This window comes from Peromyscus leucopus, chromosome 20 (genome assembly GCF_004664715.2).
Source record: "Peromyscus leucopus breed LL Stock chromosome 20, UCI_PerLeu_2.1, whole genome shotgun sequence".
Classification (NCBI taxonomy): domain Eukaryota; kingdom Metazoa; phylum Chordata; class Mammalia; order Rodentia; family Cricetidae; genus Peromyscus; species Peromyscus leucopus.
The window spans coordinates 56,259,358-56,836,073 of record NC_051080.1 but is presented as its reverse complement, the minus strand read 5'-3'; positions in this window follow the sequence as shown (position 1 = coordinate 56,836,073).

Below are 576,716 nucleotides of genomic sequence, written 5' to 3'. Positions count from 1 at the left end.
TCAGGCAGAAAAACAGTAGCAAATGACCTTGCAGGTGTAATTTTTAAGAAGAGAAAAAGGGGAGGTCTGTGTTAGAATGATCTAGGATGTGACGCAAAATGGGATAGGGGATAAGGGAGAAGGGGAAGGGAACACCGGGAAGGGGGCAGGGATATTTGTTCTGGAAGGAAAAAGGGCTGCCTCTGGATAGAGGGCCCATAGGCAAATGGTGGTTTATAAAGGTAATATGGGAAACATCATATTAGGATGAGGTATTTAATTTTAATTGATCATGTTAATTAGGTGAGCCAAAAGGGATTGCTGGACTTCAATACTTTGAGAGCTGGACCTGGCAGTCATCCTCAAGAGGAGGAAGTGGCCAAATAAGCGAATGAAACTTGATGTCTAGCTTTAGGAATATAATCTAACAGTGTTTAGCAAGGCAGAGGGTATGGGGGAGAAGGACAAGGCCTGCCAGAGCCACATGCTAAAGTACACTATTGTCCCTTCAGACCCCTTGTGGGGGACAAGTCCATCTGAGGGTACTTCTTATCCAAGTTCTTTGTCAATATTTCCCCCATTCACCCCAGCTCCCTTTCACACTGATCTACAAACAGGGAGGGAAGAGAAGAGACTGAGGAGGAAAGTGAGAGTGGGAGGCAACTGAGCTAGGCAATGAAGGAGTGAGCTAAACTGTCAGAAGCTAAGCTTCTGTCCTTCTCTCCAGCTAGTCAGGGGGTTTACAATCTGCACACGTCCATTCAGCTGGAACATGGAGTTTTATATCCCGGGCACACCCAAGCAGAAGATAAGAGCCAGGGCCTGGCCTGAGCCATTTATGGAAAGCAGGGTGGCACATGGTTGCATCTGGCACAGAATTCAAGCCCAAACACCTTGGCCCTCTGAAGTAGACCTTCTCTCCCAGTTACAGTGCAGTCAAGCAGTGTGAATTAATAGACAGCCAGAATGTACATGTCTTTCCTGTTGCATTCAAGGATGTACGGAAGAAGCTCAGACTGGACCTATTGATTTAGGGTACCTTCTTTAATAAACATTAAGGGGGAAGTGGGTGCTCTGCAATTGGTACAGAGTATATCCAGCCACCAAATTCTCAATGCAAAGGAAATTTATTACCCAGGAGGGGAAAAGATGTGTGTGCAAAAGTATAGTAGTAGTAGTAGTAGTAGTAGTAGTAGTAGTAGTAGTAGTAGTAGCAGCAGCAACAACAACAACAGCAGTAGTAGTAGCAAGAGCAAGGAGCAACCAAGAAGAGCAAGAGAGCATGTGTTTCTGCAGGAGTGGGTTTTTAAGGAGAAAAGGGGGGGATCTGTGATGGGTTAAGTTGATATATCCTGATTGGACATATTAATCAAAAATGAATTTTGATTTTTGGACCTTGGCGTTTTGGCTCAGGAATGAGTCAATGGCCAAATAAGGGCATAGACCTTGGAGGCAAGCTACAAGGAACGCAATTAAATGGTTCTTAGCAAATAAGAGGGAGTGGGGGAAGAGCAAGGCCTGCCAGAGCCATACTTGCCATGCTCAGGCCTACTAGACCCCTTAAGTACATATTCCAGTGAAATGCCGTGTTCTACTTTCAATTTGTGTCCCTCAACAGTGACTTAGAGTGTGAATATCACTTCCTGCAAAGGCACAAAATATCTCTTACACTAATTTGTTTGCTTTGATCAAACTTGTATTCTTATTTTTCAAACTGAACAATTTAATATTGATAGTTAAGAACATAAATATATAAACAGACAAAAAAGCAAAGCCACGGTGGATTACTGAAGAAGAATAAAATGTATAGGTTTGGTTTCTGTTTTTTTTCTTTGTTTGTTTGTTTTTAGTATGAGTTTGGGCTTCTTATTTTCTTGCGTTTAATCTTGACTGTACAATGGCAGGAATAATGCCATCAGCCACATAGGTCTCTTTCAGGAATAAGTGAGGCAGTGAATGAAATGTCCTTAGGAAACCCCCAGAGGGAGCTCCTGAGGTTGCCTTGCCTGCTGCCGCTGGGCAATTTCTTTACTAGATTCAACCTCCCTGGGTTAAATTTCCTTCCTCTAATGGACTTAATTTTCCAGATAAAGGGACAGTTGAGAAAAGAGTACAGGTTATCGGAAACAAGCCATTATCTTGGTTTGAGAATAGAGTGTTCTTCAGATTCTAAGAAGCCAAACAAATTTTTGTCCTTTACTACCTGAAAGGCATACAAGACTGTTTTTTCTTACTGTGAGACAAAAGTAATAAAAATTAAAATGTCAACTTAGAAACATTTTAAGAACTTGAAATTCTTTGTTTTTATAGTGTGCCATGCTCTTCAGAAATAACTGCAAATTTTCTTCCAAGATGCACAATATCTAGAGAATTAAGAATCAAAGTACCCATATGGCTATTTCAAGTACAAATTTTAGTTGCATTTCCTTTTCTCATTATTGATCTCATCTATCTCACCCCTAAACCTCATTTCTATGAGTGAGTAGAGTGGCAGTGTGAGGGTTTTCTTCAATTGGAAGAAAATGTGTGGGGAAGTTAACTACAGTGTTTGAGTTTGCTCCTTTAGAGTGCTTGGCTTGGTTTAATTTTAGTATTTCAGTATTTTTAGTATTTTGTGAAAATTATGATTATAAATTGTTTTTATTACAAATGAAGAAAATATTATATATTAACAACTCACCTGACTAATCTAGGTCCTTTCTTATGTGCTAAAGTTTAAGAATTACTTGAGGGAAAAAAAGAATGTTTTATTCATAAAAGCCAATTCTGGAGTTGGAAAGAGATGAGTTGGCAGTTAAGAGCACTTGTTCTCTCACAGAGTACCTGGGTTAGGTACAAGCATCCAAATAGTATCTAACAACCACCCATCATTCCAGTTCCAGGGGATCTTCTGACCTACCAGGGGTATCAGGCATGTATGTGGCTCACATACATAAATGCAAGGCAAAGCATTCATACAAATCTTTTTTAATTAAAATATTAAAAAGGAAGATAACTGTTAGTATAGATGGGAATATTAATCCAGGAACTAAAAATCCAACAAATATCTGCTTACTTTTTAATCAAACATTATTACATATGCATTAAGTACTGGATGCTATAGATATTGAACATATTGTTTGGATTGCCATTTGTCTGTTCTATCAAGGGAATTCTAAGATGTTTGGTCATAAAATAAATGGATCCTCAATATGATTTTTCTGATATCATTAAATCTTAAAGGAAGCTATCTATATAAATGATGACACAATAGATTATGACAGGAATCAAATAAATTTGTTGGATAATTTGTGCTCTCTAATATTTAAACTAGCTAATGTAATATTTTCAACTGTATATAATGAAAAAGTACCTGCCCTGACTCACTTATCAGTGTGACTTGAGACCTAGAAGACACACAGCAATTTATGATCTTCTTAAAATGTGAATAATGATGGCAACTATTATATTCCATAATTGATATTTTCTAACATTTTCTATATAACTCTGTGCTGGCTAATTTTATGTCAATCTGACAAAAGCTAGAGTCGTGGGAGAAGACAGATCTTCAGTTGAGAAAATGACTATATAAGATTTGCTGTAGGTTGGCCGGGCGGTGGTGGCGCACGCCTTTAATCCCAGCACTCGGGAGGCAGAGCCAGGCGGATCTCTGTGAGTTCGAGGCCAGCCTGGGCTACCAAGTGAGCTCCAGGAAAGGTGCAAAACTACGCAGAGAAACCCTGTCTCGAAAAAAAACCAAAAAAAAAAAGATTTGCTGTAGGCAAGCCTGCAAGGTGTTTTCTAAATTACTGATTGGTGTGGAGGTCCAAGCTACTGTGGATGCAGCCACCCCTGGGCAAGTTGTCACAGGTTCTATAAGAAGGCAAGTTGACCAAACCATGAGGAGTAGCACTCTTCCACAACCTCTGCATCAGAAACTCACCATAGGTTCATGTCCTGCTTGAGTTCCTGTCCTAACTTCCTTCAATGATGGACAGTGATATGGAAGTGTAAGTCAAATAAACCCTTTGCTCCACAAGCTGATTTTGGTCATGGTGTTTCATTAGTGAAATAGTAACCCTAAAGAGGGCAAACTCTAAACATGCATTAAAATTTTTCTGACTTTCTTTTCATTACATGCAGCTGGATTCAGAATTATTTTAGAGTTTACAGTATAAACATGAAATAAACCATTAATTTCTGTTCACATTCTATTGTGCCAATCTACTTGGACCTGTATAGAACACTAGTATTTTGCCATATTCTCATACTGACTCTCTATTTATAGAAATTGTAAGAATCAAGATAGAGTTCACTGAGTTTGTCTCTTTAGTTATCTCATTTTCCTTTGAAACAAGACATGGACATTTTTGTTTTTCTAATTAAGTCAATTTCCTCCCTCATCTTTTATTTCTTTTTAACTTTACCCCATGGGCCATTCTTGAAGCTCATTAGTGTCTACCAAATTAAACCTTTTGCCTCATTGTCTTTCCATCCAATAGTTAAACATATTTTCAGTTCAAAACAAATTAGTCAATTTCCTTTCTGTATTCCTACCCTGACCATTGAGAATTCCTGATAGGAATGCTGAGGGACCTGGTTTGTTTTCCTTGATCAGCCCTCCAAAGTATGGATACTAGTTCTTGTGAATCCTAATCAATTACTGCGTTCAGAACATACCAAATGACCATTTATTCCTCCCACCTAAAAGTAACATTTTTACCACAAGGCAAATTCTCTTCTCTGAAACACTATTTCGTTGCCTGGTTTTGACAAACATCATTTAAAATGTGGATGTTGTTACATAATTAGAACAAAATTTCCAAGGACTTGTATAACCTCCACTAACACTTCTAAAACAGTTATAAGGATCGGTCCTCTTAGTGACCATCATAAAAATTAATTCCATAAACTTGTTGATAATATAAAATCTGCCAACCAAACAAATGCATATGATCAGTTAGATAGTTCTGAATTAGTGACAAAGAACTAGTCCTTATTCTAGTATAAAACACTAGTCCTAGAATTAGTGACAAAGTCAAGCTAAAGATTATCTGAGCATAGTTAACACAACGCATTTTATGCTGATGACTATTAACTAAGAAGCAAAGAATCTATCTTTCTGAATTAATACATACAGGCCAAGTTTAAAAAAAAATCTTTTCTGAAACTTTTCCCTCTAAAGGCATTCCTTATCACATATAAGTGAATCAATTACAGAACAAAGCATTGAATTTCTTTAATTATCTTTGATTTATAGGAGGTTTTCTGATTCTTAGGACAAAAGAATATACACATGAGGAACTGATATCAGAAAGGTGGGAATCCTTCTGGAAGAGATAGTCTATGGTGGTTAAACAAACAGCAACGAACAGTAAAACTAGAGATGAAAGCTTTGTGGTGCCTTCCAGAAATTTTAGGTATCCTCAGAGAGGCGTATCTGAGCATGCCAATAGTTATATCTTAATTCTGAACCCTTACAAGTTTTGTAAAGGGTTCAGATAAATAAATTCTCATCTAGTTTCGCAATAGCTTCAATTCCCTTACTATTTCTAGGCCATCAAATAGTGCTACTGTCAGAAGACAGAAACAGGCAGAAGGAGACACTCATTAAAACACAAAACTTTATCATTAAAACCAAGAGTTATTCCAACTTACTCAGAGGGGAAATTAGGTTTCTGAAACTAGAATAAAGTTTAGAACATACCCAGTTGCTTTTTAGTGATTTTTCCAACAATAAGATGTCAGGCATTTCTGCGCACAAACACCATTTTACTACAGTAAATGTCCAGCTGTAAAACTGTGAGCTCTGTTTACATGCCTTCCTCCCAGTCTTGCTGCGTCCAGACAGTGCACTGCAGGGAAACACACAGAATAGATGGCATCTTTTAATCTATTTTGTGTTTCTCTCCTCATGTACTTCTCTTTGCCTCATAATACTTTCTTTCTATTCTGATACTATTTAGTGATTAGGCCAAATGAAATAAGGATCAAATAATGCTTAGTTGAGAGATACTATTATGAACTGGCATTTATGTTATCTAAAATTGGTGGGTGTTAAAGGCACTTACATTTTTAATTTAATTTTATTTTTGTAATCTACTTTCTTTAATTAGCATGTGCATATGGGTATGAGTGACTGGGGAATTTTTTCATAGAAATTTCTTGGAAGTTTTCTTAATTCAGAATATCCAGCCATATTTATCCTGGATCAATCATGTGAGTGGCCAGCATTCTTTCACTGATACTGAAGAGTGAATTTCTCCACTGGCTCTCTTCTTAAGAACAAGGGACTCAAATACACCATAACCCCCTTACCTTTGACTGTTCCTTCAAATGAGACTAAGTAATGCAATTTTGCTGTAATGTTCTCGTACCAGAGTCCCATTACTCAAGTCTTGAAAATTTATGTACTTTAGGAATAAATGTCAGATAGGTTCTTCCCTCAACTGTATCAGAACAACAACATTCTGTAAATGTAATTTGTTTGTTTGTTTGTTTGTTTGTTTGATTGTTTGTTTTTTCGAGACAGGGTTTCTCTGTGTAGCTTTGTGCCTTTCCTAGAACTCACTCTGTAGCCCAGGCTGGCCTTGAATTCACAGAGATCAGCCTGGCTCTGCCTCTCAAGTGCTGGGATGAAAGGTGTACACCACCACCGCCCAGCTGTAATGTAATTTTTATTGTCTTTTAGCTGCACTTAGAAAACAAACATGGGAAAAATTCCCTTTACTCTCATGGAATTAGAGCTAAGAAAGGCACAAAACTATAAAATTATTTACAGTTGTCTACATAAATACTCTAATAAAACAATATTGCCTATTTCTGTAGTGGTCTCTGTATGTTGCAAAGAAAAGTTCCCTTGATGATAAATGAGGCCTACATTTACATGTGGATATAAGAACAAATATTTAGAATGCAATTAGGGATTATGCTGGTGTTGTAAAGGTGCAGTTATAAGTTCTTCTCCAAGATCCATGACTTCACTAGCCCCGGGCTTCTTGATAATTATTATAATAAGATGTGTCAGAAGTACAAACAATTGGACATACTGCCTGAGTTTTAGCTGTGAGGAACCAGATGAATTGTCATCTGTTGTGTGACATCTCTTGGGGAAACAACAGAAATATGTTTTTACCAGATAGGGCAATAATAGATTAAATAAATGATTCATTTCAAATTCGGCCTGAAACCAGCTCAATTCAGCATGGGTAAGGACTCAATAAAACTACATCACTGAACCTCCCTGTACAACCTGAAGGTAAGTAGTCACCACCTACTTAACTGTTAGGAGAGATTCCTCAATGTTTCAAATTTCATATCTTCTTGAGTCTCCCGAGCCTCCCTCTAGGAGTCAATGTTGTAACAGCTGAGAAAACAATCACATCGTTTGTAGGCTGCTAATGAACTGGCAACTCAGGAGTATTAGAATGAACAAAACTGGAAAAATAAAACTATATGATAAACTGACATGCAAATTTGAACTGATATTTAAAAATAAGGGAGGCTGCTTAGTTATTGAGGGAGAAGTAACTAGAATAGTAACTTTGAAAAGGGGTAAACATGGAATTCATCTCAAGCCACTTTTACCACATTGCCTCCTAGAGCAGATCCTTATCCTAACAAATTCAGAACAGGCTCCATTCATTGATCTCCTTATGTATGTTGAGCATTGGGCTCAAGTTATCTTTATCAGAGAAAAGATGATGCTGATAACCAAAATCTCAAAAACTGCTCCCTGGACAATACTTTGAAACACAGTAGTTTTGTTCAGTACAAAGAACAAATTCTGTCCGTACATTCTGTGTTAGGCAGTGTACTAGAAAATGATGAAACAAAAATATAGACATGACCTCTCCTGCTTAGGACATTGATCTATGGGCAAGACAGAAAAGTCAATTGTAATTGCCCTAACAGACTTGCAGAGAAGACATCATAGGACAGAATGTTACATTCCAAACCCTATCAGGGTTTTTCTATCTGAATGATACCCTTTGGAGTGGAACAAGGTGATGGTTTGGGGGAAGAGTTGATTTTTAAAAGTGTTTTATTTTTCTACAATATTTTAAAAACTTTAGTTTCTCAAGTATATCACTTTTTGTTAGACTTATTTCAGCAATGTTGAAAAGGAAGGATAGAGACACTAGAAAAATGGATTGACTTGTAATTATTTCTATTTCCTATGAAACTAATCACTACTAAAATATACTTGTAAAAATGTATGGCAATAGTTGGCCAATTCCATTAAAAGAATATTGATTCAACAAGGTATTTCTGTGAAAAAAAGAAAAACAGAACACCAACAGAATCTGATGAATTCTCTCAATTTTTATGTTTTGTCCCTAGAAAATTTAAGAGAAATTTAAGTCAACTCATATGGGAATTGACTTCAATATATATTTAGTAAGAAAACAATTGATTGCTAATTTAAATTTTGCAGATACTTGGTGAAAATACAATTGGACATTTCAAGTATTTGTGGCCTGAGAATACTACTATAACTATCTTGTCTAATAAACACACATAAATTAGTTTGTTATTTGCTTTTATTTATTGAAAAATTCCAAGAGAGATTAACTCTGTAGGTTCTGTTTTTTTTTCTCTCTTTCTTTTCTTTTTTACTTTTTGTTGAATCTATGGCTTGGAAGGTAATATTTCAATTTTCTAAGAAGGGAAAACAGATGATTTTGTGATTTCAGTTAGACTAATATTAGAAAGGAAATGGCACATATTTAATCTCTTAGTATGTCATAGAAAAGATAAAATGTTTATGCACAATACAAAAATTGCATGACTAGTGTAGGACTATTGTTTAATGATCAATTTGACTGTAATGAGAAAAAGATCCTACTGTGAGCCTACAGCACACTTGATATTTATCACCCCAGCAGTATGAAGAAGGCAGTTGAGATACTTACAGGAAGACTCATCCAGCTAATGAAAGTAAAATAAATGTATCCTTAGGTAACTTATCCTGGTTTAAAAATGATTGATAAAATATTTGTTAGATAAAATGCTTACCATTATCATCATTATTAGCATATTTTGTCATCTGCTAAAAGGTGAAATCTGACTTCTTTTCTTTGACATTTTCTGGTTTGGGAGGTTTTTTTTTTTTTCTTTTTTCTTTCTTTCTTTCTTTTTTTTTTTTTACATTTTTTGTTTTCATTTTTCTGTATAATCCAAGGCGTGTGACATCTTGGTCCATATATGTGGAACAGTCTGGCTTCTGGAAGACTAATCTGTCTATAGTTTTAAACATGTGATATTTGATTCTATAATAGCAATTGCAACTGTTTTCACACGACCTTATGAAGTTGGTTGTAAAATCCTAAAACAAGGCACTCATGGTGTAGGTCCTGTCCTGGCTACAGTAACCTCCGACTTCAAGTTTCAACCTGTTTTTCTCATAATTATTTGCACAACAATTTTTCAGAAGCCTGGAATTTGATCCTTTAAGAGTTGAGGGAAGAGGGATGAAGGAGAAGAGAGGGGAAAAGAATCGACAAAGCGAATTTTGTTTTGAAAAGGCACAATGAAATCTAGTACACGAGGTGCTCATTTCAAACAAGTTATGCAATTGAAATGATGATTTGGAGAGAAGAAAGAAAAGGCAAAAAAATAATAAAGAGGCAGGTAGACTGACTGAGATTAACTAATTTTAAGCATTTTTGTCGAGGTATTTGGTAAGACTAAAAGAAAGACTAAAAGCTGGGTAGATGGCAGTATCCTCCACAGAAAAAGGAAACACACCTTGGCACAGGAAACTTGAGAAGAGTGGGCATGGCAGAGGGGAGGAAGTGGTCTCAGACAACCTGCAACTCATCATGGTCCAAAGCTGATTTGCTTCAGTAAGAACCACTTCCTGAATTCTGAGTTCTGATCTTTTTCAGGCTAGCAAGATTCACCACAGTACTCTTTTTTTTATAGCTTATATTTTTATTATTAAATGGTTTTTCATGTATGATGTTCTGATCAAAACCTTTGAGATATCGAGCAGCAGCAAGATAAGTCTGAGCTACCAGTCAGCCATGAATCTGCATGGGAAGCAATATTCACACTACATATTGCTGATATGATCCTTGCTTAGTTTGATATATTAAAACCCAAGTTTGATTTATATTTTCCACCTGAGATAACTTTAGAGAAACACAACCCCATCATATGCTGCGGAACAACTGATTTTAAATATATTGGATTTTAAATATTTCTGGTGAATCTAAGTATAATAAGGCATATTAACTAATATCTTAGAATATAGTCTTGAAGTTAAAATGAAAAGCGTACACATTGGCATTGGAGTTAAAAAATGTATAATTCATATGAACTCCATAGATATGTTTTAAGAGCCTGGCAGTTAAGATTATTTGTATGAGTTAATTTAAAAAGAAATCCTGTAGACAAAGGATTTAAGAAGTTGACAGATCTTTAGTCACCACTGTGTTAAACAGACTTAAACAAATTCCCCTTTCACCTCAGTGTTTTGATTATTTTAAATTTGGAAAATTTCAAATGTGGGTCAATATCATCCCCCCAAAAAACCAAAAAAAAAAAATCCTAAGCAACTGAAAAAAGATATTCAATGCCTTATTTGGAGACCAAGATGGGACTTTCTCTTCAAACCCTGGAGGTAAACTCAGATCATGAGCAATGGCAAACTCCAGAAGGGACATAGGAGAAAACAGGAAAGTTGGAGAGGAACTGTGAGATGGAACTGGCATGGGAGAGGGGAAGGGGTGAGGCCTTAGTGGAAATCATGATTATTTCAATTACTTGCTGTTTAACCTTGGACAACATATTTATCTTTAAATTTTTCTTATATGTTAAATGAGAGAAACAATGTACACAAGTGAAATATAGCAAGTGCAATTCTTTCCATAGGTTTTTTTCATGTGTATGGGAATAATAACAAAAAACAGTTGCTACTAACATTAGTGGCTTTTATGACATAGATTATACTAATAAAATATTTTTCAGTGTCAGCATGTTGGAGAAAAAACTTGTCTCAAAGTCCAAGAGGTGAACTTTATGTATTTATGTATAGATGTGTATGTATGTGTGCTATCATATTTGAAAATAAAATATGAACATGTGGAAACAATAAAGATTTGTACTAAAGTTTTTTGGTTATCTGATGCTAAAGCATTTGCAAAAAGATCACATTTATTTATTTTTCTTTCTTAATATGATTTGCATAAGTGATGAGAACTTCCATTTTAGATACTAGCTGAGAATAAAAATAACTCCTTTATGGCAGATGACAAAACATTTACCTATCTCTAATTCCTGGACTGGAACTGATTTGTGTGCAGTGCTTTACTTTAAACTCATTATGTAAGGACCAAAGCCCTGCATCAAATCACAGTTTCTATTATTATGGACACCTTAGATCAATTCACTTGGTCAGGACAGGGATGGAATTCAGCATACACACACACACACACACACACACACACACACACACACACACACACACACACACACACACATCTTTTCAGTGAACAGATGCAGATGCCAAAGTAAGAACAGGTCTGATGGGTGTAGAACATCCCTTTTCTCGCCTTCACTCTCTTCTCACAACCCTGTATTCTTCCCGGGAACTTCTGCAATCTCTAGCATAGTTAGAAATATCTCATCAATCAACACAAAGACAGAGAACTCCTTTTGTATTCCTTTTCTCTTTCTTTTTCTGGATTTAGGATTGAGCAAGCTTTAGGGTAGGCAATCATTCTCTCACTGAGCTATAGCCCTTATCTCTTTAGATTTTTAAAGTAGAATAAGTATATTAGGGAAAATACACGTTAAATAAAGCTGTCTTTCATTCTCTCCTCTTTGTTCTAGACCAGTTAGTCAGTGAACACATTTTGGTGACTGCATGTGTCTATCTATCTAGCTAATCCACATGTTTTCTAGGGTTGCTGTTCCAAGGCTGTGGCTTGGCTTGTCATGGTTAGATCTGTTGTGTTATGTTGAATTTTCCCAGATCTGAAGCTTGTTCCTGTTTTGAGCTTTCAGTGGTAAGTGATACTACCTCTGCACCTGAAATCCATTTACATTCTCAGCTGCCCATGGGGGTACAGCTCAGTCTCGGCATTGTTTTAAAATGACCAGCTCCAAATCCCAGGACACCAGGCCATGGAGATATCTGGTGAATAGTAGCTGATTATCTCGCAGATGTTCCAGCAGACACTTCCCAGCTGCAGGGCAGGAAATGGTATTTTCAAATGGAGATCTAACTCTCAGATACAGATGCCCTAGCCGATACTGTGTCTCAGATAGTCAAACAAAAGCATCATCTAAAAACAAAATCCCTTCATGGAAATCATTCAAACAAGAAGTATCCCAGCTAATGAAACCTCATGCAAAGTTTTGCTTTTTTTCTTTCAAATGTATGTTTAAAAATTATAAGAATACAAAGTTTTTAAATTTTATTTGGGAATTGAGTTTACTTTACTCTTTTGTTGTAAAAGCATGCATCTTTTCAAAAAGTTGTATGTTATATTCTCTCTTTAATTATTATTTCCCAACTTATAAGAAATCTCAAACAATAATTTTAGTTCTTTTTATGTGGAGGAATATTACCAATACTTTGTTAGAATGCATAGAAGCTAGGGTACTTAGCCCAAAGGGAAAAATGTATAGAATTGTATACATGCCACATCTTCTGCAATCAAGTTTATAATTTTCCTAGTTAAACCTATTTGTGGGCTTTTTAGGATTTAGAAATTGACAATGGAGAACCAGTTTAGAAGCTTTTCCAATAGTTTAGGAAGAAATAACAAAACTAGTGTTAATGTCCAGATGGTAGACTAGGAAATAATTTCTACAGATTTCCATAGACTCTTCCAATCCCAATTCACTTTCTGAAACACTTCTCTGGTCTTACAGGTCTTTATCTTGCTTGGAATATTTAATCAGGCCTCATCATGGCACCTGCATATGTTGGAAAATTCATCTTTTTCAGAACAGCACTGGCAGTGTGCCAGGAGGATTAAGAGGTGGTCAAGCCTTGGCTACACAAAGATTTTTGAAGCCAGCCGGGCGGTGGTGGCGCACGCCTTTAATCCCAGCACTCGGGAGGCAGAGCCAGGCGGATCTCTGTGAGTTCGAGGCCAGCCTGGGCTACCAAGTGAGTCCCAGGAAAGGCGCAAAGCTACACAGAGAAACCCTGTCTCAAAAAACCAAAAAAAAAAAAAAAAAAAAAAAGATTTTTGAAGCCAACCTTGGATACATAAGGTGCTGTCAAAATTTTCTTCTTTATAAATTTAGTATAAATTCTTCAGAATCCAATGTGTTTTTATGCCTCATATACCTCAACCATGATGCTAAGATTTGTTATCTAAATTGAAATGAAATGCTACCCCAAATTAATATATATATATATATATATATATATAAATTCGAATTGATTTTTGGAAGTTGGCCCAGTGCTTGGCTGTGGGTATCTGCATTTGCTTCCATCAGTTAATGGATGAAAGGCTCTCTGAAAACAATTAGGGTAGTCACCAATCTGATTACAGGAGGTGGCAAGCTCAGGTACCCTCTCCACTGCTGCTAGGATCCTTAGCTAGGGTCATCCTTGTGGATTCCTGAAAGTTTCCCTGGCACCAGGTTTCTCTCTAACCCTGAAATGTGACCCCCCATCAAGACATCTCTTTTATTACTCTCCCCTTCTTTTCCACCCCCCATCTGCCCAGCTGATCCCTCATGTTCCCATGTTAACTTCTTTCACACATGTTGCACTGTCTTTGTTATCTTGTCAACAGAGGAGCAAGATGAAGCTTGGAGAGCTATCTTGCCCAAACTTATCTAAACATAGAAGAGGAAAACAAACACACAGAAAAGGTTAATCAGGAATTTCCACCATATTTTTACCCTCCAATGCAAGAATCCATTCACATTTTGTAAATAATTTTATCTTTGTCACACTGGGAAAAAATTCCCAAAGCAAAAAAAAAAAAAAAGTAAGTATTATATTTCAAAATCATAACCTTTGCTTTGTTTTATGACAGCATCATTTCCTCCCCTTTATCGTGATATGCCTATTGGTAGAGTTTGGTGTCAGCAGACAAAAGAAACAAGCTTTAGAAATGATTTGCTACATCATTTCCTATCTCCTTTCAGCCCCCTCCTCATTTCTTATTTTATAAGCTCAAAAACTTGCCAAAATACAATATTACTATGAAACAAATGCCAATGCCAGCCATAAAAATAAATAAAATATTGAAAATGAAGCAGAATATCTTGTCCAAGACCATTGAATACACCAAAGATAAATGAGAACAAAAGCATGGACCATGACATTCATAGTGCTCTTTCAATCTCTAATAATCTGTTTTCAAGGTTCTTATTCAGGAAGAAGTAAACAGTCCCTCCTCAACGTCAATGCCTAGAAACATCTGTCTGAATAGACTACTTGAAAAGCCACAATAAGGTTAAAGTATTCTCAAAATCATATATATGGAGATGTACTTCAATGGTTTTGAACTGAAGATAAGACAAATACTTGCAAGCATTAGAATATAGTTATGGCAACAGACATAGGTAGAAGGGATGATATATCATATAATTTTGTAATTCCATGGGCAACAAAGGATCCTTGCAATTTTTCCAGAAACTAAAATCTGATGCCTACATGGTGTGTCTCTATGTCATGTAAGAAAAATAATTAAAATCTGTAGACATAGTAGCTTTGGAAATATTAGTAGTGCATTCTGCTTCTTAGAATATTATAGCAGAGCAACACTTAAAATTCAACTCTCTAAACAAGAATAACATAGAAAACACATTCTAAAACTGAAGAGCAGAGATATTAAAGCAAACATTGTTACCTTAGGGTTTTTTTTTTTTTCTTCAGACTGCATGTTCTTCTAACTGACTAGAAATAAAAAAAAAAAAAAAAAAAAAAAAAAAAAAAAAAAAAAAAACGAGGAGGGAAGAGCCTTCAATCATCATAGACGGAAGGAACAAGACATTCGAAGACAAAGCCAGATTTAAACAATACCTATCCACAAACCCAGCCCTTCAGAAAGCACTAGAAGGAAAATTCCAACCGAAGGAAGTCAGATACACACTCGAAAACACAGGCAATAGATAAAGGCACAACAGTAAACCCCAAAGAAGAGAAGTACACACACACTACCACCAAAAATAACAGGGATGAACAATCACTGGTCATTAATATCCCTTAATATCAACGGACTTAATTCACCTATAAAAAGACATAGGCTTACAGAATGGATACTAAAGCAGGACCCATCTTTCTGCTGCATACAAGAAAGACATCTCAAATTCAAAGACAGACACTACCTAAGAATAAAAGACTGGGAAAAGACTTTCCAATCAAATGGTCTTAAGAAACAAGCGGGTGTAGCCATCCTGATATCCAACAAAATAGACTTCAAACTAAAATCAATCAAAAGAGATAAAGAAGGGCATTACATACTTATCACAGGAAAGATCCACCAAGATGAAGTTTCAATTCTGAACATTTATGCCCCAAACACAAGGGCACCCACATATGTAAAAGAAACATTACTAAAGCTTAAAACATATATAAAACCCCACACATTAATAGTGGGAGATCTCAACACCCCACTTTCACCAATGGACAGATCTCTCAAATCGAAACTTAACAGAGAAATAAAGGACTTAACTGATGTCATGACCCAATTGGACCTAATAGATATCTAGAGAACATTCCATCCTAACAAGAAAGAATATACCTTCTTCTCAGCACCCCATGGAACTTTCTCTAAAATTGACCATATACTTGGCCACAAAGCAAATCTCAATAGATACAAAACAATTGGAATAACCTCCTGTGTTCTATCAGACCACCATGGTTTAAAGTTAGATTTCAACAACAACAAAAACTACAGAAAACCTACAATCTCATGGAAACTGAATAATGCTCAAATGAATCACCAATGGGTTAAGAAAGAAATAAAGAAAGAAATTAAAGACTCCCTAGAGATCAACAAAAATAAAGACACCACATACACAAACTTATGGGACACTATGAAAGCACTACTAAAAGGGAATTTCATAGCACTAAATGCCCACATAAAGAAGTTGGAGAAATCTCACACTAGTGACTTAACAGCACACCTGAAAGCTCTAGAACAAGAAGAAGCAAAGTCTCCCAGGAAGAATAGAAGCCAGGAAATTATCAAAGTGAGAGGTGAAATTAATAAAATAGAAACTAAGAGAATAATACAAAAAATTAATGAAACAAAGAGTTGGTTCTTTGAGAAAATCAACACGATAGACAAGCCATTATCCAAACTAACCAAAAGACAGAGAGAGAGAATCCAAATCAACAAAATCAGAAATGAAAAGGGGGACATAACAACAGACATTGAGGAAATCCAGAGAATTATAAGGTCATATTTCAAAAACCTCTACTCCACAAAACTGGAAAACCTAAAAGAAATGGACATTTTTCTGGATAGGTACCACATACCTAAGTTAAATCAAGACCAGATAAACTGTTTAAATAGTCCAATAACCCCTAAGGAAATAGAAACAGTCATTAAAAGTCTCCCAACCAAAAAAAAGCCCAGGACCAGATGGTTTCAGTGTAGGATTCTACCAGATCTTCAAAGAAGAGTTAATACCAACACTCTCTAAATTGTTCCACATAATAGAAACAGAAGGAACATTACCAAACTCCTTCTATGAGGCTACTATTACCCTGATTCCTAAACCAAACAAGAATGCAACAAAGAAAGAGAACTACAGACCGATCTCCCTCATGAACATTGATGCAAAAATACTCAATAAAATACTGGCAAACAGACTCCAAGAACACATCAGAACAATTATCCACCATGATCAAGTAGGCTTCATCTCAGGGATGCAAGGGTAGTTCAACATATGAAAGTCCATCAATGTAATATATCATATAAACAAACTCAAAGAAAAAAAACACATGATCATCTCACTAGATACAGAAAAGGCATTTGACAAAATCCAACACCCCTTCATGATAAAAGTCTTAGAGCAATCAGGAATACAGGGAACATACCTAAACATAATAAAGGCAATTTACAGCAAGCCAACAGCCAACATCAAACTAAATGGATAAACTCAAAGCAATTCCACTAGAATCAGGAACTAGGCAAGGCTGTCCACTCTCCCCATACTTATTCAATATAGTACTTGAAGTTCTAGCCAGAGCAATAAGACAACATAAGGAGATTAAGGGGATACAAATTGGAAAGGAAGAAGTCAAGCTTTCCCTATTTGCAGATGACATGATGGTTTACTTGAGTGACCGCAAAGATTCCACCCAGGAACTGATAAAGCTTATAAACACCTTCAGCAACATAGCAGAATACAAGATCAACTCAAAAAAATCAGTAGCCCTCCTATATTCAATGTACAAAGAAGCTGAGAAGGTAGTTAGAGATACATCACCCTTTATAATAGCCACAAATGACATAAAATACCTTGGGGTAACACTAACCAAGCAAGTGAAGGACCTATATGACAAGAACTTTAAGTCCCTGAAAAAAGAAATTGAAGATGTCAGAAAATGGAAAGATCTCCCATGCTCATGGATAGGCAGGGTTAACATAGTAAAAATGGCAATCTTACCAAAAGCAATATACAGATTCAATGCAATCCCCATCAAAATACCAACACAATTCTTCACAGACCTGGAAAGAATAATACTCAACTTCATATGGAAAAACAAAAAAACCCAGGATAGCCAAAAGAATCCTGTACAATAAAACAACCTCTGGAGGCATCACAATCCCTGACTTCAAGCTCTACTATAGAGCTACAGTAATAAAAACAGCCTGGTATTGGCATAAAAACTGACATGTGGACCAATGGAATTGAATTGAAGACCCTGACATTAACCCACACAACTATGAACATATAATTTTTGACAAAGAAGCCAAAAGTGTACAATGGAAAAAAGAAAGCATCTTCAATAAATGGTGCTGGCATAACTGGATATCAACGTGTACAAGGCTGCAAATAGATCCATATCTGTCACCGTGCACAAAACTTAAGTCCAAGTGGATCAAGGACCTCAACATAAATCCAGCTACTCTGAACCTGCTAGAAGAGAAAGTAGGAAGTAGTCTTGAACGCATTGGCATAGGAGATCACTTCCTAAATATAACACCAGTTGCACAGACACTGAGAGAAACAATCAATCAATGGGACCTCTTGAAACTGAGAAGCTTTTGTAGAGCAAAGGATACAGTCAACAAGGCAAAGAGACAGCCTACAGAATGGGAAAAGATCTTCACCAACCCCACATGTGACAGAGGACTGATATCCAGAATATATAAGGAACTCAAGAAATTAGACATCAAAACAACCAACAGTCCAATTGAGAAATGGGCTTTAGAACTAAACAGAGAATTCTCAACAGAGGAAACTCAAATGGCTGAAAGACATTTAAGGAATTGCTCAACATTCCTAATCATCAGGGAAATGCAAATCAAAACAACTCTGAGATAACACCTTAAGATAAAAAACACTGAAGACCCTTTATGATGGAGAGGATGTGGAACTAGGGGAACTCTCCTCCACTGCTGGTGGGAATGCAAGCTTGTACAACCACTTTGGAAATCAATATGGCGATTTCTTAGAAAATTGGGAACCAATCTCCCCCAAGATCCAGCTATACCACTCCTGGGCATATACCCAAGAAATGCTGAATCATACCACAAGAGCACTTGCTCAGCTATGTTCATAGCAGCATTGTTTGTAATAGCCAAAACCTGGAAACAACCTAGATGCCCTTCAACTGAAGAATGGATAAATAAATTGTGGCACATATACACAATGGAATACTACTCAGCAGAGAAAAACAATGACATCATGAGTTTTGCAGACAAATGAATGGATCTAGAAAAAAATCATTCTGAGTGAGGTAACCCAGACTCAGAAAGACAAATATGGTATGTACTCACTCATAGGAAGATGCTAGATGTGGAACAAGGATGACTGGACTGCTACTCACATCACCAGTGAGGCTACCTGGAAAATGGGACCCCAAGAACGACACAGAGAAATGGAAGAGATCTACATGAACAGCCTGGACATGAGTGGAACAATGAAGGGCGAGGGTCGAGGGAAAGACAGCAGGAGATCCTAGCTGGATCAAGAAAAGAGAGGGAGAACAAGGAATAGGAGACCATGGTAAATGAAGACCACATGAGAAAAGGAAGAAACAAAGAGCTAAAGAGGCCCACAGAAATCCACAAAGATACCCCCACAAAAGACTGTTGGAAATGGTCGAGAGACAGCAGGGACTGACCTACTCTGATGATGGGATGGCCAGACACCCTAATAGCTGTGCCATAAACCCCATCCAAGGACTGAGAAATCTGGATGCAGACATCCACGGCTAGCCCCCTGGTGGAGCGCTGGGAGTCTAATTAGTGAGAAAGAGGAGGGTTTATATGAGCTAGAATTGTTGAAACCAAGGTTGGATAAAGCACAGAGACAAATGACCAAGTGAATGGAAACACATGAACTATGAACCAAAGGCTGAGGGGCCCCCAACTGGATCAGGCCCTCTGAATAGGTGAGACAGTTGATTGGCTTGATCTGTTTGGGAGGCATCTAGGCAGTGGTACCAGGTCCTGGGCTCATTGCATGAGTTAGCTGTTTGAAACCTGGGACTTATGCAGGGACGCTTGGCTCAATCTGGGAGGAGGGGACTGGACCTGCCTGGACTGGGTCTATCAGGTCGATCCCAGTCCTCGGGGGAGACCTTGATCTGGAGGAGGTGGGAATCGGGGGTGGGCTGGGGGGAAGGGGAGGGGGGCAGAAATGGAGAGAACAAGGGAATCTGTGGTTATTATGTAGAACTGAATAGTACTGTAAAATAAATTTTAAAAAAAAGGAAATTAAAAAAAAATGACACTCACGGTGGTTCTATGCACACATATTTTCAGATTATTTTTATTATAAAAATGCGGTATTATATGTGGATGAATAATACTTTCACAAAAGCTTTCAAAGTCATTTAAGAGTTTACCTTCAAACCAGACTTGCAATTGAGCATTTTTTTTTTTTAGAATTTTAGAACAGTTCCTCTGACTGAAATTACATTGCTTCTATGGGGGAGTTTAAGCATTTTCTATTCTCTGGAATTGAACTGGTCCAGAACACTCAATGTCTCAACTTTTCTAGATGTTCTTGTTCTATAGTTATGACCCCAAGCACACTATCTTTTCCATTTGTTCCTGGCCTGGACTGGGTAGAAACAATTACCTCCTGATGGACATTCATAGAAATGTGACGTTAATATATACAATTATGTTCATTTGTTGGGAAATCTAGGGATGTCATGAGCAACAACTGAAGCATGGGCTACTGTTTTGCTGGGAGACTTCATCCTCATTTGCACTGTTTGCAGATAAATATTTATTCAGCCTGTGGCATGAAACCACCTGGAAGGGAGCCAGAACCAGGTTCAGCAGCTCTTTTCTTGGGGCTTGTTTTGTTCAATCTTCAATATATTTCTTTGCCAACAATTGCTATCTTCCTCTCTTTCTCCATCTGCCCAGACTTTTGATGAAAAATATGTATTTTTACTAATCAAATCCCATGATCAATCCACTATTCATAGTCTTTACCCAGGGATGGAGAGAATGTGCAGAGGTTAAGAGATTATACTGCTTTTGCAGGGGAATTGAATTTGGTTCAGAGCATCCAGGCCAGGAGTCTCAGTATTGCCTCTAGCTCCAGATCCAGGGAGATTCTTCTGGCTTCCGAGTGCGTCTGCACACATATGCACATATGTGTACACAGAAACAAAACCACATAGTTAAAATAAACTATTAAAAATATATTCTTCCATGTGGGGTGGTGGTGGTGCATGCCTTTTATCTAGCACGTGGTGAGTTTGAGACCAACCTGGTCTACAGAGCGAGACCCAGGATAGGCACCAAAACTAAACAGAGAAACGCTATCTCAAAAAACCAATATATATATATATATATATATTGGATATATATATATATATCCTCTTCCTTTCTCTCTTCTCTCTCTATGAGCCTCTCTGCCTCTCTCTGCTCCTTTTTCCCTTTCTCTCTCTCTCTCTCTCTCTCTCTCTCTCTCTCTCTCTCTCTCTCTCACACACACACACACACACACACATGCACACACATTGATTGTTTACTTTGTACAGAAAAGAATGAGAATGATGGAGGGAGGGAGAGAGGTAAAAAGAAAGACAGATAGACAGATACACACACACACACACACACACACACACACACACACACACACACACAGGAGAGACAAAGACAGGGGCAGAGAAAAAAATTTACCTGATTTTTTTTCTTTTCATGGATATTCAAAACATACTTACAGACAACACAGTGTAATTTGAGACAGCTACAATGCAATGTAATTTAACATAATAATTCACTAAAACCAGCTGTCTCCTGAATGTTAACTGCAAAGAACAGGTTTATTAGTTTTTGCACACGCAATTATTTGGAATCATCTATATGCCAACCTGTATCTTGTTCTGTGCTGTGCTGGAAACATGGGCTAGCACAATGAAAATATATGTCTTATTATCTTGCTGAAACAATTAAATTCACATTATTCTACTTTTCCAGCATCAACATATCATTAGGTATAACATCGTTCTTTCACTTTACAGCACACAGTAGTAGGTTTATTCCTTTAATGCTGCTCATGGTTCTTCAGAGAGAAACTTTTGTCAGTAACTGGTATTTCTTTTTGATGTACTTTGTATTCTTATTCTTTATACTTTTTTTATTTCTCTACACAGCATTTCTTTGTGTAGCCCTGGTTGTCCTGGCACTGGCTCTGTAGATGAAGCTGGGTTTGAACTCACAGAGATCCACCTGCTTTTTCCTCCCAGTGCTGGGAGTAAATGCATGCACCGTAATCACTTGGCCTTTACACAATTCTTAATAGCTACAACCAGTGATTGTTTGCCTCCAATGTTATAGAACCTTCTAGAAAGATCCCATTCTACAGGGTACCACACTGCATCAGAACTAGTGAGTTCTTGCCTTCTTTTGTGGCCATCTTTACAGTTCATGTCTTACTTCTATGCCACTGAGCAGGATGGTTTATTTCACCCTCCATAATACATAGTTTCATTTTAATTCACCCATAAAGCAATGTAGAAAGATTTATTTGATTTATTTTCATGTTATTGGGGAACAAATCCATAATATGGAGGAGGGAGGCTTGGATTTAACAGTGTTTTCCCCTGAGTTATGGTGACATTGCTGGGGAAATCACGAAGTAGGTGAAACACTGGTCAGTGGAGAAATGCCAGGTAGAGGACAACTGGGAAGTATAAGAGAAAAGACCTGTCCTGAGAAAAAAGGAAAAAAAAAATGGAGCCTAGTACTAGCTCCTCCAAATCATTTTGTAAACTATTTCTTTGATGTGGGCTTCAACAAAAGAGGTCCTTTCATTCTAGTTTCTACACACAGAGCCTTGCTGAATACACCACAAGAAGCCCACATTCTAACTAGTAAAATCAAGGGTTTCTTTAATGCCCTGTAAGAAATCTGTGCTGTACACTCTGGTTTCTTTTCAGATTGTGTAAGCCTCTTGCCTTTTACTAAAATCTGCGCTCTATTTTCCAGCTCAAAACTGAAAGTATTTTAAAGCTGAGCGATGCCAACATGACTTGAAGACAGTCCCCATGAGTCAACTAAAGAGTCCCTCAAAGAGAAGAGTGGACTGCATAATGCCAGATACTCAAAGGTAAATGTGACCTGGTTTTACATCTGACAAGGAATTGCTTGCTGGAAAGAGACACTTCTGTCAGCTCTCAGACTTTTGACATTTCATCTATCTCATCTTTAAAGGAAAAGCCATTCATATAACTGACAGATTTAAGGAGGGCAAAAAAAATTCTTTTAAAGTGTTTTAAAATCAGAACCAAAAGAAGGTAGTAATTTTGCATCCACTTTAGAACAATAAATATTGAAAGGTTTAAAAAGGTGCAGCTTGGTCTGGGAAGAGAGAGCAGTCCCTGTAAGTGCCTGGTACACAATCATGAGGACTTGGTACAGTTCCCCAGAACCATCTAAAAAAAAATCACATGTTTTTCATTGTAGGTAACCTTAGCACAGATGGCACAAAGACAGATAGATTCATGGAACTCACCAGTCAGCCATTTCAGCCAGTGATAAATGTTGAGTTTAGTGCAACCCTAACTCAAAGATAAGATGGAGGGTGATCAAGGAAGAAACTCATATTCATGAGAATATACACATGCACATACAAAATATATACTAATACACATGCATATATACACACACATCTATATATTTGTATGGTATATATCATGTATATTATTATTTCACAGAGATTTTATTCTTTCAAAGCAAGTGAGTGTACCTTTTGTACTTCTGTAACAGTCATTATGTTCTTGCTCAAGATGAGAGGCATAACCTCTGGGCATCTTTCATCAACACTGAAGGTAGTCATCTTGAAATATGCAGCTCTATGACTTTACCAGCTATGAAAAGGATTAGTGAACATGGGCAAGATAATGTGCCAGCTAAACATTCATATTTGAATTTTAGTTCATTATCTTATATTTCTCCAAAGGAAGTATAAACTCTTTACAATATTTATCGAATTGTATCTTAATGAAAGCCTATGAGTCTAGCTAAGCTCTTCTTCATGTGTTAGGGGGAGAACACTGTGACTTCATTGTGTGTAAGAAGGAGGCACATGATATGCTGTGACACTGAACCTTCCAGGAGAGACTTTAAACTGAAAATTGGAGGGAGTGCAGTGTTATAAAAGGAAACTTGGGTCAAATTGCCTGGCTTCATGTCTCTTATGGACATATAACTTGTGATCTCACTTTACTGCTATAAATCACAGTTTCCTTATCTGAAATATGGAGATGATTTTAGTGCTGAAATAATGATCCATGCTGCAAGAGTTGCAGTCACTAAGTACACCACTTAATGTATGTTTAACACATGTTATCTACAATTGCTTTGCTACATGAAGCTAGTTTAAACATTAGGCTGTTGACATTCCATCCTGAATATGATCGAGTTTCTCAAGCTTTCCTACTTATTAAATATTTACTACTTCCACACAGCGCTGAATACATGATCTAATCAAGACTGACCACTGCTGTCTCTTCTCACTTCTGCCCTGATATATATCATTCATCATCAGCTGTGTCTAAATTGTCTCACAAGTTAGCTCACATCTTTCCTTTTTCATTATTATGATAAAATGTAAGCAAATTGTTACCCCTTTCTCACATCTTAATTGCTTTGGTTCATGTATGATGTGTGTAAAGGTAGTGTGTGTGTGTGTGTGTGTTTGTGCGTGCGCGTGCGCGTGCACATGCGTGTGTGCACAGGCACACTCAGGTGTTAATCTTTGCTCTCCAATTGTTTCAACAGGCATTCTTTTGTTGTTTGCTGCTGCATGTGACTGGCTAGCTGACACATGAGTTTTTGGAAACTCATGTGTCACATGAGTTTTTGTCTCTGCCTCCTCTCCTGCTCCATAGAGGCACTAGTATTACAAACAAATGTTCCCAATCTTTGTGTGTTCTGGAGATCCAGATGCAGGTTTCATGGTTCTGTGGTAAGTACTATATCCACAGAGCTACCTCTCTCGTTCTCCCTTTTCAAGCCTAGCAAGTACATCCATCCGGTTAATTTCCCCTTTGGCATGCAAATGAACTTTTAAAAAGAGAAAATTATAATTATTTTCTTATTTATTTTTGTTAAAATGTATGTGAGCACCTGAGGGTTTACATGTGTGTAAAGGTATGAATGTGTACATGTGTTGGCGCACATGTGGGTGTCAGTTCCCTCCTTCCATCATGTGGATCCTGTCCATAAGTCTCGGATTCTCAGGCTTGAAAGCAAGGGCTCTTACCTGTTGAACCATCTTATAGTTCCCAAGGTGATTTCTAACACAAGCATCTTCTTTAATTATTCCTTTGGAAATCTTTAAGCACCTTAAGTGGTTTTTCTACTCAAGTTAGTAGACTCTGAGTGGCTCAGCCCTTACCATATCTTGTCCCTGCAGTTGCAGCCCTCTAATATGTGCATCTTCTTCTAATCCATTAGATACAATAGGCTCTTCTGAGGCTTCAATTGTTCACTCGTGTTCCCCCTTGTTTCTGTAGGAAGTTAATTCTTATGCATCCTTTGATTTTGATCCTTCAGGATGATCTTACCTAATATATCCCCTCTGTTCACACTCTTAGCTTACAGAATGAATAAAAGCATGGGGAAATATTTAATTATGTATTTTACTTATTTCAATATCACCTGCACTACATCTACCAGCAAAGTCCTATTTCTTGTGTTCTCATTGTTATGTTTGGGAATGAGTCAAGTAACATTTCTTGGCCCTTTCTGTTTGAAAAGTGTGTTCACACAAATCATTTCATTTGATTTTGCCATTGTCTCATGAAGTAGGCACTAGATTTATAGCTGCTTTGTAGGCAGGATATCTCCAGGAAGTTATTACATTTACTATCCACTGAATCAAATCATATTTACTGATAACAACACAGTTGTCTTTTCAACAGGAAGAATCTCATATAGTTCTGTGATCAGCTCTTGGAGGGCCCAGAAATTCACTACAGAGAACTGAAAAAGAAAATTAAATGGTACACTAAACAAAATTAATCTTATAATGCAGTATTTGGTATGTCTAATATTGTCTTTTTATCTTTCAAGATACTTAATTAATAATAACATTTCTAAAAAGAACCAAATAAATGAAATATTTTTAAAAGCAGAGATCAAAGTGACTTAGAATCCAAATAATCTGAATAATTGCTCCAATTATTTGCTTTCCTTGAGTGGCAAAGCTAGTTTCAGTTTCAAAATAAATATCCCTTTAAAATATATTTGAGAGGTTTCCAACTTTCATACTTCAAAGAAAATTAAATTCTAGTATCAGAAAATTCTCCACTGGACAAAAATCACTTAGTGACGTGACAGTTTGAATGTGGTAAGTATCACACAGTCTTCAATGCTGAATGTTTGATTCCTGCTAGTGACAATAAGTTCAGAAGTGTTGCATGTGGTAAAAGAGGGATTCAGCAAAAGCAAGTAGGTCATATGGGTGGTGACTTTGCAGAATATAACTGGTTCCTAATCCCTCCCTTCCTGTGTGCTTCCTTCCACGAGAAGGTCCACAGCATGCCCTGCCGTATACTCTTGAGGTCATCAGTCCCAATATCAAGGAAGAGAGAACATGGAGTATGAACTGAACACATGAAACTTTGAATCCAGATAGATCTTTCTTCATTTAACTTGTACTCTCTGGTGTTCTGGTCACAACCACTTAAACATAACAATACAGTGACAATAATTTCTAAAGTTATTATTTTTATTTGCTTTATATCCTTTGCAAAAACCACACACTTAGATGTAGTATCAGAAAGAACAGAAATTGTGTTCTAAATATTTTACCCAAAGTTGGATTTCTTAAATTTATTATAGTAATAAGAAGTCCATTCAGCACAACTGTGATGAAAATTTAGAGTTTCATCTCAACACCAGGAATGCTCTGAATAGTTGTTTTGATGAACAGTGTTAACCTCACTAACACCATTGCCACTTCTGTTTAACTGTGACCTGTTCTTATCCAATGAGGAGTGCCCAGGTCAGGCTTGACTCCGACGATTTAACTGAAAGTGCAAAGTGTGCAAAAAAAGTGCAAAGAGAAGTGGGGACTGAAGAGAAGGAGACAGAGCAGGAGGAAGATGGAGACAGTCTAACAGGCTAAAAGAAACAAGATGTTTTTATTTTGTTGTTGTTTGCCGTTTTTTGTACAATCTGTTGTAAATTATGGATCAAACAAGTTTGTAGAATTAAAAAAAAACCCTCTATATACTGACTTTTAAAAGACTCTTCTTATGTTTCCTTTAAAATCATAGGTGCCATGTATTTTGTCTTATAAAAATATGCTTTGAATGACTTGCTATGAATAAGTAAAAAATCCATGATTTCCGTTGGCACTTACATTTTTTTTTTTAATTTTTAAAGTACAAAACTAGCATCTTCCAATGAGTGAGTACATACCATATTTGTCTTTCTGAGTCTGGGTCACCTCACTCAGGATGATTTTTTCTAGATCGATCCATTTGTCTGCAAACCGTATGATGTCATTGTTTTTCTCTGCTGAGTAGTATTCCATATGACTGGACTGCTACTCACATCACCAGTGAGGCTACCTGGAAAACGAGACCCCAAAAAAGACACGGAGAAATGGATGAGATCTACATGAACAGCCTGGTCATGAGTGGGAACAATGAAGGGCAACGGTCGAGGGAAAGAGAGTGGGAGATCCTAGTTGGATCAAGAAAAGAGAGGGAGAACAAGGAATAGGAGACCATGGTAAATGAAGACCACATGAGAAGGGGAGGAAGCAGAGAGCTAGGGAGGCCCACGGAGATCCACAAAGATACCCCCACAAAAGACTGCTGGCAATGGTCAAGAGACGGCAGGAACTGACCTACTCTGGTGATGGGATGGCCAGACACCCTGTTAGTTGTGCCATAAACCCCATCCAAGGAAGTTCTGAGGAATCTGGATGCAGACATCCACGGCTGGGCCCCTGGTGGAGCACTGGGAGTCTAATTAGTGAGAAAGAAGAGGGTTTATATGAGCTAGAATTGTTGAAGCCAAGGTTGGATAAAGCACAGGGACAAATAACCAAATGAATGGAAGCACAGGATCTATGAACCAAAGGCTGAGGGGCCCCCAACTGGATCAGGCCCCCTGAACGGGTGAGACAGTCATTTGGCTTGATCTGTTTGGGAGGCAGCTGTGTGTTGGTGCCGGGTCCTGGGCTAGTTGCATGAGTTGGCTGTTTGAATCCTGGGACCTATGCAGGGACGCTTGGCTCGGTCTGGGAGGGGGGGACTGGACCTGGCTGGACTGAGTCTACCAGGTCGATCCTGGTCCTCGGGGGAGACCTTGATCTGGAGGAGGTGGGAATGGGGGGTGGGGTGGGGGGAGGGGGAGGGGGCGAGAGTGGGAGAACAGGGGAATCTGTGGCTATTATGTTGAACTAAATGATGTTGTAAAATAAATTTACTTAAAAAAAAAAGAAAGAAAAAAAATAAAGTACAAAACACAGAAAACCAACTGAGCACCTTTCTCTGTTTTTATTCTTATATTTGTATATGTGGTTTATTTTTAGAGGCCAAATATCAGATTAGTTGAACATATTTTGATAGGTTTCAATGTCTTTAGTGCAAAGGAAATGTCTGAGTCTTTTTAATTTGAGTAAAATCTTAGAGAAAAGCTCGCTGCCATGAAGCAATCAGATAACTTCTTTTCTTGTGGAGTTCCGTAATAAGGTCAAAGGAACAAAGTACTTAAGAAATGTAACTGCAGAAGGAAGTGGAGGTGGGGGTTGGGGAGCTGAGAGTGCTGAAGTGTCTGCTCAGGAGACTTCCATCCACTGGGGGTCACTGCTGATATGAGACTGAGCCAAGGGAAGGCTATTCCTGTGTGTGAGGAAGAGAAGGAGAAAGGGAAAGAGGAAAGAGAAGGAACACTTTTTTTTTTTTGCCTTCTTATTTAAGGCCTTTGAAAGAATGGCTCATTTCATGCATCCTTTTGGGGATATAAGGTTGTGAGACAACTGACTTGTATTGCCTGTGACATTAGTCAGTTACTAGAGTGTACGGCAATGAAGAGTTGAGACTAATAGAGAAAGGAGGGAACAGTCTAGGAAGAAGTAATGCAGGAATCATTGACTGTTTTCAAGGTAAGGCATGAGAGACAACTTACACATTAAACTTTGCAACTGAGAACGCTACAAATTCTCTCCTCCTAGCTCCTTGCATTCATATTATGAGCACAGCTATGGTAGATTTTAAATCCACCAGCCAAAAGGTGATTTTATGTACTGATCCTTTGCTAGTGTTTTGGCATTTTGAAATCAATAGCGATAGGCAATGAGCATAGTTATCTGTGGGATGTTTAATACTCTACATATCTAGTCTGTTTCTTGGCTCTTAGATTCTTTCCACACAGTATGTAGTAAGCACCTTATCCCTTTTTTATTAAAGATTTAATTGGCAAACCTCTTATGAGATGTATGAGTTTAGCAGTTAGGACTCGCCCAAATCCATTAGTTTCCATTCATTAGTGTTTGACTCTGACCACAAAATGGACACAATGTATGCAATTCAGATACATACTTAGCAGTGAGACCCTGATGTAAACTGCCTAAATCACTCTGTAGTAGAGGCTTTGAAGCATCTTCTATTAATTAGGTCTCAACAACATTCAGGGCCAATTTAAAAGAAAACTAGAATGTGGTCTAAAGTAACCAAAGGTTGCCTGACAAGCATTCTGATTCATGTGGAAATCTTGGTCAATAAACAGTAGCTCAGACATCATGCTTGCTCAAAATTTGTGCCCTCATTTTCAGAACACTGGTTAATATGATCGTTATGCTTGTCAGTTTTTTTTTAACCCTTCTGAGACAATTAGTATATCCCTGGTCTTAAATATTAGCATGAAGTGATATGGCCAGCAGAATGTATGGATTGTCACTGCTTTTTAAAAACCATAGTTCTGTAAGCATAGAGGCTTCAGAAAATATAGCTGCTTTTTCTCTCCAACGTATTAAATCATGGTGTGACACGTATTTAAAAGATTTTTCTTTTCAACACTAAACCTATGATTCTTGCTTAATTATTGGTCTTGGAGACTTACATGACAGCATACTGCCTCCTATTTTGTACTGTTTTCCCCATGTGAGCACAGAATTATCTTAGTTCTACATCTTAGTGGAAAATTCTTGAGAGGAAAAAAATGGATTTTTCCCCTGCATATTCTCAACCATGAATAATGTTGCAAACTTAATTGATGTTAAAACTCACTCTGGTTGGCAACTATGTAGGACTGACTTTGGTTTTGGCTCAGGATTCTTTTCTATAAAAAGTATGTGTGTTTAACTAATACTATATCGTGTATGCATAGTAAATACAAGGATATAGATTTGACTAAAGATATCCGAGGAGTGGCAAGGAGTGGTAAAGAAATAATCACAAAAATGTGAAAGCTGTAAGAAGCAATGAAGAAAATATTCTTACCCACTACCAGGGACTTAGACCATGAACAGTAGTGAAAGCCTTCTGATATCAGTGGCCAGATTATGAGGTAATCTAGAGACAGAAGTATGAGCTATATCACTAACAATGTTTATAAAGTATTTTACTAGAAGTATAAGTGGCTGTCTTCTTAAAATAGTTCTTGTTGATATGGAATTCTATTAAACACCATCTTTGTTTTCTAGATTTACATAGTTTGTAGCAGCTCCATTTTAACTTCATGTTTCTGCATGTTTTTCCTATAATTGCTAGGACATATTACAAGAAGCCAGTGTTTCTCTTTTTTTGTCTATTGTGCAATTTTCATTACGTGCATACACATTATCATAGTGATTAAATGTGTATGATAAAAATCAACAAGATTAAAAATTAATAAGGAAAATATTTCTAAGACCTTGTTTAAAAATTTATGCCTTGGTTCTATATCTGGGGTATTTTTTCATGTAATTTTAGGGGCAGAATGTTTATGCATGGATGCTCATGTATTTGTGTTTTCACTGGTGAATAAATCTACATTTATGAAATGAAACTGTACCTCAGTGGTCAAGGAATCCTAAGGCCACAGACATGAAGGCAACCATAATGAAAAGAAAAAATTATGCTTCACACAGCAGCATTGGTATTTGGTGTACTGAAGTGTCTTACACACAGGGTGAGAGAGGACCTATAAATGCATTCAGATTTTCTGTAAAGCTCTATTTAAAACTGGTTAATATGCCTTCCCATACCAATGGGAAGAATGAAGAATTACTTTAATGTCTCTTAATGAGACTTCTTTTTTTTTAATAAGCCTGTATTGCTTGGGTAAAACCAACAACTTTCAGACTGTAATGTGAATATACAAGAGGCTTCATTGATATTTCATGGCAATTTAATGCATGCATAACTTGCAATCTGTAGTGGAGTGCTGCCCAACACATAATTTTCATTGACTTACTAACATTTAAACCAGACACAATTTAAATCTTTTTAAGTAGGTCAGCAGAAAGGAACAGCCTTATTGCTTATAAGTAGTATCTTAGTGGGGATAAACTTTAATTGCTTCTCTGTCAGTGAATAATTAGTACTTTTTGTGAGAAAGAAAATTATAACCAGTGGTATTATAACACATAACTGCTTGTTAAAGGGAGTTATAATAATTTCATTTTTTGCTTTATTTGATTAATTTTTATTTGGGGTTCTCAAATTTATTACCTAGATGCCATAAAGAAAAGAAGTCTTAGTGATAACAATGCTAGCTGTATTTTCCCTCTTATTGAAGTTTCCCAGTCCATAAAAGAGTTAATAAACCATCACAGCAGTTGAATTTTTCTCCCTTCCCCTACTTCTCTTCATTTTCTTTCCCTCTCCTCCACTCTTGGGATCTCTTACCCTCCACTACTCTGTCCAGTTTCTATCTTCTTTCTTATTTGTTGAGGTACAGGCTCCCTATGTATCTAAGGTTGGCTTGGTACTTACTATGCAGTTGGAACTCAAGATCCTCCTGCATTAGCCTGGGATTGCAGGCATGTGCTGCTATGCCTTGTACTGAATCGACATGTCCTTATGCATTGCTCTATAAAAATACAATGCTACATTGTCAATAGTCATAATTTTTCCAATCTACTTCATCTCATCTAGCTAAGAGTTTTCCACGTAGATTTTAAGCAGCACAATTAAAAAAAATTATATCACTAACATAGCACATTTAGAGGGTTATATATATCTGTTAGTAGCTATGGTATCAGCATATGAAATTCAGGAACTTCTGGATTTAGGGATGTGGTCTCCCGGTGGTTGTGCTCTTCTGAGAGGTTACAGAACTTTGGGGAAGTATAGCCTCACTGGAAAAAATGGATCAAAGCTGGGCTAGGACTTCAAAGCTGTAGCTCAATTCTGCTTCCTGACCCCCCCCCCACACACACACACATTGCTTCTTGGGTTTCTGAGTTTTGTATAAGCTCTGAGGTCCCACACCAATCCCATTACCATGCCTGCCAAACTAGGATGGACTCTATCCTCTAAATTAGGAGGCAAAATAGATCCTTCATCTCTTCAGTTGCTTCTTGCCAGGCATTTGATAGTTGTGATGAGGAAATTAACTAGTTGCTGGACTTTAAGACAGTTGTACTTCTTCCTTCTCCAGGAACTGTGGTGGTATTGTGTTCCTCAAAATATTGTGCATCCTAATAAACTTATCTGGGGTCAGAGACAGAACAGTCACTAGATACAAAGGCTAGAAAATGGTGGTGCTCACACCTTTAATCCTAGCACTCCAGAGGTAAAAATCCCTCTGGATCTCTGTAAATTCAAGGCCACATTGTAAATGGCCAGGCATGGTGATACAAGCCTTTAATCCCAGAAAGTGAGCCTTTAATCCCAGGGAGTGGTAGTAGAAACCAGAAAGGTATATAAGGCGTGGGGACCAGAAACTAGAAGCATTTGGCTGGATAAGCTTTCAGGCTTCTAGCTGCACAGTTCAGCTGAGAGCCATTCGGATATGAGGACACAGAGGCTTCCAGTCTGAGGAAACAAGATCAACTGAGAAGTTGGCCAGGTGAGGTTAGATGTGGCTTGTTCTGTCTCTCTGACCATCCAGCATTTCACCCCAATAACTGGCCCCAGGTTTGATTTTATTAATAAGACTCTCTAATATTCCTGCTACAAGGAACAGCCTTGTTTTTTTTTTTCTATTACGACTATACACATCCATACAATCATCAACACTATGCAAAGATTCACTTCTTCACCAGCAATTTTTTTTCTAGATTATTTGGTAATAGTCATTTTTACTAGAGAGAGTGATATGTGTTGACTTTATTTTTAACATGGGAAAATACTCTGATCTTTTTCTTCCACCATTGTGTGTGTGTGTGTGTGTGTGTGTGTGTGTGTGTGTGTGTGTGTGTGTTGGAGTATTTATCTATCTGTTCATTCTGTGAGAGTGTCTTGCATGTCACTTTGATTGCAGGTCACTGAGCCCATATAGAATATAGCTATTCCTTGACCATTGGAAGTGTGAATGGTGGTATCTCTGACTCTTCTGTTTGCTTTTGGGACTCTTTTTCTCCTACTGAGTTGCCTCATTCAGTCTTGATATGAGGGTTTGTATCTACTCTTATTATAACTCATTATGACATGTTTGGTTGATATCCCTGGGAGGCCTGCTCTTTTCTGAAGGGAAATGGAGGGGGAGTGGATATGGGGAAGAGTAGAAGTGGGAGAAACTTAGAGGACTGGAGGGAGGGGAAACTGCAATAATGATGTAATGTATGAGAGAAGAATAAATTTTTAAAAAATAGGCATTCAATGTAAAGTTTTGATAGGATTGACTAGTAGAAAAGTTAGGCGGTTTTTGAGGCTAAATTATTTAAGAATAAGGAAATAATACCAATTAAAACATAACTAGATTGAAAATAAAATAATATTTATTAGTAGATTAAAAGTATTGTTTCATTATATTGAATTTCAAAAGAACGCTATTTCATGAAAACATTGTACATTCCAAACTTTAAGGACCAAGGTTGCTTGCAGATATTGGAACAATGATATTCTAATAGCTATCTATGTTAGTCAGGTTTCTCTAGAAGAACAGAATCAATAGAACAAATGTTATTAATAGTTGGATTATATTGTTTGTTCTGGAAATCCAACAGTATTTGCCTTCATGGTAGAGAAGTTGAGAACCCAGTATGTACTCAGTCCACAAAGTAAGATAACTCAGCAATTCCGGTCTATTGATAATGGATCTGGTGGATTACTACAGAGCAGAAACTCATTTGTCTGTTGGTAAATAGCTGAAGAATCTGGACTTCCATGCCAGTGAAGATGGGCAGCAGCAGTCTGAGCAATAAGGAACATGAATGTATCAACATAAGGCAATAGGAGGCAGGAACCAAAAGCTGTAGCTTTACCCTCAGGACTCCTTATGTCTGGCAGGAAGGCACTGCCCTTTTTTGATGGTTCTTTGTTATTTAGTTACTCCATCTATGAAATACTCTGAGGTGACTACTTATAGCATGTTTGAGTAGTGGAATTGTGTCTGGAACAAATTGCTAGAAATGATAATAACTAGCAAATTCCAACACACGTTGCACTTATATATACTTTGTGATGATTGGCATAAAGGTGATTTGAGCATTAGTAATTGTTCTCTGTTGTGTACAAGGCCGCCTGAACCTTAGAAGCTTAGAAGAGCAAATTATCACCACTTCTTCTCGGTTTGCTCTTTCCCTTGCCTCATCTGGGCTTTAGTTCCTTACCATCTTTCTTGGGGTTTTTCTTCTATTGTGCCACACTGGAAATTTAGGGAAGTTGATTCCCTTCCTGTCAAGAACCTCAGCTAGACCAACTGGAACCTTGAAGCCTCCCCTGGCATCATAACTCATCTTCCTAAGTGTCTACTTCATTTGGACCTCCTTAGAGAATGAAGTTTAAGACCCGTAGGATTATTTTTATAATGGTTGTTTTCCCTCAAGGTAAACATACTAGGAACTCAAGATAAACATAGTAAAATCTCATGCCACCTTGTTCAGAAATCAAGCAATTTTGGGGTACTATTTTATAAGGTGTCAGACAAAATTAATTGTGGGAGGAGACTACAAAAAGTCAATAAAAAAGCCAAGCAGTTCACTAGCCAGATTTCTTAATTATAGCACTCTCAATTTGTTTAGTGTATCCATCACTTCTGTTTCTCAATGATAACAATATATTATATAAAATGACTTAAAGGAGGGAAATACTTGAAATGATTTTTTTTTTTTTTGGCTCATGATTAAATAGGTTTTCAAAACTTCATCAAGGGGAAGGCTCAGTTGAACAGCTCAAGTCAATGAAATAGGTCTGTGAGACAGGTGATGTTTCCATCATGGCTGACCAGAAAGCTTATATTGCATATGGTGGTAACAGCTCAGCAATAATGTGTACCTCTAGGGATCTCCTCTAACCAGCTAGGCTGTGATTCTTCTGGGTTCCACAATCTTCTAATAATGTGCCACCACCATGGGTGAAGGGATGCACTAAAACATGTTTTAAATTTTATTATTTATGTAATGTATTTCCATTGTCTTAACCACCTTCAGGGCCCTCTTTGAACTATAATCAGTGACTAACAATCACTAGCACCATCTATATGAGGAAATGCATGAAAATGCAATTTCCTATTGCATACGTCATGTGATTTCTTATTTCAATTGTTCTGTAACTGTTTTTGTTCTCTTTGAAGCATATTCAGATATTTTTCCTGTATAACTCCCACTATAGAAGTATCCCAGTTATAAACCTTGAAAGACAGTTCATCCACAGTACATTTGAAAATTTTTCCAACTATTCAAAAAGAAAACTCTGTAACTTTCAAATAGAAGCATGCACACACACATCCACACACACGAACTTTAAAGATATTAATAGTGTCACTGTATATCATGTCTGCTCATTTACTGGTTTGTGCATGATTTATTAGACAATCAAAATGTTCTGAGAAATCTGCAAATCAAATCAAACATGGTAAGGCTCATGTTGTGAAATTAATGTTTCGGGGAGCCATTTTCCATGTCGGTAATTCTGAAGCTTATTGCCATCATCTGAAAGGCTTGTTGGAACACAAATAGCTGGGCCTCAGCCTATGAGTGTGGAATGTATTAGGTCTGTGATGGAACCTGCGGGTTTGCATGTGTGACAATGACTAGGGAAGACTGTTGCTGCTGATCTGGAAACTCAGCTTTGAGAACCACTCCCCTAGACGATGATCTCTCAATGGTTTGTTTCTTGCTTGATTCAGGATGAAGCAACTAAACAGAGGCCTGAGTTTGCTTCTGAAGTGGTGCCTGGAGATGGAGGATAATGTCTGAGTTTGACATTTTCCGTGAACAAACTTAGACTGACCCAAAGGGATTTACAAATCCACAGAATCAGAGTCAGGAATGACTGGAAAATCAATTGGCCAAATTTAATAAGTAGAAAACCCATTGTGTTTCATCAAAATTCATTTATATAGACAAGGCCTTAGAGACAAACTAATTTCCAGACAAGCAATGATATAATGATAAGATTCTGGAGTCTCAAATCAGAACCCAGGGTGAGTGTTTGACTGTGTATCACTTATTGGCTATTGACTAAGTATTACCTGTGTTTGATATCTCTCTCTCTCTCTCTCTCTCTCTCTCTCTCTCTCTCTCTCTCTCTCTCTCTCTTCTGTCTGTCTCAAAAGATTTTGATATCTTATCTATGAAGTAAGAAATATAAAAATAAAATCAACATTACAAAAGTGTTATGAAAGCTAAATGAGGCAATCTATGGAAAGCTCTTTATAGTTACTATCCAGATGGGCTAGATATTTGAAGTCATTATGCACCAATATTTGAGTCACTCATACCTTTGTTTTGCTGATAAATGCAATCTACACAATTCTTTGTCTTTTCTCTCTGCAGATAGCTAGGAGACATCACTGTAGGGTTTTTTTGTTTTTTTGTTTGTTTTTTTTTTTTTTTTTTTTTTTTTTTTTTTTTTTACTATTTGCTCTTTTGGGGACCTACCACCCAGCTCCCATATTAATCACATGGAGTCTTTTGTTAATGCCTGGCCTTAGCTTGGCTTGTTTCTAGACAGCTTTTCATAACTTAAATTATTTCTCTATTGCCTCTGGGATATTATCTTTCTCTATTCTATATACCTTTCTTTACTTCTTAATCTGTTGCTGGCTGTGTAGCTGGGTGGCTGGCTCCTTGTGTCCTTCACTACTCCTTTTCTTGTTCCTTGATCTTTTCCTCCCAGATTTCTCATCCAATTTATTCTCCCTGCCTGCCATCCCTGCCTATCCTTTCTCCTGCCTTGCTATTGGCCATTCAGCTCTTTATTAGACCAAAGAGGTATTTTAGACAGGCAAAGTAATACAGCTTCACAGAGTTAAACAAATACATCATAAAAGAATGCAATGCATCTCTCCAGCATTAAACAAATATTCCACAAAATAAACGAATGTTAAAAGATTTTAAAATAATATTCTACAACACAGCTCCAAAGGATCAGCTGAGTCGTCCTTTCGAACAGGGAGATGTAAGATCACAGAACATCTAACTTCCACTCCTACAGATCAGATACCATTCCCCTTCAGCTCACAAGTCCTACTGTTAAGGAGAATAAAACCCCAAGGTCTCAGTTATACAAAGGAACCATAGCTCTCCCTCCTTACAACTGCAAGTTTATAGTTCCATCTAATACCTGCTTTCATGCAAGCAATGGTTTATGGAGGATGCACTAAAATATACTTAGATAACGCTAAGACTCCTCTACTTTACCTACTGTCTTCCTAAAACATGGAATTCAATTTGTTCTGCTACTTCTGGGGGCATTATCCTGACATAAGTCTGTCATCTCTAGGGTCTCTATCATTCTACATGATGTCTGTGTAATGTTTCTCTAATGTTCTGCCACTTTAGATTCTGACCATGGTCCCCATGATGGCAAGTTTCTCTTTCCTAAAAGAACTCGTTCTATAGGTTAGTTTTGTCTTAGCCCTTTCCCAAAACAACTCACAGCATCCCACTTGCTGCTTCTTATTATAACAAGAGGTTGAATAATTTACCCTAAATCAAATACTGACATAATGATACACTTATATTCTAGGCTTATTGTTCTACTTCAGAGAACTTTATCATTAATGCTACATTCTCATGTGCCATATAGTACCTACTCTTTTTATCTCCTCCATTTGTATTTAATATGCCCACATAATATAGCCAATTAGATACTAGGGTAGTGGTTCTCAAACTTCCTTATGCGGTGACCCTTTAATACAGTTTCTCCCATTGTGGTGACCCCAACCATAAAATTATTTCTATTGCTACTTCATAACTGTAATTTTTCTACTGTTATTGACTGTAATATAAATACTTGATATGCAGATTGTCTTAGGTGATCCCTCTAAAAGGGTTGTTCAATTCCCAAAGGTTAAGAACAACTGTACTAGAGGAGTGAAATCATTCAGGAATAGACCCTGTTTATAAAATCAGGGGCTGAAATTGGAGGAATTTAATTTGTGCTCAAAAGTATTGGATCTGAATTATATCTCTGGCCCTGGGTATACACAGAATATTCTAAATTACTCCAAAGTGCATGTTATGATTATTCCCTACCTAGGAATTTTCTCATAAAGAAAATAGATATACCATTGTCCCTCCATGAAGAAATAATCCAAATGGAAATGTCAATCAATTGTACAAGAAACCATTTCATTTTTGTCTACTTGATCAAGATCCAGAGACTTTCCATTGTTGAATATGTCAGTCAGTATTTCATGCATAGGGTGGTATAGCAAAACACAACCAAAAATAGTGTTACTGGAGACAGGGTTACACTGAAAGTTATAAACATTTATGAGATCCTTCATGTGCAAAAGATGAAAAAAAAGAAAGAATGCTTTTCAAAGCTATTGTCTGAAATATCATTGTCTGCATTAAATGCAAGTTTCCTTCGTTCTCTGCCTGGTATATGAGAACTACTACTAGCTTATCAGCCCTTTTCCATTTTGATTTTCTGAAAGTAAATATTGAGGAAGTAAACTCTGTAAGGTACAATGTTCAGGCTTGCAATAAAAATATGGACAGATAGCTATTCTGATTTATGTTATTCACAATTTTAAGAAAACTAATATTGATAGAGACTAAGATATCTGTGTAACGGATGCCTATCTTCTAGCAGCTCTGAGTTACAGCTGTTTAAACCAAGTTTTCATGAAACAGAAATTCTGAGTACTGTTATTCTATGTATACATATTCTCATTTATCTAGAGCAGTTAAAAATGGGCTTCAGTACAAAAAAAGGAGTGCCAAATGATTGCAATAATTGCATTGATTTAATGCTTTCTCTACATTCATAAATGTGCAAAGTTGCTCAGGCAGAACTTATAAGCAAAAAAAGAGAATTGAATGGATACCAAATATTTTCCTTTCATGTAAGAAATATGCATGACCACTTCCCTTGCTTGACGCTAATTCAATTTTATAGGGTTAGCAAATATTTTTCTCTCCAAACTTTAATATCAAGAGGACTTTTCAATTTAGAAATGAATATATTGCATCTACCGATGGCTTTACCTTGATTAACCTTTCTAACTAGCAAGGGAGATGGCTTGCTACGAATATGTTTACATGTGAACCTCAAGCTGGTATTGTTGACATAAGAGGTCACTCTGATGAGGTGCTAGCATCAAGGGAGGCGAGTGGTGAAGATATACTAATTGTGGCCATGAAGAGCATGTAAGTGTTTTCATTAAAAGTCAATACTCATGCAGATTGAAAATTCACCATCTGGCCCTCTTTGCACTGATATTTGAAATGCAGAAAGCTGATTTAGTTACCATATCTCTTCATTAATTTGCCATATATTTACAAACTACCATTTTGCCATTCCTAGGAAATGTATGTTGAAGCCAAGTAATATGGCCCCCATGGTTAATTCTATATTTATTTACATATTTTGAATCAAATGTCAGCATATTGCCAAACATAGTTTACTATTTAGTAGGAATGGACTTGACTGTTCTTTCAAATATATGTATGAACACTGGACCTTGAAGAACATTTGGGATTTTACATTAATACTGGAATAAAGTTATTTATAATACTCCTGATATATGGATGGAATATATGAATTCCTGGGCTCATTCTCAGTTCTCAGACACTTCTTTAGAAATCAAAAAGAATTTAGTAGGCAATCACCATCTAAACTCCTACAGCATATCTAATTTTGCTATGCATTTCTAATTATTTTGTGAAATGTGTATAGTTTGTATTTGGAGATGGTGCTATTAATTCATATTACTTCGTTTTTCACTTTATTTATTTATTTTTTTGGAATAGAAGTGATTATTTGAATCCTCTCTACTTTTCTACTGCAGAAATTAGCATCCTTAGTTAATAAAGAACTGCAAAACCTGTGGAGATTGGAGAAACAATTCTTCATTCAGTGACTAAAACCTTGTTGAGGCTTGGTATATGATACTATTCAAGTAATCCCTAAGTGGGATGTACTAAGAAAGGGTAGTTAAAGATGAATACATACAGTTTCCATGGATTTTTAAAATAATAATCAGATTACCTCATGAGTCTACTCTCCTCACTTTGATAATAAGATAACTGAGGTTTAAAAGAGGTAAATAATAGTCTATTTTTACAACCAAGAATTAGTGGATGTGTGATCTAAAACATGTATTTTGGGCCTGGAAAGCAGTAGCTCTATGGTGGAGTACTTGTCTGACATGTACAAGTCCCTGAATTCAATCCTATTATGGAAAAACAAATAAAAAGAACAGTTAATGTTTAATGTTGAAATATTAAAATATATCATTATTATGTGGCTTCACTGACAGAATTTTCCTATACTGACTCATGGAAAATGTTAATATATTTTGCATTTAATGTTCTTCTTTTTAGTAAAATTTAGCCAAATACTATACTATATTTGTAATTAGATCCCACTTGTATCAGGGTCTGTTCCACTTTTGCATCTAATTGCCCTATATTATGTATGTCTATTTGTTCCCATGAATGTGCAGTCACACACTTTGTTTTGTTGACACATAAATAATTGATCTTTGGGCAAATCTGACATTCTCTATTCCTTTCTAGGTCCAAGCTTTTCATCCTTTAAATTGTCTCTATTCTCTAGAAAAAAAGCAATCTTTTGCTTTTTTTTTTTTTTGAGGTTCTTTGGCATCCGTTATAAGACCAAATTAGCTGTCAAAATATAAGTTGTGTTTTATTCCTATCACTTGCTGTAACCTCAATTTAACAATATAAAATTAAATAATTAAAATTTTTGCTATTTCTACAAAACCATCACAAAAATCTGTATGGTTAATAAATGTAAAAATTAAAAATAATAAATGAAGAATCATTGAATAGATTTTTACATTAAAATAATAAATCAATTCTTAACAAGGATCATAAATAATATGGTAGGACTGCTACATTCCTTTCTGCTTGTCAGTGAAGAATAGAAACATAACATTACAGGAGAGACCAAGTTTTACAAAGAGCAGTACTGACAGCCATCAGGAAAGTGATAGGACCTCCCCATTGGGAAAGCATGCTGTGTTCTCAGCTACCTGAATCATGACCTGTGTCACCCATGTCTCAGCTAAAACTATAAACACTTTATTGATAAGATCTTTTATAGATACCATAAGAGAGTCAACATTCTTAAATTTTATTTATTTGATGTAATTTCAAAATGTGGCAATGGCAACACATATTGGAAGTATTTCTAGGACTAATTTTGTTGCTTAAGTAACTTGGGCACATATTGGTGCTTATCATAAACTGTAGGAAAATGAACACTAGTAAGATTCCATCAGTCTTCAACCGCTCTGGCTTTAATGATGGTATGCCCTGAACATGGACACAAATGCACTGGCCTATAATGGAAAATGACTCATTAGGTTGCCATGGCATAATAAAAATATTATGTAACTCAGACTTTACTGAGCATAAAGTGATTAAACAGGAATGCTCTCAGCTACTGTTGCTTTGGGCGATTTTGATGATGCTACAGAGAAAGTGCCATGGTTGTTGCCCAAATGGAGGATCTGGGTCTAATTATGTCTCTAGCAGGAACAGATTTACCCAGCAGAGATCCTTTAAAACCCCTTCCCTATTTAGAGAGGGAGAACACATCATCAGAGCAGAAAATAACAGTTTTCCCCTTTAGAAAAACCCAAGGAGAGGTGAAAGACACAGAAGACTCAATTTAGAGCAACGTACTAATATGTTCTGCAGCTATTAGAGGGGTTAGCAAAAATGTTAGTGATCAATATAGGCACTGTGGGTTTAAGGAAGTAAAGAGTGTATTACTAAAGAACCAGAAGGAAGAGGAGAAAATTATGCCAATACAAAAACTTGTCCAAATTTTAGCATTACATGGAATACTCTAGGCCATACTTTATTATTTTTGTAATTATGATTATATAGTTTTATATATTATGATTATATATAGATTTCTGGTGCAGTGAATTGAACCAATAATCTTGCACATACTAGAAAAGCACTCTACCAGCCCTGCTCATCATTATCAATTCGAAAAATAATGTGTCAGACCTATGCAAATTATGATAAAAGAAAATCTAGCAGGTATAGTTATTGATTGTACATTTTATATTTAACAACAAGAACCACATTGTAAAACAAGACTCACACAAACAATCAGATTGATCAGAATAGCTTAAGTGCTAAGAAAATTCTATGAGAGTGGGGTAAACACTATGTAACACAGCACTTAAAGCATTGGATGCTTAAGAGAGTGACTTAAAGCTTGGGAGATGGACTTTTGCCTGCAAATAGGAATTTTTCCTATCATAGCTTCATTTAAGATGAGTTTTGATGGACATTTAGCAGGCATATTGTGTCACTGGCAGGGAAGTTGAAGTAAGCAATCAAGAGAGACCAAAGGTTATAGTGTGTCAAACTGTGCTGTTCTGTGAACCAGGAAGCTGGCCAGTATAACTACAGGTAGAAGCAAAAAGGAGGAAAAATCTGGAGGCAAGAGTTCATATATACCTTGTTGATCATTGAAGATTTTTAAATCACAGCTTAGCAAAAGCAAAAGATATCTGTTCATACAGGGAAAATACATTAATGGTAGATAAGTTTAATAGAATTAATTACAGAAAATGACACAAACCAGCAAATACCCCAGAACCAACTTCAACATGGGTCCTAATATAGAAACTCCCATAAAAAGACTGTGTATCCATTGCTAGAATTCTTGAATGTTGGGCTACTGGTTTCCTTAAGATACTAAAGGATGCTATGATGTTGTGATATCACAAGGTGGACTTGCCTTTCTTACTAGTGCCTGCCAGTTTAAACAGGAACTTATAACTAACTCAGGGTGATGAAAGCCAAGTTATTTCTTAACTTTGTAAAGCAGAAATTGCAAGGAAAGTCCAAAACTTAGAATGATATCTGCTAATTAGTTAGAGAGCTGTTAGGTCAAAGATAAGGTAATTATAAACTGCTACATTATGCTGCTAAGTTTGCCATGAGAACAAATGACTGAGATATCTGAAATAGTTTCCTCATTTCCCCACTTACTAGCACCATTGACTTCTATGATTAGTGACAAATTGTGACTTTTTCAGTTTTCTTCTCTTGCTTATGTTTTCTTTCAGCATTATTTCTTTAGTCTGCTTGTGGAGCAATCTTATTTTAGAAATGACTTTATCATGAGATATTGATTATTTTTACTTGAGATGAGGTTTTAATATGTTGCTCAGGTTAGCTTTGGATTTATGATTCTCCTGTTTCTGACTTGCAAGTAGTAGGAATTCCATACCTGCACCACTGCACATACACAGAGTTTAGGTTGTTAAATTTTATTGAATGATTTTTTTTCTCTCGAGATTAAGAGGACTCTGGTTTTTTTTTTTAATCATGATTCTCCTGACACATTGCACTACACTTAACAGTATGTATATGTTGTAGACTATTAATCTAAGGTGTGTTACTTTGGTTTATGCTGCATTTGTTTAGCTCTGTGAAGCCGTGTTACTTTGCCTGTCTAAAACACCTGATGGTCTAATAAAGAACTGAATGGCCAATGGCAAGGCAGGAGAAAGGATAGGAGGAACTGACAGGCAGAGAGAACATGTAGAAGAAGAAATCTGGGAGGAAAAAAAGAAGAAGCAAGAGAAGGAGGAGGATGCAAGGGGCCAGCTACCCAGCTACACAACCAGCAATGGAGTAAGAAAGAAAGATATGCAGAAATAGAAATTGTAAAAGCCCAAAGGCAAAAGACAGACAGGATAATTTAAGTTAAGGAAAGCAGGCAAGAAACAAGTCAAGCTAAGGCCAGGCAATATTAAACTTACCTGTGTGATTGATTTGGGAGCTGGGTGGAGGACCCCAGAAGAGTAAAATGAACAAAAATACCAACAACAACATGTGTAAGCTGTTGGATTTGATTTGCTAATATTTTTAATTCTTGAAAACTTATATTTATTTTTATCAGGGATATTGATCTATAATAATTAAAATCAATAAAGTCATTATTGAAAACCATAGGAGTTTCTTTTAAAAACTAGAAATAGGACTGCCATATACTCCAGCTATTCCTTCACTAAGTATAATCCAAGACAACTGACAACCATATTTGAAGTGAGATGTGTACTATCACATTCTCTTCAGCCATATTCACAACAGCCATGATCTAGAATAATCTAGTTTACGTTTTATAAAAGAATGGTGCCTTAGTTAGGGTTTCTATTGCTGTGAAGAGAGATCATGGCCACAGCAACTCTTATAAAGGAAAACATTCAATTGGGGCTGGCTTAGAGTGTCAGAAGATTAGTCCATTATCATCATGGTGGGAAGAATGACAGCATAGGCAGACATGGTGCTGGAGAAATAGATGAGAGTTCTACATCTGGATTGACAGGCAGCAGGAAGAGACTAACACACTGGGTGTGGCTTGAGCATCTGAGACCTCAAAGCCCATCCCTGGTGACACACTCCAACAAGGTCACACCTCCTCCCACAAGGCCACATCACCTAATAGTGCCACTCCAATGGGCCATTGCGGGGGAGGGGGCATGTTTTATTCAAACTTCATCAAATATGTAAAGAAAACATGGTTTATCTTTTTCTTCTCCCCACTTTTTATTAAAAATAGATTCTTTTCTCATACAATATAACCAGATTAAAGTTTTCCCTACCTCTACTCCTCCCAGTCCCTTTCTGTCTCCCCTTCCATCTGGATCTGCTCTCTTTTTGTCTCTCAAAAAAACAAACAAACCAACATACCAGGCTTCCAAGAGATAATAACAAACCATAACAAAATAAAAACAATCAAGTAGGGAGAGAGATGACTGAAATAGGTGGGCATTTAGGGGGTGATTTGAAAGCCTGGTACAGCAGAAACTTCCTGGAACCTGGGAAAGTGATCCTAGAGATGACTCCTAGTTATGGAGGCTATGGAGCCTGAACTGACTATCTTCTGTAACCAGAGTAGGTACTTGGGACTCACTCAGCCAAAAAAACCCTTCCACTTAACAATCTGTTCTGCCTGCAAAATATGATGGGGTAATGGCGGCTCAGAGCTTTGAGTGAGTGTTCAACCAATGACCTGTCTAACTTGAGGCCCAAGCCACTAGAGGGAGCCCATGCCCAACAGTGCCTGGGAGGCCAGGAATTGGAAGTTGGATGGCTCAGAAACATAGGGCAGAACAAAAGAGGACTGACCAATAATAATAATAATAATTATTATTATTATTATTATTATTATTTTTAAAAGGCAATGAAATTATTCCAATAATAGTCTGCCATACTCGTAGAACAGTGCAAAGCCCAATGATAGTTAGAGAGGCTTCTGGAGCAGCTGATGGGAGCAGATACAGAGACCCACAGCCATAGGCATCACTTTGGGCATCTGGAAGAAGAGGTGGGGGAAGGATTGTAGAAACCAGAGGGGTCAAGGACTAAATGATCAAGGTTCATAGGTACTCATAGAGAGTGAAGTAGCAATCACAAAACCTGCATGGGTCTCTCTCTGCTAGGCCCTCTGCATATACCCTGTGGTTCTTCAGCTTCTGTTTTTTGGGGGACTTCTAAAAGTGGGAGTGTGGGTGTCTATGACTCTTTTGCCTTCTCATGGGAATCATTTACTTCTACTAGGTTGCATTGTCTAGCCTTGATATGAGGGTTTGTGCCTAGTCTTATTGCATCTTGTTACGTTGTGTTCAATAGATATCACTGGGAGGCCTTGTCTTCTCAAAAGGGAAATGGAAGAGCAGTGGATCTGTGGAAGGGAGTGGGGAAAGAGTTGGAGGAGGGAAGGAAAGGGAGGAAGAATAAATAAAAAGAGAAAAAAATAAGATAAAACAAAAACCTTCACAGCAAAGTTGGATAATGCAAACCAACAAAAGGATAAGTGCCCCCATTAGAAGGCACTAGAATCAGAGACCCATTCACTCACACACTCAGGAGTGTCATAAAAATACTAAATTAAAAGCTATAATATATATGCAGAGGACCTGGCACAAACCAATGTCAGCCATGTGTTTGCTGCTTTTGTCTCTAAGTTCATATGAGCTTTGCTCCATTGATTTATAGGGTCTTATTCTCCTGATACTCTCCAAAGTCTTTGGCTCTTAACACTGTGTCTGCCTCTGCTACTGCAACATCCCCTGAGCTTTGAGGGGAGGAATTTGATGGAGGGATCCTATTTAGATCAATGAGTTCCACTGTCTCTTTCTAATGTCTCATTCTGGGTCTCTGATGCATATGTACTAACCAGTCATAAAACAAAACAGAATTCTCCCATTTGTGGCAGCCTAAGAGAAGTGGGGGCACTTTATGATAAGCAAAATTAACCATGCTTATATTGTCAAAACCTATAGGCTGACACACACACACACACACACACACACACACACACACACACACACACACACATATATATATATATATATATATATATATATATATATATATATATACTGAATTTGCTTCTGAATGTATAGAAACTAGACCAGTGGTGAGGCATGGGAAGCATGTGGAGGAGGGAGAGACAGAGGTAGAATGGTTAATAGGGTTGAAATTGAAAAAGAAAATAACCCCAACTCTTCTACTTTTATTATTAACTTTAATAATAGTCTTTAACTTTTCCACATAGCCCTTTCTGCAGATAAATTTCAACGTAATGCTAGGTTTATAAGATAGGTGTACAATCCAAACTTCTACAGATAGTAAAACAATTGTGGCTTTTAAAGTAATTGTAGTTTTAACCCATATTGCAACTCATATTAATGAGTATGCTTATTTTTGTTTATATAGAACGTTGTTTATTGTTTAGGAAATTCATACATTTATAAAACGTATTTTGAAGAAAGCTGTCCTCTAAGTCCCTTCTTTGCACCTGTTCCCACACTCGCCACCCCCCACACACTTCCACCCCCCAACTTTGTGTGCTGTTTGTGTTAATCATCCATTGAAGCCATTTATTACAGTCAGCTTGTTCATTGGTCTGGTGACAGCTGCCAAAGAAAGCATTAAATCTTAGCCGAGTCCATGAAACTGCAGGAGCACGAGTACCTCCAATTATTTCCAATGTTCATTGTTACCTTGATTGTGAAATTTCTAATGCTGAGAACCCCAGTTTGTGTCTATGTGGTAAAAAATGGCAAAAAGATATTTAGGTCAGTTATCAGAAATAATTTCCCAACCTTAAACCAAAATTAATTTATGTTACCATTTTAATATTAATTTTAAAAATTGAATATTCCATGCAATCCTGTCCAAGATAGACTAGATTAACATTTACATGCTGTAGAATAACAACAGGAAACCATAGAAAGACTTTGTTTGCCACAGTTAAATCCTTATGTTTCTATGAGCACAAAACACTGCAGTCCCTACTGTACAAGTTTCATGAATCTGAGCCAAGGTGTCTTGGGGGTGACTCTTGGCATGGCAGCAAGCACAGTGCAAAGTTTGTGTGTTCAGAACCAAGGCTACAGTGTAGTCTTGTTATGTCGTGGAGACAAGCACTGACAAATAACCTCAGATTCATTATACATCTGATTTCAAATTAAATTTTGACTGTCATGTGTTAAGAAACCTTTACCATTGCAGTTTTGAGGTCCCCAAAATGCCACCCCCACACAGAGTTAAAGCAGGGTTGTATACAGCACAGGAGGATGATGCAGTTGGCAGGAATCTGAATTTGAAGTAACTTCACGGAGACACTTAAATGTTATAAACAAATGATAAATATTTGAAGTGACAATATGCCAGTTACCCTGATATGATCATTATATATTGTATACATATTAGAATATTAATAACACACTTAACATTATAAATATGTAAGTCATTCTCTGTTGATTAAAAATTGGCTTCCATTTAACTGAAAAAAATTGCTGCAATTTTTACTGTGAACATATTATTTTTATACTTCTGTACATATGCCCTAGAAATGGTACTTTCTTGAAGACAAGTATGTACTTACTATTTGGATATTCTCTATCATAATTTGCTTGTTAGTTTATATGTCTTAGTTTGTGTATAAGTAGTTAATTTAAGAGATTAGTGGCTTGGTGTGCATGTGTAATGTATTAATATTTTCTTACTAGAATAATGAAACTAGGTTTGGTTTCTGTCTGTACTTATACTGTCAGAACTTAGAAGAATGGGACAAAAGGATTACAAAAGTTAAACTTGACTGCATAAAGAAGTTGAGGCCAGCCTGAGCTATAGTGTCCCCTGGTTTCTTAACCCTAAGAGCTGGGAATGTAAGGAATTAATGGAGTGTTTTGCTAGTTTGATCCTTAGAATGGGGCCCCCCAGTCTGGTCCTCACTAGTGAAAAAGCAAAGGAAATAAAATTCAATTACTATTTCTTAGTAAAAAGAACGGATTTGTAGAATGAATTACTGATAATTAGAGTGAGATCTCTTTTAAAAAATTTACATCTTCTACATGAGGGAATAGAGACAGAGAAAGGGTTGTTCCTTTTTGTTGCCACAGAATCCTGGCTGGGAGTAGTAGCTGCAAAAGCTTGCATTCATTTTGGTGATATTAATTGCCCTGTGCTTTTCACACTTAGAAGCTGAGCCATATAAGCCATTACTTAGTAAGAAAAAGGAAGAAGAGCCCTGGGAAATGATTTTCTTTTAAAAGCCCTGGAATTTCTTTAGAGTGAATTAGCTTTATTTGGATCAACAGATAAAATCTTGAGTGTTAAATATGACTGTACACTGGTCTACAAGGGCAGCCCAAACATGGATGAGCCCATTCACTTCATGTGGATCTAACCTAATATTCAGTCCTTTGAAGCCAGTAATTGAATACAGATTGCTTCTGGTCATTGCAGTGATTTACAGAATCTTTCATTTTAACTCATATAATATGAACTGCTCTGGGTGAGTTATATTTCATGCGGCCAGAGCAATCCACCCCAGCTCCTAAAGCACTTAAATGTCACCGTGTATATGAGAGAAATATAGCCACACAATTCTGTGAGGATTCCATATATGTACAAGTGAAATGCAAAGAGCATATGTTGAGCCATAAATATGTTCATATGAAGCAGCCTAGTCCTCCTGTGAGTGATCACATGCCAAGATATTTGAAGAAATGCAAATAAAGTGCTTAAAAGTGTTCTTGGCACCTTGTAAGTGCTCAATAAATGTTAACTATAACAATAATATTATTGTTATTCTTTTCCTTCTGTTTCACCTTCTCTTCCTCCACCTTTGACTCTCTTTCTCCTCCTGTCCTTTGATTTTCTGGTAGTCACACCAAAACAACAGTACATGTTTTCAGACATCCACTTTTAAAATCAGTTTTGGTTACAGCGCCTTTGCACTTTTCTCATCAATCCCTTCCTAAACCCATGTTTACTCCCATTATTTTTTGTTCTGTCTTCCATCCAAGCGCACATGTGCTGCTGCCTTTGCCGCTGTTCATCAATGAAGAAAGCATAAAAATGGGCAAAGATTTTTCCAACTGTATATTCAATAGTGGGCTACTATCTAAAAATGTGTGAAGAGCTACACAATCTGGACATTAAGAAAACAAACAACCCAATTTAAAAATGGGGTACTGCTGATATAAGCAGAGAGTGATCAAAAGAGGAAAGACAAGTGTCTGAGAAACACTTAAGAAACAGATAAGTGGATAAAGAATGTGAGGCACATTTACACAATGGCATTTACACAATGGCATAATACTAAGCCATTAAAAACATGAAATCATGAATTTTTGAGGTAAATGGATGGAGCAGAAAAAAAAATCATTGTAGGTGAAGTAACCTAGACCCAGAAAGAAAAAATATGGTATGCCTTCTCTAATATGTAGATGTTAGCTTTTAAGTCTTCAAAAAGCAACTACAATTCATATATCCACAAGGTTAGGTATAGAATGCAGGGATGGGGTGAGGAATGGATATTCTAAAGGAGGAAAAATAGAATAGAAAGCTATATATAGAGAAGGAGAACAGATACAGCATGATTATATGAGAAGAGAGAGTGAAGATGGGTGCATGGGTGGGAATATGGGTGGGATTGCTAAAACTAAGGGACATTTGAGGGGCTGTGTGTAAATCTAATACTGTAGAAGCTTCCTACAATATGCTTTTGATCTAAATGGAATTGCCAAACAATGGGGTAGGCAGAGTCCCAACTGGACAACTCTCATCACTAAATGAAGCTTCCAGTGCTCACAACAGGTTCTATCTATTAAGTTGTTGGTCAAAGGGGCCCCATAGGAGGCACCAAACAGCCCAGCTTGTTGACTCCACAGCTTGTTCATCTCCCCAAACTCACACCAAGGCCCTATTGCTAAAAATGACATTCAAACAACTCACTGAACATGGAGAAGTTGAGCTATTATATACCTAGTGCCTTCACCCCTATGATCCAGTGTTTGTGACACTGGAAGGTATTTTTATACTTCCAAAAGAGAAAGGTAAACACAAAATCAGCTATACTCTTCAGTCTATGACAATGACTGCATGCATTATGCAATGTTGCGATAATGGTACAATGTAGTCAGACTTTCCTTGGACTGCCAGTTCCCAAATAATGACATATGGAGACTTCTCATTGGTTACGAATGCTTGGCCTTAGCACAGGCTGTTCCCAGCTAGCTCTTATAACTTAAATTAGCCCATTTGTATTAGCCTACATTCTGCCACATGGCTCTCCTCCATACTGTGTGTTTGACTTGATCCATGTCTCTCTGGTGAATCTTGTGTGCCTCACCTTCTTCCTGGAGCTCCTCTTTCTCCCCAGAAGTCCTGTCTATCCTCTCCTGCCTAGCTACTGGCCATTCTGCTCTTTATTAAACCAATCAAGAACATAGAGGGAGAACAAGGAATAGGAGGCCATGGTAAATGAAGACCACATGATAATAGGAAGAAGCAAAGTGCTAGAGAGGCTCACAGAAATCCACAAAGATGTCCCCACAATAGAATGCTGGCAATGGTTGAGAGACAGCCTGAACTGACCTACTCTGGTGATAGGATGGCCAAATACCCTAATTGTCATGCTAGAAATCCCATCCAATGACTGAGGGAACTGGATGCAGATATCCACGGCTAGGCCCTGGGTGGAGCTCCAGAAATCCAATTGGCGAGAAAGAGGAGGGTTTATATGAGCGAGAATTGTTGAAACCAAGGTTGGATAAAGCACAGGGACAAATAGTCAAACGAATGGAAACACGTGAACTATGAACCAATGGCTGAGGGGCCCCCAACTGGATCAGGCCCTCTGAACAGGTGAGACAGTTGATTGGCTTGATCTGTTTGGGAGGCATCCAGGCAGTGTGACTGGGTCCTGTGCTCAGTGCATGAGTTGGCTGTTTGAAACCTGGGGCTTATGCAGGGTTGCTTAGCTCAGCCTGGGAGGAGGGGACTGGACCTGCCTGGACTGAGTCTACCAGGTTGATCTCAATCCTTGGGGGAGGCTTTGCCCTGGAGGAGATGGGAATGGGGGGGTGGGTTGGGAGGAAGGGGAGGGAGCGGGAGGGGGTAGAACAAGGGAATCCATGACTGATATGTAGAATTAAATTATATTGTAAAATTAAATTTAAAAAATAGAAAGAACAAAAAGATTATACATTCATGGAAACCGAACAGCTCTCTACTGAATGACTACCAAGTCAAGACAGAATAAAGAAGTTATGACTGTTAGCTTGGTATTGTTGTGAAACTCCTAAGGATAGGAGCAGGTGTTCCTATCACTCATTTGTCTGCTCTTGAGACTCTTTTCCTCCTATTGGTTTGCATGGTTCAGCCTTGATATGAGGGCTTTCACTTTGTCTTGTTGTATCTTATTTTGCCTCATTTGGTCCCCCTTCTTAGTAATATATCTAAGGGCCAACATAAACCAGGTTCGAATGGTCTAAAAGTAGGGCTCTGAAAGAGGCTTTGCATGGAGAATTACAGAGGCCCTATCCCTCTAAAGGTTGTAATAAAAGGTCCGAGAGGGAATGTCTCTCCAGACTCAAGGACCACAGGCATCCCCATAGTATGAGAATCAATGGACCGTGCAGTTTTTTTTAGGGAGCGGAAATGGGTAAGCTCAAGGCTGCTACTGCACAACCGCTGCAACAGGGCATATAATCCAGGCTGTCAGGATTTTGGGGTACCATGGTCCCCAGCCTGTGCAGTCCCAGCTGCACTCCAATCATGCCTTGAGCGAGCCTTTTCCCCACACACAGGTGCAGCCTCCCCCAAGTGAAGGAGTCTGTGTGGGGCATCTTTCCTCAGGGGAAATTTCAACCCTGGAGTCCTGCATATCAAGGCGGTGGTAATGAACCTGGATCTGCCTGGCCTGCAGGTCTGTTATTTGGCTTCGGATGAACTGAGTAAGCTGGGAAAGTGCCCATGGCCCAAAGGCAAGGACCAGGAGCAGGCCTACAATAGGTCCTAGGAGGGAGGGAAGAAGGGTCTTTAGCCAAGGGGAGGCAGAAAACCAATTCTAGAACCATCCAAGTTCTTGTTTTCCTTTTCTTTTTCTCTTTTTCTAGTCCTTTTCTAACCTTAGCCATACTGTCCCTGACTACCTTGGTGTGGTCTGTAAAGAAGCAACATTTCTCTTTGAGTACAGTACAAAGGCCACCCTGTTGTAGAAAAAGGAGATCCAGGCCTCTCCTGTTCTGTAAAACTACCTCAGCTAGGGAGGAAAGGGATGACTCAAGGGCAGAAATTCCCTGTTCAAATTAGGCAATATCCTCATCTATGGACAGTCGAAGTTCAGAGTAATGTTGGTTGGATGGGACCAGAGAGGTAATCCTTGTGCCTGTTCCCGCTGCTCCAACCCCCAAAAGGACTCCTAAAGTGATGGCAGTAACAGGCTCCCATCAAGGCAGTCGTCTCAGCACAGCTTCTCTTCCTAGAGATCTAGGAATTGATCTGAGGAACAATAGGTTAGTCTAGGTGGAAGGAACCAAAGTGCCCTGAGTGGCAACACAGTGAACTGACATAGTGATCTGCATGGGCACTACATATAATGGGATCAGTGGGTTTCCTCTGCCATCAGTGTTACAGGATTTTTTTTTTTAAAGAGTATCATTATAAGCAGAAGGTTAGAATCAACTGAGCAATGAAGATTTGGGTCTATGGCACATGCATGTGACTACTAGTACAAGGCATCTTCTATCATTGCACCAATAAGGATGATGAGGGCTCCTGCACTGACCATCCCTGCTCATACTCCCACTCCAACTGCTATACCCTTTGGCCCCATGTTGGGCGTTGGTTGCCCTGGCCAGCAGTGCTTCAATGGGTTCTCAACCACCCTAAGGACTGAATGATAGGGACAGGAGGCACAAAGGATAAACACCAAGTCAAGATTCTGATCAAGGTGAAACTTTATTTTTCTCCAGGAGGGTTTATATAGTTCCTGCAGGGTATGAGGAGCAGGAAGCTGTTATCTGCATAGTGTGGGGCAAGCTAACAGGATGTTTATGTAGGATGTTTACAGGGTGAAAGGATCAAGGGCTCTGACTCAATGTCCTGTTGCTAGGCAACCTGACTGTAAGATGATCTAGTTCCCTGTCTTATTGGGGGGTCTGTATTTTTCCACTAACTAGAGATTCTGTCCTTGTCCCTGACAGTTTGGCTGTCATCTCCTGGGGCCTGCTATTTTATGAGGAGGAAATGGAACAGGGGTTGATTTGAGAGAGGAGGACTGCAGAGAGATGGGAAGAGTTCTGGGAGAGAAAACTGGGTGGGATGTATTATATGAGAGAAGAAACTACTCTCAATAAAAGTAAAAATAAATAAATAAAAAGAAAATACTTTAGGATTTTCAAGAATTCAATGAAAATGAAGACACATCATAGCTAAACTTATGGGACACAATGAAAGTGACGCTAAGAGGAAAATCCATAGCATTAATTGCCTCCATTAAAAAAAAAAAAAAGGAAAGATCTCAAACTAGTAGCTTAACAGCACATCTGAAAGCTCTAGAACAAAAAGAAGTAATCACACCAAAGAGTAGTAGAAGGCGAGAAATAAACTGAGGACTGAAATAAATAAACTATAAATAAAGAGAACAATGTAAAGAATCAGTGAAACAATGAGTTGGTTCTTCGATAAAATCAACAAGATAGATAAACAGTTACTCAAACTAAATAACTAAATTAACAAAGTCACAATGAAAAGGGGTACATAGGGACACCAAGGAAATCCAAAGAACCATTAGATCGTACTTTAAAAGCCTGTACTCCACAAAATTGGAAAATCTAAAAGAAATGGACAGGTTCTTTGATATGTTCCAGCTATGAAAGTAAAATCAACTCAGGTTAGACACTTCATTAGACCTATAACCCATAGTAAAATAGAAGCAGTCATTAAGTCTCCAAACCAAAAAAAGTCTAGGGACAGATGGATTCAGTATAGAATTCTAACAGATTTTTAAAGGTAAGTTAATGCCAACACTTCTCAAATTATTCACAAAATAAAAACAGAGGAATACTGCCAAATTATTTCCACGAGGTCATAATCATCCTGATATCCAAACCACACAAAGACTCATCAAAGAAAGAGAATTACAGACCAATTTCATTCATTAACGTTGTTGCAAAAATAAGAAAATACTGACAAACTGAATCCAAGAACACATCAGAAAGACCATCCACCATGATCAAGTAGGCTTCAATTCAGGGATTCAAGGATGATTCAACATATGAAAATCTGTCAATGTATTCCACTATAAAAAAAAAAAAAAACTGAAAAACACACACACACACATAATCATCTTACTGGATGCTGAAAAGCCTTTTACACAATCCAACATGCTTTCATGATAAAAGTCTTGGAGAGATCAGGGATACAAGGGACATACCTAAATATAATAAAATCAATATACATCTAGTTGATTGCCAACATCAAATTAAATGTAAAGAAACTAGAAACTCAAAGCAATGGAATTGAATTGAAGACCAAGACAAATCAACAAACCTATGGACACCTGATTTTTAAAAGCCAGAAATACACAATGGATAAAAGACAGCATCATCAACTAATTGTGTTCTTCATCAAACAGGATGTGTGCATGTAGGAGAATGAAAATAGATCCACATTCATCACCTTGAACAAAACTCAAGTCCAAGTGGATCAAAGACCTCAACATAAAACGAGACACACTGAATCTGATCAAAGAGAAAATGGGAAATAGCCTTGAATGCACTTGCACAGGAGATGACTTTCTGAACAGAGCACTGGTAGCACAGGCACTATAATCAACAATTAATAAATGGGTCCTGATGAAACTGAACAGCTTCTGTAAGGTAAAAGATACTGTCAATAAGACAAAGAATCAGCCTACAAAATAAAAAAAAAAAATTACCAACTCCACATCTGACAGAGGTCTAATATCATATATATATATATATCAAGAAATTTGATGTCATTAAAATAAATAATACAATTAAAATGGGGTACAGATCTACACAGAGAATTCTCAATAGAGAAATCTTAAATGAATGGGAAACACAAAGAAATATTCATCATCCTTAGCTATCACGGAAATGCAAATAAAAACTACTCTGATATTCCATCTTACACCTTTCAGAATGAGTAAGATCTAAAACAAGTGACAGTTCATGCTGGTGAGAATGTGGAGCTAGGGGAACACTCCTCTATTCCTAATGGGAGTGCACATTTGCATAGCCAGTATGGAAATCAGTATTGCAGTTTCTCAGAAAATTGGGAATCAATCTCCCTTAAGACTCAGCTATACCACTCCCTGGCTCAACTATTGTCATTGCAGCTTTACTCATAATAGCCAGAAACAGGATACAACCTAGATGTCTCCCTCCCTGACCCACACACAAAATGGATAAAGAAAATATGGTACCTTTAAACAATGGAGTATTACTCAGCCTTTTTTTTTTTTAATGATATCATGAAATTTTCAGGCAAATGGATGCAAGTAGAAAAAAATCATCCTGAGTGAGGAAATCCAGATAAAGACAGACAAATATGTTATTTACTCATTTTAAATGGATATTAGCTGTTAAATAAGTGATAATCGAGGTACAATCCACAGACCCAGAGAGGCGAGGTAAAAAGGGGAGCTCTAGAGGGATCACATTGATTTTCCTGGGAAGGGAAAATAGATTGATTGAGGACAGGAACAGTGTGGGGGTATCAGGTGGGGGGCGTTGGGGTTGAGGAAGAGAGTGCCAGGAGAGATAGCTGTACTCAGGGGAGAATTTAGGGAGTGTTATGGAAACCTAGAGCAATGGAAACTTCCCGGAATCTATGAAGGTGATCTTAATGAGGACTCCTAGAAATAGGGGATATAGATTCTCAGCTGTTCAGCTCTTGTACTCAGGCAAGAAGACTTACAGTGGCAGAACTAGTTTACATTAAATTGAATGGTTGGCCAAGGGTAGCTCTATGGAAATCCCCAAGCAACCTAGGATATAGCTAACATAAGAGGTTGCTCTCTGCAAATTGTCAGTGGGCTCCCATTTCTGAGGAGGACAACACCCACACAAACCTTTGGATATTCCGAAGTGGAGCTGGTGCTTACCTGGAGCCTTTGCCCCTACATTCTATTCTCTTTGATGTGAGAAGGTACTTTGCAGGCTGCTGAAAGAGAAAAGTGGACACCAGCCCAGCCACAAAATCTTTGACCTACTATAGACGAATTTCTAAATGGTCTTATTAAAGAAAAAACATGAAGCCAGAAATTTGGATTAAAGCCTTAGAGCGATCAGGGAAATAGGGAAAGCCACCAGCTAACCTCACTCTGCAGCTTCCAAAGACAGCAACTTCCTGTCTACCCAGGCTTATATGCTTTGCTTTTCTGCCCTCTCATTGGCTTTTAGCCAAGCTACCTCACTTCCTCTTCCTACACAGCTAGGTCACTGTCTGTCTGTCTGTACAGACCTTCAGGTCTCTGTGGTTGATACTGGTATTAAAGGTGTGTGCCACCATGCTTGGCTCTGTTCCCTAGTATGGTCTTGAACACAGAGATCCTGCTTGCTAAGGGATTAAGGGCGTGTGCTGCCTGACTTCTTTGTTCACTTAAAATGACTGGCCTTTACTCCCTGATCTCCATGTAAGCTTTATTTATTAACACACAAATAAAACAACACCACATTTCAGCACAAATGAAATATCACCACACCCTACAATCTGTTTTGCCTACAAAATATGCTAGGCCAATGGTGACACAGAACTTGTGTGAGTAGCTAACCAATATCTGATTTGACTAAAAGACCACTCCTTGAGAAGGAACTCATATCTGATACTGCTTGGCTAACCAAGATTCAGAGACTACATACGCCAGATACCTGGGGTAAAACCAAACACTACTGGTCTAAATAAGTAAATAAAAAGATTCCTAATGATATTCTGCTATACTCATAGAGCAGTACCTTATCCAGTCATTATCAGAGAGGTTTCCTTTTGCAGCAGGTGGGTACAGATGAAGAGAACCACAGCTAGACATTATGCAGAAAGAGTCCATACTGAATGAATGTCTCCAACAAATCCCTCCCCTCTGAACTCAGGGAATCCCAAGAAAGAGAAGGTAGAAAGATTTTAAGAGCCCAATTTCAGTTCATTTTTCAAGCCCTAAGCTCAATATTTAGAGCCAAAACAGTGGGAGCCCACAATGACTCCAACTTGTGCCTTGATTCCATCTTGATTCAAGGTCAGAAGGCTCAAGCTTGTCTTTGCTCTTTAAGGCTGAATAACAATATGTTTGGCCAAAGACATGGCTACCAGATGTCTTACTCTTCAAGACTGGATAACAGGATGTTTTGTCAAAGGCGTTGTTGCCAGTTGACTTGAGAATTAAAGAGGTGTTTACACTTCTTTTTACTTTGAACCATGGTGTCCTTGAGAGGGGGAGGTCTTTTCCCACTTGCTTTGGGTATAAAAGGTCTGTGAGAAATAAACTCAGGGTTGTTGTAGTGTATTGACTCAGCACCCTCCTGAAGCTATCCTGTGTCTATGTCTTTTCTTCCTTGTCTCTGTTTTTCCTATCTGTCCTTTCTCAATCCTCACTCCCCTATTGAGGACTGTTCAGCAGGTCTGGTGGAACCTGAAACAAAACTAATCAGCCAAGCACACAAAACACCTATGATAAAACTACAGGGATCAAAAATCAGCAACTACAAGAAGTGGCTTATGGAGAATTCCAAGAATCACTGGGTTATGGGCATCGATAATAGGTATCAATGGGGAAGCTGATAGCAAAGCTCAGTAAGAGAGAGTGGTGGTCTCCCGGGGTATCATTATCTCCCCCCCTTCGCCCACTCCCCCACCGCCCCAACCCCCCGCGATTCTCTGAGGATAGGAAACTTCCAAATACTTTGTAGTCTAGAAAGGGACACTGCCTCTCATCAATGCTATCTCTGGCCTGCATTGGGAGAATATTTTCAGGTGAGACAATGGTCAAAGCTTAATGAGTGGATAGATATGCCAGTTGTTCAGATAATTATCTGAAAATGCCAGCTGCTTGGAGAAATGAGCACATTCCAATTGATAAACTGTGGTCAGGTGCAGCCCCCCACCCCTGCCCCAGTACAGGTCAAATGCTTGGTCTTTGTTAGTTCATTCCAAGGCAATCTAAGCAGCAAGACTTACTCCCTAGACAATTCAGCAAGTCTTTCTCCACCAAAGTTGAATTTAGATGTGTCTTTTACTATTTCCTGTGATTTCTAGATCCATGTTTCAAAGGTTTTCTTTGAATATTTCATTAGTTATGTATCTTCACAAATCTTCCCATGCCTGCCAACTGTAGGAGCTATTCACATTCACATTCCTGTTTATCTCCTATATGACTTAGAAGCACATCAAAGATGATTCTTTGCTCGATCCTTCTTTTTTCTCATCTCCTAAGCAGTATCAAAAAAGACCAAAGTCCAGTGTTCCTTCCATTTTCAGTGGTCCTCATGTGCGAGTATATGTAATGAGTATTTTGCAGAAGTGTGCACTTCTGACAGCTCAGGAAGCATCCTTCCTTTTGCAATGTGGTATCTAATTGCAACCAGACTCTCCAAACTGTGGTATATTAAAAAACGAAAAAACACTAATCTTTATTAATACTGATATAAAATAGGATTTAGAAAATATGCTAAAATTACTCTTCTTGTGTTGTCTTTAATAACTTCTTAAGGATGATTATTACTGCATGATTTTTGTTTTTAAGTTAAACTCTGATGTTATAACTGAACAGCACCTAATATCCATTCAAAGTGTTTCCTGTGTGGTGGTTACATAATGAACATGAATGTTTTCTTTTTATTTCTTTGTATTGGACATTTACATAGACTAATTAAGAGATTTTATAACAGCCAGTCTGTCAGGCAATAATAAGAACTGAAGAAATATTTGAGTTGTGGTAGACTTATTTAACTTACATTCATTTTATTTCTTCTTATATTTTATTACTTAAAACATTTTTTAAAAATTTAAATATATTTTGATTATATTCTTCCCCTCCTACCAGATCTTTCAGATCCTTTCCCCTTTCTTACCTTCCCAATTTTAAGTTCTTCACAAAAACCCAATACAACAAAACCTCTCAAAATAAGGAAAGCAAAATCAAACACCACCCTCAAAATCTACAAACACAAACAAACCAACAACAACAAAAAACCCAAGCTGTAACCAAATAAAAGCACACAAAATAACATTGCAATCCATTATATGTTGGTTAATTTATGTTCCAGAGTACTCCTGAATAACCCTGGAGTGGCTGATAGACCCAGTGTCACACCATTGGAGAAAGTAGCTTTTCCCTCTCCCAGCAGGTGTAGATAACAATTAAGTTGTTATCCTCTATGATAGTGACTAGATTTACATTCATTCATTCTACTAAATTTAACAAAATAAACTATAATAAGTTAAAACAAAAATGATCAAATTGGTTGGAAAAGACAAATCAACAGAAGGAAAAGAGTCCACAGAAAGGCACAAGAGTCAAAAGTCCACTCTTTCACAAACTCAGGAATCCCATTAAAAACACTAAACTGTAAAGTGCTCCCAGACCCCAACTGATGGAAAATCCAGCCCTGTTGATGCTTTCTTATACCCATTATCTCCAAGAGTTTCTTCTTCCTCAGTCTAGGAGAGTAAGTATGGGCCAGAGGAAACTCCACTCCCCCAAATTCTGGGGCTCATTCTTCCCTGCCAAAGGAGACAGTTACTCATCGTCATCATTGTCAGAAGCAACAAATGACTATCTGTGGTGACCATCAGCATACCAAAGCACATGCTGGCCTCCAGGTTCACTCAGTACTGTGGCTCTTCTCAGCTTATCATACCCTGTCCTCACTCCCTTATAACTCTGGTATTTCTGCTGTGCTCTCTCTTGTTTATCTCCTCTTGTTCCCTTTTCTCCCTTTTGTCTTCTCTTGGTTCTCTCTCTCTCTCTCTGTCTTTGTCATCTTATTGCCTTCTTTTCTCACTCTCCCATTCTTTCTCTCCTCTCATGGCCTGGTCCAATTGCTAGTCATGTTCAATTTATTGCCTTCTCTCCTTGCTCTGGACTCTTCCAGATGCCTCTGACTATACTCTTGCTCATATCTATAATAAAAACCTTTCCTTTAACCACGTCTTGGAGGTTAAGTCCTCAGTTTTTGCACCTGATGCTGAAAGTCTTTGTTTATATATCTTCTGCCCAAACCCTCAGTTTGTACACATGAAGTTCTTAAAATTAGAAATTTTGATGCAGATCTTAGAGGCATGGGGTTTTTGTGTGTTTGCTTCCTGCTAAGTTTCCGTTAATTAGACTCTAATCCCTGATAACTATTCAATTGATATTTTATTGCATAAATGAATGAGTTGTCTAGCAAGTAGGAATAATTGAACATATTCCTGAACACAAATTACAATTTAATATCTAAGTAATTCTATTGCCATATACTACTTGTTTTAAAATAATAAACTCTAATGTGTTTTCTATTAAAAAAAATCTGCTATTTATTTAATTATAAACATGAGTACAAGTTTCAGAGAACTTGAATTCCAGTATGGATAAGGCAGAATAATTACAATATCCTTATAGTGTCTGATCTTAGCATTGTAGCAATATTTATTTTCAATGCTTCTGTTGAACAAAGAGCCTTATGCATGCTTGGCAAGTACTATATCATCTGTGCTAGCAATCTAACCCTGAGGAGCAGTACTTTAATAATGTGGATATTCTCAAAGCTGACATATCCATATATTGGTATATCTACTTGTTTTCTTAGCTTTCTGGATTTTGGTATAATGGAATATTTGAAATGTTCATTAGGGCTGCTGATTTCTAACCTGGTATGTTGATGCTCTATGCTAACAAGCTTAAAAACACTGACATTCTGTCCTAACAAAGGCTGAACATATTAGAAAGAACAAATTTAAAACTTAGACATTTAAACATGTGTGTGGCAGCAAAAGAAAACATTGCCACTAAGATTAAAGAGACAAAGAGAGCCATAATTTAGCCAAGATGGGAAGCCAACAGTGACCACCAGATCTTTGGTAGGACATCTGTAATGTTACTGTTGAGTTGCTAGAGGCTTAATGTGGACAACTCTGTGTGTGAGGTTTTTGTTTGTTTGCTTGTTTCTCTCCCCACCCTCTCTCTATATCTGTGTTTGTGTCTCTGTGGTATGTGTGTGTTTCACCTTCATGTGTTTTACATACAGAAGCTCCATTGCATACTCCCAAGAGAACCTGAAAACATATTTCTGAGAGAAGGGTTAAAGCAGCCAGTTATAAATATTCATATGGCACTTCTTAATAAGGTGTACCCACAGAAGAAAATAATCAAAATCTAAATCACTGGGATTTTGGCCTGGAAAAAGGAAAATACTTAACTATGTACAGTATAGCTTTTCTCACCACTTACAAGACAGGTAGAACAGAGCTGTGAGTGACAAAAACCACAATCTATCTATGTAGGCTCACTCAAATACATATGGAGACCTAATAAACTGAATGCAGTGTATTTCTTTACCACCATCATCTTCCCTCTCTTCCAGGGTCCAAATTGAAGCAGTTCTCCATTTATGTAGCATATGATGAATTTCAAGGGGAAAAAAACAAACAAACAAAAACAAAACACCACATTCTAAAAAGAAAAAAAAAAGTTTGAAAACACCAGGCAAGCATCAAAATTAGACTCCTATATTGAAGGCATGTTTGAATTATCAGCCTGGGTATTTAAAACTACTGTGATTAATGTACTGTAGACCCTAATGGATAAAGCACACAGCATGCGCGAAGGAATGAGCAACGTAAGAAGAGGTGTTAAAAATAAAATCTAAGGGAGAAACAAAAGGAAATGCTCAACAGCAAGTAAAATCACAGAAATAAAGAGAGCAGTTGCTGTGTTTATGAGTGATGTTGGTGTGATCGAAGGAAGAATCTGTTTGCTTATGAACCTTTCACCACATACCTACAGATTGTTAATACCAGAAACAAAAGAGTGCAAAACACTAAATATCTTATATTATAAAAATAATAAATGATTACTCAAAAAAGTTCATTGCCAATTGTTTAAAAGACAGACGTTGCAAAACACTCAAATAAAAGAAAAATACAATTTGAATGGGTTTATATCCTTTATAGAAATTGAGCTGATAGCTAATTGCCTTCCAAAATTGAAGGCAAAAGGCCCTACTGTATTCACTGCTAAATTCCCTCAAATGTTTAGGGATGGCATTACATTACACCAATTTTCTACAGTCTCTTTCATCACAAACAGGCTCAGGGAAAACTTCCTAATTCTAATTCTGAACTCAAGTATAAGCATAATAAGAAAACTTGATGGCCAAACACCCTGTTGTGGTAGAACTCTCATCCAATGACTGATGGAAGCAGATGCTGAGATCCACAGCCAGGCCCCAGGTGGAGCTCCAGGAGTCCAATCAGCGGGAAAGAGGAGGGATTGTATGCTCGAGAGTTGTTGAGACTATGGAAAAAGCACAGGGACAAACAGCCAAACTAGTAGAAACACATGAACTATGAACCAATAGCTGAGGAGCCCCCAACCAGATCAGGTCCTCTGGATAAGTGAGACAGTTGATTAGCTTGAACTGTTTGGGATTTGGGAGGCCTGTGTGGGACCAGGACCTGTCCTTAGTGCATGAGCTGGCTGTTTGGAGCCTGGGTCCTATGCAGGGACACTTTGCTCAGCCTGGGTGAAGGGAGGATGGGACTGGACCTGATTTGACTGAATCTCCCAGGCTGAGCTGAATCCCCAGGGGAGTCCTTGCCCTGGAGGAGATGGAAATGGGGAACTGGTTGGGGAGAGGGCAAGGGGGACAGGGGAGGAGGGAGGACAGGAATCCGTGGCTGATATGTAAAATTAAATTAAATTATACAATAAAAAAGAAAAATTTAAAGCAATATTTCTCATGAGCATGAATGAAAAGAAAAAATTCTTAACAAAATAATAGTAAAGCAACAATACATAAGACCAATACATGAAACCTAAGTGGTATCTGTGCCATATACAAGAGATTAGTTTAGAAATTGGAAATCAACTTTACAATCATGCTAATATCTTACATTAATAGACAAAATAAATTACATTGCTAAATACAGACAATGCACTTGACAAAAATCCTAAAGGTATACATGGTAGGATTCATAGCACACTAGCAATAGGAATGTTTACTGATTTTCAACTTTTTTATTTTAATCAAAAATCAAAACAGCAACTAAAAAAATAAAGGATATACTGTTAGTAACAAAATAAGTAAAACATCTCTGTTTCAAAGGATATGATTCTCTATGTAAGAAGTCTTAAATAATTAACACTGAAATAATAGAAGCCCTCCTACAACAGATAAGCATTTATAATAACTTTGTAGGCTATAAGGCAATCTTGTTATATATCAATGATGAACAAGTAGAATTTGAATTAAAAACAGAATACCACTAATACTGGCAACTGTAACATGGTATATATACGTGTGTGTGTGTGTGTGTGTGTGTGTGTGTGTGTGTGTGTGTGTGTGTGTACATGTGTGATCTCTCAGCAAAACTGAGAAACTGGTAACATACAATAAAATCCTACTTTTAAAGTAGAAAGTAGTAAAATGGTCCATGTTCATTGATACACATCCTAAGATTCTCAAGATATCAGTTTTTCCATCTCTTTCCATAAAGTCAATGCTATTGCACTTATATTCCTGAAAGTTTATTTGAAAATACTGACAAAGTTGCAGAACAATATAAAAGTGCCTGCATTTAAGACATTTAAGATATTATAAAACCTAATTAAGTAAGCCACTGTGAGGATGTTGAAGATTAATCAATAAATCAATGAAATGGATTAAGGATGCCATAATAATCCCCATAAACATAGCTAACTAATCTTTGTTAAGACAATGAAAACAGAATGACACCTCAACAAATAGTTGCTAGAACAACTCTACTGCTGTAAGCCAAAACACAAAATATGGACTCCAACACTTTCCCACTTAAATAATTAAATACGAACCATAGACATAAATGGTAAGTGTAAAACTAAAAATGTTACTAGATAATAACAGAAGAACTGATCCTGAGGATGATGGTGGCTTTTCAAATTGAACACAGCAGTGATGAGCCATGAAATAAATAATAATGCAGTCTTCATTAAAATGCCTATGTGTGGGCGCCATGGGCCCTGGCCCCCGACTGTGAGTGGCTGCAGCCTTGCTTGCTGACCAGGTGTCCTCCCTATTCAGATTCCCTGCCGGTGTCCCTCTCACCTTAGGATCATCGGAGAGCTTACCGGAGGTTCTTTGTTCCTACATCCTGCTTGTGGTGTAAACAACTTAGGTGCATCCTGTATTTGGTGTTAACAACTTAGATGCAAGAATGCAGAACATTGGGTCTGGAATGTAGACCATTGGTAGCAGACTTCTGCCCTCCGGGGGTTCCTCCATTTGTGCTGTAAGCCTGTATTTAAGGTTTCTTCCCTCTTTCAATAAACGGCATTCGACATCCAATCGTACGAATGACTCGCTCTCTCTTGTCTCTATTTTTTAATCTGCAGCCCTTCGCTCGGACATGGTGAATGGGTATCGGTAATGCAGGCGTTACTGCTACACCTATGCTATGAACAACAGTGTTGAGACTAAGAAACCAAGCCACATATCAGGATATTAACTGCATGCATAAAGACTACCTGTTAAAAGATCACTATCCACAGCATATATACAGCTCTTAAAGCTCAACAGCAAGATTTTAAAATAGAACAAATACAATAACAGACATCTCACTGCAGAAGGCATAAGCCAGGCAGTGGTGGCTCACGCCTTTAATCCCAGCACTCAGGAGGCAGAGGCAGGCGGATCTCTGTGAGTTCGAGGCCAGCTTGGTCTCCAAAGCAAGTTCCAGGAAAGGTGCAAAGCTACACAGAGAAACCCTGTCTTGAAAAAACAAACAAACAAAAAAGAATGGTGAATAAAAATGGGAGAAAAATCTACAATCTGTCACAAATATCAGCAAAATACAAATTAATGCAACAAGGTAATCAGATATGATACACCTTTTAGAGTGGCTAAAATCCAGAACAGTGACAACACCAAATAACGGTGGAGTCATGGAAAATCTACTTTATTGCTAATGAGAATTCAAAAATTACAAAACAAGTCTCAAATACTGTTGGCTATTTTCTAAAATAACTAAACAGCATCTTACGATTTTATCTTGCAACAGCGCTCTTTGGTATTTAGGCAAATGAGATGAAACTTAAATTGATCAAACTTGCATATTATTTTATTCATAATTTTTAAAGATTGGAAGAAGAAGAGATGTCTGTCCATGGGAGAATGAGAAAATGAATTGGTGTTTTGGGGGAATGGAACATTCAGTACAATAGAGAAATGAACTACTAAGCCATGAAAACCATGAGAGAAGCCTAACTTCTTATTACTACTAATGAAGGACGACAGTCTAAGGTTACATACCACATAATTCCAATGCAAATGTTGTTAGTATTTGAAAAGGCAAAGTTTTAGAGACCCTAAAATGCTTGGTGGTTTTCAGGAAATGGGGAGAAATGAAAGAAAGGAGCCGGAATAGAGGACTTTTAGCCAATTCAGTGGCTGTCATATTTGATTCTATATTTTCTAAGCCCATAGAATATATAACATTAAATTGAGCTGTCACATGAACAGTTTTGATATGTCAATTTAGGTTGAGTAATTTCAGGAGAAGTACTAGATTGAACTCTGTTTAAAAGGCAGAGATCACCTATTTGTGGAGCAGGTAGTACATGGAAAACCTCAGTGTATCCACTGAATTTCTCTGTGAACCTGAAACAATTCTAAAAACATTCCACTTAAACCTAAAGCCAAGAGTTTGGGGATGGATCTGTGTCACTCTTTCAGAGTATTCCGGTTTGGTTCCCAACAGTCATATGCTAAGTAACAAGCTTTCAACTCCCTTTTCTAGGGATTTGACACCCTTTTCTGTCTTTTAAAAGCACTACACAAATGCATGGACAGATATATATGCAAGCAAAAAGACATATGCATGACATAAAAATAAAGAAATCACATGCTCTTGTTCAAAAATCCTACTGAATTAACTATAAAAATGCAAGCGATCAAAATCAACTCAGAAATGTTACGGTGTTTTGAAAGAACTTGTTTATTGAGTCATAGAAAAGTAGTCCATGATAATCAGCATTAAAATTTCTGATAAAATTGGGGCTGGGTGATTTCTCAGTGGTTCAGACAACTGGCTGCTCTTGCCAAATATCTGGTTTTGGTTACCAGCATGCACATGGTGTTTCACAAGTGTCTGTAGCTCCAGTTCCAGGCAATCTGGCACCAAACACTCATTTGTTGGACATATATACTTGCAGTCAAAACACTCATTCATGTAAAAATTTTTAAAAAAATCTTTAAAATAAAAACCTTTTGGTAAAATTGATTACAGATTAGTAAACCACAATTCTTCATTGATCAGATGACAAGATGTGATCTTGTAAAAAGAAGCCTGTAAACTTACATTACTCATAAGTTTGGGAACATTCCAGATGCATAAATGAAATGCTGTTTGATATAAGATACAAATGTCAAAACAGACATGAAAAGAATTTTGAGTAGTTAACATTTCTTAATGTGATGATAAAACACTGGACAGAAGGAAATTAAGGAAGGGAGAATATATTTTCATAGTTGTACAATATAGTCCACCATGGCTAGGAAGTAATGACAGGAATATTGAGGCATCTGTTTCCATTGTATCTGCAATGAAGGATCAGAAACAGATAAACACTTGTATTTCAAAAATTCAAGACAGGTCTTTCTAGGTTCTCTTAGACTAACTCCCAGTCCATGGTTAATCTAAACCCACTCAGGTGGAAACTCAGTATTAATCAGCACAACTCTGAAGTAGAACCATATTTAAAATAGACATTCTTCAACATGTAAAGGATATTATCAAAGATTAATATAGAAACTCATATAGTATCGACTGTACAAAAGTGGTCAGTGCAGAGTAATGAAAAATTACTTTCTAAACATAAATATGGGTTCAAAAGGTGAACATGGTAGTTACAAAATGGCCATCAATGTGTGGAATATGCAACAATAATAAGTAAATGCACCATATGATAGATAACATATATGTGATTTATTTGCTTCATTACTGTTAGAAAAGAATGCATGGGCTAGTGAGATGATTCAGCTGATGAAGATACTCATGTCAAGTCTTTGAACCAAATGGCAGTCCCTGGGATCCATAAGAAGGAGAGAATAGACTCTAGAAGTTGTCCTCTGATATACACAGGAGAACCAAGTCATTCAAACAAAACCACCAAGTAAACGAAATTCTTTTGGGGGAATATATTCTTTTTTTATTAAGAAAAAAAATTTTATTCATTTTTACATACCAATCAGACATTCCCCCTCCCCTTATCCTGCCCCTCCAGCCTCCCATCCCAATTTTTTGAAGAAGAAAATTCTTCCTAAGTGCATTTTATGTGTAAGTAACCATCCATGGTACAAGACCAGCAGTAGCCTCCACTTAGTGGTTCTTCAGTCTTAACTGGTGACATGGCAGACATGGGAGAGTGAAGCTAAATGATTTATGGGTACATGGCAGCTGGCACATGGTTTCAGTTTTCTGTTTTATTCTATGGGATCTCTTTGATTATCTCATGATTTTAAAAGGATGCTACGAGTGAGGTTAAATTACAATCTAGTGTTCTCTCATGTGGGAACTAAAATGAACCTACAGTTAAACAAGTATGTTTAAAGTGTCCAGGAAATAGAAAATGTATGCTAACTATTTGGATATGGATACAGTAGGAATCTACCATGATGTCATCAACATAGTAGAAATGATTCCCTTTAAAACTTTCACCTTGAAAAAAAAAACAGTGACAAGATAGCAGAAGTTAATTGCTGGGTTGAAGGAAGGTTAAGGGGAATGGTAATTAGTGTTTTTGCTGTGCTGTTGTGCTTTTTATTTTGTTTGTTTGTTTTTCTCTTTAAGACACTCACAAAGGAATGCATCTCCCAGGTGAGGGAACTCATGTTCATTGAATGCTTGGACTAGGGAGATTTTACTGCTGGGATTTTTATATAAAGGCCTAAATTTTGAAGGGTATTTCCTTCTTGGAGGTGTGCTTTCACCAAAAAGACAAGCTATTTGCAAGAGAGAGAATTTTCACGTCCAATGAAAGGTTCAGTGATCGTTTATTTAATTCCTGAATTATAAAACACATTTTTAACTAACTGTATCCTGAGGAGGAAGGCGGCAGGCAGGGTCATGGGATATGAGTGACATTTCATGGGGATATATCTGTTATCACAGAGGGTAGAATATAGAGAAAACAGGGGTTATTTGTAATCCACATAAATAAATGAATGTTGAGGGTGGGAAAGTTAAATACTTTAGATTGAATGATTGCTTAGAGAGATTAAGTAGATGAATCAGCCAGAAAAAGCCTCAACTGCATTCCTTGGCTGATAGGAATTTCTGTATCTTTGAAGTTGGCAGTACAGCATCTCTAATCTCTGTCTGTCTGTCTTGAATTTAACCTCTGCTTTCATCCTTATACCCTTTTCTGATTACGACTGAGACTCTTTTAAGAGGATCATTGTATAATCATTTCCTCCTTCCCTTCCCTTTCTCCAAACTCTCCAATACACACCTCCTGGATTCCGTCCAAATCCAAGGCCTCCTTTCTCATTGTTATTACATGTGTGTATATTTGTATATATGCATATATATATTCCTAAATATAACACACTCAGTCTGCATGATGTTACTTGGATATACATATTCTTGGCTGATCATTTGGTGATAGATAATCGATTGGTGTGCTCTTCCTTGGAAAAGAATGTTTCTCCCACTCTCAGCATTCTTTAGTTACCCATAGTTTTTGTTTTTCCTTTTTTTTTTTTCTCATCTAGGCAGTCATGTTGGTGAAACTTACTGGTGTCACTTCTAACATTACCAGGGGATAGAAAACTCCCTGGTCCTCTGGCTCTTATATTTTTCTACCTCCCTTCTGCAGTGTTTCTTTAGCCTTAAGCACGACAGTGCTTTGTAGATGTATGTTGGGACTGGGCTCTAAAAGTCTACTTTTGTTTTTCTGTAATGACTTCTGCCTGCTGCAAATAGAAGTTTACTTAATTCCAAAACTAAAATAAAAATGTAGGTGAGTGTGTGTGTGTGTGTATGTGTGTGTGTATAAATGTATGTATATATACATATATACACACATAATTATATATATAAAGTGTTCAGAATACTTAGAAATTAGTGAAATGCAGGATGAAACCATCATGAAATTTCACTTTGCTCTCATCAGAATGGCTGAGATCAAGAAAACAACTGACAACAAAAACTTAGGATGTGCAAAAGGTGAACCCCCATTCACTGTTGCTGTGACTGAAATCTGATACCTTAACTCTGCAAATCAATGTGAAGGGTTCTCAAGAAGCTAAAAATAAATGTCCCTTATGAGCCAGCCATGCCACTTCTCAGCTTACACCCCAAGAACTCTCCATTCGACCTCACAGATACTTGCTCTGCTGTGTTCACTGCTGCTCTATATACAATAGCTAGGAAATGGAAACAATCTCAATGTCCCTCAGCTGATGAATGGATAGGAAAAATACACACAGACATGCAGACATTCACACACACACACACACACACACACACACACACACACACACACACACATACATGGGAATAGAATTCAGATATAAAAATTTAAATCATGAAAATTATAGGAAAGTATATGGAGATGGAAAACACGATACTGAGTGACACAATACAGACTTCAAAAGACAAACACTATGTTCTCTCCCATCTGTGATTCCTAGCTCAAAATCTTCAAATATAAGTGAGTTCTTGCCCCTCATCAAAGATGCTTCTTTTTTTCCAAAGACAGAGGCTATTACGGAATGCCGCAAGGTTCAAAATGTGGAGAATTACAGACCATGAGGTGTCAAGAAGACCTGAGTAATGACATCAAATGACATGTCAAGGTACATGGAGGAACTCTCATGAGCACCGGACTCTAGATTAAGAGCTGTGGGCAATTAGTGTCTGCTGAGTATGGGAGAAATAGCCTTCACAAGTGATGAGCCCTTAATTAATTATATAATGACAAATCATCAGTTCCAAATGCATATACATACTAGCAGCACTCAAAGGATTCAGCCTTTTGTGTTATATATTCATTTACACATAGTATTCTGGATGCTCCCATGAGGGTACATTTTTATGAAGTAACCCCCTTTTTTATTTTCTTGATAGACAGCATGAAGCAGATAGTCTCCATAAAATGGGCAAGGCTTATTCAATCACTGAAGGTTTGAATAGAAAAATAGGTGGAACTTTCTTTAGATAGAAAATTTTTGTTTCTGGTAATTCAGAGAAATCAGGAGGTCAGCTCTCCCTGGCTCTCAGCATTCTACCTGATTTGGATTCACAATACAACACCCACTTTTCAGAGTTTAGATTAACCAGCTCCTATAACCACTTAAGCCCTGTCCTTAAAATAAGCATATTCTATTTGTTTTCTTCCTCTAGAGAACGCTGACTAACACAGGATTTCCCTCAGTAGATTAGAACATTAAACTTACCTAAATGTTTTCCTACTGTTTAATGTTCTTTTTTGCTCATTCACAATGCAAAGTAGACTATTTTGAATCTGGAAGCCTAAATATATATTTACATGAAAGCAAGTTTTGTGGCTAGGATGCATTATTTCACTAACTGGCTATTTTAGATAACATACAGACACACACACACACACACACACACTAAGCAACCCAAAATGTCAGACTTTTATTCCCTTTCTTGCCTTTGTAGATTTTCACTTGCCTTAAAAATTTTAATAATAACTGATTAATAGTTTATACAATTTAGAATATATATATATATATATATATATATATATATATATATATATATATATATTAGTTATACAATTTATAACTAACATTGATTTTGCCTTGTTAGTCTCAGGTCACAAGTATAAGAAAAAGTCGAGTCTTAGATTACTACATTGTTTATCATAAAATATTGTGTAATATGTAGTGCTACACACTGTTACAGTAACTGCATTATTAAGACTATCAAATCAAGGTCAGGTCTCAGAATACTGGCTTTACCAGCTGGCCCATAAATATGGTTTAGAAATGAACTAATTAACTTATGTCATTCAAATAATAATAGCAATGAAATCGATGTTAACACCGAGCTTTCCAACAGTCTGCTGTGGTCAGTTTCCAGGGAGAAGAAAGATTTAATTACATGTGTGTATTTTTCAAAGTTCACATGTTAATTTGAGAGCTGAGTAAGTTGCAGACGTGTCTCAGGATCAATGACTCAAAATGTGAGGACAGAAAGCATGGTCCTTGGCAAAATCAAGTCGGGAATCATTAATCATTTTAAAGTAAATGTTTCTCTATCTGAATGTCTGCCAAGAGCCTGGACAGAGTGCAGACTCCCAGAAGATCCACTCCTGCTGATGACAACAGTGTTTGTTATACAGGGCTCAGCATTACAAAAGATCCTTTCAGTGCCTGAGATCTTGAAATGATGCCTGTTTCTGGGCTTTCCGATAAAGCTCACCACTGCTCTGCATTGCTATGAGTGATATTCAGATTTTAATAGATGGCTCTTCATGCTATTACATGCGTCACTTCCATCCTTCATGCTGCATTGGAAACTCAGCCAATCCAACTGCGGCCATTGCTGGAAGTTTCCATGCCAATGATGACATTGCTTCCTTTTCGGAGCCTCCAGTGGATTCACATACACCCTGACTTAAAAGAGAGCTATTGGCAATTCACTTAACGTGGGAGCCACGCCTTGGCTTTTTTTCTCTGATTATCATCAGAACTGGATAGAAGTGAGTGGATGCTGGGAGCTACTTGGTGCTCATATTGCTTCATTCATAATGTGGTTGTCACATAAAATTATCCGCCTACACTTTACCAGGAGGCATCCGACTCTGCCCCTTCCTTCATCTATCAGGAGAAAGCTACTCTCAGGATAAATTTGGCTGCAATTCAGGTCACTGCCTAGTTTGATCAAGAAAGTAAGATGACAAAGGCATTCATGTAATGAAGGTTCCCATAAAAAGCCATTTTACCTTGAAATGTTATGATTAAGCATTTTAATATGGAGTCTTTTAGAGGTCAACATTTAAGTAACAGTTTTTTTTTCATTACAGAGTGAGCAGAAAGCAATGTGTGTGTTACATAATTACAGAACTTCCAAAGTACCAGTTTTTTCCTGCTGAAGAATCAGTTTTCAACACTCTTGGTCTAAGCCAAAGACAAAATAAAAACAAAGACACAAGTAAACATATTTCATAAACATATTTCTTTACATAGGTTTTGTTTGGGAGGAAGTAATTCTAGCTCAGTAGCACTTAGAAAAATGGAAGCATTTTTAGTTGCCATGGGCATGTAGATTGTATTCAGATACGTTGTTTCACTTTGGAAGCTATTATAGAATCTAAAAGCAGAGGTAAAAAAGGAAGCAAAGAAAGTAAGGGTAATGAAAACAAATCTACGTCAAAACACAGAAAGAATTCCACCAACATTGAGCTATGACTGGCATAGAATAAGTAAAGCTGCAACATGCACTGTCAGGTGTTTGATGAAAAGGTTGTTAAGACTTGTGATGTGAGAGACAAGCTCTCTGGTGGGCCTGGCTTCCTGTTCTCCACTGTCTCTGTTATTAGCAGTGCTTCGTATTATTCTTCTTACTTTAGTCTGTTCTAACACCATTTCAAATCTAGACTGTTACTGCTTCAAAGAACATTCTTGATATTACTTGGTATCATTTGTTGTTTTCCTGCTACTGATGAAGTTACTCTTCTATGGTCTTATAAATTCACCTGCACTTTATTTCTCTAAAAGGAACACGCAAAGATCTTGCTAACATATCCTTGCTACAAAATACGGACATCACTGTTCCTGAAATCTTGGGCTGGGTACCTGTATTTTCCTTCTGGCCACACTTATTTTTTTTAATGTTTCAAGTTTAATTAGACTTAAAGTTCAGTTAATCAAATTTCTTAGAAAATGATTCATGTCTCATTTTGACTCAGGAGTTTTAATCCTTTAGATTATTCACAACTGTTCTCCTACTAAAGCTAACATCAAATACTGATAATTAAAAATATGCTTCAAAACAAAACTGTCCAAGGGATGATAAGGTAGCACTCTGTAATTTAAGGGAAACCTGGAGCTCAAGGGATTCAGAAAACAAGTGTTTCACCTCAAAAGATACTTGTGACTTGATGGCAAGATCTGCAAGGAGCTAGAAGTGAAAACCATTCATAACAACCATGTATGGTGTGCAATGTGATAAGAAATGCTTCCTACACTAAATCAGGCCATCTCAGAGAAACATCAATGAGGTACTCACCTCTCCATCCTTTGACATGAACACCAGGTACGTTGCCTTGGGGTCTGTCAGACCAGAGAAAAAACACAAACAGATTTTTTTAATCAGAACTAGGTTTGATAGCCAATCAATAGCTAAATTACTGTTATGTGTTAGATGTGAAAAGACAAGATCAAAGAGAAACAAACAAACAAACTCGAGCAACTCATCAACCAAGCAGAAACTGAGCTGTAAATAAATTTCAAAGCAAGTATATAGAGAGCCTGAGGTTCTTTCAAGAAGTCTATGCAAATGCTAAAAAAAAGTTCTTTTAATGCTAAACTTCAAAATATTCAGAGAGATTATTCTTAAAACTGTGAGCAGCTAAAAATTAAAAAATAATTAAGCATATGAAGTTTCAGGGCACAGTAAGCCAAAATCAGTGAAAACACTAGATAACAAACATGCCCAAAAGAGATATTGATATTGAACTATTCAGATAGACAAAAAAGAACAAAAACACTTAATCAAGTTGAAGAAATACATAGCTTTAAAACCTTCATCTGAAGAAAAATGCAAAACTCGGCAAAATTAACAAAACAATGGAATGAATTCTAAGGAAATAAAATTTTAACAAATAAAAATTTAATTTCAATGGAACATTTTCGAAGAAAAAGTTGACAGGAAGAAAGAGTGAAGTGGATGTGGTCAGAAAAAGTTTTCTAGAAGTTGGCATATAGAAACTCAAACAGGAAAAAAAATATGTGGTGCAGGTTCAGAGACAAAGAAAATAAAGCTATAAATTCTGAACATGTTTAATTCATGTTCCAGAAAACGTTGTAGCAAAAAGGGAAGAGATGATCCATGAGTATTTTATTCATTGCTTTTCACATAAAGTCTGAATTGATGAAAGAAACAGACTCAAGAATCCCAATGGAACTCAAGGAAGATTAGAATAAAAATGACTCCAACTTTAAGTGCATTGAGAGGAATTTTCAGACTATCAAAGACAAAGCGAATATTCTTATATACCAACTAGAGCAGGAAATGAAATAGCTTTGAATCATTCTATGTAGCTGTCTGTGGAAACTAGGAAACATAGTTTTATTTTATTTAACATTTAATATTATTCTTATTGTTGTTATGTTCCTCAAACTCAACACTATCAATTTCAACTCCTTAATTATAATCATATGTTTGAAAAACACCTAGCACAATAACAATTGAAAAGATAAGCAATGTACTTAATTCCTTTAACAAAGAATAATTATCTTTAAATACATTTAGACATTTATGTTTACTGTGCAATTCCATTTATTGGAGGAGTGGGTTCTAAACATTACTTTGCTTGCCCTATTTATTTAGTTAATGCATTGATTGTTTATATATATATGTATATGTAATATTCTGCAATATATTTGTGGACATTAAAAGTGATATTTGTATAGTACTTTATATTATATAAAGTAGATACATATTCATTGATTTCATGAGTAAATAGACATATAGAGCAGCTATGTGGCTGGCCACAGCCACATGGCCACAGTGCCATGTGCCAAGTATGATATAACTAACAGAAATTGGCCTAAAAGACACTGAGAAGAGGACCGTTGGGTCGACATATACTTTTTATCATGAAGGACTTCTAGACACCCAGTTTGTAGTCACTAGAAATACAAAAAGGAACAAGTATGGACATGTTCACTGAAATATTTGTACTACAACTGGGTCCTTAGTTACAAAGAAGAGGGCACACTGAAGCTCTGAGAAGCATCAGAAAGAGAAGTGAAAATACAGTCATATGCATTTACTAAATTCCAAGACATTGATAACATCAATGCTGACAGGGACACAGACCTCAAGAAACTTGCATTCGCTGCTGGTAGAATAGACACATTGAAAGAAAATTTGAATGATTCTAATGAAGCTAAATGCTGTCTTCACACAATTCAGTAATCATTCTTTTAGCTATTTATCCAAATAAATAAAAATCCATTTCCAAACAAAAGCATGCCATGTATTTCTATTTCATTTTTACTTGCTCCCTAACTGGAAGCAGCTCTGAGCCCTCCTATTCCCATAGGCAGGTTATAAAAATAAATAAATAAATAAACCTCCATACAATGTAATATTTACTGAATGATTTTTTAAATGAGCTATTAAGTTAGAAAAAGAAAATAGAAACTTATATGCATACTATCCTATGAAAAAAATCATTCTGAAAAGTTATATAATATATGCTCCAAATTATGTGGTATTCTGGAAGCCTAAAAATGAGAAAATGATAATCTCTGTGATCACTGTTTAGGGCATGGTGGTAAGGTTGTACGGTGCTATGGTAGTGAATAAAAAGACAGCACACAAGTGGCTCTTGGGACACTGCAACTTTTCTGTATGCCAGAGTTGTGATAGTGATACGGCAGTATGTTTTTGTCAAAGTCTACAGAAATGTCAAAGCCACAAGTGAGCTTTAGTAAACCATGGATTTAGTTAATAATGAGGCAACACCAGTACATCAACTGTAACCAATATCTACGAGAACTACCTACGCTTTTCATTTCTAGTCATGTTCTAAAAACCCAAGGCTAACAATGAAATCTATTCAAACTAGAAATAAAAGTTTCACAGGCAAATTCAAGAGGAAATTTGGAAAAAGGGGTGAAGGTCAGAATGGAGAGGTTGGGTCTGTAATTTATGACAATACAGATGTAGGCTTCCCTTGGAGTTGGCTAGGTATTGGTTTGAGGATTTGCTATCCATCTCCCCACAGGGACACAAATTCTCAAATGTCTAGGTCCCTCACAGAGGGTTGTTTGCACAGAACATATGTACATCTACCTGTGTACATCAAATCATCTTTGAACTAAATACCAAATAAACACTGTACATATGTAAACAGCTTCTTAATCTGGAGATATATGGGGTCATGTAACTTAACACATGGATGGGGAAAATATTGCAATGGTAACTATTTTATGAATGTGCAATTAGCAAAAATTAACTGAAAGCCAAGGCTTATTGTATTAGTGGTATTTCTGGCAGCACTCAACCGTATTGCATTGGGTAACTCTGCTGCAGACTTGGTTCTAAACACAAAATATGCATGTACTGCACTGGACATGTCATCGAACCTGCAATACTGATTATCTGTGCTTTAGCACCCCAGTTAGGATAGGAAATTATTGTATATGGTTAATGGAAATGCTTCTACCATACATACAACAATTGCTGCTTTTAATGAAACGTAATTGTTACTTACAGAACATAAAGACTTTTAATAGTTTCCTATTTTCATTCCCCAGTATCTATCATATTATTAGATCTTTGGATTTCATTGTGTTAGACTGCTTGATTTTAAAATGCCATGATTAGGTTGTGAACTAGAATATCTTAAAAATCTTTAAATGAATTTTGGCTTGAGATAGGACAGCATCCCCAAGTTTCTGAAATTCCCTAAATATAATTCTGTCATTTGGTAATATGTATTTATATGGAGCAGAGCTATTGACATTGTTTATCTAATCAAATATTAATCAATTCACTATCAAAAAACATCGAAGATGTCCTGGTAACTCAACTTGGTTGCATTACAAAACTCTGTTGCAGTCTTGGTTCTGAACACACAGCACGTGTTGCTCTGGGCATGCCATCACACTGGCAATGCTGATGAACTCTACTTGAAATCAAATATTTAGCCAAGATTTCTTTATTTATGCAAAAACACAAACAAGCGTATTCATCTGAATATATGCAAATTTTCTTTGGTCCTTAATAAATGGCAAACTCATATGAATACCAAAGAATTATTTTAAAATAAATTTCTTTATGATCCTTTCCAGTAATCATTTAGTTTGTATTTCTATTTTATACACCTATGTACCTGAGGTGATGTTGGTATTTCCTGGGGGAAAAAAGAGGAATTGTGTGTTAAAAAGGCCTATTTATAGACTAATGGCTAGAAAAAAATTGTACCGATTCAATAGTACAAGCATGATTTTCTGTTTAAAAAGTTTGGGAATCTACCTTATACTTGGATCTATGATTTTCATAAGTAACATAAGGAAATACATGCCCAGTCAGCAAGCAGGATTCAAGTTAGGTGGTATTTGGAGGAAAATTTGTAAAAAGTTGAATTTTTTTTAAATATGAAAGAATGAAGCACTTAATCTGTATACCTCAAAATACTGGGAAATTTTCTGTGAAAGCAGTCATCCTTTTTCCCATCGCCAATTGCCTCATGGCTGCTGCTTTTGTTATGATAAAGTTTTAGAGAAAAGTCTTTAGGGTCTTCTCCAGTCATTTTGTTTCTTTGCTTGCCTTTAGTTTTTTGAGATAGGGTCATTTTGTGTAGCCCTGGCTGTCCTGGCACACACTATGTAGACCAGGCTGGCCAGGATCTGGTGACACTCCTCATTCCTCATATTCTTTTTTTTTTTTTTTTTTCCTTTCTTCGAGACAAGGTTTCTCTGTGTAGCTTTAGAAAGTGTCCTGGATCTCGCTTTGTAGACCAGGCTGGACTCGAACTCACAGAGATTCGTGTGGCTCTGCCTCCCGATTGCTGGCATTAAAGGCGTGCACCACCTCCCGGCATTCTTTAGTGATGGGATTACATACAAGTGCCACCGTGCTTGGCTTCAGCAAGGCATTTTGATAATACTGCCAAAACTCTGATATTAACAAATACAACTTACCGTTGGCCTTTTTCATCTGACTTCTAATCAAGTATCTTCAAACCAAATACAAGTGACTGAGAATAATCATCGACAGTTACAAGGCCAAGGCAGAAAAAGAGTAATACTTTGGGCGGGGGGGGAGGGGGAGCAGTTAAAACATAAATTTTGAGGATGAGAATTTAAAAGTGCATACAGTGTTCACGATGGAACTTGTTTTATCTTTATCTCCATTTGTCTATGTTTTAATAAAAATATTTTGGAAAAACATTTGGATTGCTATCTCTCAGACAAAAGCAGATCCTGAAAAGGTGTGGGGGGTGTTCTGCCCTACCTGGAATATAATTTCCCAAGCTGTTTTAAGTGAGTCAGTGTTTTGAGTCAAGCCCAGTAGATGGCGCCAGAGAGAAGGGAGCAGCATCCCTTGAATGCGGCAGTTTTTCAAACAGCAGTTGTATTTTCAACAGCTCCCAGCCTGGGATTCCTGGCAAGACACTGAGCAGAGGGAGAGAACAGACAGTTTTATAGCCTCTGTCACTCTTCTTGGCGGAGCCAGAGACCCTCTGGTCTATTAAACTGGAGGATTCCTTCCCTGCAGAAACACTTGACGGCAGCCAAGTGACTGTGTGTCCCAAGACCCTTGAAAAGGACGCCCGCGTCACTCAGATAGTCTTCTGTGCTGGAAGGCCTTTCCAGGTCTGTGACTGATGGCAGACAGCTAGATGAAAAATCAGTACAGCTACTCTGTGTGTGCCAGAGAACGCTACTACAGCATTTCTTAAAGACCACCAAAGCAAACAAACACACAAAATCTATGGTTCATATCTAGACCTTGCAACACTATTTTTATTCATAAATGGTAGCACAGCCTGTAGGAACAACACAGTTTAGAGGTTTTCACCCTTTTCGAGATTAACCACTTTCTGGAATTAGAAAGATGTGATGGGGAATTGTGCAACACGAGTGAAGAAAATGACCAAGTAAATAAATTGTAAGTTCATGTCAGTTATCTGTACAGTGATGGATTAAAAATGCCAGAAAGCCGTTTCTTCGCCTGGCCTCACTGCAATTCCTGCAAGATTATCCAAGAAATATCACAGCTTCTTGAATGTTCTAACTTCTGACCACTGTCATTGAGAGTCAAGAACTGCAAAACTATATATAAAAAGTAAAAGTTTACCTACACACACACACACACACACACACACACACACACACACACACACTCAGAGACAGACACGTATATTTCATAATACATATTTATGTTTAATATATTTTACAATATCAGGTTTATAGAAGCAAATCATTTAAAATGCCTGGAACACCAGTCAGACATACAGAGTGACCTTACATTAAAAAAAAAAATCACAAAATCATTACAATTAGTAAAGACTTTAATAAAATACTTGAGAATCTGTACTAGTTCATCATTGTCCAATGGGACATCCTGCAATGATGGACTATTCTACAATCTGGAGCCATATATAGTAACTGAGCATTTGAAAGGCAGACAGCGGGACTGGAGCAGTTAATATTTGCTCTGCTCAATTTAAGCTTAGATTTAAATATGTATCGAGTCACTGCTCTATTGGCAAGTGCTGTTTGAATGATGGAAAATACTGAAAGATTACCAGCAGTGGAAGCAAATGATTAGATTTAAAATAAATGGAACCAACGAGAACTGAAGTGGTAAAAAAAAAAAAAAAAAAAAAAAAAAAAAAAAAAAAATCTTATGAAAGAGTGATCTAGAATTGATCTACTTAAAACTGAAGATCTTTCAATATCATATCATCATATATTTACTTGGAGTCATGTTTAGGTGTGTGAGCAAACTGATTGCCTTTGGAAAAATGAAAGTGTAAGAACACATTTTTAGTTTATTTTAGCACGAGAGAGAAATTACCAGATGCATGTAACTTAACTCTGCCATTTACTCAAGATTAGTCATTCATATTTGGAATTGAAAGACAATATTGAGAAGCAATGCTTCTTATTCAACCAAAGGAATTCCTGGAAATGAGACTCGTTTTCCAGTAAGAACACTTATTTGCCCAAATTTTTTCAAGACCATTGCCTTATTGAATTCTGAAATTTGTCTCATGACAGTGAAAGAGTTGAAGTCTGGTTAGGACATGGGCTCAAGTATCAGAGAAGTAAGCTTGGGGTAATGCTCAGATCTGGCTTGCACCTCCCTTCCCCTAGTGGATTTCACTACAGCAGAGACTCACCATTTCTTCTGTGAATGAGTTGACCTCCTATTTATACAGCAGGAATGCTTAACAGCACAGTTCTTTGGTGGAAAGACAGAAAGGGTTTAACAATAAGGTGATAGTCTGGGAGTCAAAGGAGAAACCTCTGAACAGATTCAGTTACATTAGAATGAAGCATCAGTGAACAGATCTTGAATGACTGACTTTCCCTTTGCACGGTGTACATTAATTTCCATTGCAACATTGCAAACCATTACACACTTAGATACTTAATGCAGTTATTTTATAATCCATGTACAGTGGCAGCTCAGAAATACTGTAGCTAAACTTTATGTTCTAGGTCAAAGAGTCTGTGTCAATGTTGAAGTGTGAGCAGAGTTTCCTTCCAATTTGGTGCTTGTGTTCTCTGAGTTCATTTACATTCTTGGCCGAATTCAGTTCTCTATGGTTGTGGAACCAAAGTCTTCAGCTTCCAAAGGCAGCTGATACTCTGATGAACTCAGAATCCCTTGCTCTCTTTTTGGCTCAACCCTGACTCAATTGGTTTGGAAATTTAATTAATCTGCAGAACTCCATCAACTTTACAGTGAAACATTATCACTAAAGTCACATCTCATCTTATTTACAATTGGGCTAAGACTTAAGAGGAAGGCTTGCACTGGGCATATGCAGCAGAACATGAGAAATGTGGACCTGGTTTTAGAGCTTTGCCTACTGTATTCAGCCCCAACTCCATATTTATATCTCTGTTCTAATGCTGAATTTTCCTCATTTAACTACATATGCTTACAAACTTACCTATCACAATAATGATAATTAGAGTGCTGAAGTAAGGTTACTTTTCATGTAGATACTGCATGGTTTCACAGATGCAAGCTCACTTACTTTCTATAATAAAGTCATTATAGTATCATGTCTTTAATATTATATGGATGTAAAATTGTTATCATAGTATGTATATGAGCTTGGATCAAACTACATACACACACAAAGAGAGAGACAGAGACAGTGAGACACAGAGAGAGACAGAATGACAGAGAGAGAGAGAGAGAGAGAGAGAGAGAGAGAGAGAGAGAGAGAGAGAGAGAGAGCTAATTAATAATATAGCAAGATGAAGTTGTGGGAACAAAATAAGAAAAAAAATACATGCTGAAATCATTTGTCAGATCCTGATAAATCAAAGAACCAAAGTATTATGAAAAAGGTATTAGTGTTAGAGAGAGAAGGGAAAATGAACCACTGGTATGGATACAGAAAAGGCAAATACAAATTTAAGGAGGAAAAATGAACAACCTGAGATACTATTGTATGTGCTCTGCTGGATGCAGACTCCTATGTAAAGTAACTTTCTTAATCTCCATCTGATCCTCCTGTTATTCTTTCTCCTTTCTTCATTTTTAGTAATACATGACAATTTGCTTTGTGAAAAACATACAGATCTACTTTGCTGGGCAGTGGTGGTGCACGCCTTTAATCCTAGCACTCGGGAGGCAAAGCTAGGTGGAACTCTGTGATATGGAGGCCAGCCTGGACTACAGAGTGAGTTCCAGGAAAGGCACAAAACTACACAGAGAATCCCTGTCTCAAAAGACAAAAATAAATAAATAAATAAATAAATAAATAAATAAATAAATAAATAGAAAGAAAGAAAAACATACAGAAATTGCTTAAAATTACCCATGAAAATCTCCCACTATCCACTTCATTTTGGAGCATGGCATGTTGTAGTCGGAAGTTTTCCTGTATCCCACCCAGTCCCACAGCCCATCAGACCCAAGTAAACACACAGAGGCTTATATTAATTATGAACTCAATGGCCTATGGTTCAAGCTTCTTGCTAGCTGGCTGTTATAGCTTAACCCATTTCTATTAATCTATAAGTTGCCACGTGCCAGTGGCATTACTGATCTGCTAGCATGTTGCTGCTTGGACAGTGTCTGGCATCTCCACTTCCTCTCCTTTCTCCTTTCACTACCTCTCTTGGATTTTCCTGTCTCTATGTTGGCCTGCCATAGATCATTCAGAGCAACACATATTCACAGCATATAGAAAGACATCCCACAATAACATGTATTAACCAGAAGTATGTAGAAGATGTTGCATTATGAGACAAAGTATGAGCAAGGCATCCCATTATAGGTAATGTATAGGGGGAAGTTTCTACAGTTCCACCTAGCACCATTGGGTAATGGGCCAGAGAGCCTGCTCACACACCAGGGATAGATCCTGATCTCACTGCCAGGGGCCCCTCAAAAAGACTAAGCTACACAACTTATTTTCAATTAAAAAATTAAATATATATTGATCTTAATGCTATATAATAAATGCAAATATCAAAACATTATCTGAGACTTCACAAATGTGTACCATTTTTTATGTATTATAATTAAAAATATACTATAAATAAAAGATCTGCTATTTGGATGAAGGTAATATATTTACACATCTTAAAAATTAAATTCTTACAACTAAACATATCAAATATATTTCCATCTTTGAAAACAAAAGATAAAGTGTGTATGTGTGTAGGTATGGTAAGAATGACAACTGTTGAAAATGGAAGTTAAAAGTTCACACATCAGGAAGTTATCCTCGATTTCCAGGAAACATTCGTCAGAAGCCACTGCTTACAGAACATACTGCTGATTATCCCCAGGAACACCATGACTGCACTTTTTAAAATCTAGACCACAATTAGACTAAAGTCCTAGCAAGCTGTAAGAGGTGAGACCAGCAAGGATATGCACAGGATAGTGGGTGAAGAGATATAAAACTGTGTGCTGGTTTGCCTTGTATTGCTGTGAAATATATCAGGACCCAAAGCAACTTGGTGAGGAAGAGTATTTGGCTTACATATCCTGATCAAAATTCATATTGAGGGAAGACAAGGAAGGGACTCAAGAAGACCAGGAACCCAGAGTCAGAAACTGAAACAAGGGACATAGGTAGATGCTGCTTACACTCTTGTTTTCCATGGCTTGCTTAGCTTCCCTTTTTTATGCAACTCAAATCTACCTGCCTAGGGAAGGTATCACTCACAATGGGTTAGGACCTTCCACATAAATCATTAATAGTTATAATAAACAATTCTACAGTCTTGCCTATAGGCTAATCAGTTGCAAGTATTTTCTCAATTGAGATTTCCTCTTCCTAGATGACCTTAGCATTTATGAGGTTGATAAGAAATAACTAGTAGAAATGGACATAATTATTGGAATGAGCTATGTTATGATTCTCTAGGGTAGTGGTTCTTAACCTGTGCATTTCAACCCATTTGGGGGTCACATATAAGTTAGCCTGCATAGCAACTATTTATATTGCAATTCATAACAGTAACAAAATTATAGTTATGAAGTAGCAGTGAAAATAATTTTATAGTTGGGGGGTCAACACAACATGAGAAACTATATTAAAGGCTCACAGCATTAGCATGATTGAGAACCATTGTTCTAGGGAAATAAACAATTGGAAAGTACAAGTACACATATATAATTATGTATACACACATATACATACATAATGAGAAAAATACAATTGAACATATGCATGTATAGAAATACAGAGAGAATGAATTTCTTTGGATTGTGTTGCCATACTTCACAGGACATGATGATATTAGGACACTCCCTAAAACATCTCCTGATTACAGTTATACTCTTCATTATACAGCAGTGGGTGGATTTCTTCTTGATGGACTAAACAATATAGCATTGTTCAAATTTGCTTGTCGATGCAGAGGTCTGAAGACTCAGTCAACTGGGTGGCTGTCAGAAACTGCAAGACAGTGGATTATGTCCACTGCCAAAAGCATTTTTCCTTTGGAACTACAACTTCTAGTACAACACCCATACTATAATAGGTATGAAAAGAACTATGAAAGTTCTTTTCCTGGATTACTGGGTGTAGTGGTTTAAATGAGAATGCCTCCATAGGTTCATATATTTAAACGTGTGGGACCCAACTGGGAAATGGTTTGGGGAAAGATTAGATATTTTGGTCTTGTTGAAGGAGCTATGTCACTGGGGTAGGCCTTGAGGTTTCAAAAGCCCACACCAGGTGCAGTCTCTCTCTGCCTGCTGCCTGTGGATTAGGAAGTAAAGCTCTGAGCTAGTGCTACAGAGCCATGCCTGTTTGCTTTCTGCCATGATGATAACTGACTAACACTTGAAAACTATAAACAAGCCCCCAATAAAGTACTTACTTTTATTAGAGTTTCCTTGGTCACAGCATCTCTTTATAGCAATAGAATAGTATCTAAGACACAGGGGTAATAGTGTTCACTTCTGCTCATTTCTACCCCTTGGCCCTGCAATCTGTGAATCCTTGATACAAAATGAAAAAAAAAAGATGATGGGCTGCATGCTGATTCACAGGCTAAAGAACCTTGCTTCAGACCTGTAATATTGTAGCCTAGATGGTTCTACCACAGTCTTTTCAGAAGGTATTTTCCATATGCTATTAAGCCAGTCACTTCAGCAAGTGGAAAGAATGGAAGAGTAGGTATTCCATCCACATGGACTCAGAGTATTCCATTCACATGCACATCTATGCATTCCTGGACTTCATTAACTGTGAAGACCCTTGATCACAGACAATGATGTTTGTGCACATGAATCATACCATTATACTTCATAAATATGTAGGAATGTAAGTCAATTAAAAAATAAACATCACATGGGACACTGTGTAGTGGGTACTATAGTCTATACTTTCATGGATGTTTTGGCACAGATAGTGTTGCAATGAAGATATACTTGTATCCAGAACAACTAATCCCTTAGACTAAAATACTGCTTCTTCCACAACTTGTCAGGTGCAAGGGAGTTTTCTCGGGAGGTGCCATTTTTGCTGTCATGAGAACAACAATAATACATTTGGTATCAGCCACCATGACTATTTTGCTTTCACTGAAAAATTCGCAGCCACCTACAATTTGATTCTGGCTTTATTTTACTTTGTTTACTTGCTTCTATAGCTTCTCTTCCAATTAATATGTTATCATTAGGTAATAAATTATTATGACCTGTTATATTTCTTAGATATGGTTTATAATATTATATATATTATATATTTCTTCCAACTAAATTATGAGTTCCTTGAAGACAGGACACAAACCATTTCAAGTTTATATTTTTATAATAAACAACAGACTGATTTTCATAAAGAAGTGTCACATTTAATACAGCTAACTTCCAATTATGGAAAATAGTCTTTTTCTTAGTATTGTGAACTGAATGAATATGCTCTCAAAATCTATTTCCCATTATTTTCTGTGGAAAAATAAATACTAGTTTTATGTCAACAATAAATTCCTAATTTCCTAAAAGACAGAAAAATATTTATATATGAATATAAAAAGATGATGAGCTTTATTTAAGTATTTAGAACAGGTAAGTATTTAGAACAGTTATTACAGGTTATGGAGTATAATTTATGTATCTGTTGAACAATATATTTGCTTTGTGCAAACAACACCAAAGGCAAATAACCTCTTTTTCATTACTGATATGCCCCTGAAATACTCACATAATCCTGAGCTTAGAAGCAATGGAGACAGCTTAGTGATCATTTTAGTCATGAGGTTGAGATTTCCTGTAAATACATTTAAATTTGTAGGGCAAACTATGATGTAATCATATTATTCTTCCTCTCTCTCTCTCTCTCTCTCTCTCTCTCTCTCTCTCTCTCTCTATATATATATATATATATATATATATATATATATATATATATATATATGTTTTGCTTATGGAGAATGTCTGTTTCAAGACTCCACAAAAGATATGTGACCATCTGTCCATCTGTCTGGATCTCTATAAATATATTTCTGTAATCCTAAATTTTTATTTAAAAACAAATGAACATACTAATAGCAAAATTCTACACATACAGCTGAAGAGAACTAGTTCTTTGAATTGTACTCTATTTTGAATAAACTTTGTATTTTGAATCAGACAAATAAGGGTTTACTAAACATAGCACTTGCAAGAGTTCCTCAAAATAAGAAAGCCATGTTTGTATAAGACTTGGCAATCAAAACTTGTTGACAGAATATTTAAAGCACATTTGTAGAGAGCTGAAAATTTTTAGCTATTGGCACTGTTTTCTGGACATTTAATGCATTTTACATTTCTTATCAAAGTATATTCTTTTCAATACAACAATTTTTAAAACATTTGTAGCAGACATAGATAATTCTTTTTTCTTTTTCTTTTTTTTTTTTTCTTTATTGAATCCTAGCAACCCTACACTGGGCATAAAATCAAGAGATACAATTTTCTGTTTTCTTCTCTTCTGCTTTTCACATGTCTGGCAGGAAAGCTGAGCAATATTTTCTGGCACATAAAGTGAGTCATCATAAACTCAGAAGTTTTGAAGTTAATAGTTTTCCTCTCTGTGGCTGAGAAATACAATGATATACAAATACACGCATTATTAATAAATGTTTAATAAGCTTAGGTTTGTGAGTAATTGAGGATTCAACATTATTGGAAAAGCTTTACATTCTCTTATTACTAATTTGTGTGTGTCTGCATGATATGAGCATGTTATGGCCAGATCACATATTTTTGAGGTCAAAGGACAACTTGTAGTAATTGGATTTCTCTTTCCATCATGTGGGTTATAGGGACTGAACTCAAGTCTTAAGGCTTGACAGCAAGTGTGTTAGCCTACCAGCTATCTCACTGGCCATCAATACCTTAACATAAAAATTTAGTTACTAGTACTCTTTTGGGTTTTAATCAATTCTTCTTTTTGTTATAATAAGTTTTGAAAAATTCAAAAATAATTGAAACACTTCTTATTTGTTTATGAAATAATTCACCATATTTCTTTTATAATTGTTTTTTCCTTTCTGAAGTACTCTAAAAAGCAAATTATTAGATACCTCATAAGAGGTATAAAAGGACTTGGAAACCTCAAAATACGCACATAAAAATAATGGTTTGAAGAGAGGGAGTGTTTACTTCCCTGGTTGATTATGATAAACTCTATCATATGCCCCTTAGCAAACTATACCCAACTAATATAAACAGTAAAGTATTGAATTTTAACTTAAAAATATTTTCAGTTGTACCCATTGATAAGTATAGTCTTCACCATACATAAAGGCAACATTTTTTTTGCAACAAATGGAAACAATTATATAAAACCACAACTAATCAAAATGCATGCAAACAATCGCACAGATAAGGCCCAGGGACCATTGTGGAAGAAGGGACAGAAAAATTGTAAAGAGAAGGAAGATGAGAGAATTTTACATCAGATTGTGTCTTCTAGTAATTTCAGAAGCCATACCTTTAAATTCTCACTAATGTGACTGCTCATATGTGAGCTGGAGAAGGGTGAGACCAAACATATGTCAAACTGTATGGGGAAAGCCATGTGAGGCTTCATCCCAACATTAAAAAAAATACAGGGAGATGAGGAAAACTGGAAGCTGGATATATGGTCTTCCCTGGGGAAGAGGACGTCAGTTGGTGATACAATGCCAAGCAGTAAGCCATGAAAGCATACAAGTAACATTATGCAGACTGAACAGGTTATATTTAGGAAATACACGTATAAACATATACATATGTACATGCAATAACAAAGAGTGAAAAAGAGATCCTGAATTTGAGGGAGAGTGATGGGGTATATGCAAAGGTTTGTAGGAAAAAATGGAAGGGAAACATGTTGTGGTTGTATTATAATTTCCCCCACATAAGAAAAATGATAATCTGATCATTTCTTTCACTACCTCAATATTGCTACTCATTTGTCATTACGCTGAGTAAAATTTTTGTGAGATTTTCCCACTAATCTCTGCTACACATGTGATATTTACAAAGCTTCTGTTTCTTTATTTATTTATATAGAAACCCATTCCATAATAATGAAAACATAAAAAAGCAACATTGAGACATCTAATTTGCCATAGTATAATGGTTAACTCTGCAGTAACATTAAAATCTAGAGAATTCCATCAGGGATGTAAATTGAGGTATCTTAGTGGGAAAGGTAAGACAAGGAACCTGTGGTAGACATGTTATGCATACATTTTCCATGCTGGATGCCTCCATTTCATCTACTGTATCATTCATATCATTCACTCATTGTCTTTCCTATGTAACAGTGACAGAATATTCATGAAAGAATTATGAAGTCTATTCTCAGAAGACTTAAGACAGCTAAAATGAAATATCAGAATAAAGGAGAATGACAGAGTCCTCCATGACACATTAAACAGAATCAAAGGATCTATTTTCTAGCCTCATTTTTTCCAGGTGTGTGATCATAGGCTAAAATAATGTCCTAGGAGACAGTTTTTCATGTGTCTTATGAGTGCTGTGACTACACAGTTTCCAAAGCCCTCACAAACATATTATTTTGTAACTCTATGAATAAAAGAAGCTCATGAATCCATAATGGACAGCAGTCTGATGTGAAACTGTCTCCGGCCTAGAGGAGCTGCCTTTGTGCTGTGGTTTTGACTTTTTCTATTCCTGGACTAGTGCTGAAGTACCTTCTCTATTCTCTTCTACTTGAAAATCTGTGCCAAACTCCACTCAGTGTAAAGACATGATCCACTCATCATAAGGACTTTCGTAGTGTGTGGCCTCTCCTACCTGGGGAGCATTTCTTTCTCTGCCACCGTATGTCCTGTTGAACTTGGCAAAGCTTGTTTTTAGATCAGGCATGAAAATGGCTCTAAGACCTTTGTGGCTTCTTGCCATCATGTCTGTATAGTCTCCAATGGAGAAAATTGACATTTTCCTAGTATGTGCCCTTGAACTGAAATATAAATTCTTTTTTTTATATATAAGATAGAAAAGGTTGGGATTTTGAAAATTCCTCCAGTTGTTTTTATCTCTTGTTCTTTGCCCCTAATTCCTAAATGAAGACTTGAATGCCTACGATATTGGTTTTCTTTCAGGAAAGGATTTGAACTTTGTGTTATTTATTTAAAACTAATTGTGTCTTTTCAAGTGTGTGTGTGTGTGTGTGTGTGTGTGTGTGTGTGTGTGTGTGTGTGTGTTATGTGTACTTATTTGTTGTACAGCAGGGAACATCCCCCTAAGTTATCATTATCTTTTACTACTCAGTCATTTTATCTGTGTTTCTTATCTTTCCCCCTCTAGGAAGTTATACTTTATTTCCTCTCCTCTTTCTCTTCTTCCTCCTCCTACTCTTCCTCCCTCTCTTTATCTTTCACCCCAGTTCTCCTCTTTCTTTTCCTCCAATTCTCCCTTTTCCTTTGGCAAAAAGAAAGCACAATTGCATAAGATCCATGACCTTATGAACCACAATAACTTTGTTAGGTGTCAGTACCAGGCATGATTTCCCTCAAGTTGAGCAGGCCTTAAATCCAACAGAGAGATGTTGGTTAACAACAAAATATGAGTGCTACTATTGCACCCTTAGACATGTCTTGACATGCTAACCATTGTTATAGATCATAGGCATCATCACAGCTGAATGGAAATATTGGTTGCCTTCTTTCCTCGGAAACATTTGTATCATTTTTAGATATTATTAAAACTAGGTCAGATGGAGGAAACACTTGAGGGGGAGAATGAGAGGTTTTGGAAGTAGGAAAGGAAAGGGGATAAGAGATGTAATTATATTTTATTTTCAAAAAAGACAAAACTGAAAAGATATTATCATAATGTTTACATGAACTCATACATATGAATATACTTTGGCTTGTGTATAACTTGGTTTTTTTTTCAAAATGCATGTAATTATTGGGTGATGTGATTTATTCTGGGATTTATTGGTATGCTCCATTTTAACCCACAGACTGGTATTCTCATCACTTTATTGAAGAACAATTGATAGAAAATTTGAGCAAAGAGAGGGAACTTAAAATCAAACTGTAACTTGTTATGGATTCATGAACCTCTTTTATTCATAGTTACTAAACAACTTGTTTGTTCGGACTTTGGAAACTGTGCAGTCACGACATTCGTCAGACACTTGAGAAACTGTTCTCTAAGACAAAATTGTAGCCCAAGATTACAAAGCTGGCAATGACAAGGTTAGCACCTAAATCCTTTGACTTTGTTTTTCTCCTGTTTCATTTTAGGTGTCTTAAACCTTCTAAGAACAGATCCACAAATTCTTTCATGAACATTCTGTCACTGTTATATAGGAAAGACAGTGAGTGGATGATGCAGCAGCAGATGAAATGCAGCCACCCAGCATGGAAGATATATGCATAACATGTCCAGTACAGACTCCCCGTGTTATCGTTCCTACTAAGATAACTCAAATTACACCCCTGATGGAATTCCCTAAGTTTAAATGCTGGTGCAGACTTAAATAGAACCATTACACAATGACAAATCAGATGGCCCCAGTGTTCCTGTATCGTGTTCTCATCACTGTGGGCTTGGTGTCTACATGCAATAAAGAGCGAACCGCATATCGTGCATGTGGTACAGAGGGGTTGGAGCATTTCACTCAGTCCAATGAGAGCTATAAAGTTTAAGGCAGGGAAAAGTGATCTGATTTCTCTTATTTAAAAGGGAACATTTTTCTTATTTTATTCATTTACTCACATATCTTAAAATAAATTCAACATATAATTGGGTATATTGTTACAGGTCACATCAGCATGTATCATAATTAACTTGGGTTAATAAACATTTCCTCTCCTCAAACAATTAATGTTGTAGAGTTGGAGGCTTTCAAGTCTTAAGGTGTTGCCAGTCTGACTTATGCTGGAATTTATCACTCCAGGTTCAATATCTGTGACCCATCCTTCTCTTCCTCCCCTCTCACACATTCCTGTACTCTATCACCACTGTTCTCTTTTCTTTCTCTTGACTAGAGTTTTTTTTTTTTTCTTAAAATATAAGTCAAACTACTAAGGATCAACTTAGTGACTTGTTAATTAGGAAGTGAGGGAAAGCAATGAGAACAGAACTAGCACAGGAAAGTGTTATGCCCAGACCGCAGGTACCCCCAAAAGACCACCACAGAGACCAAATCCCATATACAAAAGCAAACAGCTTTTATTCAAGCTGGAGCTTGGTCTCTTGGTCTGTATGACCCAGCAGTGAGAGCAGACAGCCCTGGGCCTGGGCAGGGTAGGGTTTTTATCATAGCAGAGGTTGGGGTGAGGGGATTTCCAGGGTCCTGGACCCTGATTGACTGACATTTGTCTAGGTGTATCTTGGTAAAAGGGAAAAATACATCAGTGCTAGGCTCAGGGACATCTGGTGATCTTATCTAATCTTAATTGTTGGAATGTTTGGGATGTCAGGTATTTCACCTTAGATGCTGGCCCATCCCTGGGTGGATCCTTGGGTAGTGTCAAATTATGGCTTTTCCTAGACCTGGTTGTTCCCGGCCAGTAAGCCTGTCACAGCAGCTATGTCTGGGCCCCTAAGCCTGACATGGCAGCTATGTGGTCAAGGTGTTTAGGCTACCCACAGAAAGTGGGAGCATAGACTCTGAAGACAGATTCTTCCATCTGATCTAGAGTGCTAGGAAAGGGAAGTGGGACAGTGACAAGATGTATGCTGGAGACAGAATGAGCTGGACTGCCTGCCTATGCTCCTTACTCTGTACCCAAGAATCAGCAGCTTAGTAGGATACATTTATCTAATGAGATACCTGCGACAGAGATTCTCTGTGCATTGAGCCTGTCAGAAGGAAAAGATGACTCAACATTTGATAACCGAAGATAGTAATTAGAAATACTCTCCTAGTCTTACTTGTCCCTGCCATTTCAATAAGGCACAGCATTTTTACAAAAGATATCTCCCAGAGGCTGACACACTAAAATACAAAGTTAATTTATTTTTATTATCATCATTCACTTTAGGATTGTTTTAAGACCTGTGACATTGGTCATTTCTTTTGTTCCTCATCCAAGAAGCATTTATTTTTGTTGCTCTTATTGGCCTGGTATAAAATACATCTTCTGAGATTGGCATTCCCCTGTGACTAAGCAGTAAATTATGCTGTCTGGAAAGTTACTCTGAGTTCCACTGTGGTTTTGGTTCAGTGGGTTTTTATGTATTTTTACAAATTTTGTACATACACCCAGAGGCTCTTTGGCACTGGCCACATTTCAAAATTCAAGAGAGTAAGTATGAACCAGTGACTGGTTTCCAATTCTAGATTCAATGTTTTAAGTATGTTGAAATATGTATATGAGTCTTTAAGTTTGGGACAAAGATGACTTGGCAAAGATGTTATCAACATTATATAAAATGGACTTTTTCTGCCACTAATTTCATTATACATCCTGAGAGGTCATGAGAGGCATATATTGAGTCTGAATCCTGGAACCTAAAAGTCTATTTGATGTTCTAGAAATTTGTTTTGTGTATCTAGTGGCTGGATAAGATCAACTCTAATTGGTTTTACCTATTTCAGGGACAACTCACAGCCTTTAGTCAACATAAGTTTAGCAACAGTTGATGAAATTAAAAAAAATATTTGTTTGGAAATGAAGACAAAATTTATTTTAAAAACTGGAGAACAGCTCTTTCAAGAATATTAAACAAACTGTATTTGCTAATTTATTTCCTTCCCATGTGACAGACTTAAATAAATCAGTTGTAAAGTCAAGCCCAATGGCCTTTTTTATTGAAAATAAAATTTACAGTGAGTCAAAAACCTCATAATTCTCATATGCATAATTAGTCCCCCAAATTTACTGTAAATCACTCGAACTGTCAGCTAAAGTATCTTATGATCATTAGTGAAAAAACTTAAATATTCGGAATTATGAGGCATATGTCATAGAATTTGCCTTTGACCATGAAAATGTGGCCTTTATGCGGGAAGTTACGAAACCTACCTACACATAGGGAATGGTGGAATTTTAATAAAGAAGTCTTGCGGAACATCATGGTAATCTGTTTTGACAGAAGTGGGTAAGGCTCCAGAGGTAGCAAGGCATGTGAGGCTTGAAGTTCCTACTTCGACTGTCCTTTTTATTTCATGGTAGCTTCTTATTGACCACTGATTTTTCATGTGCTAATAGATGTCAGCAAGTCTTGTCTGCTACCACGTTGAAATGCTATTAGGAGTCTCATGTTTTGCTTGGTAATCCCTTGAAATCTTTAGACCAAGAGAGCAGTAAAAGCCTGAGATGTTTGTCTAAATGAGGGTTTCCAGAATTGGTCCTTTTGAGGGAGCCACCCACTCAGATACTGAATACCCTCTTCGTGTAATGTGGAAAAAGTGGTTGGTGAGATTTGGCTCTTCCAGCAAACACACCCCGCTTCCATGAAAGGATGAACAAACAGACATCGTTATTGTACACAGAGTGAAACACACCCATTGGGGATCACGTCATCAGTTTCTTAAGTGAATGAAAACATCTCAAGTGAACTGATGAAATGCGAAAGTGTAAACACGTTCCGCCCTTCCTCTTTCAGTCACAAGGCCGCTGGGCTGTGAGTTCTCCACAGTGTTCCCTCCCTGTCTAGAGAAGGACCCTACTTGGCTTGCAAACCATGTCCCTGTGTGAGCTGCAACTAATCAGGCCCCTCGAGTCACCACCAGAAAACCCCACAGACTGGCTGCCTTCCTGTTTGTGGCGCAGGCCTGGTATTTGAAGAAAATCAATTCCTCGTCATTTTTTCCCCTTCTCATCTGTGTCATTTTCCGACTTCCTTGATTTTCTCTACTTCGGTTTTTAATTATCATGCTTCTCTTAGCCCATCCTCTTTAAATCTCAAGGGCTATTTTAAAAGGCCGCTTGCTCACCAGTTGCAACTCTCCAAGGTCTCATTTGGAAAATCTAACCATCTCTCTCTGTCCCAGCGGCTGCCAAAAGCCATTATGAGTCATGTTCTTGACCCATTGACAGAAATACTTAATATGAATAGTTAGCCTTTCTCAGAGTTGTTCAGTAACTGCTTTCCCATCCTGTTGATTTCAGCTGCCTGATAGGATACAGCGTTTGACCAGAGTAGCCTATCTCACCCATACCTCCCTCAAATTTCTGGTGTATCAGTCAAACCTGGCTAAAGCCATCAGATTGAATGGTTGATATGAAACTAGTGTGAGTGGCTGTCAGACCATTCTAGCCATGAAGTATTGTGGTTGCGATATTTTAAAAGTTATTGCCTCTAAATTTAACTGGATTACATACAGTAGATATGGGATAAGTAAATCTATATTTAAATAATGGTGATGTTACTAATATAATTATTTAAGGCAATTCCTTAATAGTATCACTATTAAGATTTTGGTTAAGCAGAAAAGGAATTATTCCTGCTGTTCATTAGTTCCTTTATCCAAGTTTTTAAGGATCACAAAGTTGCCTTAAACAAAGATAAAAGAAATGTTAATGACTAACATACTATATTGAAGCAAGACCAAGGCCCTCCCCTGTGTCTAGGCTGAACAAGGTATCCCACCCAAGGGAATATGTTCCAAAAGGCCATTTCATGCACCTGAGATAGATCCTGGTCCCACTGCAAGGGGCTCCCCAAACAGATCTAGCCACATAACTGTCACCCACATTCAGAAGCCTAGTATATGTTCCCCAGCTGAAAGGCCAGAGTCCATGAGCTCCCAGCAGACTGGGTCAGCTGTCTCTGTGGTTTTCTCCATCATGATCTTGGCCTCACTTGCTCCTGTGATCCCTTCTTCCTCTCTTCAGCTGAAGTCTAGGAGCTCAGCCCAGTACTTAGTTGTGGATCACTGCAGCGGCTTCCATCAGTTACTGGATGTAGGTTCTATGATGACAATTAGGGTAGTCAGTAATCTGATTATAGAGAAGGTAAGTTCAGGTACCCTCTCCACTATTGCTATGAGTCTTAGCTGGTGTCATCCTTGTGGATTCCTGGGGATTTCCCTAGCACCAGGTTTCTCCCTAACACCCTAGCCCTAATGGTTCCCTCTACCAAGATATCTCTTTCATTGTTCTCCCTCTCTGTCCCTCCCTCCACTCAGCCATCTCACTTCCTCCTGTTCCCATCCCCCATCCTTTCTTACCCCTCCCTCCCCACCCCAGTTTACTCAGATCTTAACTAATGAGGGAGATGGAAACAGTAGGAGGAAATATAGAATGAAAGGTAAAGGATATTTACTATTTTTAATTTGAATTCCAATGCTTAAAACAGCATGGCATCAATGTCTTAAAAGACTGTTCAAGTACCATCCCACATCCTAGCACCATGTAGATTGAGAATGGAGGCAATAGTTTCAGGAGTTTAATATCAACCTCACCTTTGTAAGGACTTTGAGGCTAGCCTCACCTACTTGTCTCAATAAATAAATAAATACATAAGTAAATAAAAATAAATGATTGTATTATATAGTGCACAGGTAAAATGTTGTATTGAAGATTGCTAGAAACTCTTCATTTTCCATAACTAACATTTTATACCTGCTTGTTACATCTTCATTTGCTGGCATTTCCAGACCCTGGCAATAATAATTCTATCGTTTGGTTCTGTGAGTTTATTATTTGAAATATCACATTTAAGTGGAATCATGTAATAACTGCCTTTGTAGATTATTTCACTTATCCACAATGTTCTCATAGTTATTCATATCTTCAAATATGTATGATTTCCCCCATCACTATGGCTGGATTATATTCTATTATATGAATATACTCATCACTTGTATGTATTTTAAATATCAATCGCTATCAATATTTGCTTTCATTAAATTTCTCCTATTTTCAAAGTTGTATTTTCCCTCTCATTTATATTTTTTTTTCTGAATCATTAATGTTTTAAGATCATTTACCTAGTTTTTGTTGTTTACTGTGCTTTGGGTATCCTAGATATAAAATCATTAACATGGCTAATGTTAATTAAGTTTCCTTATAGCTTTTTCTAGAAAACTTTCCATTTGAGGTCTTACATTTGTATTTTAAAATCATACAGTTAATTTCTGTGAAGGTTGGGAGATGTAAGTCCACTTAATTGTAATCTTTCTAATGTCACTTATTTTAAAATACTATTTCTTGAAATTATACTTACATCATTTCTCCCTCCTCTTCCCCTCTCTTACCCATCCCATGAGCCCCTTTTCCTCTCTCAATTCTATTGCCCTTTTCCTTTAAATGCTCATATTAATAAAACTATAAATAAAACCTGTTTATTCCTTATAACATTATCTGTTTGTATATGTGTTCAGGCATGACCAGTAGTATTAGATAATCAACTGGGAGATTCTTCCCTGGGGAGGACCATTTCTTCTGATCTGGGGGAGACCCTTCCCTGGGGAGGATCATTTCTTCTGATCTCAGCCTTCCTCAGTTGCCTATAGATTTTTTTTTTTTTTGTCTAGTTTGAGGCCCAACAAGCTATTCCCCTTCCATATTAGCATACCCATTGGTTTTGTCATTATTTAGGTCTTCTTTAGGCAGCCATGTTGATGACACTTCATGGGTGTAGCCTCTCTAACATTTCTCGGAGACATAATTGTTAGATCAGGATAGATTGATGTGACATGGATATAAAAGAAAAAGAAGACCAACGTTCACACGGAAGCAGACGTCCTTGATCAGAAAAATGACAGGCAGCAGTTGCTTCCCCAGGAGTGAAGACTTGGTGTAGAGGACTTTGTTCTACATAACAAAAAAAAAAAAAAAAAAAGGAACTTCAGGGATGTAAGGTTCCACCTACAGGTTGGTACATTGATCTTCCCAGAAGCGTCCTGTATCCTAACATCTTGCAAAAGCTGACCATATGCCAATGTTCCTGGAGTTTCTCAGCCCACCTGAAGCTTTTAGACCACGAACCCCTTCACTCACAGCAAACTTTCTGTTCCTCTGGCTCTTACAGTTTGGCTGCACATCTTCTCCAATGATCCCTGAGCCTTATGTACACGAATTATGGGGTAGATTTATCAGTTGGGTGGCACGGCTTGAGCTCATCTCTTGATCTCTGCATTTTGATCTGTTGTAGGTTTTGGCAATGATCTCCATCTGTTGGAAAGAGAATCGTCTTTGATGATTGTGAAAACTACAGTTTTCTGTGGGTATAGGCTAAATATTTAGAATATGGTTAGGAATTATTCTGGTTTAGTATAGGGACAGTTGTGGGTTCATCTCCAAGATCTGTGATTTCATTGCCCCTGGGCAGTTGGATAAGGTTGAGTAACAGTCATGGTTTTCTTTATATTGAGTGGACCTTTGGTCCAGTTGATAAACCATTCATTTTCATCAAGGTATGCAGACAACTATTGCATCCTTAGGCTTATTGTACCATGCTGGTCATTGGTGTGGTTCATAGACATCTTAGGTGGGTAGGACCTGCTTTGTTTGTTTATTCTTCCCTCCTTGGAAGTTTGCATGACGCCTTCTGGTACCACACAAGGTTGTCTTCAGAAAAGATATTTTCAGATTTGACATAGTCCAGGTATTCCTGTGTATCAAATATCAAGGTATTTTCTATATTAGGGACTTAATATTCTACCTCAAAGGTCCAACCAAAGACAAAATCAATGGCCTATAATGTTTTTGGATTCTCTTGGATAACACTGATCATCAACTAAAAAAAAAAAAAAAAAAAAAAAAAATGCTTCTCATACCTAGTGTTTTGGTTTTAGATATTATGTAATTCTTAGGGGAGCATTGCCAGCCCAGATCAGAAATTTTCATTTAAACTCTAAATGTATATGGATTCACTGACTTATATGTATTATGTGCAATTGGAGGTAGATAGAAAATACTGTGATGATTGATGACTTTTTCAGACACCCTTACTGTGCCACTTTACTTTCCTCCCTCTGTAGTTACTTCCTTCCTCCTTTCTAACTAAAGTTTCCCTCCATTTTTCCCATTTCCCTATACATCCTTGCCACTCTTCTGTGCTCCTCCCTTTTGTACCTCCCTCTCCCATGGTATCCTATGGTGATATTTTATTTGTACTAAAATGTGATTTGTATGTTAATAAATAAAGTTGCCTGGGGGTCAGAGCTATTAGTAAGCCATAGCAAAAGCTGGGCAGTGGTGGTGCACGAGTTTAATCCCAGCACTTGGTAGGCAGAGCTAGGTAGATCTCTGTGTGTTCAAGAGTACTGCCAGGATTGGCGACACACACCTTTAATCTCAATACCAACCATAGAAGACCTGGAGGTCTGTACAGACAGGCAGTGACTAGGAGGTCATGTGGTTGGGTTTACAACCAATGAGAAGGCAGAACAGAAATTCTATAAAAAGACAGACACAGGAAGTGGGTCTCTTTTGGATAGGTAGGACAACAGTGACAGTGAAGGGTAAGGTTTTTAGCTAGCTATTGCTCTGACCTCTTAGCTTTCATCTCTGTATTGGCTCTGTGTTTCTTATTTAATAAGAGAGTTGGTTACATCTATAGTATCCTCTTATTTTTCTGGTTTCTGAAGTTACTCCAGGTAATATTTTCACATCTGAAGCCTTGTTAACAGGAAGCACACTTCAGAGAGAACGTAAAAGTTTGTCCAACTGGCTACCACCATTTCCCTTAAAGTCTATATCTTCACTATGGTGTATACTTGGTAACCATTATGAGCAAATAAATTCACCACATTTCAATAGATTTATTTATCATTTTTCTGTTTCACTTGCCTGTATTTCTATGTTTTAATGGATGTAACTTTATAGTATGTGTCCAATTAGAAGATACGGCTTCAGCTTTGCTTTTTACTTTAAATCAGTGGTTCTCAAACATCCTAATGCTTCAACCTTTTAATACAGGTCCTCATGTTGTGGCGATTTCCAACCATAAAATTATTTTCATTGCTGCTGCACAACTGTAATTTTGCTACTGTATGAATTGTGAGGTAAATATCTCTGTTTTCCAATGGTCTCTGGCGACCTTGTGAAAGGACCAGTCAACTGATCAATGGTGTTGTGACTCACAAGTTGAGAACCACTGTTGAGAACCACTGTTTCCTTCTTTTTTTGACAATTTGGGAGTCTTTGTTGTTTAACATGAATTTAAAGGTTTTCATTCTGTGTATATAAAAATTGAATGAGGTTTTGGTATGAATCACATTGATTCTATAGAGAGTTTTGGCACAGAATGTGTCATAATATTCTGCTTTATATAATTGGAAAAATTAGATATTTATTTTATTACATAATATATATCCATTTCTTTCAATGTTTCATAATTTTCAAAATGAAAGATATTTTCTCCCTTAGTTATAGATTTTCCTCATTGCTTTACTCCTTCTTATGGTGTTGTAAATATTATTTTTGTTGAAATTTGTCTTCTAAATTTTATTTATTAATGGTAAGCATAATATATTATTTTATGATTGTCTTGTATCTTGCAATTTCATTCAATATTTTAGTCTATTTATTATAGTTTCCAGTTCATTAATTTTGGGCTGTTTAAATTTAAAATATTTTGTCTTAAAAAAATTCCTCAACCAGTCAGGTCACTTAGTATGTAAAAGCACTGCCAAGCCTGAGTGATGAACTGAGTTTGATACATGGATCCCAGTGTGGAAGGAAAGAATTTAGTCTGTTAAATGGTCCTCTGATTCCACAAGTGCAATTTTGTGTATGTGTGCCTCCCACATTGTGCTGACATGATGATAAAAATAATTAATAGTAATAATGACAATAATAAAACCTTTTGTCAAACTTTGATTTCCTGAGCTCATTGAGCATTTTCATGGTCATCATTTGGAACACTTCATCATGTAATTAATACATTTCTACATCACTGACGTTATCTTCTCGACTCCTGTCCTGTTATCTTCTGGCTTGTGTTTTTCTCTTTCTTCATCTTCCTTTTCCATTATGCTATCTACATATTAGAAAATATTTTTCAATTCTCTTTATTCATAAATAGGTCTTATATTGAAGAATAACTTACCCAAGACAATCTGGACTGCAGTTTTATGAACTTCTTAAACTATTTTTTTCAAACTACTACCTTAGAATCATCAACCAACTATAGTATATTATTAATATTAGCAGATAAGCACACGAAAATCAATCCTTTAAGCAACACCTGGTTGGACTGTTGCATAGTCAATTTTTCTTTTTTCTTTTTCTTTTTCTTTTTTTTTTTGTTCCCCACAGAAGTGCTAGGAGAGGAGGGCCATGATGAATGTCTACATATTAGTTCACTGAACCACTTTCTCCTCCTTGTTTGCCCTATAAAACTATCTTATATTTGACAATAGAGGAGAGAAAAAAGCTAGACTAGAACAGCATCCAAAAAATTGGGATGCTTCATGTGCAATTCAACATCTTTGTGATTATGAGAAAGGTTGAAAGTTGGATGATCCTTCCAGTTGTGTGATGCTGCTGTGCACATGGGAGATACTTTGGTGAGAAGTTGCCTTGCTTTTTGTACTGATTCCAGGGTTGTTAATACCAAAGTAATCAAGTACAAGAATTACTTAGCTGATCAATGGTTTTCTCAGAAAGAGAACAGGTCATCATGTTACTATTGACTTGTATGTATGGGAAGAAAGACTGTGTAAGCATTTCTTCTGATTTCTTGTCAGAAGACTTCATCTCAAGAACAGTATCTTCTACTTTTAATTTTTCTGTAAAGAACTTAAACAAAATTTATATTTAAAATAATCAGTAGCTTTTCATGATCAAAACAACAACAACAAATAAAACAAACAGCAATAACAACAACAACAACAAAAAACCCAAATGTGTCTGTCTTTAAAATATCTTCAATGCTATTAAGGTTATATTATTCTGTTGAATCCACCTATTTTATTTTCATCTATTCTTAACTAATGATTCTATGTATTTTATTTGCATACCAATTCTTCATCAACTGTCCCTTTTAAGTGACATTAGAAATAACATATTTAAGGATAAACAGAAAATAAAGTATTTATTTTGCTTTACTTCCCTGAAAACATTAAGACTTAGTTACAGACTTCTTGTACTCTTTACTGAAAACTTTGAGCACAGTTACCTGGGAAAGGATTCGGCTTTCATGACAATGAACAAGTTATATTATGCGTATTAATACATAGACTTATAAAACACTTGATAATGGTCAATTCACATTGTTATGTGTCTGTTATGTAAGAAAGTCACCAATATTTTTATGCATGTATTTATGTATTTATATATGTAAAAATAAGGAAAAGAAGCCATGGGGGCCTTGAATTGGAGAGGGAGCAGAGGTAGAAGTGACTGGAGGGATGTGAAGGAGGGTGAAATGATGGAATTACATTTTAATTATAAATAAAAATATTCCTGAAATATTTTTTAAACTATTTTATTTTTATTTCCTTTTAATTATGTATATGTGTTTTCCTAATGTGGTGTTATGTGTGTAGGTGGATGGGGAGAAGAGAAGAGGATATCAAGTCTCCTGAAGCTGGAGTTACAGGTGGCTATGACCCACCTATATGGGTGCTGGAAACTGAATTCGCATCCTCTGCAAAGGATGTAAGGACTTACAACTATCTCTAACTCCAGCTCTAAGTGGATCTCTAAGTCCCTGGTCTCTAAGAGCATCTACACCCTGGTAGACTGACACACACATAATTAAAAATATAGAACTCTAAAATGAAAGAAATTTAAACCTAGGCCACTTGTCTCTCAAACCCATTTCTCACAAGCTTTTATTAATCTCTTTCTCTGGTACTCAGCCTAATGCTACATTCTATGACTGTCACTTGAATGATGAGAAGCAGGAGACCGGGAGAACTCAATGTATCTTTATCACCCTGGTTTTATAATGGCAGTGAAGTTCAAAAATTTAATTATCAACTTTCAAAATATATATATTAACTATACTAAATAATGTATGATTGATGACATTCCTAAGCTTAGAGGATTATTAGACACCTGTTTTTTGAAACAAAAATTAATTTATTAAAATTATAATTTTAAGGAAATACTAATCCTTATAATAAAAATTGCTCCAGAACATGAATGATTTTCTTTGAAATACATTATTATAATAGTAAGACCATAATAATACAAAAAATGAACTGTATTCTTCTTTTCTGCTAAGTTTAGTTCCAGAAGCCATTAATTTTTTTTCAGAAATAATTTTATAGGATTGATGTATGTCTTAACTTATGAGATGTATACTGTACATCTATTTTATGCATAAATACAGCAAACATCTCAGAGCATTAGTATCAAATAAATAATTGAGATACTTTAATGATACAATTGTCTGATTATTTGTTTTCAGGATTGATTTCTCTCTAACCACCTAGAAAACTTGGGAGCTACAATAAAAAGGAAAAAAAAAAAGAAGTCTTTGAATCATGTTATTTTCACACACATCATGACAGTTCTTCGAAGAATCTTTGGAAAACATTAAAAAATGTATGCACTCTTAAATTTAAATAACTCTAGTGTGAGACTGAAAAGTTTGTCCACAATGGGGAAGAATATCTGGTGCAGCAAACCAATGCTCTCAGAGAAAAGAGCCTTTATTAGCAATTTAGATGGCCAGCAATCTCTGCCCATTTTCACAAATCTTCCTCTCTTGCTTCCTCCTCTTAAAAACAAATCTTAAACAAGAGTTCTTGGCCCCTGGGATCAATGTCTGGCAGAAAACATGGATCAAAACTTCCATCTGGTTCTTTACTTTTGCTATTTCTGGCTGGAATTCAGTTATATATAAGACACACGGCTATTTCAAATTCAATAGGATTAAAAACTGTCGGCTTCTGAGGAAAGACTTGTAGATATGACTAGAGAATATCGAGTGTTTGGGACTTAGGGGATGTCACCTGATAACTTCTGTGTTTCACATACAAACAGGGTATTCATGAATCTGAGTTACAAAGAGGTGGACTATTAACAGGATGTTGTCCTTTGGGGGCAACTGTTGTCCTCAAATTAGTGATTGGATTTTTGTGTGTGTGTGTGTGCCTTGGACATTTGGGGGTAGATGTGGCTATTTCGGCACCTTTTATGCATTAATTGTTCTAACTCAAAAGCATTCATTCCCACTTTCGGGGAAAGACTGTCCCCTCATTTACTATCGCACAGTTGAACATGACCTGCAGTGTGGATGTTAAAATCTGTTGTTCAAGCTTGTCAGCCTCTTTCTTTGTACTTCTGGTTCTTCAAGAGCTATAAAGTCAATTGTAATCCTTTCTCCTCCTGCTAACTTAATAAAATACTTTGACAAATGCAGCTGAGAGGAGTAAAGTTTTATTCTGGTTCATTGTCCAATCCAAGTGTACAGTGGATCGCGATGGAGAAGGCAAGTCAGCGGGACCTCTAAGGGACGGGTTATAATGCATCTACAATCAGGAAACAGAGAGGAAAGGAAGCATGCTAGGGCTCAGCTCATTTTCTACAGTCCCAGGATACTCTGCCAGGGAATTCTCCCACCTGTGGTTAAGATGCACCATATTACTTTACCTAATCAAGATATTTGTCCCCGGGTCCAGAGGTCCATCCCCTGGTGAATCAAGATTTCTTCGTGATGAAAGTTCATACAAACCATCACAGCCCTCTAGGAATAAAGGTAAAATGTCTAGGGATGGTGCTATTAGAGGTTTAGAAATACTGAGTTTCTTGTAGAATGTGCTGGTAAACTTGGAGACTTACAGGAACCCTACACATTTTCCTGGCATAGGATATGAAAGTGTATAGTCAGACATCCTTTTTCTTTCAGAAGTATGCAGTACACTCTGTTCCTTCCATGGGTGTAAGGCAGCATTTTATAGACTAGCTAGTTGTGCTCCAATTCCATTCATTTTCATTTCTGAGAACACATCTGTGGGTGCTCACCTTTCCTTGAATTTTGTATGAACATATGGCTGAGTTCTAGGCCATGATATGTAAGTGTACTCTGTCTGGTGTACTAAAGCTATTGTAAAGTGAAGGTTTCTTCTAGGTTTTGACCTTGTTTTATTACATTTATTTCTTTCTCTATGTCTCTCTTTACCTCTGCTCCACCTCTCTCTATCTGTCTCTCTCTCTGTCTCTCTCTTTGTCTCTGTCTGTGTGTGTGTGTGTGTGTGTGTGTGTGTGTGTGTGTGTGTGTGTTTGTGAACATGTTGTAGTGGAAATGTCAGGGTCAGAAAACAACTAATGTAAGTTGTTTTTCTCCTATGTCGATCTTAGAGATAAAACTATGGTCATTGGGCTTGGGAGCAGAAATTTTATCAGCTGAGCCCTCTCGTTGTCCTGGTTCTTGCCTTCCATAAAGAGAATTCTACAGAGAGGCACAGTTTAAGCAACACTTTAATTAGCAAAGCAAATCTCCGGAAAGAGTATACTCAAGATACTGTGGTGAGCTATGCAGAAAGGTAGCTCTAAATTTTGGTAGGTGTCTTAGGGATACTATTGCTGTGATGAAACATCATGATTAAAGCATATTGGGGAGGAGAGGGTTTATTTGACTGGGCTTCCACATCACTGTTCATCATCAAAGGAAGTCAGGACAGGAACTCAAACAGGGTAGGAGCCTCGAGGCAGGGGCAGATGCAGAAGTCATAGAGTAACGCTGCCTACTTTCTTGTTCCTCATGCCCTTCTCAGCTTGTTTTCTTATAGAACCTAGGACAACTAGCCCAGTGATGGTACCAACCACAATGGACTGGGTTAATTAATTAATTACCTGGATCAATCTCAATCACTAAGTAAGAAAATGTGATATTGGCTTGCCTATGGCCTGATGCTTGGGGGCATTTTCTTAAGTGAGGTTTCTTCTACCTCTCAGATGATTTTAGCCTGTGTAAAACAGACATAAAACTCTCCAGCACAATTGACCCCTTGTCAACTAGACATATAAACATATCAATGTTTAAGCCTTTCCCTCATCCCCAAGAGCTCACATTAAAAACATAAATAACCTTCAAAGTCCCACAGTCTTTACAAGTCCAAACATACTAAAAATTCAGCCCCTTTAAAACATCTAGTCTTTTTAAACATTCCAAAATCTCTTTTAAAAGTTTAAAAATTCTCTACTGTGGACTCTTGTAAGAATCAAAATTAACTTAAATACTTTATTACTCCAAGAAAGAATAAACAGTGCATAGTCACAATCAGATAAAAAACAAAACCAAACTCTCAACAGCATAAAAAATGTAATGCCCAATGTCTGGGATCCATTCATGATATTCTGAACTCCTTCAAAGGGCTTGGGTTACTTCTCTCATTCTGCCCTCTGTAGCACACAGAGCTTGTCTTCTAGGCTCTAACTGGCTCTACTCTACTACTGCTGCTGTTCTTGGTGATCATCCCATGGGTAGTAACATGACCTAAATACTTAGATCTTCTTCTGCAATTAATCTGCACTTTCACAAATAGCCTTTCCTAGTCTATCTTCTGGGACTCTAATCCTGCCACAGAGTACCAAACTTCAGAACTCTCCATGATTCTTTCATGCCTTCAAAACCAGTACCACTCCGGTGAAACAATATCAAGTTCGGCTACCAGCACAGTAAACAACCTTAGCCATATCTGGAACACAGTTTCTGTGCACTGACTCTCAGGAAACACTTCCCAGAACACTTAATCTCAATAATGCTGGTTTCTTTTTAATCACCACTAATTCTCAGCTCCAGGTAACCAGCATCATTTGTCCCAGTAAAGCAAAGGTTTCACATTAATGGTACTGGTCTCTTCTTAATCATGGCTGATTCTACAACTCCAGCTTATCAGACACCACGGAATCGGAATCTTAATTCAAAATACAAATGGCCCCCATAGAGTCTGTAAACTTCCCCCTGGAACTTCACAAGCCATGCAATCAGTGTCTGAACTGATCTCAACCTTCTCATCTTCCATCCTCTTACAGAACAGTTCACTGAACTCTTGACACTCAACAACTTTTCTAGACCAAAGTTCCAAATTCCTTTCACAATCTTCTCAAAAATTACATGGTCAATGTTGCTTGAGTTTTTCCTGCCTTGCCCACAGTCAGGACAAATCTCTGTCACCCGCCAGTCCCACAGCCACTCAAACCCAACCAAGTAAACACAGAGACTTATTTAGCTTTCAAACTGTCTGGCCGTGGCAGGCTTCTTGTTAACTATTCTTATATCTTAAAGTATTTCATTTCTATAAATCTATATCTTAAAGTAATCCATTTCTACAAATCTATACCTCGCCTCATGGCTGGTGGCTTATCAGCGTCTTCACATGCTTCTTGTCATGGCGGCGGCTGCAGCATCTCTGGTCATGGCGGCGGCTGCAGCAGGTCAAGTTTGTCATAGCAATACTCCACTCCTAGAACCTACTTATCTTACTCAGGGTTACTATTGCTGTTATGAAACAATATGAGAAAAGCAAATTGGGGAAGAAAGGGTTATATGGCTTATGTTTCCACATTACTGTTCTTCATCGCAGGAAGTCTGGACAGGAACTCAAACAGGACAGGAGCCTGGGGGCAGGAGCTAATACAAAGGCCATGTAGGAGTGCTGATTACTGGCTTGCTCCTCACTGTTTGCTCAGTCTGTTTTCTTTCTATTTAAAAATTTTTATATATTTAAAAAATGTTTCTTTTTTCATTTTACATACCAATCCCAGTTCCCTCTCCCTCCCTGTCTCCTTCCCGCCTTCTCCCCCAAACCCACACCTTATCCACTCCTCAGAGAGGGTAAGGCCTCTCTTCTGGAGTCAGCAAAGTCTGGCATACTAAGTTGAGATAGGACCAAGTTCCTCCCCCACTGTGCCAAGGCTAAGCAAGGTATCCCACCCTAGGGGAATGTGTTCTAAAAAGCCATACAAGCGATGGAAGAGATAATCTCAGATTTTGACTATACAATAGAGGAAATAGATTCATTGGTCAAAGGAAATGTTAAATCCAACAAATTTTTAACACAAAACATCCAAGAAATCTGGGACACCATGAAAAGACCAAACCTAAGAATAATAGGGATGGAAGACACAGCCTGCTTTCTTATAGAATCCATGATCATCCCAGGGATGGCAGTATCCACAATGGACTGGGCACTACCTCATCAATTTCAATCACTAATTAGGAAAATGCCCTATGGGCTCACCTACATCCCAATCTTATGGAGGCATTTTCTTAATTGAGGTTCCGTCTTTTCAGATGACTTTAGGTTGTGTTAAGTTAACATAAAACTATCCAGCACAGTAGGTGTCCCCACTGTTTCACAATCCTTTTGAATCCAATTTGCTTTGTCTTAGAGACTCCCTCTATGTGGCACAACAATCTCTTTCTCACATGAATCTCAACCTTTTTCTTATGCACACAAAAAGAGATAGGAGTGGAAGACAGAAAAGGACTGCCAAAATACTCATTAGTCCTACAATGCTGGATTTAGAAATTCCACTTTAGAAGATGGAATTCTTGCATTCGTTCTTACTCATATACCACAATAAGAAAACAGAAAATATTTAATCAGGTATGTAATTACACCTATGTATGCAAAATCTTTTAAAAATATGGCCATTATCATCATGTTCTTCATTTCACTTGAAAAGGACAACACAAAACATAAAGTAGGATCATAGTTTTGACTTTAATTCATGTCACTAATAAAATAACATTAGCAGTGGTTTAGAGTTTGCAGACTTCAGAATGGACCACATACTATGTGATTTAGAATTTAGAGTTTGTAGACTTCAGAATGGACCACATACAAAAGTTATAATAATATTTTCTGTGTCAGTATAATAGCATGTTTAGCAAAGCATCATTCTATTAGGTTATATTTTTGTTTTGTTTCTGAACTTATTTTATGTAATTTAGATGACATTTCACCAGAGCCTGGTTTATTTCTAAGAAAGACGTACATGGTATTTCTTCATAAAAGGCATAACAGTTTAATACCCTGAAAGCTAATATTTTATATAATTCCCTCATTTCAAGCAAATAATAGCTCTAAATAATGAAAGTAAAGCATCCATCAAATCAGCCTGAACAAGGTGAAGTAATATTTCATTAAAGTAACATATTTCATAGTAGACAATAAAATGGAAGCCAAACCAAAGTTAACATAGGACAAACTACAAGCTTAGGCCTGAGGCTGTATTAAAATTGTCCCTTTAAACTTCTACATATCTTCTAATGTCTTGTTAGACAAGTAAAATAGAAGAAAGTCACTTAAATTGTATAAAAATATTACCTATTATTTACAATATAACTTGTTCTGTTTTCTCAATCTGATTTTCATTGGTTAATATCAGAAATATTTGGCTAAGTAAAAAAATAGAGCTTATTAATGGAGAGGTAGCACAAAATGAAATGTACAGTAATCTTGCATATGCTGAGGGAAAAAATAAGGAAGCCCTTCCACAGGAATCAAGTTGATATTTTGTTTTATACATTTTGCTGAATGTTATGAAAATATGGAAGGCATTTTCCTGGGCCAAGCATGCAAAGTAGAATGTACATAGTCATATCAAATTCGATAGAAAATTTTGGTTTAGAGAGTAGCAGTACACAATTTTATTCAAAGTTTCTGTATTAAATATGTGCCTATTTGTACCAGAGAATCTTTCATCAATGCCTACATGAATAACCATGGCTGTGTCTCAGTCAAGCTTTCTATACAACTACAACTGAATTTAGCCCAAGAAAGAATTAGTTGACCCCAGTGTAGAATGAATATCTAGTACGGTTCTCTCTTATGTGTAAGGCTATTCTGAATCTCTCTAGACGTTTTTACTTTATAACAAATCCCAGTTCTGAATCTGACTATTTTTAATTTTTCATCAAGCCCTACCCTTCCTTTGAAACTCATGGTTGGTATATTGAAAGTCTTATTGTTTTCTTCATAACCAGAGTTGTAAGAGAAATCATCTTTGATTGTTTGCCAAACTATTTGTGGTTTTAAAGGGATGGAAATGTCAAGACAACAAAGTCTGTTATTCAAAAACAAAACAGTTCTTTCTGCAGGTGATTGCAGTTTTCAGGATCCATTTTTTTCTAACTTGGTTTAGGGAAGAAACAGATAATATCACCTGAGAGATTTTGTTCATACATTTGAGGTATATTAATATTTGTAGTTAATATATGGACATTCAGAGTAATTTTTAAGCAATATTCATTGGTTGGTAGTTTCTTTATGTAGCAGATCATGCCTTGAATGAATTACTTTCCTAATGTACTTACTACCTTAGGTAACAAATAGCATTCTTACTTTAAACTTTGTCTTTTCATGGTTATATGCATCTACAATTATCTCTGAATCCAAACTACAATAAATTCATTTCTTAATCATTTATACTTTCTTTTTTTAAATTAAAAATAGATTCTTCATCAGTTCTTCTCTCATACAATATATCCTCACCAGAGTTTTGCTCCCCTCACACAGCCTAGTTCCTCTTCACTTCCCCTCTCCCCCAGATCCATTCGCTTTCCTTATCTTTTCAGAAAAGAGCAAGCCTCCAAGAGACAACTATCAAACAGAACAAAACGGCTGGGAATGTCTTTGTGTATGCTGTGAAGGTGTTCCTCTGATTGATTGATAAATAAAACCCTGATTGTCCAGTAGCCAGGCAGGAAATATAGTGTAGGTGGGATAAGGAGAGAAGAGAATTCTGGGAAGTGGAAGGCTGGGTCAGGAGACACTGCCAGCCACTGCTGCCATGAGAAGTAAGATGTAAAGTACTGGTAAACCATGAGCCACATGGCAAGGTATAGATTTATAGAAATGAGTTAATTTAAGATATAAGAACTAGATGGCAAGAAGCCTGCCACGGCCATACAGTTTATAAGTAATATAAGTCTCTGTGTGTTTACTTGGATCTAAGTGGCTGCAGGCCCGGCAGAACTTGAGAAATCTCCAGCTACATAAAACAAAATACACCAAGACAAGGCAAAAAGCCCTCACATCAAGGCTGGACAAGGCAACCAAGCAGGAGGTAAAGAGTCCCAAGAGCAGGCAAAAGAGTCAAAGTCACCACCACCCCCACAGTTAGGAGTCCAAAAAAAACACTACGCTAACAGCAACAACATATATGCGGAGGACCTGGTTCAGACTCATGCAGGCCCTGTGCTTACTGTTTAAGTCTTTGTGAACCCATATATGTGTGGATTACCCAGGGTCTGGGGAGATACTATGTCCAATGTGGAATATCTGAGGGAAAAAAATCTACGTACATTATGTTCTTATGTCTGTTAACTTTATTCCTCTAAGACAAACTTCCATCTATTTAGCTACAGCTCTGTCAGGCGTTCAGGACAAAAATAAATATAGATACACAAAGCTCTTTGTCCATCTACTTTATTTCTCTGGGATGATATCCTGTCTATATAGCTTCCGTTCTGTCCTGACACTCAATTCCTCTTTATCCTCCTTTACTGTCCTTTCATAGACCTGCTAACAACTGAGCTCTTATGCTTCTAGCCTCATCTTCATCCTCTGTTTCTTCGCCCTCCATCCCTACTCGCTCTCTACTCCTGGCTCTAATGAACTCTACAAGAGTTCTGCCTTACCATCTACAAGACCTCTGTGTTCTTCCCTTCTCCCTGGTCATGTCATTCTGTCTGCCTCTACAGAAAAAAAGCCTGTTCCTTCTTCCCCTGGCCACATGGTTCTCTGCTCCCTTAGGAATGTAGCTCCACCCTACCTTCCACCTTGATATGTAAAAACCTCTTTTGTTCTCAGTCAATTACTCTGGGGAGCCACTAGGCCTCAAGACAAGAGCTTCATTAGCACAAGAAACAGAGCTATTCATCTTCACCAGCTTGTCTTTGCCTCTGTGACCTTATCCACTTACTGGCTTGAACAGGAAAGTTCACACACATATTCTATGGGAATTGTGAGCACAAGAAATTCATAACAAGGCATAGCTGAATATTAAGCTATGTAATGTTGTGCCCAGATCGTGACCTCCCAGAGAGACCACCAAAGACGAGCATGCCAGAATGCAAAAGCAAGGTTTAATTCTGGATATCCAAAAACAATACAAGCCTAGGCAGGGACTTCGTCCAATACATCCAGTGCAGTGGAGGATGGAGGAAGTGTCCACCTGTCTGCAAGCTCAGTTTTTAAAGGGAAAAGTCACAAGGTTACATCATTTAGAGGTGGCAGTATGGATACAATTCTGATTGGCTCACTTCTAGGGACTTCTAGAAATTACTTCTAAGGGAGTGGTTGCCTGCCACCATTTCTCATTGGCTGCCCTCAGGTGGGGGCATTTCTGTGGTTAGTTACCCTAGAAACCAGGGAGAGGACATTCCATAGTCTGGCAGGCATTACCTTGTGACTATCTTGTGAGTCTATACTTTTACACTTCCTGGTTTCTGAAATCTGAACTGACTGGTTTCAGTAACTAATGGCCTATTCCCAAAAGGAGAAATCTTGGGCCTTAATTTTAGGGTAAAAGCATTTTGGTCTTATTTCTAAGATGGCTCATTTTGGTCTCAGAGTAACACCAAATAGGCCATGCTAGATGGCTTAATACTTGCCTGACCCTTGGCCTGGTCAATGTATTGCTTTGATATACAGCTGGACTCCTTCTGACATATTCTTATGGCTCACCACATTTGTGTCCTGCTTAGTTGATTCAGTTGGTTGTGTTTTCTTGCTGTCCTCCATCCCCTCTGACTCCTATAATCCTTCTGCCCTCCTCCCCTCTGCATGAGTCTCCAAGCTCTGAACAGAGAGACCTTTGGTGGAGACCTCCAATTTAGACTCTATCTCCACATAATGTCTGGCTGTGGGTCTCTGCATCTGCTCCCATCTGTTGTGAGAGGAAGCCTCTCTGATGACTACTGGACAAGGCATCAATCTAGGAGTATAGTAAAATGTCATTGAGAATCATTATATTGATTTTTTTCCCCTTTGTTTAGACCAGGAACGTTTGGTTCTATCTTATATATCTGAGCTATCCAGTGTCTGGTTCCTGGACATCCAGCAATGTCAGGTATGTTCTCCCTCTCACGGAGTTGACCTCAAGTTAAATCAGACGTTGTTTGGCCACTCCCACATGTTCTATGAAACCATCTTGCAGGCAATGCAAATTGTAGTGTGAGACCAAAATGAGCCATCTTAGAAATAAGACTAAAATGCTTTTACCCTAAAATTAAGGCCTAAGATTTCTCCTTTTGGGAATAGGCCATTAGTTACTGAAACCAGTCAGTTCAGATTCCAGAAACCAGGAAGTGTAAAAGTACAGAGTCACAAGATAGTCACGAGGTAATGTCTGCCAGACTATGGAATATCCTCTCCTTGGTTTCCAGGGTAACTGACCACAGAAATGCCCCCACCTGAGGGCAGCCAATGAGAAATGGTGGCAGGCAACCACTCCCTTAGAAGTAATTTCTAGAAGTCTCTAGAAGCGAGCCAACCAGAATTGTACCCGTACTAGCACCCCTAAATGATGTAACCTTGTGATTTTTCCCTTTAAAAGCTGAGCTTGCAGACAGGTGGGCTCTTCCACCAGCCTCCACTGCATTGGATGTATTGGACAAAGTCCCTGCCTAGGCTTGTATTGCTTTTGGATATCCAGAATTAAACCTTGCTTTTCCATTCCGGCATGCTTGCCTTTGGTGGTCTCTCTGGGAGTCACGATCTGGGCACAACAGAAGGTCAAAAGTCCTGTGGTTGTGTTGGTGTCCATGTTTCTCTTTCAGTCATGTGCAGAGTGCCTTCCCACATGAAAGAGAATAGAAAATGGGTTAAAAGCTCTATGCAGGGACCAGCACCATATCTTCACGTTCAGTGGGATATATGGATGTTGTCCTCAGCAATGAGATTCCACTGGCAGTTTTCAGAGATCAACCCTCTGTTCTAGCACCAGCCTAGGTTGTTTGAGAATACCCATCCCCTCCGCCCCCTGCCAGACAACAGCTCAAAGGAATGTAACCCAATCTTACCACTGGGAGCCTAACTTGGCTACAGTTGATTACCAGTTCAGGTTCCATAACTCCCATTACTAGGAGTTATCAGTAGAATCATCCTCATAGACCCAAGGAAGTTTCCACTGCAACGTGTTTCCACACCGCTCCCCAGATGTACCCCAATTCTAGCCATCTCTCTCTACATTTTCTCCCTCCACCTCATCTCTCCTCTCAATCTGATCCTTTCTGCTCCCATCCCCACTGGCCCCCAGCCTACCCATTCCACCTACAAATTCTATTCTATCTCCACTTTCTGGGGAGATCCATGCATTCCCCTCTAGAACCCTCCTCTCTACCTAACCTCTCTGGGTCTACAGATTATAGTTTGGCTATCATTTGTATAACAACTAATGCCCACTTATAAGTGAATATATACCATTCATCAGACATGTATAAAAAAATCTATAACATGTAGTCTTCAACTTGATATTATACACTAAATGACTTTTGACTATTACTGATATCTTGAGCTACTGCTTGTAAAAATAGAAAAAAATATACTCTAATGAAAAATAAATGTATTTTTGTACATAAGGAAATATTCCTAATCTCCTTATCTTAAAGCACATGATAAGCTAATGATGAATCCTGTGAGAACAGAATGCTCTTTTGGAAACTCCCAGAAATTTTTATTGAAGTTGAAAACTTAGCTCTATTTTCTAAAGTTATTTACAGAGTTAGATGACTGGGAATCTCTTTTCCTCTTCTCTTTGTTTCCCTAGAGAAACGTATTCTTGCTTCATATTTTTCTTCTCTGTCTCTGTGCCTCTTTTAATTTAATTTCATTGCTTTGAGTACAAGAAAAAACATTTGTAGCTAGAATTATATGTTTCTAAATATTGTTATGTATAGTTTGTCAGATGCTTATAGAACTTTTATCTTATCTTTCACCAGAGTACAGCTAATTCCTATTATCCATAGTAGTTATTTTCTACAATATCTCTGTAATCACTGAATTAGCCAGTATTGAACAATTGCTCCTAGGGAAAAATAACAGCCTATGGTCTGTTTTTGTTAACTAAGCATATGCTTTATTTTTTGCATGTTTTTTCCTTGAAGTGTACCTATTTCTCTATAGAGATATTTATTGACCTGAAAACAAGGTCACAAAACTAATGGCTTTGCTAATGGAACCCATCTAATGCATGTGGCTTTATACCAATATGTGTCACAATATTCTCTCATTCAGAGATGTAAAGGACTTGCCAGCATTGTTGTTTATGGACCATTTTGCTGTCAAAATAGACAATAAATTCACACACAACAACAACAAAACCTGAAACATTAAGTAAACTACAAGAAGACACTTGTTTACAGTATGAGTACTTAAATGAGAAGTCAGAGTGCATGCTTCCATACTCTAAAGGTTACTAAAGAGATTTGTCACTTTATTCATGGCTAGAAGATAAATATAGCATTATGAGTGTTGCTCTTTAAGGTATAAATACATTTTATGAGTAGTTGTGAACACAGATAGAAAGCCTGAAATATTGATGATCAAATGCATTTAATTTATTTTTTCTTTTAAGTTACTTTTTTTCTAGTTTTCTTCAATTTTAGATTATAATTAAGTATATAAAAATTAATATTTCTCTTTTTATATGGTTTTACTCTTAATTTGCCAAACTACTCATATTCAGAAATTAAATAAATGAATTCTTTAATTGGCTTACTTCTTCCTGACTAAGTGATATAAGTCTTTGCAAAAATTATGATTAATAGTTACATTACTTCAAATACTATTTCAAATTATTTACCATACAAATTGCTAATAATTTCTACCATGATTGAGTCTTCTCCACACATTGAAATACTGCATTAAAATTTAAATGCATTTGATGGGAAAAAATCTACTATATTACTTTTTGACTAAGGAAATCTTAAAATATATGTACAACCAAATCCCAAACAATACTAATACCTTGGGCTATTTTCAAATCATATCTCTGTCTTGGTAGACTCAAATAACCAAGAAGAAAGAGATTATGATTTTCTCATCTCAATTGTTATATGTGACACAAACACACAGTAAGTGCTGGACACTTTGCCTAATAAGCATGAAACAAGACTTGGTTCATAAATGCATAACCTCAAAAGTAACGAGAATATATTTTTCTAATCTATCTTCTTAGAGTCTTTGAAATAGTGGTTTTCCCTTTGGGGATTGAACAACCCTTTCACAAATATCAGAAAACACAGATATTTACATTATGACCCATAATAGCAAAATTATGGTTACAAAGTAGCAATAAAAATAAATTTATGGATAAGGTTCACCACAACATGAGGAACTGTATTTATGTGTGTGAGCATTAGGAATGTCGAGAACCACTGCTTCAGAATAAAGAAACGAACTAATGAGCTTACTGACTAGGTTAAAAAAAAACTTATATCCAGGCCTGAAAACATGTGTTAGATTCTGTTAGGTCACATGATGGAAAGAGGGACCTGGGTCTAGTAAATTGTCCTCAACATGCACTCTGTGCATGGATGTGCACCGCCCCTCCACATACAATAAAACAAAAGAAACAGAATTACCACAATTATTTCCCTTCTTGTCTATATTAATGTATTTATTTTATAATGTTATGGAGTGATCCATCATCATATTTCATTCTACATTAATATGAATTTAAAACCCTGTAATACAAATTCTGAGAAAATATTATTGGCACTTAACTGGCCACACAGTTACTTGTGGATACATTTTTTCTCATTAACTTTTATTCCTTTATAATACAAGATAAATTTAACACAATACAATAACTGAAAATAAATGAAATGGCTGCAATAATAAAATTCATTAAATTTACAAAAAACTTTCAAAAATGATATAGGAATCAAAGAAAGAAATAGAAGGTAATTTAGAAAATATTTTTGTAATAGCACACATCAAAAACCAGAAGGCAGCTCAACAAATGATTAGAAATAGTGCATATGTTTATGTTCAAAGACAGTGGGTGGAAATCAGTGAATGAAGCACTGAGCTATATGTTTTTATAATAATCAATGACACCTCAACAAAACAGAATTATAATTATTATATAAATTGTATTATGTAAACATAATCGTAATAAAATTATAATAAAACCAAAAATGTTGAAGATGAGAAATATTTTGTAGAGACTAATCAAAACCAAAACCTTAATTTAAAAAACACTTAATATTGATAAGGACAAGGTTAGCTATAAGATATAAGATGATGAAAGAAGCAATAAATTGAATAATCAATAACAGGAATTAAAAAAAGACAGTTGCTAATCCTTTTTTTTCTCTTTTTAATGTTTTGTGACAGGGTTTGTCTGTGTAGTTTTGGTGCTGCTCCTGGATCTTGCTCTGTAGACCAGGTTGGCCTCAAGCTCGCAGATATCTGCCTTGCTCTGCCTCCCAAGTGTTAGGATTAAAGGCATGTGCCCCTGCTCCCTGGCTATAGTTGCCAATCTTATAGATGTCAAAAGAGCTTATAAATATTATAAAAGTAAAACAGGACAAATTTACAAAATGTATAACACATCCATAAAGAATGATATAATTTACAGTGAAGGGAAAATGAAAATATCTTGAAGATTAGAATATCATTATTGGCAACAATTTCTGTTCTGCAATCCACTTACTCAATGTAATCTTAATAAAAATTCCCAGCATATTTTGCAAATATTTTAAAAGATGCATTGGCACAGGAGACCACTTCTTAAATATAACACCAGTAAGACAGACACTGAGAACAATTAATAAAAGAGACCTCCTGAAACTGAGAAGCTTCTGTAAGGCAAAGGACACAGTAAATAAGACAAAATGGCAGCTTACACAATGGGAAAAGATTTTCACCAACCCCACATCTGACAAAGGGCTGATCTCCAAAATATATAAAGACTCAAGAAACAAACAATCCAATTAAAAAAGGGCTAGAGAGCTAAACAGAGAATTCTCAAAGGAAAAAATTCAAATGACCGAAATACATTTAAGGAATTGTTCAGCATCCTTAATTGTTAGGGAGTTGCAAATCAAAATGACTCTGAGATATCATCTTGCACCATTCAGAATGGTTAAGATCAAAAGCCCTGCAGACAGATTATGTTGGAGAGGATATGGAGAAAGGGGAACTCTCCTCCACTGCTGGTAGGAGTGCAAACTTGTACAGCCACTTTGGAAATCAGTATGGCGGTTGCTCAGAAAATTGGGAATCAATCTACCTCAAGACCCAAATATACCACTCTTGGGCATATACCCAAGGAATGCTCAATCATATCACAAGGACACATGCTCAAATATGTTCATAGCAGCATTATTCATAATTGCCAGAACCTGGAAACAACCTAGATGCCCCTCAACTGAAGAATGTATAAAGAAAATGTGGCACATATACACAGTGAAGTACTACTCAGCAGAGAAAAACAATGACATCATTAAATTTGCAGGCAAATGGATGGAACTACAAAATATCATCCTGACTGAGGTAACCCAGACTCAGAAAGACAAATATGGTATGTACCCACTCATAAAAGGATACTAAATATAAAGCAAAGGATAATCAGGCAACACCCCACAACTTCAGAGAAGCTAACTAACAGGGAAGTCCCAAGAGGGATGCATGGCCCTCCCTGGGAAGGGGAAATAAGTCTCCATGAGTAAACTGGGGATGAGGGGAGAGCCATGGAGAGTAGGGGATAGGGGATGAGAACATAAGAGAATGGGATGGTTGAGCTGGAACAGGGAGGGAGCAGGAAAGCAATGAAAGAGATGTCATGACAGAGAGAGACATCATGGAGATGGAGAGGAACCCAGTGCTAGGGAAGTTGGCAGGAATCCCCAAGGATGATCCAAGCCTGGACTACTAGCAAGAGTGGAGATGGTGCCTAAACTTAACTGGCTTACCCCAGAGATCAGATGGGTGAATACCCTAACTATCATCACAGAGCTTTTCTCTAATGACTGATGGAAGTAGATGCAGAGATCCACAGCCAATCACCAGGGAGAGCTCCAGGAGTCCAGTCAGAGAGAGAAGGATTCTATGAGCAAGTGCATCAGGATCATGACGGGGAAACGTAGGGATGACCAAACCAAACTAGAAGGAACTCATGAAACTTGGATCAATGGCTGTGGAGCCTACAAGGGACTGGACTAGGTTATGAGTAATTGTATGGCTATAATCTGTTAATTGGACACAATATCAAACTGCCCCTATATTTATGTAGCTTAGGGCAGCCAACAGACCTCATCAGAGAAATTTCTTTGTATGATGTAAAGTGGTTAACACAGGAACTCAAAACTGACCAAAGGTTCTCACACAAGCAATGGCTCAGCAGTTAAGATCATTTCCTGCTCTCGCAAAGGATTTGGGATAACTCTCAGCCCCTAATTCCTGTGACTCACAATCCACCTCACCCACCTCATCCACCTCATCCACCTCATCCACCTCATCCACCTCATCCACCTCATCCACCTCATCCACCTCATCCACCTCAGGGGATTCAGCATCTCTTCTGCTTCTGACTTCCAGAGGTTCTCTCTCTCTCTCTCTCTCTCTCTCTCTCTCTCTCTCTCTCTCTCTCTCTCTCTCAAACACACACACACACACACACACACACACACACACACACACTTAAAACCACTCCTAAAAAATAGCTGATAAACACATAACGAAGTCAAATTCTTAGAGCAGTGAGAGATGATAGGTTAGGTCAGTACAATATAACATTTGATTCCTAGATGTGCAAATATAAAACCTCCTTGGTCCTCAGTTCCCATTCTTTACAATTAATACAAAGTCTATTAAAACAAAAAGTAACAGATAAACTAATGAGAACTAAAAGGCCTCATTAGTATCAATGTGTGAAACATTAAACAACTATGAATGAAAACATTGATACTATAAAAAACATTTCTCAAAAGCATAAATATCATGATAAACAGTCAAACTATAGTGCAGAAGAAAATATTTTAAACACATAGAACAATTTCCTTGTGTTTTAAAATATGAAGAATCCAGATAATCATCAAGAAAATAGAGTCCAAAAGAAAATAGCCATCAGAAATGTGCAGACTCTTCCCAAAAGAGTTTAGGTAAATGTCCAGTTAGCATTTATCCCTTCTTAACTTCCCTGATAACTTGTTAATAATAATTAGGAAAATGTAAATCAATGTAAGATGAAAATCTAATCATGCAGTCACCAGAACTGGCAACAATTACCATGACATTTTGATAGACATGGGCTACTTCACAATTTCATACATTGTTTTTATGTTCATAATTATGGATACACATTTTACCAGGCATGGTATTAGCACTGGACATGAGGAAGCCTCTGCCTCAATATTAGAAATAAAACTAAGACAAAAATGTTCATATTCAGGCACAATTTCATTGAGGGAGAGAAGAGGTTTAGGTAGAGAAGAAACCACCACTGGTTAAGAGAAACCAAAGTTCTCAGGAGTAGAGAGGTTAAAATGTATTTAATTAAGCTGAAATCTTACTCTTTTTATAGATTCAGGAGAGTCTATGTTAAACTGGACATTATTAAAGAGTTTTAAAGAAAAATTCATCTTTGGGTAGGATTTAGATGATCTTAGCACTTAGTTTGAAAACATCATGGCATCCCATTTCCCCTGCTCACCGTGTATGTATTACTGAATTCATGCCTGTATAAAAGTGCAAAGGGGCCGGGCGGTGGTGGCGCACGCCTTTAATCCCAGCACTCGGGAGGCAGAGGCAGGCGGATCTCTGTGAGTTCGAGGCCAGCCTGGGCTACCAAGTGAGTTCCAGGAAAGGCGCAAAGCTACACAAGAGAAACCCTGTCTCGAAAATACCAAAAAAAAAAAAAAAAAAAAAAAAAAAAAAAAAGTGCAAAGGGAACCCAAAAGTCGGTGAGCAGCAAAAATTGGACTTGATCACTTTAAAAAAGTGAAGACACAGAGTTGAGGGGGAAGGACAGGTTGTGGATATTGGAGGAGCTGGAGTGGGGTAAATATGATCAAAACATAGTGCATAAAATTCTCAAAGACTTAATTAGAAAATGTAGGAAGGTGTGAGAGACCAAAAGAAACTGTGGTTTGAATCAAGGTCAGAGAATCAGAGTTTATGTTGCTCTCCAAGGCTGCATAATAGGGTGCAAAGGCATGTTTACCAGGTGTGTTAAACTTCAAGGCCTAATCACAAGATACTTCTCAATGGGACATGGTTACCAGGTGTTCTGAAGGGTCTACACATGGTTTGTACATTGCGCTTTGATCTTGAAAGGGGGAGGTCTTTTATCTCTCCCCATGCTATTGTATAAAAAGCCCATTAGAAATAAACTCAAGGTGAGTGATTCTTCTACCCAGAGTCCTGCCTCTAGGACCTAGGCCCTGAGGGACCTCATATGCTCCACCTCCACCACCACCCATTGCTGCCCCAGTTGCAGGGCATCAGTGAAGACTCCTGTGGACAGGTTTCCCTACCAACAACTCCCATCCGACCTTGCAATCTATAAGACCCATTCCCTACCCAAAACTTACCCACTCCCCTGAGACCTCAGTGGCTTCCAGAGACACAGAATCTGCCAACTCTGATTGGATCAAGAGATGAGTAACACTTCTCCCACCCAGGGAGACTAGGCCATGGGGCACAATCGTGTCCCCCACCCCCAACCATTGCTGCCCTATTTGCAGGTCAGTAGAGAAGACTCCTGTGTGTAGATGTAACCAACCGTCTTATTAAAATAAGAAACACAGAACCAATGTAAAAGAGAAAGCCGAGAGGTCAGAGCTCAGAGCTAAAATCTTACCTCCTGCAGTGCTCCTAACTTCCCTGAAAGAGAGAGAGCTATTTCCTGTGTGTCTGTCTTTAAATAGTCTTTTTTGTTCTGCCTTCTCATTGGTTGTAAACCCAAACACATGACTGCCTTGTCACTGCTTGTAAGTACCGCCCTCCAGGTCTTAAAGGTGTATGTCTCCAATGCTGGCTGTATCCCTGAACACACAGAGATCTAACTAGCTCTTCTACCAAGTGCTGGGATTAAAGGCATGTGCCACTACCACCACGCTCTTGCTATGGCTCTAATAGCTCTGACCTCCGGGCAACTATATTTATTAACATACAATGAAAATCACATTTCAGTACAAATAAAATACCACCATACCTGTGGGCAGGCCCCCCACCAACACCCCCATTGCACCTTGCAATCTACAAGATCCACTCCCTATTCCAAACCCACCCATCCCTCTGTGACCTCAGCCGCTCCCTGAGACACAGAATCTGCTAGCTCCAATTAGACCAAGTGTTTCAATTCACCTGAGACACAGACACAGCAAGCACAGAGTGGACCAAGAGCAGCTCCTTCAGACACAGACACCTCTTGCACTTATTGGAGGAAGAGATTGGTAGATGCCAGTGCAAAAATACATATAACAACATAAAGAGCAATATGGCCCCACCAGAACCTAGTGGCTGTAAACAGGAAGGCCTGAATATCACATTGTAGAAGAAGCAGAAGAAAGTGACCTTAAAAATAACTTTATGAGGATGATAGAAACCTTTAATGAGGAAATGAAAAATTCCTTAAATAAATTGAGGAAAACACAAGCAAAAATTGGAAGAAATCAATAAATTCTCCACATCCCCCCCCAAAAAAACCCCCAGGAATAACACAATTAAACAGGTGAAGGAAACAGTTCAAGGCATGAAAATTGATATAGCAACAATGAAGAAGACACAAACCGAGAGAATCCTGGAAATAGAAAATCTCAGTAAATGAACAGGGACTACACATGCAAGCATAACCAACAGAATACAAGAGATAGAGGAGAGATTCTCTGGCATGCAGGATATAATAGAGGAAATAGATTCATCAGGCAAAGAAAACACTAAAGCCAAAAAAATCATAACACATGATGTCTAGGAAATCTGAAAAACCATAAGAAGGCCAAACCTAAGAATAGAAGAAGGAGAAGAATACCAACTCAAAGCACAGAAAATATATTCAACAAAATCATGGAAGAAAACATTCCCAACTTAAAGAAGAAAGTACCTATGAAGATACAAGAAGCTTATAGAACAAAAAAAAATTATACTAGACCCCAAAAGAAGTCCCATCACCACATAATGATCAAACTACTAAACATACAGAATAAAGAAAGAATATTAAGAGCAGCAAAGGAAAAAGGCCAAGTAACATATAGAGGCAGATCCATCAGAATAACACTCGACTTCTCAGTGCAGACTCTGAAAGCCAGAAAGTCCTGGACAGACATGATACAGATACTAAGAGACCATGGATGCCAGCCTAGACTGCTACACCCAGCAAAACTTTCAATCACCATAGACAGAGTACACAAGATATTCCAAGACAAAACCAGGTTTAAACAACACCTATCCACAAACCCAGCTTTCAGAAAGCGCTAGAAAGAAAACTCCAACCTAAGGAACTTAGATGCCCACAAAAAACCCAGGCAATAGATAATCCCACAGCAGCAAATACCAAAGAAGGGAAATACACACACACTTCCACCAAAAGATAAGAGAAATTAACAATCACTGGTCATTAATATCCATTAATATCAATGGACTCAATTTGCCTATAAAAAGACACAGGCTACAGAGTGGATATGAAAACAGGATCCATCCTTCTGCTGCATACAAGAAACATACCTCAACTTCAAAGACAGACACTACCTTTGAGTAAAAGGCTGGGAAAAGACTTTCCAATCAAATGGACTTAAGAAGCAAGCTGGTGTTGCTATCTAATATCTAACAAAATAGATTTCAAATTAAAATCAATCAAAAGTGATTGAATAGGACATTACATATTCATCACAGGAAAAATCCACCAAGATGAAGTCTCAATTCTGAACATTTATGCCCCAAATACAAGGACACCCACATATGTAAAAGAAACATTACTAAAGCTTAAATTACACATCAAAAGCCACACACTAGTAGTAGGAGACTTCAATACCCCCCTCTCACCAATGGACAGATCTGCCAGACAGAAACTTAACAGAGAAATAAGGGATCTAACAAATGTTATCACTCAAGTGGACTTAATTGATATCTACAGAACATTCCACCCTAACACAAAATAATATACTTTTTTCTCAGTACCCCTTGGTACCTTTTCTAAAACTGACCACATACACGATCACAAAACAAATCTCAACAGATAGAAAATAATTGGAATAACCTCCTGTATTTTATCAGACCACCATGGCTTAAAGTTAGATTTCAACAACAACAACAAAATTACAGAAAGCCTACAATCTCATGGAAACTGAATAATGCTCAGCCAAATCACCAATGGGTCAAGAAATGAAGAAATTAAAGACTTCCTATAATTCAATGAAAATGACTGTACAACAAACCCAAACTTATGGAACACTCTGAAAGCAGGAAAACTCATAGCCCTAAATACCCACATAAAGAAGTTGGAGAAATCTCACACTAGCAACTTAACAGCACACCTGAAATCTCTAGAACAAGAAGTAAAACCATCCAGAAGGAACAGATGCCAGGAAATAATCAAATTGAGGACCAAAGTCAATAAAATAGAAGCAAAGTGTTGGTTCTTTGAAAAAAACCAACAAGATAGACAATTCTTTATCCAAACTAACCAAAAGGCAGTGAGAAAACATCCAAATTAACAAAATCAGAAATGAAAAGGGAGACATAGCAACAGACAATGAGGAAATCCAGAGAATCATCAAGTCATACTTCAAAAACCTGTACTCCACAAAATTGAAAAATCTAAAAGAAACAGACAATTTTCTGAATAGATACCACATACCAAAATTAAATCAAGACCAGATAAACAATTTAAATAGACCTATAAACCCTAAGGAAATAGAAACAGTCATTGAAAGTCTCCCAACCCCCTGTGCATGAGCTGGCTTTCTGCATCCCATTACTGATGGTCAGACATTTTGCTCACCCTTGATGCAGCAAGGAGGGGCTTGGTCCTTCCTCAACTGAAAGTACCAGGCTTAGCTATCCCTCCATGGAAAAACTTACCCTTTTGGAGGAGAAGATGAGGGGTGGGTTGAGAGGGGGGACAGGTGAGAGGGGAGCAGGAGGAGGGATAAGAGCAAGATCTGTGGTTGGTATGAAAAATGAATAAAAAAATTAAACACACACACACACACACACACACACACACACACACACACACACACAATGACTCCCAAACAAAAAGCTCAGGACCAGATGGTTTCAGTGCAGAATTCTATCAGAATTTCAGAGAAGAGCTGATACCAATACTCTTAAAATTGTTCCACACAATAGAAACAGAAGGAACATTACCAAACTCCTTTTATGAGGCTATAGTTACTTTAATTCCCAAACCACACAACAATGTGACAAATAAAGAGAATTACAAACCAATCTCCCTCGTGAACATTGATGTAAAAATACTCAACAAAATATTGGCAAACTGACTCCAAGAACACATTAAAATTTATCCACCATGATCAAGTAGACTTCATCCCAGAGATTCAAGAATGGTTCAATATATGAAAATCTGTCAATGTAATACACCATATAAACAAACTGAAAGAAAAAAAAAAACACATGCTCATTTCATTAGATTCTGAAAAGACCTTTGACAAAATCCAACACCCTTCATGATAAAGGTCTTGGAGATATCAGGAATACAAGGAACATACTTAATATAATAAAGGAAATTTACAGCAAGTCAACAGACAACATGAAATTAAATGGAGAGAAACTCAATTTCACTAAAATGAGGAACAAGACTAGGTTGTCCACTCTCCCCATATCTCTTCAATATAATACTTGAAGTTCTAGCTAGAGAAATTGATGGTTTTTAGCAGTGCTCTTATCCTGCAAGGAAAAGTCACAAAACATGACAAAATTCACTAACAATAGTTTTATTAAAACAAGGAGAAAAGGATAGATGTGATCAGGCCTGCTGTAAGGACATGTGTATGAAGGGGATGGAGGAACATGGGGGCTGTCTTTTAAAGGCCAAGTTGCACCTACACACACAGGCCCACGTGGCTATTCCATGCATGTGTATAGATCACGTGGTTGCGCAGTGTGATTAACACTACCACACAGCCATGAGGCATGGGTCACGCAGGATGTATGACCTGGAAATGACTAGGCAGAAATGACTAAGTGTCCGACCAGGCATGAATTACCATGGGGGCATGGTTGGAATTCCTATCAGAAATAAGATAACAAAAGGAGATCAAGGGGATATAATTTGGAAAGGAAGAAGTCAATTTTTTCCTATTTGCAGATGATATGGTAGTATATATAAATGACGCCAAAAATTCTACCAGGCATTTCCTACAGCTGGTAAACTCCTTCAATAATGTGTTGGGACACAAGATCAACTAAAAAAATGAGTAGATCTCCAATATACAAATGATAAATGGTCCAAGAAAGAAATCAGAGAAGCACCATCCTTTATAGCCACAAATAATAATAATAAAAATACCTTGGGGAAACTCTAACTAAGAAAGTGAAAGACCCATATGATAAGAACTTTAAGCCTCTGAAGAAAGAAATGGAAGAAGATATTAAAAAATGGAAAGATTTCCCATGCTCATGAATAGGTAGGATTAACATGGTAAATGGCAATCTTACCAAAGACAATCTACAGATTGAAGGCAATCCCCATCAAAATTCCTATTCAAATTTTCACAGACCTGGAAAGAACAATACTCAACTTCATATGGAAAAACAAAAAACACAGGGTAGCTAAAACAATCTTGTTCAACAAAGCAACTTCTGGAAGCATCACCATCCCTGACCTCAAGCTCTATTACAGAGCTATAGTAATAAAAACAGCTTGGTATTGGCATAAAAGCAGACACATGGACCAATGGAATCAACTTGAAGACCCTGACACTAATCTGCACACCTATGAACACATGATTTTTAACAAAGAAGCCAAAACTGTACAATGGAAAAAAGAAAGCATCTTCAACAAATGGAGATGGCATAACTGGATATAAACATGTAGAAGATTGCAAATAGATCCATATCTATCACCATGCACAAAACTCAAGTCCAAGTGAATCAAAGACCTCAACATAAATCCAGTTACACTGAACCTGATAGAAGAGAAAGTAGGAAGTAGCCTTGAATGCATTGGCACAGGAGATCACTTCCTAAATATAATACCAGTAGCACAGACACTGAGAGCAACAATTAATAAATGGGACCTCCTGAAACTGAGAAGCTTCTCTAAGGTAAAGGACACAGTAAATAAGACAAAAGAAAAGACTACAAAATGGGAAAATATCTTCATTAATCCCACATCTGCCAGAGGGATGATTTCCAACATACATAAAAAACTCAAGAAACTAGACATCAAAATACCAAACAATCCAATTAAGAAATGGGCTACAGATTTAAACAGAATTGTCAACAGAAGAATCTCAAATGGCTGAGAGACATTTAAGGAATTGCTCAACATCCTTAGTCATCAGGGAAATGCAAATCAAAATGACTCTGAGATACCATCTTACACCTGTCAGAATGGCTAAAATAAAAAAAAAACTGATGACATCTTATGTTGGAGTGGATGTGGAGCAACACTCCTCCTCTGTTGGTGAGAGTGCTAACTTGTACAGCCACTTTGGAAATCAGTATGGCAATTTCTCAGAAATTTGGGAATCAATCTATCTCAAGACCTAATGATACCACTCTTGAGCATATACCCAAGGAATGCTCAATCATAACATAGAGACACTCACTTAATTATGTTCACAGTAGCATCATTCATAATAGCCAGAACCTGGAAACAATCTAGATGCCCCCAAACTGAAGAATGGATAAAAAAATATGGTACATATACACAATGGAGTACTACTCAGCAGAGAAAAACAATGACATCATGAGATTTGCAGGCAAATTGATAGAACTAGAAATATTTTCTTGAGTCAGGTAACTCAGAAAGACAAACATGGTATGTACTCACTCATAAGTGGATACTAGATGTAAAGCAAAGGATAACCAGACAACAATCCACATCTTCAGAGAAGCTAGCTAACAAGGATGACCCTAAGAGGGATACATGGATTTCCCTAGGAAGGGAAAATAGATGAGATCTCCATGAGTAAACTGGTGGTTAGGGGAGCAATAGAGGGTAGGAGATGGTGGATGAGAACATAAGGGAACAGAATGATTGAGCTGGAACAGAGTGGGAAAGCAATGAAAGAGATATCATGATAGAGAGAGGTATCATGGGGTTGTGGAGAAACCTGTTTCTAGAGTAGTTCCCAGGAATCTACAAGGATGACCTCAGCTTAGACTACTGGTAATAGTGGAGAGGATATCTGAGATGGCTTACCCTGGTAATCAGATCAGTGAATGCCCTAACTGTCATCATAGACCCTTCATTCAGTAACTGATAGAGGCTGATGTAAAGATCTACAGCCAAGCACCAGACTGAGCTCCAGGAATCCAGTCAAAGAGAAAAGAGGGATTCTATGAGCAATGCACATCAAGATCATGATGGGGAAACCTATAGATACAAACAAACCATGCTATTGGGAACTCATGAACTTTAGACCAACAGCTCAAGAACCTCCATGGGACTGGTCTAGGCCCTCCAAAAAAGCAAGATAGTTGTGTAGCTTGATCTGCTGTAGGGGCCCCCTGGCAGTAGGATCAGGACCCATCCTTGGTGCATGAACTGGCTTTTGGGGGCCCACTACCTGTGGTGGGACACCTTGCACAGCCTTAATGCAGGGGGAGGTGCTTGTACAAAGCTCTGCTACTTCCCCATGGGAGGTCTTGCCTTGTCAAAGGAGGGTATGGGGAGGGAGGCTGGGGTGGGGAGGTTGAGGGGGAGGGGAGAGAGAGGAGATTGGTGGTGAGTATATAAACTGAATAAAAAATTTCTCAATAAGAAATAAATAAATTGGGCCGGGCGGTGGTGGCGCACGCCTTTAATCCCAGCACTCGGGAGGCAGAGGCAGGCGGATCTCTGTGAGTTCGAGGCCAGCCTGGGCTACCAAGTGAGCTCCAGGAAAGGCGCAAGACTACGCAGAGAAACCCTGTCTCGAAAAATAAATAAATAAATAAATAAATAACCTTGAGGCTGTTGGGTACTGATCCTGGGTCATCTTGAAGATATACTGTGTATCTTTTTCTTCATCGACTTCTATATTTTCTGTCTACTAGTTTTCAGTTCTGCACTCCCCCTTCAAGAGATCCTTTAACAGGTCAGGGCTGAACCCCAACACTGGACCTTGAAAGGAAGGTAGAAGAAGGACATATTTCACCAATTTAGAAATGGGAGGATAGGGAAGAGAAAGATTTACTGTGAATGAATAAGATGTTATGGCTTAAAAGTTGAGAATTTAGTTCTCTCTTGCCTTTCTGATGGTCCTGGACTCTCACAGTATCATATCCTGAAGTTGAAGATGGTTTATCATTCAATAATTCACTACAGAGGATTGTGCCCAAAGAGAATGTGTACAGTTGTTTACTTAGATATAAAAATAAAGAGCATGATAAGCTGCTGATGCTCTGTGTGTTGTCAGGTTAGTTTTGTTTCCAGTCTCCATAGTGATCAAAAAGAGGGTTGATGTAGCCTGAAGGTGATAAAAGCATGGGTTGCTACATGATGTCAAACTATTGATTTTCATTTCTGAACTTATTGTAGTGGGATTATATAATTTTCTGAGTAAGTAGATCAGTATCACATGTTAGGAATACTCTGCTTTTTTCTTTAATTAAAAGATCAGTGCTATAAGAGAGAAGTTTACCATTCTGTACCTCTGGAAGTGTTGACTCATTTTTAATCTGGTGCTGTTCTTTCCCCAGGAAAAAGTTTCTCTGCTTATTACTTTTTTGGACAGCTGTCAGACTAACCATAAAACTAACCCCCTTGCCTGTATTTTTTTTTTTTTTTACAAAGTTCAAGCTCAAAGTGATTCATATGTCTTTTCATTCCAACAAATTCTGGGAAACAACATAGGTAAGATGTCATAGCTTCATTATGGCTAATTAAGCTGTACTTTTTATCATAGCTTCAATTTTCCTGATTACATATGTTAAGCATCATCTTTGTTATTTTTTTCATCTATTTTATTTCTTGGGTCTCTGCTCAGTTTACCATTTCTCACTAAGTGTTGAGGCCAAAACACTGATTAGCCTACTAGTCTTCTTCCCTTTGGTAAATTTTCATACTCGGTCTATAATAATTAAGTGCCATCAACCTCATTCCCCATATGAAGAAGGAACTCAATTCCTGTCATATCTTACCTTCAGAAGGCAACCATGAAAACTTCACAGAGCTTTGAAAAGATATTGATTATACCAATAAATTTTAAATACTTTGGTGAAAGCAGATCCCATGCATTTGTTTGATGAATGAATATTACCTTACAGACTTCCCTTATTTAATTATCATCTACACACACACACGCACATACACACATATATACATATATGTACATATATATGTATGTCTACATGCATGCAAGCATCTATCATCTATCTATCTATCTATCTATCTATCTATCTATCTATCTATCTGTCTACAGTATACATATCTGTTTATCTAACCTATGATTATCTACCTCCTACTTATCATCCATCTATTTTTCTATGTATATATTATCTATATATCTAAGATAATTTTAAATTGATCTAGAAAATGAAAAACATGAACAATATATATATCAGATACCAAAAAAATGTTTCAATTCCTAGATAAAATGTATAATATTTAATATTTAAATCAAGTTAATATGACTATTTCATCAAAATTCATCATTCTAGACATTAAAAAATCATCCAGCTTTTAAAACACATATTATTATGACTTATTATTTAGCTATCCTGGGTCTTTTGTTTTTCCATATGAAGTTGAGTATTTTTCTTATACACAATGGAGTACTACTCAGCAGAGAAAAGCAATGACAGCATGAAATTTGCAGGCAAATGGATGGAACTAGAAAATATCATCCTGAGTGAGGCAATCCAAACCCAGAAGGACAAACATGGTATGTACTCACTCAGAAGTGGATTATAGATATAAAGCAAAGAACAATCAGACTACAACCCACAGACCCAGGGAGACTGTAAAGTCGGGGGGGGAGGGGGCTAGGATGACCGTGGCTTACAATAAGTTTTGGTTTTACTCAATTACTGGGCAAGCATAAATGAAACATTTCACTATTAGGATAAGAATTTATACTGTAACAAGTTGATAATAGAAAAATAAATAAATAAAAAATGGGAAATATATATAAATAAATAAATCCCTTTATTATAGAGATGATTCTAGGTTTATACCTAAAATTTGTATGTAATGAGAGAGTAGACACTTATAATTGAACAAGAAACTGTTTTGCTCTGAGAAGTCAATATTTATACACTCAATGCCTCTTGTGTTCTGTATTTAGGGTATGTCTGCAAAAGGCAATAAAGAACACTGAAGACATTATATGAGCAAGAGATATTGAGACCATGATTGGAAAAAGCACAGGGACAAATAGCCAAACTAGTGGAAACACATGAATTATGAACCAATAGCTGAGGAGCACCCAGGGAAATGGATTAGGCCCTCTGGAAAAGTGAGACAGTTGATTAGCTTTAACTATTTAGGAGGCCCCCAGGCAGTGGGACTGGGACCTGTCCTTGGTGTTTGAGCTGGCTTTCTAGAACCTAGAGCCTATGCTGAGACATTTTGCTCATCCTTGGTGTAGGGAGGAGTGGACTGGATCTGCCTCAGCTGAATCTACCAGGCTGAGCTGAATCCCCAGGGGAGACCTTGCTCTGGAGGAGGTGGGAATTGGGGGAGGACTGGGAGGGAAGGCTGGGGGTGGTGGTGGGAGGAGGGAGGACAGGGGAATCCATGGCTGATATATAAAATTAAATTAATTATAAGATAAAAAAAGAAAGCCAAAAAAATTAAAAAAATAAAATAAAATAAACTTTTGAAAAGATATCATCAAAACTTGAGTGTTTTATTATTTTAATCACATAGTTTACTAAACACAGATGGCCAAAATTTTTCAGAGGAATAGTTTTTTTTTTCTTTTGGATTATGATGATGTGAAAGGTATATACATTCAGTAGATTTCATTCTCCAAATTTGGGTCTTGAACATTTTCTACATACAGATATATGATATGTTGAGGATGGGTTATGGACTCAAAGCCAGTCAGTCAAATGCTCACCCGAGTAAATAACTAATACCTTATAGTGTACTATGCTGACAAGCCTTTGTTTAATTACCTGAGATACTGAATACTCTTCTATAAAATAGATTGCTGCATTTGTTTGTGTGCGTTAATCTTGTTTGGAAACATTAGTTTTGCATTCTATTTTTGTAAAAAAGTGCATCAATTAACAAGAAGGTATCTTTTACTCTGTTTATGCTTAAAAAAAACACATTATGGTCAATTATTCAACCTTTAACATTTGCTGGGGTTTTCTCTACTTTAGGGTACAAGGTATGCTGAGCGTGTTCACAGTAGATTTGGCTAAGTTGTGATGTCTTTATTTTATATTTATTATATGATTCTTTTTACTTAAGAGTTTTCAATTTAAGTGGGGCTCATAGAATCATAAATGGACTATAATTTGAGGGCAATCTGCAATGGGAGAATCATGTTTGTTCAGTATGACTGTATACACAAAGAAGAATATTTCGTTATATTGAATGAGAGCTTAAATGTCATACATCCTTTTTTATTTGATAAATTAATTTAATTTTACACATCAGCCATGGATTCTCCTCCTCCCTTCCTCCCCCTGTCCTCCCCCCAACCCCCCCCCATTACCATGATTGGAAAAAGCACAGGGACAAATAGCCAAACTAGTGGAAACACTACTGAGGAACCCCCAACTGGATCAGGCCCTCTGGATAAGTGAGATAGTCCATTAGCTTGAACTGTTTGTTAGACACCCAGGCAGTGGGACTGGGACCTGTCCTTAGTGCATGAGCTGGCTGTTTGGAGCCTGGGGCTTATGCAGGGACACTTTGCTCAGCCTGGGTGAAGGGAGGAGGGGACTGGACCTGCCTCAACTGAATCTACCAGGCTGGGCTGAATCCCCAGGGGAGACCTTGCACACATCCTTCTTTATTGTTTTTTCTCTAACCCAAATGAACATTATTCTTAATTATGCCATAATTAATAAGGCAACAACCCTCAGAGATCATAAGCAATGGACAATGTTGACAGCATAGAAGCAGCTAAAATATTGGAAATAGAATATACTTAATGGTTAGAGAAGATAAGCAGAAAGGAAGACAACTTTTGTTAACTGGGAGTGTTATCATTAAGAGAAACTGCAACAACCATGATATTAAACAGGAAAAACACACATACAAACATAAATCAAGGATGGATATTATGCTATTGGCTTTTGTTATTTAATATCTTTGAAACTGTCACTTTTATAGAATGAAACAATTACTCTTAGGTGCTTATTTACAAGACTATGGAAAACCAATTACAGAGTATTCACATAGCTTTTCTCATGCTTTTTAATGTATTGAATTCCCAGTTGTCATTTCCAATCTAATTGTATTTGGTCAATGAAGATGAACTGTTATGTCTCACTGTAGGATGAATCAAGGAAATATTGTTAATCAGTATGATAATCAAAGCATTTTATTTTATTTGTGATTATTTAGTAGAGAAAGAATAGACAGAAGTATTTTCTTCTCACTGTAATTATAAACTTTGATTATTCTTTTAATAAAGCAAATATTGTTTAATAAATTTACTTCAATCACTTCCAGATAGTATTAATCATAGCTTGTGAATAAAACTGGCTAATAATAAATTAACCTTATATAATTACTTCAAAAGACAAGAAGGACTTTTAATTGAAAATATTATTATTAGCTGAATATCATCAGTTATTTTCCTAAAATCTGTTACTTAAGTATCTTGCTTCTTCATGAGTTTTGTTATTTTTTTCACTTTCATTTTTTCGTCCATTTTCTTTACTTTTCTACAAGGAATTAAACCCAGTATAGACAATCAATCTGTCACTAAGTTATATTCAGTTTATTTTACTCTTATTACTGCATTATTATAAAGGGGGGATGCTCACTAAGTTGCCCAGGAAAGCTGTGAACTTACCACATAGCTTAAGTAGATGCCCAGCTAGTGATGCCCTACCTCAGCCTCCTGAGTAGCTGGGGTTATAAACATGCTTGGTGCGTCTAATCATTTCACTACTTATACTAGGAAAAGGATCAAATTTGAGTAATTCTCAATGATACTGCTACTTTTTAAAATACTGGAGTATGAATGAAAAATTGATCCTTTGATTTAATCCTAAGCACAACTTCACGAGTTAACTTACTCTTGAAATTTGTATAAATGTGAGAAACTAAGGTTAGAGAATAAAAATAATAGTCTGTGTTCAATTCACTATTTTTTTTTTGCAAAAGGAATAATTGATTTTTCTATGCTCTTTTCTGAATTTAGGCTAAATCTTCTCACTAGTTCTTATCAGTGAAAAAGAAGCAAATTTTAAGTCATGTAAAAAGTAATCATATTTTGTTCTTTTCACTGGACCTTGAAAACAAGGTGAAAGCATCTGAATACATAGGTCCTAAATAAACAAGACACACTTAGAGGGAGATACCTGACCACACTGGACTTCACATTCAAACTTTGTTGTGTAAAGCTATTTATATTGGGGGCTTTATATTGTACTACATAACACCAATTATTTTCACTAGTGGTACAGTGACTTGCATAACACTCAAAGCACTTAAATGGCAGAGTTGTAAAGAACATCCTACTCGAATCTTTTGGTTTCTGAGTTAGTCTTCTACGTTGTAAATTCAGTTGCCATACCCCTTTAGTAATATGAATTAATTCAGAAGTCAGGTAAAGACTCCATGGATAAATCTCTCCTAGCTAGCTAGCAGTTTTTATATTCTCCCTCTGTCAAATGACTTCTCCTCTTTGTATTTATAGTATATATTCAATAGCAAAAATGCCAAGTCAGTTTTAATTAACATGCCAGAACTTAGGAAGAAAAAGTCATATAATAAAAAATAAGTTTATTTACTTCATTTTTTATGTATCCGTGTTTTGCTTGCATGTATGTATCACCCTATATGCATGCCTGGTAATGGCTGAGGTCAGCAGGGGGCGTTGAATCCCAGGGACTGGAACTGTGGATGGTTGTCAGCCATTCTGTGGGTGAGCATAAAAAAACAGCCTAAATCTTAACCAGCATGCCCACTATTGAGAATAATGCTGCTGTTAACACGGGGATGATAATAACGTTCTTAGATCTTGATTTCCGTTCTTTTAGACATTTACCTAGAAGTGAGATTGTGGAGCCCCATAATAGTTCTGTGCTTGAGGCTTCTTTACACTGTTCAGTTTTCTGCACAAACTGTATAATTTGCATTCCTAACAACAGTGCAGAACAGTGTTACAATATCAAGTTCTATGATATTGTAACAAATGCCAGCAAATGGCTTTTGACAAAGTGAATTCATGGGTGGGGAAGAATTAATTTGGACTCACATCATACTCCATGCATAAAAATGAATTCAATTTTGATTAAAGATATAAATGAAATTCATATGTTTTCAGGTATAAAATAAATGTTATAAATATAGTAAGTTAGTACTATAAGATTTCATACTTTATTTTTTTTTTTGTTTGTTTTTTGAGACAGGGTTTCTCCGTGTAGTTTTGGTGCCTTTCCTGGATCTCACTCTGTAGACCAGGTTGGCCTCGAACTCACAAAGATCCACCTATCTCTGCCTCTCGAGTACTGGGATTAAAGACGTGCGCCACCACCACCTGGCTAAAATTTCATATTTTCACTATGTGTGAATATACAATAGGAAAACATGATTATTCTGGTAGATCTAACTTGATGGCTCTTTAATAATCACATTTAATACTATTTCACAAAAAAGAACAAATATTACAGGAGCAAAGAAACTTTATTGTTATTTGCAGAAAAGCTCATATCAGATATGTGGTCATTTATATATAAAAAGACAAATATGGGCTTTATCTAACATGTGAACCTATGACTCTATATGTATGTGTATATACATATATACATATATTGTAATTTATGTCATATACATGATATGAAATTACAATCAAGACTATCTGAGTCACAGAAGACTAGCAGGAAGGAGAAGAAAATTGAAAGAAGATTGATGAGTAAGTGACTATGGCCAGAATATATACTGTACCAGAATGGAAATATCATTGTGAAACTTACCACTATGTACTTGTATAACATTAATTTTTTTATTTTTTATTTTTAATTAATTAATTGATTGATTAATTAATTAATTAATTAATTTTGGTTTTTTGAGACAGGGTTTCCCTGTGTAGCTTTGAGCCTTTCCTGGAACTCGCTTGGTAGCCCAGTCTGGCCTTGAATTCACAGAGATCTGCCTGGCTCTGCCTCCCGAGTGCTGGGATTAAAGGCATGTGCCACCACCACCCACCTACATTAAATTATTTTAAGAATGGTTTCTAGGCAGACTTTTCTATCCTACCCAGCAGTTCCCTTATAACCGAAATGGAAACTTAATATTAATTATAGATGCTTGGTCAATAGCTCAGGCTTATTACCAACTAGCTCTTGCAACTTAAATTAACCCACATCTATTAATCTATATACTGCCATGTGGCTCATGGCTTCACCTGCCCTCCAGCGTGTCTTGCTCTCTCTTCATGAAGTCTCCTCTGACTCTGCCCTTCTTCTTCCCTGTGTGATCTCTGCCCCGAAAATCCTGTCTAGCTTTTTATCAACAATGAGAGCAATACATTTTCACAGTGTACAGCAATTCTTTTTTTTTTTTTTTTTTGGTTTTGGTTTTTTTCGAGACAGGGTTTCTCTGTGTAGCTTTGCACCTTTCCTGGAACTCACTTGGTAGCCCAGGCTGGTCTCGAACTCACAGAGATCCGCCTGGCTCTGCCTCCCGAGTGCTGGGATTAAAGGCGTGCGCCACCACCGCCCGGCAACAGCAATGGTTTTTACAGAGTAGATACTTAAACAAACGTTGTACTGCAATTTCCTTTGTAGTTCATGTTGGTGTTTGGAGTCACGAGCACCAGGGGTTGTTTGCCTTAACTGGCGAAACACATGGAAGAGAATTGCTGGAACATTATCTCAGAATTCTCAAGCTACTGTCATTCTGTGCTAAGACTCTGTAGATCCTCCTTTTGTTTGTAACAGTAGAAAGGTAAGCACTCCATTATGGTCAGCATAACTACAGACTTTATTAGGGGTTAAAATTAACTGATATGTTCCCTCTTTGCATTGAGTTTTGGTAATTCAACTTGTTGAATTAAGACAGACTTTGACAAGAAAATGGTGGTTATTAATCATATTTCATACTAGTAAAATAGTAGTGCAGAGTAGAGTAGTATAAGTTAATGAAGTCAAATATTTTGGTGTCATGAATTCCTATCATGGAAATAGATGTTTCTCCAGGAACACTCATCATGAAGTCAATGAGTTATTTTAATTTCCCATTAGTATCTCATTGTTCATTATTTTCTGTTTAGATGAAAATGCTCAGTAGATTTCTGTCCTTTCTTTCTATGAAGTAAACCATCAGATATGAAATAGGAAAGCATAAGAACTGGCATTCATTGTCATCCCTTGTGAAAACACTGGCTAATATTAAGCGATGACACACACATTGTGGCAGGAATTCGGGTGTATATTTACAGGCAATGCATAGTTATTTTGAACAATAATTTCATAAAGAAAGTATAACTTTATTATCCTCCAATGCACGCAAGAGAAAACAAGTGAAATAGGGTACTGGACAATTCTGGAAAATATCCTCTCTCACTATTTGGCATAAAAACAACTTTAGTTTTGTTTAATTTGATATCTATAATGTTTTTATTAGAAGTTTGCATGGCTTTCCAGTATACTGCAAGCATTTCATTTTCAAAGAAACATTACTGATTTTTAAAATACATATAATGTGATGGAAACATAATAACAATTTTTATGTTTCATTTCTATTGAAACTGTTTGCTATAACTATGAAAGAATTTTATTGTGGCTTTTCTTCGTGATGCTGCCTTTATATGAAAATCTCCCCATAGAATATTGCACTAATTAGATTTTATAACTTGGTGATACTTCATTAATTCCATCATTGTACTTCTCTAATGCAAGCAATACAAAGATAAACTGAAATTTTATTTTAGTAACTAAAAGTTGCCCATAAGATTCACAATATTCCTGTAGTTGCTATTATAAGAGATACATTTATATGATCACAAAATAATACAAATACTAATATATTGATAATTAACAAACAGAATTTTACTCTCAAAAATATACATAAGGATGAAAAAATATTTCCTAATTAATTAGTCTATGGGTGAATCATATACTTTCTTGCAATTCTACAAAATCCAGCATGAATTCTAGTTTTAAATATTTTTACAGTATTAGAAGATGAATTTTTTAAAATTATATACAGCTAAAATAGAATGAAGTTTGTAATATTAATATCCCTCAGTAGGTTAAGGACTTTTAGTCAAGGAGACTTTTACATTCTTAACTTGCATAAGACTTCTTTAATTTTATGCAAAGCCAATATAAAATTCTATCATATCTGGAAACTTGTTTTTCCCCATCATTATGGTAATGCCTTTTCCAGTGTTTGGAAGAATACTAAAATAATTTTCTAATATGTGCAGATTATTGATTCTACACCTGGTACTCTTTTACTTAGAAGCAAACTGTTTAAATTTTAGCTGATAACGATTGAATTACTTACTATTTGTTTGATGTGATAAAACACCATGACCAAATGAAGTAGTGGAAGAAAGAGTTTATTTTTACATGTAAATCCAGATGGTTAGAGTCTATAATGGCAAGGCAGAGGCAGCAGGTAAGAGTAATGGATGGAACTGGATGCAGAATGCTCACACCTTAAACAATAAGCACAAAGCAGAGTGACAGCCCTGGAATGGTGAGAAGCTTTGAGATTCAAAAGGTGACCAGTGGTCACATACTTACTCCAGCCAACCTACACCTAACTGTTCTGAAATAGTGCCAAATGTGGACCAAGTTTTCCAATCCCAGAAACTATGGAGGACAGTTCTCATCATATCCACTATAATTATTGAACATATTAGTAATTTTAACAACTGTCAAACATCACTTGATTTTAGGAAGAAATTATTTATTAGCATTCTTCCTGAGTACAAATATCAGGATATGATTTTTAGGAAGCTTTGTATATGTACTCATTTATCAATTGATCTCCTTTTACAATGAAACATTAAAGTGCCAATCATCATTTCATTTTCTTCCAAACCATTTGGGAAGAAAAATTGGAAGAACCAAAATACCAGGATGCCTGTTAAAGTCTCCCCTATAGATGACTGTATAATGGCAATATCTATATGCATGCTAATGTTGGAGTGGGGAAATGTCATGGGGCCCCCAACCTGCACAATGAACAACAGACAAGTAATGACTACCAGGATAGAAAGTATTGCCTCTCCCAGTGATGAGGTGATAAATTACAAAATAGTCAGTCCTAAATCAAACACACAAAAGCAACAAAAATGAACTCACTCTGTTATATTTATATATTTTTGCAAATAATATAACAAAATAGTAAAAGAGAAAGAGGCTATCGATGTGAGAGTGGGAGAGCATTGAGAGGGTTGGAGGGCAGTTTCAGGGAAGGGCTGGAGGAAGAAAAGGGAAGGGAGAAGGTGGTATAATTCTATTTCTAAGAAAGACGCACACATATACACATATATGTTCACACATACGTTTAAATAAGAACAGAAGGTTTGTTAAGAGGGGATGGAGAGAGTGAAATTGATATCGCAGGAATTAGGGAGAGGGAGTGAAAACAGTCAAAATATATGCTTCTTTGAAATTCTCAATCAATTATTAAAAATATATTAAAGGAAAGGTGTTTCTTGAAGACACTGATGACATCATTCTTTCAGGAAGCTCCAGCACAGACTGTATGCAGCAAAGACTCTTTTTCCCCAAGAAGCCCTGATTTGATTTTATCTTTCATTTTATTTTTATTGTGATTGATGAGAAATGTACCATTAAGACCACAATGTAGGTACTAGAGATGGTCATTTCATCCTATACTTCCTTTTCTCTTGTGGAATTCTGCCTGACAAGGTATTCTTTGATAAAAATCAGAATGTGAAGTAGCCAAGACTGCAAAATACATATTATTCTTCATTCACAGCATCTATAAGATGTATTTATTTTAATTTATTTTATTCATACCTTATATTCTCTCTGATTTCAAAACTTATATAAAATACAAAAACGCACCTTTTTAAATGTTACATTTGGCATTAATAAATGTATAGTAATGAGTCCAAGACCCAGAATGGTTTTGTAGTCATGAACTCATGATCCACATGTCTCAGTCCTTGAAATTCTGGACTAACAGGTATATGCTACCATTCTTTTCTCTTAGTTTGGTTTTCAAGAAACATATATAAAGGAGTATCACCAATGTGACATTTGTTTGCTGTATCGGATATTTTTAAACCTCAGGGCAATTTTCCCTAAAATGATTTAGGCTAGGTAAAATTTTACCTCTTAATTTACCAAGAAAATGTATGATCCATGTGATAGAATAAATAAGAATATCTTTCATGGTCACGACACTTGTACTTCTAGACAGAGTTTGTTTGTTTATTTGTTTGTTTTTACAATTTTTTCCTTTTATTTTATTTTACAATACCATTCAGTTCTACATAACAGCCACGGATTCCCTGGTTCTCCCCACTCCTGCCCCCCTCCTCTTCCCCCCAGCCCACCCCCCATTCCCATCTCCTCCAAGGCAAAGCTTCCCCTGAGGACTGAGATCGACCTAGTAGACTCAGTCCAGACAGGTCCAGTCCCCTCCTTCCAGACTGAGCCAAGCGTCCCTGCATAAACCCCAGGTTTCAAACAGCCAACTCATGCACTGAACACAGGATCCAGTCACACTGCCTGGATGCCTCCCAAACAGATCAAGCCAATCAACGGTCTCACCTATTCAGAGGGCCTGATCCAGTTGGGGGCCCCTCAGCCTTTGGTTCATAGTTCATGTGTTTCCATTCTTTGGCTATTTGTCCCTGTGCTTTATCCAACCTTGGTTTCAACAATTCTCGCTCATATAAACCCTCCTCTTTCTCGCTAATTAGACTCCCAGAGCTCCACCCAGGGCCTAGCCATGGATCTCTGCATCCAGATTCCTTAGTCCTTGGATGGGGTTTCTGGCACGACTATTAGGGTGCTTGGCCATCCCATCACCAGAGTAGGTCAGCAACATCCCTAATCATCAGGGAAATGCAAATCAAAACAACTCTGAGATACCACCTTACCCCTGTCAGAATGGCTAAGATCAAAAACACTGAAGACACTTTATGCTGGAGAGGATGTGGAACTAGGGGAACTCTCCTCCACTGCTGGTGGGAATGCAAGCTTGTACAACCACTTTGGAAATCAATATGGCGCTTTCTTAGAAAATTGGGAATCAATCTCCAAGATTCAGCTATACCACTCTTAGGCATATACCCAAGAAATGCTCAATCATACCCCAAGAGCACTTGCTCAGCTATGTTCATATCAGCATTGTTTGTAATAGCCAAAACCTGGAAACAACCTAAATGCCCTTCAACTGAAGAATGGATAAATAAATTGTGGCACATATACACAATGGAATACTACTCAGCAGAGAAAAACAATGACTATATGTTTTTACAATTTTGCACTCTGAAAATTTGTCATCAAATTCCTCAAGCCATTCACACTTTTGAAAATTCTTTACACACATACAGGAATTTGTGTTTGAAGTCCACTCATTTAGAATATTTAATTAACATTCAAATGACTAAAACATATATTTAAGTTAAATTATCTTGACTTTTATTAATGGAAAATAGTTCATAGAAAGACTGCCCCCCACTATTTAGTGTCTATAATTATCACAGATCTATTACTTTTGTATCTTATTCCATAATGACACTATTCTATTTGTCCTAATCTATAAATATTCATTTTTTTATAATAAAAGAGATTTTTTACTTTGACACAGTTTAAACAATCTAAATAGAAATTAAGCCTCAGGAAACCATGTAGAAATGTAAGTTCTCAAATAGCCTTCCTACATTTCAAGATAGTAAATTTTACCATATTGAGGTAATGAATTTCAAAGCAAGGATTTTGCTGTTCTTATGGTTTGGATTTCTCTGATTCATTAGTTTTCTTGTTCCACTTAATATTAATACAATACCACAGCATTATTATAAGATAAACATTTCAGATCCAGTCATTGAAGAAACCTCACAATTTTGTTTTAAAAACATTAATCATAGTAATTGCTCAAAATTAGTACTGTATACTGAAAATAATCTGTTTGCCTCTGCCAGCTGGAGGTCTGTTTCTCTCTTGGGAATACTGCTTTAGAAAGGTCAGAGTAATGCTGGAGTTACAGAGTACAATTACTGTTGCAATATGTCTGAATTGGTTATTACAAAGCTGTTCATGCACTAGCATCATTGGATTATTTGATATATAGAGATATTGAACTTATTAAAATTGAGAAATATAAAGATAGAGTGGGAGATATAAAAGGAAGAGTAGGGTCAGAGAAGGGGCGATGACTGAAAGAAGGAAGGAATAAAAAAGGAAAGAAAGTAGGGAGCAAGGAAAAAGTTGGGAAGATGTGTTAAATATTTCATTTTTCTAGACCAGCAAATCATCACCAAACCTAAAAATACATCCCATGTGCTATATTGACTATTAGAAAAACAATGAATCTTTTTAAAAATATGCCTTCTCTGTAATGGAATTGTTTCATGAAAATGAAAGTTTGATGTCACTATGGTCTAATGATACTAGATTTTAAATTTTCTACATCAATTTATCAGTAATATTTCTATCCCATTGGAGAAATACATAAATAATAAAAAATCTGTGAGATACTTGGGCCACCATAGGCTGTGGGTACTTAATAACATTACACTGGAAAGGCTATGGTGTTTTGGTTTCTGCCCAGAAGTGTTATCTATTGGGCATTATCATGTTGCAATGCAATATAAAAATATTGCATGTTTTATTCAACCTTATAATGCTGCTCTATCCTTTACAATGAATAACATGTGTGTGCATTTTCCATAGATAGAAAATATTTCGTAGTTGGAAGATTTTTTGTGTTCTGGCCTGCCGGCAGGCAGGCAATCAACACAAACCAGTCCCACTCGCATCCCCAAGTAAATACACAGAGGCTTATGTTAATTATAACTTCATGGCCATGGCTCAAACTTTTTGCTAGCTAGCTCTTATATCTTAAATTAGGCCATAATTATTAATCTATGTATCGTCACATGTTCCATGGTTTTACCTGCATCCTGTCCCTTACATGTTGCTCCTTGGACGGCTGGGGCTGGTATCTCCCCCACCTTATTCCTGTCTCTTTCTTTGAATTTCCAACCTGCCTCTAATGTGTGAGCTAGGAATGGAATCTGTATCCATAGGCTAAATGGCTTTATTTATCAACCAATCAGAGTAACACATACTCACAGCATACAGAATTCTCCCATCAATATTTTTTCATTTTTTTAAACTACAATTTCTGATACATCCCCTAACCACTGTGCCACTGTCTGTCTTAAATATCAAACAAACAAACCAAAACGTTAAAATGGACCATTGCATTTTAAACCTTTTGTTTAGGATAAACTGTACAAGAAGTCCATAACAGTGCAACCTATAGAACACCTACTATTATATTAAAAAATTCAAAATTTACCACTAATGGAAAATAATCAGTAGTTTATTTTCTTCTAAATGCCAAAAAACGTTTTCACAAGATAAATAGAAAATGGAAACTTCACTGAAAAATTTTGGAATCATATAATAAATTTAATGGAAACAAGATGTAGAAGAGTTTTTATAACTTTCAACATTTGTATTTGAAGTTGCTCCATTGTTGGGCTATATTATGATGATTTAATTTATTTTTAAGGATTTTTAAAAGTTTGTGTGTGTGTGTGTGTGTGTGTGTGTGTGTGTGTGTGTGTGTGTGTGTGCTGTTCATGAGCTATACAGGTGTCTCAGGAGTAGTGCATTGAGTGTAGGATTTCCTGGAGCAGCACATTCCAGCAGTTCTAAGCTGCTGCCTGATGTGTGAGCTAGGAATGGAATCTGTGTCCTCTAGAAGAACAGTGTGCCCTCACACATTGAACCATCTTTCTGGCCCCAAACTTTTATTTTTAAACAATTATTGAATTATTTTTGATGTAAAAAAAGTTTGATAATTACAATATGAAAAATTTAGACGTGATAATTTATTTGTGATAACATCACAGTCATGATCATCAACCTACCAATTTGCTGTTAATAAAAACAAGATTTATTGCATTTCTTCCTTTTCTTCCTACCTTCATTTTCTTTTTTTCCATTCCCTCTTTCTTCTCCTCTACCTTTTTGTCTTCCTTTTTATTCTCAGAATACAAACACACACACACACACACACACACACACACACACACACTAAAAAAATCTGAGTGAAAGAAAATGTAGCTGTACATTACACTTTAAATATAGATACTTTGCATACAGCACTTGAAATACATCTATAAAACTGATCCTAGTAAAGCTTCAAATGTTACATAATGAAAAACTTTTAAAATTTTTCCCATTAGCCTTCCTGTAAAACCAAAGATAGCCACAGCAATCATCAGACTGAACAGGCTTAAGCTTCTGCATTTCCTACTTTTCTGACGGAACTGATAATAACTGAAGCATTGTGATTCTGGCAAGAAATGAAGGATCTGGAGAAATTCAATGGAATACAGACCTCAGTAGTAAGTATATGCAAATTAGGTGATCTGAGTTTTGATAGTGGTACCAGGAATGCACACTGAGGATAGATAAGTTTCTTAACAATAATATTGGGCAACTGTCTATTCACATGTAAGAGAATGAAGTTTGACCTTGTATCATACAGTAAAAGTCAACTCAAAGTTGTTTGAAGCTGTAAGGTACCAAAGTATAAAGTTCCTGAAGTAAAACAGGAAAGATTCCTAACATTGATTGAGTCAGCAGTTTCAGTGATACAAGACCAATGTACAGGCAAGAAAAAAAATTAAATGAGTGAGAATACATTAACCTCTTATATTTTTGGTTGTGAGCCTAGCCTTTAACGGCTGAGCCATCATAGACATGACCAAATAACAACCTCTCCACACAGATAATATTCAAATGACAGAACTACAAGTAAAGGACAATATTAAAAGTTTCTAGTGAAAAATGTCCACTTATCAAGGCAAACCTGTCAGAATGGGGTCAGACCTCTCAGCAAAACTCTAAAGGAAAGAAAGTGAACACTGATATATTTTAAATCTGGCAAAATTATTTTGTAAAGTAAATAGCAAATTAAAGACAGTTCACAACAAGCACAAATAAAACATCATACCACCACAAAGCTATCACTATAAAAGAAATAGCTGAAGTAACCATATACACAAAGAAGAAAGTCTCAATCAACAGAGCACAGTAAAGGATAAATTTCTTGAAGATGACAGAGCAGAACTAGGCAAGAAACAAATCATTTTGGACTCAGTAAGCCAGCAAACCCCTAATACACAAAGGAGACAGAGAAAGGAATAAACAATAATTAAAAAAAAAGAATGCACCAACCTCAAAGAGGCTTCAGTACAAAGGATACAATCAATGATGTTGAAAGATCACATAGAGAATGGAAGAAAATATGTTCAAATCATTTGTCTGGCAGATGACTATAATTCAAGATACATAAGAATAATTCAACAATAAATTTTAAGAATTTGAACAGACGTTTCTTTAACAGAACACAACACAAAACAAAACAAAAGCATATGGCTAGCCAGTAGGCATACATCAGGGTTGTTGATATTACTCTTCTTTAGGTAAATGCAAATTTAGAGCACACTGATACATGGGCTCATATTGGTCAGATTGCTATCATTTAAAAACTCAGAAGATATTGGAGAAAGTAGAACACTTCAATACTATTGGTGGGAATAAAATAGTGAAGTCACTTCAGAAAATTAGAAGGTTGTCAAATGTTAAAAATACTATATGATCTAATAACTTTTGCAGGCTACTTATCCAAAATTGCTAACTTGATATGCTGAAGGGCTGTCTGCAGTCTGGTATCCACTACAGTACACCATTAGTGCTTTGTCACTGTGGCAAGCTACATGGAGTAATGTGTAAGAAGGAAAGAGTTAATTTGTGTTGCACATTTGTAAGTTTTTTTTGGTAGCTCAGGCTGGCCTCGAACTCACAGAGATCCGCCTGGCTCTGCCTCCCGAGTGCTGGGATTAAAGGCGTGCACCACCACCACCCGGCAGCACTTTTGTAAGTTTTATTCCACAGTCTTTTGCCTGATTGTACAGTCCACCAGAGAAGGAATTTGCAGTGGAAAGGAACTGTGGACTTCACTGTGACAGTAAAGCAAAGGAGAGGTGGATGAGAAGTAGGGAAAAGTGGAGAGAATAACAAATAGCCAAGCACCCCAGTGTCTCCTGCAACCCCCAACCCCATGGCCAAACTTCATTCTACTGGGGCTCACTGCTTCAGAAAAATGTTTTGTTATCATATATTTCTTATATATTACAATGAATTAATCACTACATTATGATGGATTCATCATATTTTCACACATGTACATATGTGTTTAACATACACCCCACTTACCCCCTCACTTCCTTTATTCTCTTTCATTTGCACATCTTATTTCTCAAAACACTTTCCTTTTTTTTGACTCAAGAGTTTCACTAAAGATTGTTGACACGAATGCGAGCACCAGACACATGGGTATACCACTGAAGAAAGTGTTTCCCTATACCCCATTAATTACTATCTTCATACAAACTCTCAGGGGGAGTGGGTCAGAACTCAGTGATCCTTTCCCATTTCTAAATCACAGTTCTATCAGACCCAATCTTGTGCAGTATTGTGTGGGTAAACAGAGCTGCTAAGAGCTTCACATCTTAGTCCTTCCAATATATTTCAACAATGACATAGACTGGAACCAACACTTGGCTTTTTCAGGAGTTTTCAAATCCAAACTATACCAAATCAGTATAGTCAGAATAGTCCACATCATGCAATATAGTGTTTTCCAGCCTGGAAATCCTATCATTTGTACAGACATGAAAGAACCATGTTAAAACTGTGCAAACCATCATAATGTAACCTTAGGAAGACAAATGCAGCATAATCCTACTTATACGATGCTTGTAAGTAGTTTAACTCCACAAGCATAAATAGAGTGTTAAAGGAGGCATAGATTTTATATTAAATGTGGTATAAGATAATGAGACAATACTGGAGATATTTATGAAAGAACTTGGACAACATGTTCTGTCTTACTATGTTGATTAGTCAGCTAGTTTGTTCTTATATAAGCTAGATTGCTTCTCTCCCTCAGAGAAGCAATATTTGGTACAATCTGCTTGATGATTATATTTCAGAAGAATAGTCCTTGAGATTTATAATCCTGGCTGAAAACTTGTGTAATGAATAACTTTTACGGCTAATTTGACTGTCTTAAGGAAAATTCTGATAAGGGTATTATAGTCAGCTTCAGTTGGAACAGAACCTCAATTAAGAAATTACTTTGATCAGATTTATTGGTACCCAGTTTGTGGGACATTTTCTTGACTGATAACTGATGTAGGAAGACCCGCCCACCATGGGTAGTGTAATCCCTAGGCAGGAATGCTGGGCTTCAGGAGAAAGGTGCCTATGCAAGTCATAGGAAACAAGCCAGTAAACAGAGTTCCTCCACAGCCTCTGTTTCAATTATTGCCTGTAGCTTTCTGCCTTGGCTTTTCTCAATGTTTGGCTGTAACCTGTAGAAACCCTTTCCTTCCCCAAATTGCTTTTGGTCAGTGTATTTGTTTGAATAATAAAATAGCCAGGGGCTCATATATTTCACCGTTTAGTCCCCAGTTAGTGGGTATGTTTGGAAATGATTAGGAGGTATGATCTTATTGGGCTAACTCTAGACTTGTTGGAGGTTTGTCAGTGAGGTAGTCCTTAAGGTTTCAAATGCTCAAACCTCAAAATCCTAGTCTCACTCTTTCTGCTAGCTGAATCCAAATCAAGATGTAGCCCCTTAGTATCAAGCCTTCCTACCTCCATATGTGTTCCAGGCATGATGTTTACCAACTAACCCTCTGAAACTGTCAGCAAGCCCCAAATTTGATGTTTTCTTTTTATAAGTTATCTTGGCCATGTTGTTTTCTCATAGCAATAGAGTGGTAACTAAGGCAGTCAGTGTTTAATAAAGCAACAGGCAAGTAAACTAGAGCAGGCAGTAAAACATCATTTCCAGATATTGTGACAGAGTGTACTTATAAAGTACCACTGAGTCGGAATTCGTAGGGAGATATACCTATATCCAATGTAGGTCATTGCTATCCAGTGGTTGAGGGTTCAGGTAAAAAACAAAAGTGACAGACATGAAAAAATATCAATCTTCCTTCTTGGGACATTCATTAACTCTTGTACTTTCTTAGATATTTGATCATGAAATACTTGGTTTCCTTAGTCTTAAGGCCCTGAGCTATAACCAAAAGCCATTCCAGTGAGATTCCCTTTGTCTCTAGCTTATAGAAAACTTATCATCTGAGTTTTATCTTCATAATCAAACCAGCCAATGCCCTTAGTGAACCTCCTTAGATATAGCTATATTAATATGTATATATTTCTGTATCTATATCATTTATATCATAAATAGCTATACCCATAACTATATCCCTTGTATTAGTATCTCTATATGCACCATCATTATCTGTATAATTTGTGTCATTTATATCTATATCTAATCTACTAGTTTCTCTCTCCAGATAACACTGACCATTACAACTAGCGACAGACTGTTAGATTTATACATTTAATTTAGACTGGACAACTTAAGACTGGCAAGTTTTCTAAAATAAAACTCCAGGCAGATCGAAATCATGCGTCCATAGCCAGAAAGCAGTCTCTATAAATTTTAAAACGATCCTTCCTTTTTCACAATGTTAATTTGTTTTCCTACACCTCCTTATTGTTTATATAGAGCTTTTTATTTTTAATATGCTCAAGAAAGTCCAATTTCCACTTTATTTAAGGAGCAGAATTCTACAGTTGCTCCTTGAATTATGGAAAACAAAATAGAAATGCGGCTAATATGGAAGGCTTTCCATTTCACACACAAGGGACCCTCTTCCTTTGTAAGTTCTCTTTCATGCTGATACAGATGAAGATATTTTTATGTCTCAAAAATATGTATTTAAATAATATCTTCTAACTATAAAGTAATAGTCAAATGGCACTACAATATGGTTTTGAAAACAGCAGAGTTGTTCTCTGGTATCTCTAGTGCCCTAAAACATACATGCCAGGCATCAGCCTCCAGTAGTGTTTGTGCTTTTGATAAATCTAGGAGGCACAGGAGGAAACAAATGTTCCCAGTATCTTGTGCTTTTGGAGATGCTGCATAATGCCCACATAAGGTAGGGCTTGCACCGATCTCTGAGATATATGCTCTTCTGTTCAGCCTTATTGTTTTACTTACTGCGCAGTCTCTAGGATGGCTGTCCAGTGGATAAGTTTTAGCACTTAATTTCTGAAACTTTTAATTCCCTTCTGATCCTGCCTCGCTGTTTATACGGAGTGACAAAAACACCTCCTTCTCAAATGAACGTTAATGGACCAGTTCAGTCTGTTTTCTAGTTCAGAGGGCCAGCTCCCCTGGGGAAAATCATGGTTTTGCTAATCATTGTTGGAGCACTTTACTGCTTAAAACGCTGTCTCGAGGCTTTTAGTTGGTGTCTGTGAAGAAAACTGACAGAAGGTTTGATGCAGCAGGAACAACCTTCCCTCCATGGACAAAGCTGCTGCTCATTATGGGGGAATCTTTGTGCACTAAGCAAAGGGATTTCTTCTTCTCCCAAGGGCTGCCATAGAGGAGTAATAAAGGACGCTGAGCCTTTGTGTCTTTTATGGACAGAAAGATTGGTGTCTGGAAGGAGAATTTGACTAAATAAGGCAAGATACGGTGCAATGATGCTGAAACCATGGGTCCCAGGATCCCTTTCTGTCATTCACCCCATTCTATAAACGTGGCAATGATGAAAAGCAGATGATGAAGGCAAAGTGGGCCCAAGCCTGTAGTAGCCTTTACACTAGCAGATGAAAGAATAAATTTGCAATGGCTGAATTGATATTTCCCTTGAAAATAATAAAAATGTCTTTGTATGGCAGCCACATATAGGTCAACTGCTATATACCAAATCTTTATACTAATCATTTAGATATCTTATATTGGTTACATTTGTTGGAGGTGCTTCTATTTATGAATGCGTGTTGAGGCCTAACTTGAGTAAGAAAAATTGGGGAATATTCTCGATAGAGAATATTTTCTTTGTCATGAAACTGCATGCAAACCATCTCTCATAGGACTGGGTTCTCAGAAGTTCCTCTTTGTTCCTAGCTATACTTTCTTAAAATTCCTAGTCAAGTCTGTCTTATATAGACATCTCCATACTAAAACTAGCTAGAAATGCATAAGCTGCCACCCTGGAGCACTTTGAGCACTTTTATTGGAAAAGGTCATACCTAAAAGGGTGCTTGCCAGAAGCACTGGCCAGAATAAGCCCAACACTGGTGAAAACTGATCCAGTGAACTAGACATATGCTCACAGTAGAACATATGAATGGACTAAGATGCCTGCAGCCCACATTCCAGATTAATGTATTTTAGGCAATGAACAACTTAGTTGCTCACCTGCCTGGGATTCAAATATGGACCCATGAAAAATCATATGACAGATTTTTCTTCCAGAGCATGATGTAAGTGGTCATTGAAGTGTGAGCTTGTCTTCTTCAACATGTTGACCTTCTTAATAAAGTGCTTCTTTATTCATCTTTCTCAGTTTCCACTCACTGACTTCTTTGGTCTGCAACAAAACACATTTTATGAGGTTAACATTTATTGTTTTATTTTAAAATGTTATTACTTATTTTACATCTAGTATTTCAACTTTTCCAAAGGCTAAGCCAATTTTCAATGTATTTTCAAGCAGGCGATATTTTTACATAGCCTTGAGATAGTTAAATTATTGTATTTAAAATATATTTATTTTTGTATTGATTATATGAATAAATATTGTCAGTTTGTACTTGGCACAAGTTTTGAAAGCAAACTAGAGCTACTTGAAACTTATTGTGTGGTTTTATCTACTGAAATGTGAACTAATGTCTATAGACTCCAGTTAGACAGCAATGACAAATGAAAGAGTCAATTGTACCCAAGTCTGTCTTGGCTCAAGGCCTTTAATTTTTTAAAGGGACATGGGTGAGGATTTACTTACAGGAATATAGGTGACTCAAAGGCAATTTTGACACAGAAAGACCCACACAGCATGGGTGACGACTCTCAAACTCTGTGTCCCTGAAGCACTATGTCAAATTATTTACCATTTTTTGTGGTCTTTGAGTAGGGTGGGAATGGATTTTATTAATCTTGTAAGTTTCCTAGTCTCTTGAGGCTTGCCATTTCCTTAGCTTTCTGAGAATTTTAATTTCTTTTTCTCGGACCAAATATTTCAAATTAGAGAAAATACCTACATAACATCTCTGTGTGTTTACTGGTGTGGTGGTGGTAGTGTTGTTGTTGTTGTTAGTGGTGGTAGTGGTCTGGTGGTGTGTGTGTGTGTGTGTGTGTGTGTGTGTGTTATACATAGCTAGATTAATGATAAATTATGTATAGAGATATCAACATATGGTTAGATAGATAGTATACTTAGATGTTTAATTTTACAACGGAATGTAAAATTTTCTTTTTCATCATTTAAAAAAGTTCATAATTTAATTACAATATTTTTCTCTTCTCTTTCTTTCCTCCAAACTCTCTTATACACATTGCCCTGCTGTCTTTCAAATTCATGGCCTCTAGTTGTTATTCTGTGCCTATATGTATAGGTTTACACACACAAATATATATATATATATATATATATTATATTCCTAAATATAAAATGTTTAGTCTGTGCGATGTTGCTTGTTTGTATGTTTCAGGGATGTTTGGCACTGGAAGATCAGTTGGTGTTCTCTTTTGTGGGAAAGCATATCCCTAATAATGGTTCAGATAAATGTAGTCCTCACTCCTCATCAAGGAAATTTCTCTTTGCAACAGTGTGAGACCACTCAGAAAACCACAACCCATCAAAATGCAGTGTGTGGAGCCCACTCCCAAACCTCTGCCAAATACTCCAGTACCTGAGGCTCAGGAAACATTGTGAATAAGGAGTGGAAATATTGTCCAAGCTAGAAGATCAGGGCATTTGCTGTGAGATTGTGTCTCCTAGTAAAACATCATTTTTAGAGCAGAAAGTATGATTAAGGGACAGAAGTTCTTACTTCTCAAGCTGGGTGATCTGAATTGCATGTCTGAACCCACAGGAGAAGAAGAGAATTGTAAGCTACCATTTGATAGCTACACATATACAGTGACACACGAACACTCACACATCAAACACACACAAATGCATATACTACAAAAATCAAAAGATAATATCTACTTTTAAGATTAAATACATATATCATTGAAATGAAATGATTGAGAAAGGAATATTGGTGATATCAAAGAAAGATTTATGTGTATGGAATTCCAGATGCTAAATAGTCATTGTGAGGTACAATAGTTAATGCATGCTATAGTAGCACAAGGATCAAGGGGTAATTGGCTAAATAAAAATAAAATGACTTAGAATAAATTGTCTATAGTTCTGGAGTAAATGGTACTACTACTGATAAACTATGAAAACCAAGTTAGAATAATATATTACAGTCTTAAATAAAAACAGATGATAAGGGACAAATCAAGATGAATTCATTAAAATTAAACTGTCATCAAAAATATAAAAAATATTTAAATATTTGAAAACGTGAAAGAAGTCTACTATCAAAGAATATTTAATGTCTTCAGCAACCAGCTGCACAAGAAATCCCATATGATTATTAAAATACCTCTAATGTTTAAAATGCATTGATTACAACAAAAAGCTTAATATGCAAATATTTATAAAATTTATATATTCACTGTACTAAGGATAACTATGGATTACAGATGGTAATTCAGAGAATAATGTAGTTCATATGTGTGCAAAAATAAACTATACTAGTAATAAAATTTGTTTTAAATAATATTGAAGTTTTTAAAATGATGCAGTTTGGGCATCATTACTAAATAAATATTATCTTTGGCAAATGTTCTCAACTGAAATTATTCTTATTATAATTTTAATACCTTTTGGCAATCCAGAATAAATTCATAAATAAAATAATGTTAATTAATCTCCAGGTAATTAAAAATACAATGCATTATCTAGAATTAAGGTGAAAATGTAGGACTCTAATGTTACACTCTAATGGGTGTTAGCATGAAGATCATGGGGTGTGTGTGTGTGTGTGTGTATGCACAGGCCCAACCATGAGATTCGTAGAGATTGGAAGCTAGCTTATGGAAGTCTGTCATCTCCTCTCACCATGTATAAATGGGGAATCAAACTCAGATCTTTAGGCTTGGCACTTTCAGAGAAGAAAACTATGAACTGATAAGGCACTAGATTCTCTTTTGACAGATGCTGAGAAATTGATTTTGCTCAGCAATGATTCCTGAAGTTTGTAATTTTTTTTTTTTTGCAGCAATGATACCGTAAAGAAGATTCCATAGAATTATTTTTAGATTAAGTACAGGTAAAATTTCCTACATTTTCAGAAAATTTTTGCAAGAATGCAATAATATTACCTAGGATGGTTTAAATTTAAATTTAAAAATCTCTTGAGTGAAGCTCATTGCTATACAGTCAAATTTCAAACAGCTTTTGCCTTCTCATCACATTTTTCTAAACTGGTATGACCAATGAATGAAATGGAAGAGAATTGTTCTTCTTTTTTTTTTTTTTAGATTTCTTTTCATCATTGCAAGCTTCTCTGATTAAATATTTTGTAAGACTTCCTGGATTATCATTCTTTAGCATAACATTTCTGTTCTGTAGAAAATGAATCTTCTACTATCAGAAGGTGTTTTACGTTTAAACATCTGTAACACTATTATGGTTATTCAATTTCCATTAAATCTTATATGTATCTTTGCCAAATTTGTCAGCACATTACATTGCAAGACTTTACATTAATCATCATGAAATTATTTCTCCACCAAAGAGAAATGTCCTGGAAATCTGCATAAAGTTGAGTCATCTGTGAGAAAATTAATGAACAAAGTTTGTAACGTTGAACTTGAAAACTTTGGGTTTTGAATTTTTCATATGCAATATTTTTCTTTTCCTTTTATGATATTCTTGTGAACAAATGACAGAAACTGAATAAGATTGTACTATTGTATGTTTTACATTTGATATATTAATGTGGGGAAATATAGACTAATGTAGAACAATGAGAGACTATTATTAAAAATTCCAGCCAGTAATATATTTTTATATGCTTAATACAGTTTGCATATTATCAGCAAAATAGAGCTCAAAGGTAATAATTTGCAGTAGATTTAATTTGCAGCAGATAGTTTTTTTTTGTGGCATTTAAATATTTAATGCTTGATTTCTATCTTATTGTAATGTGTATTTTACCATTCAAGACACTGAGGAAGTGAAACATATATATCTTGAATATCTGAGATATTTGATGGAGAATTCATACTAACTATTTCCTGAACCTAATCTCATTAGAACTAACTATTGCAACTTCTACATTGGAGATAATAATAAACAGATAGTAAACTGAATGCATGTGAAAACATGCTTAATATTTTGAGGGTTTCTACATCTAATTTTTATAAAGGATTTTTGCATTTAGTTTTTCTTTCATAATCTATTTCCAGTTTTGCTCTCTGTGTGGCTGAGAGAGATATATTCTTTTGTATTTTGAAACCATGTTGCTCTCTAGTTTTTTGATACAGAGAATCAATGTAACATTCAATTTAACAGCCTCTAGACTGAAGAAGAAGATCCTCTAGACATGCCTGTGAATAATTATCTTGGTTTAATTCACTGAAGTAGAAAAATCCACACACTGTGAGTGGCAACATTCCCTGGATGGGATGCTGCTGTATACATGGAGAGAGGGCTGTGTGAAGCAGCAAGCATTTGGTCCTCTCTGTTTTCTGAATGTGCATGCCAGGTGACTTACCGCCTCAGGCCCCTGCTGCCTGGTCTTCCCTGAGGCGATGGAGTAGTCACTTGAACTGACCTGCAAACAGACTTTTTTCTCTCTTGTGTAGCAGCTGTCATTTTTATTCCCATGGTAACAGAAAAGAAAGTGAACATTCAGTAAAACGTTTATTCTCAAAGGTTGCTTTTTTTGTCTGAAGTGTTCTAATTATAAATTATATTTCATTAATACATAAATGACAATTTAGCTTACCTATTTGTTTTTAAATGAAGTTTGTTAGTTTGTTACCTTGAAGCACTTTCTGTATTTTAATTAACTGATGTACAATGTTATAGGAGCAGTGTGTAGTATTTACTTGTTATCATTAATTTTATGATCTACACTAACCAGTATAATTCTTCTTTCAGTGCTAATAGTGCTGATTAGTTTACCCTGTGTGGTTAGTGTGGCTAGAAAGCTATCAATTCTATTAACGCTATGAAGGAGACCCCGAGGAAGAGGGAGTGTGTGTCCCACAGAAAAGGGGAGGAGGCAGTGTGTGTCTCACAGAAATGTAAGAAGTTATACCAATAAAATCTTTCCCACATGACTACATAAACGTAAGGTGAACAAAAGCACTGGATTTGCTAACAAAGATGAGGGAAGCTCATGAGGCTTTAACCCTACGCAAAGAAATGTGAGCAGCTAAGGAATGCTGGTAAAGGGAGAAATAGTCTCCCCTCGGGAAGAGCATACCAATTGGTGGTTATCCGATACCAAATAGTCACCTGGAAAATACGCAAGCGGTACTGTACAGGCTAAGCAAGTTGTACTTACGTATTTAGTATAAACACACACATGCACACACGCACACGTGTACATCATACACACACACAAACGCATAACAACAATTAATAAGCAATAAGCCATGAATTTGAAAGAGAACAATGAGGGTTATATGTGAGGAATTGGAAAGAGGAAAGGGAAGGGATGAATCATGTAATTATATTATATTCTCAAAAACTAAAAGAAATAATTTTATAAAAAGAATCATCTTCACTATCATCAATGCCTCTGCCTCTGTCTCTGTCTTGCTCTCTCTCTCTCTCTCTCTCTCTCTCTCTCTCTCTCTCTCTCTCTCTCTCTCTCTCTGCCTGTGCATGCATGTATGCATGTTTCAGGTGAATCAATTTCTGTTACTTTGTAAACATATTTCTTTACCTAGTTGATTGAGGCAGACACTCATATTGTTCATTTGAAATTTTTCTAATCTAATTATATTACATGCTTAATGTTCTCACTTTTTCCAATACATGTTGAAGTAACTGTATGCTACATATTTTGATTCATTAGTTTCCCATTTTACTTCAGTTCAGAATACATTATACCTTCATTAATGAACCAACATTATTTCAAGGTTTGCTTAATTAATTTATATTTTTTAAATTTTGAATTTTTAAGTGTCCCATGAGATAAGAGTGCAGCCTCTATATTTTTATATATCTTATGTTTATGGCAGTTGGTCTTATTATCAGATATGATGAACATTTCTTTTTTCTCTCTTTGAGTATGTACACTTAAAATAGGAAAAATTTTCATACTTGTTATCATATTCATAAATTCCATTTTATCCCATGACCTGGGTTATGATTGGGTCATTTTTTTCTGTTTTTGGAATTGCTTTCTGGCTATGTTGATTATTAATTAAAAAGTCCTTTATTTTTCACCTATAATTGTAAATTTTTCCAAAGTTTTCAGTTTTAGTAATCTTGCTTTATAACAACTTAAAACAGTGTTTTTAGCATACATATTTAAATTGTTACATATTCTGAGGGAAATGATCATTTTAACGATCTATAATATTCCTCTCTATACATGGTCATTCTCTTTTTGCTGAAGTCTACTTTGTCTGATAATAATCTAGCCAGGCAGAAAGAGAAATTTAATGGCTAGTTTTGCTGGAAGTGCTAACTTTTCAGGTGGGCCTGTAATTTTTTCCTTTGATAACTTAAACCTTAAATAAATGTCCTAGTAGCTAACTGGACAGTGGTGGGAATAGTTCCATAAGAGGAAATGAAACTACCTTTTCAAGTGGAAGAAAGCCTTTTCTGATAGGATCTAACTACACACTCATTACAGAAAAACAACTTCATTAGAGTAAGCAGGCCCCTCAGAACCACAGTAGACATATAGACAGCCACAACACAGTTCTGAGGATACTTTATTCTGCATATTTCTTTGGATTCTGATTCTATTTAACACACAACTTCCTGAAGCGCTTGCCAGTTCTTGTAACATAGGACCATGAATTCAGGTCACCCTCCTACTTTCTAGTTTGGCTGTACTGAGTAAATCCCTTTATTGATTCACTACTCTTCACACTTTTGTCTTGGTTATTTAGATGGTAGTTGGAAAAGCCTTGTCTGTTAGAATCCCTAAAGTTAAGGTCCTGGCCTAGGACTCTGGTAATAAACATACATACACCATTCTAGTCACAGCTGATTTTTGTAACTTATGTGCAATTGTGTCTAAAAGTCCAACTGGCTACATCTGTCTTTGAAGGGGTATATTGTGGCCATATTGCAATTTCCCATACCTTCTGTTAACTTTTAACTTTCAATTATTTGTTTTATGATAACACATACTACTCTTTCTTAGAATTAATTTTCGCCTTCAACATTTTTGTGTTAAACATGTTTTATTTACTGTTTATTTTAGCCTAAAATTTAAAATGTCGTTCTCTGACCCTCTCCTTTTTTTACTACAAAGACAGAATGATGCTGGCGATAGGAATGCATGAGGATTTCTTTCAAGTTCTATTCACCATAGATCCCTGGTCCAAAAGAAAGGGCCACTCGCTGTTAGAATTATAGGTAATCACTTGATGCAAGTAGGTTGCTTTTCCTAACACTGATACTATAATGTTGCCTGGATGTAGAGTGATGTCTCAGTTATTTTTCAAATGATGTGATAAAACACTCTGGGAAAATCAGCTTAAGAGGGTGTTTATATTGCTTTACATTTCCATAGTGATAGAGTCCATCATTGTGCCAACCTACAAGAAAGTCACATTGGCAAGAACACACACATTCAGGAAGAAGAGAGCAAAGAGGAAGTGGGCCAGGCTGTAAAACCCCAAGGCCCACTGCTCTTACTCAGGCCAACTAGCAAGTGTCCATCTTCTAATGTGGTGATATTTTTAATTATGCTGAAATGTGATTTTATTTGTATGTTAATAAATAAAGTTTGCCTGGAGATCAGAGGTCATTAGCAAACCAGGAACAGAATTCAGGTGGTGGTAGCTCATGCCTTTAATCCAATCACATGGCAGGCAGACTCTCTGTATGGTCATGGACATAGTCAAGTGTGGTGACCCAAACCTTTAATCCCAGTACCAACCATAGAGACCTGGAGGTCTGTATAGTCAGGTAGTGACGAGGAAGTCATGTGGTTGGGTTTAGAGCCAATGAGAAGGGAGAACAGAAAGGCAATAAAAACACAAGTCACACAGGAAGAAGGTCTCTCTCTTCGGGGGAAGTGACAGTGGCGAGGTGGTCAGATAAGGTTGTCATGGTTCTTTCTCTGATCTCTTTGGCTTTAACTCTGTATTTGGCTCTGTGTTTCTTATTTAATAAGACCGTTTAGAATTTCATCTACATTCTAAAGCATTCCTAAATTTCTCAAATTGCACCACCATCTGGGATCTAGGTGTTCGAACATATGAGACTGTGTAGGGCATTTCATATGTAAACTCCCTCAACTAGGAGAAAGCAAAGAGGAAGAAATATAAAAGAAACAATGTCTCTTAGCTTCCCTGTCTATAGAGAAAACACTGCAGTTTTTATAAGAAACAGAAATTCTCTAAAATCTCTTTTAATTGCACCCAGTGCACATTCCTGAGTTTATAGAAGTCTCTGAGTTGAGTAAATGTAATCTTCCATTTAGAGGGGACTTAAAATTTTAGTCTCTGTCTTCCTTCTTGCTGCCACTATATACGTTTAGAGTTCTCAAATTTCTCATCCATTCATTCTACCTGGGATTTATAGATGGATTCAATGAGAAAAACCAGCCAGATTATGCATCATTTACTTTTATGCCACCTGCCACTTGAAAGGAAATTTGTATTTTTATAGCAATGTGCATTCATAGTAAATAAGACTTGTAATGATGTTGCAAGTTTAAGTTTCAAAAAGGGAGACTTTGATGTGAAAATAGTATTATACTGAATTTATGAAACTGAAATGTCTCTATTCTTTTAGAGAAACTGATACAATCATTAAGATCATGTTAACATGGCACAGTCTTGGTGATATCTGAGTGTGCCCCAGTATGCATATTGTAAAGTTGAAAAACTTAAGTTAAATAATTATAGATCTGCAACTGTAAACAAAAAAACAACAGATCTATGTAAGTTATATCCTTTGTTAGGTAGAGATGTACAGTATATATTGTAACCCCAAAATTACATGGAGGATATATTCAGAGATTAAGGCAATAATTAGCTAGAAATTGTGGATGCAATAGTGTAAAGGTAACAATTCCATTTAGTCTCAGGGACTAGGAGAACTGAATTACTAAATATCCAATATGAGACAGGCTGAAGAAGTTTACACAAAAATTAACATTGTATTAGGCAAACTATAGTGTAGTATGTAACTCAAAACCACATTTTCGGTATGTATAGTCTTATGTAAACATTAAAAAAAGTTAACACATTACATGTCACCTTGATAACATGAATTGTCTTTACGCATTGGGCAAACTAACTTAATTTAAATTAAAAAATAAAATATAAAAATAAGATATTTTATGTATTAACTCTTTGAAAAAATGACATTTTGTCTATTGTTTACATTTCCTTGAATAATAAACATTGCACTTCTTTGAAAGATTTTCTTGCAATAAAAAATTTACCATTAATTACAACCAGAATACAGACTATCACACATGGCCTTTACACTTGCAGTGGCTCATCTTCATTGTTAACCTGACCAGATATGGAGTACTTAAGACACATGCTTCTGAATATGGAGATACAGCTTGAGTCTGCATCATGCCATGGCTTGTGGTTCCATATTGTATAAGAAGAGAGGAAAAGAAGAAGCCAGCTGAGTACAATTCACTACTCTGTTTCCTGAAAGCAGATGCAACTTAATCAGCCACCTCGTTTTCTTGGCCCCATGCCTTTCCTAACTTGATCTACTGCATTAGTGTAAATCACGAGCCCAAACGAACTCTTCTCTCTTCAGTTGCTTGTGTATTTGTATTTGTATTTTGTATTGCTTAAGTATTTCATCATAGAACATAGATATTAATTAATTCAAGACTTTATAGCCATTATTGAAGATTTTTCTCCTCTTTAGATTCCTCTACTTAAAGATGAATATTGTTGTGGGAAGTCTTTCTGCACACTGTGAATCTGTGTTACTCCTGTTGGCTAATAAATGAAGCTGCATTGGCCCATGACAGGGCAGGATGGAGCCGGGTGGGGAAATCCAAGGGAGACAGTGAAAGGAGAAAGGAGAGTAAGGGAAGACGCCAAACTGCTGTCCAAGAAACAACATGTAATGGGGCATACTAAAGCCACAGAACATGTGGTGATACATAGATTAATAAAAATGGGTGAATTTAAAATATAAGAGGTAGCTAGCAAGAAGCCTGCCATAGGCCGTACACTTGGTAATTAATAAAAGCCTCTGAGTGATTATTTTATAAGCAGCTTTGGGACCTTGGGGAAATGTGGGACACAGAAAAACTCCCAGCTACATAATATTTATTGAAAGTCCACTACAGGAAATTTTATTTTTTCATAATTGTAAAATTTGTGCTACAGTAGAATGCCTTTATTTATTTATTGAAGTCTGTTTGTACATTTATGTACTTCTGTCCTATGTGGTTGTTTTTTTCTTAGAAGTTATGTGGTGATATATTGTGTACCCTAACAAAATTTGCCTGAAGATCAGAGAACAGAACAAGCCACTAGATTAAACATAGATGCCAGGCAGTAGTAGCACACACCTTTAATCCTTGCACTTGCAATTCAGAGATCCATCTGGAATGCTATAAATTCAAAGTCACCCTGGGCTATGTAAGATTGACTCAATCTAGGAGAGAAACAGAGCCAGGCAGTGGTAGCACAGACCTTTAATCCAAGTACTCGGGAGTCACACACCTTTAATCCCAGTATTTGGGAAGCAGACAGGCCTTTAATCCCAACACTAAGAAGGAAGTGATATGGCTGGGCAGGGAAAGGTATACAAGGCATGAGGAGACAAGAACTAAAGCCTTTTCAGGTTGAGGAGTCCTAGAGGTAAGACGTGGCAATGGCTTGTCCCTTTGTCTCTCTGGTCTTTCAGCATTTACCCCAATATCTGGCTCTGGGACTTTTATTAAAAGACCTGTTAGAATTCATGTTTCAAGTTGTCTCCATCTAATTTATCTATCATTCAGTGTATTTTCCTAATCTATTATTACACTCTTTTTTTTAAATGAGGGTGTCAGCCACATATGAGTCAAAAGTTTACTGCTTTCTTCGTTACTTTATCACCAGGAACTTGGTGATTGCCTGGCTTATGTGGGGAGCTCTTAACTTTATTCTTTCGGGCTTCAAGACTATATTATAGAGATTCCACTGTGTATTAAAGCTATACCTAGAAATTTCAAGGCATTTTTCTAGTGGAAGCCATTTATCACTGAATATTTGGTGTTATTCAGCTTTAATATTCAGCTACTCCTCATTGTGAATTTCTTGTGCTGATAATTCTCATAGTACCTGTATGTGTGAGCATTCGATTCTGGCCAGTGCTTAGATAAGGTCACATAGGCAAGGCCTTCTGCCTCTGAGCTCCCTGTTCCCTTTTTAGCCTTTGAATTAGGTATCTGCCTTTTGTAAATATTCCCTTTTAGCTATATCCAAAGATAGGGTCAACTCCAAATAAAGCATAGAATGACATGGGAGGAACAGAATAGCTAACAGACCACCTGCTAGGTACCTGAAGCCCCTGAACTAAGGTAAAATGTCCTTATCTTCTCAGAGGCAACCTGGCTCCTAGATGCATATCCTTGTTTCCTGTGCAGATGAAGCTCAGACCATCCCTTGCCTTCAGGCCTAGTGACTTTCCAGAGCAATTAACTGAGAACAAAGGAGATCATCAGTATTTTTCTATGCACAATTATTGCAGTTTCATTCACAGATGTTAAATTCACATAGCTCTCCTAAGCCTGAGTGTGTATGTGCCTATGTTTGTATTATTATCTCCTACTATGCGTGTGTTGTATGTGTGTGTGTGTGTGTGCGCGTGCGCGCGCACATGTGCACTTGCTGGGTGTCTTTAACTCTGCACTTTACAAGCCATGTGAATTTATACTTAATCTATATACCATTTTCTTTCTTGGCCTGAAGTTTCATAAGGAGAATTCCAAATACTATTAAAAGAGGAAACTGTTTGGTTTGCTGGATGAATAATGCCTACATACATTTTCCATGGATTAATATTTAGTACTCTTCTTCTCAAAATTGCTCATCCATGCATATACTTTTCCCTGGAAGTTATGAAATCTCAGCAGATCTAGTGGAGAAAACAGTAAAAGCAGGAAAAAGTCTTCAGCTCCATGTTTCTTACAGGTTCTACTATTAAAGGGCCTCTACATTGGCAATGTTGCTTGCCTACTCAGCAGTGAGGCAGAATTTGCGAAGTTTGAGTCTTTCTGTTTATAACCTTCTTTTGCTTCTCTGCTGCCAATCTCTCCATAAATTAAGTAGTCGTGACAAATAGTGTTATCCCATCACTTTCTAGCCAAACATAAACTAAGGTAAAGCTGTCTTTGTGGATCAACATATTTAACTGTTCAACTACAAAACTGAGAGTTAGGTCACACACAAAGATTATGGAAATGATTATGAAAAAAATACCTCCAGGTGCTTTTCAGTGTCCACAAATAATGTATAAATATAAGCTTGTTGGTTTAGCCCCACAGACCTGGGTTCTATTTACCAAAGCTACTGAAAACTATTCCAAAGTTCGTTCAATAGCAAAAATCTTCTCTGTCATAGAAATGAACCCCATTCTCCTTGATTTTTCTTCACATTAGAGTGTTTTTGATATAGTAGCAATTACACAGATTTAGAGTTGGTTAATAATGATAGACATAAGGCTCATAGAAACCAAGTATTATACTGAAAAAGGTAAATTTCATGTTATTCACATGGGAATTTTACAGTTTGGAAGAAATACATCTCTTAATTGTATCTGCTTGATTCACTAAAAGGGTCAGAATTTTTTAGAAAATTGAACCCTAAATGATCCACAACCAATTCAATCCACTCTATCAGATTCACACTCAAAATCATCAAATTATTGGGTAAATTTAAGAGTTAAATTTTCCACAAATATGATACAATGTTCATTGAATATACTATTGTTATATAAGGCTTATTTTCTATCTGTGTGATGTGCTCCATATTATGAATATTTCACAAGTATCACTTGTAAATAATTAAAGTAAGGTGATGCAAAAATAAGATGTAATTACAAATTTTAACTATTTAATATCTGATTGGAGATTTACATGAAAATTAATACTAACAATATAAGATTCAACATAAAATAAAATTTACCAGCAAAGACATACCTGTCAGAAATAATTCTATTTTTTCCTTAAACAGAAATATACTTTAATATTTAATAATAATTGTATCTGAAAATTTTCAGAACATTGGATATTAAATACAATACACTTTAATATCTTAGCTTCAAATAATCAAAGATGGACTACAACTAAATAAAATTATAAGCATATTGAGAAGAAAGTTACACAGTTCTTTTTAAAATGTAGATACCATCACCACATTTAATGAGTCTATCAAAGTGTATTAAAATAGGTTTTAGTGATGAAACTGATGGGTTTATGCTAGATGAATCTGCGAAACAGTAGTCTATTTGTCCATTATGCTTCTGTGTTTTTGTTTAAAGACAAAGAAAAGTTTAGATCTCCTCTCTTGATTGCACATTATATGCTCAAAACAAAATTAATTTACTCTGATATTTATTAAATCTATGTGCAATGAATTTGAGCCCTTGCCTTCGGGCTTGTGAACATTTATCCAGTTACACTTTAGAGTGCCTTACCAGACATTTTCTGCAAGAGCATGTTACTACAGCCTTGCTCAGAAACTTCCTGTTCTCTAATGAAAACACCCTGACTGTCAACTAACCCTACCAATTGATAATATTTATTCCAACTCCACCTTTAGTACTTTTATTATTCTTCTATAATTTTCATCATGTGTTTAATGGTGTACAATGCAATCAGTTATTCTTGAGTAAAATTATAACAAAAATTTATATCACTCTTTTATATTTTTGTAGGTTTCCAGGTGTTCTCAAACTAACAAAGCAAAGGATTGGAAAAATAAGAGCATTAACACAGAAAAATTGATTTCCTAACTTCCTTTTTTCTTTTTTTTTTTTTTTTAAAAAAAACCAGGAAGTATGTATGTCAGCCAAGACTTAAGATCTCCTGCTGCGGCTAAGCAGACACTGGTTTACAGCAAAACTATGCCATGAAATTGAGAGGGATAGGGATTTTATCATCCTTCTTTTCTGTCACTGCCATGGGAGAGGCAGAATCCAGAAGGACTTAGTAGCCCTGTGAAACCTTCAGAGCTGAAAACAGGGAGATTATAAAGAAGCTAGAGATTAGATAGATAGATAAATAGATAGATAGATAGATAGATGATAGATAGACAGACAGATAGGTAGTATGTATATATATATATATATATATATATATATATATATATACACATGTTAGATATAGATACACAAATGATGATAAGGAGAAAAAGATAAATGATAGATAAACAGATTTAGAAACAGATAAGAGTCAGAGACATATGATAAATACAGTTAAATAAGTAGGTAGATGATAGATAGATACATAGACAGTAGATAGATAGATAGATAGATAGATAGATAGATAGATAGATGATAGTAGATTAATGGTAGATAGATGATAGTAGATCAATATATGGTAGGTAGATAGGTGATAGATAGATAGATAGATAGATAGATAGATAGATAGATATAGAAACAGAACTAGAGAAAGGGATAGATAATAGTTAGATATCATCATAGAGATGAGATAGAAAAGATGGGGAAGAATCAAATTTGGAAGAATATGATTTTGACTACAATGGATGAGAAAATATAATCAAATAGACTATGGAATACTTAATAATAACAGTAACTGATGTGACATCAAGGTCTCAAAAATCAACAGTTAAATCACCTTTAAAATTTGACATCAATGAATTAATTCACTACTCAAAAATAAGATCTTAATAGACCAAAAACTTTATGACACCTTCATAATAATTGTACTATGATGTGGAAAAAAAGCATAAAGCAGAAGTAACCAAAGGCATATATGCCTAAAGCTTCCTTTGTTTGATTTTTTTATATACACAAAAATCCAAGAATTACAGTATGTAAACACATCAGAAGGAGAAAGAGCTATTGTGAATTGACAATTTGCTTCAGCACCTTCAAGAGCTGTTTACAGAAGCTCCTGCTCAAGGAAGCACACAAAGGCCTTCTCCAGTTCTTTGCTCTACCCAAGCCTTTATTTTATTCTCTATGTCTCTGTTTGTCTGTCTCTCTGTTTCTCTTGCTTATATTAACTATGTGTAATTCAGCCTTAAATCTTGTTATTGGGTAGAAACAGAAAGGCATGAAGATATTGTTATTTTTTCAACACTTGCCACTGATTTCACTTGATCTGCTTTTCATATCTTTAACCTTTATGAGAAACTGCCAATCCAAGTCTCTGTATTGTTTTCCACTCCCATTACCAATGACTAAAGTGACTGAACAATTGTTCTGTGTCCTCCCCACTTATGAAGTTTTGCTTATTTGCTTGTCTATCTAAAGTGTTATCAAAGCATGAATTGATATAGCATTGTGGTTTTAATTTTCATTTTTCTACTGACATATATTGAGCATCACATTTTAATATTTATTTATAATCTATATATCTTCTTTAAGGAGAAGTACATTCACATCTTCAGATTTTTAAGAATTTGTATTTTTTTCTCGGAGCTTTAACTTGAAGAATAACTGAAGATTTTGTATGTGAGCAAGATGTAGGAAGAAGCACCATATGGCTCCGAGGGAAGAACATGGCAGATTTGACTAAGAAGAATGAATAGAGCCATTGAATACCACAAAATCTCCAAACATAATGAGCCATCACTCTTTTCCCACATGAATGAATGGGTCAATAAAGGGATGACAAATGTAGATGTGAGATCGTTCAGAGGGTAGAGAAAGAAATGGTTCTTAAAAGGAAATGGACAGATACAAATCCAAATGTGGAGGATCCTACTCAATTCCAATAGTCAATATGTCTTTAACATCTAAAGTGGATGGGATATCCAAATTGGAAAAAGAAAAGAGGAACCTAGAAATTCACACCATATTAAAAAAATCACTCTAATTAATTATGGATGGAAATAGAAAACACAAAATTAAAGAGCTCTGAGACTGTGCATGAGAGTTTGTGAAAAGAACTCTATCTTTGGTAGAAGCTTCTGTAAGGCCAAAGAATGTATTAAAGCCTCTATGACATGGAGAGGCTGGAATGTGGCAAGTCTAGAGCCAAACTTTCTCATGGCATCTTTTGCTTCTTTAATAGTCATTTATTGCCCTCCTCTGTATAAAACCTAACATCCTTGTGACCATTAGGCAAATCCTCTGGAATGTATGATTAGACCCCTAGTTTCTGGAGAACATTTCCTATGTATTTCCCCAGTGGGACCCAACTTCAGCATCATGTTGCACAGATCACTACCACACCAGCATATTTATCTTGTTGTGCTTTGTTATATTTATCTTTATACAATGTTAGCTCCTCATACCTTTCAAAAATACTAGTTTAAGGTGTTTTGGCAGGAGTTTAGGATTAATCATTTTCTTTCCACTGTGGCTAACATACCATTGAATCTAAATTTATCATTTAATTACTGCTTGAAAACCAGGACATTTAAAAACATAATAAGATAATAAATGAATTAAGATACCTTGTGATATAACTTCATTTCTTAAATAATTTATTCTTCAATTCACATTAATTAATGTTCATATGTTATCAATAGTATTAATTACACAATTTTAGCTACACATTTAATTTATTGATTATTTTATGGTATGTACTCAAAGAATGTTCAAAATTTAGAAAGGATAATTCTCATTTTAGGTGAACCAGGAAGTAGAACAATGACAAATACGTACAAGTACACACCCACACACACCCACACACACACACCCACACACACTCTCTCTCCTTCTGATCAATTTTCCTTCACATTTTCTTACCCTGTTTGGAACTATTATCACCATTTCATTCTGAATATTCCCTGTTGGTGATATTCAGCATAGCATAGTTCTCAGTTTCATATTCAATGTATCTTCAAAAGTCATGAAGAATTTGGATTACTTCCTTTAAAACTCTTTTATATTCATATTTTAAACTTCTATTTTATGTGTCTTCAATGAAGAAAGAAACCTATACAGGTGTTACATATTAATTTTCACTTCATTTTCGCAGAAAACACAAGATGCAAAACAATTCAGCATCAAGAGAGAATGATCTGGACATTAATAGGGTCCTTGAAACACATAAGCGAGATCTGAGTAGGGTTGTTCATTCATATGAGTATTTTGAAAGACAAAAGATGAAATTATGGTTTGAGAGGGGAGAAGTTTGAAAGCCAGGTTAACTAAGGTATATGAATGACAATAATTTGTGAATCACCCATTCCTCAAAGGTGCCCCAGCAAATGTTAATTTCATAACTTATTCTGAGAATGTTTTTACTAAATTCAATTATTTGTGAAAAATGTTTAATTAATATACTGATGGCCTAAGGAATATCTGTCTTCCTAAGAATGGTATCTGAAGCATCTAAACCTTAGAAATTTGAATTATTTGCTTTCACGGTGTTTTCTAGTTTCCCTAACACACTTTTTCTTGTAATACTTTTTAGAGAGTGCCACATTTGGTTACCTGGTTTCATTCTGATCATTTATCTTTCTCATTTACCAGTATGCTTGGACACTCAGGTTAAAATATTCTTAAGATTGTTTTTCTGTTAACAGTGTCCCAAAAGGCAGACAGAACTCCCTTTCTTCTTTTCTCCTGGAGAGTAGAATTACATCATGTGTTTTGATAATACTTCATCATAATAGTACCAAAAGCTGTGCTGAACATGTGCAAAGAAACAAGTCCATGTTATTTTTAGGAGTGTGCCAAACATCCATCGATTTTATGCTCTTTATTCTAGTTCACAATTCCTGGTAGAGCAAAACACTTAATATTACACAACATTAAACTTCTGGTATTTTGTTGTTACTATAAAAAGTATGTATTTATATAAAAATTAAAGCTATTTATCATCTCTAATTTTAGTGTTTTGATGTTGAATATGTAAAAAAAGAAAAAACCTGGATGTCCTGATTAATATTACTTCAACTATAGCCCTTTGTGTCATGGAGAAAGTTTTCTTGGTGGACCCTGAGCTGTACATCTTAGGTGTATTCTTGGGCGATTTTGGAAATCTTGCTCTTGTATTTTTTACAAGGCCTAGCAAGTTAATTTGTAAGGAATGATGGCAATTGACCTTTGGTATATGAAGAAAAGTGTTTGTTTTTAGGTTGCTATCATTTCTCTAGCAGCACTTAGAGCATATAGCATATGTTTATGTCAATCTCCGATGTCTGTTTTCTTTCTTTCCATTTCTATTAGCTGTACATATAATTAGAATAAAAAGATTACATAATTTTTTAGCATTTCTTCTCTCTAGATATAATCATATGACTGTTGTCAAGGAAATAGGACATTTTAAAGCATTTTTATAAATCTGGTACTGGAATGCTTCCTTTGCTACCACTGTTTTCTCTTCCCTTAAACTAATGCCTGGGGTCAGTTGGATCTATGAACAATATACCTTCCCCAATGATAGATAACAGAGAAAAGAGGAATGCCATGAAATAATACACTTAAAACATGTAACTGTGTCCATATACAAATACTGATATCTATTCATTGTTTTCTTGTGCTACTTTAAAATACTTTGATAAATAATATAATTTGGAATAAAATAACACCATAGCATGATCATGTTTTGCATGATTGCAAGAAGAGTCATTATATTTTTAATTTTTATTAAAGTCGCTCAACACACTAGCCCATATTTTCATTGTTCCAAGACTTTTTGGCTTCGTGCAGTTTACTCCCTAATCACTACTCTGGGAAGTGATAGGATTGCCAAGTGTGTAAACACAGATTTACTGTAATTATAGGTCAATTCCATTTATTCTTTCTAAACAATTCATTACTAAAGCCTCAAAGCTAACATAATAGAGATAAGTGGCAATTGCAGCTTTATTGGTAGGGCTTCATGTGGATAATCTGTAGTTCACTGTGCCATCCTTACTTTCAAGAATCATACATATTGCTTCTCCCAATGATAAATATAAAGGTGGATTCTTATCTTGGGAAATTTGAATTTTCTAGGAGCAGCAGAGTTATGTTATATTATGTACCAGTTGGGTTTAATATTTAGTGTTTCTAGGAAACTAATATGTAGCTTGGCTAACTGTCTTCTTAGGTGCAGTGTTAACTTTTCATATACTTCCATATTCAGATAAGATCAGTATTCAAAGACCCTTCTGAGATTCCTATATCAGTGTTTCTACTCCAGAAATTTATCAAAAGAGAATAGCTATGCAATAACGTCACACAAAACACATACCTGTATCTATAGGTATCGCATATGGTTGTGGAAAAAATGATTTCCTTATATAGGTTAGAAGTCCCTGTATTTTGTCTTACATCTCACTTGCCTGGAGAGTTAATTTATGTTCAATTTTCTGGACACCACAGTTGGAGTTTCTACTTTTGTGGGCTAAGGTAGAGTCTAAAAATTTACATTTTCAGTAAGTTCCCAAATGTCATTAGTGTTGTGTGTTCCATTGCTATACTTAAGACCCATTAACAAATAACAAAATGAGTAAACACATGGAGATAGGTGACAAATGCATAGAGCTTGTGCATAGGCAAGTGAGAATATGGTTGTTCTGATGATCAAAGCACGTTTACTCCGAGAAGGGGCATTTTCCTTGGCCGTGAAAGAGAAATGGCAGATGGAGACATTCTAAGTAGAATTAATAGTCTGAGTGGAAATCATGTATATTTTGGGTTTATATCAAATCAACCTGGATGAAGTATACTGTTTGTAAGAGAAGGAAATTAGGGTAGTAGTATTGTAACTTAAACTGCTGTGGGATTCAGCAGGAGCCATGGGGAATATTAAGCAAACATAGGTATGGAGGATAGAAAACTCTATGGACCTTGAATTTAGATTAGTAAACATCTCTTAACATCCATTTTTAGTTGTGTGATCTTGGGCTAATTGCTTAGTGTTTTTATGAATCTCATTACCTGCTTCAGTGAAATAGCTATGTTTCTTATGATTTCCGAGAAAAATAAATGACTATGTACTCTCATTTAATTAATATGCATATTCTGTGACATCATGCCTCATTTTTGTACTCAATTATCTACTGATAATTTTTTTACTACTTTGATAACACAATTTCTCACTGCTCTCCTCCACTTGTGTGGCCAAACCCCAATTGAGACCAGACAGTCTGGTATTTGTAGTTTCATGTTATTGTTGTCCTCCAGCCAGGGAGTAAGTCACTATGAGTTAGTACTTATTTTCCTTTGAAATATGAGTAATTGACAAACTTGTTTTCACTTCTGGGCATTATAATCATAATATTTAAAATAATATGTTGAAGTGAGAATATATGAAAGCCTAAGGCAAAGAAAATATACTTTATTAGATAACTTAATATTTCAACTTGGTCCATGGGTATATCCATTGAAATAAGAAGGTAACTATGCAGTCACTTGAATTCTCTTCCTAGGCTTGAAGATCTCACTGTACACAGAGTATTCACCAGGTAACTGAAGGTAACATTTAAAAAAAATGTGTTGTGATTTAAGTGCATTTAATTTAGTTATGTTTACTTGAACTGATTGAAACTGCCAAAATGAAACAAAAGACTATTCCATCGTTTTAGAGTAAAAAGAACCAATTGTGCTGTTTATAAGGCATTGGGAGTGGATTTTCTTAGTAGCCTCAAAAGTCCAGGTTCAAACTCAGCATCATTATAGAGACAGTGGACTCTTGCAATATTAAAAAAAGTTTTTTTAGAGAACTGTCAATCTAATTGTAAACTATTTTGAATAACATAGCACAACAATTGTTGAGAAATTTACAGACCCCTACCCATTTATTCTGTTATAAAATGTGGAGTTCTGGGCCAGCCGGTACTGGCTTATGAGGATAGAAGATTGTACATTTTAAACATCTTTTGGAGTAACTATGAAATCGGACACCATATTAAATAATATTTATGTTGGGCTACACTTAATCAAAATATAGTGGATACAGAAAGCATGTCAAAGCATCCGTTCAGTTACTTTCCTATATTTTCACTCTTTTCTTATGCCTTTAGAACACTCTGTAACTTCCCTCAACTCAGTATCAGCGGTGTCCTCAAACTAGTCAGATTACCCACAAAGGATAGCGTGGTCTTCTCCAAGGACATTCCTGCCTACCGACGTTCCCAAAGATTAACAGTGGAAGGATTGTAGAAGCCTCCACATCACACAGGACGATATATTCAGTTCTAGGGTCTGAGATTTAGTTTTCCATCTCCTGAGGCCAGAGAAGTTTCACTTTATGATCTGCAAAGATTGAGCCCCTGAAGAGTGACAGTGTTAGTGAGGAAACCTCGCTCTATTTACGAGGTTTCAGTAAATCCACCATCTCTCATTCTCACTTTACCATTGCACCTACTCGCACTTGCTGCCACTGGTTTCTGAGGCTTTAAAAGGTGCCACAAACTGGGACTTCTTTAGTGTTCCCCACGGCCAGACACGGAACCAGGTTCTTGTGGTTTATTCCCACATTCCACTAATGTATCCATCCCTTAGCTTTCAAAATGCTGTTGCTTTCTGCCGTCTTACTCTTAAGTTTTTGTTTTGTTTTCCTCTGTTTTAATCTCCTGTTTATACTCTTAAAAAAATCAATGTATTTCCACTTTAGACTTCTCAGAATATAGAAGCTTCAGGGTTCTATTCAAACTGAAAGTAAGTACACACAAGAAACCTGGAGTTTTTCAAGTGTCCGGAATCTGCGACTCAGTGAAAGGTTGATGGAGGTTTCTGCTAGAATGCTTTACTATGTATCCTTGATTTTGTTTTAGCTGCCAGTTGCTCAGGTTTACAGAGCCTGTAGACAGAAGAAAGGCTATGATCTTAAATGGGAGGAACTGTCATTTCTGGAGACAGTTCAGCTGTCCAGCAGCATAGCGCGGATATTTACACAGAAGCAGGCAATATAGCAATTCTGACATGGCCATTGCCTGAGCTACCTGTTTATGCCAGTAACTGCTCTGACATTTTTGCCTATTATTTTCAAGATAATTCTTAAATTTCATCAATGATAGAACCATCTTTCCTTTCCTTCTACAGATGAGAAATTTATGAGTGTGAGGACAATAATTATTTAAAAATACTCAAAACTATTTGAGAAGTCAAGAAAGTTCTTAATACGCTGGTGTAGTTCTACAATTTTTATTTTTCCCCTTTATAGGCTAAGCAAATGTAATGCTGTATTCAAATACTTACAGTACTAACCATGTCTCAGACAGGACGTGCTGAGAAAGTTTATTATTCAAAAAGCCATTCCTTAATTGTCCTTATATAGGCGCGCGCGCGCACACACACACACACACACACACACACACACACACACACTATACATATATATATATGTAGCCTCCCCAGTCTGTATAATGTTATTTGTATGTTTTCAAGGATGACCATTTGATATTTGATAACTGATTGGTGTGTATAATGTTACTTGTATGTTTTCAAGGATAACCATTTGATATTTGACAACTGACTGGAGTGTATAATGTTACTTGTATGTTTTCAAGGATCATCATTTGATATTTGATAGCTGATTGGTGTGGTCTTCGCTGGGGATAATTATGTCCTGCTCTCGGCATTTGTTAGTTCCTTCTAGATATTCATGTAAGAGTAAGACCTGAAGGAGAAGAAATGGTTCCAAAACCCCAGAAACAAAATCTCTATAGTGACAAGCAAAAATCATCTTCATTCCCGAGATAAGTAGGAGGGAGAGAGAACCTGCTGCTCCTACTTATTTTTGCCTCCAGGGTCCTGCTCTCATACCTCACTACCCAAATAAAAGCAAGAGAAGAATGTGGCTTACAGATATACACTATTAATAACTCTGTTTTAGAACACTGCAAAAATGTATGTGGGAAGGCAAAGCCAAATATGCATGAAAGAGGGGATGTCATTGGCTGATATTTATTAACCACTTACTCTACTAATCAGCTTTAGAATACAATGATATACCTTCTTCTAAGGAATGACCAACCTAGTGATAGGCATGACAAAAAAGTTGCCACCACGCAACAACTATTCAACACCTATCTACATGCTAAATATAAAAATACTGATTTGTAAATACATATATGTATATTATATTTAAATTTTTGGTGCTTACCCTTTTTATTATATACCTTAAAAATACCCAATGGCTACTATAAATACAAAGCATGTTTTCTATATCAATTTAAAGTGGTACCAAGGATTTAAAAATAGTTATTATTTTACTTCTGAAATTATTTGGAGAAGAAAGTCTCTGCTGTTTGCTTTCCAATCAGTGCTGCTATGAGTTTTAGTTCCCATCAATTATTTCCATCAACGTTGACTTGTAGAATACAAAATCCAACTCTGTGTGTGTGTGTGTGTGTGTGTGTGTGTGTGTGTGTGTGTATGTATGTCCAGTCATTTTTTTCTGGTAAAGGGCTGAATAAAAATTGATTATTTTGCCCTGAGCATAGAGATGAGTTATTTTCTAAAGGAGGATTCTAATTTACACTCAAAAGTTTTCAGTTTTTAAGCAGTCAGAGTTTGCTATTTTGGGTGAGCTTTTTTTTTTTTTTTTTTTTTTTTTTTTTTTTTTTTTTTTTTTTTTTTTTTTTTAGCATGCTTCTGTATAAATTGACTGGTTCTAAATTCTGATATGTCAGTGCATTTTCTCATTATTCCTTTTTATATGTCTTGTTAAGTAAATGCTTCAAGCATAACTTGTTTTGAGTTGCTACCCCCTACAATGGTGTTTTAATATCCTAGGGAGAATCTTCTGATTCCTAGGCTATTATGCTTATTTCTCTATTACTAAGTAAATTTTTGCATTATGAATTACATTTCAAGTGGCTGTGACTTGAGCAGATGACAGAGTATTTCATTTCCAAATTATTATAAATTAAAATTATTTTATGTATAGGGTCATATATATGTATTTTATATTAAAAGCTGTATCAGAAGTTCACAAAGTATTGAATTGAGAGTGTTTCATATACATATCTATGCATTTTTATCCAAGTGATATTGTCTGGTGTCATCAGCATAACAATGTCCTCAGCACAAGGCTAGCTAAGCATCATTGAATTTTGTGTATCCAGTACAAGTATTCTCCAGCTTTCTGACCTCTAGGTTATCATGTCTTCCCTGCTTCATACAAGCAGGGAATTGATTATTTTATATGCTGGGGCTCGCCATTAGCTATTTCGATGATCATTTTGATTAGAATGATCAGTGTAACTGATTCAAGCAGAAAATTGCTTCGTATTACATATCTGTGACTACATCACCTTGGAAAAAGTGTCCTCAACCTTGGATTCAGTTGGTCCTTTGAAGACCACAGAACATTTACAGAGGAGGGATGGAGTGTGCAGATGGTTCTAGTGGTTAACAACAGTTTTTCAAAAATAGAACTGTTGCCATTTCTGGCTAAAATGCATGTGGTGGGAAAAATGTTTAGCAAGATCTTTGGCTTTGAACCAATGGCCAGAAGCCATTCTCTTTTTCCAAGCTAGGATTGCACACAGTACCTTCAGATATTGCCAAATATCTCTGGTTGTCAACATTTTCCTCCCTTACCAACTATGATATTACTAGTACACAATCAGTCTCTCTCTCTCTTTCTGCCTTCCTCCCTCTCTCCTTCCCTCCCTTCCCCCTTCTCTCTCTCTCTGTCTCTCTCTCTCTGTCTCTCTCTCTCTGTCTCTGTCTCTCTGTCTCTGTCTCTCTCTCTCTCTCTCTCTCTCTCTCTCTCTCTCTCTCTGTGTGTGTGTGTGTGTAAGAGGATATCAAGAGGGAGAACAGGCAATTGTTGCAATTTTTTTCACTGTAGCACGTTCACAAAGAAAAGTTATCTTACATTGGCTGAAGACAAAAATGGTATCTTGAAGATACGTGCTTGATGCTAGTATTTTCTTATTGTTACAGACCTCTAGTGACAAAGTTTTAGAATGTGGTTCCTCAGCATGACTTACAACGACTGTAATCTAGCCTTTTCTCTGTTCAAATTCTTCTTGTGTAAGTCTAAGATTTCTTTAATTATAAAGATCTCATCTATGAGAACATTTGAATCAGCCTTTTTTTCATTATGAATGGGTCATCTTCAATACTTGTACTCTTTATCCATAAATACAACTCACTAGTTTTTATGAATATTGAGGATGCCAGCTCAATTTTCAATATTCCCAATATACCTCAACATATAGATTATATTGATACAATTTTATTATTTGTGTATGGTCAATTTTCCGTTTGGGTTATGTATAGATTGCATTGTTTAAGACATTTAAACTGTGTATGTAGATTTCCAAGTAGACATTATGTAAGCAGGAACTAATTCACCCCCAGTTTCATGTTGCCATTATAAGTATGATTAGTATCCTTAAAAAGAAGATACACAGAATCAAACTTTCCTCTTCAGCCATGGTAGAATATGCCAGAATGCAAACACTGTGACCCCAAAAGTTGATCCTTGCTGTGAACAAACTTCTTCTGACTATACCGCTATCATACACATCTTGGTCTTGGGAACTGTGAGAAATGGTTCTTGTTTAGATACACCCTCTTTTATGTTTTTGTTGCAGTGGCCTGAGTGGACTTACTCATCTTTGTTCCTGATGTCTTCTTTAGTTTTCATGGCTAGAACTGTTAGATAAAGAGGAAAATTAGCATCTTATATTCAAATATTACACTGATGCATTGGGCCACAAGACTTACTTCTTAAATGACAAAGAGTCTATAAAGAAACAGAAAGTTGGGTAAAAAGAAAAAAAGAGAGAACTTAATCCTTTCTGGTGAATGCAGACATTTAATAAAGTGTTCAGGTTTCTCATCTCTAAATTACTTTTATTCTGAAAGACTGAAGATGTAGAATGTACAGATTAAAATTCATGATATGAAAAATACACATACTTATTATTGTTTCCCTTTAATATAAATAAACATGTCACTTAAACTTCTACAATTTCCTTGTAATTAAGGACTTTTGAAAAGAGGACAATATTGCAAAAGCTCTATCCCCAGACTCAACTGTGGATACACACTGAGATATTAAATCCAGTTAAAACCTATTTATTTTGACTTAAACACAGGGGGAAGAGGAAGAACAATTCATATTGATTTTCCATTCATTCTTATTCGCCATTTCATTTCACTTCTCATTTTTCTTACTCTACCTCTCCTTTATTGTCTTGCTTATGAATCACTCAGAGTCAATAATTACATTAAACTTGAATCATTTCCCCTTATAGAGTCCTATCTCCAAATGTGACTTTCTGTAGAACTTTTTTGAGGTTCTTCTATAAGATCACACTGGCCTTTGATTTTCCAAGCTAAGTTCTCTGGAATTTTGAAAATTTGAAAATATAAGTTTCTGTGATTGATGCCACTGGAGAGGAATAGAAAGGGAGTTACCTATTTGGGACAGCACTATAGCTTCTGGAGGAAATAATAACAACAGAACACATTATCTCTACTTGGCTTACAGGGTGGTTTGAAAAGGCAATATGGGAAAAGAAAGCATTTTTTCCCTCCAGAAGTGCTAACAGGAATCAATTAGATCTACAGTGCACTGTTACCATGGGCCATCTGCTGGAAATGTAGTCAGCTCTGTCACACATAACCCTTATTTATATAACCTTCCTTTCAGGGAATTTTACAAGTAATTATCTATCAATAGGAGTGTTTTAGGTCATCAATAAGCTAGTTTTTTTTTTTTAAAAAAATAAGAGATGGTGGAAGAACCTTCACTGAAAAATATTACTGCAGCACAGCACTTTAAATGGAGTGAATTTAACTGCAGATTATGTAAACCTGTTGAATTCTTGTGTTTTGGACATCATCCCCAAGGTACGAAAGATGTGAATTCAGAAAGCCTGAAGTTTTCAGTTCATTGCTAAACCTACTGAGTAATGCCATTTTTTTTTTTGTTATTCTGTATAAGGACCACAACACACAATGGTGTACTAATGCATACAGGTAGGCTTTGAATAATGATCTAAACAGATTGGTAGCAGAAATTAACACTGAAACCTGGCAAGCCAGGGTTTGCTTTAAAATAATGGTAATTTTTTCACTTCTTTAAAATTGCTGTTCCTGACATATTTTATTCAACTAATTTCAGCAAACATTAAGAACTTTCCTGAAATGATAATCAGGTATAGAGTGAGTAGGTTTGCTTCTAGAGCATTGGAGTGTATCTCCCTACCATCCTTGTCCGTCTCTTCTGCTATCCATCTTTCTAACACATAGTTCTCTCTATTACATGACCCTGACTGCCTTGAACTCACTATGTTACACAGGCTGTTGAACTTGTGATACCTCACTGCAGCCTCCTGTGTGCTAAAATATGGGGGTGTATCATGATCTTGCAAACCTACAAACATTTGATAACAGCTCATTTAATCTTGGTATTCAACTTCTGCCATGTGGCCTTGATGAAATTATTTCATATGTGGTGTTAGATATCTTTATGCCTAAAACTGAGCAGCTATATCTTCAATATTTATCTAGCAATTGGGTTGCAATTATATTGCATGTTATAAATGTTTTATAAAATTAAAGTGTTTTCTTATATTAGGTTCAATATACTTATATTTAAAATATATTCATTTTGTAGCTATGAACTGTATTTCCTGCAATCTATGAAAGTCCTTAAATGTATTAAACTAGTAGTTAGGTATAATATTGTTATTCTCCATTATTAGTCTTCATTATCTGATGTGCAAAAATATATAATTATGAGTTATTGCAAGAGCTTGAAGGTTAGAATCTATAATATGTGTCATGCTCTAATGGAAGGTCATATGTTATCTTTTTTTTCTTTTTTCTTTCTTTCTTTTTTTTTTTTTTTTTTGGTTTTTCGAGACAGGGTTTCTCTGTGTAGCTTTGCGCCTTTCCTGGAACTCACTTGGTAGCCCAGGCTGGTCTCGAATTCACAGAGATCCGCCTGCCTCTGCCTCCCGAGTGCTGGGATTAAAGGCATGCGCCACCATCGCCCGGCCATATTTGTTATCTAAATAAACAAAAATTGACATTTTGAACTCATGGTTCTAGAAAGTTGCTCAAATATATCTAACAAAGGGAAATAATTTAACAACACAGGCTTATGCCACGAGGATCAAAAGTATTATCTGTCTTCATGCACCTTCATGCACAGGGTGTGACAAGGCATTGTCTAGAATTTTAAGTGATGTTATGCTATGATATTGTAAAGGGTTATCGCTGGCCTATGATAGATGGTATGGATTTTGGTGATTGAGTGGACATTGAAATTAAAAATGTTGAAAAGATTGTTTCTCTTATTATCAAAATACATTAATTTAAATACCTTTGATTTAAATTTATGTCAAAATTTTGTAGAATTTGATAAGTGAATGATGAGAATTTCTCATTGTGTTTGGTAATTTAATGAACTCCGAATCATCTTTATTGCAACAATCCTAGAGTATCAGAATTACTTTAACTTTAACTTTAATTTTAGAAAGTTTGCATAGTTTTGCTGTTTGCTGATTTGCTAAAATACATTTTTGTCTGCAAGTGCTTGACTGTGTATGTGTTTGTCTGTCTGTATGTCTGACAATTTGTATGTCCATGTGCATGTGGATGTTTGTAGATTCCAATAAAAAAGGGTGACAGAATGTTTAGAGCTGTAGTTAGAGGCAGCTGTGATCTCTGACCTCTAAATATCTAATATATGGTTACATAATCTAACATAATCAGTTTCTCTAACACAGCTGATAGGCTTTACTAACCTATTGTTGATCATCCTGACCATGATGAAAATTTGGTGTGGCTATTATTGCAAGCTGCTTTTAAATTCTGGTACCACATCTCTTTTCTGCCATTGCTGTCATATTTTATAGGGTTTTTGTTTCAATTTGAAAATGTTCTCCTCTTCCTCCTCCTTTCCTTCCTCCCCTACTCCCTAAACTCTTCCTTCTTTCTCCATCTCTATTTTTCTACATTTATGTCTATCTTTCCCTTATTTCTCTTTTGATGCTAAACTCCAAAAATCTGGTTCATCATTGCCTTTGTTTGTTCATGCTTTACTCTGAGGAAAAAACCTCAAAGTAAACAATAGAATGTTGAATTGGAAAACATTTTTTTTTCATTTTCTTAATTCAAGATTTCCTAGTCAATGTGAGAATAGTGATAGAGTAGACAAATAAGTCAATGAAATAAAACAGAGACCCTAGACACAGACACACATAAATATAGCCAACTCACATCTTTGAAAAAGTAATACCAGCAACATATAGCGACCAAAAGAAAAATTTCAGTAAACAGTAATAGGACACCTCTGTATTTACATAGAAGCCTCCAAACAACAACAACAAGGCAAAACAGATCTAAAACATTTTACTTTAATCTTATATTTTAGCAAAAATTACTTCAAAGTGGATCAGAAACTAAACTGGAAAATGTAACCTGGTCAAACTCATAGAAGACAAGTAGAGTTACAGCATTTTACAGACAAACTTTAAATTCCATACATGAATGAAATTGTGAGATAAACTATATTCAATTTTTCTCTGCTCTAAGAAAGACATGACTAAGAGCATGAAAAGTAAACTAGAAAGTGGAAGGAAATATTTTCAAAAGACACAGATGATGAACTATTTATTACAGTATATAAGGAAACCTTAAAACTCAACAAAAAGAACATAATATCTTATTAAATATTTTCCTTATAGCCATCAGTAGGTATTTTTCCAAAGAAGATATTTAAAAAGTTCAAAAGAGCCAGGCAGTGGTGGCACATGCCTTTAATCCCAGCACTCGGGAGGCAGAGCCAAGCAGATCTCTGTGAGTTCAAGGCCAGCCTGGTCTACATAGCAAAATCCAGGACAGCATCAAAACCCACACAGAGAAACCCTGTTTTGACAAACCCCCCCAAAAAAAAATTCAAAAGAGTTAGCCCATATTTTAGAAGTAAAAATTTAGACAGCAATGAAATAAAAAATAAAACTGAAATTTTTTTTGTTTTTGTTTTTTGTTTTGTTTTGTTTTTTAGAATAGTCAAAACCACAACTTTCATAGCACTGAAGGCTAGTGGGTAGGTAAAGCCAACGAAAGTTCAGTTATTACTTCTGTGAATGGGAAATGATGTTTTGACTTCATAAAACTAGCAGCTTTGCCATAAATAATTAATAACATATTTTCTCATGATTCATCCATTATAATCCTTTGTCCTTGTCAAATTATTTTAAAAGTCTATGCACACAAATCTGCATGTAGATTCTTAGAGTTTTATCTGTAACTGTGAAATTGAGAAGCGCTCAGCATGCCCTTCAGTAGACAAGTGAGCACTTGGAAGAACATCCACATAACGAATATTGCCACATGCTAAAGAAATGAGTTCTGGGAAGACATAAAAGAAAGGAAAATTCTGGTGTGAGTAGCCTACAAATTATAGGACTCCACAAATACAATGCTCTAGATAAAGCAAAATAACAGGTACACTAATCAGATCCCAGCTTTCTGTGGGTAACAAGGAGCAGAAAGTCAATAGATGAATCAAAAATGAATTTTCCCATTGAAGCTATTCTCAGTGAACCAGTTAAGAAGAAACACCTCATGACGAATTTGTTTAAAACCCACAAAATTAAAAAAAAAAAGAGTGACCCTTAATGTGTAGGATGTATATTGTCCTTTGTATATGTTTCAGTTGGAACAAATATACCACTCTTACAGAACTTTAGTAGCTAGAGAGACTATAGGCACGGACCACAATATACAGGGGACCTTTCTATACTTTGTCAACAATCTCTCTCTCTCTCATTCACACACACACACACACACACACACACACACACACACACACACACACACACAAACACCACTTCTCTAAGAACAAATCTATTAAAATGGAAATATGTTTACTTTAAAACACATTTTGATATTAAATACTTTGTACATGTGGTCAAGTGACTTTGTTTGTTTGTTTATTTATTTATTTTTGGTTTTTAGAGACAGAGTTTCTCTGTGTAACTTTGAAGGCTGTCCTGGAACTCGCTCTGTAGACCAGGCTGGCCTTGAACTCACAGAAATCTGTCTACCTGCTTCTGCTTCCTGAGTGCTGGGATTAAAGACATGTGCCACCATTGTCTGACTGTAACTTTACTTTTAGCATGTATTTTTATTATTGACTGAGAAATGCAGGTGACATTTTTATTTCTCCCATTATTACTTGCTTATTGATTTATTTTGTTTTTTTTTCCTCTGGTGACATGAAAAAATGTTACATATTAATGATGTTTAATGACATTTGTTATTTGCAAAATTTGTCATCCTCTAAGTGATAATATGTTTTGCCACCAAAATTTCTTTTGCAGTGAGAACTATCTCTTTTAGAATATGCCAATATTCCCTATATTTTCTTGAAACATGTTTACTCAATATTTTATAAATATTTCTAAGATATTCAATATTTTGTATCCATTTTATGTTTCACCCAAATTGCATAATGTTAGTTAGATAATGTTTTCCATTAATTTATTTTGTCAAATTTTGCAAAATGGATTTCTAGGAAAGAAAGGGAGAGACAGAGAGGCAGATAGATACAGAGAAAGAGAGAGAGAGAAATTTAAAATGTTTCCTTTCCAAAACTTTTCTTGTGTATGGATCTTGTTCTTTTCTTTTCTGTCTGAATGTTCATGATACTTTTAATATTATAAATCTTAATAACATATTTAAAGACATTTACTAATAGTTATTTAATTGACAAAGTATATATGAATATGTATATGTATATTTTTCACACTATGTATCACTAATTTATATGCATAAATTTAGGGGTTGCTATCATCAAGTTAATTGACCTATTCTCCAAGTAAATTATAACTTAAATATAAACAATATAATCACCATAATTGGTAGATAGCAAAGAGAAAAAAGATAGAGAGCAGCTGGTGGACTGGTGCAGGAAAGGAGCTGATGCATTATTGTCTTTCAGGGATCAGCTATATTAGAAGTCAGGCTTCAAGAACTTAAGGGTCGTGATCAGAACTTCAGGTAAGAAAGCATTATAAAGGAACACTGCATCACATCAGAGACAATGAGATGAGAACTCTGAGACAGAGCGATTTCCCTTTCAAACCTGGAGAGGAATTTCATTAAGAAAAATAGCTTAAACTAAAAGCTAGTGGTCATTGGCAAGTTGATGGGCATGAGGAGATACATTCCTAAAGCAAAGGGAAATATATAAATTTATATCCTTTTAGGGAGTGGTGAGAAGTTTCATGTAACTGGACTTAATTCAATATAGCCTACATAACAATGACTATGGATGAAGGAGGTAATTGTTATGATCAAAGAATAAATCCACAAATAATTTATTTTAAGTCAACAGAGTTGGGGTGGCAAGGTCTGGGTAGCTTAATCTCTTCAGACTGTGAGATCTAACTGCATAGATAGAGCAGTTTTTAAAAGGTAAAAAGCCCATTATTTAAGAAGATTGATAAAATAAAACAAGATAAAAACCTTCAATATATCAAAACCTTGGCAGATCAGTTATGAACATGATGTTATTCAGTCTCACTGTAACCTAGTAAGAACTGAAAAACTTGAAGCTTTAGAGAATTAAAAACTTGTACAAATCCAAATTTGTTAGATAAGTGGGGATGAACACTGTACCTCTTGTTCATAATCCCTCTTTTCTAGCCATTGTCTTTTATTAACTCCCAGTACTCTGCAGTGTGAGGGCCTTTCAGTCTGTACTTTTATTTTTATTGCATCTGTGGATATTTTGCCGGGTTTTATTTGCCCCTTTATTAAGCAGTATTAATTATTTACACATTTGACTTCTCTTTGGCTTTTACTTCTTCATTATTTTTCCTTTAATATTCTAGCACTAGGATCATTATTATTTCCCTATGCATTTCTAGATGTCATTAATTTGTTTTTACCCTGGAGTATTCATGCATGAAAGTTAAACTCTGTAGATGATATTCATTTATATCATGGCAAGGATTTGGGTATTTATTAATATTTAAATACTGTTATGCTGATTTTCAGTTACAATATATCAGATGATTCAGTGCTATAGCATAGATGAATATGGTGGGAAATAATATTAAAAATAAATTACATGCTTTGAAGTATTGTACCATTAAACTTTATTTTATCTAGAAGATAAGGTTAAAAGATGTAAATGTAGATAATTTCTTTTTTACTATGTGATTAAATAAAAAGTACACATTTGTAATAGTAAAAAAAAGGATCAAAATTGAAAATGTAATGCATTTTTATTAGACTATATAATAATGTCCCAACCATGTGTGTTCATTATCATGCCTTTCTGAATGAATTATTGTTCATATAAAATGGAAACTGTGCAAGCCAGTATAGTGCTTTGAAAGTAAGAAGCTTACAGAAAGCTTTATCTGCTAAATATACAAAGCGTATCATTATGTAGTGTGACTATTTTTTTGACATAACAATTAACATCTGTATTGTCAGCACTTACAATTTTAAATCATTTCATAGCTATTTCAATTTGTCACTGTTGCCAGCGACTAAAAATGTGCTTCATCATAGTCTATGCAAAGTGTTCACTGGCATTTTAGCTTTGAAATTTGTACAAAGCAATAAAAGACTCCTTCCTCAAAGCTTAAAAGAATTAAGAAATGCTTTTCCAGATATGCAGATGCTTAAGGACACATTTCTGAATCCAGGCCACTTTGCACTAAAGACAATGATAACTCTGGATGTAATGGCTGGGACCTTACCCAGTGATTCTTGTCATTTCAGCAATTCAAAATGAAACCCGAGTTTGAGACTATCTTTGTGGCAGTCAGCTGTAGCAACTCATGAATGTAGACAGCTTTATATGGGGTGACCTTCATGACTCAATGTGGGCATTATGTGATTTACACAGGGTTACTAAGTGGATTCCATGACAACTAGAATGTCTGTTCTACCTTGCTGGCATTTTTAGAACTCATCTTTATGCTTCAGAAAATTCCAGACTTGCACAGGTACACTAAATGCATATTTCAGAGAATAAACTTGATTTGCATACTCGTTAATTAGGTGTATCCTCAGCTTGTCTTACCACATTTTTGGTAAACCAATTTCATAATGAACATACAAACCAGTGCTGAAGGACAAAATAATTAAATCCACAGCAGGTTCAAAGGCAGTGTCTTATTTCATGTCACCTATTTGTAAGGAGTTTTGGAATGACTTGATCTTCAGGAAGTCCAACACCCCTAATGTTCACATGAACATGCATGTGTGTGGCATACATACACATCTATGCACACAGGCACACACACATGATTCAATTTAATAAAATAAATCTTTAATGCAGTAAATAGAAGCTATTGATAATCTCCAGTTGCACATAAAGCAAGCCTTCTAGAGTCAGGAAATAACAAAAGAGGAGCTAGGAATACTTTCTTTAACTTCCTGTAATATTATCATTCATATGCTCTAGTGTTAACGCTATCACAAAATATAAATTATTATCATATAAAACATTTTGAATGGAGCTTGATGAATGGCTGCCTTCCTCTTGTATGGCAAACTACAGAAGAGAGGATACAAATCCACACATGTATCCAAAACCAACCCTAGTGCTTGAAAAACTAAAATTTTGATTCTTTTTTTTTGCTCATTTAGTAATTCTAAATTTAAACACATACTCTGCTAGATTTGAAGTTAATGGTTTATCGCCATTGTGTTTTAGCATGTCTAGAAAATGCTCCTTACTTTTATTGAATTAAATGCTGTGCTTTCTACACAAAGTATTGAATACACAGAATGTGTCTTTATGCCCTGACTCTCTGTAGTAACCTTTAAATTATTTTTAATGACCTAGAATGTTTGAAATCTATTAATCTTTCATAGTTACGTATTTTTGAGCTATTTTTACAAACATTAAAATATGTTTTATACTTGATCTGAGTTCTTTACACTTGGTGAAAATACTTGATTGCTCTTAACATGTGCTAAAGTTTACTTGTGCAAATGTACAAATTAATCTTTTTTTCTGAACTGAAGTATTAATACTTGTATAAATATAATTTTCCCTTTGATATTTTATGTTTTGATATATTATAGTAAATTTGTTAACTTTGCCACTTCAAATGTTAAATATTTTAAACTCAATACTGTTAATGATTTCAGAAAAGAATATCAACTTGAAAATGCTTTCTTCAACTTACAACAAATGAATACACACCATTTTTCTTTTATTAGTGGTATAACTTAATTGTATAAATTTATAATCTATGACATGTTAATCTACTGCATAATTACAATGCATTACAATCTAACATGATATATTATCATTGGATATCTTGATGTCTTGAGGTTTTTTGTCAATTTTCTTTCAATAGTTGCATACTTAAAAGTATTTAATCTAATCACTTATTCTATTTTGATTTGATTTGGATATCAAATGAGCAACAAATTTAAGCTTCAATTTTATGGAAGTAAATATCCAGTTTTCCTAGGGCCATTGATGAAAGGTGTCTGTCCTTTTCCAAGGTATATTTGGTGCAATTTTTTTTCAAGAATCAGATTATCATAAATGCATGCAATTATTCCTTTGCTTCTCTGGTGCTCCATTGTTATGGATGTCTTTTTTTTTTTTAGAACAATGCTCTACTATTGTGAAAACTGTACATTTTTAGTATGTTTTGCCTCACTCCATAGTTTTTGTTTTGTTTGCTTTGGCTGTTCCTTGGCATTGGTTTAAAATTACATGTATTGGAGTTTATTTTCTTTCAATGTTCTTACATAGTAAGCAAAAATGGTACACATTATTCTTTTACTTAGAGTCTTACTTTAACACACAATATATGATATACTCAGAAAATTTTATGTATAAAATTTCTATGAAAAGGAGGATTGTTCTGAAGCTATAGTATGTAAGTTTGATAAATGTCAGCCAAGTCCATTTAGTGTATGTCATAGCTTAACTCTGGTATTTCTTCATTGTCATTTTTGTTCAGATAACTGACCCTTTGAGAGAAATGGTGTTTAAGTTTCTCATTTTTTACTGTACAGGGAGTTTTATTTCCCTTTAGATCTAATAATGTTTACCACTAATACTGTGTTCCAGCTTTCGGTGTCTATATTTTTTATGATTGTCCCACAATCTTGTTGAATTAATCACTCGGTGGCTCTATGACATCTCTTTTGTACCTTCAGGATTTTGTCCATAAGCCTGCTTTGTTGACTGTAAGAATGTTTACTCTTGTATGCCTGCTTACTTTTTATTTCTTTTTGTGTGGATGTATTTATTCATGTTTTCACATTCAGTCTCCATGTTAGCATACACACATGTGTTTCACTGGGGTTGCGAGTCGCCTGTAGATACCCCATTGCTGGATTTTACTTTTGTGTGCCATTAGCATTTCTGTATTCTTTAATTAGACCGTTATTATTAGATTTGTTTTTATTGCAGGTTTTTAAATGAAAACACAGAGCATTTACCCTTGTTGTTTTGTTCACATTACTCTGTTTACTCTGATGATATCCTTTTTTTCTATTGTTCATTTGTCCACTTTTGTAACATTGTATATTACTTTATAACAAATTCATCTTTGAAATTTGCTAGACTTGGGAGTCAAAGAAAAAAAAATCATGTACTCTCCTTAGGGAAATATCAAGTAACATACATGTGAGGTTCAGTAGAATTGCAACAATATAATCCAGTTTAGGAAGCTACTGGGTACACAGAGTAAAGATATTTTCTTACATCATTTGCTGATATAATTAGGACTGGGACCATGATTCTGTGACTCCAAACCATGTCCTTTACATAGTAAACAATAAGGGCATTTGTTGTGGTTGGAAAATGAATAAAAGAGTATGTCTAGTGTGAGTTTTGAATATCTATTTTTAAAAGTTTGTATATGGTCATATATAGCCATAAAATTATGCCCCCACACACACATTGGGTGGGGGAGTCCTGTTTTGATACTATGCATGAAATCCAAAGTCTCTTACATGCTGAACTTAATGTCTATGCTGGTGACATTTCATTGGTTTTTGTTTGTTTGTTTATTTTTGTTTTTGTTTTTAAAAGCAGAGTAGAATAACCTCAGTTGAAAAGAACATTTCCAGCATATTGGCATTTAAGAAAGAATATGGGGCATTTTCTCAATTAATGTTTGATGGGGAGAACTCAGGTACTGTGGGCAATTCCACAGTGGCACCTCTGGCTCGGTGGTCCTGGGTTTTACAAGGAAGTAGGGTTAAAAGGCCATGGTCAGAAAGCCAGTAATGTAAACAGTGTTTCTCCATAGTCTGTGCTTCTGTTCCTGCATCCAGGTTCCTTCCTTGAGTTCCTTCCTTCACTTCCCACCATAATGAACTTCCTAGAATATTAGTAGCACTTCTAATTACCTGTGTTTAATGCAAGAACTCATTCAAGCCAAATAAACAGTGTATTCCTGCCAAAAGTTTTGATCTTGACATTTAACATTGCAGTAGAAAAATTAGAGAATGTATCATTTTTGTTACAATTTTTCTCTGTTTTGGAGAATTTATACATATACCCAATGGAGTATGATTACATCCACCACCATCTCTCCCCTTTAACTCCATACACAGACTCACAAACACATCCCTCTTCCAACTTTATGTATCTTTGTAAAACTTTATTTTCATGCCCATTTTGCCAGAAAGGGTCATACACTCTTTTGCACATAGGTTGATCCTCCAATTCTACTCTTGTAAGTTCTTTGACACAGTGTCCATCACTGTGTTTGTTCTCATTCACTAAGTCATTGCACATCTTTACTCCTTTATTTTTCTCTAGCTATTTTTTATTTTTATATGCAGTATGTCTTCTGGATAGTACATTGCCCTGTCTTCAAGTTGTTTTGGAGTAAATCTCCAGTGTCGAAAAGTCTGAGATTATTCTGGGTTTAATTTCCTTATGTTACTAATTTCTTCTACTTTGCCAACATTTCTTCATTATCCATAGATTTCATTCACTCTATTACATATATATATATTTGTGGTAAAATTCACTTATTTATTTTTTAATGAAACAAATAAATTTCTTCATAGATCTTATTACTTTTTCTTATGTATCATGAGAATGTAATTGGAAGTTTTTAAATGATTATTCTTTTCTTTTACATTAGCTGATGAATATTTATTACATACAGTACTGGGTTCATAAGGACATTTTCATACAAAGATATTATTTTTGTCTTCAAATTCCCTGTGTACCCACTTTGTGATTCCTGCCTCTTATCCCTTTTGTTGCCATAAATAGTGTCATTTCTAATTTTGTGTCTAAGAATATTATTGTTTATCCAGGCATGGTGGCACATACCTTTAGTCCCAGCAGAGGCAAAGAGATTTCTGTGATTTCAATTTCAGCCTGGTCAATATCATGAGTTTTAGGATAGCCAGGGCTGCATAGTAAGACGCTGTCTCAGAAACAAGCAATAACAAAAAGAATAATATTTAAATGTAAGTAGCTTTTTAATTTTTTTTTCCTTCAGGGGCTGTTGAGATGGCAAAGTGATTAAGAACAGTGTCTGTTCTTCTAGAAAAACTTCCCATCATCCACATTACTCCTCATTGTAATCGCAGATCCAAGTGATCCATAATACTCTTTGGTTTCTATGAACATTGCATATGTGCAGTGTATATGAGCAAGCCAGGCAATGGGGAATGAGAAGGCCAGGCAAATACCATGACAGGCTACTAATAACTCAGTTAAAAACTAGGCCTCAGTTCTTGCCTCTTGAAATGGGACAGACAGTTTGTGAGGAAGCCACAAACAATGGACATTCAATTTTCTTTTTTTTAAAATTTATTTTATTTTACAATACTATTCAGTTCTATATAACAGCCACAGATTCCCTTGTTCTCCTGACAGCAGGGATCAGGGAGATAGCACATACTAAGCCCGAGTCATCCCCTACAGTATCTCAAGGCAATGACCAAATATGGACAAATCCTCTTACTTCCCCTCTCCCAGAACTTGACCAAACTTGCCCAAAGATGGTAAACTGTTACTCTAGCCAGCCCCTGCTAGCCCTAGCCAACTAAGATGTGCGAACATAGTTGACACTTATTTAAGCTAGTCATAGATAGGATAAGCTAACTGCTTCTACAATTCCACTAGCTGTATATAAAAGGAGCCTGTGAGTTTTTCTCAGGGTCACCATTTTTTCTTGTGTCAGATATGTCTCCCCAGCATGTGGGGATTCTTACTCTCGAGATAATAAATGCTCTTACTGATCGCATACATGGATGGTGATCATTTCTGGGACTTCTCGAGAACCCTAACATATAGACCTGTATGCAGGCAAGACACTGTACATACATAATTGTTTTTTAGCTCCTGAAATTTACCCATTTCTCTTCACACGTTCTCCCCTCCATTAGTGAGATGTGCTAGTCTATTAGAAATTTAGCTTTAGGTCTTGAAGCTGCTAGTTTCTGTAATGGTTTAAGCTTTATTTGATGGAGAAGCATAGCCTAGAGGTAGTGGGAGATTTCCTAATGGGGAAATTTCTCTTTAAACTTACTGTTACATGGATTCAACACATTTCTTCCCCTTTCCAGTCTTACCTTGTTCACCACTGAAATGTCACGTTAAAGTTCTGCTGGTAATAATTTGTAACATTTCTTTGTTCATATAATATGCTTTGAGGTGTCAATGTACAGTTCCTTTCTGTTCATGGTTTCCTTATAGAAAAAGAGTTAACAAAAAAATGTCCTGTTTAGGAAATCCATATATTACATATCCCTGTGTTCTGCTTTCCATTTTATTGGGGAAAGGCATATTCCAAAAGATGAATTTGTCTTCCATTCAAGGAACTGTTCCCTATCATTTCTTTTGCTAATGCTTGTTAACAGTCCCCACACAAGCTTCTTTCTTAATCACTGTAATATGTTGTAGAAATCTGTCTACTGATATTTAGAATCTTTCAGTTTGTTTCTAATTGCTTTGAAATGGACTGCCCTTCTTCTGCGTGATGTTCTCACAGTTTCTAAGCATAGAGAGAGCTTTTATTTTTATTGTTTTATATTTGTTTCAGTAGGTTTTAAGGAAGGAGGTTAAGAAAATAAGAATTCTAAAATAGAATTCTAAAAGTTAAAGTTTGACATTTGTAAAATGTTAGAGAATTACGCCTTGGCTGGCGAAGGAAAATGCATTTGACCATAAAGTGCTCTTGACCACGGTTGGAGGCAGGCCTGTGAGGTGCATTTGCGTCTTCCCCAGCTGAGGGAAACAGCAGAGTCTAGTGGCAGCCATCAGTTCTACATGTCCACCTACTTACAGCTGAGCCATTTCAACTCTCCAGTACTGAGACCTCTTGGCTTCGAAAGCACATTTCACAAACAGACATCCTGTCATTTAAAGCTGTTTTTCACAGTTGGAAGTAAGCGCGTAGCCCTTGAAGTGCACACTTCCCAAAGCCACAGGTGCAAATGCAGATGGGGTTAACTCATAAAGCAGAGAAAGTGTCTCCTGTGCTGCTAGCTGCCTGTGGAGGATTGGCAGGAACCAAAATCAAATCTTGACTTTGTTGCCCTTTATAATCCAAGATCAATTTTCCTAATAAAAGGGAGACCTTTTCACAATCTCTAAAAAGTCATCTGAAACCTTTTTCTACGACAAGGCCAGATTATACAACTCAGTTACCCTCAGAGGAATAAAATTTATTAGTTGACATAAAAACACCAACAGTAATATCTGCTTCCTCCCCTAGTGGCAGCAACCTTTAGAAATGGTGAGGCTATCATTGTTGAATACGTTGTTTGGAATTTGGAATTTTTCAGACATCCAGCGCACTATCAGTATCATGAAGCACTAATACTTTGTGCCAAGCATTGTGCTTTAAATGGGATGATGCTCTTTTAATGTTAAATGTAATCAGAAAATAGTTGTAATTACCATCAACACATTACCAGACATAATAATTTAGGGAAATCCCTAGTTCAGGTCTACTGGTATGGAAAGAGTTATTCAGAATGCAAGCCAGAATCTTTGACTTCAGAAGTGTAAGCCAGCTGCTGTTCTGCATTTTCTCTCTGTATGATTAAAAACATAAGCATATTGTTTGAAAAGCAGTTCTTGCTTTGGGCATACTATAGCCATTTTACATTAAATTTGCAAAATGTGCAGTTTTTTAATCTGTGGAATTGGCTCTTTGTGTGCATCTCATTTTCTTTTTAAAAAATAAAAGATATCATAAAATATTGCTATATTTTCATAAGTACTACTGAGGAAAGCAGAGCTTGTTAAAATAAAAATTGAATCATAGGCAGAAGACATTATCTTAGAATATACACCTATTTGCATTATATACCTAAATTGAAATTAAGATGATTTACAAATATCATTAAATACCGGGAAGATACCAGCAAAGCCACTATAATTCAATACAAGCATTTCCCTGCTGTTAAATTACAGACTTATTTGATGAATAGGAAAGAAAACGTACATGATTTAAATATTGTGGGCCATATTTTTGATAAGACAGAAAGTTTTAGTATTTCAGTCAGTGGGACTATTATAAATGTGTTTATCATAAGTATGAGCTATGCTTCTGTCTTTTCATATAAAAGAACATTTCAAACTTAACATCGCCACATATTTCACTGTCCTTCCTTGTTCATGGTTTCTTATGAAAGTTTAACAGGGGACATTGCTTGATGGTTACGTATAGAATGTTCACACTCTATACAATGACGCTTATGCTCAGGCAATTGGTCTGTAACTGGTTGGCACATATTTCTTCTCTTTTTCATTGTCCCCTGAAAGAACACTTCTGACTGTTCTTCAGATTTCAAGAATTACAGTGGGATTTTAGGTCCACTGTCAATAGCTGTACCCTAATATTAACCACCTAAGCTCTGTCTACTCTCAGGGCTGCTGACTAAAATATTTGCTCCTAGCTAAAACATTCTGTTCTCATGTTGTGTGTGTGTGTGTGTGTGTGTGTTTATCTCATTCTCATTTATGCTTTCATTAAAAAAATTAAAAAAATAAACAATAAGAAAAAAAACTTTTTCTAAGACTTTTTTTCTCATTCTAAATCATATAACTGAAGCTGAATTTTATAAACTTTATCTGTTTGTCACCCTTTCTTGTTCAAGAAACTTTTATCTGGCCCAGAATATATGTACAAAAAATCCATATACAAATGAAACATTGGCTGATAGTAAATTACAAAAAAATTATTAAGACAATTATGATCTATCTGTCTGTCTATCTGCCTATCTATCTATCTATCTATCTATCTATCTATCTATCTATCTTTAATGTACATATATGCCTTAGTTACTTTTCTACTGATGTGAAATGCACCATGGTGAGGTCAATGTATAGAAGAAAGAGTTATTTGGGGCTTACCACTATGGTGAGTCCAATACCATCATGGTAGGGAACATAAGAGCTGGCTGGCAGACATTGCACTGGAGCAATACCTAAGAGCTTACATCTTGAGACAGTAAGAAAGCCACCTGGAAAAGGCATTGAATTTTGAAAGCTCAAAACCTGCCACAAGGGGCCCACCTCTTCCAATAGTGATATACTTCAAAATCCTTCCCAAACAGTTCCACCAACTGGAGATCAAGCATTTAAATATATGAGCCCAAGGAAGCCATTCTTATTCAGATTGTCCCCTGAATATAATAATCCATATTTTAATTATGGCAATTTTTAACAAAAAATGTAAATATTTTTATATCAATGTGCTTGTCTTAAATGCCAAATCTTAGCTGATCATTTGACACTGAAGAACACAGGCTGTCTTCAATATTTTTCATACTTTTCTATACTTTGACTTTATTACCATCACTTCTCAGAACATTACTTTACACTTGTATATAGTTCAAACATATCAGACATGGGTCTACAGAGTTTGGAGTTTGCCCAGCTGGATTTTGGTCTTGCTTTTGACCAGTATTTTATTGCTATACTCCCTTCCCTCTGATTTGGAATGGTAATATATATCCTGTGCCATTATATGTTGAAAGCAAGTGACCTGCTTTTTGATTTTTAATGAATGATTGCAGTTAAGATATTGCCATGTTTCTCAGAAGAGACTTTGGACTTCAGACATTGAAACAAGTTTGAAGCTATTATAGACTATGGGGACTTTTAAATTTGGACTAAATGCATTTTGTACATTATGATGTGGCTATAAGTATTCGGGGGCCACAGAGTAGAATATTGTGACTTGAAAGAAAATGGCCCCCAAAGAGAGTGGCACTATTAGGAGGTGTGGCTTTGTTTGAGGAAGTGTGTCACTGTGTGGGTGGGCTTTGAGGTCTCTTCTGCTGAAGTTTACTTTGTGCGAGTGTCAGTCAACTTCCTGTTGCCTGAAAGATGTAGGACTTGCAGCTACTCCAGCACCATGTCTGCCTACACACCAGCATGCTCCCCACCATGATGATAATGGGTTGAACTACTAGGGATGTCTTTCTGTATGCTGTGAATATATGTTGTTTCCATTAATAAATAAGCTCTTGGCCTATGGCAAGGCAGCTTAGAGGCAGGTGGGAAATCCAAGCAGAGAGAAAGGAAGGAAAAAGGCAGAGTCTTGGAGGACACCAGCACCGATAAGAGAGTCAAGGTGTGAAAGTACTGGTAATCCACGGCCATGTGGCAACTGATAGATTAATAGAAATGGGTTAATTTATAAGAGCTAGCTAGCAAGAAACTTGTCAGAGTTTGTAAATAATATTAAGTCTCTGAGTGATTATTTTATAAGTGGCTGCAGGACTAGGGCTGGGAAAGACCTGGGGAACTCGGCACTGGAGAGACCTTCTGGCCATACTGAATCTCTGAATCTGTAAGCAATCCTCCTCAATTAAATGTTTTCCTTATAAAATTTGCCATGGATGGGGTGTCTCTTCACAGCAATAGGGATCCTAACTAAGACACCAAGTCACTAATATGGGAATTTAATAGGTTATTGAAAATGTTGACAAAGATACAAAATACAGACATTATACCATGTATAAGTAACCCAAGTGAAATTCAGTTTGGAAAGTTGGGACTTAATGAATGGAAAAAGCACACAAAGAAAATATTACTCAAAACAAATTAAATCATATGAAACTGAAAGGGATCATGTTATTACCTTGTAAAGTAGAGAGCAGAAAATTTTTAGCTACAAAGAGGAATATTATTGCATCATGAAAACATCATTCTGCCAGGCATATGTAATGATCCTAAATGCTTGTACATTATATAGTGTCAAAATATATGAAATGAAAACAAAACAGAAAAGAGCAAACCTTCAAAGGAAGTTAGGAATTATAACAAAAACCTTCAGCAAATAATAAAGTAAACAAATTAAAACTAGCATACATATAAAAACTTGGGCAATTGTAACAATAAAATAGATAATATGTGTAATTCTCTGACATTCATGATAATCATCTGAATGATTTATATCTATATGCAACAACTCATTTAATATAATGCAATCAATGCAATACATTTGGATAGTGTGTATGTATTGTGTATATGTGTATATAATTATCTCAACAATAGCAGGATATAAATCATTCTTTACTTTGGAATTTATTGAATTTGAGAACAAACAAAACCAATCATTGATGATAAATAGCAGAGGAAGAGTTAGGCATGCAGGTGGCATACTGATGGTAGCAATAAAGAGGGGGAAATTGGCAGGATGTATATATTCATTCAATGGCTTTTTGTTATATGTATGTACACATACACAAGGCCTTCTAGCCATACATTGAAGGTTTGTGCCCTTGTGTTTTCAATATAGAAGAAAAACAATTAAAGTAAATAATTAAAATAGGCTAAATATTATAAAATATACAAGTGCCTCTCATCTTTGCTGTTCTTTCTAAAGAATTAATTTTGATTTTGAACAACATTAAGAGTTCCTATTTAAAAAATCAATACTTGAATGCTGTTTATTGAACTTTTGATTTCTATCTTGATTGCCTGTTTCCTTTTTTTTTTCTAAATGGAAAGTAGCAATGTTTCAACACCAGTTTCTTCCAACCTTGTCTAAACTGTGCAAAAATATTATCAAATAGTTTCTTTCAAGCTAAATGCCATATGTTCTCTATTTTGTAGGACTCAATTTGCGGTAAAAGGTTTATGATTTTTATGGTCATGGTAAAGTTATTGAAAAGAAATACATGCTCATTGTTGTTAAGACCATTGGCCAATTCTCCTTCGTTCTTTAACCCTTCATTTCCTACTAGTAAAGCTGATAAATGTATCATCTAGATAAACTTCCCCTTTCACTGATGGAAGAGAGGATAAGAGCCTTTGTGTGTATTTCTATTTTTGAGGAGAGAGCAACTGAACGGCACTGATGAAATTTCTAGGAAATGTGTTGATTGCACATTGTGCTTTGTGCATCAAATGGGGATATGGCTCATGAAGAGAATAGTTTTTGACTATGTGACCTGTTGTCCCCTACTGTCCTTTTATCTGTGTTTTAGACAAGTCACTCATTGTTGACAGAACAGTTAGGATTTTTTAAAAAAGGCAATTTATAAATACTTTGGGATCAATTATCTGCAAGTAAAAACATGCTGCAATACATAAAGAATTTCCATATTCTGATTATATGTGGACATGAATTCATCTTTCCTGTTTTAATGTATTGGACTTGATGGTCTGCAATCTATTGATGACTGCTGGAAAGACTGATAAATTGTACTAAAACCATCTACTTAAGTTATGAGTCTGTATGGGAACTGGATACAAAGCATTGTCATCTTTAAGTGAGCATGGTTGCAAGTTAAAATTACCTATACTTTAAGATTTACTATTTATTACTGAACACATTCCGTTATAGTTGCTACCTATATTTGAGATGCCATAGCAAGAAACAAGTAGCGTAAAAAGATAGAAGTTAGTACATTTTGGTTAGCTTTTATTTTTCTAAGAGAAACAACAAAAATTGATAGCCAAAATTTCAGACTAATTAGAAGTCATACAAAGAAAAACCACAGATTAGGACATAGAGTGATCATGCTTTGTTGACCCATGAAAGAAGTCAAAGAAGTATGTATGTCCTATAAATATCTATAACAAACACATGAAGAAATTTTAAGAGAATCACAGTCTTTGTCTTCATTCTCACTTTCTATCTTTTCTTTTTTAATAACTAGTGGCTCAATAGAAAATGAGTTGTCTTGCTAGTAGTAACAAGGTATATATAAGTATGTGTTAAATGCTGATTGGTTCTTGCTTTTAATTTTATAATAATTTTGGTTCTGTGAAATATGCTTTTAAAACTGGAAAGCAATGTGTTAATATCTGCCTTCTGTTCTCAAGCATCTGGATGAACTGTTATCTTGGTTCAAAATTTTCTTTTCCCATCTTTTCATGAAACTTCATAGTGATTAGCTTTTTAATATACTTTGTTGCCTAGTAGGATTTTTAGTCTTCACAGCTATTTTGTGTTCTTCCCACTGTTCAATGTGAATTTCAAGACTCTCATTCTTGAAATTTTGTTTTTCACATTTCTTTCCAGAATGCTCCCAGTACAATTTGGGAATTCAATGGTCTATTAAAAATTCAGAAGTGGGGGTGTATGAGAAATTAAGATCTTTCTTTCTTCATTGAAATGTTTCCACCAGTCAACATGTCTACCACAAGAGTTAAATTCTCAACAGATGTCCAAAGCTATGGACATCTATTACCCACCCCATTTCCTATTAGTTCACCTAAATCTAAAGAAAATGACAGCTTTCTAGTACATATATCTTTGTGACTAGCAGTCTAAATTCTCCATACTGGCATTACTTAAAATTCAACAACTGATAGTTAAGCTTATATATGGAAGTATCAGGGTGTTTTTTTCAGAATATATGAATATATGAAAATAATAATTTGAACTCATTTTGTTGTTATTGACATTTAAGATAAAGTCTTTCTATGTAGCACGAGCTGTCCTGGAACTCACTACATAGACTAGGCTGTCCTGGAGAGTTCCACCTGCCTCTTCTTCCAGTGTGCTGGAATTAAAGGCATTTACCACCATACCTGTCTGGGGCTCATGTTTTTAATTACTGTTAATAAGAAATTGTAGAACTGGAAATTTGTGTGCTTGGAGGTGCTATGTGTGCATTTGCTTTCAAAGAAACTCTAAACAGGCTTTATGTTGGATCTCACACACCTGTGCAGTCTGCTTTCTAAATGCTTTTCTCATATCAAGACTATTTGGAATCAGATTAACTTTATCTACTTTTTTCAGAATCCCTTGATGTCGACTTCTAAGTCCTTATGCAAATTAAGCACTATGAACAGATCTCAGAGTGAAAAGATGTCACAGATGTACCAGAGATGGCAAGTGCCAAGAAATCTGGAGCAGCATTGTATTATCCATTTATTTTTAAAGTTTTATAAATTTGGAACCAGTGACATTCTCTTTTTTAACAGAGATAACAGTTAACCACTACGGCCTAGTCTACATAATGTCTGTTGAAAGCAGAACTGTAGACAAATTAACTTTTATAGTGCTTATTGGAGCAAAGGTACATGAGCAGTACTCTGATCCAGAATGGGTCCTGAGAGCACCATTCAACATCACGAGCAATGAACAACTTCAGGCTTAGGATGAAACACAGCAGATAACTAAAGAAAATAACTTTAACTTTAACTTGACATTTCCTTGTATGATGGAAGTCTGGTTATTTACAGCGTGTAATGGGCTAAAGGTAGGTTGTTTGTGGTATACTACAAAGCTCTGAATTTGTTATGAAAATGCTAAATAGGATGGTTACAGTGCTTTAGTATAAAAATATAACCTTCAGAAGAAGATCATTAACTTTATATATAAGGAAAGCTTAGTATAAGGCAGACTGTGTGAGAGTGGGAACAAAAGAAATTAGGTAGAAGTAATATATACAAAAATTGCTATATACTAATACTAATGTGCGTCAATAAAGAAGATCATATTTAACCATCATTGTTGGGAGAAGAGAAAAAAGCAAGGAACCACATGGGGTAAAAGATAAAGAGCTGGGTCCTGGGGGAAGTTTCAGGTGACACAAGGCCATGCTGGGTGTGCTAACACCATTATTTCTTATTCAGATGTCACTGGAGGTCAAATTATTGAGAAAAGCGTCCTATTATTTCTATGCTTTTTAAGAAGGATGCAGTATAGTAGCAACTTTGAGAGCTATATCATCTGGTAGACAATTATTGGAAAGTTATAGGGAATATTTTACTAAACATATGGGATTTAAGGAACAGGTTCTTATTTTCATTTTCAGTCTTTCTCTGCCTCTGTCTGTCCCTTCTCTATTTGCTTTGCTCTTACTTGGTTCTAATGTACTTTCACTCAGCCCTGTCCCTTACTAGCTTAACCTATTTATCCTGGACAACTAAATATTCACGTTTGAATCATATATTTGTTTTGCCACTGTTCTTCTGAAACCTATGCACTTGAACTTTGAATTTCCTTGGTTTTTACTTTTAATATTCAATAGCATTACTATTTTGTTTCCTTAAAATACTGTTAATCGTAATGAAAAGTAAAGAATGCCCTAGTGGTATGAATTCTAGTTAAGGGGGAGGTTTACAGCTACAACAAAGAGAGATGGAGTTGTAAAGGTTCGCATTTGCTGGGATATTTTGGATCACAGCCCATTGCTGGGGTTGGGCACAAGAATAATTTACTATTTCAGAGGTTTTGTCTTAGTAACTGATTTTGTAATAATGTGTGGCATTTTTCTTGCTAGCAATAGAAAACTTCCTTTTAGTTTTACTTGGATGTTAAACGTTCCTTGAAAAAAATTTAATAACTTTAGATACATAGATAGTATCTCATTAGGAATTGGCCAACGCAAATAAAACAAAATGAAACAAAAAAGTAGCTCTATGAAAGCAGAATTCAATTCAATCAGTTATAAATAAGCATTGCAGTAGTTCAAATGTCAGAGATGCATCTCCACAGGTAATTCAACCAAACAGCATGATGGAAACTTGATCTATATGACTAATATCTTTTACAAGACAAACTAATTAAGTAGTTCTGTGACTGTTGGAAACTAGTCTTGGTGGCAACTGCCTTCTCCAATATTCTGAGGTTTATCGAAAATATGCCCCCTACAGATGAAAAAAGTTATCTGTTACCTTCTTATAATGAATGTGGTCATTTATTCTTAAGAAATTTTGGTACCATAAACAGATCATAAAATTGCATGCACAGGTAGAAAATATCTATAAGGTATAGACACTTATGAAGATAATTTTTTAATATTAAAGATTAAAACTGACTTCCCAGTTTTAGGTGGGATTGTCTGTTAGATTGTGTATTTTTAAAAAGTCTTTATACTGTTAATATTTTAAAAGTGATTTACAGCCATTGAACAGTAGAAGAAAAATTCAAGGAAGAAAATATTAACTTTTTGCTGCAAACAGAGTTTTGTGTTTTAAAATAAAGTTGCCCTAAAATTCCTCATTGCTAATAAGAATGATCTAAAGAACAGAAACCTAAAACACATGAAATAAACAGAAAGTGTGGAGTAATTCTAACAGAAATAATAAACCTCAAAAAATTAGCTAGCTAGGTAATCTGACAGCTGTGTGCTGCAAAAATCCAAGTCTTTCTACAAAACACTCTAATTTATGACTTTCCTTGGAGCTAAAACTTGTTTCCATAGAAATTTGCCTACTTTCTTTAGATGCTTACACCTCCTTGAGGGATTTCAATCCTACTGCATTCTAGTTTAAGAAAGAAAAATACAAACAACCTTTTCATGTAATTAGCTAGCATTGTTTATTTTTATATTTTAATAAAATTAATGAAAATATCACATTATGAGCACACTGTGTCTCCTATTGTAGGAATTTTCATAAAATCTTACATTCAATTTAAAGTTTTAAATACACAAAATTGTTTAAAAAAAGAACTATAAAATCTAGTGAAATCTAACACCTAATCTTAAAGAATCTAAAATTAAAATCATGTAGAGTTTCTACTGCTATTTTCTATGATAAAATGAAAATATTAACTGAACATTGACAGCATACATCATCGCAGAATCATAGTTGTTCATGTAACTATATTTTTATAAAGGTATCAATAGCATCACTAGTAGTTACCACTACTCTATTCATTAGTTGATAACATAAAGCATTTCATAAATAAAAGTAATAGGACAATTAATGAATTTATACCAGCTTGTACAGATGAACCTTATTGTATTTATGTGCCAATTTAAAAAATATAGCGCATGTGCATGTGGGCTTCACTTTGTCACTTTTTTTTTTTTTTTGTCTTTCGAGACAGGGTTTCACTGTGTAGTTTTGCGCCTTTCCTGGAACTCACTTTGTAGACCAGTCTGGCCTCGAACTCACAGAGATCTGCCTGCCTCTGCCTCTCGAGTGCTGGGATTAAAGGCGTGCGCCACTGCCTGGCATTTTTTTGTCACTTCTTCTTCTTTTTTTTTTTTTTTTTTTTTTTTTTTTTAAGGATTTATTTATTTATTATGTATAGTGTTCTGCTTGCATGTGTCCCTGTAGGCCAGAAGAGGGCACCAGATCTCATTATAGGTGGTTGTGAGCCACCATGTGGTTGCTGGGAATTGAACTCGGGACCTCTGGAAGAGCAGTCAGTGCTCTTAACCTCTGAGCCATCTCTCCAGCCCTTTTTTGTCACTTCTTACGCACACAATATTCTTTATTTATCTCCTTCCCCCATTGTCCTTTCCTATCCATGCTCCTCAGTTCCTTTTCCCTTCAGTCCTTTTCCATACACCTATTATGCTTTCATGTCACATCCACTGTTACTTTCACTTTCCATTTTCCCATCCCTTCCTCTTCTTCCTTGATGACCCCATGTCTAATTTCATGACCCACACATTCATTCACATATAAATGAAAACCTAGATGCTTCACATGAAAGGAAATACATCACTTCTATTTCTGAAACAGGCTTATTTTGCTTACAATCGTTAATGAACATCATAGCCATTTTTATATGCAAACCAAAATTATCATCTTTGTTCACAACTGAATAATATTCCATTATTCATTCATCTGCTGATGGATATCAAGGCTAACCATCATTTTCTGATGACTGTGAATAGTACAGTGATAAACATGGATTTGTAAGAATGTCTAGGGCGTGTTCACTAGAGACCTTCAGTTATAAAATGAAGCGTGTGATAACCAGTGGTGTGCTCCTATTTCCACTTTTTTTCAGAAATGTCTGTATGGATTTCCAAGCACTGCACAGAAATGTTTTAGAAATTTTATTGAATCCTGGAATATGAATCTTAAAAGTTCTTATTAATAAGATCAAACCTGAGGCCAGTTATTTGGGTTAACACTGGAAGATCAGAGAGACAGAACAAGCCACAGCTACCTCACCTCGCCCAATCCTCAGCTAGTCTTGTTTCCTCAGACTGGAGGCTTCTGAGTCCTCATCCAGAATGGGTCTCAGCTGAATTGCTGCTTAAAAGCCTGAATGCTTAACCAGCCAAATGCTTCTAGTTTCTGGTCTTCATGACTTATATACCTTTCTGCTTTCTATCACCACTCCCTGGAATCAAAGGCTTGCTTTCTGAGATTAAAGGCATGAGTCACCAAGCTTGGCTGTATCCTTGAACATATGGATTTCTGCCTCTGGAAAGCTAGGATTAAAGACATGTGCTACCACTGCCTAACCTTTATGTTTAATATTGTGGCTGTTCTGTCTCTGACACCAGGTAAGTTTATTAGCGTGCACAATATTTCGGGGAACACAATACCACCACAGAATCCCTTTTGTTAATTCTTTTATTTCCTTCATTATCAGGGTCTTTTTTAAGAAGTTGTTTCCTATTTATATAACATGAATCTTTTCCTTGTTTTCATGAAGTTGTTTAAAATTTAAGGCCTAACATTCAAGTCCTTGATCCATTAAAAATTGGTTGTTTTGCAGTGTGAGAGAGGTAGAATGAGTTTGGGTCTTCTACAGGTCTTCTACGTGCTTTTGACACCTTTGTCAAAAATCGTGTATCTTTCTTTGTGTGGACTAATTTTCTGTGCTTTCCAGACATCCCCACTGACCTCCATCCTGGATCCATGCTGCTTTTGACTCCTTGGCTCTGTATAACAACTTGAGATCAGTTCTTGTGACATCTTCAGAACTGTCTACTTTCACTTGCTAGGATGGCTTCTGTTCTCTGACTCCTAGTTTGTTTGTTTCTAACAGTGAAGTGTGCTCCCATCCTCAACCCACTTTAAATTTTCATTATTTAAATATTACATTTCATTATTCCTCTTCTCCCCTTCAGACCCTTGTGTTCTATCCTGTTTCCCTTGAAATCCCCCCATGACCCCTTCCTGAATTCCTCCCTTTTCTGGGTACTCCAATTTGAACACACATACCTAAAGATTCAAAACTAGCATTTATCTATGAAAGAGAGAACACAACAGATTTGTCTTTCTGGCTTAGAGTTACCTACTCAGAATGATTATTTTCAGTTCTAACGATTTACCTGTGAATTTCATCTTTTTATTTTTACTGCTGAATAATATTCTGTTCTGTATATGAAGCACGTTTTCATTATCCATTCCTCAATGGGTGACTGACATCTAGAATGTGTCTATTTCCTAGCTATCATGAAAAAGAAGCAATGAATGTGTATAAGGAAGTGTCTCTATAGTATGACGTAGCATCTTCTAAGAATATGTACAGTAGTGGTGTGGTTGGCTTCTAGGATGTATCTATGTTAACTCTTGGAAATAACCTCTAAACCAATTTCCACAGTGACTGCACCAGCTTGGGTACCAGCCAATGGTGAATACAGTAAATAATTGTTCTCTTCCCACACCCAACCTGGAACGTGTTGTCATTTGTTCTTCAGATCCTAACCATTGTGACTGAGGCAAGTTTGATTTTCTCAAAACATTTGGAGCTGTATATTTATGGTGCTTTCCACTGTGGCTTTTTTTTATATATAAAATTTTATTTGATTGACTCTTTTACTCCAGAATTTCTGTCTGTTTCCTCTACAGACCTTCAGCATCCTTTCTTATTTTCTTTACCACTACTCTTCTGAGTCAGTTCTATCACTGAGTCACTTCTTGAGTTGGATCTGGAGTCTTGATCAAGTACTTAATCCCTAGCACATAACTAGCTGCTCTGCCTTTCACCTCCAAATTGTGTGGTCAAGACACATCCTGGTTTCCTCATATTTTGGTCCCCTAAAGATTGTTTTAGCTACATAACATAACATTTTTACATAACAAGCATACATGTGATCTGAGAAACTCAGTTTTTGTTTATGTACTTTCCAGTACAATGGATTTGCCTTAGGATCTTCCCTATTGATACCATTTTATCTGTTAAGAAAAGGAGTCTATTTCAATCAAGGTAAGCATAGGTGGTTTCTTTTCTTAAAGTCTTATACTGCCACTGATGGGTTTGGAAGACAGAGTCCAAGTTTAGCTTTCAGGCAAAGAGAAGAGCTGCTGCTGTTTCATGTCTGGGAAGCTGCCATTGCATCTGCCAAATCAGCCCCATATTACTTCTGGAACCATATGCATCAGCAGCAGCCAGACGAATGGCTTGTTTCTGCCGTTGGCTATGCACAGAGCTACTAAGTGCTAACCTTTGTATTTTGCTAACATTGCTAAAAAAATAAAAGCCCATGCAATTTTGCCAATAGAAACAACAGAAAGAAAATATAAAAGCAGTATAAAGAGCAGACGCATTATGCTTACACCATCAGAAATTGTGGAGTAAAAATCTGCCCTCTAGCATTCCCCTGTTGGATCACCCTGAAGTGGTTTTGGGAATACTGCCAACAGTGTGCACTTGCTGGGATGCTCTCTGTTCCCCTTCTTAACTCTCACCATTTTTCTCTTGGGACCACTTTCTTAATTACATGCTTGCCAACCCAAAGATGTATCTGAAAACACTTGTCTACAAATGACCTTACCAAAAAGCACTTCCACTAGCCTCTACACTGCTTGTAGACCAGTCACTTACACAGTGCACTTATGTCCCTGCTGTTACTCTGATGAATTATTTATATTCTTATCTAAATCCAAAATCTTAATTTAATCTTCACAATTTCATTTTTCCCTCCTATAAATAAGTATTGCTCCATCACTTCCATCTATCTTTCCATTCTTTCTTGTTTTTTTTTTCTTCTCTCGTTAATTGCTATCAGTGTAGAAGCCTGACGTGACATTTCCAACTAAGCAAAGTGAACATTTCAGTTGACCTCATATAACCTTCGAGCTATCACGGGAGTTATTTCTTCCTCCTTTTTATACTCAGTCTCATTAAGCATGCTACTTCCTGACCCCTTAATCCTCTTTTAACGTTTAGGTGCACAAAATCCATCTCTTACATCATTTCTACTCCACCTACATTCCCCTATTATGTGTTTTCATCAGCTACTTAAAGTTTAACTCTTAATTAAAGTTTTTGAAATGTATTTGTACACGATATTTCAATTTGTGTCTACTAGCGATCTAAGGGTAATCTGTTTGGAAATAATCTCCCCATCCTGGTTTATCCATCTTAATAAACAGATCTATCTTTTTTCTTTATCTTTTGAGATTATACTATAACAGCCTCACTTCTCCCCTTCCATTACCTACCTCCAAAACTTCCTATATACCCTTTCATCTGTCTTCCAAATTTATAGCCTCTTTTCCATTAATTGTTGTTCCTAACTAACATATTCAGACAGTATCATGTTTCTTGTATATGTGTATCAGGGCTGAACATTTGGTATTGGATAACTAATTGGTGTGCTCTTTCATGGGGAAAACTATTTCTCCCACTTTGGATATTCCCTAGTTGCCTGTGGTTCCTTTGTATAGTATTGAGACTTCATGGTCTTTCCCTAATAACTTTGCAGAGGTTTATTATTTTTGTTTGTATGTTTTGCTTTATTTTTTCTTGTTTAATATTTTTGTGTAATCAAAGATCTTAGAACACATATAAGAGTAACAATTTGGTGGTATTCAACTCAAAAGTATGTCTGAACCTTATTCCTTCTCAGCTCTGTCAGCTCTCATCAATCAAGCCTTAATGTTTTCCTGGATTAATGAAAATATCTTGTAGCTGATTTATAAAATTAAACTGATAGTTGCCAAGATTAATTCTCACTATGGTCCTGATTAATTCTTTATGTAACAAATTGAAACTATGTTAGTTTCATTCTTGGAACCCACTAATGTGTTTACATCTCATTTAGAAAAAAAAGCAATAAAGTCTATAGCAAATTCTTATACCTACATTGTAATGTGATCCTTCTAAACTTTTGCTCTCACATTATCTTGTCCATGATGACCATTTTATAAAGTCATTTAAAAAACAATCTCTTCTCTTTAAGATTCATAAAACCTAAGAATTTCCAGCTTTTAATCCTCTTTCATCTCTGTTTTCCTATTACTTTACCCTTTAACGTTCTGTATTTTATTCATCTCAATAAATATGAAGGCATGGCTTTTGTTCTTCAATGACTCATTGCTATTTCATGTTTTTCAATAACTTCATAGAGCTCACAACTCGACTCAACAAATGTTTGTTTGGCTAATGTGGAGGTTTGGATGAGGATGGCCACCTTAGGTTCATACATTTGAAAGTTTGGTGCCTAGTTGGTCAAAGTGTTTGGGAAGGATTAGGAGGTATGGCCTTGTGCGGGGAGATGTGCTACGGGGGGCAGGCTTTGAGTTTTCAAAAGATCATGATATTCCAAGTTAGGTTTCTTTTCTTTGAGATTATAGATCAGATGAATGCTTTCAGCTCCTGCTCCACCACCATACTTGCCGATCTGCTGCCATAATCATTGCATGATGGCCATGGACTCACCCTTTAACCATAATCCCATCCAGACTCTTTCATCCATAAGTTGCCATGAAAATTATGTTGAGTAGATCTGACCAAATGAAGTGAATCTTTTAAAGGAAACATTAAGGAGAAAATGAAGACAAGCTCAAAGTGGGAAGATTGAGATAGACAGTGAAGGAGGCCACTAAGTGCTAAGCTATGAAATTGCTAAGCTAAAGGATCATCCTTCATTGAGGTGGGGAAGGGGATCATGCTAAATGTAAGTTTGCAGGGAGATTGATAAAACCCTGAACGTGTTTTTTGTTTATTTATACTTTCAGATTTCAGTCTTTTGAAAAAAAAAGAAAAATAGCTCCAATGAGGGAAATTGATGTCCTTTCTTTCCCTCTTACTTTCCTCCCTTTCTTTCTTCTTTTACTTTTTTATTTCTTATTAAGGGAACTATCAGGAGAGGATGGCAGTTAAATGGGCAAGGGAAAAGAACAAGGAGCTATGTTAAACAGTCTGGAACAGGGGAACCTAATGCAGAACCACTCCTTTGTTTTTTTCATCTATTTATTTTACATCCAGACTGCAGCCTCCCCCTACCATCCCCTCCCAGTTCCTTCCTCCAATCTTCTCCTCTTCCGTCTCCATCCAGGAAAGTGCAGGTCTCCAATGAGTATCAATAAAACATATCAATTTCCAGTAAGAAATTAAGCACCTCCCTTTGTATTAGGGCTAGACCAGGTGACCCACAATAAGTGGTAGGGTCTTAAAGACCTGTAAGGAGTTGGAGACAGTCCCTGTTCCCACTGTTACAGGTACCACATGAGGACCAAGCTACGCAACTGTAACGTATATGCAGAGTGCCTAGGTCAGTCTTATGCAGGCTCCCTGGTTGCCCTGTTCAGTCTCTCTAGGAGCCCCTGTGAGCCCAGGTTAGTTTATTGTTTGAGCCTTCCTGTGATGTCCCTAACTGCCCTGGCTCCTCCACTCCTTTCTCTTCCTCTTCTGCAGGATTCCTTAACTTCTCATGTTTGGCTGTGGCTCTCTGAAACTGTTTCCATCAGTTGCTGGATGGTGCCTCTCTGATGACAACTGGGTCAGGCATCAATCTGGTTACAGGAGACAGCCAGTTCAGGCTACTTATGCACTATTGCTAGAAATCTAGGTTGGGGTCCTCCCCGTAGACTCCTGGGAGATTCCCCTTCACCAGGCTTCTGCCTAACCAAAATGCCTAACCCCCAGCAGCCCCCCCTCAGCACTGTAACCCTTCATGCCCCCGACCTGATTGCTCATGTTCCCATCCCCACCTGCCCTCAGTCCACTCACAGAATCTCTTCTATTTTCCCTTCCCAGGGTGATCTAGATGTTCTTCCATGAACCCTCCTTGTTACCTAGTCTCTCTGGGTCTTTGGATTGTAGCATTGCTTTCCTTTACTTTTACAGATACTATCCACTTATAAGTTACTGCATACTATGTTTGCCTTTCTGGTTCTGGGTTACCTCTCTCAAGATGACTTCTAGTTCCATTCATTTGCCTGAGATATTCCTGGTGTCTTTTTTTAACAGCTGAGTAATACTCCATTGTGTAAATATACCACATTTTCTTTATCCATTCCTCAGTTGAGAAACATTTAGGAAACCACACCTTCTAATGCTTATATCCACATGAGTATAGAATAAAAACTGATTCAGGAAAATAAGTTAAAAATAAAAGCAAATAATGTATCCAATATCTGAAGTAAGGAAGTCAGGTAAAGGACTGAAGTGTGAAAAGTTGTCAATTTGGTTAAAAAAAAAAAAAGAATGTGTACAACATAAGACATTTGTGGCAAAGAAATAACACTAAGAAAATTTTAATGAGAACAGGCAATCTAAGGTCTATTTGAGCTCAGGAGACCATTGCCAAACAATGGCAAATCATGATTTTTTTTAATATTAGTTATTATACTTAAGTTACTGCCTTAATAACAGGTTTTCTGCTTTGATAGTTTGACTCCATTGAACTGTGCATGTGTCTCTCACACACAAAGGGCTGATTGAAGCTATACAAGTGAGGTGACTCTCTTGAGCAGCTTTCTCTAAGTAATGAGTTGAAGGGATTGGGCTTCTTCATCTATGAGTTTCTGCTGTTTCAGATTATGTTGCTTTAAAGTGTGAAGCTATGAAAAAGAGAGCAAGAAATAAGAATTTGGAATAGGAAAGTGTAACTTTCTCCTGTAATCCTGAAGTAGGACCTAGGTTCATTTTAAGCAAAATGCATTGTTATTAATGTAAGAAATAAATTGGTATGTGGAACTGATAGCATTTTGTATCCATGTTTTCCTTTGATAATAAATTATGTAACAATATTCCCATACACAGGGCATACATACCAATTTTCCAATTGAAATGAACATCATCCTAAGGACTCACCACTTCCACCTCAAAGCTTATTATCTCTGGGGTTTTGTATCATCCCCCACATTTATATATTAATCTGGCATGTAAATATTTTATGTGTACATAAATACATTATATATGCAAAATATATTATATTTGACAAGCAACTTAAAAACATGAGTAGAATTTTTTTCAGCCTCTTTAGTTCCCATAGACAAATACTAATGCAAAACCAATGGACAGCAGAGGAGCACAGTAGAGTTCCATGCAGTTGTCATCATAGGAAAATTTATTATAAGCATTAATCCATAAGGAGTATGAAATACCACTGAGAATACATGGATAGTGTTCCAGTCTTTAACCTGTACATGTCCTATAACTCCTCCGCTAAGGTAACCCAAAGGAACACCTTAGACTTCCCCAAAATGCCTTCTGATGAGTTTCCACTTGTTCATCATTTCCTTTGGTCATTAGTGACATGTGTGTTTTTCTTGGTGGCTAATTTCAACCCAGATCCATGGAATATTCAGAGCCTGCCACTACTCTTGGAAACTAGCTGGCCTAGGGGGATTTTCAAACTAGAAAATATAAGACTTTATTAATCCAGACCCAATATTTTTCTTTAATAGGATTCATTCAAAATGACTTGGCTTCTGTTGTGTTTGCTTTTAGTCCTTGCCTTGTTCTGATTACCACACCCAATCGTTTTTAGACCTTCCAAGTCTCTAAATCCAGATTGTTTTTTTCTTTCTACTCTCATTCCCTCCTTTTGAAGTTAATAGCAGCTACCTGGAGGCTCTCTGCATGATAATTTGGGAGTCCACACCCTGCACCTGATCTCTTTCCTGAGTCAATTATTACTTTATTCAGACAAGGTGCTTTACATAGCTCTAAATTTTAAAAGTTTCCTAAAGTTGCACTTCTTAATATTGAAGGTCTAAAAGATAATTGGTTTCTCTAACCCTGCCCAAGTGCAAATGTCTGTGATCTTTAATATTTGCTTATAAACTGGCTTATTCTTTTCTTAGCTAAACCTCTTCCTTTATTAATTTTCCAAACATAGCTCATAAAACTAAACAAGTACTCCTAAGAGTCTGTAGAACTTGCTTTTCCTGTTTATAATTACAATAAGCAGATTGCTGTTATAATCTAGAGGCAATAGGCTGATTGTTTTGATACTGTTGTTTTGTGTATTACAATTTTTCCAGAACTTAATATCAGCATCTTTACTGAAGGTGAACATAATTTCAATGTAACAACCTCTATATTTGTCATCAAAACTAATCTTTGGCTGAAATTTAATGACTTTTCATAAATTAAGATGTGACTTTATAGGTTTACTTTTGAAAGAGCACAACAATGTGTGTGTTATATATAGCACATATGCATATATACATGTATCCATATAAGCATATATAAACATTCACAGTACTCTCTATTTATTTATGCAAGATACACTCTTTCTTATGCAGTGTTCTACTGCTATGAATAGACACCATGATCACAGAAACCTTTAGAAAGGAGAACATTTCCATGTTCCAGCTTGACCCTCCCATTTCCCTATGTTCTCATCCCCCAATCCTCGCCCTCTGCCACCCCCCCACACCCAGTCCACTTATGTAGATCTCATCCACTTTGCCTTTACAGGGTCATCCATGTGTCCCTTCTTGGGTCTTTCCCTGTTAGCTAGCCTCTCTGGAGTTGTGGGTTGCAGTTTGGCCATCCCTTCCCTCATGTTTAGTATCCACTTATGAGTGAATACATACTTTTTGTCCTTCTGAGTCTGGGTTATCTCACTGAAGATGATATTTTCTATTCCATCCATTTACCTGCAAATTTCATGATATCATTGTATTTTGAACAGGGACAGAATGGGAGGGCGGGGAGGAAGATGCCATGATAGATAAGGACGTCATGGGAATAGGAAGAGGCAAGGTGCTGGGGAGGCTCTCAAGAATCCACAAGGTTGACCCCACTTGGGTCTGCTGGCAGTGGTCCAGAGGGTACCTGGACCAGTCTACTCTGGTGACTGGTCTAGCAAATAACCTAACTCTCATCATAGAGCCTTTGTCCAGTGACTAATGGAGGCAGATGCAGAGATCCATGGCCAGGCATCAGGGTGAGCTCCGGGAATCTAATTGATAAGAGAGAGGAGAGATTCTGCAGGTGAGGGACATTGAGATCATGATGGGAGGACATGCAGAGATGACTGGCCACACTAGTGGAAGCCCATGGCGCGTATCAACATTCACACACCATTATTTATGGGAGAGTGTGTCCCAGAGCCACCCTCCCCCCAGAGGAACTATTGATGGGTAATTGGTGCCTAAAGGGAGTCATTTTTCTTCACTTCTGTAGCCACTGGTTAGATGTACATGCCTCAGTTTAAAAAATGTCCTAACAATGTTCTTGCAAACATTATTGGTTCAAAAAAATAAGGTTCCCATAAAAAATAATAAGTGAACTCATTGGCTTAAGTATTGTCTTAGTTAGGTATTTGGCTTCTTTTCTTTTAATTAATTATTTACCTGAAGTCTATTTAGTTGTGATATTTGTGTCTAAACCAATGCCAATAGATTATTTTACTTGCCATTTCATCATTGTCGAGTCTGATATAGTTAGCCTCATTCTCTAAGGTTTTAACTTGTCAGACAACTCAAAGCTTCCATTTCTATAAACACTAAAATAGTTAGCCTTGTTGTCATGGCAAGTCTGCTTTTACCTGGTGAATAATCTTCTCTAGAATGGAAAACGTATTCTTCATGTGCTGCACTGTATTCCTTAGTTGTATATCCACTCTGGAAGGCAATGAATATCTAGAAATCATTTACTTCTAGGTATTGCAGTCTTTAGGAACTTTTTTCATAAAGTATCTATTAACTATTCTATTTTTATGACATGTGTTGTCAATTTTTTTTACAAGTTTCTTGTAAAACATATTGTCTTCTTGTTGCTGTATATAAATATATATTGTTCAATGATGTTAGGCTACTTGGGGTGATAATGATCTCTAAGAGTTATAGACTATCAGAAAAATAAAGAACAACACATGGGAAACCTTCCTTCCAGTTAAGGGTATAGAAGGTCAAGAAACTCCCAAAAAATAGAGGTTATTGTCCTTGACCTTGGTAGCTTCCCAGATTCTTAAATGTAAGACTCTATTGCTAACAGAAACTCATACCTCAGATACAGGACTTGCATACATTCATTTGTAAGTGATGTGGAAGCATCTTCCTTGACAACTAGCTCTCATAGTATAATGAGCTGTTATCTAAGCTGCCAAGGGAAAAAAGGCAGTCAATAGTCCTTCCCTGGCTGTAAAGTCCACAAACCTTAGCAGTAATACATGCAGCAAAGATATCTCCATGGATGCAATAATGATACTTATATCTTAGCAGTAACCAGTAGAGGTCTATTTGTAATTAAGATCCTCTCAATGAAAAAGAATTCATGTACAGTGGAGAAAAGCTAGCCAATTACCCATGAATCTTTATGGAAAACACTAGCAGATGCTGTTTTAAAACAGTATAACTTTAAACTGAACTCCAAAAATATATACTTATACTGACAAATAATTTTAGCACTCATCCCTCATTAATAAAGACCATTACCAAAATTCACAATTAGTCAGATTGTAGAGGAAAAATGGCTTTGTGGTGCTTAACATCAATTGATAGATCTACAATAAAGCTACTATACATAAGGCACTGGAATATCATTGAAGAAGGAGCAGAAGACTAGGATATCTTATGTGACATTGTATCTTTTATGTACTATGGGGAAGTTATAGCCATGAAATCTCAACAATAAGATTAATGAGTCTTTTCCAGTGATGAACCCTCTGATAGGTTAAACAATCTCAAGTAGTCAGCGCCAGGTACATATATTCATGTGAGTATCACTACATGTACCAATCAGGTTATATTTCTTTAATAATGTATATGTATATATAAATATGTCTATTAAAATTTATGTATATATATATATATATATGTAGATGTATCAATAGAGTTAAAGAAGAAAAATTGATGGATTTGAGAGGGAATATGGGAGATGTTGAAGAGGACAGAGGGGAAAGCAGAAGTTATTATATAGTACTCATGTACAAAATTTTGAGAAAATAAAAATGGGCACATGATGTGCATAGATATTTTTCAAAGGCATATAAATATGTATATATGAAAAGGATTCAATATTATTAAATAGCACGGAAACTACAGTGAGATAATTCTTAAAATAATCATTACAATTAAAGTTAAGAAGTTACTAGCAAAGAGATGGGAAAGAAGGAACTCAGGCAATCTTAGCTAGAATGCAAATTAGTGCAGTCGCAGTGGAGAACATCATGAAAGTGCCTCTACAAAGTAAACATACTCTGTGATGTCATCTACCTACTAATCTTCTGGAGTACAATCCAAGACAATCAGTCACCAAAAAGCACTCATTCATTATCATGCTTATTCTCATGCACTAGTTCCAAGAGTTAAGGCATGGATTCTTTCTAGGCTCCCATGAGTGGACGAGTAAACTAAGAAAAGGTGTATATGTGTAAAAATGAGTTACTATTCAGCCATAAGAAAGAATGAAATCCTAACGTTTGCTGAAAAATGGATTGAACTAGAAGACATTATGCTAACTGCAAGAGTGAGACCTGAAAAGGCAAATTAAATATACAAGAAAATGGGTGAAACCAGGGAATATTATGAACATCTTATGTTCACTCTGTGCATGTGTGTTGGGGGTCTTTGTGGGGGATGAGTAGGTATAGAAGGAAGGAATCTGGAATTTGGTCAAGAGGAAGTAGGTAGTTATTGTACAGAAGGGAAGAGTATTAGATAATAAGATTTGAGTGCAGAAGAGGGAACACTGGGCAGTGACCTGTACAGCAAGAATGGTAGGGAAGTTGAGGACAGAAGGAGATGAGAGGCGTGGTTCAACCCAAGCTAATAGGGAAAAGTCACTAGAAACTTGTGCTTGTAAGGGCCACAAAATGAAATAAATTGTTTTTGTATTATATTTGTGGATTTTGAAAATGTATTCAGTTTTGTATTTACTTTCACCCTACCATAAAGAGCTGTACCTTCCCTATAAGAGTGTCTTCCTTTGTGTAATTCTTATGTAACAAACCAGTAAATCTCCATGTTCCTAAATGTCTTATAACTGTGGTTCTGTGTTCTGTCCTATCATCTTGCATCTGACAAGCAGTTACAAAAATGTAGAAGCTAATGTTCATGAATACAATGAGTATGAGTGGAAAGGGAAAAGTAAAAAATGGAATAAAGTTTTTGTCTTAGAATTTGTTCAGTCATTGAAATTGTTCCTGTGTTTTAATATACATCATTTACATAAGACAATAGATGTTTCTTTTTGTCTTTTCCACGATTTTGCCCTCAAATTATGACTTTGTTTTGTAATTTACTCCCAACATAGTGAAACAAAGCTGATCATTTATATATGCAGGTAGCTAATTATCAATAAAACATCACATTCTACTATCATGCTTCCTGATTAATGTCATTGATTCTATGTTGAGACTAGTCTATCAATTTAAATGTCAAACTTGTCACTCAAATTTGAACATTTATTTCATGCTGCTGGCAAAAAATATGAGAGTCATAGTTTGGTCTTTATTTTTAAATGGAGATACCAAAAGAGCAACAAATTTAACATATTTAAACATCAGTGTAGCTGATTCATGACAAGGGGTGTTGAACTTTGTTGACATGTGATGATGGTGACAGGTTAGAATAAAATTCCAAAATTTTTTAGAAGTTTCTGATGAGATAGTTTTCATTATTAGAAAAACCTGAGGAAGACATTTAAATTGTTTTAACTATATATGCATATATATGTATAAAGGTGTGTGTGTCCCACAAAGGATCACAGGTTAAAATATGATTAGAATTCAATATTTACTAATCACTCTAAGTATGCAAAAATATGGTGTAAGTCCCATTGCTAGCTTAGATTGGAAGCATAAGATTACTTGCCTTTCAGGTTTTCATCCAATTAACACAAACCACTCCTTGAAAGCAGCTTAACTGTTTTCCAGTGAGAAAGCCCTAACTCATAACAGAAATCAAATGTCACCGAAGCATTTTACTGTTACTGTCTCTAAGCACACCGGAACTCATGATGTAAATATTCTTATTACTGAGGACATCATAAAGACAGAATAATATGCTAGGGATTCAATGCCTTGTTTTTTTTAGACGAGAATATCTTAAGCTTCAAGAAGATTCAAATTCCCCTGGGTAAATATACAATATATAAAATCCCCATATCCAGGACAAATGTAGTTCTCTATCAGAATATATGCTTTTCTAGACATATTCTTGAAGAGTCAATACAAAAGAATCTCCTTCAGAAAGAAGAGTAATAGGAAGATGTCTCAATAAGAACACTTGTCTGTAAGCATGAGGACCTTAATTCAAATTCCCAGTACTCACAGAGAAAAGCCATAATGACTGGGTACCTCTGCAACCCCAGTATTGTACAGGAAGAAACAGCCAGATCTCTAGAGTTTACTATAAATCAAGCATTGCCTATAGCACTAGCTTCGGTTTAAACAACAGGACCTATATCGAGGTAACAGAAGACTTTGAAAGTCCTATTTGGGCTTCAGTGTGTGGGCACAGGTAGAACAATTGCACACTCACATAAACACAATACACACATAAAATATAGATGAGCATGGGTTTTCCATTCATTTAAAGTATATTGTTTGTACTTCCTTAGGGTTTTCATTATATATTAATTACCAGAGACATAGAATAAAGCATGTAATCAGTTTCATTTTGTTAAAAACAATACAGCCAACTCTGACTAGAGTTTCTCTTTCTCCAGTTTCCTATGAGTGACTCAGGCTATGCTTTGTAGAGGAGTGTGTGACCTATAATCATCTTTCCATATATATGTGTAAACACTGATAAACCACAATGGAAAAAGGATTTTTAAAACAGAGTTAAAATTTTGGTTCAACTGGTACTTATAAATGAGTATCCTCTATAGAATATTATACACAGTAACAAACCGATAAAAATATTATCAGTTCCCTATACCTTTTCCCTAAGGAACCTGCACAACATTAACTACTGGGTCTAAAGATATAGTTCTGAAATAGTTGTAGATTTATTTCTATACATTTTATTAACTTTATGTGTAGGTAGTCTTTTCATGATGCAATTATACTCAATTTTGGTGACATTGGCATTCCTCTGAAGCGTTACTTTTGAAAATAATAAGCTTATATGTCATATGCATGCTCCTATTGCTAAAACCTAACAGTCACTTCTATCTATCTGTTCATGTGTTTATGTGCATGTGAATGCAGATTCTGTTGGAGGACAGAGTAAGGCATCATTATCTCATAGAGCTTGAGTTATAGGTGGCTAGGAGCAAAGCTAAAACAGGGACTGAGAACAGAATTCAGGTGCTCTGCAAGGGAAGACTTTAGGTCAAATCTGAACCATCCCTCTACTTTCTGTAATCATAGATCTTTAAAGACTAACATTGTCTTGTTATCAGAACATGAACAAATAAGTTTACCTATTACTGAAGAATCCTTTATTTGCTTTTAAAATTATATTACAATTGTTAGATATAAGTAAAGAGTCAGTTTACATATGAATCTGGAACTCAGAAGTATTTCTAAACTAGAATATTCAAAATTACATGGTCTTTGGTATATTTTGTGTCTTGACTTGTGTGTCTTCATTTTACTCAGATATTTTTACTTCTCTATAATTTCTCCATACACATTATCCAAATAAAATTTTTACAGAAGTTATGACTTTTTTTCAAAATTGATTTTCCACAGTGTGATAGTAAATCCCTAATGTTGGATTGGCAGTGCTCCATCTGTGAAATTCTAGTTACAACTTACAAGTTGCAACAACCAAAATCCATACTTACTTGTTGACATATCTCCAGTGAAGCGGAAAATGCCCTTAGTTACCATTAGTTGAAATATATATATATATATATATATATATATATATATATATATATATTTCTTTTAAGAATACATTCAGTTAAAAATCTTCCATCAAATACATTTTGATCATTTTCTTTTCTTTCTCCAAACTCCAACCAGATTCATCCCACATCCCTAGCAAATCAACTTTATGTTCATCATGTCTGTCTCTGTCTACTTCCAACTCTCTGTTGCTCTCACAGAAAACACACACACACACACACACACACACACACACACACACACACACACAAACTCATCAGGAACAACAAGAGGAACATGAAAAAAGGCAGAGAAATATGGACAAAGAAAAACAAAACAGATGTAAAAGGAAAATCATTAAGACCAAAATAAAACAAATGTACACATACAACCACACTCACACACACATACATACACACAAATCCGTGGAGCCTATTTTGTGTTGGCTGACTACTCTTATACATGGTGCCTGCCATGGAGTGTGGTAGATGTACACTGTGACACTCTACTGGAAAAAAAAAATGAGTTTTGATTTCAAAGCAGGTATCAATTTCAAATAGGGGAGGGACTTTGTTTATACTTTCCATTTTCCTTACTGAGATTTTGTCTGATTTATAACTGGCCTGTCTTTTGTATGTTGTCATAGTCTCTGTGATTTCACATGCCTACCAGTCCTGTTGTGTCTCAAAGACTGTTTCCTTATAGCCATTACCTACCTCTGGCTCTAATGATCTTTCAGTCTCACCTTTTGCATAGATCTCTGTGTTTTGGAAAAGGGGGCTTAAAAAGAAATCTCATTCATGGCTGAGTTCTCCAAAGAGTCCCACTCCATACTGTGAAATTGTAGGTCTCTTTGTTAACTACCTCCTACTGCAGGAAGAAGCTTTTCTAATGAGGGATGAACAATACACTGGTTTATATGTGCAAAGCTATGACATTATGGGTCAGTTAATACTATTGCCTTTTAGCAAAATAATAGTAGTAGTTTTACCCCAGGGCCCATGACCTACCTAGCCCAAGGTTATTAGCCACTTTATAAGTGTCCTGTATGGCTTACATCTCATGGAATGGGCCTTAAATCAGTAAAAAGATGTTTTATTATTCCCATAATATTTGTGGAACTGTGGCTCTAGAATATCCTTTAAGATCTCTTATAGTTCATAATAGCCAGAAGCAGGAAAACAGCCCTTGTCCATCAGCTGAAGAATGGATAGTGAAAATGTAGCACACCCACAGAACAGAATATTATTTAGTTGTTAGGAAAAGTGAAAGCTGGATGGTAGTAGTACATGCCTTTAATCCAACCAATCTGCAGGTAGAGGCAGAAGCAGATGGATCTCTGTGAGTCTGAGGCCAGCCTTGTCTACAGAGCTATTTTTAGGGTAGCCAAGGCTACACAAAGAAACCCTGTCTCAAAAAACCAAAAAAAAAAAAAAAAGAAAGAAAGAAAGGAAGGAAGGAAGAAGAAAGAAAGAAATATTGAAATTATGAATTTCTCAGGTAAATAGATAGAGCTAGACACAGTCATCCTACATGAGGTAACCCAGAGCTCAAATGACAAATGTTGTATGTTTGCTTTTAAATGTGAATGTTATTGTAACTAAAGACCATTTGAAAAGCAACACAGAAACCTTCTAATGCATAAGCTTCCTAAAATATACACATATATGAAAGGAATATAAGCAGAGTCATCAAATAATATGGGAGGCAGTGCCCCAACTAGACGTCTTATGCCACCAAATAAAACCTCCAGTGCCAGGAATGAATTTCATCTTGTATTGAAGGAGAAAGAATTCATCCAAGGCCATAGCTGAGGCTGTTACTTACTCTCTATAAGCTGAAGATGTTGTCAGATTTCTAAGTGGTCTTATTGAATAAAAAATATGGAGCCAAATATAGAGGTGAAAGTCTTAGAGAGATCAGGGAAATAGGGAAAGCCACCAGGCAACCTTACCTCACCAACTCTGCAACTTCCAAATGCTACAACTTCATTTTTACCCATGCCTATATGCCTTGCTGTTCTGCCATTTGATTTGTTCTCTCTGTTCAGCTATATCACTTCCTCTTCCTACTGAACCTTGCCACTTCCTGTCTGTCTGTACAGACCTCCTGACCTCCATGGTTAACTAGTGTTAGAATTTAAGGCATGTGCCTCCACACCTAGCTCTGTTTGCAGTGTGGCCTTGAACACACAGAGATTCTGCCTGCCAAGTGATTGGATTAATGTGTTATCATTGCCTTACTTATTTGTTTACTTAAAATGGCTTGCTATTTCCTCTGATTTCCAGGCAAGCTTTATTTATTAAAGCACAAATAAAATACCACCACATGAAGGTAAGACACTATTGTTGAAATCACAACTTGCTCAGGTCAAGGAACATGGAGAATTTTAGCTGGTGCTGACATGGAAGCTTTACCCCTCATTCATGGTGTTAGAGAGTACATTGTATGCTACCCGGGAAGAATGGTACTCACCAGGTTCAGACAGCTACCAACCTGTTACTTACAACAGAGAACTATATATTTTTTAGAAATTTAGAAATACTCTTTTGTAGATGTAATTCTGAACGGTCTTATTAAATTATAAGAAACACAGAGCCAAATGCAGAATTAAAAGCCCAGAGATCAAGCAGCAGCCAAGAGCGAAGATCACCTCCTTACCCTTCGCTGTCACTGTCGTCCTTCCCCTCCAAAAGAGACCTACTTCCTGTGTGTCTGTATTTTTATTGACTTTCTGTTCTGCCTTCTTATTGGTTGTAAACCCAACCACATGACCTCCTCATCACTGCCTGTCTATACAGACCTCCAGGTCTCTATGGTTGATATTAAGATTAAAGGTGTGTGTCTCCATGTTGGCTATGTCCTTGAACACACAGAGATTCTGCCTGTCATGTGATCAGGATTAAGGGTGTGTGTTACCACTGCCAGACTTCTACTAAATGGCTTGCTATTAGCTCTGATCCCCAGGCAACTTTATTTATTAACATACAAATAAAATCACATTTCAGCACAAATAAAATATCACCATACTCTTTGATTTCTATTATTGGGAGTGATATTTGTTGTGATAATGCATTGTGATAAAAAAATCGTACATTCTAATAAACTGAAACTTTTTCATACTCAAAATTAATATACCTTAAGACCACTTATGACTTAAGACTGGTATTCTACTTTGCACTCAGCTTCTAGATTTATCCTGTTTTTTGTTTGTTTGTTTGTTTGCTTGCTTATTTGTTTTTGGTTTTTGTTTCTTTGATTAAAAGATTAAACTTTACTGACAAACTGCTGCAGATATTTTGGCATAAGAGTAAACTACCTATTTAGGCAGAATTACACATATAGCATTTAATCTTCCAAGAACAAACTGGGCAGATGTTATAAATTCATTAGGACTTTAACTTATCTACAACGTGGATTTTGATTCCTTTCATTCAGCTTCAGTGTCACTTTTTATAACATGTTAGTGTTGAGACATATTTGAATACCTTGGGAATGGCACAAAATTGACAATGGTCAATTCAACGAACATCATCAGTTTTCGGCCCCAGTGCTGAAGTGAATCTTTCATGGAGTGCAATATCTCAGATGGACAAAATACTCTGACATTTTACATATTGAAAATTTGATATTAATACTATTACTGAAAAGATTGTGGCTAAAAAGTACTCCATCAAATTCCGTTTACCTCACCACCTGCTCTTCCTCATCATTCTTATTCAAACCCCATCATCCCACTAAGTATTTCTCAACATTGTATGTCTGGGGCTAGGTTTTTAAAGCCCACATAACATCAGCTTTACACACCAAATTTTGTTGTTTTATGTCAATTAATGTTAAAAATTGCATCAACCATTTAATTCATGAACATCATTCATATCAAAATGTAACCTTAAAATTCAACCGCCGTGTGCATTTAAAGGTCATGGTGTTGGACCACCTCAAGGGCCTTTGGGTCACAGAACTCCAGAGGTGCCACTGTGACTCAAAGAATGTCACCTCAAGCTACTGTGACGGGTGCTCCAACACCAAGAACTTGGACAGCAGGCATCCAGAAAATAACTTTACTTCTACCACCGGTGCCAGAAACACACTAAGACTACGGATATGATGATATATATGCAGAACAGAGTTATACTGGATATGAAGGCTATTAAAGCCAGAGCCCAGGGGCATCCACTATTAGGACTATGGATATGTTTATTCTGTCTTTAAGACAGAAGTGTAACAACCACCATACTTGCCTTGAATTGTTTATGTTGTCAACTTTGAAGACACAAGCTGAAGCATAGCTGCAGTCATCAAATATATACTCTTCTGTGCTCCTCAACCAAGAGTCATGGTTGGTTTGTTATAACAATCATTTGCTGAAAACTAATAGGCTGAAAGCAGCCTTATATATTGACTATCCAACATAAGTATTGAACATAGCATACACATATTGTTGATAAACAGTGATGTTTATAATATTGTTTGTCATATAGGTCAGCCAGAAACAGTTTGAAGCAGTGACTAAATCCCTCTTAAAACTCTGTTAAAGATTTCGGGAAAGTATCTCTCTTTTGTTTTACACATGATGGTTTCTGTGCTATTTCATAAAGGAGAGAACCAAGCTGTTGAGTAGGGATAGATACTCAGATATAGACACATACATGGGCAGATTTATAAGGTGGCATTGAGATAGGCATGGACTCTGACTCACACAACAAATAAACACAGAGGGAGCAGTGTAGAGAATTCAAATCTGTGCTTATTCTTGTCCAGATGACACCAAAGGGAAGTTCTTCATCAATTTCAGTCCTTAACTACAATGACACATTTTTAGTGACTTTTAGTTTATTATCAATCTTATACAATTGGTTTCCATAATTCCATTTGTGTTTGGATAATTTTTACTGATTTTGTTAAGTACACCCATGATTTTAACAAACAACTTTCATACACACAAGAATTTTTTTTGTGATTATGTGAGTTAAAGACATGCTTAGTTCTGGTCAGCTTACCATTGCTTAGGTGAATGACGTAGCAACTAATTTCTGTTTATTTCCTAATGTCTCCTTCGAAGAAAGTGACAGCATTCAGGAGCAGAAGAATGCTTTTGCCTACACATTTGAGTTAACTAGGTGCTCCTGATGTGTAGATAATGAGAACGTCATTTAAAACATAAATTTTAGAAGCTTGCTCCGATTTTTATAATTTATTTGATAAAATAATCTTTAATGTTACTGGGATATATTGTAGAATAAAATGTAAAGTGTTTTCTAGGGAAATAGTTTCATTGTATGAAATGAATTCATAGAATAACATATGGTACAAATTTCATGAATTAGACTTGCACTATTACTACCAAGGAGAACACTGTTGCTTAGATACAGGATAACTGCACAGTAGCATGTCATATACATAAACAGGAGTATATTAATCATTATCCTTCAGAGATGACAGGCATATTTAATAAATTTTATATGTAATGCAATTTTGATTAATATGTTCATTTTATTAGCCTAGTTCTCAGAAAACATGAGAAAATATTTAATTCCTAACCCGTTTTGGCACAGAAAAACATAACAAATTTAAACAAATACAGTGTCAAAATAATACTATAATGTATTTTCTGCATAGTCTGATTTTATTAAAATTTTTGTCGTATGGATATTAGAAAGCTTACGGAATCATTTTCGACCCACTCCAGGAACAATCATATTACAAACATGATTTTACAAAGCAAATGATGGTTAAGTTTAGCATATGTTCCTCATTCTCTGTTTTCTTTTTCTTTCCTCAATATTAAGTTTACACTTAAATTGTAATTAGTCATTTTTGGATGTTAATATCTCTGAATTTTCAGAATCTGTACTGCTACATAAAGAATGGGAAAGTCTGTGCAGGAAAATTCCAGCAGAAGAAACATTAGAATCACTATCCTGTAGATTTATTATTCTGCATTTAAAACATTCAACTCACTAGACTTATCCTGTACATACACATAGTGTGTGAGCAATCCAAAAGAGAAGTCTGGCACATTGTACAACTGGATGAGCAACCATGTGTGAAGTGTCGTACATGATCAGAGCATGAGAAGGATATTTCTGAATCTCAGTCAGAAGCCAAGTGCTGTTTCAGGCCTTGAATACATTTTTCCTATGTAAATAAACACAGAAAACTCAGTTCCATCTCTGTGGGTTATAATCTCTTTGGGTACAAGAATAGATGGAATATTTTGAGGTTATGTATTTTTGGGGGGAGGCAGGCTGCTGATATTTTTAAATGTTTTATAATATTTGCTAATGTCTTGTGATCGCAGATTTTTTTCCCTTGTGATAATGAGACCAGCCTCTAGACCAAAGTTGGCCCTAGGACTTTGGGTTTCTAAAATACAATCCTAAGTGAATTTGTTTTATGAATAAGTATATGCAGCTGACATTGTTCTCTGCTTGGACAACATATTTGTGTAATGATAGGAGCCTTGGTTGGATTTTGGTATTAGTTGTAGTTTGGGGATAGGTATCCTGATAAAATGTAGACTTGCTTTTGAGGTATGAGGATATTAGCAGACAGGGTTTTTTTCAAATATACCCAATTTTACAGGCAGCTGATATTTGGCTTGGTTTGATGGTGTTATTCTTACCATGGAGACCTCTTTTCTACCCCTAGGTTCTTCCTTTGTTCTACTTTTCCACTTTTCATTTTATTAACCTATTGAAAATTTACATTTCATATATTCGTTGGGGAACAATAAGTATTGGTGTACTTTCCTGTGTAGCTCTCGGTTAATGGGATATTTAGCAAAAACTTCTGACATTGAGTTTGATAGGATATCTGAAGATATTTTAACATAGTAGGACTTGGAGACTGATGGTTGGGCCTGTCTATTCTAGTTTTCCATTGAAACATTCAACATACCATGTAGTACATAGCAATAGTATAGTGCAGTACAATACTGTAGTGTGGTAGTGTAGTGCAGTGCATAGCAATAATAAAAATTTCATTTTTATTTGTAAGCAAAAATTGGGTTCTCTATATGTGAGACCTCAGCAATTTATGAACATTACAGAATTTAACTTTTTCTAAATATTCCCTCCAGTATTTCAAGAATATCAGTGCATAAAATTAAAAGTGGTTCATTCCTGAAAATGATGCTTAGTTACTTAGCTAATCTTTAAGAAGTAATTTATTTTCATATAATCCAATGTGAAACCAAACAGATGTAGGGAATAGGATAAATATGTGATAGGTTGGTGTAAAACAGATTTTGCTTTAAAACTACCTTAGTCTCCTTTGACAGACACTCATGACAGATGTTACATTGTTATTCTTCAAGCTTGACAAGATAGAAATAGTGTTTAATTGGTTTTAAAAAGTATGGAGGAACTGACAGCAGCAGCTAACCAATCTTTAGAGAGGATCTATTTTGGAGAGTATTGTTGGTGAGTTAAATACACAGTGAAGACATCATTTCACAATCTCTGCAAGGTTGGTTGGGTAGACTTGCATATTGCTTAAAATACATTTTCTCTTTAAAAAAATGAACAATTCTATGGTGCTTGATTCAGACATGAGTTTTCAGAATTTTCTCAATTAAACTCACTTTTGAAATAGTTATTTTTACTTATATGTTTAATGTGTGTTTGTATGCTACACATATATGGGTGCTTATGAAGGCCAGAAGAAAGTATTGGTTTCTCTGCTCTTATAGGCAATTGTAGCTCTACCTGACATAGTTGTTGGTAATGGAATTTGTTCTAGAAGAACAGAGATTACCTTTAACCAAGGATGTATTTCTTTAGGCCACAGACTTAGGACCTAAAAATGTAATTACTCAAGTCTTTTGTGAGCTCCAAATATATTATTTTTTTGTAGTTTGTCAATGGTCTTATTCATAATTTTCTTGTCAACTACACTTGTAGGTCAGTATATTCTAACTGATAACTAAATATGAAGTAACTAAAATTAAATTTAATATTAACTAATATTAACTTTTCAAGACTCATTTAGTTGATACCCTCCCTCCAACTAATTCAACACTCTTTACATAGTCAACATTTCTGTTGCAATAAAACTCAGCTTTTTCTGTCTAGTTAAGACTCCTCTTCTGAGCTTGAACAGATATCACTCTTTGTTTCACACTTTTACATGACATTTCCTCTTATTTCTCCTTTCTCTCCTATTCGAAAATTATCCCCCAGTTTTATTATTAATTATCCTGTTGTGTCTCACAAATGTCTTTAATATATACTTTTCTTATCATTATAACCACAGTGCAGATATCAGGTTACCATAATCTGATAATTTGGCTGGTTGCTTAGATCTCTCATGTCTCCAGTTATGTTACTTTTAAAGTGTGATAATCTTCATGTCTATATCCAACATATGCCAGTAACTCTTAAGCTCAATGATAGTGATAAGTTTACATATTAATCCTCCTTGTGGAAAAGTTAAGGCCTGAGACTTCATGTCATGCCATCAACAATCAAAACAATTTGTTAACCTAATGAATGAATAAGTGAAAGTATATTATGAAAGCAATAATTTGGTTTCAAGCAATAACTTGGTTTCCTTTGATTTCTTATCCATCTTTTATTTTATTTTCAAGCTATCAGTTCAGCAATAGAACTTATGAGATCATGAACATTCAGCATTTGCCTCAGAAGAACTATATCTAATAAAATATGAACAGTAATTATATTTTGGTACTTAAACTTATAATTTATACTTTAAGTCTAGAAAAATAGTAATCCATTCTATTTCATTAAGACCTATTTCACTATGTAACTTAGTATCTTTTACAATCCTATAACATGTATACCTCTTCAAGATAAAAAGAATATCAGTAAGTTTATTCAGGAATAGAAGGAAGCTACATAGCAGATATTCATTTGATTTCAATTTTTTTCAACTTACATGTGTTTTTATTGTTTTCAAGTTTTGAGCTCAGCAAGTAATACTTCAGGACCAACCAATTGTTAATGAGTAGTCAGGCCAGTATGGAGAAAGATAGTAAGGAATTAAGTGATTAAAGTTGTGAATAAGTTTAATCTCTACTTGGAGAAACAGAATTAAGGGAAAGGGAGGGCTGGTGGTGTGGCTTGGTTTTAGAGTACTTGCCTAGCATTAGTCAGACACTAGGCTTAATCTTATACCTTCAAAAATAAAGTTGATGGAGTAACCACTAACAAAATTGGTAAAATGTGAAATCTTTAGCTAAATTCTAGAAAAAAAAAAAGATCAAGACAGTACCTTCATTATTTCCCTTCAATATTATATTATATGTTTGAGCTGGGAAACAAAATAAAAGTAAATTTAAAAGCTTTCAAATTTCGAAAAAATATAAACTTTGTGTTTGAAATTGCCTTTGTGTTACTATGCTTTACAAATACACCAGAAAGCCCTTAGAATATCATCATCTTCGATGTTGCAAGGCACATCACCACAGAAAATCAACTCTATTTCATAGTCAAGAAACAAACAATTGGAGGGGAATTTTCAAAAATAATTAGTTTTAATCAAGTGAGATGGTGCGTGCCTGTCACAACAGCACGCATGAGTTGGAGGCAGGAACAGGAGTTCTAGTCATTCTGAAACCTGAGGAATCTCTGAAGAGAAACGTCACATTCCTTTAACATAGTCACAAAAATAGCAGCATATGCTGGAATAAATTTATCACATGTGATACATGACTTGTATTGAAAACTATAAAACAGAATGAATGCTAACAGTGTAAGGAAAGGAATGCCATGGTCATGATTTGGAAAATTCAAATGGTTAATATTAAGATATTCTTCAAAATCTGCAGATAGATTTCAATCCATGTTAGTACACCAATAGCCTTTTTAGAGAGATGGAAAAGGAAGGGAAAGATGGATGTATTGTCAAATGAGAAAAGAATTATGGTGGGTTGTTATGTGGCACAAAGTAGAAAAAGTTAAGACTGGATAAAAGGTAATAATACACTTAAAAATCTTAAAAATATATAAAAAAAAGGTAGATGGAAAAAATGCCTCAGAGATTAAGATCACACACTGCTGTGGTGATATTTTATTTGTGCTTTAATAAATGAAGCTTGCCTGGAGATCAGAGGAAATAGAAAGCCATTTTAAACAAAGAAGTCAGGCAATAGTAGCACATACCCTTAATCCTATCACTTGGCACCTAAAGGCTAAGCTATTCTCTGCTATTACAAAATAGAGCTCTGTATGCTTTCAGTAAGTTTAGGACACACTTCTGTATGTGCATATGTGAGGAATGAGAATAGGCTTTCCCTACTTCCCTGATCTCTCTAAGGCTTTCACCTCTATATTTGGCTCGATGTTTTTTATTTAATAAGACCATTTAGAAATTCACATCTCTCTTGCAAAGGACCAGTGTGTGCTGCCTCACAGTCTCCTATTGTTCAAGATCTAAGAAGTAGATGCATTCATAGGCAACAGCATTCAATGCAAGTACTCATATGCATATCCATACACATATGCATACATACTTAAACTAAAAATAAATCCCTTGAAATATGTAAAAAATATGAGAGTGAAAAAAAAGCCGGGTGGTGGTGGCCCACGCCTTTAATCCCAGCACTCGGGAGGCAGAGGCAGGAGGATCTCTGTGAGTTCGAGGCCAGCCTGGGCTACCAAGTGAGTTCCAGGAAAGGCGCAAAGCTACACAGAGAAACCCTGTCTGGAAAACCCCCCAAAAAAATATATGAGAGTGGAAAATTTAGTGATCTCAGACATATTGATGGATTATTATTGTATAAAGAAATAAGGGAATGTAGAAAAATATGAACACTAAAAACAAAACTTTTTCAGTATAAAAAGGCATTATCAAGGATTAAAGAGATACCACACAAAGTGAAATAACACTTTTAAATTGTAAATGTAAGTAAGCATGTATTTCAATTATATAAGGAACTTCTGAACTTTAATAATTGAAAAATAAATGAACTCAAACTGTACAAAATATTTAGGTATACTTTGCTCCAAAGTGTTCATGTATTGTGTGACCAGAAGAAAATACATAATGCTTTCAGTAATGAAGGAAATATAAACAAGATACATCAAGAATTTCTTGTTCAACACCCTCATAGTGGCTATAATGATAATGATTTTCAAAAATATGAATGTTGGTGAGGATTGCAGAAGTTAGCCCACTTGTACAAGAATGATAATCTTTAAAAATGTTTGGCCACTATTAAAACCAGTTGATGGTTTAATAATAGATTAAAAGTTATAATAACCATAGAAATCTCATGTATGCATATACACCAAAAAGATATGCAAAAATGTTTATAAGCTTTATTAGTTCTTCGGTGGAATCTTTGGGGTCACTCAAGTATACTATCATGTCATCTGCAAATAGGGAAAGCTTGACTTCTTCCTTTCCAATTGGTATCCTCTTACTCTCCTTATGTTGTCTTATTGCTCTGGCTAGAACTTCAAGTACTATATTGAATAAGTATGGGGAGAGCAGACAACCTTGCCTCGTTCCTGATTTTAGTGGAATTGCTTTGAGTTTCTCTCCATTTAATTTGATGTTGGCTGTTGGCTTGCTGTAAATTGTCTTTATTATGTTTAGGTATGTTTCCTGTATTCCTGGTTGCTCCAACACTTTTATCATGAAGGGGTGTTGGATTTTGTCAAATGCCTTTTCTGCAGCTAGTGAGATGATCATGTGTTTTTTTTTCCTTTGAGTTTGTTTATATGGTGTATTACATTGACAGACTTTCGTATGTTGAACTACCCTTGCATTCCTGGCATGAAGCCTACTTGATCATGGTGGATAATTGTTTTGATGTGTTCTTGGAGTCTGTTTGCCAGTATTTTATTGAGTATTTTTGCATCAATGTTCATGAGGGAGATCAGTCTGTAGTTCTCTTTTTTTGTTATATCCTTGTTTGGTTTAGGAATCAGGGTAATTGTAGCTTCATAGAAGGAGTTTGGTAATGTTCCTTCTGTTTCTAATGTGTGGAACAATTTAGAGAGTATTGGTATTAACTCTTCTTTGAAGATCTGGTAGAATTCTGCACTGAAACCGGCTGGTCCTGGGCTTTTTTGGGTTGGGAGTCTTTTAATGACTGTTTCTATTTCCTTAGAGGTTATTGGACAATTTAAATAGTTTATCTGGTCTTGATTTAATTTAGGTATGTGGTACCTATCCAGAAAATTGTCCATTTCTTTTAGGTTTTCCAGTTTTGTGGAGTAGAGGTTTTTGAAATATGACCTTATAATTCTCTGGATTTCCTCAATGTCTGTTGTTATGTCCCCTCTTTCATTTCTGATTTTGTTGATTTGGATTCTCTCTCTCTGTCTATTGGCTGGTTTGGATAAGGGCTTGTCTATCTTGTTGATTTTCTCAAAGAACCAACTCTTTCTTTCATTATTTTTTTGTATTGTTCTCTTAGCAGGATACAAGATCAACTCAAAAAAATCAGTAGCCCTCCTATATACAATGGACAAAGAAGCTGAGAAGGAAATCAGAGATACATCACCCTTTACAAGAGCTACAAATGACATAAAATACCTTGGGGTAACACTAACCAAGCAAGTGAAGGACCTATATGACAAGAACTTTAAGTCCCTGAAAAAAGAAATTGAAGAAGATGACAGAAAATGGAAAGATCTTCCATGCTCATGGATAGGCAGGACCAACATAGTAAAAATTGCAATTTTACCAAAAGCAATCTACAGATTCAATGCAATCCCCATAAAAATACCAACACAATTCTTCACAGACCTAGAAAGAATAATATTCAACTTCATATGGAAAAACAAAAAACCCAGGATAGCCAAAAGAATCCTGTACAATAAAACAACCTCTAGAGGCATCATGATCCCTGACTTCAAGCTCTACTATAGAGATACAGTAATAAAAACAGCTTGGTATTGGCATAAAACCAACATGTGGACCAATAGAATCGAATTGAAGACCCTGACATTAACACACACACCTATGAACATATAATTTTTGACAAAGAAGCCAAAAGTGTACAATGGAAAAAAGAAAGCATCTTCAATAAATGGTGCTGGCATAACTGGATATCAATGTGTAGAAGACTGCAAATAGATCCACATCTGTCACTGTGCACAAAACTTAAGTCCAAGTGGATCAAGGACCTCAACATAAATCCAGCTACTCTGAACCTGCTAGAAAAGAAAGTAGGAAGTAGTCTTGAACGCATTGGCATAGCAGATCACTTCCTAAATATAACACCAGTAGCACAGACACTGAGAGAAACAATCAGTCAATGGGACTTCTTGAAACTGAGAAGCTTTTGTAGAGCAAAGGATAAGGTCAACAAGGCAAAGCGACAGCCTACAGAATGGGAAAAGATCTTCACCAACCCCACTCTGACAGAGGACTGATATCCAGAATATATAAGGAACTCAAGAAATTAGACATCAAAACGACCAACAGTCCAATTAAGAAATGGGCTATAAAACTAAACAGAGAATTCTCAACAGAGGAAACTCAAATAGCTGAAAGACATTTAAGGAATTGCTCAACATCCCTAATCATCAGGGAAATGCAAATCAAAATAACTCTGAGATACCACCTTACCCCTGTCAGAATGGCTAAGATCAAAAACACTGAAGACACTTTATGCTGGAGAGGATGTGGAACTAGGGGAACTCTCCTCCACTGCTGGTGGGAATGCAAGCTTGTACAACCACTTTGGAAATCAATATGGCACTTTCTTAGAAAATTGGGAATCAATCTCCTGCAAGATCCAGCTATACCACTCTTGGGCATATACCCAAGGATTGCTCAATCATACCACAAGAGCACTTGCTCAGCTATGTTCATATCAGCATTGTTTGTAATAGCTAAAACCTGGAAACAACCTAGATGCCCTGCAACTGAATAATGGATAAATAAATTATGGCACATATACACAATGGAATACTACTCAATAGAGAAAAACAATGACATCATGAGGTTTGCAGGCAAATGGATGGAGCTAGAAAAAATCATCCTGAGTGAGGTAACCCAGACTCAGAAAGACAAACATGGTACGTACTCACTCATAGGAGGATACTACAGGTGGAACAAGGGTGACTGGACTGCTACTCACATCACCAGGGAGGCTACCTGGAAAACAGGACTCTAAGAAAAACATGAGGATCACCCAATGACAGAGAAATGGCTGAGATCTACATGAACAACCTGGACATGAGTGGGAGTAATGAAGGGCTAGGGTCGAGGGAAAGAGAGCCTGTGCGAGCAGGAGATCCCAGATGGATCAAGAACAGAGAGCGAGAACAAGGAATAGTAGACCATAGTAAATGAAAACCACATGAGAAAAGGAAGAAACAAAGTGCTAGCGAGGCCCACAGAAATCCACAAAGACACCCCCACAATAGACGGCTGGCAATGGTCGAGATACAGCCGGAACTGACCTACTCTGGTGATGGGATGGCCAAATACCCTAATAGTCATGCCAGAAACCCCGCCCAAGGACTGAGGAATCTGGATGCAGAGATCCACGGCTAGGCCCTGGGTGGAGCTCTGGGAGTCCAGTTGGTGAGAAAGAGAATTGTTTGTATGAGCTAGAATTCCAAGGTTGGAAAAAGCACAGGGACAAATATACAAACGAAAGGAAACACATGAACTATGAACCAATAGCTGAGGAGCCCCCAACTGGATCAGGCCCTCCGGATAAATAAGACGGTTGATTAGCTTGATCTGCTTGGGAGGCATCCAGACAGTGGGACCAAGTCCTGTCCTCAGTGCTTGAACTGGCAGTTTGGAACCTGGGGCTTATACAGGGACACTTGGCTCAGCCTGGGAGGAGGGGACTGGACCTGCCTGGACTGAATCTACCAGGTTGAACTCAATCCTTGGGGGAGTCTTTGCTCTGGAGGAGATGGGAATGGGGGGTGGGCTGGGGGAAGGCTGGGTGGTGGGGGTGGGGAGGGGGTGGGGGAGGGGGAGAACAAGGGAATCCGTGGCTGATATGTAAAATTAAATTTAATAAATAAATTTTAAAAAGTCATGCAAAACTGTTTGAAACTTGGTATATGAATGACTTTCCAAGCTCTATTACTAATCAGTAAAATAAGCACAGAAAACATCCATGGACTAATGGATTAGATGGGACCTCGTGAATCTTGACTCCTTAAATGACTGAATAAATGGAATGTAGATAGGTATGGCCCATCCATAGTCTTTACTTGTGTAACATTCAGTAAAAAATGCCAGAATCAACAAATTCACTGAGCCTCAAACCACAGGAGCTGTTTCAAAGATCTGAGATTTGAAAGAAGTGGTAATTGAAAGTATTTTGTATGGAAGGGATTTAATTTGTCACACTTGGACAATATTCTGATTGTTTAAGTTTTGCTGTAGTTTAAACTATGAAATAGTAAAATTTGTCTATGTAGTTATGAATGTATTTATCTCCCTATCTACCTATCTATCTACACATTGATCTATAATCTGTCTACCTAATCTCTACAGCAAATCCTTTCCAAAGTCTGTGTAGGGAAAGGAAAGAATATGAATTACATGATCTGTTCTCTCTGAATTGAAACATGAATCCATAATATGCTATCTACAACTATCATGGTAAAGCTTCCTAACCCTTTAATCCATTTTATGCATAGATTATTAAGTCTTATATTAGAGTTTATGAAACTCTTATTTGTTTATTGAGTCCAAAACTGCTATCTGCATTCTCAAGACAAAAAAAGGATTCTGTACCCTTGTTCAGATTATATTCCAGAATAGAAAAAAAGCATTTTAGTCATGTTTCTAAGGAAATAAAACAGAGGGCAATGACTAGTTTATGATTTACTATATATTTCAATTGAGCATTTACAAAATATACATTAAAATATTAAATATAAGGCTTCTGCTTTTAAGATCTGACTTCTACACTAAATTTGTTCTCCATAATAAGAATTTAAATCACACCTTCATGATAGTATGTTCAGTAGGTGAGTCACAAGAATTTGGCACATTGAAATTTAGGTATAATCTAATAGAAGCCATTAGCACCTCCCAAATCTTAACTACTATTTATGGAAAAATAAAAGCATTCTCATGACTCACATATGCACATACAGAAGCGTGTTCTAAACTTGCTGAAAGCATACAGAACTGTATTTTGTAATAGCAGAAAATAGCTTAGCCTTTATGTGGTACATATTGCTAATGAACCAATCTCAGAAAAATTATAATTAATTTATACCCTTGAAAACTTGGAATAAATCTCAATTTATTATTTACTCTGGTTATATGAAGCCTAAAGATCAAGTGTTAACACACAATAAATATGTAGCATATTTAAAACCAAGCAACATTGTATCAATGACAAGAATATATTCTTTTTTAATACATGTTTTTACATACACTATAAATTCACAACACCACATATAATAAATTCATTAATTTATTGGTAGTTTCCAGGTCCAATTGAAGCTGCCATTGACAAGCTTTCATGCTAGAATTACAAAGAAAATGAAATTTATCCAATCTTGCACTTAAAAAGAGTAACATATGTTTTATTTCACCATTACACAATAGAAAGTTATATAGTAGCAATAAATATCTAGATTCCAAGGTTGTAATGACATATTTTTGGTAAATCACAGGGCTTCAGGAATGGAAACTTTATTCATAGGATTGTACCTCATTTGGGTACAAGATAATGCACTGGTTCAGTCAGCTCCTGAATCATTACAATCTTCAATACATAACTTCAATACATAACTAAAGGATCATCAATCCCTTTCTTCTGTTCTGTTCTGTGGACATATTTAAGTATTTGAACAGACATCTGTTAAGTAATCTTGTTCCATAGATTAAAGCTTTCCAAGACACTGTAGTTCTGTCCCCTCATGTGCTTATTGAGTAATATTTTCCTGTGTTCAGCCATTAATTCATCTTTTAGTGTTTTCAAATGAAATACAAAGATGCCAATAAAGTAAAATTTTACAGCTGTTCTTCTCACTCTGTCTCTGATCATTAAATGTGTATTATTTGCTGTTGTGCTTTGAAAACATGAAAAGGCCAGCAACTCAGTCACATCAGATCATTTTTATATGATACCTGAGGAATATGTGTGTGTGTGTGTGTGTGTGTGTGTGTGTGTGTGCATATTAAACATTTTCTCATAATTATTGTCAGTCTGTTTTGTATCTATGTCTTCCAAACTGGAATATGAAAGGTGATTAAATTTGAAGAGCTCCCTGAATCTACTCCAAATGTAGTTTTTAAAGTGTAAAAAATAAAACTTTGCTTGTCTAAAACAGAGCTGGGTGACAGAATTTCTCAGTATTAGCACAGCTTAACATATTTGCCTCTATTATAATTTGGGTAGCTGCTATTATTATCACCTTTTACAAGCATAACTAAGAAAGTCCAGTGCAATTAAGTAACTTTTTAAAATCACATGGTTAATGTAATTGAGAGCTGGGATTTTAATAAAAATCTGTTTCCTCCATTTAGTCTTTTATTAGACTGTAATCACAGCAAATGTCTTTCTTGCATTGAAAGGCTAAAACTGGAAAGTTATGTAAGATCCACTAGGAAGATACATTTCCTATCAGATGAAGCAAATCAGTCTGAAAAAAAAAATGAATCAAAAAAAGTCTTGAAAAGCCAGAACACAGGGAATAGTAAAGGCAAGGCATGCTGGTCATCCCTGAAGCCAGCTGTATTTCTGGTTTTGTGGGAGTAGCTAAGCTCATATGCAATCAAGGTTTGTTTTCTAATATGTTTTCTTTAAAAAAGAATGTTTGGGTTCTAGTAACCGGACTTCTTTATCCTCTGTAAATGGGGTCAGGGTGTTTTAGAAGTGAGCTAGATGCATCAGTGATAGCTGTAGGTGGCAGATACTGGAAGGCCTACTTAATCACTGCACAGGCTTTGGCTTGTCCTTCAGTGACTTTGGATTCTAGCCCAGAATTTTTCAAGGAGTAGAATTATCTGCTGTATATTTCTAAAAAAAGAAACAAAAAGAAAATCTCCTGGAATATAGAGCGTAATGGTCAATAGAACAAAGAATCTGGATTAATGGGCTTCATAATCCATTAGGCAGGAGATACGATAGCATGGGTCAGTGTTGGAAGTTCAAGCTGTAAGTGTGGGCTTTTCTGTTGGCTTATGTCCCATATGAGAAAGTAAACAATCAGAGTTATCTTCAAGGATCTTAGTCCGACAAATAAGAAATTATGGAATTGTCGTTAAATGAAATGGAGACTATGTGCACAGTATTTAGGGAGAAGATCAGGATCGAAGATCAGGATTGAAAGAAGGGTATCAGTCATATTGAATGCTGGGTGATTACCCTCTTTAACAAAGGATGTAAAAACTATCTGATAGTGTTTCTCCCAAATGGTGAATTCATTTGAGCCGATTCAATGAATAATGTGAAAAGTGCAGTTGGACATAAGAACTGACAACAGGGAATATAGAAAGAGCAAAGGAAGTCACCTTTTCAAGATATACTGCCTCTGAGAAATATGACAAAATTGTACTTAGGGAAGGACATATGATCGTGGGGTCTTCAAGTGTAATTTTACCAAAATGAAAATCCTTATTTTAAAGAATATTTCTCTACTCTATATTTACATTTCTTGTAATTACAATGCATACGACCATGATTTAACTTTAAAGTGAGAAATATTCCCTTGATTTTTCATACTATTTATCTCAGGATGAGTCAAACCAGGAAAAAAATTTGCAAGGAACCTGACTTTTTCAACTTCTTAAATTACAATAAATTTGTCCTTCCTTGGCTCTCGTCCAACATGATTAAAATAATGAAATGTCATAACTGTTAAACCATGTGCTCTTTTCTCCCTATGATTTTGTGTTTCCTGAAGCGTTGTCACTTCTCAAAGGGTTTGCCATCAGTGGGTGACAGATTTTTTGTTTTGTTTTTACAAAAAAAAAAAAAGTAGCAATCAGTTAAGGGCATACCGCTTTGCCTTGGCTGTCCGGCCTCTTTCACTAGCTTCTGTGAGGTTTCCTCTATGTGATGCAAGAATATTTCATGCTATGTCACCCTAAAGTTCCTTCATAGTCAATTAGGTATGCTAAGGCTCGTTGTTGGTAATTTTAAAGCTGATACATGACATTTCTTTATATTCTCCCCATAATGTGGAGACCAGTGGTTGAACCAATAGTATTTATCTTCTTCCAAGGTAAAAATAATTCACACATTTTAGGCAGGATATATGACCACCCAAATTTAATTTTTTTGATTTCCCAATTTTTTTCACTGTATGTGATTAGCGTGTGGCAAAACGTCAAACAAATGATGTAGATAGACATAGTTTTCTGGAAATCACTTGGATTTTTCTTTGAATTACTTTGTTCACATGGAATACATTTTTTACCCCTGAGTTTCTTAACTATAAAGTCCTGCTTGAATAAGAAATATAACTTTAATTTATGGATATTATTATTTATTTGTGGATATTTCAATATATGGATAATTTATATTATATATTATGATTCTGGCTATAATACACAAAGCAATCAGAGCAACATTGCCTTCATTTAATATGGCTTTTTGTAAAAAGTAGCTGGCAATTAGATTGCCTTTTTTCACATCCATAATTTAATAGTCCCTTTTAAGATAATTTAAAATGTTATATACAGTAAGAAAAAATATGTAGATTATTAATAGATCAAACATTGTAGCCTGTACTGACTTTAAAATAAGACATTAGCAACATCAAAATCATAAACTCTATGTTGACTTTAAGCATGATTCATTTCGTGTGTCTCTTTTTGGAGACTGTATTTAGGATTACTGTCTGTAGTTTCTCCTTGCGGGGGCATTTGGGCATCTCTTACTACTTCCTGCTGGAGGGGGCGCTGTATCTTATGGGGACGCAAAGAAAATTTTAGGCTTTTGGGGTAGTCCGTGAGGCTGTATTGTGGGAGCCAGTTGCCTTGAAGCCGTTCTGGATGTTGGATCATCTGGGCCATGGTGTCATCGGAGACCTTTCAGGGGGTCTTGGCTGGTGAAACCTGATGTATCTTAATCTGGAACAAATCCAGAGCCTCTGGCTTTCTGTGGAAACAAAAGCAGAACCTCTTTTCCAAAGTAACATATCCTTATATCCAAATTTTGAATTCAAGGTACCTTTAAAATTTACATTCTGGCATAAGTGAACAGCTTTTACAATTAAATGTTTTTCTTTAGTTACGAATATCAAAGACAACATAATCCAGATTTTATGTGTGATAGCCATCTTTATGTGGCTTATTACCTTCACTGTTTTTTTTTAAACAATTTATTTTTAGATACTATTTGTTTATATAACGGTATATATTTTTTCTTTTAAGCCTATGTACATTTGTACATGCAGTATAAACTATTTCATCTGAATCAGTCTTATTGCGAACTTATTGATTTAAACTGTAGCCTTTTAAGCCTGAAACGGCGCTGTGGCTGCTGGCTCCGCCCACTTCAGCTTCCCAACATGGCGGTGGTACGTTTTCTGCCAGCTCTGGGAGCCATCAATTCTCAGAAATAGTGGGTCTATGATTCTTATCAAAGCAGGGTGTAGCCCAGAAACCTCTTTCTTTTTTCTTTTTTTTTAATAATAATAGTAAAGACTAAATCTACCACACAACGTAATGTGTCGCTGGCAGACGCCTCATTCCTGCCATATTGCCGGTCAAACGCACACGCCAGGAACCCGCCAGTGTTCAAACCTGCGTTTTGCAGCGTCTAGCTGCCCATATGAGACATGAAGCAGGAACCTGGTTTTGGCTCTGTTTAGAATTGGTTATTAAGTTATTGGTTATTGGTTATTAAGTTATTGGTTATTGGTTTAAGGTGGAAACTCGAGTCGTTGGGCGCCATTTGTAGCTGGAGGGCTTCTCTCCAGGTTCCCCAAGCCCTGCAGTCCCACAATCCACTTATAAAATAATCACTGAGACGCTTATATCACTTATAAACTGTATGGCCGTGGCAGGCTTCTTGCTAACTGTTCTTATATCTTAAATTAACCCATTTTTATAAATCTATACCTTGCCACGTGGCTGGTGGCTTACCGGCGTCTTCACATGTTGCTTGTCCTCGCGGTGTCTGCAGTGTCTCTCCTCCTTCTTCCTGTTTCCCCAATTCTCCTCTCTCTTTTTCCCGCCTATACATCCTGCCTGGTCATTGGCCATCAGTGTTTTATTTATATAGAGTGATATCCACAGCAATCTTTCCCACAGTGCGAGGTTAAGGCAGTCATGTAATAATACCGTGCTGAAATTGCTTGTTCATCCACATTGATACACGGCCTACCAGTATTTAAAGACAAATGCCATTTCTATGGAGACTTGTCATTTAGTTGCTTGTCTGGGAAGGATTTCTTCTCTGCAGGGATATGATTCTTTGCAGTGGACTGCTTCCAGCTCACAGCATGGCAGCCTCTGCATCAGTTTCAACGAGTCATTTTTTAATTAAAGACATTATGTTTTAGAGCAGTCTCTGCTTTATTGTAGGACTGCAAAGAAGGTACAGAGAGTGGCTACATGACCCTTTTTCACAAACATGTCAATTCTCTGTTATCTACATGACATACCGAAGTGCTGTGTGCTGTTCTGTATGAACCTCCATTGGCTCATCAGAGTCTTTGAAAGCCAAACTGTATGAGTTTGAACAAGCCTAAAATACTACATATATACCATGATAGTTTCACATTCACTATTTTTATTTTTATTGTCCTAAAGATCTTATGTAACAGCTACTCATCTTTCCCTTCTAATTCTTAAAATACAGAATGTTCTTTGTTCAGTTTGTATTCCAGAGCCATAAGTTGGATTGTATAGTATATGAACTATCCTGTGTGGTTTATCACACTTAGGGATATACTTTATTTACTTATTTTTTCATTGTCTTTTCATCGCTTGATAGATGAATCAGAATGACTCAGCTCTGCCTAGGGTACTCAGGAAACATGCTGTGCCCTGTTAAACACTGTAAAATCTGCTAAGTGCTGTTGAGAGTGTTAGTTTTCTGTTGGGCTCTCTTTAAATTTTAAATACAGGTGTTTTATAATGTGCATGGGAACAAATACAGAGACCCACAGCTGGGCAATGTACAGAGAGTCAGAGACCGTGGAACACTCCTTCCTAAATTGGATGTCTCCATCAAATCCCTCCCCTTGGATAACAGGGAACACTGTGGAAGAGGAGACGGAAAGAGTGGAAGAGCCAAATGGGATGGAGGGAACCTGCAAAATAAGATCTCTACACAGCAGAGTCAATACTCATGTTTGTACGGGTCTAAGACAGATGGGGTTCCAGAGCTGAGAGGGGCAATGGAGAGAAGCCCACATCCCTAACCCAGAACTATATCCAACTGACAACTGCTCACAGAATCTATCTAGCTGGGTATGCAAACCACTTGTAAGACCAGATGAAAAGCAAATAAACTCATTGGCCCTTTTGGGGGGACTTCATCTCATAATGCTTTGTCGGGGCTTTTTCTCTCTCTCATAGATCATTTCATGTATATTATGACTTCTGGTTTTGTGTTTTTATGGGGTTCCAATATGTCTCTTTTTTATGTATATTTCTTGAGCTATTTCTTTGTCTCTTTTTCTTCTGTTTTGTTATATTCTAGTTTGTTTTGTGTATTATTGTTATTATTTTTATTACATGTCTGTTTGTATTATAATGAGAGATGGACAGAAAAGGTACGATTTGGGGAGAAGAAATTCTGGGGGAAGTTGAGAGAGATAATAATCAGAACATACTGTATAGGAAATCTATTTGCAATAAAGTAAATAAATATCTTATAATGTTATTTGTGTGTGTGTGTGTGTGTGTGTGTGTGTGTGTGTGTGTGAATAAGCCAACATTTTTTTTAAAAAGGATATTCATGATTTTCATGGTTCCATCAACCATTCCCTTCTTTTGAATAACCTGGAGACAGGAATTTTCAGCCAATAATGCCCCTCCATTAGCAATGGCTTCTATGGCATCCCAGCTGTTATGGACATTTTACAAACACTCAGATAACACTTTGGCTTAAAGACCATCCCAGCTATAGTATGGTTGAACTCCTAGGATTCTTTATGTAAGGTCCTATTGTAGCAGGTACCCTACAATCAAGACAGTCCACAGTGAGCTTTAGATGACTTTAAAGCCTTGTCAGTCACATCACTCAAGATGGGAAGGACAGAATCTACTTTTTTTTTTGGATTTTCGAGACAGGGTTTCTCTGTGTAGCTTTGCGCCTTTCCTGGAACTCGCTTTGGAGACCAGGCTGGCCTCGAACTCACAGAGATCCGCCTGCCTCTGCCTCCCGAGTGCTGGGATTAAAGGCATGCGCCACCACCGCCCGGCCAAGAATCTACTTATTAATACAGTGAGATGTGTCTGAGTGGTAGAATGAAATTATGTCCATTGGTTGGTATACATACAATGTGTCCTTGGCACTTCCAACCCATGATGACCCCTCCCTCAAAGCTTATATAATGAGGCTGTTAAACTCTGTCTGGGAGTGAGCCAGGAAAGGTCCTCCTGGGCTGACCCCTGGTATTTTAACATCTGGCTGAACAAAAGGCTTCTGTGAAGTTGTACTTTCTTTGCTGCCTTGCGAGTTTTATCATAAATGGAGCAGGCTGCTTGGTGACAAGAAGAAAGGAAGGATCAGAGGTTAGCCGTGGCTGCAAAAGGGAAGCCAAAGAGGTGCTGAATGGCCAGTGCCTGAAGCAGCCAGAAGTAAATGCAACAGAGGTGACTGAGACAGTGGAAGTACAGAAAAGGTGAGAAGTCAGCGAGCCAAGAATACTGAATGTAGAAGGCGGTGGGCAAAAGATTGCAGGCTCTTGCCTAAGCACTGCCAGGGTTTAAATAAAGGCAGAGGGTTCTGGCTTCCAAAGCTTAGAAGCTGTAATGCGAGCTGGCACTGAAAGCTGCTGACTGCTGTAGATGATAGCTGCTACTAAGCGCCAAGAGCTGAGACTCTGGCACTAAGTAACCAGAACCATAAACTCCAATGTTGATGCCCAGCATATAAGGTTGGGAACATAAGTCTCCACTTCTCAAGGCTTGGAGCTATTAGTTTATGTCTGAGTAGACAGCTTGGCCTGGAAATCTTTGGCATGAAAGGATCTATGACTACCACTGTTAGAAAAAACTATTCTTTATGTATTTCTGATTTATACCAAAAATAAACCAGCAGGACTCCAGTCAGATTCTTAGTAACACTGGTAGCTCATTTCATTGTAGTACTGACCATATGCTATTATCTGGTTGTACTATTATTTAATCTACCTCTTGACCTACAAAAGAATATCTTGATTGCTCTCAACTTTTAGCAATACTAAATAAAATTTCTATGTACATACATGTGCCTCATGTTGTCTGGGCATAAGTCAACAACTCATTTGGCTAAATACTAAGGAACATGATTGCTGCGCATTTTTGTCAATGTGTGTTTAGTGTTATAAAAGTCCTGATGGCATCCTCAAAAGTGGCTGGACCATTTTACATCGCCATCAGCACGACTGAGATTTCCTGGTGCTCCACATGCTTGCCAACAGCTGCTGAGTAAGATTGGCAGCTCCCTTGGGGGTTCTATTACCAGAAAAGTCACTGATGATGAGCAAGACTGTGGCTTAGGGGGAAATAAACAGAGAATTTGCAGTGGAAAAGGTTAACGATGAGTATCAATTGCCTTCCGACGACTAACCGCAGCAGCAGGGGCCATAATTTGCTTCACTAGTCTTCTTCCACTAGTTTGCCTTGTGACAATAAATGCCCACAGAAATCCCGAAGGAGCAGTTTCTTGAACATACATGACAAAGTGGCTCTGAGCACAGACAAGGAAGAATTCTTGCCAATAAAAATTTGTGCTGCTTGGATCTTCTATCACAGGGGGATTTGCTCTCAGTTAGAGCGACTTTACTACTTTATTTACACACATTTTGTGGATCAATAGTAGCATGACAACATTGCTTCAACGTCTGTTATTCTTTTGGCAAAACAATTGGAACACAATTTCATATTTTATCCAGAAATTTAGATATTCATATTTATAAAGTATCCATATTTACATTCCTTTCTTTTCTGCTTTTTTGCCTCTTCCTGAAGTTGATACAATCAATTACATAATAAATGGATTTTTTAAACGATTTTGTGTTTTGAAAATGTTGGTATCCATATTGTAGCATTCTCTTAGTCTTTTAAAGATTTACAGTTTCTTTAATATATACCAATAGCTCACATTTTCAGATTAAACATGGCATATCTTGGGTATTCTTTAAGAAATTATGTGTATTCCAAATTCATGAAGAAATTCTCTTATGAAATTTCTAAGGACACATTGTCTTGTAATTCAGTATTCCATATTCCTTTTACAAAATATCTGGAGTTTATATTCTGGGAAGATTTTGAAATAGGGTTAACTTTTAAATCCCTTTGGTCTACCACCATTAAAAAGTTCATTCCTTCCTCTTCACATTACTTTGTGAATGTGAATTCAAACAAAAAACGTTGAAGTAGATGATAGAGCACTGTTTTCTTGTTCAAACCTCATGTCAATACACTGTCGACATTATTTTAATATTATTGCCTATGTATTTTAAATATACTTTTCTTATTCAAGCTCATTTTTATTCTATTGCATTTACTTGTAAAATTATTGTCTTGTTATTACTACAAATAAATTACAATGACATCTTCTGAGTGAGAAACACTGTATAAAATAGATTGTAGACAATTGATAGATGCATAGGTAAATATAGAAAATAGGTCATTTAATTCTCTAATATTATTATTGTTAATATAATTAAAGATGTAAATTTTCATTAGTTAAAACAACACCTGATGAACAAATCTCCCTAAGCAAAAGGAAGGTCCATTGATCAAATAGCTACCCCAATGGTGAGCCAGATCAATAGACCTCATCCAAATGAAATTTTTAAACAAATGCCCCCAGCCTAGTTTCATATTTCAGTTACTCACATTCCACTTGCACCAGTTGCCAAAATATTAACTAAGCATGATTAATATTTCATCTTTTCAAATATTCAAATAATTAATAATTTATCTCATAGCTTGCTGCTAATATTGTGTGCGTGTTTTGTGTATATTCATGTTTTATTAAGAGAAAGAGAGAGGAACATTGACAAAAAGAGTGAATTTTGTTTAATGTTCAGCCTTAATCATTCTGCTAATGAAAAATATGGTAATTACAAAATTATACCCCTCACAGTTCACACTCAAATCCACATCTCGTAACTTTGTCGTCAAAGTATAATGTAAAAGCTACTGTAGAACGTATCATCAAACTCCAAAGCAAGAATGACAAATTATCAAATATCATAAATGTAAATTGAATGTAAAGATAACATAGAACACTGATGGAAATCAGCACTAAGAAAGTTAATGCAGGCCTACTTGTAAGAAGATATCAAAAATTCTCAGAGAGAGAGAGAAAGTCAACCTTTGGTCTGTTAGAAGAAAGTGTGCAAGTGAGCCTGAGAAGTAGAGGACACACATCAGTGTAATCTCTGATTCATCCAAAGGAAACTTAAAACCATGATATTAGTGCAGAAAGTGGTCTATTCATTTAATGTTGACCACTTGGGTAGAAAACAATTACCTGAAAATATTTTACTGTGTACAATTTGAATCAATCATAAGAATGGAAATAAAATACACACTACCTAAGAAATTGAAAATAGAAACAAGAGCAATTATATTCATTTCCAAATAAACATGAAACAGCTCTGTTGAGAAATATAGTACAGATATTGAAGACATTAAAATTGCCTCTGACTCCTGCTAAATAATAAGCAAAGAGAGGTGGATGGATTAATAATTTGAAAAAAAAACCTTTTTATGCAATATCTAAAAATAATAAACTGAGCAATTATAAGGTGATGTTTTCTAATTATTAAAAATTAGTGAAAATGAGATTATAGAAAAATTGAATGCACAACAAAAGGCCTATTATGTAGCACAAAGTGTTAGATACTGAAGAATAAGTTTTGTGGCTAGGTTACAAGATTGAAAAAAATCCCTGCTCCTGCTGGGTTATTATGAGAAGAAAAATATATAAATAAAAAGAACCCCAAAATACATGTAGTCTACATTATAGCCTAAGTCACAATTGAAAAAACAAGAAAAATTAAGACAATAAAAGTAAAGTACTTTAGAAATGTGGTTAATCTGCTTGGGGTGTTCAAATATGTTTTGTTGGCTTCAGAGTCCCAGTTCCCTGTTGTAAGGGAAAACTGACTTGAAGAATAAGCATCTGCTTCTTTCTCCATCCAGTCTGAACTAATTTTTGGCAACTCTCTTTCTGGAATTGCACACATGTGGAAATCCTTTCAACTCCATAAACGTCTGATTTACAGAACCTCTGTCTGGATTCTAGCACATGCAGGCTTTGCTTGTTGTGACTTCAGCTTGTTTCTTACACACTTTTTAGGTGGCTGCTGTTTATTCCTTTTCAAGCCATCTGAAGAAACTTATGTGGAATCCTCAAAATTCTGCAGCCTTGCATTTTCTTATGGTACTAATACTTTGACATCAATAATCTTCACTTGAAGACAGATACAGCCATTCATTGTCCCTTTCTTTGCATGTACCTCAAACAGGGATGAAACAGCCAAGAAGTTGACCGTATCAGTTCAACAGATGTTCATATACCTTGAGATTTAAAGAACATGTGTGGTTGGGGATGGGGAGATGGCCCAGTGTTTGCAGAGGACCTGAGATCTGTCTTAGCGCCTACAAGGGGAGGTTGCTCACAACCACCTGTAACTCTAGCTCCAGGAAATTCCGTATTTCTGCCTTCCTCAGGCATCTGCATTAGCATTCATAATGTGTATACACACACACACACACACACACACACACACACACACACACACACACAGAGAGAGAGAGAGAGAGAGAGAGAGAGAGAGAGAGAGAGAGAGAGAGAGAGAGACAGATACATAGAGAGGAAGGGAGGGAAGAAAGAAGAGAGAGAGGCAGAGAGACATATAGAAACACATATACATAATTAAAATAAATACTATTCAAACTTAAAATCACATAGCCAAATTACCTTCAAAGGTGCTTCATCATGAATCCATAATTGTATAAAAATCTGCACATGAGCACATGATTAACGAAATTTAGAAATATTAAAGTTCTGCTAAATATCTACTTTAATTATGCAGTTAAAATGAAATAAATGGTATTCATAGATATGAACATTTATTTTTCTACAAACTGGAAGATGAAACTTCTTTTTCATCTCATTTTTAATTAAAATATACTTGATAGTTTTTTCTTCCTATTTTTGCTTTTGCCTACAAATTAAAAAAATGGAAAAAGTGTTACATGTGAATGATGAATGTGTCTAAGTTTTAAATATTATTATTGCTATGGACCTTAAATGAACTTATCATATTTTTTCTGAATCATGATTGAAGATGGTGGGCTATGTGAAAAGGATACCTGTGGTCAACTTCATGGTAACATTCACACATAGTAATTATAGATGTTCATCTCTAAAAATTGCAGGAATAAAATTCTCACATAACAATTTAAAAACATCAATTCCACTATGTAAACACACATAAAATTAGTACTCTTAAAAATATTAATCATTTATTTGACTAAAACTGACATATAGGTTGTTTAGTTTTAATGTGCTTTAAAAACATTTTTAAAATTTTCTGTGTTCTTTAAGGAATTTCTGGGGAGAATAATTGATAAATGAAAATAAGAAGTATTAATTACATAATGAACCCATTTGAGAAACAAGCTTCTACTTCAGGAGGGTTGTCCAAAGCATAAATTCATAAGAACTGAATTTAGTTTGTGTCAATGAAGGGCAGTAGTCTCACAGGAGTTTAATGAAGAAATGGACAGCAGGGATTGCTGAAAGATATCTTAGATCCATTTAACCACATGTAGGGTAGGAAGCAATTCTGTGCTTTCTGCCAAGGGGCTTATCAGTTAGTTTTTATACTTAATGTGTTGAGAAGGCTGAGAGAGCTCAGAAGCTATGGATACATTTCCATCCCATTTTCACTTCAAATTTTAACAACATCTGTTTCAAAACATCCTAGTGTCTTAAAATCCTCAGAGAGGTTCAGGTCAGTACAGATTCACCTCACTGAATTCACTGCAGTTCTTTCCTCATCTTTTCCAGTTTTCTAAGGTTTATGCTCCACTGCCCATGCCTCCATATCTTTCACACTTCACATCAAAACTTTCAGCAAAAATCATAAGCCACAGAGTGAACATAAAACCAGAGTGTAAACACTCTGTCCAGTCTCATGGCTACTACCTGGCTCCAAGCCTAATCATTCCTCCTGTATTATGATATTATCCTATGAGCAGTTATCCTAGTTTATTGTTTTTTTATAGACTCTGCTCAAGGCCACAGGTCATTCAATCCTTTTCAAAATTCCCTGATCATATCTCTCTGACAACTCCTCACTTTGCTCAAAAGGAAAGTCAAAATCTCAAAATGGTCACATATGATATTATATTTAAGAATTAAATCTTCATGACACCACTGTCCTCACCCCTAATACTCTCTTTCTTGCTTCTTCTGGCTGTTATTATGGGCTTTTCTCCAGCTGTGATTGCACCTTAGGACCAATTCCTCAGAAATTCTTCTTATTCACATAGTCAACTCTTATCTTCTTTCAGATCTTCATTTGAAATTTTTGTTATTAAATAATTCTTGACTATATTGGATTCTTGTTCTCCTTTCTACACTTTTTAACCTTTATTACATTTTCTTATATTTTCTCATCCCCTCCTTTATCTGTCCTTTTTTCCCCTTCCCTACTATTCCCCTCCAATCTCTCCCATGCCTACAGTGCTCCCTCTCTTCTTCTCTCCAACCCTTCCTTTCTCTTTTTCTTTCCTTCCTCTTGATCTCTCTTCTCTTGGTCTATAGTCCTCATCCAATTGATTGATTAAGTTCAATAAACAGCTGACTGTATCTTGCCAACTGTACCATATACTCAGGAAAGTGTTTTGGTTGTAGTGATTACTATATTCTATATTCTTCATGTCTATAAAGAGTTATGACTACTAACAAACACTGAAATTGAGAAATGTGGTAGAAGGGGTTGTTTATTGCCTTCTTACGTTGTACGCGTGGTTAGGAGATTAGCTCTATTTAAGTTCACTTCTTTGCAGTCATGGAGTATTAGTGAATTTCAGTTATTTGGGCACCATTTTCCTATTTGTAAAATGAAAATGTGGTCAATCAAGTTCTCTCAAGTTACACAGTCCAGTATCTTTTATTTCAAGTGGAATCCATTTCTTTGGGTTGCTTTTACAATCTAGACTACTTCTTTGGGTTGCTCTTATAGTTTCATTTTGAAAGATAGTTGCTGATACTGAGAGAAAATATTGGTTATTTTTGCTACAATTGATAGTATTTTTGCAGGAAATTATTTGATTGATGAAGGGGAATTATAAGATACTATTTACCTTTGAAGGGTTCTTAATCTATACAGTAAATCACCACAGAATTAGGCAAGAGTAAGCTTTGCTCCTATGTTGCAAGTTTGTTATGTTCTGTAAAAATTTGTTGAAATCTTGTAAAATAATCTCTCAATATCCAACATCATTTCTGGGTCTCCTTCAGGCCTTGAAAAGTATTTATCCTGCCTAATTTTAAAGGAGAATTCTAAAATTTTCTGACTACTTTAGAATGCTTGAAAATTAACTTAAACAAAAGTAAACTGCATCATAGATAAGCAACCTAAGGAGTACACTTCAGATACATTACATAAATGATTTTACGTGTAAATCAGCAATCAGAGTTCATCTCATAAATATTGAAAACTAGAAAATTTACAATAGTTGTTTATTTAAGAAAAATATTTTAATGTTCTTAAGTAGTTGAACAATGTAACTGGAAAGCGTTAAGATTATGATTATATGTTGTTGGAGTAGATCCTCTTATCATGAGTTTAACTCATGATAACGGAGTATTCATTATGTGAAAAAAATCCTTTGAAACCACTTAGGGAAATCAAAATTGGTAGGCTTTTCAGTATGATTTAGAAGCATGGATAAATGCTATTGATTTTGGTAAAATAGAAAGAATTATGCATCACACAGTAAAACAATATAAGGGATAAAATAAAATTCCAGTAATAAGCACAGAGAGTAATAGAATAAATATTTCAGACAGGTCTTTTAGAATAATACTTTGCTCCCCAGGTAGAGAACTGAAAATGGTGGGACTTGATGAGGAATATGCTCTTTCAGTAGGAGGAGAAGGATCAAGATACTTAGTATGCATGAATAATTCTGAATAATTTGGTAATATAACAGAATGAAGTTATCCAGTAGAGATAGAATTGAAAACAATGAAGCAGACTAATCCAAGGAGGCTTGCGCTTTTGCCTAGCTACATCTATCTGGATTGAAACTTTTAGAAGATCTTAACCCACTTCCTCCTGTCTGAGGGCTCTCTCTGGTGGCTAAATCCTGCTCTATAAGTAAGAGTGAGAGACTATAAATGACCACCGGGAGCTATCTTGTTCTAATGACTAGAGTGTTTGGTGTATTAATACTCTAGCTCATCATCCTTTGGCTAGATAAGTGTAACACACATGTTCTACATGGATTCCCTGAACTTCCCAGGATGAAGTTGCAGTTATAATGTGGCAGTGGGCTTAATAAGGCAATCTTATTTGCCTATGCTATTCCTTAGCCTCACATTTCTCAACCCTGAACTAAGCATAATTCCAGAGGCTCAGCTTGCAGAATGCAAATAAAAAACATAAATTTAATTGGAAAAGTCATTTTATCTAAGAACCAGAGAGATGTATCATATCCTATACGAACAGTTTGTATAACGTCTTGGTTTCTTCTCATACTTCTCTGGCAAGATACACAGGGTAAATAATACAATATATAATAATATAACATGAAAGTTGAACAATTCACCATTGTCTATGAGATTTTCTCTGTATTTCAACTTTTCTGTGTATTTAGAACCAAATAATGATAGTAAAATATCTATAGTGCTAGGAATCAGGGTGAGCCTCTGCAATTCCTGTATTCATGTAGGAATTTCACACACACTTATGAGAACTCTCCTTCTTCGGTGTTGAATTTAGAGTAAGAAACTGCCCAACATGATTTGTAAGGATTAAATTATTTTCTTTTAACATGTATTATTTAGTGATAAAACCATCAAAACCTCAGGTAAAAAATTAGGAAGATAGGTCTCCATATCAGAAAATAAAATTATCAAGTGCAACATCATATATTTTCTTAAGTGTAGATCTGGGTTTGAATTTTTCAATTATTTCAGCACAGAAAAAAATGCTTCCCACTTTATAATAGAGTCACATACATTTTGGCTATGCTTCTGGGACAGAATATAAATGGCTGTGAACCTTGTGATTGGACTGAATCTCTGGAGAGCTGTGTTCTCAATGTGGGTCATGCCACCACTCTAGACAACCTTTCAGAAATCTCCAAGAAGGTATTTGTTGTTGCAAAATAAACATGTGACTGGAATTTGTGTTCCTCTCTCCTAAGGAAAACTTTTTTACCTGTATTGATTTTCTTTTCAATTTCTGGGGATATCTTATGGTTTACTTAAGGAGTTAGTCATCACCTCCTATTTAAATATTAACTTCAATTTTAATACACTTTTAGAAAACATTAAATGAAAACAATAGGAAATGCAAATAAGAACTGTCAAAATTATTATTTAATGTTATTATTAACAGTAGCTGTTATTGTACAATATTACAATGAGCCAAAGCATATATTATGAATGTTACTTTCAAATGTTCACCATTTTAAATTGCAGTTTTATTTCAGATTGTGAGTACTATCTATATTGTAACTATTTTCTATAATGTTTTCAATTATTAGTTTTCTGTACCTCTTATTTTATTTTTAACTTAAGAACAATTAAAATCCATTGTATTCATTTGTTTTTTTTTTTCTGTTCTAGATACTGGGTTGATTTCAGCTGCCTGTGGGAATTCAAGTCAGGAAATTTGACTTGGGCTGTACTTGCTGCATGATGACTCTGCCTTATCACTAAGGTCCTTCCTGTTAATGTAATATTTCTTATGTTCTTTTCTTTATAAGGCCCCTACCTTACGCTGACATGTTATTACTGCTTTGTATATAATCAGCATTCCTCTGCTTTTGCCATGCACAGATTGGACTGTCCCATTTATACATATTTGCAACATTTCTTTTCCTAATATCATTATTTTCCAGTGGGATTTGCACCTATTATTACTTATTGGACAGCATACATATGAACAAATATATGGTCACATTATTTCATTGTGGTCATGTCTTCATATGTCTGCATTAATATGTGAATAATTGAAGTAAAATTAAATTCTATCTTCTTATACTAGATAACTGTAAGCGTTGATATTATATTTTAAATTAAATGTTCAAATTGCTATATTATCTATGAGTTGAATTTTATGAAAATAAAATTATAATTAACACAGTATATGTTTTTAATAATAAATATCTAATTGGAAGGTTTGAAATCACTGATATAAACTGTTTATGAGTTTATTTTTAGCTAAACAAACATTTGTATGGATGATATAATGTTTTTTTAATACAGTTTCTCTGATAATGAGAATATAGTCTAATTTTAGAAGTTGTATTTAGATATAATAGCTAAATCTTACAACATGTTACACTTTTAGGAATTTTCAATTTTTAAGTAAGAACACACCTGCTCTTTGAGAATGTCACAGCATAATGCTTTCCATTCCAAGCCATATTGGCCAAGTCCATATTATAGAATGTGTGAAAACTTTAGCTATAATGTAAGATATAAATAAGGTTGCTCATTAGCCTGCTTGTGTCATACTGTTTTCTTTGGTATTCCTAAAATAGAGGAAAAAATTACCATCTTACCAGGTAGTAGACATTTTACAGAAAATATATGTAAGAATTAACTAAGCTATCTTTCAAGTTTTCTTCTATGATAGATAATAAATATTATCTAATGAATACATTCTGGCCAGGAACTTTCCATGTGATGTCTGTCTTCATTCAATAACTTCATCCACGGGTAGAAGAAAACTATAAACCATGGCTAGTAATTCTGTAGAGAATCCCTTGTGGCTAGCCCAATTTGTACAGGGTCTATGTATTCATGATCAAAACAGGTTGTATGTAAAATAAATTCTAAATACTGCCACAAAATTTGCAGATGTCAAATAAAATGCAATAAGCTGTTTTAAAATCTGGCTTTATGGCATGAAATCTCATAAAATGACTCAAAAAGAAACACCCCTCCTTTTTCTCCTATTTGAGATATATTCATAAATATATAACTTTTGATTTCACTTTCTGTATTTACAACCAATTGTTACATTTGCTATGTTGGTATTTGAGCTGTGTCCATTTCATTATGTTACCAGTAAGTTATTCTGCCAATATTTTAAAAATATTTTTCTAACTTCCAAATAATTATTCAAACATATCTTATTGAAACATATCTTATTAAAATCTCTCTTAAATACCCCTTAGTCCAAACTTGTTACACTTGCTGATTATTCCACATTTATGAAAATATGGCACTTGAATCACTGGTCATGATGTTCTACCTTATCTATAGTCTTAAGAGATATTAATAAAACCTCTATTAATAAAACCTCTTCTGTGCCATAAGTTTGTACAAGCCAGTTTGCATATGCTTTTACAAAACTCTAAAATATTTTACAAATTTTTATTATTTATAAGATAATGGTAGAATAACTCCCTGTTACATATGACATGCATAAATCACAAATGGATTTTTCTAGTTAATATCTAGAGACGTACTTATTATATATCTTGAATCATGTATTATAAGTGATTAATGTTTATTAATCATGTTATTTTTCACACTTTTACTCACTTTTTCATTTTCACTTAAAATGTATACTCATAATACACACACACACACACCTACAAAAGACTTTACATTATTTAGTCAATCATTATTTTGTACATTGTCATTCTATATTTTTAGTGTTAATTGTTACACACTGAATATTTGCATAAAAGTCTTTCCTTTTAATGGTTAGAAGCCTTCATAGATTGTTCCATTTTTTATATTTTTCATTTTCTGTCAGACATGGGATTCAACATAAAAGGAAATTTAATGAAATGGGGACAATACAGTTTCATCAGTTATGGTAAAGAATGGACTTTTTTTTCATTTCAGAATGTCTCAGGAACATGACAATTTGTAGATGAGGAAACACTATAGCAACAAAAGCCATATAAAACTATTAAATTGTCTACAAGCATTATGTTAGTTTTATCTAAAACTTTATCTTACTACATTTATAAGTACATTATCTCATCTTTACAGGAAAGAAGCCAAGAGAAAGAATAGCAATGGAGTTTAAAGGAGGAGTCGAATGTTTTCTTGGCACTGATGGTTTTCTTAAGGACATGGTGCTTTTAAGGGAAATCTGGGAAATTCCTATGCTTATCCATAAGGCCAGTCTTCTGAAGAGGTGTGGTGGGTGTAGTTTTGTCAAATATAGCATACTAAGAGATGGCTAAACGATTTCTAAGCACACATCTGGGTATATCAGAGAGGCATTTTCAGATATTGTTTGCGTATGAGTCATTGAATTGAAAAGGACAAAACCACTACAGGTGTAAAATGGGAAAAACAGAAATGCAGAATAAAAAGTGCAGGAAGAGATAAGACCCCAGAGCTAGGCAAGCCGCTATTTCTTCTTGCCTGATTTGCCATTGCTATGGCCACAAGGCACAGCATTTCACTCTTGAAAACTGAATTACACAAGGAATTCAACAGGACACTTTTAGCTCTTCAGTCAGAGTTCACAGCAATATCATTGCTCATCTGTTCGGAGGTGTCCAGATTCTTAGACAAAAAAGTTACTGAATTCTTAGGTCTGTAGTCCATATAGTCATTGTTGGAGTTTTGAGTCTTCCTTGTTTTGAATTAACTCAATAAATGCATTTATATATAAATACCTACATAAATATATGTCTAAAATATGTCTTCTGGTCTACTCAAGCATTTGCAAAGACCATATGCACCAAATACACAGATTGCAGTTATGTTTATATATACATATACATGTTTGTAACCATAAAAAAATAAGAATTTATATTAAAATACCAAACTCAAGAGATATAACTAAGATTCTTGATAGGTAAACTAATTCAAATCATACCTTTTCTACAATCTGATTAGAGAAGTTGTTCTATTGTATTTCATGAGAGCTTGCTTGATGATCCAGATTAATCTTCATGGGAGAGGTCAGGAAACACAAGCATCAGTATTGACCAGGAAGGAAAATATAATAATGAGTAAACAGGCATGCAAATGTAACAAAGAGAATTAAATTTTATTAATTTTAAAACTTAAAAAAGTACCCAGCATATACTTATGATGGGAATTTTTCCAAGAAATTGAAAATACATTGAAATTATCTTTGACTGGAAATAGGAGACATATTGTCATATTAAAGTGTATATTTCAAGAAGTGCCATATGCTACATATAAAATAATAGAGTACAGCAGAGTATTTTCCAGGGGATGATGTGTGGGTATTTGCTAATTGTACAAATATACTGTCACTAAGAAGGCAAGTTCTAAGACAAACTCTCTAGGAAACCAAGGGCCTGACCAACCTATTTGATTGAGACAGAGAATATGAAGGCAAAGAGAAGAGGAAGCTAAAGGAGGTGGTGAGAGTGCCTGACATATTCAGACCACCTCACCACTCTCTTGATTGGATATGAGGCTTGCTCCACAGGCAAGAATTTCTAATGCTGAGACATAACAACTGCAGATTCTCAGCCACAGATAGATCATCCATGGAAACCCCTCCTCTGTGAAAGGTCCAGGGAGTATCACAGAAGAAGTGGCAGAAGAATGTGACATCTGGAGGGTGGTGAAGAGAGCTGTGAAAGGATGATCTCTTGACATGACATGACATGGTTGTCACAAACAGATTAATGGTTGGCATAATTAGGCACACAAAACCTCCTTGAGATCAAGAGAATTAACAATTCCACCATGATTGAAGAAGGGGATTCTAACACCCTATCTGCAGTTGAGCAATTAATGGCAGTTGATGGTTGCTGAAGGAAAGTTAGTTTATTTCAATAGGGTACAGGCATTAGTGGGTTTTTTTTGTTTGAATGGACAGTTCCATGTAGCCAGAAGATTTCCTGCTGGCCATTGGGACAAATCTCTCCCACTGTGTCCCCCAAGTAAACACACAGAGGCTTATATTAATTAAAACTGCTAGGCCATTAGCTCAGGCCTACCACTGACTATATCTAACACTTAAACTCAGCCAGTTTCTTTTAATCTATATGTTGCTACATGTTCTGTGGCTTTATCTCTGTGTTATAACATGCTGCTCTCTGGATGGTGGACTGATGTCTCCTGACTTAGCCTTCCTCTTCCCAGAATTCTCCTTGTCTGCTTATCCTGCATATAATTCCTGCCTGGCTACTGGCCAATCAGCATTTTATTTATCAACTAATCAGAACAACACATATTCATAACATATAGAACACCCCACAGCACCTCAGTTGTTAGAGCATGAGACTCTTAATCTCAGGGTCATGAGTATGAGCCCACATTGGGTGCCATTTGTAGTTGAAAGTTTTCCTGGTCCTTTCTGGCTCCCGTGGTCCCATGGTCTGCAGTCACTCAGACCCATGTAAACACACAGAGGTTTATATTAATTAAAACTGCTTAGCCATTAGCTCAGACCTACCACTGACTAGCTCTTACATTTGAACTTAGCCTATTTCTTTAATTCACATGTCTCCACATGTTCCATGGCTTTACCTATGTGCCATTACTTGCTTCTCCCTGGATGGCAGACTGGCATCTCCTGACTCAACCTTCCTCTTCCCAGAATTCTCCTTGTCTGCTTATCCCACCTATACTTCCTGCCTGACTACTGGCCAATTAGCATTGTATTTATCAACCAATCAGAGGAACACATATTCACAGCATACAGAACATCCCACAGCAGTTCCAGATATATTTGCATACAGCAGCAGAAATGGACTTATTTGGCTATAAAAGAAAGATTTGGAGCTGGATGGGGAATGGTAGGAATGTCAGAGATCATTGCAGAAGAATGGGTGGAATGATTGTAAGACCTAGAGGAGCAGGGAGTTTGCTGTGAGAATGTGTCTCTTAGAAATCTCAGATGTTCCAGAGAAGCCACACCCATAAAGTCTCAATAATATGACTGCCTAAACATGAAAATAAGACCTGAATAAGGAAGACACCAGTAGACACATAACATGGAAAGGGTAGGCTTATAAAGCCTCAGCATGAGTTAAAAAAAAAAACAAAAAACAAAAAACAAAAACAAAACAACTACAGAAAAACTGTGGAATTCTCAGAGGTGTATAAACACTCTTTCCCAAATAGGAGTACAGCAGTTTATTATCCAAGGCTACCAAATGGTCAGCCTTCCAAAGATATAGAATATACAAGTAACATTGGATGGGATGAGAAAGTTGTTTTAATACATTTTGGAATATAATCATATACATACACACACACACACACACACACACACACACACAAGCACCCACAAAAAACAAGAGTTAAAGAAAAAGAAAGAGGCCATGAATTTGAAAGAGAGTAGGGGAGGGAAGGACATGGAAGGTTTTCAAGGAGAGGAGAGAAGGAGAATATCATAACTATATATAATCTTAAAAAATAAAAAGTATTTATTAAAAAATGACTGAGTGGTAATATTGCAGTTAACAAAATTATAGGAAATGAATAAAACTGGTTTTAATGACTCCTGTTTTATAAGCCAACAGCAAATGTATACTCTGTGTCAAATATATTTATTTGTTAGTGATGTTCTAGAAATTCACAAAGATAATGTGTCACGGAAAAATTAACAGATTTGTATTCTCTATCACATATCATGCTGACTTATTTAAAATTAATACTCTATACAGCATATATTTGTAGGTGTACAGATGAATAAAAATGAAACTTTATGCATAGGTTATATAAAGGTAATCCCCAGCTGCCTTACATAGCAATTGTGTCCTCAAGGAGAAAACTAATTCATTTGAAATGAAATGTTGGCTATTAGGGAAAAAAATCAGTCTGTGAAAACACTTCTTATTTAAAATACTAAAGTAAAAATCATTGTGAAAATCCTATCATTGTAGAGATACATAAGCTTTCTACAGAGTATGACTTTAGAAAATTATCAGAGCCTTTAATCAGGCCACTAACATTTATCATTTGATGTATATCTGTAATTTTTTTTTTAAAAAAAATTCTTACTAGCTAAAGAGGTATATGCTTATCTTTCCTTCATCCACTTACAGAGGAATTTACTTGATTTTTAAATCATCCTTATGTTAATGTCTGTGGGGGCCCAGAGAGATTTCCTAGTGAGATCTGAGTTTGCTTTACCCAGCAAAGCTGCATAAGGGGATGGACTGACAATGTGTGTGGTTACCAGGTGTTTGGAAGGGTCTGCACTTGGCTGTGCTAAGGGGAGGACATTTGCTTAGCACACAAATAGCTTTTATTACCATAAAAGTAATAATGCTGGAAAATTGCACTTAAAACCTATGAACATGTTTCCTATATGCTACATGGTCTTGACAAGTAATTGGAAGATCTACTGGTTCACAAGTTACTTGTGTTTTATAACAAGAGTGAAGAGAAACTTGGTGGTGGTGGAGCATTTAATCTCCAGCACTCAGGAGATTGAGGCAGGATGATTTCTGTGAGGTAGAGGCCAGCCTGGTCTACAGAGAGAGTTCTAGGATAGCCAGGACTACACAGAGAAACTGTCTTGAAAAACCAAAACAAACCAAACAAAAAACAATAGTGAAGAGAAACATTCAGTGCTGATTTAACCCATATTTTTGGGCCATCTGCACTTATATTTGGCTCAGAATAAACCACTGTCTCATTATTCAATTACAGGATAGCTGTTTTCTTTGTGATTACTTTGTTCAGTTTTCAGTCACTTGTATAACATCAAACTTTGTTCAGGGAATAAAAGACTTCTCATTTCTGGTCTGATTTCTAGCTATCTTTTATAAAATGAGTAAAGGTTGCTTTGAATTGCATATAAAAATATATTTCTTCTGCCATCTTTATTTTCAAGGCATAATTTAGGTTGATATCTAATGTTTTTTGTTATCTCCTCTGTGTCAGTTTTAATGGTGCATATGTTCCAATATTCATATTATATTATATGTAGATAGTGGATATTGAATACAAGCTACCATACCATTTGAAGCAGGATTTTTATTTAAATTACACATTCATGCAAAATTCATCCATTTAGATGTATATTATATTTTCTAGTGCCTTAAATTTTAGTTATGTAGTTCATTATGTTATGAAGTCAACATACCTTTCTGCCAAGATGAACTTTATACTCATATCATAAGTCAAAGTACATCTTTTCTCTTTTGCATTGCTTCTTGTCAGGCATTTGGTGGTAGCAAAATGCACAACTACTCATAATTAAATTTTATTTACATTTTTAGACATAACCTGGCCTGCTGTTTGTTTGAAATACCATTCAGTTCATTCATTCATGCATCTGTATCATATTTTATCATTACATTTTCTTAAAGATGAGAACAGAGGTCACATTTTACTTCCTGTTGATATATAAGATCAAGTATATGCCCAAACAAACTTGGACTTTTGTGTTTTTCAGATTGTTTTCTTCTTTCATCCAACCCATGAGCGGTTTCCAACTGTATTCAGTACAGGTCTTCCTTCTTTGGGTAAACGTGTGCAAAACGATGCCCAAAGATGCATCCATAGGTGTGTCACTCTAGTTGACTGCAAACCCAGTCACAATAAAGATGAAGGTCCACAATCGCTAAACTACACGATTAAAGTGAATATGTAAATTATGTTTTTTGTGTCAAAGAATACCAAATCATGTTAATGAAATTGAGCTGGAAAATTTTACACTAGATAGTTCATTGAGAAAGTCCATACTTGGTTAGACAAGAGAGAGAAAAACACATTTACAAAACAGTTATATTTATTTACTTTAGTAATGTACAATACATATACCTTGTACATCATATGACAATAGACAATAAAATTTAATTTCCCTAGACTATTTTCTGAAGTTACTAAGATTTCTTGTTTTGAGGCAGTCTAGTACCGTATTATTGGATCTGTCCTGTTTGTTAGGGCTCTTTCTTAAATATGCTACACATTTATTTTGCATATAGCTTTACATATGTCACTGTTAAAATATGACTAGCAAGATGGACTTTTGTTCTTTATGACTAATTCTTTTCAAAATAAATAAAAAATGAAAATTTTTAATTGGTGTGGAGATACTTGTTCAACTTCAAAAACCAGCTGCTATGAAATAATCAGTTGTAGATAACATATTAAATATTTTAAAATACAAGGTTTAAGAGCTATTTATGGAAACACAATACAATCTGATCTCAGGACATGGGGAAGTCAACTTGGTAGCATGACCAAATTGGACAAAATCAAGTCGGAAGTTTCATTCCTGGTAGTTATTTGTCATGGTACTAAAAAGTGTTATATGCAAGCTTCTGAGGGGAAAACCATCAATAGCCTTGTCTATTGTTAACCCTGTGAGGTATAATGATAGCTGACATGGCAACATATGCCCTACACTGTAACAGTGACACTAATATAATTAATAAAACCAACAGATTTCTCATAGTATAGTCAATTATGGTTGAAAATACTTAAAGTATCTCATAAACCTCTTCCTGTATTTGGGTCACTGACAAGGAAGCTAAGTAAGCAGAGGTCTGTTAAACTTCGTACTTAGAGCTACAAACCCTGCTGTTAGTTGGAAACTTTGATTGGAACAGGCTCTCCCTACCTTGAAATGTTAACAATTCATTTAGGGTCAATTTCTATCAAGCCCCAGGAAACTTAGTTTTAACTCTGTCAGTACAAAGAACTCTGGATGCAATATGGCATTATTTGTTGTTGTTGCTGACATTGTTGGTGGAACTAAGATTAAATATCTGTCCTATGAACAGGAATTTCTTTGTGTTTTACATTGTTAAGTAAAGGTAGAGAAGAATTTTTCTCTGGGAATACTTTTTCTGTAAAATGCATATATATACAATAAAATGTCAACATTTATTCATGTTTCTACATTATATTTGATATATGATGTTTCTCTATAAGATTCAAACTATTTAAGTATGATAATACTTTCAGAGTAAGTATATAGACTTCACAAAACCTCTGCCAAGGATATTATTCTAATGCAATAATAAAAACATTTACTAAGTGTATAATGTGCTTTTAATGTTTTAAATTACTTAAAATTTGATATAACTAGTATAGCATGACTCTGGCAACAAACATTCTTAGTTGCTTTGTGTAATCACAGGTAGTCTTAGAAATTTCAGAATGCAAAGTATGGCAAAGACCTCTGGGAAACTGTCTATAAGTTTATAATCCAAAATACCTGTGTCCTCTGACATATATATATATATATATATATATATATTTCTAGAAGTTAAAGGAATAAATCACCAAATAATAATATCATTGATTTAGTTAATTTGAATAGATAAATTGATCTTCCCTTAATTCCCTTAATTAGGACACTTAAATGTACTCACCAATAGGTAAGTGTTTCACTTTAATAAAATTTGATTATGTGTTGTTGGATAATTTTGTTTTATATTTAAGCTCCTGTTAATGTGAAAATGATAGAGCAATATATATTCCAAAACTTGCCCCTGAATGTTTACCTTGTCATTAGCTAAGTAGTAAGTCCAGAAAAGAGACTTAAGTATGTCACTGCTCGTGAAATCTCAGTCTTATTGAAGCTTCCCCAAAAGTCCTTAAAGCAGATCCATAGCATCTTCCATGTAGGCAGGAATTATATCCAGAAATCTCACTGATCATAAAAAAAAATGGGAATGGATAAATTTTTTGAGTCAGTGGGCATAAGCTAACAACAAAGGAGCAAAACTGAGGTTGTCTGTTAGACTGAGTGTCATGAAGTTCTGGTTAGACACTCATTTTTTTTAATTTGATGAAATAAGATTGAATTGAAAATGGTTGTTGTAGCTGGAAGTTTTCCTGTGTCCCATCTGGGCCTGTAGCTGCTCAGACCCAAATAAACACAAAGAGGCTTATATTATTGGCAGACCATATGGCCTGTGGGTCAGGCTTCTTGCTAACTAGCTGTTATATCTTAAATTCAGCCCATTTCTATTAATCTATATATCACCACATGTTCAGTGGCTTTATCTGAATGCTATTACATGCTGCTCCCTGGATGGCAGGATGGTGTCTCCTCTGCCTCTGCCTTTCTTCTTCCTGTGTCTCTCCTAGATTTTCCTGCCAGACACTAATCTGCCTTGCCATAGGCAAAACAGATTTATTTATCAACCAGTCAGAGCAATACATATTGACAGCATATAGAAAGACATCCCACAGCAGGTTATAGATGTATAAAACTACTGTTGGGTAGTACACAGAGCAAGGAAATAAAAATGGGATAACCATAGTGTTTCATGCTTAAGTAATAGATACTGTGTTAACAATTGATCAAACCACATAATCATAAAGTAAAATTGATCTTATTTTCTCGAGTCCAGTCAGAGATATTCATGCCATGATTGTTAATCTTAAAATGACCAAATATATAATAATCTTTAAATCAGGACTCAATTGGAAGCAAAAATAATATCCATTGTAGATCTCTGGGTTGAATATGCTTTCTTCCACCTTCCTGCATCTACTTGGCATTCTTTTTACTTTGTGTTTCAGATTTCCCATAATGCCTTTACATTCAGTAGATTACAGAATGATGTATTTCTTGCATGGGCATTACCTGTCAGTCCAGTCACAGCAAAACATTTCCAAGGCTTGCCATTTTATAATTACTTCCATCAAGAAACCTCCTTCAACCTGGCAACCATGATCTCATTCTTCTTCAGAATGTCCCTATAATGTTGGTAGGAAGTGAGTATTATCCCATTTCTATAGTATATATTATTCAGTGCAAACACAACATTCTTCATATTATGCAGCTTTTCAAGTAAGCCCTGTGAAAAGAAATTGTGTGAAAAGAAACATTTACAAATGCTTTTTCTCTTCTATGTGTTAATATGCTCTTGCTCAATTTTGACACTTTATTATTACCATTTCTTAAAATCCTATGGTTCCTATGATCCCCCTTCCATGTGTCCTTCTGCCATGTAGTGGCATGGACGATGGAAAGATGTCCCCACCTCCACTACTCACTACCTGCAGCAGGCAAAGAAGAGGGCCCAGGGTCGTGAGAGTGGGAGAACTAGCCCTGCCCCACACCAGAGGCAGCACACAAGAGAGCAAGCCCTGTAAACCTCTGGGAAGTACACTAGTGCTGATCCTGTTGTAGGGAGCTAAGGTGAGCCAGCTCTGAGGAGGAAAGCTGACCCCATCCTCCTACCTCTCCCACCCCTATATGCCCCTTACAGCAATAAGGAGAGGATCCTGCACCTAGCCTGGGCAAAACAGTAGAACTGGCCCTTGTGGTGTGAGTGTGGGTGAATCATCAGGAGAGAGGGAGAACTGGCCCTATGCCTTTGCTACAGTCTACATTGAGTGAGCTAGGCGAGGCAGTGATGGAGAGCTTGCCATGGTAGTGATGATGAGGGAAAACTGGAGGGCTGATGAACCCAGCTACCACCCAGGTCCAGAACAAGGACTCTGAGTTAGCCCACCTCAATATCCACCTCGTCTATGAACTATTAGAACATGTGAAAGGGATAAACATACAGATACAAAACTGTAGGATCTCCATAACACAGGACAACAATAGCATATCTAATGGCAGCCCCAATGACAGCCCATTATCAACAGGGTAGCAGAAGCCAGAGGCCTAGCAGCAGACCAATGACTCATAGCAATGAATATGTTTAAGTAAAGGTGAGTTGACTGAAGGGTAAACTGTGGATTCACAAGGCCACACTACAGCTTCTATAAGATTTTTCTCCTTTTTTAAATGTTTGTTTTGTTTTTTCTTTTAAATTTTGTTTTGTTTTGGGTGGAAGGTTTCAAGGGCAGAGAGGACAGATGCAAGGGGATGGGGAGGTAGTGAGATCCGAATGTGTGATGTGAAATCCACAAAAAAATCAATAAAAGTTTAACAGAATTAAAAAAAATATCTTTTAAAACTATTTTAAGATTTCCACAGATAATTAAGTAGGTACTTAAACAAAACATTTATCAAACAGGCAAATCCATAATGTATGTTAAATATAGGATAAATGATAGAACAGTGCACAGCAAACGTACAGAGATGGAGGATCAAAGGTAAAATATGTGTTCATATTTAAGAACACAAACCAACAGTGCATTAGTTCACAATATGCTAAGCAAATGTGAAAGTAAATATATATCAGGTCCTAAATATTTATGATATACTTGATATATAAGAAGACTAATATTATTAATAAACTTCAAACTACATAGTGATAACAGTGGTTCTGACCCCATGTGTTCTCTACATGTGAAGTTGAGAAACCCCATGCCTATTGAAAAGGCAATTTAATTTGCATGCCTGGATATGTCCACATTGTATGGTCTTGTGTCTCTGTGATATATCCTGTATGAAGCATTGGGTGATGATACCTTCTATATGTCCTCCTTGATAGAATTTGACATCTTGCACTCATAACCTCATACATAGAGAAACTTAGGACCAGGTAGTATGGTCATATTCTTATTTTAATGGTGTTAAATATAATTTTAAATTTTCTTTTCAAACATTGCTCTTAACAATCTCTGAGATATGGGCATTTTAATTATACCACAAATCTGCCTTAATTTGCTTAATATAATGGTTTCCAGGCCCTTAAATTCATCCCTTTCCTACTAGGCTCATTATTTCAATGTCCTTCACGGTTGCCCCGAGTTATTTTGTGTCACTATATATGTTCTCTTGTGTATGGACACAATATAACATTTACACATTTTTGTTCATTTGTGTGCCTATGTGGATGCTTTGAAAAAATAAAGTAGATTATAAAAGGGGTAAGATAATTACTAAGAGAGCAGGTAAAAAGATGATAATGGAATCTGTGTAACAAGAAAGGAAAGAGGAGACATAATAGACAGCAGTAGGCAAGGATAATAGATGAGAACAATGTATAATAATTCGTGTGTGTAACAATGTCTAAATCAAATCAACTACTTTTTATACTAACCTGAAAATTCAAAATATTTTTTTTAATTGGGGATAGATTCTTTGCTCATACAATGCATCCTGACCACAGTTTCCTCTCCCTTCATTCCTCCAAGCCCCCTTCACCCACATCCCCTCTAACCTGTATCTACTTCCCTCCACCTCCATTTCCTTCAGAAAAGAACAGGCCTCCAAGAAACAGAAAGATACAGTATGATAAAGCAAAAGCCCTTGTGTCAAGGCTAGACAAGTTAACCCAATAGAAGAAGTGTACTGAGAGCAGGCAAAAGTGTCAGCAACATACCTGCCCCCACTGTATTTTTTTATAGCTATTTTTTTCTTTTTGTTTTAGAGGAGGTCGATTTGGGTAGGCGGAGAACTGGGGTGGATAATGGGTTGGTATATGGGAATGTTAAAATGTGATCAAATTTAGATTTAAATCTATGAGCTCTTTGGAAATACTTGGCATATAATAAAATACTGAACAAGCATAGAGTACATGAGTGTAGAGGAAAGAGTGGATAGCTGTGAGAATATTAAGCATTTATTGTGGCCAATTGGTCATACAAACTGACACTCAGGCTCACTTATGAACAGTCATGAGGGGTTGCTCCTTTGATGGCATTTTTAATTAGAGGAAACAAAATGTGTAAAATCTTGAAATAAGACCAAAAAGAGCTGCCTTGAAGAAGAAAAGAGATGTACAATGACCACATACAAGTTGGAGACGCTGAATTGATGAAAGATGAGTTTAAAGAGCAGAACCATAAAGAATGATGGAAATAACTGAATAGTTTACTGTGTTGAAAGTTCTTTCTGGTTACAGTAACAGGGGTGGTAGGTACCAGGCTTTTTCTTTTAGACCACCAACCAGCTCCCAAATCATGACACAGATACTTCATATTAGTCACGAATGCTTAGCCTTATCTTATGCTAGTTTCTGGCTACCTCTTATAACTTAACCTGTTTCTCTTCATGTACATTTTGCCTCAGGATGTTTCACTTTTCTTTCTTTCTGTATCTCTTACTTTCCTGCTGTCTCCATGACAGGCTGGTGGCTGCCTGGCTTCTGGCTCTGGATGTGTCCCTCTCTTTCTCCCTCATTCTCTTCTCTCTTCTTCTCCTTGTTCTTGGGCTTAGATTTCTCCTACTATTTGTTCTCTTGGCCTGCTAGCGTCACCTACCATTCTTTGCCTAGCTATTTGCCATTCCACTATTTATTAGACTAATCAGGTCACTTAGGCAGGCAAGGTGAAACAAATGCAACACAGCTTTACATAATTAAACAAAGGGAGCATAAACAAATGTAACACACCTTCACATAGTTAAAGTTATATTCCACAGCATAAACAAATGTAACACATCTTTGCCTAGTTAAAGTAATATTGCACAACAGTGGTATATCAAAGAGATAAAATGCTGAATAAAGAAAAGGAACCCAAAATGCTATTTGGCAGTTAAGGTCATGATTATAATTTTTTATTCCAACAGTAGATGAGTAAAGGTGAAAAAGAAAACAAATCTTTAGGCAACAGTATTGAGAATTGTGGTAATTGTAATATATATATTACAACATATATATACTCTGCAGTTCCTAGTTGTGTAGGGTTATACAGAAGATGTGTAACGTGTTTCCTAAATAGCTGGCTACAATAATTGGCAACAGATTTCACTACAGGCAATGCAATAAACTCAAAGCTTTCAATACTTAAATACTCACATTCTCAATGAAACGCATCACACATCATTTTAAAAACACATTTCACTGAGTAAGAAATAGCACAGAGTTCCAGGACAAACCCACCAAGGAGATGATGAAGAACATTTCAAGCTCCAGGAACACAATGATACCATGAGAACAGGTCAGGAATCTCCAGGAAAAGCAAGGCTGCAGAGGTTTATTCACCAAATGAGACAGGGAAACAAACAAACAAGCAAACAAACAAAACATGGCTTTTGGAAATGAGATGTATTCTATCTCTGTGTAGACTACATTAAAAACCAATTGTAGAATGCTGTCTAAAAAACAAAAACAAAAACAACAAAAAAAATTAACCTCTGAGCCATCTCTCCAGCTCTGCCGGGCATTGGTGGGTGGCACACGCCTTTAATCCTAGCACTTGAGAGGCAGAGGCAGGTGGATCTCTGTGAGTTCGAGGCCAGCCTGGGCTACAGAGTGAGTTTCACACAAAGCTACACAGAGAAACCCTGTCTCAAAAAAACCAACAAATAAATAAATAAATATTGCCCTTACATTAAAAAAAAGTTCTGTTTTTCTAGACCAACAAATTAATAGGAAATAGTTTTTGGTATTTCTTTGGGGGTATTTCAAAGGCAAACAGCCAATAAATGGTCAAAGGAAAAGCTTTCTTCACAAACTTCTAAACATTTTCCTTAAAAATTTTCACAGAACATGAATGAGTTCAAAGTTTTGAAATCTGGCTTCACTAAGCATGAAGAGAACAAGCCCCTGATATAGCAACCTGAAAATGCAACTAATACCCAATTACACAGGCAATAAACTATTAGCCTATAAAGTCAAGAATAAAAACTGTTCTAAATAAATGCTACACAATATTATTTTGAGGTTCACAGAATCCTTTTGTAACTCTTGGTCTCTGCCCTTTTATGTAAAAAAAAATTTATAAATACTACAGGAGAATGATCATGATGATCGGACTTTATTTACATAAATGGAAATTCATCAAATTTAGTTGATGCATCATAGTTTTCTAAATTTGTTTTCTATTTCAAAATTATTGAAGGAAATATAAAATTATAGCCATAAGACATATTAAAACTATAAAATTAAAGCAAGAATGAAAAAACTATGGAACACATAAAAGTCAGTAAATAATCAAGCACAGCAACAAATACACAGAATATCTACAATAAAAGTGGCATTAGACTCACTGGAAGACCATTGACAAAACAAAAAGCAGATAATTAACAAGAGAGGAACTATAAGCCTAATGACTTATAGAAACAAAGCTGAAGATCAATAAGTATAAAAGATGTACAAGATAAAACTTTATTGAGAACACATTTCACAGATCTGAGTCTATGCATTAAAATAGCACATAATCACAAATGATGGCAATGATACAGAACCATCTGAAAACACCCTTCCACCTTGATTAAACTGCAGATTGACATAATAATTCTGAGATGAACTTGGCAAGGGAGTAGAGTTGCTAATGAAATAGTCCACAGACCAAAAATTTTCCTACTAGATTTATTCCCCACGTAATTTCCCACAGTATATAAAGATAACTATAACTCAAAATTTCATAGCACACACATTTCTTTCTTTCTTTTTTTTTTTTTTTTGGTTTTTCGAGACAGGGTTTCTCTGTGTAGCTTTGCGCCTTTCCTGGAACTCACTTGGTAGCCCAGGCTGGCCTCGAACTCACAGAGATCCACCTGCCTCTGCCTCCCGAGTGCTGGGATTAAAGGCATGCGCCACCACCACCCGGCAGCACATGCATTTCTAATAGAAAAAAATGTTTTAAATTCACTTGAATGTCCAGGTACACATGGATAAATATAATGTTTTATAACCATAAAGTATTTACAATCAAATTTAAATTAATGTACACTAGAGATAAATGAATTATAGTTTTATATTTTGTAGCACTAATAATATAAAATAAGAATATATAAAAATATGTGTATATCATGTGATTATTTTATAAAAATTTGATAGTACAAAATATTTTATTTTGTTTAAGGAGATATATTAATATTCATTTATTAAATATCTAGACATTCAGGGAAAACACAAATCCCAAATTGGGGACAATGAAAACTTTTGCTTTATGAAGGGTAATAAAGAACCAAACTTGAGTGTAAAGTTCTACAGAAAGATTATAATTTTATACTTAAATTGCAACTGCATATTTTAAATGCATATTTTATATATATATATGTATATATATATTTAAAACATATTTTAAATTGTTATTGCTCTATTTTCTGAGATTTAACTGATGTTTCATAGTAATGGTAAGGAAACAGTTTATTCATCACATGGACAAGAGAACTGTGAAAAGGAAAATAATTGGATTTGGCAGTAAGGTGTGAGAAGAGCTGAAACATTGGCCAATGCATTAAAGGGATGCATCTGTCATACCCTGTAGCATATGGATATTTGAAGCCCAGAAGAGACATCAGAGATGGTGAACTTGCTTTACAACTTATTTAAATAAATATGCTGAGACTGAGGGGATGGATGGATGAGATTTCATTGAAAGCTTGTCCTACTGATAGGCTGAGAAGCTTCCCATAGTTTCATAATAAAGTCCAACAACTTTAATAATAAAATCATGGAACCAAGTAAATAATAATATACTATGGCTTAAATGCAGATCACATCAAGGCATCCAGGTCTTGCCCAGGTCTTTCTTTTTTTAGGGACCATTGCTCTGTGCATCATTGAAGCATTCTGAGATATTCTTGGTTGATATTTTAAACATTCTTTAAAGAAATTTGGTTATGATGGAACAAGAGAGAAGAAGAATTTGAAGACAACTAGAGATTATGAAGATATAGGATTTTTAAAACACTATAGAGAAATGTGAGCTTGTTAAGAAAAAAAATGAGAAACTGATTCAAGCCTTGGGGTACTGGCCTTTAATCCCAGATACTCGAGAAACTAAGAGAACTGGACATGAGTTCAAGTCACTCCTGAACTACTAAATGACTTTAATGTCAGCCTGAGTAACTTAGTTTGAGCTCTAGCTCAAATTCAGAGCTAAAGAGCTAAAGAGAATGGGGTGGGGTTGTAGCACAATAGGATAATATGTATAGCATATATTAACACTATAAAAGTGATTGTCACAGCAGCCAAAGACAATATATTTGCTCTTTTATTGTTTGATCTAGGAACTAGCTATTGGCATATAATGTTAAAATAGCAAAACCATATGAAAGTTCTGCTCCATAATTAATAATATAACAAGACTTGTAAAAGATATTCTCATGCCTAACAAATCTCAGGCACTGTGCTGGGCATATCAAATATGCAGCACTGGACTTTATAGGATCCTGCTATTATTAGTGTCCTGATAAATATAAAAGGCACTAATACAGAATGGTTTAGTAATATAAATTATACTTGAAACATGGATATCTCTGTCTCAATTTGTACCACATTGGGACTAGGGCTATTCTTTCGTGATAAATGACAAAGTTGAAGCAATCCTACGTCAGCTTATTGAGAGGTAGATGCAAATTTGAAGATAAAAAGTATTAATGTCAACAGCCTCCTTTAGAAGAGAAATGACATGCTTACTATTCTCTATAATACTCAACTATTGAGTGAAATTGCATCATAGTGAAAATATGTGAAAATTGGTTGGCTGAAGTGGGCAGACATACAATAACATTACAATTTCTCTAACAAAGCCCATATGTAAATGTTTCTATTAATTGTATAGTTTTTTATTTATTAATTGTATAGTATATATTTTTTCCTAAAATAAGCCTTTAGATGTGGTAATATTCACGTGTTTTGTGATATCTTGTCATAATTGAGTTTAGAGGACAAAGGAATTTAGAGAGAAAGGTGGTTTTGACTTACAATAAAAGTAAAAGGGAAACTAGGTGGGTTTTTTTTTTTCCTATAATGATGCCAGATGCTTTTCCTGAAGTGAATAGAGTCAATGAATGTAGAGAAATAGGGACAGATCAAGGATGATGCCCAACCCAGTCAATACACTGGAGAAATAATCAAAAGTGCCATGACAGGAGATTGCAATTCAAACTGAAGTGTTCAAAGCAAACTGGGCTTCCAGGAATCTCAAATCCCCCTTGACTCTCATGTATTGACAAAAGAATAGTATGTTATACTTAGAGAAAAAGAATTACAATCTGTGTAATTCTGTACTGATTGAGATATAGAAATATATGTTAGATCAGAGTAGTTCTCTGTCCCAAATAAAGCTTTTTCTCAATCAAAATCGTAACTGTGAGTGTTATATTATACCAATAGATGTGCCAAAGTGCCCAAGAACAGCCCTGAAGGCCCAATCTCTACACAAAGAAATACAGGCAACCAAGGAATGCTGAGAGCAGGATAAGTCTTCGCTAGGGAAGAGCATGCCATTGCTTACCTTATACCAGCGACTCAGCACTGAAAACATCCATATAAGTAACATTACACAAGCCGAGCTGGTGATATTTAGGAAGACACATGTATATACATATTTGTGTATGCATTAAATAGCAATTAATTAAAATGGAGACCATGAATTTGAAAGAGAGCGAGGAGGATATATGGGAGGATTTGGAGGAAGGAAAAAAAAGATAAAGTGTGAATATAGTATGTTCTTGAAAATAAAAAAAAGCAAAAAATAATTTAAATCCTGGTTGAAAGATCTTCCTTCAATTTCCTGAATTATCTTTCTAAATTTTTCATTTAGGTTGAAATCCCTTATTTTATTTCATATCGTTATTAAATATCTACAAAATATTTTCTTTTATAGATATTGAACTTCTAAAAAACACATTAATATTGCTAAAGTGCATTTAAATAGCCATTTAAGGACTATAAATTACATATTTAACATATTGATTTAAATATGGATAAAATTATTTCTCAGTGACTGCATTTAGCAATAAACCTCATTCATAGTTTTGCATATAGACTATCTTAAGAAAAAATATTGTCTTAACTTAGCTTTGATTCAACTACTTACCGTAGTGTTGGGTTAAATTTCTAACAAAAGCATCTAAGGAAGATGGGCTTATTCGGTGCTCCAGTTGAGGGGTAAAGTCACGATGGTGGTGAAGGCACTGTGCCATGAGCTGGAGGCAGCTGGTCACATTCATTCCACAGTCAGAAAGCCTGGAGAGACATAGGTTTCTTATCTACCTTCACCGTTCTCTGCTTTCTGTTGTCTAGAAGCTTTCATGTCACAACAACACTTAATTTTCTTTATATATCAGATTCTTTTTTTTCAGAGCTTTTTAAAATCTATTTTTCATGTCCGTTGATTTCTGTCAGTGTATTCAAGCTTGTAGAACACATGATCAATGAAGTCATATCTACTTTGTGAACGCTTTCTTTTTCCCCTATGGAAAATTGCCTATGTCATGTTGCTGTGCTTTAGAGGGGAGCAAGTCTACCATTTCATGCCGTTTTAGGTTTCTTTCTGTTGCCTGGTTCTTATCCCAGGTTTTATTACTTTGCACTCTCCTGTAATTTGACTTTATTATCCTATTTTCATTTGAACATTGTTAATGACTTTTAAAGAAAACTGATATTCTAACAATCTTAAAGCACTTGCTTCAGTTTCATCCTTGGAGTTTTGTTCTATGATTACTATCAGGGTGTTTGCCTGTTATCCTTGACAGTATAGGGATAACCCAAGTATTGGGATCTCTATTAATACCTCAAGGAGTAATTGAAAACTTGGTCCTAGAAGACTGCTATCGAAAGAGTTCTTAGGTTTAGTGTTACTCTAGGATTATTTACTTCTTAGCTTTCTGATCACTCCTGCTCAGACCTAACAGAGCAACACCTTGTGAATATACTTTATACCATTAGGAAATCATTTTCATGTTTCCATTTCTCTTCCTCCTCTTCCTTCTCCTTTTCCTGTGCTTCATCACATTATTCTTCTTTACTCTGCTTCCTTCATTAATACTACTATTTTTAAGAATTTCCTTTAACATTGTTTTATGGAGCAGATCTTCTGGCAACTGACTTTCCTCTCACACTCCCAGACTGTGGCCACTTTATGTAGATTTTATTTTAACATGCTGTGTGATATAATTGGCTTTTATGAATTTTACTAGTAAAACACTGTGTGTGTGTGTGTGTGTGTGTGTGTGTGTGTGTGTGTGTGACAAGAATGTAAGCATATAAATGACTTCATGCTTCACAGTGGTAATTGTTATGCTACTCAGGCCCAGATTGAACGAGTTTGACATTCTATGTTATTTGATAATAGTCATTCATCTAATGATTTTACCATTGAAATAAGTGGTACTGTCTTTTTATAGTTTATCTTTCCCAATGCCTGTTAGTAACAATAAGTAAAGATAACAATAAATGGAGTAGTGTTCAGGGAAACGTGATTGCATGTTTTGTTGACTGAAAATAATTACTTTCTCTGGTACTATTTGGTGAATATTGGCTATTTTCTTGACAACTTTACATCAGAATGTACTAGTTATCTTGCTTTACCTTTACTACCCTAGGCTACTGGCCACCTTATCTTTCCCTTACTTATAGAAATTAATGTCAAAACCACTTATTGTGGTCTTTTCAAATATTCTATCCAGTTCCCTTAGTGCTAAATAATATTTTGCATTTTATCCATTTTATTAGCGGTGTATCCTGCTATTTCTCAACTTCTCCATTATATTCCACAATAATAAACAGCTGTCTTTTAATATCTTATAACCTTGTCACTTGTCAAATGAATTGCATTTTCTTCCTTTAATTGTTCAAATTCAAGTGGAAAGTGGCATCTTACTAAAGTTGTAGCAAGACTCTACTGTTTATAAATTACTACTACATATCACATGCTAAAAGAAAATAAAAACTGAATTAGGATTTCTCTGCATTACCAGGTTATGTGGATTGTCTAGGTAATGTATATATGTGTCTAAAATAAATAATTATAAAGTAAAATGGTCAATTTACTCACTTTGCTTCCAAACAAATATTTATCAATTTATGTATCATCTATTTATCTAGAATCCATATCTCAGTGCTTGATAGTTACCCTAGCAAAGATAAAACAATTAATAATATGTCTTTTCCTTCAGTAACATGTTTTTACATGGTTTATTGAAGAGAATGAATATAGATTACTTTCACTTACAATATTAAAACAAATTGTCGTGCTTGTATTGTTTTCCTGTGTCAAACAAATTGCTCTTCCTGTGTTGATTAAATTATTCCTTCCTATCTTCATATTAAATATGCTATGGGATAGACAGGATTATCTTATTAATGTTGGAGGAGTTGGGTCAGGGTAAGAATGTCTAAAGAATTTAATATAAACTAAGATTTGAATTATGAATAGGTGCCAAAGCAAAACTGTCCAATAAAGGATAAAAACGATGCGATGTGCTTAGAGTCCTTGAGGTGGCAGCTATTCAGTTGCACTTGAGAATGCAAACTAAGGCCTTTTCCACTGGAGGTGATGTACAAAATGATTCTGGAGAGCTCTTCAAATGTGTGTGACTGCATCACAAATCCAGAAGTGGCACCTCATACTATCAGCCCATCACTGTGGCAGTAGAGTTGTTAGAAGCTCATGGCTAGCCTGAATTCCTGAATGAGACTCTGTCTCTCACTCTATCTATATCTCTATCATCTCTATGTTCTCTATTATCTCTTTGTTGCTATCATCTCTATCTCTGTCTGTTTCTTTATGATCTCTATCAGTATTGTCTCTATCTCTATCATTCAAATCTCTCTCTATATATCTATCTATCATCTCTAACTATATCATCTCTATCCCTGTCTCTGTCTCTATCATCTCTATGCCTGCATCTATCTCTGTTATCTCTATCTCTGTTTCTGCTTCTATCATCTATACTCCTATCTTCCCTCTCTGTCTCTATAATCTCTCTCTTTGTCTCCATCATCTCTATCTCTGTGGCTCTATAATATCTATTTTTCTATCTTTTATCTCTACCTGTCTCTATCTGTTTCCATCTGTCTCTTCATATGTGTGAAATACATATGTAAAAAAGGAGGATGATATTATTAGCCTCATTAGAGAAAAGGCACAAACAGATACCACTCAAATATTTGATTTTCATACATTGCACATAATGTATGAGGTCAGTGGGATATATAGGTGTATGACTGAAGCATAGAAAGACTTTAGGGTTACCATTTGTATATGTATTAATATTAAATAATGTGATGTTTCATATATTTAAATATATTCAAAATAGGTAGCTGTATATTTTTCAATCTAATAAAGTTGTTTGTCTGAGATTATATCATATAAAGCTTTTCTTCTCAATTTCAATATTATTAAATATTGAATAATAGATACTAAAATAATATTTTTGCCTCTTTTCAATGAAAAGCGAAAAGCATACATGAGAATGACCAAGAACATTCTTAAAATACTTAAGTGGAATACAGAGGCATCAGATTGTATAATTAAATTTTTTTAACAAAATTCACAAGAAAACTTTTCAATGTGACATCCATATCATATCCCCTCCTGCTAAGGTTGGGAAATTATTGTGGAAAACAGAATAGGAAGAACACAAGAGACAAACATTTATGAATACAAGCAAACATCCTAACATGGAACTAGAAAATATCATCCTGAGTGAGGTAACCCAGACCCAGAAAGACAAACATTGCATGTACTCACACATGAGTGAATATTAGATGTAAAGCAAAGGATAATCAGACTACAATCCACAGCTCCAGAGAAGCTAGGAAACAAGGAGGACCCTAAGAGGGATGCATGGATCACCTTGGGAGGGATAAATAGATGAGATCCCCATGAGTAAACTGGGGACAAGGTGGGGGGATAGCGGGAAGGGAATGTGGCATGAGAATATGAGGGAACAGGATGGTTGAGCTAGGGGAGGAATGGAGTAGGAGAACAAAGAAAGAGATATCTTGAGAGAAGGAGACATGGGGTAAGGGAGAAATTCCACAAGGATGACCCCAGATTAGACTATTAGCAATAGTAGAGAGGGTGTCTGAATTGGCCTACCCTGGTAATCAGATTGGTGAATATCCTAAGTGTCATCATAATGCTTTCATCCAGTAAATGATGGAAGCAGATGCAGAGATTCACAGCCAAGCACCAGGCCAAGCTCCAGGAGTCCAGTCAAAGAGAGGGAAGAGGGATTATATGAGCAAGGGTGTGTGTGTGTGTGTGTGTGTGTGTGTGTGTGTGTGTGTGTGTGTGTCAAGACCATAATAGGGAAATCTACAGAGACTACTGAAACAAATATCATAGGAACTCAGGGACTTCAGACCAACAGCTGTGAAACCTGCATGGGAATAAACTAGGTAAGCCCTCTGTATATGGGAGACAGTTGTGTAGCTTGGTCTGTTTAAGGGGTCCCTAGCAGTGGGATCTATCCCTGGTGCATGAGATGGCTTTCTGGATGGAGCCCATTATTCAGGGTGGGATGCCTTGCTCAGCCTTGATGCAGTGGGAAGGGGCTTGGTTCTGCCTCAACTGAATGTACCAGGCTTTACAGACTCTCTATGAGGGCCTTTATACTTTTGGAGGAGGGGATGGGAGTTTGGGGGTCGGGGGAAGGATGGGGGTGGGATGGATGATGAGAGGGGGAATCTGTGGTTGGTATGTAAAATGAATACAAAATTTCCTAATTTTAAAAAAAAAAAGAAAAGAAAATTCAATGCTGGGCAGAAGTGGTACATGCCTTTAACCCCAGCATTGGGAGCCAGAGTCAGGCAGATCTCTATGAGTTCAACGCCAGCCTGGTCTATAGAGAAAGATCCAGGACAGGCACCAAAACTACACAGAGGAAACCCTGTCTTGAAAAAACAAACAAACAAAAACATTCAAAATATGATACAAGTTTTTTAGGTACTGTGTATTGTACCATGGCTCATTTCATGTTAGTTCCATTGAAAATACTTAGGAAAATTCTCTGCTTAGCTCTATAGCCCATTTTTTAATTGCACTGTTAGGTATTTTGATGTCTAGTTTCTTGAGTTCTTTATATATTCTGGAGATCAGCCCTCTGTTAGATGCTGGGTTGGTGAAGATCTTTTTTCCATTCTGTAGGCTTTTGTTTTATCTTATTGACCATGTCCTTTGCTCTACAAAAGCTTCTCAGTTTCAAGAGGTCCCATTTATAAATCTCAAATGGCCAAAGACATTTAAGGAATTGCTCAGCATCCTTAGTCATCAGGAAATGCAAATTAAAATGACTCTGAGATGCCATCTTACACCTATCAGGATGGCTAAGATCAAAAACACTGAAGACAGCTTATGTTGGAGAGGATGTGGAGAAAAGGGAACACTCCTCCACTGTTGGTGTCAATGCAAACTTGTACAGCCATTTTGGAAATCAGTATGGCAGTTTCTCAGAAAATTGGGACTCAATCTTCCTCATGCCCCAGCTGTTCACAATTCTGTGAGTTACAATTGTGATTGTTGTTCCTGGGCTCAGTTAGCACTCCCTAGTGTCTCACGTGATGCTTAGAGTCTATGTGAAACTTCCCATGTAGAATCTGTTTCCTTTCATGTTTTCAGCCTATTAGAAGGTGCATGGATATGTTTGAAGTTTCTTTTCCACAGAATTATTCTGCTACAATATTTCAGCGTGTAGTTCTGTGACACTTGATTTGAGAAGAAACAATGAAACTCAAGATTTGTGCCTGGACTGGAGATTAGGTTTCTAGTAGGATGCTGCATAGTTGTTTTCTCTGATATTAATACCTTCCATGTTGGAGGGAAGATTATTAAGAAACAGGATGTAAAAGGAAAAAAAGTAATCAGATGTCCCAAATGGGGGTGAAACTTCCCATCCTCCTTGGGAAGCTCACTAAGCTGAGGAAGTAAAGAACCTAGTGGATTCAGGAAGTCTCTGCCTCTGAACAGATTCACTAGGCTCCTCCATTCTCAAGCTTAGAAAAGCAGTAATGACTACTGAGAGACTTCTCAGACAATTGAGCTCCATAGAAAAGGCTCCACACAGTCAAGGCACTAGGAAAAAAAGAGATCAGTAAAGCTTCCTGGAAAAAGCAGGGGCCTGCTAAACTGTTTGGAAGAGGAGCAAACCAATTGAGCTCCCTGGAAAGGATACTGCAGACCATTGAACTGTTTGCAGGCTGTGTGGTGTACTATACTCCATTTTTGCCATCTCTCATGAACAATCACCCAAGCTGAGACTGGCTTTTGATGCATCTGTCTGAGTCATTTCCACTCTGGTAAGTGACCCCTCACCTATATTCCTGGAAGTAATCCCAATAAAACCCATTGGATCACAGAGAGAGGGGGGTGCATACAGGGCTACTGGCAGGGCAGATCTTCAATGGTGCTGTAATCTTCAAAAATAAGTAAGATCTAGAGGCAGTACAAATTCCAAGAAGGATTTACAGAAAATATAATGATGCGTTTCTACATATGCCCTATTTCCTTTCCTAAATATTGTAGTGATCTCTTCATTTTCTTTCACTTTGAATAACAACATCAACAAAGAGAATATTCATGTACCTTGGGATTCACTCTCTATGTTTTTTTTAACCTTTCCTTGGGATATTTTCTATATTACACACTGTCTGCCACTAAAGCAAACTTGTTTTAGCGTGCCTACTTTAAGCTGTATTAAAGCTATGATTAAATTTTATTTTGCTGGGATAATAACTCCCAAATGTGGAGGAGCTAGAATTAACATTTACATTCCCTCACTATTCCCAGAGGCAACCAATACTTTGCAATTTAATGTGAGGTGCAAGTGTCAGAAATAAAACTGCTCCTGAGCACAAAGCTGCTGGACACTAATGCTGTCTGTATTCTACTTCTGCCTTGATAGTTGATGCTTTGATGGAGCCACATCATGTACTAACTTTAACAGTTGGCCTGTAGGCACACTTACTGGATGAAAGGCTAAGAGAAGATGATTAAGTATCTTATTTGAGGTTTAAACTTCACAGTTATTGAAGTAGTAACAGTAACACAACTTAGATGCATGAGTCTGATTTAATTTAAATTATAAATTGAGAATCTCATTTTCCCTGATGAGAACTGTAACCAATAATTTAAAGAATATAAATACCTGTATGCCAATGCCTTAAATACATTTGAACAGCTAAGTGATGTGTATTGCTATTTTACTTATTTTGTAGTTGTAGCTAACTTTTGTCCTGTGAACACTCATCTACATTTTTAATTGAATTATAGTTGTGAACCCAAAAAGCTATTAAATTTTAAATGACATCCTAGAAAATACATATTCATTCGGTAACCCTTCACTCAGTTCTGACATGTTGCTTTAATTAAAACATTTTTTCAAATGTTTAAAGAAATTATATCAAAAACTTCTATGAATACCTCTATTCATTTCTACTTAGATGCAACCTTTCAAATTTAAAATATTGTATTTTATACTAAAAAATTCTATTTACATGATATAAATGTGGTGGTAGAACAGATTCTATATTAATTATCATGGAGACACTGTACATGAAAAAATGAGTATTAATATTCTATCTCCAGTTAAAAATATTAAAATGATAAAAAAAGATTGGGAGAAAAATAATGTAGACAATCAATTACTCTGATATTGTTAATGAAAATATAAAACAGATAAGGGTAATAAGGATATGCACATAAGAACTATGTACATCTTTTTTTATTTATGTTTATAGCTAATCAAGGACATTCTAATATTCTCCTCAAACTAAACTTTTGCATGTTTCTGATTATCAAGCTGTTACTCAATCTACTTTTTTTTCACTATATTTGCTTTAGGAGATGAACTAATATTAATCATCTTTCTGTTACCTTTAGGTATAAACTGGGGACCTTTTGCCATTTTATAACCCAGGAATTTGTTCTTCTTGTCTCAGGAAGTTGTCCCCTTAAGAAGTAATCAACTAAGAGAACACAACTGTAATCTGCCAATCCTTCAGGCTATGTGTAGAGTGAAAGTGTGCATAGCTCACTCGTGGACTAGCTGTGTTATCACATTGACTAAGCCCTCAGTGGCTCTACCTAGTAACCTTTGATTAGTTATTCTCATCCTTTCACAAAAATCTTTAACTCTCCCTAGCATTGCATTCAGTTTTTCTTATCTGCTGACATAGATTTAACTAATCACAGATCAGTATCAGTTTCTTAAAGCAGACATGTATTTATTTAAAATTATATGTGCACATAGTTATACATGTTATATACAGAGTTTATAAGTGTGTGTATGTGTGTACGTATATGTATAAACCATTCAGAAGAGAGAATCACATTTGTGAATAAAAATGTTCTAAATGTGGTTTATTTGAATAATGGAATACTAAAAATAATTATGTTTTAATAATAAGAAGGAGTAATACAGAATATTATTCAAATCCCTCTCTTGTTCTTGTGTATGTTAAAATTTAAAATAAGAGAATAAACATATTCATTCTCTGACACTTTTATTTTGCAATATGGGAATACATTTGTCTGCATTTAAAGGTATTCCTTACTAATATAAATGTCAGTACATATGTATATAATGTGAGTGAATAGTGGGCCAGAATCCCAGGTCTACAACCACTTCCTGTAGCAGCTCAAGGGGATCTTGTCATAGACTTCTAACCAGATGGAGCCAAGATTTAGGAGTATGCAGGAAAATTTCAGGACAAGTCATTATGAATCAGAGAAGGAATTTATAAAGATGAGATTTTAATGTAATTTTACATATGGTATTGATAAAGTAGCACTTAAGAGAAATATACCTAAATGTTGATATGGGCGATTGAAAATGTACTAAAGTATCATGACAATAGCCATATATGTGATTTAATTTTTGTGGCTTCTTAAGTTACATTGTTCCAAGAGTTGCTCAGAAATTCTATGGGTATTTGTTCTTGTTCTTGTTGGTTTTTATTTGTTTGTTTGTTTTCCTTTTTGGTTATTCATTGTAGCATAATTCCTGGAGTGTAGTGGATGAAAGGACAGATAATAAATTAAAAGAAGGTTGCAAAGGCTGAGGAGGAAGCTGAGAGATATGCTCTTTTTTTCTCCTTTTTTTAAATTAAGAGATTTTCTATTCATTTTACATATCAACCACAGATTCCCCCATTCTCCCTCCTTACACCCCCCAGATTTGCCCCCAACTCCACCCATTCCCACTTCCTCCAAGGCAAGGTCTTCCATGGGGAGTCAGCAGAATGTGGTAGATTCAGTTGAGGCAGGTCCAATCCTCTCCTCCCTGCACCAAGGATGCACAAAGTGTCTCACCATAGGCACTAGGTTCCAAAAAACTTGGTCATGCACCAAGGACAGGTCCCACTCTCACTGTCTGGGGGCCCCCTAAACAGTTCAAGCTAATCAACTGTCTCACTTATCCAGAGGGCTTAGTCCAGTACCATGGGGGCTGCTCAGGTATTGGTCCACAGTTCATGTTTCCACTACTTTGGCTAGTTGTCTCTGTACTTTTTCTAGTCATGATATCATTATCTCTTGCTCATAGAATCCCTCCTCTCTCTTGTCAATTGGACTCCTGGAGCTCCACCTGGGACCCGGCCATGGATCTCTGCATCTGCTTCCATCAGTCACTGGATGAGGTTACTATGATATCAGTTAGGGTATTCAGCCATCTGATCACCAGAGTAGGTCAGCTCAGGCACCCTCTCAACCATTGCCAGTAGTCTATGCTGAAGTCATCTTTGAGGATTCCTGGGGACCTCCCTAGCACTCCGATTCTTCCTATTCCCATAGGGTCTTCATTCATCTTGGTATCTCTTTCCTTGTTCTCCCACTCTGTTCCTGATCCAGATAGAACCTCCTGCTCCCCTAAGCTCTCATTCCCCCATACCTTGCCCTCTGTTATCCCCCCATTCCCCAGTTTGCTCATGTAGATTTCATCTATTTCTCCATCACTGGGCAAACCCTGTGTCTTCCTAGGGTCCTCTTGACTAGCTAGCCTCCCTGGATCAGTGGGTTGCTTTCTGGTTATCCTTTGCTTTACATCTAGTATCCACTTATGAGTGAATACATATCATGTTTGTCTTTCTGAGTCATCACTCAGGAAGATATTTTCTAGTTCCATCCATTTGCCTGCAAACCTCATGATATTGTTTTTCTCTGATGAGTAGTACTCCATAGTATATATGTACCACATTTTATTTATCCATTCTTTAGTTGAGGGGCATATAGGTTGTTTCCAGTTTCTGGTTATTACAAATAGTGCTGCTATGAACATAGTTGACCCGGTCTACTTGTGTGAAAGATTCCCCATGCTCATGGATAGGTAGGATAAATATAGTAAAAATGACAATCTTACCAAAAGCAATCTACAGATTCAATGCAATCCCCATCAAAATTCCAACACAATTATTCACAGTCCTAGAAAGAACAATACTCAATTTCATATGGAAAAACAAAAAACCCAGGATAGCTAAAAAAAATCCTGTATAATAAAGCAACTTCTAGAGGCATCACGATCCCAGACTTCAAGCTCTACTATAGAGCTACAGTAACAAAAACAACTTAGTATTGGCATAAAAACAGACATGCGGAACAATGAAATCAAATTGAATACCCTGACATTAACCCACACACATATGAACACCTGATTTTCGACAAAGAAGCCAAAATTGTACCATGGAAAAAAGAAAGCATCTTTTCCTTTTACTTAACAACAAATGTTGCTGGCATAACTTGATGTCAACATGTAGAAGATTGTAAATAGATCCATATCTGTCACTGTGCACAAAAGTTAAGTCCAGGCTGGGTGGTGGTGGTGGTGGTGGCGGCGGCGGCGGCGGCAGAGGCGGAGGCAGAGGCGGAGGTGGCGCACGCCTTTAATCCCAGCACTCGGGAGGCAGAGCCAGGTGGATCTCTGTGAGTTCAAGGCCAGCCTGGGCTACCAAGTGAGTTCCAGGAAAGGTGCAAAGCTACACAGAGAAATCCTGTCTCGAAAAACAAAAAACAAAAAACAAAAAAAAAAAAAAAAAAAAAAAAAAAAAAAACTTAAGTCCAAATGGATTAAAGACCTCAACATAAATCTAGTTACTCTGAACCTGATACAAGACAAAGTAGAAAGTAAGAAGTAGTCTTAAACACATTGGTATAGGAGACCACAATGAATAAATGGGACCTCTTGAAACTGAGAAGCTTTTGTAGGATAAAGGACATGGTCAATAAGACAAAAGGACAGCATACAGAATGGGAAAAGATCTTCACCAACCCCACATCTAACAGAGGGCTGATCTCCAGAATATATAAAAAACTCAAGAAACTAGACATCAAAATACCTAACAGGCCAATTAAAAATAGGATATAGAGCTAAACAGAGAATTCTCAACAGAAGAATCTCAAACGGCTGAAAGACAGTTAAGGAATTGCTCAACATCCTTAGTCATCAAGGAAATGCAAATCAAAATGATTCTGAGATACCATCTTACACCTGTCAGAAAGGCTAAGATCAAAAACACTGAAGACAGCTCATGTTGGAGAGGATGTGGAGCAAGGGAAACACTCCTACTGTTGGTGGGAATGCAAACTTGTACAGCCACTTTGGAAATCAGTATGGTGGCTTCTCAGAAAATTGGGAATCAATCTTCCTTAAGACCCAGTTATACCACTCTTGGGCATATACCTAAGGAATGCTCAATCATACCATGAGAGACATGTTTTTATTGCAAAGTGTGGGAGACCAACTCCCACATTTATTTACCCCAGGAACTCTTGAGGAGTGAGGGATAAGAGACTTACATAGAAATAGAGGGGAGAGAAACAGATAGAAATGCAGGATAGTCTCTAGTGGGCCTGTATCCTTATCCACTCACCTGGAACTTTATTCAAAAGGACTTTTTATAGCAATGCCAAGGAGAATGGCAAAAGACCTACGTTTGCTAGATACAGCCAAGTGGAGACACTTCCAAATACCTGGTACTTAAGCCTGTGGTCCAATCATCATCTTATGCAGTCCTGCTGGGTAAAGCCACTAGGAAACCTTGGTGGGCTCCAAAGGTAAAGTCAATTTATACTCTTGCTTGTCAGATTACAAAAAGTTGCAAGATTATATCTGAGAATAGAGATCACACACCCAAAGGCCCTAAATGTTATCAATGCTATTTAACCTTAGTACTGAAATATTTCTACATATTGTCTCTAGATAGACAGTCTTCACAGCAAATTTTGTTAGTTGTGCTAGAATTTTGGCTGCCACCTGAGGAGAGAAATCAACATATTCTGAGAGGAAATGCTTCCTTTTTTTCTTTGTATTCCTTTAATTCCACATCTTTCTATACTGCCTCACAAAATTTAAAAAAAAATCTATACAATTTCAAAAATATTTGTATATACTTTATCCAGAATTTTTGACGTGTATTTTAGAGGCTGGTTCTTGTTCTGTCTCACCTGGAATTCTCTTTCTAGTCCAGGTTGGACTATCTAAAGTCAACATCCGAAATGCTAAGACTAGAGGTGTGTACCCCCACACCAGCCTACCTAATTTTAAGATAGTTATTGTTGGTGTTGTGTGTTGGAAAGTTTTAATTTATTTTTGCCAGTATTCTGTGACAATATGTAATGTGGAAATCATTCTTCTAAATTAAAAAGATTGTTGATGTTCCTGTTTGCAGATTTATGAGTTGGCACAAACTCAGACCAGAATTTCCTTACAATGTGGTGGTAAAGAAAAGTGACACTGTGTGTTTCATTATTCACACAGCTGTCTTAATTACTAGTAAATTTTAAATTGAAGTTTTTATCCCATTCCCTTCAGCTATTTTTAACTTCTTCCTTTTATACCTTATGATCAATTGAAATCAAAAGGAAGTAATTTAATTCAAAACAACAGATAATTGTTCCTCACATTCTGCCAGTAGGTCTGGTCTGAAGTCTCTAAGTGCTTAGCCTGAAGCAATACAATTGCTGTTTTCAAAATATATATTGTTTGGAAGATGTGTATGGTCTTAGACTTTGCAGAATCTGGCCACAGAGCTACCTTCTGTTGCCAGTATATAATGATTACTTTATTAAAATAAGCTATATACTTAGCAAATTAGTCTTCCATAGCCTATAGCAAAACATATATTTCAAATGACTAAAACTCCAGCTTCCCTTTATTGTAGTGCATGTTCTCTTAGAGACACTGTACTACATAGGGACTACACCATATGGTAAAGGGGAAACTCAGCAACTGGGCAGGGGAGAAATGAATGATCCACAGGAGCCCTTCTTATTTGTGTATGCATATATAACTGATTTATCAAAGGGGTGTTTCCTCTTTAATAGTTCAATATGCAGAATAGTTATCTGAAATATTTTCAGAATATAGCACTAAAAGTTGGTTGACTGAGTTGGTGAAAAAGTAAATTAACTTATGTCCATTTCCTTTCATTTATTCAAACCAAACTAAATTTAGGTTGTGGGTTCAGATGAACATGGACATCCTTACCTTTTCTGGTGAGTTCACAGTGTCATGTCCATTTCCTTTTCCTTTGATCTTGCAATGCACAGGAACCTGATTTCAAAATGCCTGAGTACTTTCATTGGAGGGTGGAGTTGTTTGTATAGATCCCAAGAAACTGAACACTCTATTTGTAGCTAAACTTAGGCTTTGCTATTTAATTCGGATTTTCTTTTTGGAAATGCACATTGGAGATGGTAGAAGACAGGACATATTCTTATGTTGACTTCTCTGGTTGCAACATTTCGTCTGAGATTTAAGGGGTTTTATCTTAAGTATGCAAGTGTTTTATCTGGTTGTGTGTCTGTTCACTACTTGCATGCAGTGCCCATGGAGGCCAGAAGAGGGCTTTAGATCTTCCTAACTGGAACAACAATGGTTGGTTGTTAGCTGCCATGTGGATGCTATGAACCCAACTCAAGTCCTCTGTAAGAGCAATAATTGTTCTTAACCATTGAACTATCTTCATTGTTTTTTCTCTATTTTGTAAAATCTAAGGGGAATTATATCAGATCTTCATTTTCTAAAAAAGGTTTAATATTATTTTCAATTGAAATAACATAGGATATAAAATTAGGGGAAAAAAAACCTGAAATCATATTAAGACTAATACATTTCCTTATGTGAAAAAAAAAGAATAGAACCATTATTGAAAAAAAAAACAAACAAAATAGTACCATGTATCAATTTGCCTTCTGTTAGTGTTTAAATGCTCTAAAATAAGATTTCAATTATTTGCATTGCATGAGATTTTATATATGAAGAGTTAATAATTTGTTGTACACTGTTAGTACTTATAGAGTTTAGATATTGAATTAAAATCATTCTATTAGTTTTAGATAAGAATATTTTTGTTAGTATTCTAGAGAATAAAAAAAGATCAACAAGTTGAGGTCAGGAAAAAAAAGTCCTAAGTCAGAGTTTGAACAGTTGTAAGCTACTCATGTATTTTGCTTTCATAATGAGTTAAGAAAAATGTTTTCTTGTACTGAAATCAAATACTGTGAGAGCTTGGGTTACTTGTATTTAAGAGGAAAAACTGGATATGAGAAAACATAAAATGATTCGTAATAAAACAAACAGAAAATAGAGTAGTTAAGTCTAGAAGGTGAGGAATCTTGGTCTTACAGCAAAGGAGTCAGTTAAAAAGATGGAAGAGGAAGATTGCAAACAAGTAACACTTCAAGTATAGAAGTGGGAAGTAACTCACAAAGTTCACAAAAATTATAAGGCTAACACTCTCTTAAATTATTCCACTTGTATGTCTCTCAACTGCAGTCTCTGACTACAGCAACTTCTTAAAACCCACCATCTTAACCTTGACATTTTTTATTGTATACCTGCTAATATTTTACAGCTCTCTACATTAATGGGGTTACCACTAGTAAAACTACTGATCATGAGTGAGGCTAGCATAGACATTTCCTTTGACAAATTAAATATTATATTCAGGAAAATTCTATGTTTTTTTTATTTTGTCATGTAAGTTCCTTGAAAGAATGTCTTTGAAAACAGAGATGAAGAACTTGAACTAAACATTGAAAGCAAGGGGAAATAGGGCAATAAACTAAACAAGTGTTGAGCAATGATTTGTAGTCTTACATTTTGGTTCTGTATTACGCTGGTATCAGATCTCACATATTACTTATGTATTTTAATTTGAAACAACTTTTTTTTTCTTTTTTGGTTTTTCAAGACAGGGTTTCTCTGTGTAGCTTTGTGCCTTCCTGGAACTCACTTGGTAACTCAGGCTGGCCTCAAACTTGCAGAGATCCGCCTGGCTTTGCCTCCCAAGTGCTGGGATTAAAGGCATGTGCCACCACCGCCTGGCAAGTTGAAACAACTTTTAGGCATCCTTCCTATGTACAGTTCAAGCAAGGAATTCTACAGAAAACTGTCAATAACAAAAGAAGTTAGCTTTGTTGCCTCAGGAAATAGAGTCATGGTTAGGTTCTGTTTTTCTTCATCTCATTTTGTTTAGAACCTGCTTGGAGGTAAAGAACATATGACTTAATGTTGTCCTTTTGAGATTTTGACAGAATCAAGTAATTTTGTTTTTTATAAAAAGACTGAGTGAAGAGACAGAAATTGAAATTCCCTATTCTTGATTGCCTTGAAGTTCAGTCATTGTTGGAAGAGTATTCCTAAGGTGTATATGATAAAAAGACAAAGTTTATTTCCCTAACCTGCATTAACAAAATTAATTAATTAATAGAATTAAACAAAAGTATTGTTTTGTGAAAAATAATGAAAAGTCCAGATACTTTAGATTCAACAGAAAACATAAATCATTCTTTCAAATTTCTTTAATAGGCTTTAAATATTTAATTTTATGTGTAGCACTAATGTTACTAAGGGCAAATTGTATTTACCCATGAGCAATGTTTGGAAATGGGTTTTGAATGAATGATGTTGGAAAAGACATATGATTATATATATTTTATACTATAGGATACTCATTAATCAAAATAATTAAAGAAAGCTAAAAGTAATATGGAAAACTTACTTGGTACAGAGAGTGATCCTATCTATATTACTTACTCTTTCTCATTAAAATAAAACATTTGCACACTAAAGCCTTGGTTCTTCATGGGCATATGATTTCAAATGAATCCATAAGTGTAACATCACAAAAAATGTCTTTACAGTAACATATCAAATGGATTCTCCTTTATTCCTGAAAATTTTGATGTTTATATCTTCTGTGCATATGGAACAAATATAACAAAATTAAGACACATTGAATACCTTAAAATAAAGAAGTTGTTAGATAATATGATCAGCAAATCAATCTCTTTCGCTCACCTCTCGCTTTTGTTTCTAAACAAATGTGGCAAAGTAGCCTAACTATAAGAGCCAGTAACCACTAGACCTTTAGTCAACAGATCATCTGTCTGTCAACATTTAAACTGTTGTCGACATCCTGATCATGGATCTTCTAGTATTGATCCCTATGCTTTGTGTACAATCTTGACAAGTTAGAAAATGCCTTACAACATATTGCCCATGAATAATCTGTATACAGTATCCATAAATGTAGTTAATCAGAATCATTTTCAATTGTTAATAAGGAACATTTAACTTGAATATAGTTCTAGAAATAATAACTTAAGCACTGTTTCTTTTCCTATTTCAGAATATTGAGATCACCCCAAGAAGCAGTAGTTAAAATACTGCATGAAAATAACTAAATGTCTCCAATAAGAAACCTTAACTGAATCCCAAACTTTTAACAGGAAAGGTAACAATATGCTTCAAAATGTTATTTATCTTGTTTCATAATTTCTCTTGAAGTCTCATACTGGCTAGTCATAGAACTAACAACTACTGGATGTGTTTTAAGACACGAAGAATTACGAAGCTAACTGCTTGCAAAGAACCTTCAGGAGTTTGCCACACACTTTCTCATTGCTATGGAAAGGTGGGGGGTGTTGTATGACCCTGGCATAAGAATAAGATGGGTTAAGATAGCTACAAACTTTTGTCTTCCAGGAAGTCATCTGATGGGCATTTGATATTTATAACTGCTGAAAGCTTTTCACTTCCTATCAAGAACAACTACAGAGCCAAGGGACCCTCAAACCTCTCCACTTTATTCTGAGAAAATAAATTGAAAATAGAGAAGAAAACACCAGCGACATGAACAAGAGAAAACCTGGGGAGTGAGAATTGTCAACTCTCTAGGAGGCATTCAATAACAGGCAAGTTGGACTTTTTTGGTAAAAAGGCTGCTTCATGTTGCCCCTCCAGGGGCCTGCGTTCATGTGCCACAGTGCCTGCTATTAATTTCTTATGTCCCACTGCAGGAAGAGCAATTTCTCTGTATGTCTTCCACACTTCTTACATCATGTTGTTTTAGGAGCATCTAAAAATAAAATGAGACAGATAGCTAAGGAAGTTGTTTGTTAACAAAAATTCTTCTTCAGAAGTAATCCCTCATACTTTTTTATTTTAGGGACTTCACAAGTAACCTCATCAACTAATATTAAAAAGTATTCTGTGTCTTAAAAAGTCATAACATGTTGATGTCATTTTTAACACTACAATGTTTAATGATTTTAAAAAATAATCTGTACTTCATTTATGGATACATTTATTAATGTGCTAATGAAATCTTAATTCCTGGACAGTACACATGTAGTTCCCACATGTCTCAAGAAGTTGTTATGGATGTTAATTTTTGTGTCCATTTAAATGAGCCAGAGTGTGGATACACTAGGCCCAACATTATTTATAATAGATTTCATTAATTCTCTCAACATTCCATCAATGTGTTTTGAACATATTTATCTCCTACTCCTCCTAACTCTTCAAATATCCATGTCTTACCTATTCATCCTTTTCAATTTCCTAACCTTTTCTTTCTTAATAACATACCAAGTCCAATTATTATTATTTTTTGTTGTTGCTCATGTTCCCTGATTTAGGGAACACACACTCTTGAGTGTGGTCAACTTACATCCTTAATGAAAACTGACTTCTCTACCCCATAAAAAGCAATTAGCTGTCAGTAGTTCCAGAGTTAGGATAAGAGATCATAAGCCCCTCTCCACCCTCCATGATATACGTTCATTGGCTTGATCTTGTAAGGGTCCTTTGCAGGTAATTACTGTTTCTACCATTTCTAGGAGTTTGTGAATGCTGTAGTCCTATCATATACATATACTGTTTTGTATCCATCCTCCTTGATCATTGCTTCTGACATTCTTATCATACCCTCTTCCATGATGGTCTCTAAGCCTTGGGAGAGTAGCCAAATAAAATTTTCATTTGTTGCTGAACATTCCACTGTGGGTCAGATTTTTTTACTGATAGTCCTCTAAGCTTGATTTCTATAATAATTAAATGAAACACAAGCAGAACTGTAGATTACCATAAATAACTTAAAGTGGCTCTTATTTGATCACTTGAAAACTTGAATGGAAGGAAAAGATGGAAACTCTCTATTTAGTAAGATAATTCTGATACATAGATTGCAACTGAAAACTCTGCTTGGAGTCAGACAGTTGCCAATCCATCCTTTATGTTTTGGAAATTGTCAATATCCATGATTACGTGACTCATTTCTACATATCACTATCTATATCTAATTTATATTTGTGAATATATCAATATCTGAGACATTGAATTTTTTATTAGAATTGAATAAGACATTCTGAATTTTCTTCTCATAGGTCACCTCTCCAATTTTCTCATAGGTCTTTAATCATTTAATTCAAGTAATCATTATCTTTGTTAAAAATAGAAATATCTGAGAATACTTAAAATTTTAAATTTTGTATATTGTCTCATGTTTTAAATATGCATTAAAAAGCTACTTATCTAAATGAACTTTACTGCAAAGATTTTCTTCTTGTTACATGTTTGATGATATTAATGTCAATTTAAAATTTTCATCTTAAAAATCCTTTGCAGGGAGTGGTAATAGAATCCCATTTGCAGTTAAGTATTCTGTTGTGGTTCAGATTTTTTATGAATATTTCACTGAGGTTTTTTTTTTGATAAAACTAATATTCACATTATTAAACTGAGGTGTAACACCATGAATAAACTGAGTGGTTCTTATTTGATCAGTGGAGGACCTGAGACTTCAGCTATTTCCAGCTAGTCCCCCAAAATAAGCAAATGGGACCACATAAAATTAAAAGTTTCTACACCCAAAAATAAACAAGTATCAGGGAAAACAGAAAAATGAAAGAGTAATACTAAATCTTTACTTAGTTACACTCAAATAATGGCTAATATTCAAACTTTATAAAGGACTTCTGAAACTAACCATCAATAACTGCCTAGTAATATTCCAAACTGCCAGTAAATACATGTTCTAATGAAATGAACAACTCCCCAAAGAAGATTCACCAGTATCCAGTAAAATATCCAATAAATAATTTTAAAGTTTTGACATTCCTAGTCTCCAGAGCTATTCTGAGATACCACCTCACCATAGTCACAGTGGCTACCAAGAAACCGGACAACAGAAGCTTCAAAGGTTCTGGGAAAAGGAAAACCCTTTTTTCATTGAAGATGGGACTAGAAACTAGTCATTCATCACAAAAATGAATATGAAATCTTACAAATTAAAAACAGAATTATAATATTACTCAGCTATGCCACCTCTGTGTATGTACCCAAAAGATATCCAATCAGAGGTATTTGCACATCTATTACTTATCTGTCCATGATAACAAGGACATTGAATCAAAGTAGGTTTCTATCGAGAGGAAAGTGGGTGATGAGAATGTAGTAAACATACCCAATGGAATTTTATTCAGCTGCAAAGAAGATAAAATTTTCAGGAAAGTGGATTAAATTAGAAATTCTCATAGCAAGTAGTGTGATCCAAGCTCAGAAAGACAACAGCTATGTGTCCTCACTCAAGCATTGACTCTAGCCTGCGACCTACACATTTTGGTATGCAATGGGTATAAACGTGGATACAATCTAAACAATACAAAGAAGACTAAAAAAAGCTAAAAGCAAGTGATGAGAAAGGATGGAGGTGGAAGCAGGATGGATACAGTGAGTGTGAGAAAGAAGGAGTCCTGAAAGGATTATTCGGATGTGGTGGCGGGGGTTACAGGCTTGGCAAAGGAACTGGGGAGGAGAATCTACTGAAGAATACTGTTTGACAAGGACACAATGACAACCATTGCCTCGAATGCTAATTACATTTCAATGCTATAGAGATTCAGTGTGACTATAGTAACTTATAGACAGACCTTTGAAATGTTGCTCTAAAGTGTATATTTAATGAATACATAACTTTGAAGCACTAATCTGTGTATTTGTGTAAATAAAATTAAATAGTTTTAATTCTTAGTTTTATTTGAGTAGTGAACTCAATTAAGAATGGATTTGGATTTTTAGGTCTTTATATCTTGGAATATAGGCATAATTGTTGTAGACATTCTCTGTGAAATATGATTTAGAGAAGCTATTTTGTTTTAAGAAGGTAAATTATATAGCATCTGTCATGTATCTCCTGTAAAACTGTGTAAAGAAAGCAAATATGCTTCTTGTTTTCTCTCTATAATAACTTGAAACTGAATAAAGAGGAACCATGAAAGGCATTTTAAGGGAGAATAATTACTAAAGGGATACTAGTGAAAATATAATTGTATATCACAATAGGCTGCTTTTTAAAAATAACATCTGTTTTGTGTAGTAAGATATAACAAAACAAAATAAAAAATATCTTCATTTCAAGAAATGAATGTAATTTTTCTCATTTTAGTAGTTCTTTGAAAATTTGATGCAAGCTATTATTATCATATTCAGTCCCTGCCCCAACTCTTCTGAGATCTGTAGCTTCCGTACATGCCCAACTTGGTATCCTCTATAAAAGAAAACAAAATAATAAACAGCAACAAAAGATACAAAACTTAAGTTACAGTTTGTGATGCCCATATGCTCTTGAATATGTCCTTTATGTGGATGTGGTTAATCTACTATACTTTCAAGGAAAGTGACAAATCTCTTGCTGTGACATTACTATTATTGTCTCCCTGGGCCCCTTCTTCTGGAGCCCTATTCCCTGTGATAGCTCCGTTTCTGCTTTCATATCATGTGCATTCTATCACCCTGTCTCCCTTACCTTAAAATCTCCTTACTCCTCTGATGGCCCCCTTCAGGTTTTAAAGACTTATGTATACAAGTATACATGAGTTAAAATATGACATGGGCACATGCAGTATTTGTCTTTTTCAGTCTGTCTTATTTAGCTGTAACATAATAATAGGATGGGGCTAGATTCTACACTTCAAGTCTTCTTTGTACCAGGTTGTCAGGCTTCCCTTTTCTGTCTCAGCATAGAACAGAATTTCACTAGTTTTCTTTAGGAGATCAGCTCCAGTTCTCTATACAACTGCAACTTAACTTCCTAGAGTATCCTTGAATGACTCTCCACATACAGCAAAGGATGACAGCTCTGATAGTCTCTTCTAAATGTGCTATTTTTTCAACAACCATTCAATTATCTCATGTGCATTTCCTGTAGACTAGCTCTTTTATCTTCTTTTATGCTCTTATTTCAATAGAACACATTCTTTATTAGCTCTCTATGAGAGAATTTAAAAAATAGGGTGAAGGTAGGAGTTGTATGCTTTGCAGTATCATTGTTCAATATACTATTTGGGGTTGATGCTGGCTGTAGAAATAATAGTACATTAGAAAAATCCCCTAAAATATTCAAGAATTTCTTAATTTGCCTCTAATAAAGAAGTAGCTAAGAAATCTAACACAATGCAATTTTGAACTTTAATCATAATTCTGTTTTTCTTTGTAAGCCTTAACACTGCCTTATCCATAAGACTGAGAAATAATTTATGTAGAGCTCTGGGAAATTCATTTTATTTTGTATGTTTGGGTTCAGAGAGGCAGAGTGGGTCTTTGTATGGTAGAGATGGTCATCTTTTCTCCACTCATAAAGGAAGTATTATAAATCCATCTAGACATGGAAGGAGATAGGAGAACAAAGTAGACCCGAAGACAGAAAACCTGTCCTGAGACAACTACTACTCAATATGTTTATGATGATATCATATAGGTATTACTTATTTTCAATTATCTCAAAAATGACTAATTATTGTAAAAGCCACTATCAGTCTACAGGGAAGTGACAAAAAATATATCTGAGTAATATACTTGTCTAAGAACAGACCAAACAACCATAAGAGCATTCAGTATCTTCTGCCCCAGCTAAGCCAATTGCTATCTCATCAGCCTCAATTGCTGCCTTTAGCTAACCTTCCTATAAGAGACACCAAATCATAGATTTTTTTCTTCTGCTCCCTGACATCTCTCAATGATGAATAAAGCCCTATTCCCTTCAAACTTTCCAGCAAATCACTTAGACCAAGTTCATAATAAAGCCTGTCTAATAGCCTCTTAAAATATGCACTATTTACAGTGACTTGTGTGTAACAAGTGATAAACTCTTCTTTTGAATTTAAGTCTCTGTGCTTATCTGTGGCTAGGGTACATTGACAAAATGAAAATTGGGAAAAATAGCTAATAGTTAATAAAACTCAATAATTATTCCCTTTGCATTTGACATTTTTATCTAGTCATTACTTTCTAAGAAAGTATCACTTAGGTATTATAAACTTTATCCATAATTTTGAATTATAAAAAAAATTATTTTGTATTCATATCAGTATCTAATCTGCTTATATTTTGAGAAGATGTGTCTACTGTAATCCACATTAATATCCAATTATAACAAATGAATAAATCAGGTCTCCTTTGAAAAGTCAAGTTGTATCAATTCTTCAGTATGAGGATGAACTGTATCCCTACGTTAACAGATGTTGAAGCCCCTGCATACCAAAGGATTGTCCACATTCAATCCCTTTCAAGCTATTGCACACCTACCAGAGACAAAGGAGAACAAACACAGAAACTTGCAACTGGGTGCCTAAGCTTTGTGTCTGCCCAAGTAGCTGCTTTAAGCCATTTACAGCACAGAATGAATATCTGACAAACGCTAATAAGACATTCAATATTTATGCTCTTACTTTTGCATAATGAAAAGTAATTAATTCATGTAAGATTAATAAAAATGACCCATAAACCCATGACTATCAATGTGAGCGCAACATCAATCCACAAAACAGTTAATTAGATAGACAAGACCATATTATATGAGAGGATTATGTAAATTGTATTGACTAGGGATTATAATGATTGAAGAGATGAGAGAATTGAATACTCCAAAAACACTAAAATGTAAATTATTGATATTCTGGGCCAATATGTTCCAATGTGCACAGCCTTACTATATAAAGTGATAGAATATAAAACATGACTCTATTGTAATTGCAACTCTTCAATATATGTCTCCTTACAGATATATCATAAAAAATGGGGAAAAACAGAAATTGCTATTCTGTGATTGTGTTGAAATGTTCTGAAAAACATGTTTAAGGAGTTAAGCATCTTAAAAATGAAGCAAAATTGGAACAATAACTTTAAAAATGCTTAAATTGTATTTTTCTAGAGTAGTATGCTAATGAAAATACATTAACTATACAGTTAAGAAACTAGTACATTGTGAATAGTGATGCTTCTATTACCTCATCCTTCAAGACAAATTTTATGTGTAAGCATCTTGCTCATGGTAACCCTTGACATGCACCATTTCAATATTATTAAGTGTTTCCTGATGTATCAATAGAACTATAGTAATCATTTTAATGTAGAATACTTACAAGAATAATCCATGACAATGAAAATGATTGAGCAAATCAGGTAACTATTCCATTATCTTTCTTATTGCTACATTAAATAGCAATTTGATAAAAGCAACTAAAAGAAGGCTTTATTTTCGGTCACACAGTCTTGGTGGGGGAGTCATGGTTGCAAGGACTTGAGGCAGTTGGCCACCTTGTACAGAAAGTCAAGAAAAAGAGGGATGAATTCTAATGTGCAGCTAGCTTTCACTTTTTTAAACAGCCCAGGACCCAAACCATGAAATGGTGCTGTCCACATTCAGGAGCAGTATTCCCATGTCAGTTACCATAATAAAGAAAATTCCTCAAAGGCATGTTTAATAATCTAGATAATTCCTCACGGATATTTAGAGGGCCTTGTCTCATGGGTAATATATTCTCTAGATAGTGTCAATTGACAATATGTGCTCAACTGCAGTAATGTAATCTATCGATGTTAGTTATATTAAGTAGAATATTTTAATACATTTAATGCATTTACAGCATATTTATTTCCAAATTTTACAAATATTGTTTCCCTATGATTTATAAAATATGTGGCAGAAATATTTGTGGGTTTGAGATCTAAGACATTATGAAACAGTTTGTCAACAACTTGAAGTCCTTCATTAAATCATGCCTTACAAAATTGATTTACAACTTACAGATATGAAGTTAAGTCCATAGAAAGTTAATTCATCTGCAGGTGTGTGGACCTAGCTCAAAAGTAAGTCCCTCGTTTAGACATCTTTCAGCCACAGAATAAAGACTTTAGTGTCCCTAGATTTGATGGCCCATGTTTACTTTCTACAGAGTTTCTCTAGGAGAAGCCAGGATAATCCTATCACTTCTGAGAAAGAAAGAAAAAGAAGTACATTATCATTGTAATATAATCATCTCTCTGTCTCTGTCTCTGTCTCTCTCCTCTCTCTTTCACACACACAGACACCTAGACACCTATACTTATCATTATATATATATATATATATATATATATATATATATATATGAAGAGACACATTGTCATTTTGTTACAAATATGAGAAAATACACTTTTCTCTGTTCTTCAATTATTAAATATATAGTAATTTCTGTAGGTTATTTTTCCATTTGGTTTTTATTATATTGCTCAGATGGAAAGGTCTGGGGGAAAAGATGTCAGGTCGAGTCATTTTATGCAAATACATACAAATACATTCAAATTATAGATAGCCTCTCATGGACCTGCATCCCTGAATTTTCTGCCCATTACTATGAAAGCTAGCTCTTATGGATAAAGCTTCTAAGTTGATACTATCTTAATTAGTTCATGTACTGTGAGTCATGTCTTAAAAGTTCTTACCATGATGATATGAAGGGTAAACAAGAAAAAATAGGCTGTATTGCTTTGAGGCATTTATTGGACCCTACTGGACAACCTGAAGCTAGGTAACCCACAGACGGCAATGGGATTTTTATTTGAGAGCAATATATATGGGTGTGTGTGTGTATGTGTGTGTGTGTGTGTGTGTGTGTGTGTGTGTGTGTGTGTGTGTGTGTTGTTAGCAAAAGCTTCTATACTAGCAGGCATAAACTGTGCCTTTTTTATTGATTTGAAAATATGGAAAAATGTTTGACAAATTTATAGGAAAAATGCCACTACTAAGTATATAAATCTTAAATAATATGCCAGCAGGCTTCAGTAAACTTTGAATAATATATTATAGAACAGACTAGTTTATCTCAGGAGAACAATTCAAGGATTCATTGAAAAATATTTTCAAGCAATTTAAATAATTATTCATATATTCATATCCATATGCTCATTAAAACAAATGATTGTTTCATTAGACAATATTGTTAATATTTTTAAGTTGAAACACCGATTCTATGCAATGACAACTGAAATTATTCATGAAAAGTATTTCTTGAGTCAAGTTTATAATAACATTTACAGTCAAGAAAAATGATAAAAGGAGTAACTATGTCTTTGAATATGGAATGCAAATTGCTATGTTTTATTTTGTCTGTTTTTAATCATTATTTTTAAAAATATTATTTAAACTGTATAACAGTAATGGTGAGATAGTTAATCTTGGCCATTGGAAAATATTCTTGGGTGAAAATATTATAACACGAATACATGAAAACCCTCAATGTGAGACCTAGGACATTCATGATTCTAAAATGAAAAGGGAATTGTCAATATATCATTCAGGGGAAATTGATCACCATGTGAGAAAATATTAAGTCCTCATTATGTCTACATTCAAAACTAACCAAAATGAAGTGAGCATGTTCATTGTGCCCAGCCTCATTCAGCTCAAATTGAGCAGTCATCTCGTTGAGACTTTCTTTTTAGATGAATACAATAGTTTTATTAGTAGAGGGTGATACAACCGATCTTGCAGTACTTTTTTGTTTTTACAAAAATGTATACAATTAAGGTAAACCTAAAAGTAAATACTTATTGATTTTCTAGTGTTTATCTATAAACACGTATTCCTATATTCATGTGTATACATGCATATACTTCAGCATTGCAGTTTTCTAGTCATTATGGAAGAAAAGAGTGTATTTGATGTGCTTTCTCTTTCAAGAGGTTACTAATGTTATCTCTTTATCTTTTTTCTTTTTATTTATTCTCCAATACAGTGCACCCTGATTGTAATCTCCCCTCCTTTCATTCCTCCCTGTTACCCTTACCTCCCCTCTAGCCCAGACCCCAGTGTTCCTTCATTTCCCTTAAGACAAAAACGATGTTTTCCAGGGATAGCAACTGAACATGGCATAACAAATTGGTCCTCTGTCTCTTTAGCTCTTTCCCCACTTTCTGCTCCAAACATCCCCGTGTCTTTGGTGTGGGAGTCTTATTGTGCATGTACCATTTGGATGGGCTTCAGTGCTGTGTATTTGGACTGGTTTGTGGCTTTCTGCATAGTCCTCACTGTTGAGAAGTTTCCCTGAGGAGGGGTGACAAAACAGACGTGCAAACAAGATGGGGAAGGTCAAGAGACTCCAACCCTCCACAAAAAATTAAAGATAACTAAGGGATGCCGAGAGTGGAATAAAGAGTCTTCCTCGGAGAAGAGCACAGTAATTGACCATCCAATACCAAATGGTCAACCCTGAATATAAAAGTAATATTAACATACTGAGTCGGTTGTATTAATGCATTTAGGAATATGCACACATATACACAGTTGATGAAGAAGAGGCCATGGCAGCAACTTAAAAAATACACAAGGGATTGTTTTACCACTTAGCATAAAAAAAGATACTATAAAAAGTTAAATTCGACTACATTGATTTATAACTTCAGTGGATCTATGCATCCTCTGGATTGAAAAGATAAGACACAAGTTGAAGAAAATAATTCCAAACCATGGTCAATAAAGGATTTTCTTATGTGCTGAGAACATTATATAATCCTACATACTAGAAAAAACATAGCAAAATATAAGAAAGCCGAACAGAAGACACACAAAGACAATTCTTACTTATTCATTTATAAGACAACCATGTAGCCTCAAATAAAATAATTAACTTTTAGTTACATGGGGTTTTGTTGCTATGAAAAAATATACAAAAACTTATTTTTAATGAAACATGTTCTACTCATGTCAGGTTTTTAAAAATGTATAGGATCGCCAGGCAGTGGTGGTGCATGCCTTTAATCCCAGCACTCGGGAGGCAGAGGCAGGTGGATCTTGTGAGTTCAAGGCCAGCCTGGTCTACAGAGCGAGATCCAGGAAAGGCACAAAGTTACACAGAGAAACCCTGTCTTGAAAAACAAAACAAAACAAAAAATATATAGGATCATAGGAAAAGGCAAGTGTTGTGGAAAGAATAAACCAGGAAAATACTTTAGGCTTGATCTATACTGGAGTGTGAGGAGGAGACTATTATCATTCATAACAAAACACTTCCAGTTCACTAAATAAAGATTTTGCTGGAAGTGTTTTGTTATAAATCTTTATTTGTTTTTAGTGAACTGACTATTGGAAACCAATTGGGTATCCATCAGATGGACTTCTTGGTTACCTAGGATCACCAAAGAAATAAATTGAGGGGCTTGGGATCTTATTAATAACAACTGGCCAAATGATTTAATCAGTCTTGCCTACATACAGGAGCCTCCATAGAAATCCCAAATGATGAGATTCTGAGAGCTTGCAATTTTATAGTCATATAAAGCCCTGGGATGGGTGGGAAACGAAAGATTCAGGGTCCCTCCTTACTTTCTATCAGTTATTCCTTCTTTCTATAACTGCTGATTAAGTAGTAGTCTATCCCATGATGTACAGAATGAGTTCTATATTCCATGCTAGCCTATGTTTGAATACAAAGAAGCCCTCTGATTTACAAATAGGTCCATGAGAGCACGAACTACATGTGCTTTTAATTGTCATCAGAAGAGATAGTACGTTTGTGGAACTGAGCTTAAAACCAGCGTAACTTACAACCCAATGTGGACAGAATTAGAATTGTGTAAAACTAATACCTTCACATGACTTCTGTGGAGAATTCTAGACTCGCTTACAGTAAAAAGAAGAAAAAAAAAACACCTGATGTTTTGTGTTGTGTGTGAATATAGGAAAAAATATTTTCCCCTCTCCTTTGTAACAGAAGAAATAGTTTCCATTTGAGAGTGAAATAAAAGACAGCACAAGACAAAGTTGAACATGTATTTAAATATCATAATAGGCAAATTTTATAATCCATTGTTAAACATTGACTTATTACACTGTCTCAATGTCATTATTAAGCTTTATTTTGATTACAGCTGTATGATTTGTTCACTTTATCATCATACTGCTTTTGTGTGTTCTTGTGCTTATGTGTTGGGTAGGTGTGTATTCTACTTTTTCAATCTTTCTCAGATATTTTTACAAGGACACTAGCACTAACCTTAACGATAACTTTAATGGTTTAGAAAAATGCCTTTTTATTAAAGTCCTAACTTAATCACATTTGTACATACCAACCTCCCCCAACCTCTTGTTCTCACCCTGTCTCTTACTCTTTCTTTCTCTCATTCTTTCCTTCTTGAAATGGGACTAACATTCTAGGTTGGTGTGCAATTATCTATTCAGCTGAGGCTGGCTTGAGTTTGTGATCCTATTCTTTTGCCTCATCTGTTAGTGCCTCTTCCACTAAGTCATATTGTATTCATTCATCCCACAGATTTGATGAGACTATCTTAGTGGAGTTTTTCCACTCCCACCCCCCAGGATATAATTATTGTCTTTAAAGAATATTACCTGAATTTTTTTAAGTAAATTAAAAATAATGTGCTATAGTTAAAATATACTCCATAAACATACTACACAAGTTAAGATTGGTAGAATTCTAAATGTAAGTGCGTCCATTAAATGATACATATAAACACCACTGAGAAACCCTCTTCATCCAGCTCACAACTCAGAGAGCTTGAAAGTGTTGTAGGATCACACCGTGAACCAGAGTTTGTGTTTTCGTTAACCAAGTGAAATCAATCTTGGGTCAGGAGACAGAGCGAGCAAGTAGTTGACAGAAAGTAATCATAGAGAGTCTGAGGGCATCTGCAAGATGGATAGAGAGACACACAGGAAGTAGTAGGGCTGGGCTTTGAGATGATGGTCATTTCAGTTTGGTGGAGTGGAAGGACAAGATCTTTCAGGAAAAGCTGATGAAGGGGGAAGGTAAGCCAGTTGCTCCTCAACCTTTCCGAACTAGCAGGTTTTCACTCCAGGCTCTGACTCCCGAGTCTTATTGATAAATAGATGATAGAGATTTAGTTAAAAGAACATTTAGTTGCAGCAGCAAGAGGCAGATCCAGTGGGAAATAAACATCCCACTAGTTGCTGCCTGAGAAACAGGCCAGTAACTGCAGAGCCACAATTGTTGTCTGAAACAATAGATTTAGGAACAGCTACTGTGTCAAAGGAAAAACAACCTGACAATTGTATTAAGTAAATAAATTAAAACAATGTTATTTTGAAAATATACTCCATAAACATACTACACAAGATAATATTTGTAGAATTCTGAATGTAAGTGGATCCATCAGATGATGTATCTAAATACCACTGAGAAAGTCTCTTCACAAAGCTCACAACTCAGAGAGCTTGAAAGTGTCTCTGGAGGTTGGTTATTATCCTTCTTACTTGGTGCACAGCTAGATTTAAACTAACACAGGAGGACAGATGTCTATTCTATCCCTAAACAACTCCAGCAAAAGATATTATGTAACTTTACTCTGTAAAACATGTTGGCATCTTAAGCAATGAATATTTAAAACTCAACACTCACAGTCCAGGGGCTTGGAATCATAAAATCTTTGCAGTTCACACATTTAACTGAGGGGTTGCAGGAATCAGTGTTTCGGACTTAAGAGCAGAGACACATAAAAACTGGAGCAGTTCACAGACTTTATATTTTATTATAGCTAATAATATAAATCCAAATATACTATGGCAGGGGATTAAATTTTCACCTTGACTTTTCTAGTATTTTGAGAACAAAACAAACCTTGAAAAGATAACTTCAGTTTGATAGGATTGAGAGTTATGTGAAGAAGGGCTTTCAGGTTTTTCCCGGTCATCTAAGTATATTGTATTTTCTTCCTCTGTGTGTGATATTGTCACATTGAGACAGGGGAGGAAAAGTCTGCCCGGGAAACGGAAAGACTGAAAGGGAATATGGAAACAGAAAATAAGCACAAAAATCATCTGGTCACTTCAACACCTAAATAATTCTCAGTTGACAGTTTCATTCCTTCAACTGTGCCTAATAATAGGACAGATGTATTAAAAGTCTGTTAGTTTAAAAAGATGTTTCATCTAGCAGGATGTAGGAAAACATTCTTTGCTGGCAAAATATTCCAATCGGTTCTTTACACTCTCAGGTGTGTTTTAACCTGTTTTTTTTTTTTTTTTTTATCTCCAGGTATTACATGAAAATAACACTGTTTCACCCATCACCCTTTGCAGTCAATAATCTGTAAGTGATGATTTAGCTCTGGTATTTAAGAGAAGATACAGACAGGAGAATAAACTGTGCATACCCAGAATAAAATAGAAGAGGGATGGTTCAGTGGGAATCTGACAATGTATCAGTTGGGAAAGGATGAAAACACCTTTTCTATGTCTCCAGACTCTGCACTCCAATATGTAGTTAAAGAAGCAGTGCAAATTTAAAAGATTCCTGAGACTTTCTTTTGGAATAGAATTGCTTTATCCCCAGATGATCCTTGATGTGAGTTTACATTGTCTCTTTTTCTCTGATACAAGCCTTTTTTTTTTTTTTTTTTTTTTTTTAATAGACATCATTTCTAATGCAGCACTTCAACTGTTTGGGTTGATCTTTTTAATGATGGTAGTCGGATTCTGTGTCTAATTTGGGGTAATACTGCTTAATTACTATATTCAGTAGTTCAAAGAAGACAGGCATACTGTGTTTCAGGAATTTTTCAACATCCGATACATTTATGTTTTGTCAAATTAAGTATAAAATTTTCAAGATGATAAATTGTCATTTGGAAATTGGTGTCAAGCAAAGTGCCTGCTGCAGTCTAGCAGCTGCAAGGACAGACTAACCTATTGGAAAGGAATCAGGAACAGGAGCCCTTCTAGAAATGTGTGTTCTGGGAAAGGTCACCCTGTGTTTTGATCTATTTGATTCTATTTCAAGATGCAGATCAATATCTTTGGAGAGCTGCAAGGTACATTTTTCACTAAATAATCTCTCCCTAATGCACAATTGCTTCATTATTCTAGCCATTTCTTTCTTCAAACTCTGAGTTTGTAAGAAAAACTGACATTTCACTCAGATGAGATAGCCTGTCTTTTGTGCATCTCTCTTTGGATTCCATGACTGAGAACTGACATAAAAAGGAAGCTTTCTTCAATGAGGTGATGGTGAATAATGTCTTGTTGATTAGGTACAGATGTAAAAGAGTAAGAAATAGAATAGTCAGAGAGCATGAACAATGGAATAACTTTTTGCTGTGGGCATATTTCTGTGAAAACTATACATTTCATCCCCCAAGTCAGATATAAATTAAAATGTTTGAATAACCTGAATGAAAAAAAAAAAAACAAAGTCAAGTTCCAAGTTATGGATATTTTCATTAAAATCATTTTGTAATATTTTTATTAACGACAAAGCATTATTATGGAATATTTGTTTAACTATGCAAAGAAATATTACATTTGTTTATATATAGTCGTGTTGTGTTTGTTTATGTGGTGGAATATTTGTTTATGTAAAAGATGTGTTGCATTTGTTTAATTATGTAAAGGTGTGTTGTTGTTTTACCTTGCCTACCTAACACACTTGATTGGTCTAATAAAAGGCTGACCAGCCAATAGCAAGGGGGGGGCATAGGCAGGACTTCTGAGCATAAAGAGTAAGGAAGAGGAGGACATTAGGCTCAAGAGAAGAAAGTAAAAGAGACACCAGGGGCATGCCAGGGGACAATCAGTCAGAAGAAGTGGAAAGTAGGACACACAGAATAAAAGAAAGGTAAAAAGCCTCAAAAGAAAACACAGATGAATAGAAGCAGGTTAAATTAAGTTAAAAGAGCTAGTGGGGCCATTCTAAGCAAAGGCCAAACATTCATAATTAATAACAAGTCTCCATGTCGTTATTTGGGAGCTGGTTTGCAGCCCAAGGAAAATTCCAACTACAAAGTGTCAAATTTTCAGCAAAAATAAATAAATAAATAAATAAATAAAAAGAAATGTTTTGTAGAAATTGTAGAATACAATTAGTTACTAAAATATGAATACAAACCCCAATTTAGGGCAAATCTACATCTGTGACTCACTTTCGTGTGTGTGTGTGTGTGTGTGTGTGTGTGTGTGTGTGTGTGTGTGTGTGAGAGAGAGAGAGAGAAAGAGAGAGAGAGAGAGAGAGAGAGAGAGAGAGAGAGAGAGAGAGAGAGAGAGAGAGATTTTTAGGGAACTGCTCTTGGGACAATTTTCCTCCCCTTGATTTCCCTTGTCTAACCTTGTTATGAAGACTTTGCCTTATCTTAATGCATCTTGTCTTGTGTTTGGTTGAAGCCTCTTGGAGGCATGCTCTTTTCTGAAGGGAAAAGGAGGGGGAGTGGATCAGGAGGTAAGGGGAGGTAAGGGGGAGCTGGGAGGAGAAAGTGTGGACTGGCTGTATTGTATGGGAGAAGAATCTATTTTCAATAAAAAATAAATAAAAAGAAACTGAAAGATCAGCAATATGTTTTCCTTTCCCCAGTTTCATTATCCTTGCGAGGTTTGTTTTCTTTGAGAATTTGAATGGACAGTATCTGGGATGTCTCACTCCTGTGGTGTGGGTCTCAGTCTCGACCAGTTATTGGTTGATTGCTCCTTTAATCTCTAGACCACTTTTACTCTAACACATTCCATAGGCAGGCTACACTGTAGGTTGGAAGTTATGTGGCTGGTTTGGTTTCCAAATCCCTCTACTGGAAGTCTCATCTGGTCATAGGATATGACCAGTTTATGCTACATATGCATAATTGCTAGGAGTCTTAGCTGGGGTCATCCTTGGGGATTCCTGGTAGTTTCCCTTGTACTAGGTTTCTATCTGAACCTGAAATGCTCCCCCTTTCCAGTATTCTCCCCACCATATGCCTACCTGATTCTTCTGTTCTCATTTCTACCTGCCCAAAATCCTCCCATGAAATCTTTTCTGTTTTTCCTTTCCATGGATATCTGAGTATCCCACTGAGACCCTCCTTGTTACATAGCCTCTCTGGATCTGTGGATTGTAACATGGTTATCTTTTACTTTACAGCTAATATTCACTTATAAGTGAGTACATATATCTAGTTATGCCATCACCATTTGTTGAGGATGCTTTCTTTTTCCCTTTGTATGATTTTGGCTTCTTTGTCAAAAATTAGGTATCCATACGTGTATGGGCTTATGTCTGTATCTTCAACTCAATTCTGCCAGTCTGTTTTTATGCCAATACCATGTGGCTTTTATAACCCTGTAGTTGACCTTGAAATCTGGGATAGTGATACATCCAGTAGTTCTTTTATTGTACAGGATTATTTTAGCTACTCTGAGTATTTTGCTTTTCCATATGAAATTGAGTAATGTTCTATCAAGGTCTTGCACAACTATATTACATGGCAAAGTGCTTAGATTTACTGAAACTTGATATACCGTCTTTTGTCTGTATCCATGGGAAGCCTGGATGGGGGAGTTAGAAGGGAGGTGGGGAGGTAGGCATTGAGAGGAGAGGGAGAGGAGAAAGGGTAAATGCATTCAGGCTGTAAAACAAACAAAGAAACAAATAAATAAGCATGCAACAATGTTAAAACAACTTATAAGTTACATTAAACCAAAATATATGTAACACTTGTGTTTAACTCTATCAGGATTCCTCTTCTACACAATTCTTCAATAGAATATAATCTAGCTAATTTTTTAAACTTAATTTTGAAACTTTACTTAATTCTTGAACCTCATTCTATATTCTATTATTTCTTTTTTTTTTATTTCAGATATCACAAAGTGTGCATGCATATGCGCGCGCGCACACACACACACACACACACACACACACACACATTTTTCCTAGCCAAATCTCAGTGGAGGTGTGCATGTTTCTAAAATATATGTGTGAGTGGGTGTCCCTCCTCAGTCTACAGTGCTAGGTAGTGTCTTCTGCAGTCACTGACAGCTGGATTAAAACTAACATTTCTAGTACTTCATCATCTGGAATGCTAAATCATTACTTTAGAAATGTATGTACAAAACATTAAGTGTGAAGAATTAAAAGTCATGATAATATGTATATTTTATTATATTATTATTTCTTTACAAAATGAAAGAAGCATATGCTTATGTCATATCTGGAAGAATTTTAGTTGTTTTCCTACTCTAGCCTTGATGAGTTTGCAAAACATTTGGCTACAGATATGTATATGGTCTCTTTCTGTGAATTCTCTTTTATTCTGGCAGACTATTTCTTGAATACCCAATCTGTATGTAGTAAAGTGCCCATCCTAGAGTAAAGTTAATCATACTAGGAATATATTTGTAGTTTGTCATTATCTTATTTGTGTTTAATTTATTTCTATCAAGTTAACTTCTATAAGAGCCCTGATATGGACTTAGGAGCTATGTCTTTAGAAAATAGGATTCTTCAAGAAAAGTATAGCACAGAATGAAATAAGGTTGTATTGTTATTTTGATCCCATAAATCACAATTTAGAAGTTAGGATTTAGAAAGTTGCCTTTTCCCACAACCTATAGAGTATGAAGTCAAAAATTTGTATATATACAGTGTTTGAAGGTGCAAGTAATTAATTTAAGTGTCCATTCAAGTAGACAATTTTCAGGAGAACTGATGAACTCAGAGTGAATTGGGATCTACAGTGCTGATGAAGTGTGAAGTTTCCTCCATGTCTATGAAATTAATGAATTTTGAACAAAGAAATAAATATTTATTCAAGTTCACCTAACAACACAGTTAAAATAAAATTGTAAGGCTTCCTACCAGTGCTTTAGATGGAACTATTAATTAAAATGTATCTCTCTTTATTGCTTTTGATTATTAAGTATGCTTTATGGGACTGAAGTATAAAGAGAGAGGGTCTAATTTTGAAGCAGAAGTGAGGAACTAACAAATTCAGTGGACCTAGGAGTTCTGAATTAGAGAGGGAGTTCAGAAATAACAAATATGCAAGGTGATTTTTTTGTACTATTTCAGCATTTCTGTTTTAACTAAGCATTTTCCTATTACTCAACAGAGGTACAAAAATGCATGGACAAGACCCTTTCATAACTTTAAAAGTAAATGAGACATGAAAGAAAATAAAGACAGTGTCTTGTGTGACAGATGATGGCAATACCTCCAATAAGGTTGAAATAATATTAAATCATGAAGCCCTAGACAATTATTCTATTTACACATTGCACTGATTTAAATACTTAGGGGAAAGTTTGCCTGACACAGACAAAAGATATATGAGGCAAAATATTAGACTTATCCTGAGCAGTCACACTAATTAAATCAGGACCAAATTCAAATATGAATAGCAAGCCTATCTATAGTGTTCTAAGGCATTTTCATCTTTTCTTGGAAAGCAATCAATTTAAATTTAACTTGACAGTGTCAATGAGCTGAGAAGGTCGTAACACGAATTCTAAAATGGATCTTTTAATGAAAAAAACAAAACAAAACAAAACAAAACAAAACAAAACAAAACAAAACAAAACCTCTGAGTCAGATATGGGGCAAATGCTGAAAGATCTGAAAGATCAGAGAGACAAAGGAACAAGCCACTGCCACGTCTTACCTCTAAGACTCCTCAGCCTGAACAGGCCTCAGTTCCTGTCTCCTCATGCCCTTTATACCTTTCTCTGCCCAGCCATTACTTCCTTCTTAGTGCTAGGATTAAAGCTCTGTGTGCTTCCCAGGAAAAGGCATTAAATCTTAAGTGCTGGGGTTAAGGGTGTGCCACCCCACTGCTTGGCTCTGTTTCTCTCCTAGACTGAGTCAATCCCATTCCAGCATGGCTTTGAACTCACAGAGATCCAGATGGATATTTGCCTCCCAAGTGCTAGAATTGAAGGTGTGTACTACAACGGCCTGGCATCTATGTTTAATCTAGTGGCTGGTTCTGTTCTATGATCTTCAGGCAAATTTTATTAGGGTACACTATATCACCAGAGAAGGTTGCTTCAATTTTCAAAATTTTTCAGAATCATTTATAATAATAGCATGTTTTCTAAGTAGTTAAATGATTAAGCTTTTTAAAATTTGCCATATTTAAAGGCTTACTGTGAAGTAATTGCATTATACCAATGAATGGAAATGGATAATATCAATCATAATGAGATACCTATTACTGAAACATTTTGTAATCTTCTAATGTGCTTAAGCAATCTATCAGGTTCTTTTTTTTTTTTCAAATTAGAAGAACAGTAGCAAAGTGAGTTCCACTATGGCTGCAAATTTATGTAACATGAAACAATCAAAATATACCATTGAAAATATTTTTAAAAAATCACAAAATTTTCATAGCCAGTGTCATAGATGTCATCCAAGTTTTCAGGGTGAGAAATCTTGCACTTCTTCTGTATAAGATGAATCTTGGTTCTCAATATAATAGTGTTAAGAGGGATATTTCAGAAGTGAGAGAATCAAGAGGGTTTCACCCTTGGCAATCTAATCATGCCCCTAAAAATCAGGTTCATGAGATGGAGAATGACCTTTCCTGCAAGAAGAATTTGGCTTCTCTCCCAGGAAAAAAGTGGAAGGGCCATGAACTGGAGGCTGGTCTCCCCCAGGCACCAGACTCACAGGTGCATTGCTCTTGGACTTGCCCACCTCTGAAACCACAAATGATAATATTTGTATTTTTTAGACTAAATCATCTAGTTTTGGATAGTTTGCTGTAATATAATAAATACCCCTTGGCACACAGAAAAGAAATGCTAAGGATGGAGGGGTAAACAGCAATGGAGAAAATGTTTTTGTTTATGTTATTGCTGACAAATAAAATGTTTCCATGATTGGCTGGTGAGATGGCTCAGTCATTAACAAGGACTTGAGTTTGAATCCTAAGTACTCACATAAAAAGGGGTATTATGGTACACATTCATAGCTACATATTGGACAGAAGTGGCAAAGACACACAGAACATTGAAGGTCACAGCTCAGCCAGCACTGATGAGTGGTGAATAGATGAACACTGGGTTTAGTGAGAGATCCTGTCTCAGATGGTTGAACAATGTTGGAAGATACCTGGTTTTCACTTTTGGACCCCATATGCATGTGTACATACATAATAGTTTACATACCAGATACTGTAGCTACACACACACACACACACTCTAGATTGCCATGATTAAGGTCATAATCATTTATTATTCTGTAATGATAAAGTACAGTAATATATTTTTGTTTAAATTAACCAAATTTATGGAATGCAAATATTTTAATAGGGAACTAATTTACAATTTTATTTTTATAATGAACTTTTAGGAATAGTTCTACAAATTAATTACGTTATAGATTATCTATTGTTATTTTGTTTTAAATACCTAGTATGTAGTCCCAACACAGGCTTAGAGAATCAGAACTTCAAAGGCAAAAAGTCTACAATTTTTTAAAGAAAATTTTAAAAATCAGTGCTGTGGATATCACTCTGTATAAATAAAATGCTGATTGGCCAGTAGCCAGGCAGGAAGTATAGGCGGGACAAACAGAGAGGAGAATTGTGAGAACAGGAAGGCTGAGGGGGAGATGCCAGCCTGCTGTCCAGGGAGTAGCATGTAAAGGCAACAGGTAAAACCATGGAACATGTGGTGACATATAGATTGACGGAAATGGGCTGAGTTTAAGTGTAAGAGCTAGTTAGTGGTAGGACTAGGCTAATGGCTGAGCAGTTTAAATAATATATGTTTCTGAGTGATTGTTTTATAATTGGTTGCGGGGGTCCGTGGGGCTGGGCAGGACTGGAGAAAACTTTAGCTGCAAATTAGTGACTCAAATCAATCTGCTAATAAACAGAAAATTTCTGCCACGTGTGAATCATTTTTTATTCTCACTTTCTCTGTACCTTTTAATTTCTGTATGTTCTACAATTTTTTTCCATCATAGTCAAGTAACTTTAATACAGTTTCTTGCAGTATCTGTGCACCATGATATATATTGCTTTCATGGCACCAGACACTGTTATTTCATCTGTTATCTGAACAATGAACAGAAAACAAAACACAACAAAAGTATAGATAGGTTTTTCTGCAGGAGGTTTGTGTATTTCTATGCAAACATTTTCAATTGGAGGAAAGAGGGTAGAATGTAGTTGTCAAGAATATGGCTCATGAACATCTCAAATCCTTAATTGTGTTCCCATATTTGTTAGTTGATTCACATAAAACAATCTATGGAGTCACTGCAGGAGAGTATGTGCTCTACTCTTTTTGAACATGGGCAATTAACAAAACTTTGTGTCATAGACTTTGTGTTACAGATTAGTAGATGGATATATTTTTTTGTTCAGAAACATGCCCAAGATTCTTTATATATTAAAAAAAAATGCCATTGTTGCTCTTTCCATTTACTTGGTTTGTGGGTTTTTCATAACCTTAGACTTTTCTATACATTGTATTATGTAGTCAAGAATGACTGTATTGTAAATTAGTTATAAGGTCCATGGCTTGATTGACAGTACAAGCAGGTCACATCAATAGTTTCTGGTTCTTCTTGCAATCAGTGAAGTTTTCTTTTTCCCATGAACTAGAATTAGTGTTAAGGTCAGTGTCACTTATTAGGAGATATTTGATAGCAGCAATATCATGATAAGACTTTCAATGTGTTCATTTAAATTGATACATACTATATACTTAATCTTATATGATATATACACATATTTGTCTATATCTCATCTGCCCAAGGTTTATTTTTTCCTCTGTTTCACTGCTGTTTTACTGTTTGATTTAGTGTTGCAAAGGGCCATAACTACAAATTCACATAGAAATTTAGGACTAACCTGGTGATGATGGGTATTACAAAAAGTATAATTCAAGAAGCAGCAGGACCCAATATATTTTTTTAAATACACTGGCAAAAAAAATGAAGGGCAAATTAGAAGAGTAGTGGGTTAAAGTCAGGAAAATCATTAAATATCCATTTTATTTCCCAGATAAGACATAATAATCTTCTGGGCTGGGAGGTTATACAAGATGTAGTTATGAGATAAAACTAAATCTGTTGATGAATAAAATTATGGAGCAGGTGGGCTTTCTTAGATAAGGATCAATCAGTGTTAAAGATCATTGCAATTGAATTCTGAGGAAGTGAGCAGAGAAGCTGTTCATTGGAAATGTTTATATGAAAAAAAAGGTGGGGGGAGAGGGTTATCTCTTATAGGGAAGATAGAACATCTATTTTGTCTCTTGTTATTTCTTTGTTTTAAAAATATTTTTTTGAAATCTTCAAAAATTTGTACAATATATTTTGACCATATATCCATTTAACACCACATCCTTTCAGCTTCCCCTAGTATCCCTTGTGATATTACCTCCCAAACCTCATGTCCTTCTGTGTCCTTTTTCTTTTTAGTAACTCCTGAGAAAAACTAATGCTGCTTATATGTGCATGGGTGTGGGACCATCTATTGGGCATGGGGAACTAGCCAGTGGTGATTCTTTATCCCCCAGTAGTAACCAACTACCAATAGCTTCTCCATCAAGAGTAGGGACTATGGAGCCTTTGTCCCATCCATGCTGACATTTTGACTGTTTTGATCTTATACTTGATTTGTACAGGTAACCATAGCTACTGTAAGTTAATGCATGCTACAGCCACCTTAGGTCCAGAAGTCAGCATTTCATAGCTTCCTTACCCATCAGCCAGCTCTCAATTCTTTATACCTTTCTTCTTCAAATTCCCCTGAGCTTTGTTTGGCAGAAGGTATTGATATGTATGATTCATTCACAGCTAAGTACCAATAGTTACATAAAATTGAACATGACTGCTTACGAATTGCTGCATTAACAACTCTTCGCTGCCAAAAGCTTTTAGGCCAAGGTCAAGAACAGCATAAAACTATGGATGCAATCACAATATTTCGAAGAGAGTGCGGCAACATTGCCTTAACAAAGCAGCAGTAGTAGGTTCCACCCCCCAAGGCTTATGATCTCCCGAGCTGTACGTTTGTGTGCAGTGTGCACCTTTGCTCTACTAATCATGACATTCCTCCTTTGGAATTGGCCTCTTATGCAGTGCAATCACAAGTCTGTTGCCTATCCATGTAACCATCATCCACTACTGTACCAGTTATTACTTTTCTTTTTTTTTTTGGTTTTACAAGACTTCCTGTCCTGGATCTTGCTCTGTAGACTAGGCTGGCTTCAAACTCACAGAGATACACCTGGCTCTGCCTCCCAAGTGCTGGGATTAAAGACGTGTGCTACCACTGCCCCAGTCAGTTAGTACTTCTTACCAGACAAGTTGGCATTATAGTGTGCAGGGTCCAGTGATGATGAGACTATTGATGTCTTCTCTTCCTCCTTTGCCTGCATAATACCTTCTGGAAGTATGTAAGCTAGCAAACAAGGAGTTTATTTCCTTGTCAAGTATTTCCATGTCAGGTGAAGTTGATATCTCTCTGTCCTTATCCATACCGTGTACAATCTTAGCAGAAGTGTCGGACCAGCTAGTCATTTTGGGCAACCAAAAGAAATGACAGCAGCAGATGTTATTTTGTGTTCTTCTAGAGACTCCATAAACAAAAAGTCACAGGAGGAATTATATTTCTGGAACTAAGCAATAAGGTTTTTATTTAATAACTCATGCCTTCTGGGAACAGCACTGTCCTTCCATTTAAACATGTTATGATATTTTATTTGCCTACAAAATAGGTTTCCATAAGCCTTCTTAGTTTAGATGACTAAACCAATTCACTGCCCTTAATTCTCCTCAGTCTTATTATCCCCACTTAAAATTTTTACCCTGAGAATTCCTATTTTATCCTTTCATGTCACCTGTGTTCTATTATGCCCTCAATTTCCCCACCTTAGGTTTAGAGAGTCATAGGTTTCCACACAGCATTTTCATGTACACTTCTTTTTGGTTAAGCAGCTGATCAAATAAATCTCATTTTCAGAAGAGAAGAGTTAGAAGTGGAGATTTGAGTAGCAGTGTACAGACAGATTAGATATTTTAAGTGAAAGCTAAAGGTAATATGATGATAAAAATGAAGAGAGCATAGAGAATGAGAATATTAGCAAATTGTAAGATGCAGTTATTGAGGCAGTAAAAGAAAAAATACTAGAAAAAAAGAGGAGAAAAAATTGAAGGGATTGACAATATAATTTTATAGATTCAATTTTATGTGCTTTTTTTGTAGCACAGTCACAACCAGACGGAAAGAATTCAATAAGTAGTTTTTGTAGTTAATGAGATAAAGTAGTCAGGTTTCTACCCTTGTAAAAAGCCTTCATAGATGGAGTTGGCTCTTTCAAGTCTTTCCGTCCTGTAAAGACAAAGCATCCGTCCCCCCAGGGGATGCAGCGACAGGAACCACTTGGAATGGAAGTAGACGCCACTCAACTGCCCTTTGATCTTCACCTCAGAAAAATGGCTTGATTGCAAATGGAGACAGATTAATCATTTATTTTGATATAGTCATTTTCCTAAAATGTGTTGGAATTATTCCAAGAATAAAAATAAAAGAGACAATCTTTTCTTTAGATTTGCCATCCTGCCTTAACTGTGGTCTGCATATAAGCTTCATACTTGGAATTGGCCAGTGAGTCCCACATGAAGGAAAAACACACTGCACAAGTCAGCGGTAGAGCTTATGTCATTCTCTATTCAAGCACATCAGAAAGTCTGGATATCTATTTAATTATGATAGTGGACAGGGTCATTAACTTAGCTGCCATCACACTGTCTTCTGACCTCAGTAACAAAGGGAATGGGAAGCCATGGCTTTATCTGAACATGAATCATCACCCCACACAATGTTTTCACGGAAATGAGTTATGAATGATTATTTTTCTAGAATGCTTTGGGCAGACAAAGCTGTAGAAGGGCATGGTTCTTAACTCAGCCCAAGAATATTAAATATTAAATATTTTATATTTATTGAGCACAAGTAACATTCTATGAATAAATGCATTTTTATTTTTATTTGCATAACTACAGATGTTAAGATGTCTAAAAATTAAAGGCTTCCTTGTCATTAAAATAACTGACATTTAAGTATTAAGGGATAATTAAAATAATTCAGATAGAAAATTATTTGGCTGAAAATGTACTCACATTTCTCAAAGTAGCTAATATTTGGCAAGAAAGAGTTTTGTTTTATTTTAGTAGGCTAACATAAGTATGGAACAGAGATCATATATATTTATTTTTTAAAGAATAATATTCAGTGTGCTTTTTTAAATTTGTTAGCCTCTACATTCCATTATTGATAAAAGGTTTGTTTATTGGATTACTATTTATTGTATTACAATAAACAATAGATGAATTTTGTTGGTTTCCTATTTCATCACATAGAATTTAAAAGTTATATACACAGTAGAGAGTATTAATAAAATTAGTTTTTACTGACTAGTTAGTTTTATTTTCTTGCTATCTACCACCACTAACCATATTAAACACTAAAGAAAAAAATTTAACACTTTTAATCATTTTTATTTTAAAAAAGAAATATATCAAAAACGTGGTAACATAGATAGTTTTAATACAAATATTTTTAAAACAAATACATTGATAGGGATTCTGGATTTGTTCAGTAATTTTTTAGTCTCTTTCTACATGGCTTTTTGGAAAGCAACTAGATTCTCATAATTAACATATATATATATATATATATATATATATATATATATATATATATATATATATATATATATAGTGTGTGTGTGTGTGTGTGTATCCTGAGATAGCTGTGATGGTTGAATTATATAAACACATAAATATGTAATTAGACAGGGTATGTTTAGGAATATATATATATGTGTGTGTGTGTGTGTATGTGTGTGTGTGTGTATGCATATACATGTAACAGTGAAGAAGCATGGATTTTCATGAGAGCAAGGATGGTTATATGGGAGAATTCAGAGAGGAAGGGAAAGGATAAATGATATAATTATATATAATAAGAAAAATAAACAAAAAATTAAAAATACATAATTGAAATTGGTTCAAAGCACATTTTCATATTTGGAGCACAAAGGTATATTAAATACTTTTCAAGTAGTATGAATGTATGCAATCACCATATTGAAACCATTATTCCATACAATTAATACACATGCATAAATACTAAAATAGACCAGGGGTAATAGCTTATATGTGCAATCCTAATACTCATAAGCTTGAGACAAAAGTTCTGCACAAGTCTGAGGTCACCTTGGTAAATAAACTAAGTTATAGACCAGTCAGGGTTATACAGTGAATCTCAGTCTTGAAAATCTGATATTAATAATAATGATAATTAACAAGAAGAAAAACCTAAATTTCCTAGTCTCAACAGATTATGATTGTTAATGGTTTTATAACAGGATCATTGATCATTTGTAAATAATTGCTCACATCCCTGGAGATAGTCAAAAAGTTCTCACATTTTAAAGTGAGTTACATCTTGTCGATATCATTGGCTAAAAGCATTCCATATGTTCTCCAGTCATTGAAGATGATTGCCAAGGCTATTTATTACTCTCCATAACATGCAGATAAGGCTCTATTGCTTATGTCATCAAACATGGAGTAATGAAATTAAAGTCAAAATAGTAGCTTTTTAATAAATGATGTTCATATTCTTGGAGATACTTTTCATGCTACCAGAGAAGAATAACAAGCATCAACATCACCTATGTACAAATTCTGTAACCTACAACAGAGGTTTGCCTACAAGATAGACCAGTGCAATAGTGTCATGAATATTATCGGAGTAGACAACTTTTGATTGGATTTAAGACTCATCTAATAAGATAAAACCCATACCTGACATTGCTAAAGTACCTGAGAGCCAGAGACCGGGTAGGTAATGGGCCTAGGGGAAAACCTACTATCATTATTTAGCTAAGGGAATATATAAACCCAATGACATAATGCTATACCAAAAGATCAAAACATCACTCAGGACTCATCAGTGAAGCTTCCTCTTGCAGTAGATGGTAATTAATACAGAGATCAACAAGTGGACAATATGCAGAGAGTGAAAGACTTTCGAATGCTCAGCCCTCAGTGGGATGTTTATATCTAACCCCTTTTCTCAAGGTTCAAGGGGTGTAAAGATTACAAGAGCCAGAGATGGTAGATGAACCCAAGGAAACAGAGTTGTCTAGACAACAGTACTGATATACATATGAACTCACAGAGACTGTGACATTATGAACAAGACCTGCACATTGTTAAAACTCAAATTCTCAACATGGAAAAGCAGAAGTAGAAAACAAAGTCCTAACCATAGCCAACTTGCAATTGATATTTTCTTGAAAAGAGAAAACTGAAACTAGTTTCACCCAATGGAGTGTTACTAAGAATCAACTGCACTCCAGTGCAGTCCTCATGGCTATGAACAGTTGGCCAATAAAAAATGGAATTCCTTTTCTTTTCCTTCTTTATGCACTTTTTGTTTTGTTTTGGTATTTTTTGTCTCTTTTCTTCTTCTTTTTTTTTTTGCTGGTTTTGTTTTTTGTTCTGACATGATTTATTGTTGTGGTTGCTCTCTTAGAGAAAAAGCATCAGGTTGAGTAATAAAGAGGTATGGAGAATTGGGGAGAAGTTGGGGCAGGTGAAATATGATCAAAATATATTACATGAAAATATTTTAATGAAAAATTTAATGCAAGGACATGTAGTTTTAATGAAAAATTTAATGAAAGGACATGGAGAACAATTCCTTAATTCCTTTTGTTGATATCTTAACACATTTTTTTCAGATAACTATTAAGTATATACAAGCTGTCAGTCTAAGAGAGCAGGTACAAGATTTTTAAAACTTTAACTCTCACTTCAAGATTAACTTTATCATTGGTTTTAAATTCTCCCAAATATTTTACTTAAAGTGATAGGTTTACTTGTTCTTTTGTGAGAAAACATCTTCCAAGTTCTCATATATGGGTAACAACTGTTTGCTGGTCATTATTTATTTATTTATTTAATTTTACAATACTATTCAGTTCTACATAACAGCCACAGATTCACTTGTTCTCCCCCTTGCTGCCTCCCTCCCCTTCCCCCCAGGCCACCCCCATTCCCACCACCTCCAGATCAAGGCCACCCCCAGGACTGAGATCGACCTGATAGACTCAGTCCAGGCAGGTCCAGTCCCCTCCTCCCAGATTGAGCCAAGCGTCCCTGTATAAGTCCCAGGTTTCAAACAGCTATCTCATGCAGCGAGCCCAGGACCTGGTACCACTACCTAGATGCCTCCCAAACAGATCAAGCCAATCAACTGTCTCACCTATTCAGAGGGTCTGATCCAATTGGGGGCCCCTCAGCCTTTGGTTCATAGTTCATGTGTTGCCATTTGTTTGGCTATTTGTCCCTGTGCTTTATCCAACCTTGGTTTCAACAATTCTCGCCCATACAAACCCTCCTCTTTCTCGCTAATTAGACTCCCAGCGCTCCACCTGGGGCCTAGCCGTTGATGTCTGCATCCAGATTCCTCAGTCCTTGGATGGGGTTTCTGGCATAACTATTAGGGTGTTTGGCCATCCCATCACCAGAGTAGGTCAGTCCCGGCTGTCTCTTGGCCATTGCCAGCAGTCTTTTGTGGGGGTATCTTTGTGGATTTCTGTGGGCCTCTTTAGCACTTTGTTTCCCCAGCTCCCATCCTGCCCTCGACTTCCATTCTTTAGTGTAAGAATAGTTTGCCATGAATAAAAGAAGCAACCCATCTGGTAACTCCTTGCACACAAGCATGGCAGCTCCCAAATTTCTCCTGGTATTTAGACATTAATGTATTGTAGCAGGAATCTTAAAAGTTCTTATTAATAAAATCAAACCCGAGCCGAGTTATTGGGGTCCATGCTGGTAGATCAGAGAGACAGAACAAACCACAGCTATCTCACCTCGCCGGATCCTCAGCTGGTCTTGTCTCCTCAGACTGGAGGCTTCTGTGTCCTCATCTGGAATTGGTCTCAGCTGAATTGCTGCTAGAAGCCTGAATGCTTAACCAGCCGAATGCTTAACCAGCCAAAATCTTCTAGTTTCTGGTCCTCACGCCTTATATATCTTTTTGTTTTCTACCACCACTCCCTGGGATTAAAGGCTGGCTTTCTGGGATTAAAGGCGTGTCACCATGCGTGGCTATTTCCAATGTGGCCTTGAACTCACAGAGATCCAGAGGGATTTCTATCTCTGGAATGCTAGGATTAAAGGTGTGAGTGCCACCATTTTCTAGCCTTTGTATCTAGTGGCTGTCTGTTCTCTGACCCCAGATAAATGTATTAAAGTACACAATATTTTGGGGGACACAATACCACCACATTTCCTCTCTTTTTGTCTAAAATTAAGAAAGCTTATAACTAATACAAGAAAAACTATCTTCAATAAGTATATGCAATATACAGTCAAGATTACATTAACAATGTCTAGTCCATTAACATTTGACAGATCCAGACAAAAAAAACTCCATTATATATATTAACAATGTCCAGTCCAGTAACATCTGATAAACTCAGACCAAAAAAATTTCATTACTTATCTTATTTAAAACAAGTAGTTCCTTTTTAAAAGTAGATTCCATAATCTCCCTTTTTATCTTATCATATCCATATTCTTTCTCTTTTCTTTCATAATACATTCAGTAGTCTACCTTTTGTCATTTTTATATCTTCCCCTTTTTCTTCAGTGTAGATTCAATGATCTATTTATCCTATTATTTCTTTACCTTTTTTTCTCGGAGTAGATTCAATGATCTATCTCATATCTTATTCTCTTTTTCTTTTTGCTTTCTAGGGGTGAAGATATCTTTAGGGAATCTTGAAAAGAAAATTTTTGGGTTAATCATCAAGTCCTGTATCGTTTGTCCAGTCTCTGCAAACAAGTGTGGTTATGGCTTTATCAAAAGGCATCTTCTGAGGCCAGGACAATATGGCCCCATCCCTGAAGTGGCCTTCGCATCCGGAAAAGGTATGGTGCCCTTTTCTTCAAAGGCAGCTTAACAGGCAGAGGGCCGATGGATTCTGTTGTACAATGGAACAGCAGCTGAAAGCTCATGCCTCTCAAAAGTAGACTGGCATTTAATAGAGGGATGTGGAGAAGAAGGGGATGCTGAGATGAAGCCATATATACACAGCCAAGAAGAATGGACAGCTGAATTTAAAAACTGTCAACAATTTCCAGAATTTAAAATCCTGAATCATGACAGGACACTAGTGGAATTCAGGTGTTTCTGGTACGTGGACTGCTCTCACCCAATGTGAGGTTGAACTGTTGACCTTGTGTACATCCTACTTCATAAATGAGTCTGTCAGATACACTAAGCCTATAGGCTGAAGATGATGCCCCAACACTGCAGAGAAACCTCAGGTGACTGCCCAGGCAGCTGGCTGTTTCTGTCAACTCACAAAATTTTTTGGAAGTTGCTTGCATGCACTTCCTGTTTTTATTTTTGTTAGCTAATATTATTCCCTTCTTGGGTCTCTGAGGGAGTTGAAGATTAGTTAGTTATGGTTGAAGATTAGTTAGTTATAGTTGAAAATTAATTAGGATAGAAAGTGCATTAGATACATCTTGGATTTACCAAAATAGGATAGATAATGGAATTATTTTCTCTGATTTGTCAAATACCTGTTTAGGTATTTATTACTTGTATATATTGTATATAGTTATTGTACTTTTGTATATAGTTTTTCTTTTGTTAGTTATAACCTTTTGCTTTTTTTCTTTTTATTAAAATAGAAAAGGGGAAATGTGGTGGTAATCTAATTGTACTGAAATATTATTTTGATTGTATGTTAATAAATAAAGTTGTCCGGGGGTCAGAGCTTTTAGAGCCATAGCAAGAGTGTGGCGGTGGTGGCACACGCCTTTAATCCCATAAGATCTCTGTGTGTTCAGGGATATAGCCAGCATTGGAGACATATGCCTTTAAGACCTAGGGGGCTGTACATTCAGACAGTGACGAGGCAGTCATGTGTTTGGGTTTACAACCAATGAGAAGGCAGAACAACATACTATAAAAAAAATGAACCGACAGGAAGTAGGTCTCTTTTCGCGAAGCTGGGACAGCAGGAGGAAGGGTGAGATTTTAGCTCTGAGCTCTGACCTCTCGGCTTTCTCTTTTACATTGTTTCTGTGTTTCTTATTTAATAAGACGGTTGGATACATCAATAATGTATAGCTTCCATTTTAATTTGCAAACATTTAAAATGCACATAGAAATAAAGTTGGAGTATAAATGATATATTTTATACTTCTTAGTAACTAAATTTTTGGCCATGTGAGTATGTAAAAGTGAAAAGTGAAATTTCTGTTGGTTTGGTTTACTAGCACACAAGCACACAATTCATTTCTTTCTTTCTTTTTTCTTTTTTTGGTTTTTTGAGACAGGGTTTCTCTGTGTAGCTTTGTGCCTTTCCTGGAACTCACTTGGTAGCCCAGGCTGGCCTCGAACTCACAGAGATCCTCCTGCCTCTGCCTCCCGAGTGCTGGGATTAAAGGCGAAATGTGTAATCCAGGCTGGCCTCGAACTCATGATCCTCCTGCCTCTGCCTCCTTCAGCAAAAGCTACTGGCGTGTGCCACCACACCCGGCCACATTCTTTATTAATTCTTTTTATTGGTAAATTCAATGTACAGTGGAAAGTCAAAAGTACTTTTGACCTTATGGAAATCCAAAATCTTATCAGAAGTATTCAGTGAGCCATTGAATACGAAATGGAAAGCAGTTTGGTCTATCATAAAGAAGATGTGGGTATTGAACACACACAGAGAAAAAAAATACCAGATATCTTTTGCTCTTTACACACAGAATAAAAGAAAAATATACATGAAAAGAAAAGTCCTGGTAATAGAAAAGTGAAATTAGGTAATGTTCAAGCCTAAGAATGTTAGGAAGGCAAAGCAAATAGGTTTTTTTTTTTTTTTTAAAAAAAAAAATATTTATTATTTTGTGTGATCTATTCTGTTTTCTCACTGTCATTGGATTTAGTAATGCAAGCTTCTTCCATGCTTCTCCACTCTTTGAATGAGCTAAGAGTCCCTTTGTCTGTATGGTTACCATATCCCTTCATTATATTTAAGGTATGTGTGGACATCTTAGTCATAGCTTTGTCAAGAAACCATGCATGTTATATTCTCAAACTCTGTTTCACAATTCCAATCTGTATTTATGTTATAGATTAAAATAGGAGGGTTTTCTGTAAAGTGAATAGAATTGACAATAATGTCACATTGAGTTTTAATATAAAAAAGTGTGTGTATGCTTGTGGACACTGGCAAAAGAGATTTACCTCATTTTTGTATTTGGCTGTTTATAATTATATATGAATTGGAATACTCAGTATTATGAATGAAGATGTGAGTGATTTTTTTCATGTAACTATTTCTTTATGAACAATATATAGTGTAAGTTTATAATAATATTATATTTTAAGTGGTATTATGTAACATAAATCTTAAAAGGTCTTATAATAAAAAAAAGCCAAATTTTGGGGTGAAAGCTGAAAGATCAGATAAATAGAACAAGACAGTCAATTTTTTAGCTCAATGAAATCCTCAGCCTCAAGAAAGCGAGTTCCTGTTTGCTCATGCCTTATATAACTTTCTCTGCCCAGACATCACTTCCTGGGATTAAAGGCATGTGTGCTTCCAAAATAAAGGTTTGTGATCTCAAGTGCTGGGATAAAGGTGTGTGCCACCACTGCCTTGCTCTGTTTCTCTCATGTAGCTCAGTGTGGCCTTGAACTCACAGAGATCCAGATGGATCTCTACCTCCCCATTGATAAGATTTAGGGTATGTGCTACCACTGTCTGGCCTCTATGTTTAATCTTGTGGCTGGCTCTGTCCTCTGAGCCTCAAGGCATACTTTACTGGGGTGCACAATATATCACCACAGTATTATTTTTGCCTTAGTTCTTGACAAGTTAGAAGAGGCCTATATCCACAAGAATAACAATGAGTTATTTAAGGTAAATATATTATAGATGTTAATTATATCTACAAAATGGCACTTAGATTAACATGCTAATGACTAGGATGGTGGTTAGTTAAGTTGATGAATAAGCCTAATTTTTATCCACAAGTGTGATCCAGGCTCGAAGGATAGCCTCAGGAATTATATTTCTATTTCTTATCCACACTTTCCAATTTCCATTTTTTTAAACTAAAACAAGGACTGAAACCTGACTTTATGGACATCATATCTCAGTGGAAGTATAAAAGGACAAACTTGAGGTCACGGATTGGTTTTGTGCTGAGAAAGATTAAATGAGCAAAACCCCAGCCTCACATCAGTCTATGGAGACCTCCCTGAGATTTTAAACTAATTTTCTCACCATGCCCAGTTCTGTACCAGTTACATTAAATCGCTCAGAATAATATCATCAGAAAGTTTTATTTTATCAAATATAGCTAGTCCAGCACACCTGGAGAGTTTCTCTGCTCAGAATAGTAAGACACCAACAAAACAGACCAGTAAAGAATTAGAGTGTCTTACTGTAATGGCCCATTTTTTTCCCCCTTTTCAGCCAAATGCAAAAACCCTTTGTCTACTTTTCTGTTTTTCCTTTTCTTCCATTTAATTTTTTGTTATTTATTTGAGCGTGTGTGTGTGTGTGTGTGTGTGTGTGTGTGTGTGTGTGTGTGTGTGTGTGTGTTAGTATGCCTACTTATATGTGGGAGCCCACACAAGCCAGAATTGGGCTTCAGATTTTCTGAGAATGGAGCTACAGGTAAGTGGAGGTCACCTGACATGGGAGCTGGGAACAGAACGTGGTCCTCTGAAAGGGTAGCAACCACTCTCATTTCAGAGCCATTGCTCGAGAGACTGCATACTTCTTCTTTTGGGGGGAGTGTGCTTGTTTGTGGGGTTTTTGGTTTTGGTTTTTCTAGACAGGGTTTCTCTGTGTAGCCTTAGCTGTTCTGGAGCTAACTCTACAGACCAGGCTGGCATAATACTCATAGAAATCTGTATGTCTCTGCCTCCCAAGTGCTGGGAGTAAGGCATGCACCACCACTTTCGGCTTGCATAAGTTTCATTTTAATCCCAGAACCTCTCTTGTTTCAGCCTAACAGGTTTTTCTTGTTGTTTGTTTGTTTGTTTGTTTGTTTTAGTGATATTAAATACCACTTAAGGAATCAGCCTGGAAATGCCGTGAATAATTTTTTTTTCCTAGCCATGGATTTGAACTTTCAGTGTATTTTTTCCACTGTTGTTCAAGACTCATACATATTGCAATGGCCATACTTAGAAACACAGAGGCTGTATTTTATAATTTACTTATTAGAAAGTGATGTGATTATGATTTACAGTATTTCAATACAATTTAATTTGGTCACCAAGGTTACTTGGGTAGCAAAAATCCTAATATTAATGGCCCAATGCAAACTCCACATTCGTTTGAACAATTCACTCATAATTAATGAATCTGAACTTTAAACAATGCATTGGAAAATTGGTATATAAAAATATATGAAATGATTAGTTTTAATCATGTGAAACATGAAATTATAAATACTGATTTAATCATAAAACCACTGGATTTTAATGTAACAGTTGCCCAATTATGTTCAAATAGCAATAATTGTACTTTAAGTGCTTAAGGCAAAATTTAAAACCAAGAGTTGGCTAAAATGATAGTATATTTAAAAATTGAGATGTTGGTTGCTTAAGGTTTTAAGAAATTTGTGGTTTTTAATTTTCATACTTGTAAATAAGTTTTTATCAATTCATAAGTTTACTTTACACATTCATTTATGATAATAGTCTTCATTTAAAAAAAACTAGCCCATTAAGTTCATTAAGTTCTCTTAAGTAGAATACTCAAAAGTAGGTTTTACCACTTAAAAGAAAATATTAAGTCCAGAAAATAACTAGAATATTAATCTGAACACTGTTTTATTTTAGCCATGATTGCACTAGGCTTAGAGATGAGATTTGTGATTATATTCCATGGCATCTTACAAAAATTTAATCTATAACTGTGAGGTTGATTATTGTTAATTTGAGTAGGTAGTGACATGCTCAGGCTTTATGATTAATGGCACCAATTTAATCACAACATTATATATATATATATATATATATATATTATAAATATAAAAATGATTACTTGCAATAATGTTTAGGAAAATGAAACTTTCATAACAGGCAGTTTGTAACTATTTATTTTCTCTCCAGATCCAGTTCTTATAGATTTTATTTTTAATCATAACTTGACTATATGGTAAAATAGTCATAAAGTATAGCTCCTGCTTTGGTATACACTAAGTATCCATTTACAAAATCTTTTTTACACTTGATTTTCCATTTACATGAGAAGAGTATTTAACTGTTGTCCCAACATTATAAACAGGAAAAACTTGAGCTATTTCAAAAGAGGAAAAAAATTGTCAAAAGCTATATTTTTGTATGTATTTATTTGTATACTTTACATTATATTTTCTCTATAGAATGGGCTAAATATATTATTACAAAAATCATTCTCAATTGTTACAGTAGTGTGTAAGTTTAAAATAATTCCATTTAAATTCAAATTTGATAAAGACAGAAACCTTTAGAGATATATTTTTACAACATTTCTAGGATGTAAGTACTGAGCTAGGGATTTATGCTCATTTGATTTACTTGAAGAAACACTATGAGAGAGAAAATATGCTTGTGGATGGGAAAGAAAAGGAGATGGGACAGATGTTAAGCATAGAAATAACATCAAGCCTAGTTCTCATCTGAAAGAATTCCTAGGAGGTTGTCCTGATGAAAATTCTCCTTCTTCTTCTTCTTCTTCTTCTTCTTCTTCTTATTATTATTATTATTATTATTAATTATTCCTCATATATATATATATATAATCTCCACATATATCCAATTCATAAAGTTAAAGACTTCTCTCGTGACTGATCATCTGGTAGCAGAATTTAGCTCTTACTAATTTAAGTTGTTGCAAGAATAAACACTTTTTTTATTATTTTATTTTATTTTACAATATAATTTAATTCTACATACCAGCCACAATTCCCTTGTTCTCCCTCTCCTGCCCCCTCCCCTCCCCCCAGCCATTAAATTTGTTTTCACTAACTCCTCTACACAAAGTCCCTCCTTGCCCCACCCTCCTCCATTCCCTGCTCCCCAGTCCACTTCTGTTTCTGTTCAAGAAAGGGAAGATCTACCATGGATACCAACAAAATATGGAATATCAGTTGCAGTAAGAATAAGCACCTCCCCAGGTATTAATGCTCAGCAAGGTGACCCATTGGGAAGAGTAGGGTACCAAAATCTTGTAAAAGAGTCAGACAGTCCCTGTTCCAACTGTTAGGAGTCCCACAAGAGGACAAAGCTATACAACTGTAGCATATATGCAGAGTGCCTAGGTCAGTCCCATGTAGGCTCCCTGGTTGTCAGTTCAGTCTCTTTGAGTCCCTGTGAACTTGGGTTAGTTTATTCTGTAGGTTTTCTTTGTGGTGTATCCTTGATGCCCCCTGGCTCCTGCAATCCTTTTTCAACGTCTTTTGCAGGATTCTCTGATCTCTGCCTGTGGTGATATTGTGTCCCCCAATATATTGTGCACCCTAATAAACTCATCTGGGGTCAGAGCACAGAACAGGCACTAGACAGACATAGAGGCCAGAAAAATGGTCACACACACACACACACACACACACACACACACACACACACACCATCTGGATCTCTGTGAGTTCAAGGCCACACTGAAAACTGAGCCAGCTATGGTGGCACACTCCTTTAATCCCAGGAAGTGATGGCAGGAGGCAGAAAGGTATATAAGGCATGAGGACCAGGAACTAGAGGGCTTTTTAAACTTTTAGGCTTTTAGCAGCAGTTCACCTAAGATCCATTAGGGGAGAACTTAGAGGCTTCCAGTTTGAGGAGACAGGATTAGCTGAGAAGTTGGAAAGGAAAGGTTAGCTGTGGCTTGTTCTGTTTCTCTGATCTTTCAGCGTTCACCCCAATACCTGGCTCCAGGTTTGTTTTTATTAATAAGACCTTTAGAAATTCATCTACATCTGGCATCTAAGTTGTCATGTACGCATTCACAAAAAAGCTATTTGCCTGTGGACTTGCAGGCCCAGCTCAGGCCTGAGCTGTATGTGGCTGGTTGTGCATGCCAGTAGGATTTGCTAAAGGAGACAAAAACAGGAGAATCCCTAGTTTGAGGCCAGCCTAGGAGACTAGCTGAGGAGAAGCTGCTGCCTGAACCGGCTGGACCACAAATGGTAGCAGCGGGACCTTGGAGGTAGTTCTGCATTGCCGGCTATTTCTCACCATGTTGGTGGTGATGATGATGCTGCTACTGGAGATGAAGGGTTTACCACTGCTTGTTCAGAGGAGAATTGCCAGGACCATGGTGTTACAAGAAAGCATTGGCCAAAGTCAGTATGGAGAAGTTTGGTGAGGCAAGTGGTGGGGAGAATTTGCTGTGAAAATATTCTCTTCTAGGGAAGAACATTCATGGTTCTGAGAGACAGACATTTATCAGACTGATTGCTCCAAACCACAAAGAAGGGGAAAAAACCATGACCACGCCTAAGAGCAACTTTGAAATCATCAAAAGGATGATGGGATCCCACAATGATGATTCCTTGTGGACTATTGTGGTGATATTGTGTTCCTCAATATATTGTGCATCCTAATAAACTTATCTGGGGTCAGAGGACAGAACAGCCACTAGATAGACATAGAGGCCAGAAAATGGTGGCACACACACCTTTAATCCTAGCATTCTGAAGGCAGAGATCCATCTGGATCTCACTCTGTGAGTTCAATGTCACACTGGAAATAGCCAGGCATGGCGACACATGCCTTTAATCTCAGGAAGTGATGGCAGGAAGCAAAAATGTATATAAAGCATGAGGACCAGGAACTAGAGCTTGTTAAGCTCATAGGCTTCTAGCAGCAATTCAGATGAGATCCATTTTGGATGAGGACTCAGTTTTCCAGTCTGAGGAAACAGGATCAGCTGAGAAATTGGCAAGGTGAGGTAACTATGGCTTATTCTGCTTCTCTGATCTTCCAGCATTCACCCTAATAACTGGCACTGGGTTTGTTTTTATTAATAAGACCTTTTAAGATGTGTGCTACAAATTATGATAAAGCCATTAAGCTGATTAACACCACCAAAAAATCTGCTTTGGACTACAAACTGCTCAGGACAATTTTGAGATGGCTAGTTGAGATGATCCAGCCTGACAGGCTACTTGAACCAGGACCTGAGACATGCTTTACACTTTTCCTTTATGCAAAAGAAACTGGACGACTAATAAAGGACTTGGCAATTAACCCAAAATTTTTTCTTTCAGGATCCCCTAAAGATGTCTTTGCCCTCAGAGAGCAGGAAGTAATTTTAAGAACATGATAAACCCACATTCTCAAGAGGTGGGGTGGGTAGATTTTTTATTGTTTAATGAGTTATAGATATTGTCATTGTTTATGATGGTTGGTTACAATTTATTAATTGTTAATAGTAAAAAGAAAAAGCTATGCAAAGGAGATTAGATTCAGGGTTCTTGTTTTAAGAAAAAGAAAAAAAAAGGATATAGATTGTAGAGGTAGATCATTGAATCTACTCTGAAAAAAAGATATAGAAATAATAGATAAAATGGTACACCATTGAATCTACTCTAAAAAGAAATAGGGGAAGATTAAAAATGACAAAAGGTAGATTATTGAATCTACTCTGAAAAGAAAAAAGGGAGAATATGGATATGATAAGATAAAAAGGTAGATTATTGAATCTACTTTTATAAAGGTACTACTTGTTTTAAATATTTTACATTGGATTGGGTTTTTCTATATTGTATACAAATTTTGTATTAGATTCACCAAAATAGGATTATGAAATTTTTGTCCGAATTTGTAAAATGTTAATGAACTGGACATTGTTAATTTATATATTGGAGTTTTTGTCTGAATCTGTCAAATCTTAATGGACTAGACATTGCTAATATAATTCTTGACTGTATATATTGTATATACTTATTGGAAATACTTTATTTTAAATTAATTATAAGCTTCCTTTATTATTTAGACAAAAAGGGGAAATTTGTCTACATCTGCCTAATGTTTGGCTCTGGGGCTGGATCTGTTTCCATCAGTGGCTGGATGAAACCTCTCTGATGACAAATGGGCTAGGTACTAATCTACGAGTATATCAGAATATCATTAGGCATCATTACATTGACATTTTTCTCCGATGTTTCATTAACCAATCCTCACCTGAGGGACATCTAGGTTGTTTCCAGGTTCTGGCTCTTACAAATAAAGCTTCTATGAACATAGTTGAGCAAATGTCCTTGTGATGTTATTGAGAATCCTTTTGAGTATATGCATAAGAGTTGTATAGCTGAGTCTTGTTGTAGATTGATTCCCAGTTTTCTGAGCAACTGCAATATTGATTTTCAAAGTGACTGTACAATTTGTACTTCCACCAGCAATGAAAGAGTGTTCCCCTTGCTCCATATCCTCTCCACCATGAGCTGTCACTCGTGTTTTTGATCTTAGTCATTCTGACAGGTGTAAGGTAGAATCTTAGAAGCATTTTCATTTTCACTTCCTTTATGGTTAAGGGTATTGAATATTTAAGTATTTCTTGTCCACTTGAGATGCTTCGGTTGAGAATTCTCTGTTTAGATATGAACCCAATTTTTAATTGGATTATTTGGTTTGTTGATGTCCAAGTTCTTGAGTTCTTTATGTATTTTGGAAATCACCCCTCTGTCAATGAAGAGATTTTGAAGATCTTTTCCTATTCTGAAGGCTGCTTTTTTTTTGTCCTATTGACAGTGTCCTTTGCCTTACAGAAACTTTTCAGTTCCATGAGGTCCTATTTATTAAGTGTTGCTCTTAGTGTCTTCGCTATTGGTGTCCTGTTCAGGAAGTTGCCTCCTGTGTCAAAGTGCCCAAGGCTATTTCCCATTTTATCGTCTATCAGATTCAGTGTATCTGGATTTATGTTAAGGTCTTCGACCCACTTGGACTTGAGTTTTGTGCAAGGTGATAAATGTGAATCTATTTGCATTCTTGTACATGATGACAGCCAGTTATACCAGCCCCATTTTGCTTTCTTTTTTGTATTGTATAATTTTGGCTTTGTCGAAAATCAGATATCTATAGGTAAGTGTATATACACCTGGCTCTTCAATTTGATTACATTGATCCACCTGTCTGTTTTCATGCAAATATCATGCTGTTTTTATTACTATAGATCTGTAGAAGAGCTTGAAATCAGGGTTGGTGACACCCCCATGAATTCTTCTATTATACAGAGTTGTTTTAGTTATCCTAGGTTTTTTGTTTTTCCATATGAACTTAAGTATTGTCCTTTTAAGGCCTGTAAGGTATTGTGTTGGGATTTTAATGGGGATTGCATTGAATCAGTAGATTGCTTTTGGTAAGATTGCCATTTTACTATGTTAAACCTACTAGTCCATGAGCATAGGAGATCTTTCCATCTTGTAATAAATTTTCCAATTTCTTCTTCAAAGAATTGAGATTCTTGTCATACAAGTCTTTCACTTTCTTGGTTAGGGCTATACAAAGATATTTTAAATTATTTGAGATTATTGTAAAGGGTGTTGATTCCCTGATTTCTTTCTCAGCCATTTATCATTTGTACATAGAAGGGCTACTTATTTTGGCATTGATCTTATATCCTGCCACTTGACTAAAGTGGCTTATCAGCTGATAGGAGTTCTCTGGTTGATTTTTGGGGGTCACTTATGTATACTATCACATCACCTGAAAATAATGATACTTTGACATCTACCTTCCCTCCCCATTTTTATCTCCTTAATTTCTTTTAGTTGTTATTGCTCTAGCTAGAACTTCAAGTACTATATTGAATAGGTATGGAAATAGTGGACAAGCTTTGTCTTGTTCCTGATTTTAGTGGAATTGCTTTGAAGTTCTCTCCATTTAATTGGATATTAGCAATCAGCTTGCTGTATATTTCTTTTATTATGATTAGGTATGTCCCTTGAATCCTCCATCAATCCAATATTTTTATAATGAAAGGGTGTTAGACAGATTTTTCATATGTTGAACTATCCCTGCAATTCTGGGATGAAGCATACTTGATCATGGTGGATGATCTTTCTGATGTAGTGATTGATTCCGTTTGCAAGGATTTTATTGAGTATGATTCATCTTTGTTCCTGATTGAAATTGGTCTGTAATTAATGTTCTTTGTTGAGTCTTTGTGTGGTTTGTGTATCAGGGTAACTGTGGCCTCATAAAAGAATTTGACAATGTTCCTTTTGTTTTTATTTTGAGAAATAATTTAAGGAGTATTGGTATTATCTCTTTTTTGAAAATCTGGTAGAATTCTGCATTAAAACTGTTTGCCCTTGGTGTTTTTGTTGTTATTTTTCTGTTGTTGTTAGGATACTTTTCATGCTTCTATTTCCTTGGGGATTATAAGTCTATTTAAATTGTTTTTATCTGATACTGATTTAACATTGGTGTTGTAAAAATTCATTCTGCTAATGACTTTGGGGCACAAGCCCTAAGGTGTGGCCTTTGGTTTGTTTATGTGACTCCCTTAAGAACAGAGGAAGGGGAGTCATGCACTCTCTCTTGGGTGATTATAGACAGGACTGTGGGTTCCCATCACCCTTGGGCAGAACAAAGGACAACAACAGCTCGATAAACAGTGGTGTTTATTTCATTCTGTATCCATGAGTGCATTATCCCCATTTTATATCTTTTGTTTTTGTTTTTGTTCTTCGAGACAGAGTTTCTCTGTGTAGCTTTGCACCTTTCCTGAATCTGGCTCTGTACCAGGCTGGCCTTGAACTCACAAAGATCCACCTGCCTCTGCCTCCCGAGTGCTGGGATTAAAGGTGTGTGCCTCCCCCCTCCCCCCGGCCCCATAACATGATCTATCAAAAAAGTTGTCCATTTCTTTTATATTTTACAATTATGTGGAGTAAAGGGTTTTGAAGTATAGCTTAATTAATGATTCTCTGAATTTCCTCAGAGTCTGCTGTTATGTTCCCCCCTTTTTTTTTCTCATTTCGTTAATCTGTATATTCTCTCTGCCTTTTGGTTAGTTTGGATATGGATTTATCTATTTTGTTAATTTTCTCAAAGAAAAAAACTTTATTTCATTGATTCTTTGTATTGTCCTCTTCATTTATATTTTATTGATCTCAGACCTCAGTTTGATTATTTCCTGCAGTCTACTTCACTTGGTCCTCTTTGCTTCTTTTTGTTCCAGAACTTTCAGGTAAGCTGTTAAGTTAGTATGAGATTTTCCAAATTTTTCATGAATGCAATTAGTGCTATGAATTTTCCTTTTAGCACCACTTTCATTTTTTCCTGTATGTTTGGGTATGTTGTGCATTCATTTTCATCGAATTCTAGGAAGTCTTCCATTTCTTTATTCTTCCTTGACTCAATGGTAACTCAGTAGAGAGTTGTTCTGTTTCAGTGAGTTTGTAGGCTTTCTGTTGTTTCTCTTGTGAAAATCTGGTTTTAACCCATTGTGGTTTGAAAAGATACAGAGAGATATTTCATTTCTTTTTAATCTGTTGAGATATGCTTTGTGACCAAGTATATGGTCAATTTTGGAGAAGGTTCCATGAGGTGCTTAGAAGAAAGTATATTCTTTTTTGTTTGGGTGAAATGTTCTTTATATATCTGCTAGGTTCATTTGAGTCACAACATCTGGTAGTTCCCATTATTTATCTGTTTAGTTTTTGTCTGAATGACCTGACCATTGGTGAGAATGGGGTGTTGAAGTTTCCCACTATTATTATGTGGGTTTTGATGTGTAATTTAAGCTGTAGTAATGCTTCTTTTACAATGTGAGCACCTTTACATTTGGGGCATAGATGTCCAGAATTAAGGCATCATCTTGGTGGATTTTTCCTTTGATGAGTATTAAATAATTTTCTCCATCTGTTTTTATTAAATTTAGTTGGAAGTCAGCTTTGTCAGATACTAGGAAAGTTACACCAGCTTGTTTCTTATGTCTATTTGATTGGAAAATCTTTTTTCAACATTTTACTCTGAGGTAATGTCTATCTTTGATGTTAAAGTGTGTTTATTGTATACTGAAGAATGATAGATCCTGTTTTCATATTCATTCTGTTAGCTTGTGTGATTTTATTGGTGAATTGAGTTCATTGATATTGAGGAATATTAATGACTAATGATTGTAAATTCCCATTATTTTGGTGGTGGTAATGGCTGTGTGTGGGTGGGGGGGGGCTTCTTTGGGTTTTGCTTCTGAGATTATTGCCTGTGGTTTTTGTGGGTGTAGTTAACTTCTTGCCATTGGAATTTTCCTTCTATCGCCTTCCATATGGCTTGATTTGTGATAGATATTGGTTAAATTTGGCTTTGTTATGAAATACCTTGTGTTCTTTATGTATGGTTATGGTAATTGGCAGTTTTGCTTGGTGTAGTAGTTTGGACTGGCATCCATGGTATCAGAGTCTACAAGACAACAGTCCTGAACCTTCTGGATTTTAGGTTCTCTGTTGAGAAGTCGGGTGTGATACTCATAGGTCTGCCTTTATATATTACTTGGTATTTTTCTGTTGCCTCGCTTAATATTCTTTCTTTATTCTGTATGTTTAGTGTTTCGATTATTATATGGTAAGGGGGTTTTCTTTTCTGATTCAATCTATATGGTATTCTGTAAGCTTCTTGTACCTTTATAGGCAGATTCTCCTTTAGGTTGGGAATTTTTTTTTTTATGATTTTGCTAAATGTCTCCAGTGGTTTGAGCTGGGATTCTTTTCCTTCTTCTATTCCTACTATTCTTTTTTATGTAAACATAATTTATTAATTTTTAATTTTATTTTATAATTTGATTTAATTTTACATATCAGCCACGGATTCCCTTGTCCTTCACCACCCCCCTCCCCGCTTTCCGTCCAGCCCACCCCCCATTCCCATCTCCTCCAGGGCAAAGCTTCCCCTGAGTTGTGAGATCAACCTGGTAGACTCAGTCCAGACAGGTCCAGTTCCCTCCTCCCAGGCTGAGCTAAGTGTCCCTGCATAAGCCCCAGGTTCAAACAGCCAGCTCATGTACTGAGGACAGGTCTGGGTTCCACTGCCTGGATGCCTCCCAAACAGTTCAAGCTAATCAACTGTCTCTCTTATCCAGAGGGCCTGATCCAGTTGGGGGCTCCTCAGCTATTGGTTCATAGTTCATGTGTTTCCATTCGTTTGACTATTTGTCCCTGTGCTTTTTTCCAATCTTGGTCTCAACATTTCTCCCTCATACAAACCCTCCTCTTTCTTGCCAATTGGACTCCTGGAGTTCCACTGGGGCCTGGCCATGGATGTCTGCATTCAGTACCCTCAGTCATTGGATGAGATTTCTAGCACAACAATTAGGGTGTTTGGCCATCCTATCACAGAGTAGGTCAGTTCGGGTTTTCTTTCACCCATTGCCAGTAGCCTATTTTGGAGGTATCTTTGTGGATTTTTGTGGACCTCATTAGCACTTTGCTTCTTCCTATTATATTTTGTCTTTTTAATGTGTCCCAGATTTCCTGGACGTTTCATGTGAGGAATTTTTTAGATTTAACATTTTCTTTGACTGATGATACTTCCGCTCTCATGTCTTCAACACCTGAAATTCTCCCTTCTACCTCCTGTATTCTGTTGGTAATGCTTTACATCTATAGTTTCTGTTAGCTTACTTAGATTCCATTTCCAGGATTCCCTCTGACTGTGTTTTCTTTATTGCTTCTATTTCCATTTTCAAGTCTTGAACTGTTTCCCTCATCCTTTTTTTTTTTTTTTTTTGGCTTTTTTGCCATTAATTTTAGGGGTATACTGACTTTATTCATTTTTTGTTTGCCTTTTCCTCAATGTTTTATGGGATTTTTTTTCCCATTTCCTCTTTAAGGACCTCTATCATCTTCCTAAAATAATTTTAAGGTCATTTTCTTGGTTTTTTTTTTTTTCAGCTGTGTTGGATTGTTCTGGTTCTGGTGTCTTTGGATAGCTGGGTTATGGTGGTGTCACAATGCCCTTTCTGTTGCTGATTGTACTGGAGTTTAGGCATCTGGTTTTGGGATGAGTATATGTCTAGGTGTTGATTCCTGTGTTTGTTTTTGTTGGATGGGTGTTTTGTTCCTTGTTTTCTTGTTCCTCTCTAGTCTTCTAGCTGAAATGGCCAAAGGTTCTGCTGACTAGTGAGTCTTCAGATCCAACTGGGTATCTCTGCTGGGTTTTTTGGAGTCTGGGGTCCCTAGATCTGGCCTGGGCTCAGGTGAAGCTCAAATCTTCTATTCTAGTTGTAGACCAGGATATACAACCCAGGGAAGGAAGTGCAGTCTGGGGATGTGGGGCACATTTAAAGGGTTTAGTGGGCAGTGCTTGGTGTCTTACCTGGGGTCACTAAGAGCAGCCTGGTCTCCAGTACAACTGCCAATGCTATGGAGCCCAGAGGAGGGGGTGCAGAACACTTATTATTTAAGGCTGAGTACCATCCCACTTCATAGGTATACATAATTGCTTATTTGTTCCCTTGTTTAAAATCACTTTGGTGATTAACATTTTTGGTCTACTGTGAACAAAGTAGGGCTGACCATTTGTATACTAGGTTTTTGTAGGAACATAAAGTTACAATTCACTTGAGTAAATTGCAAAATGGGATTACTGAGTCAGCTGGTACATACAGTTTTGATTTTAAAAGAAACTGTTAGTCTTTTCATGATGCTTTCCAAAGTCTTCATTGCTTCCAGCAATTAATAAGATTACTGCTGCCCTCATATTGATATGTGTGATATACTGCAAGGTTATTTCCAGTTTTATTTTAAGAGGTGATACCTAATTTTGACCATATTTCCATATATTTCTTGACCATAAATATATAAAGTTTCTTTCATGTTTTTAAATTTTCATCTTAATGTATTTTTCATGTGAATTTTATGGTCATTTTAATATATTGTATATATTTCTTGTATAATATATAAATTGGAAGTTATTTCCATATGTACATGTATGCATGTATTTTCATTTTCTTAGTAGTGGCTTTTTTTTTTCTTTTTTTTTTTCTTTTTTTGGTTTTTCAAGACAGGGTTTCTCTGTGTAGCTTTGCACCTTTCCTGGATCTCACTCTGAAGACCAGGCTGTCCTGGAACTCACAAAGCTCTGCCTGCCTCTGCTTCCCGAGTGCTGGGATTAAAGGCGTGCACCACCACCACCACCACCACCACCACCACCACCACCACCACCCAGCTAGTAGTGGCTTTTAAAAATAAAAACCTTTTAATTTCTTAGAATGCAATTTAACAATTTGCTATTTTTTATTTCAGGCTGTGAAACAATATTCAAAAAGTCATTGCCTAACCAAATTTATGGAGATTATTTTACATGCCTTACTCTAAAAGTTATAGTTCTCTACATTTTAGGCATAGACCTATGATGTCTTATAAGCTATCTTTTACATACAAGACATATTTGTGAAAGTGTTGATCTCTCTCAAATGAATATTTAATTTTTTGTCTCTGTCTGGTTCCATACTATTTCTATGTTTACTTCTATAAATAACTACACACACACACACACACACACACACACACACACACACACACATACACATATATGGCTCTCTCTCTCTCTCTCTCTCTCTCTCTATATATATATATATATATATATATATATATATATATATATACATGGTGCATTTCTGTGAAATAAATAATAAATGTATTTTATAAATTTTGAATATTTCTAGTTTCTGTCTCTTTTTTATCACATTTTTAAAATATTACCATCAATGGTAGCCTACTTTACCATATTGTTTTGTCAGTGGTTGAGACAGATTAGCTTGATGAATTTACTTGTTCTGACATATAAACAGTTTATCATATGTCTGTTGACTTTATAATAGATTTCTAAAAGTAAAAAATACATATTTAATGTACAGTGTAACATAATACGTATATATTTATCTATTTCTCTTCAATTAACAAGTCTTTGTACTGAACATGGAAACATAAATGTTTTCCAACCCCAGTTTTTATTCTACCACTGAATTTAATAAAATTGGTATATTGACTTAGGATTAACTAGGTAGAGAATCATAATAACAAATCAAAAGTTATTTCTTCTAAATGCTATTTCAAGTCAATGGCAATATTTTGGTAAATGTGAAGGTTTAGTAAACATATATTTGTAAGTTAAATTATTTTGTATCTTTGAAACTGAATGTCATAATAAAGCTGGATGAATTCATATGCATGTGTATGTATATGTATTTTTTCTTCAAATATTCATGTATATTTTCCCTGAGTAAAAGTGAATAAAATTTACAAGAGTAATAAACTTATGACTCTTATCAAATAATTTGCTAAGACCAACTGAAATGCAGAGAAACATTTTCCCCTCTTTCTCTATCTCACATAAGGCACATTTCTTAGCATTATTAGTCAGTTCAGGTACAATTCTGCAATTTTTAAATTGCTTCTAAGGGGATCACATTACTGGGGGGCAGAGGAAAATGTTAAGTAACTCTGCTACTCACTTCTAAAGTTTGTGGATTAAAACAACTAAATCTAAAAGTTGTCATTTTAAAAAGTTTAGTGAGTTTGCTGAGATAATTATAAATCAATAATTCATGAATGTTTTAATTCTAAGAAAACTTTCCATATTAAGAAAATATTAAAAATATTACATTATTTAAATTAATAATAATTTTTGAGGTCACTTCATGAAAATTGTGCAGCTCTGAGCACATCATTTATGGACATTTACCAGACACTTGTAGCAATTAAAGGAAAACAACTAAATGTTGCTTTTAAAACTTATTCTTGCCGGGCGGTGGTGGCACACGCCTTTAATCCCAGCACTCAGGAGGCAGAGCCAGGCAGATCTCTGTGAGTTCGAGGCCAGCCTGGGCTACCAAGTGAGTCCCAGGAAAGGCGCAAAGCTACACACCAAAAAAAAAAAAAACTTATTCTTAAATGAATTCCCTCTGTTGGTCTCAGAAACAAACAAGGATTCCCTACAGTTACTGGAGGTAAAGATTCAGTGTCTCAGAGCTACTTTAAAGTGGCATCTTATAATCAAGATGAGAAGTCATTTTGTCAATATTAGGTATCACCTAATAAAATAGGATTTGAGAAAATGACTATTTCATATGCAAGAAGATGAACAGCTTTTGTAATTTTTATTAATTACCTTGCCACAATATACCCATGTACTGGTTGGAATGACCCCCAAAGATCATGTTTGAATTCTTGGTGGTCTGTCATTGGAACTCTTTGGGAAGGATGAGTGAGTATGTTTCTGCTGAAGAAAGAGTGTTTCTGGAGTGGGCTGGAGGTTACAAAAACAATGTCATTTCATGTTTTCTCTATGCCTTCTGATCAAGATGTGAGCTCTCAGCAGCTGCAGTAGCCACCTACTTCTGTGCCCTAAATCCACTGTGGTAAACTCTAATCCTCTGGAAGCAAATGCCCAGTTGAAGTTTTTCTCTTAAAAGTTACCTTAGCAATGGTGTTTTATCAAGACAAAAGAAAAGTAACCAATAAAGAAGATGGTGCAAGGTAGTGGGCTATTTTTATGACATAATTCATCGTGTTTGTCTGTCTGTCTGTCTTTTCCTCCCTCCCTCCCTCCCTTTTTCCCTCCCTCCCTTTTTCCCTCCCTCCCTCCCTCCCTCCCTTTTTCCCTCCCTCCCTCCCTCCCTCCCTCCCTCCCTCCCTCCCTTCCTCCCTCCCTCCCTATCTCCCTATCTCCCTTCCTTCCTTTGTGAGATCTATGTGGAAAGCTTTGGGACTTTTTGACAAGAAAAGTCACCGAATGGTGTAAGCAGAGCTTATTGGGCTGTTTAATTAAAGGAGAGAAGACAGTAGTTTGAGAGCAATGTGGGCTGTGGAGGCCCAGTTCATGAAATTTTAGAAGGGAACAATATTAGTTACTAACTTATAATGTTTTGGCAAAGAATGTGGTGGCTTTCCACTCTTGTGCCTGAGGCTAAATAAAAAGTAATGGACTAATTTCCTCGGTGGAGGATATTTCAAGAGAGACTAATATTGATCATGTGGTGTGGTTATTAATAATCACTCTTATGCAGGTTTATAATGAAAAAGACTGATTGGGGCAAAAAGAAACACAAAGTGTACAATTTGAAGAAAATAAAATAAGCACCAGGAAATTTAATGTTGGCACCAAGATTTATGCTGAAAGAGGTGAGATTAAGTATAGCCCCAATCTGAATAAGAAAAAAGGCAAGGGTGCCCTCATGACAAAATTGCACCCAGCATATTAACTTGTTAAAAGAAGATGTGGAACAAATTTTCTGCTCCTAAAAAGCAACGAGGAATGAAAACTACTATAAATGAGATTCAAGGGGACCACTATTATCCAAAGAGGGTGGGCAAACTTGGCAGTCTTATTCCTGTAGTTCTGGCTTGGGAGTCATAAGAAGTATACTATTAAAAAAAGATTGTGAAATATTCCTGTGTGAGGCCAAGTGTGTGGCATAACATTCTTGTATTGTGGACCTGAGTGGTCATTGTATGAATCTAAGAAAGTGTAACCTGGATTGTAAAAAACCTAAGATTTTATAGGTGCCAGAGCCTTGTTTTGATGCCAAGAAGAGCTATACACAAGGAGTAGAACCAGTCTAAGAGAAGGAAAAAAAAATGCAAGACCCTCCCCCATCCCTGACCCTGCACATTGCTGATTCAAATATGCTTCAGTCAGCTAAACTGGAAGTGTTGAGTCATCTAAGACCTTTGACATCACACATGGACTTAGAGAGCTTGCAGTTTACCTGTAAATTTGATCTTGCTTTGGTCTAGTATTTCTTCTTTATCATCCCATTTCTGTTTGGGGAGATAGTAAGCTATATTCTGTATCACTGCATGTTGTTAAGTCACTTTTTAATTTTACAGGGGCTTACAATTAAGATACCACCTTGAATCTCAGAAGAGATTTGGAATTTTAAACACTGGTGAGACTGAAAGAATGTGAGAATTTTTGAAGTTTGACTAGATGAATTTTTGTATTAAGATATAGCCATGAACCTATGGGGGCCAGGGAATGGAATGTGATAGTTTGAAAGATAATGAACCACATAGGCTCATATGTTTGACTGAGTTGTTGAAACAGCTTGGGGAAAGTTAGGGGCTATGTCCTTGTAGAAGAAGGAATGTCACTATGGGCAGGCTGAGGATTCAAAAACTCTGCCATTCCACTGTGCTGTCTGTCTTCTGTTTGTGGATAGAAATGTGGGCTTTTGGGTGCTATTGTAGACACCTCCCTAAAATTATGTCCCAGTTTACATGGTTTTACTTGTTTGAATTATTGTGTGAAACTCATTTTCTCTAAATCTAATAGAGGAATATGATGTACATCTTGCTTCTTTGCAGAGAGAGAATTAGTTTTTCTTTTTTTTTCTTTTTTTTTTTTTTGGTTTTTCGAGACTGGGTTTCGCTGCGTAGTTTTGCGCCTTTCCTGGAGCTCACTTGGTAGCCCAGGCTGGCCTCGACCACCACCGCCCGGCTGAGAATTAGTTTTTCTAAGATAAAACTTATACTATTGTTACCAAAGTGGGTATGTATTTCAGGAGGCGGTTTAAGGTTGTTTATTTCAATCTAGTCTTGCATTTTGAACACTTCTGATCACAACAATTTGACTAGTTTGTTGCAATGTGTCCAGCATGCTAAATAAGGCCCTGATTATGTAAAAAAAGGAAGAGGAAAGGAAACAAAAATATACATTTTTTTTTTTTACATTTTGCTTTACATCATTATGACACACTTTAGGGTCATGCTCACCCAGACCCTTGTACTAAAATTACTATTATGCCCCTTTCCCAAGCTTCTGCTTCAAGTAACCCCAGCAGTTTTCTGTCCACTTCAAAACTGCTCTCCCATATCCTTTCTTCTGTCTGTTCAAGTGTTCTCAGAATTTCATCACGGTTGACTTATCTTCCATAATGAAAGTGATTTATGATCTTACCCAAAAGTGCTTACTTTTGCATTCTCCACACCATTCCTACCGAGTCTTAGTGAAGTTCACATGTGATTGTATTAAAACTCCTATCATAAAATAAACATATCCAACAAAGGAGCTTGCAAGTATAATTCATGTAATCTTTGAGTTATACTCAGACTTCATGAAGGGAATTTGAACCTCTTCATTGGATTTTTAGTCAGTTTACGTTCTCATTGCTAATATGTCTCGTGATTCATCAATGCAGTAAAACTTCATTTTTGTCTCCTTGAAGTGTGTGTGTGTGTGTGTGTGTGTGTGTGTGTGTGAGAGAGAGAGAGAGAGAGAGAGAGAGAGAGAGAGAGAGAGAGAGAGAGAGAGAGAGAGAGAGAGAGAGAGAGAGAGAGAGAGAGTCTCTTCAGGTTAATCTTGACAGTTGCTTTCTCAAATCGGCTTTTGGTGTTATAGAGGACTGTGATATTTAATGTTGATTGGTGACATGACTGAATTCTGGATCAAATGAGAAATGTTTCCTGGAAGGACTAACTGAAGGTGGAGGAAGCCAGTTCCTCAGAGTAGTCAGGACTTCCCAGCTGTGGCCCAGATATAAAGATAGCTAAGGGGAAAGCAGCACTTAGGGTGTCTTCTAGGCCTTCAAATCAGAATGTACACAGAGATGTCTATCATCCTTCCTTCTGCAGCAACAGGTTCTCAGCTCCCCAGTCTGCAGGCATCGATTCCTGGGTTACCCAGCCTCTTTGCTGTAAACTTGTCTCATCAGTCACCTTAGTAATATGAATTCACCCTCTTGTTCTGTTTCTGAGGAAGAACCCCATAGCCAGTATGTCATCCAGGAGCCTCTTCGGTGGCTCAGCTTTTCATGCATTGTTCTCCACATGGATGGGAATTATCAGCAGTGTTGCTGTCTGTTAGGTATGAAGGAATTCTTACTATGTATTTACTTATGTGTCAACCATTCTTCTGTAACCACCCTCATAAATTATTGGCTCATTAAGCTGCATTTGCACGAAATTATTTTCTTCTCCCCAATGATATACTCTCTATTTAGTGTTGATTAACTATTTTTTCTGTTTGTTTTGATAACAGGATCTCAAGTAGCCTACAGTGACTTCAAATTAACTATGTAGCCAAAACTTATTTTAACCTCCCAATCACACTTCACCTACCTCTCAATATCTGGAATCAAAAGAGTGGACCAAAGTACTTAGTTTGGGTAAATATTCATGATTTCTTTCTAGCAAAATCAGAAGGAAGGAGACAGAGTAAGAGAGAGGAAAGAGTTGAATATGTTATATATATATATATATATATATATATTATGTTATATATATATATATATTAAAAGGAACTTATGTTAGAACAATGAAGTTTATGGCATTTAAGAGGGGGTTAAATTGATCCTGTTTGTAGTTCAAACATGCAAATACTAGTTTTGGTCCCAGAACCTATTAAAAAACAGCCCAGTGGCTCTCTAAAGGTGAGTTCTGGGATTCACTGAGAGAAACTATCCCCAAATAAATAAACAAATAAAAGCAATTTAGAAATTCATCCTAACATCATAGTCTCCCTCCACAGAAGACTACCATGTGAACAGTAACATGCCAATACACACACACACACACACACACACACACACACACAAAAGCTAAAAGCCAAAAAGAGTATTTTGGTATATTTTATAGTGATTCACACAATCACTTTATTTTACAATAACAACAAAAATAGCACAAAAGCAGGAGTCTGATGGACAGACACAAGTCTATTTAAGATTAGATAATTTACTCGATTTAAATATGGAGTAGCCAAAGAGGAGAACAATTTATTGGAAAGACAACAAGTAAATACCTGTTCTTCCTGATTTTACTAAGTTGTGACTATGCACAAAGTAAATTTTAGTCCTACTTGAAAGATCAAACATTTTGAAATCAGAGCTATTCCTCTGACTCCAATAAACATCCGGGTTGTCCTTGGCTTCCTTCACTTTGTGAATGAAGTACTTTGTTCTCTCTGCTCTGGGAATACTTTTTCTTGGTGATGTTTTCCTTTGGCTGGGAAACAGATTAAGGGCTTTTCTTCCTGGCAAATCCTTCTTTCAATTGGACACAACTACTGAACTTACTTAAAAGGGAGCTTTTATATATTCTGGCCACTCACATTTGTCTTGAAGATGTCTATAAACTTGAAAATTAGAGGAAAATTTAAGCAAATAGCTTTTAAAGGCACACCTGCAAACAAGTTATCATTAATATACCCGGGAGGGATGAAGAACGAAATCTAATAATGATGTTTTTTACTCTGAGACCACACACAAGAGAAATTTATAACAGTGAAAGCTCCATTTTTGAGAACATAGCCATATACATTTAGCCTTAGCCATTGGCTCTTGCTGTTTCCCTCTTGAAACTGACTCATTCTCAGAAGCAACCAAATCCTGCTGTTTACACAGATGCCAATTTCTCTTGAGTTCAGCTACCATATTTTCAAGTACAGCTATTCTGAGTAAGTCTGAGGGAAACTGAAGCATGGTTTCTCCCGACCATAAAGTGTTTTACAGTTGCCTGTTGAGGAGAACAGATTTATACCTCTGGAAAATAAGTTTTTAAACACTATAAACTCTTTTATTACAATGGGTATTTCCTGTTGTCTTGTCGCCAGCTAGCAGGTTGGAGAGTGTCCTAGTAATGCTGACAGGTTGTAAAAGTTTGCCAAAGGAAAATGTGTTAGACCAAAATGGAACCGCTTGGCAGATGGATTTGCTTGGATTTTTCTTAGAGTCTATAAACAAAAAGAAGGTAATTTCATGAGTAATCACTGAAAAGGAAAACGAATACTTTTCCTAGAGAACTTTCAAAATAGGATGACAAAATCTTTCTGGATGTAAAGCAAGTGTTATAGGACAGTGTGGACTCTCTTCCCTAGGTTTCTCCCACAGCTATATTTTGGTTTGAAAGTATCAATATTTATTTTATATGTACACCAAAAATGATTTTTCAAATATACATGAAATCAGTCAATACTATTTAGATACAAATTCATAAACATCATTTCAGGATGTTCTTCCATTTCCTCAGGAAAGATAAAATTATTTGAAATTTTTAGACTTCAGTGAACAGAGCGCAACAATAAAAGTGTTATCTCTTTTTCCTCCATAAATGACACAATGAAAAATGACTGGTAATTCAGTAGTTTCTTTGGGCTTGTGGAAGAACCAATTCTTACTAAGATTATCACACAACAGCTGTATCTGCTACATTTTTATTTATATAATAAGCCTATTTTTTATAATTTTTCCTTTTCTTCCCTCCACCCCCGCTTGATGGGATTTCTATTCTGAGTTACTGGATGTTTTTGTTCAAAAGACATTTTGAGTTATGTCTTTTCCTTATAACATAAAATGGACATGTTATGATCAGTACATCCAATTGTAATGCTTTCTATACCCTTAATGGCAATAAGAAAATTAGAATTTGTTTTCTTTCTTTACCATGTGGCGATTCTGGTACAGATTACTCATGTATCATTTGAAGTCTTTTGATGGCATCTTTCATCCTTCCCCTGTGTATGGAAAACTTAGTGAGAGCAGGGCATACTTCTGGAAAAGGAAATCCCATTAATTTATAAACCACCTGTGACTTATTTCCTGACTGTGTGCTCTTCCAAAGAAGTCAGTGAGGACTAACTCTGCTTCCTCTAACAGTGCAACTAAAGCCAAGCACTTTTCCTCACCTCACAAATATATAAAGAATGATAATGGTGAAAACTGAACTCTTGAAACACACCCTTTCCCTGATTTACATTTTATTTCAACATCTAGTGCAAAATGTACCCATACTATTTATAACTGATAGTGGTAAATTCATTCTCTGTGAAGAATTGCTCTTCTATTCTGCTTGCCCCTTTTGTCCATTCATCTGGCCTCAATTTTATGCCAAAACTGACTCTCATAATTCAGCTATAAATGGCTGAATGAAAATATCAAATCCTGCTCCACCCAAAGCAATACTAAAGACAGAACTAGATTCTGTAATATCTTGTTACAATTTAACTTAGGGAGGAAAGGAGACAGTCATTATGATCACTTGGAAACGTTGGCAAGAATACCGTGTATACAGTTTAACATGCACCAAAGACAGCAACGGAAAGGTAAATAGACAGGGATGGTGAAGGAGTGGGTTCAGGCAGTGAACATGAGTTACAGCAGATGATACTAAGCTAATTGTTTATCCAGTTCTAACTCTGAAAGAGTTTCGGCTTTTGGTAATAGGAAAACACATAAAAATATACTCGATAGTGAAAGCATAAAATCGAATATAAAGCTCCATATCTTCCTTTGTGAATGGCTACTCTAACTGTTCAGAAGTAAACCCACTCACTTGTATAGTATTTGAGGTTGGTTAATCACAATATGAAATTTATAAATAAAGGAAGAATAAATTAGAGTGGGAAAGTAAGTGAAAGGGGAAGGTAAGGTGGTGAAGATACTCTGTAAGGATTTTCTTATAACTGCATTGTAAATGTCTTTGCTCCTGAGAATTATTAGTATGAGTGTGTTACTAGAGCCTGCTAAAGACCTGATCATCAGGAAAATTACTAAGTGTATAGTTTAACTCTTAGAAATATGAATGTGCGATGTATCTGTTTGTGTGTTATGCCTGTTTGCATTTAAGTGTACCCATATATATGTTTACAGGTTGATGTGGGGATGAAGAAGTTATGTTGAATGTTTTCCTCTATTTCTCTCCAACTTATGTATCAGAAAGAGTCTTTCACTCAAACCTAGAAGCTGCAGATCTGCCTAGTCTAGGTAGCCAGCTTGCACTGGGACTCTCTTGTCTTAGCCTTCTGTACAATAGGTGACTGCTGTATGCCCCAGCACTCGGTGGGTCTGGGAACCATCACATATGTACAAGTGCTTCACTGACAGACATTACCCTACCCAGGTACATCTTTTTGCTCTGCTTCGTAATTAGTAGCTAACCTCCAACCCAGCATGTCCTTGGAAGCATCTACCTAATCATTTGTATAATTACATGTATATCTCTATGATTTCTCAGTCTTGATGACAATTTTTGCTTGTTACATAAGAAAACATGACAAGTATGGTGCCACACACTTTTAATCTCAACAATCAAGAAGAAAAAGTGTTTGATTATAGCCTGTGCATCAATAATAAGGGATTTTCTGAAGAAAGAAAGGAAAAGGGGAAGACAGGAAAAAATGACAAAGGAAGAGAAGGAAGAGCAAAACTAAAGGAAGAAAAGAGGAAGAAACTCTTTCAATGCTATGTGTTCTACCTTCTCCAATGTGAACAACAGAGTCGTTATTCATGCCTGCACTTTGCAGTCTATCGCTAGTATTATTTTTGTTAGGTAGAGTTCTGGCATTTCAGTGTCCTTGTTTATGCTTAGTGGCCCTGCTTCTCAGTCTGTTTGATTACAAGGTGACTATCTCCCAGGAAATCAGAACACTAAGCTGACATCTTTCAAGCTTTATTTCAGCATAGTGTCTGTCAATTTCAGAAAAGTCATGAGGTGTAGACTATGCAGGCTGTCAGATTTGTGGCTGGCTAGAAGGTGATCTAAGAAAATCAAGCAGACAGAGAGATGAGAAAAGACCATGTATTGGGTATTAGTAATGTTACCAAACTAACCAGTATAGGAATGATATGAAACTCCTTTTCATATTTTTTGCTAGATTTGCCAATAGTTTCTTTCCCTCTTGTCTTAACTACTGCATGTTGATTAATGTGTTTCAGCTGTTTGTAATATAAAATCTTGACTAACACAAGTTCACTAAGTGAGAAAGTCACACTTTGTTATTTCAGATATAATTAACTTATAGTCCTTAAAAGTCCGTTTCTCAGTGAGCTTTTATTTAATTTAGTAACTATTTTTATTTTATTTTTGAAATTATAATATAATTACATTCTGCTTTCCCTTCCCTTCCTAAAAAATCCTCCTATATACCCTCCTTATCTGCTTTAAATCTTACACTCCTTTGTCACTAATTATCATTGCATGAATATATGCACCCATACACACACATACACACACACACACACACACACACACACACACACACACACACACACTGTAGTCACCAGTAGTCACTTCAATGTTGCATATACCGTGTTTGGAGAAAAATGTACAGCAATATGTTATTGTGCACACCAAATATTTTATTTTCATGAACTTTATCCAGTCATAAGTCATCTATTACTGAAAACACCAAAAGTTGTGATGAAAGTAAAGAACACTTAAACTAGTCAAAAGAACTGGAATTTTTTTATTAAAACTGTTTTTCATACAAAATATTTTATGAATATTTTCATTACTCAACTTGTAGCAGATCTTCTTGACTTTCCTACAATAAAAGAACTGCTGGATGTATAACCATCCCACATATCAAGATGTATTACAGAGATATAGTAATGAAACAGAAAGATATTTGCATGACAACATCATGTTCATGAATGGAATCAAATTCAAGACCCAGACATAAGTCCACACACATATGAACATATGATGTTTTACACACACACACACACACACACACACACACACACACACACAAAAGAACAAAAATACACACTGGAAAAAATACAGTATCTTCTACAAATAATGCTAGTCAAACTGGATGTCTAAATGTAAAAGAATGGAAATAGATCCTTGTTTATCACCCAGGACAAATTCAACTCTAAATAAATGAAGGCCCTCAACACAAAACCAAATACCCTATTGGGTTTCAGTGTTGAGGTTCAGCCCTGACCTTTCAAAGAGTTCCTTGTAGTGGGGAGTGAGGAATTAAGAAATGCTAGATAGAAATATGGGTGAAGAAAAAGACAGAGACACAGGATAGCTTCAGGAGGGACCTACTTCAATACATAGCAGCCTCAAGTTTATTTCTAATTGACATTTTATACACTAGCAAGGGGAGAGGCAAAAGACCTACCCATATCAATATCAAAGCACAACATACAACCAAGTGTAGACCCCTCAAAACACCTATTAACCACGTTCCATGGCAAAGCATCTTGTGATTAGGCCTTGAGGTATAAGACACCTGGTAACAATGCCTTTGCACACTATTATGCAGCCTTGGCAAGCAACATAACCTCTGACACTCTGATATCAAGACAAACCACAAGTTGGACTCTTTGTGGATACCCTCAATACCCTGAGTCTGATAGAAGATAAATTGGAGTATAAGCTTTAAGCAGTTGTCACAGGTAGGTACTTTCTAAGCAGGAAAGCATAGGTCCTAAGGCCAACAATTAATAAATGCTACTGTATGAAGCTGAAAAGCTTCTGTAAAGCAAAAAAATACCAGCATTTCAGCAAAGAGAAGGACTAAATAACAGGGAATATTTGTTTGTTTGTTTAAAGACTGGGTTTCTCTGTATAGCCATGGCTGTCCTAGAACTCACTCTGTAGACCAGGCTCCCCTTGAGCTCACAGAGATCAATCTGGTCTGCTTCCCCAGGGCTGAGATTAAAGTTCCCCACCACCATCACCTGTCTAGAATGGGAATTTTTTTCCCTAATTATATATCTGGTAGATGGTTTCTTTCTAGTGTGTATAAAATACTAATGTCATGAACATCAAGAAAATAAGCCGGGCGGTGGTGGCATTAAGCTACACAGAGAAACCCTGTCTTGAAAAAACAAAAAAACGAACAAAAAACAAAAAAAGAAAAGAAAAGAAAAAATGAATAATCTAATTTAAAATCATGGTAGAGAACAAAACAGAGTTTCTTAAAAGATAAAACACTTAAAGAAATGTTCAGCATTGTAGCAATCAGTAAAATCAATTTCACTTTGAGATTTCGTATTACCCCTGAATGGCTGTGATTTATAAAACAAATGAGAGCAGACTCTGGGAGGATGCTGGTGTGAGGGCAAACTATACAACCACTATGGAATTCAGTGTGGCAGCACTTCAGGAAGGTGGGACTTGATCTACCCCAAGATCTATCTGTAGTACCCTGGTGTATATACTGAAAGGACTACATCCTATTACAGAGACACTTGCTCAACCACGGTCACTGCTGCTCTATTCATAATAGCCAGAAATCAGAAACAGCCTAGATGTTCATCCACTGATGAATTAACAATGAAAATGTGGTACATTTACCCAATGGTATATGGGATATTATCCAATCGTTAGGAAATGTAATTATGAAATTTGTAGGTAAGTGGGTGGAGCTAAAAACAATCATCCTAAATGAAGTAACCAAGACCAAAAAGGACAGGTTTTGCATATTTTCTCTGAAATAATAATGCTAGCTTTTTAAGCTTTTGATAGGTGTTTTACAATCCTAATAATCACACAAGTTGTGTACCAGAAACACTGGGTGGGAGAGAATCTTTCAAGGAGAGGTAAATAGAATATAGCATTTAAAAAGATAAAGTCCTAGCCAGGCGGAGGTGGCGCACGCCTTTAATCCCAGCACTCGGGAGGCAGAGCCAGGCGGATCTCTGTGAGTTCGAGGCCAGCCTGGGCTACCAAGTGAGTTCCAGGAAAGGTGCAAAGCTACACAGAGAAACCCTGTCTCAAAAAAAAAAAAGTCCTGGCATTTATATAATCTTTTGTTAATGTTTGAAAACATCACTTAATCTTTTTGTACTGACCTTCCTAGTTTGCAATATAAATTTATCATATGAATGAATATCACATAGTTATTAAAAAGTTATGTGCAGTGACTACTGCTGTTATTATTCTAAGAATATTACTATTATATAACTTTTAAAAAGAAAAATATGGCATTCATTGTTTTATAGTGTGTATAAAGGAAAACAAAATTGTATAACATTTCAATATCCTGAAATAGAGTGCTACTGAGTTTTGAAATATATTGTCTTAAAGATTTTAAACACGCTATTTTCAGAGAGAGCATTAATTCATAGGGGTAATGTAATTTAGTCATGAACTGACTCTAATTGCAGTAATAAAATGTAGAGAAGTATTATAAAAAAAAAGACACAAATGTGTCATATCTGTTTCTCCATCATGGTAGACTTAATGTTACCTCTTTATAGATAGAAATCTATTCTAAGTCTTTCATAAGGTGAGCTGAAGAATAAGATTTTATGCTGGATAATCTAAGTAGAATTGAAACTTTTTAATGTAGAAAGATCTTTATATTTTTGTAAATTTTTCAGTATTGATTCAGAATTTTATTAAGTCTTTTACATGTATTGCTGAAAGAGGTAAATGTCAATATAATTATTTTATAATTGTAAAACATATTCAGGATGAAATTTTGAAAAACTAGTCGGCATTATGAAAACAGCTATATGTCTGTTTACTAGAGTTCACTAGCCTTTATACTGTAGTATAATTCTCAATATAAAAGCACCATGCAGCTTTTATATAATTCTCAATATAAAAGCAGAACACAGGCAGTCCTCACACATGTATTGTATATAATGTCCTTAATGCATTCTATTTTTCTATTTTCTTTCTACCTTAGAAGTTCCTACCACTGCCTACTGCTGCTGTCTTAAAAGAAAGCAACCTTTTTTTTTTCATGACAAATGGTAAGTTACAGTATGTCATCCTTCCCAGGATTAGTTGCTTCTCACAAGGACATGAATCCTGGAAAAAATTTGATTTTAAAAAAGGCTAACTGTGGTGATAGAATTTTAAGTGTTATCAGTGAACAAAAGGGAAACAGGTGTCTGTAGTATGGTCTGTCATTGAGTAAGTTGCTCAAGTACAGCACAGGCAACTCCTGTTTTAACATTTCTAAAGATGCCTATGTAAATTGAAAATATAAAATACACTTGTTAAACCTAAGAATGCAGCAATCTGTGTGTTTCCTGCATGCTTCATAATGGTGGAAAAGAATTCTATTTTACTATTTTTGTCCTGATCCTTTATATCTTTCAAAGAAGGTAATTGCTGTCTTTATTTTGAATTATTTAAACACACAAGTTTTGAGGCAAACAGCTTATGAAGATGTAGTTTTTCCCCTGGGTCAAAGTTCAGGGAAGTTTTTATTCTTAGAAGTGCATTTTTTTCTGGGATAAAGAGAGGAACAGTGAACTTAATGGCTAATAAAGATTCAAGTCTCCTAAGCTAGGAATTTCTTTCTTGTGATGTTAACTACTGTATGTCCATGTGTCATCTGGCTTTACTTAGATTGCCCTGTGGGAACTGGGGCTCACAGAACCAGAACAAACATGCTAGTAATACAGCTATTTCTATTGCTGTGAGTAATAAAGTACCCTTGATTTGTGACCCAGACAGAATTTCAGTGTTTTTACCAGTGTGTACAGAACTGATTTATTAACTTATGTAGGTAGAAATTCAGACTCTTGGAGAGGCATGCTCCATGCAATACTCATTATTATGCTTCCTTTATTTTTCTGTCTGTAATTATATTGCAGATTTCTTCATAATACATGTAACATAGCTTCTAAAAATTCTACATATGCTTACTGTTTTTAAGAGTCTGTTCATCGCCGGGCGGTGGTGGCGCACGCCTTTAATCCCAGCACTTGGGAGGCAGAGCCAGGTGGATCTCTGTGAGTTCAAGGCCAGTCTGGGCTACCAAGTGGGCTCCAGGAAAGGCGCAAAGCTACACAGAGAAACCCCGTCTCGAAAAACCAAAAGAAAAAAAAAAAGAGTCTGTTCATGCTGAATGACAGAATACCATGTGCGCTATGGCTTCAATGACAGAATTCTGTGTTGTCGCTATCCCTTGAGACTAGAATGCCAGCTTTAAGGAAGGGGCAACTTTGGTTTGCAGAATTCTCTCCCATATGCTTTGTCACATAGCCTTTTCTATGCATGCATGTGTTTTGTCAACTGGCCTTCTCTATGTGTCCACATGTTCATATCCCTGGGATGATTCCTTCTTATGAGACACAGTTTCATGGTTGAAGGTGACAGACTCATGAACACAGTTAAAAAATTGGTTGTATAAAAATATGATAACTGGTGCATTAGCCATGGGTTTTGACTACCATTAAAATTATATAGCCAAAACCTGGAAACAACCTAGATGCCCTTCAACTGAAGAATGGATAAATAAATTGTGGCACATATACACAATGGAATACTACTCAGCAGAGAAAAACAATGACATCATACGGTTTGCAGACAAATGGATGGATCTAGAAAAAATCATTCTGAGTGAGGTAACCCAGACTCAGAAAGACAAATATGGTATGTACTCACTCATAGGAGGATACTAGATGTGGAACAAGGATGACTGGACTGCTACTCACATCACCAGGGAGGCTACGTGGAAAACAGGACCCCAAGAACGACACAGGGATCACCCAATGATGGAGAAATGGATGAGATCTACATCAACAGCCAACGAGTGGGAGCAATGAAGGATGAGGGTCGAGGGAAAGAGAGCGGGAGATCCCAGCTGGATCAAGAACAGAGAGGGAGAACAAGGAGACCATGGTAAATGAAGACCGTTAAAATTATAAAACAGCCTAGTTTTGAAATGTTTAGATATATCCCACATTCTGGGATGATAATTTTTTTTAAGAAAGAAAATTTTCTTCTTGGATTCTGATTGATTTGATTTGTCAAAGCTAACATTCAGATAAAACCACGTTTTGACAAATGTTCAATGCTTTAAGTCATAGAAACTTTATTTTCAGTTTGGTTGTGTTCTATTTAAAGTGATTTCTACATTTTCCTTAAACTTGACTTTATGGGGAAGGCATTGATATAAAGACTTGAAGAGGTAAATAGAAGTGAAAAGGATAAAAATAATATACAACTCTGAAATGGAACTTCCCATTCATTCATTAATACTGTTCATTACTTGTTTAAAAGCTATATTTTTGGCTTTTTCTAATTCTGTGTATATGCTTCCTTGTTTAATCTCTTCATTATCTTCAAGAAGATGCTTTCATCTTGACATATCATAATTGAACTATGAAACACATAGAGAGAATCCCAAAGAACTAGACTAGTGAATACAGATGTATCTTGGCTCCAACATAAATTGAAAATATCTTTTCAGAGGTGCACTTAGTACACCTAACCTAAAATTCAGTTTAGCAACACAGTATCCTATAGACTTCTAACCAGTTTATATCCTCATGGTGAAGCTATTTTGAACTGAAATTGTCTCCCATACCTGACAATGTAAGAGAGTATTTTGCCACATATCACTAGTCCAGAAAATTTATCAACATTCAAACTTCAACTATACACTTTATGTATCATTTTTGGCACCATTATAGATTAAACAATAATTAAGACAAATAATCACAGATTGTAGCCATCCTTTCACACCTAAATGAGCTTGGTGGAAAATTTTGTTCATAGCACTCTCCATGCATCCATGGATTCCTGACTTCACTTGTTTCATTGTGATTAATTAATTCTAAGTCTAAACTTAATAAATATTTTAAAACGCATTACATTCATAAACATATTTTTAGCAATATATGGATCTATAAAGTCCCTTAGACTCTAATGTTTGGTCAGCCTGCAGATAAATAATATAGTCTTGCCTCTGGAGAAGATAATTTTGAATTTTCTTTTTTTATTAATGAATTTTCCTTATGAAAAAGTTCTTACTCCTACTGTATCTATGCTTCTATGTAAAGCTTGCTAAGGAGCTTGATTCTTCCTTTTCCAAATCTTCATATATTAGGCCTGACCTTCGCTTAGCTGCAAGTGGAACTTCCCTCGTACATAATATCTCCCATTGTGTAGTCTAATAAAAAAGAATATATATGGATATATTCCATTAATCTTTAAATTTTAATTTACATGTATCAAATGATAAAATTAAAAAGTGGTTCACAGGTATCAAAAATAAAAAATAGGAAAATTTTGTCACAGTTGTCATTGATATAGATAGCATTCTCCCAATATCTATAGTATACTATTTCCTGTATCAATTGCTTTCTTCTTTAGGTGCATGTTTTATATAATATTTGAACCTTGTATTTAGATTCTTCTATACACATCTTCCTTGATTCAAATTCTTTCTTTTTCTCTGTGCTAAGTTGGGCTTTATTTGCTTGTGGAACTTTATTTGTTTCATTGTTTATGTTTAATGGTTAAATCACATTTAAATATTATAATTATGGCAATACTTATATTCATTTTGTAAAGCTGTGACAACATATTTGAAATAGCAAATTTAAAAGAAAAATGTTATACTTTGGCTTAAGAGTCATGGTGGTTTCACTTGATGACCTAATGGATTCAGTTTGTTCCTAATGCAAGGCTGTAGCTCATGACAACCTGGATGTGAAAGTGAAAGAAATATTTCTGTGTCTCATTAATTTCTTCAAGAACAGAATACCATTTATCTAACTTGTATTGAAAGCCCAACTTCCTATATGTTCTTCTATGACCATAAAGACCCAGAAACTGATGACCAAGCTTTTATCACATGTGCCTTTAGGGGACAATTAACATCCAAATGAAAGCATGTTAATGGACCTAAACATACTGTTTTACTTTCATATTTTCATATTTTACATTCATTTTAAGATAAAATTCCCACCTAGCATTATCAAAAATAAAAAAAAGGTTATCCTTTATATATATACCTTGAGATTTAAATTAAGATGATTCAATGAAAGGAACAAGATTTATGAGAAATAACACCATAATTGCATTGGTTCGATGTTGAAAATCACTAAAGGAAATATTTTTATATGATATGGACCCAATATTTGCCACTTTCTTATAAGCCACTGATCAATAGAAAATGTTTTATTATTAATTAAAATGTCAAGTAGAATAAATGACAAGATTGCCATTATTCTCTTTCTTTTTTCTTTCTTTTTTTTTTGAACACTTATACTTTTCATAAAGGCATACTCACAGCATAGGAAAATATTAACATGGCATGAAATGTTTCTTTTTTTATAATTTAATTTAATTTTACATATCAGCCATGGATTCTCCTGTTCTCAACCCTCCGCCCCCCTGTAGTCCCCCCAGCCCACCCCCCATTCCCATCTGGGGCTTATACAGGGACATTTGGCTCAGCCTGGGAGGAGGGGACTGGACCTGCCTGGACTGAATCTACCAGGTTGAACTCAATCCTCAGGGGAGTCTTTGCCCTGGAGGACACTATTCTCTTTCTAATCAACGAAGAGAGCTAATATTTGTTGAATTATTTTTCTTCATCTACATTCAATAACTCAAAAATTTCTTAGAGGGTACTAATTTTCCTTTATGGTACTCTTTCTCCCATATTCATATGGTACTTCCTTATGTATCAAAATGTTGGATATTTAAAGTAGAACTTCATATTTCTTCTTTTCCTACAAAAGTAAAACCTCACTTTCAAAACCTTTGTAGTTTAGGCTACAAAATTGATTCTAGCTTTTTGAAATAATTACTCTTTGAAAGCATCTCGCCTATTCCCCTTTAGTGTATAACTAATGTTGTTATCTATCTGAGGATATTCAGAAACCGATGTTGTCCTCCTGATAGTAAATCTCAGAATCTATAAGCATGCAAACAAAATTTACTATATAATATAGAAAGGACTGGATGTAGTGTTATTTATGTAGTGCCTTCTTAAACATACAGCTGCAGCTATGCCAGAGGTTTCGTTAAAGACCTTAGAAGAAATTGCATGCATTTTATTATTACTTTTAACATTAATATTTATGTTGGCCATGTGATTATTATGATTTGACAGTGGAAGGCAGTGGCTGTATTGGCCTTTCAAGGACTAACACTGGGTGATATCTTCTTATTGGAACCTTGGCTAAAGAAAACATTGTATTTTCCTAAATTTCTTCATGTTATAGAAATATATTTCTTTCTTTCAGTTGCTCAAGGGTGTCTCAAATTTCCGTTTAAAATGCTTACATTTATTAAAGTAAAGCCATTATAGAATTTTTGAGAGTAAATATCAACCAACCATTTTAGCTAAATTACTTCATGCAGAAACTCATTGCCAATTTTGCTTGACATATGATTTGTTAATTGTTTCCAGTGAATGATTGATTAGCATTTGCTTTTTACATATGAACATAAAGTAGTTTAACATATGGGTGATATGTTTATATTGGCAAATATAGTTTATCAGTTACACAGATTTATAGTAGAATAGTAACTCTAAATCATTTCATTCAAACTGGTTCAAGTTAAAACTAAATCATTGATACAGTGTAATGGGCAAATTGGTTTTGTAAAATATACATACTACTCATATTGCAGAAATGTCCTTAGATAACAACCATCTGGCCTTTCTTAGATTTTTTTATTACATATGTATATAGTGTTCTCATTAAGAAATTAACTTTGCTTAAATTTTGGCAACTAAGCAGTATTTACCAAACAGTCCTAATCACTTGTTTGGTTTAATATGGCAGGAGTTTGTTTTCTTGTTGAAAATAATGCAAGATGTCTCAACAGTCTTTTCCTTTACTCTCTTCCTGAATGATTCAAAATAATTAATAGGAAAGCTAAACCTTAGTAGCAATAATTCTGGTAATTACAGGAAAAATACATATGCAAATTTCTTCATTTTATGAGTGATGCAGTTTGTCAAAATGATACTGATATAAGTAAAAATTATGGGTTCAGTTCAATCCATTATGTTAATGAAAATGACTCTGAGATGCCATCTTACACTTGGCAGAATGGCTAAGATCAAAAACACAAGTGACAGCTCATGCTGGAAAGGATGTAGAACAAGGGGAACATTCCTCCATTCCTAGTGGGAGTGCAAATTTGTACAATCGCTTGGGAAGTCAGTGAGGCAGTTTCTCAGAAAACTGGGACTCAACCTACCACAATACCAGCTGTACTGCTTTTATGCTTATACCCAAAAGATGCTCAGTCATACCACAAGGACACTTGCTCATCTATGTTTATAGCAGCATTATTTGTAATAACTAGAACCTGGGAACAACCTAGATGTCTTTCAACAGAGGAATGGATAAAGAAATGGTGTATTTATGCAATAGAGTAATCTCAGCTGTTAAAAATAAAGACATCAGAAAATTTGTAGGCAAATGGATGGAACTAGAAAAACAAAACAAAACAAAACAAAAAACATCCTGAGTGTTGTAACCCAGACTGAGAAAGACAAACATGGTATATACTCACTCATAAGTGGATACTAGATATAAAATAAAGGATAAACATGCTACAACACACAGCCCCAAAGAGGCTAGGTAACAAGGAGGGTGCATGGGGGAACACAAAGAGATTTTGTGAGTGGACTGAGGAAAGAAAGGTAGGGAAAGAAACATAAGCAATCAAGTTGGGAGCCAGAGGAGGAGATTACTGAAGGAAACTACTAGAAATGGGGCAGCATTTGGGGGGTCAGGAAAAAAAACTGGCACAAGGGAAGACCCAACTTGAACTAGCAATAGCAGATATATAGACTAGTGGATGTTTCATAACTACCCTGTGATGCCCCACCAAAGCCATCATGATCATTTCACAAAGAAGTATGACACAGTTCCCTTAACGAATTTGCCCGTGACAGAGCTAATGTTCCTAAAACATGGCCCCGATTCCTACTTTTCTTACCTCAAAGGCTCTTGCATTGTCCATCTAACTACACCAACATTACCTCACTGTGTTCAAAAGCACAAATCACCAGAGGAAATGGATTAACTAAATGAATGATTCTTAAAATTTTATTATTTCTTCCTACCCTTCCCTCGCTCCAAACCCTTCCACATTCCCATCCATGCTCTTTTTCAAATTCATATACAGAAATAATTCATGTATTCCATAAATATATAAGTACAAAGTGTTCAACCTGTTTAATGTTATTTGCATTATGTTTTCATGGCTAATTGTTTAGTTAAAAAAGAAAAAAACTTGAGAAGAAAGCAAAGAACTGAGTTTCAGAAATGTGTGCAGTGCTAAAGAAATGCTGAAAGAATTTTTTTTTATTTCATGAGTTTCTTTTTCCTCTAATATTGACTAATGTCAAGAGCACTGAATTTAGAGAATTATAACCAACTGCAAAAGCAATATTTCAATGACTGGAGGTATAAGAGAGTGCTCTTTTCTAACAGTTTTTTTTGGGGGGTTTTGGTTAATTTGTACCTAGAACCCAGGTGTGTGGCTCACAACAGTGTATACCCTCATCATCAGTAGAACACAACAGTACCTGTGTCTTTGAGAAGCTTCACTCATATGCAATTGCCACATGCACGCGTGCGTGCACGCACACACACACACACACACAGACACACACACACACACACACACACACACAATTAAAATAACAAAATGAGTCCTTAAAGGGCATACATTACATCACATACTATGTATTAATGCTAATATTTAGTGCGGTCTTTGGCTAATTTGCAAGCTCCTCTAAGCACAATAATTATTGCTGCTCAAATTGATCTTGCTTTTCACAAGAGGCATTACTTAAAGATTCAAGGGGAGATCTATAATGGATTTTCCAACCTGTTAGTTCTCTATCATTGTTTTAAGCTAAAAAGCAATCAATAAAGAAAAACAACAGTGGAATTTCCACAAGGTTCTTCAAAAGCCTGGTTGTGGATAAACAATTATACAGCAGAGGGTAGGAGGTGGTGAGCATCTCTCTCTACTAACAGAAGGATAGTTGATTTTAACATTTTAAGTTCTATATAAATATGTATTTGGTAAACACTAATAGAGCTGAGTAACCAGTAAACCTGTTTATCTCATAAGTTTTAGTATTTTCATTGAGTAATGAAATATGCACAATATAAATTGACAGTAAAAAAAAACAACCCTGAAATCAAACTTTTACTAGACCTGCCTTAGCTAGAAGGTAGACTGAAAGTGTCAGGATGGATGTAAGGTGGTCAGAATGTGTCCTTGGGTCAATAGAAAGGATATAGAATGTGGCCTTGGGTCAGTAGAAAGGATATAATTAAGCTCTAATTTCTGCTTATATACTTTATATTAAGTCAAGATAAATTATAATTAGAAATGTCCAGGTCTGCTGTTAGTGAGGAGTCAATATTCATAGTCAACCTAGAAAAGACAAAGGTTTAAAATGTGTACTATGTTAGATTAAATAAGCATTGTCAACTGTTCTGCACATGAAATGAAAATTCTTCCAAAATAAAATCAATGCTAACCTTACTTTTAATAAATATATAAATAGGTGATATGAAGGTGTATGAGAATTGTATGCAGTTGTAGGGTAGGTAATTTTAAATAAATAAGTAACTTTCCACACTTAGTGTCAAAGAAAGTATTTGGCTTTTAGAGAAAATGGAGGTTCACCTAAAGTTGGAGACAGAGGGATATAAGAAAGCTTTTAAGTTTTTCTTAATAATAGGTAGTAATTTTTAATGGAATATAGTCTGCCAAAAGTATGGCACATACCTTATTAATATAAATCAAGTATTAAGTATTACATGAAATATATTAAGTATTATATTAAATTTTGACTTTCATTTATAAAAAATATAAATCTCAAAATTTTATTTCCACACCAAAACACAACGTCTGTAGACTTGTTGAATAGTTCATCTCACCTTCAGAATATTTCAAAAGATGATTTGATCTAACGTGTGGGCACATAAGGATAACAGCACTATTTTGAGTCTTACTTAGGTACTTGCTATAAATGAGAGCAGTTCTGTGAAACAATTGATACACTATTGTCTAGAAACACTGTTGATGACCTGTGAAAAACCTTCATGGTTGTTGGAAATCTCAAACTAGTGCACACTAAAAAAGAAAGCAAAAAAGCATGCCCGCAAAACATACAGAAGGGAGTCTTAAACAATGTTCTGGGCCTCCTGGTCCTTCCTTTGCTTTCCATATTCCCATATTCCATACCAGCCCTTCCTGAGGTCAAGCTCCCTTAGGTTTTGGTTCACTAACTGCACGAGTTCTTGTCTAGAGCTGCACACACATCAACATGCCACAACCTTCCATTCAAACATGCCCAGGCCCATACCTTACAAAGCAGTCTGGACAGAAAGGCTTCTCCTTATTCCACAGAAATGAAGTAAAGAATTTTCAGTGGAAAACGTAACAGTCCTCAGAGAAACCATATAGTCATTGCGAGCAGATAGAAAAATATCCTCAAAAACAAATTTATTGTTACTTACCTTTAACGCTTTAATTGAAATATGTCATTTTCCTCCTCCCTTTGCTCCCTTGACCCCTACTTTCCTCTCTCAAGCCCTCTAATGCCCCTCTCAAGAATATATCTTCTTTGATTAACATTTTTATTGTCATACATAAGCATATATGTATAAGTATGCACAAATCAAACACACATTTGTGTGTGTGTGTGTGTGTGTGTGTGTGTGTGTGTGTGTGTGTCCAATTAAGTTCATTTTGGTTGTTGATGTGTAAATGGTTTTAAGGTTAAAACTCTGCACTGGGCAATCTGGAAGTCCTACAATTTGCAAGTAAATTGGACCTAGAAACGTTTACATTGAGAGAAGTAACAGACCCAGAAAAGCAAATGCCACATGTTCTCTTTCATCTGAGGTTCCTAGCTCAAAATCTTTCGATGTGAATATATAGCATGGAGAAACCATAGAAATCAGGAAAGTTTAAAAGGACCATAGGTGAGGCAACTTGAGAGGGAAATAGCAGGATACAGAGGAAATGAAGTGGGAAATAGCATAGGGGTGGGACTCCAACTGGGGAGGATGGAGCAAGGTCATTGTAGAAGGAGAATAAAGGACAAGAGACAAATAACACCAACATTGCTGACAAAGCCTCCAGAAATCTCATTTTTTTAAGTTGGTTATTTTGAAGAAGAAGAATTGGAATTTGGGGAAATAAAGATGGGATTCCCAATGTTTCTCATAACTGGTTTATTTGCCTCCTCCCTTAATCATTCCCCTAGATCATTTTACAAGTATTCTTTCCCATGAAGCTCTTTGCAATAACCTTTCCAGCATGCTCACTTGGACTGGCTTGTGCAGATTATGAAGAAAATGCAGATTAAAAGTCAGAGATTTTGCCGGGCGGTGGTGGCGCACGCCTTTAATCCCAGCACTCGGGAGGCAGAGCCAGGCGGATCTCTGTGAGTTCGAGGCCAGCCTGGTCTACCAAGTGAGTTCCAGGAGAGGCGCAAAGCTACACAAGAGAAACCCTGTCTCGAAAAACCAAAAAAAAAAAAAAAAAAAAAAAAAAAGTCAGAGATTTGGGTGAAGCTTCAGGAATTGAAGGAGAGGGTGTTCAAGAGAAAAGCCTCTCACCTCCTGCCTCCATGCCCATCATCTCCCTGTAGCCCCATGTCCTCAAAGAGCCCACCACACTGAGCATTTAGAGATGGAATTTGAAAAGGAAATGCCTTCTCCATCTTTCTTTAAGATAGGTCTTTAATAAACCCATTGTGTTCCCTTGATTTCCATCTTCTAAGTTTTGGTATGGGAGTGAAAAGTAGAGGCCTAAGATACTGTAAGAAATGTAGTATGAAAACAACACAACACTTTGTTTAGAACCATGGGACATAGGCAATTAACATGGTTTTCCTGAAATTTTGGAATAAATCTACATCATGTGTCAATTGGTTTCTTGACAGGTAATTTAGTTTGATAAAAACACTGGTACCAGGTAGATGATTACTTTTTCTATAAGCATTTAAATATTACTTTAGCCATTCTTTTATTTCTAATCGCATGGTTATGAGCAGCTTGGACAGAATTCAGCACAATTAACCAAGTCATAATGAACATGGGTCCATGAATTGTACTCATAAAACAAAAAGGTGGTGAGAATATTGAACCTGCTGGAATTCTTCACTTTCAGTTTGATTGGCATTAAAGATCTCCTTTAAATTAGTGTCTGAAATATGTATGAATATATTATGTGATCTTCTTGGGAAGATGAGCTCAAGAGACCACACAGCTTAGGTTTTGTTGTACATGGTGATCTATGTTTAACACCTAACTAGCTTTCTTCTTTAAAACCAAATTGTTTTCGAGTTACCATATGCAATTAAAGTTTAGTAATTCAATGCTGTTAAATGGTGAATGTAGGAAAAATATAGGTAATCTGTTTAAATAATATAATTAAGTTTTTTTTCCCCAGTGTACTCATCTTAACTTAAAGAGGAGAAAGACATATCACTGTGTTCAAATTTTAGAAGAACATCACAGGTAAAGAAGACTGAAATGACAAGTTATAGGTTTTTTGTTTGTTTGTTTTGTATAGTGCTCTATGAGCATTTTTTGAGATGCTTCCCATGATTTGAATGGTTAAAGAAATTTTAGGCAATCTTTATTGTTTTACCTGCATTTTCTACCTCCTTACTTATTAAAAATGTAAACTAACAAACTGAGATTGCTGATAACATGCAAATAGGTTGCTCTGAAGTGCACAGTCTTTAACTTTGTGGCTATAACCTACTTTAAGCCATCCTATTTGGTTGTGTGCTCACAATTCCAGCTCTGAAAAGAATTAACAATGGCTCTAAGTTTAGATTTAAAAGGGTTAAAGTCAACTACAAGAGATTACCCTATGCCGAATGCATTAAACTAAAAGGAGAACACACACACAAATATATATAAATATTCATATATATATGTAATGTTTAGTGTATCTATGTACTGTGAATATGTGCATTAAAATATATTAATGTAATCAACAAATCTATTTCACTTGAAAACATTATATTAAACTTTGAGTTGGGGACTTGGATATGGTACAGAGAAAGGGAGGTTTGATTGGGGGTAGACTGGGCAAACACTGAGAAGACTGGCAGTCTTCTGGATGAACAGGTGGTCTCCACCCAAGTTAAGGGCTAGAACTCAGTAACAATGAGGGGATGGGCATTGGATATGGTAGGTGGGCACTGATGTAGTATGGCTAGTCCACAGGTGGGAGTGGGAAGCATACATGGTTTTCTGGTGGTTGGCATTGGACTTTGTTCAAGCTGAGTGATTCCACAGGAGTTGGAGGCTAGGATATCCAGAATTGAATTCTTAAAACGGCCCATTCATAGGCCTAAGTTGAATGATGATTTCTTGGAATGCTTAAAGACCTTTTACGTGTAACAAACACAGATGTGGTTGTTTCAAACAAAAATAAGTAAAAAGACTAATCAATAACTTCTACATCAAACCAAGGCTGCTTCAATAATTTCAGTATTTTGTTCCATTCTATGAATATAAGGAAGTTTTTTCTTTGGTATATTTTCAAAGAAGAAAGTTTCTTTAATCTTTTTGTTTAAAGGAATATATTTCCACAGTACTTTTGTAATATGAATATATATCCTATTTCAAAGTTTTTTTTCTTATTTTGGGGATCATATTATCAATTACACTATTTCTCACTTCGCTTTTCTCCCTCCAACTCCTTAAATATGTCATTCTTTCTCTCTTTAAAATGTATGTTGTTCTTTTCATTAATTGTTCCTGTATGTATGTATGTATGTATATACATATGTATACATACACACACAAACACACACACACACATATATATATATATATATATATATATATATATATATATATATATATATATAATAACCTATCCAGTCTGTACAATGTTACTTATATGTACAGTTTGGGGGTTCACCATTTGGTATTGGATGGGTATTAGATGGCCAATTCATATGCTCTTTCCTGGAGAAGCCCATTTCTCACGCTTTCAGGCTTCCTTAGTGTCCTATACTTTATGCATGGTTGAAGCCTCATGGCCTTTCCCCAGTCCATTTTGGCTGGTTTGTTGTTGTCCTTATTAGGCTCACATTAGGCATCATTTTGGTGAAGCAACAGCTCTCTAATTGAACTTACGACCATTCAAGAAGAGGGTAATCATGCCTTACCTCCTCCAATGTTCCATATGGACTGCAACGTTTTCCATCAATTTGTCTGTTAGCGCTTTTCTTTCTTCCTTCATTTCTCTCTCTCTCTCTCTCTCTCTCTCTCTCTCTCTCTCTCTCTCTCTCTCTCTCTCTCCCTCTCTCTATTTCTTTCTTTCTGCTTTTTGACTCTGTATTGCAAATATTCAGTACATATAAATAAAAACAGCTCAAGAATTTCAGGCAGTGTTATAAGAAATGCAAAAGTATTTCTTGGTCTTTGTATCTGACAGATAGAAGAACAAATACTGCCGGTGAAAATATAACCCTAAGGATCTTATAAAATCTCTAGATAGATGCTAGCTTTCTGAATTCAAAATACCTTAACACCAAAGGCACCAATATTTGCTGACATTAATGAGATTTAACCTGTTAAATAACCCTTGGTTATTTAACATAAATGACAAAAAGTAATACCATAAATATTAGTCAGGGTTCTCAAAAGGAACATCACTGATTGATAGAACCAGTAATATGTATATTATTATATATTATATGTAATACATATTAAGAGTGCATTATTAGATTTGCTTACATGATAAAGTTGAGGTGGTCCAGCAATGGCTGTCACACACTGGAGAGGCTGAGAATCTAGTAACTACTCAGTTCAGAGGGCTGTAAGTCTCAGCAGTCCCAATTTGACACTAAATGCCTAGGTGGTTTCTAGAAAGCTGCTCCTCTTCAGTTTATGTTGGAAGCCCTCAGAGCTGGTTTTAGTATGAATGAAGGAATAACAGAATACCAAGTGAGTTAAGCTTGCCAGTGAGAGTGAAGGCAAGCATGCAAATCCCTTCTTCTATGTCCTTTACTTAGACAGACACCAGACAGCATTGCCCATTTTTAGGGTGAGTCTTCCAGTTCCAATTAATCTAATAGAGAGTCATTCATGGGAATTCTAAATAGCTATGTTTAGATTCTGGATGCAGTCAAATTGGCTGCCAAGATTATCTGTAACATTTTTGTGTTTAATAATAATTTATAGAAATTGTTCATGATTGTAAGAATGAATTTGTTATGAAGCAATACCCAAAATTTTTAACATGATGGGAATATGCAGGTGCATGTTTTCATTACATCATTTCCCTCATTGTGGTTGTAAACATTGTGTAGAAAACGTGATCTCTTCTAGGGATGTTTTCAAGTATTTGGCTCTTTATTTACTGTTGTTCAAGCTATTTCACAATGCTATATGACCAAAGCATATATTATTTAAAAAAAATCAAAAGTTTCTTATTTGATCACAATTGAAATAATTTCTATTTAGCAAACTAGAAATGCTAAAATTTATAAGACTTACTTTTTGGTATATAAAAGTTTAATTAATTTTGTATATAATGATAGTAATGGTTTTTCAAAATTAAGAAAATCATTCTGTTTAGAATATAAATTACTCTTCCTAAAAACTTTTTGGAGAATTACAATCTTACCACATCCTTCAGTTTTGCTGCTAATATATTATTGCAATCACTGGATTTGTATATTCATAAGTTTGCAATTGAATTTTGTTAAGATAATATCTTAATAGAAAATGATGTTTTTCTTCATGTTTGGATTTTTGTAAACTTTTTTTGTATTATCTAGTCTATCATAATTTTAGGACCATGACCTTTCACTCTAGTATGTGAATTGGTTTTTCAAATTCAGTATGTATAGTATTTTGAGATTTTTTTTTAAACCCTGTGAATAATTTTGAGTTGCTCTGGAACTGAAGTTCTGAGAAATTGTGGTGGAAAAGATGGGGCAGATCTAGAGATCAGTTGAAATACAGCAACTCTTTTCTTGGTTTTCAGAGGCTATGGAAAGAGTCAAGATAAAAAAAAAACAAACAAACAAAAAAAAAAAACAGTGATTTGTGTAGGAAAAGAAAAAAAATAAATATTTGACCAAACTCAGATGAGAGTGTGTAAGCATTCAGCATTCTTGCTTGTGCTTACTGCATGTAGCCTCATGCAGCCACAGATGGTGAAGACCATATGACTAGAATGTGTGCGTCTTTGTGACCACAGGGTCATGCTGGGACAGTTCTCTTTGAATGGGACATCTCCATGTGTAGAATCCCCTGCACTTTCCATTCTCACAGGCTTTGTCTCACTCTTTTTTTTTTTTTTTTTAACTGACAAGTACACATTATAATAGAACATATAGTTTAAATAAATCTAGATTTGATTTAAGACTTACTAATTCAAAATCTAAATGATATAACATATGGGAAGTCTTCAAAAAAAAGATATGAGACAGGTTTATTACCATTCTTACAAGGTAGAAACTCATTGATTTATTCTAATATTCTAAAATCTTTAGCTTCACAAATCCCCTGTGATGCTTTTACAAGTATCATTTTACATACCTCAAACTTCTATCATGATGTAAGATAGGTATTTTCCTGAGACACTAATACAGCTAATCCCTCCACAGGGAAGGACAATTCAACATTGTATAGATTTCCAATAAAATTTCTATATTTAAACCTAAAATAAACACACAAACAAAAACCCTAATTTTTTAAAGATAACAAGTCCTCCAAATGTAACCTCTGGTAACATCTTTTGGATGAATGCAGTTGTGGATTCTGGATTTATGAGAAAGAGGACTCCTATTAAGTTCCAAGCTTAGAGTCACCTAGAAAAAGAAAGAATTGGGATAAATATTCAGTAGCTCATTGCATTTCTTTTCAAATTTCATAACAGCCACCAGTTTATAGATTAAACCAATGTTAAATTATTTTATATAGCTTTTTTCCCCTCGGAATTAAAACAATTACTACCAGAAGCATGCGGGGGGCCACAGAACTCAGAAAGTAACCAGGACATTCTAGGTGTAAAAAGAAATTTAAAAGATGCATGTAGCCTCCTGGATGTCATAGAAGCAGTGACATTATAAAGGCAAAAAAGACCCTAGGTCCAGACAAGCTACCTCCTTGTGACACAGGAGCTTCAGAGATACAATCTGTGAGTCGTCACCCGTGATGTAGTAGACTGTTCAGTGATGCAGGTGCCTTTTAGTCATCAGAGTTCCTGCAAGTTACCCCTCATCCATATCCGCGTGTGTAACCCAAAAGGACTCAGTGTTTCATTAACCTCAACTTTAGTAGAATTTTCTCTTGTCTGTTGTAATTGCAGTCTATGGGGTAAATAGTAATTTTTTTCCAACCTCCTCTGGTCAAGAGACACAACAGTTTGCTTCTGCCCTTGGTATATTCTCATCCCAAAGCAGACAAACAAGACAAGAGGCACCCAACTGACTTGTTTATATAATATGCTGATCATCTGTATTTAGTTCTCTTTAACTTTCCAGGCAAAAATCTCAGTGCTGCTCATCTTCTCTGGCATCATTTGTACATGTAACTTCTCATAACATCTTTTAGGTGAACTCAGTTATGGATTCTGGATGCAAAAGAAAGAGGACTCTCATTAATTGCCAAGCTTAAGATCACTGAAAAGAAGAAAGAAACTGGGAGAAGTATTCAGCAGATAGTAAGAGCATGCTTCTTCTCCCTACCCCAGCAAGAGGTGTTCATGGTGAGAAGGGAAGAGATGCCACCTTCAGAACCAATGAACAGGGAAATGAATTTTAATAGATTTTTAAATTAAAACAGAAACATATCATTTACTTTTTCCCCTTTCCCCTCTGTCCACTCCTAGGAGCCCTCCCTCCAAACCCTTTCATGTCCCTTCTGAAATTGATAGCCTCTTTTTCTGTGATTGTTGTTGTTATTATATGTGTGTATGCATATGTATATAAATATAAATGGCTGAATCCATTTTGTTGTTTGTGTGCATATGGTTTCAGGGCTGACTGCTTTATATTGGATAACGAATGAGAAAGTCCATGCCTGAGAAAGACTACTTCTCCCAGTCCCAGCAGTTATTAGCTGCCTGTACTACATTGCCCCCACCCTGTGAAATTTCCTGTCTTCCACATTAGCATGTTCATTGACATTTCCATTGTTTCCATCTTGTTAATGCAGTCACTTCTAGGAGAACCTGTTGCATGGTAGTGAACCCGGTGTTCTGGGTCTTCTGGTCATTCTGGTCTGTTTCTGACACCAGAGCTTCCCACTGCACACTGATCTCTGCATTGTGTCCAGCTGTGGATTTATGTGATGGACTCTGCAGTGAAGAGAAGTTTCTTTGATGAAGGACGGAAGATGCACATATCTATGAGTAAGAGTTATGAATTAGTGAGGAATTATGCTGGTCTACCAAACTGGTGAAGGAAATATTTGTGGTAGTTTACTATATTAAAAAGATAGCTTTAAAAAAAATCTAGGAGGGCTGGAGAAATGGCTTAGAGGTTAAGAGCACCGACTGCTCTTCCAGAGGTCCTGAGTTCAATTCCCAGCAACCACATGGTGGCTCACAACCATCTGTAATGAGATCTGGTGCCCTCTTCTGGTCATACATGCTGTATACATGATAAATAAATAAATTAAAAAAAAAATCTAGGAAGTGACTTTAAGGAAAGACAGTTGTTACCAATACACAATTTTAAACTCTGTTCCTACAATATGACTTCTGTAATTTAAACATGAAGAAAATGTGAATTCTAAATTAAACTGAAAATTACTGTAGGCAGCAATTATCATCGCTAGTGATAAGGGGTCACAAGCAATAAATGGTTCCTCGTGTACTCCATTGGAGTTGAAAGTATCATCCAAAACAGCAGCCCTTTGTGATACTGAGGTAGCATGACGACAGAGAAAAGGTTTTTCTTACCTTTTCTTTATCTTGTTTGCAGGACTTTTCCTGAAAACTGATTATGAACTCATTCAGTGTAATTCAGTATCTGTTATACCCTCTTACATTTATGTTCATAGCTTTATACCTAATTACCAATATGTCTGTATGGTTGGTGAAATACATGCTCAATCAATTATTTTTAGATAGAAAAGGAAAACAGTTTTAAACAAGAATATAAAAAGGAACATTTTGCTTCATTAAATGAACATGTTCCCCAGGTTTCCAATAATTAAAGACTGGAATCATTGAAAGAGCTAAACAAAGCTCTGATATGCTACCAAGGTTTCCAAACTTGCTTCTAAAGGAGTTTGAGTTTGAATGGTGTGTAGTTGCTCTAAATTCAAAACACAAATACCAAAATTAATCATTTTTGTCTATGAATGACTCTGAACATGCTCAAATTCCTCATTAATAAGAGTTTGGGTTTGCTATTGGTATATAACTAATTTACTAAAAATCTAGAAATTTAAAAGAGCATATATTAATTATCTCACTTTCTACAGTTCAGAAGTTCAAGACATGACTTAGCTAGACTCTCTATCTAGTAATTCTAGGTAGTGATCCTAGCCCTAGTCAGTGCTCATTGTCCTCCAGTGTCGAGCTGGTATTTCAACTTTAAGGATTCTTGGCCTAATTTGATTACTTGTGTGTAAATAAGTGAGTTATTAAACCTTTAGAGTGCCACAGATTCTGGCCTCAAGGGTGCCATAAGGCACAAGTTTCCTTCTTCAAAACCTGTAGGAGAATCTGTCATTCACCAAAAGCCGGGTCTCAAACCCACATTAGAAAATCTCTCTTTTGAATTCAAAAGCAACTGCAAAGATCTCATCACCTATTCAACAGTATTTGTCAGAGACAAACACATATTCCACCTAATTTAGGAAAAAGTACATCATATAATGGCTTATACACCAGGGGCATAGTTTTTTTAAATTCATTTGAAATGTTGCCTCCCAATAAGTAATTTTGCCATATGGCCAGCCTTAAAAAGGTGGTAACAGAATTCAGTCCTTAACGTCTACTTAGATCATATGGATTTTGATCCTAGAAACTTTCTGGCCATGGAAGAAATAAAAAGCCCTTACAGCCTGTACGGTTTTGATTGGCTTGCATGAGACTCTTAATCTTTATTTTAGATAATAAATTTAGCTGGGCAGCAGTGGTACACGCTGTTAATCCCAGCACTCGGGAGGCAGAGGCAGGTGGATCTTTGTGAGTTTGAGGCTAGCCTGGTCTATAGAGCAAGATCCAGGAAAGGCACAAAGCAACATAGAAAAACCCTGTCTCGAAAAACCAAAATAAATAAATAAATAAATAGATAAATAAATAAATAAATTTAAAAATTAATTGTTATCAATTGTAATGAGTAAGTTATATATGTTTTTTTTAAAACTCAAAAATCTAAAAAATACCGAGTATGGTTATGAACAAAATAGGAAGAAAATATTGAAATCTTATGCAAGTATTCAAGGTGAGAAATAATAAATCAATGGCACATCCAAATATTAAAGCAGTGAAATGTAATGAGATAAAATATATTGTTAGTATTTATATATATATGAAAGAATATTTAAATAGTTACACAAAAGCATAGAAGCATAGGAGGAATATTTGAGCTCCTACATTAACTGTTCCAGGTGAGGCATTAGTTATGGGTAAATGAAACCAACCAACTCAAGTATAAAAGAAAGAAAAGGAAAGCAAAGACTACCCCAGATTGCTAATGTTGCTATCTTTTTTTACATTTTCCTGCAAAGGCACTTATAATTTTCTGTTCTTATTTTTTATCATCACCATTTTGATTAATCAGTACAACCAGAAGCCATTTATTTAGCTTCACGTAGAATGTTCTAATTGTTGCTAAACATTCTGAGTGAAGCATTTTGAGGTAGATCTGGGCTATGGTCTCTGGTCATGTTTGCTTCTCTTCACTGTTTACTTTAAAGACATGAAAATAACATCTGGGACCCATGGTCAGCCTCTCAGAGTCATGCTTCAAAAAGGAGTCTTCCATTGTCGCTGATTTATACTTTTCTTTTGGATCTAGCATGAAACTCCTTTGTGTGATTGTAGCAAAGAGTTCTTTTTCATCCTTATAAAACAAAAATAAAAACAAAAGAAAAAAGCAGGAAGAAAACTGTGACATTTCATAAGTGTTATTATACCTGAGATCTTCTGGTTTTAGCTATGCTTACCAGATAAAGTTAAAGAAAATGTGAATTGACACTAATTTTATAATATATATATATATATATATATATATATATGAATTTCATTACATTTACAAGCCAGTCACAAGGGATATTCTTATTCCCTAAATAAATATAATTTCTATAAATAAATAAGAAAATATATGGATGCATGTATTAAAGACACAAAAGAATGGTTATGTGTCTTGAAATAGAAAGACAAATACACTAAGATGTCAGTGATCATAGTTAGGTGTATAAACTCATGCATTTATAGCTTTAGAAATCCGATTCCTAGTTTTCCTGTTGCTGATTGTGGTTTCAGTGGTTCTTGAGAAAATAAATCCAATTTTACACTAATGGTCAAAGCAGCCAGAACTCTCTGAAATATTGTTTTGTTGTTGTTGCTTTTTTTTTTTTTTTTGAGACATGGTTTCTCTATGTAGCCCTGCTTCCTGGAACTCACTTTGCAGACCAGGCTGGCCTTGAACTCAAGAAATCTTCTTGCCTATGCCTCCTGAATGTTGGGTATTAAAGGCATACACCACTACCAATGGGCTCTGAAAGATACTTTTAAGTTATTTTCTTTCTTTCCTTTTTTGTCTATAATATAAATGTACCATATATTCATCCCTTATTTTCTGTCTTGTCCATAGCAGTCCTGCTGATCCCTTTTCTTTGCCCAACTAGGCCTCCTCCTTTCTCTCCCCCAACCTCCTCCTCTTTGTCTTCAGTGAGTTTTCTTAGGTTTCCTTACAAGAGGATGGGGAAGCAATTAATTATGGGAGCATGTGAAACTTACCAGTGTCTACAACACTAAAGAAAAGGCCGCTCCTTCCACCATTAATCTTTAATTGCTTCTAGAATAGACCCTAATGAAGAAACTGCAGCTATTGCTTTGTTCCATGGACAAGATGTGCCTGTCAAGTTACCAGCTAATATTTATATCTATGTAAATAGATGAGTGCTGCTGTCCTATTTAGTCAGAGAAGCTTTTTATTTTTGCAGATTATGATGAAACTTCAGCGGATCATAACTGGTAGAGATGCTAAGAGTAAATGACTCCTAAATGCTCTGCCAAGATGAGCAATCTGTGTCACCCTTCTAAGTTAAGGGAACATTGCAGGAGAGGAGATGGAAAAAAAATGTAAGAGTCTATGGTAGAGACAGAGGGATGCAGAATGCTTTCTTTAGCACAACAAGGCTATGGATGCTTGAACTGCGTTTGCCTGGACAAGGCCTGCTGAAGATTGGGCTCTTCAACCTTCCTTCCTGGAATAGGGAGGGATTCACAAAACCCAGTCCATTTGAAGAACATTTTCTCTGTCATGCATCATGATATTTTCTAGTATTTGTTTAGTAAAGAAATAACATTGCAAATCTAGACATGTGGAGGAATGGAAGAAATAAATACCATTAAAAGGAAGTGGATGCAGAAATCCACAGCCAGGTCCCAGGCAGAGCTGCAAGAGTCCAATTGATGAGAGAGAGGAGAATTCTATGAGAAAGAGATATTGAGACCATGACTGGAAAAAGTACAGAGACAAATAGCCAAACTAGTGGAAACATGTGAACTGTGGACCAATAACTGAGGAGACCCCATGGTACTTGACTAGACCCTCTGGATAAGAAAGACAGTTGTTTAGCTTTAACTGTTTAGGGGGCCCCCAGGCAGTGGGAACAGAACCTGTCCCTAGTGCATGAGCTGGCTTTTTGGAACCTAGGGCCTATGCTGAGACACTTTGCGTAGCCTTGGTGCAGGGAGAAGGGCCATGGACCTGCCTCAACTGAATGTACCAGGCTCTGCTGACTCCCTATGGGAGACCTTGCCTTAGACGAGGTGGGAATGAGGGTTGGCTTGGGCAGTAATGCTGGGGGGTGGGAGGAGGAAGGACAGGGGAATCTGTGGTTGGTATGTAAAGTGAATATAAAATCTCTTATTAAAAAATAATGCAAAAACTATGGCAGTCCCTACAATAACAACAAGGAAATATGTCCATATATCAGTTCCTTCCATCCCACTTCTGTAAGAGTAGTGTTGTAAACAGAGTACGTGGGGCCAGGGACTCCACCATCAATTGATCTCTGCACTTGACCAGTTGTGCCATATTATTGTTCTTCCAAATATTGGAATTTGGGGACATAACATCAATCCATGAGTTATTCTATCCACTTTCAATTATAATTCCCTACCCATTAGTACTAGATATCTAATATTGGTACATATAAATGTGCAACTATGCTCATTTTAATTTTATCCTCACTATTACCATTATTGTTAATCTCTTTACATAAATAATTACATTTATATATTCTCTTAATTCACTACTGTTCTCATTTAAATATTAAACTCATATAATGGTATAATTTTTATTTGCAAGGATTTTTTTGCCAGAAAATAATATGCCTGCCTTTCCAAGACACAGGAGGTGGCAATTTAAATTTGTCTGTTAGGTCATCCTACAGAGACCCAGGCAAAAGTCCTAAAATTAATGATAATTATAAGTCATTGACTTCTTTGGATCAGGATGTGCAAAATATAATAAATATTTTGACAAAACCCAATTCACTACTTCTATCATTTCAGAAATGCTCACTTCAGTATCTCTGGAATATATTCTCTAACATTATAAATAGACTTCTATTGAAAAGGATATCTTCTGGAATAATTTTTTCCTTTTAGAAGACAAGAACACACAAGAAAACTTCACATGGTAGTAATTTCACAACTAAATTTAAGATAATGTAGAAATGTAATCTCAGAAGGTAAACATAAATTATGAAGAAAATAATACAACAAGATAGCATAAACTAAACAAATTACACAAGGGAACATTTGAAAGTGTGATAGTTTTGATTTTTTAATTAAGAAATTATTTATTCATTTTACATACCAACCACAGATTCCCCTCTCTTCCTTCCTCCTGCCCCCTCAGCTTTCCCCTCCAACCCACTCCCCCATTCCTTCTTTGAATAAGGTAAGGCCTCCCATGGGGAGTCAGCAGAGCCTGGTACATTCTGTAGAGGCAAGTCCAGTCCCCTTCCCCTACATCAAGGCTGTGCAAGGTGTCCATCCATAGTAGTGGCTCCAAAAAGCCAGCTCCTGCACCAGGAATGGATCCTGATCCTACTGCCAGGGGCACACAAGCTACACAACTGTCTTGCTTATGCAGAGGGCCTAGTCCCATCCCATGGAGGCTCCACAGCTGTTGGTCTAAAATTCATGAGTTCCCTCTATTTTTGGTTGTCTCTGTAGGTTTTCCTATCATGGTCTTGATTCCACTTGCTTGTAGAATTCCTCTTCTCTCTCTTTGACTGGACTCCTGGAGCTCAGCCTAGGGCTTGTCTGTGGATCTCTGCACCTGCTTCCATCTGTTACTGGATAAAGGGTCTATGATGATAGAGTATTCACTGATCTGAATACTGGGGTAAGCCGTGTCAGACACCCTCTCCACTATTGGTGGGGTCATCCTTGTGGATTCCTAGGAACTTCTCTAGCACCCAGTTTCTCTCTATCCCCATGATGTCTCCCTTTATCATAGTATCTCTTACATTGCTCTCCCACTCCATCCTTGTTCCAGCTCAACCATCTCATTCCCTTATGTCCTCATCCTTCATCCCCTACCATCTATTGCACCCCCTCACCCCAGTATACTCATGGAGATCTCATCTATTTCCCCTTTCCAGGGTGATCCATGTGTCTCTCCAAGATCTTTATCATGAAGGTGTGTTGGATTTTGTCAAAGGCTTTTTCAGCATCTAGTGAGATGATCATGTTTTTTTTTTCTTTCAGTTTGCTTATATGGTGTAATATATTGACAGATTTTCATATGTTGAACCATCCTTGCATCTCTGGGATGAAGCCTACTTGAACATGGTGGATAATTTTTAATGTGTTCTTGGATTTGGTTTGGCAGTATTTTGTTGAGTATTTTTACATCAATGGTCATAAGGGAGATTGGTCTGTAATCCTCTTTCTTTGTTGCATTTTCATGTGGTTTGAGTATCTGTAGGGTAACTGTAGCCTCATAAAAAGAGTTTGGTAACTTTCCTTCTGTTTCTATTGTATGGAATAATTTGAAAGGTCTTGGTATTAGCTCTTCTTTGAAATTCTGGTAGAATTATGCACTGAAACTATTTGGTCCTGGGCTTTTTTGGGGTTGGGAAACTTTTAAAGACTGTTTCTTGTGGTGATACTTTGTACTTAAATGTGATTTTATTTGTATGTTAATGAATAAAGTTTGCCTGGAGATCAGAGGTCACATAGCAATAAACAGGAGTCATGCAGTGGTAGCACACGCCATTAATCCAATCACATGGCAGGAAGAGTCTCTGTGTGATCAAGGACACAACCAAGTGTGGGGAAACGAGCCTTTAATCCTAGTACCAACCATAGAGACCTGGAGTTCTGTATAGATAAGCAGTGACGAGGAAGTCATGTGGCTGGGCTTAGAGCCAATGAGAAGGCATAATAGGAAGGCAATAAAAACACAAGTTAAATGGGAAGAAACTCTCTGGGGAAGCGATGGCGGCAAGGTCATAAGGTAGTTGTGGCTCTTCGCTAGTTCTCTGATCTCTTTGGCTATTACCTCTGAATTTGGCTTTGTGTTTCTTATTTAATAAGACTGTTCAGAAATTCATCTACAGTTTCTATTTTCTTAGGGGATATAGGTCTATTTAAATTATTTACCTGATCTTGATTTAATTTTGGTATGTGGTAACTATCTAGAAAATTGTCCATTTCTTTTAGATTTTCCAATTTTGTGGAGTACAGGTTTTAGAAATATGACCTGATGATTCTCTGAATTTCCTCATTGTCTGTTGTTGTATCTCCTTTTTCATTTCTGATTTTGTTAATTTGGATGCTCTCTCTCTGCCTTTTGGTTAGTTTGGATAAGGGTTTTCTATCTTGTTGATTTTCTCAAGGAATCAACCCTTTGTTTCATTGATTCTTTGTATTGTTCTCTTTGTTCCTGTTTTATTAATTTCAGTCCTCAATTTCATTATTTTGTGGAATCTATTCCCCCTGGATAATTTTGCTTTTTTTTTTTCAGAGCTTTTAGGTGTGCTGTTAATTCTCTAGTGTGAGATTTCTCCAACTTCTTTATGTGGGCATTTAGTGCTATAAGTTTTCCTCTTAACACTGCTTTTTATTTGGTGTCTTATAAGCTTCTTGTATCTTCATAGGCATTTCCTTTTTTAAGTTTGGAAAGATATCATCTATGATTTTGTTCAATATATTTTCTGTGCCTTTGAGCTGCTATTCTTCTCCTTCTTCTATCTCTATTATTCTTAGGTTTGGCCTTTTCATGAAGTACCAGATTTCCTGGACCTTTTGTGTTATGAATTTTTTGGCTTTAGTGTTTTCTTCCCCTGTTTAATTGCTTTTTCTTGATTTTCTTGACTTTCTTTAAGGGATTTATTGATTTCTTCCAATTTTTTGTTTGTCTTTTCCTCAATTTCTTTAAGGGAATTTTTTGTTTCATCTTTAAAGACCTCTTTCATCTTCATAAAGTTATTTTTAAGGTCACTTTCTTCTGCTTCCACGTTGTGATGTTCATGTCTTGCTATTGTAGAATCACTAGGTTCTGATGGTGCCACATTGCTCTTTATGTTGTTGTATGTACTTTTGCACTAGTATCCACCCATCTCTTCTCCAGTAGGTGCAAGAAGTGTCTGGTTCTGAGGGAACTGCTCTTGGTCCAATCTGTGCTGGCTGTGTCTGTGGCTCAGGGGACCACTCTTGGTCCAATAGTAGCTCTTGGTCTAATTGGAGCTGGCAGATTCTGTGTCTCAGCGAGCTCTTGTGGTCACAGGGGGATGGGTGGGTTTGGGGTAGGGAGTGGGTCTTGTAGATTTTAAGGTCTGATGGGGGGTGTTTTTGAGAAAGTCTGACTGCAGGAATCTTCCCTGCTGACCTGCAACTTGGGCAGTGATGGCTGGGGATGGGGACACAAGTTGTGCCTCAGAGCCTAGGTCCTAGTGGCAGGACTCTGGGAGGAGAAGAGTCACTCACCTCTTGGTCCAAAAGGTGCTGTGTCTCAGGCATCCACTGAGGTTGCAGAGGGATGGGTTGGTTTGGGGTAGGGAGTAGGTCTTGTAGATTGCAGAGACCAATGGGGTATGTCGGTGGGGAAACCTGCCCACTGGAGTCTTGCCTGCTGACCTGCAACTGGGGCATTGATGGGTGGTGGTGGGGGAAGCACAAGTTTTACCCCAGGACCTAGGTCCTTGAGGCAGGACTCTCTGGTTTGATAGTTTTGATTTTTAATATTTCATTTATAGAACATGAAACCTCATTAAATCATTCAATGATCACTAGATCATAGAAAAATAACTCTAAATGAAGCTCTTAGCTAAAATTTTCTTGATTGAATGGAGTTAATTGGAAACTTTATTAAACACATGTGGGCGAAATTCATAGTATGTCATTTGATATGAAAGCTCAAAGAGTTGGTCAGTGGCGGCACATACCTTTAATCTTAGCACTTGGGAGGCAGAGGCATGTAGATCTCTATGAGATCGAGGCCAGACTGGTCTATAGAGTGAGTTCAGGACAGACACCAAAGCTACAAAGAGAAACCTTGCCAAAAAAAAAGAAAAAGAAAAGAAAGAAAGCTAACAGAATATGATTCTTAAAAGTATTCCAGACACAAATATTGGCCACTGTCATATAAAAATAGATAGCCTCAGACTGCAAGTCCTGTTTTTATATAGCATTTCTACTTTGAAATCTAAAGCAGTGCTTCAGATTCATTCAACTGCTAGGATTTCAAACAACATAAAAGGAATGAATTAAAACTGCTAGAGTCCTAAACAATATTGAATTGGTACATGCAGTGTATAGTTATTGTCACTAGAGGGAAATCTGAGAGGGATTTAGGAGAAAGAGTTTATTGTTATAGCTGTAGGTTGAGTAAAGAATCCAGTGTGAATAAATTTTCTTAACAGCATGCTTACTTCAGGGGACAAAATGAAGCATAGCATGTTTGAAAAAAGCCATATTGTCAAGCTATACTGAAATAATTGTTTCTCAGCAAGCACCGAGGTCTGTCAGATGTCTGTATGTAGATTCACACTTTTCCATTGTCATGTTTCAATAAACTCTATCATATTTCATCAAATGAAAGAAAAAAATTGGATGAAATTAAGTATTATAATGCAACCACCATAATGGGTGATGATTTTTATTTAAACATTTTTTTAAAAAATGATGTCAGTCTTTTGAAAAAAAATCCACAGAGTTCATTGAAAACAAAAGAGGCTGAGTTGATGCCTACATGGAGCCTTCATCTCTGCATTGTAGTATCCTTGATGAAAGAATTTACTCCTCAGGCTATGAAAAGAGAAACCAGGACATCAGCCCAGCCACAAAAACCTGACCTACAATATGTCCTGCTTTCAAGATGTGCTGGGGCAATGGTGGTGCAGAACTTTTAAGAATGACCAACCAAGATTTGGTGTAACCTGAAGTCCATGCCTCAAGAGGGAGCCCATGCCCTACACTGTCTGGATGAACAGGAACCTGAGACTGGATAACACAGAAAGCTAGGTTAGAGCTCTATGATGGTGCACCTTGTGCAGCCATTAGGCAGGGAGAAGGGCATGGACTTGCCTCTGCTGGATGTGCCTCTTCATGGAAGGCCTTGCCTTCTTGTGGAGGGAAGTCGGGGGTGGGTTGGGATGGGGAGGCTGGGGGCGCAGGAGGAAGGAAGAGGTGGATCTTTGATTGGTGTAAAATGAATAAAAAAAATTTCTTAATTAAAAAAAAGCACCACTATATAAACAAACAATAGAAAAAATAAAAGAATCAAACACAATTGGCGAAAAAAAGGATCAAATTTTTATTTCATTTAGAAGGTTTACAAACTAGGAATGGTAGTATAAACACATAACACCAGCAAGTTCAAGGCTGTCAAGAGAAACAAAAGCATGTTCTAAAATACCTCATTCCTCACTTGAATTAATGTCCTAGATACCCACCAGCTACCTGGATAAGCCACATGAAATTTTATATTGCAAATATAGTCATTCTTCCTCTTAGTTGTTTAAGATAATTTTTTTGAGAATTTCAGACATATGGACTGTATTTATACCTTATTTCTCTCCCCCATCAACTCTTTCCATACTTCCATCTCCTAATCAAAATAATGACCTCTTCTTAATGGTAATTCTGGTCCTTTGTTTACAGGGAAGAATTTATTTGCTTTTACATTTCTTCATCTATTCAGTAAAACCATATGCTTTTAGTTGTTCATCAACAAGTGCTTTGGTGCTGTCCTTTAGACTGTATTAATAGAGATATGTTATTGCCTCTGCCCTATAATAACTTTTCTATGCAGAATTAACAGCTCGTCATTATAATACACGAGGCACCTTAAAATAAATTCTCATGCTAAATTATTACTGTAAAATATTCTGATTTATTCAGCTTCAAGTTCTTCCAAGAAACCACATTAATAGAAAAGATTTTCATGTGTTTTGTATATGCAGCTATGTTAACTACCATGGTTTCATCCCTTGCTTTTGTTAGATAATAGATATTAGATAATGAATAACTTGAAATGTTACTATCTATATATTATAACAAGTGCCAGGACATATTTGGATTTCTCTTTGCTATACTCTGCAGTTGTGTTTAACTATTCTTGTGGTGTAAATTTGAGTAGACCAGAACACAGGCTTATGTCCAAATATTCATGGAAATAATTGATACTTTGCAAGGGATGTAAAGTTGTGGTTTCTGGAATGCAAAATCACTCTTCTTGCTGCAATCACTCTTGTCTCCATATATTATTATAGTAGTGAGCAGAACGGGGGACCTAAAAGATGGTGCTAGACCGTGTGCCTGATATTGTACAGAGATAGTTGAATTAATACGCTAAAATGAGAGGTGGCTCCAGGCTGAGCTTAACTATTCTCAATTTTATAGAATATTAAGATTTATTTTAATGAAAAAGAAACAAGTCAGGTGTGGTGCCACACACCTGCAAGCCCACCATTTGGGAGATGGAGGCAGGAAGATCAGGAGTACAAGGTCATCCTTAGTTACTATATGAGTAAAGGCCAGCAGGGGCTGCATAATGCACTCTCAGAATAAACATAAATGCCTGCTTTCCAAATTACATCCTATTTAGTCTACCAATTACAATTTCATGTTTTTTTCTAGTGATTAAACAAATTCAAATGACTACATTTCTACACAATTTCACTACTTTTATACATACATACTTGAAAAAATTCTTGATATCAAAGGACTGATTTTGGAATATACTTATTAAAATTAGTTCCCCAGACAGTCTAGGGTGGTTCTGTTTATACATATATTATCATAAGTATTAAAAATATTTTTTACTAAAACCCATATCCAAAATATCTGCAGTACTGAAAATAAAATTGCCTTGCATGACAGTGGCTAAACCTCATTGCTTAAGCAAATTATTAATTATTATTCAATATCTCAGTTATGTAACTGGACTATAACAACATGTATGAACTGAATGTTCAAATCATTTCATCTGAGTTCAAATCATTTTATGTATAGAAAGAATAAATTCTGAGGTGTCTTTAACAATCTATAATCTGTTTAAAACATTTTCTATTTTGTGCATCTTTCTAATTGTTTCCATCCATCCTCAACAGACTCTATTGTTCTAAATTTAAGTGGTATAAAACAGTTTAAAGGGATTTTCATCAATGTCAAAATAAGTTTATCTATTTCATTTTATTTTTAATAACTTAAAATGACAGTCCCAAACCTCCTTGAAAGACTTATATAGAGGAAAACATGAAGATAAGATTCTGAGAATATGGACATCTCTTCAGTCAAACTAAGAGCAGTAGGAAGAGATGGTCTTGTGTTCCATTGTGCTTGAGAGCTGTCAGTCAGCTGACTCTTACCCTCTAGGTCTTCAGAGGAGCAGGAGCCAAAACATCTTTCATGTAGTCTGTTTAAACTGACCTATTCTGACAAGTGTTCTATTGCACTGGGACACACTGAAGCAACTGAGATCCATAGGAGCATTAGAGCACAGAGACCTACTCCTACTCACTGACACAAGGTCATTCTCTTGTGGAATTTTTTAAAGTGTTATCTAGAAGACACAAGATAGTCTCAGATCCTAGGCAATCCAGTTTGTTCTAACTTCCAACTGAATTGTCATGCTGAATTTAAAGGCTTTACTCAAATTGAATTTACATATAATTTATTTAGTCAAATGAGAAGATATTTTGAATCAATACAAATGCCATGCATGGTAGCAACTCCTGTAATCCCAGCACATGGTAAGGAAAGGAAAGAGGATCATGAATTCTGCAGAAGTCTGAGTTCAGACTCTGTCTCAAAATTCAAATAATAAATAGTTTGAAATATATGAATGCATAAAAAAATCCACTAATGATCAACAAACACCTTGTAGCAGGCAGAGTTTGCCAAGCCTTACTGTTTCTGGAAGTCAGTAAGGAGTTCTGTGAGCTAATTATGTGATTAAAATAAGTTATACTGTCAGTCTAATAAAAATAACAAAAAATCAATAATATTCTTACTTAATATGGTTCCAGAAAGACTTGAAATAAAATATTCTGGAGCTTATAATCAGTAACTTCATTCTTCAAGGCTCAGCTATCTTTATTTATATAAATTTCATTATCATTCTTAAAAGCATCATCCTTAAATAATTTGTAAATCATTTTTCAAAAAACGATATGCTAGATGATCTTGTATTACCATGTTTTACTTTATAGGCATTTTGTAGAAGTGCAATGGAAATAAGCAATAGAAGAAAGACCTTAACATGATTTTGACAAATAAATAAATCTAGTTGTTCACAGCATGCCTCTGACTTAAAAGAATTCCACTGCACAGCATGAAGTAAGTTTGAAGTTAAAGCAAGCCAATAAAATACAAAAATGTGGAAATTAGACTGAAGCAAACATGAAACTGAAGACAATAATAAGTCTAAAGAAAAATTTGAACTTTTGAAGAGAAATCAGGATATGCAGACAATGAAACAAAAGACATAAAACTAATTAGCAGCCATGCCAAATATATGTTAAACTATCTATTCTATTAATTCTTTGACTAAATAAGAAAGATCTATTTAATTATCAAAAAATCAAAGCATGTACTTTCCCCACCTGTATTTTCATTGACCTGGTGGAGTTGACAGTCCCTAAATTAAGCTCCTTGGGGTTCATAATGCTGCATGGACTTACTCAACCATGCAGTTGACCACAGCACATTCCCACCAAAATCATGAGCCCATAATAGATATGGCTATCTGTTACAGAGAATTCCTATATCTACTTAAAATTTCAACTAATGTAGACACAAAAAGAAGTAAGTTACCAGGGAGTTGGTTTTCCTTACCCAGAATTATTAGATAAAATAAAGGAGAAACCTAGAAAAAAAAAACATTATTTTTTTTAGTGCATTTCATTTATTTTATTTTTTTATTTTACAATACTATTCAGTTCTACATAACAGCCACAGATTCCCTTGTTTTCTCCCTTCCTGCCCCCCTTCCCATCCCCCCAGCACACCTCCCATTCCCACCTCCTCCAGAGCAAGGCCACCCCTAAGGACTGGGATCGACCTGATAGACTCAGTCCAGGCAGGTCCAGCCCCCTTCTCCCAGATTAAGCCAAGCGTCCCTGCATAAACCCCAGGTTTCAAACAGCTATCTCATGCAACGAGCCCAGGGCCTGGTGCCACTGCCTAGATGCCTCCCAAACAGATCAAGCCAATCGACTGTCTCACCTATTCAGAGGGTCTGATCCAGTTGGGGGCCCCTCAGCCTTTGGTTCATAGTTCATGTGTTTCCATTCATTTGGTTATTTGTCCCTGTGCTTTATCCAACCTTGGTTTCAACAATTCTTGCTCATATAAACCCTCCTCTTTCTCACTAATTAGACTCCCAGCGCTCCACCCGGGGCCTAGCATCCAGATTCCTCAGTCCTTGGATGGGGTTTCTGGCACAACTATCAGGGACCAGTCATCCTTGTTCCACATCTAGCATCCTCCTATGAGTGAGTACATACCATACTTGTCTTTCTGAGTCTGAGTTACCTCACTCAGGATGATTTTTTCTAGATCCATCCATTTGCCTGAAAACCTCATGATGTCATTGTTTTTCTCTGCTGAGTAGTATTCCATTGTGTATATGTGCCACAATTTATTTATCCATTCTTCAGTTGAAGGGCATCTAGGTTGTTTCCAGGTTTTGGCTATTACAAACAATGCTGATATGAACATAGCTGAGCAAGTGCTCTTGTGGTATGATTGAGCACAAAAAAAACAGGATAGACAAAAGAATCCTGTACAATAAAACAACCTCTGGAGGCATCACAATCCCTGACTTCAAGCTCTACTATAGAGCTACAGTAATAAAAACAGCCTGGTATTGGCATAAAAACCGACATGTGGATCAATGGAATTGAATTGAAGACCCTGACATTAACCCACACACCTATGAACATATAATTTTTGACAAAGAAGCCAAAAGGGTACAATGGAAAAAAGAAAGCATCTTCAACAAATGGTGCTGGCATAACTGGATATCAATGTGTAGAAAGATGCAAATAGATCCATATCTGTCACCGTGCACAAAACTTAAGTCCAAGTGGATCAAGGACCTCAACATAAATCCAACTACTCTGAACCTGCTAGAAGAGAAAGTAGGAAGTAGTCTTGAACGCATTGGCATAGGAGATCACTTCCTAAATATAACACCGGTAACACAGACACTGAGAGAAACAATCAGTCAATGGGACCTCTTGAAATTGAGAAGCTTTTGTAGAGCAAAGGATACGGTCAACAAGGCAAAGTGACAGCCTACAGAATGGGAAAAGATCTTCACCAACCCCACATCTGACAGAGGACTGATATCCAGAATATATAGGGAACTCAAGAAATTAGACATCAAAATGACCAACAGTCCAATTGAGAAATGGGCTTTAGAACTAAACAGAATTCTCAACAGAGGAAACTCAAAAGGCCGAAAGACATTTAAGGAATTGCTCAACATCCCTAATAATCAGGGAAATGCAAATCAAAACAAATCTGAGATACCACCTTATGCCTGTCAGAATGGCTAAGATCAAAAACACTGAAGACACTTCATGCTGGAGAGGATGTGGAACTAGGGGAACTCTCCTCCACTGCTGGTGGTGAAAATTAGCAGGGTTCATTCAACAATTCTTAGCTCATCATGTTACAGGATAATCAGGAGCTTGGCCATATTCACCCTCCATGAAGTATGAAGCTGGTTGGGTAGTGGAAAGACATTGAAGTAAATAGGAAAAAATGCTAAATTATCAACCCAAAAAGTAATGAAAGATATAGTAAAATTTTCCAAGCCAAAACTCAAGTGAACATGATCATTTGCTGAAATTGAAGTAAGTCCTTTTGCTAAGTCTAATCCCTCCACTTGTATAGGCCTCAGATGCAGAATAAATGTCTTTATAAAGTTGTAAACAGTTTAGTCTGTTTTGTTGTTCCATGAAGTTTACTTTGGAGTTGAAAGCAGTAACAGGACAGGCAAAACAGGAGCTTTTTAAGTCACATTTACATCAGCTAACAGAAAAACAAATAAAAATCAAAGCAGAGTCTGCACCTCTTAAAATATAGTTTTATGAAAACTGTGATATTGGTCCATTTACCTACTGAGGAACATGTTGGTGGATTACATATGGAGCAAACACACAAATAAAGCTGCTGTATGTACCTACATGAAGGTTACCTGTGGACATATGCTTTCAGCTCTTTTGTGTAGATAGAAGCAGCCCAGCATTTGGGGCACATGATAGCAGTACATTTATTCAGATAACATAACCGCAGAATGTATCTCTTAAGGGAGTTGTGCAGTGTGTGCATGCCTACAATGGTGATGAGGTTTCCTTTGAGCTATATTTGTTCCTGACTTTAATGCTTCAGTGTTTTAATTTTGGCCTTTCTAATAGGTATGAATGATGCTATATTTAAAAAAAAAAAAAAAAAAAAAAAAAAAAAACCACAGTCCTGTAACGACTTGTGATACAGAACATCCTTTCAAGTGTTAGTCTGCCCTTTGCAGATCTCTTCATGAACCACACATTCACAAGCTTTGATTTATTTTTAAGGGTCATTAGCTTTGAGTTAAATTCATTGGATTGGGTGGTAATCATTGATCACCTATACCATGTGAGAATATTTGCCCCACAAGTGACTTAATTTTACTCCTCACTTCTTTGTACTTTCCTGGTGAACGAGCATTTTGACTGACAATTTCCATCCTACAGAAACTCTCAGATGTGCTTCGTCACCAAGACAGGGAACTCATTATTTCTATATGACACCATTCTCTCTCAATATTAAATTAGCCCCTTCATTTCTGCCAGTTTTCTAAATTTGGTAGCTATTTGTCTTCCAAACATGCTTAGACATATGTGGATCCTTAATTTCTATGAGACATTACTTTAGCAGACATATAGAAATGAAATAAAGTAAGAATTCATTTTTCTTATGAGTCCCTGAGAGAGTCCTTTCTCTAATTATAGGATTCTGTGTTGTGCTGAATAAACCACATTAATATATTTAATTTTAAATATCACATGAATGCTAATGGCTTATTCTGGCATGAGTTCCACTTCTGTGCATATATTAATGCCTGTTAGAAGTCCTTTCTGTGTCACTTATTGTCCATATGATAATTCAGATTAGAAAACTCATTTCTCTTTATTCTTGAGCATATAACTTTTTGGAACTAAAAAAATAAATGATTGTAGTCTTTTTATTCTGACATTTTCTCTGTCTTACTTTTCATCTGTGGGTGGTATATAGAGTGAGTAGAAAATTTCTAAATAAAGAAAAATGAAAAGAAAAAAACAACTTTTAATTATGATCCCTTGCTTTTGTATTGGTAGCTATAATATTTATACTAGTATTTTTTAACTTCATAATACCTTTCTATTTAAAAATTAAACTTCATATAAATGATATTAACATATTTTGGAATGTGTACATTAGATATCTAATGTCTTTTGTGGTAATATATAGAGGAAGAGGGAATAATTATGAATTATGTTCCTAGTAAATTATTTCAATACCATATCCAAAGTTATTTAAAAATTTATATGCTATTATATCCAATTGATATGATTTTATGAAACATAAACTGCCTGCTTTGAATAGAATTTACTCGCCTTTATTAATGACTTTCTATTTTATTCCTCAGTTGAACTGTATTTCATTTCTCCTGACATCTGTGAAATATTTATATATTAGCAGTGACACCCAGCAGTTGTTATGAAATACATAAATCACCCAAAGAAGCATGCATAAACAGAGAGCTGCAGGCCATGCAGTGTCACACTCCTCCTGTCTTTCAATTAAGCGAGAACACTTGTCTTTTCCTCCCTGCTCTGTAAATGTTGACAACTGACATACAGCAGAACTCCCTCCTCAATATGAAAAAACAGTGCTCATACTTTTTGTCAAATTTAAATGTGTTTGAATTATTCATGCTAACCATTTTGAGAGAAAATGAGAAAAATAGTTCTCATACAACTGAAGTTCTCAATGCTTCTTCATTTTCTTTAGAGAATATTGGCATAAGAAAATTAAATGAGGTTCTTTTCATGAGAAGGAATGAATACCTGAATGCTAGTAGACAGCCATGTAACACTTAAGGTTTTTTTTTTCTTTACATAGAAATGATGAAGGAAATCATATCTTTAAAACTGATATTCTAATAGATTTACAAAATAGAAAACCGTATCTTTTTTTCAATGATAAGCCCTTTTACTATTTTCCTTTTATTGAAAATAGATTTTTTCCCATATACTTGATTATAGCTTCCCCTCCCTCTGCTTCTCTGAATTCCTTCCCACCTCCCCTCCTCTCCAGATCCACTCCCTTTCTCTCTTTAGAAAAGAACAGACTTCCAAGAGACAACCACCAAATGTGACAAAATAAAATATAAGAAGATGAGGTAAAAACTGTCATATCAAAGTTGAACACAGAAACCCTACAGGCGAAAAAGAGTCCCAAGTGCAGGCCCAAGAGTGAGAGACCCAGTTGTTATCACAGCCAGGAAATCTATAAAAATCCCAAGCTAATAGTTATAATACATATATAGAAGACCTGGTGCAGACCCATGTAGTACTTGTGCTTACTGCTTCGATCTCTGTGAGCTCATATGTACCTTGCAGAGTTGAGGCAGAGGCCTTATTTTCCTGGTCTCCTCCATCCCATCTGTCTCTTACTATCTTTACACCTCCTCTTCCACGGGATTCCTGATCTCTGACAAGCAATATTTGATGGAGACCTCCAAGTAAGACTCTCTTTCTATGCAGAGTGTCTGATTGTGGGTCTGCATCTGTTCCCATTTACTATGTGGGGAAGTCTCTCTGATGATGACTGGATAAGGCACTGATCTATGAATATAGCAGAATATCATTATCTCATTATGTGCTGATTAATTTTCAGATGAAACCAATAAACAAGTCCTAATAGCCCCTAAGCATGATATAACTATCCCACATAAAATCACAATTGCATTGTATATTTAACCAAGTCATAATTACACCAAACATGATGTAACTATCCCTCGTACAGCCACAAACACATTATAAATTTAAAAGAGATGATGATGTTCCTGATCAACACTGTTTTAGTATCTCAAAGTTAAATATGATAACCATTGATAGTCTCTTGATTTTACATCACATGGTAAAGAAATTAAGGGTAGAAAACACAAATATCTGTATAAAACGTTGTAATGAAATATGATAGAAACATTTATGCCAACTACAATCCTCATTTCTGTACCTGGCCACATGGCCTTAGCTGGTATTTATAACTACCTTCCTCTACTACCCATTCTGTATTTCCTCCAACCTCAGCAAGAACCTGAGCATATCTTGACTCTTTTCCTGGAGGACTGACCCTTCATTCTCAATGAAACAGTCTAGATTAGGTTGCTATCATTTCCAGTTGACCTTAATCACAGGAGGCTGTATCATCAGGAGATGCCCTAAAAGATATCCTGCACTCAGGACATAGACTTTCTTCCTTCCATTGTGGAGAAGTAATACAATTTCCCCCTTGTAATCTGGATCAATCTGCCCTCCTAACACTGTTATTCTTTTGCTAGCCTGTTGGCTTAAAGGTATCAATCAGAAACCCAACGTAGCCAGGGGGAAATCTGAGCTTCTAGATCAAAGAAATGTTTGTTGTGCTTCCTGTCAAGAATGTTTGCCTCTCCAAAACCAAAACTTCTAGGCAAGCAGAACTTAAAGTTCAGGGAAGAGGAAGCAATATTCATCTTAGGGAGTCACTAGGAGTGATAGTGAGTGGAACTATTCCCTCTTCACCATTTGATTCCAGGACCTGTGGATTCTGGCATTAGGAGAAAATGTACCATGTATCACCTTCTGCAAGAGATCATATGGTTAGGAACAACCTTCTCTAAGCTTCATTTTTATTGCAGTAAATATGCCCTCAAAGTAGCTAAATTATGCAAGAGACACAGGTTTATTTTCTTATAAGCTTGAAACAAATTTCAATGTATTTTCTATAAACCACTTCACTTCCATTTATTTTTCTACTCCCCCTCTTCTCTTTTCTGTCTCTTCTCTACTCTTCTTTTCTGTCCTCTTCTCTTTTCTCTTTCAAACACACACACACACACACACACACACACACACACACACACACATACACACCTCACCTCCTCTCTCTCTGCTTTTCTTCTTCTTCTTTTGGTTCTAGTGCTATTAAGAATTTAGTTTTTTGCATGCTAGGAAATGATGCATATTCCATTACTTTAACCATATTTTTTGAATCTTTTCTTTTCCAATTGATTCAGCTCTGACCTCTCATGACTACATACTCTTAATTTTGAATTTATCAGAAAATAATAAATTTCCTAAGACTTCTTCATATTCATTCTGATTCATATTGATAAACTACAGGCCACTTTGAATTATTGATGTGCATAAGTAATACAGTTGATTAGCCTGGGGCATATGCTTTGTCTATAAACTTGAACTAGTATGTACAAATGCATATGCTCATATATGAAATTATGATTGCAACAAGAAAAGACAAAACTGATTCTAGAAATCAAAATTCTCATTATGTATATATTTTCTTATCATCTACTTGCTGTATTTATTTTCAATTAGCATAAAATTAATGGACTTCAATAAGTCATCAATTTACCCATTCTTCTTCCTTAATACTCTGGCCTATCCTGCAGATTCTAGTTCCCCTAAGATCTTTTTGTTTTCATTTTGGGTTTATTCCATGACTCCATATTTTCCTTATTTTATTTTCCTATGTATCCCTACTTTAAGAACATTTTCTCTTCTCATGTTATTTTTACTCTCATGATATATACCACCCAATATACATATACATACAGGCTAAAATCTAGGATCTGCGTGTGAGGGAAGAAATCATTCATTATTTGTATTTATAAGTAGAAGAAATTTTACTTATGATAATCATTTTCAGTTCCATCAATTTTCCTGAAAATTTCACAACTTCATTTTTCTTTATGCTTAAATTAGATTTCATTAAACACATGTACAACATTTTCTTCATTTCTCCATCTGTTGATGGTCTTCTGGGTTGGTTTTATTATATATATACACACTATATATATATATATATATATATATATATATATATATATATATAGTGTGTGTGTGTGTGTGTGTGTGTGTATAAGTATTTTCTTTTGGAAAAGCTATAAAGCTCAGAAAATTAGATTAGTAAGGAGCTATGGTTCAAAGGTTTCAAGGGAAAGACGATAAAGGTACACAAGATAAAGCCAAAACATGAATAAATATTTAAACTTACTTCTCTGAGTTTGGTGACATTCACTACTTAAAAGTTGTTGAGATGCCTATTAATTGATAACACAACAATTGTTTCTTTTTTATTTTTAATGATTTATTTTTCTTTAAAATTTTGCATAACTCCCCTCACTCTCCTCTTTTCTTCCCTATATCTGTCCCCTCTCATCAAATTCCTGGACTTTTTTTTAAATTATTGATATACACAAATAGATATGCCTAGATAGATAAATAAACAAATACAAACTGTTTTTATTTCAACCTGTTGTATTTCTTTAGTGTTGCTTGTACATATATATTTTTATGGCTGGTCACTTAGTATTGGATAAGTTAAAACAGTATGATTCCTAACTGTATTTTAAATAATTATCCTTCTAGGCAGAGTTTAAGTATGCCTCTTACTCATCATCTAAGAATCTTCTTCATTCAGGAGCCAGAGACTATTATAGAAATTCACAACTGGTCAAAATGAGAACAACTGACTGTGGGAAGCACAGCCCCTGTCAAAGTATCTGCAAAGCACTACTGCATTTAAGGCTTAGGAAGCAGCATGGAAGAGGGGTCTAAATAACTGTGAGTACCAGAAGAAGTCTGTTCTGAGATTGTATCTTCTGGATGTGATGAGGAAACTACACTCCTGAAATCTCAACAACATGTCTGTTCAAACAAGGTCTGAACAATTTCTGCTTAATTGACAACTCACTATGAATGGGGGAAATCTCAAGGCATCCTACATTTGTATCAAGAGCTACAAGCAATTAAAAACTGCCAAGGGAGTTTATTTTTTCAATGTCTTTCTTGAGATACAGAGTCAAGAGAGGACGTACAATACAGTAGCTGGAATTGTAGGTGATCGTGAGCTACCTGGTGTGTGTACTGCAAACACAACTGGTGCTTTCTGGAAGAAGTGTCTTCCCTCTCGGCAACTGCTTAGCCACACCTCCAATGCCCTTTCTTTCCATTTTTATTGCTATTGATGCTGTTTCTCTTTTGACCTCGATTCCAATTTCAACACACAGATTTCCTAAACCATTTTTTTTCAATCTTGATATAATATGAGAAGATACAAGAGATTATAGCATGTACTGGGAGGTATTTCCAAATCTTTTTATCATTTTTCAAATGGCAATAGTAGTTTCTCTCTTTCATCTTCTATCTCTGTCTCCTTTCAATAGAGACTGATTTTGTTTTTATTTTCATATGAAGCCTCTGCCGACCAAAGCAGAACTTTTCTTTCCCTTCTGTGAATGATTTTGTCTCTACACATTTAGTTCCTCTGTTATGCTTAAGCCTGTATTGCTATTTTATCTGATATTACTATTAAAGGGGAAAATACAAAACTAATGTTTGGTATCTTTACCTCTGACCCTCTCAGAATTCTACAAAGACCAAGATTTCTTAAAAGGTATAGCTGGATAAATTATACATGATTAGATTGTCTGATTGAGATATCTAAAACAAATTCAGATCAGTTGAGGCATCCATTACACATTTAATTGATACAGACTTTAGTTTATGTTTTGAGATGGTTTGCAGCAGAAAATCTAAGAGTTTGAGTACACTATGAAAGTCTGAGCCATTAGGTTTAATTTCATTGAATAGCTTTAAGAAAGTATGCAGGCATATTTTCAAATAAAAAATAAGTTTACTTTTCAAAAATCTTCACAAACTCAGAGACTGACTTTTTTCTACTCTATTAGAAGAGGTCCAAATTTGCTGAAAAATTTATTTTAAGATAGACTTGAACATATGGGCATAAAGATTAAATGAACCTGCTTTAAATATTTTCCTTTGCTAAAATGCAATTTTTCAGCTTTAGACAGGCTTTATGGTGTCAAATACTCCAATGACTCAAAGCAAATACAACTTTTTTTCTGTAATGTTTCATTGTTTAAAATATCCTACTTTTACTTGATAAGAAAGTTGATTCTTTCAAAACCAAATATTGTAACTTATATTAAATTTCCTTGGAGTCTGGAGCTTTTCTACTCAGCTTTCAAAATGGAGGAAAAATATATTTGTGGATTTTTGGATTTGCATTTTGAAAGTCTAATATTTCTCATGAGAATGAAATGAGACAAGGATTCTTCTTATTGCCCTAGTTCTTTACACTGGTGTTGGAGAGCTTTCCTGGAGAAGATTCATGGAGGACCATGAGTATTCATTAGCACTCAAGTCCAGAAGGAACCCCAAAAGCTCCCAGGTCTCTCCACGTCTTAAGATCTGCACATCTTTAAGCTTTACATAAACTGGGAAAATTCTATACATGCTCATTTTCTCTATAAACACTTCTTAATTTATAAGACTGTTAATTTTTATTGATTAAATTTGTTCTTTGACAAATTCATGTATATAAGTTTATAGATGTATTGTGTGTGTGTGTGTGTATTACAATGTTCACTTTTACTCAATGCCCTCTTACCTACTTCTTACCTGTCAGTCCCTCTTCCTCTCTTCAAGTCCTCTCCTTACATTTATCTGTTTTTGTTTTGTTTGTGACCCAAGGACTTAAAGCAAGACCATCTGTGTCGTCGCAGGTTTAAAACTATCCATTAGAGGCTGGTGGGCTTACCATTGCCTACACAACCGAATACAACCATGGCCCGTTTTCTAATTTTGCAGAAGCTGTGATAACATGGTTACCGGTCCTTGGAGAGCAGTGTTGTAGAGCTGTCACCATAGGTACAGGTTGCATTTGTCACACAGTTTTCTGGAAAAGACACCCATGTACTGCTTCTGTAATTAAAAACTCTTTCAATGTTTCCCAAAATGTTAGGACCCAATTTTATGAAATCTTTCATTTTCTTTTCCTTTTTCTCTTTCATTTCCTTCCTTCTTTCCTTCTTTGCTTCCTTCCCTCCCTCCCTCTCTCACTCTTTTCCTTTATTTCTTCATTTTTTTGGACAGGGGCAAAATGCTGATATAGTCTCTGTACAGATATTTCTCTCCAAGATTCTTTTTAAATTCTGATTCAGTATTCTGAAATGTATGCTTTATATTTGGAAACTATTTAATATTCAAATATGCTGTGAGAAATAAAAAATAAAGGGTAGAAAAGGAGAAAATAGGTAAAAAATATTAGAATATATTTGTAACAACATATAGTCAAATGGTGACATATTATAACCCTCACATTTACAGCTTTTTCTTGCTTTATCATTTTTTTATTTATATTTAGTGTATGTAATTGTGTTTTGTGTTGAACCAGAGCCTTACACATGTTAGCACAAGGACACGAAACAATGAGCTATTTTCACATCCCATTTTTACTTCTTTATTTGAAAGTGGGATTAATACAATTGCCGAAACAGGTCTTGAACTTCTTTTGTAATCTAAATAGCCCTTAAACTTGAGATCATTCTGCCTCAGCATTCCTAGTTACTACTCACAGGCACTGCACTATCATGCTCATGAGAACATCCCTGGATATTCTTTAACTTTCATGTTGAGACCATTCTATCTGATTTAAGTTTTTATTGCTACTCCTACAGATCCCAAGTGTTCCTCATTGCCTGTTATTTTTTAATACAAATTGTCCCCAAGCGATAACACTATTTCAGAAGACTGTGAACCTTCTGGAAGGGAAAGTCTTCCTAAAATCTGTGGGTCACTAGTGTTTGGTTTTTGTTTGTTTGTTTGTTTTTGTTTTTCTTTCTTTGGTCCAGCTCACATCCAGACTCCAGAGACAATTGTACCATACCTTCCCCTCCATGATGGCTGTGCCCCTTCCCCACCATGATGGCTGTGCCCCTTCCCCACCATGATGGCTGTATCCCTTTCTCACCATGATGGATGTACCCCTTCCCCTCCATGATGGCTGAGTCCTTCTTAAACTCTAAGATGAAATAACTACTTCCTCTCTCAATCTGTTTCTTCTTCTTTCTTTCTTTCTCTCTTTCTTTCTTTCTTTTTCTTTTTTTTGGGGGGTCAGGTATTTGGTCATAAGAACTAGAAGAGTAATGAACACAGTGACTCATTCTTGTTCTACTTAGCAGTAGTTATTCCACTTCCTTATGGAATTTTCAATAGTGGTATTGCAGACATCCTTTATCCTGTATTTTGCTCATTTTTAATCCAATGGTTCAGTAAGTCTATGAAGGGTAAGTGGCATAGGTTTATATTGTAGTGGTATCATTTGTATTTTCTTAGTTGGGAAAAAATAAACAAAACTATTGAGTGCCGTTGCCACCTCACTCAGCAGAAATTCACAGCTATCTGTACAGAAAGGACAGTATTTGTTATTGGCCTTTTGGATACAACAATGAGAAAAACCACTCTTGTGTCAACTTCACATTTGATAAGAGGGACCATTGTCTTGTCTTACTCTAATAATTTTCCTGAACAGGGATAACCATCATCCTGTGATTATGAAGATGAAACTATTCAAGGAACAATGAGGAGGATCTACCTGGTCTGAGTGGATGCTGTACAGAAACAATTTTTTTTTGTTTTTTGTTTTTCAAAAAGCTGAGTTTGGGAGTTATTTACTAGATTAAAGAATCTGCATTAATTAATGAGACTTTGATAAATATAAAAATATATTGTGTTTTTTATCTTTATCATAACTGTAATGTTTCCCTATTGAATTGTAATTGAATGTTAAAAGAGACATTTCTTTGCAATTAATTTTTATTCATGTGTTTTTTTTCATATAATGTCATTGGGAATCTTTAAATGTGGATGATTTAGTAAAATATGTTTTAGATTATGATAAAAATTTGTGAACTGTGGGTATGCAGCATCTCATAGAAATTCAGAAATTTTATTTACTGTAGTATATTTACCTGTTTCTGAACTTAATATGAACTTGTTGAGTTTTCAGACCCAAGGCAATGCTTGATTTTCATATGTGCTATAAAAATCTCAGTGAAATTTCTTGATTTTTCAGAGGCAACCAATCTAGGCATGCCTTTTTTTATATTAAATTAAAGTACTTGAAACTTAAATATTAAGTTTGTCTTTTGTCTTTCATTTGAATTTTTTTCTACACACTTGCCTCTATTAATACATTGTTGAATCATTTTAGAAGCGTTTCTTCGTGTGTGTTCCACACTGTCAGGGCTAGGCTTGAACAGTGAGTGAGATGCAAAGAGGAACACTCTTTGCCAGGTATGTATGCCATAATTTAAAATTAAAATTTCAAAGAATTTTATTTGGTATAATCTGATGCTGACACAAAAGGGAACAATTTGTGCAGAGAAAAGGCTTAGACGAAATGAAAGTCAGGAATCTTTCCATGCCTGTGGCAAGAAAATATACACCCAGAAGCATAGGATTCTTATTTAATGAAGGACCCCACGCATGCTCTGTGCTATGTTGAGGTTAAGACAAGATTTGGCCCTGACTGGGAAAAGAAGTAATGGTCTCATTAGTGTATACAGCACATCTTTGGCAGTCTGTGTTCAAGATGTAAACCAGCAGTAAACAAAGGCTGTTACCATGGCAGAAAGGGTGTGTGTGGAGTCACCTTCTTCAGAAATAGAGATAACATATGTAGAGTGTGATCATATCAGAAGCTGGAGCAGATGGATTTGTGACACCCAGCATAGCTAGGACCAGGGAATCTAGAGACACTTAGATTAGCCTGCTAACAGAAGTTAGTGTGATGGAAGCAACTTGCTAAAAGGATTTATACATTATCACAAAAGGGACATTATTATCTAACTAACTGACGTTGTCTTCAGTCATTAAGGAAAACTTAGATCTCTCTTTTTTCCCACTAGAGGGTAAGGTAAAATTAGGGTATCAGTGTTGGTGTACTGAATTTAAACTTAAAAAGAAAATATGTGCAGCATGTATATATAACCAAATTCAGCATTTTACCACTGTTCACATGAATGAAAAACTCTAAGTAATGTTTTCTTCTCTATTGCTTTTATTAATTAATGTGTTACACTCTTGGTATAGTTACTATGCATCACTATTAAAATCAAAACATCTGCATGCAGTAACTTCCTATATAATCTTCCTTTGATTCAATATTCTGTGAACTTATTGACATATAAACCCAAAGAATCAAAACTGTTAAAATCAAATGTACTATTCACATGAAAGCCTTTGTCCCAGAGGTCTGGTTTAAAGAAGAGGAGCAGATGGTGTGTGTTAAATTTTGCAGTTTGTTTGTTGTTATTCAAAACATCATTTCAGTGGTTACATGCTTTACATTCAAAGAAAACTCTCTCTAGTCATATTCATATCTCCGTGCTTCTAATAGAGTGTTGTAAGTAAGAAATATTGAGATCTAATTAGTAAAATAAATCATTTAGTACCTTAATCAAATCTTAGCCCTTCTCTGGGAGGCTCTCTTCAATAACCTCTCTGTTTAGAATGCTTATCTGATGTTATTTTAGCATTCTACTGATGGAATTATTCATCTTTCATTATATCTAATAATTTATTTATTCTTGTTTACCTAGAATATTGTAAAGTCAGGGATGAGTCCTGTATGTTTTAGTGTCCACAATACCTTAATACCTGTATATTACATAACTAGTAATATTTTACAAGTGAGTAAAAGCAGATGTTTTCTGCCTTCTCTAATTGATTCTTTCATAATAATGAGATTCTTTTTCTAACATTTGAAGTAAGAATTATACCTGGAAAATACATAAATGTTTTTCTGTGAATTTTGTGATTATTTGAAAGCAGAAAATTAAGATTTTTTTCACTTCTCAAAGTAAGAATTTAATCTTAAGTAAAGTAAAAATGGAGTGGGAAATACAGGTAGTATTTCTTATTTGCTTATATGCTGTGATAAAAGGTTTCCAAGAATACTCCCATGTTCCCCTGCCTCAATATGAGCTCCTAGAATGAATAAAACTATGAGGTCAATTAAATTACTTGTGTAATTGAGAGATGTCTCAGTTCTTTGCTTTTGCAAACCTGGCTAGTGAGTTTCCTGAGTCCCTGTGTGAGATACGTAAGCATAATTTGAATTATTTTTAAAAGATATATAGGAATAACAGGTAAACTCCCTCTAAATTCAGTTTTGTGAAATTATTAATTTAATTTATTTAAATCAACATGGAAAAAATCCAACTTTTCCAATTATCATTATATGCATCTTTCAAACTATGAGTTTTATAATGTTTATCTGCTTCCATTAAAAATAGAATTAACTTAAATTACATCTAAGGGAAATGGAATTGTATATTTATAAAGAAATCAAATGATTATGTAATAAATCTACAATTTTCTCTTCATCTACACTCCAATTTCCACCATAATATATTCAGGGGCCAATTTCCTTTATTACAATCTATTTCCTATGGTTTTATTAAAATCTGTTACTACTGGTAAAACATTATTTCATTCAAGCTTTTACATTCTAATAATATAATTATCTCCATAACTTATATAAAAAATCATACATCTTATCCTTCATTAATGTTCAATACAGTGATCGTAACGTGAATGGTGTTTCATCACAAATCCATTCAGTGACTATTCAACCAGAATGGATCAAGAGCTGCTGAATCTTTGAATGTCAGCCATAAATATACGTAAAATACATTACAGTGTAATCTTTATAGCAATCCATTTTTAGCTATGCTTTCTGAAGTCGATATAGTGGGTTTTCATACATAGTACACATGAATAACCATATTTTTCCAAGGGAAGAACTTATTTAAGATACTGTGTGTGATTCTACCGGATTCTATTAAGAAGTAGGAGCATTATCCTTCCTCTGAGAACTGAGGCAAGTGAGTCACTGCTCCCAGATAATAGAATATAAAAGCTATATGAATGACTCTGAGACTATGATAGCAAAAATCCCCATCAGTTTTGACATAGTCACTTAGAACATTTAATTCCTTTCAAAGTCTGTGTACCATGATATTAAACTACCACGAGGATGTTAAGGTTACAAGGAGAATCAACTGTATTTCGATTGCCTTATTTTGCTTTGTTTCTGAAACAGGATCTTAGGTAGTCCAGAATGGATTTAAACTCTCTATGTAGGGGAGAATAACCATTAACTGTGATCTTCCTATCCCCACTTATAAGTGCTTTGGATAAATGCCATTTTTTTAAGTGTTGCTTTCAGCATCCACTACTAAGATTGTAGTTGGTCCAGGTAATTAATAAAGACACCAGAACATTCTATCATCATCTGGCAATAGAGTCATGTTCATTCATTGAGTCTTCTCATCAAAGTCCCCAGACATCAAGAAGTAAAACAGTCTTTAAATATTAGGTATAATAACCATATATATGTATATATATAACTAACAAGCTAACAAGTTGGGGTAATTTACTATACAGAATTAAGAAATGGGAAAGATAGTAATGTAGAGGATGATCATATGGAGCAAACTAACAAGTTAGATCTATTGATATGAGTCATATGCTTTCCCAACTGAATGATATCCTTTACGTTGGACTTAAAAAAGAAACCGTGCTCCCAAAAATGGTTGTCAACTAAACAATGTAATCTTAAAACAAATGAAGTTCTCTTGGGAAGCATGAAAGTCTCTGCAATTGTACAGACCATATTTCTAGGAATCCAAACTCAGCAACTAACAATGACAGAGTGAACATATTGTGTTAGATGAGTTTGAAATCATGAGCCACATGGCTATGATTTAATCTTATTTACAAATGGCAGAGATGTTTGGCATTTGGCAATTTAGTAAATGACCCTATCCTCAACAAAAAAAAAAAAAATTATATGACTTATGTGGTTGTATTAAGAAATAAGGAAACTAATGTATTTAAATCTCTTAGAGCATATCTAGTCTAATTATGCAATCAAAAAGCTTAGATTACATTTTACATTGTTACACTTACATTAATATATTTTAAAATTGGCAAAGGAAATGAATGGGAGTAAATTTGTTTGTACCCTAAAGGCATTTATTTCACCTAATTAGGCATTGGGTCTTGTGTGTGGTCAGCAATAACGTACTTGGAAATTCTGACTCCAGATGGGCTTACTTCAAACATTTCCACAGTCTGTCTTGACTTAACAATACATTTGATAATTAGAGCCATGCATCTTAGAGAAGGATCCTCCTTTTTGACAGCTCTGTAGCTCTCAAGCATGTGGCTTGTTTAAAATGGTTCCTATAAACATCACACTTTTTTATGACTTGTGTAAGAAGAATGAAGTAAGCTTCCAACCAGGAATAGCAGTCTGAACATCAGTCATACAAGGTTTCATGCTCAAGTACTGGTTTAGAGCTTTCTTAATCATTTGTTTCTGTCTGATTTTCTGGCCTAATCCTCCATCAAAAATCTTTTGCTATGTATATAGTAGTATTTCAAGATGGTTACTCTTGGGAAGCCACAAAGATTTAGTGTTCCAATCAGATTACATTGTAAACAAAACAATGTCTATAAGTCAGTTTTACTTATATGTCTATGAATTTATCTGTTATACCTCAGAACAGGGTCCTAGTTTTCTCCTGTCTTAGATTGGTAATGTAGTATGGAGTAACTTCATCTACTTATACTAGTGCTCAGCTAGGACATGTATGTATAGCTAATTGCAAATAGTTCACTGTAGTGATTAGTATGTCTAGTCAACTTTCTTGTCTTTAGAAGTAATAAGGCATTAATAAAGTATACACCTGAGATATTTCCATTAGATATTTTATCTAAGTGAGAAAGGTTCTTGTTGATAGTATTGTCAACTTGATGGAATCTATGCTTACCTAGGAGACAAGCCTTTGTGCATAGTACTGGGTTATTTATTTTAGGTTAACCTCTTGGCCTGGCAGTAACACATTCATCTTTCCTATCTTTCTGCTTGTGGATGCTGCATAACCAGTTTTGCTGTGGGATGTCTTTTTGTATGCTGTGAATATGTGTGGCCCCCATTGGATAATAAATAAAGCTGTTTGGGTCTATGTCAAGAAAGCTTAGAGCCAAGTGGGAAATCCAAGCAGAGATACAAAGGAAAGAAGGTTAGAGAGGAGAGAGACACCAGCCTACTGCAAACGGTGCAACAAGATGCCAGCAGACAGGAAATGCCACGGCCATATAGCAACATATAGAATAGTAGGCATAGGTTCAATTAAGTTATAAGAGCTACTTAATAATGTGCCCGACCCGTAAGCTATATAATTTGCAATTAATATTAAGCCTCTGAGTGATTATTTTATAAGCAGCTATGGGATGGTACAGCCAGGCAAGACGGGAGATATACAGGACCGGGGGCCTAGTGGGACCAGAGAAACTACCAACTATACCGGTGCATCAAGGTCCTGCTGCCTTGACATCCCCTACACAATGGACATACAGTACCTGGAATGGTGAACTAAGGCAAGCCTCTCCTTTCTTAAGTTGTTTTGACAGAGTATTTTTTCCACAGCAACAGGAAAAGCAGTGAAGATATTTGCCCTGAATGTAGGTGGCCCCATCCATTAGGCTGGGAGTCCAAACTGAGTAAAAAGAGAGGATAGATGAAGACACAGTAAGGTAGGCAAGCACCCTCTGATAAGCAGGTGCCATGATGTAAGCTGCTCTCCTCTGCCATGCTCTCCTCCAACACGATGGATTGAAACATTAAAAACTTAACCAGCACCAATCTTTCCTGATGATACTGTTTTGATAACCACTTTGTATTACCAGATACAATTAAGAGTTCATTTTGACTTTGGGGATTCCCTAGACATTCATTCATTCATTAATTCATAATTGATACAAAATTTACTAGAAAACATGTACTAAGTTTTTCTGAGGAAAATAACTATCGCCATATTTCCACTACTACAGAAGAGTGGCATTAACAAAGTGACTATACTCCAGGTCTGTGAAATGTGTAATCCAATGTTACTTTACACTTGCTTATGAGACATTAGTTTCCATTTAATTAATGAGGAAACTGTTGGAGATTTGCGTGTCTTAAGCAAAATCATATAATGTATAGTTTATACACTATAAATGACCGTAACATCAGTTATGTATTGAAAAAGTGGTTTGTTTCATTATTTGTTTTACCTACCATCGGTATTTCTTGTGAAGATACAAAATAATCTTAGGAAACATTATTCAGAGAAAGATGGTTCACTTACACAGTTACGTTTTCTGGCTCTTGCATCACTCTACCATGAAAGGACCACAAATACCTGTGATGTTTGCTGAGGACAATGTGAAGAAGAAATTAGGAGTACAGTGTATACTGCACTCATGTGAGCAACATTAGAAAAGAAAATAATTACCATGCAGTTAATGGTCACACACAGACCCTGAAGCTCTGCAGGACTCGTCGCTGATATTTAAAAAGGGAAGTATTTGGAATTCCTTGACTCTAGTCCTCAAAATCCTGTGTAAAACTCCCCTTGACTAACTCTATTTTGAAAATTTAAAAAATAGGCTAATAAAATTATACTGTAGTTAAATGGACGTGGACCACAGATCCCATGTGTTATCCCTTGTCCACTTCATAGATATACATGTTTTTACACGTTAGGAACCTGTAATTTTGCCTGAAATGATGTAATATCAACCAAAGGTGTCAAATTATATCTTAAAATAGTTTTGAGATTCAAGTTTAGCTATTGTAAAATAACAACAACAACAATAATAGTAACAACAATAATAAAAATAATGTGAAACCAAAAGGCAATGCTAGAGATGTGCTGTAGCACATCCTTTTGAAGCAGTGATGTGTATCTGGCTCCACCAGTCTTCAAGCAGCTATGTCGGGAAGAATTAGCAATTTTTCCTGAAAGGTTGTTGTTTGCTTAGAATTAGTAGAGGGGTCCCCACTTTGCTTGTGGACCCTCGAATTGCCTGTCTGTCTGTTCTCTACCACCAAGTACATGTCATTGTGGACGTGCCCAATTCAAACTCAGTATCAGATACAGAGCCAGTACTGGACATGAACTGATAAGCTCTTTGATGATTATATAACACCAACTCTTTTAAAAACTTGTTGTTGTTATTCCATATTGTTTAGAATTGTCCTCCCTTCATTTAATAGGACTTATAAATCATTTAAACCAATTTACAAAAAAATGATTTAATTTAATAGGATTTATAAATGAATTTATTATTAATTAATGATAACATATTCAAAGGTTTGATGGATTTTTAAATTGTACTTCCAATGTAGCTTCCATTTGTATGATCAGCACTTTAGAGGGTGAGTCAGCATAAGAGATGTAAGTTTGAAGCCACCATGAGCCACAGTGTGAGAACCTGACCCAAACAAAACAAAACAAAGCAAGTATTGCTACCCAATACAGTGGAACATACTGGACACCAAAAGAACACATGGGTACATAGTTTGGGAAGTCAAATTACTTTTGAGGAAATTGGATTCTATTTAGGATATTTGTGCACTAAAACAATGTATCAAACTGTACTAGTTGCCTCTCACAACTAAGGCACAGATGACTTGCTACAAGGATGAGAAAGGTCTTGAATTCTATCCTTGAATAAATATAAACTGCCTAGAATCTTTAAGGATTAACAGTATACACAGATAACATATTTACCTGTATTTCTCATGTAGCTAACAAAGTACTTTTACTTATACTTGTCAGAATAATAGAAATTGACACAGTTTGAGGAGTAACAATGAAAGATGACAGGTCAAATTAGAAGAAGAGCAGAGAACTTCAAAGCTAGAACATGCAACAGTAATATTTTCTTTAACAAAAGCCAACCCATTGCCTGTTTGCTGTTCTTTACAGATTAATGTATTTTGTGCCTTTTGGAAAATCTTCTACATAATTTTATGCCTGTCCAATTACTTTTGCTGAGCCCAAAGCTAATTCAGAATACATTGACAAAAAAATGTTGCAAACAGCAGGACAGTAGGGGGCAGCTTTGTATAGGTTTCAGATTGATGCCACAGTTTGTAAACTTAGAGGGGTAATTATGTCAGAGACAGAAAGGGCTCACCATTATACAAAGTTATATTTATAAAGAAGTCACAGTGCTTATCAAATTAAATGGAATATATCAACCCACTTTCTTTATATTGGTTTTGCAATTTATATATAGTTAATTTATCAAGAAAGCTCCTGAAAACTACTCAAAGTGTTATTTTTGACAATTTTAATGCAATGAACTTTGTATTTTAGCAACATTTAACCTTTACCAAATAGATTCCAAGTTTGTAGGAACTGTGAGCAAATCTGATTATGAATAAAAAAACTGATAGGAAAAAATAATAGAAATTTATACAGAAAGCTATGACATATGAAAAAGGGAATATTCAATAAAGAATTCCTAGGTTAAGTATCTCCTATCTAATATTTAGATGGGTCAACAAGATAACTATGGAATTTGAATCATGAGTAGATTATGATAAGTGATTTTCTTTGATTGCTGAATTAAGCTTAAGCTTTGTGCTAACTTTATATTGATTTATGGTACCTGAGTATTCCAATTAACATCAAGACATAATCAAATTAGAATAATAATATGGTTCTGGGCTGATGACACCAGGCAACTGACAGAGTGTATAGAAATGAGATAGTGATACAAAAGGTCAGTCCTGTTAATTAAAAAATAGAAAAATATGGTGGCATAATTCAGTAAGTGCATGACCCAAGAAGCATTTCCCAAGCACATATGTGTGTGTGTATAAAAGAATAAATAACAATGTGAATGTGAAGAAAAAGCACAACTAATAAATATAAATGTAACAAAATCTGCTGCATCATAATTTTTGACAATGAATATGATAGCCACATTTAATTTCTTAGTCATCTTTGTTTTATGAGTACTAGTTTTATTATGTATTTTTGAGAATTTCATGCAAGAGAACTGTATTTACATCATCTCACTCTACACTTTCATTCTTCAAACTCTTTCCAAACCCTACTGTCATTCAACTTAATGACTTATTCTGAATAAGTATATATATTCATATATTTGTCCATTTTGTATTGTTCATATGCATGTGATTTGGGGGGTGATTAGTTGGAATTGCATAACCTTTCAGGGTACTCCTCCCTGGAGAATATTGACACTCTCTTTCTAAGTAGTCATTAGATACTCATAGCTCTTCATGCAGAGGTAAGTTTTTTTTTTTTTTCGAGACAGGGTTTCTCTGTGTAGCTTTGCGCCTTTCCTGGAGCTCACTTGGTAGCCCAGGCTGGCCTCGAACTCACAGAGATCCACCTGGCTCTGCCTCCCGAGTGCTGGGATTAAAGGCGTGCTCCACCACCGCCCGGCAGAGGTAAGTTTTTTAAGATTTCCTGCATTCATTTTTGGATGCCAACTGGTATTATCACTGTGCTAATCTTGCTTCACTGGGGCAAAGCCTTGTTATATATAGCATAGTCTCCCTCATAGCAACCATGATGGTCCTCTGGCTCTTACAGTCTTTTCACTCTCACTTCTAAAAAGTTCCCTGAGTCTTACGTATAGGTGCTGTGATGTAGATATATCATTTGGAAATTTGCGTCACAATAGGTTGTTCTTTGTATTTTGATAACTTGTGGATCACTGTGATGGTCTCCAGCTGTTTGCAGAAAGTTGTTGTTTTTTTGTTTTGTTTTGTTTTGTTTTTTGATGAGGGGTGAGAACTACATTTATCTGTGGATGTAAAGATAGATATTTAGAACGTATTTGAAAATTACACACATTTCAGAAAATAAGTAAGACGTTTTCCTCTAAGATCCATGACTTTACCAGCCACAGGTTGTTGGCTAGGTTTACATTACTAGGAATGGTTTTTTTTTTTTTTCATATTCAATGGACCTTAAGCCCAATTAGTTTACTATTGGTTTTCCCCAAGATAGAAATTCTGCCATCATGTCATAGGTGCATCTTGCCATGGTGGTCATTGTTGTGGTTCCAAGGTTTTATAGCTAAGTAGGACTTTTACTTTATTTTCTTTCTTAGTCCTTGTTTGGAACCTTTGGAAGCTCTGATAGCTAGTCCTCAGGGAAGTCTTCCACATCAGCAATATACTACAAATATAAAACTTTACTTATAGATAGCAATTCTAAATACTAGCTAGGAATCTAGTAAATAGACCTAATCATCATTTTCCTTTTTAGACTTGGAATATGGAAATGAATAAAGAAAAAATCTTGATTGCTCTGTGGTGTGTAATAAATTGTGCACTGACATCGTGCAAGCATATCAAAGATTTAAGTCAGTTTCTTCATGAACTGCCCATAAATTTAGATTCTGGAATCTGACTGTGGTAGAATAATGAGTCTCAATTTTAGGAATGGAGTCAAATAAAACACTTGTTTGTACATGTGTAGAAGTGAGAGCAAGAGATTATCTTCTACCTATCACATATATTGAGGGGGATATATTAGTCTGTGTCAGTTCCAATATTCTTTCCATATGCTATATCTTGGGTAAATTCTACATCTTCTATCTTAGTTGGATTTTACAACACCCAGTCATAGCTGTCTCAGAATATTGTGAGATAATGAGCATATCATTTTTTTCCAAAGGCAGCAAGTGGATTCTATTATTCTAGAATTTTCCTATCATCCCATGCTGAAGGGGTGCCTTAGGGATGCAGCTGTCTAGTAGTCATTTCTGCTCCGTTAAATAACCTCTCATTCATATTCCTGAGAGTAATCACAATAAAACTCCTTGGTTTACCAAGTTAGAGTTTAGTGGTGTCTGTATTTTGGTTGATTGTGGGCTTCCAATCTGAGATGAGTAGGCATGTGTTATTGATCCCAAGGAAAATCTTTGTCCCACATAATAGGTAAGAGACTTCATTTCAAATTCCCCTCTCCAGGCTAGAGTTTTGTTTGGCCTAGGCTTGAGCAGGACTTGCAAGTTATGCTGTCACAACTGCTTTGAGTTCATATGCCCTCCTGTGAGTTCAACTGTGTTGTTTTGATAGCAAACAAAATTCCCTTTAGTCATCTACGATGAATGCTAAGGGATAGGAGTAAGAGTAACTATAACACCTTATTCTTCTTCATGTATGTTGCTTCATTCTTGGGGACTTCCAGTTGCCTTCCTGTTCTTCTAAGTTTTATCTTTTTTTCTATTTTGTAATTGTTGAAGAGGACTCCACAGTGTTTCCTATAACATTTCTACTAATTCACATTTCTACCAATAGTATTCTGGCTATTGTTTTCTGAACTCTTCCCCATGGTCATTGTTATTTTTTAAATTTCTAATGGTCTTATAATAAAAACCCCAGAGCAGATATTGGGGTAAATGCTGAAAGATCAGAGAGACAAAGGACCAAATCACTGCCATGTCTTACTTTGCCAACTCCATGAATCCTCTGACCGAATTCCTCTGAGTCTCACCTGAAAGGCTCTGCCTAAAATGTCTTTAGTTCCTGTCTTGTCTCGCTTTATATATTTTTCTCCACCCAGCCATTAAAGGTGTGTGTGCTTCCCAAGTACTGGGATTAAAGAAGTATGCTACCACCGCCTGGCTTTGTTTCTCTCCTAGACTGAATCGATCTCTTGTAGTAGAGGGTGACTTTGAACTCACAGAGATCCAGACAGATCTCTGCCTCCTGAGTGCTAGGATTAAAGGTATGTGCCACCACTGCCTGTCCTCTATGTTTAACCTAGTGGCTTGTTCGTTTCTCTGATCTTCAGGCAAATTTTATTAGAGTACCCATATGTCACCATACATCATCATTCTTTTTTTAGATGTAGGAATTTCCTGTAAAATAAATGTGTCTTTGCCAATTCCATACATGTCCACGATGTATTCTGGCTACTATCTTCTCAGACCCCTCTATTCGTTCCCTTGACTCCTATTAATATCCACTTCTTCATACAAATCTTTTTTCACATTCTTTTTTTTTTTAATTTTGTTTTGTACACCCACTGATTTTAATCATGGTATCTGTGTGGCCCTGTGTTTATAAATATCCATCAGATCCTGGTGGAATCATTTTAAAATTAGAATGTTTCTACTTCTGCTGGGTATAGCTAGTCTCAGGTTTTTTCATGCCTGAGTTCTAACTCTTGAGAACTTTTTCCTTATATCTCTGCCACCTTTTATTATTGCAGAAAAAGAGTTCCTGAGAGATATCTGTAAAAGTTTCCCTCTGCAGCAAAAATCCTTCAGTACACTCTAACTGGATTGCAACAAACAAAACACATGCATTCATATAAAAATATAGGATACTTTTTATGTCACTGAATTTGATTGTGAATATTTATCGTTCATCTTAACAGCAATTTCTGCATAATTTGAAGGAATTGTGTGTGGTCTCCTCCATTTTGCACTTTTATTTTGGTATCCATGACAACAACATTTCCATCTTCCTCTTCTGTACCTTTTTGCAGATTTCTGTTTCTTTATGTAATTGCTAAATACTGAAGTTTTAAATGTATCAATCTTCAGTATAATGATCTCTATCATAGGAAACAGCTATTCCTCACTCTATTTTATCACAATTTGTAATTTTATACTTATCTACCTTTACTTGTCTCAGTCATAAATCCAGAAAGAGAAGCAATATTTTCTCTTGTCATTCAGCTGGTACAAAATAGTTTGTACTATAGTAAATTTTGTTAAATAGTCCTTAATCATTTAATCAATGAACCATCAAGATCATGTAGAAATGTGTAACTATTGAAGGCTAAAACCATAATTCAATATTTCTCTTATGTTACAAAATTAGAGAAAAATAATATAATTTGTGAAATGTCCTTTTAACATTTCTCTTGAGTACTGGTTGTTTTATCATCATCTTATTTTGTTTTCTTTCTTGGAAAATTAAATTACTGTTGAGAGGATATTGGATGTAGCTTAGAGGTAGAAGAGTGACTTAATACCTACTAATCCCTGGGTTCAAATTCTAGCACTGCAAAAAAAAAAAAAAAATCAAAATCAAGCCCCAAATTTTCTCAAATGATGAAATCTCACAGCCAAATATTACTCTAGTCCCAAAAGATTTTTAATATCTCCAAGTTATTAACTTACAAGTTAAAAAGTCAGTGCCAATGTTTTTACTAAATACTGGTATGACATGGCCACATCTATTTATCTATGTATTTATCTGTAGAGAGTAGTTAAGATTTCAGGATGTGAGAGAGCCCATTAGCAAAATTTCTAGACTTTACAAAGTATTATGTTTGATTAGAGAACTGACTTAAAAATATAGTATAATTTCAATTCTTAAATATGTGAAATTTATTTAAATAAATGTACATAGAAATATACAAAGAGGATGTGAAATTAACTTTTATTATTGGCCAAAGCAGAGGCTGAATACCAACTTTCTAATTACTTACTATTACTTCCATTTGCAATAATTATTTATTTATAAGGAACGGGTGTCCAATATTATCAAAAACTTATATTAAATAGGTTATATATATACATACATATATATGTAGTATATAATACATAACATGATTTTTGCCTTTTAAAATTATGAAGGAAATAATTGTCCTCACAAGCCTATCCAGTACCTAAATTAATTTCTAAAGTCCTGGATATGATAATTAAAATCTGATGAGCCAAAATAATTATTAATAAGCCTTGTGTATAGCCACTTGAGAGCAAGGACTCTTGAATTGTTACATGGCAAAGCCATGCACATGCCTTCATTATCAGAAATTCTTTTAAAGAAATTCTTTGGAAGTTTTCTTTCATTTGTTATTCTCATAAACAACTGAAAGGTTCAAACACAGCTTTCTCGATATCTGATCAACACCAAAATAATGTGGAGAAACTCCTGCTATTACAGTACCTAAACCTCTGTAACTTAACATTACTCAGTAAGATAGGATTAGATCTGTTTATCCTGCCTTAAAAAAAAGATAGCCATTCTTTGAAATTCAAGCTTCAAGTGCTTTTATTTATAAAAGTGAGAATCAAAAAGAAATGCTTCCAGTATCATTTTTTCTTCAAAGCAACCCAAGTCAAAGTTTCCATTGTTGGTCTCTGGACATCATTACAATGGTAATTGGCAACATCCTCAGCACCAATGAGCTGTGAATAGAGAAACCTGCTATGCCATACACAAAAGGAGCTGGTAATAAGAGTATCTAAAACATAAGGAAGCAAAACACTGCTTTAAGCCAAGAGTTAAAGCAAGGGGTGATGGCATATTATAACCACACTTGCTGTTGCCTATGCTGTACTGCTAGCTACTGGTTGCTGTTTACCTGTGAACTACTGAAGGCTTATCCACACTCCTACCCCAACCCTACTGCCCCACTTGCCTGTTACTGAATTTCTGTTGCTTTATGGGAATCAACCACTCATATTTGGAGACTTAGTCACTCATTATTGTCAAAAGTATTAAGAAGCAAAGGGAGGGAAGATGATTTGGCACTCATCTTCAGCCCAAGAAACCTATGTTAATCAAGCTTCAGAAAAGCCCATTGTAAATATCACTTTCAGGAATATAGAGTAGAATCCTGAAAGGCTGGAATAGATTTGAGAACCAACAAATCAAAACGTTGAAGTCTTGCCAATTTTTTCTAGGGGAGATGTGCCTCATTAATCTCAGTAGGCTCTCGGTGGGATCCAGTGACTCACTAGTAAAGGAAAGAATTGACTCCATGCTTTGCCAATATGGTCAAGGTGAGTATTTAATGCAGTATTGCTGTAATAACTCTTACATTATTTTCAGGAAAAGTTGAGTAGCATGCTTTACCATTCTCTTTATTTGAACCTGTACGTACATAGGATGAGAGATATGGGCAATATTTTCTCCATATAGGCACTGGAAGAATGCCAATACAGAAAGCCCAGTGCAACTTTAGAAGAAGTCGATAAACAATTCATATGGCTTTAATAATAAGGTCTGAATACAGATAGTTGGAGCATAGATATATTCACTGATATTTTTGTCTGGAGATTTTTTTTAACTTATAAGGAACAAGTTGTAGGTGATACATACCTTAGGGAGTTATAGTTGAAAACAATCACTGTAACTTGAGATCAGTGGACAAAACAAGTACAGTGAAAATCTCCATGAGAATAGCACTTCACCCATTTTCTGAACTTATCCCTTACAACATACAATGAGATTGCAATCTATTTCTCTTTAAGGAAAATCTGTAATTCAATGTATTCTTCCAGATACCATTTATCTATAGCTAATCCATCATCATATTTTTTGGAGGCCAGTACTAAAGAAAATGAAAAGTCTGGTGCTGAGAAATGAATGAAATGCCTCTCCTTGGTGATATATATATATATATATATATATATATATATATATAAAATTTCCTTTTCTTTTTCTGTTTATATTTCTTAGACACTTTTGTAAGGGTTTTTATCTATCTCTAAGTTAAAAAGTATGCAATTTTAAATAATTATCATGAATTTTACATTTTATTTTTGTATTGAATAATATTAATTATTATTCAAATATAAAGATAATTCATGTGCAGGAACATGCAAATTATTCAGTTAGTTTTTCAGAGTATGTCTGTGTATTTCATTTGCCAATATTTTAGTCTTAAACTGCTGATGGCAATAGATGCAAAACTTTTATAATTCATGCATTGATGCATATACTTGGTATCAGTACTCTATTTCTTTGGGTTTCTGAGTAAGAAATGATTAGTAAGTAGGAAGAGGACCTATTTAAATTCTTCTTTCTATAGCATCATTTTGGGCATAAAGGTGTGCTCATACAGTCATTGACTAGCATTCATAAAAATGTTATGATAAAATCCATTGAGCATGTGCATTTTAACAATTTTCAGTGTCATGTTTTCCTCTCAACAAGTCTTGGTCCATGGAAAAGACAGACTTGTCACTAATCTGGCTCTTGAGTTGGTGGACAGAAACTACATATACCCAACCCTGAGTTTTCCTAAGATCAGAACATCATCTGTCCAAGTAATTCTGTCCTTTGAGACATTTATATTGATTTAAGTGAGTGGTGCGTCAGAGTGCCACAATACATGGGCCTGATGAATGTGTCTCCATGGTTTATGCCTATAGTCTCTAATTCCAAAGGATTTGATTCCAGTCCAAACAGCATCATTTTTATTATCTTTATAAATACTTTGAGAGCTTTGTATAACTTGTTTTTAATAATATCTATCTCCTTCATTCCCAACTCATCTCAGATCAACCCCCTTCCTTTCTCTCCCAACCTATCATCTTTTATCTATCAAATCCTCCAGTTCTATTTTGTCTACCCAAATTTTGTGCATGTGTGGTCTTCCACTGTAGTATGGTTGAATTACCATGGCCTATTCTCAGGGAAAAAAAAAAAGATTCTGCATCTCCAAGCAACTGGCAGTTTCTCTGTATATCATGGTGGTATTTTCTGTTTTCCTTCCCTGCTCATACTAGGATTTGGTCTGCTTGGGATTTTTGCAGGTTTAGTGCATGCTGCTGCAACTGCTGTGTGTTCATATGTGCTGCTGCCCTGCTGTGTCCAGATGTTTCCTTGTAGCCATAAATTTTCTATGCCTGTTCCACTCTTCCACAGTGATCCTTGAATCTGGGAGTTGGGTAATATATCTGCTCCACTTAGGGCTGAGTATTCTGGAGTCTCTTATTCTCTGCACCTTGGCAAGTTGTGAGCCTTCTGTGTTAATCACCATCTAATGCAAATAGAAGCCTCTCAGATGAGGGTTGAGAAATGCCTCCAATTATATTTCATTAAAAATTATTTATTTAGGTGCATGTGTGTGTGTGTGTGTGTGTGTGTGTAAGTGTGCATGTGCATCTGGGCACATGCCATGGCAGCAGCATGGAGAGAAGACAACTTAGGGAGTTGGTTCTCTCCTTTCACTATGTGGTTTCCAGAAATCTGACTGAGAACCCCAGGCTCAGCATTAAGCACTTGTACTTACTCACCAATCTCACAGGCCCCTCCCTATATAACATTAGTGAGGATAGAAGGATCACATCTGATGCACATCTTATAAAAGCCAAATGCCATGCCTTCTGCATCATGTTATATTTTTCTATGGCAGGAGGTAGAGGATGTTTTTCACATATCATTGTCTTCCCACTGCCCACCTAACAAACTTTTTTGGGTTATATAGCTTATTCACTTTTGTCTTGCATCTTTTGGGTACACAGTAGGTCCAGTGCTGGTTGTAGAATCCATTTTCACTTCCCATAGCCCCATCATGCATATTTTATTCTGGAATTTAGACACTTAGCCATCTTGAGTATTTCTTTCCTTTTGACTCTATAAAATAGGTGTTAGGGGTGCCTATTCCAGTAGTGTTTTCCTGTCCCAGGCTACAGCTAACATTTCCTTAAGGATTATTTGCTAAATATACCTATTACATTCACAAAATATTATAGAATCTTGCTTATTTTTTTCATTTCATTCTATATTATACATAAAATATGTTTCATTATGACTTTTTTATTAATGTATGTACTTTGGTCAGATTTCCATATTAGGTTGGGTTCCCTTCTACCTCCTCACTCAATCTGATCACTTATTCTCAAATACTCTTCTTTGTGTTTTGATGGCTTTTTATTTTGAACTTCTTTCTTTCATTGGGTGTACATAGAAGAATGTCGATAAAGGGGTTCTTAGCCTGTGGGCAATGCCTCTATATATGATCATATAACTAAATTTGTGGGTACTTTGGCAACAGCAAAAGTTTTCTGAACAGGCAACAACCAAATATTAACTCAAAATGAAACATGTAACCAGGCTGCAGTATTTTTGACAGCACTCACTTGTGCTCAGTCAAGCAACATCAGTGTTGCCTTGGTTCTGAATAAACAGCATGCATGAACTGGCCATACCTTTACATCACACAGTCCCACTAAGCACTGCCTAAAACAACTCAGCTTTTATTTGAGATCATAAAATGAGCTGCATGCTGGGCAGTGGTGGCTCATGACTTTAATCCTAGCACTCTGGAGGCACAGGGAGGCAGATCTCTGTTAGTTCGAGGCCATCCTGGGCTACAGAGAGAGTTCCAGGAAAGGTACAAAACCATGCAGAGAAACCCTGTCTCGAAAAAACCAAAATAATAATAATAATAAAATAAATAAATAAAATGAGCTACAGTAATGTTACTTATTGTACAAGCAAAGTTTACTACTTTTATAGAACCATGCTAATTCAATTATGAAAACAAAGACTATTAATATTTTCCTGTTATCATTATTCATCATGTGAGAAATTAGTATAACTTTAGATTTACCAAAGGTTCTTAGTAAACTATCCAAGCTTTCAGTATACCCATTCTAAAGGATTTCTAAACCAGTCATACCATCAAAATGTTGTACTAAATAAATTATATATAAATACTTTAAATTATAAAAGTATTTTAAAAATGATGAGATATCCAATATACTTACCATTCCATGTCAACTGATGTTTCCATCTTTCATACTAATGAAAATGATAAATGACATCAATACAATTCTGTTAATTATACTCTATGTGTCATTTGGGTTTCCTAAAACTTATACTACTGGGCTTCTTTTCTTCAGTGTTTCCCCTAAAATACCGCATTGCTTTTGCTACTCACATCCCTTCTCTAGATTATTTACTGTCGTTCATCACCTTGGCATGTGAGTACAATTGGAACTTGGAGAAGTGTATTTTCTTTACAAATGACCTGACATTCCATATTTTTACTTTAATATTCTTCTATCATACTTACTTCAGTGGGTGAAAATTCTAGTAAAATTAACCAATTATTAATTCATTTAAACAATTTTCAAATAACCAGAACCATACTTTTGGCACTTTACAACAATTAATTAAAACATCTAAATGTTTCCTGACTTGATTTATATATTAAGGCCTAAAAATGTTGGTGATGAAGGAATGCCAACCTGAAAATAAGCTGTTCTTCTCTCAATGATTCAGAATTTAGGAGAAAATGACAATTGCATATGTACAGATAAGCCAGCCTGGTGGGAAAGGTATATAATTCCACATACATTTGGAAGGTTGGGGAAGTAATAATGAGCATTCAAGCCCAGCCTGACCTAAAGAAAAAGTTTACTCGTAGCTTGGGCAACTTAATGATATTTTGTCTCAACATTTAAAGTAAAACAAACAAACAAAGATTGTGCCTAGAGAGATAGTTTAACCATTGCCAGCATGTAATACTCTTATAGAGAACTGAGTTGTATATCAGGAGGCTCACACTCATCTGTAACTCTAACTCTATAGGATCCCTGTCATTACCTTTATGGATACCACTCTTGTGTACAAGCTTCTTCATCTCCACACACACATATACACATAATTCAAAATAAAAATAATATCTTACAAAAAAAGAGGGAAGGATCAATGTCTCAGTAGATTCTTATTGTATAGCACAGGAAAGGTCCTGAGTTCAATCCCCAGGAACACATAATATATATTATCAAAACTCATAATTTCAACCTCAGAGTCAAAACGTATGAGAAGGATGATAGTGATTTAGTAGCTATTATCTTATGCTTGTGTATTTAAAGTATGGGAAGAGCAGGAGCTGAGTATGAGCAGGGTGCATGATTACATGTTCACTGAGTGTTCCCCAAAAGAACCCCTGAAGTCAAGAGCATGTACTTGTAAACTAGGTAGATACCCCTTTGCTCATTCAATTAAGAAAATATTGTTTAAGATGGAGCTGAAGAGATTGCTCAGTGGTTAAGAGCACTGGCTGCTCTATTCAGAGATCCTGGGTACATTTCCCAGCAGCCACGTGACACCTCTCAACTGGTTGTAACTGGAGTTTCATGGGATCTGATGACCTCTTCTGGTGTGCCGACAGACGTGTAGAAAAAAAAACTGTAAACATAAAATAAACAAATAAATCTTTAAAAGTATTTTTTGAGATTATAGTGTAATTACATCATTTAATCCCTTCTTCGCCCTCTCTGCAGCCTGTCTCATATAGTTCTGCCCTGGTTCCTTTCAAACACATGATCTCTTTTCCTTTAATTGGTGTGTGTGTGTGTGTGTGTGTGTGTGTGTGTGTGTGTGTGTGTGTTCTTCTATATACAGATACAACAAGGTAATTCTGTATAGTGTTGTATGTATATGTTTCTAGGGCTGATCATTTGATATTAGATACTCAGATCTTGTGCTCTTTCCTGAGGAACACACATTTTCTCACTCTCAGCATCCCTTTGTTGCGTGTGGTTTTTAGTCAAATGTTGAGGCCTCCTGAGCTTCCTTCCTTCCATATATGCAAATCTATTAGTGTCTTCCTTGTTGCGATTATATTTAAGCGAACATGCTGGTGTGACTTCATGTGTTTAGCTTCTCTGCTATTTCTAAGAGACACAATCTTCCGGTTTCTCCGGCTCTTACCATCTTTCCACTCTCTTTTTTTACAGTGGTCCAGGAGTCACAATGGAGATGTACCAGTAGATACCAGGCTTCAAACTCTATCTTTTGATTGGTGGTGATTCTCTGTGATGATCTTCATCTGTGGCAAAGATAAATTTCCTTGGTGGGGGTAAGAGCTACATTTCTCAGAGAGTATAAGGATAACTATTTAGAATGCAGTTATGGATTATGTTAGCAGTTGTAGATTCTTCTTCAAGATCTCTGGGTAGTTGGCTAGTTTTCTAGTACAAGGCGTGACATTGTTCTTGTTGAGCAGGCTGTTAAGTTCAAATAGAGAGCTGTTTGGTTGGTTTGTTTGTGTTTCCACCAAGCTATGGATGCCACTACTGCCAATAGTCTTATGTTCATAGTTTCATAGCTTGGGCAGACTATTGATTGCTTCTCTCCTTTGGAAGCTTGCCAGGTACCTTCTAGTACTATGAAAGCTAGCTCCCTGAGGAGGCTTCCAGGTCATATCTACCTTGTGAGCCTCTGGGGCTCTGTCCAAAGTGAATGATTTCTTCTGCAATACATATTTGCCCTTGTACCTGTAGGGGGCAACCGAGGACAACAACAATGTCCCATAGTTTGGGGAGGCTCTTAGAAAACCCTGACCAAGAATTCAAAAGCAGCTTCGCATGCCTAGTGTTGGAGTTTTGTTAGTCTATTGTTATTTGGGGTAGCATATTAAAATATTTGTCCTACAGGTATTTTGTGAAGATAATTAAGTTAATAGTAGTTAGGTAGATAATAGTATGAATCCTGACGAAACTTTCAGACACTCTCATTGTTTTACTGTTATTTAGTCCCTTCCTCATTGTTTCTGTGTTTATGTTCTTTCTCCTCTCTAACTAAAGACTCTCAATTTTTCATTTCCCCCGTTATTTTACTTGTGCCTGCTCTTACCTGCTCTAGTTCCCACCCTTCCTGGAAACGGTGCTTCTTTACTTTCCCCTTTCTGGAGTTATTCTTGTTCGTATACTCACTTTTGATAATTCAGAGACAGGAAATGCCAATGAGTGTGGGCATGCAACATCTGTCCTTCTGGATCTGGATTACCTCACTTAATATGATCTTCTTCAAGTCTATTAACTTACCTACAAATTTAATAATTTCATTTTTTCTTTATAGCCAAATATTCCATAGTGGATGCATGCCACATTTTCATTATCCTGTTGTCAACAGAAGGCCCTTTTTTTTCTCCATTTTCTAGCTATTCTTATTCAAACAGCAATGGAGATGACTGAGCAAGTATGTCTGGTATGAGATATCTAAGCCTTTGATCATACATGGAGTCATATAGGGGAGTCATATGGTAGACTGGTTTTTTAGCTTTTGGGGATTCTCCACACTAATTTTCAGAGTGCTGGACCAGTTTTGAATGACACCAGCAGTAGGAGGGGTCACTTTCTCCCACATCTTCTTCAGCCTTTGTTGTCATTTGTTTTGTTGACCTTTGTTATTCTGATGATGAAATTTCCAGCAGTAAGATGAAGTTTCAAAGTTGTTTTGATTTACATTTTCCTAATTGGTAGGGACAATGAGCATTCTTTAAATGCTTCTGAGCAATTTTTGTTTGTTATTTTGATCACTCTCCATTCAGTTCCCAAGTCCATTTTTAAATGGGTCATTTGTGCTTTCTCTGTTGTTCAGTTGTTGTTGTTTTTTAATTTATCCCTCTTAATGTTGTTGTTCTTTGTATATTCTGGATCTTAACCCTTTATCAAATGTATAGCAGGCAAAGATTCTCTCCTAATCTATTAGTTTCCTCTTCACTCAACTGATTGTTTCCTTAGTTGTACAGAACTTCTGAATCTTATTAATTCTTATTTGTCAATTGTTGAGTACCTTTAACGTTTTCAAAAATTCCTATTCAAAAATGTTTTACTTCATCAAAGATAGACCTTTATTTAATTCTTTAGTTAGCGTGCAAACGCATTACTATGTCCTCAGAACTGAATGTGTGACAATCTGTGACAGGCTGACAGAATATACAGCCGGTCATCTAAGCCAGCACGATAGGGACTATTGAACTTGCAATGAAGTTTGGGAGAACTTGTCAGGTTTCTTACTTTTTTTCTAATGCTTTAGATATATCCTTTGCAAAACTAGAAAATCACTGAACTGTAACCAGTCAAAAAGTATTAGTTTTGAATTATGACACTGTTCATCTATAACTACCAGAATTCTGACATTTGAAGCAGAAAGGAATTCAGTCATTTTGCAGCCAAAGTTAAAGAAAATTGTGTGGAAAAAAACAATTCCAAAAAAAATCACAAAAGTGAATGAAAACTTTTCATGTAACGTTCTTTAAACTGTATTTGTTCTTTGCTAAAGTGTGTTGTGTATTGGAAACGTGTCATTTTCTTCTAAATGTTTTATGACAATTAGGGTATCCTGTACTTCCATTCTCCCATATGTAAATCAGTAATTAAGTAATTAAGATGGTAGATATTTCACTTTTGGGAAGCCATGAAATGTGTATGCTGGTCATGTTTCAGATCTTGTTTCATCTCCGTGTTTTGTTTTCTGGTGTCCATGTGCAATGAAAAATGCATTCTGAATAATTACTTATACTTGGATCATTAGAGATAGAGTTCTTCTGTGTTAAACAACTCTAACAAAGCTCAACGCAAAATGTTACACATTGTAGTTAATGACACTCAAAGTAAATAATTATACATATGTAAGAATCTCATAAATGCTGCATATAACTGCATACATGCTATGTTAATGTAAGTCTAATTTATTGATATTTTCCTGGAAATACTTAAAATATAAGTCATAAAAGTCATCATGAGGTTTCACATTTGTAAGAAGTAGAAACATATATAATACAGGAAATTCTCAGGCTCTCTTATAAATTTCCTTTTTAAGTTGTTAATTTCAAACTAAATTCCAAAATATAGGTAAATTTAACTTTGCTTCAATTCTTAAAGAAATGAGTTATAAAAAAAAGATTTTTTTTTTAGTTAAGAGTATTGGCTTTTAATTAATATATCTTATCATCCATTACAGAAAAGAAATTTAAAGGAAGTTGGTCTTAAGTATTTTTATGATAACTATCAGAACATTGAACATGTTTATAAAGAAATGTAACTCAAAACATCATAAATGAATTTCTGAAATTTCATGTATGAAACTAAATGCATGGATAATAAAATATAGAAGGGAAAAAACTCATGCTTCTTTACAATCATTTAATATTTCTATAAGCTTTTCATAAGGATCCAGATGTAAAAAGAGTTTTATTTTATCACTAACAGATTCAATTTAATTAGCAGGGTAAAAAAGAGATAAATAAGGGAACAAAATGATTTACAGCAAAAACACAATCCTCTATTGATAGGGTTCATCTGCATCCTGGGGATATTCTTTTGCTTTTTCATAGATTTGAGGCGTATAGAAGTTCATGGGAGATTATAGATTCCTGGTCTGGTTAATTTTGTCCTGTGGTGATTTTATTTGCAAGTTCTTTAAAATTAAAAAAAAGAAGTTTAAATATTTATGTATGTATGTGTGTGTGTGTGTGTGTGTGTGTGTGTGTGTGTGTGTGTATGTGTGTGTGTGTGTGTGTGTGTGTCAGTGGAAACCAGAAGAGGGTTTCAGATACTCTGGAGCTAGCACTATAAGCAGTCTTTAGCTACTGTAAGTGGTTGTGGTTGTTGAGAACTGAACTCAGGTCTGGAAGAACACTGTGTACTCTTTCTTTACTGTTAGGTTTTATAGTAAAATGTTAAAACAGATTTGCTTCATATTTTAATTGTAAAATCTAGTGGTCTCCTTAATAAGCTTGCAGAGTTGTAATACCTCATGGTTCTAGTTTAGATTATTATTATTATTTTTTGCATTGGCAACTCAAACAACTGTAAACATTGCCAGTCAATACCTACCAGCTTCTACAAACACACTGATGCACACACTAGCCCTAAGGGAGGTTGAAGAGATTTCTGTTTATTTAGTGACTTATCCTTTATGAGAATTAAACAATATATAGTCTTTTATTTCTTGCTTTTTTCATTTACAATAATGTTGGCAGTATCCTTCCATGCTATAGCTTATGTAAATAACTTATTGCATTTTTTCTTTAATTAATATTCCATTGTACACATATACCATAATATATTTATCCATTCATTATTTGATGGAAGTTTGGGCTTTTTATACCTATATAATTATGAAAATGTATTTGGAAATTTTGAGTAAACTTTGTCGGTGTGCATGTTTTTAATTTTATTACAAGGGAATTCTTTAGTTGTGGCAAGTGGTTTAACTTCTAAGGGTGAGCAAGCTTATTTTCCATAGTGGCAGGATTGAGTACTATTCCTACCATAATAGCTACACTTTCTCTACATCTCTGTCAATTGTGGTATTTATGGTGATACTATAAAAAGGATAGTCAATTTTTTTATATTTCTAACATATGTTTTAACTTACAGGAAACACTATGATAAATCTTGTACAACATGATGCTATGTAGTGCAAACACAAACTAATTCACTCTCATAGCTAGCCTATGAGATATGATAGCATATAACACGTATCATTTAACATGTTATATGATAGCATTTTACATTTGCTCTTCATCATATTTCATATACAACACATTGTAGGTAAATTCAGTCACATTGCTGACAGGTTTCTTAAGTTGTATTCTTCCTATAAAATGAACATTTTACTGTTACCCTGATCCAACCACCACAGCCTCTTTGTTTTTTTTATAGGCTAACAATATTGAACACTCTTTCACATGCTTGACAATCACTGCATATCTTGTTTGGAAAAAGATTATCTCTCTCATCCATTTTTTAATAGAATGATTATCTTGGATTTTATTTAATTGAAAAATGTAATATAATCTGCATTCAAACCTCCCATTGAATATACAAATTGCAAATATTCTATCTCACTTTTTGAGTTTTTGTTTTACTTTTTTAACAGCTTTTGGGGAAGTACTTCTTTTTTTTTTTTTTTAATCTAAATTGTGGTCAATCTAGCTTGTTATTTTCCTTTTTGCAGGTTATACTTTGATGGCATACATAAGAACAGAGTCACTGATAAAATCAATGGTGTGTTTATTCTTCCTTCAGGGTTTTGTCTGTTTCTGAAGGTCACATAAATTTAATTATGTCCTCTGTAATTTTCAGTTATTCTTTCTTGAAATTGATCTTACCCTCTTTAGTTCTGATGTTTTACATCAATATATTCTCTGAAGTGTGACAAATACCAGGCCAACTCCAAATGGCTCTGGCTTGGTTCCCATGGTGACCTCCACTCGTGGATATTAAATTGTATTGAATAAGCTTTATCATTGTTTTGAATTTAGGCATTGATTCCAAACATGACACAGCAAGCTGTTCATTTGTTTCAAATTTTCTGGTCACCCAGCCACATCTTTTAAACTGGTTGGATATCTTCCCTCCCTGTAAACTCTTGATTCCTCTGAAAAAAAATCAACATTGATTTAATAATTTGTGCTAATTGTACGTGGCCCAGTTCTCATCACCAAATTGAACAAATACAAAGAGTAAAGGTAGAGATCTGACATTCTAGTCTGCCTCACTCTCTCAGCATCTCCAGAATGCTCTTCTTTGCTAGTCATTTCAAAAAAGGCTTGACTCTAAGCAACACATGAAAATACCATAGAAAAAGTCATGATTAATTGTTAATAATCCAAATACTGTTGGTGTGGATTAAAACTAAGTTAAAAATAAGTAAGAGAATGGACAGGTAAGTTATAGAATTCCAAAAGTAGGCTAGAAAATATACTTTAAAAAATGTACTGCATTTTTGTTTTGTACCTAGCAAATAATATTTAGGGTTAAGGTTATAATTTAGGGGTGAGGTATTTAACATTACTACATTTAAATCCAGTGGGGAATCTTTCAAAAAATCACTGTCCAGAACACAGTTCTATCACTATTTTGTCTTGAGCCAAATTAAACAAGTAAAATGCCAAGTTTTCAATCTAAGGAAAAGCATTCCCATCTGCTGTAATTATATAGAATGCAAAAGACGGTAAATGGATTCCCATTTACTGAGCACAAAAGAGACACTTATTTTAAGACAAATTACTAGGCTTTGTTGGTTCTATTAGTGGGAATTTTGCTCAAGCACAGAAATGTGTGCATTTACTTCAAGTTATGTATTAGGTAGTTAACTCTACTTGGGTTTTTAAGAAACCTTGGAAATATTCTTTGGCCAGAGGGAGAGTGCAATGGGACATTAATTTCTCTCTAATCAGCTCCAAATATCCAAACTGACAGCTTGCTGGGATAAGAGTTTACTTGGGGATTTAAACAAATCTCCAGTGAGGTGCAAAATTAGTTTTCCTGAGCTCCAAATTTATACTAAAAGAATTTACACTTAAAGAAATGCTGATATGTTTTAACCAGTTTTAAAATTTTTTGAAGTGGAACACACTGCTCACATCCTTGTAAATTCTTTAGACATTCATGTGTCAGACAGTATTATCATATCACTAAAAAAGGGAGAAGAACAATATTGACCAAAGTCAAATATTATAATCCACGTATAAAAGAGCTATATTTATTAGATGAGTGTAAATTATCCAGAATTTACTTGAAATGAAAAAGAAAATGTGTCCTTTCTATTGCAAGCCTTTTATTTCCACAAGATCTATATCAAAAGGAGAAATGTATCTTAGTCAACTTGCATTTCTTTGCTCTTTGGGCACCAGGCATTTCTATAGCCCTCTTAGCTCTCTCCTGAAAACTGTCATTTCTACAGCATTTATTGTTCTCCTTTGTATTCCAGATGCATTATTTATGTACATGTCTAAATCTGTTATTGGAGGAGAAAAGTAAGTTAATTTTTAGAGTTACTGATTTTAGTCTGTCAAACATATGTTCTTTTCTTTTTGTAAATGAATCAAAAAGAGACATGAAAGAAAGACAAGAAAATAATGTTTCTTTTTTGACAATGGTACTTAAAATGAACACCCTACCCACACACCCTCCCAGGATAGACATGCAGGAAATGAGGTAGAGTTACATGGTGTGGGAGCCCATTTTCAGGTTCCTCGTGGCTTTGCCCAGTAGGTCTGCATAGAGAGGATGATTGGATCACAGGCCTGAGTGCAGGTGTCTAAGAAGGCCTGCTCATGGCTATGCTGGGGGCAGGGAGGTCTTTTGCTCCACCCCCTTGGTATTTCTATAAATACCCTGGGGCAGAGACAGTCAGGGCTCCTTGGAATAGGTTCCACGCCCTTTCAAGGCTTTCCTTTATTTGTTATCTGTTTATCTTCACAATCTAAATCCTTCTATCTAATATTTCCTGATGCTCAAACTCAAGAAAACTCTGGGGAACTGTGGGGTTGGTTCGGTAAACACCCCACAACATAAAAAACAAATGTTTTTTTGTTTTTGTTTCCAAACATATTTCCACACCCATTGACACTGACATTTTATTTAAGATTCACACCAGTATGCTCTGACTATCACTTGTCCATGCCCCTTTATTATAAATATCTGTAGGTGGAATTTATTTTTGCCATGTGCTAAGTTATGAAGTATATAAGCTTGTGACCGGTTTGTTCAAAAAACTGTACCAAGCATCAAATAGTATGTTGTTCCTTGTATTTAAACAGAACTTTTCCATCATGTAGCAAATGGGCAAATTATTCTAGGACCTTACTCTGGTTCAGTCCTAAGACTTTCCTGTATGGAGGAGCTTGCTTACAAAGAATCCCTCCTTTGTCACAATATGGAAGGCTTTGGAAAGGCCAAAAAGGATCTCACAGACAACAGGTATAGAAAATGGTATACACAAATTTGGTCTAGCTGAGGAATGAACTATAGGGTTTTGTTTGTTTTTGTTTTTTTTTTTTTTTTGATTTTTTCGAGACAGGGTTTCTCTGTGTAGCTTTGCGCCTTTCCTGGGACTCACTTGGTAGCCCAGGCTGGGGTTTTGTTTGTTTTTATCTGAACTACCAGTTATATAAGAATATCAAAACATAATTTTCTGTCCATTGACCATGAACCATAGCTGTAGTGTTTTAGTAATTAATTTGTTTTCTACTACTGAAATAAAATTACTGTGTCGAGGTCCTATGTATGGAAAGAAGTGTGGATACAAAAATATACAACTTTTAAGTAACATTTTCATAAAGTTTTACTGTACCAGAACAGAGAAGATCATAAAGCAATGACTTTTCAAGAGATATTGGTAGGTGTGTAATGTAGAAGATTACACAAACATGGGGAATTTTATGTCTGCTACAGGCTTTAGATGCTGTGTGACAGCATTCTTAGCACTTTGGCTGGTAGAAGCTGATTTCTATACATGCATAATATTGGCAAAATATTAGGTCATATACATATAAATGACTTGTATGGCTAGTAAGAGGTCAAGAGATCTCCAAAATAATTTGTAATTAGGACAGGGAACTGCAACATTCCAACCTCTCCATACTTATTGAAGTTAAATCACCCTCCAGTCAAGCAGGTGTGCCTTCACTCCAGGAGTCTCTGTACATAGAAGCTGCTCAAGGTCATAGTATTGATTATGCATGAGCAAGTCTTCAGCATCCTGGCAAGGTCATGGGATGAGGGGTCAGCATTGAAGTAATGAAAAGGAAAGCAGCTGTGTGGAGAAAGTGATCATGTGCACTGTCCTACAGTATGGCTTAACTTATTAGAACTCATTTATTGAGTCTAGCACTATCCCTTCACCATGCTGCATCCACCACATGCATTTACTTTTCTTCTGTAACTTAGGCATATCTAGGTTGAGAATATTCTTTTCATTCTTTGGTTTCTCTATTGTCTTGAGGAAGTACTGGTATTTTTCTTTTGTTTTTCTTTGAAACGTGTTATATTTCCACATGCAGAGAAATCCTCATTTCACTGTTATAAGATATTTATGTAAGCTTTGGAACAAAAAAACCTGAGAATTCAGTGCAGAGGAATTGTAGTGGCTGACAGGTTAGGGTACAAAGTCACAAACAATGTAAATCAAACTGGAAAAACTGTAACTCTCAAGGAATTAATTTTGCTTCAAAATAAGAATGGGATTATCTGGGGGAGCCTTACTGGTTTGAGTTCAAGATTTTAACAATTCAAACTAAAGAGTCTTTTCAGTGTGTTACCTTAGCTTGCCCAGCTGGTGATGTGTTAACTCCTGATTTAAAAGTTGAGTTCTTTTGTTGTGTTAACAGATAAGTTTCTGCCAATGATTCTAAGAAACAAATGCTTCTTTGCAGTTAAGAAGTTAGTGGGTGTAGGCAATTAATTTTAGACAGATCTCAGTCTCAGAAACATGAAGTTCAAATGTGTAGTAAAAGAATATGTACAACTATTGCTTTGAGTTGGAGGTATTGACATGGAAAATTTGAATAATCTATGTATTATCTACTATTGTGGAAAATGGAGGCTTTATATTTGTAGATACTTTGAACACAGAAAGGCAATTTGCTGCTTTTGTTGTGTTCTTTAACTAAGTATCAATACCAGTAAAGTAGTTGAGATTTTTGGCCTCTACAAAACCAGAGGTGAGGCTTTGGATTTCAGGCAGTGCTGAAGCAACTGAGTGAGATTCTATTCACTATTTGAACCTAGTCAGGAAATTTTAGGGATATCTGTTAGTTTTCTGTCTGCGTTGTGTTCTTACCCTGCAATGAAACGTCATGAAACACGACAGAATCCGCTTATAGAGTTTATTAGAAAACAAAGGACAGAAAGTGTGCAGGCCTGTGGGAGAGACACGTGCGTGGAGAAGAGAGTGGGGAATATCGCGCTGGACTTTTAAAACCAGCTGGGGGCGTGGCCAGGTCACGTCACTACTCTACGCGTGTGCATAGATCACATGGTCATGTTGCGCGCTTACATAACCATGCAATGCCACGGACTCTTGATCACGCGAGACCCCTTGGCCCGGAACTTGCTAAGCGGAGATATCCGGGCCCCTCAGGTATCCTAGCTACTGGACGCTCTTGATGCGGAAATGGCTAGGCAGAAGTGTCCGCCTGATAAATGTAACCGTGTTGTGAACCCTTCAATATCCTTTGGTTTGAAGTGTTTCCCCACAGGCTGAAGAAACTTTTCTCCTATGCATCATAGTTAAGTTTGTCTTGGCTTTGTTGATTTAGTACATGTGAACCATTATCACACACAGTTATCCCATGTGGTAAGAGAATCTTCAGTCTTTTGATAATGTTTGAGAGAACAGGTCTTTACTTGGTCTTCAGAGACCTAGCACAACGTATTAATGACAAACTCACTTTCTCCCAGCCAAGGTTCTTAAACAAGACTCCTAATACTTCAAAGTCATGTCCAAACCAGGGTCAGCAATTCCTAACTTCTGCCTCTGGAGATGCTTCAGATTCAAACCTTATCATGTAGTTTCTTGGCTCACAAGTATATAGTAAGATTCAAATTTTCTATACTCTCATCAGTATAAACATCATGATTTGAAAAAGTAGTTTGAACAAATAGCTTCACTTGAATAAATATAGCTTGATATAAATAAAAAATATGTAAATGGAAAAAGGAATCAATGACTACATCAAATGTCTATTTGCCATAATAGAGACTGGGTCCAAGACTTTGTATCTCCTATGCGTTTGCTCCTCATCTGTCCCATAAAATGATACTTCATAGAAATTGTATTACTTTTCCAATAAGATGATTAATTAACAACAAAATACTGCAGTTGATATAACTCTACATGATCTTTAATTATATTGAAAACCAGTCATTAAAACAGCATGGTACTCACCAAAACCAGACATGCAGACACAGTGCAATAGAATATAAAAGCTACTTAGTAAACTGACCCCTACTTCCATCTCTTTTGCTGAAATTTGTAAGATTTGTCTTTTCATGTCCTTTGACATCTAATTATTTATTTTTTAAGCCATTCATCAACTGATTGACACAAATATTTCATATCATTATTATAATTATTACATATAGTTTCAATTAATATAATTATGATGTTGTTATATAAAATAATTACACTTATTGTTTTATAATTTTTCTTGGCTATTGTGAAGAGTTCTGCAGTAACACAGGAGTGCAGATGTCTCTCTGGAATGCCCATTTGTTTCCCTTTGGTGAAGCCACAGTAACAGACCTGATGAAACAGTACAGGGATTCTACATTTACTGCCTACCTCTGCCTTTCTCCCTCATTGCTCTAGAGCAGTCTGCTTTCTCATCAACAGCAACTCAGGACTCACTTTTTCACATCACTTAAATCACTTTTTATTTTGTATCTTCTTAATCATGTTATTAAATTTGGGGTAATATATTTTAATAATAGTTAACAGATACAATCTAAATTTACACTTTTAGACCCTTAGGATTCTACTTCATTCAGAAATCTTAGCAGCTGTTTGTCTGGTTATGTTTCAGTGCTTGCCTGCTCCCTTAGTTTCTTTCATTCTGTCTCTCTCTGTTTTCCTCAATCTTTCCTCATTTTGTTTCTTAGGCAGTATGTCCCCAGCCTTAAATTCACTATGTACATCGTGCTGGTCTTGATATTCTAGAAATTGTCCTAATTCAGTTTCCAAAATGTCGGAACTACAGTTGTCAACCATCATACCTGGCTGCCTCCTTTATTTTTTGAGATTAATTTATTTAATAAACAAATACTGGACATTGTATCCCATGCATTACTTTCTGGAATTCCTTAATAGAACATACAACCATAATTTCAAACAGTTTGGAGCCAGTGCTGGAGACAAGCAAATAATAAAATGCATCAATGATTTATTTTTACTACCCACTTAGGAAATTTTAAAATCACCTAGGTCATATAGCTATAGAAATGATCACGAGTGTCCTAACCATCTAAGTTCTCACTGCTAATGTTAACACAAGTTCACACTTCTGAACTCTGCTTTTCCACTGATGAAAGAGGACTTTCTCACCAACTCTATCCTTTTGAATATCTATGATTTTGTATTTATGATCTAGAGTCACTTTGCTGGCTAAACCCTTAAAGTAAAACAGAAATATTTAACATACAACAAGGGTAAAAGCATCCCAAATGCAAAATAAGGATTAGGATAGAGTAGTAGTGGGTGACACCTGAAAATCTAGTGAGCACAAGTTTATACAGCATCTTAGAACAGAAGTATAGGGTAACCAACAGAAAGCAGGTAGACTGACATGAGAAGCTAGAGATCTAAGGAAAAAAAAGTGCATTTAGATAGTTTAGTCTGTAACCCCATGGCTGCAAGTTACTGATCATTAGGAGAGGCCAAATGCAAATATGATTATGATTACTGAGCTTAGAAATGGTCTGTGAACTGGGAGCCACAGAAAGCAGATCTAAAGAAGATGGAGAAGCAGTTTCCATAAGGATGAAGGGAAACCTTGAAACCAAACAGTGTTCCTTTTTAATATTCTGATGAGAATCTACACCTATCAATTTAACTCAATTTTAATTTCCTATTTTTAAAAGTCTAAAAATCGTTCATTTAAACTTTGCAGCTCTTAAGTATTAAAGGGGAAACAGGAATTAATTTCTATTTTTTATGTACCATTGAAAACATACATCTATGCAATGCACTTGAACATATTCACTCCCAATCCCTTCTCTCTAGCACAACTTGGCCCATATCATTTCCCAACTTCCTGTCATCTTTTATATTTTTAGTCATTATAACCCACCAAGTCTAATTAGTACTGCCCATATGCTCATGGTTTTGAGATCATCCATTGGACTGAAGTTAACCTAAGCTGGCTATTCCCTAATAAAAAACAACTCTCCCTCTCCTAAAATAGCTTTTTAACTTAGAACTGGGGTTGGTCTTTGAAGTTAAAAAGGATCAGACCTGGTTAGTATTTGGTTGTGAGGCATTTTCTCTCCCATGGAAGAAAACTGAGATAAGTCAAAATATTTAGCATATATTAGATACTTAAATCCATCTCTGTAAAAATCTGCTTCTGGAGTTTAAATAGTAAATAGAATACTTTAAAACTTATGTTCCTTATTTTTACTGTTAAATTGTATATATAGCATGTCACTTCTAAATTTAAGGAGCTATAGAGTTTTGCTATAATATTTGTATTATTTTATAAGGTTAAAAAGAGAAAAAATAAGGGTAGAAAGATAATGAATACAAGAGACAACATTTAGAAAAAATGCATGAAGGAAACAAAGAAAAAGAGAGAGAAGTTGTCTGATCATCAAAGAGAATTCGAGGGTCAGACATAAAGGATGCTCCTTAAAAGACCACCTACATTTTTGAATTTGCATTTATCTAGTTGTTTATACTTTGAATGAAGCCATAAGGGGGTAAACAGCATGGGGAAACAGGAAATTACTCACAGCTTTTAAAAATGTCCACTCAAAGGAAATAAGTGTTAAAAATTAACCTTGCCCCATGATTTCTTTGTTTCATGGGTTTCGTTGTGAAGCCTGGAAATGTAGTCAGTTCTACCCCTTTTAAGGAGAATGCTTTTAGGACAATACTAATTACAAAGCAAATTGTTCAAGTAAAAGGGTTGAGGGCAGCAAAAAGTCCCATCTGTTCAAAGATTTCATTAAGATGAATCAATGCTTTTACACTGAGTTGCTATTTTATGACAAATTTATACCAGAGCATATTTTACATTAGCTGGAACACAGTAGGGGTTCGAGAGACTGGCAGAGACAGTTGGAAATGCCTAATTCTGTTTGCTTGTTTGCTTTAACTAGTGTTGGTGCCTAGGGCATTGCATTTAATAGAGCTGAGATCAGAACAGTAGACAAATCACTCACCCAAGGCCAGTATACAGCATATTTTATGTGTCTGGGTTTTTGATCCTTGAACGCTGCCTCCTGCTTCAGGGCTTTCTTCTTATAAGGGTATTGACCCACGCAGTAACTTCTCCACCCTCTGTGTACTCAGGTAAAGTTGCATCAACTAATCATTGCTAAGTTAGAAAAATGATGCCTCTTTTCAGTGTCTATAAGAGTTTGTTTTTAACAGAATGGTTTTGGTTTGGTTTCAAAACAGAATTGTAAAATGTCAGCAATACATCTGATTTTGATCTAACCAAGTCAGCATGCATTTCATGATCTTGGCTTAAAACAGTTTCCAACCAAACTGGAGAAATAATGTTGAGTTTTGAATTCAATGCTGACAGAAATAGAGGTTAATAATTCAAATGAATAATAATAAAATAACAATGCCAGAAAGAATGAATGCACAAAGGCAGTGTCATTTGTTGATGGGAAATACTTTTAGTAATTTTTGTATGAATTATATAATACTTCACAATATATTGTTCGATTTCATTTATACCTCAGTTAAAATGCTAAAATAAAGGACAAAAGAGAAAAGCAGGTTTTAGATACGTACTTTCCCCACCTTGATTTCTATATTTCTGAATAGTGACCTACTCTCCTATCATTGTCTAACAGAAAAAATATAGGATTTCATATGACTATGGATTTTACTAATAGTTGAGAAATTTTATCTCCAAGTCTCCACCGTTACTGTAGATTACATATTCATATCTTGGTATTCAGAGCTACAATCCATAAATAAGAAAGAACATATGATGTTAGTTTTCCTGGGTTTGAAATACCACACACAGTAAAAAAAAAAAAAATATTTACTAGTTTTATTCATTTTTTGAGAAGTTCATGATTTTTTTTTATCATAATAGAATTCTACTGTGAACATGTACCACATTTTCAGTATCCATTCATTTGTTGAAGGACATTTAACTCGTTTCCATTGCCTAGCAATTATGAGTGGAGGAGCAATGGACATGACTGTATATCTGTGTAGGAGGATGCTATGCTCTTTTGGGCATATGCCAAGGTTTGGTGTATATAGATCATATAGCACATATACTTTTAGCATTTTGAGAATTCTTGACTCTGATTTCCAGAGTGGCTGATTTTACCTTCCTCTGTCTTCTTTACTAAGAACAGTCATGAATGCCCTTTATTATTATTAGGATCTATTGTAAGTTCTTTCCTATGTATATTAATTTTTAAGAAAGACAAGGAAAATGGACATAACAGAATACTTGCAAATTATTGTCTATGTGGATATTTAATATTTAAGTTAAAAACTGAAAAAGACATCCTCAAATGTGATGAGTGACATCATGCAAGACAGGAGAGTATCAGAGAATAACAGCTTGATATTATGATATCTCCAACATATTTCTTTATATTCATCAGGAATAAATCTTGAGAGTTCAAGTATGCATTTCTTTCATTGTGTTATTTTACTGTGCAAAAAGTGAGAATATTTTTGAAAAACTGTTCAATAATAGTATTCAATTGTGTTATTTAGGCTTCTAATATTGGTAAAATTGCTCAGCAGCTAATTTTTCTGATAACTTTTGTTAAATACATTGTTTTTCTTGAATCTAATGAATACATTAGTACCACTTCCTAGGGGACCAGTCTCCAACAGTGCAGAGTTTGAAGGAGATCCATGGAGTCTGTGTACTAAGACTTTTTTAATTTTAATCTAAGGGGTAAGGGGAAAGACATTCGCACACTCTCTAGACCATTTCCTTCAGACTTTTTCTTTATTTTTCTTCTGTATTCTCTATTCTGATCCTTTGTTTTTCCTTTATAGCTTATATACCCCAACAGAATCTTTCCAGCAATATAAAAATCACAATGTGGTTAAATCCTATTTTTCAAGTGAATGTTTATAATGAATACAGGTAAAAACATGTTTTTCATCTCCCTTACATGATTAAAACAAAGTTGTCCCAAGAACCAACTTACATTTACATCTACGTGTCTTGTTAGGGACTAACAGGGTGTGAGCAAGCAAGATATTTTTCTCAGCTAGTGCTTTTACTGGCAGGCTGCATATGGCAGTTACAAAGAAAGAGTCAATCACTTTATTACTTATCTTGAAAGGTAATCTTATAAGGTGCCTAAAGGAATCACAAACCTCAACTTTTATACATGAAAAACAACCTGTCAGCTCCACTTTAAATTTTTAGGGTGCATACCCACTCATCAGTGGTTTTTTTTTTCTTTATGTTAGGAGATTGGGGGCAGAAAGGGGCACAAGGAATTAATCATTTTGATCGCCAACCAATGCTATCAAGGAAAGTCCAACAGCTAGTAATAATTGGGCTGCTTTGTTTTTTTGCCACTCACCTAATGAATCTATCCCTCAGCTATGTGTCCTTGTGAACTTTAGATTGTTTCTAGGGATTTTCTTCTCTAAGCTATTATTAAAATATTTCTCAACCCAACCTGGAGTTATTTTAAGATTTTGCTTTAGCTATGATGCACAACAAAACCTGTGAGTGCATCTTTGAGCGTCACGATTAAACGAATTTGAGCCAGCCTGAGTCCTGGGATTCAATTGTTTTCCTTAATCATCAACCTGAACTGCGATCTTTGCAACTCCTTAAAGTGAAACACATAGGCCTTAGCTGTGTGACACTTCTTTGGTTTTATTTTTCAATCATCAAAACTCTAAACTAATGTTATTATTTTTGATGAGACAGTACAGCTTAGAAAGAAACCATCTTCATAAAAATTCCTAGTTTATTTTCATAAAAATGCCCAGTAGAATTGGACATTTCCAAGAGATGATCATACTGCATTAAGGGAGGTGGGGATCTTCTCATGTCCATCCACACCTTGCCAGATACCAGAGAAATATAGCAGCAGCAAACACACAAAGGTGTAGCAGTAGCAAGAGACATTTTGGGGCCAAGACTCTCAGTGTCTTGATATCTGAAATTCGTCTATTAGAATTTTGTTTGGTGGTGGGCCTACCCTCTGAAATCAATTGTCATCTGCAGCTCCTCTGACATGGCCACCAGCACATTAGGAATATTGTTTTATGTATTTAAGAAAAGGAAGATTGTGTTGACTATGAGTATATGTACTAAGTGTGATTTACCAGTACACTTGTTCAAAATATGTCTAAACACTTATGAATTTTATCTGATATACTCTCATTCTCAATAAATTATTAGATCATATTGGAAATTACATGTCATAATAATGATTCAATTTTTTTTAATTTAACTATTTTTTCATTTTATTTTACAATAATATTCAGTTCTACATAACAGCCACAGATTTCGTTGTTCTTCCCCTTCCTGCCCCCACTCCCTTTCCCCCCAGCCCACCCCCCTTTCCCACTACCTCCAGATCAAGGCCACCCCCGAGGACTGAGATCGACCTGATAGACTCAGTCCAGGCAGGTCCAGTCCCCTCCTCCCAGATTGAGCCAAGCATCCCTGTATAAGTCCCAGGTTTCAAATAGCTATCTCATGCAGCGAGCCCAGGACCTGGTACCACTGCCTAGATGCCTTCCTAATAGATCAAGCCAATCAACTGTCTCACCTATTCAGAGGGCCTGATTCAGTTGGGGGCCCCTCAGCCTTTGCTTCATAGTTCATGTGTTTTCATTTGTTTGGCTATTTGTCCCTGTGCTTTATCCAACCTTGGTTAAAACAATTCTTGCTCATATAAACCCTCCTCTTTCTCGCTAATTAGACTCCCAGTGCTCCACCCAGGGCCTAGCCATGGATGTCTGCAACCAGATTCTTCAGTACTTGGATGGGGTTTATGGCACAACTATTAGGGTGTTTGGCCATCCCATCACCAGAGTAGGTCAGTCCCGGCTGTCTCTCGACCATTGCCAGCAGTCTATTGTGGGGGTATCTTTGTGGATTTCTGTGGGCCTCTCTTGCACTTTGTTTCTTCCTTTTCTCATGTGGTCTTCATTTACCATGGTCTCCTATTCCTTGTTCTCCCTCTCTGTTCTTGATCCAGCTGGGATCTCCCGCTCTCTTTCCCTCGACCCTCGCCGTTCATTGCTCCCACTTGTGTCCAGGCTGTTCATGTAGATCTCATCCATTTCTCTGTCATTGGGTGATCCCCGTGTCTTTCTTGGGGTCCTGTTTTCCAGGTAGCCTCACTGGTGATGTGAGTAGCAGTCCAGTCATCCTTGTTCCACATCTAGTGTCCTCCTTTGTGTGTGTACATACCATATTTGTCTTTCTGAGTCTGGGTTACCTCACTCAGGATGATTTTTTCTAGATCCATCCATTTGCCTGCAAATCTCATGATGTCATTGTTTTTCTCTGCTGAGTAGTATTCCATTGTGTATATGTGCCACAATTTATTTATCCATTCTTCAGTTGAAGGGCATCTAGGTTGTTTCCAGGTTTTGGCTATTACAAACAATGCTACGCCTGTCAGAATGGCTAAGATCAAAAACACTGAGGACACTTTATGCTGGAGAGGATGTGGAACTAGGGGAACTCTCCTCCACTGCTGGTGGGAATGCAAGCTTGTACAACCACTTTGGAAATCAATATGGCGCTTTCTTAGAAAATTGGGAATCAATCTCCCCCAAGATCCAGCTATACCACTCTTGGGAATATACCCAAAAAATGCTCAATCATACCACAAGAGCACTTGTTCATCTATGTTTATATAAGCATTGTTTGTAATATGATTCAATTTTTTAACTTGAAAAATATATTTGTTCCTAGCATCTTATAGATCAATCTTAGAGTAATATTTATTTAATTAAACATTTTATACACATATTCAATGAGTTCAAAGCATTAGGAAAAATTTCTAAGTATTGGGTTATTATATAGACAGAAAATACAGAGAAGAAATTAAAGTTATTTTCAAAATGTTTGGAATTATGTATACTTTACATTTCAACTTCATTTCAATCACATTATTTGGGAATATCCATGTTTGTTAGTCAAAGCTGTCAGCTTAGTTTTTGACGTCCATTAACAGTCTGACAACTTTTCTGAATGTTTATTTCAGATTTTTTATAAAGTTCAGAACTTTACTATATTAGTAATGATTGCATCCTGCTAAAGCAATAATAATAACAATTTTAATGATAAATATGTATACAGAGTACCAAAGCCAAAATATAGTCTAAAAATGATAATACTTGACCTTTACTAAACATGTGAAACATGCAAAAATGGTTTATTGCTTGAAATGTGTAATAGCAGAGGTAACAATAAAATCATGGAGGAAAGATTGAAAATGTAGAGAAGAAAAAAAAAAAAAGACATGCCAGGAACCACAGCCTTAGGCTCTTACAATTCCAGAAGCACAGACAGTTTTATGCTCTATTTTCAGGAGTCAACAAGTTTTGACATGGAAAGCTCAGAACAAGTATTTTAGAGCATGGCAGAGAGAGTGACAGAGAAGCAACTATGAATCCTTATAACATCCCTGGAGATCCTTAAAACATCCAGACACCAACTACCAGAAGAGAAGCTCCTACTGTAGTCTGTTTTGGCTAGGCAAGACCAGCCTTGTCTTTCTAGCTCCTTGGAGTCTTTCTATTTCACCCCAAAACGAAATGGAAAATACAGCAATACAGCTGTTGAAGACAATGGCTTTGGGAAGTGACTTGAGAATATTGCAGCAAGTGAAAGGCATGGGAACAAGGGCCAGGAATCACATGAGAACTGATACTACATTATCATAGTCTTGGGTAAGGCCTATTAAAGCTCTACACTTTAATTGAAAATGTATTATAAATTTATGTTACATAGTTGTACAAACTATCAACCCTGTTTCAGCACATTAGCTAAGTCACTATAAATGAGTTAATAAGAATAGAGAAACCTACACACAGTAATGTTTGCAGGTTCATAATCTTAACTTAAACAAAATGTGGAGCCAGCCTGTTGTGTGGTGTCTATGGTCCTTCTACTTGAACAATGTTGATTTTTTTTATTAGAAATTTCCTATTTGAAATGTGAAATAAAAATTAAAATTTTAGCAAATTATCTTCTCAAACATAAAAATATTTCCAATAAGAATGCTCAAACCAGCCGGGCGGTGGTGGCGCACGCCTTTAATCCCAGCACTCGGGAGGCAGAGCCAAGCGGATCTCTGTGAGTTCGAGGCCAGCCTGGGCTACCAAGTGAGTCCCAGGAAAGGTGCAAAGCTACACAGAGAAACCCTGTCTCGAAAAACCAAAAAAAAAAAAAAAAAAGAAAAAAGAATGCTCAAACCAAAAGTATCATCATCAAATACAAGGAAAAATCAGTATTATGGAAGACCAAAATGAATATTGTTTTCTATTTTGACAGAAATTCTGTATTATTTTGAAAAGGATCTTTACAAAGCCACTAGTGATCTCCATTTAAAAAAAAAAACAGAAAAAGAAGATAATCCTTGAAATAAAAGATTTCTTTAAACCGTTAATTTCCTAGAAATTATCTAAATTCAGACTTCATGGTTCTGAATTTTTACACTGTTACTTGGAATTTTAAAAATGAAAATTTAAGCTTACCTGGGGATCAGAGGACAAAGCTAGCCACTATATTAAACATAGAGATCATGCAGTGGTATCACATGCCTTTAATCTTAGCATTCTGAGAGGAAGAAATTCATCCGGGTCTCTGTGAGTTCAAGGCCACACTGGGAAAACAGCCAGGTGTGGTAGCACACACCTTTAATCCCAGCCCTAGTTAACCAGAGAGGTCTGGAGGTCTGTACAGAGAGGAAGTGATATAGCTGGACAGAAAGAGGAAGTGATGTAGTTGGGTAGACAGAGGAAGTTCTATTCCTCTGATCTTTTACCTTTCACCCCAATATCTGGTTCCAGGTATTTTTTTTTTATTAATAAGACTGTTTAGAAATTTGTGTTACAGTCAACTTTCAGATTATCTGCTGGTGTCCTTCATCTTTTTCAATATCTTTTCACCTGTGTTTCCTCTCTATATAATCTAAAATAAGGGCAAAATAGTATGACAACTTGAATGGTCAAGCACTTAGAATAGAATAGTGAGCCTTATCTTTACAATAATCATTTTTACACAATTAACACATGTACATTGAAGAATTTTGAAATCATGGCAAATGCAATTGTCATTATGTGTCTTAGCTACTTTTTTATTGTTGTGATAAGACACAGTGAGCAAGACAGCTAATAGAAGAAAGAGTTTATTGGGGTCTTAGAGTTTCTGAAGTTGATTCCATAATCCTGGTGGTGGGCAGCAGGGCAGCAAGCCAGTGGGCATGCCACTGTAGCAATATCTGGGAACTTATATCTGATATGGAAGGAGACAGAGAGACTGGGAGTGGTGAGGCTTTTGAAACCTCAAAGTCTATTCCCCTATTAACAAACATTCCCCAACAAGGTCAAACATCCTAATCCTTCCCAAACAGTTCTACCAACTGAGGACCAATTCGTCAAATATATGAGCCTGTGTATGTGTTGGGGAAGACGAGTCACATTCAAACCACCACATGGCATCTCACAATTCTCTTCTTCCCAACAGACAGAACCTTGATAAGCAGGGTATTATTTTGTGAAGCAAAACAAAGCAAAAACTCTAAAGACCGATTATTGTGGGCTGGCCTGAAGGGGGGGAGGTGGCACATTAGATTTTGCATTGTGGATTTTTTAAGGTTCTGTTGAATATTTATGAGGTGAGATGTACATTCACAAGGCAAGGTGACTCCCTTCTCTATTAAAATCATAATGACCCAAATCTCAATTTTGGGGTGTTAATTCCTATCGTTCTCTAGAAAAGCCTCAGGGGGACAGTGTCAAAACTATATTTTAAATGATATGATGATGAAATCAAGGCCTTTGGAGGATGGTGACCATTTATTATTACACACATTTGGGAAAAGAAGCTGATCCTTTTATTTATATATTTGAAACATTGATGATTCCGAACCAATGACATTTCAATTCTCATCTTCAGAAGATAGGGCTAAAAGGAGATACCTACAGTTTTCTTCGTTGTCTCGTTTTCAGTTCTTTTTGAGACTTTTCAAGGTTTCATGATTGACCTAATGATAGTTATGACTTTACTTTTCTGAAATTGAAGTTTTCATACTGATTGTTGGGACCAATATTTTTACAATAACCTACTAAGCTGTACAAACAGGAAACAGGAGTTATGTCATGCAGATATGGTATCCACATGGAAAGTTTTATTATTAAAGGGGAAGGGGAGAGGGAAGAGAAAGAAAGAGAGAGAGAAAGAGAGAGAGAGAGAGAGAGAGAGAGAGAGAGAGAGAGAGAGAAGCAGAGGTGTGCACAGACTCATGGAAGGAGAGAGGGAAGAGAGGAAGGGGGAGAAAAGGGAGAGGGATTTTCTCTTAAAGGGGACTTTATACAGGATGACATCAGGATGCTGGGCACATCCCCAAGGGGCGGGCCAGAATGCTAACAGTGTCCACTTTGCTAATGTTATAGACTTCATCTACAGATATGCTCCTTGCTTCATGACTATGTAAAGATTCATTCTCTGGAGAGATGGCTTAATGGGTACAGTGCTTGCTGTGCCAGTCTGAGGGCATCTCCAGAACAAACGTAAAGTCAGACATGATCATGCATCTGTAATCTTAGTGCTCCTTAGTGCTCCTAAAATAAGATGGGTAGTAGAAACAAGGGACTCCCCAGGAGCTCCAGGGACAGCTAGGCTAGTGCATTCAACTGGAAATAGCACAGAGGTCTTGTTACAAAAACAAGGTTGATGGCAAGGACCAACACTGGACTTAGTCCTCTGATATCTGTATGTACACTTTGACAAGGATGCTCCTCCATGTATCAATACAGACATAGAACAATTCTGACTCCATTTCAGCAAGTGTAGATTAAACTTGACATTTTACATTTAAATTTATTTCAGCTGTACGCATTTGTGTGCAATATCCATGTCATGTCCAGAAGTCAGTATTTCATGGCTTTCCTGTTCTTTTGCTATATCTTACATTTTTTCCAACACCTCCTCCAAGAATTTACTGAACTTCAGATGATGCAAGGCCAATTCAGATGACTCATCCAGAGCCAAGTACTAGATTTGCTTATACACAACAAAAAGAGGTTAAAGAAGCTTCCTTGACAGAAATTAAGAGCACAACAACTATGAGTACAAACATAAATATTCAGAATCCAGTTGAAAAAAATGTCCATTTAGCAGAACATCAACAGGAAATTCCCATTCAAAGTTTGTGAACTCCTCCATGGTCCTCCAGGGAGTTTGAGCCAGTTTTCTAGTTCCAGGAACAGAATCCCTTCAGAGAGCACGTTCCACATCCAATAAGAAAGCATTTGATTACTTCTTTAAGCCTCATACTAGTATTGCACCAGTAAGGTATCTCCCGCACACGTCAGTACTGTAGCTTGTAGAATCCAGAACTAGAACCACATTGATAATGTCTCTGTGTGGCCCTCAGCCTTTACAGGGACTTCTGACAAGACATACCATAGCCATTTGGGAAAGGGTTTCATGGTAAATTCAAAGAGGCTCCCTGATTAACAACTTGTAGGAAGAAGTTCAATTTCTGGCCCTGAGATATTCATTAAATGACTCATGTATTTTAGAGTAGCATTGTACACCTATTCATGATATTTCTGTTCAAAGTCTCTCCCTCTCCTTTTCCAACCCTCTCCCTCTCACTATCCTTTATGTTTATGTCTCTCTCTCTCTCTCTCTCTCTCTATATATATATATATATATATAGAGAGAGAGAGAGAGAGAGAGAGAGAGATGATAGATAGATAGATAGATATAGATACAGATATAGATAGATAGATAGATGATGGATGTTAGATAGATAGATATAGATATAGATGTAAAATCAACAGGATCTGAACATGTTAAACCAAAATTTCATCATGAAAAGAAGATATTGACAGTAGCTCAGCAAATATTCACAGACCTGTGTACACACAGGTAGAACCAATTGTATTAGCAAGAAAAGAGTAGACAAAATATAGAGGGCAATAGATGAAGAAGAACACCAGAGAATTTGGCAATAGGTCATGGCAAATGGATATGATCAGTATATATTCCTTAAGTGTATTTCCAAGGATGACTATTGGCCAGGAAGTGGTGGCACACGCCTTTAATCCCAGCATTCAGGAGGCAGAGGCAGGTGGATCTCTGAGTTCTAGACCAGCCTGGTCTACAGAGTGAGTTCCAGGACAAGCTCCAAAGCTACACAGAGAAACCCTGTCTCAAAAAAAAAAAAAAAACAAAAACAAAAAAACACTGAAAAAATAGTATGAGCACAAACTAAATACACTTGTGATTTCTGCAAAATATACATATGCTTTGTTACTTATTGTAGTGTGTGTGTATGTGTGTGTGTGTGTGTGTGTGTGTATTGACTAATAATATTTTAGGCAAATGAACAGATCCACCAATTTAAGTTTCATCATTTCTTATGGTCAGATTTTTTTTAAAATTTGTCTTCTGACTATTGTGAGAAGCACTATGCATTATTTCAACTTCTTTCATCACAGAATACCAGAGCTGTTCCCAATTATCTAAACTAACTTTGTGGGGTTTTCTATGACACTTTCTTCTTAAGTTTCCCAAATATATATTTTCTTACAGTTTTATTTGAGTTCCTTTTGTTGTTTGATTATGGTGGTATTTTATTTGTACTGAAATATGATTTTAATTGTATGTTAATAAATAAAGTTGCTGGGGGTCAGAGCTATTAGAGCCATAGCAAGAGCGTGGTGGTAGTGGTGGTGGTGGTGGTGGTGGCGGCGGCGGCGGCGGCGGCGGCGGCGGCACACACCTTTAATCCCAGCACTTGGTAGACAGAGCTAGGTAGATCTCTGTGTGTTCAAGGATATAGCCAGCATTGGAGACACACACCTTTAATCTCAATACCAACCATAGAAGACCTGGAATTCTCTACAGACAGGCAGTGTTGAGGCAGTCATGTGTTTGGGTTTACAACCAATGAGAAGGCAGAACAGAAAGACTATATAAAGACAAACACACAGGAAGTAGGTCTCTTTCAAAGAGGTCTCTTGGCTGAATAGGCTAGCTTCAGCAGGCGGTAAGACTCTTAGCTCTGATCTCTTGTCTTTCTTCTTTGCATTGGTTCTGTGTTTCTTATTTAATAAGAAGGTTGGTTACATCTACATTTGTTTCCACATGCAACTGAGATTACACAGCCCTGTCTTTCTGAACATCTTCCACTTCCAGATCCATGTTGTCACAAATGTTAAGATGTTTGTTGAAATTAATTTACTGTGTGTATGTATATACATTTCATTTATGTATTCATTAATTGATAGACATTTCACTTTACTCCATAATCAGGCTCTTGTGAAGTATACCAGTAAAGTGCAGTTATTTGTTTGTTTGTTTGTTGATATTAGATCAGAATCAGGTATCAAAGTCCTGGAACTGGAGTTATAGATGTTTGAAAGGCACTCTGTGGGTGCCAGGAATATAAACTGGGCCCTCTGAAATAGCAGTCAGTGTGCTTAACCACTGAGCCATCTTTCAACCCCCTTTCCAATGTCTTAAACTCAATCAGTGCTCTGCTGTTCTACCCCATTCTTTCTGTGTTTTCTATATGAAATTGTCTCTTAAATCACTTTTAGTTTAATCCCCAGATATCTATTTTGACAGTACAATTATATTTTATTCAAAGCTTAAAACCCTTAGAATGTTTTTTATTATTTTGAAGAACAGCATAATGTGTTTTTCTTTTTACAAATATATTTAAGTTGCACAAATAATCTCTGTAAATAACTTTTCAAATAACATTAGTGCATTAAATGTGATTTCATCTGAAGTTTGTACGAATGCCAAACACAAATAAGTATCATCAAGTTATGTAAAAGGGTAAGGCAATTGGAAATGATTGCAGGAATAGAGAGTGAAAAACACACTGTTACAGATGAGTTTGTTTTGGAAATAACATGTTTATTGCATAAATTGCACAGTTATCTTTTATTCTGTTCGTGTGGCTTATTACTGGCTTGTCACATTGAAGAATCCAGTAAATTATAAAATTGTCTTAATAAATCAGGTTAAAGAATATATGTAGTTATAGATGTTTAAAACATCTTATGTATTTCGCACTTATTCACTGACATTTTATCAGAGGAAATACGTCAGTACCTAAAAGATCAGATCTACTCTGTCAATTTTTTTTTTTTTTTTTTTTTTTTTTTTTTTTTTTTTTTTTTGGTTTTTTGAGACAGGGTTTCTCTGTGTAGCTTTGCGCCTTTCCTGGAACTCACTTGGTAGTCTAGGCTGGCCTTGAACTCACAGAGATCCGCCTGGCTCTGCCTCCCAAGTGCTGGGACTAAAGGCGTGTGCCACCACCGCCTTTACTCTGTCAATTTTTATTAAGGAAATTCAGCTCAGAAAATTTCCCATCCTGAAATAATTTCTCATTGCCATGTGAGGGATTTCATAGATTGGTGGAATTTAGAATGTATAGAATATAACTTATTATACAGCGATGGTCATTCATTCTAAAACAGTATTACATCTGAGTGGTTGTCCATACCATTGTGTTTGTCATTGTATTAGTAACGACACTCAAATGTTTGTCCTACCCCTTTTTTTTTTATTTGATGACTTTGAGTTTTGCTGAAAGCTAATCTTTCTTTCAGCCCTCACTGTAACCAGCACCCTCGCATGAAATTTGAAGAGAACCAAAATACATACAGACCTCAGAACTGTGCAGTGGTATCATTATCAAAAAAATGAAGTTATATGATGTGTTGTCTTCTAAATGTTTGTAAGCTTTTTATGTGGATCTGTTTTGCTTTACAAAGTCTGTGGTTTCTAATCAAAGTCAAAATTCAAAGATTAGTCTCACTTTTCAGAAACATAGTGCTCTCAGTAAACTTCAAAAAATTCTCTTGTTCTTCCAAAAGGACTGATTTGACCTCATAGTCTTTTCTTCTGTTTTAGCCCTAACAATTTTCCCATGTTTATATCAATGTAGCACAGTAGATTATTAGATAAATAGAGGACAATATAGTAAAAAATTTCATTCAGAGCTCTTTTAAACTCTAATAATGAGTGCTATTTCACATTCACATTTCTATTTTATATGTGCCCTTTTTATTTCAGTATTAATGACTTCTGTAATGCTTTGATAAAGACCCTTAACCAAGAAGTCTGTAAGATGACTCGAATATTAAACATTAGTTTCTCATAAAAGTGGAGGATTTGTTGTCTATGATCAAATTATCAAGAAGTATTATATTTAGTAAGGTATTTTTCCTGGTTTGCAGATGGCTTTCTTTTCATTGATTTTACAGTTGTTAGAGACAAGAGGGAACAATATATGGTTTCTCTAAATGGCAGTAGTCCCAATCATGAGGATTCATAAGGGCTTTAACCTTTTGACTTCAGTACTTCACAATGCCCTACCTCTCGGCATCATCCAAGTTATGATTTCAGCATGCCAGTTTTGGAGGTTTCAGTGTGGCTTCCCAGAAACAACTTATTTGGCAGGTCTCAGATATATTTTTGTATACCTAGTACATCAACATTTGCCATTTGAATTTTTTCTTATATTCCTTTAAATACTCATTCTAGTTTTATTACAAAATATTTAAATAGATCCTGAATTATCAAAATTAAACTCAATGATACATGTGTGATTTTAATCTTGTTTTGAAATAAACATAAATGATTTTGTGTTTTATTTCCAGCAGGTTTTCCACCCTTATTTTCAGTTCATCCTAGGAGTCGTTTTAAGCCTTGAGGGATCAAGTGCTGACTTTACCTAATCTTTGGAACTTGTTTACTGCTGCTGATAATGGTACTGGGATTTATATGTGTTTTTGGACAGTGGATGGGATTCACAAATCACCTTTAGCTTCTTTCTGTAATAGGAAAACCTATTGCATTTTCTCTCTTGACATCAACAATTGGCTGATGCCAATATTCTATTGCCTTCTTTTAAATTAAACTCTATAGTTTGTGCTGCCACATGGAATCACTTCAGCAGAAAAAGCAGGGGGGCTGTGTGAGGAGCTGTTGGAGAGTATTTGATGGAAAACTTGGAGCATGGTTTAAATATTAAAGAAATGAAATGTTTATCTTAGTAAGGCTGCTTACCAAGTAAATATAAAACAACTTAAGAACAATTAGTTTGATAACATAACTTTCATTTTATTTTCCCCATGAAATAAGATAGTGACTCATTCAATATGTTAATGTGGTTTAAAAACCTCCATAACGATACATTACCTTCAGTAATCTAGTATTTCAAAGAGATTCAGTAATTTAAAATTATAATCAAGTACTCAGAGTTCGTATCTGTAGGTTATTAGCCAACCTCTAGAAATTAAATTGAAGAACTAGACGATGTGGTCTTTTTTTGTTTTCTATTTTCAAGATGGAATTTAACTAATCCATGAAATCAGAAAGTACTGAGAGTGATTGATATTAGTTAAAAGGGGGAATATTTACTTTGCTTAACTTATAGTTGTATGCAGAGAAATGAGAACAGGTCATCCTTATGTTTAACAAATATTGTTTAAATTCTTACTTTCAAAGGAAGTGGGTGTGGAAGACAGAGGTGGTGGATGGCTGTGAGGACACAATGATTTCCAGACACTACAGGGAGTTGCCCCTTTGATCTCACATCATCTGTGACAGCATCCACAAAGCCCATGCAAGTTCAGGATTGACAGAATCCCAACCTGAAGATTGGGGGTAATGAACGAAGCCCATCTCTCTTTAAGGAGCTGTTGGCAATTGATACCTGCTGAAAAATGGATAGTCGGTTTTATTGAGAATTCGTAGAACTAATAAAACCCTAGAAAAAAGTTTTTGTACTGTATCTGCGACTTTATGAATGACCAAAGTGAAAATTCTTCATAGTACAGCTGTATGTTTCTCAGTGTCTGGGGCAGTGCCTGAGTTAACTGGTCCCAATTCAACCTGAGTAAGTAAATTAGCAGTACGCAGGCCTTGGTCAAAGTGGAGCAGAGATAGCCGGGCAGTAGTGGCATATGTCTTTAATCCTAGCACTTGAGAGGCAGAGGCAGGAGGATCTCTGTGAGGTTGAGGCCAGCTTGGTCTACAGAGTGAGTTTCAGGACAGCTAGGGCTGTTTCAAGGAAAAACCCTGTCTCAAAATACAACAACAACAACAAAAAAAAAAAGGAGGGTGGGGAGCAGTGAGGATTAAATAGAAGTGTCATTTGGTACCTGGACTCTCCTCCTTACGTGAAAGGAAACAGGGACAAAGGAAAAAGGGAAATGGCAAGAAGTAGCTGGAGTTTGTCAGAAATAACAAATTTCTCATAAGGAAATGGCGCTCTAGGTAAATATTTAGAGAAAGTTCAGACCCCACCTAACAATGAAGGGCACCATGGAAGCAATGACATAAGACTTAAGTTCCCATTAAAGAGCATCAAGGGAGTCCTCATGGCACCCACATTTTATTGCCTGAAAACCAGTGTGGAATGGGCAAAACAAAGGAATTTGGAAAATACTGTAATTGTGATAAATATCTGGTGCCATTTAAACTTAATCCCTATGAACACAATTTACTCAAATTCACTAATGTTTAAGTATAGATCAGCCAATGTTCTAGTCAGTGACTATGACCTTGAACCTAGTAATTCCTGAATCCTTTTTCCCTTTTCAACCAGACTGGACTGGATTGCAGGCACAGACTGACTTAAGTAGACAGCTTTCAACCTATTTCATAATAATTTTCAGCATGATATTTGATGAAAATTAAACTAAATCATGAGAAAATTTATAAATTTGTTATTCAGAATATCTGTATTTTTATGCTTAAGTGTAACTTATCAAACAGAAGTGCCTTCACATTTTCATGTAGTGACTGATTCCATTTGAAAACATCAAGAAGTGTTTCCTATGCCATAGGCCTGTTTGTTTTTTTTTTTTTTAATGAGTTTGTTCAGAGATATTTGAAATTTCTCTGAGTCTTTCTCCTAATGATATTGTTATGTAAGTAACAGCATCAGTGATACCCAGTAGATATAAAAAGATTGGGTCCATTCAATATGCTTTGGAGATTATACACATACTATATACTAGTTCTTGACTTCCTGTTGACTATTGGTTTATTCATTAGTCTTCTATTGACTCTGATTGTTATACAGTAATTTGAACACCCTATGATACCTTAACTGAATATACCCCACTTTTTCAAAAACTTCAGTTACGATATGTAATGTCTCTTTTTACTCCATGTTACCTGTTTCTTTCACATTAGAGTTTTACAGTTCATTTGTTGTTGCTAGTTAACATTTTATTTCCTGTTTTATTCCTTGTAGAATGAAATCACTTTTCTCTCAGTGTTATTGAGATAGAATTGGTATAAAAGTTAATGTTTACACCCCATTCCCACCTCCTCCAGGGCAAAGCCCCCACCCCCAAGGACTGAGATCAACCCCCAAGGACTGAGATCAACCTTGTAGACTCAGTCCAGGCAGGTCCAGTCGTGTGTCGTGTCGTCCCCCCCCCCCCCCTCGCCAAGCAGCCAACTCATGATGCACAGGATCTGGTCCCACTTCCTGGAAGCCTCCCAAACAGATCAAGCCAATCGACTGTCTTACCCATTCAGAGGGCCTGATCCAGTTGGGGGCCCCTCAGCCACTGGTTCATAGTTCATGTGTTTCCATTCATTTAGCTATTTGTCCCTGTGCTTTATCCAACCTTGGTCTCAACAATTCTTGCTCATATAAACCCTCCTCTTTCTCGCTAATTGGGCTCCCGGAGCTCCACCTGGAGCCTAGCCATGGAGAACTCCACCTGGAGCCTAGCCATGGATCTTTGCATCCAGTTCCTTCAGTCATTGGATGGGGTTTCTAGCATGACAATTAGAAGGGGAGGGGGGTAGGAGGGGGGAGAACAAGGGAATCCATGGCTGATATGTAGAACTGAATTGTATTGTAAAATAAAATTAAATTAAATTAAAAAAAAGAACATTCATCCATGTCCACAATTCACCAAGACCGAATTAGACCCTAATGACAGAAGGAAGAATATGACAAACATAGTCACTTACACTCAGGAATGTCATCCTTGGATGGAGAACAATAGACAATTAAAATGAAACATGTAAATTCAATGAAATTGATACAATGTTTGAAGCAAAATTGGAGGCAAATAGAAGGGACTCTGCTGCTAGGATTCAGGATATCCTGGGAGAGCATCCTCCAAAGTCAAATGAAAGATTAACACCTGAAAGAAATTTCTTGGTCACGTAAGTGTGTCTTTTAGGGAGAGGAATGAGAGCACAGGGTTTTCATGGCACCTGGAAGAGGAAGTGACATGCAGAAACAAGAGAACATGCTCCCAACAGAGTAAAAGACACTCCTTAGATGATGCTTAGGTCAAGGAAGGAGATTGTGAAAGATATTCCTGGCAAGTGAAAAGAGCAGACCCTAGATCGAGACATTCCAATTGCTGTTTTCCAAATCACCAAGCTGATGGGGGAATGTCAAAAAAAAAAAAAAGTTAATGTTTGCAATTATAGATTAACATACAACTTCAGTATACAAAAGAGTGAATTTGTATTATACAGTAAGTGTGTACTCTCAGGTTACCATTACCACAAACAAGACATCAAGCATCCACACAAGCCCAAAATGTTTCTTTGTCTCCATTATATTAGTGGTGAAATTATTTAACGTTTAGTAACACCTTTCACTGAATGACAGCTTTTTGTTCATTCCTTGCACTATATGTACATTGAGACTCTGGGACTTACTCTCTTGTACTACTCTACTCAGCAAGACATTTTTCTAGTGCCGACTCCTCTACTCCCTGGTCACTTTCACTATGTTGTCTATATTTTTACATTTGACTATACTTGTGTGCTTCATATAACAGGGTTCATATAGCATAAAACATTTATAAAAGTGATTTATTTTCTATTTTATAAATAAAATTATATATTTGAAAAATATTAATAACAATGATTTTACTAGGAACACAGATTCTTGAGTTAATATTTTGTATGAGTTTAAATCAACATGATAATTAACTTTGATTTTTTTCCTGTCCACCTAAATTTTTTAAGGTATACTTTCCATAAACCTTAAATCTATTATAATTTAAATTTCATGCCTCTGAGATGCCATGCCCCTGCTTAATTTTCTGATTAATTTCCATATTTCATCCCCCAATGTTATCTGTTGACTCCGATATACATATATTTCAGATACACTGTGAAATATGTTTTTTAAAAAAAGAATTTCTAGGTTAATAACTGAAGAAATGATAGAGGAAGTTATCAGCAATATTAAAATGTTGTATGTAAAAGTAATTTCTCAGTTTCAAAATAAGTAATAATTAAAGCAGCATTTTATAAATATATATTATTAAATATTCACTAAAACTATACAATTTTATACAAAATAGGCATATTTAACTTTTGACTTATTACTTAATATCTTATTTCTTTTTTGCCCCATTACATATAGTCTTATTTGCATTAGTATCTTGCTTGATAATGAATGAATCACAAGTTTGTTTTATATGCTGAGTGGAACACTGTCTAAATACAATGCCATCCATATAATAAATATCATTAAAATAGCAGTTATGTCTATTGCATTTGTCATTGTTAGTGTTTATTAATCTGTTAAAAGTCTTCAACAGGAAATATGGTTTTATTTTATAAGAGGAGATAATTATAGGATCTAGTTTCAGAAGTGACCATGTCTTTAACTCAGTGACACTTAAATTCAGTGTTTTCTGTTATATAGAATTTATAAATTTTATATGATACATAAAACAACATATTTTTGCAGCACTGTACAATGTTTTAATACATGTACCCATTAAGTAATAGTTAAACAAGGATACAAATTTAAAATAATCAATCATTCATTTTTTTCTTACAGGTCAATCATTCAAAGTCTTATATCTCACTTTAAAAGAAATGCACAAAAGCACAGCATCACTATGATGTATGACAGCTTTGTTATACACAAAATAGCAGAATTTCTTACTCATATCTAACTGTCATTTCATAATCAACCAGCCCAGTTCTTCTCTTATAAGCATAGTTTATTCGAAATTTTATGAGATAAGCTATTTGGATTCCAAATATTAGTTGATCATGTCCCGTTCTTTGCCCTGCTGATTTCTACTAAAGTGATAAGGAACACTTCCATCGACTCTGCTGCAAAGTTTAAAAATGCATTAGTCGGTATGAATAGTGTCTCACTTGTATATATGTGCAAAATATCTTCTTAAAATGTGTGATACCGTGTGAATGAAAATGCTTGCCTATAATATAACTAGAAGGCAGAGAAAAGTGGATCCCAAAAGCTTTGAGCACAGCCCTGTCTACATAGTAGTTCAGAGTCAGAGAGGGTTATATAGTGATATCCTTTCTCAAAAAGGCCACAAGTAAACAAACAAAAAAGGGTATCAGGCTTTAATAATCATCCTTAAAAAAGGAAAGCCTATTGATGCTCTCTCCATTTGTCAGGGGATGGCACTGCAGTTGAGTCCCATTCTTCACTACCCATAGTGCTTCAGGAAACACAAGAGTTTATACGTCTTCTTTCCTTTGAAACCACAACCAGTCATGGGGTTTCAGTCATAATGTGCTTTTATATTTGATTTCGTTGGATGGAACTCTCCTGTTTCTCTGGGGGCCTTACTACTTTATCCCCAAAACAACATTGTGGGACATTTCCGTTTCTCTACATCTTCACCAGCCCATGCTATCATTGGTCCTTGTGCTGGTGATTTTCATATGGCGATTATAAATGTTAGGATTTTTATAGACTTGTTGGCCATTGGCATGCACTCCTGTGAGAGAATGACTGCTAAGGTCTATTGCCTTTTTGTTGTTTCTTTGGTTTATTTTTGAGAAAGGACCCTATGGTGTAGCCTAGGCTGGCTGAGAGCTCACCATGGAATCAGGCTGTCCTCAAAGTTTTCTGATTCTCTTAACTTCTAAATGTGAGATTACAGGCATACATTACCATGCCTACTTTATTACACATTAAAATATGCAAGATATTACACATTTTAAAGAGTAAAAATATAATCTTGCTGTTGACTTGTTCTGTTTTTGTGTATATGCCACTAATCAACCTCTTGACAGAAGTATACTGTGAAGAATTTTCTTTTATTCTGTGTGTTGTCTCTCCTGTTGACTACTTCCTTTCCTGTGAAGCAGGTTTTTAAATGGGTGGAATCACCTTTGTCTCCAAAGGCTTTTCTAGTCTTTCAAAGTCTTAGTGAGATACTATTCTGATCACATTATCTTAAATACTAACCCCATATTCTGATTCATATATCCACATATGTAGTTCCATATCAATATTAGTATTTACATTATCAAGTTGCCATATGACTCTTGTTTGTTCAATTATTTTGAGGTCTGCTTTAAAAATGGATGAATTTTTACCTTCTTCCTGAAAACATGATAAATTCTATACTTCATTAAACCTATATTTTGGTACACTTACTGTATAGTATGAAGTATAAAAGAATTGAGTGTGGGGAATCCCTGCAAGCATCATGGCAGGCAGGGAAATGAGCCTAAAAGAAATGAGAACACAAATTCAGTTCTGCCTGACTTAGTCTTCATCAAAACTGGATCAAACTTCTAGAAAAATCTGCTGCCACTTAGTTTATTGTAAGCATATTTAAAAACAATAGAATTTGGAAAAAGTTTCCCAGAAAGCAATCATTCACATTACAAGTTTTCTAGCAACAATCACTATAATTTCAGGTGCACAATAATTCTTAAGGTGTCACTACACAGAAACTTCTTTGAAATACATGTGACCATGAAGATAGTTTCTATAGCTTAAAAGCCTTCAATCCAGTGTGGAATCTGACTGAGGTAGCATAGAGGTTTCCAGGGTATAAAATACATGTGACATCTCCTATAAGGATGTGCGTTATTGACTGTGAGACTTAGGGAGGGAGAATCTAGGATAAATACTCTGGGAGATTTGAGTGAGGCCTCACTTTACAGATAGCAAAAGGACATCAGGTCATTAACAACATCTGCTTCCAGCTTTCTGAGTGGAATGTAGGTATTTTAGTTTCTCCTTCCTAAATTGAGGAAACACCTCATGTGTGTTTAACATTTCCAGTTTCCCTAGTACTCGGTGGACACATGGAGCTTTGTGTCTTCAACAACTGAGAACTACATAATAAACATTTGCAACCAAGCTTCATCTCTTAAAATGCCATAAATCTGTGTATATTAGTGATAGACAAAACCACTCACTCATCGTACTTAAACCTATTTTAATGCACTGAATACATTATTAAGCCTCACCTAAGTTGCCCTTACCACCTTTCTTATCTGTTTATTCCTGAATTAACTGACAGTATTTCTGAGATGTATTGGCATCACATAAATACCTTTATAATGTGTGAGTTACATTTTCATACGTCAATCACGAGATGGGATCAGAAAGTTCAATATAAAGAAACACCTCGAGACTTCATTAAAATCATGAGGAAATGGAGACAAAGTGGCTCTTCATTGCATTTCCTTATCAAACACAGGAACATTTAATATTTAACATTTAACTTTTATCAAACAGATAGCAAAAGCAATCACGAAACATATTCTTTGGGCCCTGCTTACTTCCAGATCTTAATGAAAAAGAGGTGATGAATAGAATTGGGGCCTTGATAGTACACTATTACCTGACAAGGTGAAAGATTAAACCTGCATAGATTTAGGGGACTGATGAATGTGCTCAGCTTTCAGCGTTAGGTGTCAGGGCAGGCCAAAAAATCCTCACTAAAGAAAAACTATTTCAACCAAATATTCCTACCAGAGAAAAGGCATCAAAAGTCCTGATAGATAGCATTGGGTTCTGTGAACCATATACACAATACTTTAAGTTAGTGTTCTACTCTATTTTCTACACTATTTGCCTGCTGATGCAAATGACTTCTAATTTTGACCTAGAACAAGAATAGTTCCACCAGCCAGTCAGTGTCTTTGAGCCTTGGTAAAGAGGATTTGATAGTTACTATTTACCATTAGATGTATCAGAGGTAGAAATATTATATCATGAATAATTTCTATATGGAATCAGCATGAGAAAAAAATACAAGAGCATGGGGACCTGGAGGAAGCCAATGCCATCAACTCTATCAACTGCATAAATGTATTCCTCTGAAAAGTTCTCAAAGGTGATGAATGTCTGCCTGAAGACAATAAGTAGCCACACAACTGACCATGCCCACTGACTTCGTTAGGGTTTCTGTTACCATGAAGAGACACCATGACCACGACACTCCTATAGAGAAAAATATTTAATAGGGGTGCTTACATTTCAGAGGTTATTCCATTATCATCATTGTGGGACACGGCAGTGTGCAGACTGACATGGTGCTGGAGAGGTAGCTGAGAGTTCTACATCTTGCAAGCAACAAGGAAAAAACTGTCTCATTGGATTTGGCTTGAGCATATATGAGACCTCAAAGCCTGCCTCCACAGTGACATACTTCCTGCAACAAGGCCATGCCTACTATAAAAAAGCCATAGCTCCAAATAGTGCCACTCCCTTTGGGGGTGGTTCCTTACAAACCAACATATTGTACTTTCTGGCTCCCAAAGGCTTGGAGCCATATCATAATGCAAAACTGCATTCAGTCCAACTTCAAAAGTCCCTATAATTTATCACAGTCTCAACAATGTTTAAAAGTCCAAAGTTCAAAGTCTCTTATGAGATTCGTGTAATCTCTTAACTGTAATCCCATCTAAAATCAAAATAAAAAATTAGATGACATACTTCTAACATGTAATGACACAAGATATGTTTTACCACTCTAAAACATAGGAAAGGAGCATATTGAGGAAATACTGAACCAAGACAGACTGAAAATCAGCTAAGTAAACTCCGAACTCTTCATCTCCATGTATGATGTCAAAGCATGTTCTTCTGATCTCCAGCTCCTTTCAGCTTCACTGACTGCAACACACTTCTTTCTTTTGGGCTCATTCCATTCCCTGTCAGCAGCTCTCATTGGCAGGTATCCCATAGCTCTGGCATCTCCAACATTTTGGGGTCTCCAAGACAATCCAGGCTTCAACTTCACAGCTGCATGCAATGTCCTCTCTAGACATTCATGAAGAGACACCCCTGCAAGTTCTTAGGGACAGCTGCCATCTAACAGCTCAAATTGGGAACACTCAATGTCTCCATGGGTGCCTGGCAGATCTTTGTATTTATAAATATAGCATCAATATTGTCATTTTCTAGTGTGAACTATCAAAAAAAGAGATAACTAAAATCTTCAAACAGATAACATGGTATTAGTGGTTTGTAAAAAAAGAACAATCTTACCTGTTATACATTTTTATATTATAGAAATGATTATATTATTATCTGTGACTTAGGAGAACACTATGTAGAGTAGGTGAAAGTGAGTCTCTAGGATTAAAAGAGAGAGCTATGTGCCCTCTGGTAAACCTTGTTCTCTCTCGAAGCTATAATGCCCACATGTTATAAGTAAAATAAGTTATATTCATATGAGTCAAACAATATTTATGTTATTATATATATACATTAATTCTTATCTGTTATTCATTATATTCATACTATATGTAAAATGTATCCCTCTACAAATAAAGAAATTAAGTTGTGTAAACAGAGAGACAGAGAGAGAGAGACCCCTGACACATGCCTGGCCTCAGAGTCTTTCCTTAGTTTCAGAGGAAAATTCTATAACCTGTTTCTTTTATCCTTAACTGTAAAGCTAGAACCATGTACCTGAAGTTGTTAAGTTCTGCTGCTTTCTGGGGCTGGAACATGGCCCCCTTGTTTAATTACCTCTTCACCAGCTTTCTGTGTTCCATAGTTACCTTCACTTCTTAAACTTTTCTGTCCTGAAACTGCATCTATAGACCAGACTGGCCTCAAACTCAGAAATCTGCCAGCCTCTGCTTTCTGAGTACTGGAATTAAGACATGGATTACCACACCAGGCTCTAAGCTTTTCTTTAATTCCTTTTCACAACTTGGAAACTCAGCTGGTGGAATCTTGCCCTGAGGACACTGCTGTTTTTTTTTTTTTTTTTTTTTCAATTTTTTAAATCGCCTTGAACTCAGAACTTAGCTCCATTCCACTTTGTGATGTTCCTTTTCTCCTCAAATTTTACATTTTACAACTTACCCTGCTGAGGCCGCTTCATCTCATTATACATTTTAGTTAGAATTACCACTGATAACTACATGGCAGAGTCTATACTAAGCTGTTTTGAGATTGCCTCTGCCAACAGAATTAATCCAAAAATTTTCACTTTGGCCTCAGGCAGACTTTTAGACAAGGAAAAAATGCAGCCACATGTTTCACCAAAATGTCACAAGATCCAGTCTCCAGGGTACATACTAACATTTTTCTCCTCTGTAACCACTTGATCCAGGCACCCACAGTTCACATCACACTCAGTACCACTGTCTACCATGCCTCTTGCTAGGATGTCCTATTAAGTAACACTTACAGCATTCAGTTGCTTTTCTGATTCACAGTGACAAGGTCCATATTCCTTTAAACAAAAGCATGGTTAGGCCTATCACACTAATACCCAGTCCCTGGTACCAATTTCTGTCTTAGTGTTTGTATTCCTGTGAAGACATACCATGACCACAGCAAATCTTATCAAGCAAAACATTTAGTGGGTTGCGTCACATTTTCAGAGATTTAATCCATTATCGTCTTGGTGAAACATGGTGGCATGTAGGCGTACATGGTGCCAGAGAAGGAGCTAAGAGTCTACATCTTACAGGCAACAGGAAGTGAACTGTCCCACTGGGCACGCCTTAAGCATATGTGAGACCTCAGAGCCCAGTGACACACTTACTCCAGCAAAGCCCCACTTTCTAATAGTGCCACTCCCTTTGAAGGCCATTTTCTTTCAAACTACCACATCCACCATGAGAGATTTTCTTGAAAGATCAATCACATACTATAGACAGGGTCAATGTTACATGTTTTATAAAACATATATGGTTATTCTATCATTAAGAATATTTAGGAAAAAAACCTCAGACATAGTTCATGCCCATAATCCCAACAACTGGGAAACTGAAGAAGAAGGATAATTGATTTCAGATCATCTGCTACGGATGGCCTAATGGCTTCTTCATTTGATTGCTATTAATTTATGTTTGGTTCACTACCATACAGACCTACATAACATCCGTTAGACCAGGGAGTGCATTTAACACAAGTGAGATATGTGAGTAAACATCAGTGACCATGATTTTGGCTTGTTCTGTCACTCACCATATCACCCAGCTGGTATTTCTGTGATAAAGTCAAAGCTACTGCTAAAGTCAATATGTAGAATTACTAACTTTCGATATGAGGAAACTCCTCCGAGGAAACAGTTTATGTTATTTGTATTAGACTCTGTCTAAGGTATGAATAAACCACAGGTCTCAATTATATCAATCAGTGTTCAATATCCTGTTTTAATGACATAACGCTATTATTCTAATAATAATTTAAACTTAAAATATGCCTGATATCAAAAATTTGAAAAGTCTTATGACTCACATTAAATAAGTAATGTTAAATAATGTGCCTCTCTTTATTCATGCCCTCTATTTGTAGAAAAAAAGGAAGACCAGTTCTTATCTCAGAACACAAATACAGGGCTTACATGGATTTTAAATGAGAAAAAGAAACCCACACTATATTCACCTTTGATACTAATATTAAATTAATAGAAGAGGTAGACAGGCCCGGCGGCAGAGACAAGCAGACGCAGGTAGGCCCACGGAAGCAGCCCGCAGAGGTAGACGGGCCCGGCGGTGGCGGCCGACAGGGACATTCAGGCCCAGCAGCAGCCAGCAGAGACATTCAGGCCCAGCAGCGGCCCACAGAGGTAGACAGGCCCAGCAGCAGAGACAAGCAGATGATGGTAGGTCCACAGCAGCCGACGACAGGGACATATAGGCCCAGCAGCAGCCGGCAGAGACATACAGGCCTGTTGGCGACCCGCAGAGGCAGACAGACCCAGCGGCAGCTGACAGGGACATACAGCCCCAGCAGCGGACCACAGAGGTAGACAGGCCCAGGGACGGACGGAGACAAGCAGATGCAGCTTGGAACAGGGACGTCCCTAACACCAACACCTGGGGAAGAAGCTATCTCCGTGGGTCGGAACCAGAACAAATCTGAACACTCCGTCTGAGGACAACCCAGGGCCCAGCTGCTGATCCTGTAAAACCCAACAACTTGGAGGTGTTGGTGAGACTACCCTGCTCAGCTGAAACCCATCTGGGAGAGGATTCAGATGCCTACAGTTTGAAGTCTGAAGAAACAAGATGAGCTGAGGAGTTGACAAATGAACAAACGTGACCTGGGAACACAGAAGAAGGTGCTACCCAGTCACCAAACCAGATCACCAGAATCATAAGTATATAATTCACTGACTGAAATCAGCTGCCCCTGAAGAAATAGCCCAATAGCACCAATTTAACCAAGAACCCCTACTAAACCAAGACTAAAAATTAGAACAAGAGAGGCACTCTCAGACACAGACACCACCTGCACCGCACAGAGGAAGAGATAAGTAGACGCCAGTGCAAAAATACAGGCAACAACATAAAGACCTATATGGCAACATCAGAACCTAGTGATTCTACACTTGCAAGACCTAAACGTACCATGACAGAAGAAACAGAAGAAATCAACCCTAAAAATGACTTTAAGAAGATGATAGAGGCCCTTAAAGAAGAAATAAAACATTCCTTCAAAGAGGAAATAAAAACTTTCCTTAAAGAGGAAATGAAAAACTACCTTAAAGAGGAAATAAAAACTTCCCTTAAAGAGGAAATGAAGAACTACCTTAAAGAGGAAATAAAAAACTCCCTTAAAGAAATGGAAGAAAAAACAAACAAAAAATGGGACGAAATCAAATCAAGCCAAGAAAAAAGCAATTAAACAGATGAAAGAAACATTCCAAGATCTGAAAAATGAATTTGAGACAATAAAGAAAACACATGCTGAGGGAATGCTGGAAATAGAAATCCTGACTAAACGAACAGGAACTACAGAAACAAGCATAACCAACCGATTGCAAGAGATGGAACAGAGAATCTCTGACACTGAAGAAAATAGATTCATCAGTCAAAGAAAACACTAAAGACAAAAAAAGTTGTAACACAAAACATCCAGGAAATCTGGGACACCATGAAAAGACCAAACCTAAGAATAATAGGGGTAGAAGAAGGAGAAGAATACCAACTCAAAGGCACAGAAAATATATTCAACAAAATCATAAAAGAAAACTTTCCTAACCTAAAGAAAGAAATACCTATGAAGATACAAGAAGCTTACAGAACACCGAATAGGCTGGATCCAAAAAAAAAAAAAGTCCCCTCGCCACATAATAATCAAAACACTAAACACACAGAACAAAGAAAAAATATTAAGAGCCGAAAAAAAAAAAAGACCAAGTAACATATAAAGGCAACCCCATCAGAATAACACCAGACTACTCAATAGAGACTATGAAAGCTAGAAGATCATGGACAAATCTCATGCAGACACCAAGAGACCATGGATGCCAACCCAGACTATTATACCCAGCAAAACTCTCAATCACCATAGGCGAAGTAAACAAAATATTCCAGGATAAAACCAGATTTAATCAATACCTGTCCACAAACCCAGCCCTACAGAAAGCACTAGAAGGGAAAATTCAACCCAAAGAAGCTAAACACATCCATAAAAAATCAAGCAATAGATAATCCCACACCAACATACACCACAGAAGGACAACACAACACAACACAACCACAAAAAATAACAGGAATTAACAATCACTGGTCATTAATATCCATCAATATCAATGGTCTCAACTCACCTATAAAAAGACACAGGCTAACAGAATGGATAAAAAAAAACAGGATCCATCCATCTGCTGCATACAAGAAACACACCTTAACTTCAAAGACAGACACTACCTCCGAGTAAAGGGCTGGGAAAAGGCTTTCCAAGCAAATGGACCTAAGAAACAAGCTGGTGTAGCTATCCTAATATCTAATAAAATAGACTTCAAACTAAAATCAATCAAAAGAGACCAGATGGACATGACATATTTATCACGGGAAAAATCCACCAAGATGAAGTCTCGATTCTAAACATTTATGCTCCAAATACAAAAGCACCCACATTCATAAAAGAAACACTACTAAAGTTTAAAACGCACATCAAACCCCACACATTAGTAGTGGGAGATTTTAACACACCACTCTCACCAAAAGATAGATCTACCAGACTGAAACTTAACAAAGAAATAAAGGACCTAACAGATGTTATGACTCAAATGGACCTAATAGATATCTACAGAATATTCCATCCTAACACAAAAGAATATACCTTCTTCTCAGCACCCCATGGAACCTTCTCAAAAATTGACCACATGCTTGGCCACAAAACAAATCTCAAAAGATACAAAAAAATTGGAATAACCTCCTGTATCTTATCAGACCACCAGGCCTTAAAGTTAGACCTCAACAACAACAAAAATTATAGAAAACCCACAAACTCATGGAAACTGAATAATGCCCACCTGAAACATCAATGGGTCAAGGAAGAAATAAAGAAAGAAATTAAAGATTTCCTAGAATTCAATGAAAATGAAAGTACAACATACACAAACTTATGGGACACTATGAAAGCAGTGCTAAGAGGAAAATTCATAGCTCTAAATGCACACATAAAGAAGATGGAGCAATCCCATACCAATGAATTAATAGCACAACTGAAAGCTCTAGAACAAAAAGAAACAAACTCACCCAAGAGAAATAGACGCCAGGAAATAATCAAATTGAGGGCTGAAATCAACGAAATAGAAAACAAGAGAACAATACAAAAAATCAATGAAACAAAGAGTTGGTTCTTTGAAAAAATCAACAAGATAGACAAACCCCTAGCCAAATTAACCAAAAGGCAAAGAGAGAGCACCCAAATTCACAAAATCAGAAATGAAAAGGGAGACATAACCACAGACAACGAGGAAATCCAGAGAATCGTCAGATCATACTTCAAAAACCTGTACTCCACAAAAATGGAAAACCAGGAAGAAATGGACAATTTTCTGGATAAATACCACATACCAAAATTAAATCAAGACCAGATAAACCATTTAAATAGACCAATAACCCTAAAGAAATAGAAACAGTCATAAAAAGTCTCCCAACCAAAAAAAGCCTAGGACCAGATGGTTTCAGTGCAGGATTCTACCAGACTTTCAAAGAAGAACTAATACCAATACTCTTCAAAGTGTTCCACACAATAGAAACAGAAGGAACAGTACCAAACTCTTTTTATGAGGCTACAATTACCCTGATACCCAAACCACACAAAGATGCAACAAAGAAAGAGAACTACAGACCAATCTCCCTCATGAACATTGATGCAAAAATACTCAACAAAATATTGGCAAACCGAATCCAAGAATACATCAAAACAATCATCCATCACGACCAGGTAGGATTCATCCCAGGGATGCAAGGATGGTTCAATATACGAAAAACAGTCAATATAATACACCATATAAACAAACTGAAAGAAAAAAACCACATGATCATCTCCTTAGATGCTGAAAAAGCCTTTGACAAAATCCAACACCCCTTCATGATAAAGGTCTTAGAAAGATCAGGAATACAAGGAACATTTCTAAACATAATAAAAGCAATTTATAGCAAGCCAACAGCAAACATCAAATTAAATGGAGAGAAACTCAAAGCGATACCACTAAATTCAGGAACAAGACAAGGCTGTCCACTCTCCCCACATTTATTCAATATAGTACTAGAAGTTCTAGCTAGAGCAATAAGACAACAAAAGGAGATCAAAGGGATACGAATTGGCAAGGAAGAAGTCAAACTTTCACTATTTTCAGATGATATGATAGTATACATAAGTGACCCCAAAAACTCTACCAGGGAACTCCTATAGCTGATAAACTCCTTCAGTAAAGTGGCAGGATACAAGATCAACTCAAAAAAATCAGTAGCCCTCCTATACACAAATGATAAAAGGGCTGAGAAAGAAGTCAGAGAAACATCACACTTTACAATAGCCACAAATAATATAAAATACCTTGGGATAACACTAACTAAACAAGTGAAGGACCTTTTTGATAAGAACTTTAAATCTCTAAAGAAAGAAATTGAAGAAGATATCAGAAAATGGAAGGATCTCCCATGCTCATGGATAGGTAGGATTAACATAGTAAAAATGGCATCTTACCAAAAGCAATCTACAGATTCAATGCAATCCCCATCAAAATCCCAACACAATTCTACACAGACTTGGAAAGAAAAATACTCAACTTTATATGGAAAAACAAAAGACTCAGTATAGCTAAAAGAATCTTATATGATAAAGCAACCCTTGGAGGCATCACCATCCCTGACCTCAAACTCTACTATAGAGCTACATAGTAATAAAAACAGCTTGGTACTGATATAAAAACCGACATACGGACCAATGGAATCGAATTGAAGACCCTGACATTAATCCATGCACATATGAACACCTGGTTTTTGACAAAGGAGCCAAAACTATACATTGGAACAAAGAAAGTATCTTCAACAAATGGTGCTGGCATAATTGGATGTCAATATATAAAAGATTACAAATAGATCCATATCTGTCACCATGCACAAAACTCAAGTCCAAGTGGATCAAAGACCTAAACATAAATCCAGTTACACTAAACTTAATAGAAAAGAAAATAGGAAGCACTCTTGAACGCATTGGCACCAGAGATCATTTCCTAAATAAAACACCAACAGCACAGACCCTGAGCACAACAATTAATAAATGGGACCTCTTGAAACTGAAAAGCTTTTGCAGGGCAAAAGACACAGTCAATAAGACAAAAAGACAGCCAACAGAATGGGAAAAGATCTTCACCAACCCCACATCTGACAGAGGATTGATCTCCACAATATATAAAGAACTCAAGAAACTAGACATCAAAGTACTGAACAGTCCAATTAAAAAATGGGCTAAAGAGCTAAACAGAGAATTCACAAAACAAGAACTACAAATGGCTGAAAGACATTTAAAGAAATGCTCAGCATCCTTAATCATCAGAGAAATGCAAATCAAAACGACTCTGAGATACCACCTTACACCTGTTAGAATGGCTACGATCAAAAACACCAATGACAACCAATGTTGGAGAGGATGTGGAGCAAAGGGAACACTCCTCCACTGCTGGTGGGAATGTAAACTTGTACAACCACTGTGGAAATCAGTATGGCAGTTTCTCAGAAAATTAGGAATCGAACTACCTCAAGACCCAGCCATCCCACTCTTGAGCATATACCCAAGGAATGCTGATTCATACCATAAAGATACATGCTCAGCTATGTTCATAGCAGCACTATTTGTAATAGCCAGAACCTGGAAACAACCTAGATGCCCATCAACGGAAGAATGGATGAAAAAAAATGTGGTACATATACACAATGGAGTACTACTCAGCAGAGAAAAACAATGAAAGCATGCAATTTGCAGGCAAATGGATGGAACTAGAAAAAAATCATCCTGAGTGAGGTAACCCAAACCCAGAAAGACAGTTATGGTACGTACTCACTCATAGGTGGATTCTAGATATAAAATAAAGAACAATCAGACCACAACCCATAGAACCATAGAGGCTATATATATATAGCATGGAGGTCCCTAGGACGACTGTGGCTTATAATAAATTTCAGTTTTACTCAATTATTGAAAAAAAATAGCCAAATGAATGGAAACACATGAACTATGAACCAAAGGCTGAGGGGCCCCCAACTGGATCAGGCCTTCTGAATAGGTGAGACAGTTGATTGGCTTGATCAGTTTGGGAGGCAACTAGGCAGTGGGACCAAGTCCTGTGCTCATTGCATGAGTTAGCTGTTTGAAACCTGGAGCTTATGCAGGGACATTTGGCTCAGTCTGGGAGGAAGGGACTGGACCTCCCTGGACTGAGTCTACCAGGTTGATCGCAGTCCTCGGGGGGAGGACTTGTCCTGGAGGAGGTGGGAATGGAGGGTAGGCTGGGGGAAAGGGGAGAGGGTGGGAGGGGGGAAAATAGGGGAACCCATGGCTGATATGTAGAACTGAATGGTATTGTAAAATAATATATATATATAATTTATAGAAAATAAAAGAAATATCAAGAGTTGATAAACATTGTACAGTTATCCCAGAAAGGTAGAGGTAGAATTGAAATAAAAAGCAAGTGTATCATCAGCCACAAAGATTATAACTTTTCTAAATCCCTCTGTATCAATTTTTAAGTGGCAGAAGATTAAATACATTTGTGTGATTCATCTCATTTGTTGCTTAAATGGGCTTACAAAGTATTTTGCTTCCACTCGTGGTTATCATAGTATTTCACTTCCTCCCCTCTGTGTCTTCCCTTTCTCAAATACATGTTTTACCTCTGTGTACCGCTTTCCACTTTACTCCATTGCCTTTTCACTCTACCCTCCAGTTTAGACACATTTTTAATGTTTCTAACAATAAATTGTAGGAAAGTGTATTTGCTAAATTTAAGAATATAATGCTTGAAAGTATTTCCATATTAAAAATGATATAAATTGAGAAGCTATCATTCCAATTTCAAAAAAAAATCAGAATTCTTTTCATTTTATAGGAAAAAATATTTGAACGGATCAAATCTCTTTATGCATTTACTTTGGGTGTTGCAACTCAAATTTACAGTTTGATATGATAATTGTGGCATAAATAGGGGTCTCTATTTCAGTGTAATTGAATAAAACACAAATAAATGTGGTATTTATGTGCAAATCCCATGTTCTTCCATTAAGGGGAGATAAATATTTGCAGAATTACAGCAGAAATAAAATAAAGCAATATAAACAGTCATTGAAGGAAAATTGAATATTGGGATAATGGCAGACTGCTGGGGTGAATGGATCCAAGTGGAGATCGTAACACAGTATGAAAGTTCATTCAAATTATGTTAACAGAGCCAAATATACACAAAAGGAAGCACTACGGACCATATTTGTAAATGATGAGGGGAAACTTTAAAAGTATTCTAATTCTTTAATTGGAATAATTAGGTGCAAATTCTGTGTTTATTGTTTTTCAGTGCAGTTTTGCAAAAAGACAAAAGGGGGAAATTGTAAGGTTTAAAAACAAAAATCTGGTTTTGTTCATCCCTGGAGAAAAGAGAATAGATGCTAAACCTTTTAGTATTGAAACAAAATAAGGAGGCTAAACAATACTGAGAACCAGTACATTTTATTTTCTCAGTGCTGAGCAATACTGGAAACAGATGTAATTTGCTTGCCATATGTCAAAACCTTACTGAAAATGTGCAGTGTGGTGTAAGCTCTTGCATTGACAATTACATGTGCCTATGGCAGAAAAGTGATGAACCAACAGGTTTATCAGAGTCAACAGATTGCTAATCAGGATGTCTCCTGTAACCACCCTGATCTGGACCCATCAACCCTGTTATTGCACTATAGACTATGTGCAATTCCATCAAATTATTTCCTCTAAATTCTACCATAAAATCACACAGTCTTCATGAAAAGCACGAGGCAGTGATTTCCATTATGTTTAGTGAAGTAATAAATTCAATTTTACTTATTAACTATTTTTTCATATTATGGCATTATAAGAAATGCACATTTTTTTTTTTTTTTCGAGACAGGGTTTTTCTGTGTAGCTTTGCGCCTTTCCTGAAACTCACTTGGTAGCCCAGGCTGGCCTCGAACTCACAGAGTTCCACCTCTGCCTCCAGAGTGCTGGGATTAAAGGTGTGCGCCACCACCGCCCAGCTTAGAAATGCACAATTTTTAGTGCTGTGAAAAGGTAAAATATTTTATTCATAACTCTGTACATAATCCACCATGTTTTAGAAAATAAAGCAAAATTATAACAAAGTAAGCCAAATAAATTTCTATGTTATCTTCAAAGACTAATTAATAGTTTGTAAAATGCAAAAAGCTACATGAAATTACAGTATTCTAATGTATGTTTCCGTTTTGCATATGTATCACCTAGAGGGAATGAGAAAAATACTACTAAGAAGATTAAAAAGGAATAAAACCCAATTAAAGGACAAACATTATCCCTTGCACATATGACTAATTGCATGTATGAACAGTACCAAGATTAAAACCTAATTGCCTTATTTCCATTATGATACCACAAAAGAAAAACCACATACTGTTTAAAAAGCAATCGAATTTTGAATTTAATGTTTTGCTATGTTAGGCATGAGACTTTATGCTGTGACACTATTCCTGGGGAGATCTGAACAAAGGTCTAATCAAAACAGGGAACTTACAACAGATTAAATCAAAGGTATCACCAAAGTTAAAACTGGTGAGCTTTTGAATTTCTTGGACATACTTACAGGAATATCAGTGAGGAGTTAGGTGCAGAAGTAACTCAAAGACAACTATACCGCCCAATCCTTCTCAAGCATGAGAAAGCTTGAGAAAGCTTTAAACATGGAACAATTGCACAGTCTGCATGTAGCTCAACAGGCTTAACATTGCTCTTCTCATGCAGTTCAGCTGTGCAGTCTCTTCTGGGCATCTTGACTGATCTCTGCTTATTTCTGGCAATTTGTCTGTTCTTTGCTTCATTCTAGTCACAAGGATGGGCTCTACCTCTTCTAGACAGCCCAGTTTGTCTAAAAGTGTCTTACAGGCAGTCCTTACTGCTTACATATGTGTGGGCATCTACTGAATCTGGTCAATTTGGGGGACTTCCTGAAGCCTTTGGATTGTTTACTTCCCAAACTTAAGGAGCTTCTCTGCAGGAAAAAGAATGGAACATTTCATCTCTTCTTAGAATCACCTGTTGTTTCACCTTCTCTTAAAATACTTGGTTGTTTTGTCTCCTTTTTAACACCTGTATCTTATTAAACATCCCTCTAAGATGGATAGTTTTATTTTAACAGAAATTGATACATAATAGAGAGACAACTTTAAGAACCACCTTTTTCTGCAGGCTCACAATTTGCTTGTTCAAAGTCCAAATAGTATTTTTTTTTTCTGACTCCTGATACAGTCGCCTTGACTACATCATGGAATGGTTGGTGGCAATAGTAGAAACAAGTGCAGCGGGGTGAGGTGTAATTCGTAATTGCAAAACTGGAAAGGGTTTGAGGTTTCTGTCTAGACAAATATCATCCCCCCCCCCCCAGGTTGACCTAAAGACCTTTCACAAAGCTCCGCCTGCCGAAAATCTCATTGTCTTTCAATATTGTCATACTGAACACCAAGCCTCCATTGTATGGACCTATGGGTTGAGGTAGGAAGATTCAAATCATTTCCAAATTTCAGCAATAGATGTGGATAATCTCAAAGGAAGTAGCAGTTAGCTTGATAAAAGGAGATGATCGCTGCATCTGTACTACTCATGCTGCTACTTACAGATTGTAGAATTTTGATTACGCTGGTCACTTAGCATTTTAAATATGAGGAATGAAGCATCCCAATCAGAAAGAACTATGTTTAAAGTGCTAATAATTAGCAAATATAGATGTGCCTCAAATGTAATATTTTGCATTATGAAAGTGTTGTTTGTATTTCTCTTAACCTAAGTATGTGTGATAAGGCTACTTCGCCTCTGTTTACTGTAAGAGGAAAAGTAGTAGCCATATAAAGTGAACATTTGTAAAATACATCCTGAAACAATGAAGGGAAGACAGTGAGCGAACTAGAACCTCCGTCAGGTACTTCCTCTACCTCTCTACTCTAGTAAATAGTGGATTGCTAATTCGTCTTTAACCATTTCCAAAGTTTGTAGTTCTCTCTGAATCTGTTTCTACTGTTCCGTTTTCATGGTGCTATTTGTCCAGTAATCGAGTTGCTTCAAGTTCAAGGCATGTGTTTAAGCATATGGGGTAATAATTTAAGTATTAAGAATTTTCAATAGAACTCTAAAACTCCCATTGAGACCATAGATAGATAAATTGTTTCCCTGTTGAATATTTTGTGGTCACGATATTGAGAAGTGTGATCCTTATGATCAGCTTGTTCTAGGTAACATTTTGAGTTGTTTCTCTCATGAGAGGACAAAGACATGGAAAACAAAGAATTTTAACATACTAGAAATGGACTCTAAGCCAAAGAGTGGAGGCACTTGCCTTTAATCCTAGCATGTGGGAGGCAGAGCCAGGAGGATCTCTGTGAGTTCAAGGCCAGCCTGGTCTACAGAGTGAGATCCAGGAAAGGCACCAAAACTACACAGAGAAACTCTGTCTTGAAAAAAGAAAGAAAGAAATAGACTGTAAACTATGCCTTTTTTTTTTCTCCTGGAAGAAATATTTTAAATGCTAAGTTCCAAATTCTAGATTTTGTAATCTATATAAAACTTCATGATCCATCAGTACTTGAAGACCCTGAATTTTCTTAGCATCTAGTGTATGCCGTATTAGAGAGATGTGATAATATTTTTATCAAGATGAATATGTAGCATATTATATAGTAATCCAGATACCAGGAAGTTTTAAGTTGTTAGACAGTGAGAACTGATATATTTTTAAATACATTTTTAACCTGACTAAAAATAAACAATCCTTATTAATAAAAAAGAGATAAAACAAGAAATAAAAAAATCAAAACAAAAACAGACTTCTTGTTTTCCTCTTGAGAATATTTCTTGAAATGTAATGACATTCGATTTCTTTTCAATAGTCACTCAAGTGGAAGGTCATAGACCATGAGAGAAGATCCAGTGAGACTTTTACATGAGAATTGCCCACAGGTGTCTTTAAAGGGCCAAGCTGGTAATTTAAGAAGAGCTATTATGGTGATATTTTAATTGTACTGTAATGTGATTTTATTTGTATGTTAACAAATAAAGTTGCCTGGGGGTCAGAGCTAATAGCAAGCCATCGCAGAAGCTGGGCAGTGGTGGTGCACGCCTTTAATCCCAGCTCTTGGGAGGCAGAGCTAGGCAAATCTCTGTGTGTTCAAGGATACAGCCAGCATGGAGACACATGCCTTTAATCTCAATACCAACCATAGAAGACCTGGAGGTCTGTATAGACAGGCAGTGACAAGGAGGTCATGTGGTTGGGTTTACAACCAATGAGAAGGCGGAATAGAAAGTCTATAAAAATGACAAACAGATAGGAAGTAGCTCTCTTGCTGAAGAGGACAGCAGCAGCAGTGAAGGGTAAGGTTTTTAGCTCTTAGCTCTGACCTCTTGGGCTTTCATCTCTGCATTGGCTCTGTGTTTTCTATTTAACAAGACCGTTCATCTACAGCTATAAATAAGCCCTACTTATAGAAAGGGTGGCATATATTTTGGCCTTCATGTTGAAGACGAAATTACAAAATGAATGTCTTTATGAACTGAGTATAAACTTGTCTTTTTCAATGTAAACATTCTTCTATATATTTTGCAACAATCCAATATGTAATGCTTTTAAAATCTCCAGATTCTTTTCTTCTGGTAATCTACACAGTCAAGAATAAGAGCTCCGAAACCTTATAATTTGTTTCTCTATTTTTGAAACATAGTACTTAACTAAAAAACAAAAAAAAGCACCCAACTATACTCTCAGTATTTTAAAGTGTAAATTTGAGACTCATTTTAAATATCTCATAGAACAAGAAAAGCAGGAATTATGAAAAATTAGGCTTTAGGTATGTTTGATAACATGAAGAATCAAAGACATAAGATATTGGTGAATAATTATTTGAATAATAGACATAATTATCTCCACATAAAAAGAAAAAATTCTTTTAATGTATGACTGGTATAAGTTGAATTTATTTGCAAGTTGTGTCACCTGTAAATATTATTGAATCATGAGTGAGAGGGATATATAAAAATTTTCCAGACCCACTAGAAATGTGTGCATAATTAATGTAATTTAAGCATAATTGTGCCATTTGTCAAAATTCCAATATTCCTAATACACTATATTTGAAAATTCTATTTATCATTATATGTTTTGTCAGTTACACTCGAAAATGTTCCAGTATTGCTGCTTTAACAATTTAGACCATAATCATGCCAGAGTTTTTAATCAAATCAGTATTAAGGAATGCTAGGAAGATACTTAAGATTTTACTCTCAAAGGAGGATTCATTTATACATGTACAGCATGTTATCTAGTTAACATTTAGTAAGTATTTGAAATATAAGTATGTTTATTAATATAATTAACAATAGTATATTATTTATTAATAGCTGGACAAAGTGCCCTGGGTATTTAATAAATGCAACAAAAGTTAAAATTATTTTCGGTAACATATAACTAAATTGATTACTTCTAAACATCATTTTATCCATTAATGTAGTTAAAGAATTGTCAATCCATTTAGTTATCATCTTTAGTAATGAGTTTGTGCTATATACACCTTCAGGCATTTTTATTATTGTTAACTTAGTAACAGTACTGTGTGTAGAAGATTAAAATTCAACAAGAGATAATTATAATTTACTGAGCTAATAAAATATAAAAGACAATGTCTTTATAAACTCAAGGTGAGAACATAGTTTGATAGAATTTACAAGAGTATAGATTTTCATTGATCAATTATATATTGTGACTAGCTAGGTAGATTTACAATTTGAAATGATTTCCAATAATACAATTCTGCTACGTTATTATTTAAATAGTGCTGGTTTGCTCATTTGTCTTTTCTGCTGTAATCCCACCACCATGATTGTTTTATGGGCGACTTGCTTGCTCTCTACTATAAGGGTCTGAGAATTGCTGATGAAGACCCCAAACTCCAACCGTGTGCAAAAACAGAGCATTTCTTCTACAGAAACAACCACCATTCGGAGTCAACCACTTACACAGATCGGCAACCTTGGAAGAAGCCACAGGCTCCTTTGAAGCATAGCTAGGGGAAATCTAGGAACAGTGAAGTCATCTTAATCACAATTGGTCAAACAAGCACAGTTATGTTAGCACATTTTTGATTGGCTGAGGTCTTAGTTCTTCCATTTTTGGACATTCCTGGGCAATTCTGAGCAGGTTTCAGGGGGATTACAGGAACTGTCCTTTTATGGTCATCATCTTGAGATACTGTGGAGGCTGGCTGAGACCTTGGACATGCTCTCTTATTCGTTCCTGCTGTCAAAGGGGTTGTCCTTGAATGGCCCCTTCTTTGAAAGAAACCTAGTTTGCTGGATATTAGATCCAATTGTAAAATGGACGACGTCCTGGACTTTCACTAGAAGCAGAAGATCAGTGTTGAAACTTTTTCTTCCACACCTGTTAGTCAAGAAACTATGGGACAATAAATTTCAAACAATAGTACCATTGACTGAAGACAACAGCATAAATCAAAGATGATTATTTTATATAGAGTTTAGACTACTGAATTTTGTGACCTAAGGGAAAAACATTTAATGGGAAATTTTTAAGACATAGTGAAATTCTTTAAATAAATTTGTTTTAGTCTATGATTTAGATATTTGAAACTCATTATTTGAGATTTTATATGAAAAAATTGTATATATTCATGGTGATTTCCAGTCAACATGGAATTTATGAAATCTAACCTTGAAAATATACACTTGTTAGAATCCCTAATGAATATGAGTTTGAAGAAAAATAAAAAGTTCTCAAAGATGTAATTATTATCTTTTCAGATGTTAGGATTTTAATGGATTAAACTGGAAATTATTCTGAGTTAGCCCAGCCCAAAAAGACAAATGGCACATATTTCCTTTCATTTGTGAATGCTATATTGAATCATCAGATGTATGTTTCATTCAAAATATCCATAAGGGTTAGGAAATTAGTAAGGGGTTGTGAGGTGCCCCCTACACACACACACATGGGGAGAAGATGCAAGACAGTGATATTAAGAGGGAAAATAAAATTATGGAACAAGAAAGGCTGAATGAGATGGAGGATTGGATGGCAGGATAAAGGATAAAATATGGAGAAGGATAAATAATAATCACACCTTGTGAGGAAGTTGTATGAAAATCTACTGCTATAGATGCTTCCTACGATATCATTATATGCATATATAAAAGAACTTAAATAGAGTTACCCTGCTATGGGACAACAATCTCCTTACTACACATTACAGACTAACAAATAAAAAGCCCAATATTAGTAATGGATTACCTCCATTGTATTTGTTGGTCCTTGATAATTCATAGAACCACAAACATAACAAGCCATTGGCATTGTTCTTGGTTTCTGTCTTACATTAAGTTTTTGTTGCTGTGAATAGATGACATGACCCTAGAAACTCTTATAAAGGAAAAAAATTTAACTGGGGCTGGATTACAATCTCAGAGACTTACAGTTTTAGTCCACTGTCCTTGTGGTGGGATATGGCAGCATTCAGGCAGAAATGGTGAAGAGAAAGAGCAAAGAGCTATACATCTAGATCTTTAGGCAACAAAAAGTGAACTGTCTTCCACTTTGGGCACAGCTTGAGCATACAAGATCTCAAAACCCACACCACAGTGATGCATCTCCTTTTACAAGGCCACACCTTCTTATAATGCCATTTCCTATGGGCCAAGCATTCAAATACATGAGCCTAGGGGCCACACCTATTCTAACCACCAAAGTTTCTCTCAAGAAAACGATACCAATCCATGTATTGAAGATTCCACCTAATTGGCTCAGAGAATATGGAGAAGTCAAACTGGTTCTGACCTGGGATTCATACCTAGTTGATAGTGTCTGCAGTTTGGGAACAGGATACACATTTTCCCAGAGAGCTAAAGAGTTAAAGAAACTTTTGTTTCAGAAACAATTGTGTGTGAACTTCAACAACAGGAATTAAGTTTTTATCATATTGAAACTAGGCCTAATACACAGCATTGTGAAGTTGAGAGATCTGACGACTATGGAAGTATCCTCCCAGGAAAACTACCTAAAAGATCCTAGCCCTGTGCTCTGATCTTTCCACAGCTATATTCTGTCTTCAGGGGCCTTGTGGGTCCCTTAGGGATTCTGAGACCTGGGCCTGTATCTGCAGTAACTCACTACAGGAACCCTGAACTCACATATTGGATTTGGAGTCAGCATGTCCTCCACAATATGTAATTGATAAAACTGCAGTCACACAATAAAGAGTCAAGGGATATACAATGTCTGATTAAAGTTTCATCTACATACTGAACTTATAAAAAGGTACAGCTAAAATCAAGCATGTTCAGTTGCTCTGTAGAGCTTCTCTAGAGACAAGACTGACTCAGAATGTTTCCATTTGCGGTTTGTTCACTGCCTTCTTGTGCTTCTATTTTAATAAACATTCTTTTTCAACCATAGGTACACAATTCAATACTTTTTCCTCATAAATATGTAGTTTACTATGTAGTTTCCAGGTCTGTTAACCTTTCATAAATCTATGCCTTAAAATATTCCCAAGTAAAATGCAAAATATAGTAAGTCATCTTGTTGTTATCTGCTTATCTATAAATTGCTCCAAAGATCATTTGTCTGATATTTAAATTTGCCATATGATATAAGATTTGATATCAGAGTAAACTTTACAAAATACATGTAGCCATACAAGAAAAATACATTATACTCCGGGTAGTTTATCACTTATTAAAATATTGTATGCTATATCAATAGGTAATTGTAAAATATGGGTTTAAGTAATGTGAGAATTGTTCATTTTTGTACATCTGTTGAGCTTGTGCCCAGCCAGAAGTTTCATTCCTATTGACTAGTGTTCACGGTATTGGAAGGTACCCTACACACTACTGGAGGAGAAAAGTAATCATTAATGTTACCCAGACACAAATTCTGTGACCTACAACAGCAGCTTCTCTACAATATACACTAGTGTAATAGCAGCACACATATTATGTAATAACCAGCAGTTTTTTATTTGATCTAAGGCTAACTTTATGAGATAAAACACATATTTGTTTGTTTATTTTCACCAATTTCACTTTCAAATAATATTATGATGGTCAGATTTTAAGCTTTGGAGTCAGTTAAATCCAATATTATTATATAACAGTATGAATATTGTTAAAAATAAAATGAGAATAATAATAAGGTACGTATATGTATAAATCACTATTTCCTTTTAAACTTTCTCAACTAACAAAATCTAAAATCCTAAAATGGACACAAGTTCTCAAATTTTATAAATGAGCCTTTGTTACAGTTGGTGGTTTTCTAGTACAAGCAATGTTACTTTAAGCTTCTTGCACAACACGCACTTACCAATTCTCAATTCTTCTATATGCATCTGTTTTGACATGATTGGGTCTTTAACTGAGGCTGAGAGATTACTGAGGATGCCAGGCTGAGTGTTCCTATAGATCGCTGTGGAAAATCCACTTATAAAAATTTTTGAGCTATTTGCAGAACTTGGATGCTTAAGGTTTAAGTGCTAATTTGAGTTGCTATTGCATTTAGAGGAATCGATTCTTAGCCTCTAGGAAATGTCAACTTTATCATTTCTCTTTTCAAATACCACATTATTTGCATTATTTTTCAGTATGCAACCTCTTGGGGATAATATTTTTGAGGTATGTTCCAGTGGAGCTGCATAGATCCCAAACATTACAAACTATTGTCATTTCTCTTGGCTGTCTTCTAGAACTTGAAAGGAAGACCCTATTGCTAAAGCAGCACAAACTTGAATCATATAACAAGGGGAACTCTATCTGGTACTCAACTGGAAGCTTCATTCTCAACTGGCTGGCTGTCCTAGTGCTAGAAGGCACTGTGCCGTCTAAAGGAGGAGAAAAGTAATCACCAATTTTCTCTAGCTATGAACATAAAAAGCTACAGTTATGACCAGTTTGACAAGATGTCCACTGCTATAGCAGTGACACGATTACAGGAGCAACCAGATAGTTTCTCATTGCCTTTAAGGCCCCCTCCACAAGATAAAATGCCATACATGACCTGAGTTTTGTGTCAATGACCTGTAGTCACATGGCTCCTAAGGGAAAAACTACTACAATTATGCTTCTAAATGCACGTGGTATTATTAAACCAACTTCCACTGTCTTCTCATTATGCCCATAAGTGAATGCATCTCTCAATCCTCATCAAAGACATTTTTTTTTCGATAGATTGTAATTAACTCAATGACTCGCATTGGTGCTGATGAAAAAAAAATGTTTGGCCATAAATGGACATCTCTATCACATCCCCTCTTCCAAAGGCTTAGGCATCATTGTGGAAGAAGGGTGGAGAGAGTGTAACAGGTAGAGTAGAGGATAGGTCCAAAGACCTATGGGGTCCTTCAGGACACAATGGGGAAGCTGTGGATATGAACTAGAAGTCATTATGACAGAATGTCCAAATTCAAGCCAGACAAATGTCTGCATGGAGCTCATGACAGCAGAAAAATTCCCACCTCTAGATGAGGAGTCATTGCTAGTTGATAGCTGCTATGAGAGGCAGAACCAGATTCTGAAGGATGCGGTCCCTGGTAAATTGACCACACTCCAATAGAGGGTCACTTACCCAAGGTTATGTGGCAGCATAGATTGAATTCAAATGATTTTTATAAAATGAATACACAGAGTTTAGAGGATAAGAAAGGGTGAATAAATATGGGAGAAGTTTGGAGACTGAGGTGAATATGATCAAAATACAATATATTCATTTCTCCAAGAACAAATAAAAATTGAAACAGAGTCGGGCAGTGGTGGCACACGCCTTTAATCCCAGCACTCGGGAGGCAGAGGCAGGCAGATCTTTGTGAGTTCAAGGCCTGCCTGGTCTACAGAGCGAGATCCAGGAAAGGCGCAAAGCTATACAGAGAAACCCTGTCTCAAAAAACAAACAAACAAAAAAAAATTGAAACAGAACAAGACACATTTATTTATTTATCTCTATATACTTATTTTAAATAGTATAAAGTTAAATAATATGAAGAAAAATGAGAAAGTTATCTAATATATCATACAAGATTTACAAAAGAAAAATAAACTTACTACAATATTATTATTATTATTTTTTTACTGAAGTGAAAATAAGACCATAATGAGACCCCACTTCACACTAATCTGGATTGGGTATAATGTTCTCTAAAAGAGGTATAGCAAGTATTGACAAGAATATGGAAAAACAAGCCGGGTAAGGGTGGCACACGCCTTTAATCCAAGCACTAGGAAGGCAGAGCCAGGCAGATCTCTATGAGTTTGAGGCCAGCCTGGTCTACAGAGTGAGATCCAGGACAGGCACCAAAACTACATGGAGAAACCCTGTCTCTAAAAACCAGAGAGAGAGAGAGAGAGAGAGAGAGAGAGAGAGAGAGAGAGAGAGAGAGAGAGAGAGAATATAGGAAAACATGAGCTTTCATTCATTGGTAGTGTGATGCTCTGGTCCTCCTAATTTAATATACCTAAGAAACATAGTCACTATCGATATTATCCACTGCATGTTTTAAGGAGACTTTTTTTCTTTTAATGAAAATAGGGTTGTTGTTGTTTTTCATACAATATATTCTGATTAGAGTTCCCCTTCCCCCTGCTATTTCCAGTTCCTCCCTACCTCCCTTTTCATCTAGTTCTACACAGTCTCAGACTCTGAGTTTTGTTAAAGATTTCACTTTGAAAATAAGTGACAAGATAGGGAGTGTTTGTTGTACAATTATGTTTGAGCAGAGTACTGTGGCTTCCTTTAAAAGAAATGAGGACTACCTAGCAGCAAATGAACCACTGTCTCAGTATAGCACAGAGATGCCACTAGTGTTTGTATTACATGCAAATGAAATAAAAGACATCCGCATGTCTACAACACACTTCGGAAGTCATAGTGACACTAGTTTAAGTGGGAAAGTAAATTAATCAACAAAGATTTCTAAATGTCTGTCTTGGGAAGCTATTCCATTTGGTTCTCTTATTTCCAAGGAACAGAATAGTGTAAAGGGAAACCGAGGTTTAAAATATGTAGTAGCATCAAAGCAAATGCACAAAGCTAGCACCAAGACTGAATCTCTGGGTAGTTTTGGCTGGTCTGATGTGGCTGCATTTTCGTACACACTTCTGGGGAGCTTAAGAGCTAAGTTTCAAAGGACTTATGTCAATACATTCCTTCACAGTTAGAGGGCGCTGGTGAACCAAATTAATTCTTAGAGATTCGATAACCAAACTGCAGAACCTATCTAACAACAAATATTATATATGCCTTACATCTCCTTCTCATTGCTTGAAATCAAGAATGCCTGCTCAGTGGAACTTAACTTACCTAATTCTATTTTGTATGTTTAACTGACTAAGCTATTGTTAGTCAGCTGCAGCCTTAGAATCAAGTCAATTTAGACACCTGGTTACCTGTGGCCAAACTTGCACATTATCCTCCATTATTATTTCATGGCTAGGCTTCTTTGCACTAGAAACCATGCATATCATTTGCTGCATCTACTTCTAAAAGGTTTCAGACTCTTCAAGGATGATTTTAAAGTTATGGTAGTGCTGCCCAGGCAAGGTGTAGGGGCCACTATCCTCTATCCTGTGTGCTACAGCTGATGAGCATCAGGGAAAGTGCTCCTGTAGTTATGACCTCAGGGCCAGCTCTCCCACCTGCCTCAGGCATTGATGGGTGGGGATGGGGTGGGGGTGGAGTAGAGTGAGGAAGGGGAACAGGGGAAGGGCGTCTCTACCTGGCCCATGACCTTCTGAAAATAAAACTAACATTTGGAGAAATGTGCTCTCATAGAATTAGTCTTGCTTTGGTTACTGTTTTCTTTCATTTTTGTTTTTTGAAAAGACCTAGGGCAACATCAGGATAACCAAGAAGCATTCCAGTGAAGGTCCAGTTTAGACTCATTGGGACTTGGCAAATGTCTTACCTCCACAGTAGCTTTCTAAAAGTACTAAGGAATTGTTCTGCTCCTTTTTTCTTTCTATGTTGACACAGATCAGTAAGAAATCAATTAGTACTGTAAATTTATTATTCAGCTGGGCAGTTCATGAATTCCCTGCTAAATTCTTTAATGGCTTGCAAATTTATACAGACATCACAGAACCTAACAGTGATTGAAACTGTGTAGATCAACTGTGAAGTCTCAAAAGAAAACATTCTGTCAACATTGTATACAAATTACATCATGAAAGCTGGTGACAGTGATGTAGGATATTTGACCATTTCATTCATTTAACAATTATTTTCTAGAGTGTTCTGTATGTCAAGATGTATGATAAGTGCCAAGAATTTAGAGTTGAGTGAGAAATAGGCCCAACTTTAATGGGATCATTATTTAATTAAATGCAAACAAATAGTTACATTACACCGTCAGATACATACTAACAGAAAGGAAGAAAACCAGGTATGAAAAGAAAGCCAAGGAACATCTACTCTATGCCTTCTTCCCAAAGGCAATGAAACCATAAATTTAGCTGAATAGTGTTCATAAAGTCATTTTGCAACTTAAGGAATTAATCAATGAAGATAAAAGCAGGGTTAGGTTTTATGATAATTACAGACTAGATATTTCAGAAGTTTAAGGCAAATGTTATGAGACAAATGTAGATATGTGTATATAAAACAAAGAGCATTGCCTAATAGTCTGTAGGAGTATATATAATTTATATGTGTGTGATTGCTTTTTCAATGCAGAAAAAATGATTGGAAGACAAATGTGGGAGTAAGACTTCAGGAATAATGACGAAGCAAGAGAATCACTTTACCTGTCAATCATTTCTATCACAACTGATAATTATCTTCTATATTACCACATGTCATTTAGCATACAAGTACAGAAGCCTACAGGAATCTTCAAAAATAAATTACTTTGTTCCTTGCATATGCTTTCTATAAACAAGTAATAGCCACAAAGTGTGTGTTGGGTGTAAAGAAGAAGTTCATAGTAAGAATTGACCATTGTAACCCCTAACCTTAAATGACAGGCCCAAATGCAGGCACACACACACACACACACACACACACACACACACACACACACACAAACGAGAAAGGAATAAAGACTGTGTAAAAATATTTTTAGTATATATGAGGTATACATAAACAAAAATGAATTTCCTGTTTATTGCTGTATTTCATCTTTAAGACGTTTCATTGCATATCAGCGAATATTTTAAAATATAAATAAAACTCTACAACCTAAATTATTTATCCCTGAAGCATATTGGGAAAGAGACATTTGATGCGTATCTTATTATATTCTCTTTAGTGACAACTGTCTCATTAAACAGGTTATTTTGCCAGAGGCTTCTGGCTTGTTTCCTGTGTAGTGTGTAAATACACTCTATTACTTTTATATTTTTTTCATTCTATCAATTTTTGTTTGAGCATTTTCCTTCTTATTTTGTGATTCTGGGACCTAATATTTTGTACAAAGGTAAGCAGAGTGGCTCCTTGTGGGCCTGCTAAGGACTAAATCTTTCCTATCAACTATCCACTAACCCAGAACGTTCCCCATGTATAAACACCACCTCCCTACAATTAATCTCAAGTTCTACAGAGTTTTATTTTATTTTTTAATCATCTTTTGTCCTTTACACTTTTTATTTTGTTATCATTCTCAGTTGAGTTTAACTTGCCTTTCTCCTAACGCTCATAGAGTTTTCAAACTATATCTCCTGTGATAAATAATACAATGCATGACCTAGAGTCATGGAATGATGTTCTTATATCATCCATTTTTTTCTTTACCATATATTTCTCCACATTTTAAAAGTTTGTCTTTTATATTAACATCTGAGAAAAAATTAATCTTTTAAAAGATACTCAAAGAACACACTGAGAATTTGAAAGACTTTTGAAATTATTTGTTAATAATATTAAATCTAATGAATGGCCCTGGATACACTAGAATGGTCTTGAAAGGTTAAGTTATGCTATTCGCCAGATTGATTTTCATATGAATTCCATTACTGAGCACATTAACTGTTATTTTAAGTCTTAAGGACTACATTAGTGGAATTAATTCATAATCTGCTAGTATTGCAAATTATCCAAAGTGTTTTTGAATGTCACTCCTGGCTGTGACATATTGTGGCCAAACACAGTCTATAAATGATTGTCATTGGAGATAAGAAATGTTCTTATATCTTTGTTAACACATAAAAAGAAACACAACAGAAAAATACATTGTATAAATAGAGTTTTGTTAAGAATGTTACCACTTTATAATATTATGGTATCATAACTTTAAGAAAAATTTCAATATGTGAAATTACAACTTTCCAGAAATGATGAAATACCATATTTTATTAAAAAGAATACTTCTGGGCTGGTGGAGGCCCCTGCTTATACCCAGGTAAGCCCCCACTCTTTGACCACAAGCACTCTTCAAGAACTCTCCCAGCATAACTCTAATAGCCCTTCCTCTCTTGGACACCCTATCCCACCCACATCTCCAGCAGAAGCCCGCTGCTCCAAAAGAGGCCACTACAACACCTAGATCCCAAGTATACACCTTTGGTGGAAGCCTCCTGCTCCACCAGCGGACATACTGGCAGCCAGAATTTGAGTATGCCTGGCTAAACCAGAGGCCACTACAGCTACTAGATCTCCAGCCCCCAACTGTGGTGACATTGTGTTCCCCAATATATTGTACACCCTAATACACTTATCTGGGTTCAGAGAACAGAACAGCTACTAGATATAGAGGCCAGAAACTGGTGGCACACACACCTTTAATTCTAACATTCTGACAGCAGAGATGCATCTGGATCACTGAGTTCAAAGCCACACTGGAAACAGTCAGGCATGGTGACACACGCCTTTAATCCCAGGAAATGATGGCAGGAAGCAGTGAGGTATATAAGGCATGAGGACCAGGAACTAGAACCTCTTTAAGCTTTTATTTAGCTTTCAGCAGCAGTTCAGCTGAGATTCATTTGGGTGAACACTCAGAGGCTTCCAGTTCGAGGACACAGGATCAGTTGAGAAGTTGGCGAGGCAAGGTCAGCTGTGGCCTGTTCTGATTCTCTGATCTTTCAGCATTCATCCCAAAACCTGGCTCCAGGTTTGTTTTTATTAATAAGACCTTCTAACAATTTGTGCTACATCCAACTTGAGCAGAAACCCACACCCCGAGACTCTCTACTTAACCAAAGGACAATCCCACAGTAAGACCACGGAGAACACAGAAACCAAGGAACAACAACATCAGTGAAAAATCCAACAAAGACAAACTCAGAATTGGGACCTAGACCTATCACCCTAAACACAGATGCCTAAAATCCAGTGTAACAAGACTATGAACAAAGGCCAGGGCAATATGTTACCACCAGAGATCAACCATCTATTCTACCAAATCTTGAATATGCCAGTGCAACTGGAGTACAAGAAAATGACCTTAAAAGCACATTTATAAAGATGATAGAGGCCCTTAGGGAGTAAATTAACAAATCCCTTAAAGAAATCCAGGTGGCCGGGCGTTGGTGGCGCACGCCTTTAATCCCAGCACTCGGGAGGCAGAGGCAGGCAGATCTCTGTGAGTTCGAGGCCAGCCTGGGCTACCAAGTGAGCTCCAGGAAAGGCACAAAGCTACACAGAGAAACCCTGTCTCGAAAAACCAAAAAAAAAAAAAAAAAAAAAAAGAAATCTAGGAAAATACAATGCAAAGAATTGGAGGAAATGAATAAAGCCCTTAAATAAACCCAAGGGGGTAGGGGACAAACAGTTGAAGAAAACTGTTCAAGGCTTGAAAATGAAAGCAGCCACCATAAAGAACATACAAACTTTGGTATTTGGAATTTGGTAATTCTGGAAATGGAAAAGCTGAGTAAGCAAACAGGAACTAGAGAGGCAAGCATCACCAAGAGAATAAAAGTGATGCAAGAGAGAATCTCAGGTGTTGGAGATACAATAAAATAAATCTGTCATTTGCAAGCAAATGGATGGATCTAGAGAAAATCATCCTGAGTGAGGTAACCCAGACTCAGAAAGATAAACCATTTTTGCATGTTTCACATGTTTAGTAAAGGTCAAGTATTATCATTTTTAGACTATATTTTGGCTTTGGTACTCTGTATACATATTTATCATTAAAATTATTATTATTATTGCTTTAGCAGGACGCAATCATTACTGATATAATAAAGTTCTGAACTTTATAAAAAATCGGAAATAAACATTCAGAAAAGTTGTCAGACTGTTAATGGACTTCAAAAACTAAGCTGACAGCTTTGACTAACAAACATGGATATTCCCAAATAATGTGGTTGAAATGAAGCTGAAATGTGAAGTATACATAATTCCAGACATTTTGAAAATAACTTTAATTTCTTATCTGTATTTTCTGTCTATATAATAACCCAATACTTAGAAATTTTTCCTAATGCTTTGAACTCATTGAATGTGTGTGTAAAATGTTTAATTAAATAAATATTACTCTAAGATTGGATCTATAAGATGCTAGGAACAAATATATTTTTCAAGTTAAAAAAATTGAATCATATTACAAACAATGCTGATATAACTGAACAAGTGCTCTTGTGGTATGATTGAGCATTTTTTGGGTATATTCCCAAGAGTTGTATAGCTGGATCTTGGGGGAGATTGATTCCCAATTTTCTAAGAAAGTGCCGTATTGATTTCCAAAGTGGTTGTACAAGCTTGCATTCCCACCAGCAGTGGAGGAGAGTTCCCCGAATTCCATATCCTCTCCAGCATAAAGTGTCCTCAGTGTTTTTGATCTTAGCCATTCTGACAGGCGTAGCATTGTTTGTAATAGCCAAAACCTGGAAACAACCTAGATGCCCTTCAACTGAAGAATGGATAAATAAATTGTGGCACATATACACAATGGAATACTACTCAGCAGAGAAAAACAATGACATCATGAGGTTTGCAGGAAAATGGATGGATCTAGAAAAAATCATCCTGAGTGAGGTAACCCAGACTCAGAAAGACAAATATGGTATGTACTCACTCATAGGGGGATACTAGATGTGGAACAAGAATGAGTGGACTGCTAATCACATCACCAGTGAGGCTACCTGGAAAACAGGACCCCAAGAAAGACACGGGGATCACCCAATGATGGAGAAATGGATGAGATCTACATGAACAGCCTGGACATGAGTGGGAGCAATGAATGGTGAGGGTCGAGGGAAAGAGAGCGGGAGATCCCAGCTGGATCAAGAACAGAGAGGGAGAACAAGAAATAGGAGACCATGGTAAATGAAGACCTCATGAGAAAAGGAAGAAACAAAGTGCTAGAGAGGCCCACAGAAATCCACAAAGATACCCCCAGAATAGCCTGCTGGCAATGGTCAAGAGACAGCCGGGACTGACCTACTCTGGTGATGGGATGGCCAAACACCCTAATAGTTGTGCCAGAAACCCCATCCAAGTACTGAGGAATCTGGATGCAGACATCCATGGCTAGGCCCCGGGTGGAGCGCTGGGAGTCTAATTAGTGAGAAAGAGGAGGGTTTATATGAGCGAGAATTTTTGAAACCAAGGTTGGATAAAGCACAGGGACAAATAGCCAAACAAATGGAAACACATGAACTATGAACCAAAGGCTGAGGGGCCCCCAACTGGATCAGTCCCTCTGAATAGGTGAGACAGTTGATTGGCTTGATCTGTTTGGGGGGCATCTAGGCAGTGGTACCAGGTCCTGGGCTCGCTGCATGAGATAGCTGTTTGAAACCTGGGACTTATACAGGGATGCTTGGCTCAATCTGGGAGGAGGGGACTGGACCTGCCTGGACTGAGTCTATCAGGTCGATCTCAGTCCTGGGGGTGGCCTTGATCTGGAGGTGGTGGGAAAGGGGGGTGGGCTGGGGGGAAGGGGAGGGGGGCAGGAAGGGGAAGAACAGGGAATCTGTGGCTGTTATGTAGAACTGAATAGTATTGTAAATTAAAAGAAAAAAATAAAAATAAAAAATAAATTAAATACTATTATGAATGAAAAAAAAATCTGTCTAAGAAAGTCCTAAATCTAAAAACTTCTGACACAAAACATCCAGAAACTCTGGAATACCATGAAAAAAACAAACCTAAGAATAATAAGAATAGAAGGAAAAGAACCCCAGCTCAAAGACCCAGGACATATTTTTAACAAAATCATAGAAAAAAATTTCCTAACCTAAAGAAATACATGTCTATAAAGATACGAGAAGCTTACAAAGCACCAAATAGATTGGACCAGAAAAAAAGTCACCTTACCATATAATAAACAAGACTAAGCACACCAAACAAAGAAAGAATATTAAAAGCTGCAAAGGATAAAGGCAGAACAACATACAAAGATAGATCTATTAGAATTATATCTGACTTCTCAATGGATACTATAAAAGCCAGAAGGTCCTACAGATATATCCTGCAGACTCAGAGAGACCATAGATGCCAGCCCAGATTACTATACCCAGCAAAACTTTCAGTCATCATGGATGGAAAAAACAAGATATTCCATCAAATTTAAACAATATCTATCTATGGATACAACCCTACAGAAGGTACTACAAGGAAAACTCCAACACTAGGAGGTTAACCATACCCATAAAAATACAGCCAATAAACAATCTCACACCAGCAAAGCCCTTAGAAGGAAAAGACAGACAGACAGACAGACTGACAGACAGACAGACAGACACACACACACACACACACACATACACACACACACACACATATACTACCAACACCAACACCAGCAACATAATAACAGGAATTAACAGTCATTGCTCATTGATATATCTCAATATTAATGGGCTCAATTTCCCAATAAAAAGACACAGACTAATGGAATGAATGCACCAACGGGATCCATCCTTCTGCTGCATAAAATAAACACACCCCAACATCAAAGAAAGACATTTCCTCAGAATAAGGAAGAATTGGAAAAAGATTTTCTAGGCAAATGGACCTAAGAAACAATCTGCTGTAGCCATTCTAGTATTTTTTAAAATGGACTTCAAACCAAAATTAGTCAAAAGAGACAGAGAAGGACACTTCATACTCATCAAAGGTAAAACCCCAAGATGATTTTTTTTTTTTTTTTTTTTTTTTTTGGTTTTTTGAGATAGGATTTCTCTGTGTAGCTTTGCGCCTTTCCTGGATCTCGCTCTGTAGACCAGGCTGACCTCGAACTCACAAAGATCTGCCTGCCTCTGCCTCCCGAGTGCTGGGATTAAAGGCGTGCGCCACCATCGCCCGGCTCCAAGATCATTTTTCAGTAAGTAACATCTATGCCCTAAACACAAAGGCACCCAAGTTTATAGAAGAAAGCTTAAGTCGCATATAGACCCCTATACATTGAGAGTTGGAGACTTTAATACCCAACTCTCACCAATGAACAGGTAATACAGACCAAAACCAAACAGAGAAATACTGAGCTAACAGACATTATGAAACATATGGATCTAAGAGATATCCACAGAACAATTCACTCCAACAACAAAAAAATACAGATTCTTCTCATACTCTCCAAAATTGAACACACACTCAGTCATAAAGCAAGTATCAACAGATGCAAGAAATTTAAAATAATCCCCTTCATCCTATCATACCACCATGGATTAAAGCTGTATCTCAAGGACAACAGAAACAATAAGAAGCCTACAAACTCGTGAAAATCAAACAACTCTCTATTGAATGACCACTGTGTCAAGAAAGAAAAAGAAGAAATTAAAGTGCTGTGGATATTGCTCTGTATAAATAAAACACTGATTGGCCAGTAGCCAGACAGGAAGTATAGGCAGGACTAACAGAGAGGAGAATTGAGGGAACAGGAAGGCAGAGGGGGACACTGCTGGTGCTGCCGCCAGGACAAGGAAGATGTAAGGTACCAGTAAGCCATGAGCCACGTGGCAAAGTATAGCTTAATAGAAATGGACTAAATATAAGAGTAAGAGCTAGACAATGATAGGCCTGAGCTAATGGCCAAGCAGTTTAAATAATATAAGCGTCTGTATGTTTATTTTATAAGTGGGCTAAGGGACTGCCGGGGTTTGGTGGGACCCAGAGAGAATACTCCAGCTACATTAAAGACTTCCTAGAATGCAAAGAAAATGAATACACAACATATCTGAACTTATAGGACACACTGAAAGCAGTGCTAAGAGGAAAGTTTATGGCACTAAGTGCCTTCATAAAGAAACTGGAGAAATCTCATACTAGCCACTTAACAGCACATCTGAAAGCTCTAGAACAAAAAGAACCAAACATACCAAAGAGGAGTAGATGGCTAGAAATAATCAAAATGAGGGTTAAAATCAATAAAATAGAAACAAAAAGAACAATAAAAAGGATCAATGAAACAAAGAGTTGGTTCTTTGAGAAAATCAACAAGCTAGACAAATCTTTATCTAAACTAACTAAAAGGCAGAGAGAGACTATCCAAATTAACAAAATCAGAAACAAAAAAGGCAGACATAACAGCAGACACCAAGGAAATCCAAAGAATCACTAGGTCATACATCAAACCCTGTACTACACAAAAATGGAAAACATTAAAGAAATCAATTTTTTTTTATAAACACCACTTACCAAAGTTAAATAAAGATCAGATCAACAATTTAAATAGACCTACAACCCCCAAGGAAATAGAAGCAGTTTCTAAATTCTTCTGTATAATGTCTGGCTGTGGATCTCTGCATCTATTCCCATCTGCTGACTGAGGAAGCTTCCCTGATAATGACTGAATTAGATGCTGATCTGTGCGTTGATGGGTGATAATGCTCTGTATGCTGTGAATGTGTTGCTCTGATTGGTTGATAAATAGAATGCTGATTGGCCAGTAGCCAGGCAGGAAGTATAGGTGGGGTAAGCAGATGAGGAGAATTCTGGGAAGAGGAAGGCTGAGTCAGGAGTCACCAGCCAGACACAGAGGAAGCAAGATGAAGGCAAAACTGAGGAAGGGTACCACATGGCTAAACATAGATAAGAATTATGGGTTAATTTAAGTGTAAGAGCTAGTCAGTGATAATATATTTAAGAAGAGAAAGAGTTGTGGTACATAAAGTAAGTGAACAAATTAAAAGTATGTGATAACTAAGACATGATATTAATTGAAAAAGTATGATATGACCTGGGTATAGTCCAACTGTTACATAAGTATCACTCAAAAGAAAGCTGTAGATAAGCAGTATGTCTAAAGACTGGCTTATAGGAAAGTTGAGGGTAAAAAAATCAGTGAAATCTACTATCCAAAATAAAATTGAATATTATGGTGATTAAGATACAGAAGTTATACTTACTTAAGATAAATAAATGGAAAGTGGATGAACGAAATAAATGGTACTGGAACAGGTGTGTAAATATCAGTGTAAACTACTGCTTTACTCTACACACTGGCACTAATTACTTTACAACAATGTCACAAATATATGAGATCATTAAACTAAAAGTAAAACATCTCATTTTGATCATGTGCTCATGCATTTCAATCTATATGATCTTTATGCCTTGGGCTTGTGAGGGAACAGAAATTGTTGTGTGAGCATGTGATTAAGGAAGACTCTTTGTTTTATGGTTACCCGGAAATAAAGGAAAATGTATAAATGGGATGGGATCCCAATATATCCTCCCTTAATACTGCCTTGTCCCAAGTACAATCTATTTCTGAAAGGATTCACAGCCTTCTAATAGCAATTTGGGATATAAATTAAACTATAGCAGATGGGCTTTAGAGGTACATTTCAGTAGTAATGGACAGCATATTCAGAGATAGAGATACACAGATATAAATGATGATGCAAAATAACTAGGTAAGTAGATAGAACATAGATATCTGGAGGATGATAGATGATAGATAGACACATAATACATAGTTATCACAAATAACTTTTTGTGATATATGCCATATTTTACATTATATTTATAGCATAAATACAATTATTTATTATCTACCTAATATATATCATATATAATTTACAGACTTCTATTTTTTGGATCTGCCAACTAATAGAAACCCAATCATTTTATTAACTAACTAATTAATTAATTAGAGAGAAGTTATTGAGCACAGCCTGGCCTCAAATTTGCCTGAAGCATAAGCTGACTTTCAGTTTCTGGTCCTCCTGATTCCACATCCTGAGGACTGGGAGTATAGGTATATATTGGCAAAAAATGGTTTGAGGAAGTCTATAGCAATTTCCCAGCATTACCAAAATCATCAAAATTCTGGAAAATATAGTGAAAATAGAACTGTTATATATGGTGATATTTTATTTGTACTGAAATGTGATTTTAATTTTATGTTAATAAATAAAGTTGCCATGGGGTCAGAGCTATTAGAGCCATAGCAAGAGCGTGATGGTTAGAAGAGCTAGGTAGATTTCTCTGTGTTCAGGGATACAGCCAGTATTGGAGACATATGCCTTTAAGACCTGGAGGGCGGTACTTACAGGCAGTGATGAGGCAGTCATGTGGTTGGGTTTAGAACCAATGAGAAGGCAGAACAGAAAGACTATTTAAACACAGACAAACAGGAAGTAGCTCTCTCTCGGGGAAGTTAGGAGCACTGCAGGAGGTAAGATTTTATCTCTGAGCTCTGACCTCTCGGCTTTCTCTTTTACATTGGCTCTGTGTTTTTTATTTTAATAAGACGATTGGATACATCTACATCTGGCGCCCAACGTGACAAGAATCCATTAAAAACTGCTTGGGGCCGGCTCCCTAGCCGGAGCAGCCGGCTCCCTAGCCCCGGCCCAGGTCTGCTTGGGCTCAGGCCGGACTTTGAGCTGCTTGCTTAAAGCCAGTGCTACAAACAGCTCAGGCCTGCCCTGCTAAACAGGACCCCTGCCTGTAAAGCCAAGCCTTGACTCGGCTCAAGAGGGAACAAGTGGCTGGATTTAAGCTTTAGCCAGCTACACTTTCACTTTCACTTTCGCTTTTGCTTTCTCTCTCTCTCTCTCTCTCTCTCTCTCTCTCTCTCTCTCTCTCTCTCTGGATTCACACCTAGGACACTAGGTGGCTCTTTTGAAATTCGCTGGGATTTCTACTGTTCTACACAGACTTGGTAAGTCATAAAGGAAACTATTTAAAAGACAATTTTTTTCCACATTTAAAAAAAAATGGATTTCCTGTGTACATTGGAACAATGGGTTTTGTTTGAAATTTTAGGCAGTCTGACAATGGAACAACTATATGAAAAGATTAGTATTATGGGAATTATGCAGTTTATCACCATGCTTATTCTCATTTTACTATTTAAAAAGATAGTCGATTTAAGTGCCAGGATAACAGCTTTAGAAAAACCTGTTAAACCTGTAAAAATTCAGACAGAAGAAATTAACAGTGAAGTTGGTTCAAGTTTGGATCATAAGGTTACAGAAAGAAAGCCTGTTTTCACACAGTCACCCTTAATTTATCCTGTAACCGTACAGCAGATGCCTGATCAAATGGCTACACAAAATATTTGGGCTCCAATTGAACTGATGGATTTTAAAAGGTTTAAGGAGGCAATAGTATCTTATGGCATGCATTCCCCATATGTAAAGCAAATGTTAAACTCTTGGTCAACATATAATAGGATTATACCACAGGACTGGCAGGACCTTGCACAAGCTGTTCTGGAACCCAGCCAGAGACTTCAATTTCTAACGTGGTTTAAGGAGGAAACTAGAAACGTAGAACAACAATGGAGGGATAAAGGAATACAAGTTTGTCAGGATCAGCTTATTGGAGAAGGCCAATATGCTTCAATACAAACACAATGTTTATATGATGTTCAAACCCTAATTTTATGTCGAATGGCAGCCTTGAATGCATGGGACAGAGTTGAGGAACCAGGAAAAAAAACCTGAGTCATTCACAAAGGTTATGCAAGGCCCAAAAGAATCTTTCACAGATTTTTTAGAAAGACTGGCTTCAGCAGTAAACAGAATGGTCTCAGGATCTGAAGCTAGTAAGGCAATAATTGAAGCTTTGGCATTTGAGAATGCGAATGCAGCATGCAAAAGAATAATCAGGCCGTTAAAGGCAAGATCTGCACCTTTGGAAGATTGGATTAGAGAAACAATTAATGTTGAGGTTGATGAGCATGATGATACGTGGGTAGGAGAAGTAATTTCAAAAGGTTTGAGGAGTGTTAGATGTTTTGGGTGTGGAAAGCAAGGACATTTGAAAAGGGACTGTAAACAGGTCATTCCTAGAAGCAATGTTTCTTCAAGGAACAATGGCAACAGAATGCCCCTTCCTTCTGGAGTATGCAGAAGGTGTGGTAAGGGAAAACACTGGACCAATGAATGTAGATCAACAAAGGACAGACAGGGTAATCCTTTGCCTCAGTTATCGGGAAACTCCCGGAGGGGCCTCATGCAGGCCCCCATAACAAAACCAGTTCAAACCTTTCCTGTGGTGGTATTGTGTCCACCAAAATATTGTGTACTCTAATAAAAATATCTGGGGTCAGAGAACAGACAGCCACTAGATACAAAGGCTAGAAAATGGTGGCACTCACACCTTTAATCCTAGCATTCCAGAGATAGAAATCCCTCTGGATCTCTGTGAGTTCAAGGCCACATTGGAAATAGCCAAGCATGGTGACACGCCTTTAATCCCAGAAAGCCAGCCTTTAATCCCAGGGAGTGGTGGTAGAAACCAAAAAGATATATGAGGCGTGAGGACCAGAAACTAGAGGCATTTGGCTGGTTAAGAATTTGGCTGGTTAAGATTTTGGCTGGTTAAGCATTCAGGCTATGGAGCAACACAGTTCAGCTGAGATTCATTCCGGATGAGGACTCAGAGGCTTCCAGTTTAAGGAAACAGGACCAGCTGAGGAAATGGCAAGGTGAGATAGCTGTGGCCAGTTCTGTCTCTGATCTACCAGCATGGACCCCAATAACTCGCCTCAGGTTTGATTTTATTAATAAGAACTTTTAAGATTCCTGCGACACTTTCCTGCAGCTGTAGAGGAAATCCCTGCTCTGAGCGATTAAATAACCAAATGACTATTAGAATAAATCATGCTGGTCAGGATGATGAAACAGAGAGAAAAGAAAATTCAGGAGAAAACATAAAGAAAATTTTTTTGGCAAACTTCTATTAATGAACAGAGACCAAAATTAACGATAAAAATAAATGGTGTTTTGTTGTCTGGTCTGGTAGATACAGGTGCGGACGTTAACATAATTGCACCAGAATTTTGGCATCCAGCTTGGCCTCTTTAGGAGGTAAACGTTCAACTGTTAGGATTTGGGACATTATCTCAGGTAAAACAGAGTGCAAGATGGCTGGAATGTATAGGTCCAGAAGGACAGAGAGGAAAATTAAAACCATATGTGGCTAACATAGCTATGAACCTGTGGGGTCGAGACTTGTTGCAACAATGGAATACTCAGATTAAAATCCCTCCAATCTCAGAAACAAATCATAAACTAGCACATGTTTCTGAGAGAAATATGAGAAGGCATTATTTTGAGTGGTTACCAGCCATCCATATTATACAAGAACAGGGCACAACAACTGATAATCTTCCAAAAATACCAACAGCTCTACCTTTAAAATGGTTAACAGACAAGCCTGTATGGGTTCAGCAATGGCCTTTAACAACAGAGAAACTCCAGGCTTTAGAAGAGCTGGTAGAAGAACAGCTAAATGCTCAGCATATTGAACAGTCAACCAGCCCTTGGAATTCTCCTGTATTTGTTATTAAAAAGAAATCTGGTAAATGGAGAATGGTAACAGACCTTAGAGCAATTAACAAAGTAATTCAGCCGATGGGCTCTCTACAATCTGGAATTCCTTTGCCTACTCTGTTACCAAAAGGATGGCCTCTCATAGTTATTGATTTAAAAGACTGTTTCTTTTCAATACCCTTACAAGAAAAAGACAAAGAAAGATTTGCTTTTACAGTACCTACTTATAATAATTCTCAACCGGTTAAAAGATTTCAATGGAGGGTCCTCCCACAGGGAATGTTAAATAGCCCAACTCTGTGCCAATATTTTGTACAACAGCCATTGGAAGTGATACGTAAAAAATTTCCTAAATCTATAATTTATCATTATATGGATGATATTTTACTAGCTGACTCAAATGCAGATACTTTAGAAAGAATGTTTGAAGAAGTAAAGAAAATTTTGCCTTGCTGGGGATTACAAATTGCTCCTGAAAAGATACAAAGAGGAGATTCTATTAATTATTTAGGATATAAAATAGAGCTACAAAAAATTAGACCCCAAAAGGTGCAAGTTAGGAGAGATAGACTACAGACTCTTAATGACTTTCAAAGATTATTTGGAGATATTTCTCATCTACGAACTATTGTTGGGGTTAAAAATGATGAACTGACTAATTTGTTCAAAACCTTAGAAGGTGACAAGGACTTAAATAGTCCAAGAGAATTATCACCTGAAGCTGAGAAAGAATTGGCCTTGGTAGAAAAGAAAGTACATGAAGGGCACGTGGATCGTATTGATCCAAAGCTGGATTGCATTTTGGTTATTTTACCTTCTAGGCATTCCCCTACTGGAATATTAATGCAGAGGGAAGATATTATATTGGAATGGATATTTTTACCAAATAAACCAAATAAAAAATTAAAAACTTATGGGGAAAAAATCTCTGACTTGATTTGGAAAGGAAAATTGAGACTTCGTCAATTAGCAGGAATAGACCCAGCAGAAATTGTCGTACCATTAACTAAGGAGGACATTGAAAAATTATGGACAGAAAGTGAACCTTGGCAAAGAGCTTGCAGTAATTTTTTGGGAGAAATTAACAGCAAATATCCCAAAAGCAACAGAATTGATTTTATAAAGAGAGCTGATTGGATCTTGCCTCGAATTGTACGGCAAAAACACATATCTGGAGTTCGTACATTTTATACAGATGCCAATAAACAAGGAAAGGCAGGTTACAAATCAGAAAATTTAAATAAAGTGGTTCAAAGTCCTTATAATTCAGTACAAAAATCAAAATTGTATGCTATTCTGTTGGTATTAATGGATTTTTCAGAACCTCTTAACATAGTAACTGACTCTCAGTATGCTGAAAGAGTGATATTACATATTGAGACTACAGAATCTATCCCTGATGCTTCAGAATTAACCTCACTATTTATTCAATTACAAGATACAATCAGGAAAAGGAGTCATCCTTTATATATAACTCACATCCGATCTCATACTGGTCTGCCAGGCCCTTTAGCACAAGGCAATGATGAGATTGATAAATTATTGATAGGAAATGTGCTGGAGGCCTCAGACTTTCATAAAAAACATCATGTCAATAGTAAAGGTTTAAAAAAGGATTTTTCCATAACCTGGCAACAAGCCAAAGAAATAGTAAAAAAATGTCCTACTTGTTCCTTCTATAATCAAACGCCATTACCAGCAGGATGTAACCCAAAGGGTACTCACAGGAATGAAATCTGGCAGATTGATGTGTTTCACTTTGCAGAATTTGAAAAATTGAAATATGTACACCACACCATTGATACTTATTCAGGATTTCAATGGACAACTGCTTTGAGTTCTGAAAAAGCTGATTCTGTAATCACTCATTTGCTAGAAGTCATGGCCATCATGGGTATACCTGCACAAATCAAAACTGACAATGCTCCATCATATGTCTCTGTTAAAATGAAACAGTTTTTTGCTTATTACAATATAAAGCATATTACAGGTATACCACATAATCCTACAGGTCAAGCAGTTATAGAAAGATCAAACAGAACTCTAAAGGATATGCTAAATAAACAGAAAGGAGTAACAAAAACTCCCAGAAATAGACTGCACAATGCTCTATTAACTTTGAATTTTCTGAATGCCAATGAGAAAGGAACAACAGCTGCAGAGAGACATTGGATAATAGAAAAAACTACAGAATTAAATCAGCCTATATACTTTAAGGATATGCTGACCTCAGAATGGAAACCAGGGTATGTATTACGTTGGGGACGAGGTTTTGCTTTTGTTTCTACAGGAGAAGATAAGCTGTGGGTACCATCAAAATTGATAAAGGTTCGATTTGAACAAGAGAAACCTCTTAATTAGAGGAGATGATAGTTCATCAACCAGCATGAACATCCAATTTAAACTAACTTATACCCGTAACACATGTCTTTTCATTTAATCAGATAATAACTTGCCAAATAGAACATCCCCAAAATTAGTCTTGGGGAAAGGTTTTTGTTTTTGTCTTTTAGGAGAATGATGGTTAAGGAATCTAAAGAACACAAGACAAGTGAGACAACTGAAGAAAAGGGACAAATCATCTATCCCAGGAAACAGAGTGAAACGGCGTATGGGTATATATAATCTAAAAAATTTTATGTCTTCCTAAATGTTTGTTTCTGCTTTTCTCTAAAGATTTAACACTATTGGTCTTCTAATAGTCCCAGTTCAGTTAAAATTTAAAGCTGACTTTGGAGTTAGAGAATGGCTCTCTCCTTCTTTAAACTCAAGCATGTTGTTAAAAGGAAAATACAAACTCCCTGTATCATGCCAGAATAAAAGAGCCATTTTCTGCTATGGGACAGGACAAAAGCCAAATTAATTAAGGAACTATTCTATTACTAATCTCAACTCTTTGATTCTATTCTGATTCTTTAAACTTTTCTTAAAGTATAAATTTTATATCAAAATTTACAAGATTAATATATACATATACATTTTAAACTTTGTTAAGATATGAATGGTCATATAGAGTACCAACTAATTCTAGAAAAAAAGGCTTCAATTAGCTGCATATATATGTCTTTGTGTTCGAGTCTCTTATCAGTTTTCTGCAGGAAATCACGGCCAGGCCTAACATCAACTTAAGTATCCAGGAAGAAGATGGGGCCCCACAACAACAACAATTCCACGTGGACAATAATAATATCACTGAACTGACAAACATCATCTACAGATCAGCTTTGAACTACAAGGTGCTCAGAGCAATTTTGAGATGACTAGCTGAGATGATCCAGTCTCAAAGACTACTTGAATAAGGACTTGAGATAAACCCTGAACTTTGGCTTTATACACAGACTGGATAATAATGAAGGATATAGTTACCTTTCCTAGAATTTGACAATTAACCTAAATTTTTCTTTCAGGATAAAGATAACTTCGCCCATACCCAGCAGAAAGCAATTTTAAGAATATGACACCCACATTGCCAAAGAAGTGGTGTGGGGCGGGTGGTTTTTTTGGTTCTTTTAATGGGTTTTGGGTCTGGGATAATTATCATTGTTTAGGGGGGTTGGTTACACGTTGTTGTCAAGGGTTAGGAAAAAGGCTAAGCAAAGGAGATTAGATTTAAGGTTCTTGTTTTTTTAAAAAAAAAGAAAGAAAGAAAAGATAAAGACAATTACTAGTTTTAAATACTTTACATTATTACCAACTATTAGGATATAAAGAAATGAAAGTTAGTAGTTAGACATTACAATAGAAATTGTAGTCATATTAGATATGTTTTAAAAATTGAGCAGATATATTTTAGACAGGTCATCTTCAAACCCTTCAGAGATCTACTGAATATGGCATTTAAAATGTTTTAATAACTTAGAAATTTTTCTTTTTTGAGACATGTCGGCTCCTGGCAGTACCAATCTACTTCAGAGAAAATATGGGCATTGAAGAAACTGCATATGGAGTTAACTTTCATTGTGGCAAAAGTTAGCCACTGGACAACAAAGTATCCTCAAATCAACAGGACAAAATGGACAGACAGAACATGAAACAAAGGACTACCGATTCCTGCCAAAACAAGTGTGGTTATGGCTTTATCAGAAGGCATCTTCTGAGGCCAGGACAATATGGCACCATCCCTGAAGTGGCCTTCACAATCCGGAAAAGGTACAGCGCCCTTTTCTTAGAAGGCAGCTGAACAGGCAGTGGGCCGATGGCTTCTGTTGTGCAATGGAATAGCAACTGTAAGCTCACGCCTCTCAATAGTAGACTGGCATTTAATGGAGGGATGTGGAGAAGAAGGGGATGCTGAGATGAAGCCATATATACACAGCCAAGAAGAATGTACAGCTGAATTCAAAAACCATCAACAATTTCTAGAATTTAAAATCCTGAATCATGACATGACACTAGTGGAATTCAGGTGTTTCTGGTACATGGACTGCTCTCACCCAATGTGAAGTTGAACTGTTGACCTTGTGTACAACCTACTTCACAAATGAGTTTGTCAGATACGATAAGCCTATAGGCTGAAGATGATGCCCCAACACTGCTGAGAAACCTCAGGTGACTGTCCAGGCAGCTGGCTGTTTCTGTCAACTCAAAATTTTTTGGAAGTTGCTTGCGTGCACTTCCTGCTTTTATTTTTGTTAGCTAATATTATTTCCTTCTTGGGTCTCTGAGGGAGTTGAAGATTAGTTAGTTATAGTTGAAGATTAATTAGGATAGAAAGTGAGTTAGATACATTTTGGACTTAGTAAAATAGGGTAGATAAGGGAATTATTTTCTCTGATTTGTCAAATACAAATGGACTAGACATCGTTTAGGTATTTGTTACTTGTATATATTGTATATAGTTATTGTACTTTTGTATATAGTTTTTCTTTTGTTAGTTATAACCTTTTGCCTTTTTTCTTTTTATTAAAATAGAAAAGGGGAAATATGGTGATATTTTATTTGTACTGAAATGTGATTTTAATTTTATGTTAATAAATAAAGTTGCCATGGGGTCAGAGCTATTAGAGCCATAGCAAGAGTGTGATGGTTAGAAGAGCTAGGTAGATTTCTCTTTGTTCAGGGATACAGCCAGTATTGGAGACATATGCCTTTAAGACCTGGAGGGCGGTACTTACAGGCAGTGATGAGGCAGTCATGTGGTTGGGTTTAGAACCAATGAGAAGGCAGAACAGAAAGACTATTTAAACACAGACAAACAGGAAGTAGCTCTCTCTCGGGGAAGTTAGGAGCACTGCAGGAGGTAAGATTTTATCTCTGAGCTCTGACCTCTCGGCTTTCTCTTTTACATTGGCTCTGTGTTTCTTATTTTAATAAGATGATTGGATACATCTACAGTTATAGACTGGACATTGTTTAGTAAACAGGGGAAGAAAATGCAAGATTATTTGGATTATTTTTATTCATGTATTGCAATGTATTTATTTTGAAATTGATCCTAGAAAAGGAAAATTCTTGAAAATGCTTATAGTTTATTTTTCTGATAAAAATGGAAGCAATTTTGCATTTACATATTTTTCCATGATATAAAAATATTAGCATTAAGGAATGTACATATGTGTGTGTGTTGTGTGTACATGTGTATGTTATACCATCACACAAAGTGACCTGTGCATAAAGTAAGAAAGGCATACTACAGTTTAATGAAGAAGAGTAAAAAAGCAATAAAATATTATTTCACCAATTAACCTTTCAAAATCATAAAATGGCATGATGAAATAAATTAGTCAATGACAGAACACTTATAAAAAAACCAACACAGTATTCACCCATGGACATTGTTAGTGTGCTTGCCACTCAAGTATGAGGACCTGAGATCAAATATACAGAACTCATGTTAAATGCAATATATGTGGGTAACCCGTGTTCAGAGGTAAAAGTGCAGGCCAGCAGAGGAAAATCTCCAGATGCTTGCATGCAAGATAGCCTCACGTAAACAGACTGATCAACAAACAGACCCCATTTCAAACACAATAAAAGATAAGAGTGGACTCCTGAGGTTGTCTTCTGAACCCTACTTGATGGCAGGTGCATACCTCCAAACATCACACACACACACACACACACACACACACACACACACACACACCAATTAAAAACAAACAAACAAACAAACAAAATATAGTGGTGTGCCAGTACACACTTTATTTGACTGGCTATAAATATGCATGGTGTTTCCACTGACAAACAAGTACATTCTATGGAACTCACATGAACTATGTAAGTCTACCAAACTACTTTGGGAATTATTTGCCACATGTGACTGATAATAACTTTAAATGGGAAGCAAATGTGCTACAAACCTTAGCATTATATTTATAGTTAATACTGAAATAAAAATGATTTTAGAATTACTAATAAGGTATGTACAGTTATGCTTATAACAGCACTATTGTAGATGAGAGAAAATAGAAAAAACTCAAGTCTTAGTAAAAAGAAGCTATATTCAGAGCAAATTACTCTAGAACAATCTAAATGCATGTAGAGTATACATAAGTGCTACTTAAAGTGACAAGTTATCAAGGATGTTTGGCATGTTTCATGAGCCCTTCAAGGGTCCTGTTGAAACAGACTCAACAAACAAACAAACAAATAGAAAGTTGTATTTACAATATGGGAATTTTATTCTAAGTGAATAGGTTATCTAAGCATTCTCAAAACAGTTATTTACTGAGTAAAGTAACAGAAGGTATGGCATTTTGAAACCAATATAATCGAAAGTGGAATAAAGACAACTAATTAACTATGTCATAATAACAATGAGCTGGAATAATCCTCAAGATCTCTTTTAGAACATCTTTCAAGCAGCTAATCTGGAACAAGACAATAAAGACACCCAACAACCATATGTAGGGGTGATTTTGGATTTTTTTTCATGATCATGCTACAATTTATAAACAGAAGATCTTAAAGTTTAACATCCAATGCTATGTATATGCTTTGTTCTTAAAAAAAAAGCCTTCTTATAAACTATTTATATTCTCTAGTTTAAAATAAAATTAATTTGCGAAGTTATATTTAAGTAAATTCTTGTTAAAATTCTAAGCCATCAGCAATCTCGAGTTGCTTCCTACAGCTGGCTTCATGTTAGTAAACACTCTAATAAATTCAAATCTTTATATTTCAATATTTTCCAAAGCAGTCAAATCGGGTAATTTTAGTGTAGTATTTTTGAATATCAGGTTATGAAAGTGTACAGAAATGTGCTTTTTAAAACAAATTTGCTTTATAATAGGAATCTTTTTTCCACAATGTTCTTTAAAATGTTCTCATGAAATAACATGAAAAATTGTGACATGTTGACAGCTCTGATTAGCTCCTTACTGAAGTTACATCTGGGTTTTCTTTAAAAAACTTTATTTTAGTTTTTTATGATCTTTACTATGTTAGTTTAAGATAGGCAGCCTAGTGTTCTAATTTGTGTATATATATATAATATATATTATATACATGCCTACTATATTAAAATGTGTTTTATGTGTTTACATGGATATATATATAGCTGTACATTGATGCATATATTAATTGTGACTACTTCTGAGTAAATTAACATATTCTTCACTTCTAATGTTTTGCTTCATTTAGGCAAAGTAGTTACTATTCTATGTAGTGAAATTCCAAAGGCAATACTACACTATTAATTATAGTCTTCATATGGTAGACAAGATTTACCCTTGTTCATTCTACATATTTGATATTTATAATTATTGCCAGAAATGTCCATATAAATTCTTATTCCTGCTTTATCCTCCGTCTTTAAAGCTTAATCTATTTTATTAGTTTTAGATTATACATATTAGTGAGAATATATTATATTTTAAGACATATTATAAGTCACAGTAAAAGTTTGTCAATGAAGGTATCTGCTATTAAATTTAGATCTAGAATGTCAATCTAGACTGTCCCTCAGTAGTCATTTGCTTAATGTTTTGTACTCAAAATGATGGTGATACTGTGAAGACATGGAACTTTTAGAAGCTGACTCTTGTAGGATGTTTTCCATTGGGGGCGTACCTTCCCACATAAGTACCGGCCATCTGTCTATTCTCTCCTTTTCACTCCTAGGTACGAAATGGTGGTTGGCTTTGCTCTAATATGAGCTCTCTGCTAACACACGCTGACTTTCTTCCCACCCCTAACAAGGGGTCCCAAGAGCCCTAAACTCAATCCTTTAGAACCAGGTGCCAAAATCAACCTTTCCTCCTCTGGAGTTCATTTTCCTGATCTCTTTTTCTTCTCCAGCAACGTAAAGCTGAGCAACACACATCTGTCACAGACAGCTTTCCAAAACACTCAAAAGTAAGCAAGACAAGTTTCTTTTCTGCCATTAGGAATTCATTTTAATACACTAAACAAGAAGCCACTCTGGCCAGGGAAACAAGTTGGCTAACACTTGATTTTCACCTGTCCCTTACCACCTCCAAATTCAATCCCCCAGCATCATCCCTAGCTCTGCAGCAGAATATCTGCTGCAACCTTCCTTCTCCCTTTGGATCTGTCTCTAGTGGACCCCAGAGTTTTTCCCCCCAGCCCCCCCTTCCCCTGCTATTGCTTTGTCCCAGCCCCCAATTCTAGTAAGCACTAGCTGGGAACCCACAGGCCACTCTATCAGGGAAACAAGTATGAAAACTGCCTCCCTCCATCTGTGCAAGTCTCACCTCCAGCTCTGTAGCAGACCTGCTGTGGCATCCACTCACTCTCTATCCCCATTCCCAGGGTAGTAAGTAGATCCAGGTGAAACACCATGCTTTCCTCCCTCATGTGAATCTTCACAGCAACCCCAGCCCATCCCTATTCCTAAGTGTCTCACCCCAAGGCCCACAGACACATTCTACCTTGATGCCCTAGTGCCTCTACCTAACTGGACCCCTAAAGAATTTCCTGTGAGGCAATACACAGTCACCATAATCTCCTAAGTACCAAAGAGGAAGCAGAAGACAAGGGACAAAATATACAACAAAGACAAGACTAGATATCAGCACCTAGACTTACAGTCATCTTAATCCCAGGTGCCTAGACTCTAGCATAAAACAAAATACAGCCAGGACAATATGTCTCCACTAGAGCCCAGCAGCCCTGCCACAACAGGTAGTGAATATTCCAACAAAGCTGAAGCATCAGAGAAAGACCTTAAAACAGCCATATAGAATATGACAAAGATCCTTAAAGAGGAAATGATTAAACCCCTTAATAAAGAAACTAATAAACATAAAGAATAGAAGGAAATTAATAAAACCATTCTAGTCCTGAAAGTAGAAACAGGAGCAATAAAAAAAATAAGCCAAACTTAGGGAAAACTGGAAATAAAAAAAAATCAGAACTTGAACAGAAAAACAGAAACCACGGAGACAAGATTAACAGTACAACAGATGGAAGGGAAAACCTCAGACACTCGGGACATGATAAAAGAAATGCATAGATTGGTAAAAGAAAATGCTAAATCATAAAACAGGACACAAAACATCCAGGAAAACTGCAACATTATAAAAGGATCAAATCTAAGAATAATAGGAATAGAGGAAGGAGAGGAACCCCAGGTCAAAGACAATGGAAATATTTTCAACAAAATCGTAGAAGAAATTTTTCCTAGACTAAAAGAGGAAATGCCTTTCTAGAAACAAAAAAAGGATACCAAACACCAAAAGATTGGACCAGGAAAGAAAATGCCCTTATCACATAATAATCAAAATACTAAACATACAAAACAAAGAAAGAGCATTAAAAGCTACAAGAGAAGACATACAACATAACTTATGGAGGCAGACTTATTATAACTGTACGTGACTTCTCAATGGAGACTCTCAAAGCCAGGAGGTACCAAACAAGTAGTTCTTAACCTGTGAGTTACAACCCCCTTGGAACATACAACCCTTTCACAGGGTTTACCTAAGATTACCCTTCATATCAGATATATATTTTATGATTCATAACATTAGCAAAATAACAGTTATTAAGTAGCAACAAAATAATTTTATGGGTGGGGTCACCACAACATGAGGAACTTTGTTAAAGGTTTACAGTATTACAAAGGTTAAGAACCACTGGCCTAGACAGATGTCCTATAGACTCTAAGAAAGCACAGATGCAAACCCATAATACTATACTACACAAAATTTTCAATCACCAAAAATGGAAAAATAAGACATTCCATGATCAACCCAAATTTAAGCAATATTTATCTACAGACTCAGCCCTGCACAGGATTCAAGAAGAAAAACCACATCCAAGAAAACAAAGGGAATAAATAGTTCTAGATCAGCAGAATCAAAAGAGGGAAAACATACAGAAATATACAGCAAAAACTACAACAAAGTAATAGAAATCAATAACTACTCTTCATTGATACCCCTCAACATAAATGGTCTTGATCATTCCCAGAACAAACAATGGATTAACAGAATGGATTTTAGAACAAGATCCATTCTTTTGCTGTATCCAAGAAACACACCTTAATATCAAGAATAGACATCACTACAGTGTAAAAGGATGGAAAAAGTCTAAGCAAATGGACCTAAGAAGCAAGTGGTTGTAGCCGTATTAATAGCTAACAAAATAGACTTTAAAGCAAAACTAATCAGAAGAGTTAGGGAAGGACACTACATACTCATCAAATGAAAAATGAACCAAGAGGAAATGGCATTTCTTCATACCTATGCACAAAACCTAAGAGCACCAAGTTTCTAAAAGAAACACTGTATCTTAATTAGGGATTGCATTGCTGCAGTGAATCACCATGACCAAAAAACAAGTTGGGGAGGTATGTCAGGGTCCTATGCTGTTGTTCCTTTTGGAGAGGGCCAAGTAGGTGTAAAGTCAAACCACACAGACTCTGGGAGAATGTTGAAACAAGCTCAGATTATTCCAGAAGAGGCAAGCCTTATATACCCTCCACCCTGCCCTGAGGGAAGGTGTGATGAATATTCATCTGCTGGTGTGACATGACTGCCTCTCATTGGTCCAGATCATGTCTCAGCTGCTGTTGCTAAGGCCCTTAGGCAAACCCAGGTTAGCTCTCAGAAACTGCCATTTTTACATGTGATAGTTTTCACTTTGTCTTACTATATTTTATTATTATCTCTTAGAAACTTTTTCTTTCCTAATGAGAGACATATATGGAGTAGATAGAGATTTCAGGGGAGGTGAGGCAGAAATGGGGGGAGTGGAGAGAGGAGAAATGGTCATCAGAAAATATGTGATAAAAGTCTCTATTTTCAATAGAAAGAAAACAAATAGAGCAAACAAGCTGATTTTAATAAATCTAGACAGGTTTCTGAAAAATTGAGCAAAAACATGCTGCTCACATTCTGCTTTCCTTCACTTCCCATACATGCCTTAAAAGTACACATTTGTACTATTGTTCATTCACTAAATTGCTACAGAACTGCTATTGGGGGCAAAGACTTATAAACTGTCAAACAAAGAAAGGAAAGCCACTGGCCCATAAACTCTACATTCTGGAAGAGAATAAAATAAGTAAAAAAAATAGAAACATTACCAATAAAATTAAACTCACACACAAAGAGATTTAGGGGGAAAATCAGATGCTAAATAAAACATATAATATACATTCTGAAGGGCTCACCACAGCATCTTCCTGCATTCGCCACACCAGTAGTGGGATTATCAGGCCATAGTGGGGAGGGTTTCAAACTCAAGCCCTCCTGCATAAGCAGCAGGCATGTTATTCACTGAGCCATAACTCCAGCCCAACATAGACTTCTTGATGGCTGTGCTGAATGTTTGGGATAAGAGTAAAATACTGGTAAAACAAAGCTTTAAGAGTCCCAGGTGAAAAATAGAGTGAATACACATGGAATTTACTGAGATAACATAGAATATGATATAATAGGTATAGATGGACATGTAATTTGTGTGGAAAATTGAGACAACTATTTTGGATATATTTAATATCTGGTGACATTTAAAAAAGATGTCAATTTCTTATGCAGATGAGAATAGAGGGTTTAAAGGAAACTCAGCTACAGTTGCAATCTTGGCTATGTGAGTTACTGGAGGTTTTCTTTGTTGTTTTGATTTTGGTTTTGGCTTTTCATATGTAAGGTAAGAGTTTATTAAGAGGCTGTGAGGCATCAACAGAGATGGAAAAATGATAAAGATCAAGAAAGAGATAGAGGAGGAGAGAAACTGAGTAAGAAATAGGAATGATAAGGAAACTGAAGTTAAAGAAGAATGTTTTTATTAAAGGAAGGGTGGCCTCTTAGGTGGGAGGCTTGTGACAGCATGAGTAAAGAGTGATGGAAATGTGTGTGTGCCCTTGTCGTCCTTTGGTGCCTGACAAATTCTTGGTAACTTCAACAAATGTTTCTGGTGGATTAGTTTGCAGGCATAAAACAATCACAGTGAATGGAGTTGTTAATGGCAAGTGAAGTAGTGACATCATAGTCTTTTTTTGTCAAAAATGAGCTTGGTTAAATGTCAGTCAAGTAAGTACCATGGCACTTAGAGGATGAGGTGAGGGAGTGGATAGCCTTTGGACTCTTACTCCAGTCCTTGGGAAATTGTATAAGTTTAATAGAAACATATGCATTGAGTAACATGAGGACTCTGTATTGGGTAGCTGGGCCACATCCTAGTTATTGTACCCTAAAATCACATGACCTTGACAAGACACTACCTTTTTCAGACATACTCTAAAACTAAGGCTCCTTAAAATATGCATATAATATCTACTCATGGTTTCATAGGAGGAGGAAATGAAAGAAAATATATATGACACAGGACATGGTTCCTAATTCATGATAAATACTGAGACAAATTTACTTTTCTAAATGAATTTTTGTGATAATATGATGACAGCCCCACCCCCAATTTTAACATTATAGCTAGCCTTGTCAAACTATTATCTGACTATGTTTAAATGCCTAGTGGTGGTGATGGGGGACCCATTTTCTAACATGTTTCAAGATTCCAATTCCTGGTATGGAAGATTTGTAACAAGTATTTGTCAACAAAGAAAAGGACAGCTTTAAACCAAAGATGAGATTATACTTGAGGACAGAAGAGGGTCAGGCTTTGTTCAAAGAGAATTATTCAGAAGTTAGTTTTAAACACAGCCTTTTTAATTACAGGAATGTAGATACTAGAGTCAAATACTCACTCTAATGAAGTTCATTACCCTTATTTAAATAATGGAGCTCACATATTTTCCATATACAAAGTCCTTTGTATTTTGGCAGTCTGGGGACACTTTTCATTTATTAACTTGTATTTTTTGCTTTGATTATAATTCTTCCTACTTCTGCATATTAGTTTCATTTGTCTCAAAAGATGGTTACAATTAAACAATTTGAATACTAGAGGCTTCTTACTTGGGAAATGAATTTTCTTCATAGACATCTTTTGGATTACAGTCCAGGTTGAATCACAATCACTGTAGTGGAAAAAGAGGAAGACAGTCCCAGATTAGCCAGTAAGGAAGCAGAGAAACTGGTCAGGAAATGGTGCTCCAATTCCCTGTTCCATGCTCCTGAATATGTTCCAGTGCTCTGAAAGCCAAGGACAGTGCCTAACAGATCCAATAATTGGATTATCAATTGGTGTGATCTTCACTGGAGAAAAATATTTTTCCTGATATAACCATTGCTTAGCTGCCTGTAGTTCTTTGGTAGTCTTAAGGTCTTGTGGTATTTCACACGTCTACCTTTGCAAGTCTAATGTTGCAATGTTCAGCTTATGTTTAGGCAATCATATATGTATACATACATATATATGTGCATATGTGTATGTGTGTATACACATGTGTGGTGATATTTTATTTGTGCTACTCAATAAAGTTAATCTGAGGAACAGAGGAAAAAGCCAGCCACTATATTAAACATAGAAGTCAGGCAATGATAGCACATGCCCCTTTAATCCTATCACTTGGGAGGCAGAGATCTTTCTAGATCTTTCTAAGTTCAAGGTCACACTGGAAAAAGAACTGGGCATGGTGGCACATGCCTTAAATTCCAATAGTACTTAACCATAAAGTTCTGGAGTTCTGTACAGACAGCCAGGAAGTAACAGAGTTGGGCAGGAAGAGGAAGTGATGTAGCTGGACAGATAGAGCAAAGGAGACAGCAGAACAGAAAGGCATATAAAACTGGGTAGACATAAAGTAGGTCTCTTTGGCAGCTGAGGGTCGTCAGTAAGGTGAGGTTGGCTTATGGCTTTTCCTAATCCTCTGATCTCTCAGATTTTAACCCCAATATCTGGTTCTGGGTTTTTTATTTAATAAGACTGTTTAACAGTTTGTTTACACATATGTAACATCAATTAATGAAAAAAAGAGGCCAAGAATTGAAATAGAGCATAAAGACAAATATAAGAGGTATATGGAGGGAAGAAAGGGAAGGGGAAATACTGCAATTATATCATAATGTATAAAAATAAATGAGAAATCTTTTTAATAACAAAAAATGTGTGCTTAAGGTTCATTTTCTAATAGGAGATGTGCAAAGACAATTTTTTTTTTGCTGTATAACATATCAAAGGTGTGTACTCACAACCATGATTTTATTAAATACTCCTACAATTCTTCCAAAAGTGATATCTTCCTTCATTTTAGTAGGAGGGAGCTAAGACACAGAAGTTCTTTGCAACTCACATGATATCACATAACTGGTACATATTGGAGCAGGTATAGAAAATTGCATCAGCAGCGGGGAGGGACTTGGTCCTGCCCCAACTTTGTATGCCAGCCTGTGTTGACTACCCAAGGGAGACCTTACCCCCTATGAGGAGGTGATGGGAGTGGGATGGGGGGTGGGGGGAGCGGGGGAAGGAGAGGGAGGGGGAACAGGTGTTGGTATATAAAAGGAAAAGAGAGAGAGGAGAGAGAGGGAGAGAGAGAGAAGGAAAGAAAGAGAGAGAGAGAGAGAGAGACAGAAAGAAAGAAAGAAAGAAAGAAAGAAAGAAAGAAAGAAAGAAAGAAAGAAAGAAAGAAAGAAAGAAAAGAAAGAAAGAAAATTTCATCAGATAAGATGTTCACATGGAAATCAACCTTATTTGGATTTTCAAGTCAGCACAGGGAAGGTAGTGTAGAACAGGCTTGGAAAGTCCCTGCCATGAAAGAGCAAGAAGAAAATTAAGAGATGAGTAGAAAAAACAAAGACCATCTACGTTCCTATTGGTCATACTAAAAGCTAGCTAAACTTTCTCTTGTTTTTATAGCACAGATAGTCTTATATCTGGGGGAAAGTGGCTCACTGTAGCCAGATGTCCATTGCCTTACAATGATGATTGCCTTTAAAAGTGATCATTCTGTCCTTTTTAAAAGAAACTGTGGGACTGCCAAGCTGACAAGAGTTTTGCCTGTTTTGTTGGTTGTGATGATTGTTTTGTTCTTCTTTTTGTTTTTGTTTCAATTCTCCATCTCAAAGGATATCAACTAAAACTTCATTTTTCTGTAATGTGAAAATAAATGAATTGTGAAATTTTAAAACAATATTTTAAGTTTGTTTCATTTTCTCAATTCCTTTGTGTAAAGATAATTGCAAGATAATAGTTAGATTGCCCATATGGTAATTAAATGGGTGAAATTTTAAATTATAGAAAGATATGTGAGGTATGTATTGGCTAATAAGAATTCAAATTCCTAATCCTTACCACTAATTATAATAATATACATTCAACTATTCTTTAAATGTCTGGAAACATTTAATTTAATACAACTATGCTGACAGGTTGCATATGACCCCTGGTTGTTGCCATCATAACAACAGTAGAGTGAGCAGGTACAATAGATACTGTGTCTCCCACAGAGTGTACACCTTTTACATTGTAGCTCCTTATGGAAACAACTAACCTCTGCCAGAACCATAAGGCATGGATTTGCTTCCCATGGAAAATTCTTCAATTGTAAATAAAGAGAAAGAGAAAACATCCTATTAATTTTTGCAGTATCACTTCTAAATATCTGTATATTAATTTGTGTATATTCTGTTATTTTCACATTGGGTAATAAGCTCAAATAGCCAACATTGCTATGAGCCAAGATATTAATTATATCACATTTTACATAATGGAGACTTGGAAGCAGTTTAACTGTTCAACAATGTAGAAATTCCTCAGAATGCAAGATAGTTAATTTTATAGAGTCATTAATTTCATGTTTGCCAAAATAAGTTTATAGCAATATAGAATGTTGACTTTGTGTTATAGTACAAAAAGTGAAGAAACAGTCCTAAAATACTTTTATTGAAGGGAATACTCAAAGACAGAGAAGTAGCATGTAAACTACAGTGTAACCAGTGGTCTCAATTTCTCAGCAATTTATACAGATAGTTTTGCTTCCAATCTGTTGTTTTTCTTTTTATGGTCATGAGAATGCTCACAAATAAAAAATAATTAAATACATGCTTTTAAAACTAACTAATACATTAGAAATATTAAGCTCTTGTCTCAAATACATAAAAAATTAATACTCAAATATATATAAGGAACTCAAGAAACTAGGTATCACACACCAAACAATCCAATTGAAAACTGGGATATATGTTGTGGAATATTATTTTGAGGTGTGTTACATTTGTTTATGCTGTGAATTATTTGTTTAATGATGCAAAGATGTGTTGCATTCTTTTATTTTGCATTTGTTTAACACTATGAAGCTGTGTTACTTTGCCTGTCTAAAACACCTGATGGTCTAATAAAGAGCTGACCCATAAATAGCAAGGCAGAATAAAAGGCAGATGGAGCTGGCAGGCAGAGAGATTAAATAGAAGGAGGAGCCTGGGAGAAAAAGGAAAAAAAAAAAAAAAAGAACAAGAGATCAAGGAGGACATCCAGAGCCAGCCACCCAGCCACACAGCCAGCCATGGAGTATGAGTGAAAAAAGATATACAGAAGTAAGAAAAGGAAAAAAGCCCAGAGGCAAAAGGTAGATGAGATAATTTAAAGTTAAGAAAAGCTGGCAAGAAACAAGCCAAGCTAAGATAGGACATTGATATTTAAGAATAAGCCTCAGTGTGAGATTTATTTGGGAGCTGGGTGGCAGGCTCCCCGAAAGAGTGAAAACAATCAACGATATTTTTGGGTTCCAACATAGGGTCAATAGAAGGCTGAACAACAAGTAAAGACCTAAACAGAGAATTATCATTAGAGGAATCTGAATTGATTGAGAAACAAAGAAAGGTTCAGCATTCTTAGTCATCAAGGAAATGCAAATCAAAACTACTTTGAGAATCCACCCTACACTATTAGAATGGCTAAGAACAAAAACACAAATGACAGCTCATGCTGGCAAGGGTATGAAGCAAGAACACTTCTCCATTGCTGATGGAAATTCAAGCTGGTACAGTCACTATGGAAATCAATAAGGCATTTCCCCAGATAATTGGGAATTGATCTACCTCAAGATCCAGCTATATCATTTTGGGGAATACATCCAAAAGATGCCCCATCTTATTGCAGGAATACTTGCTCATTTATGTTCATAGCAACATTATTCATAATAGCCAGAAACTGAAAGCAGCCTGGATGTCCCTCAACAGAAGAATGGATAAAGAAAATGTGGTCCATTTACAATTACTCAACTGTTAAAAAAGTGACATCATGAATTGACAGGCAAATGGATGAAACTAGAAACATATCCTACTGAGTGAGGTAACCCAGACCCAGAAAGACACACATGATAGGTACTCACTTATAAGTAGATATTAGCTGTAAGGGATAATCACACTGCAGTCCACAGATCCAGAGAAGTTAGGTAAAAAGGAGTGGTATGAAGAGACTCATTGGTCTCCAAGGGAAAAGGAAATAGAAAAGATTTTGTGGGTATGATGGGGGCAGGTATGATGGAAACAGGAGACATCAGGGGTGGCATGGAGGGACAAAGAGAGACAATACTGGGAAAGATTAGTGAAATGGGTGGACATTTACCAGGTGATAGGGAAACCTAGTGTTGTGGAAACTTCCTGGAACCTATGAAGTTGTCCCTAGTGAGGACTCGTAGTTAAGGAGAACAAGGAGACTGAACTAGCCAACTTCTGTAACCAGGGAAGACTTCCAGTGGTGAGACTGGGACACCAACCCAGCCACAAATCTATCACTCACAACCTGCTGTGCCTGTAAGATATGCTAGCGCAATGGTTGCTCAGTGCTTGTGGGAGCAATTACTGGTCTAACCTGAGTTCCATACCAGTAGAGGGAGAGCATGCCGTACATTGCCTAGATGGTCAGGATTGAAAGCTGAATGACTCCGAGAGCAAGCAATTTGTGCCTAACCCAGTCATCAGAGAGACTTCCTCCAGCTGCAGATGGGAACGGATATAGAGACCCACAGCCAAACATTAGGCAGAAATCAGAGAACTCTGCCGAAGAGGGGAAGGATTGTAGGCACTAGAGAGGTCTCAGGAGAACACAGGCCACAGAATCATCTAAGCAGGGTGCATCGGGACTCACGGAGACCAACAACCACAGAACTCTCATGGGTCTGTGCTAAGCCTTCTGATTACAAGCAAAGGTTGTTTAGCTTGGCTTTTTGTTGTTGTTAGTCTCTTAACAAAGGGAGTGGCGTTGTTTCTGACTCTTGCTGCTCCAGGAACCGTTTTCCATCTACTGGGTTCCAGCCCTGATATAAGGGTTTCTATTTAGTCTGTCATCATCATCATCATCATCATCATCATCATCATCATCAATCTACTTTACATCCTAACCTCAGTTTCCTCTCCCTGCTCTCCTCTCTTTCCCTTCTCCTGCCTCCCCTCTACCTCACCTGACCACTCTTGTGTTTCTGTTCAGAAAGAGGCCTCCCCCTCCCCCCATGGCTGGCAATAAAGCATGGCACATCAAATTGAGGTAGGATTAAGCCTCTACTTTTTGTGCCTAGTCTATTGCATCGTTTTATGCAGAGTTTTGTTGATATCCCTGGGAGGCTTCCTCTTTTCTGAAGGGATGCAGGGACAGCTAAACTAGCGGGGAGAGGCTTGGTGGGTGCATTGGGAAGAGGGGAGAGATGAGAGGTGTCTGTTGGGATATATTGTATGAAAAAAAATAGTACATTAGACATACTAAGAGATGGAATAAAGATAAATAAACACATCATTACAAAAATCTAATACATTAAGAATATTAAGGATGGTGTGTGCATTTGTTCCTAATCAATCTTGCACACCTTTATTCTTATTGGAAATGAATCCTTTTAAGAATTTCTCAGAGCACCTTGTAGCAAGATTGCCCATGATCCTGTTTCCAGGGCCGAATTCTTCCATGTCCATTGATGGTGTGTGGGTTTTCTTTATTCTTTAATTGAGTTACTGGAGTACATGGAAACATATACATGGAAAAGTATATGTTGAGACAAATTGTAGATCCAACTGGCAGAGCTCTCACTGACTTCCCTTCCAGCACAAATAGATTATTACAATGTATGACATACCTTGACATACAGGTAGCCATTCTTAAATCTTATAATCTTACATCTTTTCACCAGCAGCGCATACATATTTGACCATTATGCATTGGTCTAGAAGACTTTTTGCTATGAACTGATTGAAATCTGTACTTATGAAATGTACTTTGACAGCACCTTTATCCCTTGGTATTTTGATGGATTTCTGGGGGAAGCAAAACGGACAGTTTGCACAAGGAATAAAAAAAATTGCTCTGTAATTCAATTTTCTATATGAAAATATCAAAGTGGAATTACATTTACTTGATATTCTTAGGCTCAAGCTATTGGGTGCATTTTCTTACTGTAATGACATTTATGGGTCATAGACAGACAGCCATGGAATAAAGTGTAAACTCTATTATATGACATTTAAAATTTGGATCCAACTTAACTATAATTTTATATAAGAGTCATTGTAGCTCAGGAATAAAATTTATGTACAGCTGAAGTTCTTTTTTCATGCTTAGAAAAATACTACTTTTATAAATTGTTTAATTTAATTAACTTATTACATACATAACATATTTGGATGTCATATAATTATTACATATTGAAGTGAACAGAAAGTGAGAAGAGATTCTCGATATAACATTAATAAAATATTTATTCTTGTTCTATTAACTGTTCTTAGCCTGTGCATATTTTTCTACAAGCTTTTGCAAATATTTTCTGTTATAATCATTGTTCAAATGTAGTTTTTATAAGAACTGTAAAACTAACTTTACCAAGTGGTTGATTCTCTCCATCACTCACAACTCTAGTATCTTTTCAGTACTTTTCTAGAGATTTTTTTTTTTTTTTTGTAAGCTATAAGAGGGAAATGTAACCTGTGAGAATCTGGTAACTGTTTCTCTACTCTGAGGGTTCAATTTGCTTTCTAATCTGTCTGAGATGATAACAGACTTGATTACCAAACAGTAGATACTCATTGGGTGTTTCCAGTCTAGTCTCCATATAACCACAGCTGTCAGTCAACAGAGACTGTACTGATGTTTTTTTTCAATCATTCGTATAAAAAAAAAAAAATCTTAAATGCATCTTATTTTCTCAAAGACCATGATTTTTCAGAAATTCTTCAGTTTTGGATAATTTTATTCTACCTGGCTCAAAACTAGTGCCATTTCCCCCCATCTTTTTCTCATTTCTGTCTTTGTGAAAGTTAAGTATATTGAAATTCATGATTCTAATATTTCCTATATATGAAGATTCCCTTAGATGGTTCCTTTGTTGGTCCCCCTTGACAGCGATGCAGTGATGTTAATGGGAGACAATTAGATCATTACAACTTCAACCTTAATGGATTAATCCATTGACAAGTTCATAGTTGAATGCTTTATTAGGAAGAATTTAGTTGGAAGAAGAAATTCTGTGGAATTTGCCTCTCTCTCTCTCTCTCTCTCTCTCTCTCTCTCTCTCTCTCTCTCTTTCTCTCTCTCTCTCTGCCTTCCTATTGATGATAATTCCTTTTTCTCTGTCCGATTATTCCATCATGTGTGTCTGCTTTATCACAGGCTAAAATGCAATGGATACATCTGACTACCTGCTGTAACTTCTGAAATTCTGAGCAAAAATAAACATGTCCTCTCCTGAGTTGTTTACGTAAGGTATTTTTATCCAGTTGACAAAAGGCTAACCAAATCCTTATTTTCAAATTGTAAGGATCATCTGCTTGTATTTATTTACAACTATAGTTACATTTGTATAAGCCAGGAAAATTTTTGTTGAACTTAATAATATCTAAAGTACCTAGTGAAAATGTACTCAAATGATAATCTCATGGCATAAATGTGGGTAAAGAATGCTTAATAACAGTTGGCTATGCAAATACACAAGAAGTAATATTAGGTAATTATGATTTTAACTTAATTAAGTTCATTGGTAATTACGTATTTCATAAATCACAATTTAATTAATTATGATTTTTAAATTAATGAAATAATTATGATTTTAAGTAACATAGGTGGTGTTGGGTTGAATTCACATGAACACAACATATTGGTGCATGCATTTTTGTAAAGATGAATTCTCTCCTTTTTAAATAAGCTCACATACTAAACATATTTTGAAGCTAGTAGCTATTCTTTAGATCAGTAGACAGTTTTTTTTTTGTTTGATGCTTATACTACTACTACTAGTACTACTACTACTAATAATAATAATAATAATGACAGAATTTCCTTCTTTTCCAGAATGATTACAAGACAAATAATCAGAGATGACTCAAGCTGCACTATGGTTATTTCTTTAGTGAGAATAAAGGGGCACAGTCTGAGTTTCATTTCTGTTTCTATGATAAAGTTCTCTGAAAGATGAAATTTAAGGGGTAAATATTAATTTTTTTCCTCTCCACACAATTGGTATACCCCACCATGATGGCAAGATGGCTGCAGTAGGAACTGAATAAACTTGGTTACATTGTATAACCAGTTAGGAAACAAAAAATGAATGCATGTTTATACTCTTTGATATCACATATGTATGTATTTTTGAAGAAAGTAAATATATTTAATTACATAAAATAAGTATAACTTAATGCCATGAAGTTTGAGTCTTCAAAATGCTAGTTCATTTTCATAAACAATTAAAGTAGCACAATTAGTCAAGCCTTGTTGGGGTCTGACCTTGACAGTATGAGTGAAGAGAGACCCACCTTCAAAGAAAATGATTGTATATAAACAAGCCATAGCTATAAAATGCAGTTACCAGTGAGAATTTTGTGCTACAAATATCCCAGGATATTTATGAAAACATTGAGTGAGTAAATAGAAGAAAGATAAAACTGATCAAAGGAATCAAGTAATATTTTCTGTATTTTGGAGCATGGTCATTATTTATATGCAAATTAGAAATGATCTATTATGAGAAAATTGGCAGTCAATCAAGAATGTATAATAATATTTCTACAAGATTATTATGCCATCACCCCATAACAATTAGTACTGTGTCTAATATCCTTTGGGACTCTTTTTAAACACTTTGAAATTAGTTACTAAACATTTCTAAATTGAGTTCAAAGAGTTTAACTAAAAAGTATTCTCTAATTTATATTCATTCCAGAATTTTTTAAATCCACATTGTTTACTGCAGCTCAGCAGAGATTCATATATATGTTTGGAGCGTAACATAAACACATTCAATAAAAAGATAATAAAACACAGTTGAATATGCATCCTGACTCTGTAAATGTTCAAAGAAGAAAGTAGGTATGTAAATTACATCTTGTCAAGTTAAATCTAAAGGAATTAAAATGGAAATATAATATTCCTATTGAAGAAATGTTCAGATGTGGTAGTGTAACTCAGTTTGTAAAGTGCTTGTCTACCACACATGAAACCCTAGTTTCCATTCCCAGCACCATCTAAACCAGACCTGGTGTTATATGTCTATAAGCCAACACTGAGGATTTAGGAGAACAATGATTGTAAATCCAATGTCATTCTCTACTACACATCAAATCTGCAATCAGTCTGGTTTACATTAGACCTGGTCTCACATAATGAAAAGGAGAAATAAATCGGAATTTTAAATACAAGTCTGGATAAAGTTGCAATGTCTGTCACAGATGTCTCATTATTTTCATTCTTGAAAGCTTGGTGTGCTTTTGTAGATTAAGGTTGTCTTAAAACTATCCCAAAGCAGACAAATCAGTATTTCTCAGAAAGCAATACTATGATAGATCTTTAAATGTGAATTGGTGTGTGTGTGTGGGGGGGGTCCCTTTCATGTACCTAATGTATGTAGGCAGTATGCCTTTCCCCAAAGAGTGAATTGCTTGAAGTGTTATCAAGCATCATCTTATAAGGATTGGCAGTTGTGGCATTCCTGACTATTTCCAAAATTTGCAAATGCATTAGTACAACTCCTCCATAGTCTTTCTTTTCTTTCTTTCTCTCTCTCTCCCCCTCTCTCTCATCTCCCCATTGTGTATTTGTTTGTGTATATAAATATATATCATGTGTATGGGCTCCTGTGGAGCCAAGAAGACAACATGAAATTCTCTGGAGTTGTAGTTACAGAAAGTAGTTTGGCCCAGGACACAAGTACTGTGAACCAAAGCTATGAATAGAATTCAGGTCCTCTGAAAGAGTAAAGAATGTTCTTATCTGCTGCACCATCACTCAGGCACCTCTTCTTTTCTTTTCTGATTCCTTAAAGCCTCTTAATTTCAGTTTCAACTTTGAGAACCATATTTACTAAACATAGTGGCAAACTGTGCCGTTAGAGTCAAAGTGCTCCTTGCATGTCTTAGGTAAATGTTTGAAATTCAAAGAGAATATGACTGCTACACTGTACTTGATTTCTTCTAAGGAATGATTCTTCTTTGGTCCAATGCAGGTTTCTATGGAAAATCATCAGAAGAGGTCTGGTGAGCCAAGAGTCCATGTTTGTGTGAAGTGTGTCTGCCACATAGTTTATCAATGACACTTATCTTGATGTACATTTTTGTTTCCTTTTGTTTTATTGTTGTGTTGTCCTTTGCCACAATAGATTACACCTCTAGATTCCCACCAGAGTCTATGTTTATTTTATTGCTCAGTGTGACTATTCAATCTAATTTTTTAATTGGTCCCAGGGTCTTTGCCTGGCACAAGAAAAATACAGGCTAGTCTTTAATGTCCTAAAAGAGCTTGTATAAGTAAATGGAAGAATTCAATTGTCCATAGAAAGCAGATGGAGTCTACCATTTTCAACTGGCCCTTCCCTGAGGCACAAAAACATTTCTTTCTCAAAGCTTAATGAGCTAGAAAAAGGAATAACAAGAGAACAACTATATAAATAAGAGAATACTTTTATATTTCATAATCCCCAAATATTAGAATTTAGCTTTAGTTATGAGGAAAGAAATGACACTATAAGAATTACAGGTCATATGATATGTATTGAGAACTAAGGAAAGGAATGACTGTCTCAACTTGGGGTAGTGCCCAAAGCTTATAGTTCCAGCACCTGAAAGACTGAGGAAAGAGGACTACATGGATTCAGGCCAGCCTGGGCTAAAGAGCAAGATTCTGTCTGAGAAAAAGAAATCAACTAAGGTACAGTGGTATTTCAAGCAAATACTTTTTAAACTTTCAGAATCTGAGTTGAGTTTCTTAATCTGACAAACTTAAAAAATGTATTTGAAATGTTAGTTAAGTTTCAAACTTAATGTTAAAATATAGAGCATTAACCAATTATACTATATTGTCTTTAGTGTATGCTGTTTCTGGACATCTGAGTTTCTGGCTTTTTAAGTAAAAGTAATTTTCAGTTTCTAAAATATTTTTACTTATGACACCAAACATTATTTGTTTTAAAGTTATACTTAAAATATGTAAATATAAAATATATAAATAAGGAATGCTTATTTATATATATTTGAAAAGGGAGAAATTATTTAAAATATTTGGTATTATATTAAGATGCAAAAATCAGTAGGTCTCCACATACAAATGACAAGTGTACAGAGAGATAAATCCAGGAAAAAAACACCTTTTACAATAGTAACAAGTAATAAAAAAAACTTGGTGCCACTCTAACTAAGCAAGTAAAGGTCTTGTATGATTAAAAACTTCAAGTCTTTGAAGAAAGAAATTGAAAAAGGTATTAGAAGATGGAAAGATTTCCCATGTTCATGGACCAGTAGGTAGGATTAATAAAGTAAAATTGTCCATCCTACCAAAAGCAATTTGCAGATTCAAGACAATTCCCACCAAAATTCTAACAACTTTTTCATAGACCTTGAAAGGACAACTTTCAACTTGAATTGGAAGTATAAATAAATAAATAAATAAATAAATAGATAGATAGATAGATAAATAAATAAATAAATAAATAAATAAATAAATAAATAAATAAAAACAAGCAAGCTAACAAATAGATGAAACCCAACCCAAGGTAGTTAGGACAATCCAAGAAAAAATAAAACATCTTCTGGAGGTATCCCCATTTCTCGATTTCTAGTTGCACTACAGAGCTATACTAATAAAAGCTGCATGATACTGAAAAAAAAAATCAAACACATTGATCAATGGAATCCAACAAAGAACCCGACATAAATCCACACATCTATGAATACCTGATTTTTGATATAGAAACCATAAATACACACTGAAAAAGAGAAACACGAATTAGAAAAAAGACAGTGTCTTCAGCAAATGATGCTAGCAACTGGATGTTTACAGGTAGAAGAATGCAAATGGATCCCTACTTATTACCTTGCCCAAAACTTAACTCCAGATAAATTGAGGACCTTAACATAAAACCAGATACACAAAATCAAACAGAAGAAAATGTGGGGAATAACTTTGAATTCATTGGCATAGGAGAAGACTTTCAGACTAGACTAGACTAGACTAGACTAGACTAGAATAGAATAGAATAGAATAGAATAGAATAGAATAGAATAGAATAGAATAGAATAGATTTTTTGGGTGGACTTGGTACAGGAAGGGGAGGAAGAAGAGGATCAGGTGGGGAGAGGGAGCAGGAGGGGAAATGGGGGGAGGAAAAGAACTCAGTGAGAAATAGCTAGAATAGAGAGACATTTCAAGAGTGGTATGAAAACCCAGTGCAATGGACACTTCCTTTAATTCATTAAGCCATTCATAATTAAGTCACCAAATAATGAAGGAGACAGAGTCCCAATTGGGCACCTCTTATCACAAAAAACAGGCTTCAAATACCAGAACTGGGTTACATCCCGTTGAGTTATTGGCCAAAGGTAGTCCATAGAAATCCCAAACAATGCAGGCCGTTGACAGGAAAATAGGTTGCTCTCCACAAACTGACATCAAGGCTCCATTGCTGAAGACAACAGCCATACAACCCATTGAAGAAGTTGAGCTGGTACCTACATAGAACTTTCACTCACACATTCTAGTGTTTTTAGTATGGGAAGATACTTTGCAGGCTACCAAAAGAGGAATGTAAGCACTAACCTAGCTACAAAACTCTTGATCTACAATCCTTCCTGTTTATAAAATAAGCTAGGGCAATGGTAGCACAAAGATTGTGGAAGGAACCAAAAATTATCCAATTTGACTTAAGGCCTACTCCACAAGATGGAACCTGTATATGATACTGCATGGTTGCCCAAGAGTCAGAGACTAGATAACCCAGATACCTAGGATAAAACCAAATACTACTGGATCAAAAAAAGGTAACAATATAATGGTTCTTAATGATATTCTACTATACTCATAATTCAGTGCCCTATTTAGCCATTGTCAATGAAGTTTCTTCTTGCACCATGTGGGAACAAATGCAGAGACCCACAGGCAGAAAATATACAAATATAATATAGAAAGACCTTGGAACATACAGCTCTGAATGCCTTAATCAAATCCCTCTCTTCAGAGCTCAGGGAACCCTGGAGAAGGAAATGCAGAAAGAGTGTCAGAGCCAGAGGAGGTGGAGAACACCAGGATAACAAAAAGCCCTCTAAATCAACCAAGCATACATACATATATATATGACTATGTATTTTTGTAAATTCTGGGATCCACAAATAATAGTGAACATATTTGTCATTTATTTTTAATAAATACTGCACTGCAATGATTGCACAGTAGTTATTTTTAATTTTTAATGATTTAGTTTTATGTGTATTGGTGTTTTGTCTGCACATGTGTCTGTGTTAGGACAAGCAGCCTGTGCTCTTAACAGCTGAGTCATCTCTCCAGGCCCTTAGCACAATAGTTTTTTTTTTTTCATATTTGGCATTTTAAATTAGACTTCCTTTGCATAACATCTTCAGCTGAATCCATTTTCCTGCAATTAGCATAAAATTTATTCTTTTTTATGTAGGAATAGAATTCCACACTTTCTTCTGTTGATGGGCAGTTGTTCTAACTGTATAACGTTGGCAGTGATGCAGTCTCTATAGATGTGAAAATATGTCTGTGGTGTGTTGATCTAGAGGCCTTTTAGTACATAAAATACTAAATAGTATAGTATATATATAGAGAGAAATAGTATAGCTAGGTACTTCATGCCTCTTCATGCAGTCTTCTTATCAGCATTTACCTTTCATTGTTTTATTTTCATTATTTTTTAAATTTATTTAAATTTTATGTGTATATAGATGTGTGTGCACCTGCCTGCAGCAGGTAGAAAAGGCCCTCAAATCCACTGGGCCTGTAATTACAGGGGTTTGGAAGTCACCAGATGTGAAAAACTGGGAATGGAACCCCAGCCTTCCACAAAAAGCAGCAAGCTTTAACCACAGAATCATCCCTCTACAGCCAGTTATTGGTTTTCTTAATGCTGGTCTTTCTGACTGTGGTAAGATATAACTTCAGTAGTGTTTTAACTTACATTTCCCTGGTGTATAAGAATGATCTTGTACATGTTTATTGATTCCCAAATCTTAAAATTAAACAAGAATGTGTGTGTGGTGTATGTGCATATCCCTAAGGGTCTGTGTATAATCATATGTTAGTATGCATGCGTGTAGTTGCATGTGTATCCCATGTTCAACTTTGAGTATTATCCTTCATTGCTCTTGTCCACAATATTTAAAACAGTATCCACCTGCCTCGAGCTTCCCAGCAATGAGGCACATATCATATGCCAAGCTTGCACAGGAGTTCATACAAAGATGTTTAGGAACTAGATTCAAGACTGCATGTTTAAAACAGTTTACATTACCAACTGGGAATTTTTTCCTAGTCCTTATTTCCAAACCTTGATACTTCTGGTTTAGCTAATTTATTATTGCATTATCACTTCTGGCAAATAGATTTCAATTTATTGTGGATAAAAAACATGAGCATACATAAGGGAAATTTTAGTATGTCAAAAATTAAAGTTTTGTTTTAAAAATACTTTTATGAAATTAAAATATAATTATGTAATTTTCCCCCATTCATTTCTGCCTGATCCCCTCCCTTGTATCCTCCTTACTCTATCACAAATCCATTTTTCTTAGGGGACTCATCTCTCAGAGGAATACGTAGTGAAACTATTAACAATGTTTTTAAAAATATATTCTGAATGTTTCCCATCTTCTGGTACCCACAAATTAATATAAATTGCAGTAAAAAGAAAGCCTGTTTTATGCCCTCATACTCTGTTTTTGACTATTTAAATATATCCTTTCTTCTGAGTATTTTACAAGAAAGTACCTTTATTTTTGGAAAACAACCAAAAGTATTATGAGGTGTGAGTACTCTAATTCTGTCAGCACAAATATTTACTGTGTAATAAACATTATGAACTAGATATGTACATGACCATGCCATTTTGTTTTACCTATAGGCTATTGCCTCAGGTGATATATCATCTGTGTTAGTAAAATCTAGTTACATAATGTTAGTAAAATGTACTTGAAATCACTTGAACTTCTGACAGACTAATGGGAAAGTGATTTGTGGAATATTTATTTAAGATGTGTTACATTCATTTATTCTGTGGAACATTTGTTTAATGTTGCAAAGATGTCTTTCATTCATTTATGTTGTATTTGTTTATCTCTGTAAAGTCATGTTACTTTACCTGTCTAAGACACCTGATTGATCTAATAAAGAACTGAATGTTCAATAGCAAGGTAAGAGAAAACATAGGCCTGGCTGGAATGCAGAGAGAATAAATAAAAGGAGAAATCTAGGCAACAGAGAAAGGGTCGAGAAAAGGAGAAGAGGATGCTAGGGTCCAAGCACTTCGCCAGCCACAGATGAAAACGAAGAAAGACATATAGAATAAAGAGAGGTAAAAACCCCATAGGTAAAATGGAGTTAAAGAGAAATGGAATAATTTAAGTTACAAAAGCTGGCTAAAAACTAACCAAGCTAAGGCGGGGAATTAAAAGGAAGAATAAGTCTCCCTGTGTCTATTTGCAAGCTGGGTGGTAAGTGCCAAAAGAGAAAACAAAACAAAACAAAACAAAACAAAACAAACAAACAAAAAAAAACAAAAACAAAAACAAACAAAAAAAACTACAACGAATGTCCTTTACATTGTGTGAATTAATTCTAATGTTATCGCATGCATTTTCCTTTGCTGATATGAATAAGTTGAACACAGCTTAACACAGACATCCTAGAAACTTTAAAAACAATATGGTTAAATCAAGATGAACTTAAAATCCACAAATTGCAGTTTACGCTTGTCATCCATAGTCTTACATTCAATCTGTATTTTAGCTGATTGAAACATTGCCTTGCCTCCCAGCATGATATCAAAGACTTGAAAATTAGACAAGGACTTTCCTTTCCTTATTATTGCTATTTTATTCATTTATTTGTGTGTGTGTGTGTTTGTTTGTGTATCTATATGTGTGTGTGTGTGATTTATACATTTAATGCCTACCATATCTACAAAATGTAGATTATCTGAAGTCTTTCTTAACGTTAATGTTCCTGCATCTTATTATTAAATGTGATGCCTCACCTATATTGTAACAAATGAGAATACTTGAGTTTCAGTTCTTTGAAACTAACACTATTAATATTTTATGGACATTTCTCCATAGAGCTGATACATCCCTGTCTGTATGTATGTATATCTATATCTGTATCAGATATAGATATATGAAATCGAATTGTTTAAATCTAGAATTGGCATATGTAGTGTTTTCAATGATAAATGTCCCTTATAATCCCAGACATTTAAATAGTTGGTCCTAGTTTATGGTACTGTTTGGAAAGGCTTGGAGGTGTGACCTTGTTAGAGGAACTATGTTATGTCACTGAAGGTGAGCTTGAGAGTATAAGGACGCCATGCCATTTTCCATTGCACTCTCTGCTACCTCCTTGTGGTTCAATATGTGAGACTCCACTTCTGCCCCAGTCATCATTTCTGCCACTTACTGTCATGCACCTCACCATGACAGAATCTTACATCTATGAAAATGTCAGAATAAATAGTGTATTACTTCTATGAGTTGTCTTTGTCATGGAGTTTCTTCACCTCAATATAAAGTAACAGACATGTCATACAATGGGTAAACATGAAGCCAAACCATTACTTAGAACTTCACCATCTGTTTTGAAGACACTAGCAGGGACGTTAGGCATGAAGTTAATAGTAGAATGCATATATAATATATACATTATATTATAAACTGTACCACTCAGTGACCTAACCATCCTACTATACAAAACTTCAAAATTAGTGTTTAATTATATCGCAAAGAAAATCCATTCAATAGTGTTCAATTAAAATGTGAAGCTTCTATATGGTGTTAATAACTGTGTCCTGCTTATTTCTGAATGATAACTATTTGTTTAGATTTTTTCTTTCAAAATTCTACTTAGCAAATAAGGCTTATTACAATTCCTAAAAGTGAATATTTATATCTACTGACATAAAGGAATGGTTTAGTAAACCAATATAATACAACATTGTAACATATAAATTTCCAAACAAGATATGAAATAATTATTATTTATGGTTTGAATTTTTAGATATTTAGATATTCAGTTCAAGTTTCTTTCATTTCATGGTCTAATGGAAAGAATCTTCATTTTTTGCTGTCATCTGCTTATTTCAACCTCAATAACTTTTCTATTTAAAACCACTAGGAACTGATAGGCATTCTTGTTTCTGATCATGCTGAACATATTGAGTCATCAAAATGCATGCTTTTTTTTTTTAAAGGCTAGCACTCTAAACAAATGTCCATGCATCTGGAATATTAACTTCTTATACTTTTAACTTGTTTAAACTTTTATTTAGAAAAAGCATTCATAAAATGAAAAAATCAACTTTCTCCTGGACTTTTTCTTACCTTGTACCCCTTATTGTAGTCCTTACATACAAGTAATGATAATAATTGACTTATCCCTGAGCATTCAAAATTGTTCTGAGGGCACATAATACATACTCTTGATTAAAATGAAATAAATTCTGTTTATTTTTGGCATAATGTTCTGTGTTTCTTACATAATATAATTTTAAAAGTCAGGATATTTCTTTGTGTGCTTTCTCTTGTAGGGCATATCTGAATTTCAATGACCATACTTTAAGGAGCTACACAGAAAAAGAATAAATGATCCAAATTTCACTATTTATCTAACTATGTACTCTCACTTGGCCTAGTTTGCTCAAATTTTTTATCATTATTGTAGATATGGACTTTTAGCAAAGATGCTTATGTAATTATATAATCATCTTAATTTTTCAGTTGTTAGTGATTTAAATTTCCTAGAAATGTAAATGTTAGCACTCATTTGTTGGAATAAACTTAGTTGTATGGTCATGTATAGGCTTTGTTTATGCATCATTATATTAAGTTCATTAATATTTTGGGCTCTTATATATGTTTATAATGACAATCAGTCTTTACTACATTAGTGGTGATATCTCTGTTTTGTCACAGAGGTGAAGTTATGAAAAGGGCTTGTTCCTTTTGCTTTCGATCGAGCACCTACAATGTTGTATTTTTCTTTCTAAGTTTCATTTTTTAATTTTTATTGAAACATGTAATTGTCCAAATTTCTATTATCTTGTCTATCATTACCTTTAATTTTCTTTTCCTAAGATCCCTCATATTGTCAGGTTTTGTTTGTTCCTTTGTCTATTGTCTTGACATAGTGGCTCACTCTATAGGCTCACAGGAAGCATGTACTTCTGGTTTTCCAGATTCAGAGTCTTAGGTTCTGGGACTGGAGATTGCCAGCACAGTGACCAGCTCATAATTTTATTCCTGATACTATCTGCGTGCAATTTTTCTCTGGTATCAATCTCGAACACACTATACAAACATGAATATTATTTTTTCAAAATGCTGTCTGTTAAGCTTGTTGTTTTTGTGTTTTATTTTTCTAGGTCATTAATCTCTAGTGTTCTCATTTAATTTCACTTTAGTGACATGGATATGATTAATTTGTACCTTATCTTTTTGAAGTGGGTAGTTGGATAATTTATTTCTCAGTTTCTTTTTCTAATAGATAAATTTAAGTTTTAAAAAATCTATGTTGTTATCAGTATCACAGCAGTTCTAAGATATTGTTAAGTTCAAAATATTGATTTTTTTTTTTTGTCTCCCAGAGCTGAGGACCGAACTCAGGGCCTTGCTCTTGCTAGGCAAGCACTCTACCACTGAGCTAAATCCCCAACCCCGATATTGAAATTTTTAAATTCATTTTGCATACCAAGCACAAATCCCCCCTCATCCCTCCTCTCACTCCACCACACACACACACACACACACACACCCCTGCCTTCCTTGTACAATAAAAGAACTTCTGGAAGTATCGTCATTCCTGACTTCAAATTCTGATATAGAGCTATACTAATAAAAACACTTTGGTATTGGCATAAAAACAGACACATGGATCCATGAAATCAAATTGAAGACCCTGATATAAATCCACACACTTATGAATACCTGATTTTTGACAAAGAAGCCAAAACTGTACAATGGAAAAAAGAAAGCATCTTCAACAAATGGTGCTGGCATAACTGAATGTCAACATTTAGAAGAATTTAAAACAAATAGATCCATATCTCTCACTCTGCACAAAACTGAAGTCCAAGTGGATCAAAGACCTCAACATAAATCCAGTTACACTGAACCTGATAGAAAAGAAAGTGGGAAGTAGCCTTGGATGTATTGGCACAGGAGACAACTTCCTCAATATAACATCAGTAGCACAGACACTGAGAGTAACAATTAATAAACGGTACCTTCTGAACTGAAAAGCTTCTGTAAGGCAAAGGATGCTGTCAATAAGACAAAATGGCAGCCTAAAGAATGGGAAAAGATTTTCACCAACCCCACATCTTACAGAAGACTAATATCCAAAATATATAAGCACAAGAAACTAGACATCAAAATATCAAATAACCCCATTAAAAATGGGGTACAAATTTAAATAGAGAATTCTCAACATAAGGATCTCAAATGGCTAAAATATACTTAAAGAAGTGTTTAACATCCTTAGCCATGTGGGGAATGCAAATCAAAATGACTCTGAGATACCATCTTATACCCATCAGAATGGCTAAAATAAAAAAAAAAACTGATGACAGCTTATGTTGGAGAGGATTTGGAGCAAGGGGAACTCTCCTCCACTGTTGGTGGGAATGCAAACTTGTCTAGCCACTTTGGAAATCAGTATGGCGGTTTCTCAGAAAATTGGGAATCAATCTCCCCCAAGACCCAACAATTCCACTCTTGGGCATATACCCAAGGAATGCTCAATCATACCACAAGGACATTTGCTCAACTATGTTCATAGCAGCAATATTCATAATAACCAGAACCTGAAAACAACCTAGATGCCCCTCAACCGAAGAATGGATAAAGAAAATGTGGTATATCTACACAGTGGAGTATTACTCAGTGGAAACAAAACAATGACATCATGAAATTTGCAGTCAGATCGATGGAACTAGAAAAAACTATCCTGAGTGAGGTAATCCAGACCGAGAAAGACAAACATGGTATGTATTCACTCATAAGTAGATACTAGATGTAAAGCAAAGGATAACCAGACTACAATTCTCAGCCCCAGAGAAGCTAGGTAACAAGGAGTAAATAGCAGGACCCTAAGAGGGATGCATGGATCTCCCTGGGAAGAGGAAATAGAAGAGATGTCTTGGATTAGGAGTGGGGGTGGGGCGAGGGTGGGAGGGTTTGGGGGATGGGGAGGGGTGAGGAGCAGGGGGCAGGGGATGGAGGATTTGGGAACATGAGGGCTCAAGATGGTTTAGTTGAGGGTGGGATAGAGAGGAAGAGTAATAAAAGAAATATGTCGATAGAGGGACCATTATGGGGATAGGGAGAATCCTGGTGCCAGTGAAACTCCCAGGAATCCTCAAGGATGACCCCAGCTAAGACCCCAGCAATAGTAGAGACAGTGTCTGAACTGGCCTTCCCCTGTAATCAGATTGGTAACTACCCTAACTGACATCACAGAGCCTCCATCCAGTACACAATGGAAGCAGCAGAGATCCACAGCCAAGTACTGGGCCAACCTTCAGGAATCTGGCTGAAGGGAAATACAAGCAAGAGCAAGATCATGATGGGAAACCCACAGAGACAGCTGACCTGAGCTTGTGGGAGCTCATGGACTCTGGATGGACATTTTGAATTATTATTTCACTTTATGGGGATTAGTGTAAGTATTTCTCTAATTTGTGCAATTTATTTTAAGTAATTTTCAGAATTAAATTGATTTTAATTAAATGACAAAGTTAATCTTTTAGAATATATTTTAAAATATATTTAAAAACTCTTTTAAAAATATTTATTATATTTTTTGACATTATAACAACACTATATCACCTCTTGCTTTTCTTTCCTTTTTTCTAAACCTGCTTGTATACCTTCTCTGATGTACTTCAAATTCACAGCCTTTTATTTCATTTAGTCCTGTTACACACACACACACACACACACACACTCACATATACACACACGTGTGTGTGTGTATATATATATATATGTATATATATACATATATATATATATATATACACAACCTGTAAAGTTTGAATAATATTACATATATATATGCTTCTGGATTAAAATTTGGTATTGGATAAAAAAAATTATTGTGGTCTTCCTTGAAGAAGATTGTTTCCTAACTCGCAGGAAATAACTGGAATTTAACAAGGACAACATTAATAGACATGCTAATGTAGATGGCAACATGGTGGGTGGTGGGAGCTGTGCCTTAGGAGGCCTCAACCTTCTACAAAGAACCAGAGGAAACTAGGAAAGCTGACACTTATTTTAGTAACTAAAATATTAAAATACTTATTTTTCTGAATTTCATTTTAACTTCCATTCCTATGGTAAAATCTTTAGATAGTATGAGACCCTATGTTTATTTTGTTCTCAGAGTTAAAAGTATCAGCCAACAGGCTTATCCTGACAGTCCTTTATTAGCATATGCACTAATCCAATAGTCCATTTCAAACTTTTGTTTTCCAGACAATAGGCTCCTATTGCTGACATCCTGAAGCATAATTTTAAAATGAAAAGGTGTATTTTGGCTCTTAGCAGAAGAGATTTTAATCTGTGGTTGGTTGAAACCATTACTCTTAGGTCCACAAAAAGTTAGAAACATCATAGCAAAACAACTTGGAGGCAGAGAGTTGATCAATGAAGAATGACAAGGGAGCACATAGCCTAAGAGGAGCGAGCTTTGCCTATATTCCCTCTGCAGACACGCCTATCTCCTAATAGTCCATTATAAATTATTTACATTGAGTTCACTGTGGTCCATTCTTGAACCATCTCATCTGGTCTGATAGATGCAAACATCAATGGTATTGTATTTATTTCAGAGTTTACATGCCTAATCTATACATTATCGTGAGTGTTGCCTGTAGATTCAAATCCCCTTTTCATTGCTAATTGGATGACCAATAAGTGTATCAAAGTGGACCATTTCAAAGCCGAACCAGGCTCTATCCCTACTACATAGGAATGATTGTGTCACAAGCTCTAAATCTCATAAATACTTTAAAACGATTACGAGTATGAATAATTTCACTCTTAAAGCTGTATTTTTAAAATGGAAATTCCTATATTTTGAAAGATAATATTGAAAATGTAGACATTCAGAAATAGCTTAAAGATTAACTAAAAATCCCATTATTGTAGAGACTTAGAATGAAATTAGGTGGGCATAACACTTTAAAATGCATTAAAACTATTTTCCTTTTAGGGCTGCCGTGGCACAGATCTTTTTTCTACAAATCTTCCTTTTATGGGGAAGATTTTCACAAGTGAAAAAAGCGGAGGATGAACTATCAGTTTTATTGCCATTGTTAAATAAATTAATATACATGAGACATTTTGTTTATTAATACTAAAATTTTAGTAGGCTTAAGCAACATCTCATGACTTTCTGCATTTAGGGAACAGTTTAATTGAGTTCAATAGCAATGAAGTTTTTACTCTCAAGCTAAATAATGAATTATTTTACACAAATAATTTATATAAATTATAATGCCATTGTGAACAAGTTTCTATGAAATACAGTGTCACGCAGTAGTCTTGAAATATCCATCTTTCTTAAATTATATACACAGGAAAATATCAATTTTATGAATGTAATATACATGCACATATATATTTAGATAAAACTTCAATGGGAATTTAGCCTGTAAGATTTAATCAGATATTCAAATTTATTTAAGCCTTTGCTATAATAATTATTTTAAATGCCCTACAAGCATAAGCATTTTTAAGGCTTTAGTTTGGAAAACTTCCCCTGCTTCTCTAAATAATTGTACTGTCCCCAAAATAAAACAAATAGTTGTGAAATCAATCCATTAAATTTGAAGGAGCTTCTTTATACTGATAAGTGATAAGGCTTTTAATTGTAGGGAAATATTCTTGTAATGTCTTCATTAAATGTCTGCCTCACTGTCTCTTTTCCTACAAGAAACAAAAATTATTATGATCTGTTAAAAAGATTAACAGTTTCATATTGAACTTTCTCTGCCATAGGATTTCATCTTCCACAGTGGCAGCACTAGTGACATGATTGGCATATATTTAGATACTTTAATCACCTAGGAAATTGAAATGCCTGACATTCTATCCATGCACACAGCACTTCGTCATCCTCATAAAACCACAGATGCTTGCAAAGGCACATCCATGCACTGTTCAAGACACCATGCTTCTTTCATTGGACAATTTTGTTTCTAATAGGCTGTGTATGGATCTTATGTTGTAATTATAGCCTAATTAAAAAATAAAATTTATTGCATAAGTGCATTTTCACTTTTCGTCATGGAAATGAATTTACCGCTCTTTGAAATCTGATGTGACAGCCTCTTCAAATTCAGAAATTGGCTTGATCGAGACCTCCAAGGACATGATCCTTCAAAGTGCTGTTTGTCAAATTGCCCTGACACACCTCCTGTGGGAAAACTAGTCTTTGATTGTAAATGTGAAGTGGAAATATGGAATATCCTTCTATACTGATCTTATAGATCAAGGGAAGCATGACAAAAACTGAGCAGGTGAAAACACCTAAAATTAAATCTGCTGTGGGTGGGAATGGGAGGGTGAGGGTGAAAGGGTTAGAAAAAAGAAAGATTGATGTTAGAAATACCAGTATACTGATTCTTTTATTTACACTTGAAAATAAAAATTAGTAATATTGGAGGACAAGTAAAATTACATTTTTTCTGATATCACTACTCCTTAGTCCTTATTACACATTCATAACTAATTATGTATCTGTAATTAATAAGTACCTTTACTGATCTGATGTACTTTTCTGAGGCCAGTCTATAAATACATGCAAATAAAAATATGTAGTATATGATGTCAAAAGCTATTTTTCTAAAATCAGTAAACTTCTCTCTTCAATCTTTAATGAAATTCAGTTATGAAATAATACATATTATCCATAATATTCCACATATCTGTATATACATATAAATATTTATGACACTACTAATAAAAGTGATCTACTTCAAAGCATCTGAATTATGAGTCAAAAATCTTAATCTTTCTCAGGACCAAGGAAGATAATGAGAAATTTTTATTAAACTTCAGAAAGGAAGTAAACTCATGTTTTATTTAATTTATCATAAGTAAACTGCTCTTGAGGACTTTGAAAGGGGCTTTCTAAGGAAGAAGGACTTCGACTTGTCAATTTCTTACTGATAAATATTATCTTAGAGATTGAATGTTGGACACCCATGTATTTTCTGTTATGTAAAGGCTGCATGTTGCTCTGTCATATGCCTCACTTGTCAGAAAACTCTCCAGCAATCTTGGTTACCAATTAACTGAATTAGAATTTAGCAATTTTGAATTCTCCAAAATAAGTGAGTTATTATAACTTTTCTATACCACACACACAAAGTCATTCTTCCATATTTCAATTGGAAGATAGTAAGTTAAAGAATGATATATGTCCTTAAAAGATTATATGTATAATAAATGTGCCACATTTTAAGTAAAGATCAAATAAAAAAGATGGGTTATGGATGATTTGCCAATTAGCATATGTAATTAATAATCATTAAAATATTTGCATAAATTTTACAGAACCCTGGTTGATGAGTTTTTACATCTCTGACTATATAACACAGTATTATTCTGATGATTGTGTCATTCTGTTTTGTGACCCTCATATGGTGCTAGGGAGGCCAGATACTAACTTGTCTGCTTTAGGGTCAAAAACTTCAATAAACATCTTTATAACAAATATTTGGAAACATATATTTATGCCGCTGAATGTTACTGAGATATAGAGCAATACTAGATGTTCTCAAATATATAGAGTAACAGATGAAAAGTGGAAGATATGGGTTGAATCAAGTTATGAAGAGATAAATATGAATTGGACTGATTTTTATAAAGAAATAGGTAGTTACTGATAATTCCTTTAATTGTGATTGTGTTGCCTTATGAAAGGAATTGACAAATAACCATGAGTGCATAGGCAAATGAAAATATTTCTCAACATACCTCAAAGTATCTCCTCCAAATAATCTATACTACTTACTGTGTGTCAACTCTGTGCATTGGTTTTCTGTTTTCAGAATGGAGGTGAATTTCTTCTGGCTTTTAAGATTTTTAAAAATAATTCTCTATTTATTTTTGTTTTATGTGCATTGGTGTTTTGCCTACATGTATGTCTGGATGAGGGTGTCAGATCCCCTGGAACTGGAGTTACAGACAATTGTTAGCTGCCATGTGGGAACTGGGATTGAACTTGGGTCCTCTGGAAGAGCTGTCAGAGCTCTTAACCACTAAGACATCTCTATTCTTAGAGATCCCTTCTTAAAGATGATTTCTTAAGTTTGAAAAGAAATCCCCATAAAAGCTTATTTTATATGAAATTTTGTGAAGCGATTTTAAATTTATTTGGTTTTCTATCAGTGAAGTACTGTTTATACTTTACATATCCATTTTATGCTTATAAGCTTAAAATTTTAAACAATATATTTTGATCATGTTCTTTCCACCACCACCACCCCCGCCAAGCTCCTCCCAAATTCTCTACCTTCCTACTCTCAGCCAACTTCAAGTTATTTCTAGCTCACTCCAAAAACAATTCAAAATAAACAAATGGAACCTAAAATTACATAAAATGACACCAAATCAAACCCAGTCATCAAGAAGACAATGAATATGCAGAGAGTGAGAGATTTTGAAACACTCAGTGGTAAATCACTGTCTTTTTCAAACTCTTCCCCTCAAAGCTCATTGATCTTTGTAGATGAAAATCCGGAAAGACTATGAGAGCCCAAAATGGCACTTTCCAGACAGAACAGAGCTGATACACATATGACCTCACAGAGACTTTGGTAGCACTCACAATTCCTGCACATGTTTATACCAGACTAAATCTTACAAAAGAAATGAAGTGGATACAGAGTCTCTTCCCTCTATCCAGACAGCTATTTGTAATCAAAGTTGCTGAGATCAGGGGAAAAAAATCAGTTTTCTCTATGAGGTGTTACTGGGTTTATCAATCACAGAGCTATACTAAGAAGTTGTTGGCCAATGCAAAATGAACTACATGTTTTTATCTGCTATTTTTAAAATTTGTTTTGACTTGCTTAAGTGCATGTTAATTTATTTTTTACTTTTAGAAAAATACATTAAAGGCAAAATGAGAAAAATTATGGGTTATGTGTATTTACTACTAATATTAGAAATAACTTTAACATATTCAAATATGTTATGCATCATAATATTTACATATATTAATTTTAAGTGGTTATAAGCAACTAGATAGTAAATTTGCAGTTATGATATGATCTATAGGACATCTATACTACTTTTGTGCTTTATATTACAACCTATTTTGAATTATTTGTAGTTATTGCAGAGATACAATTTACTATTCATTAGAGTCACCACTTAAAACACCATCCTATTGATCTAGGGGCTTGAAATACAGGCTCAATATGTGGTACTGATATTGCAATAAGGGTGAAAACAGATATCAAAGCAAAATCTCGAAGGGAATACTTACTGAAGAAGAGCAGAAGCACACAGAATGAATCCTCAGCTAAAACACATGTGAGTGGTCGTCGCTGTGTTTCATTGTTCAGCAGAAATCAATATGACAAACCAAGCCAGATACTGCAACAGAAATCACTTCTAAAGCCTTGGAACATTTATTACTCATTTTTCTTGTGCCATTTGATTCAGGGTGCTGCAAATTTAAAGCCATCAGAGTAGAATGCGATTGTTGTGTTGGAAGTTATTGGAGGCAGTTCAGAACTATTCAGTGTTGTGCGTGATGCTCCTGGTAATATTTTATGCCTTATAAAAAAGACCAAAGGAAAACACATTTTCTAGAGAAAACTCTATTAACAGTATATATGTTTTCATTTACCAGCTTTTTATATTTGTAAATTGTATTTCTGATGATAATCACAGAAGCACACACATGCGCATGCACGCACACACACATAAACAGGTTAGGCTGAAGAATGAACGAAGGTTTTCTCATTAATATGTCATTCATAAAGTTTGTTCAACACACTGTCTGGATTGTGAATTAATTCAGGCAAGTCAGATGGCCAGAAAGCAGAAAAAGAATGAGGCTTATTATGTAGAGACCTGGAGAACTGAGACAGTGGAGGAGGAACAACCCAAACGCATTCACGATTGCCACTTACCACACCACTGTATTGATCAATATCCGTCATTTTTAATTCACATTCATTTCTTAAAACTAACGTTTGAATAGAAATAAATCAGTTTTTGATTTGTACACTTAGTGAACAGTTTTATTAAGTTAAACAAAGTTAAGTTTAGTATGATTGTGTTGTCAGATTATCTTTCAATATGTGGTATTATGTTATTTTGTTACTTATTTTCATTTTTTCTTAAATTTGTTTTGTGGAGAACAAGAGATGGCATGGTGGGTAAGGACATTCACTGTTCTTGAAGAGGATCTGGCTTCACTTCTCAGTATTGTATCAAGGGATTACAACTGACTTTAACTTTAATACCAGGGGATTTAATCCCCTCTTCTGGTTTATACAGGCCCAGGGTGTACATACAGCCAAGTAGGTTAATGCACATAAACATAAGTGAAAATAAGTAAAATAAAATAACTTTTGTACAATTGTGTTTTAGAAAGTGATATACTTTGTTAGGAGAGAGACACACAGAGTATGATATTGGAAGTCTAATCAATTATGGATAAATATGTATGAAATTGAGTAGCTCTTTCTCTCTTTACACACACACACACACACACACACACACACACACACACACCACACCATACACACTCACAAACTGTTTTGCTGCCTTGTATTTATGTCTGTGACTGCAAAGTGCAAAATTCCCATCATTCTTCTGTTGCTATAAATGATGAATTAAAAAACTGAATTTATTATTCATATGCATACCACTTTAAAAGATTATTGATGATCATGTGTGACCTTCCATTTTTTATTTCTTCCTTCATTAGACAATTAATTATATTTGAAGGTTCCATGCCATTTAATATGTTTTGAAATCTGGTTGAATGTTTAGTAGATTTCACATTAACACTGTTGTCAACATCACGAAATGATTATATCCTATGTAGATATTTTAAAATGAGAATACCCCCATTAAAAAAGCGAAAGTTAGGCAATGTATTTACTTATGCAATAAAATATCTGTAAGTGTCACATATTTGTAAAAATACATAGTATCCTATCTGAATCTCACTGAGCAATAGGTCAGAATATACTGTAGTTGTTTAGGTATTGTCCTATCAGTTGGATATTTGCTATTACAGTGACAAAATGCAGGAGCTGCCTCAGCACCGACACGATAAAGGGATCTTCTCCAAGGTGGGGTTAACAAAAGAGTTACGTTGTCTGATAACATTAATTAATTACCTCTGTAGCCACAGTTGTATTGTGACAATCACAATGGCTAATAGCCTGTCACCTTAAACCGCTAACCCCATGATGGCCACACAAATAGTCCTAAAGAGATTACGGTGATTTTAACTGAAATCCAGCATCCAAAAATGGAAAGAAAATTATCAAAAAAAAAAAAAAAGATTGAGCCCCTGTGTAGAAAAATGTATTCTAGAAACCAAAATTCTATGAACATTCCTCTAGAGACCTCCCAGTTCCAAATTATAAGTCCACTTATTGGGAAGCTTAAGGCTAATATTACCTGAACCAGGAAAACTAGGGAAGTCGTTCAAGTGTAATAGGTTGTGGTACTTCTCTTAGAGACTTTGGTTCAGTGCATCACAATTAGATCACAGCAATCCACACCTTAATCATATATGATGATAATGATTTATAGACAAAGAAATTTTTAAAGATATTAATTCTTATGTGGCAAGGTTTATTGGTAGACAGTCCCTATAATTTTAAGCTTCTAACATTAAGACTATATTAAAATGCTACTACTATTTCATGGAAATCTTTTTTATACTTAGTCAAATTAATGTATATATATGTATGTATATATTATTTCAATGGTTTTTATATGTCTATGTAAACTTAGAATCCATCATATTATTGTTATGGAATAGTATCTTTAAATTTTGTATTAGCATTTATAATTTCATTTTAACCATTCTAGTACTTTTAAATATACTTAGAAACTCATTGTAATTTTCTATGAATTATATATCTTACATTTTATTAAATGTTTTCCTATTTAAATGTATATTTTATAAAATTGCTGTAATAACCCTTTGCAAAATTGCTATAATAATATCTAGACTATGTGATTTGAATTTTATAAATTATAATATATGTAAATACTTTAAGATTGTCTTTTTAGTATAAGTGGTTTTGTTCTGACAAAAGCTAATGACCATTACAAAAGATCTAGAGTCTGCTACATTAGCATTATTTGGGGAAGATTTCCAAAGCCAAACCCAGAGATGTTGAGTTCCATTGTGGATAGCAGCATAATGTATGAGGAGGAAGAGGAAGGAGAAGAAAATATTATGAAACTTATATGCTAAATAATGATGCATGTTAAGATGATAACCTAGAGAATAAAGCCAAGGGCTTAATGTTAGAACACATCTTTCTTAAGATGTCACTAGCTTCAATCTCCAGTCCTGATAATTAAAGAAATCTGTATGACAAAGGTGGGCATCAGTTTTGTTGTTGTTGTTTTAACCAATATGCAGTCAATACAGGGTTAATATTTAAAATATATAAACAACAATAAAACAAAACAACAACAAAAACCTGGACATCCAGAAAGCAAATAATCCAATGTAAAATGAGCTGCAGATCTATGCAGAGATTTCTCAAAAAATGAAACAAAAAAGGCTGAGAGACATTTAAACAAATGTTTAACATCTTTAGCCATCATGGAAATGCAAATCAAAGCTACTTTGTCATTCTATCTTACATCAGTCAGAATGGCAAAGGTCAATAAAAGAAACGACAGTTCATGCTAGTGAGAGTGTGGGGTTCGGGAACATTCACACATTCCTAGAGAAGGTGCAGCTTGTACTTCCACTATGGAAATTAACGTGGCAGTTCCTCAGTAAGATAAACCCAAAGGACTCTACATATCACTATGGAGACACTTGCTCAAACATGTTTATTGCTGCTTTATTCACAGTAGTCTGTGGTGATATTTTATTTGTGCTGAAATGTGGTGATATTTTATTTGTATGTTAATAAATAAAGTTTGCCTGAAGATCAGAGGACATAGCAAGCCATTTTAAGTAAACACAGAAGTCAGGCAGTGGTACCACATGCCCTTAATCTGATCACTTATCAGGCAGGGTCTCTGTGTGTTCAAGGCCATACTAGGGAATAGAGCCATGCCTTTAATTCCAGTACCAACCATAGAGACCTGGATGTCTATACAGACAGGCAGTGGCAAGGAAATGAGGTAGCTGGGCTAGGAACCAATGAGAGGGCAGAACAGCAGGGAAAATAAAGCCTGGGTAGATAGGAAGTTTTGGCATTTGGAAGCCACAGAGATGGTGAGGCAAGGTTGGCTGGTGGCTCTCACTATTTCCCTGATCTCTAAGGCTTCTATCCCTATATTTGACTCCGTGTTTTTTATTTAATAAGACCATTTAGGAATTTGTCTACAATAGCCAGAAAATGGAAAGAGCCTTGATGTCTTAGAAGAATGGATAAAGAACCTATGGTACATTTACATGAAGGAATATTATTCAACTATTAAAAAACAAACAAACAAAAAAACACAAAACAAAATCATGATATTCTCAGGTAAATTGATGAAACTAGAAAAAAATCCTCCTGAGTATGGTAACCAAGATCCAGAAAGGCAAATATGGTATGTATTTGCTTATTATGTGAACATTAGCTGGTACATCTTCAATAAGCAGTCTACAATCTGTACAACTGAGGTTATAAGAGATCAGGTACAGAGTAAGGGACTATTAGAAGGGAAGGATCTCATTAGGAAGGGGTAAAAGAACAGATAGCATGTGTGGATTGGAGAACTGGGATAGAAGTATCAAATGGGGATATTGAAGAAGGGAGTAAGGGCCATTTATACGGTTGTGTAAAAACCTAATACAGTAGAAGCTACTTAAAATATATACATATATGAAAGAAACTGAAAGAGAACCAGCAAAAATAACAAGGGAGACAGAACACCATCTTCATCACCGAATGAAACCTCCACTACCAGGAATGGTTTACGTCTAATACAGTTGTCCTTCAAGAGAGCCCCATGAAAACACCCGAACAACCCAAGCTATTGCCAAGGTTATTGATTGCTCTCCACAAACTGATGATACGATCTTATTGCTGAAGACAACAACTACATAAATCACTGGACACAGAGAAGTAGACCTGGTGTCTACCTAGAGCCTTTAACATACTGAGACCAGTGTTCATGGAACTGGAAGATATTCTGCATCTGATTGTTTATTTATGAGAAAAAGAAAGAAATTTGCATGTGTGAGGAAGTGGGGAGTATCTGGGAGGAGTTGGGGAAAGAAAACTATAATGAGACTGTATTGTATAAAAAAGAAAACTAAAAAAAAAAAAAAAAAAAAAAAAAAACAAGCCCAAGTTTGAATTGGTAGATAGGAACAGTTAAGATTATAAAAGAAAAAAGAAAAAAAAGTAATGGAAATAAAAATAAGAATAAATAAATAAAGAAAATAAAAATAAGCACAGCAAAGAGATAAAATACACATATGGATAATTCAGTTAGAAAAAATATTCTGGGATAGAATAACAATTTTTCACATTCATAATAGTATGAAGAAGGAGAGAATAGATGACAGTGATACAGTAACAGGGGTCATGGGGGAACAAGGAACATATTTGCAATGAATAATAATAAGAAAAATATCAAAGGTATGACCAGGCCCCGCCCAACTATTGAATAGTCCTGAAGGAAAGAGTGAGGACTGAGAAATAGTAGATATGAAAAACAGACGATGTGAAGGATAGCACCTAGTGTAATAGGCGTAAAAGAGAAAGACAGAGACATAGAATAGCACCAGGAGGGCTCTAGGTCAATACCACCGTCACCCTGAGTTTATTCCCCGTTGGCTTTTTATATACCAGTAAGGGGAGAGGCAAAAGACCTCCCCCTTTCAAGGACACCACGCTTCAAGGTACAGAGTACAGACAAGTGTAAACAATTTCTTAATTCTCAAAACATCTAGTAACCACGCCTTATGGAAAAACATCCTGTAATTATGCCTTGGAGTATATAAGACACCTGGTAACCACACCTTGGGTCAAAACATTCTATTAGGTAGCCTTGTGGGGCAAAACAAGCTCAGATTCTCTGACCTTGAGTCAAGACGGAATAAGGCCACACACTATGGAGTCTCTGTGGGCCCCTACAATGTTTTAAATATGGACTAGGTTTTTTGGGTTTTTTTTGTAAAGTTTAAAAGAGAACTCAATATTCTCCTGCCTCAATGTCCTAAGTGTTTGAATTAGAGTGTTTTTTTTTTCCATTTCCAACAGTATAGTAATATTTAAAGTCATTGACTACATACATTCTCCCTGAGAGTGAGAGTATAGAGAGGTGAAGATACTTGGAGACTGAGAACAATATAGTCAATGATATATGGAGCTAAATACTCCATTTTAAGTATACTCAGTGTATGCACAAATTTGAGAAACAGAGATGTCTTGGAATACATAAAAGAACATGATTCAACAAGTTCAACAGTCCTCTCTGTTAACAGTGCTAAATTGGGCAACATATGAAAAAACAGAAATAAACAACACAAAATTTGGGATTATATAACATTTAATGCATTGAGTTTGTATCCAAATTAAGATTCTTTATAAGGCCTACCCTCCATTTCCCTGAAGAAAAACTGTGTTCATGAAAGAAAATAATATTGGCAATAAGGGGGATAAAAAATATTTTTTCATAAAAATCAAAAGAAGTTTGTAACTTGAGGTGAAATGTCAAAGAAAAACTCAGGGTTAATGGATAAGTTACAAAATTATATGTTTGTATGTATACACAAATATGTATTCATCACTTAATATGTACACTTATAATTTTAGATATGTTTGTGTTCATAAATAATATTTAAATAGTACAATTTTTTTTTAAACTATGGGTGCAAGTCTCTGGAAACAATTATTTTTGAAACCCCAATCTATTAAGCAACTAAGCAGTTTGCTTTGGCACAATGTTTCGAAATTTGTATAGAAGATCTGGCTTATGACCTCATATTTTAAAGTGAAAAGATAAAATGTCCTTCTTTCTTCTTCTTCTTCTTTTTTTTTTTTTTAATTTTGCTGAAAGTTATCATATGTGCCTTTTTGTGAACCGGGGGATGAGATGGCTTGAGTTCTGCTCATAAGCTGATTGAAGAATTCTATCAGATCTGTCCACTAGATCTGCACATTTGAGGAAATCCTGGAGACAATTGTTAGCCTTGTAATTCTACAAACGCAGACCTTGAGGAAGGGAATTAGGACAGTCACCAGTTTCCCCCTATGGCTAAAAGTTACTTGAGGAAGGGAATTGGGACAGTCACCAGTTTTCCCCTATGGCTAAAAGTTACTTAAATGTTGGGTTTCAGTTTGTAGTACAAATCAAAAGGGTCTCTAAATGGAAACTCAATTTGGATCTCAAAACCAGATCATTAGGACTGTTTTGTTCAGCAAATACAATGTTACAGTAAATAGAAGTTAACCCAGGAAAAAGCAGAGCCCCTTCTCCACTTGAATGTAAAATGAATTTGTTACTCATTGACCAAATAGCTGAGCAGTAATCACGTAAGAAGGTGTTTATATGAGTCCAGCTTCCCACATTTCATATAAATCTCACATGTGGGTCAAACATTATTAGCCTCTGATAAAATAATTTTACTTTTCACATCTTAAAGTGGGTCAGATACATAAACACGAGGCACACAACATACAAATGTATAGAGGAATGAACTCTAAGAAAAATGTAAAAATAATAAATACAAAATAAAGGAAATGGTGGAAAATATTAAAACAGTCTCTGTCTCTTAAAAAACCACAAATTCAAATTAAATAATTAACATTTTATTATAAATATAATATTTGAACACATTACATACAATTCACTTTTTAAATGTAACTGTAAGGAGAGTCAGATTTTTTGTATTCATTAAGAACCTCTAAATACTAACCTGTTTACCAATATTGGAAACTGAAATAAAAACAAAAGATCATTGTTCAGTCATGAGTCACCCTCCTTTTCTGAGTGACCTAGTCATTGACTCTTGGGGTAAATGAACGGTTGGAATCACCTTTGAATCCTTGCTATAGGTACTTTCTTAATAACCTAAACAATTGTCACAAGCCAATATATCACAAATAAACCAATGAGACTGCTGTCTTGTGGCCCTGCCCTGATGTGTTGAAGGGTCCTTGAAGGGGGCAGGGGTGAGGAATTGAGAAATGCTAGATAGGAAAAATACATAGAAATAGATAAGAAAGAGATAGAGACACGGGATAGCTTAAGGAGGACTCTGGGTCAATCAATACCCAGTTGCCTCAAGCTTATTCCTAATTGACATTTTATACAGTAGCAAGGGGAGTGGCAAAAGACCTCCGGGGTTCAGGATCAAAGTACAAAGTGCAAACAACTGTTGACCCTTTCTTAATTGGAGGAACACCTGGTAACCATATCTTACAGCAATGCACCTTGTAATTAGGCCTTGAAGCGTAAGATACCTGGAAACCATGCCTTCGGCCAAAACATCCTTTTATGCAGCCTTGGAGAGCAACATAAGCTTTGACTCTCTGACCTTGAGTCAAAATGGAAACAAACCACAAGTTGGAATCTTTGTGGGCTCCCACACTGCTGTCACATTACTGATTTGTAAAAGGACAATAACCATTGCTTAATATTGTTCTTGCTTTTTTCAAATTTCCCTGGTTTTAACTCACATCAGTCATGCTTTTTCTTCCTAGGTCTGAGCTTGCTATCCTCTCATGAACTCCTTTAATTCTGTTTGGTTTTCTTCACACACCACCACCTTTATTTTTAAACTGTCCTCTAAACTAAAATGGCTTGATAATAAATCTATGAAAATTTCAAACTTTTTCATCAGAGTAAAACAAAATATTTTAGACACTTCTTTGGCTCTGGCATGTCTGTCATATTTGAAATTTTGTTAGTAATGATAGCAAATTATTGTAGCTGGCTGACCTAATAAATATGTTTCTATCCATTGAAAATCTGTGTTTATCTTTACTGACTTTCAAAAAGAAATTAATTTCATATAAAATTTTAAGTCTACAACTGCAACTATCTTTTAAATTTAGGACATGTGACTTTTTCCCAAGATGCGAAGTCTTACTAAATTAAATAGCACTGTGCCTTTCTTTTCAGTCTTTGAAAGTTTCGTGTGTTTTTATGATGTAGCTTGATCATATCCATCCTGTACCTCTTAACTTCAGCTTCGCCTAGCTGAGTCCCACGTTCCTGCAGGCTTCATGTCCTCCTTTCTGTAACAGTTATTATTAACCACCTGAGTCTAAATAGTGCTGTCCCTATATACATGGGTGTGTTTCCATTGACTGGGTATGAGCTGACTGACTACCAGCAGCCACACAAGGGCTACACTGCAACAATAGTAACTTGAGTGTTGTGGACATAACTACTTTCTTATTAGATAAGAAGCCTGACCCACAGGAGGGACTTCATGCCTGCTTGCAGGGAATTGTGGAGTTGGCATGGTCTAGTTACCTTGAGAGGCATGCATCATAGGGGTTTCAGGTTAGAGTCTATGGCTCCTGGGCACTATGTGCCTTTTGGTTCCCAAGAAACTGAGGCACTCCCTCAGGCAATGGGGCATTCAGACTACCTGTGGAACTCTGTGTTCCCTAGAAGTCAGTGAAGCATATGGAAGTTTGGCGAAACCTTTATTCTTAAATATTATTCTTGTGGGCCCTGTATAGCTTGCAAACATCATTGTATCCTGACAACTACAATGGTATTCTTCCTGGAAACTGACATTTTATTCTTTGTCTGGTAGGGGTATAAAAAGTCTGATATCTTGCAAAAACTTGTTTCAGCCTCAGTCTTGCTGAGCCCTGTCCAACTCAACCTGGTTTTACCTCCCATTGACCATTGCAGGCAATGCTGGTTCAGTAAGTAAGTGCTGGCTCTTATACCTGGTACTGTAAACTTTTCAAAATCCAGTGGTTCCAAAGATCCTAGGTCCTAGGAGGTAACATACTGCTGTTATTTGCCAAATTATCATGCTGTTGAACCGCATTCTAAATACTTAAGTCTATATCCATAGATTTGTGCTTTTCTTGACTTTGGTAACAACTTCCTTTTCCACTGCATAGTGCTTAATGTAGAAACTCATACCTGGCCAACGCACCAAGATTAAATGACACTGAGTGGTTAATTGTGGATGGGTCATAAACACTTCTATAAATTATTAGTCAGATAATCCCTCATTCAAAATATATAGTTAATTTAGTTAATAGAAGAAAAATCAGAACAGCACTGAATATGTTAATTGTTCTTTTGCTAATGACCTATTACAGCAAGTTGACAATCTATTAAGGGAGTTTTAAACTAATATATTGTTTCCTATTTTAAAATATCTTAACGTACTAGTTCACTACCCTCTTTTAAGTAAATCATCACTTTTCTAACTAATAAGACATTAAAATAACAAACTACAAATCCATCTGGATTTGATACAGACAGTACAAAAATCCAAGGTGTTTTTTCTTGGTTGATTAAATATAGTTATCAAAAATGTACAACAACAGGAGATAAGAATTAATGAGACATCCTTCCATTTTATTTACTTATTTTTATTTTATTTATTCATCCATTTGTTTATTTATTTATCACTCTGTCCTGTCCTCCCAGTCTCTCTCTCATACCCGCTCTGTTCTCATCCCAATCTACTCCCCCTCCATTTCTGTTTAGGAAAGGGCAGGTCTCTCGAGATTATCCACAAAACATGACATATCAAACTGCAATAAACTAGGCACATTCTCATGTATTAAGGCTGGGCAAGGAGACCCAATTTGAGGAGTAGAATCCCAAAAGCCTGTAAAAGAATCAGAGACAAATTTTCTTATAGCTAGTAGTCTAAGCTGGGGGCATCCTTTTGGATTTCCAGGAACTTCCCTATCACCCAGTTTCTCCCTATCCCTGAAATGTCTCCCTCTATCATGATATCTCTTTCATTGCTCTCCCACTCCATCCCTGCTCTCAGCTCAATCATCCTGATCCCTTATGTTCTCATCCCCCATCCCCTGCCTTCTATTGCCCACCCCTCATCCCCACTTTACTCTGGAGATCTCATCTATTTCCCCTTCCCAGGGTGATCCATTCATCCCTTTTAGGGCTCTCCATGTTAGCTAGCTTCTCTGGAGCTGGGGGTTGTAGTCTGTTTATCCTTTGCTTTACATCTAGTATCCAGTTATGAGTGGGTACACACCATGTTTGTCCTTCTGAGTCTGGGTTACCTCACTCGGGATGATATTTTCTAATTTCATCCTTTTGCCTGCAAATTTCATGATGTCGTACTCCTTTGTTCAACCTCCTGGGAGGCCTGCCCCATTCTGATTGGAGAAGGAGTAGATGGTGGAGAGGGGTAGGTGGGAGGTGGTGGGAGGGAACAGGAGGAGAGGAGGCAGAAGAGACTGTGGAAAAGATCACCTAGGACTAGGCTAAATTTATATGTATATAAGTTCTGGAACTGAGGGCTAAGTAGAACTTAAGTAATCAGTATAGGAGACAGAGAGGGAGAATGAGAGAGACTGATTGATGAGTAATCAAAAACTAAGAATGATAGGTGAAATAACACTAAACTCTCGAAAGAAATAGAGTCAAATGGTAACTGATAGAGATTGAGAAAGGAAAATTTCACTGTGACTAGTAACATGAAAGATTATAGATAAGAATATTATCTCCAATGGGACATAATAAGTAACATTTTTTCAATGCCAATTATTCTCAACTTTCACCCATTGCTTACAATCTTATGTAATAGTAAATCATGATCAATTTCTATTACAAGTATTCAAGACATCTAGTCACCTCCACTACTCATCCCTTCACAGCACGATTGAATCATTAAAGTGCTCAGATTTCACAAACACTCTCTTAAGCGATAACCCTAGTTTCAATCTTACATTTTTCTAACACATGCCAGGCTCTATATCAATAGTATTTCAAATTTAAGACATGACTCTAACAACATAACTTTGAAAGCACCATCAATGCTGACAGGAAGCAACATTCCCTTGTTAATGTTTTGCCACCATAATCTAACCTCTCAGTCTAAATTCCAAGACTATACCTAGCCTTGCTACCTTACAACCTTGTTTTAATTAGTCACTGAATAGGGAATCATGCATACTTTTCAAAGCAGACATTTATGTATACTGTCTTCACCCTCCATTCCTTTCTTTAAAACTCTAACATATTTTCGCCGGGCGGTGGTGGCGCACGCCTTTAATCCCAGCACTCGGGAGGCAGAGCCAGGCGGATCTCTGTGAGTTCGAGGCCAGCCTGGGCTACCAAGTGAGCTCCAGGAAAGGCGCAAAGCTACACAGAGAAACCCTGTCTCGAAAAACCAAAAAAAAAAAAACAAAAACAAAAAAACTCTAACATATTTTCAAAATTAGCTTTGTGACAAATATCACACTTCCTTTAGATCTCAGTGCACAAGAGTGTAATTCGATGACACATAATAATTATCATTTGAAATAGAAATTGCTGCCATTTGTTAATTTTTAGTTTATCGTACTTTGATTACTTACCTATTCATTATATCAGCCATTAGCATAGTATAAAGTATTTAATATAAATATGTGAATAAACTTTATTCTTCAGTGTTTTTTTTTTTTCTTCCGAGACAGGGTTTCTCTTTGTAGTTTTGGTGCCTGTCCTGGACTAGCTCTGTAGACCAGGCTGGCCTCTAACTCATAGAGATCTGCCTGGCTCTGCCTCCCGAGTGCTGGGATTAAAGGCGTGTGCCACCACCACCCGCTGCAGTGGTATTTTTAAGATTGCAGAGAGTGTTTAGGATGAAAGAGTAGCCACCACACAGATTGGGGACAAAACACCTACCCAAATAATTCATAATATTTTTATTTTGATGAAATTTTTCAATTCAAATATTTCAAAGTTTATTCCAGTTAATGTACATGAACAAATGGATACACAGGATATTGAAAGCTCTTGAATATCTATCATTTAAGTTAAACACAAAAAAAGTAATGCATAAAATCTTTTCATAGAGACAATAATGTATCCCACTTTATCAGTGTTCTGCTCAGTAAATTCAATTCTAGAAAATAAACAAAAGTAAATGTAGATAGATTTTTCAATTGTGCTAATTTTATATTTGAGTTATAATGGAATAAATAAAACATGTATTGTTTTTCTTGTCTCCTTGGTTGTTTTCTAATATGAAATAGCTCCTTGTGCCCAGGCTTTCAATTAAAGTTAATTACTTCTTTGATTATAGTGAGTATTTGATGCAGTTTCTATTTCACTAAGACAATTTCTATAAGTAAAAAATAGATTGTTTTGCTGAGCATGAATCTACTGTATTATACAGACAATTTGTATGAAGTCATTATTCAAAGGGAAGCTAAAATGATTAGTTTCTACATGATATGTGTTTTCTTTACCATGCAAGTTAATTATGTCTCCCAAGTAAGTGGAGGTGAATTGTCACATGGTACACATAGAAGCAATTTTCAGACAACTGCAGAGCCAGGAAATAAGTTCTCCTGTAAGCAAGATAAATAGTGATGAAAATCAGCATTTCTGATTAGTATGCATGAATTTCAATCTGTGACCAAATTTATTATTAAAGTGTCATTGTGACAGACTGTTCATTACCTTCTTCATCCTACAATATTAAACTTTTTACATAATAATTATATTTTGCTATCAAGGAAAGAGATGCTTTCAACCATTGTTTATTCTGTAAATCCTCAAAGTGTAAATATATAAGTATAAAGTAACATGAGTCGTTTTAGCACAAATTATAGTTAGCATAGAAACACTAACATTCCCTTAAGTAATGACTAGTAATAGAGTTAATGTTACAGATTTTCTAGCCAAGAAATGACTCCTTCAGCAAGACTATGGCACAAATGAAGATGAAAGAGAAAACTGATGAAATTTATGTTCTCTTGTCATGTAAACTATTCAGTGCAGGTAGATAATTCTATACATTTGCATATAAAAATGTGGAATTAATATAGCATATAGTAAGTGGTAATGGTACGTTTCTAAAATTGTGAAGTAATTTCAAAATGAGCATACCATTTTAAATTTCATCAGTATATGAACATTACATTAATAGAGCAAAAATGGAACTTGATATGACTGGAGTCTCTCTTTGATAGTGTATATACTTCTCATGAGCCAGAAGCTGAATTGCAAAAAGATAACTAAATAAAACAAAGTTTGGGGATGTAGAGGAACTTATCTTGCAGAAATATATAGATATTTGATTATATTAATAACATCTTTTTCTTAACAGCTGTGTAAAATTTAAAATATGACAAAATGCAAATTCATTTCACATGTATACAGAAAATTTTGCATATATGAATTTATGAATATATGAAAAGCTTTCTTATGTCTTATATGATAATATACTCTGTTTCTTGCTTAGTGTGCATTTCCTGTAATACTAAATTATATGGAATCATTCTATCAAAATATATGATGTTAAACAAAGACTATTCTGATAACAAAACTTTTATATGTCTATAACACTTAGCATATGTCTTGATTTGGAACACATAATGTATTCAATAAAAAGATGTTTTTCTTTTTTTAGTCCATTTGTCATTTATATAAGAAGAGCTACTGATTTATGGGTTAATTTTGTATCCAACTACTTTGCTGAGAGTATTTATCAGCTGTAGGAATTTCATTTTGTAATTTTTTTTGGATCACTTATGTATACTATCCTATCATCTGCAAACAAAGATAATTTGTCTTCTTTCTTTCCAATTTGTATCTTTTTGATCTCCTTCAGTTTTCTTATTTCTCTAGTTAAGACTTCAAGCACTATATTGAATAGATTTGGAGAGAGTGAACAGGCTTGTTTTGTTCCTGATTTTATTGGAATTGCTTTGAATTTTTTTTTTCTCCATTTAAGTTGATAGGGGATATAATATTAAAATTGTCCACATCCTTCTTACAATCTGAAATATACTTAATTATATTTCTATTGCACTGAAAGAATAAGTGGATTAAATAATATGTATCAACCATTAAAAACAGCGTGAAATGCTTTTACTGTCATGCTTGACTTATAAGTTCCTAACTGTGAAGCACTTAAAGCACATGTAATGACCTGAATATGCTTCTGATTACACAGGGGGATTTTATTTTCCCTGACCAAGAAAGCATGGCATGGTTGATGAGTACAAGCACAGTTTAGAACGAGGAGTTTCTTCTATTTTTCTTTGTTCATTTGCACTATTTTGCATACCAGATACCCCAGTTCAGGGGATTAAAAATCCAGCCTTTCAAGTTCCAATATGAATGTCATTTGGAGGAGTATTATTAAACAGGTATATGTTGGTATTGTGTTCCTTCATGTTTCCAGAGTATCTGTCTAGCCTATGGCTTGATCTTGTCTCTATTTTGCTGTAGGCTGTATGATGACTTGTATTTGCCTAGTGTTGTCTCTTTGTGATGTGAAATGTTTTGGAAAATAATGTGCTTGATGATCATCTTGTTTATTTTAGAACACTGCTGTATTTCCTTGTGATTACTCTTATGCAATGAATAGATATAGTGAAATATTTTAATTGAAATTAGGTAAGAAGGCATTACTTAACCTTTTCATAAACTACATATTATTTGCAGAAATAATACAGCACAATGTCTACTCAGAGAAATAGTGTGGGTTGTCTGATTTCACACATTTTAACAGGTACATATAATTTTTTGTTTTGCATATTCTAAATAAATGACATGAATAAGTAGTGTTGCTACATTTTACTTTCTATATTTCTCAACTTTATCTACATACTTTTAAGTGTATGCTCGAATGAGCTTTTACCCCTTTTCTACTTTTACTTAATTCTTTTTTTAATGATGAAACAGAATCTCACCCTTTAGGTTAGACTTATTTGAAATTCACTATGCAGCCCAGGCCAGCCTAAACTCATAGAATATAATGAAGTTTGAAAAACATCAGCATATTTTACAGTAACACTACATCCATCCATTATGAAATATCTCCATCATTCCAGAGACTATGCATGTAATACTGTGTAATCGATCCCATAACCCACACAATATATCATATCTTATTGTACTGAAGCAGTTTGAATTGATTTCAGTAGCATTCAATAGTCCTGTCACTGTAAATCCAATAAACTACAGCAATGACCAGCTTAACAAGATAACCCCAATAGTATAATACTGGTACTTTTACTTTGGGGGTAAATTACACTCATGTAACTGGACATAAGTCCAACTCAATGGGAGAAAATGGATGCTTGGACTATAAATATAGTTAACTACAAATGGATGGAGAAATCATAGATTCTACAAGAAAACACAAAGGATTGCTTCTTTGTACATCAATGGGAGCTATTGTTACAGTTAATTTATTTTTAATTGTATGTACATTGGTGTTTTGCCTGTATGTATGTGTCCATGAGGGTGTTGGATATCTTGGATCTGGAGTTACAGACAATGATGAGCTGCCATGGGAGTGCTGGGAATTGAATGCAGGTCCTCTGGAAGAACTACCAGTGATCTTAATAGCTGAGCCATCTCCCCAGCCCTGAAACCAAAACTTTTAAAGAGATCCAAACTTGACAGAATTCAGAACATAAATGGTCATGAAGTGTTCAATGCCAATGAATGCATATATACCACAACTCTTACAAATAAATGTCAGAGAAAATCACAGAGAAGGGGTATACAGCATTTTTAGAATGAGATGATCAGGATACCTTCTATAAGAGTGTCTTGTTGACATGTCAAGGAATCTGTACACATGAAATCTCAACAACATGGTTATTTAAATAAGATCTGCATGATGACAACTCAAGTGTGTATTTAAGCACATCTCAGCTAAAAATCTATACCATATTCCATTTTTTGTCATGAATTGTTACACTAGTTATAAAGTTTAGGCTCTCACCTTATAGTCTTGATATAGATAATCAGCTAAAAGCACAATGTTTTGTTAATATTTTTCTCAGGCTTTAGCTTTTATTTTTATTTTATTAGAACTATTTCTTGGTTCAATATTTGATGAGATTTAGGTATATGTTATAATCATTATGCTAACTAAGCTCTGATATTTTCAGCTATAATAATGGATATGAATGTAACCACTTATACATCTTTCACCACCTACCTTACAGGTGTAGTCTTCCGTAATTCAGTGAATCAGGTAGAAGATGCTTGTGTTGACAGATGACTGTTCTGTCATTCCATAGTGTTTCATCTTATACTTGTTGACATTACATCTTCTAAAGTCACTCTTACATGATTGATATACACATCTTGGTCTGTCTCCTTTTATTAATGTCTGCATGGATATCATTATGAATTTTTAAACTGTCATAATCTTTATAAATACTTTTTTTGGGGTTTTTTGAGACAGGGTTTCTCTGTGTAGTTTTGTGCCTTTCCTGGAACTCAGTTTGTAGACCAGGCTGGCCTCAAACTCACAGAGATCTGCCTGCCTCCCAAGTGCTGGAATTAAAAGCATGAGCCACAACTGCCTGGCAAAACATGGTTTCTTATAGAAAAAGTGGACATGCATCTTATATTTTTACCAAGTTTGATAATTTGCCTTTTAATTCCAATATTTCACGACTTGCATGCACAGTGACTCTTGAGGTATTTGGTTTGGCATCTATGTTTCCAACTTCTGTTCAATGCACATTGCTTTCTTTTTGACTTGATAGCAAGTTACAGAGTTATTTGAAAGACTTAAGTAAAATTTTTGAAAATTCAGTTATGTATTTTTAACATATGTGCTCTATTTTCAGTGTTTTTGGTCGTACTGTAGTATTTTTCTGTATGTAATTAACTAATCCTTCTCCATATCAAATAAATTCTAATTTCCCATGGATTGAATTATACAAATATTCATACAAGAGATCTCCTTTTTTCTTTTTCGATTGCAGCATTTCATTTGTTCTGTAGTCACCTAAATGCCATTAATATTATCGCTTTAATTTATACCTAAATTGCTCTCTTCTCTCTGTGTTCCCCTAGACCCATTCCATCAGATTCATCCCTAGTGCTGCAACAGAACATTAGATTTATCCTCCTCTCCCTGCCTACATCTCCTGTGGATAATGTATACCATCCCCTTCTAACCTCCCTAACCCCAATCATTGTTGTAGCCCAGCCCACAACTCCAGCAGGCACCCTCTGCCTGCCTCTCTCTCTGTTCTCCCAGACCAAATCCCTCATTCTCATTCTGAGTTCTATAATAGATCAATAGCTACAACTTCTTATACCACTGCCCACATCTCCAGTGGATCCCACAGGCCATTCTAGACTCTCCACCTCCACTCACCCCTATAACCCAGTTTCCAACACCAGCAAGCATTCCCTGTGAACATCCCAGCTGAGTAGGCCAGGAAATGAGGTAACACACAGCCATCACACTCTCCAAAAATGAAGAGAGGAAACAGAAAGCAAGGAACAAGATACCCATCCAACAAAGTCAAACCCAGAAATCAGGATATAGACCTCCAATCACCTTTAACCAGATACTCAAATGCCAACAGAAGAACATAATAACAGTCAGGGAAATATGTCTTCACTAGAATTCAGCTATCCTACCACAACAGGCCATAGATATTGCAACATAGCTGAAGTACAAGGAAAAAAATATTAAAATGAACAAAATTATAGATAGTTATTTACTTGAAGAGGAAATAAATGACCCCCCTAAGGAAATCCAGGAAAACACAAACAAACAATTAGAGGTAATAAACAAATTCCTTAAAGAACACCAAAAAAAATAAATAAATAAAAACAGTTGAAGGAAAGAAATAAAATTGTTCAAGACCTGAAAATGGAAATAGAATCAATAGAGAAAACACAAACTGAGGGAATTGTGGAAATGAAAAAAAAAATGAAGAAATTTAAGCAGGAAATGCAGAGGCAAACTTCTCCAACAGAATAAAAAAGGCAAAAGAGAGAATCTCAGGCATTGAAGATTTTATAGAAAACATGGATATATTGGTCAAAGAAAATGTTAAATCTAAAAATTTGCTGACACAAAATATCCAGGATATCAAGAACACTACAGACAAAACAAAACTAAGAATAATAGGAATAGAAGAAGAAGAATCCCAGCTCAAATATCAAAGAAAATATATTTAATGAGATAATAGATGAAAATTTTACTGACTTAAAGAAAGATATACCTATAAAGGTACAAGAAGATTATAGACCATCAAATAGACTGGTTCAGAGAAGATAGTTCTTTTGCCTCATAATGAAAACACTAAACATCATCGCACACAAAAAGAATATTGAGGGAAAAGACCAAGTGACATATAAAGGCAGACATAATAGAATTACATCTGACTTCTCAATGGAGATTCTAAAAGCCAGAAAAGTCTGGACAGATGTGCTGCAGACTCTAAGAGACCATAGATGACATCACAGACTACTATACTCAACAAAACTTTCAATCATCATAGATGGAGAAAAAAAGATATTCCATGAAAATCATATATATATATATATATATATATATATATATATATATCCATAAACCTAACCCTATAGAAGATACTACAAGAAAAATTCCAACCTGAAGAGGATAACTACACCTACAGAAACACAGGAAATAAATAATTTCACACCAGTAAAACCAAAAGAAAGAAAATTTTCGTACACACACACACACACACACACACACTAATGAACACAGATGCAAAATTTCCTAATAAAGTATTTGCAAAAAGAATATAGTCACACATCAGAAACTTCTTGTCATGATTAATTGGTGTGATTCCAGAGATTTGGGTGTAGTTCAACATACATAAACTAGTAGATATAATACATGAAATAAATGATAGTAGATATAATACATGAAATAAATGATACCATCATATAAATCATGTGATTGTTTCAGTTGAACCAGAAGAGAGGCTTTTGAGAAAAATCCAACACTCTTCACAATAAAAGTCTTGGAAAGAGTAATCAAGAAGGGACTATATTTCAACATAAATGTTATATACAAAAGCTTATAGCCAACATCATGCCAAATGGAGAAAATCTCTAAGTATTCCAACCAAGATGAGGAACGAGACAATGGCACTCACTCCATCCAGGCTTACTTAATATAAAACTTGAAGTCTTAGCTAGAACGTAAGACAAGAAAAGGAAATAAAAGTGTTACAAATGAAAAAAGAACTAGCTAAAGTATCTGTATGTATAGACGATGGGATTCTAAAATATAACAGACCTTAAACACTCCATCAAAGGGAAAAAATAATTAAAGCTGAGAAACACATTCCACAAAGTAGCAGGTTACAAAATTAACAACAACAAAAAAGGCAGTGGGCTTGCTATATATCAATTATTATCACAGAGAACTAAATTAGTGGATGAATATTTTCACAATAGCCCTAAAGAAGTGGTTAGGAATAAGTATAAATAAGAATGTGAATGACTTAGAAAGTTAGAATTGTAAGACACTAAAGAAAGAAACAGAGGAAGATACCAAAAGATGATTGCTTGCTTATAATTCTTGCTTATGGATCAGAAAAAGATTAATATTGTGAAATTGGCCATTTACCAAAATAAATCTACTCACTGAATCCAATTACAATGAAATTTCCAGCATCTCTTCAGAGCTAGAGAAAACAAACAAACAAACAAACAAAAAAACCCAAAAAACCCAAAATCTTAACATTAATATGGAAACAAAAACATCCAAAGAGAGCCAAGGAATCTTTAATAATATACATATTGCAGTAGATACATCCACACCTGATTTTAAGTATTATCTCAGAGTTATAGTACTAAAAAACAAGGCAATACTGACAGAAAACAAGTATGTATTTCAACAGAATAGAACAGAGGAGTCAGATATAAATCCACACTACTACATATGCTCGAGTTTAAAAAAGGTACCAAAAATATAAATTGGAAAACAGTTAACATTCTCAAAAAATATTTTCATGCATGGAGATATCAATATGCAGAAGAATGAAATCATTTTTGTTCCTCTCCTTTCACAAAACATAATTCTAAGTGAATAAAGTATTTTAACTTAATACCTTATTCTCTGGATCTACTAGAAGAAAAAAGTAGAAACTATAGTTTAACAGGTAGCGACTTTCTAGACAGGATTCTAGTCATGAGGAAAAATGATTAATATGTGACAAACACAACCTCATTAAACTAACAAGCTTATGTAAAACAAAGGAAACTCTATTAATGGAGTAAAAAGGGGTCCAACAGAATGATAAAAAAATATTTCCAGCTGTACATCTTATACAGACTTAATTTCTATTACATAGCAAGAGTTTATAAAACTAAACATCAGTTTAAAAAAATTAAAATGGGCTAAAACACTAAACAGATTTTTCCAGGAAGTAATATATAGGACAAAGTGTTTAACTTTGTTAGACTTCAGAATGCAGATTGAATCTATTTGAAGATTGCATCTCATCCCAGTCAGAATGACTGACAGGGTGAGTATGAGTTGTAAGACAAATTGCTAAACCGTCTTACTAATATAAAGCTCAGAGCCATATATTGAGGTAAAAACCAATAGGACAAGCCACAGCCAACCTCACCTTACCATCTCCTCAGCCTCCAAAGAGAACTTCTTCCTGTATACACACACCTATATGACTTTTTGTTCTGCCATCACACTTCTTTTCTATACCCACATACATTTACTTCCTGTCTGTCTATACAGACCTCCAGACCTCCAGACTTCCATGGTTAGTGCTGGGATTAAAGGCATGTGCCATTGCCTGACTTCTATGTTTACTATAGTGGCTGGCTTTTTCCTCTGATCTTCAAATAAGCTTTATTAGGGTGCATAATACATTGGGGGACACAGTATATCATGACAATTCTCCTTTTTTGTCTAAAATAAAAAAGTATAACTAATATAAGAAAAACTATATACAATAAGTACAATAACTATATACAATATATACAAGCAACAAATATATCAACAATGTCTAGTCCGTTTGCATTTGACAAATTCAGAGAATATATTCCATTATCTATCCTATTTTTGTGAATCCAAAGGATTGTATCTAATTTACCTTCTGTCCTAATGTGCATTACCAAAGCTTTCTTTTGATGTCTTTCAAACTTATACATTTAACACTTCTTTAGTGAGGTTTTTTTTTCTGAATTTCTTAACAAGGAAAGCTATAACTATCTAATATTCAACTCCTTCAGATACCCAAGAAGGTAATATTATTACCTAGTAAAACAGGAAGTGCAAACAAGCAACTTCAAAAAAAAATGTGAGTTGTGACAGAAACATACAGATGCCTGGACAGTCACCGGAGGTTCCTCTGCATGTTGGGGCATGATCTTCAGCCTACAGGCTTAGCATATCTGACAGACTCATCTGTGAAGCAGGATTTTCTAAAGAGCTTTCCTACCTTGTTTTGGCAAGAATTGGCAGTCTTTTGTTTTGTGTCCTGCTTGTGCATTTTGGACAGTATACTGTCAGTAGTCAATGTAAGGACACTTTCTTGCCCAGTGACTAACTTTTGCCACAATGAAAGTAAACTTCATGTATAGTTTCTTCAATGCCCATCATCTTCTCTGAAGGAGATTGCTGCTACCAGGAGCAGACATATCTCATTGTCATAAAAAAAGAAAAAAAAATGATGTTATTAAAACATTTTAAATGTCATATTCTGCAGATCTCTCAAATGTTTGAAGATGACCTGCCTATCTAAAATATATCTCTGCTTAATCTTGAAAACATATATGACTACAAGTTTGATTGTAATGACTAACTACTAACCTGCATTTCATTATTATCCTAAATAGTTGGTAATAACTTTCAAGGATTAGCAAATTGCATTACATTGTTAAATGAACTGTGTAGGTACAATGCCTTGAAAAAGATTAGAAATATATTTACAGTATTTTCTAATAAAATCAATCACAAATTTGTATCAATATACATAATTTGTATACAATATACAAAAATCTGATCCAATGTAAAATATTTAAAACCAGTAGTTACTTTCTAAAAGTAGATTCAATAATCTACCTTTTAATCTTATCATATCTATATAAATCAATCTCAAATTTGTAGCAATATACATAATTTGTATATATTATACAAAAATCCAATCTAATGTAAAATATTTAAAACTAGTATTTGTCTTTTAAAAGTAGATTCAATAATCGACCTTTTTAATCTATATTATATCTATATCCTATCCTTTTTCCTTTTCAGAGTAGATTTAATAATCTACCTTTTTATCTATATCACATCTATATCCTCTCTTTTTTCTTTTCAGAGCAGACTCTATAATCTACCCTTTATTCTATCATTTGTATATCTTTTTTTCAGAGCAGATTCACTAATCTATCTTTTATCTTATCTATATCCTCTCTTTTTTCAAACAAGAACCCTGAATCCAATTTTCTTTGTTTAACTTTTTCATGATCCTCAACAATTAACAACTTGTAATCAACCATCCCAAACAATGACAATTATACAACACCCATTGAAAGATTAAATCCACCCACCCCACCTCTTGGGAATGTGGGTGTTGTATTTTTAAAATTACTTCCTGCTGTCTGGGGATGAAGGTATCTTTAGGGGATTCTGAAAAGAAAATTTTGGGGGTTAATTGCCAAGCTCTGCAAAAGGTGGCTGTATCATTTGTTGTCCAGTCTCTGCATAACGAGAAAGTGCAGGGCTTGTCTCAAGTCCTTGCTTGAGTAGTCTGTGAGGCTGGATCACCTCAGCTAGCCATCTCAAAATTGTCCTGAGCAGTTTGTACTTCAAAACTGATCTTTGGGTGATGTTTGTCAGCTTAGTGGTGTCATCGTTGTCCTGATGGAGTCGTCATTGTGGGGCCCCATCATCTTTCTGGAGACTTCAAATTTGCTGTTAGACCTGGTCATGAGTTCCTGTAGAAAACTGATAGAGACTCAAGCACAAAAACATATACAGGCAGCTAGATGAAGCCTTTCTTCTACAGTTATTTAGTACTCTATATAACCATTGATATCATGACAAAAGTGTAAAATATATAAATCTTACAAATTTTTATATAAAATTCATACTTTAAAATGTTGACTCAAACCTGGGAAAGGGGTACCTTAAAGAACTGTTGGTGGGAGGGCAAACTAGTGTAGCCATTTTGGAAATAAGTCTGGGTATTTCTCACAAAACCAGAAATAAATTCTATACTATTTGGTCATAGTGACCCCAAAATCTGTATCGTATCACAAAGTGCATTAATGGTTATTTCTTCTTTGTTCATAATAATGAGGATACAGAGAGCACAGATATCTGTCCACTAGCGAGTGAATAATGATATTACAAAATGGAATTGTGTTCAGATGTAAAAACTAATAAAAATATATAAAAAATCCAGGTAAATAGATGAAAAGTGGAAAAATTATAATAATTTGAGTAACGTAGACTGAGAATGAGAGATGATGCAGGTTCTCTGAGATCTCAGCCCTAAAAAGGACATGCATATCACATCATATGAAGCTCTGAGAGCATTGCAAATAGGGGTTATAATGTATATACAAGCCATAAATTAAGGTGGAGGGCTATGAATTTGCATACTCTACACATGATATAAGCATTGCAACTATAAACTCATAAGTGAGGTTATTTATACTGGGCCTGTAGAAGATGTACTTTGTAACCAATCAATTGTAGAAGGTATAGAATTTCTCTGGGGCTCTTCTCTCACTGCTGAGCCATCAACTTTTAATGTATTTGGGTAAAGGGAAAACCACTGTCTTCAATTGTGTGTCTGTTGCCAAGCCATTCGAAAGCACCAATCCTATGGTCACACACACAGAGGGTCCTGGTTAAAGTCAGAGGCATAGAAATGAACACAAGAAAGAGATTTAAAGGGAAGGTAGACATAGATGGAATAGTAGGGAGAAAAAGGTGGTGGGGTGTGACCATGTTCAATAAGAAATTTTTACAAAGGGGAGGTTATGAAAGACCAAGTATATATTAATACAGTATTTAAAAGGTTGTTGATGCAATTTATGACAATGAAAACATAAATGAATTACTTGAAAAGTAAACAAAAGTTTTTGATCCTACTTTATAAATCTTGGGTATTGATTAAATAATTTCAAAGAGTTCTGTGTATTTTACTGGGCGAAGGCATTAGAGATGATAATTAGATATCAAATATAATTAGAAATTTAAAATCATTGTTTTGAGATTTTGTTAATATTATACAGATAGTACTAATTAAACTAATTTGAATGAAAAATATTGGATGGATACATTGGGGCAATCAAAAAGTCTTATATATTAGGCATTCAATAGTAAGCAATTCTGGCCCCATCTCTGCCTCTGAAGACATTTTATTCTATACTATTAATTGAATCTTAAGTTAATTGGCATTCTATATTATATATGACATTATATATTCTGTATTCTATATCCTTGTAACAGAGGGCATTCTATTAATATAATAACCATAACTAAAATTTGTTTAGTATCTGCATTTAATAAACACCAAACAAAACACAATTCCACACTGTCCATTTAAATCCAATGAGACACATGATTAAGTAACATATTTCCTTTAAGTTATGGATTAAAAAAGAAACAAAGTGTCAAATATGGTAGTCGACAACTGTCATAAAGCAGTCAGGCATGATCTGACACGACATTTGCTCTCAGTATCAAAGTGCTGAAGAAGGTGCATAGAACATTAATGAAACATATTGCAATTTGTATGCATTATGAATTAATAAATTGTCTATAAGATTCAAAATGTCCTGTAATTTGATTTAATGCAATTTAAAAACTGGCAAATTGTTTTTTCATTGACTTCCACTTCCACATTCCCTGTCTGCATTGTGTGCCCATAGCATCCAAGAAGCAGAACAAAAGCAATATGTATTTTATGAATAAACATCTGAAGAAACTGAAGCCAACAGCTGCTGCCCATGACAGCTTCCATCATTTGTGATTTCACACATTGCCTGTAATAAGCTGCCCTTAGAATGCATGGGTTGTAATCATTGCTCTCTTAGCAGTAATACAGGGACATCATATAGGCTCCAGAGAGGCATACTGCTGATCATGGTGGTATTCTCCACCTTAATTATGCACTATATTTGCATTATTGAGAACACAGTTGCTGCCAAGTAACTGTTATGATGTCAGTGCAATTACACTGATATTGTGCTGTCTCAGCATTGTTCAAAGGCAAGATCCTTACTATGCAAAATTCAATCAAAATGCAATTGGGTATTTACTTCATTTCTACCAAAAGGATATTTGACAGAAATCAAATTCTCTCTTAAAGATCACAGAAGAATTTAAATATGTATAATCCACTTGCTGTGTACAAGTTAATGTGCATGCATATTAATATTGGCAATAAGATATTTAATTGAAAAAAATAAAGTTGATAATAGCTAAATATTTGTAATAATACAAATCATAATCTCCCATGACCTAACAATGTAGTAAAAAATAAGTTATTGAAATACCTGTGTGCAAATAATTGCTGTATTTGATTATTGAGACATTTGTTTATTGAATATGAAATGACATGTTGAAAAATAAGCAGAGCAAAACTTACCTGTTCCAAAAAAAAGAAAGAAAAAAGAAAAATAAGCAGAGCAAGAAAGTACACTATTATTCCAGCACTTGTGAAGTGGAGATAGAGATAACAGGAGTTCAAGGCCATCCTCAGCTACATATTGAGTTTGAGGCTAGTTTGATTTCTCAAAACACTGGTAAGACAAAAAGAAAGAAGGAAGGAGGAAAGAAGAAAGTAACTTAAAGCACTTATTTTAAGACCTTAAAGCATGCCATGATATTACATTTCAAAGAGAAGACATGTTGCATGAGGCTCAGTGATCATTTTATGAGTTCATTCACAAGTTTATTAGTCATTTTAACAAGCGTTTTATTTCATTGATAAGCAGTGTTGAACAAAAGAAAAATAAACTAAAAAAATCTATGCTTGAAAAAATTGCAGATTAGAAAACCCGAGAAATATATAAATTGTAATACACTGACAAATATCAATAATTTAAGAATCAGAGATACTAATACATCTAGGTACATAAAGAGAAATGAGAATTAAAAATTTAACAGTGTACTGAATTAATGAGATCATACCTAATTTCTTAAAGAATGATGGATATTCTTCAGTTTTGACAGAGAGATGTAAGAGAACATAAACATCTATATAGAAGGAAGGCGCTTTCAACGAGGATAGAAAATTGGAGATTGCTTAGGTGGCCATTGCTAGAAGATCATTTCCGCAATTACACTAACAAGCATGAAGTAGACATGCACTAGAAATTTAAGAGTAGCGTTGTGGAATGGTAACTAGGCAATTGATATGTCTATTCAAAGAAATTCAATTTTAATTTTGAGCCACAGGGTTCCAGAAAAGTTTTTTTGGATTTGGTTTGCTTGTCTGTTTTTGTTCTTTTATGTATAGACAAGAAATGTTGAAGTTCCTCCAACAGGAAATCACACAGGCAAGAGGAGTGAACAGCTTGTCTGTGGTATTCCCAACAAGATGCTCTTTGTAGTAAACAAGAGCATCTAGAGAAAGGGTGCCTATCACTATTCGGAAGTGAAAGAAGGGAATGCATAAGTGTTGAAGAGGAACACGGTTAATACTGAAAGTTGGAATAGCGAAGATTAGAAAATCGGTGGTAATTTTTCCTTTCATTGAAAGTAATCTTTGTTGTCTAAATAATCACATTTTCTTTTCATTTTTAACTTAGAAAACTCTTTCAGTTCTAAGAATGAATTCAATGTGGCATCCCATTTCATGACTTTTTTTTGGATAAACACCTCTAAAAACTGTTTCTTGATTCACTCTTAGTCACCTAACATTTTTCTCCTTTATTCAATCTAAAAACACATTCATTTGATGACTTTAGGGGTTAGCACTGCAATTCTCACTTGAAAAAAAAGTTTATTTCTTAGCTCATTGCCTCCTATACTTCTCAGTAGGGCCAGAAACCATGGGTCAGTTATTTTTTCTGTTATTTTCACACTGTCTTTCCTATGGTGATGAAATCTTTTTACATTCTTTTCCTTTTCCTGTACATCTTTGTCTTTCCAAAGTTTATATTTTGGTTTCTCAAATGACTTTCTATATTCTCACTTTTTACTTTTATTTTCTTCCCTAGACTAGTGTGTTTCTCATGGTGAAGACTCAAGACAGTAAAAAAGTCATTTAAAATATTGCAATCATATTTTGAAAACAGTGAACTTAAACTATGATAATAAGAGAGAGATGAGTTAGGGCCCTAATTGGTAATATCTGAAAATTTTCAAATTTTTGTATTGATGCTTTGGAAAGAAAATAATGAATCTAAATAATCAGGAATGTATAAGGTAGAACTCTAGCTAACAAAAAAATCACAAAAGCATCCAGGACAAGCTATTTGCATATTTCCCAATAAATATGGGGAGATGATTGTAGCTGGAGTTTTCTCCAGTTCCACCCTGGCCCGCAGCCACTCAGACCCAAGTAAACACATAGAGGGTTATATTAATTAAAATTTATGGCTTAATGGCTCAGGCTTCTTGCTAGCTAGATCTTACATCTTAAATTAACCCATTTCTACACATCTATACCTTGCCATGTGGCTCATGGCTTGCCAGTATCTTTACATCTTGCTTCTCCTGGAAGCGGCTGGCAGCATCTCCTGAATCAGCCTTCCTGTTCCCAGAATTCTCTTCTTTGCTTGTCCCACCTATACTTCCTGCCTGGCTACTGGCCAATCAGCATTTTATTTATCAATCTTATCAGAGCAATACATTCACAGCATACAGAGCAATATCCACAGCAGATGATTTGTAGAATAAGAGCACTTGTTTGCTCTTATTTAAACCTGGGTTTGATTAGTTTTAACCCCAATGTTGAGGGTGGAGAGAGTCAGACTCATTCACTCTCTCCCATTCACTGAGAGAGCCTATATCAAGGGAATAATCAGGGCTGAGAACAATACAGGAAAAACCCAATCATTCTGGTATGGCCTTGACAGGTATATATGATTCAGACACCTGCACACTCATTAGGGTAACACACACACACATACACACACACACACACACACACACACACACACACACACACCTTACAGGTTTAAAAGAATTTAATTAGTAGTTGTACCTGCATTAGTAGCTAATACAATCATACTTGCCAATCTGAGTAGTGAGGTGTGGATGACTCCACTGGAAACATTCCAAAACAAAGATGCCATATGCAGAGCTGAGTGGTTCATAAATTAAAGATGAATGCAGTCTGTGCAATTCAAAGAGAAAAACTGGGAAGTATGCCTAAAAATCTCTCCATCGCCAGCAAATGTCAGTATATACTCTGGGATCCCATATTCTCTAATTCTATGAAATCTTCAGGGCATTTGTGACCTGCAATATCTTGTGAGATCTTTCAAACATCAGAACCCTGCAATGAATGTGAGTGGTTCTAGAAGGCTTGATAATATTTATGCTTTCATACAAGTTAAGTGGTAAAAGTACTATGGATTACAAATGGTTTAATAAATCTTGTTTCAGGTAATTTTATGGAGCACCAAATATTAATGATAATTTGTATGTATTAATGTTGACATTTCAACAACAACCACTTCTCTATATCCAGACCTACATAATCCATTGCATACTCAATAATGAGTACAAAATAAATATCACAACTACAGCTATGTTCTATAGTATACATTCTACTTTTCTAATAAAATATGTCTTATTCTCTACATTTTACATAATGAACTATGAGGACAGATATTTAGAATAATGAAATAAGTTACTCTAGTGGCTTTTGTCACCCCCCTCTTCAAATCAAATACAAAGTTAGAATATTGCTCAAAATGTATGGAACATCTATTGCTTTTTTACATTTTTCTTTATAGTATCCTTTAGGACATTAACTGCTACCGTCATGCCTGGCCTTCTCTCATTCTATCTCCGTCTTTTCATGTGTAGTATACTGTCTGATGCCTATTGCCTGTTCTGACTCTTTTATCTGTCTTTGTGTGTCCCCATCTCTCTGTCTATCTTTTTCTCTCTGTCTATATTTGTATGTTGGGGGTATGTGTAGTGTGTGTAGTGTGTGTGTGTGTGTGTGTGTGTGTGTGTGTGTGTGTGTGTGTGTCTATGTGTATCTTTTATCCAGATGCTAGGAATACTTCTGACCTCTACCCCTCTTTTCATACTGTCTTTATTCAAAGGATGTAGCTCTCCAACAGGGTCAATAAAGACTATCTGATACAGTGGCATAAAGAATCAAATGTCCTTGATTCACTTTGGAATAATTACACAAGGAAAATTCTCAGTTGCATGTGGTATTTTCTGAGGAGCAGTTATCTTTCCCATCTTCCCAACTAAATTTTCATTCTGATATTTCTGGATTTTGAGAACAAAAGGTATTATGTTAGAACCATTTAACCAAAAATTGATTGAAAATTACCCCATTAACCTCATCCCCACACAAACCCCAAATATCTAATGTCTTTGTTCTTTAGAATAAGAATTTTGAATAAATAATTTCTCAAATACATTCTCTGTGAGAAGGAAAAATTTTGTAAACATAGTACAAATGTATGATATTAAAATAAATAAATAAACAAAGAGAAGCCATACCAAGAAGGAGTAAATAATTTAAATATCATTTTATTTATAAAATTTAGTGGAACTACCCATGGTATTAAATTTCACAGGTATAGCCAGTGATGGGAGATGTATATGGGTACACTAATATACTGATCCTCTTTTTTATTTTTATTTGAGATATATTTCTTACAATATATTTTGGTTACATTAATTCCCCTCCCCAAACTTCTCACATACTTCCCCACCTCCCTAACCTAACCACTCAACTTGAAGCTCTTCCTCTTTCCTTCTCAAAAAAAAAATCATCTAAGAAGCAACAAAACAAAGATTAAATTAAAATAAAACCACACAAACTAAAAAAAAGATAGAAAATAAAATCATTCATATCAAACAAATATACCAAAACAAATATACCAAAAAAAGACAAAAAATGCACACACACAGACACAAAACAAAAACAAATAAACAAGGAGTCTATTTGTTTTGGCAATCTACTCATGGGCACAAAGGATGGCCTGGAGATTGATATACCCACTGACACTCTATTGGAGAAATTTGATTTTCACTTTGCTAACACTTACCAGTTGCAAATAAATTCATGTCTAAGAAATGGACCCCATGTCTCCCTCATCTCCATGCAGGAACCATGTCTGGCTTGAGTCTGTGCATGTCTTGTGAGTTTTTATGTATCTCAGTCCGTTTTTACATGGAATACACGGTTTCCTCAGTCATCATTTACTTCTGGCTCTTAGAATCCTTTTGTCTTTTCTTCTGCTTAGATCTCTTAACCTTGAATGGTAGAGGTTTGAAGAAGTCCACATTTAAGATTCGGTGCTCCAAAATCTCTCACTCTTGGTACATTGTCTACTTGGGAGTATCTGTCAATTCCTATCTGCTACAAGAATAGGGTTCTCTGAAAAGGATTGAACAATATGTCATTAGTTGTTATATTATATAATAGCCATTTTATTGTTATATTCCTTTAGCACAATTATATTATTAGATTTCTACTAAGCATATAAAATATCTAGTGTCAGGTCTTGTCCATTTTAGCAATGTCATGTATGTGTTCCACCTCATGGAGCAGGCATTAAATTCAACCAAAAAGTAGTTGGTTACTATCATAACATTTGTGACATTGTTACACCAATAATAGAAAGTTTGGGTAATTGAGAGTCTGTAATGTTATTGCCTTTAAAACTCATACCACAGTATGGATAAATTACACATTGAGAAGTTGACATTGGTACTGGGAATCAAACCAAGTAATCAGACTTGGCTTTTATCCATTAAGCCATTCCCATTGTACATTTATTTTGAAAGGACATAAAAGTGAGTTTTCACTTTAACACAAACAATAATAGGTGCAGCCTATATTGCTTGCTCCCAGGGTCTGAGGAAGAGTCTACCAACCAGCTGAGGATTCTAATCTGAGGGATATTCAATGAATCTAAGCACACTGAGTTCTTTAGTCCATTCGCTTTATTCTTCTATGGTGATTCCATCTACACAGATTCTTTCCTGCTCTCTTACTTAGCTCCTCTCGGTCCCTCCTGCTCTCAGTTCCTTTTGCTGTTCTCTCATCATTCTACCTAGTTCTTTCCATCTCCGTCCTCATCTTTGTTTTTTTCCATCAATCCTATTCTACCAGTGCTCTCTGAGAAGCAGCATATATACCCACACAGTAATTCTTCGGTAAAGCAATGTGAGGTTTGAAGTTTTCAGGGTCTCAGAGAGAGGTGATAAGGACCCACACATAAAGCAATTAATTGTCAGCTTCCAATTACAACTCAAAAGGGAAGTGACTAAAGGGGAGCTCTCTGGTAGGATCAACTAAAGCCTAAAACCAATTAGGGAATTTATGTGCTCAAACTATAATCTAGAAATGGCTAGATAGAATGCGAGTGGTCAATAAGTCACAAGAAAGTAAACTGTCTTTGGCACCACTTTTCCTGCTCGTCCCGCTGTAGCTGCTCTCTGATAGGGAGGGGGACATATGCTAGGTGGCTAAGCAACCTATGTCAGAGCTTGTAGTATTTGGTTAGTAAAAGCACTTTCACTCAGAGCAATTGCTGAGGAGAAAATCTAGGAATAGCACCTGGCTGAGGAGGAGTAAAAACTTAATTTGCACAAGAAAGAAGCTTGGCACCTGTTGCCTGCCTGGCCTGGAGGCAATCTCCTTGGGTCAGTGGGAAGTAACTGCCTTAACTCAGTATCTAGCAAATGGCTAAAACTTCATCCCAGGAATGGGAGCAGTAAATCTATTAAATTAGGGTCTTATGTAAATAACCCGGGGTGAAGGTAAGGAGTTGAGGATTTAATTGTTAGTGGTTCTTTTCTCTATCTGTGAGTGAGATGAACTAATGTTTATCTATGTGCAGTTTAGTCCTTGGAAAAAGGTATCTTTGCTGAAACACTTTTGTCCAATGAATGGCCCTGGCCAGATATATGTTAATGAAAGATAAACACAGCTGAAGCAGTTGTCCAATTAACCCAAATGTATAGGGAAAGTTGTGCCCAAGATTGAGATGCAATCGTGAGATTACATGTACACATAACATGGAGATGCACGGTAAATGGGGAGACTCATGGCTGTTATTGCACAAGAACTTTACAGCAAGAGACAGCCAGTTCATTCAAAAGGCAGGAATCCCATAATACCTTGTGTGATGGTTTCCTCTAACAGAACCCTTAGTTCTGATAGGTTGACCTTCTGAACTCTAGTTGTCACTGCTGTATACTCTCATCGACTTTCACTACCAGAGGCTTTCAATATCACTTATAAAACAAAACAAAACAAAACAAAATAATTTACCTGGCCATTAAAATATGGTACACATAGAATTTTTTCTATTTCTAAAAAATGATTTCCTTCTTAAAAGTTTTTTTCTTTTTCTTTATGTACTTTACATGGTTACATTAATGTATGCACATTTTAATGTATGTATTAACATATTCATTAGTGTGATTTAAAAATTCACTGTCATAAAGGAATAGTTAAAGACTACTAGGAGTGTTGATTACAAAGTAGATCCTTGGGGGCAACAAAGTAATTATATTCAAATATCTGAAGATTAGAAATATAGAAAAAAAAAAAAACCAGAGGTCTTGCTCTAGTTTATCACAAGAGAGAAGGCAGCTGTGCTAACTGATAAAAATAAAAGTAATTACTGGAAATATTTTCACTAAAAATTAGATACCAACATGTTCTACCAGGACACTCACCTTTCTTTAGTAGGTATAGTAGGTTTGAATCACTGAGTGGCCTTGCTTTAAAAAATAAATCCTTGCTGGGCGGTGGTGGCGCACGCCTTTAATCCCAGCACTCGGGAGGCAGAGGCAGGCGGATCTTTGTGAGTTCGAGGCCAGCCTGGGCTACCAAGTGAGTTCCAGGAAAGGGGCAAAGCTACACAGAGAAACCCTGTCTCGAAAAACAAAAACAAAAACAAAATCCTTAATAAATATCAGAAATTATATTGATACAGCAACAAGTCATTTAGTTTACATTTAATTTTGTTGCTTGTATTAAAAAAGAGCTTTTCTATTCCTCAAACTTCATATGCAAACATTCCATGAATATATTCACATAATATTGTATATTGTTACACTTAAAATTTTCAAGATGCTTTTGTAGGGCTAGAAAAAAAACCCTTCTTTAATAAGTTAATGGCCTTATCATAGTACCATAAAAATAAGACTCTATTAAAAATCAGCATTTATTATTGCACATTTATAGCTTGAGATGAAAATTCAAAATCAAAGACAGCTCATAAGAGAATAAGTAATTTGAAATTTAGTTCAGGATTTATGATTAAAGGCTGCTCACTATGAAAGATTTATTATTAGGTCAAATTTTCTCAGCAATCTGAAAACCCATGTTATAATGCAATATGTTATATCTCCTTATAATTTTAATTCAAAGTCTCTAAGTCTCTACTAACATAATTGCCTGTGGCACTGTAAAGTATTGTGAAGGGTGCATGGAAAAATCAGGACAACTAAAAAGCTGGCTACGAAGCTAACTCTATAATCTGTGTGTGTAATCTAATTGAGTGAAGAAGCATAAATGGACCATAATTACCCCTTAAATTCTTAAGTTTTCAGCAAGTAGGCAACATACTTTTTGATTAAGATGAAAAGAATATCATAAATGTAAGGTAACAACAAGGTCTGTTTTTCTTTTACCGCTATCACTGTCATGACCATCAATCTTTTTACTGTCTTAGTTGTCAGGGCTCAGAAGAGCCAAACTGCCAAAATTTCTACCTCTAGTTACCTTCACATTATAAGAATTGAAACTCATTATTTCATGCTGCCTTTTTCTTCAGTGTAGATTCAGTGATCTACCTATTTATCCTATTATTTCTTATCTTTTTCCTCAGAGTAGATTCATGATCTATCTCATATCTATATTCTCTTTTTCTTTTTGCTTTCTAGGGGTGAAAATATCTTTAGGGAATCTTGAAAAGAAATTTTTTTTTGGGTTAATCATCAAGTCCTGTATCATTTGTCCAGTCTCTGCATAATAGGAAAGTTCAGGGCTTGTTTCAAGTCCTTGTTCAAGTAGTCTGTCAGGCTGGATCATCTCAGCTAGTCCTCTCGAAATTGTCCTGACCAGTTTGTAGTTCAAAGTCGATTTTTCCATGGTGTTAATCAGCTTAATGGCTTTATCATAGTCCATGTGGAATCATCGTTGTAGGATCCTGTCATCTTTTTGAAGATTTCAAAGTCACTGTTAGACATAGTCATGGTTTCCTGCGGCTTTTTTTTTTTTTTTTTTTTTTTTTTTTTGCCTCCTCTGTGGTTTGGAGCAATCACAGTCTGATAAATATCTGTCTCTCGGAACCATGAACATTCTTCCCTAGAACAGAAAATCTTCACAATAATTTCTCCCCACCAAAATTTGTCTTGCCAAAATTTTCCAAACTGACCTTTGCCGATGCTTTCTTGTAACACGATGGTCCTGGCAATTCTTCTCTGAACCAGCAGCAGTAAACCCTTCGTTCCAGGTAGCAGCATCACCGCAGTCATCAACACGATGAGAAGGAGCTGGCAATGTGGAGCAGTAGCCACTGCTTCCATGGTCCCACCACTGTTTGTGGTTCAGTCTGGGCTAAAGCTTCTCCCAAGCCTCCTAGGCCGGCCTCAAACTCGGGATCTTCCTGCCTCTGTCTCCTTCAGCAAATCCTACCGGCGTGTGCCACCACAACCGGCTGAGTGTAGCTTGGGCCTGAGCTGGGGCTCACAAGGCCACAGGCAAACAGCTTTTTCATGAATTCGTAACACGAACGTTGGGCGCCAGATGTAGCATGAATCTTAAAAGTTCTTATTAATAAAATCAAACCCGAGGTCAGTTATTGGGGTCCATGCTGGTAGATCAGAGAGACAGAACAAGCCACAGCTATCTCACCTCGCCGGATCCTCATCTGGTCTTGTCTCCTCAGACTGGAGGCCTCTGAGTCCTCATCCGGAATGGGTCTCAGCTGAATTACTGCTCAAAAGCCTGAAGCTTAACCAGGCCAAATGCTTAACCAGCCAAATGCTTCTAGTCTCTGGTCCTCAAGCCTTATATATCTTTCTGATTTCTACCACCACTCCCTGGGATTAAAGGCTGTCTTTCTGTTATTAAAGGTGTGTGTCACCATGCTTGGCTATTTCCAATGTGGCCTTGAACTCACAGAGATCCAGAGGGATTTCTATCTCTGGAATGCTAGGATTAAAGGTGTGAGTGCCACCATTTTCTAGCCTTTGTATTTAGTGGCTGTCTTTTCTCTGACCCCAGATAAATTTATTAGAGTACACAATATTTTGGGGAACACAATATCACCACAGGTATCTACTTGGAAAGTAAAAATTAGTTCTCCTCACTGGGAGCTCACTAGGCATAGTAATGACACTTAAGGATAGGTCTCATACCCAGCAGTGAAAAGATGGCCAACATAAAACAAGCATCAATGGTATTCTTGTAGACTTTTTGTTTGTATATTATTGTTTCAGATGATTTTGCATTTGTATAGACGTGTGTATGTGTGTGTGTGTGTGTTGTGTGTGTGTGTATTTCTTGTGTTTTTCATTGCTTCTTTTAAAAAATATGTTTTGTTTGCATGCTTATTTTTCAAAAAGAGAGTAAGAGAGCATGAAGTTGAGTGGATAAGAATATAGGGAGGATCTGGGAACATTTTTGGAAGTGGAAACCCTAATCAAAATATATTGTATTTATTTTTTTCAATTAAAAATAAAATAAAGCCTAAACCAAACCAAACAAAAAAGTTTGTTACAAAATAATGCTTAGAAAAAAATGTACAGATAGACTAGTGGTATAGTTCAGTGGTAGAATGTGTTTAGGATTCATGATTTCCTAGTTTTTGAATGTGAAACCTACAAAATGTATAGCCAAGGAGATATATTCCCAGCAATTTCTAAGTATTTAAAACCCCAAATATTTAATAGTTAATAAAGTATGATATCCTATAAAAATATACAAACTATAATAATATAATTCATACTCAGATGGTAGATACTGAAGAAGATGCAATGGATGTGTTTGTGACAATTGTTCATTATTTTACATGTAAGGAGAAAATAACATGAGTCATGGAACATTGACCAGAAGAAAGGTGACAATGATCAGTTTTGCTTTCATCCAGATAGCAGAAGTCAGATGCATGGTCAGGCACAAAACAAAGAAAGCTGGAACATTGCTGGTGATCCAGAAGTACAAAAATAAGTTTTCTTTATAGGTATTATGTTGTTACTGTGCTATGCCAATACTATGTGGCTATTCTTCTCTTAGCAAAAAGGAAGTGGGGATAAATAGAGCCGGAGGGCAAGAGAGGGAGAAAATATTGCCTTCATGACCGTTCTCCACAGGACTTATTTATTCCAGATCTACCCTACTCCTACCTTCCACTTCCTTACAGTAATGTCATTGCAGTATGGGCCCATCAGTAATTCACTGAGGATAGAATCTTCACAATCTAGTCACTTCCCAAATACCCATCACCTAGCAACCAAGAGTTTAATCCATTAGCCTTTGAGGGATGCTTCATATTAAAACTGCAGCAAGTAATCATTTAAATAATGAGTAAAAATTCAGGTGGATGGGTTATAATTATACATTGCCCATTATTACAATATAGATGCAATTTAAAGCTCCAAGGCCAGCTGAAAACTCAGGAAAAATTGAATTTATAAAGTAAAATATATCACATAAATAATAAAGAGGAATGATTTCTGTAATGCTTGTGAGAATGTGTCCAAAAAAATAGTTGGAAGAATAATCAGTTCAGTGGAGAAAACTCAAAAGTATGAGAGTCAAAAAAGAAAAAAACAAACAAACAAACAAAAAAACCTGATTGAAGAACACGGTTGGAGGAAGGCTGGAGGCTCAGTTACATCAAAGACAGATGGAAGAGCAGACAAAACAAGTCTGGAGGATCGGCAGGATTGAAGTCTTCCTGTCTTCATGTTCTCTGAGAGAACATCTGAAGGGGACAAGTGTGTGACTGTTGAGTCATGCAAAGAAATCCACAGAAGAGAATGTGAAGACATGAAGCTGCATATTTTTATCAGAAGCATTCGCTGTGAATAGGAAAGGGAACTGGGACTGAAACATATGGAGAATATGAGTTAAATGAGATTAATTTTAGATGTGCAAAATAATTTTGTTTTTATATTGAAGAGAATGATACACCAAGATGGAAAATCTCATGGCACTGAGGTAAGGGGGAGACATCATTGTCTGTGTCATAGAATTTAGCTAGGAGGCACTACGCAGTTTACACAGGCTTTTGGTGAATTTCTTTTCTATAAACTTTAATTTTCCCCAAATCCAAAATCATTTTGTAGAATTTTCATCTTAGGCCATGTAGAAATGTCTTGGTGGACAATATGATATCTATTATGCCCCCAAAGAAAAAGTATATTGAATGAGTAAAAGAGACTCTATTCAGAAACTAATTTATTTATTATATAAAATATTTTTATTTAAAGAAAGATCATTTATTCACCAATAATGGTGCAATTTAGAATTACACAGTAAAAAAAAAACAAAAACATTTTTTAGTGTTTTCAAATTCCTGCAATGCTATACTTTAATACTTGGGGACATTAATTCAGTATTCCCAGATATACTCAGCGTTCTAAAAATTATGATATTTTAGACACACCCTGTAACCATTATATTTGGCTGTCTCAGTACTTTTAGAAATATAACAATATATCTATAGGCTCCATATTATTTTACATTTTATTAATATATTAAAACAAAGCACAACATGTAATAAAATAACTTAATAAGTTATGTCAATGATATATTAAATTTAAAAGAGAAAGAAAAAGAGATGATAAAGAAACATTTTTGTATTTTTCTATAAAGTACACTGGTATGATAACAGAACTTGAAAAGAACATAGGTAAAACTTCAAAAAAAGACTATAAAGTGTTTAATTTACTTGTTATTTATTTTATTTTTATTTTTGTCCTCCAATTCCAGACACTCTTCCTCCATTCCTCCCCTTGATCTGATCCTTCCTTCTCTTTTCTCCATGCTCCTCCAGTTCACGCTCAGAATCTATTATATTTCCCCCTCCCAGGAAGATCCAAGCTTCCTGCTGTAGCCCTCCTCTTCATCTAATCTCTCTGGGTCTGTGGATTGTAGTTTATTATTTACTTAACAGTTAATATACACTTAGAAGTGAATACATACCATATTTGTCTTTCTGGTTCTGGGTTACCTCACTCTGAATGATTGTTTTTCTAGTAGCATCCATTTGCCTGCATATGTCATTGTTTTTTAAACAACTGCATAATACTTCATTGTGTAAATATACCACATTTTTTATTTTATCCGTTTTTTCAGTTTAGGGATATCGAGGTTGTTTCCAGTTTCTGCTTATTCTTAATAAAGCCACATAACTGAGCAAGTTTCCTTGTGATAGGATGGAGTACCCTTTGGGTATATGCCCAAGAGTGATATAGCTGGGTTTTGAGGCAGATCCATTCTCTATTTCCTGAGGAACCACCATATTGGTTTCCATAGTTACTTTACATTTCACACATCTACTGAAAACTCATGTTAACGTTTAGTGCTTGAGGTTCCACACTTCAGAGACAGGGAAAACATTAGTTGACTGACCATAGTGAGGTATCTTTAGGACACTGGGACTATGTTCAAAAAGAGGTCCTTGAGATTTTACATGATTGTTTCACCTTTTCTTTCTTCTATTGCCATGCAGAGACCTAGCAAAGGCTAGACAGTAGAGAACCTGCTCAACCTTTATCTTCAGTTTCAAAATGCTCTCTTCAGAAAATTTATTATAGGGACAGAAAGCTTGAAGGGATGCTGTAGTCAGCCAACTAACACTTGTTGCACACCTACATCAATAAATATTTATAGTTAGAAAGGGAAAAAAAGAAGAATTAAATAGATTGAAAATGAAAAAGATTACAGGGGTGATTTAAACATTTATTTAAGAGCACAGTGCTGTTTTTAAAATTTGTGGATGAATTTAAAGCCTGAATAGTAATATATTTGATCACCTTGGCTCACTAAACAGATGCAAGAGGCATTTCTCCTATTGTACTCTTAAGTATGATTTTTTTCCCCAAAAGATCATTGGGCTGCTATAAAATGTAAATGTCTATCAAAAACATATGCATATTTAATATGTATAAATAACACATATCATGCACAATTAATATACATTTATTGAGAATTTTTTTCTGAGACATCATTAGTCAACATACAGAATAATAGAAAAGTACTGGGCCACTGTTTTTAATTGTATTGTATTGTCCTTCTCCAATAAACCAATACGATGCAATTAATAACACATTTCAAGTTAATTTAAAAATATATAGCAAGGAAGTAAGATAGTACAGGCAAGAAAACATGTTCTTTTCTTCTAGAAATATAAGATTAGATTGGTCAAGAATAGATTTAAATGAAACCTGTCTTAGGGGATGCTGATATTTACCAGTTTGGATAGTAGTTACTGGAAATTTTCAATGCACAGGTATTAAAGCAATAATTATAATGGAGTATGAGAAAAAGTCTTGTGGATTAACTACTGAGTATTGGTTGTTGTTTTGTTCTGTTTTTAGTTTTGAGGAAGCTAGGAATATTTGGGAATAATAAAAGGAATGGACTGAATGAGACTAGAGGTTGTGTGATGAGAGGTAGAATAGGAGTGTGTGGTGTCAGGGCATGTTTAGAATCCCTCAATTCTAGTTCTAAATTTTATATTTGTATATCTCTCATCAACTTGTAATGTTAGAAAGCTATGTTCACTAAAGTCGTTAAAGACATTTATCTGATGGAGAATTATCTCCAATTTTGATTCATTGTTCATTATAGTCTTTCTAAGAAGGTTCCATTTGCTGTTTACTTTATTCTTTAGATTGTTATATTCTGATTTCCAAATCCCTAAATTATATCTCATCCTACCTCAAATTAACATACCTTCATATTTTTATTAATGTAATAGGATCTATTTCTTCCAATTTTACTCCACTGATTTTTCTAATTACCATTAATTCAGCTATATAAAAACATAACCCTTGTCATTCATACACATCTTTGAACATGTCTGTTTTTCCATATAGTGTTCCATTTCATGTTACATAGAACTTAGGTTCATTATTATCCATCTGTTCTTGAATTTTTGCTTTTTTCTCCATAATGTAGTTTTGTTTTTTCTTACATTGTAACAAGGAATTATAATTAAAATAAAATAAAGAGCTTAATTTCTGATTAATCATGATATTACTTCTCATTCTATGTCTAATCAATTTTATTTTGTGATCTGAAAATCAGAATTACATACCTCTATTCAGAATCACAGTACCAACTTTGACCTCTTCTTACCCCTGAGCCCTGTCACATCCAGAAGATCATGTATATAGTTTGCTTCTTTCAGACTTAAAAACAAACATTTAAGTATATTTTTATTTAATATGACCTTCAGATATTTTAATGGGAAGAAAATACAACCACTCTAAAGTAATAACATAAAATATTAAATGGTTTATATAATACATACAAATTTCAGTAGTTGTCTATCTTATGCATAGGTCAATCAATATCAATGAACTGAAAAATTTTAAGAACTTCCTTCCAGCCTTATTGTTATAAATAAATTCATAGTAGGAAAACCAATGCATACCTGAATATTATAAAGCATCACTGGGATTTATTTTTATTTTTATTGTGATCATTTTTTCAACAATAGTAGCCCATAGTTTTTACAGACTAAACTGAAATATGAGAGGACATTTAGAGGAGCAACACATTTCATCATTGCTCTAAGAACACTCACGGTTCAACTCACTGTCTGCTTTGGTGTGGTAGAAAATGAAATCATGAGGACATCAAAGCATAACTTTAATTACAATGTAGATATCTAAGTATGCATCTGAGGACAGTAAGAGTCTGGAAGTACATAAAGTCACAGGCACTGCAGAGAAAAATAATGAAGCAGCAAAAGGGATAAATCTTGTAGATACCAAGGGAAGTGATGAAAAATGAATGAACAATATGAGTGAGGACAAAAGAAGGGCTGAATAGCTGTGCGTACAAAGACTGACCTCCGGAGAGATGGTTCTTTCAATTGAAACAAACAAGGTGGAGTAAGCTACATGGGATGATATTCTCCACTAAGAATGACATTGCCCGTGGTAAAACATAGTCAAGTCAAAGAAGGTTAGTTGACTCACTGATAAATTTAAGACATTAAACTTATATGATCCCTCTTGATAAATGAAAATGCACATTTGGCTAAGTCACTTGGCAGGTTTAAAGTCCTTATTAAAAAATTTGTATTTAAGATGATTTCTTATGGGGCTGCGGAGATGGCTCTGTAGGTAAAATGGCTTGCTATTCTAGCACAGGAATCTGAGTTCAGATCCCTAGCACCTATATATAACAAAAGCTAGGCGCGGTCTGTGACCTCAGCACTGCATGCGGAGAGACAGGAGCATCATTGGGCTCTGGTTGGCACGTTTCCTTTTATTAAAAAAAAAAAAAAAAATAGAGAAAGTCCCCTGAGGCCTCAATTCTACGTAAAGAAGTATAAGCAACTGACGAAAAATGGGAACAGGAGAAGCTGCCTTTCTTAGGCAGGAGCGCATTCACTGGTTGTCCCGTACCCAACAGACAGCCATGAAAACATACATACAAGTAACACTGAGCAAGTTGCAGTGCATAATATAAAACATAAATACGAGTAACTGAAGAAGTTATAATTAGGTATCTATATCTCTCTGTGTGTATGCATATATGTATACAATAATGGTGAAAAAAGAGACTGAATTTGAGAAAGAACAAGGAAGCATTTATGGGAGAGTTTGGAGGAGGAAAAGAAGGGGGAAATTTGTAATTAAATTTTATTCTCAAAAATAAAAAGTAAAAAAAAATAATGCATATGGAAAAATATCAAATTAGAAATTGTAAAGTATATCTAAATTTTCTATTTCAAACACAAAAGAAGTGAAAATATATGAAATAAGAAAAACAAAAGTACCATTGCATTATGTAAAGGGGACTAATTATAATCAGGAATGAAAAAGGTTAAGAAATTAAATAATATACCTTGTTTACCAAGTATATTTTATATTTTTATTTATTGTTTTATGATCTTGGTGGCCATAACCAATTTTCAAATTCTAAATGATGAAATATAACTTCTTCCATAAAGTAGGAATAAGTTCTTTCAAAAGAATTGCAAGATAGAGTAACCTGGGACATTTAGAGGCATACACGGCTTGGGGAAAAGATAATGGACAGTAATGCTATGAATATTAACAAAGGAGCCACTACACTAGAGCTTTTGCATATGAAGTCTGGGAAAGAAGGAAAAATGACATCATTTTGATAGAATATCATAGGTGGTCAACTAAAGGCTGAAATCCAGAGAAGTGACTAACATGTTTGAAATTACACAAAGAAGGAGTTTATAATTATCGTGTGTAACTCAGCAGATAGGACCTGATGGATCTCATATTCAAGACCAGATTGCAGATTAATTCAGTTTGCTTTATGACAAAACGGTGAGATTAAAAGAAGCTATAGATATACAGATTCAAGTGAAATATTGATATCATCTCAGTTTGTCTGGTTAACAACTTACAGACTTACAGATGACATTCAAACATTTTGAGCCTGATATGGACAGACTTACTGTACTGATGAATACATAGCATGCCAGAGTAAGAATGATGTTCATTTAAAAGGTCTTGAATACAGCTTGATTATTGATTACTTAACATCTAATATTCACTTACCAGTGAATACATACCATATTTGTCTTTCTCTGTCTGGGTTATCTCCATCAGGATTTTTTTTCTAGTTGCATTCATTTGCCTGTAAGTTTCATGATGTCATTTTTTTTGTAACAACAGAGTAATTGAGTAATATTCCACTGTGCAATGGACCACATTTTCTTTATCCATTCTTTGGTTGAGGGGCATCTATGTCATTCCCAGTTTCTGGCTATTATGAATAAAGCTGCAATGAATATAATTGATCATATGTATGTGGTAGATTGGAGAATTCTTTGGGTATATGTCCAAGAGTGGTATAGCTGGGTCTTGAGGTACATAGATTCCCGATTTTCTAAGGAACCACTGTATTTATTTCCATAATGTTTGCACTGTTACCAACAATGGAGGAGTGTTATACATATCCTAAGTATAAGTAGGATATGTATTATACTTAGGATATGTATCCTAAGTATAAGTAGGATATATAGTATTTTATTTATTATTTATTTACTCATTTTTAAATAAAAAAACTTTGAAAGTTTATTAAACAGGAAGAAAACTTTTAAATCAAGACATATAATTATAAATAACACCGTGTATGTTCCATGTTGCTCTGAAGTGGTACACAAATACAAATATTACTTTTGGAGATCACTGGTGGTCAGTAGCTAGCTCTCCTGAGTTGTTGTGTGTGAATCTAGGCTGCCTTACTCAAGAAAGTAGGGACGACTTTGAGAAGGAGAAGAGACAACTTCTGCCCTGATTGGGGTTCAAAGTCAATAGGAGGAATCTCAAATGTGTGTGTTGAGATGAGACAGATTATGAACTCACCTTCAGATTGAGTGTGGTGGATTGGGTTAAGAAAAATCTCTTTGCAGAAATCCACAAAGATACCCCCACAAAAGACTGCTGGCAATGGTGGAGAGACAGCCGGGACTGACCTACTCTGGTGATGGGATGGCCAAACACCCTAATAGTTGTGACATAAACCCCATCCAAGGACTGAGGAATCTGGATGCAGACATCCACAGCTAGGCCCCGGGTGGAGCGCTGGGAGTCTAATTAGTGAGAAAGAGGAGGGTGTATATGAGCGAGAATTGTTGAAGCCAAGGTTGGATAAAGCACAGGGGCAAATAACCAAATGAATGGAAACACATGAACTATGAAGCAAAGGCTGAGGGGCCCCCAACTGGATCAGACCCTCTGAATAGGTGAGACAGTCGATTGGCTTGATCTGTTTGGGAGGCATCTAGGCAGTGGTACCAGGTCTTGGGCTCGTTGCATGAGTTAGCTGTTTGAAACCTGGGACTTATGCAGGGACGCTTGGCTCAATCTGGGAGGAGGGGACTGGACCTGCCTGGACTGAGTCTATCAGGTCGATCCCAGTCCTCAGGGGAGACCTTGATCTGGAGGAGGTGGGAATAGGGAGTGGGCTGGGGGGAAGGGGAGGGGGGCAGGAAGGGAGAGAACAAGGGAATCTGTGGCTATTATGTAGAACTGAATAGTATTGTAAAATAAAAAAAAAAAAAGAAAGAAAAATCTCAGTAAGGCTTTGAACTTATGGGAGTGGCCAGTCAATGTTTGTTTTAATTTGAGGCCCACATCATGAGAGTTAGCTGATTGGCTAGGAAACAGAGACACGATGGCCAAGAGACCTTGGGTAGAAACAAACACAACTTGCAAATAAAGTAAAAATAAAATGAAAAGAAAATCAAGGAAATGATTCCTAATGATATTTTGCTATAATCATAGGTCGGTTCTTTATTTACTCATCATCAGAGAAGTTCCCTTCGGCTGCAAATGGCTACAGAGACCAACAACCAGACATTATGCAGAGAGTCTAATTGGAAGTTTCCATTGGGTCCAAACCCTTGGAGGTAGGGAATTCCACTGAAGAGGGAGAGAAAAGATTTTAAGCGTCAGAGGGATGTTGGACACCAGGAGAACATGGCCCACTGAATAAACTAAGCAGGGTTCTTATAGACTCACAGACACTGAAAGAACAAGCAAGGTGCCTGCATGATTCTGCACCAGGTCCTCTGCGTATATGTTTGTAGTGGTTAGCTTGGTGTTTTGATGGGACTCCTAACAGTGGGAGCTAGCTCCTGGCACTCTTTTCCTTGTATTGGTTTGCCTTGTCCAGCCTTCATATAAGGGCTTTTGTTTTGTCTTAGAGTCTTCTTCTTCTTCTTTTTTTTTTTTTTTAAGAAATTTACATTACATTGTTAAATTAGCTGTATATGTACAACACCTTGAACAAGAGTAGAAACATATGTCCAGTATGTTCTAACAAAAATAATCTTAAATTTGTATCAATATGCAAGATATCTTAAATAAGAGTAGAAACATATATACAGTATAACAAAAACAACCTCAAATTTGTGTTGATATACAAAAATCCATACTAATGCAAAACAATGAAGACTAGTAGTTGCTTTTTTTTTGGTTTAAAGTAGACTCAGTAATTTACAATTTTATTCTATCATTTCTATATCCCCCTTTTTTTTCAGTACAAGATTCTTGAATCTAATATCTTTTGTTCAGCTTTTTCTCCTGACCATTACCATTAAACCTCCAACCATCCCCCCCTAAATAATGACAAATATCCACACTCACTGAACAATGAAAAACCACGGCACTAGCAAGGTCATACATCATGTGGAATATCTGTCACCAAAATAAAAAGTCATACTTTTAAAAACTCATACGGCAAATCAAGCATGCTTGCAACATCAGGACTGTTGTGAGTTCAATGCATGAAATAAAAATATGAAAGACACTTCATATCAAGAAAAAAATATATAATAATAAAAAAGACCCATGTAAAGATAGAGAACACACAGAGTAAGGATACTGTATGTTATTGTGTTAGCTTTAAATTTCTTGACTACTAATGATCAAATGATAACTGCTAAGAGACATTTGATTATGAAAACTGCTAGATTAAACCAACCTATATATTTTAAAAACATCTTGACTTCAACATTTAAGTCAAAAGATGTGTTACTTTGGGAAAGAGGTTCTGCTTTTATTTCCACAGGAAATGAGAGGCTCTGGATTCATTCTGGGTTAAGAAAAATCAGGTTTGATCATGAAAGTCCCTGTGAAACATCACCAATACAAACAAATGACCCAAATGATCTAGCATCTCAAAAGGCCTCTATTGCAATTTCCTTGGAGTTCTTCATCCAGAACAGCTTCAAGTCTGCTGGATGAGATGGTGCAGCCTCACAAACTACTCCATCCAAGACTTAACCATAGTCCATAATTTACTCAGAGTCCCCCAAAGACCTTGTGCCCCCAATCAACAGGAAGTAATCTAGAGTTTCTTCTTTTGTGCTGTTTAGGTGTCGTGCCTTGGATTTCTGCTCTTTTCTGAAGAAAAACGGAAGAAGATTAGATCTTGGAAAAAGGGGACCTGAGGGGAGCTGGGATGGGTGGAGGGAGGAAAAACTGGTCAGGATATAGTTTATGAAAGAAGAATCTGTCTCCAATAAAAAATGAAAAACAAAAAACACTAATGAATTTCATTTTATTTTATTATCTATGTGTCAATACACTTTGTTCTTATTTATTCCTACTCACATTATTATTCACATCCAATGAGCCCCATTTTGTTGGTTCCTTTCTTAGTTATGGTTATTGTGGCTGCAAAGAAAAATCATGACCAAAGTAACTTTGGGAAGAAAGGCTTCCTATATTTATATGATCCTGTTTCTAGTTTTATAACACACACACACACACACAAACACACGCACATACACACACAAAAAAAACCACTGTGTGTGTGTGCGTGTGTGTGTATATACATATATATCTATATACATATATATTCAAATTTACATTCCATATATGAAAGAAAATGAGATAAATATCATGCCCTCAACCCTCCCTGCCAAAACGTCATGGATCATCATGGAAGAAGGAGAAAAAAGACTGTAAGTGTCAGAGGTTAAGGAAGCCAGTAATGAAAATACATTTGTGGAACGTGACAGGATCAATGCACCTATTAATTCACATTGTCTGTGACTGAATACAGAAGATCTGCACAAGACGTCAAAGTCTCAATATGTGTAGAGGATGGATCGTGAAATTCCATTCTTAGCTGAGGAGCTCTGGGCAATTGATGAATGTTGGGGAAAGCTAGATTCAGTTTTTTAGAGGCAAGCAGCCTAGGAGGAATATCCATTGTTCAGTGCATATATATGGTCCTATACCCATGCAAATAGAGACAACAATAATTGGACACAGTACATTTATAAACACTTGAGATTATATGGAAAAATGGTAAGGAATTGAAGAGGAGTAAATGTGGACTATGTTTAAAAAATAGAATATGTACTTGCATAAATTTCTCCAATAATATCTTTTAAACAAAATAAATATGGGTTTCCCAAAGAAGGGTTATCAACCCATAAGACTTAGTAATTTTAAGTCTATCATTTTTTTGTACTACAATATCAAGGAACTTTATTCCTTAGTTAACCAATTTTCATTAGAACATTTAAATTAAATTTCTACATTAATATTTTCATATGCATAAATTTAACTACTTTTCAAACCCTTCTATGGTAGATTTACAGAAATAGAACTCTTCATATTTAAATATTATACTAACCTGTAGATATTTTTATGGCTGACAATTTGATAATTTTCTTGGTTAGTTAAAACCTTAATTAAAATCACATATAAATATTACTTAGTAGTTTAATTATACTTGATGTTTAGAAATATATTACATATATATGATACAAAATATTTTACATTCTGCTTATCTTCTATACTTAATTCAAATGACTGCTAGGTTGAGGAGGTAATTGCTCCATTCAAATTTACTTTCATAAGTAAATGTTATCCAGTAGCTTCATGGCTGTTAAACTGCCACAGGGATTCAGAGACGGTCCCCCTCTGATGCTGCATTTCCCTGCTGGCATATTACAGATTATTCTTCCATAGTCACTGCCACAGAACCTCATTGGCTTACAGGAATTGAAGTGACCAGGAAGTTCGTGTGTTTACGTTTGTATCAGAAAATTGCCTATGGATTTTTGCTTGTTTGTCTGTTTGTGTCTGATCAGAGATTTCTGCAAACCATGAATTAGTTTTAAAAAAAAAGATATGACAATCAAGGTACAGAACACGGGGGAACACTGAGAAACTGAGATTTAAATATAACTGTAGGTATTCTATATCAATATGTATGTGTCTCTTTCCTCCTTTTTAAGAGCCAATTTTTGTTCCATAATGATCACACATCTTTGCCTTGTTTCCTACTTTATTTGTAAAAGCTATCTCAATTGCAATATAACCATTATTCCCTTTCCATATTTTAATTAATCTTTCAATTTTACCATAATCCTGATGTTGATAGGTATTTATTATAAATATTGTTCATTTGCTTGTAATATGAACTGATTTTCTACTTTCCTAAATTATCATTAAATAGTAATATTTTTTTCCATTATAGTGTTGTTTACCTTAAGATAATGTCATGGCCAAGGTAATCATACAGAAACTTGAAAGAAAACTGTGACCTGGATTATACAAATCTGTCAGAATTAATGAGTCAAATACTTATAAAATTATGGCATCCTACAGCATTTTAATTATTTTAATATTGTTGAGATATGCAGTAAGCATTGCAATATGAATTTTATTACAGGAAAAGCACTTAGACTTTAATAGGATTTAATTTACTGATTTATATCTACTGCTGTTTAGGCTGTTGTTAAATAAGACTTCTGTCAGATGAACTACCCATCTATAAGCAGTAATTTTTTCCCTAAGTCCTTTTCCACGTCATCAGATAACAATTAATGATGCTGTTAGACTTTTTAAAAAGAGAAAGTGACCTTGAATATTTATAATGAGTTAGTTTACTTTTTAGTCTAACAATTTCTACATACATGTTAGTACAATGTAAAATTATGTCTGCTCTCAAAACTAAAAATGAGCAATGTCCCATGCCAAATGTACTGTACGCTTTTCTTCATGAGGATGATTGCTGAATCTCATCACTTATGTTGGTAAATAGGGACCTAATGTTATTTAATTGAAAGACAAACAACCATGTGATCTTATATAAATGCAGCACAGACAGTCAAATAAAATGAAAACACACACAATTTTATTTAAAGGAAGTAATGCAAATAATGACCTCTATGATATTCATTTGACAATAATATATATGTTGAAATATATATATTTCAGGGCCAGAATTTGAAAGTTCTATGGCCTAGATAAGGGAAATCAAATGCTAGAGTGTTACAAAGATGTTATTAAGGTCTGTGGAGAGGATGGAAACTATGTTTGCATATTTGTTATATTTCTTCTTTCCTCTGCAAACAAATTTAGAAAGCTGTCAGGATGTCAATAGTTCAGAGTCACTCCCTTTTACTAAAACAAAAAAAAATGATTTCACAGTAACACTATTTATCATAGAGGGAATGATTTATTTCTTGAATTTTATGGTCACAAATCAGTAAAGATTATGTTTCATTTTCTCATATATAATAAGAGAGATTTTCAAGTGTTACATCAATTTTAACATGATGCTGCAAAATTATTATGATCCCATCTATTCTGCTGAAAATAATGGTATTATTTTCCTCTATTCACAAGTGAGAGTAAAAGTTATTACACACTTTAATTGGAGTCTGTTTGCAATTTTATTGCTAATCACTATGTTTTCAAAGACTTTCACTGCTGTGATAACATTTGTGCCTACAGACAAGTTTTGAAATTCTTAATATATTTCACTATTTTGAAACATCTCTTTCATGGTTAGCATAAATACTAAGATAGTGGCTGAGCTTATACCCATAAGAAAGGCATAGGTGTAGTCACAGCTCATTCTTTACTTTCTTTTTTTTAAAACATTCTATTTTTATTAAGAAAATTTTTATTCATTTTACATACTGACCACAGATCCCCCTCTCTTCCCTCCTCCCATCCCTCAGCCTTCCATCCACCCAACCCAGTCCCCATTCCCTCTTCTGAAAAGGTAAGGCCATTGGGAGTCAGCAAAGCCAGGTACATTTGGTTGAGGCAGCACCAAGCCCTTCCCCCTACATGAAGGCTGTAAGAGGTGTCCCACCACAGGTAGTGGGCTCCAAAAAGCCAGCACATGCACCAGGGATAGATCCTGATACTACTTCCAGAGGGCCCTTTAAGCAGACTAAGCTACACAACTGCCTCACTTATGCAGAGGGCCTAGTCTAGTACCATGGAGTCTCCACAGCTGTTGGTCTAAAGTTCATGAGTTCCCACTAGCTTGGTTCAATTGTCTCTGTAAGTTTCCCCATCACGATCTTGATGTTCCTTGCTCATAAAATCCCTCTTCTCTCTTTTCGACTGGACTCCTCAGAAAGACAAATATTCTTTACATTCAAAATGTTAATCTAATTATTTTGTTTCTTTGTGGCTTTGTTTTACTTTCACTGGTAGAACATTGATGACACCTGTTATGTGGTCAGAATTATGTGTTATGTTATCGTGGTCAGAATGGATCACGATATTGATGAAATTATTAAGGCTACTCCACATAGTTAAAAGGAAGGTTTATTTAGTGGCGTAACTTACAAATGAAGGGATAGGTAGGTTGCAGGGTCTAGGAAAGGCATGGTGCAGTCCGGCGGTGTTCTCTGGAGAATTCTGCTCGGTCTACCTCCAGTGTCCAGGGTCTAGGAACCAAGAGAGATGGCGCATCCAGATCTACAGTCTTCAGGATCCTCCGTTGGTCCCGCCTTGTAGGCATGACAGTTACCGAAGTCTCAATGGGGGTTGGAACTTCCAGATCAAGGTTGGAATGGTTACCCATTACATCTCCCCCTTTTGTCTAAATAAGAAGATTCTAACCTAATACAAGACTATATACAAGGAAAGGATATCAAATATTGTCCAGGGGTAAAGAGGGTTAATACCTAGATAAAATGGAACTACAACCAATGCGAACAATATCAAACAAGAAACACATACTAAAATCCAGAGATGTCTAGAGTGTAGGTAAATGGCATGTTACAAAGATCATTCCAAAAGATGTCCTATCCTAAAGAACCTGAATCTAATACTTAATATGTTCTAAGATTTTATATATATATATATATATATATATATATATATATATATATATATATATATATAAAGTTGTAACTATAACTGCTAGTCTTCAATCCCATCAAAGACCTGAGAAGGAATATAATGGTACCTGAGAAATGGAAGATGGATGCAAGCAACTTTCGGAAATCTTCCAAGAGTAGACAGAGACAGCTGGCAGTCTGGACAGTCACCTAATGTTTCTTAGCATTGTTAGTGCATTCAAATTGTCTACAAGCCTAGAGTTTCTGACAGGCCATTTTCCGAAGCAGGAATTCTGAAAGACCATCTTACCTGTCTTGGCGGAGTTCAGAAGTCACTTTTTTTCTGTATCCCGCTTGTCTAGAAGGACAGCATTTGTATTGTCAGCAGTTGAGGCAAGGGCAGTTCTTTGCCCAATAGGCCATTTTGTGCCAAGAAAACAAACTTCCAACTGGAAATGTCTTAGAAGCCCAACATTCTCTTGGGATCAAGTTGATGCTGCCAGGAGCAATTGTGTCTCACGTCAACAGAATTCTAAGTTATTTAAATGCCATATTCTCTAGGTCTATGAAGTGTTTGAAGATTACCTGTCCATCTGACCTGTGTATCTGTAAATCTAGATAACCTAACTAATGTAACTATAGAGAAGACAAGCACAGGTGACTATAAATCTGTAAGTCTTATCTACCTAAATAACCTAAGGACTAAGGCTTCATGTAAACAAGGTAAACAATCTAAAAGCAAATGTATGGTAAAGGATTATGATATGTTTCTTTTTTCTTGAGAATTTCACTTATGTTTACAGTTAAAACAGGATCTAAATTTTCCCCATTTCCTTGCTCCAACTCTCCACACATCTTCTTTAAAATGTCCTCCTC